Source organism: Tachypleus tridentatus, chromosome 7, assembly GCF_004210375.1.
Source record: "Tachypleus tridentatus isolate NWPU-2018 chromosome 7, ASM421037v1, whole genome shotgun sequence".
Classification (NCBI taxonomy): domain Eukaryota; kingdom Metazoa; phylum Arthropoda; class Merostomata; order Xiphosura; family Limulidae; genus Tachypleus; species Tachypleus tridentatus.
Window position 1 is genome coordinate 114,457,419 of NC_134831.1, and position 576,716 is coordinate 115,034,134.

Here is a 576,716-nt window from a genome sequence, read left to right on the forward strand (position 1 = left end):
GACGATCCATAGTTTAACCATTGTAATGTTTCTATAAATATTAAACTGAAGGTCGTTAATCCAACCATTGTAATGCTTCTATAAATGTTACACTGAAGGTCGTTAGTCCAACCATTGTAATGCTTCTATAAATGTTAAACTGAAGGTCGTTAGTCCAACCATTGTAATGCTTCTCTAAATATTAAACTGAAGGTCGTTAGTCCAACCATTGTAATGCTTATCTAAATGTTAAATGAAGGTCGTTAATCCAACCATTGTAATCCTTCTTTAAATGTTCATTGAAGGTCGTTAGTCCAACCATTGTAATGCATCTCTAAATGTTCATTGAAGGTCGTTAGTCCAACCATTGTAATGCATCTCTAAATGTTAAACTGAAGGTCCTTAGTCCAACCATTATAATGCTTCTCTAAATGTTAACTGAAGGTCGTTAGTCCAACCATTGTAATGCTTATCTAAATTTTATACTGAAGATTGTTAGTCCAACCATTGTAATGCACCTCTAAATTTTAAACTGACGATCGATAGTTTAACCATTGTAATGCGTCTTTAAATGTTACACTGAAAATCGTTAGTCCAACAATTGTAATGCACCTATAAATGTTAAACAGAAGGTCGTTAGTCTAACCATTCTAATGCTTCTCTAAATGTTAAACTGAAGGTCGTTAGTCCAACCATTGTAATGCATCTCAAAATTTTAAATTGAATGTCGTTAGTCCAACCATTGTAATGCATATTTAAATGTTAAACTGAAGGTCGTTAGTCCAACCATTGTAATGCTTCTCTAAATGTTAAACTGAAGGTCGTTAGTCCAACCATTGTAATGATTGTCGTTATGTTAACTGAAGGTCGTTAGTCCAACCATTGTAATGCTTCTCTAAATGTTAAACTGAAGGTCGTTAGACCAACCATTGTAATGCTTCTCTAAATGTTAAACTGAAGGTCGTTAGTCCAACAATTGTAATGCTTCTCTAAATGTTAAACGGAATGTCGTTAGTCCAACCATTGTAGTGATTCTCTATATGCTAACTGAAGGTCGTTAGTCCAACCATTCTAATGCTTCTCTAAATGATAACTGAAGGTCGTTAATCCAACCATTGTAAAGCACCTCTAAATGTTAAACTGAAGGTCGTTAGTCTAACCAATGTAATGCACCTCTAAATGTTAAACTGAAGGTCGTTAGTCTAACCAATGTAATGCACCTCTAAATGTTAAACAGAAGGTCGTTAGTCCAACCATTGTAATGCTTCTCTAAATGTTAAACTGAAGGTCGTTAGTCTAACCATTGTAAAGCACCTCTAAATGTTAAACTGCAGGTCGTTAGTCCAGCCATTGTAATGCTTCTTTAAATGTTAACTGAAGTTCGTTAGTCCAACCATTCTAATGCACCTCTAAATGTTAAACTGTAGATCGTTAGTCCAACAATTGTAATGCTTCTCTACATGTTAACTGAAGATCGTTAGTCCAACCATTGTAATGCATCTCTAAATGTTAAACTGAAGATCGTTAGTCCAACAATTGTAATGCATCTCTAAATGTTAAACTGAAGATTGTTTGTCCAACCATTGTAATGCATATTTAAATGTTAAACTGAAGGTCGTTAGTCCAACAATTGTAATGCTTCTCTAAATGTTAAACGGAATGTCGTTAGTCCAACCATTGTAGTGATTCTCTATATGCTAACTGAAGGTCGTTAGTCCAACCATTCTAATGCTTCTCTAAATGATAACTGAAGGTCGTTAGTCCAACCATTGTAATGCTTCTCTAAATGTTAAACTGAAGGTCGTTAGTCCAACTATTGTAACACTTCTCTAAATTTTAACTGAAGGTCGTTAGTCCAGAGGATTCGGCGCGTTTTTTAAACACGCCTCAAATATACGGTGAGAAAGTGAAAGATATACTGAGCATGATATCTAATGGTATCATCCTCTGGTATCGGAAATTTCGGGATGAAGATATGAAAACACTCACAGTAGTCGTAACGTAGTGTTATATCTGTCAACGCTACGAGAACGTAGCGGAAGCCCCGTGATATCTCCAACGTTGGATATAGTGGAGACCTTAACATTGAAGAAAGGAAATCAAACTCTACCATGTTATTACTGTCTACAGAAACAAGTGGCACACTTTTAACGTTGCATGAAATATGAATGTACCAGAGAAATATTACGTAATATAAGCCACAGTATTCAACCCGAAGAAAGACACATTACAGAGGATAAGAAACAAATCAAACTGAAGTACAGTCAAGGAACATCCCCATTAACAACCACAAACATAGAAACCACTGAAGCATGTATTGAGGCGTACAACCACTGAACAAGAACCACATAACTACGGAACAACTAAATGCAAATAAACAGCGGCCACGTTCAGTAAACAGTCCTACTTTAGAAGCAGTTCAAACCTCCTTTACAGAATTTATTCAATGGTATAAAAATGCACTAAATAAACCAAATGATATTACCTTATTAACAGAAATAGCCACGTAAGACTTTACACAAATAAACACTGCCATACATTATAACAACTCACACAAATTACTTACGTTTGCATAAAAGTTAAAAACAAATATAATGTTTACTGATCATCTGTCAAATGTTATTAACATACACTTACTAATTTAAAAGTTAAAGAATGAAAACTATAACTAGTACAAATTGGTTACGATATGGGTCTCATGGACCGAGACAGTGATGAGAAAGTCAAAACTTAACCACTGGAGACATGCTGAGACACTACTCTCAGTCTTCATTATCACCTAGTGCACGCGACTGTGTGTTTAAAGGATGCACTCGTGATATTATAATATAGACGTATGACACTACAATGAATTGTTTGTGCATGTACCAGATAAATGGAAACATAAAATACCGCCTACCACATTTGTAAACAGTTAAATAATGAACCTTTCAGCCCTGTTTATTTGATGTTCTAAATGACATTTTAGAGAATATATATGAAACACAGTAAAGGACGAAATATTTGTCTGTTTGTTTTGAATTTCGCACAAAGCTACTCGAGAGCTATCTGCGCTAACCGTACCTAATTTAATATCGAAAGACTAGAGGGAAGGTAGCTAGCACCACCAGCCACCGCCAACTCTTGGGCTACTATTTTACTAACGAATAGTGAGTGGGATTGAGCATAATATTATAACGTCCTCAGGGCTGAAATGACGCGCATGTTTGGTGTGACGGGGATTCGAATCAACGATTCTCAGATTACGAGTAGAGTGCCTTAACCACGTGGTCATGTCCCGGGCCGCCACAGTTCTGAGTTTTATTTCAAGTTGAACATGTTTATCAAAATTCCTGTCCTTTTTTGTACCAACGTATTTATTGTTTTATCTGTTTTGCCCATCACAGGTATCGAAACCCCGTTTTTATTGTTATAAGTTTCTACACCTTCCTCTCTGTCAGTGGACTGAGGGGCATATATTTATTAAACCGGTTTCGTAGCATCTGTGTAAGTCTAGAAAATAAATACAAAGGTTTTGAGAAAAATGACATTTAAATTTAAAATTCATAGTTATACGTTCTCCGTTGGTACAGCAAGCAGTCTACGGATTTACAACGCTAAAATCAGGGGCTCGATTCACTTCGGTGAACTCAGCAAATAGCCCGATATGGCTTTGCTATAAGAAAACACAAGTAGTTATAAAATAGCGTGATATAAGAAATATCCTCAGTTTTAAATTCAAAACCAAACTGTAAAACAAAAACTAAATTAAAATCAGTGGTTATACAAGTTAACGTGTAATCCAGAAAGAATTTTAAGACATTTTGATAAAATACATAAAAGGTTATAAATAATTTTGATTTGGTAAGAGATCGTTGAAAGATAAAGATAAACTCTATTGAAAACCAGATTTTTCAGGTTGTAGACACAACAGTCAGAAAAGGTTTTCGAAAATTCTAAAATAATTTGGCCTGACGCTATCCTCCAATTTTATGTTTCTTTTTCAAATTATAAAACAAATATATCAATTATTATAAAATGTTGTTTATTGCGTACAAATCATCTTAAATCAAGAAATTTCATTGTTGGGCCTAAAAATTTACCTTTTATTCTAATATGTCCAATTTGTGGAGAATTATATGTTGCAAGAGACTATTAAAGAGAGGCCCCGGCATGGCCAGGTGGTTAAGGCACTCGACTCGTAATATGAAGGTCGCGGGTTCGAATCACCGTCACACCAAACATGCTCGCCCTTTTAGCCGTGGGAGCGTTATAATGTTATGGTCAATCATACTATTCGTTGGTGAAAAAGTAGCTCAAGAGTTGGCGGTGGGTGGCGATGACTAGCTGCCTTCCCTCTAGTCTTTCACTGCTAAATTAGGGGCGACTAGCGCATATAGCCTTCGTGTAGCTTTGCGCAAAGTTAAAAAAAAACAAATCAAACAATTTGAGACCAAACGAGTTAGTTAAGTCTGGAAAAACGACCCCTACCGTAAGTAAATATTTTAATTTATATAACTTGGATTAAAGGAACGATTTTTGTTTTGTTTCGATAATTTCCTTTTCAGGGTGTTTGCAAAAAAAGAAATGTTAAATGAAAGCCGCTAGGAGGCGATGTGTCACACAGGTCATGCATGATGTGCCTTACGTATCTTATAGGTAATGTTCAACAAACACGGTTATTAAAAAAATATGGGGCGGTTGAGTAAACAGTTTTTTAAAAATATCTTTACTCAGTAGAACATAGTTTATTTGTAGTAAATTATGGTTAAATTTAAAATAATTTAACTGTGTTCAAAAATGTTTAAAACAGATTTATCAGGAAAGAAACACGTGGAAAGTGGAGCATTACTTTGTGAATGTTTACTATACACGAGAGTTTGTGTCTACAGAAATCAGTGCACGCTTTACTTGTGTTAGAAATGATTTTATAAATTTCGTCACAACCTAATAATAATAAAACGTACTAAAACTTTATTTCGACATACATAATAAAACACATCACACCAGCCTTATAAATTCAATACAACATCCATGTTGTGTCATATACAAGTGATTTCTTCAAGTCAAACTGTACCTTTGTTTCGTCATGTTTTGAAATGCGACATTCGGTCGGTTAACAGCAGGCAGTAACAGACATGAAATATACAATTATATAACAAGGTCTACAGTAATCAATTTCACTTCTCTGTTTGATTAGAGATTTGTTAAATTACGTGACTCATTAGACAAACATAAGTTGTAAAACTATAATTATTAATTGAGAAGCACACATAAAAGAGGTTAATTACAGCAATAAAAATAGACAGAATAGAATAGGGTGTTTTTTTTCGACAACTCTTTCATCTATCTCTCTGTATATTAATTAAACAGATGGAGCCAGCTATGTTGTCATTCGAAATGTTATAAATTATTCATAAAACACTTATCTGTATTTTCGTTTATTAGGCCTACCAGCGGCCATGAAAATACATCGTATGTTGACAAGATAGGTAATTTTACTTAAAATAATATCCGATTTTACCACTCTCCATATGCTGATTTATCTTAACAATTATCATTTATTATTGTCGTAATACTCGAGTTAAAATGTTCAGCCCCAAAATTTCCACACGTTGATCTGGGTACATTGACTGAATTGGCTCAAATTTTAATCGTTAATTGTGAGTTCTTTGTTTAGATACGATAAAGTGTTAACATGCCATCACTGTCGCACCATTCCATTTATCATAATATTTGCGAGGGCATTTCTTCGTTTCCGCCAAGTCCCAAGATCCTTTGCGTGGTATCTCAGTTGTTTCAACCATTCACTGGACTCCTTCATTGTATCAGCCTGGGAAGAAAGTCGAACCGTGAGAATCGAATCACGAATTCAATGACATTTGTACAACAGTAGAGTTTGAAAGCTGAGTTGTTAAGAAACGAAATGATTGGTTTTGTAAATATGGAAAGTAAATATCGAAATAGGTGACAAAGTAGCAATAAATTAGACCATAATTCTTAGAAAACCTAAACTTGTAATCTCAGTTTTCAATCATATAAAACTTGATCTTTATAGTTTGGGAAATTAGATAACGAAACCAAAACTCAAATTGATTTCGATGAAATAAATGAAACTTGAATTTAGGGGACGAACTTTTATTACACTATGTATTTATTTATATATTTATTTATTTTGGTCTGTAACTCAAAATCTCACCTTAAAAAAATAAGCTTCCTTTGTTGTGTACTCCTGGACTTCAAAAGTTTCATAATTTTCAGGATCAGAGCTAATAACACAGTTCCCAAGATGCATCGGATCCTGCAAAATAAGGTGAGAATTTGTATTTAAGAAATTAGGCTTAGTAGAAAACATTTTTAATTTTAACAGTTCTGAAAGCTATATTTATTCAAACCTGTTGAGCATTGTTTTTGAAAGTGCGCCAACTCTTAGGGCTAACTCTTTCCAACAAACAGTGTAATTGACCGCACATTATAGCGCCTCCAGGGCTGAAAAGGTGAGCATATTTGGAGACAGGTTTCCATTTCGCGACCCATAGATCGTAGCTCAAGCGCCTAACCACTAGGCCGCGGCATACATTGAAACGTGTGTATAAATATATTTGAAAAATATAAAATACATAAAATAAGACACATGAAATCCTATGTCTTTGTGACTTTCAACCAGAAAGACAGTTTATAACACATGTGCACTGAGACGGCCAGGTCAAAGAATCCTGTGCTTCAGATATCGATGTCCCTGTCTTTGTACTGACCAGAATACAGCCTGCCAGAAAAACTTTGGCTCTTCAAACAAAAAACAAAAAAAAGCTACTTTAATACAGCTAATAGAGTATTGTACAGTATGAAGTCTCAAACGTCGAACCTTTCCATCCGTAGCCCAACAAAATAACTACAAAGTCACGGGATACATAAATTTAAACCATATAAAATAGGACGGCTTTCCATAAACAATACTTCGTTAATACACACATCTTAATGTATTGTTGTATTTGTTACAGTGTTAAGAGTTCCAAACAGTCGGAAATCTAACAAACATCTATTTAAATCCGATAGCAATGAACTTCAAGTGTTTCTCATGCTATAAAAGCTCCACTGTTTTGCGTTCTGGCAAACAATTAAAAATGAAGTGAATTTTGATCTGAACTCACCCAGACAAATAAGAACATTTAAAACTTAATCCGAAACGTCATGAATTAATAAATATCATACAATAATCACAATGAAACAATTATTGTTTTCTTTGTCAAATAATTACCGACGGGAAGTTTTACGTATTAATGACTTGACGACTACTTTCATAAAGACGAGAAACCCACTTGAAATAAAAATGTATATCAGAACGGCTGGTACGGATATTGACACTTTTATTATTAAAGCAGAAAACAACGTTTCGGCCTTCCTAGATCATTTTCCCGAAGAAGGCCGAAACGTTGTTTTCTGCTTTAATAGTAAGCGTTAATACTCATACCAACAGTTCAGAGATACATTTTGACGATTACCTAATTAAAAATATTGTTTCATTTTACCTTCACTAACACAAACCGTCCGTTTCTTTCCTTCATAAGAAGTAACGTGGCATTCCTTATTCCGGTGTTTCTAGGAAACAATATGGAGTTTTCGTTGGCCAAATCTGGTTTGTAATTAGAATTTGGCTTTCCTAACGTAACAAGTAACGCATGAACTGTAACGAACTTGTGTGGCTTTCCCTTCTTGTTCCATGGCATGTCTGCTATTGGGTAGAATTGTAATTTACCAGCCATTACGAAACGAACCTCGTCTCGATTCCAATTCAGTACCTCTAGCGCCATCTATTAAGAAAATATCACATTAAAAACATAGCCCATTTCATGGCCACTTTAGGAAAGCAGCCTCTAGTAAGTAGATCTTAGGATCACACTAGGCAGGTCATTGAAACATTACGTCTTTAGGTGGGAGTTTAAAAAAGCAACTATAAATACCTTGTTTGACACAAGCCCTATTTCAGTGTTTCAACATTTGTTTTACGACCGAATAAATCAAGCACCTGGAGTTAATGAGTCATTTCAAGTGGTGAGTCATAAACCAAGAATATTATTCACTCAGAAACATTTTAGGGTGAATTAACTCTGGGTTTATAGTTAAATTATGTGAACATTGAACATTAGCTAAAGTTTTTAAAATCCAATAACTATTAAGTTTCAAAGAAGTTTCAACTTCGCACTATTTGGTTCGAAACCCAGTTGTTAATAGTCAATTTGGTTTGGATTGTTTTTCAACTTCGCGCAAAGCTACACAAGGCCTATTTGCGCTAGCCATCCCTAATATAGCAGTCTAAGACTAGAGAGAAGGCAGCTAATCATCATCACCCACCGCCAACTCTTGAACTACTCTTTTTACCAACGAATAGTGGGTATTGACCGTCACATTACAACGCCCCCACGAGAATATTTGGTGTGATGGGGATTCGAACCCGCGACCTTCATATTATGAGTGCCTTAATCACCTGGCCATGCAGGGCCACGTTCAGGCCAGATATCAAATTTTCTTGTTTGTGTAAGATAATGTTTGTTATTATCAGGTTAACACGTTTTTTACAACATATGAAGGAATTGTGTTAACCTTAGGCAAATATTACGTACAAAAATGTGTAATTGGAGAGCTTACAAACTCTTAAATCTTATGATGAAATCAACGTTTTAGTTAGGACGACCTACACTTATTATCACACTGAGTGTTATAAAATACACTTCGGAACTTGACTGTTGCGAACTGAGAAAAACATTCATAATCATTTTAAAATAGCTATGAAGCAGCTGATTGGTTAGTCACGATTGGTTAAACTCTTCGATATGTACGATTCATTTTGTTTATTATACAGCCGTGTCGGTGTTACTTTGTTTGTTATACAGCCGTGTCGGTGTTACTTTCTTTGTTATACAGCCGTGTCGGTGTTACTTTGTTTATTATACAGCCGTGTAGGTGTTACTTTGTTTATTATACAGCCGTGTCGGTGTTACATTGTTTATTATACAGCCGTGTCGGTGTTACTTTGTTTATTATACAGCCGTGTCGGTGTTACTTTGTTTATTATACAGCCGTGTCGGTGTTACTTTGTTTATTATACAGCCGTGTAGGTGTTACTTTGTTTATTATACAGCCGTGTCGGTGTTACATTGTTTATTATACAGCCGTGTCGGTGTTACTTTGTTTGTTATATAGCCGTGTCGGTGTTACATTGTTTGTTATACAGCCGTGTCGGTGTTACTTTGTTTGTTATATAGCCGTGTCGGTGTTACATTGTTTGTTATACAGCCGTGTCGGTGTTACTTTGTTTATTATACAGCCGTGTCGGTGTTACTTTGTTTGTTATACAGCCGTGTCGGTGTTACTTTGTTTGTTATACAGCCGTGTCGGTGTTACTTTGTTTGTTATACAGCCGTGTCGGTGTTACTTTGTTTGTTACACAGCCGTGTCGGTGTTACTTTGTTTGTTACACAGCCGTGTCGGTGTTACTTTGTTTGTTATACAGCCGTGTCGGTGTTATTTTGTTTATTATACAGCCGTGTCGGTGTTACTTTGTTTATTATACAGCCGTGTCGGTGTTACTTTGTTTATTATACAGCCGTGTCGGTGTTACTTTGATTATTATACAGCCGTGTCGGTGTTACTTTGATTATTATACAGCCGTGTCGGTGTTATTTTGATTATTATACAGCCGTGTCGGTGTTATTTTGTTTATTATACAGCCGTGTCGGTGTTATTTTGATACATATTATTGTGATATTAACTTCACTATTTTACTATTGTATTAATTATTAAATTGTGAAGATATTTCTATCACACAGCAACTCTTCTCAACGGAAGAAAAGAAAGACACTGTTCGCAGAATTTCCAACGTTTCTGTTTACAGCAGCTACTAGATGGCGCTTTACAATTCGGAAATATTTGTTTTACCAAGTGGTAACAATAGCAATCACGTGGACAAAGAATCATGTGGGTAGCAACATAAAAAAGTTGACGAAGAATAAAATGTTAACAATGTAAACAGATGGACGAAAATGTCTACCAAGGTGTTAACAGATTAGATGTTTACCAAGGTGTTAACGAATTAGATGTCTACCAAGGTGTTAACGAATTAGATGTCTACCAAGGTGTTAACAGATTAGATGTCTACCATAGTATTACAGACTAGGTGTTTACCAAGGTATTACAGACTAGATGTTTACCATATTACAGACTAGATGTTTACCAAAGTATTACAGATTAGATGTTTACCAAAGTATTACAGATCAGTTGTCTACCATAGTATTACAGAACAGTTGTCTACCAAAGTATTACAGAACAGTTGTCCACCAAAGTATTACAGATTAGATGCCTACCAAAGTATTACAGATCAGTTGTCTACCAGAGTATTAAAGACTAGATGTCTGCCATAGTATTACAGATCAGTTGTCTACCATAGTATTACAGACTAGATGTCTACCATAGTATTACAGACTAGATGTCTACCATAGTATTACAGACTAGATGTCTACAAATCTCACCTTTCGAAGTTTGATGTGACCGATTTCCTCACCGTTTGACAGTCTACGTGTTGACGTGGAGATGTTAGATATTCTCCTCCATATCTTAGTTTCACTCACACCTTTCGTCTGCTGGATAAGAAAAAATCGTTTTAAACTTTGTTCTTCCACCATGATATAACACAACTAGAATACAGTTAATATCCGCTTACTTATAATAATAATAATAATAAACTTATGATATAACATAACTAGAATACAGTTAATATCCGCTTACTTAAAATAATAATAATAATAAACTTATGATATAACACAACTAGAATACAGGTAATATCCGCTTACTTAAAATAACAATAATAATAAACTTATGATGTAACACAACTAGAATACAGTTAATATCCGCTTACTTATAATAATAATAATAATAAACTTATGATATAACACAACTAGAATACAGGTAATATCCGCTTACTTAAAATAACAATAATAATAAACTTATGATGTAACACAACTAGAATACAGTTAATATCCGCTTACTTATAATAATAATAATAATAATAATAAACTTATGTTGAGTTCCATCGAAATTTCTCTCAAATGTCTCCAATAAGACTTTCTGGAATGAACAAAATCAGTTTACAGTGAACTTCTGAGTGTCCTAGTACCAGTTGTGAGGTATGTGTTCACGTACACCATTTACAGCTGGTTTTTAAATACCCAACATCGCTACAACACTGTTACAAGGGTAAGATAACGTCATGAATCATGACGACCAAACCTGTAAATTATTGGAAAGTTACGTATAGCTTTGTTTCACACTCTGGGGTGTTAGACTAAACCTCGGGTGCTGACACAAACATTCTGAAGTCTAGAATCATCAGTAGCAGTTTGTATTGTATTTTTTTGTTCGTCACGGAAGTGAGATTCGGGTGAATGTCCGCAGCTTTCCGCTGTACTTGTAACCATACGGAAAGACCCGTGAAGTAGAAATGTGGGCGCTACCAGTAAGCAGCGCCGTGATGTCGTCCTCTGAGAGCGGGGTTTGAGCACGAACCGCATCGGTACAAATTGAAAACTTAACAAGTACTTTAATAACTGAACCTAAAATTTTTGTAAGCCTGCATTACCCACAGCCACTAGGCGGCATATAAAATAAACATGACGATTTTTTTTTTAATTTTGTTTTGTAACTAAAATAAATAAATTACGAATGTTCTGTAAAAATTCTGATGTTAATATAGATCGTGTGCAGTTCCATGTTTAGTTTAGATTTATTCAAGTTTGTTTTCCTTAAAATGAAATTAGGATAATTCACCATGAAGAAAGCAACAAAAGCAGCTTTCACTGACTCGAAAATTCTTGACACAACAGGAAAATAGAAGTTTATTGGTAAACAACATTAGTTGAAACTTGGTTTCAATTTTTCCTTTTAAATTAAGCATTAATCACCTTAAAGCTGGAACATCGCTTATAAATGGAAGTTATCTTGAAATAACAAAAACGTTTACAGAGAAACTGCTGCTTCTAGACTCACATTTCTTTAGATTTTCATCTTTATAATTGTAACATAAACCACTACTAATGTGCTATATATATATAATACAAAGTATGACAACAACAAATCTCATTCTGTGCAGGGAGAACAGCAGACGTTGTGTGACATAAGAAACTGACGGAACTTCATTATGTTACAGCGAAACATGTCATACCATTAGTGGTATATGTATTCTAAAGAAAACAGTACCTTACCAACCATTCCTCTAGAGTACAGTACCTTACCGACCATTCCTCTAGAGTACAGTACCTTACCGACCATTCCTCTAGAGTACAGTACCTTACCGACCATTCCTCTACAGTACAGTACCTTCCTAATCGTTTCTTCCCAAATATTTCTCTCCAATAGTTTCCTAAATGTTTCTCTCTCTCTTTGTAATGCTTGTCCATAAATCCACTATCGTAATTATGACTCTCGTCTGTTTACTTTAATAATAATCAATATATATTTCATCACTAATCCATTCCATTTTAGTTTCGAAATATCTATTTATCTGACAATATAATAACAGATTTAATGTAGATATCTATTCATAATTGTTAAATACACATCAAGAGAGGTGCTTTATGAAACATGGAGTAAAATTTTAGTTTCAAAACTATAGAATAAGTTTCATAAACTCTGGATAGTTCATATTTTACTGCAGTCAAGCCAGCACTTGTACGAAGTGGAGACTACGGACGATAAAATCTGACCTAATTTTCTGACTTGTAAACAATCTTCTGGTGGTTCCTGCAAGGTTTCCTTGTGAAGGCTGGGCAATGCGTGCATGTCAGGCGTTATCTGGGGCTAACCAGGTATCAGACCGTTTTTGTTGTTGTTTTAAAGGTACACAAGTACATGTTTAAGCCTAACTCTTACATCTCCTAATAGTGACTTATTCCAGTCCCACCTGTTGGAAAACATAGAGATTCTTAGTGTTTTTTGATAGTTTCTAAACTGTTAAGTCGACAAGTAGAAAATACACGCAACTCCTTTGTATTCTAGATTTTTAACCCCAGTGGCACTTATAACGCTAAAAACCTGGCTTCGATACTCGTGGTGGGCAAAGCACAGTTAGTCCTTTGTGTAGGCTTGTGCTTAATTACAAAGAAACAAACACTTTAGGTTGAACTACCTAAAAATATTCAACCAGTATTTCTGTCCAGCGTTAACATTCTAGCCCTTAGAGCAATGTTTCTAATAGTTATTGTTGCCCTTGGAGTAATGTTTCTAATAGTTATTGTAGTCCTTGGAGCAATGTTTCTAATAGTTATTGTTGCCCTTGGAGCAATGTTTCTAATAGTTATTGTTGCCCTTGGAGCAATGTTTCTAATAGTTATTGTTGCCCTTGGAGCAATGTTTCTAATAGTTATTGTTGCCCTTGGAGCAATGTTTCTAATAGTTATTGTAATCCTTGGAGCAATGTTTCTAATAGTTATTGTACGTCCTTGGAGTAATGTTTCTAATAGTTATTGTTGCCCTTGGAGTAATGTTTCTAATAGTTATTGTAGTCCTTGGAGTAATGTTTCTAATAGTTATTGTAGCCCTTGGAGCAATGTTTCTTAAAGTTATTGTTGCCCTTGGAGTAATGTTTCTTATAGTTATTGTAGTCCTTGGAGTAATGTTTCTAATAGTTATTGTAGGTCCTTGGAGTAATGTTTCTAATAGTTATTGTAGTCCTTGGAGTAATGTTTCTAATAGTTATTGTAGTCCTTGGAGTAATGTTTCTAATAGTTGTTGTAATCCTTGAAGCAATGTTTGTAATAGTTATTGTTGTCCTTGGAACAATGTTTCTAATAGTTATTGTAGTCCTTGGAGTAATGTTTCTAATAGTTATTGTTGCCCTTGGAGTAATGTTTCTAATAGTTATTGTTGTCCTTGGAGTAATGTTTCTAATAGTTATTGTAGTCCTTGGAGTAATGTTTCTAATAGTTATTGTTGCCCTTGGAGTAATGTTTCTAATAGTTATTGTTGCCCTTGGAGTAATGTTTCTAATAGTTATTGTTGCCCTTGGAGTAATGTTTCTAATAGTTATTGTAGTCCTTGGAGCAATGTTTCTAATAGTTATTGTAGTCCTTGGAGCAATGTTTCTAATAGTTATTGTTGCCCTTGGAGTAATGTTTCTAATAGTTATTGTAGTCCTTGGAGTAATGTTTCTAATAGTTATTGTAGTCCTTGGAGTAATGTTTCTAATAGTTATTGTTGCCCTTGGAGTAATGTTTCTATAGTTATTATTGTTGGCCCTTGGAGTAATGTTTCTAATAGTTATTGTTGCCCTTGGAGTAATGTTTCTAATAGTTATTGTTGCCCTTGGAGTAATGTTTCTAATAGTTATTGTAGCCCTTGGAGTAATGTTTCTAATAGTTATTGTTGCCCTTGGAGTAATGTTTCTAATACTTATTGTAGTCCTTGGAGTAATGTTTCTAATAGTTATTGTTGCCCTTGGAGTAATGTTTCTAATAGTTATTGTAGCCCTTGGAGTAATGTTTCTAATAGTTATTGTTGTCCTTGGAGTAATGTTTCTAATAGTTATTGTTGCCCTTGGAGTAATGTTTCTAATAGTTATTGTGGTCCTTTGAGTAATGTTTCTAATAGTTATTGTAGTCCTTGGAGTAATGTTTCTAATAGTTATTGTTGCCCTTGGAGTAATGTTTCTAATAGTTATTGTTGCCCTTGGAGTAATGTTTCTAATAGTTATTGTAGGTCCTTTGAGTAATGTTTCTAATAGTTGTTGTAGTCCTTGAAGCAATGTTTGTAATTGAAGCAATGTTTGTAATAGTTATTGTTGTCCTTGGAGTAATGTTTCTAATAGTTGTTGTAGTCCTTGAAGCAATGTTTGTAATAGTTATTGTTGTCCTTGGAACAATGTTTCTAATAGTTATTGTAGTCCTTGGAGTAATGTTTCTAATAATTATTGTTGCCCTTGGAGTAATGTTTCTAATAATTGTTGTTGCCCTTGGAGTAATGTTTCTAATAGTTATTGTAGTCCTTGGAGTAATGTTTCTAATAGTTATTGTGTCTTAATTTACCAACGCTCGTAAATAAACTATTTTTGTTTACAAATTTTGGACAAAGCTAAGCAACCGCATAGCTGTTTTCTAATTTAAAATTAATATTCTATAGAAAAGATAACCAGTAAAAGAAGAGCCCACCAACCCTTGGGCAACTCTTGTCTGATTGAAAGTAAGACTGGTCTTTTATAGCATGGCCACAGATAACCACTTGGTCACACCCGGCACCTGTAATAAACAAAACTAAACAGGTAGACTCTTACTCTAACCAGCATGATTTACTTTAAATAAGTATAACGGATGGACAGGGCTTGAAGGAAAAAAACTCATACTTAACCCTAGTATCCACCTATGCAGCCTAACTCATACTTAACCCTAATATTCACCTATGTAGCCTAACTCATACTTAACCCTAGTATCCACCTATGCAGCCTAACTCATAGTTAACCCTAATATTCACCTATGTAGCCTAACTCATACTTAACCCTAGTATCCACCTATGCAGCCTAACTCATAGTTAACCCTAATATTCACCTATGTAGCCTAACTCATACTTAACCCTAGTATCCACCTATGCAGCCTAACTCATAGTTAACCCTAATTTATCACCTATGTAGCCTAACTCATACTTAACCCTAGTATCCACCTATGCAGCCTAACTCATACGTAACCCTAGTATCCACGTATGCAGCCTAACTCATAGTTAACCCTAGTACCTACCTATGCAGCCTAACTCATAGTTAACCCTAATATTCACCTATGTAGCCTAACTCATACTTAACCCTAGTATCCACCTATGCAGCCTAACTCATAGTTAACCCTAATATTCACCTATGTAGCCTAACTCATACTTAACCCTAGTATCCACCTATGCAGCCTAACTCATAGTTAACCCTAATTTATCACCTATGTAGCCTAACTCATACTTAACCCTAGTATCCACCTATGCAGCCTAACTCATACGTAACCCTAGTATCCACGTATGCAGCCTAACTCATAGTTAACCCTAGTATCCACCTATGCAGCCTAACTCATAGTTAACCCTAATATTCACCTATGTAGCCTAACTCATACTTAACCCTAGTATCCACCTATGCAGCCTAACTCATACTTAACCCTAGTATCCACCTATGCAGCCTAACTCATACTTAACCCTAGTATCCACCTGTGTAGCCTAACTCACACTTAACCCTAGTATCCACCTATGCAGCCTAACTCATACTTAACCGTAATATTTACCTATGCAGTCTAGCGTATACTTAACCTAACATCTAGTCTAACTAATAACTATCCTAGCCCATACTTTCGCCTGGAATATAATGGATTCACTCCAACATGAGCTGTGTTATACATTCTATAACCGACATTTTCTTGTCCAGCCGAACTGATAAGACTAATCGTTTAATAATCACACATTTCTCACTCTTAAACGTCTTAAAAAGTAAATAACGTACGTGTTTTTAAAATGTTGTCTTTAATAACAGAGAAGTTTTTGTCATACTTGATTTATTCCGACATTTAACAAGAACTACTTTCTATGTCGGAGTCGTACACGTTTCCTATCTAAACTGACTGGAGTTACATTGAGATATGTTGTTTTGTTGTTTTTCCTTTAAATAGGTAAAGTGAACACGTATCTACTAGGACTATTTACCCTGTCATGCACTTGTAACTTACGATCTGAAACAGATGGTGGTAAAAGAAATGCTACCCAACGATGATAAAGCAACTTCAAAAATGTTTATTTATCAAACTTTGCTTGTCACACTGTTTAATGATATCGATCTAGATTCCATCTTGATGTAAACGGACTTAAACCTGCGAAATATGATAACATATTGTTTTAGAAAGAAAGCACAGGTTGACCCTGTTGTACAACTATAAACTTCAATACTGGACTAGCCTGGGTTTGAATCCAGGCGACATCATCACAAAATAACCCTCTCCCCATTTAAGTTGTGGGTGCGTTATGTGAATGACTGTCAAATGGCCCGGCACGGCCAGGTGGGTTAAGGCGTTCGACTCGCAATCTGGGGTCGCGGGTTCGAATCCCGGTCGCACCAAACATTCTCGCCCTTTCAGCCGTGGGGGCGTTATAAAGTGACGGTCAATCCCACTATTCTTTAGTAAAAGAGTAGCCCAAGAGTTGGCGGTGGGTGGTGATAATTAGCTGCCTTCCCTCTAGTCTTACACTGCTAAATTAGGGACGGCTAGCGCAGATAGCCCTCGAGTAGCTTTGTGCGAAATTGAAAAAACAAACAAACGAACTCAAATCTTTTGAGTGAATGGTGTGATGTCAGTCTAGTCAACAGTTCTATTAGAAATACAAAACTTTCTAAAAATAATTATATTTTATTGACGAGACATGACTCATCTTCCAATAAGTTTTGAACAACAACAAAATTTTACCGAGTCGTATTTCAATACATTTAAATGTATACAAATGTTTCTTTTACAACTTTCCTAAATTTTAACTCTAGGCAAAAATAAGTCTAGAAATAGCGAATATTCGATAACTAATAATTATGTTATTAGTTACCAGATAATACTGCAATAGCACCTCGTGCGTGAAAGTGAAGTGAAAATTAGTTTACTTGAAATCCATTTTGGAAATTAAACTTCCGTGAGCTTTGAGAAAATATTTGTAGATTATTGGACTAAATGTAATTAGTTCAATCTTACCTCAACTCAGTGGAAGAACATAAGACCAGCAGTTAACAACGGTCTCCTAAGACAAGTAGATATTCGAGCCTGATATAACTGGATTAAGCCTTACTCCTGGTTTATTCTGCTAAGGTATTCTGAAGGTCAACCAGTGCGCATGCGCACCTAGAAACTGCTGGTATTGGTTACTGGATTTAATCTCAATCGACGTAATAAAACTTCTTATAATGCAGGTAAAATATGACGTCATTTCAAGATCACACGCACCAAAGAGAAAAACGTCATATTCAAAAATGTATACGTTAGCAATAAAAATTACAATGCAACAAAACTAGAAGAAAAAATAATAATTCGAGCACTTTCGACTAGTTTGCTTGCTTTGTTAAACGCAAAGCCACACCACGGGTTAACTGTGTTCTACCCAACAAACATCTAAAGCCAGTTTTTCACGTTACAAGCATGCAGAATTCTATCAAGTTAAAACCAACTGTTTGTTAGCTGTTCAGTGCAATGCTACACAAGAGAGGCTGGCTAACTGTGCGCACTGCAGGTATCACAACTTGAATTTTAGCGTTATAAGTCTTCAGTCTTTTCACTTGCACTTACAGAGTATTCACCAAACTAATTCTTTGGACTTCACACACACACACACACACACATAGCCTTGTATATCAGTCTATCCACTTACACCAATCAAAACACCGATACCGGAAACAGTCTACAGTTTAAAAACGTCCGTTTAAAAAACAGCATTTACGTTTCGAACTTGATCCAGCATCGTTAAAACAAAAATCTAACCCTGAGTGAGGCTTACAGTGTGGGTGGGCAAGGATCAGAATATATCCTGATGTAAGAGATGGATGTATACTTAAGCAAGATGTAACAAAAGTCCGTTATGTTCATAACGGACGACAAACAATATCAAAATGTAGTTCTCATACATGCCGTTCCACCACGAGTTTACACCAGTTTTGGTCACGTGACGTACTGAACAGCATATTCAAAATAGTTTTAATATATCGTCAGCACACCTCAGTAAAACAGTATCGCATCATGTTTTACTCATATGTTTTTCAACAACTTGATATATTATTGCAATTTTTCCCGTTATGCCTTTCGGCTAAATGTATTGTAACTGAAATGTTTTTGTAAACACATTCATATTACAACATCAATGTTAAATATCAATGAGGTTACTTAAACAAAGAGATAATTCTGACTTAAATCGACTTATAACAAAATCTTTATCTGGACACACTTTAATATTGAAATTCTAACACAACACATTAACACGGACCTATTAAAACACGCGTCTTACTAAAGAAAGGTTCGTCTAGATACCTCAATACAGAGCTATTCAAATAAACATCTTACATAGAAATATTCATGTAATTACATAGACAATAAGCTATTTAATTACACACTCTACAATAAAAATGTTCGTGTAATTACCTCTACACTAAGCTATTTAATTACACACTACACTATAAAAATGTTCGTGTAATTACTTCGATACTGAGCTATTTAATTACACACTACACTATAAAAATGTTCGTGTAATTACTTCGACACTGAGCTATTTAATTACACACTACACTATAAAAATGTTCGTGTAATTACTTCGATACTGATCTATTTAATTACACACTACACTATAAAAATGTTCGTGTAATTACTTCGATACTGAGCTATTTAATTACACACTACAGTATAAAAATGTTCGTGTAATTACTTCGATACTGATCTATTTAATTACACACTACACTATAAAAATGTTCGTGTAATTACTTCGATACTGAGTTATTTAATTACACACTCTACTATAAAAATGTTCGTGTAATTACTTCGATACTGAGCTATTTAATTACACACTACTATAAAAATGTTCGTGTAATTACTTCGATACTGAGCTATTTAATTACACACTACACTATAAAAATGTTCGTGTAATTACTTCGATACTGAGCTATTTAATTACACACTACACTATAAAAATGTTCGTGTAATTACTTCGATACTGAGCTATTTAATTACACACTACACTATAAAAATGTTCGTGTAATTACTTCGACACTGAGCTATTTAATTACACACTACACTATAAAAATGTTCGTGTAATTACTTCGATACTGAGCTATTTAATTACACACTACACTATAAAAATGTTCGTGTAATTACTTCGACACTGAGCTATTTAATTACACACTACACTATAAAAATGTTCGTGTAATTACTTCGACACTGAGCTATTTAATTACACACTACACTATAAAAATGTTCGTGTAATTACTTCGACACTGAGCTATTTAATTACACACTACACTATAAAAATGTTCGTGTAATTACTTCGATACTGAGCTATTTAATTACACACTACACTATAAAAATGTTCGTGTAATTACTTCGACACTGAGCTATTTAATTACACACTACACTATAAAAATGTTCGTGTAATTACTTCGACACTGAGCTATTTAATTACACACTACACTATAAAATGTTCGTGTAATTACTTCGATACTGAGCTATTTAATTACACACTACACTATAAAAATGTTCGTGTAATTACTTCGACACTGAGCTATTTAATTACACACTACACTATAAAAATGTTCGTGTAATTACTTCGACACTGAGCTATTTAATTACACACTACACTATAAAAATGTTCGTGTAATTACTTCGACACTGAGCTATTTAATTACACACTACACTATAAAAATGTTCGTGTAATTACTTCGACACTGAGCTATTTAATTACACACTACACTATAAAAATGTTCGTGTAATAACTTCGATACTGAGCTATTTAATTACACACTACACTATAAAAATGTTCGTGTAATTACTTCGACACTGAGCTATTTAATTACACACTACACTATAAAAATGTTCGTGTAATTACTTCGACACTGAGCTATTTAATTACACACTACACTATAAAAATGTTCGTGTAATTACTTCGATACTGAGCTATTTAATTACACACTACACTATAAAAATGTTCGTGTAATTACTTCGACACTGAGCTATTTAATTACACACTACACTATAAAAATGTTCGTGTAATTACGTCAATACTGAGCTTCCCCTTTAAACACCTTACTGTAAACGCACTAATACTAAGATATTTATGTAAAACATTCATTACCAAAAAAATGTCCTTTTGAAATGTTCTAGTGAATACCACACGTACTAATTTTTTTAGCCATCACAAGAAACGCTGTCATGATCAGGCGCACGTCTCGTTATGCAAGTACAGAACTATCAGACAAGACTGAAAAACATCTTTACCGATTGACGTCATAACTAAAGTGGTGATGTCATGCTCTACTGTTCGTGTTTAATGGAAACAGATATGTCAATTTCAGAGTTCTTAAATCTATCATTAGTTGTTAAAGACAGGCGACAACAATACAGTCTTTCAACACGAACCTTATATTCTTGTTCATTGTTGTACAAATATAGGTATTGTTTAAAAGCTATATTAAATACCTATACATATGAAATATAAATACATATACAAATACATATACATATTCTTTAGTCACAAAAACGAGTAAAAAACACACCGAACGTTTTGTTGACGTTGAAAAAGTTACATTTTGCTTATCTTTGTAAAGTATTCAGAATATGTAATTTTAATATCACACACATACAAAATACACAGTTCTAATATCACACACATACAAAATACACAGTTCTAATATCACACACACACCAAATACACAGTTCTAATATCACACACACACCAAATACACAGTTCTAATATCACACACACACACAAAATACACAGTTCTAATATCACACACACACAAAATACACAGTTCTAATATCACACACACACAAAATACACAGTTCTAATATCACACACATACAAAATACACAGTTCTAATATCACACACATACAAAATACACAGTTCTAATATCACACACATACAAAATACACAGTTCTAATATCACACACACACAAAATACACAGTTCTAATATCACACACACACACAAAATACACAGTTCTAATATCACACACACACAAAATACACAGTTCTAAAATCACACACACACAAAATACACAGTTCTAATATCACACACACACAAAATACACAGTTCTAATATCACACACATACAAAATACACAGTTCTAACATCACACACATTAAATATATACTTCTAACATCACACACATTAAATATATACTTCTAATATCACACACACAAAATATACACTTTAATATCACACACACACAAAAAATACACAGTTCTAATATCACACATACACAATATATACACTTTAATATCACACACACATAAAATATACACCTCTGTTACCACACACATTAAATATATACTTCTAATATCACAGACACAAAATATACACTTTAATATCACACACACAAAATATACACTTTAATATCACACATACACAATATATACACTTTAATATCAGTGAGGGACATAAGAAATATACTCTCTGTTACCATACACGTACAAAACATATTTCTATACAATACACATGCACTAAGAGCACTTGTGTATTTTTTTGATACATGAGGGAGCAGAAGAAGAAACTCTTGGTCACCACCACCACCACCACCACCGTGAACTCCTGTGATACAGTGAGGGACCAGAAGAAAGGAGCTCTTGGTCACTACCACCACCGTGAACTCCCGTGATACAGTGAGGGACTAGAAGAAAGAAGCTCTTGGTCACTACCACCACCGTGAACTCCGGTGATACAGTGAGGGAGCAGAAGAAAGAAGCTCTTGGTCACCACCACCACCACCGTGAACTCCTGTGATACAGTGAGGGACCAGAAGAAAGAAGCTCTTGGTCACTACCACCACCGTGAACTCCCGTGATACAGTGAGGGACCAGAAGAAAGAAGCTCTTGGTCACCACCACCACCACCGTGAACTCCCGTGATACAGTGAGGGACTAGAAGAAAGAAACTCTTGGTCACTACAACCACCGTGAACTCCTGTGATACAGTGAGGGACCAGAAGAAAGGAGCTCTTGGTCACTACCACCACCGTGAACTCCCGTGATACAGTGAGGGACCAGAAGAAAGGAGCTCTTGGTCACTACCACCACCGTGAACTCCCGTGATACAGTGAGGGACCAGAAGAAAGAAGCTCTTGGTCACCACCACCACCGTGAACTCCCGTGATACAGTGAGGGACCAGAAGAAAGAAGCTCTTGGTCACTACCACCACCGTGAACTCCCGTGATACAGTGAGAGACCAGAAGAAAGGAGCTCCTGGTCACTACCACCACCGTGAACTCCTGTGATACAGTGAGGGACCAGAAGAAAGAAGCTCCTGGTCACTACCACCACCGTGAACTCCCGTGATACACTGAGGGACTAGAAGAAAAAAGCTCTTGGTCACTACTACCACCGTGAACTCCCGTGATTGGCTGTCACATTATAGCGCCCAGAAGGTTACAAGTATGAGCACATTCGGTGACGGGATTCGATCCCTAGACCAGCAGATTGCGAGGCGGCCTTTTTCAACGACAAAACACTGTCTTTATCACTAGGTATTAGAATTTTGTTAATTATTATTTTGTTATATACTAGTGAAGGTTTTCATGTAATTAGTTCGGAATGTATTTTTAATTAATATTAGAACTGAAGGTTTCGTAGCTATCAATTCATTTTATTTATTATGATTGGAATAACAAATAACACCTATTATTAACAGGTTTGGTGTTCGTTATTTTATCACAGGCTCTCATCCAATTAAATTCTCATGATAGAATTCTTATCACCAAATTGAAAATTTCTTGAGAAAAACATAGAAACAGAAGACAGACATCATATAATAATACAGTTCTTAATTATTAAAATATTCAAAAATACACTGTGTCAAACATGATAATTAACAGAGTAACACTACAACATTATAAAGTTATATTGACCTATTAACATAAGTACACCTCCGTTAACCGTTTGCGCCCACTTACGCACTATATTAAACACTGTATATCAGTTTGTTCGACAATTATGGTACCATGAATACGTTTGTCCAACAGTCAAGAACCGTCAATACGTTTGTTCTACATTAAAGACACCACAGATAACTTTCTTCTAGACGCAAGATAACGTGGATCAGTTTGCTCTGCACTCAAAGTACCGTGGATCAGTTTGTTGCACAATCAAGGTACCGTGGATCAGTTTGTTGCACAATCAAGGTACCGTGGATCAGTTTGTTGCACAATCAAGGTACCGTGGATCAGTTTGTTGCACAATCAAGGTACCGTGGATCAGCTTGTTATACAATCAAGGTACAGTGGATCAGTTTGTTATACAATCAAGGTACAGTGGATCAGTTTGTTATACAATCAAGATACAGTGGATCAGTTTGTTATACAATCAAGGTACCGTGGATCAGTTTGTTATACAATCAAGGTACCATGGATCAGTTTGTTGTACAATCAAGGTACCATGGATCAGTTTGTTGTACAATCAAGGTACCTTGGATCAGTTTGTTGTACAATCAAGGTACCGTGAATCAGTTTGTTATACAATCAAGGTACCGTGGATCAGTTTGTTGTACAATCAAGGTACCATGGATCAGTTTGTTGTACAATCAAGGTACCGTGGATCAGTTTGTTGTACAATCAAGGTACCGTGGATTAGTTTGTTGCACAATCAAGGTACCATGGATCAGTTTGTTGTACAATCAAGGTTCCATGGATCAGTTTGTTGTACAATCAAGGTACCATGGATCAGTTTGTTGTACAATCAAGGTACCATGGATCAGTTTGTTGTACAATCAAGTTTGTTGTACCATGGATCAGTTTGTTGTACAATCAAGGTACCATGGATCAGTTTGTTGTACAATCAAGGTACCATGGATCAGTTTGTTGTACAATCAAGGTACCATGGATCAGTTTGTTGTACAATCAAGGTACCATGGATCAGTTTGTTATACAATCAAGGTACCGTGGATCAGTTTGTTATACAATCAAGGTACCATGGATCAGTTTGTTGTACACTGTAGGCTAACATACAGGGTTATTACAGTAGAGAGTTTTACTAAACAGCACTACAGGTAGATGACTTGCTCATAACTTTGAAAAACGAACTGATTTTCGTTAAACATATCACAATAAATTACAGTTATAGAAAAACTAAATATTACCATTACTGAGTAAATAAAAAAAAGGTAGTGGTAAACATTACCATTTGTGGTAAACTGTTTACATTTAAAACGTTATCAAAGCTCAACACCACTCACAACAACAGTGATGTTTACCACCATTCTGCAATGAGTGTTAGCACTCAAAACAAGAGACTAATTGCTACTTACCTGGTTGATGTGTTCCAAGTGTAGTTCCACTTTCTGTTTGGCTTCTTTTATTGTCTCTTTGTCTGGATGATGAATTGGTGTCACTTTATAAAGGCGGGTCAGGAGTAATGGATATCTTTGTTTCACAAAATAAACAGATATTAGGTTATACTGCCACCACGTAACTTTCGTATGACAATAGTTAATAAAGTAATTATAACATGTTAAACGTTGTGTTGTCACCACAAACATACACCGGTTCCTGCTAATCTACTACGTTGTAGTAAGTTTTCCACCTTTTAATAAAATATTTGTTGAAAATGACGCAAAGAATAGCTGGACTGACGTCATTGAATTTCATATCGAACAATATTTGGAAATTATGACGACTGTACATGGAAAACGGTATATATATATATATATATACACACATTTTTAATATATGAGGTATAAATGCCGTTTTATCCTAAAGTTGTTATTAAACTATGTAAATCCCTCCTACATGCACAATGAATATTGTGAACAAAAGAATAATATTTCACATTGTTTAAGGAAATTGCATAATCAGCAAAAAACTGTTCTAAAGTTACTTCTTTACCTGAACAATTATTTATTTGTTTGTTCCAACGAGCTTCTAGAATAATCTTTTTGCCACCTGGTGAGCAAATTAACTTAAATCGTTAAGTGTCTAAAACGCACGTTTCTCAGTTTTTTGTAAAACGTCACACAACTACACCGCCTGGTATCCTAAGAGCTATTTCACAACTTGGTCTAAAAATAAAACGTTTCTTAAATAATAAACATAATATATTTGTTTTCAAGTGTCCTTTACGCTGGTTGGAATGTTTGGAATAAAAAGTTGTTGAAATAATAAACATCGTTCTTCGTCAGTTGTGACGAAAAAAAAAAAACATTTCGTTAAACAATAAATACAAAATGTGGCTCCCAAAACTTGGGTCGATATGAAACGAAAACTTGACTCCAGAAATATTTAACGCTGGTTATAGGCTATTCATAAATTAGTTTCTGTAATATACACTGATTGGTGAAAAGGAGCCATATTAGTGCTAGAAATTAACACCCTACGAAAAGACGTTTCTAGTCCTGATAGCCCGTTCCCCTGGCTGTGGTTTCGCTAGATAGTAGATAGGGACAGTGGGAATCTCGTTAATCCATTCATTAATGGATTTAAATGGCAATTTCATTTAAATACAAAATTATTAGCCTAATATTAATAACCTTTCAAGTTGCTTTGGGGCCTATTAGGCCCCACTTTTCGTAGGAGTGTTAATGACCTTATAACGCCAAATTTATTTTACTTTAATTGAAACGTTTAACGTTTCGCTTTAGAACTTATTCAAGAGCACTTCACTAAAATACAAACCTTAACTTCGAGTAGCAGCTTTACATGTATTTATTTATTTAATCATCTGTAGCTTTGTACTGTTTTACAGTTTCTGTTTTGGTGAAACGCTAATGAAAGAGCTGTAAAGCGAAACGTTGAGAATTCAATAAAATAAAAGTAACAAATATGGTGTTTTAAGGTCGTTTACTTCCAGTGCTAACAGTCTTTTCACAAGCTTAACACCGAAACCTGCTAGTCAATGAGTCTGAATTATGGAGTGAATGGGGTGCTAGAGGGGTGTAACAGGTTTTCAGTATTCTGTATAGAATCGCCCAAAAATGTCCTCCAACTAAAAGATTGGACCTTTTAAGCTAAAAACAATACATGCTTTACAACAAATAAGTGTTCAGCTAGGGAGATGTGGGGTTTAGAGGGTTGGTTATACTGTGGTCCTCTGAGTAGAAATGTTCACAACACCTTACAGTGGCACGTAAGTTGAGCTCTCCTTTCCCATACCTATCGAAAGGGCCCCGGCATGGCCAAGCGTGTTAAGGCGTTCGACTCGTAATCCAAAGGTCGCGGGTTCGAATCCTGGTCGCACCAAACATGCTCGCCCTTTCAGCCGTGGGGGCGTTATAATGTCACGGTCAATCCCACTATTCGTTGGTAAAAGAGTAGCCCAAGAGTTGGCTGTGGGTGGTGATGACTAGTTGTCTTCCCTCTAGTCTTACACTGCTAAATTAGGGACGACTAGCGCAGATAGCCCTCGTGTAGCTTTGTGCGAAATTCAAAACAAACAAACAAAGAAACCCTATCGAAAGAACCGGGAAGAAAACTGTTTTATAGAACTAAGGAAACATATTATATTGCCTAACGTGAAAACAATACCGTGTTTTGTGGATTAAGGGTTTTACTCGTCCAGAGCCTGGAATATAGTGCGTCACAGCGTTTTACAAACATCTGTCATTCCCGTCTTTTCTTCAAATGAGTTAAAGGGTAAGTTAAGTGAGTAGATATAACACGTGGATACTATAGATGTTGTACGAATTTCTTATCACTTTAATTAATGATAAATGTAGTAAAACACTATTTTTTTCATTAATGACACCACCCTAATCGCTCCACCCCACACTTTAGAAAACGTTGTTCAAATTCAGTAGTGGTGGTCGTGGGAAATTTAGAAAAATGTAAAATAATGAGCAAAGAAAAGATTTGTTTTAGAATTAGTTCACCACAATAACTTCAGGAATGAAACAAACATACCAGGTAACTCTTTGGACAGATATCATGAGGGAAGAAGACAAACATACTTGGTAACTATTTGTACAAGGACCACGAAGAAAGAAGACAAACATACTTGGTAACTATTTGTACAAGGACCACGAAGAAAGAAGAAAAACATACTTGGTAACTCTTTGGGCAGGCACCATGAGGAAAGAAGACAAACATACTTGGTAACTCTTTGTACAAGGACCAGGAGGAAAGAAGACACACATACTTGGTAACTCTTTGTACAGGGACCACGAGGAAAGAAGACAAACATACTTGGTAACTCTTTGGACAGACATCATGAGGGAAGAAGACAAACATACTTGGTAACTATTTGTACAAGGACCATGAGGAAAGAAGACAAACATACTTGGTAACTATTTGTATAAGGACCATGAGGAAAGAAGACAAACATACTTGGTAACTATTTGTACAAGGACCATGAGGAAAGAAGACAAACATACTTGGTAACTCTTTGTACAAGGACCACGAGGAAAGAAGACAAACATACTTGGTAACTCTTTGTACAGGGACCACGAGGAAAGAAGACAAACATACTTGGTAACTATTTGTACAAGGACCATGAGGAAAGAAGACAAACATACTTGGTAACTATTTGTATAAGGACCATGAGGAAAGAAGACAAACATACTTGGTAACTATTTGTACAAGGACCATGAGGAAAGAAGACAAACATACTTGGTAACTCTTTGTACAGGGACCACGAGGAAAGAAGACAAACATACTTGGTAACTCTTTGGACAGACATCATGAGGGAAGAAGACAAACATACTTGGTAACTATTTGTACAAGGACCATGAGGAAAGAAGACAAACATACTTGGTAACTCTTTGGACAGACATCATGAGGAAAGAAGACAAACATACTTGGTAACTATTTGTACAAGGACCATGAGGAAAGAAGACAAACATACTTGGTAACTATTTGTTCAAGGACCATGAGGAAAGAAGACAAACATACTTGGTAACTCTTTGTACAAGGACCATGAGGAAAGAAGACAAACATACTTGGTAACTCTTTGTACAAGGACCATGAGGAAAGAAGACAAACATACTTGGTAACTCTTTGTACAAGGACCATGAGGAAAGAAGACAAACATACTTGGTAACTCTTTGTACAAGGACCATGAGGAAAGAAGACAAACATACTTGGTAACTCTTTGTACAAGGACCATGAGGAAAGAAGACAAACATACTTGGTAACTCTTTGGAAAGGCATCATGAGGAAAGAAGACAAACATACCTGGTAACTCTTTGGACAGACATCATGAGGGCAGAAGACAAACATACCTGGTAACTCTTTGGACAGACATCATGAGGGCAGAAGACAAACATACTTGGTAACTATTTGTACAGGGACCACGAAGAAAGAAGACAAACATACTTGGTAACTCTTTGGGCAGGCACCATAAGGAAAGAAGACAAACATACTTGGTAACTCTTTGTACAAGGACCATGAGGAAAGAAGACAAACATACTTGGTAACTCTTTGTACAAGGACCATGAGGAAAGAAGACAAACATACTTGGTAACTCTTTGTACAAGGACCATGAGGAAAGAAGACAAACATACTTGGTAACTCTTTGTACAAGGACCATGAGGAAAGAAGACAAACATACTTGGTAACTCTTTGTACAAGGACCATGAGGAAAGAAGACAAACATACTTGGTAACTATTTGGACAGGACCATGAGGGAAGAAGACAAACATACTTGGTAACTCTTTGTACAAGGACCATGAGGAAAGAAGACAAACATACTTGGTAACTATTTGTATAAGGACCATGAGGAAAGAAGACAAACATATTTGGTAACTCTTTGTACAGGACCATGAGGAAATAAGACAAACATACTTGGTAACTCTTTGGACAGGCACCATGAGGAAAGACGACAGGTTCATTCGACGAAGAACAATATTTTCCATCTGAGAAACTCTCAGGAAGACACGTAACAGCTCCTTTTCTTTCTCCAGATTGTGTAGCAACAATGACGACGGACCCTAAGAAGTAGCAAAACACTGACTTAGAAGATATTCGAAAGGTTAATTTTGGTTCTCATAACCCAATAATAAGGTTTTCAAAATGACACATTTCTGTAATTTTTCTCAGTTGTTTTCTCTTATAGAATTCTTTTTGTAAAAACCTTTATAATAATATATCAAATCGTTAATTTTTATTGGGGCAACAATGAAATGGTAGTTCTAATTACCTTAACGACGAGAATTTTCACGTCGTTACATTTTAATACTTAAATGTTTATATGTAAAACCCTGATATGGATTATTCGATATTCTAAACGCTTCGATATTCATATGGATTATTCATCTAAACACTTCGATATTCATATGGATTATTCATCTAAACTCTTCGATATTCATATGGATTATTCATCTAAACACTTCGATATTCATATAGATTATTCATCTAAACACTTCGATATTCATATAGAGTTTTCATCTTAACACTTCGATATTCATATGGATTATTCATCTAAACACTTCGATATTCATATGGATTATTCATCTAAACACTTCGATATTCATATTGATTATTCATCTAAACACTTCGATATTCATATGGATTATTCATCTAAACATTTCGATATTGATTATTCATCTAAACACTTCGATATTGATTATTCATCTAAACACTTCGATATTGATTATTCATCTAAACACTTCGATATTCATATGGATTATTCATCTAAACTCTTCGATATTCATATAGAGTATTCATCTAAACACTTCGATATTGATTATTCATCTAAACACTTCGATAATCATATGGATTATTCATCTAAACACTTCGATATTCATATGGATTATTCATCTAAACACTTCGATATTGATTATTCATCTAAACACTTCGATATTGATTATTCATCTATGGATTATTTATCTAAACACTTCGATATTCATATGGATTATTCATCTAAACTTCGATATTCATATGGATTATTCATCTAAACACTTCGATATTCATATAGATTATTCATCTAAACACTTCGATATTCATTGAGTTTTTATTCGATATCATATAGAGTTTTCAAACACTTCGATATTCATTGGATTATTCATCTAAACACTTCGATATTGATTATTCATCTAAACACTTCGATATTCATATTGATTATTCATCTAAACACTTCGATATTCATATGGATTATTCATCTAAACATTTCGATATTGATTATCTCACTTCGATATTGATTATTCATCTAAACACTTCGATATTGATTATTCATCTAAACACTTCGATATTGATTATTCATCTAAACACTTCGATATTCATATTGATTATTTATCTAAACACTTCGATATTCATATGGATTATTCATCTAAACTCTTCGATATTCATATGGATTATTCATCTAAACTCTTCGATATTCATATGGATTATTCATCTAAACACTTCGATATTCATATAGATTATTCATCTAAACACTTCGATATTCATATAGAGTTTTCATCTTAACACTTCGATATTCATATAGAGTTTTCATCTTAACACTTCGATATTCATATGGATTATTCATCTAAACACTTCGATATTGATTATTCATCTAAACACTTCGATATTCATATTGATTATTCATCTAAACACTTCGATATTCATATTGATTATTCATCTAAACACTTCGATATTCATATGGATTATTCATCTAAACATTTCGATATTGATTATTCATCTAAACACTTCGATATTCATATTGATTATTCATCTAAACACTTCGATATTCATATGGATTATTCATCTAAACTCTTCGATATTCATATGGATTATTCATCTAAACTCTTCGATATTCATATGGATTATTCATCTAAACACTTCGATATTCATATAGATTATTCATCTAAACACTTCGATATTCATATGGATTATTCATCTAAACACTTCGATATTCATATAGAGTATTCATCTAAACACTTCGATATTGATTATTCATCTAAACACTTCGATATTCATATTGATTATTCATCTAAACACTTCGATATTCATATGGATTATTCATCTAAACACTTCGATATTCATATTGATTATTCATCTAAACACTTCGATATTCATATTGATTATTCATCTAAACACTTCGATATTCATATGGATTATTCATCTAAACTCTTCGATATTCATATGGATTATTCATCTAAACACTTCGATATTCATATGGATTATTCATCTAAACACTTCGATATTCATATGGATTATTCATCTAAACACTTCGATATTCATATGGATTATTCATCTAAACACTTCGATATTGAATCCTGCAAAAGAGGAATATTTCACTTTATTTGTTAGTCGAAAAATTCACCTTGTAACGTTATGCTTTAAAATCGGGAGTAAAAACTAGAGTTAAGCCAATTACGTAACAGTGCAACTTTCACATAAACGGTATCAACTAGGGTATTATATAACACGCTAAACAGTGGAACTTTTACATGTATAGTATCAACTGGGGTTAAAAATATTAAAAAACATGCTGAACAGTGGAATCTTTACAGAAACGGTATCAGCTAGGGTTAAAAACATGCTGAACAGTGGAACCTTTACAGAACGGTATCAACTAGGGTTAAGAACATGCTGAACAGTGGAACCTTTACAGAAACGGTATCAGCTAGGGTTAAGAACATGCTGAACAGTGGAACCTTTACTGAAATGGTATCAGCTAGGGTTAAGGACATGCTGAACAGTGGAACCTTTACTGAAACGGTATCAACTAGGGTTAAGAGTATTACAGGACATGTTTGGTGGGAACTTTACATAAGTGTTACTTACTGTGGTTATAGAGTATTGCACATTTCACAATATTTAACAAAATGCGCTGCATGATGGGAAACTGCAGAATCGTTATAAAGTATGGCCTCTCATAAGAATACCACCAAGAATTTGGGTATTTGCACACAAACATACACACATTCAAAAATAAGTTTCGTTCCTTCTGTCTTACGCCAAGCGACAGTAACTGCTATTTTAAAAGACAGAAGAACGTGTGTCCATGTTTCAATTTGTTTTTAGTCACACAAAAACCTATAAAAGGGCTAACTATGCTATGCCCGCCAAAGTTGTTGAACCCAATGTTTATCATTATAAGCCACTAGGAGGTACGCATGTCAAAGTGGTCAAGTGCTTCGAGGCTGCGCATGCGCCCTCTTGCGACACATATTTTAACTTGCCCTCGTATTTTTCTATGACAAACTCTACCTACGTTTGTAATCTGATTATAAATCTCTCAAAAGTAACAAAAATTCAAACCCAGATACTACAGCAGAAGATCTCCAAATAAAGTCTGAATGACAGTGAGAACGCTGTGAATGATGACGAACTTGGTATCATCCAATCTTAAAGTGTTATAAACATTCAATACTTTGTCATTCTGTCGTAACACAATACTTTTGATTCGGATTAAACAGATTCCCCACCTGAGACTTAACTACAAGTCTCATACCACTCATTAATTACTTTGTTTCTTCTTACCTGTTGAACACAGTACGTTTCAAAAGCATGAAACATGGCAGTGGACTCCAGAAATAACTTCCCGATGTTAACCGTCGTGTAGTCCTGAAATAATTCAAAACAAAATCACAGCAAAGTTCCCGGATGAAATGTGTCATACTCTTGAAAGTGATTATCTGTCAATTGTTATCTTGAAAGAATTAAAAACAAATGATAATAGTTTCTTAAGTTAATGTTTGTATATTAACACAGCTGACTTACACTAAGTTTAACTTCTTAAGCTTCGTTTTTGTTTGGATATACTGATGACCTTACGAATTAGCGGTTTTTATTTAAAAACAGTGAATATTATAAATAACATTCATGTACCAGTTTTGGGGTGGAAATAACCAAAGATATTCCATCCACGTGCCAGTACAAAGGATAATCCACCCATGTATCATTTTATAGTTCCAATACCAAGGATAATTAATACCCAGCTTTGTTTCTTCGTGTCAAAAGACACCTAAGATTAAGTATAACCTTTTAAAAATAAAATATATTTCAAGTTACCATCATGAGCTGAAGATAAAGACCGTACTGGGGTTATAATTGAAAGAGGACTGTCTTTCTCTTATTGTTCTATGTAAATAGTTTACTGTCAATAACTGTGATGGGGTATACCCTCGTGGCCGGAGGAGTGCCCTCCTTCCCTTGCAGTTGCACCCTGATAATTTACCGTGAACTGTTACACAAAAGGAAATCTACATTACTGCCTTTCAATACGTTGATAAATTTTGTACTTAAAATATATGGTTCAACCTACTGTTCAACTAACCAACGCCTGGTATCGATGTTTACCTGTTTTGAGGTCCTCAACTTTTAATCGGTGAGACAATATTGAAAAAAACAGAACCATATGAAATGTCTTTTCTGATAAGTAAATCAGAATACTTAATTAACAGAATCAATTATGCATACTTATCCAACTCTTAAATAATTACAGGCTCACAGTAGTGCATAAATTACAACTGAAACACCATAAAACTCGTAACTGTTTTGTAATAATAACATCATTTTAATGCAAAATATATATATATTTATAAAATATAAATATATATATATTTAATGTTTAACCCTTTTATGGCCGAATTCCTTCATAAATGTTTGGTATCAGAATCATTCAGCCTGTTAAATTTGTATTACTATAACAGTATAACGAACGTTGGTTGTTAAACCATTTTAATATATTATTTCAAATTGATAGTTTTAATTGCTACTAGCGCCATCTATGAAGCATCACAAAGATTAACTTGCATACCTCATCACCTTGTTCTCTGGCAATGTGAATAGCGTCCTTTAGTTTTTCTGCAAATTTAACACTGAAACTTATTAATTCGTCTATGTTCAAAAATATTTGACGTAGTTGTTCTTTTCCTAGTAAACCAGCGACTTCCATTGGCCTATAGAACTCCTATAAAAAATACATTAAAATGCTTCAAATACGCATTAAAATTATATAGTTTATATTTGCTCCAGCAGTAAGTAATTTGTTTATATTCACTTTTATTAGCTAGTTTTAATAAATTAAATGCGTATTTAGATTATTCAACTAGAACTAGTCAACGGGTGTAGTCTAAAAATATACACAGACATTTTAAACCTTTGTTTTATTTTGTGCAAATAATAAGCTATTAATTATTGTTAAACATTTTGTTATCACGAGTTTGATTTGTGTAAGTTATCTATGGTTTTACACAACCTTTTAATACTTGGGTGAATTTATCGTCAAATATTTTGTTTGGTATCGTAATCAAAGGGCAACGTTAGGATAATTTGAAAAACAAAATGCATTTTGGAAATAATCAAAGTAGACAAAACACTTTACCTCTTTGACGATATTAAGATCTCGTCCATATTTAATTTCGGTTACGACAATTTCTCTTATTAACTCTTTTCGTTCATATCGTTTCCTTTCACATTTTTTGCACACCAGGGGAACATACGACATTCCATCTCGTGGCTCCACCTGTTGGTTACAATCGGTACAGTGCCGCTTCATCGTCAAGCTTGATTTGCTGGTTTCTTCACCAACATCATTTCTTTCAACTCCAGGAGATGTTATTCGTAAATGCTGCACCGAAAACTGTAAAACTGTTACCATAACAACAAGCAAATGTTTTACCTAGCAACACTATTGTTTTACTACAATATTTGTTCATCATCACTAAAGTTGACACGTAAATGTTACTTCGGGCCTGACAGGTCACTAACAGAAAACCCAGAATAGGATATTACAAGTTTGTTTTAAAAATAACTCTTCTAAAAATAATTTATATTTTCTGGCTTGTGTTGAGTATTGTTGTATTTACATCATACTAAATCTTATTACTTATGTTATTCATTAAACTTTTAAATGGTTCATCGGTGTCTACTGATGTGACAAAGTGATTCTTACTTTACTACTAACCTGGTTCATCGGTGTCTACTGATGTAACAAAGTGATTCTTACTTTACTACCAACCTGGTTCATCGGTGTCTACTGATGTAACAAAGTGATTCTTATATTACTACCAACCTGGTTCATCGGTGTCTACTGATGTAACAAAGTGATTCTTATATTACTACCAACCTGGTTCATCGGTATCTACAGATGTAACAAAGTGATTCTTATATTACTACCAACCTGGTTCATCGGTATCTACAGATGTAACAAAGTGATTCTTACTTTACTACCAACCTGGTTCATCGGTGTCTACTGCTGTAACAAAGTGATTCTTACCTTACTGCCCACCTGGTTCATCGGTATCTACTGCTGTAACAAAGTGATTCTTACCTTACTGCCCACCTGGTTCATCAGTATCTATTACTGTAACAAAGTGATTCTTATATTACTGCCAACCTGGTTCATCAGTGTCTACTGCTGTAACAAAGTGATTCTTACCTTACTGTCCACCTGATTCATCAGTATCTACTACTGTAACAAAGTGATTCTTACCTTACTGTCCATCTGGTTCATCAGTATCTACTACTGTAACAAAGTGATTCTTACCTTACTGTCCACCTGATTCATCAGTATCTACTACTGTAACAAAGTGATTCTTACCTTACTGTCCACCTGGTTCATCAGTATCTACTACTGTAACAAAGTGATTCTTACCTTACTGTCCATCTGGTTCATCAGTATCTACTACTGTAACAAAGTGATTCTTACCTTACTGTCCACCTGGTTCATCAGTATCTACTACTGTAACAAAGTGATTCTTACCTTACTGTCCACCTGGTTCATCAGTATCTACTACTGTAACAAAGTGATTCTTACCTTACTGTTCATCTGGTTCATCAGTATCTACTACTGTAACAAAGTGATTCTTACCTTACTATCCACCTGGTTCATCAGTATCTACTACTGTAACAAAGTGATTCTTACCTTACTGTCCATCTGGTTCATCAGTATCTACTACTGTAACAAAGTGATTCTTACCTTACTGTCCATCTGGTTCATCAGTATCTACTACTGTAACAAACTGATTCTTACCTTACTGTCCACCTGGTTCATCAGTATCTACTACTGTAACAAAGTGATTCTTACCTTACTGTCCACCTGGTTCATCAGTATCTACTACTGTAACAAAGTGATTCTTACCTTACTATCCACCTGGTTCATCAGTATCTACTACTGTAACAAAATGATTCTTACCTTACTGTCCACCTGGTTCATCAGTATCTACTACTGTAACAAAGTGATTCTTACCTTACTATCCACCTGGTTCATCGGTATTGATATAAACAACTTGGACATGGTATTCTCTTCACTTGTACCACTAGACTCACTAGAACTGCTAACGTTACTGATTCTCATCTTGTGGTTCCTTGCTTTTGTTTTCTGTGAAATATTATACGACAAATCTTTGTAGAATACTGACTTAACATCGACTTATAATTATTTGTACATTCTCGATGAAATTTAACATAAAATATAATACTTCAATAACTAAAACATTGTACATATAATTTACACAATAAGTTGGTTTAATTATGGTAATCCGGTCTAATCCGGTTAAACAAACTAAATCCCTTCTGATCTGATTAGATTAACTTAACCCAGTACATATGTGGCTAGATTAATTTAATTTAGTCTGATTTGGTTAAATTAACTTAAGCCTGTTTAATCTGGCTAGATTAATTTAATTTACTCTGATTTGGTTAGATTAACTTAAGTCTGTTTAATCTGGCTAGATTAATTTAATTTAGTCTGATTTGGTTAAATTAACTTAAGCCTGTTTAATCTGGCTAGATTAATTTAATTTAGTCTGACTTTGTTAGATTAACTTGAGTCTGTTTAATCTGGCTAGATTAATTTAATTTAGTCTGACTTGGTTAGATTAACTTAAGCCTGTTTAATCTGGCTAGATTAATTTAATTTAGTCTGATTTGGTTAGATTAACTTAAGCCTGTTTAATCTGATTTGGTTAGATTAACTTAAGCCTGTTTAATCTGATTTGGTTAGATTAACTTAAGTCTGTTTAATCTGGCTAGATTAATTTAATTTAGTCTGATTTGGTTAGATTAACTTAAGCCTGTTTAATCTGGCTAAATTAATTTAATTTAATCTGATTTGGTCAGATTAACTTAAGCCTGTTTAATCTGGCTAGATCGAATCAAATGCACATAAATTAATTCAAGTTGATCAGAGAAATGTGTCCAAAAACAGTTGATAAGTTATGTTTATTTCTTCAACACTGCTACCTCTTAAAACAGTTGATAAGTTATGTTTATTTCTCCAACACTGCTACCTCTTCAGTTGATAAGTTATGTTTATTTCTCCAACACTGCTACCTCTTAAAACAGTTGATAAGTTATGTTTATTTCTCCAACACTGCTACCTCTTAAAACAGTTGATAAGTTATGTTTATTTCTTCAACACTGCTACCTCTTAAAACAGTTGATAAGTTATGTTTATTTCTCCAACACTGCTACCTCTTAAAACAGTTGATAAGTTATGTTTATTTCTCCAACACTGCTACCTCTTAAAACAGTTGATAAGTTATGTTTATTTCTCCAACACTGCTACCTCTTAAAACAGTTGATAAGTTATGTTTATTTCTCCAACACTGCTACCTCTTAAAACAGTTGATAAGTTATGTTTATTTCTCCAACACTGCTACCTCTTAAAACAGTTGATAAGTTATGTTTATTTCTCCAACACTGCTACCTCTTAAAACAGTTGATAAGTTATGTTTATTTCTCCAACACTGCTACCTCTTAAGGTTAACTCACTGCCTGACTAATTCCCTCATCGTCTTTGTCCTCTTCTTCTTCTTCAATTAAAATCTCTATATCTTCTTCCATCATCTGTTCAAACCCTCGCTCCTTAGCATTCTCTAGGTAATGCAAGATGTCTGCTTTCGAAGCTCCTTTGAAGAACGACTTTTTCATTGGCCCATAAGAATGTAAACCTGATATACAATTAGATGTCAACTATAATTGTTCATTAATCAGATCGTTTCTAGTACAAATCTGGATACATAAAACACGATTTAAATAATCAGTGCTCATTAATTAGATGATTTTACCACAAACCTGATACATAATTTGACTTAAATCATCACTGATCATTAATTGTTGACACTTTAGAGAAAAAAAAACTGATTTTGACGAACGTCAGAACTTGTTATACGTCAGAGCTAGTCACCATTATCCACCGCTAACTCTTGGTCTACTATTTTACCAACGAATAGAGCGACTCACCGCACATTATAACACCCCACGGCTGAAAGGGCGAGCATGTTTGGTGTGAGGGGATTCGAACCCGTGACCCTCAGATTACGAGTCGAGTGCCTTAACCACATATGTAGCAGTTTTCTGCATGCTGAAACTGGTAAAAACAAATGGTAGACGTACAAAATCCCTATTAGTAACACAGGTTTAGCTTTTATTAATTTTTATCTTCTTCATGTTAATTTCACGAGAACTGGTTATCACAATACTTTTATTTCAATCTTTACTTACTGTTGGTAGGAAATAGTTACCACAAAGGTTTCATTGTTATCCTTTACTTACCTTCAAGTGGTACGTAGCAGTTATTGGTATCTTTACATAGTTTCTCTTTCTGAATCACTTTAGAATCACTCATGTAGATACTACTGTCCGGGTACTTTACTGAACGACCTCTGTCGTCTCCTCGTGTCTCGCTGGTTTCGTTGCTAGTTGCATCCACCATAACGCTATTTACAGATGGCGATGTCTGGACGATTGGATCAGGAAGATTTTCTCGTGCAGAAATGTCCAGTTTATCAGATGATCCCCTGTATTTTTGACATTTTTCATCTGGTATCGACGCTCTAGAGGTAAAATCATCTCTGGACGAGATAGAACCGTTTCTGTTGACAGAGTTGTAGTTCGAATTAACGGAAACGTAAAACACAGACTTGGAGAAGGTGGAAACCTGACGAAACGGTGAACCAGAACACGATATTTCGAATCAAATCACACTTGTATTTAAATCGCTATATTAGGTTTTCTATGCAACTTAACACATACTTGAAACGTTAATTACCCTAAAAACCAGACTTGTAAGTGATTCAGTAACAGTAATAATAATTACAACACATTTGCTTAATCCGGTTCACAGCGTCAAGACCACTAACTGATACAAGTGTTGCTACATCCCAGGTGATCTGATGAGTCATGGTACTGGGTTAAAGGCTTCGTCAGCACTACCATATGGGAGGTGTATTATAAATGATACCGTAATCATTTAATTACTGGTATGAATGGTACTTAATCTCCTTTGCTTGGATTTGTTACACTAGTCAAATATTACCAAATAAATTAAAGTATCATAACGTGTGCTCACACTTAAAACGCTTTGTATCATTAACTTTGTAAACACAACTTATGTCAAAAGTATCAGATATAATACTGAATCATGTTTCGACACCGCAAGATGGCACGTGTGTATTATGTACATATGTGGGTCAATAGTAAAAAACAATGATATCTTATGCCATAAAATTAACTCTACCTAACATGTTCGTTTGGTTTGAATTTTGTGCAAAGCTACACGAGGGCTATCTGTACTAACCATCCCTAATTTAACAATAAAAGACAAGAAGGAAGACAGCTGGTTATAATCATCCACCGCCAATTCTTAGGCTACTCTTCTACCAATGAATAGTGGGTTTGACAGTCACATTACAACATCTCCACACAACAAAGGACGAGCATGTATCGTTGAACAGGAATCTGAACCTACTACTCAGAGATTGTGAGTCAAGCACCCGAACCACGTGGTCGTGCCATGTCCTAAATGACATGTGTTGTGTGTTAAAATGTCTTTTACTCGCACAGTAATCCCATATTTACTTGATATTATGTGTTAAAATCTCTTTCATAGTTTTATATTTATCAAAGGTTACGTTTCAGTATATCTTATTAATTGTTTTGTTTGTTTTTAATTTCGCGGAAAGATACACGAGGGCTATCTGCGCTAGCCGTCCTTAATTTAGCAGTGTAAGACTAGAGTGAAGACAGCTAGTCATCACCACCCACGCCAACTCTTGGGATCTCTTTTCTCAACGCATAATGGTATTGATCGTCCCATATAACGCCCCCTGGCAGAAGGGGCGAGCGTGTTTGGTGTGACGGGGATTCGAACCCGCGACCCTCACGTCAAGTGCCCTAACCACCTGGTCATGCCAGGCCTTACTTTATCAATAATAACTGGTAAACACTGATAAAGTTGACATTACATTATCTCAGAAAGATAAAATGTCTAAAATTCAGACCAGCAAACACTGCCCTACAAAATAGTTAACAATATCATACACATCAAACCCCGAATCTCAAAGTACCATGTCTTCTCAGTATACATATGTATATGTTTTGAAGAAATGATTTAACCTCATTTTCTGTAACTTTTAATTTTTCAACTGTGCCATACATCAGAGAATGACGTTTGTTTTTTTTAATGACTTAAACTTAATACACCCACGAAACTACATACGAGTGATAAGCGCCATCTATCTACTTTCAGTTCACAGACCGGAAAGAAGACAGCCATCAGGTACTCTAATCAAATAAAAGGGCTTGTTAGTCAATCACACAACATAACCCACAGCACCAAGGTGTAAGACACGTTCTTATGGCAACAGCCAACCATGAATCCTGAACCAAACCAACCCCATTTATTTGAATGAAAACAGTCAACTCCTTAACGCCGTATACATATAACGTATGTTATATTGTTGTCTAATAATAAATCTGAGATTAGATCGTAAGTAATTTTATACAGAAACAGATGAGAGACTTATATGAAACTGCAACTTCTGTTATGTTTTTTTTTTTCCTTTGGCTTCCAAAGGAATAGATCAAACCTGCAGATGGTTAACCTCATCTTAAGTCCATTAGCTTAACGTCGTATTTATTTACCTCTTCGTCGTCACAAGACTTGGATGGACGTTCCACAGTGAACTCTGGTAGTTCCGTCTCTTCTGGGGTACTTGAAAGAGAATCGCTGGACAACAAGGCAGCGTTACGGATGATATTTAGAGGTTCAAACTGCCTGTTTAGTGGAGATGGTTTAATGGTTATTGAAGTGATCGAAGGATATTTCTTTTCATGGTTGGAAACGTCTTTGTCATCACAACATTGAGAGATTTCTTTTAACACACTTTCCGAAAATCCATTTCTTCTTGCATCAGGAAAGAAACGTATGTTTTGACTTCAACCAAATCCCCAGATCTGGTTCTTAAGATTTCTGGATTACCACCTTCTCTGTTTTCAATTTTTTCGTCAAATGGATCTTCAGGTACACAAGTGTTTTCCAAAGATTCGCCACTTTCCGTAACGCCTAAACCTTGAGTATGTTGTAAGGTAGCGCCATCTGGTGAACACTTTTCGATACCTGTGGAATACTCTGTTCGGGATGCACCATAGTTGCATTTTACCTTCCCCCACTCGCTGGTAATCCTTTCAATAATATCACATTCAGTGGGGGAAGGAAGTCCGTTTTTTTTAAAAGATGTAATTCCTTGTCCAGCGGATGTGTCTTTTGAAGTGGCTGAAAAATAAAGATAGATAATGAAACATAAACTGTTTTGCTTTCGTCAACCATGACTTATGTTCCTAAAACAAAGCCATTGAAGTTTTTCATGGACACAACATTAAGAACTTCTTTAAATTCACGTCAGTATTTTCTTTTTATACTGTGTTCAATCAATCCACTCGTTATTTCATTCACTGATGTTAAACTAAGTACTTTATTTAACTGAGAACCGAGTAAATAATGTTCTACTACAGTTAAACTTGCGTGCTGTAAGTTGTTTAAAATAAATCATTTTGTATTTCATTTTTCACGGGTCTGTAAACTAAGTTTGATGTATAAACAGTTCGTAACACGCAACTCATTTTGTTCACAAACACGCCAGTTACACGTTATTTGGGTCAGGGCCACAGGAAATATTGGTATAAAACATAGAAACACGTGCACGATTACAATGCCACTTTACGTCACAAAGACGACAGTCTTTGAATGAGATGGTATTTTTATCCGAAAACTTTCAGGAAAACTTTAGCGGAAAAAATATTGTCAGTTTTACAGGATATGATTCAATGAGACTTTTGAAAATTCAAATTCTAGAGGGCAAAATGCGAAATGGTGCAGTCTGCTGCATTTACATGACCAAAGTGATGTAGAGCGTAGTAAAAAACAAAACAAAACAAAAGAGGGGTCTGGGGGGCACGGTCCCCCGAAATATTTTATCAAATGAAGCAACATGAAGTCTGCGGTATTTAATTCATCAAAGTGGTGTAGAGTAAAGGAGGATTTGGGGGCACGCTCCCCTGAATTTTTTTTCATTCTATGAAACAAAGTGGTGCAGTTTGGTACATTTTCTCGATCACAGGGACGGTGAGTTTGACCTGGCTTAAGCCGGTCAACCAAGCATAACGCATTATAGAAACATTCTAACTTGATCAAAACACGAGAGTTTTTTCACTAATGCTTGAGAATAGACTCAGATGCGTGGGTTAAACTTTAGTTTTAACTTATTTTAGAATTTTAACGCGATGGAGGAAGCTAACCCTAGTTATTGACTGATTCTACTAACATTTAGATTATTCAGTTTTAATTCACCATTTATTAACGAGCTTGTCAAGATGTCTGAAGTTACAGAATTTGTATTCAAATTTTTACAGCAGAGACTAAAGTATTATAATTATCATTACATATCGTATCTTAGGGCAGTAAAACTTGAAATAACTAAGTTTGTTTACAATGTAGCATTAAGCAACACAATGAACTATCTCTACTGTAAAATTGTGAGTATCGAAACACAAATTTTAGCTTTATAAGCCTTCAGACTTATCGCTGAACCAACCAAGCAAAGGGATGGGAAAACATCTAATTAGTAAAAATTCTGGGGTACCTATAACTTAAGTAAGGGGATTGGAAGACATCTAATTAGTAAGGATTCTGGGGTACCTATAGCTTAAGTAAGGGGATAAGAAGACATCTAATTAGTAAAAATTCTGGGGTACCTATAACTTAAGCAAGTGGATGGGAAGACATCTAATTAGTAAGGATTCTGGGGCACCTATAACTTAAGTAAGGGGATTGGAAGACATCTAATTAGTAAAGATTCTGGGGTACCTATAGCTTAAGTAAGGGGATGGGAAGATATCTAATTAGTAAGGATTCTGGGGAACCTATAACTTAAGCAAGGGGATGGGAAGACATCTAATTAGTAAGGATTCTGGGGTACATATAACTTAAACAAGTGGATGGAAAAACATCTAATTAGTACGGATTCTGGGGTATCTATAACTTAAGCAATGGGATGGGAAGGCATCTAATTAGTAAGGATTCTGGGGTACCTATAACTTAAGCAATGGGATGGGAAGGCATCTAATTAGTAAAGATTCTGGGGTACCTATAACTTAAGTAAGGAGATGGGAAGACATCTAATTAGTATGGATTCTGGGGTACCTATAACTTAAGTAAGGAGATGGGAAGACATCGAATTAGTATGGATTCTGGGGTACCTATAACTTAAGCAATGGGATGGGAAGGCATCTAATTAGTAAGGATTCTGGGGTACCTATAACTTAAGTAAGAAGATGGGAAGACATCGAATTAGTATGGATTCTGGGGTACCTATAACTTAAGTAAGGAGATGGGAAGACATCGAATTAGTATGGATTCTGGGGTACCTATAACTTAAGTAAGGAGATGGGAAGACATCTAATTAGTAAGGATTCTGGGGTACCTATAACTTAAGCAATGGGATGGGAAGGCATCTAAATAGTAAGGATTCTGGGGTACCTATAACTTAAGTAAGGAGATGGGAAGACATCGAATTAGTATGGATTCTGGGGTACCTATAACTTAAGTAAAAAGATGGGAAGACATCGAATTAGTATGGATTCTGGGGTACCTATAACTTAAGCAAGTGGATGGGAAGACATCTAATTAGTAAGGATTCTGGGGTACCTATAACTTAAGCAAGTGGATGGAAAGACATCAAATTAGTACGGATTCTGGGGTATCTATAACGTAAGCAATGGGATGGGTAGACATCTAATTAGTAAGGATTCTGGGGTACCTATAACTTAAGCAATGGGATGGGAAGGCATCTAATTAGTAAGGATTCTGGGGTACCTATAACTTAAGTAAGGAGATGGGAAGACATCGAATTAGTAAGGATTCTGGGGTACCTATAACTTAAGCAAGTGGATGGGAAGACATCTAATTAGTAAGAATTCTGGGGTACCTATAACTTAAGCAAGTGGATGGAAAGACATCTAATTAGTACGGATTCTGTGGTATCTATAACGTAAGCAATGGGATGGGTAGACATCTAATTAGTAAGGATTCTGTGGTACCTATAACTTAAGTAAGGAGATGGGAAGACATCGAATTAGCAAGGATTCTGGGGTACCTATAACTTAAGCAAGTGGATGGAAAGACATCTAATTAGTACGGATTCTGGGGTATCTATAACTTAAGCAATGGGATGGGTAGACATCTAATTAGTACGGATTCTGGGGTACCTATAACTTAAGCAATGGGATGGGAAGGCATCTAATTAGTATGGATTCTGGGGTACCTATAACTTAAGTAAAAAGATGGGAAGACATCTAATTAGTAAGGATTCTGGGGTACCTATAACTTAAGTAAAAAGATGGGAAGACATCTAATTAGTAAGGATTCTGGGGTACCTATAACTTAAGCGATGGGATGGGAAGGCATCTAATTAGTAAGGATTCTGGGGTACCTATAACTTAAGCAATGGGATGGGAAGGCATCTAATTAGTAAGGATTCTGGGGTACCTATAACTTAAGCAAGTGGATGGAAAGGCATCTAATTAGTAAGGATTCTGGGGTACCTATAACTTAAGTAAGGAGATGGAAAGACATCGAATTAGTATGGATTCTGGGGTACCTATAACTTAAGTAAAAAGATGGGAAGACATCTAATTAGTAAGAATTCTGGGGTACCTATAACTTAAGCAATGGGATGGGAAGGCATCTAATTAGTAAGGATTCTGGGGCACCTATAACTTAAGCAATGGGATGGGAAGGCATCTAATTAGTAAGGATTCTGGGGTACCTATAACTTAAGCAATGGGATGGGAAGGCATCTAATTAGTAAGGATTCTGGGGTACCTATAACTTAAGCAATGGGATGGGAAGGCATCTAATTAGTAAGGATTCTGGGGTACCTATAACTTAAGCAAGTGGATGGGAAGACATCTAATTAGTAAGGATTCTGGGGTACCTATAACTTAAGTAAGGGGATGGGAAGACATCTAATTAGTAAGGATTCTGGGATACTTATAACTTAGTTGACATTATAGTAAGGTACTTCAAAACATGTTGTTAAATGCACTTATGCTGTGCCCACTACAGGTATCGAAACCAGATGTTTAGCGTCGCAAGTCTAGATAGTTACAACTGAGCCACTGGAGAAGAGAGGGACCAATAGTAAAATACATGGAGAAGAGAGGGACCAATAGTAAAATACATTTTCGCTTTTTTTTCTTGACATAGTAATATTAATTTTGATTGAAATTTCAACATTGTTTAGATTACAATTCATGATGTTCTGAAAACACGCAGGTCCAAGAAGTCTCGATAAAAATAAAATAGAAACCTTATAACCCGAGCGCTTTCGAAAGGTAGACTTTTCTTCTTCAGGGGACAAACTAGGTAAATTGGGTTACAATAATATTTGCTAAGCACTCCTCTCTGTCAAACTATTCATTTATATTTAAATATTTCCATAAGGGAAAGAAACGTTTCAAAAAGTTCCAGAAAGATGGGTTACCTTAAAAAAATACAAACTAAAGAACACCTGTTAAGTGAAATGTAATAATTATTTATCATCAGAAAGAAAACTGTGCTTCTTTCAAAATAAAATAGGGTTGTGCAAGGTCTCGGTATTAATACTGTAATTATCTAAACATGATGGCAGAGTTATACAAGATGTAACTACCAAAACATAATATCGATAGATGGCGTCAAGAAAAACGGTGTGTGTGTGTTTTCTTACAGCAAAGTCACATTAAGCGATCTGCTGAGCCCACCGAGGGGAACCGAACCCCTAATTTTAGCGTTCTAAATCCGTAGACTTACCGCTGTACTAGTGGGGACAAAACGTTGTGAGAAATGAAAGTTTGGAGGCGGCTTGACATAGCATTGTCCATACGTTGTACATTAAAAATAAAGTTGTTTTTTTTTATCCAGTAAATTCTTCAAACTTTTATTTCTAAAAAATTGGGTCCACCGTCATCAAAAACCTTGCAGAAATACGTACTATACACTAAGATACAATAAAGACACGACATTAATAATATCTATGAGTGATAGCCTAACAACAGGAAATTTTGTATCAGTGGCTTATTAGTTGTGTAAAATATTTCACTTTATAAATTACTAAAACACCTAAACACAAGTGTTAATTAATAGTTACTAAAACATCTAAATACGAGTGTTAATTAATATTTACTAAAACACCTAAACACAAGTGTTAATTAATAGTTACTAAAACATCTAAATACGAGTGTTAATTAATATTTACTAAAACACCTAAATACAAGTGTTAATTAATAGTTACTAAAACACCTAAATACAAGTGTTAATTAATAGTTACTAAAACATCTAAATACGAGTGTTAATTAATATTTACTAAAACACCTAAACACAAGTGTTAATTAATAGTTACTAAAACATCTAAATACGAGTGTTAATTAATATTTACTAAAACACCTAAATACAAGTGTTAATTAATAGTTACTAAAACATCTAAATACGAGTGTTAATTAATATTTACTAAAACACCTAAATACAAGTGTTAATTAATAGTTACTAAAACATCTAAATACGAGTGTTAATTAATATTCACTAAAACACCTAAATACAAGTGTTAATTAATATTTACTAAAACACCTAAATACAAGTGTTAATTAATATTCACTAAAACACCTAAACACAAGTGTTAATTAATAGTTACTAAAACACCTAAATACAAGTGTTAATTAATAGTTACTAAAACATCTAAATACGAGTGTTAATTAATATTTACTAAAACACCTAAATACAAGTGTTAATTAATAGTTACTAAAACATCTAAATACGAGTGTTAATTAATATTCACTAAAACACCTAAATACAAGTGTTAATTAATATTTACTAAAACATCTAAACACAAGCGTCAGTTAATATTTACTAAAGCACCTAAACACAAGCTTTAATTAATATTTACTAAAACACCTAATCACAAGTGTTAATTAATATTTACTAAAACACCTAAACACAAGTGTTAATTAATAGTTACTAAAACACCTAAATACAAGTGTTAATTAATAGTTACTAAAAGATCTAAATACGAGTGTTAATTAATATTTACTAAAACACCTAAATACAAGTGTTAATTAATAGTTACTAAAACATCTAAATACGAGTGTTAATTAATATTTACTAAAACATCTAAACACAAGCGTTAATTAATATTTACTAAAACACCTAAACACAAGCGTTAATTAATATTTACTAAAACACCTAAATACGAGTGTTAATTAATATTTACTAAAACACCTAAACACAAGTGTTAATTAATATTTACTAAAACACCTAAACACAAGTGTTAATTAATATTTATTAAAACATCTAAACACAAGTGTTAATTAATATTTACTAAAACACCTAAACACAAGCGTTAATTAATATTTATTAAAACATCTAAACACAAGTGTTAATTAATATTTACTAAAACACCTAAACAAAACTGTTAATTAATATTTACTAAAACACCTAAACACAAGTGTTAATTCATATTTACTAAAACACCTAAACACAAGGGTTAATTAATATTTACTAAAACACCTAAACACAAGCGTTAATTAATATTTACTAAAACACCTAAATACGAGTGTTAATTAATATTTACTAAAACACCTAAACACAAGTGTTAATTAATATTTACTAAAACACCTAAACACAAGCGTTAATTAATATTTATTAAAACATCTAAACACAAGTGTTAATTAATATTTACTAAAACACCTAAACAAAAGCGTTAATTAATATTTACTAAAACACCTAAAAACGAGTGTTAATTAATATTTACTAAAATACCTAAACACAAGTGTTGATTAATATTTACTAAAACACCTAAACACAAGCGTTAATTAATATTTATTAAAACATCTAAACACAAGTATTAATTAATATTTACTAAAACACCTAAACACAAGTGTTAATTAATATTTACTAAAACACCTAAACACAAGCGTTAATTAATATTTACTAAAACACCTAAACACAAGCGTTAATTAATATTTACTAAAACACCTAAACACAAGTGTTAATTAATATTTAATTCCAAAGTTTTATTTAACCCCTAACGATAAACTTCCCTCGTTCTCAGCCTACTTTTGTAGCAAAAAAATCTGTTAACTACCTTGGTGCACTCCACGTGATGGGAATAAAGGACGTATGTCAGTCACATGACTACATCGTGTACGTTTATCACGTGACTGTACCAAGTTTCCCGCTTTTATATTTTCTGAATATAAAGATAATTGACTAATTAAACCATACCAAGGACAACCAGAAACTAATCCAAGATGCTTATATTATTATATAACGTCATTATTCTAAGGAACGGTTTTATTTTTGAAAAATTTATCCTCAATGTAAACTAAAACTAAAGTTTATTTGCTCTTCTCAAACTAACACCATTTCAGTGAAAAAACAAAACAAAAAAGACATAGAACAACCTTCGCAATATCAAATTATATTCTAAATAACTGAAATAACTTGAGGAAATTATTTCACGTTTGTCTATTTGTTAAAAGCCCCGTCATGGCCAGGTGGTTAGGACGCTCGATTCGTAATCTGAGGGTCGCAGGTTCGAATCCCTTCACACAAACATGTTCTCCCTTTCAGCCGTCTGAGTGTTATACCATTCGTTGGTATAAGAGTAGCCAAAGAGTGGGCGATGGGTGGTGATGACTAGCTGCCTTCCCTCTAGTCTTTTACTACTAAATTATGGACGGCTATCTGCGCTAGCCGTCGTTTAACTTTGCACGAAATTCAAACAAACAAATAATTTGTTGAATTTCGCGTGAAAGTACACGAGATCTGGCTATATGTGGTAGCCTTTCCTAATGTTTATGTGCTAGATCAGAGGAAAGGTAATTAGGTAATACCACCTTCCACCAACTCTTGGGCTACTCTTCACAAACGCAACTGACCGTCATACTATACCGTTCCCACAGCTGAAAAGCTGAGTATTTTAGTGACGGGATTCGAACCCGTGACAAGCCAGTCCAGTTCCCTAACCACCAGGGTTTTAATTTCTTAGTTTTAGCGATCCGTAAGGTATCGACTTCTTTTCCGTGACCTATTTTCACACCATTGTGGTCCGTATATGTCATCACATCTAGTGTGTTTTTCTCACCTGTTACAATACTGGTGAAGTGGATAAAATTACGAATTTTCTATATAAAATAGTATGATTAGTTTCTATAATGATCCTGTTGTTCGTAACACTTTTGAGGGAGTCGTGTGTTATTATGGACATTGTAAACAACACTCGCTTACCCACAAAAAACTTGACATAGTCTTAAGAAACAAGTTTATAAACGGTCGATGGAGGTTTACAGAACTGTGTCGTGGGGCAGAAATGCCATCTACCATAGTTTTGTTATTGGTAAGGCATTATCACATACAAGAGCCATGCAGAAAAACAACAAATCTTGAAATACCATTTTAGATACGTAAATAAATCACAACAGTTTTGAGAAATTTTCAAGCCTTACCACACACGTCCACCTCCATGTTGTCTGCAATGTTGGCTTCCCTGTAAGAACCGGTGTCTTCAGTGGAAACATTACATAATACCTTCCTCGAAGACGAAATCAAAGAATCTTTTACCGTGGTTATTCCTGATTCAACACGTGTCAGAGTTTTGTTTTTTCCCTTACATGAAATATTTATGGAAAAGCTCACTTTATCGTGAATACCTGTGGATACTTGTTCAGAATGTTGCCCCGAATAAGAAGGCTCTAAGAAATCTTCAGTCCTTTGCCCAGAAGACGGCTCGAAGGAATATTTATTTCTTTGACCAGAAGACGACGAATCAGAGGAATCTTCCATTTCTTCCCCAGAAGAAGACAGCTCAAAAAAATCTTTTGTTTTTTGCCCAGAACAAGAGGACTCAAAGGAACCTTTCACTCTTTGCCCGGAAGATGGCTCGACGGAACACTTCATTTTTCGTCCAGAAGAAAACAAATCAAAGGATTTTTTTATTTTTTTCCCAGAAGATGAATTGAAGGAATCTTTCATTCTTTGTCTGGAAGATGGCTCGAAAGAACTAGATGACAGTAATTCACTTACAGTTCGAAATCCAGAAGTAAAATCCCCACTGATCATAGTTTTATTGAAAGAGTTGCTTCTGTTTTCTGCCACATCTTTGTCATCATCCAGCTCTTCTTCTGCTTGTTGTTCCAACTTGTCATGGTTCCATATTAACGTAGGAGTAATATGTTCAAGTATTACAGCGTCGTTACTGTCTGCCTTAAACTTTACTTGTTTTTTCTTCCTTGATTCTTCATACCGTGGTAGCTGCAAGATTCGTGAATACCTTTCACTTGTTAAAGAGCTTCCATTTCTCTTCAGAATTGATTTTACTTCCTTCGAAGAGACATGACTCATGGAGCTCGTGTCCGAATACTCGATACTTGTATCTGCGTCATCAGACTCATTGTCCAGTTTACCAGAACCGGTGGAAGTAGTATCCACCACATCACTATTTCCGTATCTTAGGGATTCTTTGTTAAACTCGGGCTCCCAGTCTTCTACGTTTTGCGAAAATGTGGTGGTTGGTTGACTTTCTAAACACTTTGGAAACGAAGATGAGCATTGTTGGTTATTTTCAAGTTGTGAAACAAGGTACGTGTCTTTATCTACATGTTGTAAAGATGTATGGTATTGTTCTTCAAAATTAGCAGAGCACTGGTATCCATTAGGATGTACAAACGAAGAAGGATCTTGGTTTTCTAAGGACTGTAAACCAAAGCCAGAGGACTGGTTTTCCAAAGGTTGCGAGACTGAGGTAGGATGTTGCTTCTTTACAGGCTGTGGAAAACGACAAGAAAGCTGTTTTTCTTCAGTTTTTTTAAACGTGGAATCACACTGGTTTCCTATTTCTTTTGGAAGATAAGACATCCTCTGTCCATTTATGTCAACTATATCGTCTATTAAAGAACAATGACGTTCAAATGATATATTTCTTTCCGATGTAGATCGTTCCTTTAAATTTTTGTATTTGTTTAAAGTAGACGAATTAATCTCCACATCAGAGGTAGATGAAGAAAACTGTTTTATCGTTAGATTTGGCAATGACAAAGACGGAAAAAGAGGTTTATTTTTCTCGGGCTCTTTTCGTCCCAGTTCCGGTTGTTGACGGAATTTTTGACTTAAAGGCGGTGAATATGAAATTTTGGTGTTTTCAAAACGATGTTTTAAAATAGAGACTTCTTCTACATCATCGTCATAATCCGGATCCGGAATGGAAGGAGAGTTACTTTCTGGAGTACAGCGGTCACTCCAACTGTTGTAATTGGAATCTGTGATACTAGAACTGCTTTTACTGCTAAGTTGAGGGGACGAGGGTGGAGAGAATTCTCCTGATGACACTGACAAAGATTTGAAACCTTTTAGTCTTAGATCACTGTTTTTATCTTCAGCATAAGTGGGAAAACCATGATGCTGCTCTTGTTGAGAAGAAATGAAACTTAGAACCCTATTGTCCGGACGACATTCTGACTTCGTTGTGCGAGTATCTCGTCCACTTCGTCGAATGTTATGTTTCTTTCTAGGTTTCGCTTCAAGTGCATCGTCTCTTGAGTCGTCTGCTGAATCACTATTTACATTCTGTACGGATGATGAGTTCATGTACTCTTTTATTAAGTCGTAGGCAGTCACATCACATTCCAAGATGGACTTTCGTGAAGCCGAAGAGTTGGAGAAACCCTTTCTTTTTTCAAGGGATTTAACGAATCTTGAATTGTTGGCCTCTGATGAGGACTTCAACGAACTCTTCAACGATTGATTCGCATCCTGATTTGACCCACTAATCCTTTCGTGACACGAATTTAAACCATTTTGATAAGTATCGGCGTTCTCTTCCGAAACAGCGTAGAGGTTGACTTTTTCAGGAAGAATAGATTTCCTTCGAAGGGGAACCAGAGGTGCTTTAAAAGTGCTTTGAGAAGCACGTGGAGACCAGCATCTACATGAAGACCTTGGCCTTCCACTAGATGAACTTCTGAGAACCGATATTCCACATTTACATGGAGCGAGTCTGGAAGCATCCTTCGTGGGAACCACCATTTCCTCCAAAACATCCTCATGAATTGGTTCTTGAATGTTAACATAAGTATCCCAAGGGTAAACAACAACACGTGGTCTGGATCTCACACTTCTAACAGAAGCAAAAGGATAACTAGATACCCCAGAGTGGTCAATGTTGTAGTGCGTGGCAGGAGGTGCTGAAGACAATGTACCGAACTTGACACCCCACCATTTCTCAGAAGAACACTTCGTGATACCGGAGTTGGTTCTATTTTTCTTACGAAATATGTTAAGATGTTTCTTGAAGCTACCACTGTTGTTGGATGCTTTGTTGAATTGTGGGAAATCTCGGATAGTATTGTAGTGCACATAATTATATCGGTCGGCCATCATGGCGTCATTATAATTCACAAAGGTCATGGGAGCGTACAGAGTAGGACTTCAAGTGTTTGCTCTTTTTGTCACCCTGAAACGAATAAATATAATAAATATATAGGCAAGTTTATGGCTTCGCAGTAAATATTTGCTAAACACCCGAAAACTAAGAAACTAAGAATTTGATTTTAAAAAATGCAATGCGTTTAAATTATAAAATTTAACGAGCTTAAATGGTTCTAAAGAATACGAATTATCATCATTGTTGGAGTATCTAAGTAAAGGGAAATACAATTTAACAATAACAACTTGTTGCTTCAGTGTTTGGGAAATTTTCCATTTCTATGAATAACAACTATAGTATCGCTTTGTGTGTGTTTCTTATCGCAAAATCACATCAGGCTATCTATTGAGTTTACCGAGGGGGAATCGATTATATGAACTTAGCGTTGTAAATCCAGAGACTCACTGCTGTACCAGCGGGAAACAGGTGACGCTCGTGGCAAGTTTGGTTTGAATTTCGCGCCAAGCTACACGAGGACTATTTGTGCTAGTCGTCCATAATTTAACAGTAATAGACTAAAAGTAATGCAGCTAGTCGTCGTCACACACCGACAACTCTTGGGATACTCGTTTTACCAACAAACAGTGGGACTGGCCGTCACATTATAACGCCTCCATGGTTGAAAGGGCGAGCATATTTTTCAGGTGGACTCGAGCCCGTGATCCTCAGATTTCGAGTTAAGCGTCCTCGCCACCTGGTCATGCGAAGCAACTTTATGGTAACTAAAACTTATGTTATCGATTTGAAGATGTGGTGTCGTCTCATCGATGTCACTTCTTAATCATTTTCTAGTAAGATACTAATCAAACATGTTTTTCAAAGAAGTACATGTAGGAAAAGCAACTTCTCAAGTAAAACACATTTTGTTTCTTAAAACAACTGAGCTAAAACCCATCTTCTTTGATAAAACATCTTCTCAAGTAAAACCCATTATCTTTGATAAAACAACGTCTTAACTAAAACCCATCTTCTTTGATAAAACAAGGTCTCGACTAAAACCAATTATCTTTGATAAAACATCTTCTCAAGTAAAACCCATCTTTCTCTTTTTTCAGGTTTCAAGGGTATCTGTTAAAAATAAGATATAACAAGGTTTATGTTAACTCGGATACAGATTCAATGTTGTTTGGTAAAACATCGGTACTGGAATTCATCATTAAAGCTAGCAAGTTTACATACATATTGATCAATACCTGATTTACAAAGTAGCTTTTTGTTAGACTTGTTATATTTTTCTGTTACGTTAAAAAGAACAAATAATTGATTTCGTTATTTTGAATATTTAATGACAACGTTCTCTAACAATAGTTAATGACATTATGCTGTTATTAAAGAACAAATACGAAATTTTGTTATTTTTAATATTTGATGACAACGTTCTCTAACAATAGTTAATGTCATTATGCTGTTATTAAAGAACAAATACGAAATTTCGTTATTTTTATTATTTAATGACAACGTTCTCTAACAATAGTTAATGTCATTATGCTGTTCTTAAAGAAAATACAGTATTTCGTTATTTTTAATATTTAATAACAACGTTCTCTAACAATAGTTAATGACATTATGCTGTTATTAAAGAACAAATACAGGATTTCGTTATTTTTAATATTTAATCACAACGTTCTCTAATAATAGTTAATGGCATTATGCTGTTATCAAACAACAAATACAGTATTTCGTTATTTTTAATATTTAATCACAACGTTCTCTAATAATAATTAATGGCATTATGCTGTTATTAAAGAACAAATACAGTATTTCGTTATTTTTAATATTTAATCACAACGTTCTCTAACAATAGTTAATAACATTATGCTGTTATTAAAGAACAAATACATGATATCGTTATTTTTATTATTTAATGACAACGTTCCAATAAGAGTAGTTAATGGCATTATGCTGTTATTAAAAAACAAAAACAGGATTTCGTTATTTTTAATATTTAATGACAACGTTCTCTAACAATAGTTAATGCCATTATGCTGTTATTAAAGAACAAATACATGATTTCGTTATTTTTAATATTTAATGACAACGTCCTCTAACAATAGTTAATGGCATTATGCTGTTACTAAAGAACAAATACATGATTTCGTTATTTTTAATATTTAATGACAACGTTCTCCAACAATAGTTAATGACATTATGCTGTTATTAAAGAACAAATACATGATCTCGTTATTTTTAATATTTAATGACAACGTTCTCTAACAATAGTTAATGGCCTTATGCTGTTATTAAAGAACAAACACATGATTTCATTATTTTTAATATTTAATGACAACGTTCTCTAACAATAGTTAATGGCAATATGCTGTTACTAAAGAACAAATACATGATTTCGTTATTTTTAATATTTAATGACAACGTTCTCTAACAATAGTTAATGACATTATGCTGTTATTAAAGATCAAATATATGATTTCGTTATTTTTAATATTTAATGACAACGTTCTCTAACAATAGTTAATGGCATTATGCTGTTATTAAAGAACAAATACATGATTTCGTTATTTTTAATATTTAATGACAACGTTCTCTAACAATAGTTAATGGCATTATGCTGTTATTAAAAAACAAATACGCGATTTCGTTATTTTTAATATTTAATGACAACCTTCTCTAACAATAGTTAATGCCATTATGCTGTTATTAAAGAACAAATACGCGATTTCGTTATTTTTAATATTTAATGACAACGTTCTCTAACAATAGTTAATGACATTATGCTGTTATTAAAAAACAAATACGCGATTTCGTTATTTTTAATATTTAATGACAACGTTCTCTAACAATAGTTAATGACATTATGCTGTTATTAAAGAACAAATACAGTATTTCGTTACTTTTAATATTTAATGACAACGATCTCTAACAATAGTTAATGACATTATGCTGTTATTAAAGAACAAATATAGGATTTCGTTATTTTAAATATTTAATGACAACGTTCTCTAACAATAGTTAATGACATTATGCTGTTATTAAAGAACAAATATAGGATTTCGTTATTTTAAATATTTAATGACAACGTTCTCTAACAATAGTTAATGACATTATGCTGTTATTAAAGAACAAATATAGGATTTCGTTATTTTAAATATTTAATGACAACGTTCTCTAACAATAGTTAATGACATTATGCTGTTATTAACTTTATTACCCATGTTTTTGTTAAAGCTGTTTAATGACTTCCGTTACGTTTGAAACAAAGAAAACAAAAGTTCTATGTTTTTCCAAGAGCAACACGTTTTAAGTAATGTACCCATAGTAACAGTTTAGTTGTACTAGCCTGTTGTAGTTGGGATATAATTCTAGTTCAATGACCTCTGTTACGTTTGTATAAACGTTATTTATACCTTCCGTGTTTTTATCTTCCCAGTCTGAACTAAACTAATTAATGGTGAAACAATGATGGTATCCAGCGTCTCTCAGCACTAAAATTAATATAGAATACAAAAGGCCTACCGATAAAGACCACTTACGAAACCTAGAGAACCTCCTGGTATCACGGTACCATTTTCCCTTTACACTTGTAAAATTCAGGTAGCTGATGGTTCAAAACCATTTCAGTACTCTGTTAAAAGATAAAGTTCTTTTCATTCTAGTTCCAGTTGTAAACGGACGGAAAGTAGTGATTATATATTTATTAGATATTAATTTGAATTCGATTAGGGCGTTCATGGGTATGGAGGTCATGCGGACAAATTTTGAAAACAAAATATATGAAGGTTCTTAAGATGTGAACTTTTTATTTATAACAAACCTACCAAACCTGAATTTTGATCTATAAAACAGAAGGACACTGACCAGTGAACAAACAACAATCCAACCTTAGTCACCAATTGACATTCCGAGATTTAGACCTTTGCTACAGGAGGCCAACCGCTCTCCCACAGAAGTGACCTACAGGAGCGAATTAAAAAGTGTAACCGATAGCTAACCAATGTAACAGATAGCTAACCAATGTAACAGATAGCTAACCAATATAACAGATAGCTAACCAATGTAACAGATAGCTAACCAATATAACAGATAGCTAACCAATATAACAGATAGCTAACCAATATAACAGATAGCTAACCAATGTAACAGATAGCTAACCAATGTAACAGATAGCTACCCAATGTAACAGATAGCTAACCAATGTAACAGATAGCTAACCAATGTAACAGATAGCTACCCAATGTAACAGATAGCTAACCAATGTAACAGATAGCTAACCAATGTAACAGACAGCTAACCAATATAACAGATAGCTAACCAATGTAACAGATAGCTAACCAATGTAACAGATAGCTAACCAATATAACAGATAGCTAACCAATGTAACAGATAGCTAACCAATGTAACAGATAGCTAACCAATATAACAGATAGCTAACCAATTTAGTCCACTAATCACCTATTTAGGTTCAGTATTTTAAAATATAAAACTTGTAACAAGTTCATTAAAAATTTGTTTGTTTTAGAGCAAAGTCGCCTTGGGCTGTCTGCTGTGTCTACCGCAGGGAACTGAACCCCGGATTTTAACGTTCCGAGTCCCAACAAGGGATTCACTCACAAATATAGTTAAGAAAATGTATTTTAAAATCCCATAGAGTCCATGTGGATTACTTTCTATACAACAAAGTAACATCTCATAAACATTACATTCTTAAAACTTACAAAAGGAAAAATATACCTCAGATTTTTTTCCCACTGTTCCCTAATTAATGAGCAATCTTTACTGAAACTGAAACCTAATGTTTCCTGATCCTCAAGCTGATGAATTTTCTTTCTTAAACTGACACTATAGCTTCGATATGAACTAAAGAGAAAACCCGACAAAAGTTGTTTACCTCCTGACTGTTTGGAAACCTTACAATCATTGTTTGTGTGACTCATTAACCAGAAACCCAATTTAATAACGTAAATAATCCTATTTTAAAACAACGTTCCTCACATAACGTAAATGATCCTATTTTAAAACAACGTTCCTCACATAACGTAAATCATCTATTTTAAAACAACGTCCTCACATAACGTAAATGATCCTATTTTAAAACAACGTTCCTCACATAACGTAAATGATCCTATTTTAAAACAACGTTCCTCACATAACGTAAATGATCCTATTTTAAAACAACGTCCCTCACATGACGTAAATAATCCTATTTTAAAACAACGTCCCTCACATAACGTAAATAATCCTATTTTAAAACAACGTCCCACACATAACGTAAATAATCCTATTTTAAAACAACGTCCCTCACATGACGTAAATAATCCTATTTTAAAACAACGTCCCTCACATAACGTAAATAATCCTATTTTGAAACAACGTTCCTCACATAACGTAAATGATCCTATTTTAAAACAACGTTCTTCACATAACGTAAATGACCCTATTTTAAAACAACGTTCCTCATACAACGTAAATGATCTTATTTTAAAACAACGCTCCTCACGTAACGTAAATGATCTTATTTTAAAACAACGCTCCTCACGTAATGTAAATGATTTATTTTGAAACAACGTTCCTCACACAACGTAAATGATCCTATTTTAAAACAACGTTCCTCACATAACGTAAATGGTCCTATTTTAAAACAACGCTCCTCACGTAATATAAATGAGTTATTTTGAAACAACGTTCCTTACACAACGTAAATGATCCTATTTTAAAACAACGTTCCTCACGTAATGTAAATGACCCTATTTTAAAACAACGTTCCTCACATAAAATAAATGATTCTATTGTAAAACAACGCACATAAATCAAAGGATCGTATTTGAAACAATGTTCCTCACATAACGTAAGTGATCATTTTTCACACTAACGACACTCGAACAATTCATTTATAGTTCAAATTAATTTTGAAAATTCACATCACGTGCAAGCACTTTAGTGCGCATGTTTGAAATACTTCAAAACTGTATCACGTATCACGACTGCTTCATTAACAGTAAGATATTAAATTATCATTACAGATATGTCAACTTCAGGAGTAATGGTGTTGGATTATTTTACAAAAGAATATGTTCCCTACAGATTTGAAAAACGTGATAATAGCATTAGGCATATACTTATTTTATTAAATACCTTTGCGGATAGAAAAGTCTTCTGCGAATATTAGCGTGGCCCGTTTACCAACCATTTGAAAACTCGAAGCTTTTCTGTCAAATTATTGTTTATATTAAACAATTAAAATAGATGTAGTAACATGTTACAGACAGGGTGTTTTATTTTGTTTTTAAATTTCGCGCAAAGCTACACGAGGGCTATCTGCACTAGTCGTCCCTAATTTAGCAGTGTAAGACGAAAGGAAAGGCAGCTAGTCATCACCACCAACCGCCAACTCTTCCGTTACTCTTTTACCAACGAATAGTGGGATTGACTTTCACATTATAACGCCCTCAGGGCTGAAAAGGCGAGCATGTTTGGTGCGACGGGGATTCGAACCCGCGACCCTCAGATTACGCGTCGAACGCCTTAACCCACTTGGCCATGCCGGGCCTACAGACAGGTTTCTAAGGGCTAGAAAAGAGCAACTCCACATTGTTAAGGAATTTAACAAGAATTTAACAATTTAACAAGAGATTTTATTTTGTAGACGTCAATAATACTCTATGTGTTCGATAAGGACAAGGGAATTCCCCGGATGTTACGGATTAACATTATGCTAGGTCATTATTATTATTATTATTATTATTTTAGTTAGTGACTCAGTTAGTCAACACATTATTACTCTACATAAACATCCACAAATCTGTCGTCATCTTCAAATATATCCTTCTGATATAGAAAATCTTTCACATTTTTTTTATCGAATTTATTTGTCTAGAAATACTTAAACACTCGCAATATATATATATACATATATTCAAACTAGACCTGATAAGTTTACCAAGTGCTCTGTATTTGTCAAGTCTGTAATACATTATTTGGTCAGTAATCAAAATGTGAACATTATACACAAGTGGAATTTCATCTTTAATTAAATATGCTTACTCATATGTTAGCACTGATTCAAAGCGGTAGATTTCTGTATTCGGCCCTTCATTAGGCCACCTTAACAAAAGATCCGAGTTATCCGGATTTGATTTAATATTTAGCGTGCCGGAATGCGTGTTTCGAGTTCGTAATATTCCATCAAATACACTTTATACTTTCAGTTGGGAGAACATTATTACCTTTACAGGTTATAATTACATACTACACGTTATACACGTTAAGAAACGTCATGAAAACGGGTTGATGACGCTGATTGGTCGCCCTTTCTAAAGTGGGTGCTACTGATTGATCGACGTCCTTAAATTGGGTAATGCTGATTGGTACTGACCTTAGAGAAGATAGCCAGTTAGCTGTATCACACATTAATAGATTGGCTGTCAGCCCAAATTAGAAGGGGAAAAATATATTCTGTGATAATGTATTGATTCGAACTTTGATGACCAGCTCGGAAATTCAAAGTATTATCACGTGAAAACTCGTGCACTAACTTACAACGTATTATTATTATTGTTTTTGTAGTAAACCTCGTTAATATACAATGCTTTAGATTTCTGTTGTTTTGTATTAAACCTCGTTAATTTACACTACTTTAGATTTCTGTTGTTTTGTACTAAACCTCGTTAATTTACACTGCTTTAGATTTCTGTTGTTTTGTACTAAACCTCGTTAATTTACACTGCTTTAGATTTCTGTTGTTTTGTACTACACCTCGTTAATTTACACTGCTTTAGATTTCTGTTGTTTTGTACTAAACCTCGTTAATTTACACTGCTTTAGATTTCTGTTGTTTTGTACTAAACCTCGTTAATTTAGACTGCTTTAGATTTCTGTTGTCTTGTATTAAACCTTGTTAATTTACACTGCTTTATATTTCTGTTGTTTTGTACTAAACCTCGTTAATTTACACTGCTTTAGATTTCTGTTGTTTTGTACTAAACCTCGTTAATTTACACTGCTTTAGATTTCTGTTGTCTTGTATTAAACCTTGTTAATTTACACTGCTTCAGATTTCTGTTGTCTTGTACTAAACCTCGTTAATTTACACTGCTTTAGATTTCTGTTGTTTTGTACTAAACCTCGTTAATTTACACTGCTTTAGATTTCTGTTGTCTTGTATTAAACCTTGTTAATTTACACTGCTTCAGATTTCTGTTGTCTTGTACTAAACCTCGTTAATTTACACTGCTTTAGATTTCTGTTGTTTTGTACTAAACCTCGTTAATTTACACTGCTTTAGATTTCTGTTGTCTTGTATTAAACCTTGTTAATTTACAAGGATACATTAAACGAAGCGGCCTGTTATCAAAGATCAAGTAACACGAACTACTTTTTGTCAATCTAAATACACACAAAAAAGAACATATCTGACAGCTGTTTTTCCTTTCTTAGCGCAAAGCTACACAATGAGTTATCTCCTCTAGTTCCACGGCAGGGAATCGAATCCCGAATTTTAATGTTGAAGACCGTAAATTTACCATTGACTTGCTACAAGTTAAAGACCATGTAGAAGAACCAGTTCTTACATGAAAATGTAAATTTTTTGTTGTTATTATTAGAATACTTTTAGGTAGAGGCCTGAATTAGCAATAAATGTTGGATCCATATTATGTCCTCATTATAAATAATTCAACAGTTTTTGTTTTAAGAAGCGACCGAAACTAATTTAAAAACACTTACGAGTGGTCACGTTTACTTTACAATAATTCCCGGAACTCCGAGTCAGTGACTACGTCTACCGTTTTAACTCTAAACCTTATCTTAAATTAGCCTGTTTTAATCACGTTACGCTAGATGCATCGTAGTTTTACACTTGTCTAAGTTACTCCGAGATGTTTAATCTCAAATTCAGTAGGAAAACAAAAACCTTATAGTCTTTTAGTTTAAAATAAACATGTAACCAAAATACTTTAGCGGGCATTCATCCCACGTGAAGCAAACAAAATACAAGTTTACTGGTTTTTGTAATTTCTGTCAAAATTCTAAAAATAAATAAAAGATAACCAGAGCATTTAATTTTACTAGTACACTAATCTTCAGTACTAGAAATGATATGTGACGTTTGTCAGTTGAATAAAAACCGTGAAAACTATTCCCGCGACGATTGGTTTTTAATTTTAAAACGCACCTGAAACCTGAATATTGTAGATGTCGTTGTCGTGAAGAAAATAATCATTGTTGCTATATTAGAACAAGAATTCTATTGAACGAAGTTAGTTTTTTAATTCTTTTCAAAATATTTAAAAAGTAAAGCAGCATATTTTAATCACACTACAACAGTTTAATTTAACAAAACATGTCTCCTGGTGACCGAAAGGCAAAGCTTCTGTGAAAAAAGAACAAAAAAAAACACGTAAATACAAACTAGATATTTACCCTCGTTAGGAATATGAAGAAATACCAGAAAGAAAAAACAAAGTAAAAATTCCAAAGGTGATCTTTAAACAAGAAACGATAGACACGAATCGGCAACGAACTTAAAATTTCGTAAACACATTCGACATCTTTAAATTACATCACAAATATTGAATATACTTAACACACAACGTCTACTTATAATCGTATTACAAACAAGAAATACGCATCCGTTTTGTATGTTGTGGTTCATAAGGCAGATATAACAGCACAAAATATTTCCTGAGAGACAAACCTACTTTAATATCTAAAAGTCCCACTACAACGTTTCTCTTGTATTATGTAGATCTAACTAAACAACAGACACACAGATCTGAAGATTTAACTAAACAACAGATACACAGAGCTGGGTATTTAACTCAACATCAGATACACAGAGCTGGATATTTAACTAAACAACAGATACACAGAGCTGGATATTTAACTAAACAACAGACACACAGATCTGAAGATTTAACTAACCAACAAATACACAGATCTGAAGATTTAACTAAACAACAGATACACAGATCTGAAGATTTAACTAAACAACAGATACACAGATCTGAAGATTTAACTAAACAACAGATACACAGAGCTGGATATTTAACTAAACAACAGATGCACAGAGCTGGATATTTAACTAAACAACAGATACACAGAGCTGGATATTTAACTAAACAACAGATACACAGATCTGAAGATTTAACTAAACAACAGATACACAGATCTGAAGATTTAACTAAACAACAGATACACAGATCTGAAGATTTAACTAAACAACAGATACACAGATCTGAAGATTTAACTAAACAACAGATACACAGAGCTGGATATTTAACTAAACAACAGATGCACAGAGCTGGATATTTAACTAAACAACAGATACACAGAGCTGGATATTTAACTAAACAACAGATACACAGATCTGAAGATTTAACTAAACAATAAATACACAGAGCTGGATATTTAACTAAACAACAGATACACAGAGCTAAACATTTAAAGTTTCCAGGAGATCTCTTGAATTCTCAGTGCTGCTTAAATTTTCTTAAGCGTAAAACTAAATAAGTTGTTTATAAAACTAACAGTAAAACTAAGGAACATTTTTAAGCTATCAGTTTCTCCAGAAATAAATGTCGGAATTCTCACGAAAACATTTAGAAGTTAAATACTGAGTAACTTATTGTTAGTTGGTTGATCTAATCTGAGTAACTTGTCGTTAGTTGGTTGATCTAATTAGAATAACTTATCGTTAGTTGGTTGATCTAATCTGAGTAACTTATCGTTAGTTGGTTGATCTAATCGGAGTAACTTATCGTTAGTTGGTTGATCTAATCTGGGTAACTTATCGTTAGTTGGTTGATCTAATCTTAGTAACTTATCGTTAGTTGGTTGATCTAATCCAATCTTTGTCGCTTACAAGGTGTCTTAATTCACTGCTCTTTCAACTCTACTTAAAGTAAGTTTCGCAACCCCCAAGGCAGCATGGACAAGAAGGATTTTCTTCTGGGTCTTCAAACTTGGACGAAAAGCTATCGAAACTGCACGGAACATTAACTAAGCATTCGGCCATGGGTCTGTTACTGAACGTACAGTTCAGCATTGGTTCCAAAGATTTCAACATGGAGATGAAAGTCTTAAAGACCACAAAGGTTGTGGAAGGAAGCCATCCTTAGATGAAAACACATTATTGGAAGCAGTTGAGACAGACCCTCGCACAACAGTATGTGAGCTTGCAGAAAAGCAAGTCAAGCACTGCCAACCACCCAAGTGTGATTGGAAAGAAAACAAAGTTGGATAAGTGGGTTCTGTACGTGCTGACTGAAGATCAACAAAATCAGCATTAAAAGACCTGTCAAGGATGACGCTCCAAAAGTTGAATGAATTGGGAATCAGGGTTCTGCTTCATCCACCTTATTCCCCAGACCTTTCTCTACATCGTTTGTTTCCAAGCACTTTGACAACTTCTTAAAACAATAAACTCTTTCAAAACCAGACAGTTGCAGAAGTTTTCGGGAAGTTCACTGACCATAGAAACTCTGATTTCTACAACATGAGCATAAACAGCATCGTTACACATTGGCGAAAGTGTGTTGAAGACATGGTTCTTACTTTGATTAAAGCATCTTTTATAACACTGGTTTATACTTTTCCAAACTTCGCAATTCAAAAACGACATTTATTTTTGGACAACCTAATATTTTAGTTCGAGCTACCCCCACACACAGTGAAGTGTGATTTTAAACTTTTAGAACCATATAAATTAAATGCAGGTTATATTCTATCCATTACTTTCGAAATTAGTGGATTAAAGTCATAAAATAGAAAATTATATTATTCTGGCAAATTAGGTTACAATATCCATATTAACACCAGGCTGAAGATATATTTAGACATTTCTTTAGGTATTCTAAATAATGATAACAATAATGAATCGCTAAGGCTTAGTAGCTAATTTCAAATATGTGGCAGAGAATTCATGAAACTTTGATCAAGCTATAATAATTTAACAATAAAAACAAACAAACAGAATAAACAATGGCTTGTGATCTCAACCTTATATACCTATTCTATACCTTATCATAAAAATTATATTAAAAAAATTATACCTTTTTAACTATGCAGAGGGCGAGGATAACCTCACCGGATTAGGCTAAGATCATCCGACCGCCTAATAATAGGAGTAAAATACGAAACTACCATGGCCCGGCATGGCCAGGTGGTTAAGGCATTCGACTCGTAATCTGAGGTTCGCGGGTTTGAATCCCCGTCACACCAAACATGTATTCAGTCGTGATGACGTTATAATGTGACAGTCAGTTCTACTATTCGTTGGTAAGAGAGTAGCTGACAAGCTGCCTTCCCTCTATTATTATTTACACTATTAAACTAGAGACGGCTAGCTACACGAGGGCTATCTGCGCTAGCCGTCCCTAATTTAGCAGTTTCAGACTAGAGGGAAGGCAACTAGTCATCACCACCCACTGCCAACTCTTGTGCTACTCTTTTACCAACGAATAGTAGGATTGACCGAATGTTATAACGCCCCCACGGTTGAAAGAGCGAGCATGTTTGGTGTTACGCACCAGTGGAAGAGAAACACGTCCGATTGAGAACATTACAAAATTAAGAATAACTTAACGCCACTGATGGGTTATACATCTTGCTTGTTGCTCTGTTCTATATAAAACGAGGTACTCTATAACTTGCTAGGGAATGTTTAGGGGTGATCCCGGTATCGAGTCTACCGATTAGACAAATAGCTGTTAAAACACAACAAATATTACTAAAGGAAACGCTTTATATAGAAGTATTAACCCTGCTGGTTTAGCGCCGAAATATTTCTTCAAACGTCACCACACTACATTTAAGGGCTGGCATGGCCTGCTAGTCAGGACACTCGCAACCTGTGGGTCGTGAGTTCGAACCTCGCATTAAACATACTCGTCCTGTCAACCGTGGGGGTGTTATAATGCGTGTTAAAATTCACTATTCTTTGCTAAAAACAGTAGTCTGGAGAGTCAGCAGTAGGTGTTGATCGACCAGGTGCCATCCTTAGAAACTGCTAGCACAGATGACATTACAGAAACTTTGCGCAAAATTCAAGAAACAAAATCAGAAGTGAAAGCAAGTGGTCTCGTAGAGTCATCACGCACGAAACTCAAAACAATGAGTAAAAAACTCGATCTAGAAGCATCGTAATAACATTCTCTGCTCTCAGAGGAAAAAAAAACACGAAAATTCCATCTTGTACAGAGTTTGAAAATCGAGACAAAAAAGTTTTTACTGGTTGTCTGGAGTAAATGTAAATCACGATAAAACTTCCAGGCTAGAAATCTGAAACATGATTTGTGCACAATAAAAAAAACGTTCGATATGCTTTTCTTCGAGTATTTCTATGTCCTTTCACGAGCTCCAGCCTATCGATTTCCCGCGCTAAAACAAAAGAAACAAACGAGCAGATACCGGTTCCAAGAAACTAGAAAACACCTAAAGACACGAATGCACACGTTTTATGAGAGAAAACTACAAAATAAGCTAAATATTGTCTAGAAAATATCAAGTCAGTCAAAGTGTATCCGTGTTTTTATTACTAGTTATTCGGACTCGTAACCTGAGGGTCGCAGGTTCGAATCCCCGTTTCACCAAACATGCTCGCCCTATCAGCAATGGGCGCGTTATAATGTTCCGGTCAATCCCATAATTCGGTGGTAAAAGAGTAGCCCAAGAGTTGGCGGTGGGTGGTGATGACTAGCTACTTTCCCTCTGGTCTCACACTGCAAAATTAGGGACGACTAACACAGATAGTCCCCGTGTAGCTTTGCGCGAAATTCAAAAACGAACAAACTCGTTTGTTATTAAACACCCACATCATATCAGTGGGTAATTACACATCGATAGTGTTGTAGGGTGAAGGATAGATTGACTGACAAAGTCTACTCTTAGTTTCATTAGAAGTAATTCAGACATAAGTGTGTTATTTTTAGATATTTTAGTGTTTCTTTCCCACCTTAAGGTGTCGCAGGTATCACTAAGAGGGTAAAAAGTACACTAAATAGAAAAACAAAATCTATTAAGAACGTCAGACAACGTGTTCTCGAACAGTGTAAGAAGTGATTTCTTTCCTTGTTTGAAGATTTGAAATAAATTTCATGTGTTGTATTCACATAAAGTAACGGAAACTTAAATGGGTTAAGTTTTAAATAAATAGTTTTTAAGCTTTCAAAACAGTAACACATCGTAAATTACTTAACAATCTCAAGTTCAACTCTTTTCTATGTAATTATCAGTAAGTGATCGTGCGCACTTCAAAGATAAGAAGTTATATAATAACAGGATCTCCGCAACTGTAAGTAGCTAAGTAAAAGAAACGTTCGACTCGGATGTACTCTACTGAATACCAGAAAACGTTATTTACTCAACTCCCAAGACATCAGTTTCAGTTTTGCTTTTATACATATAAATGCAGGTGATGTAAATGCAAGTTATACACGTGTTAATATGAACTGGTAACAGTAAAACATTGGCAAGGTAGGTTTGGTTACAGAGTAATATCAGAATACTATATCCTTATAGGGTTTCAACTCTTATCGTTTGAAGTATTATTAACGATGCCTCATAATATTTTGTTTCATTTTTAAGAAGAAACTGACTTTCTACAATTAAAAAAAAAAGATTTCCCGACAAGACGATCGACTTTCAACAGCTGTAAGAACTTTCCAAGGTTTAAATAAAACTGCGTATTTAACAACAACAAAAAGCAGAGGTCTTAAATTTTGTTAAATTGTTACAAATTAGAAACACAGAGGAACGGAGAGACAAACAGATGTAACGTGAAGGTTTCTATTCTTAATAACCGGTCCTTGGTAAGTATAGTTAGATATTCTGTACCTACACACACCTCAATCTATATAAGAGCAAGAAACGGAGTTTAATAACCTCAGCTGCCAAATAGGTGCACCGTTTCTCTCCCACACAATGACCTAAGTCAGGGTTAAGGTGCAGTGTACTAATATCCCTGGTGTATGTTGCAACCATTCAACGCCTAGTTATCGAAGTTCATTGTTTCCACCGTATTAGGATCGTAAATAACACCAATATAATATTCTTCAAGATTTCATCGAAATACGAAGCAAGAAACGTTACGTCTGATTGGTCAATATTTTATTTAACACTAAGTCTGTAATAAGACCATTCTTTTAGTGTTTCTGGTCAAATAAAATCGTCTTCCATTGTATCAGAAGAACATTACTGAAGTTAAAATATTCAGCGGTTTATAAACGACTCGATTTCTCTAGCTTATTTGGTTCGTGTAAAATGTATGACAAATACTTTAATTTTACGTAAGCGACCCACCTTGTCCATGTTTAGGGTATACTACATGACATGTTATTCCCCCCCATCTATTTCCACCAATATGCCAGAAGTTAAGGAAATACTGATGTGGTGTGATCTAAAGAAATAGGAAAAGCTGTTTCCAGATAATAAAATAAAAACAACGCACCATATTACGATGTAGAAAGTATTTAAACACCCACACTGTTACACCATATTACGATGTAGAAAGTATTTAAACACCCACACTGTTGCACCTACAAGACCATCAAGTTTCCGCGTGCCTAGAAATTTCAAAAGATGTTGTTGTCCCTCACATGTAGGCTGTCATGTGAAGAAGATTCCCCGAACAGGTCAGACCAGTTGGTTAGGCTTAGGATACAAAGGGTCTTGGCCATGCTGACCTATGTCAATCACAATGGACCCCTTTCTTACGTTTTGTTATCGCTGACCTATTTCGTGTCATTAATGGCCCTAGGTTTGAAACCAAAGCACGAAAAATATGACATCACAGATGGTAAAGTGTTTCGGAGAAAACGAGGTTTATAAAACACGTGCTACTTACGGGGGAAGGAGGGAAGGCTGGTTTAAGAGAATGCGATAAAAAAAACAACGTTTATTTCGCACACATCACGTCTATATTATTCATAACAGATAAACACGTGTTGATTTGTGATTTTATGGCACAAGCAAATTAACAACTTTAAAATTTAAGATTAAACTTAAAAATGGTTAAAATTCACAAAATCTAATGAAAAAGTAAACCGTTTGATCCAAAAATTGATTGAAACATTAATACTGCACTAATAACACAGGCCTGCTATAGTTTTATTGTACATAATATTTTACTGTTCTACAACAATTCCTGTACGCTGTATTCGAAAATAATATTCACTTTTCTCCATCACGTACAGATTTTTCACAAAACGTCACATGTACTTTAACACAAGTGAATCATTTTCATTGAAATCGGGTCGTATTTTATTAAATTAAAATGTTGACAACCAATGGCTATAGATTTCTCTAGAGTCTAGACGTGAGGGTCTTTATCGATCGTTCTAGAACCCATATATTATTATTAAAAATGTCTATTGTGGTAAACTAAATAATAATTTGATTTATGCAAGTTTTTGTTTTTTCTTCTCGATTTGTAAACAAACAAATCTTTAAGTGATAGAAAAAAAATGAATATTATTTTCGACATCTGTGTTGCTTAATTACGGAAAATCTCATAAAAACAAAAAACTCATGAAGTTTACCACTTTCACAGGATTTTCTAATTAACGACTACGTGTTATATTATGAATCAACATACTTTCACAAGTGTGTGTAAGAAGTCAACATGCTTTCCAATTCTATTTTTTAAATTAGTACATAAATCTGGAGCGTGCTAATCCGAGGACAAAAGAACTAAAATATTCAATGAAAATCAAATCGATTTTTAACAAACATATTTAGATATAACTACGACCTTACCCTCCAAGTAACAATAAAACAGTCTGAACTTCAAGTTGTGGTTAAATGTGTTCTTAATATTAAGGTTTACAAGAGGGAGTTACGTGTATTATAATACTGGTATTAATGTTTTAAGTTAATACAATATGAACGGGATATTAAGCTTCCAAATTTTAACTGTCATTTTCACACCACACAAGCATTAAGCTGTGGGTTAAGCACGTTAATTTGCTCTCGGTTCCCAGACCATTAATTATAAGCGTCTCAACATCCAAACGAGTACACATTCAGTGGACGATTATGATGTCAATTAAAAGGGTAAGGAGGCTCTGGAGAGCAGCATCAGTGTATTTGGATTGTATTACAGCGCAATGGGAAATAGTGCAAATAAGGTAAAGTTAACAATACCAAATAAACGCATTCCTTAGCAGCGAGCTGAACTTCCGTGTTGCTGGAATGCCAATTATCCGCTGACGTTGATGATTTACTAAACTTACTGAAACTGACATTGTTGTTAGAGCATGCCTAGACTAGTTTTAGGTTTCTAGCTACATTTCATGACAATAGGGGTGGTGAGTACAAGTACACGCGTGATTTACGTGACCATTAGAGTAACGAGCACATATACAGTTTTTGATTTCGGTTATAATTTCATTAATTGTTTCTACATCACTGCAAGTATCACCAACCGTCCCATTTTAAGTACAGCGACTAATATGATCTGAGTGCAACACCACGGATAACGGCTACGTTTCACTAGATTTTGGGAAAACAAAGGACAATAATTCACCCAAATGTTTTATTTAATATACCTTGTTCATTATTGTTATTACTTTTTAAAGACATCTTAAAATTTTGTTTGCAATTTAAGATTTCTTTGTTTCAAATTGAGAATCTAGTTAGGTAGGTAATTTAGTAACTATAGCTTGTATTTTTCATGGTGAGAAATTACACAACGTCGGATAAAATTGAAGTCTCATCAGAAAGAAATGTTTCTCTTTTAAAAACAATTGTGTAACACATTTTTCAGTCGAATACAAGACTAAAAATGATTGGAAAATACAAAATACATACTTATACGAAAAAAACCAATTTTGTCTGAACACAAAAAATACGACGATTCATGTAAAGCAAAAATTCAAAGCAACTGAAATCGTTCAAAAAACTTAATGAATATTTATAAGATTTAGAAACATTTTGTGGTCGACTTAGTTTAATAATAACCGCATTCAAGTCATAATGTTTCACAAAGTATGCATCCTATTGTTTTATCAAAGTAACACAAAATGTTTACGACAAAGTACCAGATTGTTGAGAAACTTTGTATTTATGTATACATCAAAAGTTACCTTATTTTTTTATTTCTGTATTTTTTTTGCTCCGATGAAACATTGTCCTGGATCCAACTCTTTAACATCAAATAAGGACATTTTTCAAATGGACAGGAACGTCACAATTGTTGTTATGCAGAAAAATAAAACAAAGAACGATCATATTCGCCCAGTAGATAAAGAATGTTAGTTTGTCGGTGGGGCAGTGGTAAGTCTACTGAGTTACAACGCCAAAATACGGTGGACAAAACAGATAGCTCAATGTGTACATAATAAATACTGTAACAGACATGATATGTACATTTCAAAAAAAATGGTCGTCAAATTTTGCCCTCTGCAAATTTCTGATCTACTTTCTGTAACGAATTAAAGCACAGACCCGTGAAGAAATAAAAACACAAGACGGCTAAGAATACATCTATGTATCAGTATTTTAATTATGTAAACACGTTGACAGAAGTTACGACTTGCGTGTTCATGAATTCATAAATAACTACCTTATTGTGTTCTAGTTTCAGAAACTTCACACTAGCCATACGTTCACTACTAGTTTCATCAACAAAATGGTTTGATAATGGTGTTCACTACTAGTTTCATCAACAAAATGGTTTGATAATGGTGTTCACTACTAGTTTCATCAACAAAATGGTTTGATAATGGTGTTCACTACTAGTTTCATCAACAAAATGGTTTGATAATGGTGTTCACTACTAGTTTCATCAACAAAATGGTTTGATAATGGTGTTCACTACTAGTTTCATCAACAAAATGGTTTGGTAATGGTGTTCACTACTAGTTTCATCAACAAAATGGTTTGGTAATGGTGTTCACTACTAGTTTCATCAACAAAATGGTTTGATAATGGTGTTCACTACTAGTTTCATCAACAAAATGGTTTGATAATGGTGTTCACTACTAGTTTCATCAACAAAATGGTTTGGTAATGGTGTTCACTACTAGTTTCATCAACAAAATGGTTTGATAATGGTGTTCACTACTAGTTTCATCAACAAAATGGTTTGATAATGGTGTTCACTACTAGTTTCATCAACAAAATGGTTTGATAATGGTGTTCACTACTAGTTTCATCAACAAAATGGTTTGATAATGGTGTTCACTACTAGTTTCATCAACAAAATGGTTTGATAATGGTGTTCACTACTAGTTTCATCAACAAAATGGTTTGATAATGGTGTTCACTACTAGTTTCATCAACAAAATGGTTTGATAATGGTGTTCACTACTAGTTTCATCAACAAAATGGTTTGATAATGGTGTTCACTACTAGTTTCATCAACAAAATGGTTTGATAATGGTGTTCACTACTAGTTTCATCAACAAAATGGTTTGATAATGGTGTTCACTACTAGTTTCATCAACAAAATGGTTTGATAATGGTGTTCACTACTAGTTTCATCAACAAAATGGTTTGATAATGGTGTTCACTACTAGTTTCATCAACAAAATGGTTTGATAATGGTGTTCACTACTAGTTTCATCAACAAAATGGTTTGATAATGGTGTTCACTACTAGTTTCATCAACAAAATGGTTTGATAACATTATTTATTTTAATGACGTCACAGCTTCCTTACCAGTAAGGAAACTTCGGTCTTTTCAAATACTGACAGCAGTTTCCTTCCCAATCAGAAAGACTGGTCTTTTCAAGTGTGCCCTGAATGGCATAACGAAAAGTCTGAATACAAAAACCGGGTGTCGATATCCATGGTTGCCACAGCATAGATAGCCCATTGTGTAGCTTTGTGCTAAACTGGTAAGAAACAAATTTTTCAAATGTTAAATTCAGAACTAGTGGCGAAACTCCCCTCCAAACCAGAGAAAGGGGCTCTTTAACCCATCGTTTGCAACTTGTATAAATATGACTATCACCACACGCGCAAAAATTCGCGCATTTTCGAAGGACGCCATAGAAAATTTTTAACACAAAAGTTTGATCATATAATATGGACCTCAGTTGAAGGGTTAAAGTGTTGTAACCCGGAGCTGGTGGAAGGATATTCTGATGAACTACAAATTACACTGTGAGTTTAATGTAGAAAAGTAATAACTATGTCAGTCATAATCAGTGATGTCGAGAAAACATGTATATGTTTGCATATATATGTCAGTCATAATTTCAGGATGTTATCCTTTTATATGCATCGTATGTGCATGAGGAACTGATTGAACTTTCTCCGAACCTAATATTTCAACTGTAATATTCATATATTTGCCTGTATTTATGAGGAATTGATTTAACCAGTTAAAATTAAGTTCGTTAGAGGAACTCAGGTCTGACTCCTGAAAGATAGAACTTAATATAAACATACGAATTACGATTGTATTTTATCAGCCATTTAAAATTTACCGGCTTTATTCCGTTAAAGAAGACTTACATGTAACTGAGCGAGAAGGTCGGTTGCAATATACATTAGGCTTACACCATACAAAAGTGACGTTTAATACCGTGCGTAGCTCGGATACCCTTCTTCACTATGAATGGTTTGTGTAATAATGGCAAGGTATAGCGAACACTTTCACTTATAGTAATAATTTAAAACTCAGCATTATCGCATACCTTCGCTAATCTGCTAAGACATGGCTAAATGCCTAGTGATAACTGTCTGGTTATGGTCCGGCCATAGCTTATAACACGAACATCTTTTAACGGTTTACTTGTTATGTGATAATAAAAATGCTGGTGTGACGTCTTATATTAGTCTTAAAGTCACGTTGTGTATCTAGAGTACAAATAGTTCACGTAAACATTTGTAGTTAGGTATAAAGCCAAACAATGGGTCATCCATATTAACGCTAAACCAACTTCCAGTGTCGTCCGTCTATCTTAACACTGATTCAACGTCTGCTGCTATCCATCTTAACCCTAAACTTCTAGCGTCATCCGTTTGAAAGCTGATTTAACATCCGATGTCGTCTGTCTTAACCCTAAACAAACTTCTAGTGTCGTCCGTCTTAACCAGTGGTTCCCAACCTTATTTATGCCCCGCACCCCTAAAAAATTTTAATATGTTCTGTCATCCCTTACAGTAATTATTTATTTGAGAATAAAGGTGAAGGTGGCCAAAACGAATGTTATCTCGCACCCCTGGTTGGGAACCACTGGTCTTAACGAACCAAGATCTCGAATGTTCCAAAGTTACCTACATGAATGATTCTTAGCAATCTGATGATACTCGAGGCTTGGTATGATGCACGTGTTGTTTTAGTCCAAATCATGCTCTATAAAGGTCAGGTCGTAGGTTTATATGTAAGCTTGACCAGAATGTCTCGCAACACGACGGATATTTTCTGGCGAACTATATATAAAATAACCCATACTTCATAGATCAACTATGGAAATCACTGATGAAAACATTTAGAAACAAAATGTCCGTCTTTCTTTATATTTATTTATTTACTCTACTTTGTCAAGAAATCATAAGCGTAAACAAAAGAAATGACCGTAAGAAAAGATAGTTTCAAGAGTACTTAATGTAGCACACTTTTGACGTCTCACGATTTAGTTTAACATTTAATTAACGTGACCTGTTTACACTAAGAGCCAATATTATAACAATTTTAGTTTTCTTCAGTTCTTTTTCTCCGCTTCCTAACCACGTGCTTCGAGTACTAAACCCTTGTCATTTTCCCATCTGTTTTCAAACCTTTTTTAAGGTCAAAGCACGTCTCAAACTGACACATAATTTCAGTAAATAAACTGACCTGAAATTTGTTGTCCTTTAGAAGACACTCACATCTGCTAACTAATGTGAACATATGAGTCATATTTACGAGTGTGATGAATCGAAAACAATTAAATTCGAATTCGAAATATTACAGAATCAATAAACCTCTGTGTGACAGTGGATACGATTCGTGTCTAACTTCGATCTGTAGTTACTTAATGAACTGTGTGTAACACTAGGAGACAAACGATACAAATCTGAAGTGTTATTTCTATTTATACACCGCTGATTTAGAGCAACAGCTACCAAATTAAGAGGAATATTGAAAGAAAACCACTTTCAACTAATTTGTATATACTACAGAGATACTAAAATACACTGCCGGCCAAAATCTTAAGGCCAATTAACACAAAGAAAAAATATGCATTTTGCGTTGTTAGACTCAACCAGTTCTCTGAGTAGAGCTTCGAAAGATGAAAATAAGAAAAGGGAAAATAAATATAAAAAACCTTTTCAGCATTTAATAGGGGAAATAAGAACACTAAGAAATTAGCCTAAATACTAGCTGGTCAAAAGTTTAAGACCATACTGAAACGAAGCGTTAATCGGTAAACACGTAACAAAATTTAGTCATTTGTGTTGAAGCATTAGCGTTGTCAACATCTCCAACTGACATTTCCTGTGTTACATTGGGTAAAAACATGGCAAATGCTAAAAAGTTGACAGAGTTTGAACGTGGCAGAATTGTCAAGCTGCAAAAGTAAGTTCTCTCTCAACGTGCCATCGCTGGTGAGATTGGGTGAAGTAAAACTGTTGCAAATTTCTTAAAAGACCCTCAGGGATACGGAACGAAAACTTCAAGTGGTTGGCCCAAAAAAACTTCGCAGGTATTGAGCAGGATGATTCGACGGGTTGTCCGGCAAGACACCAGCCGATCGTCGAACCAGATTAAGGCCCTTACGGACGCAGAATGCAGCTCAAGAACAATAAGACGGCATCTACGAGAGAAAGCTTTAAAACCGTAAACGTCTTCAAAGGTCACGCCTCCTTCCAGACCACGAAACAGCTCGGTTAAACTTTGCTGAGAAGCACCAAACATGGGACGTAGAAAAGTGGACGAAGGTTTTGTTCTCTGATGAGAAAAATTTAACCTTGATTTTCCAGATGGCTTTCAACGTTACTGGCACGATAAGGATATCCCATCAGAGACATTTTCTACACTACACAGTGGAGGAGATTCCATCATGATCTGGGGTGCTTTCTCCTTCCATGGAACAATGGAGCTTCAGGTTATACAGGGGTGTCAAACAGCAGCTAGCTACATTGGCATGTTGGAGAGAGCATCGTTAATGACTAAAGGCCCTCGCTTGTGTGGAAATGACTGGATCTTTCAGCAGGACAACGCTGCAATGCACAATGCCCGCAGGACAAAGGACTTTTTCATGGTGAATAACGTGATTCTTTTGAACCATCCAGCGTGTTCGCCCGAACTGAACCCCATTGAAAATGTTTGGGGGTGGATGGCAAGGGAAGTCTATAGAAATGGACGTCAACAGTCCATGATCTTCGTGAAGCCATCTTCACCACTTGGAATAACATTCCAGCCAGCCTTCTGCAAACATTTATATCGATCATGCCAAAGCGAATATTGGAAGGTATTCGTAATGATGGCCGTGCAACTCACTACTGAGACCTCTTGTTGGGCATTTTCTATCCTGTTTAGGACTTCTTTTTGGTATGGTTTTAAAATTTTGACCAGCTAGTATTTAGGCTAATTTCATAGTGTTCACATTTTCCCTATTAAATGCTAAAAAAAGTTTATTTTTATTTTCGCTTTTTTTTACTTTCATCTTTCGAAGCTCTACTCAAATAACTGGTTGAGGCTAACAACGCAAAATGCATATTTTTACTTTTATGTTCATTGGCCTTAAGATTTTGGCCATCAGTGTATATGCTAACAAAGCTACTACCATCAGCAACTTTCAAATCCACTTTTAAAACATTTTAGTGCTGGAATCGTGTCATTGCGCGACCTCTGGTGCTTTCTAAGAGATAGTCTGGATGGAGGCTTCATTGTCTTACCATATATATTTTCTGCAAAATGCAACACCAAATCTTGGATATTCAGATGCACGTGAGCGTCAGTTCACCCTCTCAAAATTGAGGTGCTCGACTCTCAATCCTTTCAGCCGTGGATGCGTTATAAAGATACGGTCAATCTCAGTAATAGTTGATAAAAGAGTATCCAAAAAATGGCAATGGGTGTGTTGACCAGCTGTCTTCCATACAGTCCATCACTATTAAATATGGGTGTGTTGACTAGCTGTCTTCCATACAGTCCATCACTATTAAATATGGGTGTGTTGACCAGCTGTCTTCCATACAGTCCATCACTATTAAATATGGGTGTGTTGACCAGCTGTCTTCCCTACAGCCCATCACTATTAAATATGGGTGTGTTGACTAGCTGTCTTCCATACAGTCCATCACTATTAAATATGGGTGTGTTGACTAGCTGTCTTCCCTACAGCCCATCACTATTAAATATGGGTGTGTTGACCAGCTGTCTTCCCTACAACCCATCACTATTAAATATGGGTGTGTTGACCAGCTGTCTTCCATACAGTCCATCACTATTAAATATGGGTGTGTTGACCAGCTGTCTTCCATACAGTCCATCACTATTAAGTATGGGTGTGTTGACTAGCTGTCTTCCATACAGTCCATCACTATTAAATATGGGTGTGTTGACCAGCTGTCTTCCCTACAGCCCATCACTATTAAATATGGGTGTGTTGACCAGCTGTCTTCCATACAGTCCATCACTATTAAGTATGGGTGTGTTGACTAGCTGTCTTCCATACAGTCCATCACTATTAAATATGGGTGTGTTGACTAGCTGTCTTCCCTACAGTACATCCCTATTAAATTAGGAACGGCTAGCGCAGACAGCCCTAGTGTAGCTCTGCGCGAAATTCAAGAACAAAGAAACAAAAATGTTCTAATCTAGAAAACATTCCTGCACCATCATGTAAGTAACCGCCTCAAGGTTTCTAATAGCGATACTACTAGTGAGTTAAGGAAAAAAAAAACACATCTCACGTCGAGTCTTACAAAGAGCAGGGTACCTCAGGGTAACTTTTGTTCTAAGGTGACGGATGAAGAAATGAAACGTTGTACGTAAGAGATTTGTGTATGAATATGAACATAAAAACTTTGAAGTCACTGTGTGAACTTGTTCTAACTGGGCCCTCACGTGAGCCACTAAAAGTTACATCTGTACAGCAATAAAAAAAATGCAAGATCCTGTTGTGAACACAGAACATATGTTACGTTGTCCGCAAGGTGGCGGGAGTTACTTTAGACTGGTTTTTAAGCACGTTCCCTGAGATTGGACTGTGAAGAACGAAGAAGGATCACATTAATTAATAAAGATAATTTGATCTGACGCAGAATAAGCACGCTGAAGAATAGAACCCAACTATTTCTTGGAGGAATATGTACTTTCACTAATAATATTGGGAATAGTTGTCCAAAGAGAAGTAAAAGAAAAAGTCGACGTATCACTTACTCTTACACCTATTAATTCATGAATAATTCTCTCTAAAACTGTCAAGTGCATATTAAAAAATACAAATCCAGAATAATAATAATCATAGGTAAGGACTACTTCTGTTAAGCGAACTCAGTGCCTAAAACATGGGTTGTATTATTTCTTTGATGTTACTTTCATTAACAGTATAGGTTAAAATGTTTAAGTAATATTTGGATTTACTTATCTATTTTATTTATTATATATTTGATTGTGAGGATTATTTGATATTGTCAGTTTAATGTATGGAATTTAGGACTAGTCTACATCTACTAAATTAACCTAAATTCGCGAGATATTATTGGGATTACGGCCGAAAATGTCGCTAGTAAACGATGGTACACAACTGATGAATCGTGAAACAGTTATCTGCGTTTAAATGTTTATTTTAAAAGCTTGATTATAATCATTGCGGTAAAGAACACTTACAGCATAGTCGTGAAACAAAATTTATTTGTTCATTTAATAATTCAGTTATCTTAAGCATTTATACTAAAAAACACAAGCCTATTAACATACTTAACAAACTTTCTATACCAATTCAAAGAAACCTAAAAACGAAACGGAAATAGGACAGCACAGTGAAACTGTGATATAAAAACAGAGCATTTTGATTAGATAAAGAGAAACATGCACTAAAAGGCCACGCCCCAGTGAATAAAAATTAACAGCAGCTCAGTTACTATACAGCTTAAACCAGCTTTTATCAGCCAACACAGTTCTATAAGTAAAGTTCTTTTTGATCCAAATCCAGCGTGAATACTTTTCTAGGTTTTCGATCGATCCCAACATTTTAAGATAACTGTAAGAGACATTCTCTTACTGTTAATCACGTTCACCCACAGTTATCCGGACCCACTACTGTCAACACGTTTCACCCATTGTCATCCGGACCCACTACTGTCAACACGTTTCACCTACTGTTATCCGGACCCACTACTGTCAACACGTTTCACCTACTGTTATCCGGACCCACTGCTTGTCAACACATTCACCCACTGTTATCCGGACCCACTACTTGTCAACACATTCACCCACTGTTATCCCGACCCACTACTTGTCAACACATTCACCAACTGTTATCCGGACCCACTATTGTCAACACGTTTCACCCATTGTCATCCGGACCCACTACTTGTCAACACGTTTCACCCATTGTTATCTGGACCCACTACTTGTCAACACGTTTCACCCATTGTTATCTGGACCCACTACTGTCAACACATTCACCCACTGTTATCCCGACCCACTACTTGTCAACACATTCACCCACTGTCATCCAGACCCACTACTGTCAACACGTTTCACCTACTGTCATCCGGACCCACTACTGTCAACACGTTTCACCCATTGTCATCGGACCTACTACTGTCAACACGTTTCACCTACTGTTATCCGGACCCACTACTTGTCAGCACATTCACCCACTGTTATCCCGACCCACTACTTGTCAACACATTCACCCACTGTTATCCGGACCCACTACTTGTCAACACATTCACCCACTGTTATCCCGACCCACTACTTGTCAACACATTCACCCACTGTTATCCGGACCCACTACTGTCAACACATTCACCCACTGTTATCCGGACCCACTACTGTCAACACATTCACCCACTGTTATCCGGACCCACTACTGTCAACACATTCACCCACTGTTATCCGGACCCACTACTTGTCAACACGTTTCACCCACTGTTATCCGGACCCACTACTTGTCAACACATTCACCCACTGTTATCCGGACTCACTACTGTCAACACGTTCACCAACTGTTTATTTTGTACATGTCAGATGTTTGTTCAATGTTTCTAAAGGAGATTATCTTTACTGATAAGATTCCTCTACTGTTTACAAAATCCTGGATTCGATTCTCTGCGTAGATTTTAACATAGCGCTAAACAAACAAACGTATGAATGAAGTACACCATAACTACCTCAATAATACAGAACAACAATGAAATAATCACCAGTTTTTTGTTAAGCGAACAAAGCTACACAATAGCTACAAGTATCGAAACATGATTTTTAGCGTTTTATAACCCTTCACTTTCCACTGAACAACTGGGAAAGTGTCACCTTACGAAACCCGAACATGAAGATGTTTTTACTATCATTATTTTACCACGAACTAAAATCAACGTCAAAGTTTGAGCAACAAACCAGATGTGAAACAGAAAAGTTATGACTTAACAACAGTACAATATCAAACTACTCTAAAACTTTACATCAAAATATCGCTCGTTTTGTTATATGTACAATTATAAAACCACTTATGTCTGTGCGTGTGTGTTTCTCCGACCTATAACAGTCATGATACGTTCTGGTGTTCTTGAGTATGCCACACTGAAGCCTCTAAAACCCGTCATTTCTTTCCCTTTGTTGCTTCTTATTGTCTTGGACGGTGTAACAAATGTTCCCCCTGCAGACTGTCTTATTGGTGGCGAATGGCGCATACGCACACCGTGCCACCATCCACGTGAAACCAACTAAACGAATAACGTGCGAATATGAATACCTTTGCTAGTACCAACTAAACCACACACTGCTTCACTAAAGCGTTGTGTTTTTAAAATTTCATTTATATTTTAACGAATCAGTCATTAGTTATTGTTGCAGAGAAAGACTAGATAGAAAGCACCTTTAACCAACAAATAGTGGGATTGAAGCCACTTTATAACGCCCATACGGCTGAAAGAACGAGGTGTTGGGTAATAGAGATTCGAACCCAGACTCGCGAATTTCAAGTCGAGTGCCTTAACCACCATGCCATGCTGGGCCTTTCATGGGATAATGACTTGTCTGACAAACGTCTGTATGTGTGTGTGTAGATGTATTTATAACTGGTGCGCCACTGGACCAACCTGTCAGCAAACCTTGCATGTATCACGGCGTCAATGCGTCTTATCAGTACACCAATAAAGGAAACTTCCCTGTACATAAAATGAAGGATCGCGTAATTATAAAAGTAATTATTAGGTTTCGTCAAGTGACCATTAATAGTGAGACTGACGGCCATAATCCAACCATGACATTTTTAACCACACGACCGGGTACAGAATATCCTAGTTTTTATTTACTTTGTGGTTCTATACCGTAGCACCCAAGGACCTCAGAATTATTCACGTTTTCTATCACAAAACAATTAAAACTGGTTCCATACTATAGTCCACATCTGGCCCTACTAAGAAAAACCCCAGAGTTTCGAAACGGGAAGTGACGGAAATCAGTCCAAAACAGGTCATGCGTATATAACAAGTTAGCCTCCGGTAGCAACTACTTCACGTGGGTGTACCTACGTACATACGTGGGTGAACTGGTAACCCAACGAGGTGTACACCTGGAGATATCACCCCATCTACGAGCTATTAACGTCAACTAATTTTATGTTTGTTATCGCGAGACTTCACGTGATTTAAACGCTTTCATTACCGCAACGCTTCTGCAGTAGATCGGCAATTCGTTACTAAAAGCAACACTCGTAAAACAGCTACTGAATTAATACCACGATAATATTTATGGTTTGTAACACTAACTGACGTTCATTTCACTATCCCGGCATGCATCAGCACCGTTACCAAACGAACACGAATCAGTAACGTTCTCCAACACAAAGTTAAGTGAACTCAAGTGGGTTGGTAGAAAACAGAGACCCCAAACAAAGCCCACGCCTTCATAAAGTTTGCGAAGCACTGAATATTATTATATGAATTAGATTCATGCATACTACCGTGTTTCTCCGAAAATAAGACAGGGCTTATATTAATTTTCACTCCAAAATATGACACTAGGGCTTATTTTCAAAGGATGTCTTATTTTGATATATTAAAAAAATGAAGTTACAAAGTAAGACTATTAAACTAACCATTTAAAATAAACTATTATTAAACTATTAAACTAAATAATAAATTAATTTTTTTTTATTTCTTTCCTCTTCCTGCCACTCTTAACTAGGGCTTATTTTAAGGGTAGGGCTTATATTAAAACTATCCCCAAAAAATCACACTAGGTCTTATTTTATGGGTAGGTCTTATTATCGGAGAAACACGGTAGATAGAGAATAAATTAATCATAACTCATATACTAGCACAACAATAACCGTAGGGAATATCTGTAAACACACAACTGTCTCTGTTTACTTTAGTTATAATAAGTCGAATTTTATCATTCGTATAGTAAAGTTAACACGGGAACGACAACTTTAACACTATTTTATTAGAAAGTTAATGAAAATGGTTATTTTCAATTACTTAAAAATTAAAATTCATAGAATGACTCGGAATGAAAACCCAGACTTTACTGAGTGACTCACAAACTTAGTAATGTATAAAACATGAAGCTAAAAAACGTGCTAGATTTCGACAAAAAACAGCTGCTAATATAAATCACAGGAAAACATTAACACGTTAACCAAACGTTTTTATCTTGGTGGTCGTTAGGTCCTTTCACATGAAAATTGACCGTCTACACAAGACGAGGCAACATCCTTTACAATTTTTCATAGGAAGAATCGATGACTAATGCAGCGTTTCTCGAAGTGTGGTCCAAGGACTTCTGGGGTTCCTGAGGTCAAAACTATTTTCATAATATAATTCCTTCAATGAAATGTTTTGGTGCGTTTTGAACCCAGTTAGAGAATGAGAGTGAAAAAGACCAACGTCTTAGTTTTGTGTCTTTGAGAAATCTCTATAACCTCATTGTTTGTTTTTTTGTCTGGAATTTCGGGCAAAGCTACACGATAGCTATCTGTGCTAGCCGTCCCTAATTTAGCAGTGTAAAACTAGAGGAAAGGCAGCTAGTCATCACCAACCACCGACAAATTTTGGGCTACTCTTCTACCACGAAATAGTGGGATTGACCTAACATTATAGCACTCCAACGATTGAAAGGGCGAGCATGTTAGGTGTTACGAGAATTCGAACCCGCGATGAGTCGAGTGCCTTAACCACCTGGCCATGCAGGGTCTACATAACACACTGAACCAATATGTTTCAAATGACCAATGCATGATGTTATAAAATCATACATTGCTAAAAAAATCCATTCAAAGTGCAGGACAGACAAGTGGAATTTGATGTAACAGAGTACGAAAAGTTCATTGATATGGTTTCAGATTTCACGTTCCAACTAACCTTTGAGAAACTACCACTAGTTCGAGTGTTGGTGTGGTATCAAGGAATATATGTTAAAATACTCCTCCATTTCCCAACTACATATCTACAAACGAAACAATATAACGCAACAGAATGAATGTTGAAGCAGATATAAGAATCCATCTGTCTTCTATTAAGACCAACATTAAAGATTTCCGAACATGTAACACAATGCCACGCTTATTACTATTTTGTTTTGTTTTAAAAACTACAGTAATTTTTCATTTAAAAATTGTCATGTTTAACATGTAATAGGTTTATTACTGTTGTTTTTAAATGAATTAATAAATGAATACTTTTAAAATTTCTTAGTTTTAGTTATAATACGATAAATATCGATAGATATAACCCACGTATACAACAACTCTTATCGAATAGAATACAGTAACACTTCCTATTACAAGAATGTTGGTCAACAGAATCACAGTAAATACAAGAATGTTGGCCCATATAATCACAGTAAATACAAGAATGTTGGCCCATAGAATCACAGTAAATACAAGAATGTTGGCCCATAGAATCACAGTATACACAAGAAAGTTGGCCCATAGAATCACAGTAAATACAAGAATGTTGGCCCATAGAATCAGAGTAAACACAAGAATGTTGGTCCATAGAATCACAGTAAACACAAGAATGTTGGTCCATAGAATCACAGTAAACACAAGAATGTTGGTCCATAGAATCACAGTAAATACAAGAATGTTGGTCCACAGAATCACAGTAAATACAAGAATGTTGGACCATAGAATCACAGTAAACACAAGAATGTTGGCCCATAGAATCAGAGTAAACACAAGAATGTTGGTCCATAGAATCACAGTAAACACAAGAATGTTGGTCCATAGAATCACAGTAAATACAAGAATGTTGGTCCACAGAATCACAGTAAATACAAGAATGTTGGACCATAGAATCACAGTAAACACAAGAATGTTGGTCCATAGAATCACAGTAAACACAAAAATGTTGGTCCATAGAATCACAGTAAATACAAGAATGTTGGTCCATAGAATCACAGTAAATACAAGAATGTTGGCCCATAGAATAACAGTAAACACAAGAATGTTGGACCATAGAATCACAGTAAATACAAGAAGGATGGCCCATAGAATCACAGTAAACACAAGAAAGTTGGTCCATAGAATCACAGTAAAGACAAGAAAGTTGGCCCATATAATCACAGTAAACACAAGAATGTTGGCCCATAGAATCACAGTAAACACAAGAATGTTGGCCCATAGAATCACAGTAAACACAAGAATGTTGGTCACCAGAATCACAGTAAATACAAGAATGTTGGTCACCAGAATCACAGTAAATACAAGAATGTTGGTCACCAGAATCACAGTAAATACAAGAACGTTGGTCACCAGAATCACAGTAAAGACAAGAATGTTGGTCACCAGAATCACAGTAAATACAAGAACGTTGGTCACCAGAATCACAGTAAAGACAAGAATGTTGGTCACCAGAATCACAGTAAATAAAAGAATGTTTGTGCCAAGTTTTGGATATTACAATAAAAAAATCCAAAAAGAATAATAATATTACTTATCTAATGTTGTGAAGTAGAACTGACAATAATTATTAACATACAGCACAATGACCAACACTTCTCATCTGTATCACCTTACAATAATTATTAACATACAGCACAATGACCAACACGTCTCATCAGTAACACCTTACAATAATTATTAACATACAGCACAATGGCCAACACTTCTCATCACCTTACAATAATTATTAACATACAGCACAATGACCAACACTTCTCAACGCCTTACAATAATTATTAACATACAGCACAATGACCAACACTTCTCATCACCTTACAATAATTATTAACATACAGCACAATGACCAACACTTCTCATAACCTTACAATAATTATTAACATACAGCACAATAACCAACACTTCTCATCACCTTACAATAATTATTAACATACAGCACAATGACCAACACTTCTCAACGCCTTACAATAATTATTAACATACAGCACAATGACCAACACTTCTCATCACCTTACAATAATTATCAACATACAGCACAATGACCAACACTTCTCACCACCTTACAATAATTATTAACATACAGCACAATGGCCAACACTTCTCACCACCTTACAATAATTATTAAAATACAGCACAATGACCAACACTTCTCATCACCTTACAATAATTATTAACATACAGCACAATGACCAACACTTCTTTCATCACCTTACAATAATTATTAACATACAGCACAATGACCAACACTTTCATCACCTTACAATAATTATTAACATACAGCACAATGACCAACACTTCTCATCACCTTACAATAATTATAACATACAGCACAATGACCAACACGTCTCATCAGTAACACCTTACAATAATTATTAACATACAGCACAATGACCAACACTTCTCATCACCTTACAATAATTATTAACATACAGCACAATGACCAACACTTCTCATCACCTTACAATAATTATTAACATACAGCACAATGACCAACACGTCTCATCAGTAACACCTTACAATAATTATTAACATACAGCACAATGACCAACACGTCTCATCAGTAACACCTTACAATAATTATTAACATACAGCACAATGACCAACACATCTCATCAGTAACACCTTACAATAATTATTAACATACAGCACAATGACCAACACTTCTCATCACCTTACAATAATTATTAACATACAGCACAATGGCCAACACTTCTCACCACCTTACAATAATTATTAACATACAGCACAATGGCCAACACTTCTCACCACCTTACAATAATTATTAACATACAGCACAATGGCCAACACTTCTCACCACCTTACAATAATTATTAACATACAGCACAATGACCAACACTTCTCATCACCTTACAATAATTATTAACATACAGCACAATGACCAACACTTCTCATCACCTTACAATAATTATTAACATACAGCACAATGACCAACACTTCTCAATGCCTTACAATAATTATTAACATACAGCACAATGGCCAACACTTCTCACCACCTTACAATAATTATTAACATACAGCACAATGGCCAACACTTCTCACCACCTTACAATAATTATTAACATACAGCACAATGGCCAACACTTCTCACCACCTTACAATAATTATTAACATACAGCACAATGACCAACACTTCTCATCACCTTACAATAATTATTAACATACAGCACAATGACCAACACTTCTCATCGCCTTACAATAATTATTAACATACAGCACAATGACCAACACTTCTCATCACCTTACAATAATTATTAACATACAGCACAATGACCAACACTTCTCATCACCTTACAATAATTATTAACATACAGCACAATGACCAACACTTCTCATCACCTTACAATAATTATTAACATACAGCACAATGGCTAACACTTCTCACCACCTTACAATAATTATTAACATACAGCACAATGGCTAACACTTCTCACCACCTTACAATAATTATTAACATACAGCACAATGACCAACACTTTCATCACCTTACAATAATTATTAACATACAGCACAATGACCAACACTCTCTCATCGCCTTACAATAATTATTAACATACAGCACAATGACCAACACTTCTCATCACCTTACAATATTATTAACATACAGCACAATGACCAACACTTCTCATCACCTTACAATAATTATTAACATACAGCACAATGACCAACACTTTCATCACCTTACAATAATTATTAACATACAGCACAATGACCAACACTTCTCATCACCTTACAATAATTATTAACATACAGCACAATGACCAACACTTTCATCACCTTACAATAATTATTAACATACAGCACAATGACCAACACTTCTCATCACCTTACAATAATTATTAACATACAGCACAATGACCAACACTTCTCATCACCTTACAATAATTATTAACATACAGCACAATGACCAACACTTCTCAATGCCTTACAATAATTATTAACATACAGCACAATGACCAACACTTCTCAATGCCTTACAATATTATTAACATACAGCACAATGGCTAACACTTCTCACCACCTTACAATAATTATTAACATACAGCACAATGGCTAACACTTCTCACCACCTTACAATAATTATTAACATACAGCACAATGACCAACACTTTCATCACCTTACAATAATTATTAACATACAGCACAATGACCAACACTTCTCATCGCCTTACAATATTATTAACATACAGCACAATGACCAACACTTTCATCACCTTACAATAATTATTAACATACAGCACAATGACCAACACTTCTCATCACCTTACAATAATTATTAACATACAGCACAATGACCAACACTTTCATCACCTTACAATAATTATTAACATACAGCACAATGACCAACACTTCTCATCACCTTACAATATTATTAACATACAGCACAATGACCAACACTTCTCATCACCTTACAATAATTATTAACATACAGCACAATGACCAACACTTCTCATCACCTTACAATAATTATTAACATACAGCACAATGACCAACACTTCTCATCACCTTACAATAATTATTAACATACAGCACAATGACCAACACTCTCATCACCTTACAATAATTATTAACATACAGCACAATGATCAACACTTCTCATCACCTTACAATAATTATTAACATACAGCACAATGACCAACACTTCTCATCACCTTACAATAATTATTAACATACAGCACAATGGCCAACACTTCTCACCACCTTACAATAATTATTAACATACAGCACAATGACCAACACTTCTCATCACCTTACAATAATTATTAACATACAGCACAATGACCAACACTTCTCATCACCTTACAATAATTATTAACATACAGCACAATGACCAACACTTCTCATCACCTTACAATAATTATTAACATACAGCACAATGATCAACACTTCTCATCACCTTACAATAATTATTAACATACAGCACAATGACCAACACTTCTCATCACCTTACAATAATTATTAACATACAGCACAATGACCAACACTTCTCATCACCTTACAATAATTATTAACATACAGCACAATGACCAACACGTCTCATCAGTAACACCTTACAATAATTATTAACATTCAGCACAATGACCAACACTTCTCATCACCTTACAATAATTATTAACATACAGCACAATGACCAACACTTCTCAACACCTTACAATAATTATTAACATACAGCACAATGACCAACATTTCTCATCACCTTACAATAATTATTAACATACAGCACAATGACCAACACTTCTCATCACCTTACAATAATTATTAACATTCAGCACAATGACCAACACTTCTCATCACCCTACTTGTTCTCTCATTGATTTTCTAATATTAACCGTTATTGTGTCTTTTTCCTAATGCTCTTCCTCTGTTGGCAAAAATATGTTTGTTCACTCAAGGAATGTTAAAGACGAAATAATAATAATAATAAAGTAGCCCTGTAAATTCACAGGCGTACATTCTGTCTTGACGTGTTGGGGTCTGTGTCCCCTTTTATGATTCGTTTTATTTTTATTCCTCACAGATGACTTCGTATTAACAGACAAACATGTTCCGAGATTTTCATCGTGACGTTTGTCTGCAATTTTAACCCCTGTGAATGTTTGTTGATGGTTTGTGGTAAAAGTTAAAAATTCGCTAAGATGAGTCTATCTTTGTTGTCTTCGGTAAGTTAACTATATGTATATCAACTTTGTTGTCTTTATTAAAGTTAAATACAGAAGGGTCTAACTTTGATGTCTTCATTAAAGTTAAATACAGATGGGTCTAACTTTGATGTCTTCATTAAGTTAAATACAGATGGATCTAACTTTGATGTCTTCATTAAGTTAAATACAGATGGATCTAACTTCATTGTGTTTGGTAATGTTAAATAACTAGGTAATGCTGAGTTTATAAACAAAGTTGCAAATTCATTTCGAGTCAAAATATAAAGTCGATCAGAAACATAGTTTTTTGTGTAGTCATCAGTTAACCTATGCAATCAGACCAAATGCCAGGTTCTGGATAACCAATCAGACTTAAGGCATCGCAAAGTCGTATGTGATTTTTTCATCGATTTTGATTTTGTCGCAATAAGTGAACAAACACCTGGTACCCGTGTTTCAAGCCCAGTTTCAACAGCTATGACAGATGATTGCAATTTAAACTCTAACTTACATAACATGTGGAATAAATTGCCAGATGACAGATTCCTCCCGATGTTTCGGGCACGTCCATTACGCATTTAGAACGGCTTATTTGAGGGATCGTAAACAGTCAGCAGCACCCACCGTCTATGTAGCTACTTTTAACTTAAAAGTGTGATTGACTGCCCTGCTTTTAACACCCACTACAGCTGAAAGTGTGAAGTGTGTTCAACTGAATATCGAAACTCCAGCATTGGACCTTCAGACTCTTCACCCAAAACGCCAACCATTAGACAACATCCAGGCTCCAGTCACCGTAATGAGGTCAACCTAAAGAAGGGCTCGGTAAGATCCAGTCTCAAATCCCAACACATAGTTACTTTACAAAAGTATCGAGTTTTAGGTTGAAAATTAAAGAAACCTAAGTTCTATAAGTTTGAAAAGTGTTTTCAAGTGCCTTAGGCCTACCTGAACGTTTAAATACATGATATGGATGTACAGGGAAATCAACGAATAAATTTGTTTGGTTTTCCGACTCCAATACACATTGGACGTGATGCTGTAATACATGATAAGAACGGTTAAATACAAGTTGGAAAGCTTTGTTCTGTTTGTTTTGGAATTTCGCACAAAGCTACTCGAGGGCTATCTGTGCTAGTCGTCCCTAATTTAGCAGTGTAACACTAGAGGGAAGACAGCTACTCATCACCACCCACCGCCAACTCTTGGGCTACTCTTTTACCAACGAATAGTGGGATTGACCATTACTTTATAACGCCCCCACGGCTGAAAGGGCGAGCATGTTTGGCGCGACGGGGATGCGAACCCGCGACCCTCGGATTACGAAATGGAAAGAAGTCAGTCGCATGTGCTGATAATTAGAATAATTCGCACCATTCGTCGCTGCAAACAAGAAAAATGTTTAAAGATTATAAAACTGAAGAAATAGAGTCGTAAGCACCATTCACTAAAGGCCCGGCATGGCCAGGTAGTTAAGGCACTCGAATCGTCATCGATGTTACGGCCAATCACACTATTTGTTGGTAAAAGAGTAGCCCAAAAGTTGGCGGTAGGTGGTGATAACTAGCTCCCTTCCCTCTAGTCTTTTACTGCTAAATTAGGCACGGCTAGCGCAAATAGCCCTCGAGTAGCTTTGCGAGAAATTAAAAACAAACAAACAAATAAACCATTTACTAAACCCGTTTGCTACAAGGATATCAAATGAACAAGCTTTAATAAAGCTAATACGGCAGGTCCCAGAAGCAACACATCAGGCCTGGTTTTGTTCATTGATTTGGTTTGAATTACGGATTACGTTCGAGTCGAGTGCCTTAACCACCTGGCCATACCGGGCTGGTTTTGTTTACAACATTTTTGTTGTTTTTTTTATATTTTTATCAATACTATTTTAAAAGGAGTAAAATAATTAATTATTCTTTCTGCAAAAATCATTAAATTGTGTTAAATTGGTCGGAAGTACCGATTAATAAAACCAAATTAACCTGGTGTAGACCAGTTATGAGTTGTGCCTATATACGCTTATTAATGCAAAGTACATCATAGTAATGAACTAAATACATATCTAAGTTATTCTAAGTCCAAGTTAGCAGTACACACAAATATGCTGATCAAATCGACCGTCTAGACAGCAGAATGATTTCAACACTGTAATGGTTTGTTTGTTTGTTTTGGAATTTTGGCAAAAACTACTCGAGGGCTATCTGCGCTAGCCGTCCCTAATTTAGCAGTGTAAGACTCGAGGGAAGGCAGCTAGTCATCACCACTCACCGCCAACTCTTGGGCTACTCTTTTACCAACGAATAGTGGGATTGACCGTCACAGTATAACGCCCACACGGCTGAAAGGGCGAGCATGTTTGACGCGACCGAAATGCGAACCCGCGACCCTCATATTACAAGTCGCACGCCTTAACACGTTTGGCCATGCCGGGCCATCACTGTAATGGAAAAAAAACCATAAACCGGAAACCATTTCGTAAAAAAGGCAAAAACAATCCTTTGTAAAAACGATATAATCACACAAAAAATCTCGTTTTTGATATAAGATTCATTAGAACTGATCGGCAAAAATTATCTTTTCAAAACTAGCTGGGGTACCCTTACCCTGGACGGAAATTATGTAAATTCGTGATTAATGAAAAGTTATCTTACGACATGAAAAGTTGTTTCCTTTATATACAATTTAAAAAACAAAACACTCACAAAAACAGCAAAACACAAAATGTGAATCGTAAGTTTGAATGTATCTCCTCAGAAACAACAAACCGTCATACCAAATTTGAAGATTCATCCACAGAGGTGAAACAGTAATAGAAACAAACACAAAAATACTCGTAGAAACCGCTAATTGCAGAAATTGAAAATTTGTGTGTATTTCCCCATGGATCTAATGAACCTCTAGACCAATTTTGGTGAATATCCACACACTGAGAAGTATTGATATGGACATACAACAGACAGTACTATTATATTTGTATAGATGGTGCCAGTACATTGGATCTGCACGTGATTTATTCTTAACGTCATATCTGTGCTCTGAGAATGGAGAAAGAATTCTCCGTAACAGGAAAGAAAGATAAAACGGAGAAATCGTGACCGTATTGCAACCCGACACGCACACAGGATAAATATATCGCCGAGTTGAGAGTTGCATATCGCGTAATAAAATGGTTTTCCAGTATCATTTAAGCAAGAGTTCCATTATAGTATGACGTCAGATTTTCAGCTAATGCTCGTAGAAAGGCTCTGAAGTTTAAGTACACACTTTTAGTTCATAGCTCATTCATCTCTTCACCGATTTGAGATTTAATTACACTTTTGGACTCAGGAGGTCGCAACCCTTTCGACTGAGGTATTTGATTCATAGATTAATGTAATCTAATCCTGCCTAAAAGAATTTCAAATTTGAGAGTAGGGTGGTGGGTATCCTGATAAGTAATAAAATGGAATCGGTTATATCGCGCCCCAAGGTTGGTACTGCCGCGCACATAAATAGAATTAACAGAAAAGGGAGTGAAAAAGTTTCACATATTAATTCAATCTAATCCTGCCTTTAAAAATAAGTGCCGCGGCTACTGATAATTCCCTCTTGTTTTCATAACTGTTTACCCGTTACACGCACTGCCACCGACATCAGTCTATAATGATGTCACTTCCCTGTATTCTCGTGTAACCAATAGACAGTAGTAGTTACTTATCTCCTAGCGGTCACAAGACTGAACTAAAAACAAAACAAATACAATAATAACCTCTTAAAAACGTGATACATGAGTACATCGTAGGTTCCTGAGGAGGCTAAAATCGAGGTTTCTTCTATCTTAACAAAAAGAGTTCAGATTATAAACTTCTCAAAAACCAAACCTTTTCACATTTGTAACCTTCAGTGAAACAGTATTAAAACAAAATTAAATATATTCACCTAACTACAGAGGCATGTTAAAGCGCCCTCGTTGATTTAAGTTCTTTAACCATCCTGTAGAGGTGAGTGACTTTGACCTTGACGACGCCCTCTACAATCCGGATTGTAAAACTGGGCATTGTTTAAAACTACAACATTCCGATAAGTGGTATGTCTAGGGCTCTCAGTTTCACATTCTTTACCTTGTGCAGCTGTGTCTGTTTCATGTTAATCACAATGTGAAGGACACACACTGAACGCTAGTAAATATGTTAGAAATTTAAAAACTAAAAAAAAAACCAAACAAACAACGAGTTACTACAATCACTTCAATTTAAAAGTAATTCGTGTTTTTCTTTTCCATCAGTTTAGAACCAGGTTTGTTCTGGTTTATTGCATTTCTTGAATGGTGAAGAAAATTGTAATATTTTCAGAATTTCTTTCCTCTTGATATATAAGTTAAAATCAAGTTATCATTATATAACAATGACCTCATAATGTTGAACAAACAGTTTCAAGAATTAGGACGAATTACAGAACAACTATCAAACTCCGTTTTTACAACAAGAATGAGTTTAGTCTGTCTTCTATGTCTACTGAAGGAAATCGAACTACGGATGTCGGCGTTTTAAGTCCATAAATGTACCGTTGACCCACCAAGAAACACAGAAATAAATCCTTTAACATGAGCTAAGTATTTACAATTTAACTCCATACTGTTGTGAAAAGTTGTCAATTATATAATGACACTGATTTTAACACGAGTTATTTTTTGAATATGGATAGCTTAAAAACCATAACCTCTCAGCCTAAAATTTGGTATAAATATCTCGTAAACTACAGGTGTCCCTACCACACACACACACACACACACACACACGTTCCTCTGAAACTGACAAATCAAAAGAAGTTTTGAAGACAGAAAAATGTTTTGTAGTTTACGTGAATTTCCTCATCAAGGTTTTTAGGCCTAATGTAAAATTTTACACCTTTTACAAGTAATCGAAATACCACAAAAATAAATTAACAAAGCCATAAGCTACGACATTTTTTATTCTAACTTGCAAGCGCGTTTTTAGCGAATACCAATCTTCAAGTCAGTCCATTTGTCCGCTGCAATATTCAGTATAAACTTTTCATAACACTTTGTGTACAATGTTATTACAAAATGTGACTTGTATTTACATTTAAGAGAGAAAAAGATAAACTCAAATAAATCTGTTTCTTCGTCTTAAAGTTTCGCGGAATTATCTGCCAACCTTTGTTTGAAACTGACAGACACTAGACCAACTATTTTAAAACATTAGATTTCATGTATATAAAACTGTCCTTGGAGAGGTTTCGATCCCATGACCGACCTTACGTAATTCTACAATGTTCATATGTTCACGTTGAAAGAAAGTGGATAATTTCTGACTGGCCTCAAAACTAATTACCGATGGGGCTATAATGCCGGTAGTACCAGGAAGGAGGGCAAAGACCTCTAAAATAGCGTCACGTAAAGGACCTTAACGTTGCAATTTGTACTTCGTGACGTCAGTAAAACGTGCGCGTGCCATGAATCAAGAGAAAAATTAGGCAACAAAACAGTGTAAGATATGAACTTCAAAAGCAAAAATAAAAATATTTATTACTCTCAATTTTGGTTTTATTTTCTCTTGGAACAGAATACTTTCGGAAACCATGCGAAGAAAATATAGTATACTCTGTCATATTTGTTATAACAACGTGGCGCGTGACAGCTTTTTCCTCTCGCTTTCTTAGTTCGTTACAGTTGCTGTGGTACAACAATCAGCGCAAACGTTAAAGAGAAAATTTTGCTGAATCGTACAAATTACCAGATTAAGTGATTACAGTCAAGAGAACAGCCAATAGCTGTTGGACACGCAGTTGGGTACACAGGCCCTACGAATTTAAACTTCGTAAAAGTTTTGTCTTTGGTTGTTTTTGAATTTCGCGCAGAGCTACACGAGGGATATCTGTGCTAGTCGTCCCTAATTTAGCAGTGAAAGACTAGAGGGAATGTAGTTCGTCATCACCACCCACCGACAACTCTTGGGCTACTCTTTTAGCAACGAATAGTGGGATTGACCGTCGCTTTATAACGGCCCCATGGCTGAATGGGCGAGCATGTTTAGTGTGACGGGGATTCGAACCCATGATCCTCAGATTACGAGTCGCGCGCCTTAACCACCTATTCTGGTTTTAATAACCGATTTTTTTTTTTATAATTCGGCAGATTTCCAAACTATTTTTTTCTATTACGTTAAGATGTTTTTACACATCGGGAAAGAAAAAAAAACTTGCCTGGATCAAAGTTACCACAAACACAACAATATGTTTACATTATATGTCATAACGCCTGTTAACCGTTTATATACTAGCGGTGTGTTTTTCCTGGGTTGTGGAACGATCGATAAAACTCTCACGTTACGATTGGTCAAGAGAAATGCATAGCTAGTGGTTATCAACATTTTAAACATAACAAAAACACTTGTACGTGGTGGAGAAAAATATTTTCGGATTCAGTTTACTGGAAATACTGTAGAACACGTAAACCTTTCAAGACAATAAAAACCATCACCAGCTCGTGTTATCTTACTTCTTATTTAACCTAACAAATCCACATGTACGATACGACGATTACATGTTGAACACCGTAACAATTCACTCGTTATACGCCGATTTCAAGATCTGTGTCTGACCTAAATCGTCCCCGCTCGCACAGCGGTATATCTATGGATTTACAACGTGAAATCAGGGGTTCTATTCCCCTCGGTGGGCATAGCAGATAGCCAGAGGTGGCTTTGGTAAAAAGAAAAACACCCACACCCTGATCCTAACAGTTGTAAAAGCAGTCACACGAAGTTCTATGATATTTATTCTCCAGTGACGCCAGCCTTTTGAAGATGGAAATTTATCAAGGACAAAAATATTATTCATGCATTTCAAACGTATTCTGTGGTACACAGTAGTTGTACGAATATAACTGGAGTTAGTCTAGTTTCTAATCCTATACGTACTGATCAGATCCAGGCATGGTTCCCAACGGCACACACGCTGATCAGATCCACAGCTGGTTCGCAACGGCGCACACACTGATCAGATCGACAGCTGGTTCCGAACAGCACACACAATGATCAGATCGACAGCTGGTTCCGAACAGTATACACACTGATCAGATCGACAGCTGGTTCCGAACAGTATACACACTGATCAGATCCACAGCTGGTTCCCAACAGTATACACACTGATCAGATCGACAGTTGGTTCCGAACAGCACATACACCATGATCAGATCCACAGCTGGTTCGGAACAGCACATACACCATGATCAGATCCACAGCTGGTTCTGAACAGCACACACACCATGATCAGATCCACAGCTGGTTCCGAACAGCACACACACCATGATCAGATTCACAGCTGGTTCCGAACAGCACACACAATGATCAGATCGACAGCTGGTTCCGAACAGTATACACACTGATCAGATCCACAGCTGGTTCTGAACAGCACACACACCATGATCAGATCCACAGCTGGTTCCGAACAGCACACACAATGATCAGATCGACAGCTGGTTCCGAACAGTATACACACTGATCAGATCCACAGCTGGTTCCTAACAACACACACTGATCAGATCCACAGCTGGTTCCCAACAGTATACACACTAATCAGCTGTGCGCCTAATATTTCTTAATTCAATAGCACAGCTGTATATACGCCATGAACTTTTGTAAACAAAGTCAACCGACATTCTGATGGTGTGTGAAAGTTATACACTCAACACAGTCAGCTATCCTGTAAGACAAAACCTTTATTCTTTATCACCAGAGGAGTTATAAGATTTGCTACTATGATTCCATTTATACGTGCTGAAACGTTTTGAATTTGCTGTATGTTTTATCACACTGCTGTCTTTACCACTGCTACAGTCAAATGTATTTAAAACCAATGTTATATACGACATCACATTCTCTATATTATGGTGTCTACATATTAATTTATTTATTATAAACACAAAGCTGCACAACAGGATAGAATCTAAACCCCGTTTTTAGCACTACAGGCCATCAGATTTACCGATAAACTGTTAGGAAGGATTTAGTTCAAACAATAATTTTATATGGGTGAACAAATAATCAGAGAACAAATGACCAGTTTGACTGTAACAAATATTTAGATGTTAGGGCGAGGTCTTCTCAAACGTTAAAGGTAATTAAAGGGAAGTAGTTTTGTGGGTCCTTCGACCTCTTTCCCCTCACCTCAAATGATATTACATCTCTCCCAGCTAATATTGAGCCAGAAGGGTTAAGGTAGAGAACTTTTAAAAAAGTAATTTATTCTAAACAATTACTGGTATTTCAATCAACAATAAACCCAAACCCCAACAGTAAAAAGCTGATGAACAGAAATGTTTTATGAAAATAAACGTTTAACACTTAATATTAAATTTACATAAAGTCACGATAGAACGAGCGATCGATTGCATCTCCTTACCTTACTGAAACGTAATCTACAAATACCAAAATTTAAATAATTTATCGACTCGTCCACCGTTAAACAATGGCCTGTTGAATTAAAGAAATCTTTCTCGAGTTCAACTGGTGGACTTCGTGCCCTGTTATTCAATACTGTCACCATTAGCTTTTCCTTCCAATTTGAGGAAAAATATTGAATTATTCTACTATTACTGCTAGACATACACGATGCACAAAATCAGGCGCTCGTTAAGTATTAAACGGCATATAATAAGTTACAAATATTTCACATCAACCAATTCATTAAACAACAGAAACTAAAAACACAGTTTGCATTTCAGTATTGGTTGGGATTACGTTGCACATAAGTAAGTTGTATAAGACTAATATTAATATTGTTGTCTTTAGACTGAAATCTTATGTTTAAACGCTAATGCTATAAAAACATACATATTTCATAAAATAGGCTTAGCTAAATATTGTTTCCGTTGTATTACTACGTATTACTAGCTACAACAAACATTTTAAACTTATTACCCTATCTTACTCTTGTCCTTTATAGTTATTTTTCTTCTTTGTTGGATAAACCTGTTATGTCAAAAGATTATTTTTATCCCAATGAATAATGTACATGATTAAAAATAATAATAATTAGTTCCTTACTTTGTTAAAAATGAAGGCGGTTCACGAAACCTAATTTTCACTGCACACGTGCGATGAATAACGGAGACCACCATAGACACTAAGAAATTTTATCGTCACTTAACGAAACACCAATTAAATCATTATTTATCACTTTATATTCTTCCTAACCCCTACACTTGAATTCGTTAAATAAGAAATGTCAGAGTGATGCTGATGTAGCGGCCACAGAGTTTAGTTTCACTTTTGGTTTTACATCTCTCGGTGATATAATTCACAAGCCTTACGAATGGAACGAACAGTTAGGTTTCACGACAAACGAGTGGCAGGCCTAACGCCTTCCTTTCGTGACAGTGACACGACATGGTTCATTCCACAAATGAACTTCATACCAGGCTTGCTGAGAAAGCGGCACTCAGAACAATTATCTCCCACACTATCCGATCAATGCCTTCCGAGCCTGCAGCGACTCGAGTCATCTCGCTTTCCTGCAACGGCTATATGTGGCGCCACTGTCCCAACAATCGTTTCCCACCTCGCACCTGGCCAGCATTCTCTCTGCTTCCTGTTTCGAAGAGGGCGTAGATTTTGAACCACGTGCCATCTCAGAATTATCTAACTTTTAACACTCCTACGAAAAGACGTTTTTAGCCCTGATTTCTCCAAGCCCGTTCCCCTGGCTGTGGTTTCGCTAGATAGTAGATAGGGACAGTGGGAATCTCGTTAATCCATTCATTAATGCATTTAAATGGCAATTTCATTTAAATACAAAATTATTAGCCTAATATTAATAACCTTTCAAGTTGCTCTGGGGCCTATTAGGCCCCACTTTTCGTAGGAGTGTTAATTTTTTGGTAATGTTCGTATTGTCATAACTGTAGTGAGTAAAAACAAATAGCGAAGTGGGATCTCTCAACTCCTACACATATCACACAACCAAAGGTAAATCAATAAAAATCTTACGGATATATATATGTAACACCTAGTTTTATACACACTTCATATCACATCTCTCTTACACCCTGATAGTTTACAATAACAACACCTAGTTTTATACACACTTCATATCACATCTCTCTTACACCCTGATAGTTTACAATAACAACACCTAGTTTTATACACACTTCATATCACATCTCTGTTACTCACTGATAGTTTACATTAATATAATCACGTTTCTACTAGATGTCTCAGATTCAGCTTAACAGTTTATTATACGAGTATTGTTTCTGAGATTACGATGACTGTTACTCTCGTTCCTGTAGTATATCAAGAACTTTTTCTGCAACGTGGAACACGAGGTCTTCCAGTGAGTCGGTGGTCAGTTAACGGACTTAGAACGCTAAAATCCGAAGCAGATTCCTCGTTTTAGCCGCAGTCCTGTTAGTCTATTCTGTAGTTTTAAGCTAAAACAAGCAATCAGTGGAACACTAATCGTTTTGAGATAACTAAAACCACAATTATGTGGTTTCTTATTTTGTTCAGTACATCGTGGTTGTTCATGGAGAAAGTAGGGTAAATAATTAGCCCAAAATCTGGTCAAGGACATACGTTTTAGGCAGTTATTAGAAAAACAAGAGTACAAAAGCACAAAAATCACTGCATGGTTTCTTTTACTCACCTGATTATTGAAATTAATAAGTATAGGCCTAAACTTTTCATTTTCCACGCTGCTTTTTAATTCTATCTTATTATCTTTAATCACTAAGCCTACAGTTTGGCTTTTGAATCCCCTGGAAATCACAAAAGAATTGTTATCACATTTATCTACAAACTTTGACGTCTAATTACAAACGTAGAGCGAAAGAAAACGAATCAGACGGAAATTATAAATCTTTTGGATGGCAATGGAAAACGAATCAAAGAAACAAACAAAAAAACGCTTCCTGAATGTTCATGCCAGCTAAAAATTACCAGGTATTGGCGAAATAAATGATCCAAGCTGTGTATCATTATAAATTACAAACAGATCTATCGCTACTAAGCCTATTAAAATTCTAATTTTCCGTGATAAAATGTAACTTAAATGCTACAAAAAACATCGAAATTTCTGCAAAAAAGTAGGACAATTAACAATGTAATCATTGTCTATTGTTATCTTTAAAGTTTAGTAATAGAGATATTTAGAGAAATAAATAACATGATTGTTTTGTTTGTTTTTTGTTTTTTTTGGAATTTCGCACAAAGCTACTCGAGGGCTATCTGTGCTAGCCGTCCCTAATTTAGCAGTGTAAGACTACAGGGAAGGCAGCTAGTCATCACCACCCACCGCCAACTCTTGGGCTACTCTTTTACCAACGAATAGTGGGATTGACCGTCATATTATAACTCCCCACGGCTGGGAGGGCGAGCATGTTTGGCGCGACTCGGACGCGAACCCGCGACCCTCAGATTAGGAAGCGCACGCCTCAACGCGCTAGGCCATGCCAGGCCCCAAATAACATGAACACAGAGACATGGCGGGAGTTTCATGTTGTACTCGGTAGGCCTATCACCATATACATGTATTAGAATAAATACATTTGGTAATCAACTTTTACATCATTAATTTTTTTTATCACAAATTTGGTAATCAGCAACTGTTCTGCCTCACGTCATCGGTAATGTCACGCGTTTCATAACTGCCACAGACTCCGTCTATTTGTCACGTCAGTCTGGTTTAGAAGTTGGTTATCGAGTGTGCGTCGTTTTGCATGCGCTTGCAAACATATTTTTATTGTGCAACTTTCAAGTCCTTAAATATATTTTCTTTTTAATCCCATAATACGGATAAGTGGATAATCCAAAAACAAAATAATCCAGATGATGGTGAACAATCAGAAAATAAAGACAATTTAAACGATTCTATCATTACTGACGTAAATAGAATGGCGCGTGACTGGAGAAACGTAAAACGAGAATTTAATGATAGTTGGGAGTTGAAACTTGCAGTGATTGAAGTAAATAATAAGCCAATGTGTCTTTAGTGTAACAAAGGTTTTAGTGATAATAAAGTACAACCTTAAGCAACATTTTAACAATTTTCACAACAAATTTGATGTAAAATTTCCAGTTGATAGCAAAAATCTTATGAATGAAATAAGCCGTCTAAAAACACAACTTCATGAACAAAAGGGAGGCCTTAAAAGACTTTTATCGTCGATAAAACTAGTTACGTAAACTAGCTGTAAAATAGCCAGGTTAGTAGAAATGCAATTATTTTGATTAAACTAAAATCTTTCTTCTTTTTTTGAATAGTGTGGACAGCATTGTTTTCATTAGCCAAGTTGTTGCCCAAACCTGTTCTAGTCTAACTCATTTCTTATCAATCAAACCAACTAAAAGACTCAATAATCAAACCAACAACACTCTAACTTCAACTCGTTTCTTATTAATGCAACCGACTAACAAACTCAATAATAAAACCAACAATACTCTAACTTCAACTCGTATCTTATTAATGTAACCGACTAACAAAATCAATAATCAAACCAACAATACTCTACCTCAACTTTTTTCTTATTAATGTAACAAACTAACAAGCTTAATAATCAAACCAACAATACTCTAACTTCAACTCGTATCTTTTTAATGTAACCGACTAACAAACTCAATAATAAAACCAACAACACTCTAACTTCAACTCGTATCTTATTAATGTAACCGACTAACAAACTCAATAATAAAACCAACAACACTCTAACTTCAACTCGTTTCTTATTAATGTAACCAACTAACAAAATCAATAATCAAACCAACAATACTCTAACTCAACTTTTTTCTTATTAATGTAACAAACTAACAAACTTAATAATCAAACCAACAATACTCTAACTTCAACTCGTATCTTTTTAATGTAACCGACTAACAAACTCAATAATAAAACCAACAACACTCTAACTTCAACTCGTATCTTATTAATGTAACCGACTAACAAACTTAATAATAAAACCAACAACACTCTAACTTCAACTCGTATCTTATTAATGTAACCGACTAACAAACTCAATAATAAAACCAACAATACTCTAACTTTAACTCGTATCTTATTAATGTAACCAACTAACAAAATCAATAATCAAACCAACAATACTCTAACTCAACTTTTTTCTTATTAATGTAACAAACTAACAAACTTAATAATAAAACCAACAATACTCTAACTTCAGCTCGTATCTTTTAATGTAACTGACTAACAAACTCAATAATAAAGACCAACAACACTCTAACTTCAACTCGTATCTTATTAATGTAACCGACTAACAAACTCAATAATAAAACCAACAATACTCTAACTTTAACTCGTATCTTATTAATGTAACCATCTAACAAACTCAATAATCAAACCAACAATACTCTAACTTCAACTCGTTTCTTATTTATGTAACCATCTAACAAACTCAATAATCAAACCAACAATACTCTACCTTCAACTCCTTTCTTATTAATGTAACCAACTAACAAACTCAGTAATCAAACCAACAATACTCTAACTTCAACTCCTTTCTTATTAATGTAACCAACTAACAAACTCAGTAATAAAACCAACAATACTCTAACTTCAACTCGTATCTTTTTAATGTAACCGACTAACAAACTCAATAATAAAACCAACAACACTCTAACTTCAACTCGTATCTTATTAATGTAACCGACTAACAAACTCAATAATAAAACCAACAATACTCTAACTTTAACTCGTATCTTATTAATGTAACCATCTAACAAACTCAATAATAAAACCAACAATACTCTAACTTCAACTCGTTTCTTATTTATGTAACCATCTAACAAACTCAATAATCAAACCAACAATACTCTAACTTCAACTCGTATCTTGTTAATGTAACCAACTAACAAACTCAATAATCATACCAACAATACTCTAACTTCAACTCGTATCTTATTAATGTAACCGACTAACAAACTCAATAATCAAACCAACAATAGTCTAACTTCAACTCGTTTCTTATTAATGTAACCGACTAACAAACTCAATAATAAAACCAACAATACTCTAGTCCATAGGTTTTGAAACTATTCTTCGCGGAGCCCTTGGGCTTCACCACAGTTATCTGGGTCTCCGCGAAGAAATTTTAAAATGTTAGTTTTTTTCCTAAAATTATAAAATTGAATCAGAATACGCTGTACAAAAAAAGCAAAATATATCTTTAATACAACGCGTTTATCGCGTATTGGGCCTTTCAATATTTTATTTTGCCTAATGCTAGACGACTTTATTTCGCTCAGGGGAAGTTCTGGCGGTGAAAGTATTAATAGAATATCAATTAACTTACACAGTAGCGCCACCTGTTGCTACTAGATGTGGCACCATCTCAAGATAGACTAGTAATTTTCGTATGAAAATCAGATCTGGATTAGCGGCTATATCCCGAACGAAATGAAACATGACGTCATATCTGAAACTTGTCCAAATATGAAACATTGTGATGAAATTAGATACAGTATCAATTGTTTCAATTTCAAAGTATGTTTATATAAAGTATAATTATATTCATGACAATTGTAATTGGTAATTGTTAGGTTTGGTTGGATTCGTTGTTGTTTAATAAGACATACCTGGCATCAATTATCTTTATGACGCCATACGCCCGTATCACATCATGTTTCATTTTGTTCGAGACTTAGACGCACGTCAGATCTGATTTAATATTTTGTTATTTGGCTTTAAAATATCTGTTGAAAAACAAAATGAAATTGTAAAAATAACAGGTTAACCTTTTCCTGTAGAAAAATGTATTGTTTTATTGGACTAGTCTTTTTTTGTTTGTCACAAATCTTTATTTCTGCCTTTGTTATGGTAACACTGACCTTAGGTCAGTATGTTATTCTATGATAACAAAATTCAAGTGCTTGAACGAGCTTTCATTAAGAAGCTGTTTTGTGTCCGTGAAAACACTTTTGAAGTGTAACAGACACAAGAATGTGTTTTTAGGCAAATTAGCAATTAGCTGCCACTCTTATAATGAATAAGTGGCTGAAAATCAGTAATAAATCTGATACGAGTAAAAATCCTTAGGCCTAAACGAATTCATCGGCGTTATCGTCGAGTGAAGCACTTCAACTCAGGATGATGCAAAAAGCACAGAAACAACAAATAACAGAAAGTATGATGGAAGTTTTATTGTTTTACATGGACAGGTAATGAAGATGGACCTGGTGGGTTGTGTGTTGAATGTGGAACAGTGTTGAGTGACAGTAGTTTGCATCCAGCAAAGTTAAAACGGCATCTAGAAACCAAACACTCCCAATTAAGAAATCCAACTTCTGAGTATTTCAAAAGAAAATGTTTGAAGTTAAATACAAGGAAAACTACATTTTGTTCGTTTGTCCATCAGAACAACAAAGGTGTTCTTATTGCTTCATATCGTGTTATTTACCGTATTGTAAAATCTGGTGAAGCTCATACAAGTGCAGAAGATTTGATAAAACCAAAAGATTTGGTAGAGTGCACGACTGATGAGAAATTTCTTAAAAACATTAACTCTGTGCCTCTTTCTGACAACTCGGTTTCTCAGAGAATCAAGGATATGTCAGCAAGTTGCTTAACAAAGTTAATAAAGCGAATAAAAGCGAGTCCAACTTTTTTGCTTCAGATCGATGAATCAACAGATGTCGCAGGTTATGTGATGTTGCTTGTTTGTTTGTTATATTCACAAAACTAGTTTAGAAGAAGACTACTAATTTGCAAACCTTTGCCTACTCAAACAACAGGCAAAGAAATATTTAAATTGATCGATTTATTTATGTAAGAGGCCCAGCATGGCCAGGTGGGTTAAAGTGTTCGACTTGTAATCAGAGAGTCGCGGGTTCGAATCACAGTCGCACCTTTTAGCCGCGGGGGCGTTATAATGTGACGGTCAACCCAACTATTCGTTGGTAAAAGAGTAGCCCAAAAGTTGGAGATGTGTGATGATGACTACCTGCCTTCCCTCTAGTCTTACACTGCTAAATTAGGGAAGGCTAGCGCAAATAGTCCTCGTGTAGCTTTGCGCGAAATTCAAAAACAAACAAACAAAATGTTTATGTAAGAACATGAGATCATTCAATGGCAACTTTGCTCAAGTATTTGCACTGATGGGGCTACAGCTATGATTGGACAATTTTCAGGCGCAGTGCACGCATAAAAAAGAAAAACCCTGACATCGAGAGTATCCACTGCTGTCTTCATCGTCATGCACTTGCAATACAGAATACTTAAAAGAGGTATTAGGTGATGCCATAAAAATAGTTAATTTTATACAATCAAGACCACTCAATGCGAGGATCTTAAGTGAGGATATGCGACTTTTGCATAAAAGCTTGTTGCTTCATACTGAAGTCCGATGACTTTCTCGGGGAAAAGTGCTTGCTCGGTTTTACGTACTGCGCGAGGAGATAGGTAAAGCTATACAGAAATCCATTCTCTACTATCTACTTTGAAAACTATATAGAAACCCATTCTCTACTATCTACTTTGAAAACTATATAGAAACCCATTCTGTACTACCTACTTGAAAAAATATATAGAAACCCATTCTCTACTACCTACTTGAAAAAATATATAGAAACCCATTCTCTACTACCTACTTTAAAAACTATATAGAAACCCATTCTGTACTACCTACTTTAAAAACTATATAGAAGCCCATTCTCTACTACCTACTTTAAAAACTATATAGAAACCCATTCTCTACTACCTACTTTAAAAACTATATAGAAACCCATTCTGTACTACCTACTTTAAAAACTATATAGAAACCCATTCTTTACTACCTACTTTAAAAACTATATAGAAACCCATTCTCTACTACCTACTTTAAAAACTATATAGAAACCCATTCTGTACTACCTACTTTAAAAACTATATAGAAACCCATTCTGTACTACCTACTTTAAAAACTATATAGAAACCCATTCTGTACTACCTACTTGAAAAAAAAATATAGAAACCCATTCTCTACTACCTACTTTAAAAACTATATAGAAACCCATTCTGTACTACCTACTTTAAAAACTATATAGAAACCCATTCTGTACTACCTACTTTAAAAACTATATAGAAACCCATTCTGTACTACCTACTTTAAAAACTATATAGAAACCCATTCTGTACTACCTACTTTAAAAACTATATAGAAACCCATTCTGTACTACCTACTTGAAAACTATATAGAAACCCATTCTGTACTACCTACTTGAAAAAATATATAGAAACCCATTCTCTACTACCTACTTTAAAAACTATATAGAAACCCATTCTCTAGGTTTCTTTGTAGCTGAATGCCATTTTGAACTTGCATACGAGTTAAAGAACTAATGCTGTATATAGAAAGTGGCTTACCCTTCGGATTATTCGCCTATCTAAATGAAGTGAATCCTACAATTTAGGGTACCAGGGAAACGTGCTTCAAAGTTCAGAGTAAAATGGAAGAACTTAATTGCTTCGAAAATCTCAATGTTTTTTTTACTTATGAATGAAATTATCTTAAGTAAAGATGCAAACGTTTCAGTCTTGCAGCACATATCTGATTTGTGTACAACTGTTGGGGAGAACTTCCCTCCTCATTTAGAAAAATTACTGTGGATTCAAAATCCCTATGGTTTGTTTGCTCTGCAAATATCAAGAATTTGTCTTTGAAAGAAAAAGAACAGCTTATAGAAATTTCAACTGATTACACCCTAAAAACAAAATTTCAGCAAAAAGAAATTACAAAATTTTGGATTCAAATGGCCATGGAATACCTTGAAATAAGTAATAAAGCTTTGAAATTTTTGATGCGTTTTCCAACAACATATCTTTGGAGCAAACATTTTTACTGTATACAGCTACAAGGAGCAAATTTAGAAACAGGATAAATATTGAAGATGATTTGCGCTTACAGGTAGCAACCATAGTTCCAAATATTGAACGACTTTGTGAACAAAAGCAAGCCCATCCGAGCGACTAATAAATAAACACATACACTGTATTTTTACTGATATAATAAATAAACACATACACTGTATTTTTACTGATATAATAAATAAACACATACACTGTATTTTTACTGATATAATAAATAAACACATACACTGTATTGTTACTGATATAATAAATAAACACATACACTGTATTGTTACTGATATAATAAATAAACACATACACTGTATTTTTACTGATATAATAAATAAACACATACACTGTATTTTTACTGATATAATAAATAAACACATACACTGTATTTTTACTGATATAATAAATAAACACATACACTGTATTTTTTACTGATATAATAAATAAAACACATACACTGTATTGTTACTGATATAATAAATAAACACATACACTGTATTTTTACTGATATAATAAATAAACACATACACTGTATTTTTACTGATATAATAAATAAACACATACACTGTATTTTTACTGATATAATAAATAAACACATACACTGTATTTTTACTGATATAATAAATAAACACATACACTGTATTTTTACTGATATAAATTTTGCAAGCAGAAATTTTTGAACAAGTAAGTAGAAGTAAACATTTTTCTTTAAATATTCATATTTTTAATAAATTTATATTCTAAAATTTTGAAGTCAACTTCATCTGGTGCTAGAGACTGACTGTTTCTTGAAGTAAACTTTATCTGGTGCTAGAGACCGATTGTTTCTTGAAGTAAACTTCACCTGGTGCTAGTGACTGACTGTTTCTTAAAGTAAACTTTATCTGGTGCTAGAGACCGATTGTTTCTTGAAGTAAACTTCACCTGGTGCTAGAGGCTGATTGTTTCTTGAAGTCAACTTCATCTGGTGCTAGAGACTGACTGTTTCTTGAAGTAACCTTCATCTGGTGCTAGAGACTGACTGTTTCTTGAAGTCAACTTCATCTGGTGCTAGAGACTGACTGTTTCTCGAAGTAAACTTTATCTGGTGCTAGAGACTGACTGTTTCTTGAAGTAAACTTTATCTGGTGCTAGAGACTGACTGTTTCTTGAAGTAAACTTCATGTGGTGCTAGAGACTGACTGTTTTTTGAAGTAAACTTTATCTGGTGCTAGAGACTGACTGTTTCTTGAAGTAAACTTCATCTGGTGCTAGAGACTGAATGTTTCTTGAAGTAAACTTCATCTGGTGCTAGAGAACAAATGTTTCTTGAAGTAAACTTCATCTGGTGCTAGTGACTGACTGTTTCTTGAAGTAAACTTCATCTGGTGCTAGAGACTGACTGTTTCTTGAAGTAAACTTCATCTGGTGCTAGAGACTGACTGTTTCTTGAAGTAAACTTCATCTGGTACTAGAGACTGACTTTTCTTGAAGTAAACTTTATCTGGTGCTAGAGACTGACTGTTTCTTCAAGTAAACTTCATCTGGTGCTAGAGACTGAATGTTTCTTGAAGTAAACTTCATCTGGTGCTAGAGACCGACTGTTTCTTGAAGTAAACTTCATCTGGTGCTAGAGGCTGACTGTTTCTTGAAGTAAACTTCATCTGGTGCTATAGACCGACTGTTTCTTGAAGTAAACTTCATCTGGTGCTAGAGACTGACTGTTTCTTGAAGTAAACTTCATCTGGTGCTAGAGAATGACTGTTTCTTGAAGTAAACTTCATCTGGTGCTAGAGACCGATTGTTTCTTGAAGTAAACTTCACCTGGTGCTAGAGGCTGATTGTTTCTTGAAGTCAACTTCATCTGGTGCTAGAGACTGACTGTTTCTTGAAGTAACCTTCATCTGGTGCTAGAGACTGACTGTTTCTTGAAGTCAACTTCATCTGGTGCTAGAGACTGACTGTTTCTCGAAGTAAACTTTATCTGGTGCTAGAGACTGACTGTTTCTTGAAGTAAACTTTATCTGGTGCTAGAGACTGACTGTTTCTTGAAGTAAACTTCATGTGGTGCTAGAGACTGACTGTTTTTTGAAGTAAACTTTATCTGGTGCTAGAGACTGACTGTTTCTTGAAGTAAACTTCATCTGGTGCTAGAGACTGAATGTTTCTTGAAGTAAACTTCATCTGGTGCTAGAGAACAAATGTTTCTTGAAGTAAACTTCATCTGGTGCTAGTGACTGACTGTTTCTTGAAGTAAACTTCATCTGGTGCTAGAGACTGACTGTTTCTTGAAGTAAACTTCATCTGGTGCTAGAGACTGACTGTTTCTTGAAGTAAACTTCATCTGGTACTAGAGACTGACTTTTCTTGAAGTAAACTTTATCTGGTGCTAGAGACTGACTGTTTCTTCAAGTAAACTTCATCTGGTGCTATAGACCGACTGTTTCTTGAAGTAAACTTCATCTGGTGCTAGAGACTGACTGTTTCTTGAAGTAAACTTCATCTGGTGCTAGAGAATGACTGTTTCTTGAAGTAAACTTCATCTGGTGCTAGAGACTGATTGTTTCTTGAAGTCAACTTTATCTGGTGCTAGAGACCGATAGTTTCTTGAAGTAAACTTCATCTGGTGCTAGAGACTGACTGTTTCTTGAAGTAAACTTCATCTGGTGCTAGAGACTGATTGTTTCTTGAAGTCAACTTTATCTGGTGCTAGAGACCGATTGTTTCTTGAAGTAAACTTCATCTGGTGCTAGTGACTGACTGTTTCTTGAAGTAAACTTTATCTGGTGCTAGAGACCGATTGTTTCTTCAAGTAAACTTCATCTGGTGCTAGTGACTGACTATTTCTTGAAGTAAACTTCATCTGGTGCTAGAGAATGGCTGTTTCTTGAAGTAAACTTCATCTGGTGCTAGAGACTGACTGTTTCTTGAAATAAAATTTATCTGGTGCTAGAGACCGATTGTTTCTTGAAGTAAACTTCATCTGGTGCTAGAGACTGACTGTTTCTTGAAGTAAACTTCATCTGGTGCTAGAGACTGATTGTTTCTTGAAGTCAACTTTATTTGGTGCTAGAGACCGATTGTTTCTTGAAGTAAACTTTATCTGGTGCTAGAGACCGATTGTTTCTTGAAGTAAACTTCATCTGGTGCTAGTGACTGACTATTTGTTGAAGTAAACTTCATCTGGTGCTAGAGACTGACTGTTTCTTGAAGTAACCTTCATCTGGTGCTAGAGACTGACTGTTTCTTGAAGTAAACTTCATCTGGTGCTAGAGACTGACTGTTTCTTGAAGTAAAATTTATCTGGTGCTAGAGACCGATTGTTTCTTGAAGTAAACTTTATCTGGTGCTAGAGACCGATTGTTTCTTGAAGTAAACTTCATCTGGTGCTAGTGACTGACTATTTCTTGAAGTAAACTTCATCTGGTGCTAGAGACTGACTGTTTCTTGAAGTAACCTTCATCTGGTGCTAGAGACTGACTGTTTCTTGAAGTAAACTTCATCTGGTGCTAGAGACTGACTGTTTCTTGAAGTAAAATTTATCTGGTGCTAGAGACCGATTGTTTCTTGAAGTAAACTTTATCTGGTGCTAGAGACCGATTGTTTCTTGAAGTAAACTTCATCTGGTGCTAGTGACTGACTATTTCTTGAAGTAAACTTCATCTGGTGCTAGAGACTGGCTGTTTCTTGAAATAAACTTCATGTGGTGCTGGAGACTGACTGTTTCTTGAAGTAAAATTTATCTGGTGCTAGAGACCGATTGTTTCTTGAAGTAAACTTCATCTGGTGCTAGAGACTGACTGTTTCTTGAAGTAACCTTCATCTGGTGCTAGAGACTGACTGTTTCTTGAAGTAAACTTCATCTGGTGCTAGAGACTGACTGTTTCTTGAAGTAAAATTTATCTGGTGCTAGAGACCGATTGTTTCTTGACGTAAACTTCATCTGGTGCTAAAGACTGACTGTTTCTTGAAGTAAACTTCATCTGGTGCTAGAGACCGATTGTTTCTTGAAGTAAACTTCATCTGGTGCTAGTGACTGACTATTTCTTGAAGTAAACTTCATCTGGTGCTAGAGACTGACTGTTTCTTGAAGTAACCTTCATCTGGTGCTAGAGACTGACTGTTTCTTGAAGTAAACTTCATCTGGTGCTAGAGACTGACTGTTTCTTGAAGTAAAATTTATCTGGTGCTAGAGACTGACTGTTTCTTGAAGTAAACTTCATCTGGTGCTAGAGACTGACTGTTTCTTGAAGTAAAATTTATCTGGTGCTAGAGACCGATTGTTTCTTGACGTAAACTTCATCTGGTGCTAAAGACTGACTGTTTCTTGAAGTAAACTTCATCTGGTGCTAGAGACCGATTGTTTCTTGAAGTAAACTTCATCTGGTGCTAGAGACCGATTGTTTCTTGAAGTAAACTTCATCTGGTGCTAGTGACTGACTATTTCTTGAAGTAAACTTCATCTGGTGCTAGAGACTGACTGTTTCTTGAAGTAACCTTCATCTGGTGCTAGAGACTGACTGTTTCTTGAAGTAAACTTCATCTGGTGCTAGAGACTGACTGTTTCTTGAAGTAAAATTTATCTGGTGCTAGAGACCGATTGTTTCTTGAAGTAAACTTTATCTGGTGCTAGAGACCGATTGTTTCTTGAAGTAAACTTCATCTGGTGCTAGTGACTGACTATTTCTTGAAGTAAACTTCATCTGGTGCTAGAGACTGGCTGTTTCTTGAAATAAACTTCATGTGGTGCTGGAGACTGACTGTTTCTTGAAGTAAAATTTATCTGGTGCTAGAGACCGATTGTTTCTTGAAGTAAACTTCATCTGGTGCTAGAGACTGACTGTTTCTTGAAGTAACCTTCATCTGGTGCTAGAGACTGACTGTTTCTTGAAGTAAACTTCATCTGGTGCTAGAGAACGATTGTTTCTTGAAGTAAACTTCATCTGGTGCTAGAGACTGACTGTTTCTTGAAGTAACCTTCATCTGGTGCTAGAGACTGACTGTTTCTTGAAGTAAACTTCATCTGGTGCTAGAGACTGACTGTTTCTTGAAGTAAAATTTATCTGGTGCTAGAGACCGATTGTTTCTTGACGTAAACTTCATCTGGTGCTAAAGACTGACTGTTTCTTGAAGTAAACTTCATCTGGTGCTAGAGACCGATTGTTTCTTGAAGTAAACTTCATCTGGTGCTAGAGACTGACTGTTTCTTGAAGTAAACTTCATCTGGTGCTAGAGACTGACTGTTTCTTGAAGTAAACTTCATCTGGTGCTAGAGACTGACTGTTTCTTGAAGTAAACTTCATCTGGTCCTAGAGACTGACTGTTTCTTGAAGTAAACTTCATCTGGTGCTAGAGACTGACTGTTTCCATTATTAGTGTATAATTTATTAAGGGTATGGAATGTTTTTCTCTTTCTGATGTGAAGCTTCGCAGGTCTAAAAAGTTTGGGAACCCCTGATTTAGCCTGGCCCGGCATGGTCAAGCGTGTTAGTGCGTGCGACTCGTTTTCCAAGGGTCGCGGATTCGAATCCGGGTCGCACGAAATATGCTCGCCCTTTGAACCGTGGGGGCCTTATAAATTGAAGGTCAATCCCACTATTCGTTGGTAAAAGAGTAACCCAAGAGTTGGCAGTGGGTGGTGATTACTAGCTGCCTTCCCTCTAGTCTTTCACTCCTAAATTAGGGACGGCTAACACACATAGCCCTCCAGTAGCTTTGTGTGAAATTTCAAAACAAACAAACAAACTTGATCTAGCCTAACTCATATCTTACAAAAATATCACTCGAATCACTTGTTTACACAACCATACAGTAAAGTAATGCAATAAAACTAATGAAAACAGAATAGTAAATAAAAAATAAAATTCGCTTTGTTACACTAATTTTCGTTCTGCTAATAACATTTTGGAATAAGTGATAAATAATTATATTATTTGAATTGGTAACTTACGATCCCTTAGTATAGAAATGTGGGGCCTAGAAACATCATTTTGTAGTTAAAATATTGCTTATTAATTTATTTTATCAGTAAAAACATGGAAGAAAAGACATGTCTTTAAAGTTTTCGGTTGTACAACATAACAACAAAATGAAACACAAAATGAAAAGAATTCAAGTAATTCGCTTACTGTGCTCCAATCACGTTGTTCTAAAATGTATGAGAACGCCATCTAGTTACGTTAACCTACAACACAAAATATATTTCCTTTGTTTTTACACTATTTTCTCCGGCTTCATAAAACGTTAATATTAGTAGTGTAGACTTTGATAACTTCCCCTGATTGCGTTCTCGGCAAAAACAAAACAAAACTAATAACAGTTTCCATTCTCTCCTCCTTTAACATTTTGACTGCAGTTGGCGTTTACCAACCCTTTACAAAATTTAAATACCTTACAAACTTTAAAGTTGGTTATAAAAACGTATGCTAAGGGATTTAAAATAAGTATCCAACCGTGACTGGTACCATGTAGAGTACACCACTTATTGACTCATGTCAAAGTGTTCCATATATTGTGTTTCTTTCTTCTGAAACCATGACAATGTCTGGATTATAGATGAGGCTACATTTGGAGCATTGCGTTCAAACTGGAGTTTCTTACCTTAGGATGGACAATGAATTGTTGGAAAGGATTACTAGATGAAAGTTACTAGATGATACCTCGGATGGAAGAGTTTAAACTTATTGTTATTTCAAAAGAGAAAAGTCAGAAAAATCTTGATGAAGTGATTAAGATCGTAAAGGGAATTCATAATGATGGTGTAACATTTGTAAAGGGAATTCATAATAATGATGTATCATTTGTAAAGGGAATTCATAATGATGATGTGACATTTATAAAGGGAATTCATAATGATGATGTATCATTTGAAAAGGGAATTCATAATGATGATGTAACATTTGTAAAGGAAATTCATAATGATGATGTATCATTTTCTTTTCACATCTAACAGTCAGATGGAAGGACTACGGGGCACAAATGTAAGTTTCTGCGGGGAAGAAGCTATTTTTAACAAATATTATTTTGTTGACAGGCTAGATGACCTCTTGAATGAGTTGGCTTCATACGTGGTTCATTTAGTTAATTTAAGGGGATTTCTGTTTTTAGAGTTTAGTTCAATTTAGTAGATAGAACAACCTAGATAGATCAAAAGGTTCTTTGTTTTCCTTTAATAATATATTCTTCAAACTTTAAGGACAACTGTTTCCATGTCTGAATTAAGTCGTGACACGTGTGCTGTTTGTTTTTTGAATTTCGCACAAAGCTACTTGAGGGCTATCTGTGCTAGCCGTCCCTAATTTAGCAGTGTAAGACTAGAGGGAAGGCAGCTAGGCATCACCACCCACCGCCAATTCTTGGGCTACTCTTTTACCAACGAATGGTGAGATTGACCGTCACATTATAACGCCCCCACGGCTGAAAGGGCGAGCATGTTTGGCGCGACCAGGATGCGAACCCGCGACCCTCAGATTACGAGTCGCACGCCTTAACACGCTTGGCCATGCCGGGCCTTGTTTGTTTGTTTTTTTGAATTTCGTGCAAAGCTACACGAGGGCTATCTGCGCTAGTTGTCCCTAATTTAGTAGTGTAAGACTAGGGGGAAGACAGCTAGTCATCACCACCCACCGCCAACTCTTGGGCTACTCTTTTACCAACGAATAGTTGGATTGACCAGCACATTATAACGCCCCCACGGCTGATAAGGCGAGCATGTTTGGTGCGATCGGAATTCGAGTCCACAACCTTCAGATTACGATTCGAACGCCTTAACCCACTTGGCCTTGCCGGGCCACATGTTTTGTCAACAATAAACGTTACACCTAACACAAATGTTTATATGATCAAATTATATGAATACAGATACGAAATAAAACTTAACATGCAATTCCCACAATCATTGTGATAAGGACCTGGAATGAAGCTAATCGGATACCAACTTTGTTTGTGGATTCCATGTTCTACACAGGAATCACCAAATGTCAAACATGGGTTCCATTTTATTCTCAAATATCACGAAATCTAAGTCGTGGATGCCATGTTATACTAAAGGTTTACCAAATTTCAAACATGAATTCCATGTTATACTTAAATCAACAAATGTGAAACATGGGTTAAATGTTCTACCCACGAAACACCAAATTTCTAACGTGGATTCCATGTTATACCCAAGGATCTACAATTCAAATATGGGTTCCATGTTATACCCTGGTATTTATAGATTAGTGATCGGTAAAAATATAAACTATTAGAGAGTTATATTGTAAATACACAAACAATAGAAATAATGTAAGGCCTGACATGGCCAAGCGCGTAAGGCGTTCGACTTGTAATCTGAGGGTCGCGGGTTTGAATCCCGGTCGCACCAAACATTCTCGTCCTTTCAGCCGTGGGGCGTTATAAGTGACGATCAATCCCACTATTCGTTGGTAAAAGAGTAGCCCAAGAGTTGGCGGTGGGTGGTGATGACTAGCTGCCTTCCCTCTAGTCTTACACTGCTAAATTAGGGACGGCTAGCACAGATAGCCCTCGAGTAGCTTTGTGCGAAATTCCAAAACAAACAAACAAACAGAAATAATGTATTAAAAATTGTGAACGAAGATGTGAGCTACTGGGCAGACGCAGTGATTTGAATATGGACAGATGAATTAGGCTTAGTGAACACTGAATTTTAATTTTCATATAACGTAGATATCATTTTTATTGAAACTGCCATTAAAATATAAGTGATACATTTTTTCTTAAGTTTTCTGAATATCAATTGGCAATATGTATTTATAGTGTACTTTATAGCCAAAATTCATGTAACATTCGGTATACATTGTACCAAAATCAGTTCAGAACACATGACACTTTAATACTATTTAATAACTTGTTTTTCAGAATGTTCAGAAAACATTTGCGATTTCTAACAAAGGCAAATCTCAGATATTATATTTATACAGGTACCACATAGAGGTAACTCGATATACAGGTATTATATAGAGGTAGTTTTACGTACAGGTACCACATACAAGTAAGTTGGTAATGACAATTATCATTTCAAAGATGTCGTACAATAAAAAATGTTTAGGATATTTATCAACTAATAATTTCTCAGAATGTTTCTATTTATTAACCTCTTGGGTACAGGGTTTCCCCGAGGGAGAAAGTTAACACTATAGAGGAACCAACTTCTCTTGAAGTCTTTGAAGCCCACAAAACTTGTTTTCATTCTAGCTATAGAAAGACAGAACCTAGCGACAGGTAACAACCTGGCATGAAGCTACTTGGCACCTTGCCAGTTACGGGATATTGTATCTTGTTAGTGAAGTTTTAATTCAAATGAGACGTCTCCCAGACACAGGACCTTGAGTGTTATCGCGCGCTTGAGAAAACAAGGTGTTTATTACTACGTTATCGTAATCAAGACAACTAATAATTAAGTAATAAGACATAAAAATTAACATTTCACATTTTTAATGAACCATTTGCTGCTTAATATTAACAAGGTAATCCTCCCTCACTGTGGGGAGCCATCTACCGGCAGAATAAATTATGGCAGTCGGGAGTGGTTGTGGGTTCGGAAGCATGAGTTTGGAGGTTTCTAGGCGGGTTTTAAAAGAAACCGTTTGACGCTGCCTGCAGAATTGGTAAATGGGGTACTTTTTGGGGTGGGGTTGGAAGGTTTTCGTTTCTATCTTGATATGATATAAACAGACCGAAGAAGTTAACCTTGGATTGCAAGCCCTAAAAGGAAGTTTTTATTATGACCATGTTGCTAGGATCGTCATGTTACAGACAAATAGCGAATCTAATAAAACCTTGTGGATGGCGGGATCTGGGGTTACCTATCGCCAGATTTTATTCAGATTGTGAACAAGGAACTAACCAATCATTTCTTTTATAGACATTCGATCTCTGTAATGAAAGGTAAGTAGGTAAGAAGCATGTCTCACACACTATAATAAAAATATATCCCTAAGTTGCTTTATTATTACTATATAGAATGTAATAGAAACATGACATCTAACAACAAAGTCACTAACAATACGTTCTTGGGAATATTTCATTAACGATAAAAGTTCACCATCTTTAGCACTCTTCAACAGTTCGTAACTCATTAATTAAATATATGTAACACACGAATTATTGAGGTGTTAAAGAAATGGAGATTGTTTAATTCTTAGGCCAAGCGTGATTAACGTACCGGGATGCGTATTGGAAGGTTTGAGGTTCTGACCGAGATACTACTCAACACGATCCACATTTTAGCGTGAGACGCGTTACAAAACTGACGGCCAGTATTTTTATTCTGTTCAAGTTTATGGTTGATTCTGGCTGAGGAAACTAAAGTACCGCCCAACAAATACACAGATCAGTTATTTAATGTTTAATTGATTTCGAAAAGCGAATAAAAACAAAAAAAAGGTTTTGACGTAAATAATTCCCCCAAAAATATTTTTACTAAAACGCATATATTTATAGTTTTTGCTGCACTCGGAAAATGTCTATTATTAAATTTGTTCTTTAAACGCGGACCTAATTTGAATATTTATTAAAAACAGGTTTCTGTCGTAAGGCGCGTAGATACAGCGTTCAAGGTCAAGATAAAAGTTTAAACAAATAATGACGTACGAAAGAAAATGTTTTGAATCCCTCGACTTGTTTAAATCTATGCCTAAGAAACATGTAGAGAAGAAACTTAGAGAACAGAGAGAATACACTTGCTGTGTTTCTTACTGCGATAATAATACATTAATCTAGTGTTACTGGAACAATGACACATCAATCTAGTGTTACTGAAACAATGATACATCAATCTAGTGTTACTGAAACAATGATACATCAATCCAGTGGTACTGGAACAATGATACATCAATCTAGTGTTACTGGAACAATGATACATCAACGTAGTGATACTGAAATAATGATACATCAATCTAGTGTTACCGGAACAATAATACATCAATCTGGTCTTATCTTACTTATCAATCTAGTGTTACTGGAACAATGATACATCAACGTAGTGATACTGAAATAATGATACATCAATCTAGTGTTACCGGAACAATAATACATCAATCTGGTCTTATCTTACTTATCAATCTAGTGTTACTGGAACAATGGTACATCAGTCTAGTGGTACTGGAACAATGGTGCATCAATCCGGTGTTACTGGAACAATGACACATCAATTTAGTGTTACTGGAACAATGGTACATCAATCAGGTGTTACTGGAACAATGACACATCAATCTGGTGTTACTGGAACAATGGTACATCAATCTGGTGTTACTGGAACAATGACACATCAATCTAGTGTTACTGGAACAATGGTGCATCAATCTGGTGTTACTGGAACAATGACACATCAACGTAGTGATACTGAAATAATGATACATCAATCTAGTGTTACCGGAACAATAATACATCAATCTGGTCTTATCTTACTTATCAATCTAGTGTTACTGGAACAATGGTACATCAGTCTAGTGGTACTGGAACAATGGTGCATCAATCCGGTGTTACTGGAACAATGACACATCAATCTAGTCTTTCTGGAACAATGGTACATCAATCTGGTGTTACTGGAACAATGACACATCAATCTAGTGTTACTGGAACAATGGTACATCAGTCTAGTCTTAAATGTGTACAGAAGGGCATACTGTAGCAGATCCCCGCTGTAAAACCTCAAGATAAATTTAGATAACTAGATGTATATATGAAACTATAGATGGCCTAGAAACACCTGTTTCGCCAAATTTATTATTTTTCTCTTTCTGTTGTCTCCACCAAAAGAAATATGTTGAAACCAAAGGAATAACCATTACCATTTAACAAAAAGCAGCACCAATGTATATCCATCTATTACTTCCACAACTGACTGAGGTGAAGCCAACTCAGTGATGTGCACAAAAATGTGGGGATGTCCCACACTTGTCCATTAAAATGTGGGAACACTCCACATATATATTTGAAATGTAAAAATGTCTAATACGTCTCTAAATGTCTAGAGATACCTCAGAGATGTTCGTTGAAAACTGAAGATATCCTAAAATGCTCATCAAAATGTAGAGATAACCCTATATCCATAAAATGTGAAGATATCATATATATTTCTTTTAAAATATGGAGATATTCATCTGATGTCTATAAAATTTGGTGTTGCGTTTTATACTATCAGCAAACTTAATGTTCATTGGTATTTAAATTAGAAGTTCTTTATTTCCGTCAGTGACCAGTATTAATAGAAGCTTATTATAAGAGTTTGGTTATCAAATCACCAGTTTTTTTGGAACTTCGTGTTAATCACGTGTTTAGTATTGATCTATGTTCTGAGAAGTTCAGACACTTCATTCGTTTCGGAATATCCAGCAAAAATATACACGTGCTTATAGCTGTCCCTCTATTAAACTAGAGTGAAAGCAGTTAATAGCTGTCCCTCTATTAAACTAGAGTGAAGGCAGCTAATAGCTGTCCCTTTATTAAACTAGAGTGAAGACAGCTAATCAATGGCACCTCTGGCCAACTATTGAGCCACGTTTTTCTGACCAAATGGTGACATTTGACAGTCGTTTTTATAACGCACATATGAAACAAAAATGACAAGTTTGTGTCTGCTACAACGAGTCGCGAAACACGTTGCACATACATCACAGTCCGGGCACACCAACTACTGAGCCACATACATCACAGTCCGGGCACACCAACTACTGAGCCACATACATCACAGTCCGGGCACACCAACTACTGAGCCACATACATCACAGTCCGGGCACACCAACTACTGAGCCACATACATCACAGTCCGGGCACACCAACTACTGAGCCACATGCATCACAGTCCGGGCACACCAACTACTGAGCCAAGCTCAATCCAGGCTCAAACTTTTGGGCTTGCAAGATCTTTTAGATGTTATATTTTAAAGCGGAGCAGAAAAATTAATTTATTTTGGAATTATAAGTTATGTACATAAGATAAATATAAAACAACAGCTAAAAATTAATACTTTGTGAACATGCGAATATCATTTGGTGTTTGTGTTTTTGAATTTTACGCAAAGCTACACGAGGAGTATCTGTGCTAGCCGTCCCTAATTTAGCAGTGTAAGACTAGAGGGAAGGCAGGTAGACATCACCACCCACCGCCAACTCTTGGGCTACTCTTTTACCAACGAATAGTGGGATTGATTGTCACTTATAACGCCCCCACGGCTGAAAGGACGAGAATGTTTGGTGCGACCGGGATTCAAACCCGCGACCCTCAGATTACAAGTCGAACGCCGTAACCCACCTGGCCATGCTGGGCTTATCATTTGATGTAAAATTAACTTCAGCATAATTTCAAACAAATTCCGATAGGGGGCATTACTCTTGTGGCCTTCTTTAAAGTTAAGTAAAAACAAAATGCAAGATAAATTTTAAACGTTACACACCTGAATGGTACTGACTCTGTTAATTATAATTTAACAGCAGTGTGTGCAAAAAAATAAACTTCAAACACTTTAGAAGTTAGAGAAGGAAACAAAAGTATAGAGGGGGTTAGGTTTATTTGATGGACTGAAGGGAGAAAATGTGTGCAACAAATTTAAAAGTAGGGGGAAGAGGGGTCGCCACACAACAAGTCACGTGTTTCACGTAACCTTAACCCACATTGGTTAATCTCAGATTTGACACGTTACCCGAAGATCACATCAAAATGGTGGCCTTAAGGCCTAATATAAACACTAATTATACTTTCTGTATAGTAATTTTCGCGCAAAGCTACACTATCTACGCTAGTTGTCTGTAATTTAGCAGTGTAAGACTAGAGGGAAGGCAGCTAATCATCACCACCTACCGCCGAATCTTGCAATACTCTTTTACTAACGAACAGTGGGATTGACCGTCACGTTGTAACGCCCTAACGGCTGAAAGGAAGAACATGGTTGGCAAGACGTGGATTCGAGCGCCCTCACAACCAGTCCACCAATTAACTAGCCTTTATGCTATCAGGAAGGAAAAACGTACACGAGTTTGTTTTAGAATGCTTACGTCAAGCTACATATTGAAGCTATCTGCACATAGCTGTCCAACAAAGACACACGAGATGCAACTAAACAAATCACTACTACAAATGAAAAAAGCCAACACAATTTCACAAACACTTTATTCCTACCTACGTAAAACCGACTCACGCACACCACAAATATACGGCATCCCCAAACCTTTTAAACCAGATTGTTCATTACGACCAATAATGTCCACTTATGAATCGTTTAATTACAATCTTGGTAAATACATAGCATGGACATTCTCCAAATATGTAACATCACCCAGCTCATTCATCAAAGACGTTTTTAATTTCAAGTCTAGTCTAAATCAACTTAATCATAAAGCCTTAATGGCCAGTTTCGATGTTATATCCCTCTTTACAGAAGTTCCAACCACTGAAGCCTGCAAGATAGCCTTAGAACTCTATATCCGAGACCCTAACCCATCTATAGACATTCCCAGCAACCAATTAGCAACCCTCATAGAATTCACCACGATAAATACAAACTTCATGTTCAACAACCAAAACTATATACAAACAAATGGCCTAAGCATGGGCAACCCAGTATCACCAGTTCTAGCCAATATTTTTATGACACAAGTTGAAACACAAGCAATTAACACAGCATTACATCCACCACTATACTGGTACAGATATGTAGATGACACGGTTGTGGGATGCAGATTTACAGAACACACACTTAATTTTTTCAATCACATTAACTCTATACATCCCAACATTAACTTCACATGTGAACAGGAAGAAAACAATTAAATATCATTTCTTAACCTCAAAGTTACAAGAACTGACACACAATTCAAAACAGAAATCCACCGAAAAATCACCCATACTGGACTATACATTCCTTGGGACTCAGCACATGAAACAAAACAAAAACTCAACATACTAAGAAACCAAATAAACACGGCCATAAAACTATTCTCACCAGATAAAATTAATGATGAATTAGATAAAATAAAACAATACTTCATCAACATCAATAAGTTTCCTCCACAAACCGTAGAAAACATTATACGCACATACCCAGACAGAAAGCAAAATCAACCAACTAAAGTAAATATATCTCACGAATAAAAACATCACGAAACCATATACTGCTGCATACCATATATTCCTGACATCAGCAGACAAATAACCAACATTTGGCAAAAACTAGTAACAAAATATGACATTCCAGTTAATACCAAATTTATTCGAAAACCAGGCACAAAACTGAGGTCTATACTATGTAAAAACTACACTGACAAACACCACACCAACATTATTTATAAAATACTTACTTATACAACAACTTAAACTCAAAATAAACCAATATAAAGGAACGCCTTTATACCTATATTAAATATAATAAAATAAATAATATAAAATTATATATTCAAACATCTAACACCGCTCTCTACATTCCGACACTCAGTTACACAACCCCTACCAAACATGTGGTCAGCTTCCGGTCAGTTACCTCTTTCTTTCTTTGTGAACCTGACGATGACCGAAGAAGGTCGAAACGTTGTTCGCTCTTCTACATAAAATATTTTCTCAACCCAAACTAGCCGTTTTTGTATATATATAGCTGTCCCTAATTTGAACTGATAGAACATTACTGTTGTTTGTTCGAATAATAGAGCTGTCACTCTTATAGCGCACCGACAACTTTAAAGTGCGGAGCGCGTTTTTTCGGAAAAGTGCCTCGAGCCATAAATACTCGAATTTGGAATCCAGGTAAGCTACCTAATCGACTATGCCCATTTCGTTCTCGACGTTGTGAAAACTCGTCCACAACGCTTTTCGCCCACCAATAGATTGCTTATTTCTACAAGCCCTCAATAAATCTCATTTGCATAACCGTGCTGAGTGTAGCCCAATGGTTAGAGTACCAAATTGTGGGTCTAAAAGTTTGAAGCTCGTGTCCCTTCACCATAACATGAGACCACGAGTGCGTTATTAGGGCGAGAGTCAAATACCACCACTTATTCAAATAAGACTAACCCGAGGGTTGGCAGTGGGTACTGTTGACCAGATGCATTTTTTATAGCACACTGCTTGCTCTTCAGAAAGTCTTTGCGACCATATAAAAAAAAAAAGAAACGCCATTTCAGAGAACCATAAAGTGAATACTAAGTTGCTAAAGAGGGTTAGTAAGCTATCAAAATATAGAAAAAAACATGATGTTTGTTTCTTAAAAAGCAGTTAGACCGTAGGAAACTAATACAAAGCAAATTCGGTTTAATCTTTTGGTGGCACTGCACGACTATGATTTAAAAAACTGAATTAACCTAAATAACATTGTTTGTGTTCTTGAAACACGTACTAAAGTGGATCACAAAAATCAAAGTTAATATCTAAGGTGCCTTTAGCCTCGCACAACCACCTGGTTCAGGTGTTTCACCCAAGTGTGGACTCGTTCTGTAGAACAATGTCATCGGTTTTGGATTCTTATCACAAGATTGAAGCTGTTATTCAAATGTCTACCGATATAGAACTAATACAAATATGCGAAAATGAAACAGCATCGTCTTTAAAAACCGGTCACTATATCAGTAAATATTCAGCCTTAATTAGGAGTGTTACACGATAACCAACACGTTCCCTCGTGACTTGCTGACACGATTCGTGAGTGAATAGAAAAAACTGCGGGGTTCCTTTACTTCTAAACCTTCATACAACAGGTCGTGATACATTACTCGGTTCTAGACCTTCATACAACAGGTCGTGATACATTACTCGGTTCTAGACCTTCATACAACAGGTCGTGATACATTACTCGGTTCTAGACCTTCATACAACAGGTCGTGATACATTACTCGGTTCTAGACCTTCATACAACAGGTCGTGATACATTACTCGATTCTAGACCTTCATACAACAGGTCGTGATACATTACTCGGTTCTAAACCTTCATACAACAGGTCATGATACATTACTCGGTTCTAGACCTTCATACAACAGGTCGTGATACATTACTCGGTTCCAGACCTTCATACAACAGGTCGTGATACATTACTCGGTTCTAGACCTTCATACAACAGGTCGTGATACATTACTCGGTTCCAGACCTTCATTCAAGAGGTCGTGTTTTACTACTGGGTTCTAGACTTCTATTCAAAGGGTCGTGTTTTATTCCAGACCTTCATTCAAAAGGTCGTGTTTTACTTCTGGGTTCTAGACTTCTATTCAAAAGGTCGTGTTTTATTCCAGACTTTCATTCAAGAGGTCGTGTTTTACTACGGGGTTCTAGACTTCCATTCAAAAGGTCGTGTTTTACTATGCGGTTCAATAGTTGTGAGTATATATAGGTGATGAATATTATAAGCGTTTTACAGTACGAATGTAGTGTGATCAGGCTTTATCATCGTACTTACTTTTAGCCGCGGCATTTTGGCTCATAAAACGACTTCGAGTTTTTCAATTCCAAATTTTTGGTTCATAGCTCCGTCATCATTTGACATCTGATATCTAATTACAGTCTTGGACATAGGATGTCAAATTCTTTCGATTGATGCATTTAACTCGTAGATTACTTTAATCTAATCCTACCTAAAAGAATTTCAGTTTGAGGGTAGGCTGGTAGAAATTCTGAGCGGTAGTAAAATCAAATCGGGTATATGCGTTTGCTATTGCTGGCGCACGAAAATGTGGCTTGTAAAAAGTCTCATAGGCTAATTTACTCTAATCCTGCCTACAAAAATGTTAAGTGTAGAGATTATTGAAGACTCTCTCTTGTTTAATTCTCCAATGAAGCATTGGCTCTAATAAAAAACAAACAGTAATAGTTTAGGTTCTTATTGAAGATAAAAATATATCAGTTTACCATAAACGTCGTTTTTTTTAATATTATACTGAAATACCTTTCTGTTGCAAAGAAAAAAAATACTTTTTTGAAATATATTTTCGTAACTTACAAACAGATACGTTACCTAGTAGTAACATAACTTATAAACAGATACGTTACCTGGTAGTAACATAACTTACAAACAGATACGTTACCTAGTAGTAACATAACTTACAAACAGATACGTTACCTGGTAGTAACATAACTTACAAACAGATACGTTACCTGGTAGTAACATAACTTACAAACAGATACGTTACCTGGTAGTAACATAACTTACAAACAGATACGTTACCTGGTAGTAACATAACTTACAAACAGATACGTTACCTGGTAGTAACATAACTTACAAACAGATACGTTACCTGGTAGTAACATAACTTACAAACAGATACGTTACCTGGTAGTAACATAACTTACAAACAGATACGCCACCTGGATGTAACATAACTTACAAACTGATACGTTACCTGGTAGTAACATAACTTACAAACAGATACGTTACCTAGTAGTAACATAACTTACAAACAGATACGCTACCTGGTAGTAACATAACTTACAAACAAATACGCCACCTGGATGTAACATTGTTTAACTGACGAAACAACAAAATTAATTCCATGGTTGATTTGAACTGTTACTTTGAAGTAAGAATATTAAACTAGATCAATACATTAAGATGGGCAGTAGAGGGTTAACTGTCGATGGTTTATAAACCAGAAATATCACTCATCCAGGGAAATAATAGGTGCAAAAAAATACCCAGTTTTGTGTAGTATTGGTTAACGTTCATGGGAAGCCCCTTGATACTGGAGGAACTGGAACAAAAAATACACGAACGAGATTAAAGGAGCAGAAATATGTGACAAGCTTTTCTTCTTCTGACAGTAGCTCTAACGTTCGGTAACGGGATTCGAAACCACGACTCCTGAACCATAACCACCAAGCCCGGGGAATATGACAAGCCAAAACCAAGCTAAATAAACGAACACCATTCATTCATTTATATTTAACAATAACAGTAATATCTGGTTCTTACTTACTGACTAACTTTAATATCACATTGTTATCCTTGTTGTTTCCTTGGTTTAAAGATACACAGTAGGCTATCTAAAGTCTGTCTATTGCGAGGAATCGAACTTCGGATTTTTTCCGTTATAGATCCTCAGATTTACCTTAGAGCCATCGGAAAGTCGAGAGAAAATATCCAGACGTCTACATCGTCAAAGGTGTTCGGGTGTTTTCTACTACGAACGGTCTGTCTATATAATACAGTTGAGATGTTTACTAGCTGTATACCACGTTATCTGTCTGGTGTAAATATGAGACAGAATTTACATACCATACAGAGACCCAAACTTCTTTAATAAAGCAGTGTTCACATTTCATCGAAGATGCAGAAATTGTGAATATTATTTAACATTACCCATCCTGATATATTTTCAAATTCCAGTTTAACACCATTAGCATAGAGTTCAGACACCATTTTAACACTATGAGCATATAGTCCAGACACCTGTTTAACACCATGTGCACAATGACAGAGTACAATGACCACAGACTGAAGACAAGTTTACTGTGGTGTGCTTATGAAATAAAAACACGTAAAGATTAGAATAAACTGATTCATTAGTTGTGTACCCTTATTATTAACGGTGTTTTCGACCGTAATCCCAATAAAACTTCACAAGATTCGGCTAGCATAAAATATTTAGGTCAGCTCTAAATCCAGATACTAAGCTAAAAATGTAAACTAATCAAAACATATATACAGTTTTTTTATGATTCTGCAATGTCGTAACCTGTGTCCTATATATTGGAAATCTTCATTTAATAACACTTTGAAATATTAGTTTATTAATGTTTGACTGTTTTGGTTTGTTTCATATCTAACAAAGTAATAAATTAAAACTACTAATATATCGTTGTTTTTATTTAGAACTTAAACATTTCTATCTGATCTACTTACTGTAAACCTCTCACAGATGATTGGAACATTATCTTGTTCAAAACGCGTAAAAAAATATTTTTACAGTTTTGGTCTGTAAATACAGCAAACTGTCATAAACCTCAGTGGCACAGGAACCTTCATTAAATTAATTACCTGAGTTATGTGCACTTTAACCCATGGTAATATACGTAATTCAAAAACAAATCCACATTTTTCTATATTATGTGACGATAACCAATGGTGGAATTTTTTCATAATTTAAGTAATTTATACGTATTGTCATGGTAACATTTATGGATACAGAAAACCACGAATCCTTGTCATAATAAACAGTGATGAAATTTGATATATATATATATTCTTTGGGACTGATTTTCAAAGGTTAACAATAGATACAGAGGACCACCAGTAAAGTCTGGTATTTGTTTATAGTGTTATGGTTATTGTAACAAAGTAAACTTCGTTGACATAAACTTTATCCTCACACAAACTTTAACCTGGAAAGTCAATACAATTACGTAATTGTTTACAAGATTTGACTATATTTGTTTATGCTAAAATCTGCTAAGTGACCTTTAAGATTAAACATATACAAGTTCAGTAAAGAGAGATGTCTGAGAAACTTCATCTCTTACCCACGTTTCGATTGTTGACCGCTGGTAGTAGTGGTTAGCACGAGATGTTGGTATAACGAGCCAGAGTCGTGATGATAGGTGACTTAACAGGATTTAGGGTTAGCATTTTGAAGACAAACTAAAACCGAAAAGATTCAGTAATACTCTAAATTTGTTCAGTAAAATATCAACCCGAAAAATATACTTGAATCCATGTTGCTATTCTTAAAAAAGAAGAAAGAAAGAAACACGAAATAGGCTCACATGACATTAGTGATACTATGGCGATAACCAAGTGGGACACAGCCTAGGTAAGTTTGAAGTCATTCAGTACTCTCGGAACCAGGCGACCGACTGACCTACCTCGTAAAAGAGAGGAAACACAAAACGTTAGGACTAGTTTGCAACCGCTAGCTAACGCAGTGTTTACACTCTGGGAATACAACGCCCTAAATACAATGTTTGGAGCTCGTGCTCTTCCATCGACTGCAGCAAATTACTTTATCCGTTGTTTTCTGTACAATAATGAAAGGATTAATTTAGTTCTTAATTTTCCACCAGAGGAATTCGATACAATTGTAATAAGATATTAAACCTGAGAATCTTTATGTTTACTTATTATAAAAACAATAATAACTACAACATCGAATTACAGTATAACACTTATGACAGTAAACAATGAACAAAAGTTTCTTAATTAGAAATGGTGTCTATTCTCCAGACAACTTACTAAAGTGTGTATTCTCCAGACAACTTACTAAAGTAAATATCGTCTAGGAGACAGCAATATTTACTGACTGAATATCATACAGTAAATAGCCATACTTACTAACTGAATATTGCACAGTAAATAGCCGTACTTACTAACTGAATATTGTACAGTAAATAGCCATACTTACTTCCTGAATATCGTACAGTAAATAACCATACTTACTAACTGAATATCGTACAGTAACTAGCCATACTTACTGACTGAATATCGTACAGTAAACAGCCGTATTTACTAACTAAGTATTCACTAGATTAAATTCTGTTATTTACAAGTTTATTACAAGCCTTTCGGGCCCGGCATGGCCAAACGTGTGAAGGCGTGCGACTCGTAATCTGAGGGTCGCGGGTTCGCATCCCCGTGGCGCCAAACATGCTCGCCCTCTCAGCCGTGGGGGCGTTATAATGTCCAAGTCAATCCCACTATTCGTTGGTAAAAGAGTAGCCCAAGAGTTGGCAGTTGGTAGTGATGACTAGCTGCCTTCCCACCACTAAATTAGGAACGGCTAGCACAGATAGCCCTCGAGTAGCTTTGTGCGAAATTCAAAAACAAAACAAAAAAAATACAAGTCTTTCTAAGTCCACCACAGGTATCAGTCACTGAGTTTTAGTTGCGACTGTTGTTACTAGGGTTATTATAGAGTTCGTTTAGTTTTTTCTTGGTTTACTCCGGGGAACATACACGTAAAGTACAAATGTGGGGGTTTACTACGATGTGAACCCTCGTTGACCTCATTAAACGTTTTTTAATAATTTTTTTCATCCCCATATGGCGTGTGAGGTTGTAACATTTACGGATTTTCTAATAACATGAGTCAGACAAACGAATTTCAACAAAAGTATCACTACTCAGTTATTTATTTACAGAGTAAATTAGCGATTTTCAATTATCAATCAGTTCCTTCCATTGAATGTTGTGTAATAGAAAAAATAAAATTTATTAATCGTCATGTAACTTGTGGATCAAAGCAGTTGTTAACAGTATATAGACAAATATATATAAAAAAGGGCTGTTATGGATTGAGAACATTTTGTATGTAGAGGAGTGAACAACATTTCGACCTTATTCGGTCATCATCAGGTTCACAAAGAAAGGAAGAGGTAACTGACCGATAGCTGACCACATGTTTGAAGGGGGTTGTGTAATTGAGTGTATAGATGTAGAGAGCATGCTTACTTAGGTGTTTGATTATATTTATTAAAATAGGTATAAAGGTGTTCCTTTGTATCGGTTTATTTTGGGCTTGAGTTGTTGTATAAGTAAGGCTTCTTTAATTTTCCATTTTTTTATGTTTGTTTATTTATTTAGTACTTGGGTATGTTTTATGGTTATGTTGTGTTTATTTCATTTGCAGTGTTCGAAAACGTGTAAAGGTGACTTTTTATGTTCTCAACCCATACCAGCCGTTTTCACATGTATATGTTTTCTACAAGCGGGTTTTCTCGTCATCACGGAGTATATTGACAAGTGTGTAATTTTAGGGTTAAGTAAACAGAAATGGTTTCTAATGTTTTTAGGCAGTTTTAGTATTGTCAGTAACAGACAAGTAACATCTACTTAACTCTATTTTTAACTGAGTTGTTTCACCTCAGTTATCGTCCTGTTATTATTAATTCACAGTGTTTGTTCGAAGTTGTATTTTTACAAAATGGTTTTGTCTTTTCCTTACAGATTACGGGTTCAGATACCTGCAGAAAATAAGTTTCTTATGGCGTTGCGTCACTTTTTGAACAATGTGATATATTCGAATATATTCAGTTGAAACGTATAACTTGTAATTTGTAGTCGTTGTTGACGGAAGTTACACTTAAAGTCATGTTTGTTCTATTACAATTAAAGTGTTTTATCGCACTGATTACGCGTCTGCCGATTTGAGAGTGGTGTTTCTACTCGCCGCGGCCCGGCATGGCCAAGCGCGTAAGGCGTGCGACTCGTAATCCGAGGGTCGCGGGTTCGCGCCCGCGTCGCGCTAAACATGCTCGCCCTCCCAGCCGTGAGGGCGTATAATGTGACGGTCAATCCCACTTTCGTTGGTAAAGAGTAGCCCAAGAGTTGGCGGTGGGTGGTGATGACTAGCTGCCTTCCTCTAGTCTTACACTGCTAAATTAGGGACGGCTAGCACAGATAGCCCTCGAGTAGCTTTGTGCGAAATTCCAAACAAACAAACAAACAAACAAATCTACTCGCCGTGGGAGCGGGTAGCGTGCACCGAACGAGAAAAGTGGCCCAGCATGGCCTAGCGCGTAAGGCGTGCGACTCGTAATCCGAGGGTCGCGGGTTCGCGCCCGCGTCGCGCTAAACATGCTCGCCCTCCCAGCCGTGGGGGCGTTATAATGTGACGGTCAATCCCACTATTCGTTGGTAAAAGAGTAGCCCAAGAGTTGGCGGTGGGTGGTGATGACTAGTTGCCTTCCCTCTAGTCTTACACTACTAAATTAGGGACGGCTAGCACAGATAGCCTTCGAGTAGCTTTGTGCGAAATTCCAAAACAAACAAACAAACGCACTGATTAATGGGCTGCTAAAACATTGAACTACATCACTACATGTGCAGTATTTTTTGGTTTGGATGAGCTAGCTTTTAACTTTTAGTAATCTCAAATACGTGGAATGTTTGGATAGTTTTCTATTAAGTACCGCAACATTAGTAAAGTAATTTGTTTTTAGCTACACAATGGACTACCTGTGCTATGTCCATCACAGGTGCCCCGCTAGTACAGCGGTATGTCTCCGGATTTACAACGCTAAAATCAGGGGTTCGATTCCCCTCGGTAGGTTGAGCAGATAGCCCAATGTGACTTTGCTATAAGAAAAACAAACCATCACAGGTATCGAAATCCGGCTTCTAAAGGTGTGAGTCCATAGACATACCGCTGTGCCACTGGGAGGCGAGTGAAACACCCAAACTGTCAGTTATATCTTCAAAGGTTCAAGAGTGTTTGTGTTGAATCCTAGACACCAAAGTTTCTGAAAAACATACTGTCCAGAAACTCTGTAGAATATATTTTTGTTACTTATTAAAATGTTCATATATAGTTACCTTTAAGTCATGGTTCTATTTGTTTCTAGTTAAGTACAACTCTAAATAATGGGCTATCTGTACTCTTCCAACCACGGGTATCGAAACCTAGTTTCTAGCGGTATAAGACCGCAGACTTACTGGGATTTCTCCAAGCCCGTTCCCTTGGCTGTGGTTTCGCTAGATAGTAGATAGGGACAGTGGGAATCTCGTTAATACATTCACGCTGTGCCACTAGGGGGATTGATAATTCAGAAGTATAATTTTAAAATTGAATTCTACACCATGACACCATATACACAATTGTGTGACAATTATTACCTGTTCAAATAAGTTTGGTTTATAATATTCACAGTAAAACAGCCTGCATAGTTAAGTTTAAAAACAATTTGGCCAAAGTTTTGGCATATTCAACTTTGTGTACAGAGTTCAAAAGTGACGTGTTAAAGGTTGAATAACTTAATACTTTTCAAGAAGCTTGTTTATACTGCACTCTCTGATGGTCACGTGTCTATTTTCAAATATTGTTCATTTCGCCATCTACCGTCTGTTGATCATATTTCTATATGCACATGTTGTTCATTGCGCCCTCTACTCTCTGGTGGTCACTTGTCTCTACTCAAATGTTGTTCAGTGCCCTCTACCGTCCGTTAATCACGTTTCTATATTCATGTGCTGTTCATTATGTCCTCTACTCACTAGCAGACACCTGTCTATATTCAACTGGTGTTCATTACGATCCCTTGTGTCTGTTCATCACACTAGTCTCATGCTATTCACTGTGGTTGCATGCATAACTATATTCACCTGCTGTTCACTGCGCCATCTACTGTACAGTTGTCACATGAATACATGCTGTCATAATGGTTCTTTTTATACCAGTTATGGACAAAATAATTGTCATTTTACACCTTCAAAGACACAAATATGGATCATAAATACACGATATACGTCGTACCGAGAATGTGTATATATATTCAAACTTAAAAAAATGTAGAAAAAATATGGGAAAATAGATCAACATTTGAATCAAATTCCTTTTTCGATATTAAAACAAATTTATTTACTGACACCAGCGTTTTTTAATACATTTTTTATTCTTATTTTTACAAGAAGTTCTGCTGAATAACATGATTAAATACAGTGTGAAAGCCTATATTAAACCAACGAGTTATCTGACTTTACAATAACAACAGCTAAAGTACTGTTCAGAACCTAATTATAAGAGTATTCGTATGAACATCAACATATATACAGTATTAATACTATGTTGTTGGATTTTTTGGGTTTTTTTACATATATTTAAACAACTTCCTTCAAATAACAGAAGCCTTAGATATACCATAATATAATTAATTAAATTATATCCTTCAGTAATCAGTACATGGTTGATCAATGGTTAGTTTCTTTTGACTTACACCATTCCCGCTAAGTGTTAACACCAGCAATTGAGCACATTATTTGGTTAACCCTGAAACAACATGGACGTAGGATTAAATAGAGCTGCAGAAAAATTAACAACAAATTAAATTATGTGTTTTGCCTGTAGAGGGCTTGCTTTTAGTTATGCCAGAGGAATCCACCAAAGTTTATTGTTTGTTTTATTAAAGCCAGAGCTAAGATTCATTTGTAAAACGTCGAGCAATGTTTACCGAACTTTCACGTCACACTTTTGTTTTAAATATCTGTCAGAAAAGTTTTACTTCCAAGATGCCATAATAGTTTATTTTTGTTTCAGATATTTATTCAAACGAATAGGTTATTAACCAGATGAGGTGTCGGGTATTATATGTTAAATAATTTAAGTGGGCTTAGGAATAAATGTCTGTCAATGTTCAGGTAATTCAAGTAGTTTTGGAAAAATGTGGATTTTGGTATTTGAGCTGAAACTGAAGAGATGCGCTTACATAACCTGCGATTTTTAAGTTGTTTCCAGCGCTTTAGGGCCCAATATGGCCAGGTGATTAGGGCGCTCGATTCGTAATCTGAGGGTTGCGGGTTCGAATCCCCGTCACATCAAACTTGCGGGTCCTTTTAACCCTGGGGGCGTTATAATAAGTGGTCAATTCCATTATTCGTTGGTAAAAGCTTATCGCAAGAGTTGGTGGTGATTACTATCTAATCTGCCTTCCCTCTTGTCTTACTCTGCTAAATTATTAACGGCTAGCGCTTTGAAGACTGTCGAAAATTAGAAGAAACGACCGTACTGGTCACATTCTACGTGGAAACAACTGAAATTATCATAAATGACTCAAAAACCACAAACGTTTTTTTTTATACAAAATTATCGAAAGCTAAAACAATTCCTTACTTTCCTACCCAAAACTAACTGTACGGATCCTTTCCCATACTTTCTTACCCACAAACTAACTGTACGGATCTTTTCCCTTAATTTCCCACCCACAAACTAACTGTACGGATCTTTTCCATTACTTTCCTACCCACAAACTAATTGTACGGATCTTTTCCCTTACTTTCCTACCCACAAACTAACTGTACGAATCTTTTCCCTTATTTTCCTACCCACAAACTAACTGTACGGATCTTTTCCCTTACTTTCCTACCCACAAACTAACTGTACGAATATTTTCCCTTACTTTCCTACCCACAAGCTAACTGTGCGGATTTTTCCTTTTTCCTACCCACAAACTAATTGTGCGGATCTTTTTCCTTACTTTCCTACCCACAAGCTAACTGTACGAATCTTTTCCCTTACTTTCCTACCCACAAACTAACTGTATGGATCTTTTCCTTACTTTCCTACCCACAAACTAACTGTGCGGATCTTTTCCCCTTACTTTTCCTACCTGCAAACTAACTGTGCGGATCTTTTTCCTTACTTTCCTACCCACAAACTAACTGTGCGGATTTTTCCTTACTTTCCTACCCACAAACTAACTGTGCGGATATTTTCCTTACTTTCCTACCCACAAACTAACTGTGCGGATTTTCCTTGCTTTCCTACCCACAAGCTAACTGTGCGGATCTTTTTCCTTATTTTCCTACCCACAAACTAAGTTGTGCGGATCTTTTCCTTACTTTCCTACCCACAAGCTAACTGTGCGGATCTTTTCCTTGCTTTCCTACCTGCAAACTAACTGTATGGATCTTTCCCTTGCTTTCCTACCCACAAACTAACTGTGCGGATCTTTTCGCCTTACTTTCCTACCCACAAACTAAATGTAATGGATCTTTTCCTTACTTTCCTACCCACAAACTAACTGTGCGGATCTTTTCCTTACTTTCCTACCCACAAACTAAATGTAATGGATCTTTTCCTTATTTTCCTACCCACAAACTAAATGTACGGATCTTTTCCCTTACTTTCCTACCCACAAACTAAATGTACGGATCTTTTCCCTTACTTTCCTACCCACAAACTAAATGTACGGATCTTTTCCTTACTTTCCTACCCACAAACTAACTGTGCGGATCTTTTTTTTTTCTTTTCCCACCCACAAACTAACTGTGCGGATCTTTTCCTTTACTTTTCCTACCTACAAACTAACTGTGCGGATCTTTTCCTTACTTTCCTACCCACAAACTAACTGTGCGGATCTTTTCCTTTCCTTCCTACCCACAAACTAACTGTACGAATCTTTTCCCTTACTTTTCCAGCCACAAACTAACTGTACGGATCTTTTCCCTTACTTTCCTACCCACAAACTAACTGTACGGATCTTTTCCCTTACTTTCCTACCCACAAACTAACTGTACGGATCTTTTCCCTTACTTTCCTACCTACAAACTAACTGTACGGATCTTTACCCTTACTTTCCTACCGACAAACTAACTGTACGAATCTTTTCCCTTACTTTCCTACCCACAAACTAACTGTACGAATATTTTCCCTTACTTTCCTACCCACAAACTAATTGTGCGAATCTTTTCCCTTACTTTCCTACCCACAAACTAACTGTATGAATCTTTTCCCTTACTTTCCTACCCACAAACTAACTGTACGAATCTTTTCCCTTACTCTCCTACCCACAAACTAACTGTACGAATCTTTTCCCTTACTTTCCTACTCACAAACTAACTGTACGGATCTTTTCCCTTACTTTCCTACCCACAAACTAACTGTACGAATCTTTTCCCTTACTCTCCTACCCACAAACTAACTGTACGGATCTTTTTTCCTTCCTTATCGTTTATCCTTTCGAAGAAATTATCTCTACATTTCTTTATCTCTTTGTTTATTCTTAAGGATAATCGGTTTTATATTTCTTTCCATCTTTGTTATCCTAACAGGATTGCAAGAACATGTAATTACTTTTGTTCAGTTTCCTTACAAACCTTTAATACTAAATATCTGTGTTTGATATCCTTACTGAAAAATAACTGTACTTAGAAAAATATCTCTTTTCTTGTGAAATTCAAGAATACATATTTATCTCTCTTCTGAAATCACTGAGATGTGATAATTATAATACAAGTATTGCTACAGAAGTTATATGGAACATATCCATTTTCTTTCGTATCTTTAAAGGAATTTAAAATTACATATAAATATCTTTCCTTTGATTCATGACTGTATTATCAGTATGCAAAAACTATCTAAAAACAGATTTGTGAATCCTGATAACAAATGTCTTCTTATTTGCAAAACTTTTAAGGAAACATGTCTTGTATTCCAAATTAAAATGGAGGTACTTTAAATTATGCAACGACACAAATTCACTCGTGAAAAGTTTTGAAAAATATAGTTAAAAATAAAGACACAAATCAGACTAATCTTCAGAAACTAACGTTGTTAGTTTCCTTTGGAGCAAAGCCACATTGAGCTATCTGCTGTGTATATCGCAGGGAATCAAAACCAGGATTCTAACGTTGTAAGTCCGCAAACTTACTGCTGATCCCACCAGGGGACTGTGGTCAAAGTATGTCATTGAAGTCCATGAAATAATTCTGGTTACTTCCATTTCGACTTAATATCTGTTTGGTAACAACTACAGTTTTTTTTTGTCGTATTAACTAACTAACCAACTTGGCAGATATTTTGGTTTAATATAAAACAAGCCCAACAGGTGCTAGGGAGACAAGTAGGGGGCGCTTAGAATCTGTTGTTCCCGTTCTGTCTTTTTCTCATATTTCTCCAAACGTTATATTTTACATACACAATTATATGTAACACCTAGAAATTATATTAGGGTTGGTTTTTTTACTGTAACAGAGAAAAATAAGTTCATTTAATATATTTTTTTGTACAAATGTATTCGGTTCGATTTCTGAAAAGTTAAGAAACGAGTTTTACGTTTGTGAGAAGGTTATGAGATACGGATTATAAAGATATAATAAACAAGTTAAACAGAATAAACACGGAATTAGAAAACCATAAACATGTTTCTTGTACTTGTTAATAATTGATTTCAAACACTTTGCTCGAATCTTATGAGTACTGTATTTCAATTTGTCTATTCTACAAACTTCTAAACGTTCTTTCGTAAAAGTTATTTAAACTGAAAACACACGAGTTACATAAATCAAATAAAACATGTTACATATCACTCGCCCATGGTACGTTTTAAAGTTTCATTGATTTCCCCTTATTTCATATAGATGATTCCAAGCTGTAGGTAACTTTCGTATGAGAATCCAAGGATAATACTTCACCAATCACTCCGTTCTCTTCTGTATCACCTGATTTCAGCATTGTATCGACAGCAGGGCCCCAGTCATTCCTGGGAGACAGAAGAGTCAGGAAACGCTGGAAAACAAACAGTTAAAACGTCACGTGCTGAACAGTTCAAAATTGTTTAAACAGACACGTAATATTTTAGTTCAGAAAAAGTTCATTTATTCTTCAAACAAATATGATATCAATGAAAACTGAAACCATTATTCCGAATCGGCAGACATTTCATCTCGGTTGAAATACAACAAAAAATTATTGTCAGATTAAATCCATGACTCACTCCTCAACTAGAACCAAACGCACAGTTGTCACATTAATCTATGACTCACTTCTCAACTAGTACCACACACACAGTTGTTACATTCAATCCCTGACTCACTCCTCAACTAGTACCACACACACAGTTATTACATTCAATTTCTGACTCACTCCTCAACTAGTACCACACACAGTTATTACATTCAATCTCTGTCTCACTCCTCAACTAGTACCACACACAGTTATTACATTCAATTTCTGACTCACTCCTCAGCTAGTACCACACACACAGTTGTTACATTCAATCTCTGACTCACTCCTCAACTAGTACCACACACAGTTGTTACATTCAATCTCTGACAAACTCCTCAAGTAGCACAAAACGCAGAGTTGTTACATTCAATCTCTGACAAACTCCTCAACTAGTAACACACACAGTTATTACATTCCATCTCTGACTCACTCCTCAACTCGTACCAACGTACAGTTGTTACATTCAATCTCTTACTGACTCCTCAACTAACACCAAACGCACAGCTGTTACATTCAATCTCTGACAAATTCCTCAACTAGTACCAAACGCACAGCTGTCACATTTAATGTCTGACTCACTGAACTAGTACCAAAAAACAGTTGTTACATTCAATCTATTACTCACTCCTCAGCTAGTACCAAATACACAGATTTTAGATTCCATCTCTGACTCACTCTTCAACTAGTACCAAACGCACAGTTGTTACATTAATCTCTGACTCACTCCTCAACTAGTACCAAACGCACAGTTATTACATTAATTTCTAACTCAAGTTGTACCAAACGCAGAGTTGTTATATTCAATCTCTTACTCAGTCCTCAACTAACACCAAACGCACAGCTGTTACATTTAATCTCTGACAAACTCCTCAACTAGTACCAAACGCACAGTTGTTACATTCAATCTCTGACTCACTCCTCAACTAGTACCAAACGCACAGTTGTTACATTCAATCTCTTTCTCACTCCTCAACTAACACTAAACGCATAGCTGTTACATTAAATCTCTGACTCACTCAACTAGTACCACACACACAGTTGTTACATTCAATCTTCGACTGACTCCTCAACTAGTACCAAACGCACAGTTGTTACATTCAATCTCTGACTCACTCCTCAACTAGTACCAAACGCACAGTTGTTACATTAATTTCTAACTCAAGTTGTACCAAACGCAGAGTTGTTACATTCAATCTCTTTCTCACTCCTCAACTAACACTAAACGCACAGTTGTTACATTCAATCTCTGACTCACTCCTCAACTAGTACAAAACGCACAGTTGTTACATTAATTTCTAACTCAAGTTGTACCAAACGCAGAGTTGTTACATTCAATCTCTTTCTCACTCCTCAACTAACACTAAACGCACAGTTGTTACATTCAATCTCTGACTCACACAACTAGTACCAACTTACAGTTGTTACATTCAATCCCTTACTCACTCCTCAACTAGTACCAAACGAACAGTTGTTACATTCAATCTTTGACTCACTCCTCAACTAGTAACAAACGCACAGTTGTTACATTCAATCTCTTTCTCAATCCTCAACTAACACTAAACGCACAGCTGTTACATTCAATCTCTGACTCACTCAACTAGTACCACACACACAGTTGTTACATTCAATCTCTGACTCACTCCTCAACTAGTACCAAACGCACAGTTGTTACATTCAATCTCTGACTCACTCCTTAACTAGTACCAAACGCACAGTTGTTACATTAATTTCTAACTCAAGTTGTACCAAACGCAAAGTTGTTACATTCAATCTCTGACACACTCCTCAACTAGTACAAACTTACAGTTGTTACATTCAATCTCTTACTCACTCCTCAACTAACACCAAACGCACAGCTGTTACATTCAATCTCTGACTCACTGAACTAGTACCACACACACAGTTGTTACATTCAATCTCTTACTCACTCCTCAACTAACACCAAACGCACAGCTGTTACATTTAATCTCTGACAAATTCCTCAACTAGTACCAAACGCACAGCTGTTACATTCAATCTCTGACTCACTTCTCAGCTAGTACCAAATGCACAGTTGTTACATTCAATCTCTTACTCACTCCTCAACTAACACCAAACGCACAGCTGTTACATTTAATCTCTGACAAACTCCTCAACTAGTACCAAACGCACAGCTGTTACATTCAATCTCTGACTCACTTCTCAGCTAGTACCAAATGCACAGTTGTTACATTCCATCTCTGACTCACTCCTTAACTAGTACCAAACGCACACTTGTTACATTCCATCTCTGACTCACTTCTCAACTAGTACCAAACGCACAGTTGTTACATTCAATCTCTAACTCACTCCTCAACTAGTACCAAACGCACAGTTGTAACATTCAATCTCTGACTCACTCCTCAGCTAGGACCAAATGCACAGTTGTTACATTCTATCTCTGACTCACTCCTATACTAGTACCAAACGCACAGTTGTTACATTCAATCTCTGACTCACTCCTCAACTAGTACCAAACGCACAGTTGTTACATTCAATCTCTGACTCACTCAACTAATACCACACACACAGTTGTTACATTCAATCTCTGACTCACTCCTCAACTAGTACCAAACGCACAGTTGTTACATTCAATCTCTGACTCACTCATCAACTAGTACCAAACGCACAGTTGTTACATTAATTTCTAACTCAAGTTGTACCAAACGCAGAGTTGTTACATTCAATCTCTGACTCACTCCTCAACTAGTACCAACTTACAGTTGTTACATTCAATCTCTTACTCACTCCTCAACTAACACCAAACGCACAGCTGTTACATTTAATCTCTGACAAACTCCTCAACTAGTACCAAACGCACAGTTTTACATTCAATCTCTGACTCACTCCTCAACTAGTACCACACACACAGTTGTTACATTCAATCTCTGACAAACTCCTCAAGTAGCACCAAACGCAGAGTTGTTACATTCAATCTCTGACTCACACCACAACTAGTACCAACGTACAGTTGTTCCATTCAATCTCTTACTCACTCCTCAACTAACACCAAACGCACAGCTGTTATATTCAATCTCTGACTCACTCCTCAACTCGTACCAACGTACAGTTGTTACATTCAATCTCTTACTGACTCCTCAATTAGTACCAAACTCACAGTTGTTACATTCAATCTCTGACTCACTCCTCAACTAGTACCAAACGCACAGTTGTTACATTCAATCTCTGACTCACTCCTCAGCTAGTACCAAATGCACAGTTGTTACATTCTATCTCTGACTCACTCCTCAACTAGTACCAAACGCACAGTTGTTACATTCAATCTCTGACTCACTGAACTAGTAGCACACACACAGTTGTGACATTCAATCTTTGACTCACTCCTCAACTAGTACCAAACGCACAGTTGTTACATTCAATCTCTGACTCACTCCTCAACTAGTACCAAACGCACAGTTGTTACATTAATTTCTAACTCAAGTTGTACCAAACGCAGAGTTGTTACATTCAATCTCTTTCTCACTCCTCAACTAACACTAAACGCACAGTGGTTACATTCTATCTCTGACTCACTCCTATACTAGTACCAAACGCACAGTTGTTACATTCAATCTCTGACTCACTCCTCAACTAGTACCAAACGCACAGTTGTTACATTCAATCTCTTTCTCACTCCTCAACTAACACTAAACGCACAGCTGTTACATTCAATCTCTGACTCACTCAACTAATACCACACACACAGTTGTTGCATTCAATCTCTGACTCACTCCTCAACTAGTACCAAACGCACAGTTGTTACATTAATTTCTAACTCAAGTTGTACCAAACGCAGAGTTGTTACATTCAATCTCTGACTCACTCCTCAACTAGTACCAACTTACAGTTGTTACATTCAATCTCTTACTCACTCCTCAACTAACACCAAACGCACAACTGTTACATTCAATCTCTGACTCACTGAACTAGTACCACACACACAGTTGTTACATTCAATCTCTTACTCACTCCTCAACTAACACCAAACGCACAGCTGTTACATTTAATCTCTGACAAACTCCTCAACTAGTACCAAACGCACAGTTTTACATTCAATCTCTGACTCACTCCTCAACTAGTACCACACACACAGTTGTTACATTCAATCTCTGACAAACTCCTCAAGTAGCACCAAACGCAGAGTTGTTACATTCAATCTCTGACTCACACCACAACTAGTACCAACGTACAGTTGTTCCATTCAAACTCTTACTCACTCCTCAACTAACACCAAACGCACAGCTGTTACATTCAATCTCTGACTCACACCACAACTAGTACCAACGTACAGTTGTTCCATTCAATCTCTGACTCACTCCTCAACTCGTACCAACGTACAGTTGTTACATTCAATCTCTTACTGACTCCTCAATTAGTACCAAACTCACAGTTGTTACATTCAATCTCTGACTCACTCCTCAACTAGTACCAAACGCACAGTTGTTACATTCAATCTCTGACTCACTCCTCAGCTAGTACCAAATGCACAGTTGTTACATTCTATCTCTGACTCACTCCTCAACTAGTACCAAACGCACAGTTGTTACATTCAATCTCTGACTCACTCCTCAACTAGTACCAAACGCACAGTTGTAACATTCAATCTCTGACTCACTCCTCAGCTAGGACCAAATGCACAGTTGTTACATTCTATCTCTGACTCACTCCTATACTAGTACCAAACGCACAGTTGTTACATTCAATCTCTGACTCACTCCTCAACTAGTACCAAACGCACAGTTGTTACATTCAATCTCTTTCTCACTCCTCAACTAACACTAAACGCACAGCTGTTACATTTAATCTCTGACAAACTCCTCAGCTAGTATCAAATGCACAGTTGTTACATTCAATCTCTTACTAAATCCTCTACTAACACCAAACGCACAGCTGTTACATTTAATCTCTGACAAACTCCTCAACTAGTACCAAACGCACAGCTGTTACATTCAATCTCTGACTCACTCCTCAGCTAGTACCAAATACACAGTTGTTACATTCCATCTCTGACTCACTCCTCAACTAGTACCAAACCCACAGTTGTGACATTCCATCTCTGACTCACTCCTCAACTAGTACCAAACTCACAGTTGTTACATTAAATCTCTGACTCACTCCTCAACTAGTACCAAACGCACAGTTGTTACATTCAATCTCTGACTCACTCCTCAGCTAGTACCAAATGCACAGTTGTTACATTCTATCTCTGACTCACTCCTCAACTAGTACCAAACGCACAGTTGTTACATTCAATCTCTGACTCACTCCTCAACTAGTACCAAACGCACAGTTGTTACATTCAATCTCTTTCTCACTCCTCAACTAACACTAAACGCATAGCTGTTACATTCAATCTCTGACTCACTCAACTAGTACCACACACAGTTGTTACATTCAATCTCTGACTCACTCCTCAGCTAGTACCAAATGCACAGTTGTTACATTCTATCTCTGACTCACTCCTCAACTAGTACCAAACGCACAGTTGTTACATTCAATCTCTGACTCACTGAACTAGTAGCACACACACAGTTGTTACATTCAATCTTTGACTCACTCCTCAACTAGTACCAAACGCACAGTTGTTACATTCAATCTCTGACTCACTCCTCAACTAGTACCAAACGCACAGTTGTTACATTAATTTCTAACTCAAGTTGTACCAAACGCAGAGTTGTTACATTCAATCTCTTTCTCACTCCTCAACTAACACTAAACGCACAGTTGTTACATTCAATCTCTGACTCACACAACTAGTACCAACTTACAGTTGTTACATTCAATCCCTTACTCACTCCTCAACTAGTACCAAACGCACAGTTGTTACATTCAATCTCTTTCTCACTCCTCAACTAACACTAAACGCACAGCTGTTACATTCAATCTCTGACTCACTCAACTAATACCACACACACAGTTGTTACATTCAATCTCTGACTCACTCCTCAACTAGTACCAAACGCACAGTTGTTACATTAATTTCTAACTCAAGTTGTACCAAACGCAGAGTTGTTACATTCAATCTCTGACTCACTCCTCAACTAGTACCAACTTACAGTTGTTACATTCAATCTCTTACTCACTCCTCAACTAACACCAAACGCACAACTGTTACATTCAATCTCTGACTCACTGAACTAGTACCACACACACAGTTGTTACATTCAATCTCTTACTCACTCCTCAACTAACACCAAACGCACAGCTGTTACATTTAATCTCTGACAAACTCCTCAACTAGTACCAAACGCACAGTTTTACATTCAATCTCTGACTCACTCCTCAACTAGTACCACACACACAGTTGTTACATTCAATCTCTGACAAACTCCTCAAGTAGCACCAAACGCAGAGTTGTTACATTCAATCTCTGACTCACACCACAACTAGTACCAACGTACAGTTGTTCCATTCAATCTCTTACTCACTCCTCAACTAACACCAAATGCACAGTTGTTACATTCTATCTCTGACTCACTCCTCAACTAGTACCAAACGCACAGTTGTTACATTCAATCTCTTTCTCACTCCTCAACTAACACTAAACGCACAGCTGTTACATTTAATCTCTGACAAACTCCTCAGCTAGTATCAAATGCACAGTTGTTACATTCAATCTCTTACTAAATCCTCTACTAACACCAAACGCACAGCTGTTACATTCAATCTCTGACTCACTCCTCAGCTAGTACCAAATACACAGTTGTTACATTCCATCTCTGACTCACTCCTCAACTAGTACCAAACCCACAGTTGTTACATTCCATCTCTGACTCACTCCTCAACTAGTACCAAACTCACAGTTGTTACATTAAATCTCTGACTCACTCCTCAACTAGTACCAAACGCACAGTTGTTACATTCAATCTCTGACTCACTCCTCAGCTAGTACCAAATGCACAGTTGTTACATTCTATCTCTGACTCACTCCTCAACTAGTACCAAACGCACAGTTGTTAGATTCAATCTCTGACTCACTCCTCAACTAGTACCAAACGCACAGTTGTTACATTCAATCTCTTTCTCACTCCTCAACTAACACTAAACGCATAGCTGTTACATTCAATCTCTGACTCACTCAACTAGTACCACACACACAGTTGTTACATTCAATCTCTGACTCACTCCTCAACTAGTACCAAACGCACAGTTGTTACATTCAATCTCTGACTCACTCCTCAACTAGTACCAACTTACAGTTGTTACATTCAATCTCTTACTCGCTCCTCAACTAACACCAAACGCACATCTGTTACATTCAGTCTCTGACAAACTCCTCAACTAGTACCAAACGCACAGCTGTTACATTCAATCTCTGACTCACTGAACTAGTACCACACACACAGTTGTTACATTCAATTTCTTAGTCACTCCTCAGCTAGTACCAAATGCACAGTTGTTACATTAATCTCTGACTCACTCCTCAACTAGTACCAAAAGTACAGTTGTTACATTAATCTCTGACTCACTCCTCAACTGGTACCACACACAGAGTTGTTACATTAATCTCTGACTCTCTGCTCACTATCAAACACAAGAGTTGTTCTTTGCATTCAATCTTCGGCTCCACGTATTTATTAAGTTATGTTTGTAAACCACTTTTGTCAATAAGATAAAAATATATTGAACATGATATAATATTTATATTAAAACCTAATACTTGTCCTTAGTTGTCTTTATATAAAATTAAAATTTACCGGCGATAAGAGGAAGTTTTTCTTTATGTTTTAACCAACATTATTACTTTTTCGTTTTGCTACTTGATTTTTTCATCTTCTACAAAAATGTTAATTAATAGGCATTATAACACATTAACTGAGAAACTTCTGTGAGAATTATACCCAACCCATAATCCTAGAAATTATAACACATTAACTGAAAAACTTCTGATATAAAGATATCCAACCCATTAAATATCCCGACTCACTTCTTTTACTGTGCCCTCTGATAGACGAATCATCTTCCAGATGAGAACAATAACAATTACACCAACTGGCTGGAAGGCAATGATCCAGCCCACAGCATTAGCCCATTCCGGAAAAACATAGTCACCCGACTTTAATGGTTCGTAGTTGATCCAGTTGAAAAACAATATGAACTGGAACATTCATTAGAAAATTAAAATGTAGGTGGAACTGTTCTGATTTAAAACTTGTAGAAAACATTACTAAAATCTGGTAATCTGTCATAATGACTGTGGAGTTTCATTGTAATGACTGTGGTGTTTCATTGTAGTGACTGTGGAGTTTCATTGTAGTGACTGTGGTGTTTCATTTTAATGACTATGGAGTTTCATTGTAATGACTGTGGAGTTTCATTTTAATGACTATGGAGTTTCATTGTAATGACTGTGGTGTTTCATTTTAATGACTATGGAGTTTCATTGTAATGACTGTGGTGTTTCATTGTAATGACTGTGGAGTTTAATTGTAATGACTGTGGAGTTTCATTGTAGAAGATTAAACGCCTTCTTTGATAACCCGCAGTTTCTTCTTGGATACTTTGTAATTTTCTATAAAGTATATTATCTTAACATATATTACTATATTAAAGGTTAACACCCAACAATCATTCTCGATAACAATAAATACCCTTAGTTTCAGTGTCTTCATTACAAACGTTATAAAATAATCTTTTATATCCAATTCAAACCTTGGAGCTAAATAATTTACACAACAGAGCGACCACTTTCATAACTATTTAGGTAAAATTAATATTTCGTACCAAATAAAGCCATAAGACATTCGGTGAATAACTCTGAAGGTGTGTTGATTAGAGAAACTAAGTTATATTAGTCACTGAATTTATACAGAACACCTGACAGATATTCCATTTAAAACTGCAAAAATATTCCATCCGTAATATCCTAGAGTTTCTTTAGATAAAAACACCAAACGCTAAAATGAACACTGGCATTTGATAACTGTATTTTGTTTTCTACTGTTAACATTCTCAACTTAAAAGGACATCTTATAATTTGTACACAAAAGTGTGATTACATCATAAATTATACCAATATTTTGTATTCTGAAGACGGCTGGTAACGGTACTAAAACTTTAATTAAAATAAAGTACAACCTTTCAACCTTATTAGGTCATCTTCAGGTTAACTAAATATCAATATTTTGTATCAGAATAGAAAAGTAGGCTGAAATTATTAGTTATACCTATAGTTTGTATAGGAATAGAAAAGTAGGCTGACATTATTAGTTATACCTATAGTTTGTATAGGAATAGAAAAGTAGGCTGACATTATTAGTTATACTTATATTTTGTATAGGAATAGAAAAGTAGGCTGACATTATTAGTTATACCTATAGTTTGTATAGGAATAGAAAAGTAGGCTGACATTATTAGTTATACCTATAGTTTGTATAGGAATAGAAAAGTAGGCTTAGATTATTAGTTATACCTATAGTTTGTATAGGAATAGAAAAGTAGGCTGACATTATTAGTTATACTTATATTTTGTATAGGAATAGAAAAGTAGGCTGACATTATTAGTTATACCTATAGTTTGTATAGGAATAGAAAAGTAGGCTGACATTATTAGTTATACCTATAGTTTGTATAGGAATAGAAAAGTAGGCTGACATTATTAGTTATACCTATAGTTTGTATAGGAATAGAAAAGTAGGCTGACATTATTAGTTATACTTATATTTTGTATAGGAATAGAAAAGTAGGCTGACATTATTAGTTATACCTATAGTTTGTATAGGAATAGAAAAGTAGGCTGACATTATAAGTTATACCTATAGTTTGTATAGGAATAGAAAAGTAGGCTTAGATTATTAGTTATACCTATAGTTTGTATAGGAATAGAAAAGTAGGCTGACATTATTAGTTATACCTATAGTTTGTATAGGAATAGAAAAGTAGGCTGACATTATTAGTTATACCTATAGTTTGTATAGGAATAGAAAAGTAGGCTGACATTATTAGTTATACCTATAGTTTGTATAGGAATAAAAAAGTAGGCTTAGATTATTAGTTATACCTATAGTTTGTATAGGAATAGAAAAGTAGGCTGACATTATTAGTTATACCTATAGTTTGTATAGGAATAGAAAAGTAGGCTTAGATTATTAGTTATACCTATAGTTTGTATAGGAATAGAAAAGTAGGCTGACATTATTAGTTATACCTATATTTTTACACGAATAGAAAAGTAGGCTTAGATTATTAGTTATACCTATAGTTTGTATAGGAATAGAAAAGTAGGCTTAGATTATTAGTTATACCTATATTTTGTATAGGAATATAAAAGAAGGATTAGATTATTAGGTATATCTTATATCTTGCATACGAGTTGTAAAAGCAGGCTTACACAAAAAGTAGTTTAACAATTTTAATCAATAATTTTTTTTCAAGCCTTTCACTATTTACACCCAGAGCTATTTATCGGTAACTTATTTCATCCGTAAAGGAGAGCAACTGTTTTTTAGTTTGAGCAAGAAAGTGTGACTCGTGGTCAGACATTTTTCCAAACCATAAATATATTGATACCTTACTCCGATTTAAAGTGACTTACATCATGATGGTGACCAGATTTAACACTACTACAAACACTCACAAGAAGAGTTGCAGGTGACAAGTACTTCCACATAGTTGACCAGAATAATCCCCAGGCCTCACTGCGTGGACCAATCATTAACTCGATGTCGTGTCGAAATCGGTCAGTACCTGAATAAAAATGCAGGTTTGAGATCAAAGAGAAAAGATAGACATTAACTATAGTTAAGATCAAAGTGAACTTTGTTGTTGTGTTGATTATAATTAGTAAAGATCGAGGTAAACTTTGTTGTTGTGTGTTGTATTTATTGTAGTTATTTAAGATGAAGGTAAACTATGTTGTTGTGAGTTGTATTTATTATTAACGACCGTTTTAGTAAACGTTTTACAGGAAAATACGTAATTTAGAAACTTCGTTAAATCTGCTGACATGTCAGTCTCAGTGTGATCCACGAGTTCCTATTAATAAACATTGTATTGTAATTCAAAACACATTACAACACTGATTTTGTTCCCACCTATACCATAACAAACAAGATTATATTATTCTTAATACATTCATCCAAGTGACGTGTGTTATACATATAACATGCTGATATGACACCCCATTATAGCAATGAAAACATAGGCTTGACTTTCACCATACAAGTATTAAAAATCGTTAATACATAGAAACTTACCTCAAAAGGTTGTTTTTTTAATATTGAACTTTAAGGTTAAAGTTCATATTTCTCATTCTTCATGAAAGGAACATTAATTTTTGCTTCTCACAAAAAAATTGAAAGATAATCAGTATAAATTAATTAATTTATCTCAAGTGATTAAAGGAATGTCATGGTTATTCTAAAGAGAAAACTTACCATAATTCCAGGATATCAAAAGGCACTCGAGTATAGCGATAAGAAGAACAGAAAAATTGGCAGCATACTTGTCAAACAGTTCCAGCCAGTACACACCACCCTGAAATACGTATAAAGAATGTGTCACCAGTGTACTTGTCAAACAGTTCCAGCCAGTACACACCACCCTGAAATACGTATAAAGAATGTGTCACCCGTGTACTTGTCAAACAGTTCCAGCCAGTACACACCACCCTGAAATACGTGTAAAGAATGTGTCACCCGTGTACTTGTCAAACAGTTCCAGCCAGTACACACCACCCTGAAATACGTGTAAAGAATGTGTCACCCGTGTACTTGTCAAACAGTTCCAGCCAGTACACACCACCCTGAAATACGTGTAAAGAATGTGTCACCAGTGTACTTGTCAAACAGTTCCAGCCAGTACACACCACCCTGAAATACGTATAAAGAATGTGTCACCCGTGTACTTGTCAAACAGTTCCAGCCAGTACACACCACCCTGAAATACGTATAAAGAATGTGTCACCCGTGTACTTGTCAAACAGTTCCAGCCAGTACACACCACCCTGAAATACGTATAAAGAATGTGTCACCCGTGTACTTGTCAAACAGTTCCAGCCAGTACACACCACCCTGAAATACGTATAAAGAATGTGTCACCCGTGTACTTGTCAAACAGTTCCAGCCAGTACACACCACCCTGAAATACGTATAAAGAATGTGTCACCCGTGTACTTGTCAAACAGTTCCAGCCAGTACACACCACCCTGAAATACGTATAAAGAATGTGTCACCAGTGTACTTGTCAAACAGTTCCAGCCAGTACACACCACCCTGAAATACGTATAAAGAATGTGTCACCAGTGTACTTGTCAAACAGTTCCAGCCAGTACACACCACCCTGAAATACGTATAAAGAATGTGTCACCAGTGTACTTGTCAAACAGTTCCAGCCAGTACACACCACCCTGAAATACGTATAAAGAATGTGTCACCAGTGTACTTGTCAAACAGTTCCAGCCAGTACACACCACCCTGAAATACGTATAAAGAATGTGTCACCCGTGTACTTGTCAAACAGTTCCAGCCAGTACACACCACCCTCAAATACGTATAAAGAATGTGTCACCCGTGTACTTGTCAAACAGTTCCAGCCAGTACACACCACCCTGAAATACGTATAAAGAATGTGTCACCCGTGTACTTGTCAAACAGTTCCAGCCAGTACACACCACCCTGAAATACGTGTAAAGAATGTGTCACCAGTGTACTTGTCAAACAGTTCCAGCCAGTACACACCACCCTGAAATACGTATAAAGAATGTGTCACCCGTGTACTTGTCAAACAGTTCCAGCCAGTACACACCACCCTGAAATACGTATAAAGAATGTGTCACCCGTGTACTTGTCAAACAGTTCCAGCCAGTACACACCACCCTGAAATACGTATAAAGAATGTGTCACCCGTGTACTTGTCAAACAGTTCCAGCCAGTACACACCACCCTGAAATACGTGTAAAGAATGTGTCACCCGTGTACTTGTCAAACAGTTCCAGCCAGTACACACCACCCTGAAATACGTGTAAAGAATGTGTCACCAGTGTACTTGTCAAACAGTTCCAGCCAGTACACACCACCCTGAAATACGTATAAAGAATGTGTCACCCGTGTACTTGTCAAACAGTTCCAGCCAGTACACACCACCCTGAAATACGTATAAAGAATGTGTCACCCGTGTACTTGTCAAACAGTTCCAGCCAGTACACACCACCCTGAAATACGTATAAAGAATGTGTCACCCGTGTACTTGTCAAACAGTTCCAGCCAGTACACACCACCCTGAAATACGTATAAAGAATGTGTCACCCGTGTACTTGTCAAACAGTTCCAGCCAGTACACACCACCCTGAAATACGTATAAAGAATGTGTCACCAGTGTACTTGTCAAACAGTTCCAGCCAGTACACACCACCCTGAAATACGTATAAAGAATGTGTCACCAGTGTACTTGTCAAACAGTTCCAGCCAGTACACACCACCCTGAAATACGTATAAAGAATGTGTCACCAGTGTACTTGTCAAACAGTTCCAGCCAGTACACACCACCCTGAAATACGTATAAAGAATGTGTCACCCGTGTACTTGTCAAACAGTTCCAGCCAGTACACACCACCCTGAAATACGTATAAAGAATGTGTCACCCGTGTACTTGTCAAACAGTTCCAGCCAGTACACACCACCCTGAAATACGTATAAAAAATGTGTCACCCGTGTACTTGTCAAACAGTTCCAGCCAGTACACACCACCCTGAAATACGTATAAAGAATGTGTCACCAGTGTACTTGTCAAACAGTTCCAGCCAGTACACACCACCCTGAAATACGTATAAAGAATGTGTCACCAGTGTACTTGTCAAACAGTTCCAGCCAGTACACACCACCCTCAAATACGTATAAAGAATGTGTCACCAGTGTACTTGTCAAACAGTTCCAGCCAGTACACACCACCCTGAAATACGTATAAAGAATGTGTCACCAGCATACTTGTCAAACAGTTCCAGCCAGTACACACCACCCTGAAATACGTATAAAGAATGTGTCACCCGTGTACTTGTCAAACAGTTCCAGCCAGTACACACCACCCTGAAATACGTATAAAGAATGTGTCACCCGTGTACTTGTCAAACAGTTCCAGCCAGTACACACCACCCTCAAATACGTATAAAGAATGTGTCACCCGTGTACTTGTCAAACAGTTCCAGCCAGTACACACCACCCTGAAATACGTATAAAGAATGTGTCACCCGTGTACTTGTCAAACAGTTCCAGCCAGTACACACCACCCTGAAATACGTGTAAAGAATGTGTCACCAGTGTACTTGTCAAACAGTTCCAGCCAGTACACACCACCCTGAAATACGTATAAAGAATGTGTCACCCGTGTACTTGTCAAACAGTTCCAGCCAGTACACACCACCCTGAAATACGTATAAAGAATGTGTCACCCGTGTACTTGTCAAACAGTTCCAGCCAGTACACACCACCCTGAAATACGTATAAAGAATGTGTCACCCGTGTACTTGTCAAACAGTTCCAGCCAGTACACACCACCCTGAAATACGTATAAAGAATGTGTCACCAGTGTACTTGTCAAACAGTTCCAGCCAGTACACACCACCCTGAAATACGTATAAAGAATGTGTCACCAGTGTACTTGACAAACAGTTCCAGCCAGTACACACCACCCTGAAATACGTATAAAGAATGTGTCACCCGTGTACTTGTCAAACAGTTCCAGCCAGTACACACCACCCTGAAATACGTATAAAGAATGTGTCACCCGTGTACTTGTCAAACAGTTCCAGCCAGTACACACCACCCTGAAATACGTGTAAAGATTGTGTCACCAGTGTACTTGTCAAACAGTTCCAGCCAGTACACACCACCCTGAAATACGTATAAAGAATGTGTCACCCGTGTACTTGTCAAACAGTTCCAGCCAGTACACACCACCCTGAAATACGTATAAAGAATGTGTCACCCGTGTACTTGTCAAACAGTTCCAGCCAGTACACACCACCCTGAAATACGTATAAAGAATGTGTCACCCGTGTACTTGTCAAACAGTTCCAGCCAGTACACACCACCCTGAAATACGTATAAAGAATGTGTCACCCGTGTACTTGTCAAACAGTTCCAGCCAGTACACACCACCCTGAAATACGTATAAAGAATGTGTCACCAGTGTACTTGTCAAACAGTTCCAGCCAGTACACACCACCCTGAAATACGTATAAAGAAAGTATGTGTCACCAGTGTACTTGTCAAACAGTTCTAGTCAGTACACACCACCCTGAAATACGTATAAAGAAAGTATGTGTAACCAGTGTACTTGTAAAACAGTTCCAGCCAGTACACACCACCCTGAAATACGTATTAAGAAAGTATGTGTCACCCGTGTACTTGTCAAACCACCCTGTACACACCACCCTGAAACATGTATAAAGAAGGCCTGTGTCACTAGTGTACATGTAAAACAGTTCTAGCTATTACATACCACTCCGAAACACGTATAAAGAGAAATGTTTTTGACTTTTTAAGTTTTAAAACGATTTGTCAGAATTAGATGTCATAGACATTAAATATTATTTCATTTGTTAAAATAATTTTAAAACTGTAAATATAGTTCTCAAGTGCTATGCTAGCTTTAGACGTTAAATATTTTTCTCTATGGCAACACATAATTATTTTAAACTTTCAGTATTGTTCTTTATTGCAACACATAGTTGTTTTAAACATTCAGTATTGTTCTCTATTGCAACACAATTGTTTTAAATATTCAGTATTGTTCTATATTACGACACATAATTGTTTTAAACAATCAGAATTGTTCTTTATTGCAACACATAATTGTTTTAAACAATCAGTATTGTTCTCTAATACGACACATAATTGTTTTAAACATTCAGTATTGTTCTCTATTACAACACAGTTGTTTTAAACATTTAGTATTGTTCACTATTGCAACACATAATTGTTTTAAACATTCAGTATTGTTCTCTATTGCAACACAGTTGTTTTAAACATTTAGTATTGTTCTTTATTGCAACACATAATTGTTTTAAACATTCAGTATTTTTCTCTATTACGACACATAATTGGTTTAAACATTGAGTATTGTTATTTATTGCAACACATAATTGTTTTAAATGTTCAGTATTGTTATTATTCTTAGAAATCGTTTTAGACGTTAAATATTGCTTTCTTTTTTGTTAAAAATCGATGCGATAAAAGTTATATAGTGTTATAACAGTTGTTAAAATCAATGTTTCAGACAATCAAATGTTTTAATTGTTTTTATAAGTATTTGGTACGTTGAAAGATTACTTACCCTTGTGGTAAATATAATTCCTCCTGCGAAGCCTAATATTGATACTATGAGGACGACTATAGTTTTCTTTCCTCTGACATCAGGAAAACAGTCCAAAATTCCTGTTGTAACGCACTCTAGCAAGGTAAACTTGAAAAAAATACACCTTTCATTATTTGATAGACGAAGTATGTTCCTGTCATCACACGTAACCCTAAACGAACACTTGCGATTTGTTTTGTTTTTGTATTTTGGGCAAAGCTATATGAGGGCTATCTGCGCTAATCGTCCCTAAATTAGCAGTGTGAAGTCTCACCGCCAACTCTTGGGCTACTCTTTTACTAACGAATAGCGGGATTGACCGTCACATAATAACGTTCCCACGGCTGAAAGGGCAAGCATGTTTGTTATGATGAGGATTCGAACCCGCAACCCTCAGATTAAGAGTCGAGCGCCCTAACAACCTGAACATATCGGGCCTGACTCTTTCGATGTTCCAACTTACGTCACTCAATTTGGAGGAGCGACTGACGTGGATTTTTGTATATAAAAATAGGTAAATATCATTTAGAATACGTGGACAATTAAGATTAATCTATCGACTTCTAGAAGCTTCTGTATTAATTTTACCTAATATCAACCTCTCTCGTTGTTTATCAATGAGCAGTTTTTAATGGCAAATCTCAAACAGCCCTCAGTACACAAGATGAAATACAATTTCATTTTCCTTTCAAGTTATAAAAAAATCGATTATTTAGTTTATCCAGTGGCATTGTTTTTTAACAATAATATTTGTGATTGTTTGTAGAGCCAACAATGTATTTCAGACACCTTTTGCGTTCTTGTTTGTTTTTGTAACAATGGACGACATGGTTCACAACCTTTCTCTTTCGCAACATCTGATTCTTCCCAGAAACGTAACAATAAACTGTAATGCATTTAACACTATTACTTAGTAGGACGTGTGATCATAAAAGCAGTGGATCGAACGAATGCCCACTTTTAGCGAAAATAGAGAAAACAATTTATGTCAGAAATGTATTAAATATATTTATATATATGTCTTCTAGAAATTCGAGAAGTGACGTTAGTCAAATCAAACAATATAGACATATAAATAGTGATGGAAGTACCATATATTAGATAGTTCATTCTGTAATTAACCAGCAGGTCTTTCACTACACACAAAAGTTCTCTCTTTTGATGCTAGATTTCATTAGTAATTCTCTACTCTCTTTCCCACATACCCTATCATGGGCTCAGTAGACAGCCTGATGTGGCTTTGCTCTAAAAAACACACATAAACACAAACTCTACCGGGAACAACCATTATACATGCTATTTTTATCTGATACGAACCACCTAGCGGAAGCAAAGATAACAGTCTAATTTTTGTGATGTTAACCACAATAAATAAAAAAGAATCTGTCTAAATATTACTTATATGAGCCACCTAGCGTAAATAAAGTTTACAGTCTTTCAAATCCTGTCACCGAACATGCTTGCTTTTTCAGCCTTGGGTGTGTTATAATGTGATAGATAATTCCATATTTCGTTGCTAAAAGAGTAGCTCAAGAGTTGGCGGTGCGTGATATTGATTTGATGCTTTCTTCTAGTTTACTACTGCTAAATTAGGAACGGTTAGTGCAGATAGCCCTCGAGTAATTTTGCAAAAAAAATTCTAAAATGAAACAAATTTAGCCACTTAGACGGAAATAAAAGCAACATGTACCATTGATTGCAGTAAAACTCTCTATTGTTTAGGCTTATATATTTTTTCGCTTGATGTGTTTCAAAATTTCCGTAAAAGAACTTGAAAATCAGGTTCGTTTTATGTCAAGAGAGACACCTATCTTTCGGATTTCCTTAGAAAAAGACACTAATTTACTTTCCTGTTTATTTTCACCTACATTAGTCACATAACAGAAAAAAAAAGTAAAACATGACACCGGAAGAAGTTAAATATAGGGAGCCTGGTCACAAAAGAACAATCCTTATTAATTAAATAGTTCTTGAAAATAACCAATGGAAACCTTTTGATAATGTTAACAATTATTTGCTGATGTCTTAGCTCTTAACACATGGCCTGGCATGGCCAAGCGTGCGACTCGTAATCTGAGGGTCGCGGGTTCGAATCCCCGTCGCACCAAACATGCTCGCCCTTTCAGCCCTGAGAGCGTTATAATGTGAAAGTCAATCCCACTATTCGTTGGTAAAAGAGTAACGGAAGAGTTGGCGGTTGGTGGCGATGACTAGCTGCCTTCCCTCTAGTCTTACACTGCTAAATTAGGGACGGCTAGCGCAGATAGCCCTCGAGTAGCTTTGTGCGAAATTCAAACAAACAAAAGCTTTTAACACAACCTTTCCGTTCTATACCAAACTGCTAATATCGTGGCGCCTAGTATATAACACACGAACTAAAACGTTAAACATCAAAGGACGAATTTTCGTCTTTAAAACAATATAAAGTATTCCAAAACCGTAACATTGTGTTTTATTATAAACGTGGGATGTTCTCGGAGAGACAGCGGTATGTTTATGGACTTATGACGCTAAAATACAAGGTTCGAATTTTTGCTTTTTATTGCTAACGATGGTCATTATCTATTGTTAATTACATTCACTGTGCTAAATATGTATATATATAAAGGGTTGAAGTCGAGTTAAGAGAAAACGAGAAATTTATAAGGTCTAAGCCCTTGGACTGAGAAAATAGAAAACCTAGCAAATGGAGGTAAATTAGTCTATTCTAAGGATATTCAAAACACAGATATCTTTTTTGACATAAAACAAACCTAATTTCTCAGTTATTTACGAAAATTTTGAAACACATCAAGCGAAAAATAATAAAGACCTAAATAACAGAAAATTTCGGTGGACTCACCCAGATGAAACTTAAACAGCTTTAATAATCACTTTTTAACCACCTATAGAGTACACGAAGAGAGACAAGACGGTTGATGGAGTATGTATCAGATAAGATGGTTGATAGAGTATGTATCAAACAACATGGTGAATGGAACATGTATTAGACAAGATGCTTGAAGGACCATGTATTAGACAAGATGATTGAAGGACCATGCATTAGACAAGATGCTTAAAGGACCATGTATTAGGTAACATGCTTGAAGGACCATGTATTAGACAAGATGCTTGATGGAGTATATATTAAACTAGATGGTTAATGGAGTATGTATTAGACAAGATGCTTGAAGGACCATGCATTAAACAAGATGCTTAAAGGACCATGTATTAGACAAGACGCTTGATGGAGTATATATTAAACTAGATGGTTAATGGAGTATGTATTAGACAAGATGCTTGAAGGACCATGTATTAAACAAGATGCTTGAAGGACCATGCATTAGACAAGATGCTTGAAGGACCATGCATTAGACAAGATGCTTAAAGGACCATGTACTAGACAAGATGCTTAAAGGACCATGTATTAGACAAGATGCTTGATGGAGTATACATTAAACTAGATGGTTGATGGAGTATGTATTAGACAAGATGCTTGAAGGACATGTATTAGACAAGATGCTTAAAGGGCCTTGTATTAGACAAGATGCTTGATGGAGTATATATTAAACTAGATGGTTGACGGAGTATGTATTAGACAACATAGTTGATGGAGTATGTATTAGACAACATGGTGAATGGAGCATGTGTAATACAAGATGGTTGATGGAGTATGTATTAGACAACATGGTTGATGGAGTATGTATTAGACAACATGGTGAATGGAGCATGTGCTATACAAGATAGTTGATGGAGTATATATTAGACAAGATGCTTGAAGGACCATGTATTAGACAAGATACTTGAAGGACCATGTATTTGACAAGATGGTTGATGGAGCACATATTAAATAAGTTGGCTGTAGAAGCACGTATCAAACAAAATGGTTGTAGGAACATGTATTAGACAAGATGGTTGTAGGAGCATGTATTAGATAAGATGGTTGATGGAGTAGATGGTAAATAAGTTAATTGTAGAAGCACGTATCAAACAAACTGGTTGTAGGAGCATCTATTAGATAAAATGGTTATAGGAGCACGTATCAGACAAAATGGTTGTAGGAGCATGTATCAGACAAGACCTTTGCATTTTTTATAGATGCTCAACAGTAAATGTTTGAAGCTTGTTTGTTTTTATCAACGTGTATTTAGGTCTTCTTGGTTGCTGTTTGTTTTACCGACGTGTATTTACAATGTCTTCTTGGTTGTTTTTATCAACGTGTATTTACAACGTCTTTTTGGTTGTTGTTTGTTTTATCGACGTGTATTTACAAAGTTTTCTTGGTTGTTATTTTTATCAACGTGTATTTACAACGTCTTTTTGGTTGTTGTTTGTTTTATCGACGTGTATTTACAATGTCTTCTTGGTTGTTTTTATTAACGTGTATTTACAACGTCTTCTTGGTTGTTTTTATCAACGTGTATTTACAATGTCTTTTTGGTTGTTATTTGTTTTATCGACGTATATTTACAACATCTTCTTGGTTGTTGTTTTTATCAACGTGTATTTACAACTTGTTATTTGAGAGTTGTATCGAAGTGTATTTACAATGTTTTGGAGGAAGGTTATCAAAGTATATTTATAACGTTCTTTTTTTGGGGGAAGGGGGTATCGACGTGTATTTACAACAAGTGGGTTACTTCGCTGCAGCAAATTCTTACAAACTCTGGTGTTAATGTCTTTTTGTTATGTATAACAGTTATAGATCCCGAGTATTTTACCATTTAAAATAACTGTGTACGTGACATTAGATTTCTTTGGATGACAATAATACATTTATCATTTAAACGTTTATTAACGACATACATAAATTAATTGCCTACCTGGCTATCAAGTCCTAGGGTTAACAACATGATAAAGAACAAAAATGCCCATAATGGTGCAACTGGTAATCGAGCGACAACCTCTGGATACACAATGAACGCCAAACCAGCACCCTGATTCACCACGTGCTCTACGTCTACGTTGAGCTCATGGGCCAAGTAACCAATCACAGAGAATATAACAAACCCAGCAAAAATACTTGTCAGAACGTTGGTCGTAGATACTATTAAAGCGTCTCTGAAATAAGATAAAATTCAATAAAAATGAAAATGAGGCAAACACTCATTACGTTAATGTATAGAGTATAGTTTCAAAGAAACGAATGTCGTACAAAAAACCGAAGCTGAGTATAACATTTTTCATTCTTGGATTACTTAAATATAACCATATCTTTTTTACAAATGTTCCGGCAGTCCAATGTATCCTTTTATTTAGGAAACATGTACAGGTGAAGAGTGTGTGACAATACACCTAAATATATTTAAAAGATTAAATATTTTGTGTTCCCTGAGCAAATAAAAATTCCATTTTTCATGCTACATACAACATTACAATAATCAACTTGTTCCATTACTGTAACAACAATATATTATAACAATTACACCACAACTCTCTTCTGTAACAGCAACAAAATACTGTAACAATTACAACATAACTCTCTTTTGTAATAACAACAATATACAATAACAATTACAACATAACTCTCCGTTGTTATAAGAAACAAATACTGTAACAATTCCAACGTAGATCTATTGTTTAATAAGAACAAAATACTATTGCAATAATAACACAACTCTCTTTTGTCATAACAACAATATACAATAGCAATTACAACATAACTCTCTTTTGTAATAACAACAAAATACTACTACAATGACAACATAACTCTCCTTTGCAATAACAACAAAATACTATAACAATTACAACACAACTCTCTTTTGTAATAACAACAAAATACTATAACAATTACAACATAACTCTCTTTTGTAATAACAACAAAATACTATAACAATTATAAAACAACTCTCTTTTGTAATAACAACAAAATACAAAAACAATTATAAAACAACTCTCTTTTGTAAAAACAACAACATACTATAACAATTACAACACAACTCTCTTTTGTAATAACAACAATATACTATAGCAATTATAAAACAACTCTCTTTTGTAATAACAACAAAATACTATAACAATTACAACATAACTCTCTTTTGTAATAACAACAACATACTATAACAATTACAACACAACTCTCTTTTGTAATAACAACAAAATACTATAACAATTACAACATAACTCTCTTTTGTAATAACAACAATATACTATAGCAATTACAACACAACTCTCTTTTGTAATAACAGTTACAACATACCTTTCTCTTGTAATAACAACAATACTCTATAACAATTATAAAACAACTCTCTTTTGTAATAACAACAAAATACTATAAAAATTACAACATAACTCTCTTTTGTAATTAAAAACAATATACTATAACAATTATAAAACAACTCTCTTTTGTAATAACAACAGAATACTATAACAATTACAACATAATTCTCTTTTGTAATTAAAAACAATATACTATAACAATTATAAAACAACTCTCTTTTGTAATAACAACAATATACTATAGCAATTATAACACAACTCTCTTTTGTAATAACAACAAAATACTATAACTATTACAACACAACTCTCTTTTGTAATAACAACAATATACTATAGCAATTACAACACAACTCTCTTTTGTAATAACAACAATATACTATAACAGTTACAACATACCTTTCTCTTGTAATAACAACAATACTCTATAACAATTATAAAACAACTCTCTTTTGTAATAACAACAAAATACTATAACAATTACAACATAACTCTCTTTTGTAATTAAAAACAATATACTATAATATTTATAAAACACATCTCTTTTGTAATAACAACAATATACTGTAGCAATTACAACACAACTCTCTTTTGTAATAACAACAATATACTATAACAATTACAACACAACTCTCTTTTGTAATAACAACAATATACTATAACAATTACAACACAACTCTGTTTTGTAATAACAACAAAATACTATAACAATTACAACACAACTCTCTTTTGTAATAACAACAAAATACTATAACAATTACAACACAACACTCTTTTGTGATAACAACAAAATACTATAACAATTACAACATAACTCTCTTTTGTAATAACAACAGAATACTATAACAATTACAACATAACTCTCTTTTGTAATTAAAAACAATATACTATAATATTTATAAAACACATCTCTTTTGTAATAACAACAATATACTATAACAATTATAAAACAATTCTTTTTTGTTATAACAACAAAATAGTGTAACAATTACAACATACCTTTCTCTTGTAATAACAACAAAGTACTATAAAAATTATAACATAACTTTACTTTGTAATTACAACTGGGTTTCCAATAAACCCATCGTCAATTTCTATTGCACATTTTTTAAACAAAGACGATTATTTGTTTAGGAGAGTAGATATTTTATTGATCGAAAGATTAGAATGAACAAGATTGTGCTTAACATATCAGTTATTTCCTTCAAGATTTTTCACTTATGTGAAAATAGATTCATTTTATACGAAGTAATAAGGTTTAAAATCACAAGATAAATGTAAGACTGTAAGGAATCGTAAATGATTTTTGTTTCCTTAATGATTTTATAAGTTATAAATATTATTACTGTGGAGTTACAAAATTTACAAAATAAAAACGTGGGAATTTGTTTTAATGCGGAATAATAATAAAAATGTGATATGATAAAATTGTGTATGATAAGAAAAGATAAGATATTAGAAAAAGAAAAAGCTGAAAATTTAAATTTTATTCTGGAAACTAGATGGCGCTTACTCGATATCAATGGTATTTCCAGCAAAACTAAATTGCCATCTCGACGAGTACTTCTTAACCTGGGTTCAATCAAACCCCAGGGGTACGGTGTGTCAGTCTCAGGGATTCGGCGGAGGTCAAGACACACACACTGTGTATGTGACCGTTCCGTTCACCCCACTCGCATGATTCGTGACGTCATGCTCCACTTGGCCATCATTGGCTGCGGCTGACACGTCACATCACTTGGCCTTAATATCTGTGCTGCAGGGAACTTCATGCGCTTAGCAGTCGACTTGTGACTGTAGTAATCGTGCGCCATTTGTGATTTTTTCCTAATCTTTCAATCCCTTCACACTAACTATGTCGAGCAAAAACAGAAAGTGGTTGGATGAATACGTACAATATGGATTCACGTGTATAACGGAACATCATGGGAGTCAGCGTCCTCAATGCATGATTTGCAATGCCAAGTTGAGCAATTCTAGTCTAGCTCCGGCAAAACTAAGAGAACACTCCCTAAAGCTGCATGGAGATGTGAAATACAAGAACACAACGCTTGCTGAATTCAAGGTAAAGAGAGCCAGGTTCGATGAAAAGGCTACTTTGCCTGTTCTTGGCTTTGTACCCATCGACAAACCGATCCTCACAGCATCGTACGAAGTTGTATACTTGTTCGCAAAGCAGGGAAAACCACACACCATTAGTGAAGCACTCGTGAAACCAGCTGCGTTGAAAATGGCGAATATAATGCTGGGAAAAGCTGCTGAAAATAAGTTATCCCAAATTCATCTTTCAAGTGACACCATCAACAGCAGAATAGATGACATGAGTGATGACATCTTGGCTCAAGTAGTTGCAGATCTGATTTCAAACCCAGCAAAATTCAGCCTTCAACACGACAAGACCACCGACGTTTCCAGTCTAAACCAGGTTGTTGTATTCGTGCGCTATGTGAAGAACGACGAGATAAAAGATTTTTTATTTTGTAAGCCTCTTACAACAATAACTAAGGCAGCCGACATAAAGAAACATGTGGATGACTTCTTCAGAGACAACGATCTTTCGTGAGATATGGTTTCTGCAGTTTGTTCGGACGGAGCTCCAGTCATGCTGGGACGAAACTCTGGTTTTAGTGCGCTGGTGAAAACCGATGCACCACACATCATTGTAACGCACTGTGTTCTGCACTGGCATGCATTGGCAACGAAAACCTTGCCTTCAAAACTGGCAGAAATATTAAAAATTGTAGTGGAATGTGTGAACTTTGTGCGAAATAGTGCCCTGAAGCATCGCATCTTCAAAGAGTTGTGTAATAAAATGGGCTCTGAATTCGAGGTACTTCTGTATCATTGTAACGTTCGGTAGTTATTCCGGGGAAAGGTGCTGAAACGTGTTTTTGCCATGCGTGTAGAATTAGCCCTGTTTTTGCGAGAGCACGAACATTGTCATGCAGATTGCTTGGAAAAATCTGAATTCATTCTCACTTTGACGTACATGGCCGATATCTTCAATGCTCTCAATCAACAGATGCAGGGCGGTGGAGTCAACATCATCGAGAGAAAGAAAACCTGAAGGCTTTTCAAAAAAAGCTACCATTATGGAAACGACAAACAGAGAATGATAACTTCACAAACTTTCCCCTACTGGACGACTGTGTAAGTAAGATCGAAGATGTGTCTGAAATCGGAGACATTTCTGTACCCGAGGAACTGAAACAAGCAATTGCCATGTACTTAGATGAGCTCGCAAAGTCTCTCAACGGATACTTCCCCACAAGAGAGTCATATCCAGCATGGGTGAGACAGCTGTTCACGTTTAGTGTTGCGACAGCAGATGTCAATGACGAATACCTCGACGAAATCATTGAACTCCAGCAGAGCCAGGTTCAATAGCAACTTTTCAGAACATCAACGCTCTCAACGTTTTAGTGTCACCAAATCGTAACGTACCCTCTTATTGCTAAGAAAGCCCTTGAGGTACTCATACCGTTTGTTACAACGTATCTTTGTGAACAATCCTTTTCGAGGATGGTAGACATAAAAACGAAGAAAAGGAACAGACTTTGTTGTGAAAATGACATGAGAGTGGCATTTGTCAAGGTGAAGCCGCGTATTTCTGAACTTGTCCCTGAAAGGTAACAGTAAAAGTCACATTGATTTGCAGTAAATATTCATTGATTTATGTTTTTGTGTGAAATTCACGTTTTGTTGGTTTTGTTCTTTGAACACAGTGATATTGTGTGCAACTGATGCATGGTTCATTTTGTGCACTAATAAAATATCTACTTATGTTTTGAATTTGAAAAATCATATTTTATTTTTCCAATTACGAAGGGTTCAGTGAATGCAAGTACGAAACTTCAGGGGTTCAGTACCTCCAACAAGGTTAAGAACCACTGGTCTGGTTCAGTACCTCCAACAAGGTTAAGAACCACTGGTCTGGTACAGTACCTCCAACAAGGTTAAGAACCACTAGTCTGGTTCAGTACCTCCAACAAGGTTAAGAACCACTGGTCTGGTTCAGTACCTCCAACAAGGTTAAGAACCACTGGTCTGGTACAGTACCTCCAACAAGGTTAAGAACCACTGGTCTGGTTCAGTACCTCCAACAAGGTTAAGAACCACTGGTCTGGTTCACTACCTCCAACAAGGTTAAGAACCACTGGTCTGGTTCAGTACCTCCAACAAGGTTAAGAACCACTGGTCTGGTTCAGTACCTCCAACAAGGTTAAAAACCATTAATCTAGACAAATGGAATCAGAGAAGTAGCTTATGTTTGACGAAAATAGATTGGTTAGTTTGAACATTTCTTTTATAAACTACAGAGTTTAAGCAGAATTAAACTTATATGAATGACAAAGTGCATTCACGAAGTTTCGCTGATACAGAATGAAACAGTAAATTAATTAGTGAAGGCAGACAGCTGCACGATTGGAATATAAAACACTATAACAGTTAGAAGTATCTTCAAGATTAGGAGTTAAAACTGGAGTTTAACAGGAGTGTGACAAATCAGAAAGAGCTGTAGTTTATGTTAGAGATAAAATATTGGTGTTTTATTAATAATAATGTCATGAAGGGCATTATTTTAACGTTAAACAACGTTATGAAACCACCCTATACAAATATAATATAATAGTTACTTGTAACAGTTGTAGTAGAAGGGGTTGTAAGAGGACAACGTTATTAGACAACCTCATACAAATATAATATAATACTTACTTGTAACAGTTGTTGCAGAAGGGGTTGTAAGAGGACAACGTTATTAGACCACCCTATACAAATAAAATATAATACTTACTTGTAACAGTTGTTGTAGAAGGGGTTGTAAGAGGACAACAATATTAGACAACCCCATACAAATATAATATAATATACTTACTTGTAACAGTTGTTGTAGAAGGGGTTGTAGAAAGACAATGTAATAAGACCACCCTATACAAATAAAATATAATACTTACTTATAACAGTTGTTGTAGAATGGGTTGTAAGAGGACAACGTTATTAGACAACCCATAAAAATATAATATAATACTTACTTGTAACAGTTGTTGTAGAAGGGGTTGTAGGAAGACAAAGTTATGAGACAACCCTATACAAATATAATATAATACTTACTTGTAACAGTTGTTGTAGAAGGGGTTGTAGGAAGACAACGTTATGAGACCACCCTATACAAATATAATATAATACTTACTTATAACAGTTGTTGTAGAAGGGGTTGTAAGAGGACAACAATATTAGACAACCCCATACAAATATAATATAATACTTACTTGTAACAGTTGTTGTAGAAGGGGTTGTAGGAAGACAACGTTATAAGAACACCCTATACAAATATAATATAATACTTACTTGTAACAGTTGTTGCAGAAGAGGCTGTAGGAGGACAACGTTATGAGACCACCCTATACAAATATAATATAATACTTACTAGTAACAGTTGTTGTAGAAGGGGCTGTAGGAGGACAACGTTATGAGACCTTCCTATACAAATGTAATATAATACTTACTTGTAACAGTTGTTGTAGAAGGAGTGGTAGGAGGACAACGTTATGAGACCACCCTATACAAATATAATATAATACTTACTTGTAACAGTTGTTGTAGAAGGGGCTGTAGGAGGACAACGTTATGAGACAACCCTATACAAATATAATATAATACTTACTTGTAACAGTTGTTGTAGAAGGAGTGGTAGGAGGACAACGTTATGAGACCACCCTATACAAATATAATATAATACTTACTTGTAACAGTTGTTGTAGAAGGGGTTGTAGGAGAACAACGTTATAAGAACACCCTATACAAATAAAATATAATACTTACTTGTAACAGTTGTTGTAGAAGGGGTTGTAGGAAGACAACGTTATGAGACCACCCTATACAAATATAATATAATACTTACTTGTAACAGTTGTTGTAGAAGGGGTTGTAAGAGGACAACAATATTAGACAACCCCATACAAATATAATATAATACTTACTTGTAACAGTTGTTGTAGAAGGGGTTGTAGGAAGACAACGTTATAAGAACACCCTATACAAATATAATATAATACTTACTTGTAACAGTTGTTGTAGAAGGGGCTGTAGGAAGACAACGTTATGATACCACCCTATACAGATATAATATAATACTTACTTGTAACAGTTGATGTAGAAGGAGTGGTAGGAGGACAACGTTATGAGACCACCCTATACAAATATCATACTTACTTGTAACAGTTGTTGTAGAAGGGGCTGTAGGAGGACAACGTTATGAGACCTTCCTATACAAATGTAATATAATACTTACTTGTAACAGTTGTTATAGAAGGGGTTGTAGGAGGACAACGTTATGAGACCACCCTATACAAATATAATACTTACTTGTAACAGTTGTTGTAGAAGGGGTTGTAGGAAGACAACGTTATAAGACCACCCCACGCTGGACTAAGTGCAAAGAAGATCTGCACAGCTGCGTCTCCCCACACCTAGTATCATTATATATAAAGAAGTATCATTATATATAGAGAAGTATCATTACGTTTTTAAAACGTACTATATTACAACACACTACGACTCTACAGGTATTCCTATTATTGTATTAATTTCATGTTTGTTTTTCTTCTTGGCATCAATTACGAAAGAAAAGTGTTTTTTGTTTTTTTTTGCATTCATATAGGAGAAATATGTATATAGAACTCCTAACACTAGTATCAATTATATATATATAAAACTTCTAACACTAGTATCACGAATATATATATAAAATTCCCTAACACTAGTATTAATAATATATATATAAAACTACAAACACCAAAATCACTAATATATATATAAAATTCCTAACACCAAAATCACTAATATGTATATAAAACTCCTAACACTAGTATCACTAATATGTATATAAAACCCGTATTACTAGTATTACTAATATGTATATAAAACTCCTAACACTAGTATCACTAATATGTATATAAAACTCCTGACACTAGTATCACTAATATGTATACAAAACTCGTAACACTAGTATCACTAATATGTGTATAAAACTCCTAACACTAGTATTAATAATATATATATAAAACTCCTAACACCAAAATCACTAATATATATATAAAATTCCTAACACCAAAATCACTAATATGTATATAAAACTCCTAACACTAGTATCACTAATATGTATATAAAACCCGTATTACTAGTATTACTAATATGTATATAAAACTCCTAACACTAGTATCACTAATATGTATATAAAACTCCTGACACTAGTATCACTAATATGTATACAAAACTCGTAACACTAGTATCACTAATATGTATATAAAACCCGTATTACTAGTATTACTAATATGTATATAAAACTCCTAACACTAGTATCACTAATATGTATACAAAACTCGTAACACTAGTATCACTAATATGTATATAAAACTCCTAACACTAGTATCACTAATATGTATATAAAACTCCTAACACTAGTATTACTAATATGTATATAAAACTCCTGATACTAGTATCACTAATATGTATATAAAACTCCTAACACTAATATGTATATAAAACTCCTATAACTAGTATCACTAATATGTATATAAAACTCCTAACACTAGTATCACTAATATGTATATAAAACTCCTAACACTAGTGTAACTAATATGTATATAAAACTCCTAACACTGGTATCGCTGTATGTATATAAAACTCCCAACACTAGTATCACTTCAATATCTTTATAAAACTCCTAACACTAGTATCACTAATATGTATATAAAACTCCTAACACTGGTATCACTAATATGTATATAAAACTCCTAACACTAGTATCACTGATATGTATATAAAAGTCCTAACACTAGTATCACTAATATGTATATAAAACTCCTTACACTAGTATCAGTAATATGTATATAAAACTCCTAACACTAGTATCACTAATATGTATATAAAACTCCTAACACTATTATTACTAATATATATAAAACTCCTAACAATAATATCACTAAAATGTATATAAAACTCAAAACACAAGTATCACCAATATGTATATAAACTCCTAACACTATTATTACTAATATATATAAAACTCCTAACAATAATATCACTAAAATGTATATAAAACTCAAAACACAAGTATCACTAATATGTATATAAAACTCCTCACACTATTATTACTAATATATATAAAACTCCTAACAATAATATCACTAAAATGTATATAAAACTCAAAACACAAGTATCACTAATATGTATATAAAACTCCTAACACTATTATTACTAATATATATAAAACTCCTAACAATAATATCACTAAAATGTATATAAAACTCAAAACACAAGTATCACTAATATGTATATAAAACTCCTAACACTATTATTACTAATATATATAAAACTCCTAACAATAATATCACTAAAATGTATATAAAACTCAAAACACAAGTATCACTAATATGTATATAAAGCTCCTCACTTTATTATTGCTAATATATATAAGGCTCCTAACAATAATATCACTCAAAGGTTTATATAAAGCTCAAAACACTGGGTATCACTAATATGTATATAAAACTCCTCACACTATTATTGCTAATATATATAAAACTCTAACAATAGTATCACTAAAATGTATATAAAACTCAAGACACAGGTATCGCTAATATGTATATAAAGGCTCCTCACACTATTATTGCTAATATATATAAGGCTCCTAACAATAGTATCACTAAAATGTATATAAAACTCAAAACACAAGGTATCACTAATATGTGTATAAAACTCTAACACTGGTATCACTAATATGTATATAAAGGCTCTAACACTAGTATCACTAATATGTATATAAAGGCTCCTAACGCTGATGTGTATATAAGGCTCCTAACACTGGTGTTACTATGTATATAAAGGCCCTAACACTGGTATCACTTCAATGTATATAAAACTCCTAACACTGGTGTTACTAATATGTATATAAGGCTCTAACACAGGCATCACTAATATGTATATAAGGCTCCTAACACTGGTATCGCTAATAATGTATATAAAGGCTCCTAACACTGGTGTCACTAATATGTATGTAAAGGCTCCTAACACTAGTATCGCTAATATGTATAAAGGCTCCTAACACTAGTGTTTCTAATATGTATATAAAACTCCTAACACTAGTATCACTAATATGTATAAAACTCCTAACACTAGTATGACTAATATGTATATAAAACTCCTAACACTAGTATCACTAATATGTATAAAACTCCTAACACTAGTGTTTCTAATATGTATATAAAACTCCTAACACAAGTGTTATCAATATATATATAAAACTCCTAACACTAGTATTACTGATATGTATATAAAACTCCTAACACTAGTATTACTGATATGTATATAAAACTCCTGATACTAGTATCACTAATATGTATATAAATCTCCTAACACTAGTATCAATAATATGTATATAAAACTCCTAACACTAGTTTTGGTATCGGAAATATTGACCATTTCTATGGTGAATATTGAAGGAAAACATGACCGTACCTGAGGCTTCGCTAGTCGACTCCAGACGGGTGTAATATACCAAAGAATTCCCTCTTTCGCCCCTGGAAGGGTGACTCCACGGATTAGCATGATTACCAAAACCACATATGGGAAAAGAGCCGTAAAATATACCACCTGAATAAAACAATAAACTAGATTATACCATAGTATCTGTTTAAAACAATAAACACATTTATACCATAGTATCTGAATAAAACAATAAACTCAATTATACCATAGTATCTGAACAAAACAATAAACTCAATTATACTATAGTATCTGAATAAAACAATAAACCCATTTATACCATAGTATCTGAATAAAACAATATAAACACATTGATACCATAGTATCTGAATAAAACAATAAACTCACTCATTCCATAGTATCCGAATAAAACAATAAACACATTTATACCATAGTATCTGAATAAAACAATATAAACACATTTATACCATGGGTGAAATTCGAAAACCAACATACTTATCAATATAACAGTACTGTCTGTTGTATGTTCATGTAACTACTTATCATATTGTGATAGAACTCTTGCTTAAATGATACAGGAAAAATATTTTATTACGCGAATTGCAACCCCCAACTTCGCGAAATGTTTAACCGGTGTGCATGTAGATTTGGAATAGGGGTCACAATTTTACCGTTTTACCCCAGTTTCCCGTCACGGGGGACTTTATTGTTCTTCATTCTCAGAGTGCATATATGACGTAATGAATACGTCACACGCTTCTCTAATGCACTGTCACCATCTATATAAATATAAAAGTCTGTTTTGAATTTCGCGCAAAGTGACACGAGGGCTATCTGCGCTTGCCGTCCATAATTTAACAGTGTAAGACTAGAGGGAAGACAGCTAGTCAGCACCACCCACTGCCAATTCTTGGGTTACCATTTGGACCAACGAATAGTGGGATTGGCCGTTATATTATAAGCCCCCACGGCTGAAAGGGCGGGAATATTTGGTGTGACGGGGATTCGAGCCCGCGACCCTTGGATAACGTGTATAGTGTTTTAACCACCTGGCCATGCCGGGCCAATTTGAGTTTAATTCACTCTTGAAACAGAACACTTTCCAAAGAGCATCTGGTATACGTACATCAGAAATAAACTAATGTAACGTTATATATGTGTATATACATATATATACTCGTATAATTTGTCTGCTGTGCTACTAAGTAGTGATTTACCACTATAATGGAGGCTGGAATGTCAACTTCAAGAGGTAGGCTTATATTACGTACTCCCAAGTGGTAGTATCTTAGTTCATGTGTTGTTTTAATTTTCTCTAATGTCTTCTTCTTACAGCGGCAACTCTACGGATTTACCACGCTAAAATCAGAGGTTCGATTCCCCTCTGTAGAATCACCATGTAGCCCAATGTAGCTTTGCTATAAAAACACCCACTCTTCACTTTACTTTAAAGAGCACTTATATTCCCTCCACTATATGTCAGCAGTGAAGGGTGAAATAGATGTGGGATGTTGTAGACTTGAGTACCCACATCTCGCTCTTCTAGCTTCTACATCTTTTGTTTATCGTGTTCTTATTAATTATTTTTATGAATTTCTTCACGTGATACTGGCGTACTAAGGTTAAGACAGATGGAAGGTGTATCCCCACCGCAATGTGGGTCCTAGTTCTTCAGTCACCTCCAAACCTAAAGTATATTTTATATTTCAAATTATAGCCTGTACCATGTGGGTCCTTTTGATTTTGCAATGTATTTTATTCGACTTTTATTTGGGTTTTTTTTTATGAATGTATTAACAGCCCTCTCTAACAAACTTTCTAAACGTACTTAATGTTATAAATCGTTAAATAGAACTCTAAGCCTTATAAGGACCAGGATACCATTTTTTAAACAGTTAAATTTTTATGTAGTTTACTATATAGGGAAAAAAAAGAATTATAGTATACGAGAACAATAGACAAACACTATATGATTATATTTAAAATCACTAACTTTCTGGAATATAGAATTACAAAACATGGAAATGAACCTTCATCTTATTTACTCTTGGAGCAAATCTATGGGAATCGAAACCCGACTTTTTGCGTTGTAAGACCTTTAAGCTCACCTCTCACCTACGTGAAGAAAGGCCTCGTGAGTGACACGCACTTTTGTATAACAATTATACCTGTATCACAAATTGAAAATGACTGTTTTCATCAATGGTTTCACCCCTCGAGGGACTCTGCCATTGAACCATCAAATTTCTGTGTGAACACGTAGATAACAAAAATAGATAATTGTCAGAACCTTTCTAAATTTAATAATTACGAAAAATGCTTCACTTTAACAGTAGGCCTAGCTTAGTGCTTGAATCGTACCTTGCCTGATGTCTGTACACCTTTACACAAACAGCCAAAGACTATAATCCAGGCTAAAGAGACACAGAGCTAAGTACCACTTAACTTCACCACTTTCGTCTATACCACTTGATACGTCCAGGACGTAACGTCTGAAAGTTGAAAAAACTGGTAAATATTCATTTCTATTGTTTCTGTTCTAAATTATGAACAACACAGAACAGTTTTCTATTCTTCCTTCATTCCATGACCCCTTGCGGTAGACGTTATTGTCAACGCTAGAATTGAGGCTTAAATGATATTTACTGTTAATAAAATATAAGATTGTAATTTTTGGGTTGAACAATAGATTGTTTAGAAAGCAATATAATGTTTGTGCAAATTTAGAAAACATAAATATATCCAAGTTCGCTTGACTTGTATCCATTCTTTAAAAAAATAAAAATATTTGTCCATGTAATGATTTATTTGTTTATAATTTCTACGTGGATGAATCATGATTTATATTTATTTTCAATATTTTGAGCATAGCGCCATCTCATGCTGTTATGAAGCATTATTTGTACTTGTTTCACACATATTGATCGTGACGACATCTCATGTAATTTTTTCAAAAGAATGACATATGTACTTTCTTCTATTTTTTTATAAACTAATGTTTCAAATGTTATGTTTTATATCGCATCATCTTGTCCTAAATCTTCTATAATATAAATTTGATACTGAATTTCTTAATAATGAACCCATATTTCATTTGTCTCTCTACTCTTGGTTTCTTCCTTTTTCAAGTCTTGTTTGTTTGTTTGTTTTGGAATTTCGTACAAAGCTACTCGAAGGCTATCTGTGCTAGCCGTCCCTAATTTAGCAGTGTAAGACTAGAGGGAAGGCACCTAGTCATCACCACCCACCACCAACTCTTGGGCTACTCTTTTACCAACGAATAGTGGGATTGACGGTCACATTATACGCCCCCACGGCTGGGAGGGCGAGCATGTTTAGCGCGACGCGGGCGCAAACCCGCGACCCTCGGATTACGAGTCGCACGCCTTACTTCAAGTCATATTAGTGTTAAAATGTTATGATAAAACCACGTTAACTATAAATATTGGTCTCTTCTCTATTCTCTTTAATTTGTCTATTGCTGATTCTAAGCTAGTGGATTCCAAAAGTACTATGTTAAATCCATTTACTGTCTCCCAAAAGTCACTGTCTAAGAGGACTTTCGGGCAATGCCGAAACTCGTCAATTGGGCTGGACGATAAGAGACAAAAGAAACGTAGAAAGAAAAAAGAAAGAAAAACAAAAATACGTGCAGTTGACGTGATTTTTATTACAAAGTTTTAAGATTTTTGTTTTCTAACGCTTTGCCATCTTTCAACGTTTAATGTTGTAAATGTAAGTTGAATGTACATTGTTTTCTAACGCTTCGCCATCTTTCAACGTTTAATGTTGTAACTGTTAGTTGAATGTACATTGTTTTCTAACGCTTCTCCATCTTTCAACGTTTAACATCGTAACTGTTAGTTAAATGTACATTGTTTTCTAACGCTTCGCCATCTTTCAACGTTTAACATCGTAACTGTTAGTTGAATGTACATTGTTTTTTAACGCTTCGCCATCTTTTAACGTTTAACATTGTAACTGTTAGTTGAATGTACATTGTTTTCTGACGCTTCGCCATCTTTCAACGTTTAACATCGTAACTGTTAGTTGAATGTACATTGTTTTCTAACGCTTCGCCATCTTTCAACGTTTAACATTGTAACTGTTAGTTGAATGTACATTGTTTTCTAACGCTTCGCCATCTTTCAACGTTTAACATCGTAACTGTTAGTTAAATGTACATTGTTTTCTAACGCTTCGCCATCTTTCAACGTTTAACATCGTAACTGTTAGTTAAATGTACATTCTTAATTTCAAAATTAACACATTTCGCGACTCAACACAATTATTCGCTAAGAATCATTTTTATTTTATTTTAACAATTTCAGTACTTTTAAATATTGTTATCACTCATTGTTGTAAACTAAAATTCGCAATAATATTTAGCTTTACTTTATTTTAGGTTCGTTGTTGGTCGTACACGAACGACAAATTTTTCCTTTTGACGTATGATATCTTCCAATGTTTTATTCGCAAGAAAGTACGTCCTCCAAAATTATTTGATTTATTATAATAGATAGGCAGCAGTCCACATTTATTATTATAGGAAGCAGTCCACATTTATTTTTGTCGTTATTATTTTAAAATCAAAATTATTCCCTTACATTATAAAATATAGAACAAATAATGAATAAAATATTTTTGATATTGTGAACCCGGTTGGAACTATAATACATAGGTTAACAGTTAGGTCAAAACCCTAATTTAAAACTGCTAATTTGTAAAAGGAAAGGTAAAATTTTAACAGCTCCAGTCGCCTACGTGGCTACTTTTAAACGAATAGCGGGATTCACTGTCACGCCTATGACTACACCCTAAGTGATAGTGTAGAGCCAATTCAATAGAATATCACATATTGAGCTTTGGTCATATTATTTGTCGCAGCCCAGAATGCCAAGCCCTGCGTTAAATGAGCACGAGAGGTATATACATTTAAAAGCCTTCAAATATTTTTCTACAGTGAAATATTCTGTTAAACGATATGTATTTACTACGAAACACCACAAAATATTCATGAATTTAATTATTTATACAGATTTAACAGAAAAACAACATTGTCAGATTTTGAAATAACAAGAGCCAGACTCTAGCTAGGTGGCGCTATTAGCGTATTACGTTTGTTCTATCCCACACACAGAACTCGAGCTAGGTGGAGCTTTTAGCGTATTACGTTTGTTCTGTCTCCCACACACAGAACTCTAGCTGGGTGAAGCTTTTAGCGTATTACGTTTGTTCTGTCCCACACACAGAACTCTAGCTAGGTGGAGCTTTTAGCGTATTATGTTTGTTCTGTCCCACACACAGAACTCGAGCTAGGTGGAGCTTTTAGCGTATTACGTTTGTTCTGTCCCACACACAGAACTCTAGCTGGGTGAAGCTTTTAGCGTATTACGTTTGTTCTGTCTCCCACACACAGAACTCTAGCTAGGTGGAGCTTTTAGCGTATTACGTTTGTTTTGTCCCACATACAGAACTCTAGCCAGGTGGAGCTTCTAGCGTATTGCGTTTGTTCTGTCCGACACACAGAACTCTAGCTAGGTGGCGCTTTTAGCGTATTACGTTTGTTCTGTCCCACACACAGAACTCTAGCTGCAAATGACAACAGTTCCATTGCTTTACCCAGAAAAATACGAAAGTCAGAAAATTACTGAATAAACTAATTTAATCGTGTTTGTTTTGAAGCGGAATTACACATTTGTTTTTCGTGATTATCACAACATTCACAGAATTACACAAGTGTTCCAACAGCCCTCAATACTCAGATAGTTAGTATGAAAAGCGAAATCAAACAGAACTTACAGGAAATAGTCTTCAGCTGGTGTTTTCTTTTCCATAAGTTTAACAGTGGCTCGAAGACCCAAAGACATTGAGGTTTCATAGTCGACACAAGTTTTATTGTAATAAGTTCCATTTTGTTTGGAACATTCGTCAGCTGCTTGGTACGAATAGCAAACTAAACAAAGATAAAAAATAATTAACTTCAAGAAACAGCTAAACAAAGTTTGAAATATTGAACTCCAAAATAACAGCTACACAAAGATCAAAAGATTGAACTCCAAGAAACAGCTAAACAAAGTTTAAAAGATTGAACTTCAAGAAACAGCTAAACAAAGTTTAAAAGATTGAACTTCAAGAAACAGCTAAACAAAGTTTAAAAGATTGAACTCCAAGAAACAGCTAAACAAAGTTTAAAATATTTAACTCCACAGAATCAGATGGCTATGAATACTAATAAGAAAGTATAGAACTTTCATTACTTAGTTTTACTTTAAAGTTGTTAAACCAGAAGTCTGCCACTCAAGAGCTGTGTAATAAGTGGCTTTAGTGTTTTTGAAAAACTGATCTATTTAGCTGTAATGATTGTGTTATAACTTGTAATACTAGGGTGTGATTATCTTATAACTTGTAATGCTAGGGTGTGATTATGTTATAACTTGTTGTATTGCTAGCCTATGATTGCGTTATAATTTGTTGTAATGGTAGTGAAAACCTGTTTTACAGATTTTATGTTATACTGGCAAATAACTGTGTTCAGTTGGGTGTAATGCTAGTGAAGAACTGTGATATATAATGTAATGTACTAACAGTAGAGAAGCGTGTTATAATGTGGTATAATACTAGTAAAGAACTGTCACCCTGCGTTATCTTTAGAGGGTGATCATAACAATTAATACAACTAACTGTCATCCTTTGTTATCTTCAGACGGTGATCATAACAATTAATACAACAAACTGTCATCCTGTGTTATCTTCAGACGGTGATCATAACAATTAATACAACTAACTGTCATCCTGTGTTATCTTCAGACGGTGATCATAACAATTAATACAACTAACTGTCACCCTGCGTTATCTTCAGACGGTGATCATAACAATCAATACAACTAACTGTCATCCTGTGTTATCTTCAGACGGTGATCATAACAATTAATACAACTAACTGTCATCCTGTGTTATCTTCAGACGGTGATCATAACAATTAATACAACTAACTGTCATCCTGTGTTATCTTCAGACGGTGATCATAACAATTAATACAACTAACTGTCACCCTGCGTTATTTTCAGACGGTGATCATAACAATTAATACAACTAACTGTCATCCTGTGTTATCTTCAGACGGTGATCATAACAATTAATACAACTAACTGTCACCCTGCGTTATCTTCAGACGGTGATCATAACAATTAATACAACTAACTGTCATCCTGTGTTATCTTCAGACGGTGATCATAACAATTAATACAACTAACTGTCATCCTGCGTTATCTTCAGACGGTGATCATAACAATTAATACAACTAACTGTCATCCTGTGTTATCTTCAGACGGTGATCATAACAATTAATACAACTAACTGTCATCCTGCGTTATCTTCAGACGGTGATCATAACAATTAATACAACTAACTGTCATCCTTTGTTATCTTTAGACGGTGATCATAACAATTAATACAACAAACTGTCATCCTGTGTTATCTTCAGACGGTGATCATAACAATTAATACAACTAACAAACTCCCTGTGTTATCTTCAGACGGTGATCATGACAATTAATACAACTAACTGTCATCCTGTGTTATCTTCAGACGGTGATCATGACAATTAATACAACTAACTGTCATCCTGCGTTATCTTCAGACGGTGATCATAACAATTAATACAACTAACTGTCATCCTTTGTTATCTTCAGACGGTGATCATAACAATTAATACAACTAACTGTCATCCTGTGTTATCTTCAGACGGTGATCATAACAATTAATACAACTAACAAACTCCCTGTGTTATCTTCAGACGGTGATCATAACAAATTAATACAACAAACTGTCATCCTGTGTTATCTTCAGACGGTGATCATAACAATTAATACAACTAACAAACTCCCTGTGTTATCTTCAGACGGTGATCATAACAAATTAATACAACTAACAAACTCCCTGTGTTATCTTCAGACGGCGGTCAAAACAATTAATACAACAAACAAACTCCCTGTGTTATCTTCAGACGGTGATCATAACAATTAATACAACTAACTGTCATCCTGTGTTATCTTCAGACGGTGATCATAACAATTAATACAACAAACAAACTCCCTGTGTTATCTTCAGACGGTGATCATAACAATTAATACAACTAACTGTCATCCTGTGTTATCTTCAGACGGTGATCATAACAATTAATACAACTAACTGTCATCCTGTGTTATCTTCAGACGGTGATCATAACAATTAATACAACTAACTGTCATCCTGTATTATTTTCAGACGGTGATCATAACAATTAATACAACAAACTGTCATCCTGTGTTATCTTCAGACGGTGATCATGACAATTAATACAACTAACTGTCATCCTGTGTTATCTTCAGACGGTGATCATAACAATTAATACAACAAACTGTCATCCTGTGTTATCTTCAGACGGTGATCATGACAATTAATACAACTAACTGTCATCCTGTGTTATCTTCAGACGGTGGTCAAAACAATTAATACAACTAACAAACTGTCATCCTGTGTTATCTTCAGACGGTGATCATGACAATTAATACAACTAACTGTCATCCTGTGTTATCTTCAGACGGTGATCATAACAATTAATACAACTAACTGTCATCCTGTGTTGTGTTCATACAATAACATTTTCCAATAGTTAAACAAAATGTATTATACATAAAATTTTGTATACACTAGAAGTTGTTCACTGTTAATTTTAAATAATAAATTAAGTTTTAAGTTACAAATGAGGAAGTGTTTCTCGAACTATGAAAGATTTATTTGAGGTAAGATAAAGTGAATTATAATTATGTTATCCATTAATTTTGGAATAATATAAACTACTGATCTTAGATTTAAATTGTCCAGATAAATATCACGAAGTAAATATTTAATAAACCCGGATAAGCCAAAATATCTTGTGTGAATTATTTCTTTCGGCACTAGCAACAATCACGTCACCAGGAAGGATTTCTTTAGTGGTAATAACGTGTAAGGCCACACAATGTTCTATCTGTGCACTGACCACCATGGCATGGAGACCGGATTTTAACGTTTTAAGTCCACAGACCTACAGTGATAAATTCTCATGGTCAACACAATAGATTACCCAAAGTGATTTTGCTCTAAAACAAACGATAATTGTAAAAAAGAGTTACATTTTATTTTAGCTTTTTTATTAGAGTAAAATTACGTGGTTACGAATATGGTTTATGAATATAATACAAATACTTGACTAAATGAAGGAACTGTAATGAAGGAACTAGACGGTAATAAGTGAAATGTAAATACAATTAAATTATGTTTTAAAATAACATTTATGGTTTTTACTCTTTTAGGTTTAAAAAAACAACAACTTCTACGCCATCTCGACTTTGTAAGAATTAATGATCTTGCTATAACCGTCTTTGAAACGTATTTAAACGCACCATCAGAGCTCCATTCTGGACCACAGTTTTCCCAGGGTAACCTTCTGGTCCAAGAGGCAAAGGTGTAGAACAAAGTCCATGCAATAATCATGTTATAGTAAAGCATTACAGTACACGAAACCATAACCATACCGTACCCGATTCCTGCAACACGAAAAAGAGAGAGAAAGAAAAATGTATATTAGTTTGTTATCTAGATATTTAAATACAAATGAGTTTCGGTTTACAAACTATAGAGGTCCGGCATGGCCAGATGGTTAAGGCACTCGACTCGTAATCCGAGGGTCGAGGATTCCAATCCCCGTCGCACCAAACATGCTCGCTCTTTTAGCCGTGGGGGCGTTATAATGTGAAGGTCATCCCACTATTCGTTGGTGAAAGAGTTGGCCAAGAGTTGGCGATGGGTGGTGATGACTAGCTGCCTTCCCTGTAGTCTTGTACTGTTAAACTAGGGACTGCTAGCACAGATAGCCCTCGTGTAGCTTCGCGCGAAACTCAAAACAAACAAACAAACCAAACACTAGCATGCATACATAAAAGATGACTTTTGAAACACAAGGAAAACAATGTTTAACGGTAAACAGTAACGTCCTTATCACTGGAACAGTAAACATTAAACTCATAAAACAAAAATGTTACAAAAAATAAATATATATTTTTTTCCTTTTGAATTAAGCACAAAGCTACTCGATGGACTGTCTGTGCTCTGCCCACCAAGGGTATCGAAACCCGGTTTTTAGCGTTGTAAGTTCGCAAAATATTTTATTACCAAAACGTTATCGGTTAAATTACGACAGAAACATCCCCCCTCTATCTTTTTTCTCTCCCCCCTTTCTAGTGTCTTCTCTTTGTTGCGATGTAATTAGATGACCAATTTTTTTTCCATTTCTAACAAAAAAATAAAACCCCACCCTCTCTACCACCACCTTCATGATCAACTCTCTAACGACTGCATCAGTTGGTGTTCAGAGTCACGATTATTTACAGCAAGGCGTGTAGTCAGTGAACAATAGACTTTTAATAGTAAAGATCCCTTAGAATATTTTGATAAAAACGTTTAACAATCGATAGTTTTAAATGCTTAAATACGTAGCCAATCGGGTAACCAAATATTCTTTTCCTTTTGTATTTCGCGTAAGTTCTGGATTGTTGAGAGAAATATGGTAATCGCAATAGTTATATTTCGCGGGGGGGGGAGAAATAATTTACGTTACTTTTGTAGCCCATAGCCTTTCACGTGAGTGAATAAATAATAGACACTTATTTGGACTCTCTTCTCTTAAGTGAATTCACTAAGGATAGTGTAAAACCACACGTATACTTGTTGTTACAAGAACTGGTCCAAGTTTCGAACTAAAGACGTTGTTTTGGTAGCAGTTTCCTAATCTCAATTTGTGAGAAGTGTCTTCGCTTTGTTGCGAAACAATACCATGAAGTCCAGAATTTCATGATATTATTAAAACATTTGTCTTGCTTGAAGCTGTTTGTGTAATACGACTCTTCGTCGAATTCATTGTGGCAGAAAATAATTATAATTTTTAATGTTGACCTTTTGACTTCCACAAACTTCTAAACAAAATCTTTCAGTTCCATAGTTTATTCTATAATTGATTTAGTCACTGTTCCATGACAAGACAAATATCTTACAACCAAAGATAAGTTTAAATGTGTTTAATACCAAACGTATTATAAACTAGAAACGTATATAAAGTGTGGGCCGTATAAACATACAGGTGTATTAGATATTAATAAACGTAAACCAACTTTACCTTTCCATGGAAAAAGAAAACTTTTAAAAGTGTGATATCATTTGACCCACACCTGTGTAAAAAAAGACTAGCAACTCTGCTAGCTGGGTGGTTACCCTGAAACAGTGGGCAGAAACGTTCGAAGAGAGCAGCTGGACCCACGTTAGCGTACTGCCCAATGGCCAGCTCCATAAACATCAGAGGAACTCCAGCCAGAATCATCATAATAACGAAAGGAATAACAAACGCTGCTAAAGAAACAAACAGAAACGTTACGTTGTGCAGAATATAAGGTATAAACTACAAAATGAACAGGGAGAGATGATCCATCAATTATGAATGTTTTTTCTCAAGAAACGCAAAATTATTTATAATATTACATTGAAGAATCACGTTTAGGACACAAGCAAGACATGGAAGAAGAAACGTTAGTGTTTACAGTTGAAGTTGCAAATATCCATGTTTTGCAATTCTGTGATATTTTACTCAAACTGCCCAGTAAAAAATATCAGTTATGCGATATTTTGCTCCACACTGCCCAGTAACAAATATCAATTATGTTATATTTTATTCCAAATTGCCCAATAAAAAATATCAGTTACGTTATATTAAACACCAAACTGCCAGGTAAAAAAAATATCAGTTATGTTATATTTTACTCCAACCTGTCCAATAAAAAAGATCAGTTATGTGGTATTTTACACCAAACTGCCAAGTTAAAAAATAATGGTTTTGTTATATTTAACTCCAGCCAACCCAGTAAAAAAATTATCAGTTATGTTATATTTTACATCAAACTTCCCAGTAAAAATATCAGTTATGTGATATTTTACACCAAACTGCCAAGTAAAAAATCAGTTATATTATATGTTACTCCAAACTGCCCTGTAAGAAATATCAGTTATGTGATATTTTACTCCAAACTGATCAATAAAAATATCAGTTATGTGATATTTTACTCCAAACTGCCCAGTCAAAAATACCGGTTATGTGATATTCTACTCCAAGTTGCCCATTAAAAAAATTCAGTTATGTGATATTTCACTCCAAACTGCCAAGTAAAAAAATTAAGTTATGTGATATTTTACTCCAAACTGCTCACTAAAAATATCAATTATATTTTAGAAGAAACTACCAAGTAAAAAAATATCAGTCATGTTATATTTTCACCAATCTGCCCAGTAAAAAAACATCAGTTATTTTATATTTTACACCAAAATACCCAGTAAAAAAAATATCAGTTATAATACATTTTACTCCAAATTGCCCAGTAAAACAAATATTAGTTATATTATATTGTACACCATACTGCCAAGTACAAAAAATATCAATTATGTTACAATTCACTCCAAACTATCCCGTAAAAAAATATAAGTTATGTTACATTTTACTCCAAACTTCCCAGTAAAAAAATATAAGTTATGTTAAATTTTACAGCAAACTGCCAAGTTAAAAAATAATGGTTTTGTTATATTTTACTCCAAACTGCCCACTAAACAATATTAATTATATTTTACAGCAAACTGCCCTGGAGAAAGTATCAGTTATGTTATATTTTACTCTAAACTGCCCAGTAAAAAAAAATATCAGGTATGTGAAATTTTACTCCAAACTGCCTATGTAATATTTTACTCCAAACTGCTCAGTAAAAAACATCAGTTTTGTGATATTTACTCCAAGCTGCCCAGTAAGAAAAATATCAGTCATGTTATATTTCACACCAAAATGCCAAGTAAAAATATTAGAAAGCCTCAGATATAAACAGAGGTAACATTTTACACTTATTATATAGCATTCAACTATGAATGAATTTATTCTGTTACTGAAAGCATAAATTACGTAATAAAACCTACTAAAATGATATCTTTGGTGTAGTGTTTGTGGACCAACCTATATTTAAATATTTTCAGTATACGAAAGTTTTGAGTCTGTCTCGGTTGCTACCTAGAGTGAATGTTAGAGTTTGAGTTTGTAGTGTTTGGAATATCCAAGTTGCTACTACTTGACTGCTAAAGTTTGACATAAGTTCAGTTCTTAGCTTAAATTTTACGTGTTTGAAGTGGAAAATTACGTACGTTTCTAATAATTTTAGAATTATAAATATTTACTTTCTATCGGTATCTTCTTTCCTGACATTATACACTCCTAAATAAGCTTGCTCAATTATTTTCCGAGTTCGTGATTCGTGATTACGAGAAACCCACTTGAAGTAAAAATATATCTCAGGACGGCTGATACGGATATGAACACTTTCACTAATAAAGCAGAGAACGACGTTTCGACCTTCTTAGGTCATCTTCAGGTTAACAAAGAAAGCAACTGACCGTTACCGGACACATGCCTTAAAATCAAGAGTGTAAATGGTAACATTCAATTGCAAAATCTTTTATTTGTTAACCTGAAAATGACATGAGAAGGTCAAGATGTTGTTCTCTGCTTTATTAGTGAAAGTGTTAGTACCCATACAACCCGTCCTGAGATATATTTTCCGAGTTATTTTAGTCCTTATCTACGAATTAGCTTTGATAAGAGTGTACTGATACTTTCATAAGGATATTTCTTTATGTGTTTAAAAGAAACCACCTCCCTGCAAATTATAAAACAACACGACATTCTGTAATCCTAGATTTAGAAAAAATGAGCTTATAAAACAGTATTAGTGTAAAACCTGTGTTATAATTTCAATAATATTAGCGAGGATAAACCTTGATATAATATTATCTAAACAATAATCCCATTGTTTAAAACACAAAGAGAGATAGAAGACGGAAAGTTTTCCTTATGTTTTTGTGACTTTAAAATCAATAAATTAGCACAGACATTTTCCTTGCTAACACTTTTTACCATAAAATGCACCAAATAATGTCCTGTTTTGTTAAGGTTTTCATAGAAACAGAAAATGGATAGATTATATTCATGTATAATCAGTGACTTACGATACTTAATGGCAGATAAGATGTTAGATCATTAAGTATGTATCCGGCAAGGCTTTACTATGTATACTTCTCAAGTAGAAAACAATATGACATGTTAGCCAATTAGATGATCCACACTGTACTGTTGGCCAATAAAAATATCTTTACTCATATCTTGGTTCAATCTAGTTGCACATACTTCCCACTTAACACCAGATATTAGAAAAAACCTATAATAAATGACTACACGATAACTAAGTGTATTTGAGTGTTTTTAATTATTAATTACTTGTTAAATTGTATAATAATAATCAGAACTTGTACTAAAACCTGATATTCTACACGTTATTCACAACTCCGGATACTGTAACGGTTTATAAGTAATATTAAGATCTATATTTATATATATGTTATAAATAGGGCCAATTAGAGAGGGGAGGGCCATTTGGCGCGAGTCTTAAGCTCAAAGGGAACCTCAGTGAAGATTATAAAAGCACTTGTAAAATGTTAGTGTTTATTGATATATACATGTTAAATAAAAAATACTCATATTATATTCCACTTTTCTATAGGACTTATGCTTGTCTTATTTTGTTTTCATATCTCATTGTTTCTGTTATTTTTATTATAGCCAAGAGCCTCAAAAGATAGAAATGACCAGGACCTCTTAGAAGGAAAGTCTACTTTAAAACAATCAATGCTACTGTTACAGTCTAGAGCTAACACTAAGAGTTGTATTTCTATGCGTTACTAACCACCACCGTTGCTGTAACACAGATAGGGAAAACGCCAAATATTTCCAAGTCCAACTGAGTAACCAAGTAGAGAGAGAATGAAGTCATATTTTCCAGTCCAATTTCCACGTTCAATCTCTTCTTTCTTATTGACACGCCCATCATGATCCTTCGCCTGACCAACACAGAAAGATATTTCGCTGTTTCCTGGTAGGATTGTTTCTTCCAAGTTGACCTTGTACCAGAAAATAACATAGTATTTGACAGGGAGTGAGTGTTTTCAAGTACTGGCGAAAACACATAAGACAATATATGGCAAACGTAGAGAAAAATTACTATAAAAGCTAAACCTGTAACATTAAAGATACTTATTTTATTTCTGTGTCGAGTGACAAAATACTAAAATTTAATAATATCGTTTAAGTCATTGTTATTTGGATTTCGCGCAAAGATACACCAGGGCTATCTGCGCTAGCCGTCCCTAATTTAGCAGTGTAAGACTAGAGGGAAGGCAGTTAGTCATCACCACCCACCGCCAACTCTTGGGCTACTCTTTTACCAACTAATAGTGGGATTGAATGTTACATTATAACGCCCCCACGGCTGAAAGGGCGAGCATGTTTGGTGCGACCGGGATTCAAACCCGTGACCCTCGTATTACGAGTCGAACGCCTAAACACGCTTGGCCATGCCGGGCCAACATCGTTTAAGCATTTATAATAATAGATTTATTAATAATGTGAACTTACTACGGCAAGAAACGCATTAGGCCTAAATTCATCTAAAATTAGGGCACGTCCGATCCATCTGCAGGAACATAGCTTTGTGAACTAATAATCCGTGACGATGAGAAAACCCACTTGTAGAGAAAATTATATATGTAAAAACGGCTGGTATGGGTAGAGAAAGAACTATATAGAGGAAAGAACATGTAGAAAAATGGAAACCAGATTCAAAGAACACAAAAAGTCACCTTCACACGTTTTCCAACACTGCAAATCAAATAAATACAACATAACCATAGAAAACACCCAAATACTAAATGAAGAAGCAAACATAAAAAAACGCAAAATTAAAGAAGCATTACTCATACTTAAACAAAGCCTTATTTATACGACAACTCAAGCTCAAAATAAACCAATACAAAGGAACACCTTAAAACCTAAATTAATAAATATAATCAAACATCTAAGCACGCCCTCTACATTCCTACACTCAATTACACAACTGCCTTTAAACATGCGATCAGCTGTCGATCAGTTACCTCTTTCTTTGTGAACCTGAAAATGACCGAAGAAGGTCAAAACGTTGTTCTCTCCTCTACATAGTTCTTTCTCTATCCATACTAGCCATTTGACATTCACACACACTACCTCAGTAACTATAGTAACGATAACAAATTCACACACACCACCTTAGTAACTACAGTAACGATAACAAATTCACACACACCACCTTAGTAACTATAGTAACGATAACAAATTCACACACATCACCTTAGTAACTACAGTAACGATAACAAATTCACACACACTACCTTAGTAACTACAGTAACGATAACAAATTCACACACACCACCTTAGTAACTACAGTAACGATAACAAATTCACACACCACCTTAGTAACTACAGTAACGATAACAAATTCACACACACCACCTTAGTAACTATAGTAACGATAACAAATTCACACACACTACCTTAGTAACTATAGTAACGATAACAAATTCACACACACTACCTTAGTAACTATAGTAACGATAACAAATTCACACACACCACCTTAGTGACTATAGTAACGATAACAAATTCACACACACCACCTTAGTAACTACAGTAACGATAACAAATTCACACACACTACCTTAGTGACTACAGTAATGATAACAAATTCACACACACCACCTTAGTAACTACAGTAATGATAACAAATTCACACACACCACCTTAGTAACTATAGTAACGATAACAAATTCACACACACTACGTTAGTAACTACAGTAACGATAACAAATTCACACACACTATCTTAGTAACTACAGTAACGATAACAAATTCACACACACTACCTTAGTAACTATAGTAACGATAACAAATTCACACACACTACCTTAGTAACTACAGTAACGATAACAAATTCACACACGTTAGTAACTATAGTAACGATAACGTTAGTAACTATAGTAACGATAACAAATTCACACACACCACCTTAGTAACTATAGTAACGATAACAAATTCACACACACCACCTTAGTAACTATAGTAACGATAACAAATTCACACACACCGTTAGTAACTATAGTAACTATAGTAACGATAACAAATTCACACACACCACCTTAGTAACTATAGTAACGATAACAAATTCACACACACCACCTTAGTAACTACAGTAACGATAACAAATTCACACACACTACGTTAGTAACTATAGTAACGATAACAAATTCACACACACCACCTTAGTAACTACAGTAACGATAACAAATTCACACACACTACCTTAGTAACTATAGTAACGATAACAAATTCACACACACCACCTTAGTAACTATAGTAACGATAACAAATTTACACACACCACCTTAGTAACTACAGTAAGATAACAAATTCACACACACTACGTTAGTAACTACAGTAAGATAACAAATTCACACACACTACCTTAGTAACTATAGTAACGACAACAAATTCACACACACTACCTTAGTAACTATAGTAACGACAACAAATTCACACACACTACCTTGATAGCTCAAGTGGTTCATATTTCATTCACTGAAATATTCTACTTCTACTATTTGTTAAACCAAATTATTTCACCTGAAATGATAGGACGTCACTGTTAACATAAAATTACCAAGGTTTCCTGGAACCCACAATCCTGTGTAACATAAAGCTATGGTTTATGATAAGATCGTTTTATGTTATGTCTGCATGACGTCATCCTCCGTGTTTAACACGAGTTTTTTTACCTCATTTTTTACGCTGACCGAAGGGAAACCATCCGCTGATCCGTTAAAAATATGTTGGTGTTTTATCGCTTTCGGACTTTTAAATGTTTGTTCACAGATCCCAGATCTATACTGGCCGTTAGTCAAAAGTGTGATTTTAGCGTTTTTATTTTCATCTTGTTCTAAAGAGTTAACATATTTATATCCTCTTGCAAAGCATTTTTCGCTCATTCTTTTGTCAATCCTAGCAGTGATGTTGGAAGAATCAGAGAATGTCCTAACAGACAGACATCGTTCCTCGCCTGTTGTGAACTCCATTTTGTCCAAACTTCGGGTAGTACCCAATGAAGCTTTATCATTTTCCATAGCAGAGGACACAAGTCTACTGTTATAAGAACTTATAGATATTTTCGGCGTTTTGCTAAGAGACAGAATGTAGTTACTTCAACGTCAGTTTCACCTTAGGTGGAGGTTCTGTGTTAGTTTATTATCAAAAAATTACAATGTTGTTCCAGACAAATAAATATTTTCTAAAAATATAAAGAAGTTGTCATGCCTTTTTTATTTAAGTTTTATCTGTAAGGACGAGAGGAGTCTCTTCAGCTAAGAGAGTAAGTCCTTTTCTGTTCATAAGAATTTATGAGCATGCGCAAAATAACACACATACACACACACATAAAATCATCCTAAATATTTATTGCTTTTAATGAAAGAATATTCTTCTTCTGATATCACATCTTAAAGAAGATACTTAAATAACAAGTGGAATAAATAAATAGTCCATTAAACATGGAAATTATCATAAAAATATGACCCAATCGTTTAACGAAGTGAACACGAAGCATGAACGTTTTATGTTTCCATGACAACATATAGGTTGTGTCTCGTATGTCAAACATCTGTGGCTTTAGTGACGTCATTAGAAACGAAGTACATATACGAATCTAAGTAAAAATAAGCCAGAAGATTTGGTACAAGCTATCTGTGACAAGGAGACAGGTTATATAGGCGAATCTATACAAATATTAATAAAGATAAACATTGCATTAAAATACAGAATCTATATGTATCGTCGTAACTGCGTTAAAAGTTGGGATAGCTAGTTCGTTCTGTTGATATCATACAATATAGCTTCAACTATTAGATACTTTTTTATCATGCGTACGGGCGTATTCTAGTGATTAACGTGCCCGTACTGTGGATTCGAAGATATATGGTTCGCATTCCATTACTATAGAATTGCACTCCTCACATTAGTACCGTGGTTGCGTCACGGAGTAAAGGTCAGATCTTACAATTCAGTAAGACAAGAGTAGCCCAGGTGTAAATGGTGGGTGCTGTCAACTCTGTGGTCTAACAGTTTAAAGTAGGAAAGGCTTTGGGCAGAAAGCTTTTGTGAAAATATTTTAAACAAACAAACAAAACTCGGCGCAGACAGTCTTAGTGCAACACTTCTACAGAAAAAAAATCAACTTAACAAAAGTGTTCTAATTGGAAGGAACCAGTATGTTAAACCTTCAACTACCCAAGAGTGTATTAAATGGAAAGGACCAATCTCTTAAACCTTCAACAACACAAGAGTGTTATCACTGGTAAGAACCAGTCTGTTAAACCTTCAACTACACAAGAGTGTTATAACTGGTTAGAACCAGTCTGTTAAACCTTCAACTACACAAGTGTGTTATAACTGGTTAGAACCAGTCTGTTAAACCTTCAACTACACAAGAGTGCTATAACTGGTAAAGACCATTCTGTTAAACCTTCAACTACACAAGAGTGTTATAACTGGTTAGAACCAGTCTGTTAAACCTTCAACTACACAAGTGTGTTATAACTGGTAAGGACCACTCTGTTAAACCTTCACCTGCACAGGATTATTAGTGCATATTAATGTCTCTCCGCAATTTCATCTAACACGAGATAGAATTTGTGTTTTTCTCTTCTCTTGTGTTTGTAGAGCTTAGAGAGTGTGTTGTAACAAGAATATTGAGCTTGCTTGAAAATTCTTTTGTTTTTGTTGTGGAAATAAAATATATATATATATACACACACACAAATGTTATGCATTTGGTTATCCTTTGCAAGGTAATATACTTTCCAAGATGAGGTAATAGCTGTCTTGAATTAAACATCAAGCTACAGATGGACTATCAGTACTCTGCCCGTCACAGGTATCGAACCCCGGTTTTAGCGTTGTAAGCTCGCAAACATACCGCTATGCTACTTGTGGGATAGAAGTGGGGGGAGTTGAGATGATAAATAAATATCTCATAGTTTTCCCTGTAATGGGAAAAGCAATAAACAAGAACAAAAAAAATGTATGTGAAAGTCGATAAGGTTCAACAATAAATTTCAATATGCAAATCGCCGACTGTGTCATTTTATACTAAAACAATAACAGCATACAAACGGTTTATAAAAACTTTAACTCCTGATGACTATAAATTGTTTAATATTTATAAGTTGAACATATGTTCCAGGGGGCGGAGTATACACTATTCTTTCTTTGAAAGTGGTATCATTAGCACTGCCACCTGGAATACTTACGTCTGTTGTTATTATGTTAAATTTTTGTTATTATGCTTTTATTTATTTTTTTGCATCTGAGTTGTACATAGGGATTTAGAGCTAACCCAAACCTCATGGCATGTTGTTCAGATTAATGCCGATAATACCGCTGAAAGCAGTTTCATCTTTATTAACACGTTGGTTCCTAAGCCTATTTTGTCGATATTTTCCAGGGACCCACTGGTATTTTACAATTCGTTTTTTCAGGAAGAGTGTGAAATGTTTATATCATGTTAAGTATGATTGAAAGATGTTACAAAAATTATTTTGACCCACGAACCACGGGTTAGTCGCTTGGGACCTAAGAATGTATTTAGTTTTACTGTCCCACACGACCAACCTGGGGGTCATGCTAGAATTTCAGAAGCATAAAATTTTTGACATATGAATCTACGTATAATTTTTTTTTTCTTTTTCTGAGATATGTTTTGCCCCCTAGTGGCACAGTGGTATTTATGCGAACTCACGCCGCAAAAAATCAGGTTTTTATACCTGTGGTGGGCAGAGCACAGATAGCCCATTGTGTAACTTTGTGCTTAATTCCAACTAAACCAAAACCAGATATTTTTTCTACATGCTGACATATGAGTTTCAACCAATCTGATGCGCCAGTAAATATTTCTTATGCTTCGAGAAAAAGAAAACAAAAATCAGATTTTTCAGAATTTCAGAACAATTCAGGTACTGAAGATAAAGATTCAGATTATGAAACTTCCAACTCAAAAGAAAAAAAAAACCTCACGTCTGAAGGGTTTGAAAATACAGAGTCTGAAACTGAAGCTGAAACGAATGGTAATGCCAAGCAGCACACTCTATCTTATGGGTGGTGTCCAGTGAACAGTTCCATCCAAAATAACGTTTTCATTTATTTCTCCAAGTCCTGGATCACCAACAAATGCTGTGGTAACACCTGTCGACGTGTCTAGCCTGATGATTAATGAGGATATTTATGATCTTATAATTCAACAAACAAATATTGTCACCAAACTAAGGCGGCTAGTAACACAAAAGTAAGCATGTGGAAAGACACTAACTGTGATGAAATATAGAAGATTCTTGAAATTATTATGTACATGGGACTTTAAAGTACCCAAAGGTCACCTACTACTGGCAGAAAGATGTCTTCTACAGGAATCCACAAATAATATCAAGAAATTGGTGTCAAACATTCCTGCGTTTTGTTAACTTTACAAACAAGTGGGAGAGGTCGTTTAGAAGAAATTAGAAGGTCACTTGAGATTCTGGAAATTGTTTTTACAAGAGCTAATATTCGAAGGTGAATGCATTTCAGTATGCCATGGCGAGGTCATCTAGTGTTTCTTCAATATAATTTTGGGAAGGCACATGAATATGGTTTGAAAGTATATAAGCTATGTGTTCCTAAAGGTTACACATATATCAAAACTGTTTTGGCTGGAACAGATGACACACAGTAACAGCGAGGGCGTCCTTTAGACGGATTTACCCATACAACTCAAATAGTCCTTGATCTTACTAAAGACTATCTAGATGCAGGGAGAACAATTGCTACAGATAATTTCTATACATCAATTGATTTAGCAAAGGAACTGATAGAGCGTCAAACCCACCTTGTGGGAACATTATAGAAAGGGTAACTTAACCACAAGGAAATCGTCAGTGTAAAACTAAAGAAGGAAGAAACTGTAGGTCACCAACGATATAATGGAATTGTGATTGGAAAATGGAAGGACAAACGTGATGTTCTTATGTTGTCAACGAAGCATGATCTGAACTTATGTTTTCAACGAAGCACGATCTGAGCTTATGTTGTCAACGAAGCACGATCTGAACTTATGTGGTCAACGAAGCACGATCTGATCTTATGTTGTCAATGAAGCACAATCTGATCTTATGTTGTCAACGAAGCACGATCTGATCTTATGTTGTCAATGAAGCACTATCTGATCTTATGTTGTCAACGAAGCACGATCAGAGCTTATGTTGTCAACGAAGCACGATCTGAACTTATGTTGTCAACGAAGCATGATGTGAACTTATGTTGTCAACGAAGCACGATCTGTTTCTGTTTGTTTATTTTTTGAATTTCGCACAAAGCTACACGAAGGTTATCTGTGCTAGCCGTCCCTAATTTAGCAGTGGAAAACTAGAGGGAAGGCAGCTAGTCATCACCACCCACCGCCAACTCTTGGGCTACTCTTTTTACCAAGGAATAGTGGAATTGACCGTCACTTTATAACGCCCCCACGGCTGAAAGGACAAGCACGATCTGAGCTTCAAGGAAATTACACGGAGAATAAATGATGTAAATGTCAAAAAACAAACAGAAATGGTTAAAAAGTACAATATCATAAAACAATGAATAGCTATATCCGATCAAATGTCCAGTTATTTCTTTCCACTTAGGAAGAGTGTTAGATAGTATCATAAGATTGCCTCAAACACCAAGGAAGAGCCATCACACAACACATCATAAAGACTTACACTGAAAGAGAAAGTCCAACAGAATAACTTGTAGAAGATGCATTGGCTGCTACAGTGAGATAAGAAAGACAATGACTGCAAAAGAAGCAGACAGAAAGACCAAACATGTTCGCACATACTGTGATGAACGTGAAGGTAGCCCTTCCATATGCATTACTTGGTTCAATAAAAGACATCAGGTTATATAACTTCAAATTATACCTATGATGATGACTGTCACTTTCTACTGATTTCTTACTGTTCGTTATTTTTATCTGTATCTATTTTATCTATTTATGTCTAAATAAAGTTATTTGCTTAGTCTATTTTATATACTATACACAACTATCAGGTTAATAAAACATAAAAAACTTAAGAAAAAATAGGTGGACGTAGGAAAGAAATGTTATCCTGATGTCCCACTCTCATCTGAATATGTAATCGTTGTGTCCCAGCCAATAAGTAACCCTTTAATTAAAAAAGAAAATAGAACACGACCCACCGTTGGGTTGGGTGGGTCTTACTGGAAAACTATAACGAACCACCGGTGGGTCCTGATAAGTAAGGATACGAGAACCGTACACTTGGTTACCTGGATTGTTGTTATAATGTTGATTTTCATTTGCGATCTGTGTAGACAGTTTGCTCTGACTGGAATTTAATATCAATCCACAAACACATTCCCAAATCTGTTTAATTAAACGATGACAATGTGCCATTAAAAAGCTGAAACTGATATCCCCTTGAAACGTGTCTGCTGTGAATTTGGTGGATGTTTAAGGAACATTGTTTATGAATCGAGATGTGAAAATCAATCCAGGTTAGCAGCTAATTACCTCAGACTTGTTCGTTACCCGCCGTCGTGTGGCAATGCTCAACTTCCCAAGTCACTAACCTCGAAGTAACTGTGGTTTTTAACCTCATTACGTACGAGAGTTGTCCTGATTTGCTTTAAGGCATGTTAGCTCTTGTCTGTGGGTTCCGGGTACAATAATGTTAAGAAAGGCGGACACAAGGTCATCCCTAATTTTAAACTAACAGAATGAAAGTAAGGCGGCTAGCTAGCAGCACCTATTGCTAACCCATGCACTACTCTTGTTTTAAAATGGAAGTTGACTGTAATTCTTATAACGTTCTGGTAGTCCAACAATGTGAGGTTCGTTCTGGCGACAATAGGCCTCGAACCGTGATTCCTCAGATTCACAGCACAGTCCAGGCATGTCTACAACTGGCGGAAGAAATTTCTTAATCCATTCAAGAACTGCCACGTGTACCACTTTGCTTCTAATGACCAGTTTACTGTCTGTGTTTAATGTTCCTCCGTACTAAAGAAAGTAGAGTTAAATGGACTACACTAAACTCAGCTCTAATTTACTGCATAACAATAAAGAAATGGTCCCCAGCTGTCTCGTTGCGAGCAAGAGTTTGTTGACTCTACCACTAGATGGCTAATAAAGAATCCAGTGATGATAATTAAAACACTGAGGACAGCACTTAATAAATTTTCCTACAGTTAGCTTACAGCGCCCAAAAAACGAAAGATGAATGTACATTTCTAACACGACCTACAGATATTTATATATTTAAATTCATCCAATAGAATGCAGAGCATGAATAATCTTTCATTATTATTTTTTGTTTGGATTCAAAAGGCGATCAAATTTGATGAATCGAAATATTCCGAGTTTCCTTCGACCAACTAAATGCACTACTGCGCACGCCCAACATGCGTAAAATCTCAGGTGTGGGATGCGATTTACTTATTATTGTGTGTTTGTTTAGAATTTCTCGCAAAGCTACTCAAGGACTATCCGCGCTAGCCGTCTCTAATTTAGCACTGTAAGATTAGAGGGAGAGCAGCTAGTCATCATCACACACCGCCAACTCTTGGGCTACTCTTTAACCGTCAAATAGCGGGATTGATCGTCCCATTATAACGCTCCATGGCAGTAAGGTCGAGCGTGTTTGGTGTGACGGGGATTCGATCCCGAGACTCTGGAAAAGCAGGCCGTTTAGATATATATATATATATATTCCTAGTGTGAAAATTAGATGTAACAGAAACAATGGATTTAAAAAGATCGTGCTCAAACACAAATCGTTTATCATGATATTATAATCTTATACGGTGGCCTCTTTAATTCCGAAAGGTCGATTAAGCTATTTATTTGATTTTTTTTAATCATAGAGAAAATAGTTTCCTTGTAAAGTACATACTAAAATTATTTATTGTATTTTATTTTTATTTATACGTCTCTCGAAAAAACAAAACAACTTATCAAGCAACCATTATTCTTCTATGAAATAGTCCCTTGGTGGGACAGTGATAATTTTACGGATTTACAACACTAAAATCAGAGATCCAGTTCCACTCAGAGGACATAGCAGATAGCTGGATCTGGCTGCATTATAGAACACTCACTCACATAAATTAATTTACCATATTTTCTTTAAGTTTTGATTTTGATTAGTTTTTGATATTCTAGGTGTCTTTATATTAAGGTAAAAATATATTTCAAGTCTTAGGATTGGTATTTTTGGTCTTTAACTTTTGCTTTTTAACGATAAAATCAATGCAAAGAGACTTGACTTTTGCCTAACTTTAAATATGTTATATTTAATGTAGGTTTAAATACGTCACCGTCTCCTATAGTTCAGCTACTATAAGACAGAGAGTTTTGTGAATAATAACATTACTGATAGAAATAACTGCGCATGCTCAACGACAACTCAGATTTTTTTAAAAATAATATTATCGTTTGATTATACATTCTGTGCGTTCTTTAAAACAGACCAGATGCTACCTACAAGTTTGTTTTTGTTACGCAAGTGTTACAGTGCAAGGATTGTTTATTTGTTTGTAATAAGCACAAAGCTACACTATGCGCTATATATGCATTGCTCACCACAGGTATCGATACCCGGTTTCTAGTGTTGTATGACCGCAGACATAGTACAGTGCCGCTAGGGGCTGCAGGGATTAAACCAGAATTTCAGCCTTATAATTCTCCCAGTTAAGCGCTAAGCCATTAAGGACTCATCAAACACAGATATTTATCAACTCAAAAATCATGTCACTGTGTAATCCTAAAGTATCGAATCCTTCACCTATAACCAAAAATTAAATTTTACTCCTTAGATTAATGGTAGTAAAAAAAAAATATTGTTTCATTGTGGTGTGGCCCGGCATGACCAAGTGATTAGGGCGGCCAACTCGTATTCTGAGGATCGCGGGTTCGAGTCCACCTCACACTGAACATGTTCGCCTTTCAACCATGGGGGTATCCTAATTTTACGGTCAATCCCACTATTCGTTGGTAAAACAGTAGCCCAAGAGTTGGCGGTGGGTGAATGGCTGCCTTCCTTCTACTCTTATACCGCTAAATTGGGGACGGTTAGCGCAAATAGCTCTCGTGTAGCTTTGCGCAAAATTTTAAAAAAGAAACAAGTCATTGTGATGTTCTACACTACACATTTAGAATTGATTTTTGAACAGAACCAAACAGATCAGATCATCCGGACGAACTTTATATGCAAATCAAACAATTTCGTTGAAGAAATGTATCATTACATCCAATACATTGTCTGACAAAAAAAAAAGTTCCATTATTTAATTGGATGATTCCATCACAAAGTGATTAACAAATAACGGAAGGTGCACTAGTAGGAGCAGTGTTATGTGTTTTTCAGACTTCCTTATGACAGGAAGATTTAAAGTGAGTCTCTCTTTGAAACGTGTATTATTAACGAGGTCCGGTTAACTTGGCAAAATCAGTAAAGTTGATTAGAGAATTATAGGCTACCATATCACGAGCCTATACGATGTTACAAAAATCTGAACAACACCTGCAAACAGAGAAACTTGTGGATGACAGAGAAGGCTCCGAAACAAGAATAGACATCTCTCAGTAACATAGAAATTCAAAGGTAAAAAAAGTTTGACTCACAACGCTTAATTTGAGGTATCAAATTCCCACGTTGGACAGAGCGCAGATAACCCATTAAGTAGCTTTGCACTAAAAAAAAGGTTTGTAACAGTATTAGAAAATACGTTAAAAACAAACAAAGAAAACAAAAAAAAAACTGAAGACATCATTAATTTGGCATCAATACGAATACTACCCAGGGAGCTGTGAGACACTAATTTTACTGACACTTACCATGTTTGTATATAACCATTTTAAGCTGTTAGCAGATAGTTGATCCAACATTTTTTTAACCAATGGAATAATTTCACGCGATCAGATAAACATCTGTACATGCTATTCTGTACGGATAGCTTTATGAGACTATAGAACTCTCACGTATTGTTTCCACTGTAAGAGCTGCTGGAGATGGAATAATTGTGTAGGGTGTTTAAGCTTCTTGAATCGTCACGTTAAATAACTTCTGATCATCGAAGATCATTTATTAAGTTCAACCTTATGTGTTCTGTTTACACTGCTCGAGAAGGTGGATACTTTCAAGGTAACAGTACCACCATCCACAGTACCAGTACAGCTTTCAGTTGAATTCTTGATGAAGAGAAACCCACTTGAAATAAAAATGTATCTCGGAACAGCTGGTATGGGTATTAACACTTTTATTGATAAGCAGAGAACAACGTTTTGACCTTCCTAGATCATCTTCAGGTTAATAAAGAGAGAGTTTGCAACTAACCATTGCCTGGCACATGTCTTAGGGACAAGAGTACAGAATTGTAGGGGGCGTTGCAGTGAGATTATAAGTTATTAATTAGTATAGGTATAAAGGTATTCCTTTAAATTGGTTTAATTTTGGTTTCAGGTGTTGTACAAGTACGGGCTCTTTGATTTCGTGTTTGTTTATATTTGTTTCCCTACTTAGTATCTGGGTGTTTTCTATGGTTATGTTGTTGTTTTTTATTTCCAGTGTTCACAATCGTGTGAAAGCGTTTTTGTGTTATTTGAATCTAGTTTCCATTTTTCTGCTTGTTTCTCCAATATAGAAGTCGTGGCAGTTGTTGCATTGTATTTTATAAATAATGTTGGTGTTGTGTTTGTCATTGTCGTTTTTACATAGTATGGACTTTAGGTTTGTACCTGGTTTTTGAATAAATGAGGTGTTTACTGGAATGTTGTGTTTTATTATAAGTTTTTCCAAATGTTGGTTATTTTTTGCTGATATCAGAAACATATGGTATACAGCAGTGTAAATTTTGTAGTTTGTTGTATCTTGGGGTTTATTGCTGTGTGTTTGTTGTTGGTCTAGGTGTGTGTATGTGTAATTTTTTGAACAGTTTTCGCGGGAAATTTGTTGACGTTGATAAAGTGTTGTTTTATTTTGTTGATTTCATTGTTAATTTTATTAGGTGAACATAGTTTTGTGGTTGTGTGTACTAGGTGATTTTACTGTGGATTTCTGTTTTTAATTGTATATCAGTTCTAGAAATTCTGAGGTTAAGAAATGCTATCTAGTTAGTTTTTTTCCTGTTCACAGGTGAACTTAATGTTGGGGTGTATCGAGTTAATGTGATAGAAAAACCAAGTATGTGTTCTGTAAATGTGAATCCAGCAATTGTATCATCAACATATCTGTACCAGTATAGTGGTGGGTGTAAGACTGAATTGATCATGTGATTCAATCTGTGTAATAAAAATGTTGGCAAGAACTGGTGACATGGGATTCCCTATACTTAGACCATATATTTGTAGATAGTTTTGTTTAGTGAACACAAGTTAGTTTTGGTGGTAATGAATTCTACCACGGTTGCTCACTGGTTGGTGGTGATGTGTATCAATTAAAACTTTATATCCAAGACCCTAACCCATTGATACACATACCACCAACCAATCAGCAGCCCTGACAGAATTCACTACCACACATACCACCAACCAATCAGCAGCCCTGACAGAATTCACTACCACCAAAACTAACTTCGTGTGTTTTATTCTGATTTTTTGTCATTTTCTGAAAAGGATTTTTAAAGGAAAAAAAAAGGATAAATTTGATTGGACCAGCGCATATGTGATCATCTAAAACACTATCAACAATATATATAGGGATTCAGCTTTTAAGTAATGGGATTATTACATAACTTAAGAAGAAAGTTATCGTATATTTGTACGAACAATTGTAAGTGTTATAACCACTTGCTAAGTACGCAACATCGAATTCACGTTGAAAATTCTACAAAAAAATCTTTCAAAAGATCACATTGTTTTTACCTTAGTTTGCTAAAAAAACTGTAAAGCATGGAAATGTATGGTTCTCGTCCGGTTACCGTAAAACCATGTGGGTATGTTATAAAAATGGCAGTGAAGTCGAATTATTTGATTAAATAAACACAGGCCAAGAATTAGCTGTTAACCAACTTTATATAAAGTAACATTAAATGTTACTTAATTTTAAACAATCCCATAGGATTCAGTAATTGTTGTAATTCTTTTTGATATTACACAATATCCTGACTAAACAATGCAATAAGTGTATCTACCAGTCGGACCGACAATTGTGATTTAATACCTTTAACTCGCAATCATGTTTGGTTCTATCTTGTTTTTACACGTAAGGTGTTTTGATAAACTATCATGACTTTTTGTCAATAGCTAACATTAGTTTCAGGAATGCAACCCTATTATTCGGAAAAGACCTATACTTTATAGAACCAACCAGATTATTTAAACAAAGTGTTAGATTTCGTCTATAAAACCGTGTTGATAACTTCCTTTATAGTAACACCATGAAATCTAGATTAACAATTTCTTGTCATAATCCGCGTGTACTTGGTACAGCCATATTAAGCATCATTACTTACCCTAAAAAGGACGACTGGAAAGTAAATCTACAATATGGGAACCTGATAACCATCTCGCACCTTTATTTCCTGTATATTTCTATTTTTTTAAATTTTTGTTCAAAATTTTAATTGCTATCTGTGTCATCTATTCATGATTTAAAATTGTTGTTTGATAGATGTAATTCTGCTTAGAAGTTTTACTCTCATCATTCAAAATACTATGAATGTATTTTTTAATTCAGCGCATGCGCCTTTGTTGTAAACGTCATTCTTATTTTAATAAAAACATAAATAAAACTTAGCGATTGTTCAGCCTCCCAGTCGAACCAAACATGCTCCGCCTTTCAGCCGTGCAGGCGTTATAAAGTTACAGTTAATCCCATTATACATTGGTAAAAGAGTAGCCCAAGACATAGCGGAGGGTGGTGATGACTAGCTGATAAATAAGGAACGGCTAGCGCAGATAGCCCTCGTGAAGCTTTACGCAAAATAAAAATAAAAATTCAGCCTATTACTGAATTTTGTTATTTTCGTTACCTGTGCGATTTTAACTAATTAATACATTATAAGAATGTTTTAACTACAATAGTACTTTATAAGAATGTTTTTACTACGTTAGTACATTATAAGAATATTTACACTACGTTAGTACATTATAAGAATGTTTTAATTACGTTAGTACATTATAAGAATGTTTTAACTACATTAGTATATTATAAGAATGTTTTTACTACGTTAGTACATTATATGAATGTTTTAACTACGTTACTACATTATAAGAATGTTTTAAATACGTTAGTACATTCTAAGAATGTTTAACTACATTACTACATTATAAAAATGATTTAACTACATCAGTACATTATGAGAATGTTTTAACTACGTTAGCACATTAGAAGAATGTTTTAACTACTTTAGTACATTATAAAAATGTTTTAACTACGTTAGTACATTATAAGAATGTTTTTATTACGTTAGTACATTATAAGAATGTTTTTACTACGTCAGTACATTATAAGAATGTTTTAACTACGTTAGTACATTATAAAATGTTTTAAATACGTTAGTACATTATAAGAATGTTTTAACTACATTAATACATTATAAGAATGTTTTAACTACGTTAGTCCATTATAAAGATGTTTAACTACATTAGTACATTGAAAGATTATTTTAACTACATTAGAACATCAGAAGAATGTTGTAACTACATTAGTACATTATAAAAATGTTTTAACTACGTTAGTACATTACAAGAATATTTTAACAACGTTAGTACATTGTAAGAATGTTTCAACTACGTTAGTACATTATAAGAATGTTTTAACTACGTTAGTACATTATAAGAATGTTTTAACTACATTATTACATTATAAGAATATTTTAACTATGTTAGTACATTATAAGAATGTTTTCACTTAATTAGTACATTATAAGAATGTTTTAACTACGTTAGTGCATTATAAGAATATTTTAACTACATTAGTACATTATAAGAATATTTTAACTACATTAGTACATTATAAGAATGTTTTCACTACATTAGTACATTATAAGAATGTTTCAACTACGTTAGTACATTACAAGAATGTTTTAACTACGTTAGTACATTGTAAGAATGTTTCAACTACGATAGTACATTTTAAGAATGTTTTAACTACGTTAGTAAATTATAAGAATGTTTAACTACATTATTACATTATAAGAATATTTTAACTATGTTAGTACATTATAAGAATGTTTCAACTACGTTAGTACATTGCAAAAATGTTTTAACTACATTAGTACATCAGAATAATGTTTTCACTACATTAGTACATTATAAGAATGTTTTAACTACATTAGTACATTATAAGAATGTTTCAACTACGTTAGTACATTGTAAGAATGTTTCAACTACGATAGTACATTTTAAGAATGTTTAAACTACGTTAGTAAATTATAAGAATGTTTTAACTACATTATTACATTATAAGAATATTTTAAATATGTTAGTACATTATAAGAATGTTTTAACTACGTTAGTACATTGCAAGAATGTTTTAACTACATTAGTACATCAGAATAATGTTTTCACTACATTAGTACATTATAAGAATGTTTTAACTACATTATTACATTATAAGAATATTTTAACTATGTTAGTACATTATAAGAATGTTTTCACTACATTAGTACATTATAAGAATGTTTTAACTACGTTAGTGCATTATAAGAATATTTTAACAACATTAGTACATTATAAGAATATTTTAACTACATTAGTACATTATAAGAATGTTTTAACTACATTAGTACATTATAAGAATGTTTTAACTACGTTAGTGCATTATAAGAATATTTTAACTACATTAGTACATTATAAGAATATTTTAACTACATTAGTACATTATAAGAATATTTTAACTACATTAGTACATTATAAGAATGTTTCAACTACGTTAGTACATTACAAGAATGTTTTAACTACGTTAGTACATTGTAAGAATGTTTCAACTACGATAGTACATTTTAAGAATGTTTTAACTACGTTACTAAATTATAAGAATGTTTTAACTACATTATTACATTATAAGAATATTTTAACTATGTTAGTACATTATAAGAATGTTTCAACTACGTTAGTACATTGCAAGAATGTTTTAAGTACATTAGTACATCAGAAGAATGTTTTCACTACATTAGTACATTATAAGAATGTTTTAACTACATTAGTACATTATAAGAATGTTTCAACTACGTTAGTACATTACAAGAATGTTTTAACTACGTAAGTACATTGTAAGAATGTTTCAACTACGATAGTACATTTTAAGAATGTTTTAACTACGTTAGTAAATTATAAGAATGTTTTAACTACATTATTACATTATAAGAATATTTTAACTATGTTAGTACATTATAAGAATGTTTCAACTACGTTAGTACATTGCAAGAATGTTTTAACTACATCAGTACATCAGAAGAATGTTTTCACTACATTATTACACTATAAGAATATTTTAACTATGTTAGTACATTATAAGAATGTTTTCACTACATTAGTACATTATAAGAATGTTTTAACTACGTTAGTGCATTATAAGAATATTTTAACTACATTAGTACATTTTAAGAATATTTTAACTGCATTAGTACATTATAAGAATGTTTTAACTACATTAGTACATTATAAGAATGTTTCAACTACGTTAGTACATTACAAGAATGTTTTAACTACGTTAGTACATTGTAAGAATGTTTCAACTACGATAGTACATTTTAAGAATGTTTTAACTACGTTAGTAAATTATAAGAATGTTTTAACTACATTATTACATTATAAGAATATTTTAACTATGTTAGTACATTATAAGAATGTTTCAACTACGATAGTACATTTTAAGAATGTTTTAACTACGTTACTAAATTATAAGAATGTTTTAACTACATTATTACATTATAAGAATATTTTAACTATGTTAGTACATTATAAGAATGTTTCAACTACGTTAGTAAATTATAAGAATGTTTTAACTACATTATTACATTATAAGAATATTTTAAATATGTTAGTACATTATAAGAATGTTTTAACTACATTAGTACATCAGAATAATGTTTTCACTACATTAGTACATTATAAGAATGTTTTAACTACATTATTACATTATAAGAATATTTTAACTATGTTAGTACATTATAAGAATGTTTTCACTACATTAGTACATTATAAGAATGTTTTAACTACGTTAGTGCATTATAAGAATATTTTAACTACATTAGTACATTATAAGAATATTTTAACTACATTAGTACATTATAAGAATGTTTTAACTACATTAGTACATTATAAGAATGTTTTAACTACGTTAGTGCATTATAAGAATATTTTAACTACATTAGTACATTATAAGAATATTTTAACTACATTAGTACATTATAAGAATATTTTAACTACATTAGTACATTATAAGAATGTTTCAACTACGTTAGTACATTACAAGAATGTTTTAACTACGTTAGTACATTGTAAGAATGTTTCAACTACGATAGTACATTTTAAGAATGTTTTAACTACGTTAGTAAATTATAAGAATGTTTTAACTACATTATTACAATATAAGAATATTTTAACTATGTTAGTACATTATAAAATGTTTCAACTACGTTAGTACATTGCAAGAATGTTTTAACTACATTAGTACATTATAAGAATGTTTTCACTACATTAGTACATTATAAGAATGTTTTAACTACGTTAGTGCATTATAAAGATGTTTAACTACATTAGTACATTGAAAGATTATTTTAACTACATTAGAACATCAGAAGAATGTTATAACTACATTAGTACATTATAAGAATGTTTTAACTACGTTAGTACATTACTAGAATATTTTAACAACGTTAGTACATTGTAAGAATGTTTCAACTACGTTAGTACATTTTAAGAATGTTTTAACTACGTTAGTACATTATAAGAATGTTTTAACTGCATTATTACATTATAAGAATATTTTAACTATGTTAGTACATTATAAGAATGTTTTCACTTAATTAGTACATTATAAGAATGTTTTAACTACGTTAGTGCATTATAAGAATATTTTAACTACATTAGTACATTATAAGAATATTTTAACTACATTAGTACATTATAAGAATGTTTTAACTACATTAGTACATTATAAGAATGTTTTAACTACGTTAGTGCATTATAAGAATATTTTAACTACATTAGTACATTATAAGAATATTTTAACTACATTAGTACATTATAAGAATATTTTAACTACATTAGTACATTATAAGAATGTTTCAACTACGTTAGTACATTACAAGAATGTTTTAACTACGTTAGTACATTGTAAGAATGTTTCAACTACGATAGTACATTTTAAGAATGTTTTAACTACGTTAGTAAATTATAAGAATGTTTTAACTACATTATTACAATATAAGAATATTTTAACTATGTTAGTACATTATAAAAATGTTTCAACTACGTTAGTACATTGCAAGAATGTTTTAACTACATTAGTACATTATAAGAATGTTTTCACTACATTAGTACATTATAAGAATGTTTTAACTACGTTAGTGCATTATAAAGATGTTTAACTACATTAGTACATTGAAAGATTATTTTAACTACATTAGAACATCAGAAGAATGTTATAACTACATTAGTACATTATAAGAATGTTTTAACTACGTTAGTACATTACTAGAATATTTTAACAACGTTAGTACATTGTAAGAATGTTTCAACTACGTTAGTACATTTTAAGAATGTTTTAACTACGTTAGTACATTATAAGAATGTTTTAACTGCATTATTACATTATAAGAATATTTTAACTATGTTAGTACATTATAAGAATGTTTTCACTTAATTAGTACATTATAAGAATGTTTTAACTACGTTAGTGCATTATAAGAATATTTTAACTACATTAGTACATTATAAGAATATTTTAACTACATTAGTACATTTTAAGATTGTTTTCACTACATTAGTACATTATAAGAATGTTTCAACTACGTTAGTACATTACAAGAATGTTTTAACTACGTTAGTACGTTGTAAGAATGTTTCAACTACGATAGTACATTTTAAGAATGTTTTAACTACGTTAGTAAATTATAAGAATGTTTTAACTACATTATTACATTATAAGAATATTTTAAATATGTTAGTACATTATAAGAATGTTTTAACTACGTTAGTACATTGCAAGAATGTTTTAACTACATTAGTACATCAGAATAATGTTTTCACTACATTAGTACATTATAAGAATGTTTTAACTACATTATTACATTATAAGAATATTTTAACTATGTTAGTACATTATAAGAATGTTTTCACTACATTAGTATATTATAAGAATGTTTTAACTACGTTAGTGCATTATAAGAATATTTTAACTACATTAGTACATTATAAGAATATTTTAACTACTTTAGTACATTATAAGAATGTTTTAACTACATTAGTACATTATAAGAATGTTTTAACTACGTTAGTGCATTATAAGAATATTTTAACTACATTAGTACATTATAAGAATATTTTAACTACATTAGTACATTATAAGAATATTTTAACTACATTAGTACATTATAAGAATGTTTCAACTACGTTAGTACATTACAAGAATGTTTTAACTACGTTAGTACATTGTAAGAATGTTTCAACTACGATAGTACATTTTAAGAATGTTTTAACTACGTTAGTAAATTATGAGAATGTTTTAACTACATTATTACAATATAAGAATATTTTAACTATGTTAGTACATTATAAGAATGTTTCAACTACGTTAGTACATTACAAGAATGTTTTAACTACGTTAGTACGTTGTAAGAATGTTTCAACTACGATAGTACATTTTAAGAATGTTTTAACTACGTTAGTAAATTATAAGAATGTTTTAACTACATTATTACATTATAAGAATATTTTAAATATGTTAGTACATTATAAGAATGTTTTAACTACGTTAGTACATTGCAAGAATGTTTTAACTACATTAGTACATCAGAATAATGTTTTCACTACATTAGTACATTATAAGAATGTTTTAACTACATTATTACATTATAAGAATATTTTAACTATGTTAGTACATTATAAGAATGTTTTCACTACATTAGTATATTATAAGAATGTTTTAACTACGTTAGTACATTACAAGAATGTTTTAACTACGTTAGTACATTGTAAGAATGTTTCAACTACGATAGTACATTTTAAGAATGTTTTAACTACGTTAGTAAATTATGAGAATGTTTTAACTACATTATTACAATATAAGAATATTTTAACTACATTAGTACATTATAAGAATGTTTCAACTACGTTAGTACATTACAAGAATGTTTTAACTACGTTAGTACATTGTAAGAATGTTTCAACTACGATAGTACATTTTAAGAATGTTTTAACTACGTTAGTGCATTATAAGAATATTTTAACTACATTAGTACATTATAAGAATGTTTTCACTACATTATTACACTATAAGAATATTTTAACTATGTTAGTACATTACAAGAATGTTTTCACTACATTAGTACATTATAAGAATGTTTTAACTACGTTAGTGCATTATAAGAATATTTTAACTACATTAGTACATTATAAGAATATTTTAACTGCATTAGTACATTATAAGAATGTTTTAACTACATTAGTACATTATAAGAATGTTTCAACTACGTTAGTACATTACAAGAATGTTTTAACTACGTTAGTACATTGTAAGAATGTTTCAACTACGATAGTACATTATAAGAATGTTTTAACTACGTTAGTGCATTATAAGAATATTTTAACTACATTAGTACATTATAAGAATATTTTAACTACATTAGTACATTATAAGAATATTTTAACTACATTAGTACATTATAAGAATGTTTCAACTACGTTAGTACATTATAAGAATATTTTAACTACATTAGTACATTATAAGAATGTTTTAACTACATTAGTACATTATAAGAATGTTTTAACTACGTTAGTGCATTATAAGAATATTTTAACTACATTAGTACATTATAAGAATATTTTAACTACATTAGTACATTATAAGAATATTTTAACTACATTAGTACATTATAAGAATGTTTCAACTACGTTAGTACATTACAAAAATGTTTTAACTACGTTAGTACATTGTAAGAATGTTTTAACTACGATAGTACATTTTAAGAATGTTTTAACTACATTAGTAAATTATAAGAATGTTTTAACTACATTATTACAATATAAGAATATTTTAACTATGTTAGTACATTATAAGAATGTTTCAACACGTTAGTACATTGCAAGAATGTTTTAACTACATTAGTACATTATAAGAATGTTTTCACTACATTAGTACATTATAAGAATGTTTTAACTACGTTAGTGCATTATAAGAATATTTTAACTACATTAGTACATTATAAGAATATTTTAACTACATTAGTACATTATAAGAATGTTTCAACTACGTTAGTACATTACAAGAATGTTTTAACTACGTTAGTACATTGTAAGAATGTTTCAACTACGATAGTACATTTTAAGAATGTTTTAACTACGTTACTAAATTATAAGAATGTTTTAACTACATTATTACATTATAAGAATATTTTAACTATGTTAGTACTTTATAAGAATGTTTCAACTACGTTAGTACATTGCAAGAATGTTTTAAGTACATTAGTACATCAGAAGAATGTTTTCACTACATTAGTACATTATAAGAATGTTTTAACTACATTAGTACATTATAAGAATGTTTTAACTACATTAGTACATTATAAGAATGTTTCAACTGCGTTAGTACATTACAAGAATGTTTTAACTACGTTAGTACATTGCAAGAATGTTTTAACTACATTAGTACATTATAAGAATGTTTTCACTACATTAGTACATTATAAGAATGTTTTAACTACGTTAGTGCATTATAAGAATATTTTAACTACATTAGTACATTATAAGAATATTTTAACTACATTAGTATATTATAAGAATGTTTCAACTACGTTAGTACATTACAAGAATGTTTTAACTACGTTAGTACATTGTAAGAATGTTTCAACTACGATAGTACATTTTAAGAATGTTTTAACTACGTTACTAAATTATAAAAATGTTTTAACTACGTTACTAAATTATAAAAATGTTTTAACTACATTATTACATTATAAGAATATTTTAACTATGTTAGTACATTATAAGAATGTTTCAACTACGTTAGTACATTGCAAGAATGTTTTAAGTACATTAGTACATCAGAAGAATGTTTTCACTACATTAGTACATTATAAGAATGTTTTAACTACATTAGTACATTATAAGAATGTTTTAACTACATTAGTACATTATAAGAATGTTTCAACTACGTTAGTACATTACAAGAATGTTTTAACTACGTAAGTACATTGTAAGAATGTTTCAACTACGATAGTACATTTTAAGAATGTTTTAACTACGTTAGTAAATTATAAGAATGTTTTAACTACATTAGTACATTACAAGAAAGTTTTGACTACGTTAGTACATTATAAGAATATTTTAACTATGTTAGTACATTGTAAGAATGTTTCAACTACGATAGTACATTTTAAGAATGTTTTAACTACGTTAGTAAATTATAAGAATGTTTTAACTACATTATTACATTATAAGAATATTTAACTATGTTAGTACATTATAAGAATGTTTCAACTACGTTAGTACATTGCAAGAATGTTTTAACTACATTAGTACATCAGAGGAATGTTTTCACTACATTATTACACTATAAGAATATTTTAACTATGTTAGTACATTATAAGAATGTTTTCACTACATTAGTACATTATAAGAATGTTTTAACTACGTTAGTGCATTATAAGAATATTTTAACTACATTAGTACATTATAAGAATATTTTAACTGCATTACTACATTATAAGAATGTTTTAACTACATTAGTACATTATAAGAATGTTTCAACTACGTTAGTACATTACAAGAATGTTTTAACTACGTTAGTACATTGTAAGAATGTTTCAACTACGATAGTACATTTTAAGAATGTTTTAACTACGTTAGTAAATTATAAGAATGTTTTAACTACATTATTACATTATAAGAATATTTTAACTATGTTAGTAAATTATAAGAATGTTTCAACTACGTTAGTACATTGCAAGAATGTTTTAACTACATTAGTACATCAGAAGAATGTTTTCACTACATTAGTACATTATAAGAATGTTTTAACTACATTAGTACATTATAAGAATATTTTAACTACATTAGTACATTATAAGAATATTTTAACTACGTTAGTAAATTATAAGAATGTTTTAACTACGTTACTACATTGTGAGAATGTTTCAACTACGATAGTACATTATAAGAATATTTTAATTATGTTAGTACATTATAAGAATGTTTTCACTACATTAGTACATTATAAGAATGTTTTAACAACGTTAGTGCATTATAAGAATATTTTAACTACATTAGTACATTATAAGAATATTTTAACTACATTAGTACATTATAAGAATGTTTTAACTACATTAGTACATTATAAGAATGTTTCAACTACGTTAGTACATTACAAGAATGTTTTAACTACTTTAGTACATTGTAAGAATGTTTCAACTACGATAGTACATTTTAAGAATGTTTTAACTACGTTAGTAAATTATAAGAATGTTTTAACTACATTATTACATTATAAGAATATTTTAACTATGTTAGTACATTATAAGAATGTTTCAACTACGATAGTACATTTTAAGAATGTTATAACTACGTTACTAAATTATAAGAATGTTTTAACTACATTATTACATTATAAGAATATTTTATCTATGTTAGTACATTATAAGAATGTTTCAACTACGTTAGTACATTGCAAGAATGTTTTAAGTACATTAGTACATCAGAAGAATGTTTTCACTGCATTAGTACATTATAAAATGTTTTAACTACATTAGTACATTATAAGAATGTTTTAACTACATTAGTACATTATAAGAATGTTTCAACTACGTTAGTACATTACAAGAATGTTTTAACTACGTAAGTGCATTGTAAGAATGTTTCAACTACGGTAGTACATTTTAAGAATGTTTTAACTACGTTAATAAATTATAAGAATGTTTTAACTACATTATTACATTATAAGAATATTTTAACTATGTTAGTACATTATAAGAATGTTTTCACTACATTAGTGCATTATAAGAATGTTTTAACTACGTTAGTGCATTATAAGAATATTTTAACTACATTAGTACATTATAAGAATATTTTAACTACATTAGTACATTATAAGAATGTTCTAGCTACATGAGTACATTATAAGAATGTTTCAACTACGTTAGTTTATTACAAGAATGTTTTAACTACATTATTACATTATAAGAATATTTTAACTATGTTAGTACATTATAAGAATGTTTCAACTACGATAGTACATTTTAAGAATGTTATAACTACGTTACTAAATTATAAGAATGTTTTAACTACATTATTACATTATAAGAATATTTTATCTATGTTAGTACATTATAAGAATGTTTCAACTACGTTAGTACATTGCAAGAATGTTTTAAGTACATTAGTACATCAGAAGAATGTTTTCACTGCATTAGTACATTATAAAAATGTTTTAACTACATTAGTACATTATAAGAATGTTTTAACTACATTAGTACATTATAAGAATGTTTCAACTACGTTAGTACATTACAAGAATGTTTTAACTACGTAAGTGCATTGTAAGAATGTTTCAACTACGGTAGTACATTTTAAGAATGTTTTAACTACGTTAATAAATTATAAGAATGTTTTAACTAGATTATTACATTATAAGAATATTTTAACTATGTTAGTACATTATAAGAATGTTTTCACTACATTAGTACATTATAAGAATGTTTTAACTACGTTAGTGCATTATAAGAATATTTTAACTACATTAGTACATTATAAGAATATTTTAACTACATTAGTACATTATAAGAATGTTCTAGCTACATGAGTACATTATAAGAATGTTTCAACTACGTTAGTTTATTACAAGAATGTTTTAACTACGTTAGTACATTGTAAGAATGTTTCAACTACGATAGTACATTTTAAGAATGTTTTAACTACGTTAGTAAATTATAAGAATGTTTTAACTACATTATTACATTATAAAAATATTTTAACTATGTTAGTACATTATAAGAATGTTTCAATTACGTTAGTACATTGCAAGAATGTTTTAAGTACATTAGTACATCAGAAGAATGTTTTCACTGCATTAGTACATTATAAAAATGTTTTAACTACATTAGTACATTATAAGAATGTTTTAACTACATTAGTACATTATAAGAATGTTTCAACTACGTTAGTACATTACAAAAATGTTTTAACTACGTTAGTACATTGTAAGAATGTTTTAACTACGATAGTACATTTTAAGAATGTTTTAACTACATTAGTAAATTATAAGAATGTTTTAACTACATTATTACAATATAAGAATATTTTAACTATGTTAGTACATTATAAGAATGTTTCAACTACGTTAGTACATTGCAAGAATGTTTTAACTACATTAGTACATTATAAGAATGTTTTCATTACATTAGTACATTATAAGAATGTTTTAACTACGTTAGTGCATTATAAAAATATTTTAACTACATTAGTACATTATAAGAATATTTTAACTACATTAGTACATTATAAGAATGTTTCAACTACGTTAGTACATTACAAGAATGTTTTAACTACGTTAGTACATTGTAAGAATGTTTCAACTACGATAGTACATTTTAAGAATGTTTTAACTACGTTACTAAATTATAAGAATGTTTTAACTACATTATTACATTATAAGAATATTTTAACTATGTTAGTACTTTATAAGAATGTTTCAACTACGTTAGTACATTGCAAGAATGTTTTAAGTACATTAGTACATCAGAAGAATGTTTTCACTACATTAGTACATTATAAGAATGTTTTAACTACATTAGTACATTATAAGAATGTTTTAACTACATTAGTACATTATAAGAATGTTTCAACTGCGTTAGTACATTACAAGAATGTTTTAACTACGTTAGTACATTGCAAGAATGTTTTAACTACATTAGTACATTATAAGAATGTTTTCACTACATTAGTACATTATAAGAATATTTTAACTACGTTAGTGCATTATAAGAATATTTTAACTACATTAGTACATTATAAGAATATTTTAACTACATTAGTATATTATAAGAATGTTTCAACTACGTTAGTACATTACAAGAATGTTTTAACTACGTTAGTACATTGTAAGAATGTTTCAACTACGATAGTACATTTTAAGAATGTTTTAACTACGTTACTAAATTATAAGAATGTTTTAACTACATTATTACATTATAAGAATATTTTAACTATGTTAGTACATTATAAGAATGTTTCAACTACGTTAGTACATTGCAAGAATGTTTTAAGTACATTAGTACATCAGAAGAATGTTTTCACTACATTAGTACATTATAAGAATGTTTTAACTACATTAGTACATTATAAGAATGTTTTAACTACATTAGTACATTATAAGAATGTTTCAACTACGTTAGTACATTACAAGAATGTTTTAACTACGTAAGTACATTGTAAGAATGTTTCAACTACGATAGTACATTTTAAGAATGTTTTAACTACGTTAGTAAATTATAAGAATGTTTTAACTACATTAGTACATTACAAGAAAGTTTTGACTACGTTAGTACATTATAAGAATATTTTAACTATGTTAGTACATTGTAAGAATGTTTCAACTACGATAGTACATTTTAAGAATGTTTTAACTACGTTAGTAAATTATAAGAATGTTTTAACTACATTATTACATTATAAGAATATTTAACTATGTTAGTACATTATAAGAATGTTTCAACTACGTTAGTACATTGCAAGAATGTTTTAACTACATTAGTACATCAGAGGAATGTTTTCACTACATTATTACACTATAAGAATATTTTAACTATGTTAGTACATTATAAGAATGTTTTCACTACATTAGTACATTATAAGAATGTTTTAACTACGTTAGTGCATTATAAGAATATTTTAACTACATTAGTACATTATAAGAATATTTTAACTGCATTACTACATTATAAGAATGTTTTAACTACATTAGTACATTATAAGAATGTTTCAACTACGTTAGTACATTACAAGAATGTTTTAACTACGTTAGTACATTGTAAGAATGTTTCAACTACGATAGTACATTTTAAGAATGTTTTAACTACGTTAGTAAATTATAAGAATGTTTTAACTACATTATTACATTATAAGAATATTTTAACTATGTTAGTAAATTATAAGAATGTTTCAACTACGTTAGTACATTGCAAGAATGTTTTAACTACATTAGTACATCAGAAGAATGTTTTCACTACATTAGTACATTATAAGAATGTTTTAACTACATTAGTACATTATAAGAATATTTTAACTACATTAGTACATTATAAGAATATTTTAACTACGTTAGTAAATTATAAGAATGTTTTAACTACGTTACTACATTGTGAGAATGTTTCAACTACGATAGTACATTATAAGAATATTTTAATTATGTTAGTACATTATAAGAATGTTTTCACTACATTAGTACATTATAAGAATGTTTTAACAACGTTAGTGCATTATAAGAATATTTTAACTACATTAGTACATTATAAGAATATTTTAACTACATTAGTACATTATAAGAATGTTTTAACTACATTAGTACATTATAAGAATGTTTCAACTACGTTAGTACATTACAAGAATGTTTTAACTACTTTAGTACATTGTAAGAATGTTTCAACTACGATAGTACATTTTAAGAATGTTTTAACTACGTTAGTAAATTATAAGAATGTTTTAACTACATTATTACATTATAAGAATATTTTAACTATGTTAGTACATTATAAGAATGTTTCAACTACGATAGTACATTTTAAGAATGTTATAACTACGTTACTAAATTATAAGAATGTTTTAACTACATTATTACATTATAAGAATATTTTATCTATGTTAGTACATTATAAGAATGTTTCAACTACGTTAGTACATTGCAAGAATGTTTTAAGTACATTAGTACATCAGAAGAATGTTTTCACTGCATTAGTACATTATAAAAATGTTTTAACTACATTAGTAAATTATAAGAATGTTTTAACTACATTATTACAATATAAGAATATTTTAACTATGTTAGTACATTATAAGAATGTTTCAACTACGTTAGTACATTGCAAGAATGTTTTAACTACATTAGTACATTATAAGAATGTTTTCATTACATTAGTACATTATAAGAATGTTTTAACTACGTTAGTGCATTATAAAAATATTTTAACTACATTAGTACATTATAAGAATATTTTAACTACATTAGTACATTATAAGAATGTTTCAACTACGTTAGTACATTACAAGAATGTTTTAACTACGTTAGTACATTGTAAGAATGTTTCAACTACGATAGTACATTTTAAGAATGTTTTAACTACGTTACTAAATTATAAGAATGTTTTAACTACATTATTACATTATAAGAATATTTTAACTATGTTAGTACTTTATAAGAATGTTTCAACTACGTTAGTACATTGCAAGAATGTTTTAAGTACATTAGTACATCAGAAGAATGTTTTCACTACATTAGTACATTATAAGAATGTTTTAACTACATTAGTACATTATAAGAATGTTTTAACTACATTAGTACATTATAAGAATGTTTCAACTGCGTTAGTACATTACAAGAATGTTTTAACTACGTTAGTACATTGCAAGAATGTTTTAACTACATTAGTACATTATAAGAATGTTTTCACTACATTAGTACATTATAAGAATATTTTAACTACGTTAGTGCATTATAAGAATATTTTAACTACATTAGTACATTATAAGAATATTTTAACTACATTAGTATATTATAAGAATGTTTCAACTACGTTAGTACATTACAAGAATGTTTTAACTACGTTAGTACATTGTAAGAATGTTTCAACTACGATAGTACATTTTAAGAATGTTTTAACTACGTTACTAAATTATAAGAATGTTTTAACTACATTATTACATTATAAGAATATTTTAACTATGTTAGTACATTATAAGAATGTTTCAACTACGTTAGTACATTGCAAGAATGTTTTAAGTACATTAGTACATCAGAAGAATGTTTTCACTACATTAGTACATTATAAGAATGTTTTAACTACATTAGTACATTATAAGAATGTTTTAACTACATTAGTACATTATAAGAATGTTTCAACTACGTTAGTACATTACAAGAATGTTTTAACTACGTAAGTACATTGTAAGAATGTTTCAACTACGATAGTACATTTTAAGAATGTTTTAACTACGTTAGTAAATTATAAGAATGTTTTAACTACATTAGTACATTACAAGAAAGTTTTGACTACGTTAGTACATTATAAGAATATTTTAACTATGTTAGTACATTGTAAGAATGTTTCAACTACGATAGTACATTTTAAGAATGTTTTAACTACGTTAGTAAATTATAAGAATGTTTTAACTACATTATTACATTATAAGAATATTTAACTATGTTAGTACATTATAAGAATGTTTCAACTACGTTAGTACATTGCAAGAATGTTTTAACTACATTAGTACATCAGAGGAATGTTTTCACTACATTATTACACTATAAGAATATTTTAACTATGTTAGTACATTATAAGAATGTTTTCACTACATTAGTACATTATAAGAATGTTTTAACTACGTTAGTGCATTATAAGAATATTTTAACTACATTAGTACATTATAAGAATATTTTAACTGCATTACTACATTATAAGAATGTTTTAACTACATTAGTACATTATAAGAATGTTTCAACTACGTTAGTACATTACAAGAATGTTTTAACTACGTTAGTACATTGTAAGAATGTTTCAACTACGATAGTACATTTTAAGAATGTTTTAACTACGTTAGTAAATTATAAGAATGTTTTAACTACATTATTACATTATAAGAATATTTTAACTATGTTAGTAAATTATAAGAATGTTTCAACTACGTTAGTACATTGCAAGAATGTTTTAACTACATTAGTACATCAGAAGAATGTTTTCACTACATTAGTACATTATAAGAATGTTTTAACTACATTAGTACATTATAAGAATATTTTAACTACATTGGTACATTATAAGAATATTTTAACTACGTTAGTAAATTATAAGAATGTTTTAACTACGTTACTACATTGTGAGAATGTTTCAACTACGATAGTACATTATAAGAATATTTTAATTATGTTAGTACATTATAAGAATGTTTTCACTACATTAGTACATTATAAGAATGTTTTAACAACGTTAGTGCATTATAAGAATATTTTAACTACATTAGTACATTATAAGAATATTTTAACTACATTAGTACATTATAAGAATGTTTTAACTACATTAGTACATTATAAGAATGTTTCAACTACGTTAGTACATTACAAGAATGTTTTAACTACTTTAGTACATTGTAAGAATGTTTCAACTACGATAGTACATTTTAAGAATGTTTTAACTACGTTAGTAAATTATAAGAATGTTTTAACTACATTATTACATTATAAGAATATTTTAACTATGTTAGTACATTATAAGAATGTTTCAACTACGATAGTACATTTTAAGAATGTTATAACTACGTTACTAAATTATAAGAATGTTTTAACTACATTATTACATTATAAGAATATTTTATCTATGTTAGTACATTATAAGAATGTTTCAACTACGTTAGTACATTGCAAGAATGTTTTAAGTACATTAGTACATCAGAAGAATGTTTTCACTGCATTAGTACATTATAAAAATGTTTTAACTACATTAGTACATTATAAGAATGTTTTAACTACATTAGTACATTATAAGAATGTTTCAACTACGTTAGTACATTACAAGAATGTTTTAACTACGTAAGTGCATTGTAAGAATGTTTCAACTACGGTAGTACATTTTAAGAATGTTTTAACTACGTTAATAAATTATAAGAATGTTTTAACTACATTATTACATTATAAGAATATTTTAACTATGTTAGTACATTATAAGAATGTTTTCACTACATTAGTACATTATAAGAATGTTTTAACTACGTTAGTGCATTATAAGAATATTTTAACTACATTAGTACATTATAAGAATATTTTAACTACATTAGTACATTATAAGAATGTTCTAGCTACATGAGTACATTATAAGAATGTTTCAACTACGTTAGTTTATTACAAGAATGTTTTAACTACATTATTACATTATAAGAATATTTTAACTATGTTAGTACATTATAAGAATGTTTCAACTACGATAGTACATTTTAAGAATGTTATAACTACGTTACTAAATTATAAGAATGTTTTAACTACATTATTACATTATAAGAATATTTTATCTATGTTAGTACATTATAAGAATGTTTCAACTACGTTTGTACATTGCAAGAATGTTTTAAGTACATTAGTACATCAGAAGAATGTTTTCACTGCATTAGTACATTATAAAAATGTTTTAACTACATTAGTACATTATAAGAATGTTTTAACTACATTAGTACATTATAAGAATGTTTCAACTACGTTAGTACATTACAAGAATGTTTTAACTACGTAAGTGCATTGTAAGAATGTTTCAACTACGGTAGTACATTTTAAGAATGTTTTAACTACGTTAATAAATTATAAGAATGTTTTAACTACATTATTACATTATAAGAATATTTTAACTATGTTAGTACATTATAAGAATGTTTTCACTACATTAGTACATTATAAGAATGTTTTAACTACGTTAGTGCATTATAAGAATATTTTAACTACATTAGTACATTATAAGAATATTTTAACTACATTAGTACATTATAAGAATGTTCTAGCTACATGAGTACATTATAAGAATGTTTCAACTACGTTAGTTTATTACAAGAATGTTTTAACTACGTTAGTACATTGTAAGAATGTTTCAACTACGATAGTACATTTTAAGAATGTTTTAACTACGTTAGTAAATTATAAGAATGTTTTAACTACATTATTACATTATAAAAATATTTTAACTATGTTAGTACATTATAAGAATGTTTCAATTACGTTAGTACATTGCAAGAATGTTATAAGTACATTAGTACATCAGAGGAATGTTTTCACTGCATTAGTACATTATAAAAATGTTTTAACTACATTAGTACATTATAAGAATGTTTTAACTACATTAGTACATTATAAGAATGTTTCAACTACGTTAGTACATTACAAGAATGTTTTAACTACGTAAGTGCATTGTAAGAATGTTTCAACTACGGTAGTACATTTTAAGAATGTTTTAACTACGTTAATAAATTATAAGAATGTTTTAACTACATTATTACATTATAAGAATATTTTAACTATGTTAGTACATTATAAGAATGTTTTCACTACATTAGTACATTATAAGAATGTTTTAACTACGTTAGTGCATTATAAGAATATTTTAACTACATTAGTACATTATAAGAATATTTTAACTACATTAGTACATTATAAGAATGTTCTAACTACATGAGTACATTATAAGAATGTTTCAACTACGTTAGTTTATTACAAGAATGTTTTAACTACGTTAGTACATTGTAAGAATGTTTCAACTACGATAGTACATTTTAAGAATGTTTTAACTACGTTAGTAAATTATAAGAATGTTTTAACTACATTATTACATTATAAAAATATTTTAACTATGTTAGTACATTATAAGAATGTTTCAATTACGTTAGTACATTGCAAAAATGTTTTAACTACATTAGTACATCAGAAGAATGTTTTCACTACATTAGTACATTATAAGAATGTTTTAACTACATTAGTACATTATAAGAATGTTTCAACTACGTTAGTACATTACAAGAAAGTTTTGACTACGTTAGTACATTGTAAGAATGTTTCAACTACGATAGTACATTTTAAGAATGTTTTAACTACGTTAGTAAATTATAAGAATATTTTAACTACATTAGTACATTATAAGAATGTTTTAACTACATTAGTACATTATAAGAATGTTTTAACTACGTTAGTGCATTATAAGAATATTTTAACTACATTAGTACATTATAAGAATATTTTAACTACATTAGTACATTATAAGAATATTTTAACTATATTAGTACATTATAAGAATGTTTCAACTACGTTAGTACATTACAAAAATATTTTAACTACGTTAGAACATTGTAAGAATGTTTTAACTACGATAGTACATTTTAAGAATGTTTTAACTACATTAGTAAATTATAAGAATGTTTTAACTACATTATTACAATATAAGAATATTTTAACTATGTTAGTACATTATAAGAATGTTTCAACTACGTTAGTACATTGCAAGAATGTTTTAACTACATTAGTACATTATAAGAATGTTTTCACTACATTAGTACATTATAAGAATGTTTTAACTACGTTAGTGCATTATAAGAATATTTTAACTACATTAGTACATTATAAGAATATTTTAACTACATTAGTACATTATAAGAATGTTTCAACTACGTTAGTACATTACAAGAATGTTTTAACTACGTTAGTACATTGTAAGAATGTTTCAACTACGATAGTACATTTTAAGAATGTTTTAACTACGTTACTAAATTATAAGAATGTTTTAACTACATTATTACATTATAAGAATATTTTAACTATGTTAGTACATTATAAGAATGTTTCAACTACGTTAGTACATTGCAAGAATGTTTTAAGTACATTAGTACATCAGAAGAATGTTTTCACTACATTAGTACATTATAAGAATGTTTTAACTACATTAGTACATTATAAGAATGTTTTAACTACATTAGTACATTATAAGAATGTTTCAACTACGTTAGTACATTACAAGAATGTTTTAACTACTTTAGTACATTGTAAGAATGTTTCAACTACGATAGTACATTTTAAGAATGTTTTAACTACGTTAGTAAATTATAAGAATGTTTTAACTACATTATTACATTATAAGAATATTTTAACTATGTTAGTACATTATAAGAATGTTTCAACTACGATAGTACATTTTAAGAATGTTATAACTACGTTACTAAATTATAAGAATGTTTTAACTACATTATTACATTATAAGAATATTTTATCTATGTTAGTACATTATAAGAATGTTTCAACTACGTTAGTACATTGCAAGAATGTTTTAAGTACATTAGTACATCAGAAGAATGTTTTCACTGCATTAGTACATTATAAAAATGTTTTAACTACATTAGTACATTATAAGAATGTTTTAACTACATTAGTACATTATAAGAATGTTTCAACTACGTTAGTACATTACAAGAATGTTTTAACTACGTAAGTGCATTGTTAGAATGTTTCAACTACGGTAGTACATTTTAAGAATGTTTTAACTACGTTAATAAATTATAAGAATGTTTTAACTACATTATTACATTATAAGAATATTTTAACTATGTTAGTACATTATAAGAATGTTTTCACTACATTAGTACATTATAAGAATGTTTTAACTACGTTAGTGCATTATAAGAATATTTTAACTACATTAGTACATTATAAGAATATTTTAACTACATTAGTACATTATAAGAATGTTTCAACTACGTTAGTTTATTACAAGAATGTTTTAACTACGTTAGTACATTGTAAGAATGTTTCAACTACGATAGTACATTTTAAGAATGTTTTAACTACGTTAGTAAATTATAAGAATGTTTTAACTACATTATTACATTATAAAAATATTTTAACTATGTTAGTACATTATAAGAATGTTTCAATTACGTTAGTACATTGCAAGAATATTTTAAGTACATTAGTACATCAGAAGAATGTTTTCACTGCATTAGTACATTATAAAAATGTTTTAACTACATTAGTACATTATAAGAATGTTTTAACTACATTAGTACATTATAAGAATGTTTCAACTACGTTAGTACATTACAAGAATGTTTTAACTACGTAAGTGCATTGTAAGAATGTTTCAACTACGGTAGTACATTTTAAGAATGTTTTAACTACGTTAATAAATTATAAGAATGTTTTAACTACATTATTACATTATAAGAATATTTTAACTATGTTAGTACATTATAAGAATGTTTTCACTACATTAGTACATTATAAGAATGTTTTAACTACGTTAGTGCATTATAAGAATATTTTAACTACATTAGTACATTATAAGAATATTTTAATTACATTAGTACATTATAAGAATGTTCTAACTACATGAGTACATTATAAGAATGTTTCAACTACGTTAGTTTATTACAAGAATGTTTTAACTACGTTAGTACATTGTAAGAATGTTTCAACTACGATAGTACATTTTAAGAATGTTTTAACTACGTTAGTAAATTATAAGAATGTTTTAACTACATTATTACATTATAAAAATATTTTAACTATGTTAGTACATTATAAGAATGTTTCAATTACGTTAGTACATTGCAAAAATGTTTTAACTACATTAGTACATCAGAAGAATGTTTTCACTACATTGGTACATTATAAGAATGTTTTAACTACATTAGTACATTATAAGAATGTTTCAACTACGTTAGTACATTACAAGAAAGTTTTGACTACGTTAGTACATTGTAAGAATGTTTCAACTACGATAGTACATTTTAAGAATGTTTTAACTACGTTAGTAAATTATAAGAATATTTTAACTACATTAGTACATTATAAGAATGTTTTAACTACATTAGTACATTATAAGAATGTTTTAACTACGTTAGTGCATTATAAGAATATTTTAACTACATTAGTACATTATAAGAATATTTTAACTACATTAGTACATTATAAGAATATTTTAACTACATTAGTACATTATAAGAATGTTTCAACTACGTTAGTACATTACAAAAATGTTTTAACTACGTTAGTACATTGTAAGAATGTTTTAACTACGATAGTACATTTTAAGAATGTTTTAACTACATTAGTAAATTATAAGAATGTTTTAACTACATTATTACAATATAAGAATATTTTAACTATGTTAGTACATTATAAGAATGTTTCAACTACGTTAGTACATTGCAAGAATGTTTTAACTACATTAGTACATTATAAGAATGTTTTCACTACATTAGTACATTATAAGAATGTTTTAACTACGTTAGTGCATTATAAGAATATTTTAACTACATTAGTACATTATAAGAATATTTTAACTACATTAGTACATTATAAGAATGTTTCAACTACGTTAGTACATTACAAGAATGTTTTAACTACGTTAGTACATTGTAAGAATGTTTCAACTACGATAGTACATTTTAAGAATGTTTTAACTACGTTACTAAATTATAAGAATGTTTTAACTACATTATTACATTATAAGAATATTTTAACTATGTTAGTACATTATAAGAATGTTTCAACTACGTTAGTACATTGCAAGAATGTTTTAAGTACATTAGTACATCAGAAGAATGTTTTCACTACATTAGTACATTATAAGAATGTTTTAACTACATTAGTACATTATAAGAATGTTTTAACTACATTAGTACATTATAAGAATGTTTCAACTGCGTTAGTACATTACAAGAATGTTTTAACTACGTTAGTACATTGCAAGAATGTTTTAACTACATTAGTACATTATAAGAATGTTTTCACTACATTAGTACATTATAAGAATGTTTTAACTACGTTAGTGCATTATAAGAATATTTTAACTACATTAGTACATTATAAGAATATTTTAACTACATTAGTATATTATAAGAATGTTTCAACTACGTTAGTACATTACAAGAATGTTTTAACTACGTTAGTACATTGTAAGAATGTTTCAACTACGATAGTACATTTTAAGAATGTTTTAACTACGTTACTAAATTATAAGAATGTTTTAACTACATTATTACATTATAAGAATATTTTAACTATGTTAGTACATTATAAGAATGTTTCAACTACGTTAGTACATTGCAAGAATGTTTTAAGTACATTAGTACATCAGAAGAATGTTTTCACTACATTAGTACATTATAAGAATGTTTTAACTACATTAGTACATTATAAGAATGTTTTAACTACATTAGTACATTATAAGAATGTTTCAACTACGTTAGTACATTACAAGAATGTTTTAACTACGTAAGTACATTGTAAGAATGTTTCAACTACGATAGTACATTTTAAGAATGTTTTAACTACGTTAGTAAATTATAAGAATGTTTTAACTACATTAGTACATTACAAGAAAGTTTTGACTACGTTAGTACATTATAAGAATATTTTAACTATGTTAGTACATTGTAAGAATGTTTCAACTACGATAGTACATTTTAAGAATGTTTTAACTACGTTAGTAAATTATAAGAATGTTTTAACTACATTATTACATTATAAGAATATTTTAACTATGTTAGTACATTATAAGAATGTTTCAACTACGTTAGTACATTGCAAGAATGTTTTAACTACATTAGTACATCAGAGGAATGTTTTCACTACATTATTACACTATAAGAATATTTTAACTATGTTAGTACATTATAAGAATGTTTTCACTACATTAGTACATTATAAGAATGTTTTAACTACGTTAGTGCATTATAAGAATATTTTAACTACATTAGTACATTATAAGAATATTTTAACTGCATTAGTACATTATAAGAATGTTTTAACTACATTAGTACATTATAAGAATGTTTCAACTACGTTAGTACATTACAAGAATGTTTTAACTACGTTAGTACATTGTAAGAATGTTTCAACTACGATAGTACATTTTAAGAATGTTTTAACTACGTTAGTAAATTATAAGAATGTTTTAACTACATTATTACATTATAAGAATATTTTAACTATGTTAGTAAATTATAAGAATGTTTCAACTACGTTAGTACATTGCAAGAATGTTTTAACTACATTAGTACATCAGAAGAATGTTTTCACTACATTAGTACATTATAAGAATGTTTTAACTACATTAGTACATTATAAGAATATTTTAACTACATTAGTACATTATAAGAATATTTTAACTACGTTAGTAAATTATAAGAATGTTTTAACTACGTTACTACATTGTGAGAATGTTTCAACTACGATAGTACATTATAAGAATATTTTAATTATGTTAGTACATTATAAGAATGTTTCAACTACGTTAGTACATTGCAAGAATGTTTTAAGTACATTAGTACATCAGAAGAATGTTTTCACTACATTAGTACATTATAAGAATGTTTTAACTACATTAGTACATTATAAGAATGTTTTAACTACATTAGTACATTATAAGAATGTTTCAACTACGTTAGTACATTACAAGAATGTTTTAACTACGTAAGTACATTGTAAGAATGTTTCAACTACGATAGTACATTTTAAGAATGTTTTAACTACGTTAGTAAATTATAAGAATGTTTTAACTACATTATTACATTATAAGAATATTTTAACTATGTTAGTACATTATAAGAATGTTTCAACTACGATAGTACATTTTAAGAATGTTATAACTACGTTACTAAATTATAAGAATGTTTTAACTACATTATTACATTATAAGAATATTTTATCTATGTTAGTACATTATAAGAATGTTTCAACTACGTTAGTACATTGCAAGAATGTTTTAAGTACATTAGTACATCAGAAGAATGTTTTCACTGCATTAGTACATTATAAAAATGTTTTAACTACATTAGTACATTATAAGAATGTTTTAACTACATTAGTACATTATAAGAATATTTTAACTACATTAGTACATTATAAGAATGTTTTAACTACATTAGTACATTACAAGAATGTTTTAACTACGTTAGTACATTGTAAGAATGTTTCAACTACGATAGTACATTTTAAGAATGTTTTAACTACGTTAGTAAATTATAAGAATGTTTTAACTACATTATTACATTATAAGAATATTTTAACTATGTTAGTACATTATAAGAATGTTTCAACTACGTTAGTACATTGCAAGAATGTTTTAACTACATTAGTACATCAGAAGAATGTTTTAACTACGTTAGTACATTATTAGTATGTTTTAACTACATTATTACCTTATAAGAATATTTTAACTATGTTAGTACATTATAAGAATGTTTTCACTACATTAGTACATTATAAGAATGTTTTAACTACGTTAGTGCATTATAAGAATATTTTAACTACATTAGTACATTATAAGAATATTTTAACTACATTAGTACATTATAAGAATGTTTTAACTACATTAGTACATTATAAGAATGTTTCAACTACGTTAGTACATTACAAGAATGTTTTAACTACGTTAGTACATTGTAAGAATGTTTCAACTACGATAGTACATTTTAAGAATGTTTTAACTACATTAGTACATTAAAAGAATGTTTTACTACATTATTACATTATAAGAATATTTTGACTACGTTAGTACATTACAAGAATGTTTTAACTACGTCAGTACATTACAAAAATGTTTTAACTACGTTAGTACATTATAAGAATGTTTTAACTACGTTAGTACATTATAAGAATGTTGTAACTACATTAATACATTTTAAGAATGTTTTATCTACTTTAGTACATTTTAAGAGTATTTTAACTACGTTAGTAAATTATAAGAATGTTTAAACTACGTTTGTGCTTTATAAGAATGTTTTAACTACGTTAGTACATTGTAAGAATGTTTCAACTACGATAGTACATTTTAAGAATGTTTTAACTACGTTAGTAAATTATAAGAATGTTTTAACTACATTATTACATTATAAGAATATTTTAACTATGTTAGTACATTATAAGAATGTTTCAACTACGTTAGTACATTGCAAGAATGTTTTAACTACATTAGTACATCAGAAGAATGTTTTAACTACGTTAGTACATTATTAGTATGTTTTAACTACATTATTACCTTATAAGAATATTTTAACTATGTTAGTACATTATAAGAATGTTTTCACTACATTAGTACATTATAAGAATGTTTTAACTACGTTAGTGCATTATAAGAATATTTTAACTACATTAGTACATTATAAGAATATTTTAACTACATTAGTACATTATAAGAATGTTTTAACTACATTAGTACATTATAAGAATGTTTCAACTACGTTAGTACATTACAAGAATGTTTTAACTACGTTAGTACATTGTAAGAATGTTTCAACTACGATAGTACATTTTAAGAATGTTTTAACTACATTAGTACATTAAAAGAATGTTTTACTACATTATTACATTATAAGAATATTTTGACTACGTTAGTACATTACAAGAATGTTTTAACTACGTCAGTACATTACAAAAATGTTTTAACTACGTTAGTACATTATAAGAATGTTTTAACTACGTTAGTACATTATAAGAATGTTGTAACTACATTAATACATTTTAAGAATGTTTTATCTACTTTAGTACATTTTAAGAGTATTTTAACTACGTTAGTAAATTATAAGAATGTTTAAACTACGTTTGTGCTTTATAAGAATGTTTTAACTACATTAGTATATTATAAGAATATTTTAACTACATTAGTAAATTATAAGAATGTTTTAACTACATTATTACATTATAAGAATATTTTAACCATATTAATACATTATAAGAATGTTTTAACTACGTTAGTACATTATAAGAATGTTTTTGAATATCTTATTTCATCGTTCAGTTATATTCTTCAAATTTCTCTTAACATGGGTGATAACACACAAGCATTAATTTTAACAGTGACAACACAAATGCGTTTGTTTGGTGTACGTTAATCACGGAATCCGATAAGTAATATGTCGTCAAGTTAAAAAAGATAAACGCTTTATTTGAAAGCTTTTGACAATTATCTGAGAAAAAGAAAACCAACAATTGTATAACAACATAACTTTAACCGCCAGAGGGCCTAAACATTGAGGAACGATCTACAAAACTCGTTTAGAGTTTCTTTTTCGTTGTCATCTAAATCTGTACTTAAAGCTGTTTAATTTTAAAGCTTTTTTCCATCAGATTATATAGAGAGCTGTTTATTATATGTAGAACACCCAAACATTAAGAGTTTATGAACAATTACCTGAAGAATACAGTTGTAGTAGTGTTGGAAAGCTTCCAAAAACACCAAGTGTGAGTATTGACTCCAATACTCGTCTTGAATGTGTGGAACACGTGAAATGAATTTTTGTGATTTATTGATTACTTATTACAAATACATTACATGTCACACAGAAATATAGAGGATCTACTGGATTTCAAACACAACATGTGACAATAAATTAACCGAAATAATATAAATAACAAGTTGAATCGTTAAAAGAAACATGGTTTATAACATTGTCCTGTGTAGTACTGAGGGTCGTAATATCTAAACCAGCTCATATCCGATACATCGTAAGTGAATGTGCTAGAGATGTTATATTTATACTAATTGTAGTCAAATATATAATATCTATAACACCTATAATTCCGAGTATTGTTGGTAACAAATATACATCTCTAGAAACTGTAATCCAGTGTAGTGTTGGTGATAAATATATATCTATAGAAACTATAATCCAGTGTAGTGTTGATGGTCAACATATATCTATAACAACTATAATCCAGTGTAGTGTTGATGATAAATATATATCTCTAGAAACTGTAATCCAGTGTAGTGTTGGTGATAAATATATATCTCTAGAAACTGTAATCCAGTGTAGTGTTGATGATAAATATATATATCTAGAAACTATAATCCAGTGTAGTGTTGGTGATAAATATATATCTATAGAAACTATAATCCAGTGTAGCGTTGGTGATAAATATATATCTCTAGAAACTGTAATCCAGTGTAGTGTTGCTGATAAATATATATCTCTAGAAACTGTAATCCAGTGTAGTGTTGGTGATAAATATACATCTATAGAAACTATAATCCAGTGTAGTGTTGGTGATAAATATATATCTCTAGAAACCGTAATCCAGTGTAGTGTTGGTCATAAATATATATCTCTAGAAACTGTAATCCAGTGTAGTGTTGATGATATATATATATCTATAATAACTATAATCCAACATTACATATATATCTATAATAACTATAATCCAAAACTACATATATATATCTATAATAACTATAATCCAGTGTAGTGTTGGTGATAAATATATATCTCTAGAAACCGTAATCCAGTGTAGTGTTGGTCATAAATATATATCTCTAGAAACTGTAATCCAGTGTAGTGTTGATGATATATATATATCTATAATAACTATAATCCAACATTACATATATATCTATAATAACTATAATCCAAAACTACATATATATATCTATAATAACTGTAATCCAGTGTAGTGTTGATGATAAATATATATCTCTAGAAACTGTAATCCAGTGTAGTGTTGATGATAAATATATATATCTAGAAACTATAATCCAGTGTAGTGTTGATGATAAATATATATCTCTAGAAACTGTAATCCAGTGTAGTGTTGGTGATAAATATATATCTCTAGAAACTGTAATCCAGTGTAGTGTTGGTGATAAATATGTATCTCTAGAAACTGTAATCCAGTGTAGTGTTGATGATAAATATATATCTCTAGAAACTGTAATCCAGTGTAGTGTTGATGATAAATATATATCTCTAGAAACTGTAATCCAGTGTAGTGTTGATGATAAATATATATCTCTAGAAACTGTAATCCAGTGTAGTGTTGATGATATATATATATCTATAATAACTATAATCCAACATTACATATATATCTATAATAACTGTAATCCAAAACTACATATATATATCTATAATAACTGTAATCCAAAACTACATATATATATCTATAATAACTATAATCCAACATTACATATATATATCTATAATAACTGTAATCCAGTGTAGTGTTGATAGTGGCTGTAATTCACGTGCATCGTACACTTGTTTATGTCTCAGTGTTCGTCTAACCATACTACTGTTTCTGTTGTTCTAAAATTGTAATCTGTCGGTTAAAGTTTGTGTCATCGTCTTACAAGCTCAACGAATAATGTCTACAACCGTAAATAAATAAAGCATGGAAGTTCGCTAGACAAAGGAACTTATCTTAGAAGTTTGGGACTTTAAACAGTCATCCATTAGAAAGATGACTGTTAGTGCTGTTGGCACATTCACATACTGTTTTAGAAAGAAACATCGAATGATAAACATCGCGAACAATCACAGAAAGCTGACACTTACAATGTATAAATTTGAATTGAACAAGTAGTTGTTTGGACGGGGTGATCAGTTCGTCACTTAACATCAGATGCATTTTTAACAGTTTCATAAAATTTTAGAGTGTGTGTTTTTCTTATAGCAAAGCCACATCGGGCTACCTGCTCAGCCCCCCGAGGGGAATCGAACCCCTGATTTTAGCGTTGTAAATTCGGAGACATACCGCTGTACTAGCGGGGGGCAAAATTTTAGACGGAGAACGTAATATATAAACGTAAGTAATTTACAAGAGCGTAAGTTATAAACGTAAGTAATTTATAAGAACGTAAGTTATAAAATGCTTTGAATATATTATCATAAACAAATCAAACATAATAATAATATATATATATATATAAACTCTAGTGTAAAACAAGCTAATGTACTTTCTACTATTTTCCTTATTTTAATAAAACTTTCAAAAGTGATTCGTCGGAAGTAACATAATCAAACTTGTTATGTTCTATATGTATGATTAGTAACATTCTATGTTCTCGGGTTATGTAAATCATCACTAACCTTTTTCTGGTCTTGGCATCCTGTTGTTAAGAGCTGAAAGCGACTGCTGGCTGATTGACTTCGAGGAAAATATTGACCGTCTATTCCTTTAGCTGTTAGCTTAGACATCTTGAGATCTATGGTGCATAGAACCAGGAATCAAACAGCTCAGAAGAGTTGTGTAACTACCGGAACTTTTTCAGTCGGCTGAGAGAAAATAAGTTTTATAAATGATAAGTGGAACGAAGCGCGTGATGCGTTAACCAGCCCTGATTGCAGGGACTTTGTTTTAATATTAAGAGAGAGTTTGGACAGCAGCTCCACCTCGCGGATGTTTTTAAAAGTTTGATACCTGCAGCTGCTAACGAACGATATCCAACTTTTCTGAAGTATGCACTTACATCATAGATGCACACGACTTGAATGATTATCTACATTTCACTGGTTGAGGACTGAAACCTCTGTTATTTAAACAAAAATACCAGCCATATTCAAACGAGTTAAGCTAACCGGTTTGGAAGATGTATAGTTGCTCAATATTGATATACACTAAACTTGGAAGGTGTGAAATAAGAAACTCTTTCAAATTTCTTTTACGATAAGGAAACGCTAAAACTAGAACAAAAACGACCCGGCATGCCCAAGTCGTTCAGGTGCTCGACTCTTAATTCGAGGGTCACGGGTTCGAATCCCCGTTATACGCGACATGCTTGCCCTTTCAGCCATGGGGGCGTTACAATGTTACGGTCAATACCACCATTCGTTGGTAAAAGAGTAGCCGAAGAGTTGACGGTGGGTAACGTTGACTACCTGTCTTCCTTCTAGTCTTACATTGCTAAATTAGGAAAGGCTGGCGCAGATAGTCCTCGTGTAGCTTTGCGCAAGGACCGGCATGGCCAGGTGGGTTAAGGCGTGTGACTCGTATTTAGAGGGTCGTGGGTTCGCATCACCGTCGCACCAAACATGCTCGCCTTTTCAGCCGTGGGGACGTTATACGTCACGGTCAATCCCACTATTCGTTGGTAAAAGAGTAGCCCAAGAGTTGGAGGTGGGTGGTGATGACTAGCTGCCTTTCCTCTACTCTTAGGCTGCTAAATTAGGGATCGCTAGTGCAGATAGCCCTCGAGTAGCTTTGCACGAAATTCATAAACAAACAAACTAAGACTGAAAATCTTCAATAGCAATGCTTAATCTATTCTTTTCAGCATGACAAATCAAAATGATTTTCTAAAGAAAAGGACAAAATCTCGTAAATGCTTTTTCGAGGAATCCGAGAACAAATAGCTTCAGATTAAAATCGTTTAATTAAGTTTCGGTCCCTTGCAAGCGGCTCGTTTAAAATGGATATAGGGCAATTAGCCTGTTTAAGTAGAAAATGTTTCACTGTAGTGCAGCCCCATCTTTAAGGTGACTGAAGAAGTTACAAATGAGAAATTTCAATATTAAAAAAAACAACAACAAACTTTTAAATAAGTTGTAGGTTTGAAGTCATACCATAAGTGTATACATAAACAACTGCCTCTTGGTTTTTTTTCATATTAAACCTATTTATCTGTTAACATGAAATAAAAAAAAATATGTGATGCTTTTATTACCTCGTTAATGTATAATTATTACAAGTTATTTCTACTTTTATGAGAAATGTTTTTTTTTATTTGAGAATATTAGTCAGGCGTGCCCTGATAATTATTATTATCTGAGTTGCATACCGGGAAGCCCAATGTTCGAGCCCGCTTTATTCTGCTCTAAAGTCTAAACTTTCAGTGTAGAAACTGTAGAACTGACAGCCTATCCTGCTATTCGTTAAAGAGCATCCATGCGAACGGCGGATACTACTAACTAGCTTGGCCGCCTCTTGTGCCTGAACTTTAGGGTCGCTGACATATCCCTTTATCCCAATAAGACAGAGTTCAGATAGAAAATGTGAAATATCTTTTGGGAACACTTTTGTTTATCGAAGCATATGCACTTTTCTTGTGAATAAGAAGCCAAAGTGTGAAGCTTAGAATATAAGGTTTGTGTCCTGTTACCGCAAACCTTAGGATTGGGGTGCTTTATATGAAAGGTAATTAAAGTTCACTATTTGTCAAATAATATTTCGAGGACTAGTAGGAGGTGACGTTGACTAGCTACCTTCCCCTTGTTGATCAGTTTAAATTTAAAGGCATCTAGAGCATATAGTCCTTGAATAGCCTTATAGAAATAACTAAAAACGACCAAATAAACAAAAATAAATAGTTGATAATATAACCTGTGTTCAAGATATCACAATTAATTTATGAATCCGTAAGCATTAAGAATGGGAAAGTGTAACTCAGAAGCATCATTACACAGGAACCTGGCAGTTTGCCAGACGATAGAAACGTTCGTGTGTAACCCTAGACATGTGTCAAATAGCTAGTAGCTCGGAGCACAATCGATTACAAGAAGATAGAATATGATTGGTTACTGTAAGACTGCACCATCCAAAACAACCGGGATCTGGGTTTACTTCTGAAAGGTATATAGTACAGACGAATTTTGAACAGTGTTATTCTGTTATCAAATAAATATTTTCCGATTCAATTTATACCAATCTTAAACCAAACTAACATGAAAAGACCTCGTGATTTCTTCAGGCGCTGAGCGAGTTTAAAGGTTCTTTAAAAAACATATTGAAATGATTCATCTTCATGGTGTAGCATCAGGTACAATATAATTGGGAATATTTCTGAAATAATACGTGAAACAAATACTCCGTATGGTGTTTTTTATTCGTACAAAACATACTAATCATTTAACCCTTGTTTGCATTAATTACCCATACCTTTTGTAACATCTGAATAAGCTACTAAACCTCTAATGATGTCCCATTACGTTGTTCTCAAGCTATGATAAATGTGGTTTGTAATGATTACCTGTTGTTTTATTTTGTTGTTATTAAGTTATTTAAATGTGGTTTGTAATGATTACCTGTTGTTTTATTTTGTTGTTATTAAGCTATGATAAATGTGGTTTGTAATGATTACCTGTTGTTTTATTTTGTTGTTATTAAGCTATGATAAATGTGGTTTGTAATGATTACCTGTTGTTTCATATTGTTGTTATTAAGCTATGATAAATGTGGTTTGTAATGATGACCTGTTGTTTTATTTTGTTGTTATTAAGCTATGATAAATGTAGTTTGTAATGGTTACCTGTTGTTTCATATTGTTGTTATTAAGCTATGATAAATGTGGCTTGTAATGATTCCCTGTTGTTTTATTTTGTTGTTATTAAGCTATGATAAATGTGGTTTGTAATGATTACCTGTTGTTTCATATTGTTGTTATTAAGCTATGATAAATGTGGTTTGTAATGATGACCTGTTGTTTTATTTTGTTGTTATTAAGCTATGATAAATGTGGTTTGTAATGATTACCTGTTGTTTTATTTTGTTGTTATTAAGCTATGATAAATGAGGTTTGTAATGATTACCTGTTGTTTTATTTTGTTGTTATTAAGTTATTTAAATGTGGTTTGTAATGATTACCTGTTGTTTTATTTTGTTGTTATTAAGCTATGATAAATGTGGTTTGTAATGATTACCTGTTGTTTTATTTTGTTGTTATTAAGCTATGATAAATGTGGTTTGTAATGATTACCTGTTGTTTCATATTGTTGTTATTAAGCTATGATAAATGTGGTTTGTAATGATGACCTGTTGTTTTATTTTGTTGTTATTAAGCTATGATAAATGTGGCTTGTAATGATTACCTGTTGTTTCATATTGTTGTTATTAAGCTATGATAAATGTGGTTTGTAATGATGACCTGTTGTTTTATTTTGTTGTTATTAAGCTATGATAAATGTGGTTTGTAATGATTACCTGTTGTTTCATATTGTTGTTATTAAGCTATGATAAATGTGGCTTGTAATGATTACCTGTTGTTTTATTTTGTTGTTATTAAGCTATGATAAATGTGGTTTGTAATGATTACCTGTTGTTTCATATTGTTGTTATTAAGCTATGATAAATGTGGCTTGTAATGATGACCTGTTGTTTTATTTTGTTGTTATTAAGCTATGATAAATGTGGTTTGTAATGATTACCTGTTGTTTCATATTGTTGTTATTAAGCTATGATAAATGTGGCTTGTAATGATTACCTGTTGTTTTATTTTGTTGTTATTAAGCTATGATAAATGTGGTTTGTAATGATTACCTGTTGTTTTATTTTGTTGTTATTAAGTTATTTAAATGTGGTTTGTAATGATTACCTGTTGTTTTATTTTGTTGTTATTAAGCTATGATAAATGTGGCTTGTAATGATTACCTGTTGTTTCATATTGTTGTTATTAAGCTATGATAAATGTGGCTTGTAATGATTACCTGTTGTTTCATATTGTTGTTATTAAGCTATGATAAATGTGGCTTGTAGTGATTACCTGTTGTTTTATTTTGTTGTTATTAAGCTATGATAAATGTGGTTTGTAATGATTACCTGTTGTTTTATTTTGTTGTTATTAAGCTATGATAAATGTGGTTTGTAATGATTACCTGTTGTTTTATTTTGTTGTTATTAAGCTATGATAAATGTGGCTTGTAATGATGACCTGTTGTTTTATTTTCTTGTTATTAAGCTATGATAAATGTGGTGGGTAATGATTACCTGTTGTTTTATTTTGTTGTTATTAAGCTATGATAAATGTGGCTTGTAATGATTACCTGTTGTTTCATATTGTTGTTATTAAGCTATGATAAATGTGGTTTGTAATGATTACCTGTTGTTTTATTTTGTTGTTATTAAGCTATGATAAATGTGGTTTGTAATGATTACCTGTTGTTTTATTTTGTTGTTATTAAGCTATGATAAATGTGGTTTGTAATGATTACCTGTTGTTTTATTTTGTTGTTATTAAGCTATGATAAATGTGGTTTGTAATGATGACCTGTTGTTTTATTTTGTTGTTATTAAGCTATGATAAATGTGGTTTGTAATGATTACCTGTTGTTTTATTTTGTTGTTATTAAGCTATGATAAATGTGGTTTGTAATGATGACCTGTTGTTTTATTTTGTTGTTATTAAGCTATGATAAATGTGGCTTGTAATGATTACCTGCTGTTTCATATTGTTGTTATTAAGCTATGATAAATGTGGCTTGTAGTGATTACCTGTTGTTTTATTTTGTTGTTATTAAGCTATGATAAATGTGGTTTGTAATGATGACCTGTTGTTTTATTTTGTTGTTATTAAGCTATGATAAATGTGGTTTGTAATGATTACCTGTTGTTTTATTTTGTTGTTATTAAGCTATGATAAATGTGGTTTGTAATGATGACCTGTTGTTTTATTTTGTTGTTATTAAGCTATGATAAATGTGGCTTGTAATGATTACCTGTTGTTTCATATTGTTGTTATTAAGCTATGATAAATGTGGTTTGTAATGATTACCTGTTGTTTTATTTTGTTGTTATTAAGCTATGATAAATGTGGTTTGTAATGATTACCTGTTGTTTTATTTTGTTGTTATTAAGCTATGATAAATGTGGTTTGTAATGATTACCTGTTGTTTTATTTTGTTGTTATTAAGCTATGATAAATGTGGTTTGTAATGATGACCTGTTGTTTTATTTTGTTGTTATTAAGCTATGATAAATGTGGTTTGTAATGATTACCTGTTGTTTTATTTTGTTGTTATTAAGCTATGATAAATGTGGTTTGTAATGATGACCTGTTGTTTTATTTTGTTGTTATTAAGCTATGATAAATGTGGCTTGTAATGATTACCTGTTGTTTCATATTGTTGTTATTAAGCTATGATAAATGTGGCTTGTAGTGATTACCTGTTGTTTTATTTTGTTGTTATTAAGCTATGATAAATGTGGTTTGTAATGATGACCTGTTGTTTTATTTTGTTGTTATTAAGCTATGATAAATGTGGTTTGTAATGATTACCTGTTGTTTTATTTTGTTGTTATTAAGCTATGATAAATGTGGTTTGTAATGATGACCTGTTGTTTTATTTTGTTGTTATTAAGCTATGATAAATGTGGCTTGTAATGATTACCTGTTGTTTCATATTGTTGTTATTAAGCTATGATAAATGTGGCTTGTAATGATTACCTGTTGTTTCATATTGTTGTTATTAAGCTATGATAAATGTGGCTTGTAGTGATTACCTGTTGTTTTATTTTGTTGTTATTAAGCTATGATAAATGTGGTTTATAATGATTACCTGTTGTTTTATTTTGTTGTTATTAAGCTATGATAAATGTGGTTTGTAATGATTACCTGTTGTTTTATTTTGTTGTTATTAAGCTATGATAAATGTGGTTTGTAATGATTACCTGTTGTTTTATTTTGTTTTGTTGTTATTAAGCTATGATAAATGTGGTTTGTAATGATTACCTGTTGTTTTATTTTATTGTTATGAAGCTATGATAAATGTGGTTTGTTATTATCATCTGGTGTTTCATTACATAGTTCTCAGACTGTCATAAATATGGTTTGTAAAGCTACTCCGTTGTATTGTCTAAATCAGATTTTAATAGAAAAAGTGTCAAAGACTGTTCTAATGTATTTCAATTTTTCTTTTAGTGTAAGATAAGTACTTATATAATAAGTATCGTAAGCATTTGTATATTTTAAATATTTTATACATATATCTATTAATAATTATAATTATATTCATATTAATTATTATTATAATCATATGCATATTAATTAGTTATTATAATTATATGCATATTCATAATAAAATATTTGTATATTAAGTATTGTTGGTACGCGTAATGTGAGAATCAAATATTACATGAAAGAATAATTTCATTAGGACTATACAACAGTGAAATCAGGGTTCGATTCCCCTCGGTGGGCTCAGCAGATAGCCCGATGTGGCTTTGCTATAAGAAAACACACATAAACATAGGGCCGGCAAGCCAGGTGGGTTACGGCGTTCGACTCGTAATCTGAGGATCGCGGGTTCAAATCCCCGTCACATCAAACACGATCGACCTTTTAGCCGTGGGTGTGTTATTATTCCACGGTCAATTCCACCATTCGTTGGTAAAATAGTAGCCCAAGAGTTGGCGTTGGGTGGTGATGACTAGCTGCCTTCCCTCTAGTCTTACACTGCTAAATTAGGGACGGCTAGCGCAGATAGCCCTTGGAATAGCTTTGCGCAAAATTCAAAACAAACCACACACACTCATTAGGAATGAAACTTTTGATATTCACCAGGCTAGAACTAATACGGCATTCAAAACCAGGAAAGTTAATTTAGATTATAATAACAATTAACTCTGAACTTTTAAAGTACAATTAAAAATCCACATTAAATATGATTAAGGTTAGTTTCGTACTCGTAGTGTTGTCTATCTTTATTGTATCGAAACTGTTTCTGGAATCAAATCAGTGATAGATATTGTGAGACCTTACAAGCCGCGCCCTCTATCATATCTTTTCAGCGAGCAGAAATAAAATAAACACGAAAAAGTAAGTTAATAAAAATAAAAGATATTGTCCCCGTTGGTAAATCTACAGATTTACAACGCTAAAATCAGGGGTCCGATTCCCTTTGGTGGACACAGCAGATAACCCGATGTGGCTTTGCTGTAAAAAAGAAAAAAAAAACCACACAAATAAAACATAATTTTCCTTCTATACATATTCGTTGTAGGCCTGGTAATTAGTTTGGCGAATATCACGTTACAGTAAATATAATTTTATATTCCAAAGTATACCATGGTTTACTTTTTATTGTTTAGTTATTTATATTATGTTTGTTTGAATATACTGTCTGTCTAATTCTTTGAAATATTGTCATTTGGTGGACCGACGGTCTTATAATACTAAAATCCGGGATGTGATTCCTCTGTAGCGAACAAAGTATAAATAGAAAATTGTATAGCTTTGCATTAAGAAAACAACATTACAATATTTCAGTAATACAAATCCCTTCTTTAAGTAATCAATATTAAAACTTCTTGTAAGAAATAAACAATAGGTGAGGAACAGTAAAGACGTTTTATTTTTTGTAAGTTTTTTCAACTTTCGACAGGTCGTTTGCCACAGATGCTTGCATCAGTACGTAGCGCGTCTTCATGTAACCATGGCGCTCATACGGCCACGTGCCGTTTATATAATAACTTTGAGACTGGTGTATAGCGGTAAATATGTTATTATATTCTACAAGCAATAAATGACTGAAGAAACGTGCAGATGTCTAACATCTTGGTGGTATTTACGTTCTGAATATCCTTGTATGATTTGAGTTTTGAATATCTTTGTATGATTTACGTTCTTAATATCCTTGTATGATTTAATTTCTGAATGTTCTTGCACGATTTAATTTTGCTATAGTCTTGAACCTTCATGCGGATAAGATCATATCAAACGTTCTGTTTTTAATTTTAGGCTTAAATCAACTAAAACGCGGTTTAATCAACAGAACCGCGAGGTAGAAATAACAAAAGTACTACAGTTTTTGTAACCATATTAATTTTAGAGTTTCGACATTTTCTGGTTAAAGAAGCCTCAAACAAGCTTAAATTAGTGCCGTTATCAAATAACGTTATTCAAAACTGAATTGGTGATTTGAGGCCGGACATTTTGGACGAAGTTATCGCAGATATCAGGGATAGTACCTTGAAAATCTCTCTCCAATTGGACGAAACAACTGATGTTGCAACTTGCAGTCAACTTATCGCACTAGTGAGGTATGACCATGATGGTGCCATCATGGAAGATTTCCTGTTCTGTGAAGATCTGAAAACAACCACAAAATGGAAAGATGTCTTCCAGTGTGTGAAGGAATTCTTTGTTAAATATGATTTAGATATCCAAATTATTGGTTCTGTGTGTACCGACGGTGCCCCTGCGATGTTAGGAAATAAATCAGGAGTTTTTGCACTGATGAAACAAGAGATTCCGCACTTGCAAGGTACTCAGTGTTTGTTTTTTTTTCATCGACATGCTTTGACATCAAAAACATTGCCTCCAAAGTTGAAAAAGGTCCTTGATGCTTCTGTGAAGACCATCAACTGGATTAGGGGTCACGCTCTGAACCACCGTTTCTTCAAGTCGCTTTGTGAAGATTTTAGAAGTGAGCATTCAGTTTTGCTTTTCCACACAGAAGTCCGCAGGCTGTCACGTGGGAGAGCTTTAACGCGATTCTTTAAACTGCAAGAAGAAGTCCAAACTTTTCTGAAGGAACGTGACTATGATCTGCCCGAAGAAATAGAATCACAAGAATTCAACCAAATGCTAGCCTATTTGAGTGATATTTTCACTCGTATTAATGACCTGAGTGTATATCTTCAAGGGAAAAACATAAACATATTGAGATGGTGCGAAAAGTTAAATGCTTTCAAAGAAAAGTTACATCTTTGGTGTCGACGAGTTAAAAGAGGAAATCTTTCAAATTTTTCATCACTTGAAGAAATGGTAGATGAGGATGAGTCCCTAATTCCATGTGTGTGTGAAGAAATTGTGGATCACTTGGAAATACTATCAAAGTAATTTAATGGATATTTTGAAGGAGAACTGTAAACTTCTAAAGAATAGATTATGAATCCATACTCTTTTAATTTGTATAATATGTCGGATGATGAAGAACTGAAGGAAGATCTTATTGAACTGTGCACAAATCGAGTTCTTGAAATGCAGTTTGAAAGCAAAACTTTGGAACAATATTGGTGTTCGGCAATGGACATGTTTCCAAGACTGTGTAAAAGCACTAAATGTGCTCATCCCATTCGCGACAACATACTTATGCGAGTTTGGATTTTGTGCCCTTTTGTCAATCAAGACAAAATCTAGAAATTGCTTGAGTGCATAGGCAGACTTGCGGATTTCTATCAACAACAAAGTGCCACACTTTGAAAAACTAGTAAGAAATAAACAGGAACAAAAGAGTCATTAAATTTAAATTGGTTTATGAACATTTGAACATTTCAAATTCAAAGAAGTTTCATTTCATGCATGGATGAAAATTTATTTTTTGTAGGCCATGTAGGGTTTGTGCAACTTTTAGTTTGTTGTAATATTTTTTCTTTTCCAAATGTTTCGTTTTCGTTTATATATCATTAAAAACTAATTATAAACATTTGTTTTGGCCACCTTCACCTTTATTCTTAAATAAATAATTACTGTGAGGGATGCGAGAACATATTAAAATTTTTTAGGGGTGCAGGGCGTAAAAATGGTTGGGAACCACTGACATAGCTCATATCCGCTTCCTGCGGAAACTTCCAGGTGCTCGTATGCACGTATTTGTATGCAGCATGTAATGTGTTTTTTTCCAATAAAGGAGCAAAATGTAGATAGAATAGATGTGAGGAGCAAGCTATATTTTTGTGTTTTCGGTAAGCAATCCAGGACAAGAATCTGTAGGATGCATTTCTACAGAAGTTTTGTTAGAAATAAGTTTACAACTCTTAAAATCTGTTGAATTATTTCCTCAAACCATGATGGTAAGCTTCAACCAATCATTATCGAGGGTTTAAACTTTGTTTCTTCATTTAACATGTCTTCCATTTTGTAGACATAACCAGATCTGTTTACAATAGCGATAGATGTACCTTTATCTGTTTGGATAACAGCGTTTCACTTACTTCCAACTTCTTTTAAGACAGAAAACTCAACCTGTGTGATAGAAGAACGTTCTTTTAAAGAGTTAAAGTTATAGAAGGAAGACAGTGTAGTATCTTAAAACTTAGTTTTCATAAAGCATTTTATAGTTGTGATATTATCTTTGTTAAAAACTATGAAAGGATTTCATGGAATATTCAAATGGAATAAAGTTGTTTGAGAAACATTTTGGTTGTGTTCAAATCTGGCGGTGGTTTTCAGATTCAAATTTTCAACCAGATTAGTGAGATGATGAAAACAGATCCACTGAATTTCCTTCCAACGTTCAAGAGGGCTGCTGTATGCTGGCGAGTTAGTTAGTTAGCTGGCTAGTTAATTGGTTGGTGAGTAAATCAGCTGGTTAGTTAATTGGTTGGTTACTTAGTAAGCTGGCTAATTAATTGGTTGGTTACTTATTCAGCTAATTGGTTGGCTAGCGTTAAAGTCTCAACAAAAATTAAACGCAGGTAATGGACTTTGAGGTGATTCCAAAAACACCTGTATTATAGATGTTCCTTGATATTACTGTGTTTATTGAGGCTGTACACAATGGAACAAGAAGACATTATTACATAACCGTTTTATACCAAACACCAACCAACAAGAAATCCTTTATTAAGTTCAGTTAAACTAATTAGTGAAATATTTGTTATAATTCTGTTATCCTGTAATATTAAAAAAGTAATTATCTTACTTTAACTTTTTAGTTTGATTTATGAATTGTTCGTCTGTTGTTGTTTTTAATTTCGCGCAAAGCTACACGAGGGCTATCTGCGCTAGCCGTCTCTAATTTAGCAGTGTAAGACTAGAGGGAAGACAGCTAGTCATCACCATCCACCGCCAACTCTTGGACTACTCTTTTATCAACGAATAGTGGTATTGACCGTCACATTATAATGCCCCCACGACTGAAAGGGCGAGTATGTTTGGTGAAACGGGGATTCGAACCTGCGACCCTTAAATTACGAGTCGAGTGCCTTAGCCAACTGACCATGCTAGGTCTTTTGTAAATTGAAATACGACCTTTGTCCTTTATTCAGACCTATTTTCCCTCTAAACGCGATTTTTTTTTTCATCTTGCAAAATTTATAATTTACAAAATAGAATAGCCACGTTAATGAGATGTAAACAGACAAAAATTCCGCTTGAAAGTAACGATAACCTTATCTGAGCGATACGAATCAAAACAGCAACAGACATTTGGAAGCCTCATTTCCGAATTACAACGCCATCTGATATACGACCGGGATCTTTCTTTCATTAATCACAAATAACCAGTGTAGAGGTTGAACAAAGTAAAAGGTATCTGATGTATCATAAATGTGGTGTGTATGTATATATATTTATAATAAAAACAACAACATTGTCAGGAGCAACACTTACGAAGAAGTAAAACATCTGAACTCGTTGTTTATGAAGGGTTGGGTGTGACCTAGTAGTTAAAGTGCTAAATATGTGAAATTAGGAATTGACGATTCTCATTCATATTACTGGAAAAAAAAAAAAAAAACATTTTGTACTTTACGGCTATTGGTGCAACATACACGTGATGGTCAAATCAAACTAATCAATCACATAAAAATAGCCCAAGAGTTGGCTCTGGGTGCTGTTAAGTAGCAGCCTTTCTTCTAACCTGTCAATTCAAAATCAGGAACAGCTATGTGCAGGCAGCTAATAGTTTATATAAATTATTAATACAAACAACAATTTACTGACATCTTGAGAAATATTTCTTCCCTAAAATACTTCAGATAAACATTCACAACGAATAAGTTTCTATGTACAGTGCCACCTTTTCCATTTTTCTCTTCAGCATGTATGTTTTCAATGTCGACCACTAGATGTCACACCTACCTTCCAAATCATTACATTTTCTACAATTGAGGTGGCGAGGCTTAAGTTGGTATCATGCCTTAGTAATACTGAAGCTCTGGTTTATCTAGTTTCAGATTTTCTACCAAGTAACCACAAAACTGCAACATGATAACTTATCAGTTTATCGCTAATACTTTACTCACGTTTCTGTCTTATCTGACAACATATTCATTTTTGTTGCACACTTATAGCCCCAAAATGTAGAACAAAGTTTTCAGGCAAGGGGATGCGAACTTGGAACCTTCATATAATAAATTAAGGCTATTAATTATGAATCTTAACCTGTACAATCGTAAAATTATTTACCCTGAAAGCTCCATAATTAACGTGTAATAAATAATAAAAGTTTACGCATCATTTGTTTAAATAAATATTGAGTCTCAAGCAGAAGAGACAGCCTTCTTCTCAGGATCAGTTAATTACTGTAATTCGTGTAGACATCTAAACTGTCAGAGGTGTAGTTAAGCTATGAGAATACCGGAGCATATCGTCATGTTTTGGATTCTTCCAAACACTCACGTAAAAATTGAATTTATAGTTTGAAACCTGAGTTTGCCCTCTACATCTGGCTGTGGTATACCTAGACGGCCTGTTTACTCTCATTATATCTGTTTATGGCATACACAGCTGTTTGCCATCGTAAAACCTGTTTATGGTGTGCATAGACAGCCTGTTTGTCCTCGTTAGATGTTTGTGATGCACACATAAGTGATAACAACGTGAAACCAATACCAATAACCACTAAAATAATAATGTATTCTAGTATATTTTTGTTGTTAACCAAGAAAATACACAATTGACTATCTGTGCTTATCACGGGTATCAAAATCCAGTTTTTAACAATGTAAACACGTAGACTTAGTGCTTAGTCACTTGAGGGGGGTGACAAAGTAGTCATTTATTGTTAAGAAGATAAATTTTCTTTTTCTAGTATGTTTTTTTTTTACAATATTCGGATTTGTTTTTGTTTCATTTCACAACAATATAGTTACCCCAAAGTGGGTAGGACATAAGGATATAACCACATGATTGGTATGTCAAGATTTTAAGAGATCCTGGGTTCGAGATATGATGTTCCTCAGCCTGTTCTCACTTTCAGCTGGGGGCACAATATAAAAGTAACGGTCAGCCACATTATTTGGTTCAAAGATCTGCTCCAATCCTTTGTGATAACGGGTGGTGTTGAGTAGTTGCCTTGCCTTTGGTTGATAATTTAAAACTAGGGAGATCGGAAAACTCCGTTTGAAATTCATTCTATATTAATATTTGTATAGAAGTAATTGTAATGTATTAACTTACGTAAATCAGAATATATTGTATCACAAGGAGGAACAAATGTTTTTAATATTAAAGATATGTATTAGTCAGTTTTAGGGCTGTCGTGATGTGCAAAACAAAGTTCAAGAAACATTAGTAACCTAGTTTACATAAGAAAATCTATTTTGATCTTTCTCTCTCTCTCCATGAAATATGGCCCAGCATGATCAGGTGACTAGAGCACTTAACTCCTGATCTGAGGGTTACAGGTTTGAATCCCAGTCACACCAAACATGCTCGCTTTCAGCCATGGAGGCTTTATAATGTGATGGTTAATTCCACTATTCATTGGTAAAGGAGTAACCCAAAAGTTGGCAGTGAGTAGTGATAACTAGCTGCCTTCACTCTAGTCTTACACTGCTAATTAGGGAGGGCTAACACAGATAGTCACTATGTGCCTTTGAACAAAATTAAAAAAAACAAAAAAACATTAAATATATCTAATAATCATCTGCAAGTCCGAGTGTTCTTGTCTAGCTGAGAGTAAAAAACCTTTCTTCCAGCTTTGTGTTTTAACACTTAAATTTCATAAACATTAATAAAACCATCAGAACATCAGTCAACCTCGAAGTATTCATTTCTGACACATTTAACAAAAATGTAACCAGTTGAGTAGAAAAGAAATTCCAAATATTATTTAATTTTTGGTTTCAATAATCAATATTGCTTTTAGGTAAATATTTTGGTTTTTAATAAAGCGTTGTTTCTTTTTAATACATGTTGTAAGACAAGTCTTTATTAACATAAGTATTTCTTGTGACTAACAGCTGTATGTCTTTATTGTATTAACATAAGTATTTCTTGTATGAAGATGAATCACTCTTCTTCCTCGACTTTCTTCTTCCCAAAAGCCCATTCTGGTCGTTCAGACTGTGAGAAACAAAGACGACAAAAACTATCAGAGTTTGTAGTGATCTTTTATGTCGGTAACAAAAAGTACTGTTCAGACTGAACTACTGAAGAAACAAAAAACTGTTTATCGAAGTTTAATATTCATGTACAACTAATGTGTTTTAAAACCAATTAAAAACTATTATAATATTTGTTATTATTAAGACAAAGAGAAAATGTTAAATTGTATTATCCTTTCTTACACTTGAGACAATTTCATTTTAAGAACAACAAAGCCAATTATCATTTTAAAAATAACTAAGACTAGATGCTGGAGATATTACTTATTTCCGATTCAAAATAAGAGATACAGTAAGACAAAGGAAAGATAAACAGGCCTTTATCTTTACTATAAACATTGACAACAAAGAACGACATTGAAACAAGAGTCGTTCTCACAGAATAAAACAAACACACACATTTCACTTGTTTAGAACTATGAATGATCATATAAAAAGGTTTAGCAGCTTTTTACTTTTTTTACAATTACCTTGAAATCAATTATTTATCGCATACCTTTTTATTTAAGGCAACACACTCGTGACTCCAGCCATAAAACGATGATAGGAAAAACGAATAAAAGCAACCCTCGTCACCCCACGATAAATGTCGCTGTAAAAATTCTCTCTCTAAACCACGCAGGCCACTGACGAGGAATAATTTAAATCTGTGTTGTGCAAAACGTAAACTAATAAACCCGTTAACCTGAAAATGACCTACAAAGGTCGAAACGTTGTTCTGTAATTTACCTCAATTAAAGCTTCAATATCCGTACCAGCCGTCTTGAGCATACACCAGTTTTAATTGTAGATCATCCACACGCATTACCAATCAGTTTTAGAACTTACTGCAGTTACAATAATAAGAGTTTTATCTGCATAACATCTCCTCGAGTTGTATACCTGTGTGAAGCTACAGAATGGATTACACTGCACAACAATTTTTTTTTAAAGTTTTTACTGATTGTGACAGGTACCTGGTGGGTATGCACAAATATAGTTTTGGTTTTGCTTCATCACGTAGGAACTTTGAGAAATAGACAGTTAACTGTTTACCGGCAATAACATATTTAATTTCGTTTATGTTTCTAATACGCTATTAAGTTCAACATAATTAAAAGTGTTTTGCTCCTGATTTTCGTTTGTATTCAAATGTCCGGTGCATCACGTTGCAGTGTCCAACAGTAGTCAGCAACCATTGACGGATTCCAGTTACCCTGATATCGTTTTCCATTGTAGCAATGTCCTGGTGAAACTGAAGATTTCGATGAAACGGTACGTGATTGACAAATTTGGATGTGATTTTCGTAATCAACAGCCAAAAATCTATAATGAACAGCCAACAGTGTTCAAGAAGCAAGGACTTTGTTGTGCAGTGTTACATACACACAGTGAACTGACCCCAGGACTTTTGCCTTGTAAGTTCGTAAACTTATCACTGATCCACCAGGTGATGTTTACATTAGTCTTATTGCTAAAGTACCAAATATTGTATTTCACTGCAACAAGTAATCAACTTCCTCTTTTCTTCTTGGTTTTGTTAACTAATAAACTTGGTTTCTTCATGAACTTCATGTGCAGGCATTTTGCTTACGTTCAACACAAAACAAAAGTAGACAAGTATTTCTCTTTCTGAACTATCAGACAAACAAAGCAGATAAATTGAGAAATATTCTTCACCTCTATCTGTAATAATATATTATTTTAAGTTTCGTCTCTGTGGCAACACCTGGATTAAAGACTTAAGAAGAAAACCCAACTTAGTTCAAACTCTTTTCAGTACAAAGATGAGTTTGAACTAAGCAGATTTATTCCTTTCCAATTTATGGAAATACTTTAAATGGTTTCTAAACTTATTTATGATAAATAGAAGTCTGAACCTACACAAAAAGTCATTCATGAAAATCTAAACTAGAATGTTATACAGTCCTATAGGAACTCACGGCTTTAATAGACACTGTGGTAAAGGAAGGTTCCACTTGAACCTACTTATTTCTTGTCTTTTCATCTAATTGCATTGTTTATCTATCTATGTATGTGTTTATTTGCTCTCTAAATCCCCTGGCCCTATTCATCCAATTTCAACCTAAGTCTGTACGTAAACACTATGAACTATGGAAAATAACTTAAGGGATTCAAAATTGAACTTAACCCTATTTATATTTTGTAAAACCTGTTGGTTAATTACTTCCAGCCTATTGAGCCAATCTCGGCAGGTTGACACTTTAAACAATGTTGAATATTCTAAAAAAATTCATGGTTAAAAATGAAAGTTACTGCATTATGAGATGCAAGGTATTGATCTCAAAATCTTTGTTTCTTGACAGATAGTAAACAAACTGCAAATGTTGTTTATGAAGCTTTAAATGTACCTCAGAACAACTGGTATGGGTATTGAAACCTTAATAAAGTCCAGAACAACATTTCGACTTTCTTAGATCATCTTCAGGTCAACAAATAGAGTTTGCTACTGACCATCATCGGGTACGTCTTATGTAAATGGGTACGAGACAGTAGGGGTCATTGCAGTTGGATGTCAGGTTATTAATTAGTATAGGTATTAAGGTGTTCCTTTATATTGGTTTAACTTTGGTTTTAGTTGCTGTATAAGTAGGGCTTCTTTGATTTTGCATTTGTTTATATTTGTTTCCCTACTTAGTATCTAGGTTTTCTATGGTTATGTTCATTTGATTTGCAGTGTTCAAAAACGTCTGGAAGGTGTTTTTGTGTTCTTTCAAGCTGGTTTCCATTTTTCTACTTGTTTCTCCAATACAGAAATCATAGCATTTGTTACATTGTATTTTATAAATAATGTTGGTGTTGTGTTTGTCAGTGTAGTTTTTACATAAGTATGGGCTTTACTTTTATACCTGGTCTTTGAATAAATTTGGTGTTTACTGGAATGTTGTGTTTTGTTATAAGTTTTTCCAAATGTTGGTTATTTTTTGCTGATGTCAGGAACATATGGTATACAGCAGTGTTAGGTTTTGTAGTTTGTTGTTTCTTGGGGTTTATTGTTGTTGATCAAGGTGTGTAATTTTTTCCACAGTTTTTTGAGAAAATGTTATGTTGATGAAGAGTTATTTTGTTGATTTCATCATTAATTTTATGTTTATTTTATCAGGTGAACATAGTTTTGTGACTGTGTTTATTTGGTTTCATGTGCTGAGTCCCAGAGAATGTATAGTCCAGTATGAGTGATTTTTCTGTGGATTTGTGTTTTGAATTGTGTTTCAATTCTTGTGATCTTGAGGTTAAATGCTATTTAGTTAGTTTTTTTTTGGTTCTCAGGTGAACTTAATGTTGGGGTGGTTGAAAAACCAAGTGTATGTTCTGTAGATGTGAATCCAGCAGTTGTATCATCAACATACCTGTACCAGTATAGTGGTGGGTGTAACGTACCTGTGCCAGTATAGTGGTGGGTGTAACGTACCTGTGCCAGTATAGTGGTGGGTGTAACGTACCTGTGCCAGTATAGTGGTGGGTGTAACATACCTGTGCCAGTATAGTGGTGGGTGTAACATACCTGTGCCAGTATAGTGGTGGGTGTAACATACCTGTGCCAGTATAGTGGTGGGTGTAACGTACCTGTGCCAGTATAGTGGTGGGTGTAACATACATGTGCCAGTATAGTGGTGGGTGTAACATACATGTACCAGTATAGTGGTGGGTGTAACATACCTGTACCAGTATAGTGGTGGGTGTAACATACCTGTACCAGTATAGTGGTGGGTGTAACATACCTGTACCAGTATAGTGGTGGGTGTAACATACCTGTACCAGTATAGTGGTGGGTGTAACATACCTGTGCCAGTATAGTGGTGGGTGTAACATACCTGTGCCAGTATAGTGGTGGGTGTAACATACCTGTACCAGTATAGTGGTGGGTGTAACATACCTGTACCAGTATAGTGGTGGGTGTAACATACCTGTACCAGTATAGTGGTGGGTGTAACATACCTGTACCAGTATAGTGGTGGGTGTAAGGCTGTATTGATCATGTGATTCAATCTGTATCATAAACATTTTTACTTCATGTTGGTTTCTCATCACAAATGAAGATTTGTAATGATTTTATGATTTTGAGGTAAAGTTTATGTTGAAGTTTACATTGAAATATGTGATCGCTGTTAGACTTGCATTGTTTTAATTATGTTTAAACATACCCTGTCAGCTGATAGGTATTTCAGCTTGTATATATGTTTACAGCATCAACAAAACATTTAAGGAGGTTTTAAAACACAATCACCACCCTGCCAGTTCTGAAATAAAGCAAGTTCTCTTTAAAACTATATTTCCTATACAATTAGCTTTCTTACAGCATTGACTATCACACAATACTATCAATAAATCACAGATAATTTATTGTAGGTTACTAGGTTACCAGTTGCTTTCAATGATGTTTATAGTATGGTTAATTGCATGAAAGGTTTCAATCCTGAAAGTAATTTTTTATACAACATACAAGTCAAAAACTGTAATGTATTAACAACTACCATGGTACAGCTTGCAGTAAGGTGTTTTAAATGACAAACCTGTAACATATTAACAACTACCATGGTACAGCTTGCAGTAAGGTGTTTTAAATGACAAAACTAACATATTAACAACTACCATGGTACAGCTTGCAGTAAGGTGTCTCAATGACAAAACTGTAACATATTAACAACTACCATGGTACAGCATGCAGTAAGGTATCTCAATGACAAAACTAACATATTAACAACTACCATGGTACAGCTTGCAGTAAGATGTCGCAATGACAAAACTGTAACGTAACAACAACTACCATGGTACAGCTTGCAGTAAGATGTCGAAATGACAAAACTGTAACGTATCAACAACTACCGTGGTACAGCTTGCAGTAAGGTGTTTTAAATGACAAAACTGTAATGTATTAACAACTACCATGGTACAGCTTGCAGTCAGGTGTTTTAAATGACAAAACTGTAATGTATTAACAACTACCATGGTACAGCTTGCAGTCAGGTGTTTTAAATGACAAACCTGTAATGTATTGACAACTACTGTGGTACAGCTTGCAGTAAGGTGTCTCAATGACAAAACTAACATATTAACAACTACCATGGTACAGCTTGCAGTAAGGTGTTTTAAATGACAAAACTGTAACGTATTAACAACTTCCATGGTACAGCTTGCAGTAAGGTGTTTTAAATGACAAACCTGTAACGTATCAACAACTACTATGGTACAGCTTGCAGTCAGGTGTTTTAAATGACAAACCTGTAATGTATTAACAACTACCATGGTACAGCTTGCAGTCAGGTGTTTTAAATGACAAACCTGTAACGTATCAACAACTACCATGGTACAGCTTGCAGTCAGGTGTTTTAAATGACAAACCTGTAATGTATTAACAACTACCATGGTACAGCTTGCAGTAAGATGTTTTAAATGACAAAACTGTAACGTATGAACAACTTCCATGGTACAGCTTGCAGTAAGGTGTTTTAAATGACAAAACTGTAACGTATCAACAACTTCCATGGTACAGCTTGCAGTCAGGTGTTTTAATGACAAAACTGTAACGTATTAACAACTTCCATGGTACAGCTTGCAGTAAGGTGTTTTAAATGACAAAACTGTAACATATTAACAACTTCCATGGTACAGCTTGCAGTCAGGTGTTTTAAATGACAAAACTGTAACGTATCAACAACTACCGTGGTACAGCTTGCAGTCAGGTGTTTTAAATGACAAACCTGTAATGTATTAACAAATACCATAGTACAGCTTGCAGTAAGGTGTTTTAATGACAAAACTGTAACATATTAACAACTACCGTGGTACAGCTTGCAGTAAGGTGTTTCAATTACAAAACTGTAGCATATTAATTACCTTGGTAGAGCTTGCAGTAAGGTGTTGGGAAGACTAAAGCCTGTTTAAACATTTCCTTGTATTTGTTAGAAACTAACTACTGGTGGTTTCACAAGTCATACTGAAAGAATGGGCCATCAAAACATGCACATGACAAACAAAATTATCACCAAGATGGCTCATTACTAACAAATTTGCTTTTTTGACATTTGTTTAAAAGAAATGCACCTCTGTAAAGTAAGCCATTAAAATCAGTTTGATTTTGAAGATGTTTCTTTATATTATCCGTTCTTTAACAGGTATTTAAATTATTATTATCTTGTGGGTTATCTGTTTTGTGTTTCTAGTAATAACTACAAACATACTTCACCAAATCTACTAGTACACGAGTTATTTAAAGATCATAATGGTATTTATTTGGAATTTTTCTATTTCAATTCCCAAATAATATTTGTATTTTGATATATTTTAATTTCTCTTTACATCACAAAACAATCAAAGACTGCTTTGGTGAACACTTAACAGATAACGGGACAACAATGGGGCGGCGAGGGTTACTTGTTCGCCCATTCTGGGGCATCCTTCCTCTTCTGTGGACAAAGAACACAAATAGAAATAAGTGTGAAGAAAACAGAAGAAAAGAAATCAGAAGAGAGATGACATAAATAAAAACATAGTTGTACAGCAAAAATAGAAAACACATTTGGATAAATCCAAAACAAACACAGAAAGTAGACATAAATGTATCTCTCATATTGTACTTAATAGGCCAACATAAAAAACAAAGACTGCTATAACAGTGTTTTTATTTACAGAGGAAGCTTAATTTATAGTTAACACCAAATAAACAATAAATCAGTCTTTGAAATACAAGATCACTTTCTAGCACATTATTATTAAAAGCACAAACATTAAACAAAGGCTGCTCAAACGTTTTAAAGAAATTTCTATTACATACTGTTGTTTCATGAGACTATCACCAAATGTAACACCAAACATCACAATACTTAACTACATTATCAAATATAACAACACTTAAACATAACACCAAATGTAACAATACTTAAACTCCAAATATAAAAAATAATTATAACACCAAATATAACACTTTAACATAACATCAAATACAATACTTAATTATAACACAAAAAATAAAAGTAATTATAACAATAAATAACATTTAATTACAACAATGCTTAAACATGACTCAAAATATAAAAATACTTAAACATAACACTATTGCAATATATAAACATAACATCAAATATAACAATACTTAAACAAAAATATATAATATTAACACCATAAACCACATTAAAAGTGAATATGTAACATTCATTTAAACCAAAATTTGAATTTAAAAAACATATGGTAATTCTAACTGCAGTTGTTAGTTTTTATCTTCTGAGAGTAACAGTTGCAATTGTCGATGTTGGATTTTCTACATAAAGTTTTAATAGTTTTATTAATAAGAGATCTACAGGTCTGTTTCTGCAGTAATCATGTAATGCATATCTTGAAGCTAGAATCTGGAATGGTCAGTTACTAATCAGAAAACACAAAATGATCAACTTTTAATATAGTGTATCTATTTTTGGTATCTATTTATAGTGTATCTCACAGCTGATTTGGAACAGTCAGTTTTTAATCAAAAAGCACATATCCACACTTGGACTTGCAATGGTCAGTTTCTTTTCTTTTGTTCCTAAAGTCCTAAAGTCATTTTATAAACCTGTTATGTCAAGACCCAACTAATGAACACCTATTATGTTATGTCAAGGCCCAACTAATGAACCATTTGCCTATAAACTAATGAGCCAGTAAATAAATCAAGGCCCAACTAATGAACCAGTAATTTTTCTGTTATGTCAAGGCCCAACTAATGAACCAGTAATTGCCTATTATGTTATGTCAAGGCCCAACTAATGAACCAGTAATTGCCTATTATGTTATGTCAAGGCCCAACTAATGAACCAGTAATTGCCTATTATGTTATGTCAAGGCCCAACTAATGAACCAGTAATTGCCTATTATGTTATGCCAAGGCCCAACTAATGAACCAGTAATTGCCTATTACTACGATATGATTCAAAGTACAAAGTAGTCCTACTTCTTTCTCTTCCCCAAGTTTGAACTTGTCCTTGCTAACGTTCTTCAGGTTGGCCCGATAATCCATCTCCGTGTTCTTGGCAATAGCCTTCAGCTTCTCGAACCTTGGAGTATAATAAAAGAACAAGATGAAAGAAATGTTCGGAAAAGTTAGTTAAACTAGTCCTAACCCATGGTTACAAATATCCAATACAGTTTGTTTCAAATTGCTAACACAATTTCTAGTAACTCATTGTAATTTTTCAAAAAAAACGTGTGATGTTATACTGATTCAGTCAGATGTATTTTTCAATGATACAGTAAGTTTAGAGTCGACATGATGAAGAATGTGTGTACTTTTTAAGCTAACTTAACTGTACTTTGAACTCTGTCTCCTACCTGTAATGGACAAATCATCAACGTTTATCTTTATAACTAGTCCTTTCTTGGATCCTCTCTTCAATAAAGGATATTTTTTTCAAATATTAGATAATTAGGGCAAACTTACTATTTGATCTTGAAAATGGACTTGCTCTAATTTCAGAGCAGATGTTTAATCTGTCCCAACAACACAATATGTATGTTAGAATGTTACACTATAGATGGGGTCAGTTCAGCATAGCAATGTTAGTGTAACACTATGCAGGTGGTCACTATAACAGTGCTAATGTAACACTGTAAAGCAATCACTACAACAATGCTAAGGTAACACTATAGAGGGACCAGTATGACAGTGCTAATGTAACACTATAAAGCAATCACTACAACAATGCTAAGGTAACACTATACATGATATCAATATAAAAATGCTAATATAACACTACACATGCAGTCATTATAATAGTTATAGTGACCATTATCAATTCTTTGAGTCAACAAAGTAGAAGATACACAGCAATCTAACATTACACATCTCACTAGCACTACAATGTTAGTGTTTACTAACCTAGAACTAGGTCTAATTACCAGCTATGTATTACGTCGTTTTATGTTTATGTACATTGTGTTAGTTATAAGTTCTACTTTGATTATAATTTTAAATATTTCTAAGAAGAATTACAACACTTAGTTTTACTTTCATTTTGTTAAATACTAGTTAAAAATGAACAAATTAAAGACAATAAAGCTGCAATACTCACTTTCCTTCATACTTCGACACTTTCTTCAGAGTTGGCTTTACGCTACAACGACAGAAAATATAGAAGTATATAAAAACCCAAGTTTAACAGGAAGGTGCCTAATGTGTTAAACTAAACATCCTAGTTACTGAATTTCCTGGTGTTGGCACATGTTACAAACCCAGGTTTTACAGGAAGGTGTCTAATGTGTTAAACTAAACATCCTAGTTACTGTATCTCCAAGTGTTGGCACACACTTTACTAACCCAAGTTTTATGGGATCATATAAAAATATTCAATATAACAGTTATAAAGAAATAAACTAGAACTATAATAATTCTACTCTTCAGGTTTTTTAAACTATTTTGATTTTGTTTGTGATTTGGGCCATCTGTGCTCTGCCCACTGCTGGTATCAAAACCCAGTTTTTAGTAGTGTGAGTCCACAGACATATCACTGTGCTACTAGGGGGTATAAAGAATCAAATAAATCTCAGACACAGATTTATAAACCACTTTTAATTTATTTCTTACCTTAACTAAGATATAATTAGGGAACACTTAATTTAATACAAACTTCTGCTTAGCTGTTATCATACAACATACTATGAATATTTCCTCCAAACTGTTGTGTTTATTATATCAAACATGTCTAACATAAATCTATAGCAAACAAAATGGATACATCTTTCTCAAAACAAGTGAGTATTAGGGTATTTTAATTTTCCAAGAGGAAACTTTGATATCTTAAGTTGGACCAGTTAAAGTGAACACACAAAGATATATGAACAAATTAACAGACTTACAATTTCCCACGCAAATCATTCACTTGGATTGTAAGTTCATTGATCTAGAAAGAAAGAGAATATAGTGACATTTATTAATAGATGAAAGGCAACTTCAAACCAAACCTTAATACAGTTCAGAAAACACAGTAAATTTTAGAAGAGTTCTTCAGAATACAGTTTACACAAGTTTAAACTGAAGTTTTGAACTTTATTATAAACTACAAACCTAATTAGCCTTTCATACGGTTTTAGACATTTTCAAAACATTGTTTCTGATCTATGAACATTTTAAATCAACCAACATTACAGAAAACTGTCATCCGTACTACATTATAATGCATCTTTATTTGTATAAAGTTTTTAATAAAACTACGTACACATTAAGTTTCTTTTCAGATACGTTTCCAGTGATGTCAAGTTTCTGTATTTAAAACATTAAGAACCGAGTCTTTCGTGTGTTTCTTAATCTATATTAACCCTAACTTAACGAGAAGCGAATACTTCCTCCTGTTTCGAATGAATCCTGCTTGTACGGAAATAACTGACCTCAAAATCTTTTTGTCTGACGCTGTACTCCAAGTCGTACTTGCTATTTTCCAGCTGCTTAAGACGTTCGTAATACTCTTTGCAGATAGCTTGAAGTGTTGCTGTAAGGGTTAGGTAGTAAAATATCACAATTTTTAACCCACACCATTAGTAGCACAGAATCGCCATCAGAAAGTTATAACGAAACATAAACAGAGAAAGAAAAGAAAAAAAATAGAGCACAGCCATTTAGCAAGGAAAGCAGGATAATTTGCTCGCACAGCACAGATATAGAAATAATATCATGTTCATGCTGGTACACCTAGTTATCAGACAAACGTTTGTAATGCCACCTAGAATATTCTCCCAAAACGCTTATCATAATTTCGATATTTTTTAAATGTTATTTCTTTTTCCAATAAACATTTGATGAAGTTTTCAAACAAGATTTATATAATCAAAGAAACTGAACAATTTCGTAGATAATTAAAGCTAGGTCTGTTTTGGCTTTAAAATAATTTTCAGAGAAAGTATAATTTTTGGACTATAATAATGTAACATGAAAACTGACACTAATTTTCAAAACAAAATAAGGGAAAATAAAGTTATGGTAAGCTTTTAGGGAAATATATATATATTGTAACATTTAATAAGACAAAATGGTAAAACCGACAAAAAAAACGCTGCAAAACAAATTATACAAATCAAATAAAAACAAAGCCCTGCATTCACTAGTAAAACTGCAAAAGAAACGTAAATCAAATAATCGAAACCAGAGTTATGTTTGAAGCCAAGAAACGACTGGTTTCGTAAGTTCACGTGTCTACGCTATTTAGCATCATGGTCAGTATAGAACACTGATCTGTTAGCAACATTGCATGACTGTATTGTCCGTGAACTACGCCCGTGCGATTGGTCATACCAGGAAGTCCTTTTGGCGTACTTCGTACTCCAAGTCGTATTTCACATCTTCTAGTTCAGAAATTCTTTTGTGGTATTCTTTTAGAATCGCCTGTAAAGTTGCTGTGAAACGAACAAAACTGCTTCAGCTATATTGATTTATACCCAGTATGTATATAAATTAAAGTACATTAAGTTCCATAGGCCAACGAAGATGCTTTCAATGATTTCTGATAAATAATTCCCAGTCATCGAAATTTTGTCACTACTATGGTAATATTCTTTCCTTATACGTTTCATCAAATAACCAAGACGTTTGTTTCTTTGTACCAGTTAGTTTTCTTAAACCGTAAAATGACAATAATGCTGTTTACGTTTAACCTTGTTTAACACGCACTGGAATTCATTACGAGTCATTTCTATTAAGCTAAATAAAATAACGACCAATATAACCTAAGTGTATCTTTAAGGTTCTATTTTCTACAGCAGTGATTAAGGCTATATGTATTCTAAAACATCAATAATCCAGTTGTATCTGGATTATTACACTCTCAAAATCACCGTCCAACTAGGTAAGTTTACTTGTAAAATATCAATAATTCAAGACGAAGCTGTGATCAGATACTGCGCATGCGCTCTCTGTGTAGGTCGCATGTATCAAAGCGGGACAAAAGACATCTAGGTCACTATCTTGATTGGTTCTTTCTTTTTCAAGTTCAGTAACCAGTCAGCCCTACTTACCGATAAATTACTTCCCTTATACACGTAGCGACATGCTGAGCTAACAAAGATATACTCTAGGGTTATAGGTCGTTATTTTATTTAGTTAACAATAATTTGCTTTCCTTTTTATCCGAACATGTTTCAACTTGTCATTCTCATACAAGTTTCGGCACGGTTAAAGAAGTGATAAAACCATTCGAATAACTTATTCTATTGTGATAAATCACTGTATAGTCTCTACTTGTAATATTAGCCAAACATTTCAAAAATGTTTAAAAATGTCAGAAGACTATCCCATATCAAAAAGACACTGAAGCTGTTAACATTTGAACATGTTTTTAAACATTGTAGTTTTGAATTTCAATAAAATGAAAAATGAAATAACAACACCAAAGTTTTCATGTGCACATTAATTTATTTGTACAAGGTTAAGATAAAAAAAACAAAGCACGTACTACATGTCTCGGTTTCATGGTTCATCGTACTGAATGTAAGCTCATGGACAATGACAAGCTCATGAATGCGATAATTTTGAATTTCTTTGGTCAAGGAAATGTGTTATATTATTATTACCTTATTAAGAAAAAAACTAAGGTTTTCAAAATAACACAATAAAAATAGAATATTAGGCAAAAAACTTTAAACAAAAATATTTAACTTTTAACCTGGTTCCAATTTGTGTTGTAAGCTGTAATGGGGTTTTAGTTTTACATCCTTCTATAAGAGTCATTTATAAGACGTGTATTAACATACGGAAACAAGGTGATTCGATATGACAATCTTATAAACAATGAAATTTTCGACTTCATAAGAGTATTACCTCATTTAAATACTTTGAAATACTTCACAAACAAACAATACGTGTTTTGTAAAAGTTCATAATATGACCATCATTGTGAAAGATTTCCAGTTCATAACTAAAAAGTCCACAAATCGTAAAAGAAGACACACAACACCCATTCATTGACGTTATGACCACAAGTACTAAATAATTTCAAACGACACTTGTATATACATATACAATTGAGTACAATGTTAAAATAATTACACAATAAATAATTTATTAAAAGCAGAGATCAACCTCAAGAGGGATCGGCCCTCCTACACATTACCACCTTCAGAAGTGAAGTTAAAACTTTTGTTTTTATCATAACAAAGCCTCGGTGGACAGAGCAGATAGCCCGATGTGACCTTATGTTTTTTTGGTTTTTCTTATAGCAAAGCCACATTGAGCTATCGACTAAGTCCACTTAAGGGAATCGAACCCCTGATTTTAAGGTTGTAAATCAGAAAACTTACCGATGTTCCAGCGGACTAGAGGTTAAAGTTATATAATTACATAACTATTTGCATACTTCAAGCGCCCTCTATACTTTAAAAAACAATCTATAAAGTATATGTCCAGTACTTTACCTCTTCTAATCCTGGGTCAACTTCTTTGTTCAACACAATAACAACTCAACATAATTTACCGGTATAACATTACTCCAATCCATAAAATGACACGTGCTTGACACATATTCTGATAATATCAATTCATTTACTTTATGTATTTCTACTACATTTTTATATTCCTTCATCCTTAATTTTAAGTTTATGCTGGTGTGTTCAGTATATATTCGGCCACAGACACAAAGAATTTTGTAAATCCTACATTTATTAATTTGTTCTATTCTTTCAAACTCGTGAGGGCCCGGCATGGCCAGGTGGGTTAAGGCGTTCGACTCGTAATCTGAGGGTCGCGGGTTCGCATCCCTGTTACATCAAACATGCTCACTCTTCCAGCCGAGAAGGCGTTATAATGTGACAGTCAATCCCACTATTCGTTGGTAAAAGAGTATCCCAAGAGTTGGCGGTGGGTGGTGATGACTAACTGCCTTCCCTCTAGTCTTACACTACTAAATTAAGAACGGCTAGCGCAGATAGCCATTCGAATAGCTTTGCGCGAAATTAAAAAATACAAAAACCCGTGAGAAAAAAATTATTTTTTTTACAATGCGGAGAGAATGTTACACTGGATTATATATATTATATTATGTTGCCTGTTATTGTTGATGAACCTTCAACCATCGTGTTATGAACTTTACCTTTTAGCTTTCTACATGATGATGTCCTTTCTTACGACCTGTCAATAATTTCAAGGTTATATCCTCTTTCACGAGCTACACTTTTGAAAAAACATTAATTCTGATCTCATTTTAGGGTTAGCTTGGTTTCGTTTGGTTTATTTTGAATTTCGCGAAAAGTTACACGAGATCAATCTGTGCTATCCGTCCCTAATTTAGCAGTGTAAGACTAGAGGGAAGGAAGCTAGTCATCACCACCCACCGCCAACTCCTGGGCTACTCTTTTACTCTTTTTTTTAGTGAGATTGACCGTAACATTATAACGCCCTCTTGGCTGAAAGGGCGAGCATGTTTGGTGTATCGGGGATTCGAACCCGCGATCCTCGGAATACGAGTCGAGTGCCTTAACCACCTGGCCATGCCGGGCCTTTATGGTTAGTCCATGACATTAATAAATTATTTATCGAGTACATTTTTTACCGTTGTTCTTTTAATTGTATACAAGCAGAATTTGTTTGTAGTGCATAACTAAACAACAAGCACAGCAGGAAGTTGAACTCTGAATTTACTGATATTACCCTGGAGGACTACAAATAGAGAAACTCCAACTGAACCTAATGGATGCTTTAATAACATAATGTTTAAATTGCTTGTTGCTGAATTATTATAACTATATTTACTGAAAGACTATCGCCAGTTTTATGTTGTAGGAACATTTCTTACACACCTGCCCCTCGCTGGTACAGCGGTAAGTCTACATACGGATTTAAAACACTAAAATCAGGGGTTCGATTCCCCTCGGTGGACTCAACAGAGCTCGATGTGGTTTTGCTATAAGAAAACACGCACAATTACACACCTTGGGGTTTGTTCGATAAAGATTTTAATATTAAACAAGAGATATGTACACACAATAATAATAACTGATACGTATACCGTGAGTATATACAAGTTAAGATGTTTAAACGGTGTTTATAAAACTTTCGCAAATATCCTTTAACCTAGGCCTTGTACACGTACGTTTATATAATCTACAAACTAAACCTAGCTTCCTACAAAGAAAATATTGAACAATAGTTAGAATAATTTTGTGGACATTTCACAGTTTAGCTGCTGTCCTTCTGTCAACTGTTTATAATATATGATAACAATATAAATTTCTTTTGTGTGTAAAAACTATAAACGTACCTTCATTAACGCCATCTACCGGTTTTGGATGTCCCGTCCTCTGAATAATGATTTTCTTACGTTCTTCAGCTTTCCTCTCCTGTTCTTTTTTCAACTCTTCAGCGGCTTTCTTTCTCAACAGTTGCTATAAAAAAAATTAAAATGCGAATTTCAAAATCAACCATTTTGACACATTAATTCCTATATATGACAAAAATCTGTCAACTGAAACAGTACTTTCTGCACAGCTCTGCAAATCCTCAATTTTTCTTTCATTTCAAAAATCCTTGTTACATCTCTAATTATAAAACGGAAATTATTAACTCATTCTACAGGTTCTTTTGTAAGTTGTGTAATATTATTGTTAGTTCAACGTTTTTAACGTAATTCAAGTGTGAATACTGTAAACAACACAGTATTATAAACCGTGTAAGTTGTGTAATGTTACTTGTATTTTAACTTACCCTCAGTTTCTTCTTACGTTCTGGTGTCATGAAACCTTTCTTCCCTTTCTTGGCCTTAGCGGCCTCTTCCAGCCGCTTCCTCACATCAGCCTTCTTCCTTTCCTTCTCTTCTCTCTTCCGCTTTTCTTCCTGTAACAATGTTAATCAAACTGTTTTTGTTGGAAACTCAAAATTGTCAGCACACTTTCATCTCCATAGAAACTGTGTAAAATTGTTTGAATAATTAATGATAAAAACAACAACTACAAGACCACAATGACTTTGAATCTGGCATGTTTCAGTCAAAACATGACTATATATGTCAACACAGGCATAGGGCATGTTTCAGTGTAGACCTGAGGATATATGTCAATAAGTGTTAATACCCACACCAGCCGTTCTGAGTTACATTTTTATTTCAAGTGGGTTTCTCATCATCAAGAAGGACATGTTTAAATGTAGATATCAGAATACATGTCAACATGGACATAGAAGCATGTTTCAGTGTAGACACGAAGATATGTTACTAATAATGATATTCGAAATGAATTAAGTACTTCCATCAACTGTAGATTGTTGTCACTATATCACTGTTATAAACCATCTTGAATAGTATACAAATTGGATGATGTACTTCCATCAACTGTAGATTGTTGTCACTATATCACTGTTATAAACCATCTTGAATAGTATACAAATTGGATGATGTACTTCCATCAACTGTAGATTGTTGTCACTACATCACCGTTATAAACCATCTTGAATGGTATACAAATTGGATGCTATACTTCCATCAACCGTACATTGTTGTCACTACATCACTGTTATAAACCATCTTAAATAGTATACAAATTGGATGATGTACTTCCATCAACCGTACATTGTTGTCACTACATCACTGTTATAAACCATCTTAAATAGTATACAAATTGGATGATGTACTTCCATCAACTGTAGATTGTTGTCACTACATCACTGTTATAAACCATCATGAATAGTATACAAATTGGATGATGTACTTCCATCAACCGTACATTGCTGTGACTACATCACTGTTATAAACCATCTTGAATGGTATACAAAGTAAATGATGTACTTCTATTAAGTTTTGATTTCAACAACAAATATAATTTAAAGAAAATAATTTATTTCACGATAAATATACTCTTAAAAAAAACACAAAAGGGATATTTTTGTTATTTTAAAGAGAAATATATGTAATAACGTTACAAGCTCAGAGTATGTGATGTTACACGTATTAAGGCACTGATTGTCAGACCAAAATGACATAAAAGTTGTGCACTTTGAAAACGGAGGAAAACATCGGATTTTTCGCCAAAACGCATGCGTGTCCAATAATTTATTTGAAAGATCTGCTTGTTCTGCAAGTGCAACATGTGCAAAATCCCTATAAAAGTACGGGTTCTCGGTTTCCATAGCTCAGTGTCAAGCCACCGACACGCAATACAGTTACGCCAAGACTGACTGAAGCACAACGCAACAACGCCATTGGTCACTTGGAAGCAGGCGAATCTCGATCAGATGTTGCCAGAGCTGTGAATGTCCGCCCAAGCACCATCACAAGGCTATGGAATCGTTACCAACAACATGGATCAACTCGTGACCGTCCACGATCTGGCAGACCTCGTGTGACCACGCCCCCACAAGATCGCAACATCCGGTTACGTCACCTTCGGGATAGGACCACCACTGCGACGTCTACTGCCTCAACCATACCAGGGCTGCGCAGGATTTTCGATCAGACCGTACGCAACCGTCTACGAGATTCTTAGGCCCCATGTGCAACCCATCATGGTGAACGTCAACGACGTTTTTCAACATGACAACGCCCGTCCTCACATAGCCCACCTCACCACTGTCTTCTTGAGACACCACAACATCAACGTTCTTCCCTGGCCCTCCAGATCACCAAATTTAAACCCCATCGAACATCTTTGGGACCAGTTGGACCAACGTCTGCGACGGCGACAACCTCAACCGCAGACTCTACCTCAACTTGCAGCAGCTTTGCAGGCTGAGTGGACAGCCATTCCACAGGATGTGATTCGTCATCTCATCGCTTCCATGGGCAGGAGATGCCAAGCAGTTATTGATGCTCACGGGGGGCATACTCGTTATTGACGTTGAGTGACGTTAAACTTCACCTAGTGAGCGTGGACTTCGCCTTTGCAGACTTTGGATGTTCAGCAGTGAATGTGCAAAGTTTCACACATGTCATACAGAACTACCCGGAATAAACTTGTTAACAATGTGTCTCATATTTTGCCTTTTGCGTTTCTTTTTTTGAAGAGTATATTTTGATTTGTCAGAGTAAGATATGCTAATAAACCATCATATAAATAATATTTAATTGTCGCAGAAGTTGATTTTATGGTGATTGATTCAAAATTATCAACATCTCAAATTTTTTATGTAAATTTACACTTCCTAAACCTTTCCCTCTAGTTTATTACTTATCTTGGATTTACAATTTTAGGGAAGATGTCAACGTATAAAAGTCACTGCCTCGAACAACTAATAGAAATGTCTTGAAAATGGAACTTTTTTATCAGAAACTTGAGATAATTTTTTCCATATTTGTATTTTCAACTTCTGTACAATTCTGAATAAATTAACTATCTTGATAACCCTAAAATACAAAGATACGTACCAAAGTTAATGTACTAAGATTGGATTACAAATTGTACCAAACAACAAAATCACTTCAGTATTTTCAGTAAATAGAATAACTATACTTGGTTACAAATTTGTAATGATCTGAGTGATATTTAACATTTTTATTTTAAAAAATCGCAAAATGTATCAAATGAAGATAAAAAACGTTTTTTTATAAAGTTACATCTTCGAAGGAAAGTTAATAAATATTAACTTGTACAAATATTTTCCTTTAAAACTATTTTTTACATCTAATGCCGTTTATATTTTTGAAGAACACAACAAAAAGCATAACACAAATTGGACAAATATCTAACCCTAATTAGGGGCTTGTATCACTGATTTTAGGTTTAAAGAGATTTGACAGTATTTTACTTTATGGTTTTATGAAATAGTACCTTACTTCGTAACTTATATAAGAGTATCTTGCTTCCTGGTTTTATGAACCAGTACCTTACTTCCTGGTTTTATATAATAGTATCTTACCTCCTAGTGTAATATAATACCACTTTACTTCCTGGTTTTATATAATAGTATCTTACTTCCTAGTGTTATATAATACCACCTTACTTCCTGGTTTTATATAATAGTATCTTACCTCCTAGTGTTATATAATACCACCTTACTTCCTGGTTTTATATAATAGTATCTTACCTCCTAGTGTTATATAATACCACCTTACTTCCTGGTTTTATATAATAGTATCTTACCTCCTAGTGTTATATAATACCACCTTACTTCCTGGTTTTATATAATAGTATCTTACCTCCTAGTGTTATATAATACCACCTTACTTCCTGGTTTTACTAAGCTGATACTTACTTCTGTTTAGAGGCACTCATCTATTTTAACTTACCCCATCCAGTCATCAAGAAGATGAACTAAAGAAAGAAAGAAGCAGAATAAAAGGTTTTATATATATTACGTCGTTATTTTACTAATGACAGAAAAAACTTTATATATGTTGGTAGAATGAAGACGTTTAGTTTTATTCTAAAATCATGCAATTAAAAACTCTTTAAACCAACGTTTCATAATAACAAATATTCCATGTAAGAAGTTACTCACTGAACTGATTTCTCAGGGTGTTCGGAAAGTCACTGTGCAGTTTTGTAATCATACACAAGTGCACAGTGACTTTCCGATCATCCTGTAGTTTAATTAGGAGCAACATATTACTAAGTTGATTAAGAATCAAATTGTACACCTAATATATAGGTACATTAAACTCTAAACCTCCAGAAATCCACTTTATTTGTACACTATTTAACACTTACCTAATATGTATAGTAAGGATTTCGTTACCTACCTAAACTACACACAGCACACTTCGATACCTATCTAATTCATACACTAGTGTCTCACGTCGACATAATCTGCACACTACAATTATCAAACTATTCACATTCAGTGCACGACAACCTAAGTCCTTAAAATGTAGATATTCTACATGCCAAGTCCTCAATAACCCTACCTCATCTATACACTACCATACTATACAAATCTTCATAGCCCACCTAACCTGAACACTACAACATTCAGTTCCTACTAAATATATAAATTACCGTTCTTGTATCTTTGTAATGTACCTAACTTACAACCTTCAGTTCCTACTAAATCTATAAATTACCATCCTTATGTCTTTATAATCTAACTTTAACACTATAACCTTCAGTTCCTACTAAATATATAAATTACCAACCTTACGTCTTTATAATCTACCTAACTTTAACACTACAACCTTCAGTTCCTACTAAATTTATAAATTACCATCCTTATGTCTTTATAATCTAACTTTAACACTACAACTTTCAGTTCCTACTAAATCTATAAATTACCATCCTTGTGTCTTTATAATCTACCTAACTTTAACACTACAACCTTCAGTTCCTACTAAATCTATAAATTACCAACCTTATGTCTTTATAATCTATATAACTTTAACACTACAACCTTCAGTTCCTACTAAATCTATAAATTACCGTCCTTGTGTCTTTATAATCTACCTAACTTTAACACTACAACCTTCAGTTCCTACTAAATCTATAAATTACCATCCTTGTGTCTTTATAATCTACCTAACTTTAACACTACAACCTTCAGTTCGTACTAAATATATAAATTACCATCCTTATGTCTTTATAATCTACCTAACTTTAACACTACAACCTTCAGTTCCTACTAAATCTATAAATTACCGTCCTTGTGTCTTTATAATCTACCTAACTTTAACACTACAACCTTCAGTTCCTACTAAATCTATAAATTACCATCCTTGTGTCTTTATAATCTACCTAACTTTAACACTACAACCTTCAGTTCGTACTAAATATATAAATTACCATCCTTATGTCTTTATAATCTACCTAACTTTAACACTACAGCATTCAGTTCCTACTAAATATATAAATTACCGTCCTTGTGTCTTTATAATCTACCTAACTTTAACACTACAACCTTCAGTTCCTACTAAATCTATAAATTACCATCCTTGTGTCTTTATAATCTACCTAACTTTAACACTACAACCTTCAGTTCGTACTAAATATATAAATTACCATCCTTATGTCTTTATAATCTACCTAACTTTAACACTACAGCATTCAGTTCCTACTAAATCTATAAATTACCATCCTTGTGTCTTTATAATCTACCTAACTTTAACACTACAACCTTCAGTTCGTACTAAATATATAAATTACCATCCTTATGTCTTTATAATCTACCTAACTTTAACACTACAGCATTCAGTTCCTACTAAATCTATAAATTACCGTCCTTGTGTCTTTATAATCTACCTAACTTTAACACTACAACCTTCAGTTCCTACTAAATCTATAAATTATCCTTGTGTCTTTATAATTACCATACAACCCTTCGTACTAAATATATAAATTACCATCCTTATGTCTTTATAATCTACCTAACTTTAACACTACAGCATTCAGTTCCTACTAAATCTATAAATTACCGTCCTTATGTCTTTATAAGCTTCCTAACTTTAACATTACAACCTTCAGTTTCCAGTAAACAGGTAAACTACAGTTGTCAATATGTATACCTCATATGTAAGTACAACTCCAGTTTCTTCTTACAACACAATTTTAATATTTTATTTTTACATAAAATCTTTACAAACAATACTCTCGTTGACAGTCATAATTCTTTTTCTTTTACACTTAAATATGATACATATAACTGAGACACACAGAAGTAAAACAAAAACACAAACTTAGACCCAAAATGTCATTAATAATAAGCTACATGCCATACAAAGAAACTTAGTAACAAATACACGACATGCGCTGACAAGCTAAACGATCATTCGCTTCACTTGAGACTGAGAAGTTAAACATAAGTGGCTCCAGGTCCTTTATTACAGCATCTTGACTTGAAAAAAAAAATCACAAGGCTTAAGATTAATAATTCATGTAACATAATGTACATTAAAAACATAATAAAAATACATTCTTCCATAATGGTCCACAGATATTACGTTCGAAAGATCCCATATTATCTGTAATTAAGTTACACTCAAGTCTTTATTTAGAAACTACAAATAAGCCGATGTATTTTATTTACTTGTAACAAAATATCGTGCTTCATTTAAATTTTAATATTAGCATCTGGCCACGTGTAAGAATTTTACGGACCAGCTGGTTAGGGTTAACACCATCTTTGTTGGCCGTCATTTCTTTGCTTGGAGGATTGTTGGGGATATTTATTTTAAATACAATTTTCGACAATTCAGAGAACTGTGATGAAATGCACGAGGTTTAAAACTAACCATGTTTTATTCTAAACTGTATTTGGGGGCCGCCTTACCTAAACGGTTGGATAAAACGGACCTCTTAAAATGGTGTACCATGATCGTCATCTGATTTCTAACGACTCCAACTTTAAATAAGTGCTGCATTTACCAAACACATTTAGATCAGTTAAGTCATAATTTAAATATTGCCGGGCAGGGATTTAAAAGGTTGTGGGCCTGTAGAAAATCAGCGCAAAGAAAAGTATTTGTTTGTTTGTTTGTTTTTGAATTTCGCACAAAGCTACACGAGGGCTATCTGTGCTAGCCATCCCTAATTTAGCAGTGTAAGACTAGAGGGAAGGCAGCTAGTCATCACCACCCACCGTCAACTCTTGGGGTACTCTTTTACCAACGAATAGTAAGATTGACCGTCACATTATAACGCCCCACGGCTGAAAGGGCGAGCATGTTTGGTGTGACGAGGATTCGAATCCCCGACCCTCGGATTACGAGTCGAAAGCTTTAACCCACCTGGCCATGCCGGGCCTACAGGTATGGAACAATGACGTATGTAGTGGTCAAAGCTTATGGCTGAAATATACGTATTTAATATGGAGTAAGAGAGTCCCCTCCCCTGCTACGACAAAAATAATTGGACATAAAAAGTTTTGTTCATTACCACAGGCACGAGCTAAAGGTTAGGAACAAACGGAAAATCGCAGCAGAAGCCCCTGGTAAGTAAACACAGAAAGCATTTTATAACATAAACAAAATAAGTGATAAAAAATAAATATGGCAAAATAATTATTAAAAGTGCCCATTCTTGAGTAAATTATAGCATTATTCTCGATAGCAAAAAATACATGCTTAAGTGTGACGTCATATCACAGCAAAAAATTACATTGAACATTTGACACAGAAAATTAAATAATATGTTTAAAACAAATATTATCTTGAATGTTGGAATGTTTTACAGGAATCGAAGTAAAGAGGATACTGTTTAGTATTGTTTACAGTAAACAGCCGGATGGGTTTACTTAGAATCAGGAAGAAAAGCAAGTTGAAAGCACGAGAATGCAAAGCATCAAACACAAAACACACTTTTGAATATAGATACGTGTATAAATGTTACAACCAACCCAGGTTTGATTTAGTTTTACATTTATTCTACCTCTGTACCACATGTAAAGTCCTGACGTAAGTAACTACTGAAGTTACATCATCTTAACTGACGAACTTAGATCATCTTATTTCGGCTATTGTTTACAGACTGCGATTTCTTTGTTGACTGCACGTGAAAAAAAAAGCGACGAAATCGCCATCTTTCGGGTAGAATATTAACATTTAAAAAATTAGCCGATGTCCCTTCAATTTATTTTATCTTTACGCTTTTTAACCAGAAACAAAATAGGTAAAGTGTTTAAACTAACGATATCCAATAACATGTGGTTCATGTAAATATGTTCACATAACTTTTTCGTTTGATCATGCTATTTAAGAAGATACATTTTTTTAGGGCAAAGGCACGATGGATTTTATACTCTATTCCTGGCAGGGAAACGAACCCCGAATTTTAGCGTTTTCAGTTCGTAAGCCTCCCGTTATTCTACCGAGAAATATTTATCGTGGTATTTTAAATAAACTATCCCTTGTTTCAGTGAATTTCACCCAACTATTATTTTTTATTTGAGGTAGTTAGAAAAACTAAATATGGGTTATAATAGTGACACTAATATTATCAAAATAACAGAAAAACGACAACACGTTTTACAAGAAAGCTACACAAATACTGATGGTTTGAAATGTACGTACCATTATATCTACTTTCTCTACCGTTCTCTTCTGGTTCTATTCCTGCTGTTAGCCATTTTGCCCACGACGTTTTGTCACTAAATGTACTAGTATGTTTACTAACTGTTCAAATAGCTTTCCATACAACTAGTGTACTTAGATGTATCGAAAGCTACGTTCATAATACATATAAATATATCTTTCTTTTTGTGCATATGTGTTAAACGGATACTTTTACAATAACTAATATATGGTACTCAGTGGTTAAATGAAACAGCTTTCAAATTTGCTTACCTCACTAAAATGTCGTGGGGAAAAGGCCGGGAAAATAAATAACATCAAAAATAGTTGTTAACAAAATTAGAATTAAAATTTTCATTAAAACGTGTATAATTCACAGAATTAAACTGTGTACATTGTTACAATGAAAACAATAAGTTTCGGTAAACTGGGTACATTGTTGCAATTAAAACATTATGGTTCGGTAAACTGGGTACATTGTTACAATTAAAACATTATGGTTCGGTCAACTGGGTACATTGTTACAATTAAAACATTATGGTTCGGTAAACTGGGTACATTGTTACAATTAAAACATTATGGTTCGGTAAACTTGGTACATTGTTACAATTAAAATGATAAGATTCGGTAAACTGGGTACATTGTTACAATTAAAATGATAAGATTCGGTAAACTGGGTACATTGTTACAATTAAAACATTATGGTTCGGTCAACTGGGTACATTGTTACAATTAAAACATTATGGTTCGGTAAACTGGGTACATTGTTACAATTAAAATGATAAGATTCGGTAAACTGGGTACATTGTTACAACTAAAATCACAATTAAAATGAAAAGGTTCGCTAAACTGGGTACGTAAACTGTCACAATTAAAATGATAAGATTCGGTAAACTGGGTTACAATTGAAATGATGATTACAATTGAAATGATAAGATTCGGTAAACTGGGTACATTGTTGCAATGAAAACAATAAGATTCGGTAAACTGGGTACATTGATAAAATTAAAATGATAAGATTCGGTAAACTGGGTACATTGCTACAATTAAAACATTATGGTTCGGTCAACTGGGTACATTGTTACAATTAAAACATTATGGTTCGGTAAACTGGGTACATTGTTACAATTAAAATGATAAGATTCGGTAAACTGGGTACATTGTTACAACTAAAATAAAAAGGTTCGCTAAACTGGGTACGTTGTCACAATTAAAATGATAAGATTCGGTAAACTGGGTACATGATTACAATTGAAATGATAAGATTCGGTAAACTGGGTACATTGTTGCAATGAAAACAATAAGATTCGGTAAACTGGGTACATTGATAAAATTAAAATGATAAGATTCGGTAAACTGGGTACATTGCTACAATTAAAATGATATGGTTCGGTAAACTGGGTACATTGTTACAATTAAAATGATAAGGTTCGGTAAACTGGGTACATTGTTGCAATTAAAATGATAAGATTCGGTGAACTGGGTACCGAAATTTCCAAGTTTAAAATAATTTATTTTTTAAAATTAAAAGTTTCGGTAAACTGGGTACATTGTTACAATTAAAATGATAAGATTCGGTGAACTGGGTACATTGTTACAATTAAAATGATAAGATTCGATAAACTGGGTACATTGTTACAATTAAAATGATAAGATTCGGTGAACTGGGTACATTGTTACAATTAAAATAAAAAGGTTCGGTGAACTGGGTACATTGTTACAATTAAAATAAACAGATTCGGTAAACTGGGTACATTGTTACAATTAAAATGATAAGATTCGGTAAACTGGGTACATTGTTACAATTAAAATAAAAAGGTTCGGTAAATTGGGTACATTGTTACAATTAAAATGATAAGATTCGATAAACTGGGTACATTGTTACAATTAAAATGATAAGATTCGGTGAACTGGGTACATTGTTACAATTAAAATAAAAAGGTTCGGTGAACTGGGTACATTGTTACAATTAAAATAAACAGGTTCGGTAAACTGGGTACATTGTTAAAATTAAAATGATAAGATTCGGTAAACTGGGTACATTGTTACAATTAAAATGATAAGATTCGGTACACTGGGTACATTGTTACAATTAAAATGATAAGATTCAGTAAACTGGGTACATTGTTACAATTAAAATGATAAGATTCAGTAAACTGGGTACATTGTTAAAATTAAAATGATAAGATTCGGTAAACTGGGTACATTTTTACAATTAAAATGATAAGATTCGGTACACTGGGTACATTGTTACAATTAAAATGATAAGATTCAGTAAACTGGGTACATTGTTACAATTAAAATGATAAGATTCAGTAAACTGGGTACATTGTTACAATTAAAATGATAAGATTCGGTGAACTGGGTACATTGTTACAATTAAAATGATAAGATTCAGTAAACTGGGTACATTGTTACAATTAAAATGATAAGATTCGGTGAACTGGGTACATTGTTACAATTCAAATGATAAGATTCAGTAAACTGGGTACATTGTTACAATTCAAATGATAAGATTCAGTAAACTGGGTGCATTGTTGCAATAAAACGCTTTCGTTATTTCTTTAAAGTTGAGAATATTCTCGAAAATTATGCTAAAGAAAAAAAACATTTTTATTTTAAGAAACACAATAGCAGAGATAAAGTGCATAACTTGGATTCATTGTTCAAATGAAACGTTTTATATTGTGATAAACTGCTGAAAGCAATTCGCTGCTCTCAAATATTACGAGAAAAAGTTGTTTGTATTTCTAGCACATTGATATAACAACAACATTAGAAACAAAGTATTTCGCTTAATATGTACATTCTTTAGAAACATAAAATAAATTCCTTTTTTTTTAATAAACTGACGATCAACACGCGCGTTTGTTTTGTTAAGCCTACTAATTAGAAGAAACATATATCACACTGTGTTGACAGTGCAACCTAGTGGTCACTCAAGTTCGAATATATTTCGAAATTTATCGATTTATTTGGCGGTCTTGAATGAAAGTTAAAAAAACACCAACTAGTAATTTCAACATTAAAATTGAAAGAAATAGTCAGACATTTAATATGCAGCAAGTGTATTCAACATAAATAAATGTTTTTGTTACATCTGTATAGACAATAAAACTAAAAGTAATGATTGCATGTTTGAAGACCAGTAAATAATTTTCATATTGTCCTTGTTTTCTATTATTGTGGTTTGTGATAACACCTTTAGAATTTTCATATTGTCCTTTTTTTCTATTATTGTGACTTGTGATAACACCTTTAGAATTTTCATATTGTCCTTTCTTTTCTATTATTGTGGTTTGTGATAACACCTTTAGAATTTTCATATTGTCCTTTTTTTCTATTATTGTGACTTACGGTAACACCTTTAGATTTTCATATTGTCCTTTTTTTCTATTATTGTGACTTAATAACACCTTTAGATTTTCATATTGTCCTTTTTTTTCTATTGTGGTTTGTGATAACACCTTTAGAATTTTCATATTGTCCTTATTTTTCTATTGTGGTTTGTGATAACACCTTTAGAATTTTCATATTGTCCTTTTTTTCTATTATTGTGACCTGTAATAACATCTTTAGAATTTTCATATTGTCCTTTTTTTCTATTATTGTGGTTTGTGATAACACCTTTAGAATTTTCATATTGTCCTTTTTTTTCTATTATTGTGGTTTGTGATAACACCTTTAGAATTTTCATATTGTCCTTTTTTTCTATTATTGTGGTTTGTGATAACACCTTTAGAATTTTCATATTGTCCTTTTTTTCTATTATTGTGACCTGTAATAACACCTTTAGAATTTTCATATTGTCCTTTTTTTCTATTATTGTGACCTGTAATAACACCTTTAGAATTTTCATATTGTCCTTTTTTTCTATTATTGTGGTTTGTAATAACACCTTTAGAATTTTCATATTGTCCTTTTTTTCTATTATTGTGGTTTGTAATAACACCTTTAGAATTTTCATATTGTCCTTTTTTTTCTATTATTGTGGTTTGTAATAACACCTTTAGAATTTTCATATCGTCCTCTTTTCTATTATTGTGACTTGTGATAACACCTTTAGAATTTTAATATTGTCTTTGTTTTCTGTTGTTGTTTCTGTGAATTTTCATAATATATAATTTAATATTTCCTACTGGAAAAAAAATAAAATATACTACTTACCTTAAGTCGGCCATCTAGGTGCTTCTGTTGATACGAAAAACCAGCTGTAACCTGCAATGATATACAATTAACCTTTACGAATATTTACCTATTTTGTAATATTATTATTTTACCAAGCAGTTTCGTCTCTGCATCAGATTATATTTTTATTGGAGGACTCATCTTAACCTCAAACAATAAAAACTCTCTAATCTGATTTCAAAAGTTGCTTCTATGATGAATTTAATTGCGAGTTAAAATCAGTCACACGTAAATTGGCTACTTTTACGTAGTTCAGTATAACACAAATTACCGTAATAAAGAAAACGAACAGAGAGACCTCTAGTGTAAGATGATGACACTATATCGAAAATTCCTGAGAACAGAAGCGTGAAGTTGGATGGTGCTATTTCTGGAAACCTTGGTAATTCGATAAAAAAGGTTAAATACATCTCTTTGAAGATTTCATTTCAACTGTATATTTTACTATACGTTTTCATTGTATTATACACCTCATCTTATGCAAATATTTATTGATTCTTTACAAACCTAATACTGTAATAAATCGTCCAATGTGATGTCACACTTCCTTGTTTCAGTACGAGAGCGCAATCCGACTGTTAAGAAGTCTGCTTTTACAACCTACTGTTATTAAATTCCACTTGGGGTTCGAAGAGAGTAATAAAGATTTATCAAAAAGTTTAACGATTTTTTCACTTAATAAATAATAATATCATATAGAAGCTGTTGTTTTCCCAATAAGGTGAAATCGCCCCACACATACACACATGCGCGCGCGCTTGTGTGCGCATGCTCAGACTGCTTTATTATACTGAACACTCATTAGGAATAGATGTGTATTTTTACATTGCATTTAAACGAGTGTGGAATTTTGAAATATTGAAATAAAACCACGTTGAATGAGACTTTTCACTCAAAGCTACAAAAGTATATATTAGTGAACCATGAACCTTCAGATTCACTCTAATCACTGTGTCACGAGCAGAATTAGTTTTCTCGAGTTCTTAACGTGAACTTCTTACCTTCGGTTGAGGAACTAAAGACATGAAATTCTGTGTAGTTTTTAATAAAATTTATATTTATATTTAGTACAACTATGTTTTCCTGGGCTAAATATGGGAATTTTCATATCTTGCTACAATAAATTATTGCTATTTTTGAGTGTGTTTCATGTAAATTGGAGTTTTCTGTCAAACAAATCTGTAATGTAAAAGAGACCGATAGGTGGGGTACAAGAGAAAGTTATAATTTTCACGCGTTCAGCATCTACAAAAAACAACTTTGTAATGTCTAAACTAATGTTTTAATCAGAAATATGCTTTCTATACGTAAAAAAGAGATATTCATAGTTTTATGTAGAGAACAAACATTTGTAACGTTTAGAGCTTTCTCAGATCGTGTCTTCAAGAATACTACTGATGTTGGTTTGATTCTACAGATCACGAGTTTTTGAGTTAAAAGATATTCTGGTTTACTTTGGGCAAGTCAATGTTTATTAATAAATACTTTCTTTTTAATATTTTTCTTCTGAACGAAATGCATGTAAGAAGTGAGTAAATACGAGAGCAAAGAAAAAATCTTTCTGAAAGCCAAATGACAATTTCAATTTGAGGGTAGGCTGTTAGTGGCCCTGATGAGCAATAAAACCGAATCGAATGAAATATAGCTAATAAAAATGGTTTGGTTTGGTTTGTTTTGAATTGCGCGCAAATCTACTCGAGGGCTATCTGCGCTAGCCGTCCCTAATTTAGCAGTGTAGGATTAGAGGAAAGGCAGCTAGTCATCACCAACCACCGCCAATTCTTGGGCTACTCTTTTACCAACGAATAATGGGATTGACCTAACATTATAACGCTCCCATGTTTGGTGTGAAGGGGATTCGAACCCGCGACCCTCAGATTACAAGTCGAATGCTTTAACCACCTGGCCATGAATAAAAATGGAAAATTCTAGTTTATCATTGTTTCCAATTCTCTTATTTATTTCGTTGTTATTTTTGGACCCTTCTACCAAAAGGGGCCCGGCATGGCCAAGCGGGTTAAGGCGTTCGACTCTTAATCCGATGGTCGGGGGTTCGATTCCCCGTGACACCAAACATGCTCGCCCTTTCAGCTGTGGGGGCGTTATAATGTGACGGCCAATCCCACTATTCGTTGGTAAAAGAGTAGCCCAAAAGTTGGCGGTGGATGGTGATGACTAGCTGCCTTCCCTCTAGTCTTAAACTGCTAAATTAGGGACGGCTAGCGCAGAAAGCCCTCGAGTAGCTTTCCGCAAACTTCAGAACAAACAAAACAAAACAAACTTACCGAAAGGCCGTGTCTTCTACAGCTGCATATAGATTTACAGCTAGAACAACCCCGATTCAACTTTTACCAGAAGTTTCGCTCATTATCATTCCAGATAAGTCAAAGCAAGAAAAATTTTAAAATCCCAACAATTTATTCCAAGCGTGTTTTGAACACTGGATGCCCATATAGTGCGCGCCGCTATACGTGTATTAAATTGAATTAATTAGTTATATGAGGAGAATATATAGGACTAAAATTATTGTGTAAGAGATTTTTTTAGTGCTATAAAACAATAAACTATGTGAGGAAGAAACAACGAACATTTCAGTGACTTTCAAACTAAATAGCGAGAACCGCAACACAATTATCCAAAAACATGTCCCATATAAGGAATAGACACTACTGTTGCAGTAAAAGAGTTAACACCAATTATCTTTTTAAAAACTGTTAGCTTCAAATCTAGCAGGTGTTCAGTTAGCCATGAACTACAGAAGCTTGACTTAACTTCCCGATAATTAATCTTATATAATTCAATAAATTGTACAAATCTTAAACATTTATCAGTTTGCCTTCCATCAACCTTTTCGCTATGACAGTGTTTTTTTACGTTGTGTCCTGAATAAGGCCTAATGGTTAATTTTAGAGATGCGTATCGAAAGATCCCAGGTTCGAGATATGAAGTCGCTGAATATTTTGTGTGCTTTCAGCTGTGAGCGCGTTATAAAAGAGACAGTCAATTCAATTATTTGCTTTAATGATCCTGACAAAGCCTTTGTGACGGCGGATGTTACCCTCACTGTGTCTATGATTTGATCGTTAGGCTTCGTTTGCATAAGGTGTGGTTCAAGTTTCTAATCTAAATAGCCACTGGCCCTTTCCAAAAATAAATCTAATTAGAACTCATGATGTTAACTAAATTATATCTTCCACATCCAGTGCTGACGAGATCTCTCGGGAAGTACCAGGGTTCATCAAATCAGTTGGTATACATTAGAAGTAGCACTGGTTTAAACGCTATCTATATAATTACCTGGCACGAAAAACAATAACTTGTATTTAAACTAGATTTCATAAGTAAATTGTAATTATTATTAAATTTATTGAAGTCAGAAATTATATTTTTGGGTAAGGGTCAATTAAACCATGCTATGTATTTCCACGATGAGAACAGTATAGATAGCTCATTGTGTGGCCTTTTGCTTAATAACAAATGAATTAACCAATTAAAATGTAAGTTCAAATAAAGTATACATAATTTAGAAATCAAACTATAAACTGAAAAGTAACGTATCTTGATTTAAAAAACAACTTCTGAGGTTACTTTTATTAGGGTCAGTTGTAAAACACGGTCTTAGTTAATCTCACTTGAAAATCTGTAAATATGTCTGCATTTATTTAAAGGCTTTTAAATTTCATCTGTCTGTCTGCACGTTTCATTTATCTGTCTAATTAACTGTATATTTATAAAACTCATTGTGAAAAGTAGCGAAAAGCTTAATCACTGAGCTATCGTAATTTATGAATAGACGCGTAGGCACATCAGAAGTTTCAAATGTTATTTCATTTATTATTTGTGCTTAATCAATACACAAATACAACTGCGTGGAGAAAATTCCATAAAAAAATTAAAGTTTTAAATTCAGATTAAGTTACTATGAAAAATCCTAACGAAAACAATTTCAAACACACTCGACACACTCGGAGATTATTTAAAACTGTTCTTATAATTTGTTAACATTCCCCAGCTTGACTTAAAATAGCTCTGAAGCGCCTCTTCTTACATTGCCTATATAAGGAATCCCACGTTTCTGGCACCGGCAATTTTTATTTGAAAACAATACGGGATTTAAGTTTCTGTACAATTGAAAATCTTCTTTCACTTATGATGTTTATCACATATTGTTTCTCGTATCTTCAAGCCTCCTACATCACATCTGAAATCACTTTTTGTTCTTGTTCGAAGGTGAAATGAATCTTTATATAAACCGTGTTGACCACGCACTACTTGAGGTTATATATATGTATATCCGCTGTGTAACGTATAGTATTTACAGCTCTATTTTACTTATTTTATTTCGCAGGGCAGTGCTACGTCTACAGACTTATATCACTATAAATCTGGTTTCGATACCCGTGGTGAGCAGAGCTCAAACAGCCCTTTGTGTAACTTATGCTTCTTAAAATAAACAAAGATTTATTTGGTACAGATTTTCCAGAAAAAAAGAAAACAACAACAACATTTTCCATCATGAACAATACTTTAAGACGATTAAATAAATAAATGTTACGCCTCCCCCCCCCCACTGCCCCAGGGGTATGTTTAGAACTCTAGAATCCGAGGATTGATACCCAACCCGCCTTTTTTTCTTTTTTTGCGTGAAAGAGGAAATAAAAACTATTCTGTAAATTTAGTTTCTGTCAGACATAATTTTTATACAAATTAAATCGTCTTTAAAGATATTCCATACATAAAGTTGTGGAGAAAGAAAATGGTAGTTGAAAATAATTTTAAAAATATTTTAGTAATGTAAAAACAACTACATGAAACTTCTACACAGTTTAATGTTGAATTGTTAAAGCTTAGCCAACAAATAATCCCAAAACCCACAGCATAAAACTATGCCTTAATATTCAACAGTATATTCTTTTCAAATTATTTCTAAATACTCTATTTGAAATATCAAATGAGAAGCCAGTATCTTCCTTTAAGACTTCGAATTTAACAGTTATCCATAATTCTTGGAACAGAACTGTTTTAATTACAGTCTGTCTGTTACAAGTACTACATGGATATTCTCAGAAATTACAAATATATAGAGAGAATTCCTGATAACTAAGAACTATTTCTTACATTTCTAAACCGAAGAACATTGTGCGTCAACTGATTCGTTAAAAATAATGTTCAACGTTTAAGTAAGTTGTTACAATGTATTCAACATTCGACTGTGATATCAGTTTCAGTTTGTTTGTTTGTAGTTCAAGCACAAAGCTACACAATGGGCTGTGTTCTGCCCAACTTGGGTATCGAAGCACCAGTCTTAAAGGCTTAGTTTTAGAACTCTGTCACTATCAGTCGACGTAAATAAGATGTTAAAACTTAAATATTCCAGAAACATAGCGAGTCCGAATTTTAACAGATTCAAGTTTTAAGTAATATAGTAGGTCAGTGGTAGACTTAGCATCCTAGAATCTTTCACATAATGTATTACTATTACTAGCGTTAACAGCAAATTGTTAGGCTTACCTGTTGAGGAGAGAGGACTGCCGCTCAAGAGCCTCTGGTGAACTAAATAAACCAGAATTCGCGTACCAACACTCCTTGCTGTGTTGAAGTGGTATCAGGTATCGCCACTGGGATTGGTTGATTTTTTCTCAGATGTCTTTCACTCGCCAATCTTCTTTCAGTTAACTCGAAGTTTCTTGTCTGATTATCTATTATAAAACACGAGCCTAGGACCGAACAACTTAAATAAACAAATTTGACAAATAAGAGGAAGCCGTATGCAACGACCTCTAGTGTACTTGGAACATAAGAGCTAAATGTCAGTCCTTATATCAGTTATCGAGAAGCTCTAACGCTGCATGTCGAGATTGGTTCAGATCGGATAAAATCCTAAGTTTATAAAATATATAGACTGTAGCCAATTTTATAATAGGCATTCATAACACTTTCATTTTCCATCAGTATCTTAATATATTGAGAAATATAGATATAAACACTTATTAACACAAACAATGTTTTACTGCAGTGTTTCAAACCTTTTTTTTTAATTTCACGCAAAGCTACTCGAGGGCTATCTGCGCTAGCTGTCCCTAATTTTGCAGTGTAAGAATAGAGGGAAGGCAGCTAGTCATAACCACCCACCGCCAACTCTTGGGCTACTCTTTTACCAACGAATATTGGGATTGACTGTCACATTTATAACTTCCTCGCGGCTGAAAGGGCGAGCATGTTTGGTGCGACGGGGAGTTTAAAAACTAAAGTTTCTTTAATTCTCGTGTAAAAGAGCATTTAAACAAGGAGTCAATGCTAATCGTGATTATAATTTGATATAACAAGTCAATCAATGCTTAAAAATGGTATAGTACACAAGGTGGAGTACGTCATATTAAAAAAGGTGACAATCACAACCGACGTAAAGTCGCAGTGGGACGGAATTTATCAGAATCACGTTGTGATGTTACTAATCTTTACTTAGGTAGTGTGATGCAGAACACATTGTGCTATTACTTATATTTACTTAGGTAGTGTAATGCAGAACACATTGTGCTATTACTTATATTTACTTAGGTAGTGTGATGCAGAACACATTGTGCTGCTACTTATATTTACTTAGGTAGTGTGATGCAGAACACATTGTGATATCACTTATATTTACTTAGGTATTGTGATGCAAACACATTGGGCTATTACTTATATTTACTTAGGTAGTGTGATGCAGAACACATTGTGCTACTACTTATGTTTACTTAGGTAGTGTGATGCAGAACACATTGTGCTATTACTTATATTTACTTAGGTAGTGTGATGAAGAACACATTGTGCTACTACTTATATTTAATGAGGTAGTGTTATGCAGAACACATTGTGCTATTACTTATATTTACTTAGGTAGTGTGATACAGAACACATTGTGCTACTACTTATATTTACTTAGGTAGTATGATGCAGAACACATTGTGCTATTACTTATATTTACTTAGGTAGTGTAATGCAGAACACATTGTGCTATTACTTATATTTACTTAGGTAGTGTGATGCAGAACACATTGTGCTACTACTTATATTTACTTAGGTAGTGTGATGCAGAACACATTGTGCTACTACTCATATTTACTTAGGAAGTGTGATGCAGAACACATCGTGCTATTACTTATATTTACTTAGGTAGTGTGATGCAGAACACATTGTGCTACTACTTATATTTACTTAGGTAGTGTAATGCAGAACACATTGTGCTATTACTTATATTTACTTAGGTAGTGTGATGCAGAACACATTGTGCTATTACTTATATTTACTTAGGTAGTGTAATGCAGAACACATTGTGCTATTACTAATCTTTACTTAGGTAGTGTGATGCAGAACACATTGTGCTATTACTTATATTTACTTAGGTAGTGTAATGCAGAACACATTGTGCTATTACTTATATTTACTTAGGTAGTGTGATGCAGAACACATTGTGCTATTACTTATATTTACTTAGGTAGTGTGATGCAGAACACATTGTGATATCACTTATATTTACTTAGGTATTGTGATGCAAACACATTGGGCTATTACTTATATTTACTTAGGTAGTGTGATGCAGAACACATTGTGCTACTACTTATGTTTACTTAGGTAGTGTGATGCAGAACACATTGTGCTACTACTTATATTTACTTAGGTAGTGTGATGAAGAACACATTGTGCTATTACTTATATTTACTTAGGTAGTGTGATGCAGAACACATTGTGCTACTACTTATATGTACTTAGGTAGTGTGATGCAGAACTCATTGTGCTACTACTCATATTTACTTAGGAAGTGTGATGCAGAACACATTGTGCTATTACTTATATTTACTTAGGTAGTGTGATGCAGAACACATTGTGCTACTACTTATATGTACTTAGGTAGTGTGATGCAGAACTCATTGTGCTACTACTCATATTTACTTAGGAAGTGTGATGCAGAACACATCGTGCTATTACTTATATTTACTTAGGTAGTGTGATGCAGAACACATTGTGCTACTACTTATATTTACTTAGGTAGTGTGATGCAGAACACATTGTGCTACTACTTACATTTACTTAGGTAGTGTGATGCAGAACACATTGTGCTACTACTTATATGTACTTAGGTAGTGTGATGCAGAACACATTGTGCTACTACTCATATTTACTTAGGAAGTGTGATGCAGAACACATTGTGCTACTACTCATATTTACTTAGGAAGTGTGATGCAGAACACATCGTGCTATTACTTATATTTACTTAGGTAGTGTGATGCAGAACACATTGTGCTACTACTTATATTTACTTAGGTAGTGTGATGCAGAACACATCGTGCTATTACTTATATTTACTTAGGTAGTGTGATGCAGAACACATTGTGCTACTACTTATATTTACTTAGGTAGTGTGATGCAGAACACATTGTGCTATTACTTATCTTTACTTAGGTAGTGTGATGCAGAACACATTGTGCTATTACTTATATTTACTTAGGTAGTGTGATGCAGAACACATTGTGCTATTACTTATCTTTACTTAGGTAGTGTGATGCAGAACACATTGTGCTATTACTTATATTTACTTAGGTAGTGTGATGCAGAACACATTGTGCTACTACTTATATTTACTTAGGTAGTGTGATGAAGAACACATTGTGCTACTACTTATATTTACTGAGGTAGTGTGATGCAGAACACATCGTGCTATTACTCATATTTACTTAGGTAGTGTGATGCAGAACACATTGTGCTATTACTTATATTTACTTAGGTAGTGTGATGCAGAACACATCGTGCTATTACTCATATTTACTTAGGTAGTGTGATGCAGAACACATTGTGCTATTACTTATATTTACTTAGGTAGTGTGATGCAGAACACATTGTGCTATTACTTATCTTTACTTAGGTAGTGTGATGCAGAACACATTGTGCTATTACTTATATTTACTTAGGTAGTGTGATGCAGAACACATTGTGCTACTACTTATATTTACTTAGGTAGTGTGATGAAGAACACATTGTGCTACTACTTATATTTACTGAGGTAGTGTGATGCAGAACACATCGTGCTATTACTCATATTTACTTAGGTAGTGTGATGCAGAACACATCGTGCTACTACTTATATTTACTGAGGTAGTGTGATGCAGAACACATTGTGCTATTACTTATATTTACTTAGGTAGTGTGATGCAGAACACAATGTGTTATTACTTATATTTAATGAGGTAGTGTGATGCAGAACACATTGTGCTATTACTTATATTTACTTAGGTAGTGTGATGCAGAACACATTGTGCTACTACTTATATTTACTTAGGTAGTGTGATGCAGAACACATCGTGCTATTACTCATATTTACTTAGGTAGTGTGATGCAGAACACATTGTGCTATTACTTATATTTACTGAGGTAGTGTGATGCAGAACACATTGTGCTACTACTTATATTTACTGAGGTAGTGTGATGCAGAACACATTGTGCTACTACTCATATTTACTTAGGAAGTGTGATGCAGAACACATTGTGTTATTACTTATATTTAATGAGGTAGTGTGATGCAGAACACATTGTGCTATTACTTATATTTACGTAAGTAGTGTGATGCAGAACACATTGTGCTATTACTTATATTTACTGAGGTAGTGTGATGCAGAACACATTGTGCTATTACTTATATTTACTTAGGTAGTGTGATGCAGAACACATTGTGCTATTACTTATATTTACTTAGGTAGTGTGATGCAGAACACATTGTGCTACTACTTATATTTACTTAGGTAGTGTGATGCAGAACACATCGTGCTATTACTCATATTTACTTAGGTAGTGTGATGCAGAACACATTGTGCTATTACTTATATTTACTGAGGTAGTGTGATGCAGAACACATTGTGCTATTACTTATATTTACTTAGATAGTGTGATGCAGAACACATTGTGTTATTACTTATATTTAATGAGGTAGTGTGATGCAGAACACATTGTGCTATTACTTATATTTACATAAGTAGTGTGATGCAGAACACATTGTGCTATTACTTATATTTAATGAGGTAGTGTGATGCAGAACACATTGTGCTATTACTTATACTTACTTACTGCTTAAAATTTATCGCTTTTAGGGAAAGTAGAAAACAGTTTTTCTGATGGAAAATGTTCATACATTTAAATAATAACTATGTTTTAAGATCTGGAATGTAAACTTTACAAACCAGGGATATCTCTTCTACTTAATGAAAACAAGAAAAAGGCATTTGGATCATCTAGTAGCACCAGGATCATCCGCAAATAACTCTGCAAGAAGTCGGGTACAGATGTGTTAAATATATATATATATATTTAAAGGATTGTGACAAAGTTCGTGCACTTTCCCCAGGTAACATTATGCAACATAATCAAAAAGGAACTCTTTCTAAAAAAGAAACACAACTCACGTGTGCACAAGTTGCTTTCAGTAGATATACATTCAACTGTCACATTCCTCAAGTAGCTGGACCATGAATTGGGTATCCATTCTATTCCATACCGAACGAAGCACTATGGATTTCTTTGTGATCAAACTATTAAAACAAGCGTGATAAAGTAACTTCTTCTATGCTGGGCAGGTTATAGAAAGCATAAAAGGAGGAATGGTGTGTTTTTAATGAGACAGACTTGTCATGGAGCCTTTTATAATGAAGCCTTGGCTGCAATGCTCTTTAAAATGTACTGTCGTCAGAAAAACGTGATCATACATGACAACATGGCTTGTAAGGATGTAACGAGGGTACAAAATAATTTTAGTTTGACAAAACTGTATTTCTCTAAACAAGTAAGTGGTAGTTTAAATTTGGCCTAACCATTTGTTTCATTACAGTAGACGTCCAAGAAAAAGCATGCAGGTGGTTCTAACTGTCATACAGGTAATTTCTTAAGTTTAATTGACATATTAAACATAAACGAATAAATTTTTCAGATAAAGTGTAATATTGCAAATTTCTGAAGAAATTCATCCTAATTCTGCGAGTCTAAAAATTAGAAATAAATGTTGAATAATATAGGGACCATTTAAGTTACACTTAAATACATTCTTATTTAAACTTTTCGTACATTATGAATACAGCAAGTTTTAAACATTTGATAGTATACTGCACGTGTTATAACTTATATTTAGAGTAAAATATCAGACACAGAGCTGTAAAAAGTGATTAATTAGGCCTACAATTTTACATTCAAAACAATTTTCGTTTGTAAAAATGTTTCTCCAATCTGACATAAAATTTACTATGACTCGCGTAATGGATTGTTACTAGCTCGTAGCATATATACGCCTACACGTGATATCGATTTTGGAAATGAACCCCCCCTTTAAAAAAAACATCCTGATGGCACTCCATATTGCTACCATAAAATTTATCACTAATGTAGAAATAACTAAATAGCATTTGTAAATGTGTCACTAGTATAGAAATAACGTTTGTAAATGTGTCACTAATGTAGAAATAGAGACACTGCGCTTGTGAATGTTTCATACGCGTAACTATTACATACTCAGAATTATACGTTATTTAAACACCAGCTGAAGTACGCGTCCTCCTGACGGAAGTTATGTAAATTAATGATTAATGAAAGGTTATCTAAGAAAACGAAAAGTTGCTTCTTCTTATATGTGACCACACTAAATATGGTGTCAACAGTGGTTGAAGTAATGATAAACAACTGAAACCAATTACGTAAACATACGAAGCTGAAAATTTGTAAGTATTCCTGCACGGACCCAATGAACCATTTTACACGTTGGTAAACATCCATCCACACCCTGCGAAGTACTTACATACATATTATATTTATGTAGTGTTATACATTACACACAAAAACGACGAAATAAAAATGCAAAGCAAACACATGTGTGTAACATTGTTCAAAGGAGACGGAACTAGAAAACCGGAAATCTTGTTCTCACGGTACTATATATCAATAGCAATATTTTTAAATTAGGGACGGCTAGCGCAGATAGCCCTCGAGTATCTTTGCGAGAAATTAAAAAATAAACAAATTTTTGAGTAAATTTCAAGAAAAAAACGAACACAGCCAATGAAATGTGAGATGAAAACTGGAAATATAAGATAACAGTTGCGATGAAAAACCTAAATTAACAATAATATTTTACTGATGCTATTACGGTACTGCAACAATACCGACAATTGTTTAAATGACGTTTCTACGGATTGTCCTAGTTCAGTGTATATAAATGTCGTTTCTACAGATTGTCCTAGTTCAGTGTACATAAACGACGTTTTTACAGATTGTCCTAGTTCAGTGTACATAAATGACGTTTCTACGGATTGTCCTAGCTCAGTGTACATAAATGACGTTTCTACAGATTGTCCTAGTTCAGTGTACCTAAATGTCGTTTCTACAGATTGTCCTAGTTCAGTGTACATAAATGTCGTTTCTACGGATTGACCTAGTTCAGTGCACATAAATGTCGTTTCTACGGATTGTCCTAGTTCAGTGTACATGAATGTCGTTTCTATGGATTGTCCTAGTTCAGTGTACATAAATGTCGTTTCTACAGATTGGCCTAGTTCATTGTACATAAATGACGTTTCTACAGATTGTCCTACTTCAGTGTACATAAATGACGTTTCTACAGATTGTCCTAGTTCAGTGTACATAAATGTCGTTTGTGTAAATAGAACATCAAAAGTGAGGTAGTTGATTTTGTCACGTAGCTGCCGCTCTCGTGCCAAGTTCGCTATAAACGCACAGTGTCCAATGGAATCTACATATAGAACTGTAAACGTTCAACTGCTAATTTGTCAGGAATTATAATTTCACACCTCCTCCCTAAAGAAAACATTAATTGCCTTCCAGTGTTAAACACACGTATTAAAAACAGTCTTGTTGCTTCAGTTCTATTATTGAGTGTTTGATTTTTACTGGGGGAAGGGAGATTATTCAATCAAAACAGTGCAAAGCCCAGTCCACGAAAGAACGCGTTTAATTTCTTCGACTATAAGTTTCGCAATTTTAAGCCACAGTGACACAGTGGTATCTATGTAGATTTACAACCCTAGAGACCAGGTTTCGATACCTTTTGTGGGTAATACACAGAGGGCCTATGATGTAGCTTTATGCTTAAGTACAAACAATATTTATGTAACAACTGATCAGCTTAACAAATAAATAATATCTGTTAAATGTCCTACTCATTCGTAAAGTTCATATATTATTTATACTGGTACTGTAATTTTTTTTCTCGTTTCTTTAACTATTAGATTTGTTTTACGTTTTTCTATGGCCAACTTTTGTTTGCGAAGTTCAACCTGTGTTTAGTTTAACTTCTCATTCTTGCAAAACCTAATCTTTTAGCTCTAGTAAATAATTAAGATAGAACGTTTCATATTTACACAATTAAAAATGTTTATTTTGTAATGTAACCGTTTCTTAGGTTTTAAACATTACAAAAATGCCGTGCATTTAGGCTTAAATCTTTTCATTCACAGAAAATTAATTTAAAAGTTTTAGTATAATACAACATTTTTAATTGATCATAACTTCAGGTTAATCTTTAAAAAAGTGAAAATAACAAAAATATCGTTAGAAAAATAAAAGGTAACCTAAATACTAGAATGTGTAAAATTACAAATCTCACCGTAATTTACACCTGATGATGTAACGTCTACGGTCAAATGTTAAATATTGAGATAATATAAGCTTCTTTAAGGGCATTACACGGCTCCACGTATTAATAATTAGTATATTGAATAATAATAAATAATTAATTGTGACAACAATATAACATGTTATTCAAACACTTCAAGTGGTGGGTACAGAACTTTACATCAAATTCTACAAAATAAAGTATGTGATGAAAAATGTCACTGTACAGTACACTTCTTTCATAACAATTTATATTGGTAGATTTATATTATTAAATGTATGTTCTTTTATTTACGTTGTTAGCCTTATATTGTTAGTTTTCTGTTGTTAGGATTATACTGTTAGATTTATATTATTAAATGTATATTCTTTTATTTACGTTGTTAGCCTTATATTGTTAGTTTTCTGTTGTTAGCTTTATATTGTTAGATTTGTATTATTAAATTTATACTGTTAAACTTTTTGTTGTTAATCTATATATTTTTGTATTTTGGTTCAAATTTTATCCCTAATTGTATTGCATAAGTAAATAATTCAAACACACGTTAAAAATATAAAAATTGTTTCAAACTGTGTCTTAGCATTTTAAATTGGTTTTAACACGTAAATAAATATAAATGAAATTAGAAGTTTAGCTCATAAAATAAATTTAAAATGAAACAAATATTTAGAACAGAAGAAGAAAATATATTTTTAAATTAGACGGCAAGCGAAAAATATTAATGAAAACCTACTCCCAGTTTTGAAATTTTAAGGTGGTATGAAATTAATGCAAATAAACTATTGAAAAGTAATAATTTGGTAATTTGAATTGAAATATGTTTAAAAGTAAAAATCGCCACAAGTATAATCGAAATAAGTCTCAGCGCGTGTCTCGGCATCAAATTTAAACGCTGACATACACGACTTCTTGTGCAATTTCGTGCTAGTTTTAAAGGTTTCTAAATATAGAACCTCCAACACCAAAGCAACATATTTAAACTTACAATAGCATACGATACGTTACGACAAACAAGTAAGCCTAATTTCCTAAATAAAGGCACAAAAGTAGCAGGTACACTAACACGGAAATTTATAGTTGAGCGGAATAATAAAAATTACCGTTATCTGGAATAGACTGTCAGCTTGGATTCTTGAAGTTGGATTCTTAAAATCAGTAAATAAATATATAATCGTGTTTTATACTTTATTTATCCGATAAGGTCTAGAAAATATCGACCATATTGTCGAATTTTTGAAATACAAACATTATAGCATAGCTAGTAAATCCACTCTACAAATAGTAACATAAACAACAAAAACACAACTCCCCAAAACACTATCAAATCAGAAGGGGAAAGAAAGATTTAGGCAGTGTTTCTTAGGTATTTAAGGACACAAGAAAAACTGAGTATTTTTGTGAAACGACAACAAAGTGAGTTTGATTTAATGTGCTCTGAAGCTGTTGCAGGAAAAGCATACGAGAAACAGATGTTGGCAAAAGCTTAGCGATATTTTTATCTCTTCGTCCTACAGTAATGGTCCTTCAGACTGGTGTAAAGCACGTGAAATGAGAAAATATTTAGAATTTTCAACACCACTGGAAATCTAATTACTTCTTAGGTTTGACGTCACGTAAAATATTTTTAAGAATCTTTCCTAGTATCTCGTTGGTTTGTTTTGAATTTCGCGCAAAGCTACTTGAGAGCTATCTGCGCTAGCCGTCTCTAATTTAGCAGTGTAAGACTGAAGAAAAGGCAATTAGTCATCAACACCCATCGCCAACTCTTGGGTTACTCTTTTATCAACGAATAGTGGGATTGACCGTGACTTTATAACGCCAACATGGCTGAACGGATGAACATGTTTGGTGCGACTGGGATTCGAACCCACAACCCTCAGATTATAAGTCGAGTGCCCTAACCACTAGGCCATGGCGGGCCGCTATTTAAAAGTGTGTCTCACCAGGTGATAACCGTACAGTGCAAATCAATATGTCGTTGTGAATGAAATCAGAACTTACCTACTGTAGAAGTTACGGTTATTGTATCTTTGGTCCCCCGCTGGTACAGCGGAAAGTCTAGAGATTTACAACGGTAAAATCAGGGGGTTCGATTCCCTTCAGTGGACTGAGCAGTTAACTCGATGTCGCTTTGCTATAAAAAAAACACACACACCGAGCGACGTAGTGACATGCCCAGATATATGTTAAATACTTACTGAAGCCATGACATCTCCAAAATATATGTTAAATACTTACTGAAGCCATGACGTTTCCAGAATATATATTAAATATCTACTGAAGCCATGACATCACCAGAATATATATTAAATACTTATTGAAGCCAGAACTGGACGCTCTTGTTGCTGAAAAAATACAGTATAAAAACGCGTAGTTGATACTCCTACGTCTGTATTTTCTCAAGATGGACGCCATTAGTGTTTAAGGATGTTCCGGAATGTCTTCTTGGATTTATGCCAAGAATGATTCAATAAAGGTGTTTAAATGTGGTTTCCGAGTAGCGTGGAACTAGTAAAAACTGTCCAGTGTTACGTTCGCGTGCGTAATCAGTTAATAAATCCTTTTCACACAACAACATTCAAGTAAAATAATACAGTTGTTTACTGGAAACACGTGAACTTTTAGGTCTATTTCTGGACGGAAAAGTTAAAACGACATAGTTTAAAACGACATGGTTTCAGCGTCAGTGAACTAACATTTTTTCAGTAGTCTCTTTCGTATGTTTCTTACATGGAGCATCAGCTAATATATGTTAAGGTTTTTGGTTTTGGAATTTCGCACAAAGCTACTCGAGGGCTATCTGTGCTAGCCGTCCCTAATTTAGCAGTGTAAGACTAGAGGGAAGGCAGCTAGTCATCACCACCCACCGCCAACTCTTGGGCTACTCTTTTACCAACGAATAGTGGGATTGACCGTCACATTATACACTCCCACGGCTGGGAGGGCGAGCATGTTTAGCGCGACGCGGGCGCGAACCCCGCGAAGAATTACTTAACCTGAATTTTTGGCTTAACATAAGAAATTATTGTGTTTTATTTAGATATCACACTTATAACAAAAACCTCATTATAAGTGTGCCAAATGTAATGTCAACTATCACAGGATAACGCGTGTGTTTCTAAACATGTGTTGTATCAAATTGTAACAAACTTCACTTGTAAAGGGGAGAACAAGACAGAGCGGTGAAACTTGGGGATCAACTGTATCCTGTGATCTCCCTGTGTGGAAGTGCCACGTGCCTAAACTTTCTTCACGTGGTTCAGTTACCTTACATTTCCTAAACATGGTTGTGGGGAGACCTATATTTTTTGTGTGGTGTCTAAACTTTCTCCACGTGGTTCAGTTACCTTACATTTCCTAAACATGGTTGTGGGGAGACCTATATTTTTTGTGTGGTGTCTAAACTTTCTCCACGTGGTTCAGTTACCTTACATTTCCTAAACATGGTTGTGGGGAGACCTATATTTTTTTAGATAGAATATATTGCTTTACTAGGTTTTATATTAAAAATTAACACCTGTTTTGTACTGGCTTCATTATAAATGAACTCATCCGTCTCAACCTATAAATTAAGAGCTTCTTTGTAACAACGTATAATATGTACGTCCCTCCATTAGCTAAAATTGTAACGCTAAAAGCACGCTATTTGTGGCGGGCAAAACATAAATAGCCTATTGTGTAACTTTTCGCTCAACTACAAACAAATACAATGTCTGCATTTCTAAAGATACTCAAATCTCAGAGGTTTCGAATAGCTATTTGTCCTTGGAATTTTCTTATATTCAGCCCCATATGCGATTTCAGTTAATCTTATTAATAATAACATTAAACTGTTTGAAAGCGATATATAGTTTCCCAGTCTTCTAAAATATACGTAAATGTTTCTCGTATTTCTTTGTAGGAATAATTTTATCAGCATGTATAATATAGTGTTTCCTATAGGAATGACGACTTTTACTGCTTTAGAAGTGGCCCGGCATGGCCAAGCGTGTTAAGGCGTGCGACTCGTAATCTGAGGGTCGCGGGTTCGCATCCCTGTCGCGGCTAACATGCTCGCCCTCCCAGCCGTGGGGGCGTTATAATGTGCGGTCAATCCCACTATTCGTTGATCAAAGAGTAGCCCAAGAGTTGGCAATGGGTGGTGATGACTAGCTGCCTTCCCTCTAGTCTTGCACTGCTAAATTAGGGACGGCTAGCACAGATAGCCCTCGAGTAGCTTTGTGCGAAATTCAAAAACAAACAAACAAAGCTTTAGAAGTAAAATCACGATAACGGCCCCATTTTAACACAGACTAATGACAAAAGCAAGCCTGTAGCCAGGTCTGAAAGTGAGATGCTATTTAAGGCCCAAAGCCTAATTCATTTTATGTGTAACTTTAGTATCCAGGAACGAAAAAAAAAAAAAAGTGAAATATCTAATGGTTCCTTTATCATCACTGCAAATCTAGTAAGTTTCCTCTAATAAATATGAAAATGCTACCTCCGCATGTATGTGCAATTTTACAAAAAATAATTATATAATGAGAGGCCATCACCAAAGAAAGGAAAAATAAATGTTAATAGGCGAGCAAAATTCCAGTGAGAATGGACCCCCCCCTGGCTACAAGTTTAACATAAGTTTTATTTAAAACATTTCGTGTGCAATTTATTCCCTTTCACATAAGTACTAAAAATCGTTAAACTCAGTGCTTTGCAAGAGATTCCCAAAAACATGCAAAAACATCCACAGTGCCTAAACAATTTTATTAAATAATTATTATGAATGAAAGTACGAAAAATGTGTTTGTTTGTTTTTTGAAATTTGCACAAAGCTACATGACGGCTTCCTGCGCTCGCCGTCCCTAATTTAGCAATGTAAGACTAGAGAGGAAGCAGCTAGTCATCACCACCTACCACCAACTCTTGGCTACTCTCTTACCAACGAATAGTGGGACTGATCGTCACATTATAACACCCCCACGGCTGAAAAGATGAGCATGATTGGTGTGACGGGAGATTCGAACCCGGGACCCTAGGATTACAAGTTCAGCACCCTAACCGCCTGGCCACGTCGGGTCACGAAAGAGGTGAGTAACAAAAGTTGAACTTCAAGAAGTCAGTAAGCTTTACCTGTCGAAAACACTCGCCTTATAGGATTTTGTCTTTTTGTAACAAACAGGAAAGATTATATAAGGTATGTCAGAATTACAGCACCTAATACAGAAGTTCAAAGAATTAGACGTGGTTAAATTAATTGATAAATACTGTTTGAGATAAAAGTAGTAAACATTGAAATTTTACTGAAAGGACCTTAGCAAAATTAGGATACTATAATTAATAAGTAATGTGTAAAATAGCAGCAAGGCCCGGCATAACCAAGTAATCACTCGACTCGTAACATGAGGGTCTAATCCCCGTCACACCAACATGCTTGCCCTTTCAGTCTTGGGGCGTTATTAACCGTGTTAATTCCACTATTCGTTAGTAAAAGAGTTGGCGGTGGATGGTGATGACTAGCTGCCTTCCCTCTAGTTTTACACTGCTAAACTATAGAGGGATAGCGTAGATAGCTCTCGTGCAGCTTTGCGCGAAATTTAAAAACAAACAAACAAAATAGCAGAAAGGTTACTATTTTGATTGTAATTCTAATCCAACATTTGAAATAAAACAAACCCGCAAGCAGAATGCTTGAATGGGTGGGTTTTAGTTTATGAGATCAAAAACCAACACAGATTCTACAAATCACAACTGGCATGCAAACGCACTAACAACTATAAAAACTTATTTTTTTAGATCACAAAAGTAAGGGGTTCTTCCCCCCCACGCATACACACACAACACATTCTATTTTTGAGGTCAATCTTGGACAAAAAGGAGGAGATAACTTTTATTCTTATTTGTTCCTTGCTCGACAAAAAGTCAAGACTACTTATCTTTAATTCATACATGTTTCCTACTTAATAAGAAGGTCAGCCTACTTAGTTCTATACATGTATGTATCCTATTTAACAAGTCAAGGCTACTTCTCTTTGATTCATACATGTTTCCTATCTAATAAGAAGGTCAGCCTACTTAGTTCTATACATGTATGTATACTATTTAACAAGTCAAGCCTACTTATCTTTGATTCATATATGTTTCATATCTAATAAGAAGGTCAGCCTACTTAGTTCTATCCATGTATGTATACTATTTAACAAGTCAAGCCTACTTATCTTTGATTCATACATGTTTCATATCTAATAAGAAGGTCAGCCTACTTAGTTCTATCCATGTATGTATACTATTTAACAAGTCAAGCCTACTTAACTGCTATTCTTAGTTGTTTCCAGCTTAAATTTTCTATCCACAAATTAAAATACGCGTTATTTTCAAGTTTGTTCAATTTACTGTTTGTTGTGTACTTTTGTTATTTAACATTTGTTCTCACTACTTCTCCATCTTACTAGAAACTATCTGAAGCTGGCTGAAAGTTACAATACATGAGCCACTGACAATTGTTATGGCACGTAAGAATGTCTTAAACTACATGAAATTTAATAGAGAAATGTCGATGAATTCCAAAAGATCGCCTTTAAATATAAAAAAAACAATCAGATGAACTATTCATTTCTTATAAGTGGTTTCTATTGTTGTGCAGGTTATTTTTGAAATAATACAAGGATCTATTCACAAAATGATAACAAAGGCATTGTATTTCTCAGACTGCCAGTTGTAAAGCACAACTTCTACAAGTTTCATTTAACTAACAATAGACCTAATTTCACAATGAAACCACTTTATTTATCAGGTACTCACCCTTTCCCTGAATGGAAGTTATGTAAATTCATGATTAGTGAAAGGTTATTTTAGGAGTTGCTTCCATTATTTGTGGCCTGATATTGCCAGATGATTAGGGCGCTCGACTAGGAATCTGATGGTCGTGGGCTCGAATCCCCGTCACACCAAATATGCCCTCTCAATCGTAATGGCTTATAGTGTGACGGTCAATCCCACTATTCGTTGGTAAAAGAGTAGCCCAAGAGTTGACGGTGGGTGATGATGACAAGCTGCCTTCCCTCTAGTCTTACACTGCTAAATTAGGAACGGTTAGAGCAGATAGCCCTTGTGTAGCTTTGCGCGAGAATTCAAAACAAACAGGCGATTAAAAACATTAATATTAATAAATATAGATATTACAATTAATTAGTGAATTGTTTGAACACGTGAATCAAATTTTGATTAACAAAGTAAAATCTTTCTTTATTCATTTACTGCCCCTAGGTTACCCTGTCATCAAAATTTTCAGTGAAGGAAAGATAAGGTAGAGACTTCAACTGTTATTTGGTTTGTTGACTAAAGATCTACACATAAAAACCAAACAAACAGGTTTGGTAGTTTCTTCTTGTGGTACAGTGGGAGAGAGGTATCTTCCTATTGCCTGTTGAAACCATTGTTGGTTTCATCATCTGGAAGTTGTTTCAAAGGGAACCTCTTGGTCTTCAGCTAGTTGTTTTACCTATCAAAAAGTATTATTTGGAATTAACCAGTTAACTTTTTTCACAGTAACATATTTCCAAAGATCGCAGTGGATGATCTTTCGTTTGGATCATCTATCTTTCAAGATTCTATAAATCTCATAATTATTTTGACTATAATATACTATACTTTGGATAAAGTTCTTTGTTTTAAGACACATTGTACAGTTATACCTTGGTACGAAAATGAAATTCATTCTTGTCAGCATTTACGTGATACATTTTTCATCTTACCACCAGCCTATAAATCTTTCATTGTATCAATGGTGTTCTTTACTATCACTGCATACTCTGTATCAGACACTACTGAGTGATTGTCCTTTGAGTGAGACTCTAAAATATCCAGTGTTACTTTGAATTATTTTCAAATATCAGTAATATTCGTGTGTTGCTCGTAACTTCATTTATAACTGATCAGTTACTCATGAGTAAGATCGATTTTTCTTAGTTCCACATTTTCTAATGTTCAAACTACACAAATGACCAGTTAATTCAACAAGATATGTGTTCAAACTACATAGATGACCAGTTAATTCAACAAGATATGTGTTCAAACTACATAAATGACCAGTTAATTCAAAAAGATATGGCATTTCATCATCGTGTTGCTAGAAGAAGAATGAAGAGTTGTTGACCTGGTATTCTTAGTTTTGGGAATCTGACACATCTTCACAAAGAGGGCTGGATAAAAGTCATCCCTAATCTAAGTGAATTTCCACAGGTATCCCACATTTTGAAAAATATTCTAACTCTCTTATTAGGATTAACATTTGATTCTGTCCATTTGATGAAATGGTCTAACATAATCAAGACACGTTTATTCCTACTTTTGCTCTGAGGTAGAGAATCAAATACGACGATAACAACTCTCTCAGATGGTGCTCTGACATATTAATGCTTTAACTGCCCATTCCCTTTCCAATATTATTGTACACAGGTTACCACATCAATTCTTTATAGGTCTAACACAGTATAACCACCATTATCTTACAATACACACTCTCTGTTTAACATTTAAGCATCTAGGTGTTAAAAAGTCGTGTTTCTCTGATTACATTAACTGTGAAAGTATCAACTCAAATCATAATTTTTTTCTGTTCATGTTATCTCATTTTCCTAAAAAATAAACCTTGTAGATGTAAATTCCATTATACATATTATATCTTTACATGGGGCTGTGTTGAGCCACCAACTATCACAAGTGCACATTTGTATACCAAATTTCAAAATTTCAGTACAAATAACATTTATAACCCTATTTATCTCAAAAATATAACTGATATTTTGTCATTTTGTAAAACTGAATTAGTATAATTTACATAAAAATAAAAAAGTTTAAACTAAGTTCTGGCCAGCAAGAGTAATCAATGCACATACCAATTATTTTCAAGTTTTTCTACCGAACTCAAAGCACAAGCTTATACTTGCTAAGAAATTAACTTTCATTGGAAATACAAGTAGCCACACCCTGTTTTTCTTCTGAATTTTCTTTTGTATTTGAGATTTTATTATTACAACCATTTACAACGCCCTCACGACTGAAAGGGCGAGCATGTTTGGTGCGACCGGGATTCGAACCCAAGGATTACAAGTCGAACACCTTAACACGCATGGCCATGCCAGGTCTAGAAATAGAGATAATCGAGTCCAATTGCAATTTTCTAGATAAACATTTGGTAATATATAACTTGACTTGAGTGATAATAATTAAAAGAAAATTATACTCCAACGATTATAATTCATATAAAACTGGCAAACAGTATCTAAAGTAACCAAATATCAATACCTTATTTTCAGAAACTTATTTTAGCTTACCTGAAATAATTAGCTTTTCAGAGGACCTGAAATAAATCATAAAGTATAGCTCCTTGTATATTTTTAAATCACATTTGAAAGAAAGTTATAATAAATATAAATGCAGCACATTCAACATCAATACTGACATAGAAACTTTTAATAGGTGATAAGAAATAAGAAATTTTCCAGCTATTTTTATTCACTCTTCTCTTTATTATTCATTTACGGGTTTCAAGTTACAGGTGTATAAAAATAGAATTTCAGATCTATTCTTTGGTTGCCACGATTCGTTTCCAAAAATACTTTTTATTCTGCAGTAAAACTCATCAAATTCGAAGTACACAAAGGACTAACTAAAGGGAATGTTAAGAAAAAGCAGCTACAGTCAAACATGGATTTAATTACTTTTTTAAGGTCTAAAACAGCTCATAGCTTAAGCACTTTGCATTGCAATAAGTTTTTGATTTGACAAGGATTACAATTCGGGTATATTTTTAGCTGCCTTATCTTCATCCCTACTCATGTGAACTTAAAGCCTATAGCTATAGATTTATGGCATACAAAAAATAAGTGTAACATAGTGATTTTACACATATCTGGATCAATATAATGAGTGTTCCAACTGAGGTAGATGGAAATAAAAACATGTTCTGGCGAAATTAAAACTTGTTTATTATCGGATATACGGAACATAATAGTTATGGTTAGAGCATTTCATCAGGTTAACCAACCATCATCAAGTACAACGATTACGAAGTATGAACTCAGATTAACTTGGTGAAACGTTGTAACTATGAATGCTATGTTTGATATATCTGACAGTAAATAGCTTTTACGTTTTACCTAACAGGGCACTTACTCCATTTAATTATCTCTGTTCACTTGAAGTTACCTTAGGGTACATTTTGTACCAAGTTGTAATTTGGGGAAAATCTCACATATTTGAAGGATAATGCTGAACTTGAAGATTTGAAAATGGCTGGGGATCCATAGGCCTCGAATTCGAAACATAGTGCTATCAAATCGCTTCGTACTTAAGAGCTCTGTGTGTGTTATAATAATGGATGAGTGGGTGGATATGGCGTTTTATGGCGCAAAGCAACGAACGAGGCTATCTGCGCTAAACATCTGGCAAAATGTTTAAAGTAGGGTAAAAGTTTTAAAATTCGTAAAAAGGAATCAGGGTAAAACAAGACAAAGTTGAATTTTTGAATTAAAACTTAAACAGCATGAAATCAAATTTTTATATCTGGTGTACAGCAGTAGGAGAGAAATTACAGTAATACTAGTTTTAAAGGGCATTCTGTAGCATAAGTTGAATAGTCATGAATCGCCAGGATGATATAATAGTAGAAGTCAGTCTCACTATTCAGTTAAGAGATGTCGTTATGGGTACTGCCGATTGGTGACTATCTGATGAAGAAAGAAAGAAAACAGAACATAAGGAAATTGAAAACATATGTATTATGTCAGTGCAGTTACAATCAGCCACAAAATAACTTATTTAAAATGTAATACCCTTTTCATCTTGTCATGTTATAATCAGTTATGGCCAAATTTGTTTACACGTTGTACTGAAATATTAATAATGATGTTAATAGAAGCAATTATGACCACCTAACGACAATAAATTGCTTCATATATGTATACGTCATATGCTAGATACCGCGTTCCTGTATGTATTTTGAGGCTTAACTTGGGTTATTATACAATACGGTGAAAGTAGTGTGTGAGTGGATTGTGTTCAGTTGGCATATTAAACGGTATTTTTATTTATATAGCTTTGTCAAACAGAAATAAAAACACCTTTTAGATAAAGTTATTTTAAAAACAGTTATTTATTTTATAAACTAGTTTGCACATTGCACTGTTAGTGTTAAAACGGACAGAAACATGATGTAGCCTGACTAAGCCCGGTCACAGTCGCTTTTAACTTAGTGTCACTGTATCGGTTTGTAACTATGAATAATAGAAATTTGAAGTTTTTTTTCGTCGCTGAAGTCTAGGTAGATAAAACTAAATATTCAAAAACATGGGTAAGTAAGTAGCGTACCGAAATTGAGGTCTAGGTAAGAATTATAAAACAAAAACACTTTCAAAGAACGATTTCATGTATACACACGATGATTGCAGTGTTTAATTTTTTTTTGAGATATTTGTTTTATGACCGAGTTTGAGATAGTTTATTTAGCTTAAACATAACCCAAAAATAAGTCGGTAAGACTCGATATTTAATTATATTTTGGCTTGGACTTAAGAGGAAGACTAATCATATTATTTATGTTAGTATATCATTTATTTGCATTAATGTATTTAAGATAAGTTACTCGATTGATATGTGTGATAAACAATAGGCATCATGACAGAAACGTAATAGTAAAGGGAAAAAATCATGAGAATAACTATATTGTGTGAAAAGAAAAAAAAATTATCCAGTGTAATATTTAGATCATGAACAAAATGTGGGAACTTGTAATTACATATAAAACCAGATTGTCATTATTTTTATGCAACATAAAATAATCACAGTAAGATTTCTCATTCACATAACCATCTCATCAGAAATGTACTATAGAAATATCCAGTGTTCTATAATGAACAGAGCAGGACTTTGTAATATAATTTTATTTACACAAGTTTCCATAAATAAAAGAAATGGTTTAATAAACTGAAGCATTCTGTAAGAAATAATTAACTGTTAGTGTTAATAATAGTAATACTATTTTTACAATTACAAATGTTTTATTTCCGTTCTCAATACTACCATACGTTATTAAAAATTTATAATCAAAAATCAGATAAAAGAAAAGTGAACTCAGTGAAGGTGATCCAGTACAATAATCTTGCTTAAAATAATGAATGTTGTAAAATTATACACCAGAGATTTGAGAATTAAAGCTAGGGCTTGAAATATAACAATTAGATTGCTCTAAACCATCAGTTGGATAATAAAATTGTTAACAGTATTTCCAGTAATATCACATTAAGGTATGGTAAGCATAAAGTTTTATTTATCATAAACATTAATCCATATAAACCAAAACAGAATTCTCAGTAATTAGTTTAAATGTAATTAATAAAAAAAACTATAATAGTATCATTATAAATGCACAAGGTATTTGCTACTTAGACCAAGTGACTTATTAATGTGCATGTAAATATTATAATGGAGCTAAGTGACTACCTTAATTGATAGATATAATCCACTACATGTGATCATCATTTAATAATCAGTAAAAGTTAATGTTTCTGATTCTTCCAGCTAACTCCAGTCCTACATGAGAATACTTGAGTTTTTTTAATTTAGACCATTAATGAGCTAAACAATTAAATAGTTATCAGATTCCACTAATCACCCAGTCTGCTTTATATAAAAACTATTGCTGTTTGTTATCTCTATTTTCCTAAACTTGAGGAAGTTATGAAGTTTAATAAACTTATTAGCAACTGCACACACTTTTTTGGAAATATTGACCAGTTATATATTAGTGATTTCTTAAGCAGTATATCAGCTTAAATAATTCTCCCAAATAAAGACAAGCAACGAATGGAAACAAAAATAACTTAAAAACTGGGTATCATAAATTAATTCGGAACCAAAGACAAGTAGCTTCTGTTTTACCGTTGAACTTGTTGAGAAGTCTGTACGTTTTATTTTGAGGACTGAAGAATGTACTTGACCATACATGGAGTACTTGATGGATGTTGTATGTTTTTACCTCATCACTGAAGGCAATGAATGTTCTTTATAATATGAATAATCCTACCTATATAGAATTAGGTTGGCTTATGGGAAGTATAACATACAAACAACAAGGGATCATGTGGTCCTTGCACATCTACACTTGAGAAAGTAAAAATTGAAGCCCATCTTTATGTGTCAGGGAGTAATTATTTTCCTCTTAAAGTTCCTGCAAAAATTCCATTATTCCTTGTGGCAGTTCATTTGACAAGTCAAACACATTGAAAAATAAAACTGTTTCAATTTGAACTTTTTCCAAATCTTAAACTTGCATTTTACCTTATTAGTCTTACAGTTTAATACAAAAAATGGGAACCCTTTATCCTATTGATTCCACAAAAAATATCTTGTAAATTTTAATAAGATAAATTAATCCTCACCTTCCACCCTAGGAATCATGCTTGTAGCCTTTCTGAGAACCTTCCCACAAGGCAGTATCATTCTTAGATAAAGAGAACAAAACTGTATATAGTATTCCAATTTAGGCATAGCTAGTGATTTCTGTAGCGTAGGGTTATTGGTGAAACTTGCTAAACAATTAATTATTGGTCGTGATTAATCAGTAAAATGTAACTAATCGATTATCCTCCCCCAATTCTTGAATAATCAGAAAGATCACTTTTGTCTAGTTAATTATTTTCATTAGCCATGATGCTAGTCAATTAATCTAAACTTGGATTAATTGAAAGTAATGATGCAAAATCATAATGTCAACATTTTGATTACTTGAGAAATTTGAATAATTGAAAGCTCTAATAATGAGAAACAGTAATTTAAATCATTTGATTACCTTATGTGACACTAACTTATTAATCACTCAGCTATACTTTTGACATATAATGTTTGTGAAAATACCTAAAATTTCTGTTAGTGTTGCTATTAGTGAAAGAACACTGCTTCAGTGACTTATTCACAACTATGTCAAGATATTTGTTATCTGTCACACTATTGAGTTAGATCCCATCTGTATTACCTGTGGGATTCCTATAAATCCCAGATTACATTGCACTTAGTATTCTTAAAAGACCTTTATTTGTCCAACTGATGCAAAATCATTCTGTAGTATCTTCAAGAAGTACTGAATATTTCTCTCTCTATCATTAACATGAGTAAAATGAATCAGAGATCTAGCACTCCACTTAGCAACACAAAGGTTACTGGTTTCACTGAAAATTTGTAAAAGTGAACTTTTTCGTGGCTTCTTAAATAGTGAACATTTGGTTCGATACATCTAATTTCCATGACCCAGTAGGTGGCAAAATAAAGTTAATTGGCTCAAGACAAAAAGAGTGGCTTTAGTGTCTGAAAATTTCCTGTGGATTAAGTATATTACAGAATAGAAAGAAAATACAAGTAGTCATTATTGAAAATGTGACAGCTGAGAATGATAAAATTTTGTCAGAACATCGTACGTTTATAGTAAAGTTTTTCCTTACTTCATCAAGCTGCCTTTTAAAACTTAGTAATTTTCATAGCAGGTTAGCTTTCTGCATTGTATTGGATGTGTAATGATACCCTTGGAAAAACCAAGTGGTTTCTTATTACCATAGCTGATGATCTAGTCTGTCAGTATGGAGTGTTGTGTATTGTGTATGTTCTTATGATGTGAGTCACATCAGCAAAGTAATTGATTAACCAAGTTATTGATTAAGTTGAGTGTCTTGAAAATAATCAACTGATTGTAATGAGTGCATTATTATTATTACTTTTGTTTAATTATTTCAACTAACCAAGTAATTATTACTTTCGATTAATTCAAGGGTTTTCAGGTTAATCAACTCGTATCATGACCTACAAAAATATGTGACTAATTAGAATTAGTTTTTCCAACTATTACTTTTTGTCAGTTACGTATCCAAGTCTCGTGATTATAATTGATTAATGAATCACGTAATTAATCGATTATCAGCTTTCACTGATTGCTCAGCTCCTTTACAACTTCTCTTGACTCTAAATGAGCTGATGATCTAGTCTGTCAGTATGGAGTGTTGTGTATTGTGTACTGTTGTGTATTATGTACTGTTTTGATATTGTGTACTGTTGTGTATTGTTGAATTATGTTATTGAAGGGAGATATTTTAGTTCATTTGCCACTGTAAACTTATGTAAAAACATTGTGGCTCAGAAGAGATTATATTTTAATATTCTGTATAACCTGGATACTCACTAGGTTGCACATCACATTCTCTGGCATTGAGGTTATTGTTAACAAATTGATAAGTGAAAAATGTTTGGGTATATATTTATAAATTTTTGAAAGTATTGCATATTTTAGCTCACTTATTGAAGTTTCTGACTGTTGGAGATAAGCAGTTACAGAACCTGAAAAATTGGACAGTTTCAGTTAGTGTATTAATGTAATAGAATGGTGTCTATATGTTCTTATGTTTCTCCAGGTAAGTCACTTTTTTATTGTATGGACTTTGATATTTTCAGTAATATTTTATTTCTGTTTGTATTAATCTATTGCACTATAGAATTTGTATTTTTTTATGTTAAGTCCTTCATCCATCACCTGAAGAAAATAATTGAGAAATAAATTGGTATAAATTATTTTAAAATGAAAATGTTACATTTATTTTAAAGTTTTTGTTGCTTTGTTTATGGAATTATTCATGGGAACTTTTTTGTCACTATTCAATTTGAATACTTCTAGTGATGGACAGTTTAAGGCCTGCTTAGTCTAACATTTTTCACATGTCATCAATTAACATAATTTGTGATCAAAGCAATCTATCAACATAGATCAGAATCAAAAACTCAACCCACTAATGAATATAACTAGTGTAATCAGAACAGACCTGTTAATGTAAGAGCTATTCTTTGAGAGTAAGTGGTAAAATATTGACTTACTAAAATCTCATGTTGTTGGGTTTCATTTCTGTTCTCTGTGCATGATGTTGAATGTCATGAGTATTGCTAGTTTAATGTACTATATTCTTACTTGTAGACGAGGGGTTTACCTTTAATTACTGATCAGTAAAGGTTTAATAAAAATGATACGGGTATCAAGGTCCCTCTAACAACTTCTTAGTGTTTGAGATTTCTCATGAGAGAGTACAAACTAAGTCTGATGTATAAAACATGTATTGAATAGTCATACCAAATATAAGCTTACATAACTTCCTTGTAACTATGAGGACTGTTATAAGATAAAATGGCCTGCACGTGATATAGCAATGAGCAGCAAGAGAAAATGTCATTCAATCACTTGAAGTCACTCCACTATCTTCAAAAAATCATTCTAATTAAATGTTGTGCTTCACATTTACAGATCTAGGCTATCAAATTTAAATGCAAGTTTTGTGTTAAGAATGTAAGGCATACTTGTTGGGTATGTATTTTTAACCTTTTGTTTTGTATTAACAAAGACATGCGTGATAATAATGTATTTTTTAACATTATGATTTATGTTAAAAATGTAAGCTATTCATTGTTTTTTTGTTTTTTTTGATAAAATGTATTCATGAAAAGATTTATTAAAGATAATAAATAAGAGGGAAAGAGAGATCTACTTTCTCGATATTCAACATGTATAGATACACAATTTAATAGTTAAAATAAATAATGAAGATAATCAACATTTATAGATACACAATTTAATAGTTAAAATCTAAATTTGTTTTCCTACTTGATATTTGGGTGTTTTCTATAGTGTTTTTGATTTCCAGTGTTCAAAAATGTATGAAGGTTTTTTGTTCTTTGAATCTGGTTTACATTTTTGTGCTTGTTTCTCCAATATAGAAGTTGTGGTAGTTGATGTATTTTATAAATAATGTTGGTGTTGTGTTTGTGAGTGTAGTTTTTACATAGTATGGACTTTAGTTTAGTACCTAGTTTTTGAATAAAGTTGGTGTTTACTAGAATGTTGTGTTTTGTAACAAGTTTTTTCCACATATTACAACAAAGAAAATTATTGGCTATATTTAGTCATATATTTACTGCTGTACATGTCTTGATTAACTTACACTTTAAGATACTGAAAGTAATCTTTTACTGGGTGCTGATAAGAAATTGTAGTAAGATTTTCAGTACTCTTGATTCAATTATTAAATGGCCAGATGGTTAAGGCACTTGACTCATAATCCGAAGGTTGCAGGTTCACTTCTCCATCGCACAAAACATGCCCTTTCAGCCATGGGGCATTATAATGTAATGGTCAATCCCACTATTTGTTGGTAAAAGAGTAATCCAAGAGTTGGCAGTGGGTGGTGATGACTAGCTGCCTTCCCTCTAGGCTTTACTAAATTAGGGAGGGCTAGGGCAGATAGCCCTCAAGTAGCTTTGTGTGAAATTCAAAACAAACCAAACCACTTTTTGAAAGTACTGTAACATCGTGGCTGGAACTAAAAGGGGGCTGGGGTGAGACTATAGCCACCCAATCACTGTATCTAAAATACTGATGATATGCACCTCTTGACAGCAATGCTTCCAAACCTGGAGAAAGCTGGCACCAGACATACAGTATTACTTGAATTTTGACTGTTTTTTACTTTCTGTGTTAACTGAGAAAAATGTACATCTTGCTCTTGAGTTTAATATTCCATATATTCATAACTAATTGTAGTCAGAATGATGTAGCTAATGGAGAGAAAGTTTGAGTTAAAATCATCAAAACTATAAACAATGTCCATAATACGTAAGATATTCAGCCACAGTAATACTTGGCAGGAAATGACACCAAGATGAAGTGTTGTACTAAGGTGTTTTAAGAGTAACTGTGATATTGTTATAATTGGTGACTATATAAATACCAGTGGTTTCACCTGACAGATGTCAACATACTAAAACTTTTTTATTATAACTAATTTGTACTGACAGGTTTTGTTTCACTGAATACAATATTTTTTAGGAATATGTTATGTATTTCTTTGTGGTCTTTTTTCAGTTATTATAACTTAATTAAAAGTAATTCTTTAGCACCTTTGTTTTATACCTTTACAAAGTTCAGCTCTTCATGAGTTGGAAAGTGGTCTTTAGATTTGTTTCTTTGAGTGTACATGAAGGACAATATACACTCCATCATTCAGTTCAGAAACTGATGTAATATAACTTGTATTGTTGAGGTAAATGTGCAGCATTTGTACAAGAATTAATTATTTTGTGTTATAATGCATTCTCCAAATACAAGGAAAATAGAATCATAGTTAAACAGAAGATAATTTATATATTTGTTAAAGATTGTCATGGAAAAATGTAATCTCAATGTAAATTGTACAATCTTATTTTTTAAATTTGTCATAAGGTTTTTTTTTTGAATTAAGACTTTTTCAGATGTCTCATACCACACTATCTTAAAATGTCATCTCATACCACACTATCTTAAAATGTGATCTCATACCACACTATCTTAAAATGTACTCTCAATCTCATACCACACTATCTTAAAATGTAATCTCATACCACACTATCTTAAAATGTAATCTCATACCACACTATCTTAAAATGTAATCTCAATATCATACCACCCTATTTTAAAAGTTGTAGAATGTAGCAATATCACTGACTGAGATGAGGTATGAAAATTCAATATAGCATTAGTTGAAGCTAATGATAAATAACATTTCTATTTATTAAGTTGAATGATGAATCACATTGGTAATTAGGTCAATATTAACACATTTTATGCAGGATGAATTTAAACAACCAGAAGAAATTGTATATGTTAGGAAGTTTGACTTGACAAAGTATCTTTCATTTTATTTTTATATAAATATAACAATAATAAAAAGGTCATTGTAAAACTTAACTACAACTCTGTTTTCTTTTTTTCTTGGCTATAGAAATGTGCTCAGATTTTAGAATACAAAGCCTTCCTGTTGGAGTGTTTCTTGACTGTAGTGCATCTCGTAGTTTTCAAACTGCCACGTTTACGTGCGAAGTATGTAATAAAACTTTCACCAGAAGAAGTGACATGAAACGTCACAAAAACAATCATTCACGTGTTAGGATGCATTTCTACTGCCACGTGTGTTCGAAGTTCTTCATGTGGAAGAGGACTTTACGACGACACGTGAAATTTCATTGCCAGAATCCATAAATGTTTGATGAACTTGAAAAGTGTATATATAATAGATTATTAATTATGTTATTATTATTGCTAATTTAGTTGTATATATGTTGATTTTAAAATCTGAAGTTAATTTTTCTTGCCATTGTGTGTATGTTTTATACTTCTAAGCCAGTCGTTTTTTTTATATCAGTTAATATTTTATAGGACTAAAAATTTAAATTTTAACTGTCAGATACATTGTTTCTAAGAACTTGAATGATGAAATTAAAGATAATTCTTTCTGTAATTCATGGTTTCCATGACAAACACAACATGAAGTTGTTTAAGTTGACAGAGCTGATACTGGATTACTAAAAATGGAAGATTTGCAAGGATGACGTATATAAAATTGTAGCTTAAGTGAAATGAATATAGTATGGTTGACATGTTACTTTGTTTGCTTTCACTGCTAGATTTTAACAGTTCCTAATATTCTGTGAGATGAAGCTAAACAGCTTCTAAAAATTGAAATTTGTTTTATGAAAACAATGAAACCTATAAATTCTTACAGCATTGTTTTGTATAATTATGTGTAAATTAAGTTTAGGACAGGAAATGTTTATAAAGATTGTAAAAGAAGCTGTTAACAGTGAAATACCCACTAGTGTGGTGAAAGCGTTAACAGTGAAGTACCCACTAGTGTGGTGAAAGCGTTAACAGTGAAGTACCCACTAGTGTGGTGAAAGCGTTAACAGTGAAGTACCCACTAGTGTGGTGAAAGCGTTAACAGTGAAGTACCCACTAGTGTGGTGAAAGCGTTAACAGTGAAGTACCCACTAGTGTGGTGAAAGCGTTAACAGTGAAGTACCCACTAGTGTGCTGAAAGCGTTAACAGTGAAGTACCCACTAGTGTGCTGAAAGCGTTAACAGTGTAGTACCCACTAGTGTGCTGAAAGCGTTAACAGTGAAGTACCCACTAGTGTGCTGAAAGCGTTAATAGTGTAGTACCCACTAGTGTGCTGAAAGCGTTAACAGTGAAGTACCCACTAGTGTGCTGAAAGCTGACTCCTGTCTATGTTGAAGGAGAATGTATATACAAAATATAATGAGAACTGTAAGTTTATATGTAATGTGTTTAATTAGTGAGAGGCCTTGAAATCTAAATTTGACAAATTGCATCCAACAAATGAAACTGGCAGAAAATTCACAATTTAATAAACTGTTTCGAGCTGCTTGACATCAGAGATAAACACCCTCAATTACAAAAGCCTGTTAACGTACCACTGCTTTCCGTGACCAACATGCAGTGTGAATACTACTTCAGTGTTGTTGCTAATAGTTGGCTGTTGTTAACTGATATAGTACAGGAAACCTGGAAACAGACTGACATTTATTCTTATCAATACATTAGTACAAGATTCTTTCATATTGGTTCTTAGAGTATAAACTACAACAGTTTAAAATACTCTAATTACTGTTTTGGTGCTTTTACCAGATGGTTAATCTGGACTCTTGGACTTTCTTGGAGACTGAATGGTAATATTCCTGACTGTTTGGGAAAAAAAAAGTTAATCTATAATGAAGATAATAAATATAGATACATAATTTAATAGTTAAAATCTATAATGAAGGTACTGAATTAACATGTATAGGTATACAAATTAAAAATTTTATTTTAGTCCAATCAAATGTCCCAAAACAGCAACTGTTGATATTTTGATGTGGGAAAAATGTTATTTTGGGTCAACCTAATTGTGGTTAGAAATATAAAATCTATAGGAATAATGAAACAAACATAATTATCATACCTTGAATAAGTGTGAAGGTTTATGAAGTTATATAGAGATTAGGTTCAGGTGCAAGTTGTGCTGTAGTATTGGGTTACATGCATAATGGGTTTGATATGTGTGGTTTGCACAGTGTTTTTGATTGTACACTTCTGAGTATGTTGTTAAGGGGTATCTGCTTTGAGACCATTGTGTCAGAATAAAGTCTTAGAATTGTGTAGTTCAAAATGATGACTTAATAGTATTATGTTGTAATTGTTTATCTGGATGTCCGGCTCCCCTAAAGTTACACTGTTAGAGTTGTGTTACTACTTTAGCTGGCCGAAAGATGTTTTTAAGGAAGATTATGGAAAGTTCAGCTGTATGTGGTTATACTAATATTATATTGTTCAACAAACAGCTGGGACAGTGTTTGCAGGTAATGTGTATTTGTCATGTTAAGGTATCAATATTATACTTTTATTGTATAGATGATTTTATATTATTAGGTTAATATATATATTCTGTATTAACCTAAACCTCCTAAGCTGGATTAATGTAAATTATTATTGTGTTTACACACCCATAAATTTGTTGACGGTGAGGGTACCCAAATGATGAAGCAATGCATTCTAATTTTGATAAGTAAAAACTATCTGAATTTTTTTCAAAACTATGCCTTTTAAAATAAGAAGCTTTCTAAGAAATTAAACAGTATTATCCCAGTACTTTTCTCCTGTATGTATGGAATAGTTTTGATGTAACAATGTAACTCAGCATTATTACTTACAAAAAGTTTTGTTTTTTTTTTTTAAATAATGAGCCCTCTATCTGCTCTCTTTTTATGAGCATTATCCTGTACTGTCCCTGTTTGACTAGATTCCTTTGAACATAGTTCCCAGTTTGTTTCAAGATTCATATGGGAGGCCAGGATATATTTACTACTACTAATAATAATAAGAGTATATTGATATTTTGAAGACTGTGATTATTTGTTTCTTCCTTCTTTTCAAAACCATCATTTGCAAAACTTCTATATATAATTAAAATTTACTTTTTACTTCCTTCTTGATTTGGCATGGCATTGCCTGGTGGTCAGGACACTTGAGTCTGCATGTGTTGGGTTTCCTGTTCAGCCATGGGGACACTAAAATATGATGGTCATTCCTACAACTCAGTGGTAAAAGAGTAGCCCAAGAGTTAAGGATGGGTGATATTGGCTAGCTGACTTTTCATCTAGTCTATAACTGCTAAATTAGGGATGGCTAGCACAGAAAATATTAAGGAGCTTTGCACAAAAACTAAACATTCTGGAAGTTTACACAGACTTACCTATTTTAATGATACACCAAGGTGTTACAGTCAGTTTTTTTTGTGGGAGAAAGGAGTAGAAATAAGTCAGATTGTTGTGGTGTAAAACAAGTAAGATGTTAAAATTGGAGCTAGAGAGAGAAGGATATTATGATCTTATGGAAAGAGTTGGTGAACTCTTGTTTGTGTGCTGATTTAAATGTAGAAACAATGCATGAATAAGCTTTAAACTCGGTATTAAGAATACTTTAGGCATACTAATGAACTCTCTTCATCAAAATAAAATAAATCTATACACAAGGTAGAAAGTTATCCTATATGACCAAGTCTACTTCTGTGACCAAAGAATCAGCTTGACATTATGGATTTTTAGAGTCAACCATCAGTATCATATGTGGGTGATATAAAAGCTGTTTTAAAAAACATAGCATGAAATACAACATGATGTTATATTAAAGTATCACATGAAAATATTGTATGTATTAAACTGTAGTGTATTTTAGTTCCTGTCTTTACTCATTTTTGAGTCAAGGTCATGATAAACTTTGAGAATGAGGTTTTGGTCTTTTGCTAAATTAATGTTTTGATGATGGAACATTTGGACACTTTGTATCTTCAAAGTCAGAATATATGTATGTAATCCCAAGCCAAGTAAATGAAGTAAGTTTCATTCCTACACAAAATGAACAAAAATGTGAGGTAAGCGTGACGTAAAAGTGTATTAAATGTAATTATTCTTCAAACTGCTTCACCTAGACTGTAATTTTGTAACTACTGTAATTATAGTGACAAGTAATTATTATTCAAAATTCTCCACCTGGGTTGTAATTATATAACTGTGGTAATTATGGTGACAAGTAATTATTATTTAGAATTCTCCACCTGGGTTGTAATTATATAACTGTGGTAATTATGGTGACAAGTAATTATTATTTAAAATTCTCCACCTGGGTTGTAATTATATAACTGTGGTAATTATGGTGACAAGTAATTATTATTTAGAATTCTCCACCTGGGTTGTAATTATATAACTGTGGTAATTATGGTGACAAGTAATTATTATTTAGAATTCTCCACCTGGGTTGTAATTATATAACTGTGGTAATTATGGTGACAAGTAATTATTATTCAAAATACTCCACCTGGGTTGTAATTATATAACTGTGGTAATTATGGTGACAAGTAATTATTATTCAGAATTCTCCACCTGGGTTGTAATTATATAACTGTGTTAATTATGGTGACAAGTAATTATTATTTAGAATTCTCCACCTGGGTTGTAATTATATAACTGTGGTAATTATGGTGACAAGTAATTATTATTTAGAATTCTCCACCTGGGTTGTAATTATATAAATGTGGTAATTATGGTGACAAGATATTATTATTCAGAATTCTCTACCTGGGTTGTAATTATATAACTGTGGTAATTATGGTTACAAGTAATTATTATTCAAAATTCTCCACCTGGGTTGTAATTATATAACTGTGGTAATTATGGTGACAAGTAATTATTATTTAGAATTCTCCACCTGGGTTGTAATTATATAACTGTGGTAATTATGGTGACAAGATATTATTATTCAGAATTCTCCACCTGGGTTGTAATTATATAACTGTGGTAATTATGGTTACAAGTAATTATTATTCAAAATTCTCCACCTGGGTTGTAATTATATAACTGTGGTAATTATGGTGACAAGTAATTATTATTCAAAATTCTCCACCTGGGTTGTAATTATATAACTGTGGTAATTATGGTGACAAGTAATTATTATTCAGAATTCTCTACCTGGGTTGTAATTATATAACTGTGGTAATTATGGTGACAAGTAATTATTATTCAGAATTCTCCACCTGGGTTGTAATTATATAACTGTGGTAATTATGGTGACAAGTAATTATTATTCAAAATTCTCCACCTGGGTTGTAATTATATAACTGTGGTAATTATGGTGACAAGTAATTATTATTTAAAATTCTCCACCTGGGTTGTAATTATATAACTGTGGTAATTATGGTGACAAGTAATTATTATTCAGAATTCTCCACCTGGGTTGTAATTATATAACTGTGGTAATTATGGTGACAAGTAATTATTATTCAGAATTCTTTATCTGGGTTGTAATTATATAACTGTGGTAATTATGGTGACAAGTAATTATTATTCAGAATTCTCCACCTGGGTTGTAATTATATAACTGTGGTAATTATGGTGACAAGTAATTATTATTCAAAATTCTCTACCTGGGTTGTAATTATATAACTGTGGTAATTATGGTGACAAGTAATTATTATTTAGAATTCTCCACCTGGGTTGTAATTATATAACTGGTAATTATGGTGACAAGTAATTATTATTCAAAATTCTCCACCTGGGTTGTAATTATATAACTGTGGTAATTATGGTGACAAGTAATTATTATTCAAAATTCTCTACCTGGGTTGTAATTATATAATTGTGGTAATTATGGTGACAAGTAATTATTATTCAAAATTCTCTACCTGGGTTGTAATTATATAGCTGTGGTAATTATGGTGACAAGTAATTATTATTCAAAATTCTCTACCTGGGTTGTAATTATATAACTGTGGTAATTATGGTGACAAGTAATTATTATTCAAAATTCTCCACCTGGGTTGTAATTATATAACTGTGGTAATTATGGTGACAAGTAATTATTATTCAAAATTCTCCACCTGGGTTGTAATTATATAACTGTGGTAATTATGGTGACAAGTAATTATTATTCAGAATTCTCCACCTGGGTTGTAATTATATAACTGTGGTAATTATGGTGACAAGTAATTATTATTCAGAATTCTCCACCTGGGTTGTAATTATATAACTGTGGTAATTATGGTGACAAGTAATTATTATTCAGAATTCTCCACCTGGGTTGTAATTATATAACTGTGGTAATTATGGTGACAAGTAATTATTATTCAGAATTCTCCATCTGGGTTATAATTATATAACTGTGGTAATAAGTAATTATTTTCATCACCATAATTATGTCATCATGTCTAATACCTTTGAGAAATTTTGATCTATTAATTTATATGTTAATATAATAGTGTAACATAAACCTTTTTTTTTGTGAGTTCTGTAAGTTATATGGTAACAGAAGGAATGTCCTTAGTATCTTTAGTCACTGTGGTGCACTAGCTGTTTACAGCATGTGTTCTGTAGATTGAAAGGTTCTTGACCTTTGGGCAGAATTGATTTTTTTTTTTATAGTGAGATCAATGTGTGTTTAGAACATGCACTACCATCGTTAAAACTACAAATATTCTTAATGTAAATATACTTTAAAGTAAATATTCAGAAAACTTTTAAAATGCACTACCATTTTTAAACTTTTCTGATGTGTCTCAGCAGATAATTATTGTAGGTCACTAAATACAACAGGACTGAATAATTTTTAGCATCCAACAACACCATTGGTCACAACATACACAGTATTTAGTTACCTTTTTAAGGGTTAAGTGTGAAGTCAATTGATGAATGTGTCATTTATTGTTTTCAAAAATACTGTAATTAAGTGACTGTTAATAAAAATGTATTTACTTTTTTATTTTAGTATTGTTGTAAAATATTTTAATACCAGAAAGAGAGATTGAAGATTTTAATCAGCGAATATAGCTGTTTAGAGGTAATGAAGTTCTACAGACAGTACATACTTGTGTAGAGAAATGCTCATATGTGATTTTTTTTAGAATGGGAGCTTGAAGCTCTGTTTTCATTGTAGAATGGAGTGTCTTCAGACAGTTGCTAATTCTAGAAACTTTTTATTCTGACTAGTAAATATTGATGTCATAATATAATGTAATTTTCTGTACTGTTTAATACACTTATTGTAAAAGAAGGTATATTTTGTAGATTATTGTAGGGTGTGTAATACGTACCTACATTTCTCCATACAGCCATGTATGCTGCTACAAAAGTGTGTGCATCACGTGTTAAAACTGCTGAGAAGAAATAGGCCAAGAAAAACTGCCATCATTAAAATATGTATTTGTATATATGTAACTACACCAGTTTTATTTCTTGCATGTTTACAGCATTCAACAAATTATGATGATATGATTCCTGTTACAGATGGAACAACTCAGATATTCAAAACAATTACACGGTTTACATATTAGCATGGCTTAGATATAATATATAATGATAAACATCACACAAGATAATGCTATTACTCAGATATATCAAATAGATGACACAGATATTAGGGTTAGTGGAAGGAAAATCTACATTTCACAAGTCTAACTTGAAAACAATATTTACAAGTACAAATGTATGTAGAATCATTCCTTGGACCAGTATAGTAAAAATCTCACCATTTCAGTTGAGCTCTGACTGAATCCAAACACTTGATTTGTGTCACTTTCATATTAACTTGTAATTAGTATGGAAATGTACTTTTATATGGTTTTGTTTCTTTACTAATTGTTTTATTTCACTGTATCTTTCATGGTGTGTTGTGTTTCTTTTCATATATGTTAACTGGTTCATTTCGCAGTATTGTTAATATTATACACAATAACCAGTTTGTGTACTTGCATTTGTTTTAGGTTATTGTGATCTAGGAGGGTCATTTTAACAATTTTTTTTTTATCATTGTGTATTATAGGACATTGGAGAAAAGCATTTATTTCTTAACACATGACCAAAAACAGATTTGTAGATTGTTTTATGATTTAGGACAATTCTTCATGTATATGTATTTTGTGCATGTATATAAACCTAGATTTATTACTGATTTATAACCACAGCTTACCATCTTCATCTAGTGGTTTACATAGAGCTACAAGAGTATGCATGAGAGTAATGTCACTTGTATACTCTTCTTCATAAGTGCTTACGTTGAAACCAGTCACTTTTTAGTGTCATTGTCATGTTAATATAAGATTTTTCAAATATTGTGTTTGCGACTACTACTCGTTATTGGTGTGGTCCCAAAGAGGGTATTTTTTATTGATGTTTCTAGGATGCATTTTCTGCTTGAGATATATCAAATATGTTATGATGTATCAAGTAATGTTGAAATTTTGTAATGAATAATCTTTCACATGCTCTTTTAGGTTCTTCATTTAGAGAATCCAAGAAATTTGGCTACCGCTCTTCACGGAGTGGTGGCACAAGGCCTTATTGTCCCATTTGCCACCAAGACTTCTATGACAGACAGGTTCTGAAAAGGCACATGGATCGACACAATCGCCGAAGACAGACGTTTCAATGTGATGTGTGTTCTAAAACGTTTCTCTATGCGGCAGGATTATATAGACATCGGAAACAACACGGAGGAGCACCCGTGTTTCAGTGCCCTTTGTGTCAGAAAACATTTGTCTATAGTTTGTCTCTGACATCACATTTGAAGAATAACCATAGTCTGTACTAAGATTTTTTTTTATAAACTAATTAGATGTATGTTTACTCTGAGTTTAATTCTAATCTTTAATGAATATTTGTAGGTGTTTTTTTAAGTTAACTTATTCTTTTGTTCTGTATAAATTGATACACTTTAAGAATCATGATGCACCAATTTTAAAACACGTTAGGTTGAGTGTTTGTAGGAACCAATCACACGTGAGAAGGAACTAACTTTATATAAGTATATGTGAAAGATGTTCATTATATTTGCACCTTACCAATAAAACTATAGCATTACAATACTTTGTTTTGTTAAGAGAAACTTACTCTCATAAAAGGTGTTTTTGATTTGGAAGTTTGTTAAATATAACTTATAATATTCCTATCTTGCTGTATTAATGAATGATGTACATTATACATTTGAGGAGGTTATTTTATGGATATATTGCTTTTATTCTCATAATTTTGCAAAGTTTGATACAACTGTACCTTTGAAAGAAAATATCTTTTCTTTTTGTAAAAAAGATTTCTTCGGTAAATATTGGTAGATATTTTGATCATTAGAATTACTGTGTAAGTTGTTGAGGAAGCTATTCCAATAAAGTGATTAAAGAAAATTGCATCAAATTTTTTTTGTATTGTAGTAATGCACACAGTTTGTTGTAAAGAATTATACATTCTCACATCAGATGATGAAATCCATGCTGTAAACAGCTGTGGATTATTTTAATTTGTGAACTACTCTTCTGATTTTTGCTGTAGTTATTACAAGTAAATGTGGGGGGATTTAAAATGGATATCAACTACACTAGAAAGATTCAAAAAGGAGTTCATTTTGGCATGAAACGAGGGATTATAATGAACCTATTGAGAAAAGTTAAATTTCCTGTTAAAAGTGTTATGTTACAAAAACACATCGTGACTCTGACATGCACGTACACCATTAGAATTTATACCTTCTATTTATTCGGCAATCACAAAATTTATTGATGCTAATGACAACCCAGTAAGTAAAACTAAGGTTAATACAACATGTCATGTTAGCATAAATAAAACTTTACATGAGTTCACTGTTCTTCCTTTATGGACAACTGTAATGATTGGGTGTGTGAGAGTTTGTCACAGATAACTGGTGTAGAAACACCACTGACCATTTTTTTTTTTCAGTCATATCAGGTTTTAATCAAACACACTGGTTTAATATTTACTTATATTCATATTTAATTTGTTTAGAAACTCAAAACTTAGTAATGTAATCCTTACGTGCTGCAGGATATCCTTCCTCCTACACTACAGTTATGAGGAACGTTGCTCACACAAAGCAGGACAAGAAGAAAAAACCAAAATGTCCTTTGTGTCAGCGAGAATTCTTCAATAACCAAACGTTGAGAAGACACATGGAACTTCACAGTGGGAAAACCTACGAATGTGACATCTGCCATGCTGTTTTCACACACATCACAGTCTTGTACAACCACAGAAGAACTAGTCACGAATCCAGTTTCCGTTGTCAAGTCTGTAACAAGGCCTTCATGCAGGAGACAGCTTGGAGAAAACATCTGATTACCCACCATTCTCATAAGGCTTAATTGCTGCAATTTTTGTATAAAACTTTTTCTATCTATATAAGCATCAGCTTTTCTACTACATCCAAGTGGAATCACCAATAAATATATCTTTATGACTTAAACTGGTTCACTGTGGTGTGTGAAATGTAGTTCTTTGAAATAAATGTTGTTTTTATGTAACAGCTCATAGTTTTTCCTTGTTTTATGAGAGATTTTAAATCAGTGCATCTTTTACCTTTGTATCATTAAAAACTTTAATATATTTTTATAAGAGGATTTGATGGATGTTTATTAGACCCTGAATAGAGCGCTAGTCACATACTACTTATCATGATTATTAAAGTTCTCTAACAGGGAACAAGATAATTCTGGTAAATTACTATCTGCTGCACTGCTTTTAAATTTTAATATTTCTTACTCAACTCGTTTAGCTAAACATCACAAACTATTTTAAATGGAATGGTTCTACCACAGCTTCTTACTGGAGCACCTTGTAAGCTGTCTTATCAAATGAGAGCAAACAAACTATTATAAGCTACCGAACCTGTGGAGTTTTTAAGTATTTTTAGAGAAGATAAAAAGGCAGAACTTTAATCTATTTCTGTTTGTTCATAAAGACTATTTTATTTGTGTACTTAACATAGCATTAGTGATAAAATATAAGACTGGAAACTTTGTTTAAATTCGTCACAGGAGAATATGAAGGACTATTGGTCTTTTGTCTGTGTGTAGGATCTTTTCACTAAAAAATAAATACAGTGCCAAGGACAGAATGTTCTAAAATAAAATCTGTTGATAGTTTAGTTTGTTCTGTGAGTTCCAGATACAGATAAGCTTGTTGTTTAGGAAAATACTGATTTATTCTATCTGGTAAGGGAATTATAATGCTCTTTATCAATTGTATTTGGTGTAAAACTTCCCTCTTTATGTAGGAATAATGATCTAACCAAATTAACAGGAATTATTCTCAGAGACTTGGCACTTGAGAAAGACCTACACCAACTGTTACCCTACAACTCAATTCAAGTTAGAATTTACAATAAAGAACAAATGTCATCCAATCAAAGGACAGACTCAAGTTCATTGTAATTTGTTCATATAAAGCCAACAATGTGTAAGAACTTCCAGAGCCAGACTAAAAAAAATCAGTGAACAAAAGACGGACACAAAACTACATAATACACCCGTTGCTGATGAAAGTCCCTACAATTGTAATGACTTATCAATGTAGATCGACACCTCTTGTGAACTAGAATATACAACAACTGTAAGAAGTATAAACCAACTGATAAAGATGGACCAAGTGCAAGAATCAGAAAAATAGCACAAAATCAAATTAGTGTTTCAACACTTGTGATAAGGGGAAAAACTGTTAGGATTTGACAAGCGTAGTTGTCATCATAGCTGTAACGATTAGAATGTGACAAAAACCTCAGTCCTGAGCTATTCTTGCTAATATAGGCTGTTTAAACTAGGTGTATTTTCAGTAAATCATCAGTTTGTATCTGTCCAATTTTCTTTAAGATTTACTGTTATCTTAATATTTCATACCAAGGACCTCGTGTGCACCTACAACTTGGTGTGAGCTTAATATTTCATACCAAGGATTTCATGTCTGTTTAATATGTTATGTGAAGGATTTACTGTGATCATATTACATTTCAAGGATTTCCTTGTAACTTAACATTTTCATGTCAGTTTAACATTCTGTACCAAAGATTTTATGTCAGTATCTCATGCCCAATATTTCATGTTAGCTTCATATTTCATGCCAACGATTTACATCAATTTAATATAATATGCCAAGGAATGAAATATATTTTTATACATAGCATTAATCAACATTATTTGTACAGATATATATTTACAATTGTTTCTTTTTACCATATTTCCCATTCATAATTTTGTAACTTGTGTACACTTTTTGTCTTAATATGAGAATATTTTATTTTTTAAATAGTTTTAATTCTGTCTTAAACAAGATGTGTTCCTTGATGCATGGATGCATAAAACATAAAGATTAACCACTGCATTTTTAAAACTGGCTTCAAATTCATAGTTAACCAACACTTTTTTATGAAAAACTGTATTCTGTTGTCCTTTGAAATGTGACTAGATTTTCAGTTTTATTACATAAATGCATATAGAATGAAGTTTAAACAATACCTGCAAGTAAGCAAGAAGTAGGTTTTTCAATATGAACAGAAGACATTATAGGATGTTTTACCTCTAGTGATGACCTTCTTGTAGAAACTTGTACATCTAGAATGATAATGTGTAGCTAGCAATGGATGTGTTATAGAAACAGTTTTTCATGTGTGAGTGTTGTTCTTAATAGGGCTTTATAGAAACATGTTCTTTATGTGTGGTAATGGGATGTCTAGTAACAAATGTTTTGTATAAAACTGTTCACTGTGTATGTTGCTAATAATGAATGTTTTGTATAACCTTGTTCATTGTGTTCCTAATAATGAATGTTTTGTATAACCCTGTTCATTGTGTTGCTAATAATGAATGTTTTGTATAAAACTGTTCATTGTGTTCCTAATAATGAATGTTTTGTATAACCCTGTTCATTGTGTTCCTAATAATGAATGTTTTGTATAACCCTGTTCATTGTGTTCCTAATAATGAATGTTTTGTATAAAACTGTTCATTGTGTTCCTAATAATGAATGTTTTGTATAAAACTGTTCATTGTGTTCCTAATAATGAATGTTTTGTATAAAACTGTTCACTGTGTATGTTGCTAATAATGAATGTTTTGTATAACCTTGTTCATTGTGTTCCTAATAATGAATGTTTTGTATAACCCTGTTCATTGTGTTGCTAATAATGAATGTTTTGTATAAAACTGTTCGTGTTGCTAATAATGAATGTTTTGTATAACCCTGTTCATTGTGTTCCTAATAATGAATGTTTTGTTTAAAATAGTTCATTGTGTTCCTAATAATGAATGTTTTGTATAAAACTGTTCATTGTGTTGCTAGTAATGAATGTCTTTTATATAAAACTTACATACGTTTCTTACAGATGCATTATAATATCTGTAATAATGTGATGGAATATAAAATATTTGTTGTCTTTCTAGGAAGAAAAAGAATTTGTTGGGAGAAAATGGCAGTCACTACAGGGCTTGGAAAACGATACATGTGTCCAGTTTGTTGTGGCACATTTTGTTCCACGCATTCTCTTCGCAATCACCACTTATATCAACATCGGGCTGAAAGGAAATTTCAGTGTATGAGATGTGGGAAAGCGTACACCAGAAGTGCAGACTTCAAGACACATCGGAAGTCATGTACGCTGAATTATTAAAAATCCTTCGATTGCCTACTAGTCAGGTTCAGACATAGTCCTGAGGCAAAAGACTATATTTTTAACCACTCTGTGTTCCTGCTGGTCACATTTTTAAATTCAGTATCATTACTGAGGAAAGTACGTACCACCAACCACATCTGTATTTGTCTCATTCAATGTTTAAAGGTTCAAGGTTAAGTTTCTTTTGCTAACCTTCCAGAGAGTGTAAGCAAATCCTTGTTTCCCAGGTCACTTCTTTGTTTAGAGTGTAAGCAAACCCTTGTTTCCCAGGTCACTTCTTTGTTTAGAGTGTAAGCAAATCCTTGTTTCCCAGGTCACTTTTTTGTTTAGAGTGTAAGCAAATCCTTGTTTCCCAGGTCACTTTTTTGTTTAGAGTGTAAGCAAATCCTTGTTTCCCAGGTCACTTCTTGTTTTAGGGTGTAAGCAAATTCTTGTTTTGATAATGCAAGCTTATTTAAAATGATTTGTTTATTGTATTTTCATCAATTTTAGAATGCTTAAAATTTATTTTTGATATTCAATATGATATTTTACAGGTCATTTATAAGTTACCTCTACATACTCCATGCAGTAAGTTACGTTATTCACAGGTGACCTTTACATACTCTTCAACTTAAATTAGGTTATTCACAGGTGACCTTTACACACACTACACCTCAAATAGCATGTGAAAGTATTTTCTTGTCAATAAATCCAGGATGAATGAACTCTAGTTGTGTTTCTTATGCATTGTTATTATAAGGAGTATTATGTCATTATTCATATTACTGTTGTGAAGTTCACATTAGTGTAGGTCTTTGTTTTAGTTGTAGGTACAGAAAACTTGAATATGACATTCCTGTCACCTGAAAAGTTACTTCTTATTGTGCAATTATAACAGCATACAGTAGTTATTTTAAAACACTCCAGAAAATTAGACTGCTGGATTGAAACTGTTTACCAAGAATGATTATTTCTGTATTTTAGGTGTAAAATCTATCGATTGGAGATCCTATGCTATTTCAACCCCAGAGGGTGAACGTTATCTTTGCCCAATATGTTCCAAAGTGTTCAGGAACAGAGAATCTGCTCGTACACATTACTTCTTCATGCACCAAGACATTAAGCACGTTTGTCCTCACTGTGGGAGTTCAAATGAAGACAGCATCTTAAGGAACATGAGAATGCTTGTAAAAGAAAAATGTTACTGTGAAAGTTTTCAAAGAAGCATGTGTGAACAGGTTTTGTTATTAGAGGAAAATTATTTTGTTAAGGTTTTATTGAATTACTAACACTTGGAGGACATATCAGTTCATGTAACATTACTTTTTGGCATTGGACTAACACACATTTATTTTGTTCAAGAATCTAGAATTAATGTCTGCCTATTAGCATTAACCTGTACATTTTGTTAAAAACAACAGGCATTGGTTCTGAAACAGATGTAGTGTATGATTCATACCTAGATTATTTTTGGTTATCACTGTTCATGTTTTGTTATCATGGTTTTTGTAATTAGTTTCTTTATTGCTTTTGTTACTTTCAGACTATTATTTTCTTCCATTTTTACTGAATTCAGAGATAATATTGCAGGACTTGCAATTAATCTGTATATAAATGCTGGTCCTTAAAAGTTTTGAAAAGTGGACTTCCATGTTTAGTGTTTGTGTTTCTCTGATGCACCATATCAAACATTCAAACTGTAATTGTTTTGTTTTTCAAAATTCATAGTGTAGGGTAAACAACTTAGCATTGTTGAAGATAGGAAATAGTTCATGTAAAGAAAGAGATACCAAAACTGTCATCTGATTTCTGTGATTCATGTAAAGAAAGAGATACTAAAACTGTCATCTGATTTCTGTGATTCATGTAAAGAAAGAGATACTAAAACTGTCATCTGATTTCTGTGATTCATGTAAAGAAAGAGATACTAAAACTGTCATCTGATTTCTGTGATTCATGTAAAGAAAGAGATACTAAAACTGTCATCTGATTTCTGTGATTCATATAAAGAAAGAGATACTGAAACTGTCATCTGATTTCTGTGATTCATGTAAAGAAAGAGATACTGAAACTGTCATCTGATTTCTGTGATTCATGTAAAGAAAGAGATACTGAAACTGTCATCTGATTTCTGTGATTCATGTAAAGAAAGAGATACTGAAACTGTCATCTGATTTCTGTGATTCATGTAAAGAAAGAGATACTGAAACTGTCATCTTATTTCTGTGATTTATAAAATGCAATATTAACAATGAATACTTTTTATACTTGAATTTTAAAATTCTGTATTCATTACATAGGAAGTTGCATGTTAATTGTAAGATGACACAACTGCAGTATTTTCTGTTACAATTTTACCATAAACAATATATATACAAGTTTATATATGTATGTATATAATTCATTTGCTGTTTTTCTATGGTTTGTGCATGTCTCGACTAAAATCAACCTTAATGTATAGTAAGTTGGACTAAAGCACTTAAAACCTTCAACTTAGTTTTCCTTACTTTGTTAAAAGCTACATAATTAAACAGTTTGTTTTATATATATGTATAAAATTTGACTGCTTAACAACTCTTGTGCATAAGATACATGTGTGTATGTAATTCAGTGTGCTAATATAGGATGTATAAACTTAACAACTCTTGTGCATAAGATACATGTGTGTATGTAATTCAGTGTGCTAATATAGGATGTATAAACTTAACAACTCTTGTGCATAAGATACATGTGTGTATGTAATTCAGTGTGCTAATATAGGATGTATAAACACAAATGGAAGCTTTTTTTCTTAAATTTACGTGGGGAGAAATTTTCTTAAATGTTTAATGCAGAGTTTTGTACATCTAATGTTATTTTGAATAAATAAATTTTGATTCAGGAAAGAAAGGATTGTTGTATAAAACAAAACAGTTGTTCTTCCCATAACAACTGCACGTAAACTTGTATATATTTTTCATGCCATATACAAGGTGACCGAACAAATACTTCATGTGGTTTAGTGTATGTGGAATTAAGTAATCAGTAACGTTTTTATTTTCTAGTTTTCAATTAAAAGTTTATTATTGGTTAAATATCTGATTGTTTGATAACAATATTTTTTCTTTGTATTGTTTTTTAAGGACAAGGTTTCCTCATAATTGTACTTGTTGTAAACATTGATTGTTTACGGTTTTATTCAGCTCTTAATTTAACTACATAATTTCGTTCAGGAGTTTCTGCAGCTTGTAGTTTTAAATGAAACTGTATGCAAAACTTGGTAAGTAAGGATATAAAAGTAACAATGTTGGGTTGTGGTACACAGCATGTCATGTAACAGAAAAATATTTATCTATGAAATACATTATTGATACCTGTATTTTTCTAATTGTAAATTGGTTGAAAGTTGTATTTAACTGTAGGTGTTAAAATATATTGTAGTTTACTATGCGAAGTGTTGGAAGCATTGCTGGTTTATATAATAATAAATGTAACATATTTCCTATGAAACTGACCTATTTTGTCATATATATTAGAGAATGAAGGATAGCTGCTAACTTACTTATTAATCAGTATGTGCAGTATAAAGTGTTTTGGTTGTATTTACACTGGAACTGTGTTTATATATTTTTTTTTTCTCAATATTTCATAGTTTTTACCAGTTCTCAAAATGTGGTCTGTGAACCACTCATGGTCTGCAGGCAAGTACAAAATGCAAATCTTTGATGTGCAACACCACAGTGGTAAGTGAAAGCAGGTAGGGCAGGATTGGTAGGTGGTCAGTGGAGTCTTTAGCCCTGTTGTGAAGTGGCCTGTGGGCAAAGAAAAATTAGATCCATTGGTTTACATTGTGTTATTTTCTTAGGTGTATTAAAATATTTATAATGTAAGCATTATTTTAAGAACTGCAATGATGACATCCATTAATATTTTATATCTGTTAACCCTAAAAGCATACTAAAAATAAATTTTGTGAATTAAGAAAAAAACACGTTATTTTGTAATATATTTTAAACTAATAATTCAGTGGAAAAATTACTTCCAACTCTTCCTTCCATTTAACTCAGCAAAGTAATTTTTCTTTTTCTACACAGTAACATTTTTAACATTTGTTGCTATGGCACACAGTAACATTTTTAACATTTGTTGCTATGACACATCTACTTACATTTTTAACATTTGTTGCTGGCACATCTGCTTACAATTTTAACATTTGTTGCTATGGCACATCTACTTACATTTTTAACATTTGTTGCTGTGGCACATCTGCTTACATTTTTAACATTTGTTGCTATGGCACATCTGCTTACAATTTTAACATTTGTTGCTATGGCATATCTACTTACAATTTTAACATTTGTTGCTATGGCACATCTACTTACATTTTTCTTCATTAGTATTCTTCAGAAATATATTTTATTTTGTGAATCAACCAGTTACTAACTTAGTTTATTAATATTTCTGGATCTGCAAGGAAAGCAACTGAAACAATTATTGTGCTTATTAACACTCCTACGAAAAGTGGGGCCTAATAGGCCCCACAGCAACTTGAAAGGTTATTAATATTAGGCTAATAAATTTGTATTTAAATGAAATTGCCAGTTAAATCCATTAATGAATGGTTTAACGAGATTCCCACTGTCCCTATCTACTGTCTAGCGAAACCACAGCCAGGGGAACGGGCTTGGAGAAACAGGACTAGAAACGTCTTTTGGTAGATGTGTTAACATGACACAGTCAGTTTCTTGGATGTGCTTGTAGTTTTAGTGAGACAAAATAGATAGGCAAACCCTTATGTCAGTTAACATGATCATCAAACTGTTAAAGTAAGTATATTTTCATGATGTTAATTGGAGCAGTTGTCTAACTTAACCAGCAGTGTAATATTCTGTTGTAATAAAATAACAATGTTCGATGAAAATCTTCTGGTAACTGAAAGAACTGTTGATAGTTTTGACACATTTATGTACCCTCTTCATTGTCACATTGCATTCTGGCTGTAAAACTGACCAACAACCCTTTAGTGACCCTGATCTCTGAATTCCTTTAAGGAGGTTAGAAAGCTGTTCTACTTGAGAAGTGGTGAAGTTAGATCAGCTTTCTGATGAACACTATTCAGTGATGCTTCTTTTTCAACAACCCTTTAGTGACCCTGATCTCTGAATTCCTTTAAGGAGGTTAGAAAGCTGTTCTACTTGAGAAGTGGTGAAGTCAGATCAGCTTTCTGATGAACACTATTCAGTGATGCTTCTTTTTCAACAACCCTTTAGTGACCCTGATCTCTGAATTCCTTTAAGGAGGTTAGAAAGCTGTTCTACTTGAGAAGTGGTGAAGTCAGATCAGCTTTCTGATGAACACTATTCAGTGATGCTTCTTTTTCAACAACCCTTTAGTGACCCTGATCTCTGAATTCCTTTAAGGAGGTTAGAAAGCTGTTCTACTTGAGAAGTGGTGAAGTCAGATCAGCTTTCTGATGAACACTATTCAGTGATGCTTCTTTTTCAACAACCCTTTAGTGACCCTGATCTCTGAATTCCTTTAAGGAGGTTAGAAAGCTGTTCTACTTGAGAAGTGGTGAAGTCAGATCAGCTTTCTGATGAACACTATTCAGTGATGCTTCTTTTTCAACAACCCTTTAGTGACCCTGATCTCTGAATTCCTTTAAGGAGGTTAGAAAGCTGTTCTACTTGAGAAGTGGTGAAGTCAGATCAGCTTTCTGATGAACACTATTCAGTGATGCTTCTTTTTCAACAACCCTTTAGTGACCCTGATCTCTGAATTCCTTTAAGGAGGTTAGAAAGCTGTTCTACTTGAGAAGTGGTGAAGTCAGATCAGCTTTCTGATGAAACCTATTCAGTGATGCTTCTTTTTCAACAACCCTTTAGTGACCCTGATCTCTGAATTCCTTTAAGGAGGTTAGAAAGCTGTTCTACTTGAGAAGTGGTGAAGTCAGATCAGCTTTCTGATGAACACCTATTCAGTGATGCTTCTTTTTCAACAACCCTTTAGTGACCCTGATCTCTGAATTCCTTTAAGGAGGTTAGAAAGCTGTTCTACTTGAGAAGTGGTGAAGTTAGATCAGCTTTCTGATGAAACCTATTCAGTGATGCTTCTTTTTCAACAACCCTTTAGTGACCCTGATCTCTGAATTCCTTTAAGGAGGTTAGAAAGCTGTTCTACTTGAGAAGTGGTGAAGTCAGATCAGCTTTCTGATGAAACCTATTCAGTGATGCTTCTTTTTCAACAACCCTTTAGTGACCCTGATCTCTGAATTCCTTTAAGGAGGTTAGAAAGCTGTTCTACTTGAGAAGTGGTGAAGTCAGATCAGCTTTCTGATGAACACTATTCAGTGATGCTTCTTTTTCAACAACCCTTTAGTGACCCTGATCTCTGAATTCCTTTAAGGAGGTTAGAAAGCTGTTCTACTTGAGAAGTGGTGAAGTCAGATCAGCTTTCTGATGAACACTATTCAGTGATGCTTCTTTTTCAACAACCCTTTAGTGACCCTGATCTCTGAATTCCTTTAAGGAGGTTAGAAAGCTGTTCTACTTGAGAAGTGGTGAAGTCAGATCAGCTTTCTGATGAACACTATTCAGTGATGCTTCTTTTTCAACAACCCTTTAGTGACCCTGATCTCTGAATTCCTTTAAGGAGGTTAGAAAGCTGTTCTACTTGAGAAGTGGTGAAGTCAGATCAGCTTTCTGATGAACACTATTCAGTGATGCTTCTTTTTCAACAACCCTTTAGTGACCCTGATCTCTGAATTCCTTTAAGGAGGTTAGAAAGCTGTTCTACTTGAGAAGTGGTGAAGTTAGATCAGCTTTCTGATGAACACTATTCAGTGATGCTTCTTTTTCAACAACCCTTTAGTGACCCTGATCTCTGAATTCCTTTAAGGAGGTTAGAAAGCTGTTCTACTTGAGAAGTGGTGAAGTCAGATCAGCTTTCTGATGAACACTATTCAGTGATGCTTCTTTTTCAACAACCCTTTAGTGACCCTGATCTCTGAATTCCTTTAAGGAGGTTAGAAAGCTGTTCTACTTGAGAAGTGGTGAAGTCAGATCAGCTTTCTGATGAAACCTATTCAGTGATGCTTCTTTTTCAACAACCCTTTAGTGACCCTGATCTCTGAATTCCTTTAAGGAGGTTAGAAAGCTGTTCTACTTGAGAAGTGGTGAAGTCAGATCAGCTTTCTGATGAACACTATTCAGTGATGCTTCTTTTTCAACAACCCTTTAGTGACCCTGATCTCTGAATTCCTTTAAGGAGGTTAGAAAGCTGTTCTACTTGAGAAGTGGTGAAGTCAGATCAGCTTTCTGATGAAACCTATTCAGTGATGCTTCTTTTTCAACAACCCTTTAGTGACCCTGATCTCTGAATTCCTTTAAGGAGGTTAGAAAGCTGTTCTACTTGAGAAGTGGTGAAGTCAGATCAGCTTTCTGATGAAACCTATTCAGTGATGCTTCTTTTTCAACAACCCTTTAGTGACCCTGATCTCTGAATTCCTTTAAGGAGGTTAGAAAGCTGTTCTACTTGAGAAGTGGTGAAGTCAGATCAGCTTTCTGATGAACACTATTCAGTGATGCTTCTTTTTCAACAACCCTTTAGTGACCCTGATCTCTGAATTCCTTTAAGGAGGTTAGAAAGCTGTTCTACTTGAGAAGTGGTGAAGTCAGATCAGCTTTCTGATGAACACTATTCAGTGATGCTTCTTTTTCAACAACCCTTTAGTGACCCTGATCTCTGAATTCCTTTAAGGAGGTTAGAAAGCTGTTCTACTTGAGAAGTGGTGAAGTCAGATCAGCTTTCTGATGAAACCTATTCAGTGATGCTTCTTTTTCAACAACCCTTTAGTGACCCTGATCTCTGAATTCCTTTAAGGAGGTTAGAAAGCTGTTCTACTAGAGAAGTGGTGAAGTCAGATCAGCTTTCTGATGAACACTATTCAGTGATGCTTCTTTTTCAATACTTACCAGTTTTATGTAGACTTGTTGATGTCTAATCATTGTAATGGCCAGCTTCTCTCATACAAAATAAAATGTTGTTGTGTTTCCATGTTTATGTTCAGAATCATGTTTGCACGTTTTCTGGTTTCATCCATATAACTTTTTTTTTTACAAGATTGGCATGATATAAATGTCCTGATTTTTTTTATCTCCAGTTGATGTTTTAAGTAGTTTTTGTCAACGTTCCAATATTTGTATTTGATCTAAAGTTATTCTTCCTTCAGTGCTGTAGTTGATATTAACCCTGGTTTGTTTCTTTGTCTTCTTAGAAAATGGTGTTCAAACATTGTCAAATGGAACTTTAAGAACAAAATAATACGTTGGTTTAATTTGTTTTAACAATATAAATTCACGAACCTTTGATATTTTAATAAGACCTTTTAAACATGTACCAGTGTTCCAAGTTAAAATTAACTGGATAAGTAAACTTGTAGGATATCAATGGCTCCTGATGAAGCCGTAATAGAAATACTGAGCTAATAAAGTTACCTTCTAGAGATATAGGTTGTGATTTTATATTTATAAAAGTAGTACATTTACACATGCTTATTGTGATATGAAATGAAACAAACACAAATGTATTGATTTTTTCTGAATATTAAAATATCCCAGAAACTATTTTCCATAATCATAATCAAAGAGAATCACCTTCAGAAATTGCTTAACCAAAAGCTGGCATAATTTGAACACTCCCTGAGGTGACTTTCAGTTAAACAACTTTACCTCTTGTATCCTCTGGTCACACAGACATTGTTGACTAGTTTTCCTGCTAGAAGACAAGATTGAAGAGGATGTTCAATTGTATCAAAACTTTTCTAATATCAAGATATTTGACAGTTTATTCCATTCACCACTGTAGAGTGTAATCAAACATTTTAAGTAACATTAAACATTAAAGCCTTGGAAATGTTATCTTGTTGAAAGTTTTATTCAACAGCTATTGTTTCTTACAGTCACCTCAAATTAAATATTGAATGCATACCACTACTTGAATACAGAAATGTTCTTTGTTTCACCTTAGAAATTATGTAATTTATGTTTGAAGATATGTATATAAAGTTTTCTTGTGAATCAACATGTGTGAATGTCTGCTGAACTTAAAGTGTGGAGTAACTAGGGGAGCAAACTAACGTGTAATGATAAAGTTTCTATCATTGGATCTATTCTCCATCCGAGATCCCCCCCTATGTATTAATATATCTTGTAAATTAGTTATGAGAAACCCAAATAGTTAACAACAGTTTCTATCACTGGATCACAACAAATGACTGTTTGACTGGTTTCTCTGCAATCAAGGCTTACTTATTTGTAGGTTGTTTTTACTCCAGATCTGAAAACAACAACCATTACCACAGCCACGTTTTACCAGGATCCTTATTGCAACAAACAACATCATAGTTTCTTCCAATGTCTAGAACATGGAAAGGATTTCACAAGAATAGTAACATACACAGTACTTACTATTACACTCAGGTAAGGTTATTTGTGCTTTAAACGTTGGTACAAAAAAGAACAAAAATCAGTTTGTTCTGTAAGGCTTAAGAAACTGTAGAGAAAGGTTCATTGTAACCTCTTCATTATCAACTGAATTACATTGTTTTCCCATCACTTGTTACCATAATACCAACAATTAAATGATAAAAGGTTCATAAAACCAGTGATCATCTGGTACTACAAAATTACACCTGACCAGAAGACAATCAAAATAATATTATTTTTAAACCCATAATTGTTTGCATATTCTGCCAGAATTATTTTTCATTGGTTTCTAATAATTATCACCAAACCTTCAATTTTAACAATTCTGTGAATAATTAGCTTTCAGCCAGAGATATAATTGTTGTCAAATAGATAAACTGGGATTTTGGCCAATAGCTAGCAGTCTTCTCAGGTTTAAAGGGTTAAATGTATAGATCAAAGGCTATTATTAGTTTAAAAACAGGAAATCATACATTTATAGATGAAGATTTCTTGTGATAAGTACAAGGTAAAGTGTAACAGTCATATACATCTCTGATTATATTCAAAGCTCAAGCATGAGGGGTGTACACCAGGTAGCAGACCTACATTTTTAAACTGATTAAATAATTAAAAATAAAGAAATGGATAATATTTTCAAACATAAGGAGTTGGTGCCAGACAGCCATCATCAGGTCTTCTGATGGAATTAGTGGTAGTGTTCATCCTAGAATACTTTTAACTGTTTTGTATACTGTAATTGGATTTATAGTGAAATATTCATTGTTTTCATGTAAAGTAACAGTGAAACAAATATAAATGAAGTTTCGTGTTTTACAAACAAAAATCCTAACAGTAAATTTTCGTGTGACAAATGTTACACTTTTAATAATCCATAGTTTCTATTTTTTGTATTTTCACAGGACAAATCAGTAAACTTAATGTCTAGCAAATGTTTGGCAGCACTTGGTATTGAAACTGACTTTTGATGGGGAACTTGGAATAAAATCTACTGAACAAGGAGTTCTTGTGCATCTTTAAAACTAGCATTCATCACATGATATATCCCAGTTTTTTTGCTCTTGGATTTAATACAAGTAAAAACCAACCAGTTTGTCAGCTCATTATTATCTTGAAATGGTTGATGAGTATATCGTGTATTATTTCAGATTTATACTGTGTACAGTATGTATTTTCACTTGTAAATACTGAAGTTTTCATAATAAAAAAGATCCATTTCATTGTACAACTAATAGGTTACCCCCGTTACCAGTGGTCCAAGCTGACAGTAGAAACTTCAGATGGATTGAAGTATCTGTGTCCAGAGTGCATGAAAACATTTCGTTCAGCTGACTCTGTCCGAAAGCACCATATGTATTCCCACAGGTCTATCCGGAGCTTTGAGTGCCAGCACTGTCGTAAAATCTTCAAAAGAAACAGTGATCTAAAAACACACAGTCGTATACGTTGCAAGGATCGATTCTGATCAACCTGTGTTTATTACTCAGTTCCTCTTCTATTTTTATATGTATATGTACTTTAAGTATATAACAAACTTATTTATTGGATAGTTTGTGTGTTGTGAATAAAATATATCAGATTAATTTAAGTTTCAGGTATTCCCTGTTGAAAATATATTACACTTGTCACTTTAATAAACAAACTGGGTGTATTATATTTCCAGATCAAAACAAAATAAATTTATGATGAATTATAAACTTTCACTTAACGTTTAGGGTAACTTTGATATCAGATTATGTGCATAAATCAGTTCAACAGTGGTGAACACTTTATTGTGTGGAATATTCCATAAGGTCTTTGTTGCAGAGCTAGAAGTCATTTATCTATCCAACTCACAATCCTGCCTTTGTTTTAAAGTATTGTACATATTAAACTAGACTACTGTATGTTCTGTTATCGGTATTCTTTCTCCCATCGTTGATACTTCCCGAGTGACCACTGCTAAATGTACCACAGAATTCAACATCTATATTTATTGTCCATTCTAGGAAACTACTACCTCAGCTGGGCCCAACAAGCAGTAGTAACCCCAACAGGAACAAGGTATATGTGTCCTGTCTGTAACAAAACCTTCAGCTCAGGAACGTCCCTCAGCGTTCATCACCTTCGACAGCATCGAACAATCCACAAGTGTAGGAGCTGTGGACAAGAATTTGGCGAGAAAAATGACCTCAAACTTCACTATTCATTGTGCAGGAGAAAGTAATGCTACTTGAAAATTTTCTTTTTAAATTAATTTTGCTAGGAGAACTTTTTACAAGTAAGGAAAAAAGCTGCATTGATACAATATAAAATAATACCATAAGAAGTACTTAATTGGTTGTGCAGCAGCAGAACACGAGTCCAGTGAAATTTTCTGATGGTATTATTAAAACTTACGAAGTTTATAAAAACACCATACGTGATTATATGTATAACAATATTTCTGAACAAAAGATGTTTTGCTATTAGTGTCCAGTGTTATTTGTAAAAATTCTATTTCTTTTTTAATTAAAAGTTGAAAACTATTAATTGTCATGGAACTTATTAACAAACATGAACCAAACCCAAAACTGTACAAAGTGCACACTTTGTACAGCAAAGACTGGTTATGATGAAACAGTGATTTAAGTAAAATAAGTTTAAACAACTCAACTTGCAGATCATGGTATTTCTGATTTATTTAACAGGGAGAGAAAAGTCACAGAGGAACTGGTAATCTTTATAAATTGATGATGTAAATAAAAAATAATATATATATCTTCTATAAATAGTTAAAATCATTTGGTGTTACATAATAATCCATAAATCTGTTCGTTTAAACAACTATACATAACTGACTATATTACAAAGTTATATTTCAGTACTACCACTCTGGAATATATTAATGTTTCTTATAAAGCCATACAAAAAACTTGGAACATTTTATCCTAATGCTAGAAATAAAGGACCTAATACAAGGAATTGTATTACTATTTAAACTAACTTTAGTTCTGTTCGTGTTTTAGTGAGTGTCCCTGAAAAAGCTGTTAACTGAAAACATTTTGATGTGATAAGGTCGTTTATTTCTAGTATTATGTCTTTTATACACCATTATGCGTTACGGCAATTAAAATATGACCATGTTGTTTTAGAATGTTAGATAAATAAGTTAATGGTGATGATTTTTTTATTCATGACTTTAACAATAATTGATAAGCATTACAAGGTTGTTGTTTTTTTTCTTCTTTCAACCATGTTGTAATAATCAAAATGTTCGAGAAACTAGAGAAGGAATTTATTCAATGAAATACTGTACGGAAAGATAGTGGTTCAACACTGATGTACTTTCCTTTCATGAGCCCTGAGGTTAGTTTTTAAAGTGAACATTTTGGAGCATATTTTACACTGAAAGAAAGGTCTGGCTATTTGGTGCGATTCCATGTGCCTTCTGTAGTTGTATCTGTTGAAGAAGCCTCTCTTGCAGAATGAACAGTAGGCACTGTTTCCGCCTGTATCGTAAGATCTCATCGACTGCTTTGTTGGTCTACCACGTGCTGGCACGAGTCGCAGCCCTAATTTGAAGTCATATGCTGAAAAGTAGATTTTTATTAATTTATAAACATGATAAAACTGTATAAAAACATGATAGCTGATTGTTACAAACAGTTTCTTTCATAAGGTTTTTGTTGCATAATTTACAGGTTATAAGTATTGTAATTTGTCCTGAAATTTAATGTTGGCTACGTTATATGAAACAAATATTTTATGTTCAGGTTGAAATTGGACTAATTACCCTATAGCAAACTGTGTACTGTAATATTTACTTTTATTTGAACAAGATAGAACCTGCTTCTGTGTATTTACCAAAGTTTTCATACACACGGTACTAATATGATTCTACTAATGTTTTATTTCTTTAAATTCAAATCAGTGAAATGTCCAGATTTAGAAGGATGAGAACTATGAAACAGTGGCTTCATCTCTTTGGCAATATAACGCCCATGATATATTTTCATAGATCACTTTTCCAAGTAAATAATTTAATGTAGATTGGGAGCTGAACATTTGTCAGTGGACCTGATGAGTTTTCACGTGTCTTTTAAAGGAAGACTTGTTGAAAACCCCTTGGTGACAGAAATAACAATAAACAGCTGACTGTTTAGATGGTCTTCCCCATACTGGTACTGATCTGAAACAGCTAGCCCTTGGATCTAGAAACGAAGTAAAAGTCAGCATATCATTTACAAAACACATTGAAGGCTTTGGTACCTGTGTATTGAACTTAAGACATCTGTTGCTTTATTAAGTAGTGTTAGAACTGCACCTTGGATCTCAGTATTAATAAAAAATACATCTATAATGTTTAGTGTTCATTATAGACTGGTTCACTGCTCTTGAATAATTTAGTAATCATATGAAAATGTGTCTAAAGCTACTTAATATAAAAACAGTACACTGAACTTGTGTTTTTAAAATGGCTCATGGTATTCTGAACTCTACTATCACATGGCAACCTGACCACAAATATTTCCATGAGAATGAAATGGTTTAACAATAACATTAATCACTAAAATAATTTACTAATACAAAGTTTACTTGGTAGTTCCATTACAAAAAGCCCAAGTCCTATGACTGCCTCAACTCTCTGAAGTGACAACTTCGTGAATTCTTCTCATGTGGACTTTGAGGTTCCATTTGAAGGTGAACGGTTTCTGACAAAAATCACAACGAAAGAGTTCTCTGTCGACAAGGTGAGTTTTCATGTGCCTGCTGAAAGAGGACCTATCAAAAAATCCTCGGTGACAGAAGTGGCAATAAGTATTACTTCGAACTGAGAGATCAGTACTTTTCCCTAGAGACTGTTTAGATGGCCTTCCTCTCATAGGAACCAACCTCAGACGTCCAGTCCTTCCTCCTACAAATAAAACACAAGCTGTCATTATGTAGTACTCATTGTCCTTTCTGTGTAACTTACAAAAATACAGAAAAATATTGTATATGCATATTTTAAAAAAACAATACTTGTTTTATTGCAAAAGAAATTTTAAAATGTTATTCAACTACAAACTTAAGCTGTAAAATTCTGTGGGAAGAAACTAAACTTGTTTATGAATTTTGTTACTTCTGATTGAATTAAACTCTCAAGAAAACACCAACAATTTCTAATAATAAAAATAATAAATTAGTAATTGTAAGCAAATTTAATATACTAAAAGAGATGAAAGAAACAAACACCATCACACATAATGAATGTTAACACACTTTATTAATTCATTCAGGAAAAATAAAAATTACACAAATAATTGATCTTCACATAATCAGTAATTATTAAAACTAGATTCTGTCTTTAGTTGAGGGCTCTGGAGGTGATAAATTTTATTTAAACCACACAGCATCTTGACCACAACCATTATACAAAGAGAATACAGTTTGTACATGTCAGCTCTTACTGAATTTTGTAAGTTTCCATTATCTGAACTTTTAAAAATGTAGTTAACTACTACACACTCATCATCAACAGTAATTGTAAGTAGAAGCTATCTAACACTGTTTGTGGATCTTTTGTTTAGAATCTTTGCTCCAGATTAAGGATAAAAAAACAATGAAATGGGACACTTTTCCACTTGGCTTTGAATTTAACATACTTGATTAATTAGTACCTTCCAAAGGAGGTTATACAATTAACATCTAATGAGATCTTTAGAAATTTAATAACGAATGAAGAAAAGGAACATTATCTGACACTGTTTTACAGTTTTTGCCTCCTTCACTAGTGGATACAGCTAGTAAAAATAAATATGCTAAAATCAGTTAAAACACGCATTTTGCTGAGAAGATTTTCTCTTAAGTTTGAGGCAAAGGTATCTTTTAAAACCTACACAACAGGTATCTCAATTCTATGGCCATTTATTTACAGTTTTTTTTCTGTCTTTATACTTTGCACTTACTCACAGAACACTAGAAATTAATTTCTACTTCTAGAAAAATAGAGAATTATGAAGACTTTTTCTGTCAATTGTTTCTAAAGTTCTAAAAGATATTGTCTTGCAGAGAACAAAACTTGTTCCTTCCTGTTGCTCTGCCAAGGAAAATCCTGTGTACTTCTCTCTTATGCTTGGCCAGGCTTTCAGGGTGATTATAGGACCTGCCACATACAGTGCATGACACAACAGTTCTGTTTCCGTGGATGAATTTCCGGTGCTTCCACAGACCCGATGCACATGCAAAAGTAGCATGACAAATACCACATTTAAATTGTTTTTTACCTGGAACAAAAAAACACAAGGCACGTTACTTAAAAGAGTGAGAAATTTACTTTCTTTTATCTGCTAAAAGACATAATTACAGCACAAGCATCCACCACCAACATTTGAACAAGCACAGATGAAGATAATCACTCTAACAACAGTCTTCTGAATTTTAAAATATTTATAATAATCCACAGTTTCATTAAGGTAACTTGTTCCAACAATATTTCAAAACTTTCATTTATGCTTTATTCAATACTACCAACCATTATAATATTCATAACGAAATCAAAACTGACTAATTCATCAAATGTATAACAAAATGAAAATTTTCTTCCAAGCTTTCATGAATAAGCTTCATCAGGATTTAAATCTGACATCAATGACGGTACAGGATACTGTTGAACCAACTGGTGCACTTCTCTAAAAATAAATGTAAACAAAAAGTACAAAGTTTACAATACTTATTAAAAAGTGGGGGTGTTGATGAAACTGTAGAATGGATGACAACTGCCTGTTGTGGGGAGGATGACGTTTTGAAAGAATACTGCCTTTTGTCTTCAAAACATTGTCCTCTACACTTGTGTCTCCACATCAGACAGATGTTATCCATTCTACAAAGTTTCATCATGAATACTCTGCCTAAACAATCTATCAAAGAATAGGTGGGTGAGTTAGTAGTAGTAGTACTAACAATGAGAATTTAAGATATGTAAATCATTAATTCAATTAAAAATCTTATACTTCAAAGACACCTTGTCTTACTTGCTACTACTGTACCTCAAACGTTGAACTGGCGATTGCCTATTTAAGCTATGATTCATATTCACTATTAAAAACTACATAAAAATTATAGTTAGGGAGAAAATAACTCATTGTATCATATATACTGAATGGTAAATAAAGAAATAGGTGAAACCAAAACCTAATACAGGAAATACTCTGAAGGTAATAAATATACAATTAACTCAAACTACAGGAAGGATACGATTGTACTGGTGTCAGATATAGTAAAGTAAGCACATTATAAACAAAGAAGATATATAACTAGTGTTGTATTCTTGGACTGTCTGAACCACTGTGTGAGACATTTGTGTTTATAACAATCAGCTCATAATGAAGCATATTATGAAATATCATGCAGTATATAAAACTATACTTTATTGCAACGTTCTTGGCATGAAATTAAAGAAATATTCCTAATGTATTAAACAGTTTTAAGAGGTCTGTAAAACCTAAACAAAATTCTAATGACATCAAGTTTTCTAAAGTGGAACTTAAAACTATTAAAACACTTGCTGAAATAGTTTAGAGTACAACCCAGTGACACAAAGTATTACAAGATTACTAGTAAAAATATGCACCAAACAATACTAAGTAGGTATGATAATTAAAAGTGAGGAGGAAATACAATACTAATATGCCAAGTGTTGTAATGTAGACATGTTAGGAACCTAAAGTTGAAATCAAACAGGAAACACAATACTAGCATGCCAAGTATTGTAACATAGACATATTAGAAACCTAAAGTTAAAATCAAAGAGATTTCTTTATCACCAGATGTGACACTGTAAATCTGTGATGTAGAGGCCTAATGCATTCACTGATTGGCCATACCCTCTGCTGTAGACTTCAAGACTTATCAACAAAGCTTGAGTCAGTAAACCAAAGAAGTACTATTATGCCTCTTATAATGGTGTTTTGAGTTCATTTTACTTTGAGACATTTTTTATATTTCATCTTCATTCAGATGTTTTACCTCTAGCATAACACATACAAATATAATCTCGTACGTTTCTATGGACACATATGAAACATTTTTAAATTGAAACAAATTTACATTAAGAACTTCCAGATACAGTTCACAATATGATTTTTGAACCTTTGTAAATTCCTCCTGTATCATTTAATTTCAAACAGGTATCTCCACCAAATAGTAGCTTATGTACCAGCTTTCTCCTCATTCTCAAGAAATCAAAAACCACAAAAAGAATCTAGAAAATATAGCATATAGATAAAAAATACTGTTCTTATTATCTTGTCCCTCATCTAAGAACCATAGATGCAACATGACAACCAACTTCTGCTAGAAATGTTTAAGTACTTAGAGGGGGAGCAAATACACCATACTAGAGATCTTGTACTTTATGTAAGAACTACATATATATAATGCAATTGGTATCCCTTAACAAAAGCAAAGAAACCATTTTCATTATAATCACCAGTGTGTACATCAGAAACGTGAAGACTGACAAATGGAGCTATAGAAAGTCTGGTAAAGGGTGTTAACAGTAAGACTGACAGATGGAACTATAGGAAGATTGGTAAAGGGTGTTAACAGTAAGACTGACAGATGGAACTATAGGAAGATTGGTAAGTGATACACAGCAATAACAAGGAGTTAAGAAAATGAACTAATGTTACAAGAAGAGACAGAAATGTGAGATAAAAAAATTATGTAAGTTTGTTTGTTTGGAATTTTGCACAAAAATACTTACAGGCTACCTGCTCCAGCCATCCCTAATTTAGCAAAATGGTATTGACCACCACTTTATAATAACCCCACAGCTAAAAGGGTGAACATGTTTGGGAACAGGGGTTTCAACCTGCAGACTGTGAGTCAAGCACCCTGACTGCTAAACCATGCCAAGTTTAATTCATGTAAGCATGATAGAAAATCATGTGGAAGAAAACTGTAGATTCCAAATGGCAAAAATGAAACAGAAACAAGTAGATCAAGTGACCAAACTAAAAAAAGTGAAAGCATTCTAAAGCATACTGAACCACAAGGATACAGCCCAAGAAGATAAGACATTAATGAAACCAAAAGATGCTACATGCTAGAGGGCATTTTTCATGAAGTACATTACTTCAATTTCCACTAATGTCAAATAATCATAAAGGATAAGTGTGAAGAAGTCCTATTTTGTAATCAGTCAGTGATGCAACTAGCTAGTTTACACATTCTGGTAATGGTAAGTATCATCTTACACCAACAAAGCATGACATATATATATAGATCAGCATTTTGGGTAACATAACAAAATTGAAGGTAATTTAACAAATCCTTCTTTACTGAATCTTTATGCTATTGTACTCTTTCTTTTTAGAAATTCACATTATAAGTCATATTGTGATGTAAAGTACCACAAACATTTTCATCATACCACATATATTTGCGTAGCTTGACATGTTTAGACCAATATAGATTCATACTTCCACATGAAGTGTTTCACTTACAATGCATTTATCATGATGACATATCTTTCCAAACACAGTATAAAAAAATATACACAATTTTACACATACAAAAAAGTTGTAAAAAACATAAGGGTTGTAGTTAATATGTGGCTGACCAAGTGAGGTTTTTCCATTAAACTCAGAATATTTTAAAATATAAAACAGAAATTTAGCATGATTAATAAAGAGTAGGTGGATCAAGTTAGTCACACAGCAGGATGTAGCTCACAGACCACTCTCTCAACCAGTCAGTCATGGGGCAGGATGTGGCTCACAGACCACTCTCTGAACCAGTCAGTCATGGGGCAGGATGTGGCTCACAGACCACTCTCTGAACCAGTCAGTCATGGGGCAAGATGTGGCTCACAGACCACTCTCTGAACCAGTCAGTCATGGGGCTAGATGTGGCTCACAGACGATCCTGTGGACCAGTCAGTCATGGGGCATGATGTGGCTCACAGACGATCCTGTGGACCAGTCAGTCATGGGGCAAGATGTGGCTCACAGACGATCCTGTGGACCAGTCAGTCATGGGGCAAGATGTGGCTCACAGACGATCCTGTGGACCAGTCAGTCATGGGGTAAGATGTGGCTCACAGACAATCCTGTGGACCAGTCAGTCATGTGGAAGGATGTGGTTCAGAGACCACCTCTTGAACCAATATACCAATCTAGATTACTATAACCTGAAGATGTATAGGAAGTATTTGTTGTAGTTAAACTTGATGTTTGATTAACTATCATCAGAAAAGGTCTTTAGAAGAAACAACAAGTGATATTTTAGCTACAATATTTTCTACATCCATCATTCTGTTAAACATTTTCAAAATTTCTAAGCTACATATGTCTATAGATAAGACCAAATATTGCCTTTCTTTTACACAAGTAGTATCCAAAATTTCAACATATTCATTATTAACTGTCAACACTGTAAAATAAAGCTTGATACAATATGCATACTTTTATCTGAAACAACTTTTGCTTTCCAACATAATGCATGCCTGAAATACTCCAAAACTGATAGAAAGAATATAATTTTTGCTGTAACAAATATATCATTATATTTGTAGGTCCACACAGCTTTTAAGCTACTTGCTGTGCTATGAAATTTTAATATACATTACAGAATTTGTTTCCAAAGACAAATATTAAATTTAAGAAATGGTAAAAAATATTTATATACACTTTATTTAAAAATGATTCAGAGCTTCCCCAGTGATTTCAATGTAACTTCTGAATCAAACATAACTAATTTTGCCCTAAATTAAATCTATACACCTAAGCTATAAATACTGTTTTCACATGCATTAAAAACAATGTTCTCATTTGCTGACCAATAAATAAATCATTCATACTATTATTTTGACTGATAAAAATATACTGAATTTACCTCTAGGCCTAGAGTATACATCACAGAAAACAAAGAAACTTCAAGTTCAGGCTGTTTAAGAGTGGATTTGACATTAAATAAACCATACTTAAACAAGAAAGTTTGGATAAATCAAAATCCTGAGTTTAGTAGCTTAGGATAATCTTTCCCCAGTTATAGAAAGTTGAAAACCCTGCTGTGAGTAGAAGATTGATTTATCGTAATTTAAACTTAAATTACACAGTTGAATCAAGCTGTATTGTTTTATAATGTTCTAAATTTAGCACCACATTTATATTTTTGGGGAAGATTATGAAAATAATAAAAATGAGCTAATTTCTCCAATAAATTTTATATAAATAAGTGAACTGGTTGTCAGTCTCAAGAAATATGTGAACTGGTTGTCAGTCTCAAGAAATATGTAAACTGGTTGTCAGTCTCAAGAAATATGTGAACTGGTTGTCAGTCTCAAGAAATATGTGAACTGGTTGTCAGTCTCAAGAAATATGTGAACTGGTTGTCAGTCTCAAGAAATATGTGAACTGGTTGTCAATCTCAAGAAATATGTGAACTGGTTGTCAGTCTCAAGAAATATGTGAACTGGTTGTCAATCTCAAGAAATATGTGAACTGGTTGTCAGTCTCAAGAAATATGTGAACTGGTTGTCAGTCTCAAGAAATATGTGAACTGGTTGTCAGTCTCAAGAAATATGTGAACTGGTTGTCAATCTCAAGAAATATGTGAACTGGTTGTCAGTCTCAAGAAATATGTGAACTGGTTGTCAGTCTCAAGAAATATGTGAACTGGTTGTCAGTCTCAAGAAATATGTGAACTGGTTGTCAGTCTCAAGAAATATGTGAACTGGTTGTCAGTCTCAAAAAATATGTGAACTGGTTGTCAGTCTCAAGAAATATGTGAACTGGTTGTCAGTCTCAAGAAATATGTGAACTGGTTGTCAGTCTCAAGAAATATGTGAACCGGTTGTCAGTCTCAAGAAATATGTGAACTGGTTGTCAGTCTCAAGAAATATGTGAACCGGTTGTCAGTCTCAAGAAATATGTGAACTGGTTGTCAGTCTCAAGAAATATGTGAACTGGTTGTCAGTCTCAAGAAATATGTGAACTGGTTGTCAGTCTCAAAACCCAATACAACAAACAAGATGGATTTGTTTCATCTAAAATCCATTTTCTATTTGTGGTGGCTATAATCAAATACTCTTCAAAAACATTTTCATATTTCAGAAATACTCCTGTTCCCGTATCATCCGATATTCACTGATTAGTACAGATAATGACTTTTAACAATGATATTACTATTCTTTGTTTGTTGTCACAGGTGAACTACACAAAATTGAACAAAGGTGATGGTGGTGAAACTTGAATCAACCAGTGTTTAGTTCTTACCCACAGCTTAAAGTACCACTTAAACCAACCACAGCGTTTGGTTCTTGCCCACAGCTTAAAGTACCACTTAAACCAACCACAAGGTTTGGTTCTTGCCCACAGCTTAAAGTACCACTTAAACCAACCACAGCATTTGGTTCTTGCCCACAGCTTAAAGTACCACTTAAACCAACCACAAGGTTTGGTTCTTGCCCACAGCTTAAAGTACCACTTAAACCAACCACAGCGTTTGGTTCTTGCCCACAGCTTAAAGTACCACTTAAACCAACCACAGCGTTTGGTTCTTGCCCACAGCCTGAAGTGGCACAACTTGTATTAATCATCTTCTAGTTCTTGACCATATGCTTGACTGAGCATGGATGCAGGAATATCGTGGCCGTGTGCCACTCTACGGTGATTAATAAGACTTCCTGTTCTTTGATAAACTTGACCACAACTTGGACAATGTAAACTTCTCCTTGAACTGTGTTTAAAACGTCGATGTCGACTTAAACCTGATGTGTGAGCAAATGTAGCTTGACATATTTCACATGTCAGCTTCCCTCCTAGGTTCGAGAAAAATATTTCGATAACATATTACAAAAACAAGTCACTGACCTAATTTTTATGTAAAAGTAAAAAACTTATATCACTGCTACCTAACCTTTAAGCTGCAATTAATTTTTCCTGTTGACTACACTGCAACACATATTTTCTATAATATAAGTAATATTTACAGAAGTAAACACATTGAAATAAATTGGAGCATACTTTCAACATAAAAGATACCTTATGTGACATGAGCTAAACAATAAAGTAAGAAACCCTTAGGTTTAGGCACAGCTTCTATCCAGAGATAGGAAACACCAGCCACCTACAAGGCTACTCTTAAACAAATAGCTGAACTGTGTGTCCCAGCTAAAAGTATTAAACATGTTCAGGATTGTGCTGCAGGCTCCAACTTTGGACCTTCTAATCTATTGCTTCACAACCTAACCAATAAGCCCAACCTGGTCCACTCTTACTGTTGGAAAACTGATAATCAAAATGTAACAAGTTTCACTTCACAGTATAATTCTGACAAGTGAGAGGAAGATAAAAAAAAAAAACCATTATAAAGGAATTTCTTTGATACAAAAACAAGTAATGTTAAGGACAAAAAATAAAATTACACAAATTAAACCAGTGCAAAATTTACATTTTTTTAATAAACAAAAAAAATACAAGTTCTGTCCTTTCACACCCTTTTAGTATATCGTTCAGGTTTTATTAGAAATAAACTAATTTGTCAGTAAGTTCACTCAACATTATAAATTAACAAATTTGCACTTTTGGAACTTTTATTAGAAGAAATATTTCTTATATCCCACTTTCATTTTATGATGTCTCATGCTGAGAATGTTGATTCAGTGAAATGTTGTGGGTTTGCATTACTTTATACCTAATACAGTTTATGTTTCTCTTCATGCATATAACAATTATGCTGTTTCCATTTTATTATTCATCTGGGCCATCATAATCTCAAGTGTTTATGTACTGAATAGTTTCTGCAATCCATGTCAATAACACATCATCAAGATCTGTGATGAACCAAGTGTTGCTGCAGAATGTATAATATCTTCATTCTTCTATTGTAGTAATTTGTAATTCCTGCACAAACACCCACCCACATATAAACAAAATTGAAAGTTTGTCTCAAATTATTCAGAAAACACTAAAGCTATTTTTTTTTTAAAAAAAGGCCCGAGCTGACAGCATTAAAAAAAATAACAATATTTGATGGTTACAAAGAGTATTTACTTTGTAAATACAACTGAAATGTAAAGTGTGCTTCAGAACTGTATATCCAAACTGGAGGAGGGACAGAAACCTGTAATTTTATGGTGAATTACTTTATACAACATTACACAGTTAATTTGTTTTTATTATTGTCTTATGAATTTAGAAAGCAGCTTGGATAGTATTCATGAATCTTGTTTAAAACAGTTTTATCAGCATACAGAAGTTTTGGGTCAATGTGTGTTTCATTTTAAATGTGTTGAAGTAATATACCTCTTATTTCGTCTTACATAGTGACCATATTTCCAAAACTAGAACAACCCTTGTCCCTGCTTTCAAAATGGTTATTATAAATTTGAAATAATTTAGCTTTTACTTAATTCACTTTAAATTTATTGAACTGTTACACAATATTTCCAAATATATACTGACATTATTTTTAAAGTAATTTCAACTGCTTCTTTTGGCAATAGTTTGTTTGTTTTAGAATTTTTCACAAAGCTACATGAGGGTTATTTGCCCTAGCTGTCCCTAATTTAGCAGTACAAGACTAGAGGGAAGGCAGCTAGTCATTACTACCAACTGTTGAGTTACTCTTTTTACCAATGTATAGTGCAATTGACTATAATGACCCTATGGCTGAAAGGTCGAGTATGTTTAGCATGACAAAGATTTGAACCTGAGACCCTCAGACTGAAACTGGAATGCTTTAACCACCTAGTGCATTTCCAACAAAACATCATGTTACAGTAATACACTGTTCTAAAGATTTCCAACTACTACTGATCTAAAAAGCCTAATTGGACTTAAAACAACCAAAGTACTACTGTTCAATCATGTATAAATTCAAGTGATCATCAAACTGTGTGTGTATATATACAGTGGACACACCACAAGAAAAATAAGCAGTGAACAGCATAGTGCAACAGATGATCCGATGGCCAAAAACAGTGCCAGACAAAAATAGTGTGATATCACATTTCTTCTGTCAGTTTACAAACAAAAGATGAAGTACCTTCATCTCTAAGCATTTAAGTTTCTTGCTATTGGTAACACAAAACTAAGCTTTAGTTAATATACTCGTGTCCTAGCTTTCAATTTGAAGATGTGATGGAATGTTAAAAGTTACATCAAAGCAATAATCTTTTTATGTAAAATAAAATTAATTAATTTAAACCTGAAAGTTTTTTTTCTACTAAGAAGCATTTGCACATTAAAATAAAAATGACAAGAAAAATATCAAATTCTTTTTTTCTTTTGCTTCTACCTTTATTTTATAAGTTTTCCTTCATACACACACACACAAGCCAAACATACTCAAGGATTCTGTTAGTCTAAAGTTTCTGAAATGTGATTAAAGTCTTGCTACTACTAGTTTTAACACAGGTAGCTTTCCAAATGGTATAGAGAAAACTTTAAATTAAAAAATAAAATTACCATCCTAATCTTGTAACATGTAAAAAATGGCCAGCTTATGACCTTACACGGAACTTCTAGCTATTTAAAATATCACATTTTATTTCTGTTCTGTGTTGTAGCTGACTAATAAAATTTTGTATTCTTTCAGTTTTGTAACTTGAAACTGACACTATTATGTTTTCTTGATTTCTTTCTAAAGGTTTTAATAATTGATTATTAATTCCAGAGGTGCCAACTATTTCAAATGACTGAGCGTAATGACTGTAGACAGAGCCCGTACAGATATCGTACAACCACTGGATACAGTTTTGAGTCATTCATGTCTGAGGATCCATCTGTAGCTAAACTGTAAACACTGTTAGTAAGTATGCTTGAAATCGTTTTGTCATCTTCACAACCCAACATTTGTACAATGGCTGTAGTTTTGGTTCTAGCACAGCCATATTTTTTCACTATATCAGAGTCTGGAAACATTTTTCTCAATAGATGTCCTGCATGATCGGCTACAGCTAGGGGTAAATTATGAGCAATGACGAATTGCGTGAACATCACTTCTGCATTTATGGTTTCATATTCTGAACTCTTTCTCATAAATGTCGTTATCTACATTGTTTTTGTCTTTGCCTCTGCCTTTTCTTGGTGAGATTCAGATTTTGTATGTCTGGAACAATCATTTATCCTGCCATGTGCCACAGAAAAATTGACGTGACAAACTGTACAAAACGCATGACTGTCACTGACTTTCGATGCAAATGCAATGCTCGGATATTTTGCACTATACTCTTTCCTAAATTTTTGATTCACAGTTTAATTCTTTTAGATTTGCCAAAAACAAGACAATCTGGTGAACAAGGCCTCTTTCTTCCAACTTGTGAACGATCGCAATGGTGTTTCTATGCCGCTTAGAAAACGAAAAAATACCCATCTACATGAGCGCTGATTGGCTGACAAGCACTGATGACATAACTATGGATTCCCCCATGTACCCAGTATGGAGAAGCACCACACTCAAACTATTGGTAGACGTCGAAGATACAAATATTTTTTATTATTTCAAGCAGAAACATGATTATCGCAAGCAGCCATTTGGACAATGTCTTTTATTTATTATCAAAATTTATTTGTTTCTCACTGGAAATTATCTTTTCATCCCTTTCAAGCCCTGGGGGTACAATTTATCATTTTATTGTATAGGCCTATATAATGTATAATAATTTGGGAGATGCAACAAGTCGTAATATTTGTCTGTATGAGCATATAGTCGTAATGTACACACCAAAATCATAATGATTACGCTCAAATCGTAATGGTTAGCATCTCTGCAATTCATTATGTTCACACTGAATGTACAAGAAATAAAATACAAGAACCTTTCTATCAAAATTTATTTATTCTATAGTCACAAGTTTAAGTCCTTTTGACATTAGGCCTATGATTTTAAGTTCTTTCAACATTAGGCCTACAATTAATATTCTCTTCTTAATTTCTTCTTCAGCAACTAAAAGATTAACACAGAGTAATTTTTACAAAAATGGTTATGTATTTTTATTTATAAGCACTGTTACTTTAACAAAATATATGATCAAGCAAACAACTTTCATTTTTCTATTCAATTTCTCTGTATTAAATTTTTAACAAACAATACAGAAGTTTCACAAAAATATCAAAGAAAAATACTTAGTTTAAGCTATTTTTGGGAATACAATAAAACATTTATTAATAGGGGTGTCAGGGGTGGAAAGGAATCACAATAACTGATGATGATTTTCATTACGTCAATCTCTTAATAATATCCCAAAACAAACTGTATAATACATATCTTTCTCTAATCTGTGGTTAAAGTTGTATTCAAGCAAATAAAGGAAACATGTATACTGCTAAAAGCACAAGATATGCACGATAAGTAAAAAATCTTACTTTTTCATCATCTGTTCCAGATTTAAAGCAGTAATATATGAAAGGCTTCATACAGAGCAGCAAGACAACGATTGTGGTGATGAGCAGCTACTCATAAAACATGTAAGCTTTGTTTAGCACTACTCCTACGTTTCCCACTAGAAGGTTATAGCTGACATATCATACTTAACTCTTTCTGAATGCCTTTACAATCACAATTTTTTGAAGAATTACTAGCAACATTTGGTGAACAACTTTTGATACACACATGCACAGAACTAAATACACATGTAGCACATATTGCATACTTTCATAGACTGTTTAAAAAACATATGTAGGGCATACTGCACACTTTCACAAACTTTAACACACATGTAGCACATACTGTACACTTTCAAAAATCTTAATACACACATGTAGCATATACTGTATATTTTAGCAAAAATAACTTAATCCATAATAATGAAAACTTCAAGTTATTTTTGAGAAAAACAAATCATATCTGTAAACCACAAACTAATTAATTAGAGAATTAGATCGATTGTATTTTGAGAAAACTCCATGCTGTAACCGCAGGTGAGAAGTGAGATTGTCAGGCCGTCGATAAGAAGCCCCACAAATAGGGCAGCTCTTCCACACATTTTCTGCATGTTGAAATCTCTCATGTCGCTTCAGAGCTGATTGATAGGTGAAATTGGATTCACACATTGTACATCGAAATCGCTTTTCTAGGGGAAAATGAAATAAGAAAATCCTGTCAACTTTTTTTTTTGACTTTATAAAATCACTTTCAGATCTTAAGAAATCGCAACAATAAAAAAAAACTGTGCTGGAACAAGTTAAACATTTAAATAAGACTATCATACAATACATATCTTATTTGTATGAAAAAATCAAAAACAATCTTACACTAAATAACACCTGAACATTCATCTTATATTAAAACTTGCCAGAATCACATAAAGAAAAAACTATAAACAAAATTCAGTAAGTTTAATAAATTCATTTATTTGCTATTTTGGAATGTACATTAATGAAGTTTCCTAATTCAGCAAATGTTCTTGGAATAATCCCATATACTACACTTACTTTACTTGATAAAAAAAACATTTTACAGATAAATTACTCCGGTGTGAATTTTGGACAATATTCATCATTGAGGTTAGATGATTGGTACAAATATCTGTACAATCAGTCTTCAGTTATCACTTGAAGTAATAAAGAACCTATTTAATAATATCACATTCTGTTTCCAGTAGTGACCAAGACATAATGAAGATCAATTGAATTGGATTTTATATGTACAGTGATGTCTCCACTTTGAACACTCATGAATTAAGCCTAATTTCAATTTATTTCTAATTATATTTGACACAGTTGCTTTTCATTCAAATTAGCTTCTGATAATTAAGCTCAGATGTAATAAATTCCACCATAATTTATTGTTTGCTACATAAAACCAAAAATGTTTTAGGCAAACAACAGATTTGTACTGAAAATACTTGAACAGTACTGATGGTCAACATACTTGTTGTACTGAAATATAACGAATAGAAAATACAACTATATGTTTAAATTTGTATGAAGAAAACAGAGAATATTCACATGTACTGTCAGCTTCAATACTTTTAAAGGGTTTAAGTTAAACTTTTCCTTTCTCAAAAAAAAAAAAATACCACAAGCTTAAAAAAAAACATAGACCTGAAATTTCACAATTACTACAATCTTTGTACAATTTTAGTAGTTTTTTTAAGTTTATTCACATCTGCATGGTGACACAAATAAACTATATCCATCATATATCATATGATGTTGATAATTTGTTTAGAAATTATCTGTAAACTGTCTGCATGCAGTTATCTGTAATCTTTAACTGATAGAGGGAATGAAGCTAGTCAAGAGAACCCACTGCCAGTAATAGTTTGACTGTTGTAATACATCCACAGCTCCAAAGTACACTACCCACTAATCCATTTCTGGTCCTTTTCTGTTGGATTTGTTCATGATTTATTAATTAAGGAGATATCAATTGTTTTGGACTATATCACTGTTTCTGTATGTTTAACATGTGAAATATCACTTTTCTTGGACTATTTCATTGCTGTGACAACATACATGTAATACCCAATTCTCAGATTATAACATCACCTTAACGTATTTATATGAAACATCACTATTCTTGGATTACTTCAGAACTTGTGTATATATATGCCATAATACTTTTCTTGAACTATATAATCAGTGTTACATACATAATACAGGATGCATTAATTATCTTGGACTATTTCATCACTGTTGTGTATACTATGAAACATGATAATTGTACACATGTTTGTCTCCTGTTTATGGCAGCCACTTCCCACTCTGTGTTTTGTACACATGTTTGTCTCCTGTTTATGGCAGCCACTTCCCACTCTGTGTTTTGTACATGTTTGTCTCCTGTTTATGGCAGCCACTTCCCACTCTGTGTTTTGTACATGTTTGTCTCCTGTTTATGGCAGCCACTTCCCACTCTGTGTTTTGTACATGTTTGTCTCCTGTTTATGGCAGCCACTTCCCACTCTGTGTTTTGTACATGTTTGTCTCCTGTTAATGGCAGCCACTTCCCACTCTGTGTTTTGTACATGTTTGTCTCCTGTTTATGGCAGCCACTTCCCACTCTGTGTTTTGTACATGTTTGTCTCCTGTTTATGGCAGCCACTTCCCACTCTGTGTTTTGTACATGTTTGTCTCCTGTTTATGGCAGCCACTTCCCACTCTGTGTTTTGTACATGTTTGTCTCCTGTTTATGGCAGCCACTTCCCACTCTGTGTTTTGCACATGTTTGTCTCCTGTTTATGGCAGCCACTTCCCACTCTGTGTTTTGTACACATGTTTGTCTCCTGTTTATGGCAGCCACTTCCCACTCTGTGTTTTGCACATGTTTGTCTCCTGTTTATGGCAGCCACTTCCCACTCTGTGTTTTGTACACATGTTTGTCTCCTGTTTATGGCAGCCACTTCCCACTCTGTGTTTTGTACACATGTTTGTCTCCTGTTTATGGCAGCCACTTCCCACTCTGTGTTTTGTACACATGTTTGTCTCCTGTTTATGGCAGCCACTTCCCACTCTGTGTTTTGTACATGTTTGTCTCCTGTTTATGGCAGCCACTTCCCACTCTGTGTTTTGTACACATGTTTGTCTCCTGTTTATGGCAGCCACTTCCCACTCTGTGTTTTGTACACATGTTTGTCTCCTGTTTATGGCAGCCACTTCCCACTCTGTGTTTTGTACATGTTTGTCTCCTGTTTATGGCAGCCACTTCCCACTCTGTGTTTTGTACATGTTTGTCTCCTGTTAATGGCAGCCACTTCCCACTCTGTGTTTTGTACACATGTTTGTCTCCTGTTTATGGCAGCCACTTCCCACTCTGTGTTTTGTACATGTTTGTCTCCTGTTAATGGCAGCCACTTCCCACTCTGTGTTTTGTACATGTTTGTCTCCTGTTTATGGCAGCCACTTCCCACTCTGTGTTTTGTACATGTTTGTCTCCTGTTTATGGCAGCCACTTCCCACTCTGTGTTTTGTACATGTTTGTCTCCTGTTTATGGCAGCCACTTCCCACTCTGTGTTTTGTACATGTTTGTCTCCTGTTTATGGCAGCCACTTCCCACTCTGTGTTTTGTACATGTTTGTCTCCTGTTTATGGCAGCCACTTCCCACTCTGTGTTTTGTACACATGTTTGTCTCCTGTTTATGGCAGCCACTTCCCACTCTGTGTTTTGTACACATGTTTGTCTCCTGTTTATGGCAGCCACTTCCCACTCTGTGTTTTGTACACATGTTTGTCTCCTGTTTATGGCAGCCACTTCCCACTCTGTGTTTTGTACACATGTTTGTCTCCTGTTTATGGCAGCCACTTCCCACTCTGTGTTTTGTACACATGTTTGTCTCCTGTTTATGGCAGCCACTTCCCACTCTGTGTTTTGTACATGTTTGTCTCCTGTTTATGGCAGCCACTTCCCACTCTGTGTTTTGTACACATGTTTGTCTCCTGTTTATGGCAGCCACTTCCCACTCTGTGTTTTGTACACATGTTTGTCTCCTGTTTATGGCAGCCACTTCCCACTCTGTGTTTTTTGTACATGTTTGTCTCCTGTTTATGGCAGCCACTTCCCACTCTGTGTTTTGTACATGTTTGTCTCCTGTTAATGGCAGCCACTTCCCACTCTGTGTTTTGTACACATGTTTGTCTCCTGTTTATGGCAGCCACTTCCCACTCTGTGTTTTGTACATGTTTGTCTCCTGTTAATGGCAGCCACTTCCCACTCTGTGTTTTGTACACATGTTTGTCTCCTGTTAATGGCAGCCACTTCCCACTCTGTGTTTTGTACATGTTTGTCTCCTGTTAATGGCAGCCACTTCCCACTCTGTGTTTTGTACACATGTTTGTCTCCTGTTTATGGCAGCCACTTCCCACTCTGTGTTTTGTACATGTTTGTCTCCTGTTAATGGCAGCCACTTCCCACTCTGTGTTTTGTACACATGTTTGTCTCCTGTTAATGGCAGCCACTTCCCACTCTGTGTTTTGTACATGTTTGTCTCCTGTTAATGGCAGCCACTTCCCACTCTGTGTTTTGTACACATGTTTGTCTCCTGTTAATGGCAGCCACTTCCCACTCTGTGTTTTGTACATGTTTGTCTCCTGTTTATGGCAGCCACTTCCCACTCTGTGTTTTGTACATGTTTGTCTCCTGTTTATGGCAGCCACTTCCCACTCTGTGTTTTGTACATGTTTGTCTCCTGTTAATGGCAGCCACTTCCCACTCTGTGTTTTTGTACATGTTTGTCTCCTGTTTATGGCAGCCACTTCCCACTCTGTGTTTTGTACATGTTTGTCTCCTGTTTATGGCAGCCACTTCCCACTCTGTGTTTTGTACACATGTTTGTCTCCTGTTAATGGCAGCCACTTCCCACTCTGTGTTTTGTACATGTTTGTCTCCTGTTTATGGCAGCCACTTCCCACTCTGTGTTTTGTACATGTTTGTCTCCTGTTTATGGCAGCCACTTCCCACTCTGTGTTTTGTACATGTTTGTCTCCTGTTAATGGCAGCCACTTCCCACTCTGTGTTTTGTACATGTTTGTCTCCTGTTTATGGCAGCCACTTCCCACTCTGTGTTTTGCACATGTTTGTCTCCTGTTTATGGCAGCCACTTCCCACTCTGTGTTTTGTACATGTTTGTCTCCTGTTTATGGCAGCCACTTCCCACTCTGTGTTTGAAAAGTTGCACAAGCAGGCAAAACTCAACATTCACTTTTGTATGTTACTGTTGAACAGCTCTTAGCACGACTGAAACGTTCAACGATAACTTTAAGTAACTTAGCTTTGGCTCTGAGGGAAACCAAGAGTGTAACAACATTAACCTTTTAAAAGTACATAAAATGATAGATCAACTTAAACTCTTCCATCACTAGAGAAGTGTACATTTGTTTGTGTACATATTACATCACTGTTACATAACTTTTTTTGGAAAACAAAACATGCTTTAATGTGTTACATGCAACCAGTAATTAACACCATTCCTTTACATATCTTAAACAACACACTTAATGTACACCCTATACATAGAAGTTCATGATTCTCCAACAAGAAACATCTGTTTATCATGCATAAAGAAATAGAATAGAATATCTAAGCTATGCCCAATTTTTAACACTATAGGCCCTCAGACTACAATGCTGAATGATTAGGGGAGGAACATGATTTAAACATTACTTATTGCACTATTTACCTCAATGTCATATGATCCTTTTCTATACCTTTATTATAATTCCATAAGCATATTTATTCTAGTGATATTTATCAATCCCTCTAAAATCTAACTGTATGTACTTATGAAAAATAATTATTACAACTCCCTAGAGGAACCTTCACAACATACTGTTAGTTACATAAAACACTGAACATATATTTTTATATGAAATTTGGAAGAATAAAAACCAAGTAAATATGACAAACACTGGTTAAACAAAACAAATTAGATGTATTATCATCCTCAGCTCTCAAACGATCAGTTATCACACCTTGATAACTAAACAAATCTGTACATGTTCTATGATTAATAATTACTTCACTCAAAATCTAGAACAACAGTGTTTTATCTAATGTCTTTATAATCTTGTCTTGTTTTTACTACATAATTTTGTCACTTGCTTTATTTTATTAGTATTATACAGGTTTCATAAAGGTGAATTCTTAGATGTTAAGGTTCAAACTACTTTCCAACCCAACATATTTGCAATATATATGTACACAGAACATAAGTAAATGTTTTAGATTTATTCATACTGTCTCTCATTAAAACTGAATGACAAATTCTTGTAACACAAAGTATAACTGCTACATAAAAATAAGTTGAAGTGTTCATCCATTTCAATAAAAACATTTTTCAAAAATGAAAAAGTTAAAATGGCCTCACAACAACATGATCAATGAGGGTGTCAATAAAGAACAATACATAAAAATAAGTTATATTCATCAGTGGTTTCCTTTTTATTTTTGGTACAGTTTGTTTTGATTATAAGCTGATACTAACCTCTAAGTTAATGAAGCATTTAACATACATTTATTTGTTTTAAACAAAATGAAAAGTATCACCAACAGAGTCATGACTGCTTGTTTAGCTTAAAAAAACAAACAACTGAACAATTTTAGTTCAAGAAACACTGTAAACATGTTTTTAACATTTTGGTCATATATCAAATGAACAAGCTACAGCCTTCTTCAATAATTACTTAGTTATTCTAATCTTAGATGGATAAGTATAAATTAAATTACAGCATCTAAATTTTGAAAGAAAATTTCAGTTTTTAAAGTGTGCATACAGTGCCACACATTAAATGTAAGTCATAAAACTGTTCATCAAACAATAGTGTTATTCAACTTATGAAAAACATTTTACCTTAACTACTAGAGGCATGTGCTCCACCACATAAAAAATGACAAACTTGTATATGTACAGTTTTCAACTATATACTCCACAGTACATATTAGTTTAACCACATGAAATTGTGTTAGTTACCTTTTACACAGCCAAGGTTTTGTAAACAGTTTACAAAACACTCAGTTTAAATCAAACTGTACAAGTCCTGATAAAACTCTAACATACAAGAACAAACTGAATATTTAACTCCAAAAGTACATTTTTTAAAGTTATATTGTTTATGAACATAAACTTTCTATATATCTGAATCCATTCCTCGAACTTTAAAACAAGTCTTTCTTCTCTTTCTCCCTAATAAAACTTTTTGTACTTTTTGTTTTTTATTAAAGTAAATGTGAACTTCTTTTCCATATTAGAAGTGCTTTGAATTTATTCACACAAACAGTCTATCAGTTGCATAACATAAGTGTTCAACACTTACAAGTTTATTTTGCTGGTATCATACCACCTCTGTTATTTTTTTGTCAACCTTAAAACAGGCACACAATAAGTTATGACTTGTTCCAGTGAGAACCACAGGAAAACTGTTCACAGGTAAACTGAGACAGAACCATAATACATTATTACAATAGTTTTCATAATATAAATGCAATAAATAAAATGATACAAAGCACTACTACACAAAAAGCAACTACCAGTCTATCTAACGTACTCTTTGGGTTCACAAAAGAACATACCAGTTGCACCTAGTCTATTACCTGTTTCTCATGGAACCAGTTAAACTTTAGTTCTAGCAAATCAACCACCAACCTAACAAGTTTTGGTTCTCGAAGAATCCTTTCATAAGAAGATTAACCTTCTCAACATTTAACATGCTACACTGTAGTCAAACATGTTCCACTGTCACAAGAGAATCCATGTAATGAAATACACCTCTTTACATTTTCTATCACAAATACACATTTAATGATGTTGATGCACCTACTTTATAAAAATCACTGCAAAAGAAACAAGAACTCATTTAAAATTCACTAATTACCGTATGAAGTTAAAACTGGTTGGTGTTTAGTAAAACATATTACAATTGTCAGCAATGTTTTTAAATACAGTTCTGGATAAACTCAAGAAAGTGACTTGATGCAATATCCAAATAATTAAAAACCTCCATTACAGCAGTATCTTACATCCAAATATAAAACTATGGATCATTTGTATGTGTGTATACATGTTCAATCATGTACTGATACAAACATTGCATTCTACACAAACACATCAATAGAAGATGAAACTAATATTTTAATATACCTAAAGCAACCATTATACATTCAGAATCTGACATATGTACTTCAAAACATAAATATACTACTAAGAGTTGGATTTATGTAATCATTAATCAGTTTGGTCATATTTATCCAAATAAGTGCAATGTAGTTATACCACAATACTTTAATTGGTAAAGTTCCATTCATCTCATAAGTACTCTTAATATATTTACCAATGACATATCTAAAGATTTTACCAATATGATGTTCTGGACCTATACACTAATTTCAAAGATTTATCTACTGGTAATTAACAACATAATGCTGAAATTCTGAATGATAATAGCTTTAACCCCAGTTGTTTTGAAACTGGTTATATTAGGTATGTGTTTGTGTGTGTTTTCTTATAGCAAACCCACATCGGACTATCTGCTGAGTCCACCGAGGGGAATCGAACCCCTGATTTTAGCTTTGTAACTCCATAGACTTACCTTTGTACCAGCAGGGGACTATATTAAGTATGAACAACAGACATCCAACAAATACATTCTTTAACTAGTATTAATTACTAACCTTTTATTAATCAAAATATATATTTAAAATTCAATATAATGTAACTTCAATACAGATAAACTTCCATGGTGATTATACAACTCTGCACCTCCATGGTGATTATACAACTCTCTTTACCTCCATGGTGATTATACAACTCTCTATACCTCCATGGTGATTATACAACTCTCTATACCTCCATGGTGATTATACAACTCTACACCTCCATGGTGATTATACCAACAAAACCAAAAATGTAAAGATTAAGTGACCTGTATGTTTCTTGGCTCCTGTAGTTGATACATTAAGAAATGCTGCTACAGGTTACATTGCTGAAATCTGTTTTACATTGGATGTTGGGAACAGTTAAATATTCCAAATGTAGTATCTCAAGTTTCTGTGGTCAAAGCAGTTTGAAAAAACATTAATGAAATGACAACAAAAATGTTAAAAACATAAATGTTATCCACAAGTTAAAAAGTGAAAACATAAAGAACAAAATAAATACATTTCTTCCCCAATAACAGCATGTTAATATTATACTAATGTTACATATTAACAACTCTGAGAGTTACTTCAAAGTATAAATGCTTTATTACAATAATACACAGAACATATTTCAGTCTCTGCATGTGTGTGTGCCATAAAGAAAACAATGTAATATCTTAACCAGTAACCAACCCACTCCAATTACAGTAGATCTATATATGAAGTTAACAAGGAATAAAAAACAAATTAAAAAATAATGATAATGTTGGCTTCAAAATATCAAAAAAGTATAGAAACAGGATAGAGATTAATACATAAAACCGTATAAAAATTCCTACCCAAGTAGCCATTGAGTCAATAGAAACAGGATAGATTAATACACGAAACCATATAAAAATTCCTACCCAAGTACCCATTGAGTCAATAGAAACAGGATAGAGATTAATACACAAAACCATATAAAAATTCCTACCCAAGTAGCCATTGAGTCAATGTTACAAACTTACAGGAATTGGCCATTGTAAGACTTTATATCATTAACCAGTTTAAATGTTTGCATTGAAATCTGAATTCATATAAATAACAGAAATTCAACATTCAGTTGTAGTTTTCCTTGGGAAGAACTGACAACATATGACAACAGTTTTATTAATTCCTGATTTGTTTCAGGACATTTTGGGGTTGCCATCCCTAAATCGTTTCAGGACATTTTGGGACTGCCATCCCGAAATCATTTCAGGACATTTTGGGGCTGCCATCCTTGTATGATCCTTATTATTATTTGTTTACCCTCTTTTATTGTTAGTAGCATTATCTATTTCTTCACTGCACTTGTAAAATAACCTCAAACACTGACATCATGTGCTGAAATTATTAAAACATACTCCATCATGTGTTGAAGTTAGTGAAACACTATACTGTTTCTGTACTCAATCATGTGTTGAAGTTAGTGAAACTCTATACTGTTTCTGTACCCAATTATGTGTTGAAGTTAGTGAAACTCTATACTGTTTCTGTACCCAATCATGTGTTGAAGTTAGTGAAACACTACACTGTTTCTGTACTCAATCATGTGTTGAAGTTAGTGAAACTCTATACTGTTTCTGTACTCAATCATGTGTTGAAGTTAGTGAAACACTATACTGTTTCTGTACTCAATCATGTGTTGAAGTTAGTGAAACACTATGCTGTTTCTGTACTCAATCATGTGTTGAAGTTAGTGAAACACTATACTGTTTCTGTACTCAATCATGTGTTGATGCTAGTGAAATTCTATACTGTTTCTGAACTCACTTAAGTTAAAATGCAACATACTGGTTTGTAAAAAATCACAAGTAGCTCTTCTGACATAAGAATTAAAATAACCTACCAAAGATTTGACTGTTATGCTACTCACTAATCCCAACTTTAGCAATGTTTTTTTGGCTGAACTGATGGCCTTAATAGCTTTTGAAAGCCTAAGCTGAGTGTTTATAAACAACTCCTAAATTTTATAGAGAGATTTGAGACTATGATGAAAAATACGTAATGTAAAGTAGCAATGTTTTCATGGCCCGTCCCTACAAACCAACTATATTTCGTCAACCCATTTGACGAAAATTTCAGATGTGCAAAATGAAACAAACCATTCACAATTTTAGTTAGCTTCTCAAATGACAATATTCTTTCCACTAAAAATTTTATCTCACATCACGAAGATAAACAAAAATCCATACAAGTTTAAGGTAAATCCTAAACTTTTTTACACTGAAAATCATGTAACAAAATAATCACTATTTACTCACCATTAAGCACAAAATAATACTAGAAAAGACACTGAAAATCATGTAACAAAATAATCACTATTTACTCACCATTAAGCACAAAATAATACTGGAAAAGACACTGAAAATCATGTAACAAAATAATCACTATTTACTCACCATTAAGCACAAAATAATACTGGAAAAGACACAATTTACTTTTTAAAATACATTACACCACACATATACATGTTAATTCATTTGACCACCACCAAGGTTTACAAAATAATCACTATTTACTCACCATTAAGCACAAAATAATACTGGAAAAGACACAATTTACTTTTTAAGATACATTACACCACACATATACATGTTAATTCATTTGACCACCACCAAGGTTTACTTTATCAAAATGAGAAAAGAAACTGTATTCCCTGACTGATTTATCAACATGCTGATATTTTTTACAGGTAAAGAAAGCCTTCACAAACCTTCTGTAAAGTCATTATTTAAAAAAGCTATTGAGAAAATAAAAGTTTTGCCAATACTTATACAAATCAAAAGATATGATGATTTTCTTGAGCACTTCACATTTCATTAATATCATGCTAAATTAATACCACAGAACTTTAATGGATATGTAATACAATGTCCCCTATATGACAAACAATATAATTAACCATTACTAATATCTTGCAGTGTATTCTCCAATCTATAGATAATAAACTCCGTAATGTTGAAAGAGTTTAACAAGTATTCAGTGTACGATGAGAGGTCTTCATGTGATACAACAAATCATCAGGACGCCCGTAAGACTTTCCGCAAAGTCCACAAATTTTCCTTGGAGCTCCAACATGCTTGTAACGCCTGTGTCTGTGAAGACTTGAAGCAAATGCAAATTCTGCGAGACAAACTGTGCACTTATATTTTATTCCTAAAGCAAAGAACAAACCAGTAAATCAGACATTTTTCATCCCTATGAATGTGTTAAATATCAAATGTGAAATAAATAATAAAAAAGTATATACATTAACCTTGCAGTTTCACTTTAACTTTGTGTTTTCTAGAAAATCATATCTACACCATTATTTTGTGCAGCTATGTTTTCCACAAATTGCAGTTGTATTTAGTTTTATGTAAATCAGGTTTTACTCGGTCAGTTTTAAAATCTGTGAGTTATAAGAAAAAATAGCATAATATAAGATTTTATCACACAGTAAATGATAAAAAACACCATAATGAACCAATTCAATGAAACATCTTTATTTTTGTAAAAGCTTGTTTTTAACCTTTTCCCATAAAGTTACATTACACTTGTCATCACATTAAGTTTAAAATCACTACATTTCAGTGATATGTAACAACAATCAGCAAACACAAAAACAATAATGTGTAGTATACATTAGAAACTTTGTTTCAAAACATATAATACATGTTTGGCTTCGGTACCTTTTACAAAGGTAAAACTTTTACAACCAACTAATATTGGACTATACAGATATATTTGGTGAGCATTTCGTTACGATTTAAGTCATTACAAAATAAAAATCTTTAGTGAATGGGTTATTCCATACCAACTCACCTAGGGCTTCCCCAGTTCATGTCACACATTTTCATGGAAAAATTCAAACAAACACTTTATTTTGACTTAAGCCACACAGTACAGTTTTGGGATTTTTCATGGATGAATAAATCAGAATAAAGTTTTTGCTTGAATTTGTTTTTAAAGAAAATCTATAACATGAACTGGAAAAAGTTCTTTTTTCTGGGTGGATCGGCATGGAATGATCCAAATGTCAGCAACTGAACAAAAAGATTAAACAATATAACAAACTTCCCTCTGACCAAACAACATGTACATAAATTTACTATATGAAAAACAGTTATTTATTGTTAAACATGTTCTCTTTTGAATGTATAATAAAAAGTTTTCAACTAAAGAGAATTTATTCACCTCCTACAAACACAACAAAACATGAAAACATGTCAATGCCCACACTTAAAATAAAGTTACCTTATCTGAAGATTATATTCATGACCTCAGACATGGAAAATACAGGCTACGATCAAGTAATTTATGCAGCTGGATCATTCCAATGATAAAATCCTAAAGCTGTACTGCATGGCTAAAAAATCAAAACAAAGTTTTTGCTTACATTTTACCAAGGAAATCCACGACACGAACTGGGAAGTCCAAGGTGGGTTGACATGGAATGAGCCAGCTGTATGTTGGACAGGAAAGAGGCATGACATAGAAAGGTCTGGCCATTTCAAAATACATTTACCACTTAAAATAATATTTTATTTCCAATTCTCATGAATTATTAATAAAGAAGGGAAACGTTAGGGTCGAAACATTTGACAACTCTATCCTTTAGGATAAAAATACTAACGTGAACCATCTACAAAGCACAATTTTTTTTTAAATATTCATATACACAGGATGGAATTAAGAAATGAAAGAAACTTTCTTTATATTATATTGTTTCACACAAGACTAGATTCAGATACCTTAACTTCAAGTTATTACATGTATAGTCAGTGCACTATGATTAAAATAAATATTGTAGAGAATGCTTAGCATGGATATTTATACAACTTGACCTATTCAAATACATTGGAATGCAATATCTAATTGATGGTAACCCTATAAATATGTCACACAATATTTTGTAATCTTTAAAGACATTAAAACACACGTAGAAATACTTATATTTTGTTCTCTGACTTTTAAATATCAAAATATGTCATATACAAATAATTTTGAACTACAGTACTCAGCATAGTAAACACAGACATAACTAAAGCTATGGAAGCTTAGATTACTTCTTGAAGATATTTTAAACAAATGAGGGAAGTACTGAAAATGGTTTAAAGTCCTAACAACACTTAGATAAATTTACAAACAAAATAAAACTCAACATGTTTCCTGATTCATTTTATTTTTGTTGTTTTTTCAAAGAGATACATTAAAAAGATGGAGCAATATGTCAGTAAATGAGTATCAAATACCTCTTCCCCGATCTTGAAACTTTATGAACTCTGAGAATACATTTCTGTAAATTATGAATTATTATTATACTCCCATTCCAAGAGAGAATTTATTTAAAAAAGGGACTTTAAAAAATATATATACACACATTTCTTTCATTGTTTGTAATAAAGCACAAAGCTACACTATGGTCTATCTGTTCTCTGCCTACCATAGGTACCAAAACCTGGTTTCTAGTGTTGCAAATCTGCAAACACAGCACTGTGCCACCAGGGGGAGATACACACATACACACACATTCCTTAAATTAGTTTCTTCAATGTTCCCATCTTTGTTGAATTTCGTAAACTGATTTATAACTGTATATATAGCAACTGAATTCAGCATTATACTGTTGTTCTACCTCACTTTCGTATACAGTGAAAATGGCCATTTGATTATTGCTGAGAAAATAGGGTTTCATTAAGAAACCTCTAGATGGGAGCTTTTCCAAATAATAACATCTGACCTAAGACTTTTGATTCAAGAGTTTTGATTTAAATACATTTATGAAAATTTAACCTTTTCATGTAATTTATGGTTAAAATGTGAGAGGTTAAGTTAATTTAAAACTGTATTTTTACAACTAGTTTTTTCTCAAACAGCAAAACACTACTTAGAATATCCTATGTTGTAAAACCAGCATTTTATGCTGAGACATGAATTTACTTTAAAACCAGCTGTATTTCTTTACTTTAAAACCAGCTGTATTTCTTTACTTTAAAACCAGCTGTATTTCTTCAAAACTTAAAGAAACTTAATCCTGAACACGTTTTTTTTGTTTGGTCTTGTCTTGTTACAGCACGAGCTCAATATAGATACTATTATCACCATTTGAACAATTCATTAAAACAAGTTCTTGCTAAGTGATTTACACCTATCCATGTTTTTTTGTTCAACAAATAATAATAATTTAACAAGTTGTGTGTTCCAATACAGTACCATAAATTTAGGTTAAAACTGCAAAAGTTTTGATTGTCAGAATTTGTTTCATTCTGATTATATTTGTTCCTCAACTCTTATTTAATGGTATTTTGTACTTTATTAGTTTAAAAGTATTATTTATAGTAACTAGTAACAACTGCAAACAACAGTTAAAATGGTAGTAATCATAGTACCCGTACAGACCACATGCTCACAGTATCTGTACATACCACATGCTCCCAGTACCTGTACAGACCACATGCTCCCAGTATCTGTATAGAACACATACCATAGATACACCCTCTTTTATTTTTATTTGGGGGCTAGGTCACATATCTTTAGTTTCATTACATGTTCCGGATTATAATAATATTTAAACTTAATCTGAGCACTTTTTTAAAGTAACTTTTACACCTGTATTACTTCAAATTATCAGTTTGGTACATGGAATTAGGACTAAAGTATAGTGCACATGGTTGAACCTCATGATATGTTGTTAGCAGTTACAAACCTCATGAGATATACTGTTAACAGTCACGAATATTGTGAACAACTATATTTAACTGGCAATTCATTACAATCTAATAATACATTATACAGTTTATTATACAGAACTGTATTTTTGTGTTGGTCAAAACAATTAACCTTTCATCATTCATACAAGGGTTTTTTCATTACCATACTTGATATGAATGTATGGGTGGAAATGATGTACATCATGTGTAAATAAGGGATGATGGTCAAACTCACTTCTGATCCCCACTGCTACCATTCAACCTAAATATAACCCTGCTAATGTTTTATTGTTTCCTGTGCCTACATTACAACAACAACAATGAAACTTAGCAGAATCACTCAAGTTATCAATAATAATACCATATAAATGCATATTGAAAAATTTAATTTGAAATAACTTATATGAAAAAAAAAAAAAAATCTAAACATTATCTGTCCTAGCGACTTAAAAATAAGCATCTGTGTTCACCAAAACCTTACACCATTTTCACTTTTAACTTGTATCATCTTGCAACCCCACTACACATGCACACAAGTACAAAGTAATTACAACATACTTTTACACTGGTGGGTCAAGATTTATAATTAGTTCGTACCTTGACTATTAAATATAGCATATAACATCCAGGGTTTTCTAACATTTAAGCAAGAAATCCATACAAACAAATATGAAACTCTTCTTGTATCTACAGAAAGCCACGAAAAGATTCACATGTGAACTGGTGTTGGATTTTTAAACAGTGGCTTTTTCAAGCCTATTTCTTACTAAACAGATGGAATTGTTACAGATGGAAGTGTTAGTATACTACAACACTGTTTAGACTTAAAGAATTTTTAATAAAAGATTCAGAGATCATTAAAACTTTACTAAAATACTTCAGGTTCAAATAACAGTTTTATTTTTTCTCACAGCATCTAATGGTTTGTCTATTGACAAACTCCAGCAACATACTTTATGTTTTTCACAAGATAGAAGTAAAACCACTCAATATGGAGGCTTTCTAAATTTCAAATTTATTTATATTTAAACAAATATTATTTGTATACTAGAATAAAAATTATGTAAGTGCAAAATACAGTAATTATTTTATATAAACTATAAAAAAACTGGATAGATTGTACTAGCCTTCATTAGACTTACATACTGAATGTTAATTCATGTAGAACAGTTAAGACAGTAAAGATCATACTCTTTACATCTTAGATGAGATATCAAATTTCACTGATTTTTTTGCAACCTAGAAGCTCTGTTATTTCTTGTTTTCTTTCACCACTGTGCTGACAAATGTATAATACACATCATTTATGAGCAGGTCTTCAATAGGACATTACCGAGTTGAACATACCATCAATAAAAAAATTAAAATAGTACTGTAAATACTGTACACTGTTAATGCATCTGACATAAATTAAGAGTGCCAAAAAAGAACACTAAAATAACATTTCTTCCCCAAGTAACTGAGTTTTAATGAAGAAAATGTTATGAAGAAATGAAACATGAACAATATGAAAACACACAACAGTGCTAATTGTTGGTTAGTTCTGGTGATGTAGAACTATACTGATGTAAAACATTACAAGTTTTCAAAAGATACAAAATTTCATTATTTTTTTATACAATTTATTTACCTCAGAATATTTCTCTATACATTAAATTCCCAAATCTTAATACAAAAAGTAAAGGGTTAATAACTGTATTTATATTAATAATTATAATTACTCCTATACACCCAGCAGTAAACTAAACACCCTATATAGGGGTGTGGAATTTATATTGCCTAGTTTGCAACAGTAAGTTCTGCTGATTTTGCCTGTTGGACCAGCAGTTGTTGTTGTTTTTTTCCACACTAATCATGTATTTTATTGCTACAAAACACACTGGTTAGGTTACTAATGGATCAGATATGTTCTTAGAAAATCTTAGGTAAAGAAGTTTAACAGATAAACAAATATTTTAAAATGAGCACCTTTAAACCTCAAACAAAACTACATAAAGAAATAGATGTTACTTAAACCCTATTCTTGTCCTTTCATTCACAAGATACGATACTAAAGCACCTGAGTATCATACGTGATACAAAACTGATGCTTGTGAATGTGACATTAGGTACTAGTTCATTTGGGTCAATGTTCGAGATTAAAAAGAGAGCTTCTCGTGGCACGCAAAACATACATGAATGACAATGGGTTAAGTTACTTTCACTCAAGAGAAAATAGAAATCTGGGATAAATAAAAGTTGTTTTATCAATTATTTATATTTTCTTTTCCCATTATGCTGATTTTGAAACAAAGGAAAAATGTTTATAACAAAGACATATATCCATAATAATCATAAAGTGACCTAAAACAATTAAAAGGTTAATTCACAAACTCTCTCTCTCTCTCTCTCTCACACACACACACTAACAAGTGCATTTATATCAATGCAGCTAAACTATTATATTACCTTTATCTAAAGTAAAGACCAGAAAAGTATGATAGAAAGAAAAATACATTAAACACCACTAAGGTTTTTAGTCTGTGCCAGTATTAAAGTAAACCAGGATTTCTTTAAGTTAAAACATTGGGTATTTACATACACAAAGACAATCTTAAAGACTATTCATTTAATTCCAAATTTTTAAAATTTAGACTTATCTTAGATACAAAATTCAGTACACGCCATTCTTGACAAACATGAGTTACCAAACAAACTGTATTAATTGTGTTAACTGTTAAATAAAAGTGAAATCCTAAATGTTATGTTCTAATCTTTTTCTTTTTTTAATATTTTATGGAATGATGAGAGGAAATAGTGCATTTCTAAAATAGACTTTCCTAGAATTTTGATTTTTGGACAATAATGTTTTTCAAAATTCCACACCCCCAACATATCAGTTTTTCTTTTATACATAAAAAGTTTGTTCTTCAGAATCCACAATGTTGTGTATTACTCTTCGATGTTTCTCAACATAACCAGGTGATTTAAAAACTTTGGGGCACAGACCGCACTGCACTACTTTTCTTGAGGCAGAATGTACAGTCTTTTCATGCCTTCTACAGTTACTGTAGTCTGAAAATTCTCGGTTGCAAATCCTACAACAAAAAGATCCACCATGCTTCATAAGTTTGCCAAGATACTTGCTACTGTCTCTTCCATGAACAAAAGGAGACACCTGTGTAACTAAAATCATTTAATAATGAATTAGTTACATTAACTATTAATAATAGTAATACACAACGTGAATTATAAAGAAATTCATTTAATAATGAATTAGTTACATTAACTATTAATAATAGTAATACACAACGTGAATTATAAAGAAATTCATTTAATAATGAATTAGTTATATTAACTATTAATAATAGTAATACACAACGTGAATTATAAAGAAACTGGAAACAAAAAGATACTTGCAATGCACTGTTTTGTTTTGTTTTACTTAGCCTTGCATTATTCTGTCAATGTAAACCATGAGAATCTAGTGCGAGTTTCACATAACCAGCACAACAGCTGTCAATAACCAGCACAAAAACTGTCAAATAAATATCAACATAATTTCTAATTTTATTTCAGGTGTTGAAAAATTAACAGAAGTTAAAGGTGCATGACACTTTCATGATTAAACTCTAGGTTCCTATTCATTCTATCAATATATTTTGTTAAAACTTTGAATTTTTCAAACATTTTTAAAATTTTATCGTTGAAGTTTTTTTTAAAATCATACATTTCACTTTTTTTTGATTTTATGTATTTGTAACATGAAGTTAAAATTCAGTCTCAATTTTACACGATTTGAGTTTCAATACAAGTGAATCAACCTTGAGATGAATTAATAGTGAAAGTTGGAGATTATAACGTAGATGAAAAATGTTCTCAAGTTGCAAGACATGAGAAATAAAAATAATTTTATTCAGAAACAAGAAAATTTTCTACACACTGCAATATCAAACATATTTGGCACAGCAAACCACAATACAATGAGAACGACAGCTTCAGTTTATCTCGGCTCTTGTAATCTTAAGTTAAGAGATCAGTAAAACGTCACCAGTAAACTTTTACACATCAGTTATAAAACTTTTCTTTATACACTCATTGTACTTCTTCATTACCAATAAAACAGAGTACTAGTTTTAAATTTGTATGCAGGACTAGCACTAGTGGCTTTTTTTCCACTTTTAATATTGCAGGATGCAATTTAAAACAATAAATTATATTTTATAACTAACTTACTAGTTTGCTTTAGGAAAGTATCAGATACTTTAATAAAAAAGAACCACACAAGTTCCTGTACAAGTATGTAACTCTTGGCAAAACTTCTGAACAAGGAAGGTAATATTAATTCTTATAAGCTCATAAAATTTTTAAATATTCCTTGTTATTTCTCTTCAAAAAATTGGAGAGTAGTGGGAAATGTTTAAAGAAAAAGACAATTGTATTGATATACCCTACTGGCCCAATTATGGCTCAAATATGAGGCAATCCCCAATTTCAGAAACCACAGAAAAAGAAAAATAACTTAGTGTTGTAATGCCAATATTTTAGATCCATAAAATCAATACAATAACTGAGCACCCTGCAGGTGTATTAACTGCCAGAATTAGTGACAAACTTGAGCAAATATCTGGCATGCATGCAAAGACAGATGTTATTTGGGCATTTAGGAATGCAACGGACAAGGTTAGAAGGTAGGTGCCCGTGGTCAGCTGTGATTATGAGGGGGACTACGAATTTTACAGTGTAATTATTAAAAAACCACTGCCTTATAATGAGACCGATGTAATACATAAAACTTTGATTGGACTTAACCACATACTCCTGGGTGAGTAAATTAATGTAATTTTGTTTCATGGATTTTATGATGTGCTTTATAAATATTTTCTTTTATGCACAGTTTGCAGTATTCTTTATCCACCTGCTTCATTCTAAAGTAAACAAACAACTATTCTTTAAGAGCTCTGACACTTTCAAGAAGTTTCAACTTCAGTTTAATTTCTGCTACAGAACCATTCTTCAAGCATTCTACACCTTTCTCAAAATGTTCAAGAAGCAGCATCGTCCTTTCTCGGCATCGTCGACTATCAACATGAAACTTATTTTTACTCCTGAGATTTTGTGCAACTTGACTCCATAAGTTGCAGGTACCTCTGCCTGTCAAATATTTGTTGAAAGGATTAATTCTCAAAACTTCCTCTAGTAGTATAATGTCATGCCACGAGGCAAATCGAAAATGTCTCTTTCGGAATCTTTTACCTTCCATTGTAGACTCTGAATGAACATAAACAATCCTGACTGACCAAAAAAGGCTTGCAATTTGTTTCACAACATTACTCAAGACAACAATCAAAACAATATTTTACCACTATTCCCTTACAATTAAGTTCACCTTGCAAATTTAATGAATGATCACTGAGTACAAGATTAAAAGATAAATAACTATGCATGTAACATCGATGTAACACTAAAGTGTATTTATTCAGGTTAAAAACAAGGTAACCATGTGCCCTTAATTCCAAGAATATATGACTATGTATTAAGCTACTTAAAACTCAAGTTATACATTTTACTCTGTATTTCTGATGGAAAAACTCTTCAGGCATTCCATGTACCATAACATGGTGCAAAACAAATTCTTTTTACTTGTAGGATCCACATGGAAACATATTTCTTACCAGTTATTTGTGTCATATTCAACACTTGTCTTCAATATACAAAGAAAACCATTGTCATAACAATGGAGGTTCTCTTACACAACTTTCTTTGAAATATTTGATAGAATAAAAGTGACTCTTACACAATATACATTTCCTGCAATATATCAATACATCTGTCATGCCAAAACAGTCCATGCTGATTCACGTATTATGTGACAACCTCAGCGATTTCACCAACAGGTTCTAACCCTTATGTGGAGGCTGGTGGTTTCACATAAGGATTGAGACAGTTTATTTACTTACGTTACCACACAGCTCCATACAAAGCAGATTACTCAGTACGTATAGACTTAAGACTAGTAACAGTAGTACCCCGCCAATATGGGGGTCCTACTCCTACAAAAACAAGTTTTATGATGTGCATCTTCACAACTTTTTGTTGTGCACAGTTCTTGTTTAAAGCTGGTTTGGTTCTATAAATACGTTTTACTTCATAATGAGTTTAGTCTTGCTGTTTCTAATGGAGTCTTTCCTTTCCTCAAAGAACAAGTAAACTCTACTTAAAATTTAAAATATCATAGTACAAATAAAACTCCTAAGTACATATTTAATAGTACTTAAATAGATTTACCATGTTAAATAATCTGAAATAAAGTTTAAATCCACTATGGAATAATGTCAAACCTATGCACATACAAGAGACTTGTTTATGTTAGCTACTATAAGTGTTAAAACTGGAAAAAGGAGACAGCCAAAACACTGAGACTTGTCTATATTAGCTACAGTAAGCGTTAAAACTGGAAAATGGAGACAGCCAAAACACTGAGACTTGTCTATATTAGCTACAGTAAGTGTTAAAACTGGAAAAAGGAGACATCCTAAACACTGAGACTTGTCTATATTAGCTACAGTAAGCATTAAAACTGGAAAATGGAGACATCCTACACACAAAGACTTGTCTATATTAGCTACAGTAAGTGTTAAAACTGGAAAAAGGAGACATCCTAAACACAAAGACTTGTCTATATTAGCTACAGTAAGCATTAAAACTGGAAAAAGGAGACAGCCAAAACACTGAGACTTGTCTATATTAGCTACAGTAAGCATTAAAACTGGAAAAAGGAGACATCCTACACACAAAGACTTGTCTATATTAGCTACAGTAAGCATTAAAACTGGAAAAAGGAGACATCCTACACACAAAGACTTGTCTATATTAGCTACAGTAAGCATTAAAACTGGAAAATGGAGACATCCAAAACACTGAGACTTGTCTATATTAGCTACAGTAAGCGTTAAAACTGGAAAAAGGAGACATCCTAAACACAAAGACTTGTCTATATTAGCTACAGTAAGCATTAAAACTGGAAAAAGGAGACAGCCAAAACACTGAGACTTGTCTATATTAGCTACAGTAAGCATTAAAACTGGAAAAAGGAGACATCCAAAACACAAAGACTTGTCTATATTAGCTACAGTAAGTGTTAAAACTGGAAAAAGGAGACAGCCAAAACACCGAGACTTATCTATATTAGCTACAGTAAGCGTTAAAACTGGAAAAAGGAGACATCCAAAACACGAAGACTTGTCTATATTAACTACAGTAAGCGTTAAAACAGGAAAAAGGAGACATCCAAAACACAAAGACTTGTCTATATTAGCTACAGTAAGCATTAAAACTGGAAAAAGGAGACATCCTAAACACAAAGACTTGTCTATATTAGCTATAGTAAGCGTTAAAACTGGAAAAAGGAGACATCCAAAACACAAAGACTTGTCTATATTAACTACAGTAAGTGTCAGAGTAGACATTTAGTAGAAGTCACAAACTAAATGTAATGTAACACTAAAAATTCTTAATTTTCTAAATTCACCTGCTCAGTTGCAGAACTTTGTGTGTTAATAAATGAAAAAAAAAAGCCAATTTCAATACTGATAAGTCTGATAACTTGGTTACTTTAATGTCAGTTATCACATTACAGTGAGACCTTCATTCATCAACTTTAAGTTACAACTCAGAACTCTCAACACAAGTATAACTATAGAATTATTTATGAGCTGTTACATTTTATTATGCAAACAATATGACCCTCAGGCTAGCTTTTAAACTTGTGAAGGGTTAAAAAAAAAAAAAGAAATAGAGAAAACTAGTGTCCATAACAGCATGTGGATCTTATAATACAAAGGTTTCATTAAGTAGAATTTTCAGTATTTGATCCCTTTGTAAACTTGAATTAAACAAAGCCAAAGAGATGGCTGGAATTTTTTCATGGAACTTTGCAGAAAACAGCCTGGGATGACTGTATAAATAATATTTAAAAGAAAAAAAAAGTTTCAGTAAAATATTGTGACCCTATTACAAACATCTGTGTACCTTTGAAAAAATTTCAATAGCTGTTTTAAATCTTCTGTATGAGCATGTTTTTAATGAAACATCTGTCTATAAGGTACTGCACAATTTTAAGAACCAGTTCCCCAAGTTATGTATGAATGTGTGAATGTATGAAAGGTTGCATGAACAAAGTACACAAACACTCAAAAGTTTTCATACAGAATTTTACTTTAATTCAATTTAAAAAAGCATGAATTCTGTTTATTCCTATTCAAAACTGTACTAAGACCACACATAACAGTAGAGTCAGTCTGCTTAGAAGTCAGAATCTGTAATTGGAGAGCACCAACTCTGAAGAACTGGTCCCAAATTCAACTTCATTCCAGTCATTTGTCAACACAGGAAATCATGAACATTAATATAGTTTATTCTACAAACATTAGACTTGAAATATCTGAAGAAAACTTTAAACAAAAGGAAGATTTTCCTTCAGTCATTTATTTTTACAAGTATGTGAATTCACACATTGGTTCAAAGCTATTTATTTATTTATACATGTACAATAACAAAACATTACTCCAATGATAAACTGTTTAGACATCCACAAAAAACAGTTTTCAAACATTTTATTATAAAAAAATATACAAGATGAAACATTTTTTACAAATAAACTTCTGATGAATGGTATTACTATTATATATTACAGTTATATTTTTGTTTTACAGAGCAATGTATCAAGGAAAATCCAAAATGCATTCATGTATACTTATGACTGATTCATACCGTACACACTAGTGTAAACAAAATTTAAGACAACATAACAGTCTAGGATATGTCAAGGTATTTTTAACAAACTGTTTTATTACACAAAGAAAAAATTGTAGAATATTCACAACTGAAATACTGAAAATGACTTTTCAAGTATACTGTAACACTAACTAATGAATGTAATGCCCAAAACAAAATCTGAATTTCATAAACTAATTTTCAAAATAAATTTTAAAATAAATCCAAAAATCAAAGCTTCATCCATTTTCAGTATTTCTACAGTTTCAGAGTTTAGATGTGAACAGTTTATTTGAATCAATTTGACAATACAGTAAATCAGAATATCTAATTACCAAAGTTTCAGCTGTGTGGGGCAAAAAAAAAAATTATTATTGCTTTACACCTGAATATCCTACAAAAACAACATACATGTACATTAGTGTTGAGTATAGCTGCCTCCAGATATAAGTAACCACATCAGAATCATTGTATAATTCAGAAATATTTATGTCAATTAGCGTTACTCTAACATTCTGAAGTAGTGCAAAACATTTTGGTATGTAAGAAAAATATATACTTGAGAAACATCAATGGTATACATGCATTACTGTGCACCACATGACAATTTCTTAGGTACAAAATAACCTGCATCAGTTTTTATAAACAAATGATATGATATTCTTAATACATGTAATGTGTTCTCAGATTAAATAGAACTATCTCTTCACTCCATTTACAAATGTTTCAGCTCAACTGAATTTTATTATACTTACTAATTTCTAACAAGTAATGTGAAATATGAAACTCTCCACTGTGATTATTTGTATATAAAACAGAACTTTGACTGGAATGTTACATGTGTAGATTAATAACTTTGGTGTACATTTAACCTAGGTTACTGATCTACACATGCAACTGTTTTCTATTAATATACATGTAGATTTAATACTTTATCAGTTTGCCAATCTTACACTTGTTACACTGTTTAAAAAGTTTGAATAAAACAGTCCCTTACCTCATAGAGAAACCCTCATGATTTGTAATAAAGTGAACAAAGGCTCACTGTACCTTACTTGTATACATACACAGTAGACTTTCATTGTTCCTCATGAAGTATTCTCTTTGTATTTTATGAAAAGCTGTTTCTTTCCCATATTTCAGACCCATCTGATCACCAATATCAAACTTCACTTTACAAATGTCTGCAACATACATAAGAAATGTTATACATCAAGCTAATAACATGAACACAAATGGAATACTTAACTCAAGGGACAATACAAAAAAAGGGACCTGTACACTCTGACCAGTTATTTATTCATCACTTTAAAATCAGTAACATCCAAAACCTACAAAATCATCCCACTTCCAAACAACAGTCTAACTTAACTGAGATTCTGTTAACCTCACGGGATATTTTTATATGTAAAAAGCAACAGAATATTGAATAATGTTTATTTTTAGAGTCATGTAATTTCTAAACCTTCTACCACTACCCAGAAGCCATAAAATATCATAAACGTGAACTGTGCTACTTACAAAACTTAGTGGAATTTATTTTTGTGGTTCCAATAAATAGTTTCTATTTTTTCTGTAAGTCTGTAACTTACAAATCTCAAAATAAATAAAGACCAACACAAAACTTAACTATTATGTGAATTTCTCAGTTGTTTGTTGCTTGCTGTAATTTGCTTTCTTACAAAGAAACACAGATGTCAAGTAGATGAGGCTTCTTAAAGGCTATAACATGCATTTGTTAATGAGCATAAGCCACATCTGAACTGTGCTTTACTTTGACTGACACACTGTTACAACAAACACTTGTTATGAATCTACATTACACATCAATTGTCCTTATTCACTGTTAAATCTTAAGCTAGTGTAGTACTGCTAGATTTATCCAGTCTTTCTAGCCAAAAGTTACATGAAAACTCACCCAGTTTTTCTTGACTAAAATTATACTCAATATAAACAAAAATCAGTCACACCCATCAGTAAATCTGAAGAAACAGAAATACTATAAAAGCCTCAGCATTAATTTATCTACATGTAATTATTACCAACATATCATTCCAGAGGATCTGAAGACAATCATTTTGTACTGGCAACTAGATAACTGTAATTATTGTACTAAAATGCTAATAATGGAACATTCTAAAATTACAACAAAAAACACTCCACAAACCACAATAAGAGTAACAAGGTACCAGTTCATGAAAAAAGTAACAATTTAATTAACGAGGGAAAACTGCACACTAAAATGAATTCCGTGGGTACTTTATTATTAAAAACAAATCCTATTTCCAACGGTTCATTTTTCAAACTAGGTCTATTCTGCAGGAAAATCATGGACCTATGTTTTAGATTACATCAGATATTTTTAAGAATCCACTTAATCAATACACTATCTGTTTTGCAGTGGTGTGAATTTCCCATTGCCCAGTTCCCAGGACAAGTTTAACCATTATAATTTTCCAAATGGTACATGCTTGTTTTCTTGTAATATTTATTATGAATATGCTGGTTTCACAAAACACATGGTCAAAACCACTGATAAAGTTATAATTTCCTGTAACAAAAATATATTTATGATACATACCTCTTCCAATCACAAGATCAGCTGTTCTTGTTCAGTACTGCCATAAAAATGCAAACTTTTTCTTTATGCATACAATAAGCTTTCTGCTTGTCCTACTGGAGTCAAATTATTCCAATATGTTTCTCATGTAAACCTTCCTGCATCACTTTTCCACCAATAGGAGCATGACATACATGACACATGTGACTCCTCTCTATGTGCCTCTAGTGAACTATCAATTTGAGGTTTGGCAGATGTAAGCAACAGATGAAAGTAGGGAGGAAAGCTATGGAAATTGTGAGAGGAGGTAAATTCATTTTCAGTATAGAAAATTTATAACTTTCAATATGGTACTTCCTTCTGCTTAGAAGATTAGCTAAACTCCCACTCTCAGTAGTTGTTGCAACTACTGCAATACAATGACAGATATTCCCCCAGAAAACATCCAAACAATACCCCTGTAAATGAGAGAGTCAGATCTAAGGACTGATGAGGGGACCCACACCACTTCTAAAACTGGTAAACTCTTTGCACATCTGTGAAATGTGTAGTAGATGAAGGCAGAAAAAAAAAGTAGCACATCCAAATGGGAGAGAACTGTAGCAGGATAGTAATCCTAATCATGTAAATTCACATGTAATTTAATCCCATGGAGTATAAAGTGGGTAAAACAAAGGATGTACCCATAGTTGTGAAGTAGATAAAGTACAACTGATCATAAGTCAACTACATCCAAAACCCATGTTGCTGGGAACCAACATTCATATGGGGATAGGATGATGATCTTACTGTCTTCACCTCCAGTTCAAGAGAGCACAGAGAATCTAAAACCACTCAAACTTAAGAGCTTGACGTGTATTAACTTTGATATATCGATCTATGGACCTGACATCCAGTATCAGGAGATGTCTATATGATATACATTAATACCCCAACAGCAAAACTGACTGGAACCATCTAAAAATGAGGAAAGTGGTAAGGACTCCTATACTCCACTAGAAGAAAGGGAGTGAGAACATGTTGGAGTTTCTGAAGGAACATCATTACCTGAAAGAGTGCAATGTGTGATGATGAAACCTAATTTTGAAAAGCAGACCATACTGATTTATTCAAAAGAAGGCACAGCAAGAATGGAAAGCTATCCCCTTCTGCTTTACCCCTGCATTCCAGTGTTAGTCTGGAATAGGCAATTACACAGCAAGTCAAGAAAAAGTGCAAGTCTACCAGATTGTACAGTGCAGATTTCAAGTTGAAGAATAACTAGCCAGGCAATACTCACCACAAAGCAGGATCTATAGAATGAAGAAATGAAGCAAAGTCCCCTGAATGGAAGAGTATGAATATATAAATTTTCCCAGTTGTACAGAAGCTTCCACCAACAACTGAAGTATAAATAAAAAACAAGCAGCTGTAATAAACTGGGATTAAAGAGAACTTAAGAACACTCTTAACTTCCACTAGAAGTGAAATAAATGAAGACCATATTATAAGTATACTAAAGAAACACATCCATGCATAAAGGCTGCCAAATAAGAAGTGACAGTTCAAAAGAGGCACACAGAGGGAGTTACTTGCATCACTTGTGTGTATCACACACCTATCAGTGATAAAGTGATGCATTATGTTTGCAAGAGACACATGTGATTATTTCAAAAGAGGCACACAGAGGGAGTTACTTGCATCACTTGTGTGTATCACACACCTATCAGTGATAAAGTGATGCATTATGTTTGCAAGAGACACATGTGATTATTTCAAAAGAGGCACACAGAGGGAGTTACTTGCATCACTTGTGTGTATCACACACCTATCAGTGATAAAGTGATGCATTATGTTTGCAAGAGACACATGTGATTATTTCAAAAGAGGCACACAGAGGGAGTTACTTGCATCACTTGTGTGTATCACACACCTATCAGTGATAAAGTGATGCATTATGTTTGCAAGAGACACATGTGATTATTTCAAAAGAGGCACACAGAGTTACTTGCATCACTTGTGGAGTTACTTGCATCACTTGTGTGTATCACACACCTATCAGTGATAAAGTGATGCATTATGTTTGCAAGAGACACATGTGATTATTTCAAAAGAGGCACACAGAGGGAGTTACTTGCATCACTTGTGTGTATCACACACCTATCAGTGATAAAGTGATGCATTATGTTTGCAAGAGACACATGTGATTATTTTTATTTCAATAGGAGGGGTAATGGAAGGTTAGTGGCATCTATAATAGTTAACACTAAATAAGAAGAGATAATCTTGTAACAATTTTATTTCAAGTGACATTTGTTCCTATCTTGTTCCAATAAGTAAATAACTCCTGTTACATGCTAAAATAAACAATGCTTAATATAATTTTGTGTAAAAATGTCATCAACAGTGTCCCTTTGGTTATTTAGGTAATGTTTGAAACCTCTTCACCTTTGCACAGTCAAACGACTCGGAACCTCTTCACCTTTGCACAGTCAAAGATACCAGAACTTCTTCACCTTCATGGAGTCAAACAATCTGGAACTTCATGTTCACACAGTCAAACACACTGGAACCACTCAAGGATAAAACATGATTTAAACAAACATTCTACCTAACTACTAGTAGAAAGGTAAAACATGATTCAAACATACTAACTAACCAGTAGTTAAAGGATAAAACATAATTTAAACAAACATTCTACCTAACTACTAGTAGAAAGGTAAAACATGATTCAAACATACTAACTAACCAGTAGTTAAAGGATAAAACATAATTTAAACAAACATACTAATTGACCACTAGTTAGAAGGATAAAACATAATTTAAACAAACATACTAATTGACCACTAGTTAGAAGGATAAAACATAATTTAAACAAACATACTAACTGACCACTAGTTAGAAGGATAAAACATAATTTAAACAAACATGCTAACCAACCACTAGTTAGAAGGACAAAACATGATTTAAACAAACATATCAACTAACCACTAGTTAGAAAGATAAAACATAATTCAAACAAGCATACTAACTAACTAGCAGTTAGAAGGATAAAACATGATTTAAACAAACATATCAACAAACTAGTTAGAAAGATAAAACATAATTCAAACAAGCATACTAACTAACTAGCAATTAGAAGGATAAAACATGATTTAAACAAACATATCAACTGACCACTAGTTAGAAGGATAAAACATAATTCAAACAAGCATACTAACTAACTAGCAGTTAGAAGGATAAAACATGATTTAAACAAACATATCAACTAACCACTAGTTAGAAAGATAAAACATAATTCAAACAAGCATACTAACTAACTAGCAATTAGAAGGATAAAACATGATTTAAACAAACATATCAACTAACCACTAGTTAGAAGGATAAAACATAATTCAAACAAGCATACTAACTAACTAGCAGTTAGAAGGATAAAACATGATTTAAACAAACATATCAACTAACCACTAGTTAGAAAGATAAAACATAATTCAAACAAGCATACTAACTAACTAGCAATTAGAAGGATAAAACATGATTTAAACAAACATATCAACTAACCACTAGTTAGAAGGATAAAACATGATTTAAACAAGCATACTAACTAACTAGCAGTTAGAAGGATAAAACATGATTTAAACAAACATATCAACTAACCACTAGTTAGAAGGATAAAACATGATTTAAACAAGCATACTAACTAACTAGCAGTTAGAAGGATAAAACATGATTTAAACAAACATATCAACTAACCACTAGTTAGAAGGATAAAACATGATTTAAACAAGCATACTAACTAACCAGCAGTTAGAAGGATAAAACATGATTTAAACAAACATATCAACTAACCACTAGTTAGAAGGATAAAACATGATTTAAACAAGCATACTAACTAACTAGCAGTTAGAAGGATAAAACATGATTTAAACAAACATATCAACTAACCACAAGTTAGAAGGATAAAACATGATTTAAACAAACATATCAACTAACCACTAGTTAGAAGGATAAAACATGATTTAAACAAGCATACTAACTAACTAGCAGTTAGAAGGATAAAACATGATTTAAACAAACATATCAACTAACCACAAGTTAGAAGGATAAAACATGATTTAAACAAACTTACCAACTACCTGGCTCCTTTTTAAAACACTCCCTTAACTTTAAATATATTCTTAATTAATTAAATCATAAAGCTTTAATGACCAGTTTTGATGTAATCTCCCTCTTCACAGAAGTCCCAACAACTCAAGCCTGAAATATAGCTTTAGAACTTTATATCCAAGACCCCAAACCATTGATACACATCCCCACCAACCAGTGAGCAACCGTAGTAGAATTCATTACCACCAAAACTAACTTGTGTTCAGTAACCAAAACTACCTACAAATAAATGGTCTAAGTATGGGGAATCCCATGTCACCAGTTCTTGCCAACATTTTTATTACACAGATTGAATCACATGATCAATTCAGCCTTACACCCACCACTATACTGGTACAGATATGTTGATGATACAATTGCTGGATTCACATTTACAGAACACACACTTGGTTTTTCTATCACATTAACTCGATACACCCCAACATTAAGTTCACCTGTGAACAGGAAAAAACTAACCAAATAGCATTTCTTAACCTCAGGATCACAAGAATCGATACACAATTCAAAACAGAAATCCACAGAAAAATCATCCATACTGAATTATACACTCCCTGGGACTCAGCACATGAAATGAAACAAAAACAACATATTAAGAAACCAAATAAACACAGCCACAAAACTATGTTCACCTGATAAAATTAACAATGAATTGATTGATTGATTTAGTGTTTTATGGCACTGCACCAAACGTCCGGTAAAAGGGTAAAAATAAATTAAATGTAGTAAAATACAGAAAAAGAAATGAAGGTAAAACAAAACATCATTAAAAAACAGAAAAAGCATAAAACCAATGTTGACATCCAGTCTACAAAGTTGTAAAGGACATCCTGTAGCAAAATGGTAATGATCATAACCTGCCAGGAAGACTAACAGGTAAGTACAAGAACAACTATCAGTCACCTGAAGTTGGTCTCTCCAGTCCTGGTTCCAGGTTTGTGTCATTTGGCCAGTACCAAAAGGTAAAGTAATAAAAGTGTTAAAAGACATGCAGCAAAATTGTAATAACAACTCGCCAGGATGACTAACGGGTAGTTCAAACGGATAATTCAAACAACAGTGTTAATCACCTGAAGTTGGCCTTTCCAGTCCTGGTGTCGAGTTATTTAATGCTCTGGCCATTTACCAATTTCAAATTGAACTAAGATTGAGACTCTGAAAAGGGAACCACAATTAAAAATGTGTAATGAATAAATATCCAACACTTAAATGAGATTAAAAAATTAGTGGCCATTAAAAAAACTAAAAACTTTATCAAGGTGGACAGTGTCACCATCACCAATAACACTGTCCAATGTTACAGACAAATCCTGGGACAGAACATGTTTAAAATAATGCCGTCGTTGAGAGTCGTAACGATGGCAAGAAAGTAAAATGTGGCTTACAGTGATTTGAGTGTTACACAGACTACACACTGGTGCATCAATTCCAGATAAAAGAAAACAATGAGTTAAAAATCTGTGACCAATGCGTAGTCTAGTCAGAACAACTTCCTCCTTCCAAACCTCATGGAAGCTAAACGGCCAAAGCCCAATATAGGGTTATATTTGGAAAAGCCTGTTGTCGCATTGCTCACTCAAAGTGGACTGCCAGCTAGCACATAGCCGAGCCTTGAATACAGGACCATAGCCCATGTACGGAATAGGCATAGTGGTGATAGTGCCAGAGCAGAGAGATTTAGCTGCCGTGTCTGCAAGCTCATTCCCGTGAATACCAACGTGGCCTGGTATCCAGAAAAACTGGATAGAAGTAGATGTTAACGAGAAATGTGCCAGTCGGTTTTGAATATCAGCGAGAACAGGGCGTGAGCAAACGTGAAGCGATTCCAGGGCCAGTAGAGTACTAAGTGAGTCAGTATAAATAGTGCAGTTGGAGTACTGCTCAGCTTCAATATGATCCAGGGCAAGAGATATGGCATACAGTTTAGCAGTAAACACAGAAGCTGTAGAGAGGATTCTGCGCACAACCACCAAACCACAACAAATCATGGCAAAGCCTACAGAATTACCTGATTTGGAACCATCCATTTAAATTGAAACGAAATGATTGTTTGAAAGATGTTCAGTAAATAAAAGACGGTACTTCCAATCGGGAGTATCTGCCTTTTTCAAATGACTGAAAGAAAGGTCACATTTGGGGGCTATGATAAGCCATGGTGAGATGGGCTGACCAGTGGATTCTACAATGTTATCCAAGGACAGATCCAATTCATCCAATTGAGCCTGGATACGAAGGCCAAAAGGAGTAATGGCAGATCGTCTGTTTTGAAAAAGTATGGCCAGCTGAGGAAAAATAACACCTCCCCAGATGGGATGCTTTGGTAAAGAACAAAGTTTCGAAGCACACAGTAAAGACAGTTGCAAACAACAGAGGTGTAAAGAAGGTTCAAGATACTGCATGCATAAGCTCTGAATTGAGGAAGTGCAGAAAGCCCCAGCGCAGAGCCAAAGTCCTTGATGATGAATGGGGTCCAGCATCTTTAAGGTCAAGGACCTGGAAGAGCCATAGACCAGTGATCCACAGTCGAGTTTCGACCGAATAACAGACAATATATCTTTAACATAGAACATCGATCCACTCCCCAACTGGCGGTAGAGAGGACACAGAGGATGTTCAGTGCTCTTGTGCATTTGACCTGTAGCTGCTTTAAGTGTGGTATAAAGGTCAGCTTACGGTCAAAGATAAGCCCCAAGAACTTAGTCTCGGGGACCACTGGCAGTGAAACTTCACAATACGGAGTTCAGAATCAAGGTGAATACCATGTTGCCAGCAAAAGTGCATGCAAACGGTTTTAGATAGAGAAAAATTAAAGCCGTTCACCAAAGTCCACTTCAGCACATGATTGAGGGCAGTTTGTAGTTGCCGCTCAATATATCTCATGTTCGATGACTGACATGAGATATGAAAGGCGTCGACATAGGGCCCATTCGCAACAGTGAGAGGGAGTTGTCCAGTGATGGCATACTGAAAGTGTGACACTCAAAACACAGCCCTGAGGGACCCCAAGTTCCTGTACAAAAGAACGGGAAAGTGTCGAACCCACACGAACTTGGAATCTCCCGTCTATTAAAAATTTTTTAACAAACATGTGTAAATGGCCACGTAACCCATATATATGGAGGTCTTGCAAAATGCCATACCTCCATGTTGTGTCATAAGTCTTCTCAATGTTAAAGAATATTGATACAAAGTGTTGGCATTTGAGAAAGGCTTCTCTGATTGATGTTTCAAGTTGAATTAGGTGGTTCGTGGTGGAGTGCTGTCGTCGGAACCCACACTGGGTGGGCAAGAGGAGGTTGTTTGATTCAAGGAAACAAACAAGAGGAGCATTAACCATCCTCTCTAAGGTCTTACAGAGACAGCTTATCAAAGCAATTGGATGGTAGTTTGAAGGAATCTTGGGATCTTTCCTAGGCTTAGAGAAAGGTAGGATAATAGCCTGGCACCAAGCATCAGGAAAAACATTTTCCTGCAAGATTCAGTTAAAGACAATTAGAAGAACATCAAGAGAAGCAAGAGAGAGATAGCATAGCATGTCATATTGTACATCATCAGGTCCAACAGATGTATTGCCAGACCAATGAAGAACCATTTTCAGTTCCACCAATGTAAAGGGACAATTATAGTCAAAGAGACAGTCAGTTCGAAAGGAAAGAGGTGAATGCTCTGCCCGAGTCTTGATGGCCAAGAAGGTGGAGGAACAGAAGTGCTAGATACCTGGCAAAAGCTTTCACCTAGAGTATCGGCGATGCTCCGGACATCAGCTACCTCTTGGCTATCAGAGAGTAAGATAAAGAGGAGGACAGAATTGTAGTGCCCACTGACCTTTCAAATCCTGTCCCATATGACCTTGGAACTGGTGGTAGAAGATATACTAGCTGTGAACTTATCCAAGTTTCCTTCTGGCTTTGACGTCTTACCCACCTAGCATGTGCACAGGCCCATTGGAAAGCAATGCGGGTCGAAATTGTGGGATATCTACGGAAAGTATCCCAAGCCCGTTTTGGAGCCTTCCGTGCCAAGTGGCAAGCAGGATTTTTCATGGACGAGGATATCATGGAAAACGTGTTGAGGTTTTAGGAATACACTGAGCAGCTGCTTGTATAATACAGTCAGTTACCGCTGCCACACAAACATCTACTAATGGCTGATTCACGATGGTAGGATCAAGTTCTGCGAGAGCAGTGAAAGTGGACCAGTCTGCCTGATCCAGCTTCCACCGGGGCACGCAGGTAGGGTAGCATCAACCACGGCCAGTCTCTCTCAAAAGTATAGGAAAATGATCACTGCCTAGTAGATTATTGTCAACCCTCTATGACAAATGGGAAAATAATGAAGGGGAGAGATCAATAGCGGTAAAGGACTGACTAGGTGCGTGAAAATAAGTGGAAAAACCAGTATTGAAAAGAGAAAGATTGTGATCACAGAGCATATGCTCTACAGAGCGAACCCTCCTATCAATAACAGCACTTCCCCAGAGGGGATGATGTCCATTAAAGTCCCCCAGGATTAGAAAGGGAGACGGCAACTGTTCAATGAGAGCATCAAGGTCTGATTGATCATATGTCTCTCCAGGAGACAGGAAGAGAGAACAAACAGTGATGGTATGACCCAAGGAAACATGGATGGCTACAGCCTCCAAGGGTGTGTTGAATGACAAAGACAGGGTGGACACATGCTGATCAACCAATCTTGCCACCCCTCAATGTACTCGTCCATCACACAGCCTGTCGTTTCTGTACAGAGAAAACTGCCGAATGGTGGCTGTATCAGAACATAAAGAAAGACATACAGGATGGTAGGAAGCAATCAGTGTTTTGATATCATCCAGATTAGAATGTAAACCTCGACAGTTCCATTGTATCAAGGTGGCCATTTTTAACAACGGGTAGGCGAAGTGGCTGGAGAACCCTTCTGTTTACAACAACGTCTCTTTTCCTTACTGTCCTTAGTCAAAGAAGGTCTATCAACCTCCATGGATCCTGCCCTGGGTCGATTGGGCAGGTCTTTGTTATTGGAAAGGGATTCCAGTGGCTGAGGACCCGAACTAATGATTGTTTTGCATCTCGGGGTGGGAGAAAAAGATGTATCAGAAGAAATGCCTGTATTTGAAACCGAAGGATGTGGATCTTGAGGTTTGTTGGAATGTATCGGAGGAACAGAGATGGGTGTGGAAGTCAATTCATCAACCTTTTTAACCATGGAGGTCAAAAGGCTTTTCATTTGTTTTGAAAACAATTCTCTTGGAGGCACAGAGAGATCTGTCTGCATTCCCACTGTAGTTGTGGAACAAAGTGCAGCAGCATATGTTCGAGATGAAGTGGCGGACAGCAATTTCCAAGCCTCAGGATAACTAATGTTATGAGTCGTTTTGAAACACTGCACTTCTTTTTCCTCCAACTATTTTGTGCAAGAATGAAAGTAGGAAGGGTGGGAACCATTGCAGTTGACACAATGTGGGTCCGTGTCACACTCATAGGCATCGTGGTCCTTGCCACCACAACGAGCACATGTCAGGGAACCACGACAGGACGTCTTTGAGTGGCCGAACCTCTGACATTGGAAACATTGGAGACAGTTTGGAATGTACGGCCGTACCCTGCAAATTAGATAACCTGCCTTGATGGTGGCAGGTACACGTGGTGATGTAAATGTCAAAACGAGGTTATTTGTCGGCAGTGTAGCTCCATCTTTGCGAGTGGAGATGTGCCTCACTGCAGAAACTTGAGTGGAGAGACCAGCAAGAATCTCTGACTCGGGGACGTTCTTCAAATCCCTCTCAAAAATAACTCCTCGTGATGAATTCAAAGTAGCATGAGGGGTAATCTCAAAAGATATATCCCCAAAAATCTCTCATTTTTGCAATTCCTTGATTTATAAAACCTGAAAGATTAGCTTTAGAGTTAAAACAAAAAGGCTTATACTATAAAGAGACCAAATCTTGGGAAGTGGGCAAATTTTTCAATCTACATGGCAAAAGAACTTCTTGATGTTATTGAAAAGTGTGTCAACAAACTTACTAAAGAGAATGCTATCTTAGACTATCTTCTGTTCACCAAGAAGAAGATTAAAAATATTGTGCAAAAAAACATCACTGATGATTATTACATTAGCTGATGTTCACATTAATAACAATTCTAGATCTAACAAGTCTTGTTCCCTGTATTAAAGTAAGTCAAGCATCATAGCTTGTTAAATATTACAACAAAAAAGAAATACTTCAGGTTGCAATAACATTTGAAAAATACTTATGAAATAATCAAGTGAACGTTTTAAGAACATATTCCTTCAACATTTTCCCTTCAAAAATAAAACCAAATATGAACTTGATGAATAACAAAACATTGGTTATTAGCAAAGGAAAAGCATTGGGTTTTCATCAAAGTGTTTCATAATACTGAATAATCATGTGTACCGGGTAACATTTTATGAATTTCAGAAAACATTGAACAGAGGAGAAGGGGTGAACTGCCTCAAATGAAAAAAAATCAAGTTTGTAATAAACAGAATCACTTTGATTGTGAACATGACTGGTAAGGGAACCTTCTGGAGGAATTGTGGTTCATGTGGTCTACAATAAGAGTTCAAAGTTTTAAGTTTAGCAAAGTGATGCATTTACGATAAGAAAATGTAAGAACACTTTCTTTTGTTTGTAAACATTACATCTGATGGTTTGAAAATTGGCTTGATAGTTAAAAACATGTTACAAAAAAATGGTATTTACTCAATTGGGAGGACATGACTGATGGTAAGAGTATGTTTTAAGGTTTGGTTGTTCATAGTTTTTACTTGCTGTGTGGATATAACAAGTTTGTTTCCATCAATACACCCATATGCTGAGTTTGTACTTTATTATTCATTGTATACTCACTTTAGTACATACAAACTATGTGTTGTTTCTGTAATGAAAGGGAAGTTCAAACAGTTGACAGAAAACTGGCTTTAATGAAGAAAGTAAAGATAAAAGGTATTTTTCTGAATGAGAGAATATGGTTAGTAAAGTTACATTTTCTTTTAATATGTTAATTTAATTTTTCAGACTCAACTGTTAGAAATTTGCTGATATTAAGATACTAAGAACAAGAAGTGACTTACCCAGTAGGCTAAAATGTGTAAACTCAATTTCAATATTGAGAAACACAGATATGTACTTGGGATATAAAATAACTTGGAAAAACCACATGCGTTTTAGAATATAAGAAAACTTGTGTTTTGTCAGTTGATAAAAATCCTGAAGTTTATAATTGAGCATCACACTGTAATAAAAAGAGAGTATGTAACATAGGTTCTACACACCCTATAAGTAGGTTCTATACATCTCATAGTTTCTATACACCCTATAAGTAGGTTCTATATATCTCGTACATTAACCTATAACTTAAAAGTTAAACAGCATATAATTTAGTTAAATAAGGAAGGTGCACCACTCATGTATACAATAATGGAAACTGTTATAAGTAGTGTAGCTGCTGTTGTCTGCAGATAGGTGAGAAGTAAACCTTTAACCAAGTCATTAAGAAAGAAAAGATTAATACTACAAACTAGAATATGAAGAAATGACATCCAATTTCATAACACTTTTAGTGACAAAGTACTGTATGTGGAAATATGTTCGACATAATAAACTGAACCAAAACAATACAGTTCTTATTTGAGTTATTAGGCCTATCAGTTATCACAGTATACCCGAGCTGTTATTGTACCAGCTATACACCTCACTTGTTAGCTAATATTAGCATTGGGATAGCATTAAGTTACTTACTTTTATTGATTGTACTTGTTGTAGGGTTTAATTGCAACAGCCTGTAACTGTAAATGTGAAAGTACTGAATACTACTGAACTCTATCCAATAACATGCATTAAACAGTATCTTTCTAAATAAACTTATAAGAAAACCAAACCCACAAACAATACTTCAAATTAGGCCTAACTTATTTGAAAATACATTTTAACTTGTAAAGGTGTAATCCGTATGCCTCGAAATATATCTTAACATTATCTTATCTTTGATGCTATTTATATATGGTCATTCTACTCTGTTAACACAACATCGTCTTGAAGTCATTTGTGACGTAACATCCACCACTCGAAGAACACTTTCAGTAACACTACTGAATAAGTTTACATCCTCATTTCGTATAACTGTAACCTAAATTATGAATATAATAACCCAAACGCATTACCTTTACTTACTAATGCTATCCTTAATGACCAGTTGCCAAGTTTAATACTGTTATCAAATTTCACTAATTTACTAATTATGCCCTAAGCTAATTATACATAAAATCGTTTTGACTGGTAACATTACAATTTACAAAACGATTTTCTACAACTAGAAGTTTAATGTAATGATACTTCCTTTAGATTTAAGTACCTACCTTGTTTTTCTTATCATTTTACAACTTGTAAATTGTAAGGATATACCTAGTAACACAAAAGATTACTCATTTACTACGAAATGAAGCATGATCCAATTTGACAATTTCTTAAATTCATCAACGTTCTTAGACCTAGTTTTATTTCCTTTCATAATTTATTCCATACAATTAATTGTTTTTTTCCAATCGCATCGCATTCGTTTCAATGTAACCCTAACATTCAACTTGCTCCTTACGATGAGGTGTTGTAATGCCCACTAGCGAGAGTAATTTATTTTATTAAAAAAACAAAACAATAATAACCACCATAATTTTTAGCATAAAATGTGCTGACATTTAACATTGTGAATACAAAGATGTTCTAATCTAAACAAACAAATGAAAGAAAACATGTTAGCAGCACAATAATGTAAAATCACTAATTATCAGATGATGTCGAGAAAACCCACTTGTAGAGAAATATATATGCAAAAATGGCTCGTTTGGGTTGAGAAAATATTTTACATAGAAGAGTGAACCTGACGATGACCGAAGAAGGTCGAAACGTTGTTCGCTCTTCTGTGTAAAATATTTTCTTAACCCAAATGAGCCATTTTTGCATATAAAAATAATTAATTATAGTCACAAATTTTTTAAGCATGACGACGAAAAAAGACAAGTGTATTTCAATCACTTCACATCGTAAATTAGCTATATTTTGGATTTCAGTTTTTCGTATTTTAAATACCTAATTAAGTGAAAGCATTATCAGCTAATGTAATTGACGTGTTTCATTTTCTTAACTATCTAATTTCCTCAGTAATATATTATAATTATATATTTTTTGCCCTAATTAAGACGTAGCATCATGCCCCCCCCCCCAGTAGCGCAGCGGCATGTCTGCAGACTTACAATGCTAAAGGCCGTGTTTCGATACTAAGCAATGCCCATATAGCTTATTGAGTAACTTTGTGATTAACTACAAACAAACAACGATGTATTATGTATAAAATAAACTGAAGAATAACTTGCAACGTAGATATTGTGATGAATAGGAGTAATATCCAGAAATATATATTGTTGTAACACGTTCTGTAGTTAAGTGGATTATCCAGTGAAAAATGCAATATGCAGCTCACTTAACAACATTATTATTTCCATCACATCAAACATGCTCGCCCTTTCAGCCGTGGGAGCGTTAGAATGTGACGGTCAATCCCATTATTCGTTGGTAAAAGAGTAGCCCAAGAGTTGACGGTGGGTGGTGATGACTAGCTGCCTTCCTTCTAGTCTTACACTCCTAAATTAGGGACGGCTAGCGCAGATGGCACTCGTATAGCTTTGCGCGAAATTCAAAGAAACTTGCAAACTTAACAACAATGAACTGATTCATTTCTTCACAGCCACGTTCACTTTTACGCAAGTTGTAGGCCTACTTTCACAAACAAACTTTCTAACACAGGCCTATAATATATTAATATATTCTAACAGAAATTTTCTTGATTAATAACAAACGCTGACTGACTTACTGATTAATTTAAAGAATCATTGAACCTTACTAAATAATCTTTCTGTAAATCTGAAAGCCCTCACTAAAAACTAAGTTTTTATACCCATTGTAGCCACATTACACTTAACCCATTGTGTTGCTTTCTATTTAACAACAAATAAACAAAATGAAACTTAATGAGTAACTTCATTTGAACAACCTTCTTTAGATCATTCACACAGTGACTACTCGAGTTGATTCCCAATCATTGGACTAACTGAAGTCTTGTTTATAACCAATTCATTAATATCTAGGTCATTAACTGTCATTATGTACTTCTATGTATTTTACGACTGCTTTTATGAAGTTACTTCTACTTGGCTCGTGATGTTTATAGACAATTTATGTCAAAGAAGAGTGAAATTGGGAACTAATTTCATCCACAGACATGGATTCAAGTTTATGCTAGCTTCACATTTTATGATCAGGAAATTCTTGTGCAATACATGGTAAGTGCTATACCAGACAATGAACTCCTTTTGACAACAAGATGAGCACTTATCATACTATCGGGAATTAAAGTATTCATACGAAGACTTGTTAAAAATAAATTTACAACTAGTGATTAGGCCAAAATGAAATCAAACACTCCAGTATGAGATAATGAATTTAGGATTGGTAAAACTCTTGTAGGCCTGGAGAAAAAGATGTCGTCTTTAGGGTCATGAATACAAGAAACCATAAAATTTAATATTTCAAATTTTGATAGTACATTACAAAATGTGAAACTGTACATAATATATTTCCACATAAAAGAACGTTAGAAGTAAACACCTTGGAGGGAAGTTGTAGAAAGACTGGTATCAATCCCCTACATAAAGATAGCTTATCATATCGTTGTATAACTGAAGGTATACAACTGATCAGCACAGAGCTACAAGTGCTATAAGCTTTCACACTTTAAGTGTGAGCTATTTTTGTGAGGTTGGTGCTATTATTATAGTGGACGGTTCTTGATTAAGGAAGCACATCATGTTAATACAACAGGTAAGCACACTACGATTTATGAGCATTAGGGAGTACAAAAAAACTTGGAATTGTTCATTAACCATACATATATGGACCCAAATAAGACATATACATTTTACGTATGACCATTGGATAAATGTATGCTAGCCGATCTGAGAAAGGCTTTTACGAATTTACTACACAAGTCTTAAGGCGTTGTTAGAAGAATGTGGGGTGGATACAAAAGTAATGGTACAATTATAAAGTAACAGTCAATCTCACTATTCGTTAGTTAATGGGTAGCCGAAGATCTGGAGAGTAGTGGTGGTAACTATCTGCTTTCTCTATAGTCTTTCGCTGTTAAATTACGACGGCTAACGCAAACAGTCCTAGTGTAGCTTTGCATGAAATTCAAACCAAACAAACCGGTTTCGGCCCATCGTGTTTGCATTGCTTTAATTGCTGGAGATACGGGCACACGTAAATCACAGATAATGTATTGGCTGTGGCGGGGAACACCTGGTGTCACAACGTAAAATAATTTAAAAAAAACGAATCCGAAATGCTATAATTGTAATGAAGCACACACAACCAGTTACAAGGGTTATCAAAAATACAAACAAATAGAAAAACAGATATTTAATGTTAGAAATAACACAAATACTACCAACAGATACACAAAATAGACTTCCTCCACTAACACAAAGCATAAAGTAAAGCAACAGTGAAACATACGTTGTAACAAATAGGACAGACTCAGGGGACAGTGAAAAACTAATTACTACAACGAATGAAAAACCCAATACAAATATAGAACAGATAAAACCAAACGACAACAACCAGACAATACACGATACAAATACAGAAAATGTAAAACTAAACAACAACCACACACTACATAATACAAATACAGAGCATGTAAAACCAAACAACAACCAACAGACACAACACAATACAAATATAGAACATATAAAACCAGACACTACACGATACAAATACAGAAAATATAAACTAAACAACAACCAACAGACACTACAAATAAACAAGAATCCATACCTTTTATAAACAGGGTATTAGATTGTATGCTGAAATACAGAACCTAACAAAGACACAAGTTGCATCATCATATTCATAACATTAGCGACAAAACACATGGTATCAACACTCTCGAAAACAATAGAAACACTCATAACCACCACTAAAACATAAATTCAATATTTTTCAAACAAATATCCAAGATGGTCTTGTTTCCAAGAAACATGAGACCGAAGAACAACTTAAATTATTGGAATCTAATATTACATGTATAACCGGAACTCTTAACACAATATAATATGTTTTGAAAACTTAGTAGCTACACCACGATTAAAGCAGAGAGAGAAAACATCACAGAAACTCTAACCGGCGCTTAGCCCTAATCTACAACTCTACTTTTCGATCACAAATATAAACTTTTAAAGTACAAATGAGTGCATAATCGTAGATGTAGCGATAAAAAGTAACTTAGTAAAATTCTAGATACAAAATAAAACAAAAACTACCTCATAATATTGGTTCTTAATTTAAAACATTAAACTTTTTGATTTCGAAAGACAATATCAAATGGATCTCGATTATTACGACTTTTAAACAATTTTAACTCTGTAGTTTTAAACGACCAAACACCAACTCACTGGTGAACACACAAATTCTTGATTTATGTGCAACCTCCACTGATCTAAGCCTGAAAGGCTCATTTGTTTTTTAATTTCGCGCAAAGTTACACTAGGTGTATCTGCGCTAGCTGTTCCCTAATTTAGCAGTGTAAGACCAGAGAGTAGGCAAACAGTTACTACCACTATCCTCCAACTCTTAGATTACTATTTTATCTACGAATAGTGGATTGACTGTCAAATTATAACGCCTCCATGGCTGAAAGGGCGAGTATGTTTTGGTGTGACGGGACTTCGAACCCACGACCCTCAGATTACGAATTGAGTGCCTTAGCCACTTGGCCCTGCCGGGCCCTTAAAAGGGTTATAATTTTAAGTAGGGCAAGATATAGATAGTGACTGTTCTCTACATAGAGTAAGTTCGATCTCGCCCTTGCTAAAACAAAGCAATACCCCTTGGCAATAATACAAAACAAAAAATGTTACCAAATTTAACCATGACAAATGTCTCGTGCTCACGAGACATAGATGATTATTATGAATAAATAAGTGACTGCGTTACCATAGCTGCAAAACCACACAACAATTCACACATGGAAGCCACACAAAAACATAACAGATATGATTCCAGAAAGACACAAACTACATAGATTAAACATAAACACAAAAGATATAACACTGAAACCACAGATAAAAGCACTTTGTAACAAAGCTAGAAATGGAATTCTGTTTGTTTGTTTGTTTGTTTGTTTGGAATTAAGCACAAGCTACACAATAGGCTGTCTCTGCTCTGCCCACCACAGGTATCGAAACCTGGTTTCTAGCTGTGTGTGGCCCGGCATAGCCAGTTGGTTAAGGCACTCGACTTCTAATATTAGTGTCGCGGGCTCGAATCCACGTCGCACCAAACATGTTCGCTCTTTCAGCTGTGGGAGCCTTATAATGTGACGGTCAATCCCATTATTCGTTGGTGAAAGAGTAGCCCACGAGTTGGCGGTGGGTGGTGATGACTAGCTGCCTTCCCTCTAGTCTTACACCACTAAATTACGGACGGCTAGCGCAGATAGCTCTTGTGTAGCTTTGCACAAAATTTCAAACAAACAAAAACTAGCGGTGTGAATCCGCAGACATACCGCTGTGCCACGGGGATGACGAAATACAATTAGACAACTAAAACGAGACAACTTATTGTAATACCTGAAACAAAATCCACAAAAATTCTGAAATGCACACAAAATAAAAACATCCAAATCCTACCCAACACTAGCACATAATAAGAACCACGTATACTAAAATGCAAAAAGCCGAACTATTTAAAAAGCCCCTACAAAATATTTTTCCAACACAAGTCAATCCAGATGTGAATGATTACTATGGTAACCAAGTAAACAACAAAATTATGCAAAGCAAAGATATTTTTCACCAATCTTCCATCACAAACAATCAACAAAGCAAAACCTGACACTCTAACTTATGAGAAGAAAAATCACAACAACACAAATGCTGTGTATTTTCTTTTAGCACAGCCACATCGGGCTATCTGCTGAGCCCACCGAGTGGAATCGAACCCCTGATTTTAGCGTTGTAAATTCGTAGACTACACGCTGTACAAGCGGGGGGCTAAACACAAACACAGCTATAAAACACACTACAAACAAAACACTAGGTGCAGGCAACGTACAAGTGATACTACATAAAAACAAAACAAAACGGAACTCACTTATTACTGGAACACCTCATTGTTTGTTTGTTTGGAATTAAACACAAAGCAACGCAATGAGCTACTGTGCTTTGCCCACCATGGGTATCGAATCCCGGTTTCTAGCGGCGTGAGTCTGCAAACATACCGCTATGCCACTGGGGAAATGAACACCTAAAGGTACTTTTCAATGTCTCCTTCAAACCAGGGTACATATGTTACTCTTGGAAACCAACGAATATTCTTGTTTTTAAAGGAAGGATTGTTTGTTTGTTTTGAAATTTCGCACAAAGCTACTCGAGGGCTGTCCGTGCTAGCCGTCCCTAATTTAGCAGTGTAAGACCAGAGGGAAGGCAGCTAGTCATCACCACCCATCGCCAAATCTTGGGCTACTCTTTTACCAACGAATAGTGGGATTGACCGTCACATTATAACGCCCCCACGGCTGAAAGGGCGAGCATGTTTGGCGCGACGGGGATGCGAACCCGCGCCCCTCAGATTATGAGTCGCACGCCTTAACACCCTTGGCCATGCCTTCCTCTAGTCTTACACTGCTAAATTAGGGACAGCTAGCGCAAATAGCTTTCGTGTAGCTTTGCGCGAATTTAAACAAAACCAACAATTTGGCACTCATGTCTAAGGTCCCGGATGTTAGAAATGGAACTACCGCGAGGAGTTATTCACTGTTGTCAAACTTTCTAGAAAAAAGAAAATGTCTGGGGCACCTATCTGGAGTGTTTTACTTCTGAGACAGGGATACTTCAAGGATGGGGAAGTTAGCCCCATACTCTTCATCATGTATGTAAGTGAAATGACAAAACACGACCCAAATTTTTGCTTCGCCTCACAATTTACAGAAGGTTTAGTTATCTGGAAGAGTTCCGAAATACCATCTGTTGTGGCCACAAATTTACATTCCTCATTAGATACCATCACTGAATATTGTTCTAAGAAACAAATAAAAAATAATATACACAAAACAGAAACCTAGGAAAACTAAATAAACTAATTAAATTCAACCCTAAACTATGAAACATTTGTCCGGACAACAGCATCAACAGAATTTATTGGTCTACGTTTTATACAAAATTAACTTGGTAAAAACATATATATGAAACAAAATCTGCCAAAGGATAAATCAAATTGGTAGCACTAGATCGCTATATCTTACATGATGGAAATAAGACTAAGTGCCTCTCACCCATAAACGTGTGTTATAAGTTCAGTAATATGCCACTTATTGCTAGACCTACGTAACTAATTATTTTGTAGTTTCTCTTTTTATGCAGTGAATGAGAAGGGGGGTATTTATATAAAAACACATAAAATAAGCCACAATATAAACTACATTGGAACATATGGACTATAAACAGCAAATATACCCCGGTGTAAATGGACGCGGCCCTAATAGAGGAATTAGATTCATATGATAAAGATCCGTGAAAGCAATACCTTCTTTATATTGCTTTCAACATTTGAGGGTGCCCAATACTCATGCTGAATAAATAAAAATGACACCCATGATACGGGAGGAAGAAGTCAAGATTGCAGCTGACCCTCCCATATTCAAACAGAGATCTAAACCCTGACGAGGCTGAACCCCTGAGATAGTACGATACTCTAACTAGTTATTTGCAGCCATGTTGTCATTGTGTAGATGGTTTTATTCAGGACGTGTGTAATGCTTTTTGAAAAGAAATTTGAAGCAAATGTCGTGTTAATAGTGGCATCAAAACATTTTGAACATTCCACGTTGTCGATGTGGTTAGGGCCCGCCATGGCCAGGTGGTTAAGGCACTCGATTCGTAATCTGAGATCGTGAGTTCGAATCCCCGTTGCACCAAACATGTTCGCCCTTTCTTTCGTGGGAGCGTTATAGCCCGATAGTTAATCCCAATATTCGTTGGTAAAAGAATCGCCCAAGAGTTGGCGGTGGATGGTGATGACTATCTGTCTTCACTCTAGTCTTACACTGCTAAATTAAGGACGGTTAGCGCAGACAGCCCTTGCTTTGCTCGAAATTCAAAATAAACCAAACCAGTGTGGTTAACAACACGATTCAAGAAATTCCAGTTATCGTGTAATTTTAACCTTTGTTTTTTTAAGAACCATTGTATTCAATCTTCACGTATGGATACGTTCCTATTGTCTCGAATATTCACATACATTTTACCCTTTAATTTTTTCTTTACTGTTTTGTGGATCAATGTATCTAATATTTTCATAAGGATCTACTGACCCAATTGTTCCAGTAATCATGCGTACCACCTGTTTTCATTATTTTGAAATACAACTTCAAGTTATTTCAGGTATCACACTGAAACTTATCGTGTAGATCACTAACTATAAGTTGTGCTATGACTTGTTGTAAAGGGAGTAATGTACCTTTTAGTAGTCCCAGAAACGTCCCTGATTGAGAAAAACGAGTTAGAACGTTAAACCACAGACATATAATGGAAGAAAGAACATATCGCAAGCATACACAAAAGTACTAGTTACGAAGCCTGCAGAATGCCCCTCACCTAATATATTTTTTATTTTTTATTCGTGTTTCAGTCACTGACTTCGGTTGAAGGAGTTTGACGTGTAATTGATTATGACATTTTCGTAGCAGAACACAAAATAATTTCTCATAAGATGTAATAATATACATATGTTATTATTATACATTAAGTTTTTTCATTTAATTACAGTATATTTGGTTTATGTAATTAGAAGTTCTTATCACAAAGTATTTTTCAATCCACGAGCGCAGAACTGAACCAGTCATTTGTCATATATGATAGCTTGAGGCGTACGACATTCCCGTATTTGTTTCAAAATTTATGAATCATGTGAAACACTATAGAATTATAATAACTTTCGGTTATAAACTATTTATTTTGCGGATGAAAAATAGCAATCCTTTTATATGTTTTTTGTTTTGAATTTCGCACAAAGCATGTGTGTGTGTTTTCTTACAGCAAAGCCAACATCGGGCTATCTACTGAGCCCACCGCTGATTTTAGCTGTACTAGCATGGGGCTCGCGCAAAGCTACACGAGGGCTATCTGCGCTAGCCGACTATAATTTGGCAGTGTAAGACTAGAGGAAAGGCAGCTAGTTATCGCCACCCACCGCCAACTTTTGGGCTACTCTTTTACAAAAGAATGGTGAGATTGACAATCACATTACAACGAACCCACAGCTAAAAGGAGCGATTATAATAGGTGTGATGGGGAATCGAACCCGCGACCCTCGGATCACGAGTCGAATACCTTAACCACTTGGCCATACCGGGACTGTAGTATGTATACAAGTTAATACATATGTAACACTTATTGCCAAAGCTATAAATATTAAGCCTAGCGTGAGAAGGTTGAAGAAGATATCAAAAAGACAGCGTCACTTTTACAGGATATTTTACTCTCAGAATAATCAGTTATTACTTATATTACACTAATATCTTCTTCATGAAAGCCTCAATATAATCCTGCATAATAAAATATTATATCCATAGAAAAGAAAAATATATCTATTTAATCTTTTCATTTTCCAGTTAACATAGCTCATTAAATTGTATTGATTTACGTTTTTGTTGTTTGTTTTCATTATTTACATCTCAGGACACCAAATATGACAAAGTAGTAAAAAAATTCTGATTAAAACTAGTTGTTTGTAAAAATTAAACTTACCATACAAATTGCTAGATTTTTATTATTCTTTATTGTTTTGTTTAAGGCTATTTAACTTCATACTGATGATACTAAAGAAAGACATGATACAAAGGTATTTAAAGTTCTAGGCCTTTATCAGGTTCTAAATGTGCATCTGAAAGGTAGATATACAGATAGATATAAATTGAATGATTGTTGACGTAGCAAGAAATAGTGTATAATAAAATTGTCTTCTCAGTAACATCACGAAGGTCTACAATTAATAAAACAAAAATGTCGGTACTAAGTGGATCAAGGTATATCCTCTCATGATCAGATAACACATGTTGTAATTGTAATTAGTTTTGAAATGTGAGATCATTTCAGACCTTAAGAAATCGGTTTTTCGGATGGAAGAACGTAATGTCACTGGCTACATAGATGTGAGAGATTAGTAGTGTTTCTGAGAGCCTAGAACGGTGATGCTCTAGAAGCTAAATTATTTTTTTTACTTTGTTTTTATTAGGGCTAGTTTGAAACGTATGATTGCCAAGCTGTATCACTCTCATAAAACAGTATCGATGTCTAATTTGTTTACGAAGCACTAAAATAAAAAAAAACAAAAACATATTCGTTCCAATATAAAAGCAGGTGCATCTCTGCAGAATTAAACTAATCGACAGAAAACATATTGGATTTTCTTCTCTTCTAGTCTCATCAGTTCGTAACACAATCATGAATACTGTGGTGAGTCAAATTGGTTTTTGAGATTTTGAAGTTGTGAAGTTTTTACATTTGAAGTGTTATTGTATATTAAGAAGTGTTCATTCAGGGTAGCAGATACTTAAGTTTAATTTGTCAGAAAAATAGTGCTTGTTTGTTTTTTGTTTTTTTTTGCACAAAGCTACACGAGGATTATCTGTGTTAGCCATCCCAAATTTAGCAGTGTAAGACTAGAGGGAAGGCAGCTAGTCATCACCACCCACCGCCAACTCTTGGGCTACTATTTTATCAACGAATAGTGGGATTGACCGTCACATTATAACGCCCCCACGGCTGAAAGGGCGAGCATGTTTGATGCGACGGGGATGCGAACCCGCGACCCTCATATTAGGAGTCGAATGCCTTAACACGCTTGGCCATACCTCCCTCTAGTCTTACACTGCTAAATTAGGGACAGCTAGCGCAAATAGCTTTCATGTAGCTTTGCGCGAAATTCCAAAACAAACGAACAAACATACCTCCCTCTAGTCTTACACTGCTAAATTAGGGACAGCTAGCGCAAATAGCTTTCATGTAGCTTTGCGCGAAATTCCAAAACAAACGAACAAACAAGCACTATTTTTCTGACAAATTAAACTTAAGTATCATTGCCTGTTCCCATTTCAGTCGAATTCAATCGCTAACATAGCTCCTAAATTTCAACACTTTTATATAAAATCGTGTTAAAGAGGTAGTTTTTATACCAAGAATTTATTTAGCATCGAGTAAAATTAATTTCTTGTTTGTTATGAAGAGAAGTATATTTACAGGAAATGACAAGACATGAGAATCCAATTAAGCCTGATTTACAAGCTTTCTCGTAATTAACATGATAGAACAACCATGTTAAGTCTGAATAACCAAGTAACTAACAATTATCAAGATAAAACAACCTTATTAAGGTTGATTTACTATCTGGTAATTATCAGTGTAACAACTTTACCAAGCCTGAATCACTAACCGTCTAGAAACTAGAATGATAAAACAACCATGTTATAAAGCAGACCCACAAATTGTCATCACTATGTATCTCATTAGCTCAGTGGTAAGTATAACGTTAAAAACCGTTTTTGTTCTTGTTACCCATAGTAGGCACAGCAAAGATAGCTGTAGCTTTCTGTTTAACTACAAACAAGTAAAAGATAATAAGTATTATTTAAACATAATTTCGAGATTTTAGACATTTTAAATTTAACTGTAACTAAACAGATGAAAAAAGAAACAAAACAATTTTATTTTCTAGGTCTTTGTTTGTAATCTCAAAACACTGTCGCCGAACAAAAAACAAACCTATGTGTTAAATGTGAACATTTTGTTTAATTCGGATGTTCTTGAGAAAGGCTATCTGCACTATTGGTCCCTTATTTTAAACTTATACTTTAAAGAGAAGAGAACTATTCAGTAGCACCCACCATCTATATTTGAGCTACCCTAAACGAATAGTGGGACTTGGCAGTCACTCTTATAACACACTCGAGCCCTGAAAGAATAAAGCAAGATTTTGCGGCAAAATACAAAAACAAATGCTGTTTTTTTCACATACTAAAGAAAATAAAAATTTGCTAAGTTATTAGAAGTTTATGAAATGTGATTAAAATGAAAATATTAACATATGAAAAAGTTTGTTATTGAAGAAATTTCTGTATAAAACAAAGTGGTTTTGAATAATGAAGACTGTTCTAGTTTGAGTTGTTTCATCCAAAGCATACATTATCTTGTTCCTTTACTTTGTTTTTAACATGATCAGAATTATACTGCCACGTGAACAAACTTTTAATAGAACAACTGCGATGTACGTTTCAACATATCCGTTTGAAGGGTCTAATTTTCACGACTAAGTTTGAATTCTGTACTATTGTGTATTTTTCTTCTTTTTTTTCAGTTTGCTGCTCTTTTACTTCTCTTTGGTGTGGCCACAGTTATGGGTGGCTTTATAGGAAATTATGGTGGTTATGGTGGAGGCTACGGTGGTCGTGGTGGAGGCTACGGTGGTCATGGTGGAGGATATGGTGGTTATGGCAGAGGCTATGGTGTTCATGGTGGAGGATATGGTGGTCATGGCATAGGATATGGTGGTCATGGCATAGGATACGGTGGTCGTGGTGGAGGATATGGTGGTTATGGCATAGGATACGGTGGTCGTGGTGGAGGATACGGTGGTCATGGCATAGGCTACGGTGGTCGTGGTGGAGGATATGGTGGTCATGGCATAGGCTACGGTAGAGGATATGGAAGCTATCATTAAAAATAATTATTGTGCTTAGTTGTCAATTGCTGGAAAAACGAAACCATTACAGGTATTCTAACTACTAATTATTACCAAGAATATGAAATTTATCAAAACTTGATAACCCTAAGTGTGAGTTTCTAATGTTAACGTCATATAGTACTTTTATATTCTGAAAGCACACCAAAAAAAAAAAAAATTTGAAAGAAACACCAAGTAGCCAACTTTTGGAACAAACGATGGTTATCATTCATCTGAAAGAATGGTCACTTTTTTTTCCTCACTACGACTACTTTTTGTGTTTTAAGAATTTATAATAGAGAGAATCTAATTAACTTGTCTTATTTTGCTATTATTTATGTGCATATTATAATGTTTATTTTAAAAGTGTATATACAATTTTTTTTCAGTTACTTTAATTTTATTTTATGTAATTAGTTCATTTTCTTTGTAGATCAGCCCTTAACAACTTGAGAACTCCGTCTGCAGGTGTTCACCAACATAAACAAGTGTAAAAAACATACGATTTGGTCATGCTTTCGTTTATATATATTTAAGTATTGAGATACCGTTTTTGCTGTATTCTTAATATTGTAATTTTAATAAAATATTCTGAACAAGTTTCTTGAGTCATTGTTATGATCCAAAGCCGATGCACTATACACAATTGTCATTAAATTGTAATTTATGTTATTCCTTGGGTTATGTGCAAAGCTATTCAAATAAAACACAATACCCATACCAGCCGTCTTTAGAATGCATTTATACAAAGGACTGTTTGACCTATCCGTCGGTAATTTAGAAGTTATGGTCTAAACTTCTGACAAAAGACCCGTCACCCCAACGCCAACTCTTGGACGACCCTAAACAGTTGGATTTCGCCGTCACTATTATTATAATTATATAAAGCATCTACCAGCCCAAAGTGTGAAATACGATCTTCATATTTCTCTCTCTCTCTCCTTTTTAGGTAATAGGATTGAAATCACATAACTTCAAAACTACAGTCTGGTATGCTCAGTTGATAAAAGTATGGAGAAGATAATAACCCATCTTCAATATTCATTAGAACAATAATAAAATAAAACTTACATTCGCTGAGCATAAATTAATGAAATTTTTTCTTCTCACAGATTTAATTCAAAAAGATGTTTGAGTCAGTCATTGTTTTTGAAGTTTCCGCCAATTATTGTGAAGACTTCGAAACAATGATAAAATATTTTGTTGAAATTTTAATAAGAACTGGAAACTGAATTTTCAACTTGAACGGTACAGGTCAGCGACACCTATTTTTTAGATAAGTCGTCCTAATGTTTGAAATTCTAGCTGGGAGTGAGTGGGAGTGTCAGTCAGAAACATCTAGTTCTTCAACGGCTTTGTCTAGTTCTTTGAACCGAATAACGGGATTGCCCCGTATTTGTTTGTAAGGCGTTCACATCTGCGCTAGCCGTGCCTAATTTAACAGTGTAAGACTAGAAGGAAGGCAACTAGTCATCACTACCCACCGTCGTTAAAAGACATTGTTCAAGCTTCCCCTCTCGAAGAAAAAGAAATGCGAAAATTCAGCGTAAGGTTTGAATAACAGTTTAAAAACGACAAATTAACGAAATTAAAAAAAAAAACTATAAAATATTTAAAACTAGTGACATTGAAAAACTATGGTTTCTGTTCGGAAGAAATTTTCCAAAATTGTAGGCCCAGCATGGCCAGGCGATTAAGGTGCTTGACTCATAATCTGAGGATCGCGGGTTCGAATCCCCGTCGCACCAAACATACTCGCCCTCCCAGCCGTGGAGGCGTTATAATGTTAGGTTTATCCCATTATTCGTTGGTAAAAGAGTAGCCCAAGAGTTGACGGTGGGTGGTGATGACTAGCTGTCTTTTTTCTAGTCTTACACTGCTAAATTAGGGACGGCTAACACAGATAGCCCTCGAGTAGCTTTGCGCGAAATTCAAAAACAAACAAACCTTTTTTCAAGCCAAAATGGAAACATCCATGGTCAGTGTCGCACATCCAAAAAATAAATTGACAAAAAGGTCTAATGTTTCAGTCTCTGGTATATTTTGTTCAAGCGATTAATAAATTGCACAATCCTGTAAGGTTTTTTATTAATATATTTAGTAGGATTATGTTTGGCTTTATAAGTTTCTTATTTTAATATTTCATGTGGAGCACAAATTAAATGATATGACTGTCTTGGGTGAAGTAAAATACTGAGAGGGAATAATATAACGTTTTAATCAAGATAGCCTTTGTTGTTCTTTGAATATAAAAAAAATACACATTTTCAGGGTTTTTAAATTCATCCTGCATCTTTACACATTTTACTCACAAAACTGCTCACATACAAGGTAATATTTAAGCATTTACCAAAGAATATTGCAATTAGGGAAAACTTCTGGACAGCGCTTTGGCCAGAAGGATGGAAAACGGGCGTTAAACTGCTAGTACTGGTTCTTACACAACTAGCCAACCACTGTACAATCACCAACGTTTAACGTTTGATCATCGGAATTCGTTAACAGAGGCATCACGCCTTCATTGGATTCTTTCCAGAAACAATACAGCATCTAGCTGTATACTTATACATGTAGTATGCACTACCAGTTGTTTCCAACTGAATTGAGATAACGTTAAAATATTCAATAATTATGGTTTGGTTTTTTTGGTTTTTGAATTTCGCAGAAAACTATTCGAGGGCTATCTGTGCTAGCCGTCCCTAATTTAGCGGTGTAAAACTAGAGGGAAGTCAGCTAGTCATCACCACCCACCGCCAACTCTTGGGCTACTCTTTTACCAACGAATAGTGGGATTGACCGAAACATTATAACGCCCCTACGGCTGATAGGGCGAGCATGTTTGGCGCGACGGGGATGCGAACCCGCGACCCTCAGATTATGAGTCGCACGCCTTAACACGCTTGGCCATGCCGGGCCTACAATAATTATGTGATATAACAAAGTATTACAATCTGCTTGATTGAAAATATTAGGTCACAATCAAACACACAAAGGGCACACTAGGCGTTTCTATTTTTTTCAATTCATTTGGTGTTATAAATTCATCTGGCAAAGCTCTTTAATTTTTAAGGACTTGGGAAACTTGTGTGTTAGTAAAACATTATATTATAAAGTGTTACTTCAGCCCATAATTTACAGTGTAAGTTCCTTTTTATGTTGAATTTTGTTCATTTTGATAATAAATAAAATAAAATAATTATAAATAATAAAGCAGCATAGATGGCGCTTTGATAAAACTAAGATGGATGGGTTAGGGATCTTGAGCTATAATAAAAAAGAGAGTGCGGACTTTGAAAATATATATATAAAAGCTGCATTTAAACTTGTAAGTAATTTATTTTTAACTTGTTACACTGCATTTACCTATACGGATTATGAACAATATCTTAATTTATAATATAAATTAATGTCTTTGCTGGTCATTATAAATTCTGATGGAGTTAGCACACAGTCACGTACAAAAGTTGTAATAGTTTTCAAACGAGACCCAAACAAAACTCGATCGCTTTCGTCCAGTTCATTTACCTTCTTTTCTATCTCCCTGAAGAAGGATAGTGTTCTGTTCGAAAGCGCTTGAGGTTTGGTTCTCATTTGAACAACGTAACGTATAAGTTACAACTAGTGGAAAGATGGTTGCCTTCAAAAATATTGTGATACTCAGGGTGTAGTATTACTGTAGACATTTTTCCTTGGTTGTTTGGTGTAAAATAGTTAGTATTTTGTTTATGGAAGATTTATTTATTTGCAATTGTAATTTTTCATTCCCATACTTCAGTGTCTAGGAACTATAATTCTCTTGGACTTCGTACTAGAAGCTGTAATATTAATAGTACAATGTAGTATCTACAGTTTATTTTTTGTGTTTTTTAATACTTTCAAAATCCTCTCAAGCATGAACTCAATGAGGCACTAAAGGGGTGAGTTACCTGTAGATTTCTTCATGCAATCCATAAATGTAGTCTTATTTAACATGAAGTGACATTATTTAATATGAGGGTGACAAAAATGTTCAAACATAGCTGTAGACTTAACCCTAATGCAAAAATTAGTCATTGTGGATATCTAATTGTCAAATGTGCTATGCATGAAGACCTATAATATCTTTAGCATATAAGTATGGTTCTTTTATAAAGTATGAAAGAAATAATATTTTCTCATAAATGTCAGTACCTTTGGTATGTATAATATAGGCAAGTAAAAACAATTATGTATCTTAAACATAAGAGAAATATTAAGTGTGTCTAGATAAAATAATGAAGCATTAATAAGTTTTACTGGTTTCATTTAGATTTTCTAGTTACTGACTATCAAAATTTTCTACTTCCACAACAATGAAATGCTCTAATATGTCAGAATTTAGTTTATTTATATAATAAATTAAGAACAATATCTTTATTGTGGGATGCAAAACAAATTGATACCATAAATGTATGTATTTAAAGGAATGGTATACTTCATGTTATCTTATCACAGTTTATATTGCAAGAATTATTTAAGTAAAATACACTAATCGTCTGACAACTTTGATAAAAACAAGTCGCACAATTGAAAGGATAATCACATTTGTTTCAGTCAGAACATTTGTCCATGTTGACATGAGTAAACTCTGTGTGAGGGTGGTATAATACATTCAAGTACACTTTCACTGATACTTTCCCACTGGTATATGCTAGAGTAGTTTACCACTGTTATCATGCTATATGGCTTTTTTCAATATATTATGTAGGGGTCCTATCAGATTGTGCAAATATTTATAATCTTTAACTGACAAATTGAATATAAAATGGTCTTTTTCAATTCAATCTGAATTGAAATTACACACAAAAACATATAGTGATATACATTTGGAAATTTTATGTTAGGTCTTAGTAATTTATCTGTTCATCAGTTATTGAGGTAGATCTAGCTTCACATGTGACAGTTAACAGATACAAACTCTTAAGTATCATATTTCAGGCACAAGAAGCATTAGATAATGGAGAAGTACCAGTAGGGTGTGTAATGGTGTTTGAAGATTCTATCATTGCAGCAAGTAGAAACACTGTCAATGAAACAAAAAATGTAAGTTCAATGTCTTTTAGAAACATTTTGTTTTATGCTGATTATAACATCTTGAAAATCACCAAACTTTAATATGAACTTGAAATCTCTTTATGGTTGCTTCCATTTTTGAAAAGTCTCAGGCTTAACCTTTTGTCAGAGAAACTGTTTTATGCAGAAGGACATCTAAAACATTACTGAAGATTTTAACTCATTGATGTGGGTTGTTGTCTTTATCATAAACAGAAATATACCTGTATATTTATATGTGTGATAATTGTAAAGTACCTTGATGTAGTTAAATTCAATGAAAATAAAATGTGATATGAACATAATATATTTTAAAGCTGATAATTTACAATACTAAATGATGAGCAGAGCAGCATACAAATGAATTATTACACATAAAATAGAGAAATGTTTACTTGTAGTTTTATTGGATGATGAAACCTAAAAAAAGAAAGTTTTGATTTATTTTCAGTTTCAACTGTAAAGTTGAAATGTAAACTAACCATCTGCTAATAATTAGTGAACAGTCAACACAAAGCCAGGTTATTTTCCAGTTTGGTTTGGAACTTCTTGACCACGGCTGTCATGCATCCATTATTGTCAAACACTGTATTTTATTGTGGGATGATACTAAGCAGAATGTGTACTGATAGATGCAGTAAAGATATTTCTAGAATACAGCACAGGACCTCATTTACATGCTAAAACATTAAAGAAATGTATAATATTTCAGTCTTGGAGTAGAATAAATGACCAACCTTTTTGGGTTTTAGTTGAAAATGTTTCTGTTGATCTGTATGTGAATTTCATAAATGATTGAGAGGACCTGTGAAAAGTTTTTGAGTCAAATAAAGTGTTTATATATGTGTGTGTGTGTGTGTGTGTGTGTGTGTACATATTTTTATTACCAGTTAAGTTTTTTGTTTCTTTTGTTTAAGAGTTATTTCTAATCCATTTACTTAAAGCAACTTCATAAACCATTAGTGCCTTCCCTGCTTACATACAATATTGAAAAAAAAGAAAAATATAATTCATATTTTACACACTATATGCTAAGATTGAGTGAAAATAATCTTGAAAATATTTGAATGGAGAGTTTTTGATAAAAGAAAAGAATAGATCATTACTATTTCAATGATAGGTTTGTACTAAAAGTAGATATTGTACAGTAGTATAAACACCCCTGTGGTTTAGTAATATTTAAAGTAAGCAATTTAAACTCAGGAAATTACAAATTAAGAAAAATTGGGAATTGGTAATCAATGTACTCTGTAACAGAAACTGAAACAGCTTAGAAATTATGCAGTTTGTTTGTTTTTTGAATTTCATGTAAAGCTACTCGAGGGCTATCTGTGCTAGCCATCCCTAATTTAGCAGTGTAAGACTAGAGGGAAGGCAGCTAGTCGTCACCACCCACTGCCTACTCTTGGGCTCTTCTTTTACCAATGAATAGTGGGGATTGACCATCACATTATAATGCCCCATGGCTGCAAGGACGAGCATGTTTGGTGTGACAGGGATTCAAACACGTGGCCCTCAGATTATGAGTCGAGTGCCTTAACCACCTGACCATGCCGGGCCAGAAATTATGCAGATAAATTAACTTTACCTGAGATAAGTTGTGACTATAACTGAATTTCATCAGCTGTTATATTTTTTGATAAAGGTGTTAAATGCAAATGCAATCTGAAATAGTTTATTTGCAAAATGCAATTTATAACCCATGAAAGAAACAGTGGAGCAACTTAGTCTTAACAGTTATGAAAAAATAGCATATTTGATGCTGAATATGGAAAAAATAAATTTATTTCTGGTTTATGTTATAAAAGCTATTCACTTATGTTAAATCTTGCTTGTTATGCACGTAGTGAGAAGTGGCTTTGTTGTGCTGTTAACCTTTGTGCTGTTAACCTTTAACAAACTCTTTAAGAAATTATTACTCCTTGACAGTCAACTTTCAAAGAGAGTTTTCAGTAACATGTTACTGGGAAAAGATGTTCCTTGAAATGAAAGTTTGTTTCTGAACATTTAGATTTAGTATGCAGTGTATTCTTGAGAGTGATTGGCTTTTCCAAGACTTGATTCTATTTTAATTCACTCTTTGAAAGACCAGTTATCAAGTTAACACACAGTTTAAAAATATATTTTTTTGGTTTTTAAATAAGTAATGGCCAATAATCATTGATTAAATAGCAGTCAAATTCTACTGACAATTCAATATTAACAACATCCATAGTGTGCGCAAACATCTCGTATGTGCCTTTTAAAACTTTTCTGTCTATTAAATAAAATAAACATTTTTACTAAAGTAATTGTAAGTTCTTTTCTGAGTTAACTTCTCCTTATAAACCTTGTTTTTTTCATATCACAGTTATAAAGTCATTATATATGGTATTGTGTGTAAAATATCAGAAAGTTGAAATTTCAAGGTGAAGAACACATTAATAAGTAGTCAGTCCTGAGTGTATTTTATTAAATTCATTTCATTTAAAACTTCTGTTTGGTTTTACAAAGGCAGTTCGACATGCTGAAATGAACTGTATAGATCAAGTTTTTGAGTGGTGTAAGAAGCGTGACAAGGATTCATCACTTGTGTTTAAAAATCTACACGTCTTTGTCAACGTGGAGCCATGTATAATGTGTTCTTGTGCCCTTAGAGTTTTAGGTATTTTTTTCTGATTATTATATTATTATAGAAAGTAAAACTATTAACAGATCCATTATGTAAGATATTTAAGTTTATGAAATTTTAAAGTTGTACTACTAAACTGACTGTATAATTAATATAATTTGTGTTATGATAAAAATGACCATAAGCTACAGGACTTTTAATGTTGATATGAAAACTAATGTAACTCAAGTGTAACAGAAATTAACTTGAGAAATTACTTGAATCACTGAAACCAAAGTACATCAGTATAACACAATTCTGTGGTTTATCAAAAGGAAGGCATGTGACTCCAGACAATAGTATTTGTCTGTGTATCAATGACAGATTTACTTTCTTGGTGAATCCAAAAGACCATCTACCCTCTAATTTCTAACATTCTAGTTCATCTGGGTAGTATGAATGAATTTTTTTGCAAGTAAGAAGACACCAATTCAGCAAAATGTGGTCCTTATAATCTAGATGCAGTATCTTTTTACTCATCAATATCTATTGATGAAACATATGAACATTATTGAATACCACAGAAAAATACCAAAAGGGTTTAAATCTTCATGTTATTCTCTGGAACTTTTAGAACCATGACTTTATTCTATGCAAGAGTTGTTTTAAGAGCAACAAAAATATTGAGAAACAAACAAATGAAAATAATTGTGATGCTTTTTGCTAAAGATATTTGAGTTATTTTAGTATTTGGCCTTTCACTTCACATCGACTGAAAACACCTTAAGAAATATACTGGAATCATCTTGGATTTTGTTCTGATAAAATAATGGACACTCAGTAAAGATATATATATACACTGCTGGCCAAAATCTTAAGGCCAGTGAACATAAAGAAAAAATATGCATTTTGCATTGTTAGACTCAACCATTTATTTGAGTAGAGCTTTGAAAGATAAAAATAAGAAAAGGAAAAAAAAAAAAAACTTTTAGTATTTAATAGGGAAAATGTGAACTGGGGAATCTGTGGGCCAACAGCCCACATTTACAGAACCACTATAATACAAGTTTAATTTCTTAAGTTATGAACAGTAGTTAGAAGTGTACTTATTTACATACTCTTATGTACATCAGTGCTAAATTTGGGGGCTGCTTTGGGGAAATCTCTCTGAAGGTTCCTGCAAAATATCCAGATTCCATAAAAGGTTGGGTGAAAAGTTCTATGCTTCTGCAAACTTCAAGGCCAAGAGAATTTATTTGGCACCATTCAGAAGCTGGCAAGTCCAGCAGTTTAGAATAAATAGTTTTTAGAAAATACCCTGGTTCCCCAATGGGTGAGATGAAATATTTTACTTGTGTTCAAATCTTGGGACCAAGAAAATTTGTTTGGTACCTCTTAAAAGTCAATGCAATGAGCAGTTAAAAAGGAGTTACATGACACACAAACACTGAATCTTATTATATATAGGTAGTACAATAATGTAACATTTATTCCAGATTGTGTTGAGACCTGAATGTACTTTAGCATATCAAATCTTACTTACTGCATTCTTGTTAAATATACTAATAATGTAATAACTGTGTTTTCTTCATACCTTCTCTTCCAAGGTGCATCTTTATAAGAGTATAACAAAAATTATGTTATTACTGATTTGTTTGTACATGAAGTTTAAATTTATACACCTGTTTAATATCTAAATTTTGAATTCTTGAAAGCTATAAACCAGAAAATATAAATGAAACATTACATTGAAGTTTCCATTAACATTTTTTATATCCACTTTTTATCTAATATTTCAAATTTTTTAGTATAAAAATTACTTTACTTCGACTTAAACCACAGAGGTATTTTATTGCAGGTTTATATATGTTTAAAATATGTAACTTTTATTACACTCAGACATTCCACAAGTAGTATATGGGTGCAGCAATGATCGATTTGGTGGTTGTGGTTCAGTCATGAACATACACAGTGATGAAATCCCTGGTCTTGGCAGATCATTACAGGTGGGTTACTTAGTTAATTGTAAAAACTTAGGTGTACAAAATTACAAAAATCATAGTTGCTATCATTTATAGAGTTAGTATGCTTCTAATATTTTTTACCATAAGTACCAAACACAAACTAAATAAATTAAAATTTATGAAACATAATAACCCAGGTATGTTTTTTTTTGGAAAGTAGAATTATCCTTTATGATTACAGATGTTTTCTTAATGATAGTGAAAATATAGTGGGATTTTGGAAAGTGAAAATTAATGTTTTCCTGATTTACTTTTTAGTTTATGACTTGGAAATATGGCTTTCTGAAAACTGTCTATCTTGTGGTCATTACTATTGTAAATGTTTTAAATGGGAATGTTTGTGTTTTACTGTTCATATCATAAAAATCTAGTAAGTCTTTATTCCTGTTGCTTTTATAGAATGTTTAATTTTTTACCATTTTAAATTGTATCTACTTTAGGTTACAAGTGGTATTGATGCTGGTGAAGCTGTTCAACTTCTGAAACTGTTTTATAAAGGACAAAATCCAAATGGTTAGTTTTAAAATGTATATTTTATTGCTTCTACCTTAAGTAATAGATAATAATTACATATTATTTTATTTATAAAAAAATAAACTGCACCAGATACATTTTAGTTATTCCTATGTAGTAATATTTCTGAAACATATCTGACACTATAGACATATCTTGTTCTTCAGGGTTTCCACTGTTTGCCCATCAAAGCATTGAGAACGCCTGTTCAAGTCTTTCATGCCCCACTCAATTGCTTTAGGCAAAATTTCTCCTTCAACTTCAGTGCACACTCTGTCTAGGTACTGTGTATAAGCACCTCATTCAGATAATGTAATCACATTTTCTCATTAAAGCATTTGGTACAGGTTTCTGTCAACAGGAGTGTTGTGATTATTTACTGTTTACGTTGTGATTTTAAATTCAGTTGATGTTTCTACAGTTATTCCTATGTCACCAAAATTATAATTATAATTTACTTTAAAAAACAAACAAACTTACCAGTAGGTATAAATTCCCAAGTTAATATTTCTACTACACAGGTCAACTAGATCTCTTGTTATCCACCTCTGCTATCTGATGTTTCTCTATAGCCAGGGTAGGGATCACTCTCAGTCAAAGCTCTCCATGATATGATCCATTATGAGATGGAGACATGTGTGAACCAAGGGTGTCTCTCTGGTTGCTTTTGCAAATTACCCTTATTTTAATAGGTTGACCTCAACAGAGGATCATTTTAATCAACCACCTGCTGTCATTTTTAATCAGTTGGTTACTTGGGTTTGAGAGGATTTTTGAGGACTCTCCCAATACATTTAACCTCTACTCCTTCCTTGTCAGCAGAAAGGACAGGAAGTGACTTCTTCATTTTTTCTTCTCCTGATATTGCTGTTCTAATTGGGAGATTTTCCACTCAGTTACATTACAGGATAGCTATGCCTTGTCTCACACTTTTACCAGATCAACACACTTTGGCTGATTGGTGCCATGAGGAGGTCTGATTATATTCTCAGAGGATGACCCCCTTTTGGACTTTTGGAGGTCTAGATTGGAACCTGTTATCAGTTTAAACAGATCACAGTTTTCTCAGATTTGTCTTAGTCTCATGACTACCCTATTATGATCTTTCTAATCCAACTTTTGTTTGAAGCTTATCAACATTCCCATCAGCAATTTGAAGACAAGTTGGATTTTGCTGATATCTACTTCAGTCATATTATCTTCAATTCATTATTTAGTTTCCTGTCTGGTTTGTTCTTGGGATTTATTGGGTAGAGGTGCTTAGTTAGAAAGGGTTTATTTACTGACTTCTGCCCTCAGGAAGTTATGGGAAGCTCCTTTTCTTCGTTGCAGGTTATTTGCTGGAGTTCCAGAGTTGTTATAATGCTGAATTGATACATTCCTTTTTAACATTATTGTCTTCTTGCCTTACTGACTCTTGTTTAGGAGTACTGGCCAGTAATGTTTCTTGAACCCCATTTTTTGTTCCCAGGTCTGTTGGTTCCCATAATAGAGTCCATTCATATTCTCAAAGATTTTGGCTCAGGCAAACCTACAAAAATGGCATAATGACTATTTCAGGATGGGGCAGCACAATTACAACACTTCCTGGACATATAGAGTTCTGTCACCAGGGATCTATGGGTACTTTGTGTTCTGGCTTCAGAGTTGGTAATTCAATTTACATCACCTTCATCATTGTATGCTCAATCTGTTGCCTTTTCACCTCTAATAGATCCAAGACAAGTGGAGCTTCTTTCTCAGGCCATAAGAGAGTTGTTAGTCAAAAAGGCAGTAGAGAGAGTCAGTTTTATTCCCATTTAGTCATGGTACCCATAAAGTCAGAAGATTGGCATCCAATTATTGATCTATTTTGACTCAATCAAATTTTAGGTCCTTCCAGTGCTCTGGATTACCAAGTTCATTGTTACCAATGCTTATTTCCATATTTCCATAGGAGGTGCTACATTTCTAGGTTTTACCTTTTGGTCTTGCATCAGCACCTTATGTTTTCTGCAGAGTTGTTTGAACTTTTTCTCATCACCTGTGTTCCTTGAGCCTCTGCACACATCATCATATGGGTGACTGGCTCCATTCCATAAATTAGCAGAACAACACTCTCAGGTTCTCCTTTCAGAAGTTGCAGAAGTAAACTTCTTTATCAGATTGGAGAAATCTATTTTGTCACCAACACAGTATCTTGTCCATTTGGGTGTTATTTTCAATATTCCCTAAAGTAACGTCAAACAACTCCTATCAGGCTTTAAGTCCTAAAAAGAGTTGTCAGGCTTTTACTCCTGTCTCCTCCTTCTGTGCAGATGGTTTTATTTCTTTTAAGAATGTGGGCATCCCTCAAGCCTCTTATTCCTTTGGGATGAGCACAAAGGAGTTCCCTTCAGTGGTCATTTCACAACCAATGGATCATGCATTCCAATCCTTTGGATCATCCTGTTTCATTACTCAGGAGCAACATTTTCAATTGCAAATGCTGGTGGGATCAAAGCAACATTACTATTGCAGTATGCATTCCACCACCTCATCCTGAGATCCATCTGTTCACAGACACATCTCTTCAGGGATGGGGAACTTATCTTCAAGGTATTTGGAAGGAAGATGAGTCTACCCTCTATACCAATGTTTTTGAAGTTCTTGCAGTACATTGAACAATAGTTCAAGGTCTGCCTGTCTTGAAGGAAAAAAATTGTCATGATACATTCCAAGAACTCCATGGTGGTATCAAATTTCTCAAAAGGAGGCACATATTTTTGAGAACTTAGTTTTTATACTTTGGATCTTCTCAATTTAGCTCATTTCCATTTTATCAGTCTTTTAACATGTTATGTTCCAGGAGTGATAAATTTAACTGCAGATCACTTGTCTCGACCTAACTGGATGCTACATCATGAGGTTTTTCAGTGGATTTGCTCTTTGTTTGGGCCTCCAACAATCAGCTCCTTTGTAACTCATTAGAACTCTCAACTGTAGTTGTGTTGGTCTCCTATACTTCATCCTCGAACATTTGCAGTAGATGTTTTCAGTCAGGACTGGACAGGTTTGCATCTGTATGCCTTTCCCCTGATTTGGCTGTTGGCCTGGGTTCTGACTGTGGTTCATTCTTCTGTCTGTTGAGTTTTCTTAATTATACCTTCTTGGTCAGCTCAAGCATGGTTTTTACTTCTTCAGTATCTGCAGGAATAACCACCTCTTCAACCTCAATCAGACACTTTCTACTTAGATGTTTGGAGATTCAATCTTCATGTTGACCTAAGGATTTAACTAAATCCCTCTGTGGGTTAACTACAGTCATTTATCAACAGAAATTGAATATTTATTTTCAGTGGTGTATTAAAAGGAATTTAAGCCCTCTTCATCCACAAGTATCTATTATACATAGATTTCTAACTTAGATATTTAGAAGAGTCTTGCTGAAAATGAATAAAAAAACCCTGTACTCCAAGAACCTTTGAAAGGTCCACCTTTCCAAAGTGCTTGGGGTATAGGGACATTATTAATTTCTATCAAGACTTCTTGAATCTGTGTGTTTTTCTAACATTGTAGAAGAGTTTTGATTCATCTATGGTGGCTTTATATAAAGCATTCTTATCCATTAATTTTAGGTATTCTAAATATCAGAAGGTTTTTGAATCCCAGTTCTATCAGGTTTATTAAGATCCTTTTGTAACTTCATCCTAAATGACCTTTCAGTTACTAATTTGGGACTTTACAGTTACTTAACACACTTTATATCGTACTCCTTTTGAGCCCTTAACTTTGTGTTCTTTGTTTAACCTTTCTTTTACATTGTATTTTTTGTTGTTGTTGGCTTGTGGACAACATCAATTGGAGTTGTGTGTAATTCTTGTGTATAAGAGTCTTTATCATTCCACATTTTGTCCTGCTTTATCCTGACAAGTCTTTTCTTCCTAAGACTGGAAACCAGGTAAGAGGGAAAGGTCCTTCTCACCAATATTTTTGTTAGCTGTTTCTCACTGCTTTGATTCTGTTTGTTTCTTTGTTTATGCCCTTTTAGATCCCTTAAGTGTTATGGGGCTTGCACTGAGTCATTTCAAGGTACTAAGAACAGATAGTTTATACATTGGGATCTATTAGTTGTGACTTATCTCCCATTACCCTCACATGGCTTATTATGGATTATCATTACAGGACAGGAATCATATCTCTATATCACTAGTTACCCAGTTGAATTGCCCTCTGGAAGACATTGTGTGGGCTGATATGTGGACTACTGCTAATACTTTCCTATTTTATTACTTACATGAATTGGGAGTATCCACTTTTGAGGGTTTCAGACTATCTCCAGTAGCTGTTTTGATCCAATCTGTTAGACTTTAACAAGAGGTGAGTATTTTTTCTCAATCATATACTCATTTATTACCAGGGTCTCTCTGTTTTTAACTGGATCCCAATTTCGGGTGAGTGTTGCCTTTTCAGATATGTTTTCTCTTCTCTGTTCTACATTAGCAGCCACTTTCACTATAATTACTACAGGTTGCAACAGACTCTGTTAAAATTGAGCATTCCACAAGATTGGCTAGACACCTACTGGACAGTTACCTTATTATGGACCACCACTCATGGACAATTTTGAGTAAAGCCAAAGGAGATCCTGCTTCTCCCTGCCAATCTTAAGGTTGAATAAATTAGGATCAGTTTGCTTTTTACAAATGTAGGTAACTTGGTTTAGCTATTGCACAGTTTCCAGAACAGTGTTACTCAGGACTCCCCAGTGCATTGTACTCTTCCCCTCAGATTCTACTAGGGGTGCTCGGGAGTTCTTACCACCCCTAGTTTACAGTCACTGGTGAGGTGGACAGAGGCTGTTCCTCCAGAGTGTTCCTCCACTCTTGGAGAAGAGTGTGAAGTTGGGGGCTCCTCCTGCTCAAGTCCCTGGATGTTTCACCCCTCTCCTGCTCAAGTCTCTGGATGTTGCACCCAGATGTCTGTAGGAGTGCATCAGCCTTTGCAGGAGCCTATATTCATATTTTTGGTTCAGATTTGACATAAAGCTATCCAGTTGGGAGTGCATGGCCCTTTTTTTTGGTTAGTGTTGTTTTTGTATGTTGTTCATGGAAGGTAGCCCACTATCTCCTCATAATTTCAAATGCAAAATAGTCCCATCCTAAATCCTTAGATGAGCACAGGTTCTAAGTCCTCTCCCTAATTCCAGGGAAAAAGAGGAATACTCTTTGTTCATTTGATTGGTGAATGAGGATGAGTGTTCATATGTCTAGACTGTACAAGTACTGTTCCTTTGATTGAGTATAGCACTCCGAGACTAGGGTGTTGCCTTTCGGACTTCTTCATGTTGAGGAGAAAGTTGTCCACTTAGATGTTGCTTGCTTTCTCTTTGAGATTCTGGTGGTGCAAAATGCATAATTCTGTGGCTACAGGTTGGAATTCAATTAAAAGTATGTATTGCAGTCCAATGATGTTAGAAAAACCTATGTTCAAGAAATCAACTTAACACAAAGATACCCTTTAACACAAATGCCTTATAAATGTGGACCTTTTTTCATCTGGGGCAAAGAAGTTTACCTTTTCAAAAGCACTCTGGTTATAGAGAACAGTTGTAGATATTTTAATCTGCACTTCTTCCATAGCCACACTGTTTTAAGTCATGGAGGATGAAAGCTGATGAATATAAAACTTGAGAACTGAATGTGTGGATTTCAAATTAACACGTGTTGTGACATCAAACTTACAACAAATAGAATGACTAGGTGAAGGAACAATCATCAAATTAGTCACACTAGAAGCAATTTGGTATTCCTTTGGAATTCAGTTTTCAGTGGCTGATTCAGAACACTTCTTCAGTATGGTGTAATTAAGGAAGGTTACCTATATTCTTTATTCAAAATTTATTTATTCCAGATCAATAAATATTTTGAGTCTGCAGTTACAGCTGCCAGGTTTGTGGAGAACTAATGTTTACAAACAAAACACTGTGGTGTTTGTTGATTTATATCGTGTCAGTAACAGTTTGGTAAAGATTGTTACTGTTTCGACTAATAAGAAATGAAAATGGAGTTTTGTACATATCCTTCTGCATGGAACAATGGAAGTGATGAAATAATATTTGAGAAGTCTTGTCCTTGTCATAAAGAGCACCATGAAATCTAACACTTATCTCAGAGGAAGATGAAATGAATTTCTATAAATTTCTGCTCAGAGTGGACAGTGTTAATTATTTCAGATACACATTATGACAGTTTTGTGCTCTAAAGACTTTACTGTTTGTAAAAAAGAAGAAAAAAAAAGACCACTACAGTTAACAGCAGCTCCACAAAGTTCATTCAGATTATTTGTAACATAATTTACAAGACAGAGGAAAATGCAAGAGGCCACAAACAGTGGTCACAGTTATTATCACCACCACATATCATTTGTGAATACTTTTTATTTATACAAATAGCTGGTTGAATAACAAAGTAATAGGCCCAACATTTATGATAAATTCACAAAAAACATGGATTCCTCTGCCCTTCAAAAATTTCTTAATTTATCCATTTCGTATTTCAAATCAGACGTGCATCTTGGTGTTGTGTTCTTTACCATATTACTTTGACAGTTGGAAGGACATTTTGCTGTTAAGAAGGTTTTAGAGAGTATATGAAATAATAGTTTTGAATTTGATTCTTGTCCTCATTAAAGGAACTAAAGACAACAGTAACATTAGTATAATGTTAGAGCAACATTTGAATAGATATATGAACAAAGGGAAAAAAATCTTAGAACTAAGATCTGCCATTCCTTTTTATGTAAAAAACTTTGATTACATTACAACAAGTCTCAAGTTTAATTCAACATACATGATTGGGGTCAAAGTGTGCATGTCGTGACCTTTTACAGAGTGGCATTCAACGTTTATTTGATATAACAGTTATGAACTATTCATTTTATCGTACATAGATGATTCAGTGATATTTTGTTGGTAAGGAGAGTAAATACCAGATACAATTTGTAAGAATAGTTTTAAAACAATACGTATACATTCATTCCAGAAGTTCTTGAGGATATGCAAGTGCTAAATGTGAACTTTACAGTGGACAAAATTATTTTTAACCTTTGCATGAACTTCACCTGCAGTCTTACTGGTCAGAGTACAAATCAAACTAACATCATCAGCTTACGTACATATTTTGAGTATAGAAACTTTTGTAACGTGATGTTTTTGTGTATGACAGACGTTTATGTTTTACTAAAGTTTTGCACATTTTATAGTAAATTCAGAATTATAATTAACATTTCTTCTGTGATACAGAGTTAGTTCAGTAGACATTGGTGGTTAACTGAGTGGTGAAGTTGACATCCATCTTTTAACCATATTAAAAATTATTAGTCTTAGTGGATCTAAATTGTACATCACTTACCAGAGGAAAAGGAGATAAATGATAGGATGAATGGATGATATAAGTCTTTATGGTTTGGCAATTTGATATAATTATATGAAATGATGAGAGAAAGGTACTGAAGTTATTCAATTTGGGAAAGGCTAGTATGGAATAATAAAGAGAAGCAAGTATTATACAGTAATTTTAAAATCAGACAAGTTAATTAGTCCTGTACTTGGAATTCATACATGGGAAAGGCTAGTATGGAATAATAAAGAGAAGCAAGTATTATACAGTAATTTTAAAATCAGACAAGGTAATTAGTCCTGTACTTTGAATTCAATATGGGAATTCTAAATCTATGGAGAAGGTACTATTACACAGGCTTCCAAAATAAGCCATTAATATGAACAGAAAAACAACACATCTGATATTAAACTGATCTCACTATGTTGTGATAATAGATTGGGTTTAGGCCTCTGGTTAATAGCTAAAGAAACAGGTTTACAAAATAGTTTTTCTGTACTCTCACTTACTACCTCATTGCCAAATGTAATGTGCTTTTAGGACATGTTGAAACACTTCACACTATGGCTAGAATACACACTGGTTGGAATCACAGGAAGTGGAGATCAAAGGTGAAAAACAGGAACAGAAGAGGGGTCAAACATAAAAAGGGCATTAATTTGTTTGAATTCACTTGCTGAGGATTATTTGAACAGGACGTTAGAAGATGAAAAGTTGACTTTCAATGTTAAGTGTAAGACTTTAGCTTGGCTAACATACCAAAATGTTGATTTAAAATTACATGGTTTGCACCTTAATACTGCCACAAACAGTGCACTCTGCACTTTGGGACCAGTGATGCTTTATAGTTGAGATGGATGAATTTCATTGTTTGATTACAGTAGCCCACGAACTGGCAGTGAGTGGTGTGGACAAGCTGCCTTCCCTGTAGTTTTTACTTCAAAGTTAGAGACAGCTAACATAGCCTTAAAGTAGCAGACAGATTTAACCTTGAGTGTAAAATTGAATCTCAAATAGGAGGGTCCAAAGGTCCCTCCAACATCTTGAAGAATAGGAGACAAACTCTTGATAGGTTAATCATAGAAGGTTTAACTTGATAATTTCGAAATTGTGTACTGCTAGTTTGGTAGGTACAATCACATAATAATCTGTTATAAACTTTATGTAATTCTAAATTTTATGAAATGTAAAAGAGATAGGAAAGGATTTCAAATTTGTAAACTACAACTACCACAATGATTTGTAATTCTTAATGAAGTTGGAATATTCTTAATTATTAATAGTTTCTTTGGTATCTTTCAACAGTGTTAATAAAATACATTTTTTATCATAAATTGCAAGCTTAGATTGTGTAAAAGACATTTAAAACTTATCACTATGCCCTGTAATGTGAGCAAATTACAGTGGCAAATAAACAACTGAGTGAATTTTTTTGTTTTTTGATAGCTCCACATCCCATTCTCAAGGCACAGAGACTTTCCACACTAAATCAAGCATCTTGACATTTCTGGATGTTTTAGAGCTCAGAAAATGAACTCCAACAGCTAAACTGTTCTGTGTGTTTTAAAACTCAGAAACGTACCAAACTAACTCCAACTCCTTGACAACTCTAAACATTCTAAAACTCGGCAGCTTACGAGACTGACTCCAACATTTTGACTTTCCTGAATGGTTGAAAACTCAGATACCAAACTGTTGTGGATGTTTTAAAGACAGAAGCTTATTGGATGTAAGCCAATAATTTGATTGTTTTGGATGTTTTAAAACTCAGAACTTATGAAACAAGTTCAATGTTTTGACAACTGAATGTGTTTGAAAAGTCAAGCACTTACTAAATAAGTTGAGTGTTTTGACAAATGTATGTGTTTGAAATGTCAGACACTTACTAAATAAGTTGAGTGTTTTGACAAATGTATATGTTTGAAATGTCAGACACTTACTAAACAAGATGAGTGTTTTGACAACTGTATATGTTTGAAATGTAAGAAGCATATCAAATTAAATCCAGCAAATGAAAAGGTTTAAAAGGTAGTAAAAGATTTTAAGATGTGTATTTCAACATTTCACAAAGATTCACTCACTTTTTTTCAAAAACTATTAATATTAACTCTTTACAATTTATTCTATGAGTAGTTAGAAGAAACAGAGAAAAACATCAACATGCCAGATAAAGAATTGCACTCAAGATTATACATAATCAGTAAACCAACAGGCTGCATATTTTTCAATTTTTATAGTAAAGACTACTTTTTTTTGTTAGTTCTCAATGTTTTTTGAAAAAAATTCTTCTTACAATTTTATGGAAGAAATAGAATAAAATATTTTCTATGAACATTTACAAAGTAAAATATAGAGCAAGCAAGATTTTAGCTTTTTTTATTCGTATTGGTTCTTTTTTCACGAAGCCTATTTAAATGTGGTTGGGCATGGTCCTAGTGGTTAGTATAATGGTTGGTGGATTAAAGGTTTGATTCATGATTCTACTAAATAAGCTTCACACATTTAGCTGTTGGTACATAATAAGTATGACAGACAGTTCTGTTATTTGCATAAAAGATCTAGACGATGCCTCTGGTGGTGTTGGGGACTGTGACTTCACTGCTTAGCACGTGTGCACATAAAATGCTGCTCAGGTTATAGATTCCAGTTTTTTATTAAATGGTAAAAACCTTAATTTAAATTATTATTTTTATGTTGTGAAGAAGATTAGTAATAGAAATCAGTGTGACAGCTTAGAACAACATTTATGTTGAAAAACTCTGTACACGTGGTGTAAGTTATTTTACGTTCATTGAAAGATTGTATATTTTGAAATAGAAATGTCATCACAGTTTTATGAGTATTAAACCAATAAATATTTTACTTAACTTTAGACTTTTTAAAAAATCTGAGTTGAACTTTTAATGTCATGTACTTGAAAGAAAGATATATTGAATAAATGAAAGCTGTATTTATTTTTATTTTTCATCCTAATTAATTTTTGTTTCAGATTGGAGATTAGGGAAAGTTGTTAAATTGGGGTATAGGCTGGTTGGGTTAGAGACAGCAGAAAATTGTTGTTAATGAAGTCTAGTCAGAATGGACCTTTGGTTTTTTTTATTTATGTTAATATTGGCAAGATTAGTAAAGTTTAGAATAACATTAAACTGTTGAATATTTCTAAATGTACTGAAAATGTTTAGATATTACATCATAATCTAAATCATTTGGTTAATTGGACAAATGTTTGGCAAATTTAATTTGATTATAAAATATGCAAGACAATGTATTTGAATTGTCATACTTGGGATCACACATTCATCTGCTAAACTAAAAACAGGAAATTAGTGTCATGGTGGATACATCAGCCATATCATCAAAAATTTGTAGAAACAAAGACTATAATTTTAGAGAACACTAACAGACTTCTTGGTTGCAAGTGAAAAGAAGTAATTATCCCTGTAAATTGTGCATCACAGTAAAATCAGGTAAACCACACATAGAAAGTTAGGGTACTTCAAACAGTTTTGTTTTTTTTATTTAATAAATGGTATTGACTAAGAACATGGGGTTCAGAGGAAGTCTACTTGGATAGTTCTGAAGATGGAAAGTGTATCTTATGGGTATAAGATTTTCTTTGAGAAAAGATCGGTAAGAAGCGATCTTACTGAAGTTTACAGTTGGATCAATAGGATAGAGGTCTGTGATTTCTTTGTCTTATATTTTGAAGACAACAGAATAAAAGGACACCAGTTTAAAGTACAGAAAACATCGGCTAGGCTCTTCTTAAGACAGTTTGGTTTTTGTAACAGGGTGATAGGCCTTTGGAATGAGATACTGAAGCTAGCACTTTATAAAAATTTAAAAGGCAAATCTATGATTTCCCACAAAATAAAGATTGGGTTTACGTTTCTACCTTTTTTTTTTTTTCAACGGTGAATGTGCAAGGGCAGTTGTTGTGCTCTTATTGTATTAAGTTTATATTGTATTGCTTTCTAATCATCAGACTTGGAGTACAATAGAAGATAATTATCACATTACCAAAGAGTAGGTAAGAACATCTAGACAGAAAGAATTATGAAATGAGTAATTATTGATAAATATTCCTCATATTAGGATCCACTTAAGATAGTTATTTGATTGTTTCAAGAAGGTTCCAGAGGAGTCTTACTCATTCAAAACATAAAATCAAAACTGAACAACTAGCTAACAGCATTATGCCAAACGTATCATCTCTGAGATGGGAAAATTTTGAAAATTTTCTTGTACTATCAACAACTAAAGAAACGCTATTTTAATAATGCAATCACCCCCAGTGGCTCAGCAGTTTGTTTGTGGACTTACAACGCTAAAAACCGGGTTTCGATACCTGTGGTGGGCAGAGCACAGATAGCCCATTGTGTAGCTTTGTGATTAATTTAAAAAACTACACAAAAACAACGGTAATGTAATCTTAAGTTCTGTAAATTCTATATGCCAAAAATTAATGGGAATATTTAGTGGTTCTAGTGGCTGTAGTATAAATGAATATCAGTGTATCACTATCGGTCGAACTTTTTATAATAACCAATGTTCAGTTGGTAGAAGAATGCTTTGAAACAACTTAACCCTAAATTTACTGACTTCTTATACTTTTAACCACCAGTATTGTATCGTATTCATGTTAAACAATTAATTTTACAGTTTTGTTTGTTACATCATGTGTAAAGATATGACAAAAAAGAAAAAGTGACCAAAGTGTATTTTTATGCAAAATACATTAGTTAAAAATGAAACGTGCTTTCTAGAATGATAACATCAATAGCAAAGTTTTTTTTTAAACTTGTCATCTCGTCTACTAAAAAAGAAAAATATGAAATTTACATTTATAATGCTTAGATGAAGTCTTAGTTGCATGAATATATTTCTGGCTTTTTTTACATTTTAGTCAAATTGTTCTGCTATTCTTTAATATGATATTTTATTCCTAGCATCTATGTATATTTTTAACTTCTTGTCTTACTGTACACCGGACAAATACCATATAAGGTGTTTTCAATTGGAAAATGTGTTATATTGGTTTATGGCACATAAACTTGTAGAGAAATAACACTTAATTTTAAAATAGTCCATTGTACGAAATTTACTTTTTAATATCCTAAAGTTTCAACACTTTCCACTGTTTAGAATCAGTTAATTTGGTCAACACAATTTGTAAGTTTGATACGACTCCTGAGTAACGTACACGAAAGGTAATGAACAGAATACTAACCTTTAACTAACACTGTAGTTCTATGTTTGTTTTGAATTTCGAGCAAAGCTACTCAATGGCTATCTGCGCTAGCCGTCCCTAATTTAGCAGTGTAAGACTAGAGGGAAGGTAGCTAGTCATCACCACCCACCGTCAACTCTTAGGCAACTCTTTTACCAACAAATAGTGGGATTGACTGTAACATTATAACGTCTCCACGGCAACCCTCATATTACGAACCCGCAACCCTCATATTACGAGTCGAATGCCTTAACATACCTGGCTATGCCAGGCCTATGTTTATGTGTGTTTTCTTATAGCAAAGCCACTTTGGGCTATCTGCTGAGCCCACCGATGCTGTAAGGATCCTTAGAGATTTTATCCTTTCAACTTAGTGCTCAAGGAAGGGAAAGAGAACCATTTGAAATGAGAAAAACGCCTTATAGAGTTCTTTCCCTGAGACTAAACCAAGATAATCAATCTTAAGCGATAGAGCGTCACAGAGAGAGTAGTGGGTAAGCCAGAGACTCTGAGATTCCGTGGTCTTGGGCTATCTCTTTAGAACTCCACGTTTAATGATCCCAATGCGTCAGTTCCCAACCTGGTTTCTGCCTCCCTTGGAAATGAGATGAAACATTGTAACGGGCGAGCTTCACCTCCACGGCTGTTAAGTCACCAGGTACTCGCTAACAATGATGTTAGGCTAGAGAGCATCTTAGAGGAACGGCTGATAGCTGACACAAGGCATCTGTGGCAGATCTTAGCTGCCCACTGGAAGTGTTTAACCAGTCAGTGAGATCATGAGACCTAGCATGTTTGGATGATAATTGGTGAAGGTCATGGAAGCTTCTCCACAAATGGAGACATCCTAACCCATCAAGGCTCAACACCAAAGAAAGTAAACATGACAGTACATAACAGTAGAGTAAGAATGTGGTATATCTAAGAAAATATACACCAAGGGTGAAGAAAGGCGACCTAAGCTACTTGCATCACTATCTGCCAGACAACAAGTGCCTTCATCATATGAGGGTGAAAGGTGGAACTGACAACACTCTCTCGAAGAAGATAGATGAGTTGCTTAGGCAGTTTGCCTCTTAATAATCCTAGAATTGCAAGTCGGCACCCATTTCAGTGATGAACTTCAGGACCCTAAAATCTCGAGAACATACCTTCATACCAGACAGCCAAATTCAAAATATGCTTCAGGATAGTCTACAAGAGGTCCATGTCCATATAGGTATAAAACAGATCTTTCTCGTATTCAAGATAGCAACAAAGGAAAACCTTGATCACTTCTTTCGTGGGTATTGATCAAGTAATTTTATAGAACCACTGGCGCTGAAATAGATAATACAGTGTCTAGACAGTCCAGTTTACAATGCTTTTGACTAACTGGAATACTTTCATGGCCAAATTATGCTGATGATTTGATTGTTGGAAAACAAGCTACTGATGATGTTAAAGTTGAGGCCTATAGACAAGGTCCCATTAAGACCTTTGGTGCCTTCTCTAATAATATGCAGCATTTACACGAGAAGGCATACCGTACAATGGGGTATGTAGATAGTAAAGGCTTTCTAGTCAACAAATTGGTCAAGGGACTTCTGAGTAAGACAATGTGGCATTATACTAGTATTAACGGCAACTGTACCACAATGAAGATGGCATTAGCATCACTGAGATTTGAGGTTATCATCTCAGACCAAGGATTGTCAGGAAAGAGAAATAACCTGAAGTTGTAAAGACGCCTTTGAGTATAACTTATGCAGTCCATGATGGTTTCCAATGTCAAGTTCCATCCTTCAGTTAAAAAAAAAGACACAACCAATATCAAAAGTTACTTGAATGAGAATAGGCTTAACTTCAGGACCAACCATGTTATTCACACCACCATAAAGGAACAGTTAGTGTTTTCTACAAATGTTACTTTGGGTGGGAGGGTCCAATCATATGTTACAGTTGTGGGCTGTTAGAACACATCCGCACGATGTGTCCACCTGACAACAATAGAAAGATTGAGAATGTCTCTGTCTCGACCAACTGCACAAAAAATTGCGAGTAGTCACTGCCTGTGAATGAAGCTCTGTGAAACTAATAGTCTTTGTTTCTTTCTTTGTGACTCAACCCAGCAGTGAAGTTCCTTTAGTTAAGATTATTTATGAAGGGTTTTTCAGTTTTGCCATTACGTTATATCCCATAAGTACAAAGGTTTGAGTATGTTATATTAAGACGATCCTGAATATGCAAATGAGCACATCACATGAAAACCACAGCTGATATAAAGTAGCTGAAGAACCACATATATCAGGACTACACTTTGATATCGTTTGACATGACGTAGATAGTATAATGTCACTACAAAGTTATCGCTTTGGGAAGAATATTTAACAGCCTTTTCCAACACAACATATCCATAAACTCAAATCATAAATATGTGTTCAGAGAGGAGATTTAGAAATTCTAATATGAAGACACCCATGGGAACTGAGGAACATCCGAAAGAAACAAGTAGTATCCTAGTGGTAAGTAAAGTACATGTATTCTGTAACGGGCAGGAATCCATGAATACAAAAGCCAGTTGTAGAAGCCGTCCACATGATACATAACATAATCAAGAGAATTTTGTCTGAAAACAAAACAAAACACAAGCATGTCTCCACAAATTGTTTTCACGACATATCTGTTTAACTAAGAAATCTCGCCAGGTTGAGGATGAAATGGGCATACAAGCTATTGACTAAAAAGACACGCTGATTGGTCGCCAAATAACTGTTGAAATGGGTGCTGGGAATAAGTCGTTCTTTCAAAGTTGGTGATTAATTGAAAACACGCAGGAAGGTAAATACTTGTCGTACTATCGCTATGATAGAAACTTTTCCCATGAAAACTATGCTGAAGGACTATTGCCAAGACCCGGCTGTCAGATAGAGCAAGGCTGGACGTGTGGACAAGGACTGTAACGATGTGATGAGGTTCCAAAATGGTTTTAATCTTGTGTACTCGATTTTTGTACTTAACGAAAACCTTTTTACTTAGATAAGACCAGAGTCTATTCATTAGTTGGATCAAATATTCGGTGCTGAAATTTCCTTTGCGTGTTAGCACAGACATCCACTAGAAGACAGGTTTTGTTTTTCACATCAATAACACATTTATTGTCACTAACGTTTTCTGCACACGGAATGTTTGGAATTTAAAGGATCAACTCTTCGATCGTTACTTTTATAAGTACATAAAACTGTTTTGTTTTTTAAACAGCGAGTCTTTAGAACTTAAATATTTGATAACATGTGTTCTTTGAAGTTAACTCGTAATCCGAGGGTCGCGGGTTCGCGCCCGCGTCGCGCTAAACATGCTCGCCCTCCCAGCCGTGGGGGCGTTATAATGTGACGGTCAATCCCACTATTCGTTGGTAAAAGAGTAGCCCAAGAGTTGGCGGTGGGTGGTGATGACTAGCTGCCTTCCCTCTAGTCTTACACTGCTAAATTAGGGACGGCTAGCACAGATAGCCCTCGAGTAGCTTTGTGCGAAATTCCAAAACAAACAAACAAACAAACAAACAAATTTGAAGTTAAAATGCCAAAAGTAAATAGTTTATCGTAGCAAGTTTACTTGTTGCATTTACCTTTACAGGTTCTAGACAATGGCACGTGAATGTATAACGTCACTGTTTTTTTTTTTTTTTTTTTTTTAAGTCTCATATTAGTTAAAAGTGATTTTATTTTCTTCAACTTACCGTGTTTCTCCGAAAATAAGACAGGGCTTATATTAATTTTCACTCCAAAATATGACACTAGGGCTTATTTTCGGGGGATGTCTTATTTTGATATATTAAAAAAATGAAGTTACAAAGTAAAACTATTAAACTAACCATTTAAAATAAACTATTATTAAATTATTAAACAAACTGATTAATACTTAAACAAACTAATTAACTAACTATTAAACTAATTAATAAATTATTTTTTTATTTCCTCTTCCTGCCACTCTTAACTAGGGCTTATTTTAAGGGTAGGGCCTATATTAAAACTATCCCCAAAAATCACATTAGGTCTTATTTTATGGGTAGGTCTTATTATCGGAGAAACACGATATTAAACTTAATACGTAAATTATATTAAATAATATTATATAAAAAAGGTTAACATTTCAATTGTTTTGTTTGTTTGAAGTTAAGCACAAAGCTACGTCCCCTGGTGGGACAGCAAAAAAAGGGCTTCAGATTTACAACGCTAAAATCAGAGGCTCGATTTCCCACAGTGGACACAGCAGATAGTCCGATGTGGCTTTGCTATAAGAAAACACACACACACATACAAAGTCATACGATGGGCTTCCTGTGCTCTACTTCCTCGTGGGTATCAAAACTTAGTTTTTAGTGTTACCATTTTAATGAGACATTTTATGTGAATACATACACTGAAATGGCTAATCAACAGAGACGTCATTAGGTAAGATTTATTTATATTTTGATTTATTTTTGTTAACTTAATAGGCCCGGCATGGCCTAGCGCGTAAGGTGTGCGACTCGTAATCCGAGGGTCGCGGGTTCGCGCCCCCGTCGCGCTAAACATGCTCGCCCTCCCAGCCGTGGGGATGTATAATGTGACGGTCAATCCCACTATTCGTTGGTAAAGAGTAGCCCCAGAGTTGGCGGTGGGTGGTGATGACTAGTTGCCTTCCCTCAAGTCTTACACTGCTAAATTAGGGACGGCTAGCACAGATAGCCGTCGAGTAGCTTTGTGCGAAATTTCCAAACAAACAAAGTTAACTGAATATATAACTCTGAGTGAGAAATTAGACGGCGCTAACTTTCTTTTTAATTTAATGCATATCCATTGACATAAAAATAAGTTAATATCAATAACATTCTTTATTGTTGTTTTTTGTGTCTCGTGCGATGCTAATTTGTTTTGTTGATCTAAACAGTTCGGATGACTGCATGGAAATGTTATGTTTATATAAAAAAAAACTGTTACTAATTTAATATTATGTAGGCGGTGTTGCGTAACTCGAGCACAATTGTGTATGTGGAAATATTTCTACATACCTCTATCGATTTATTCATTAAAAAAAAAACGGTTGACAGTGTTTGATGCATTTCAATTATTGTAGATAGTTTTAACTTCGTAAGATAGTTGAAATATACAAGAATTGGTACATCATCGATTGACGTAACACTATAAGTTTGTCCGCAAACTTCGGATAAAAATCTTTTAAAAAAATTGTAAAAAATTGGTATTTTCGAACCGCTCGTTTGAGGGAAGTGGTCGCTAGAGGTCAGGGCAGATTTTACTCATTCAGTTCAGACGATGAACTGATCGTGTAGATGTGTCGCCGGCTGGGCTTTATTTCGCTTGTTTAGTGGATTGCGGTAGCACATACATGATAAGAGTGGCTTTGTAGAATTTATTATACCGCACGGTGAGTTCGATCAAGAGTGAACTGAAACCTGCGAGAATCTTCTTTACATTGTGTCTGTGATGTCGTGATGAACAGTCCAAGCCTAAAAACTATTACAAGTACATGGATGACGTAAAACTAAAACTAGCTAATAATGCTCGTAGTTTGCACGCCAAATATTATATGGTAAGTCTCACTATTAATTATCATTATTTGTTCGTTATAGCTGCTCATTATTAATGTATACTTATTTACACACACGTATATTTTGATATATATTTAAGTTATAATACTAATAATAGTAGGAATTTTATATAAGTTAGAGTTACAATATTTTGAAAAATCAAAATGTATCTGTATTTTAGCCCCAGTAACACAGCAGCATGTCCTCTTCAAACCGGGTTTCGATATCCATGGTGAACGTAGCACAGATAGACTATTGTGTTGCTTTGTGCTCAACTTCAAACGAACTGGTTATTTTCATATTTGTGTAGATAAAGGGAGTTATTTGTTTTGTTTTTTTCTTACTTTGTGAAAATAAATGATTTTTATTGATTTTAAAACAGTGTTCTTGGATTATTTTTAATAATCTGTGCTTTAGAGCCTTTTATAAAAGGTGAGTTAAACCTTAATTTCTAGACTGTCAGCTCATTTTCGTAGTAACGACATTAACACCAACTAGTTTATAATAAGTCAGGACGTTTACACCACCGTAGCCGTTCAGTCGGTACGCATATAGAACAAGCATGCTCGGCGGTGGGGATTCAAACTAGCGAACCTCAAATTACGAGTCGGATGTCTCTAACCATGAGACCATGTCAATTCCATTTCTAGATTACCAGTTACTTTATGATTTATATTTCTAATATCACTTAACTATCAGGTCATGTCAGGTCCATTTCTAGACTGCCACTTGTTTCATGATGATGATTAAGATTTCTAATATCACTTAACCATCAGGTCATGTCAGGTCCATTTCTAGATTACCAGTTGTTTTATGATGATGATTTAGGTTTCTAATATTACTTAGCCATCAGGTCATGTCAGGTCTCATTTCTAGACTACCAGTTGTTTCATGATGATGATTTAGGTTTCTAATATTACTTAGCCATCAGGTCATGTCAGGTCCATTTCTAGACTACCAGTTGTTTCATGATGATGATTTAGGTTTCTAATATCACTTAACCATCAGGTCATGCCAGGTCCATTTCTAGACTGCCAGTTGTTTTACGATGATGATTTAGATTTCTAATATCACTTAACCATCGATCATGTCAGGTCCATTTCTAGACTACCAGTTGTTTCATGATGATGATTTGGATTTATAATATCACCTAACCATCAGGTCATGCCAGGTCCATTTCTAGACTGCCAGTTGTTTTATGATGATGATTTAGATTTCTAATATCACTCAACCATCAGGTCATGCCAGGTCCATTTCAAGACTGCCAGTTGTTTTATGATGATGATTTAGGTTTCTAATATCACTTAACCATCAGGTCATGCCAGGTCCATTTCTAGACTGCCAGTTGTTTTATGATGATGATTTAGATTTCTAATATCACTTAACCATCAGGTCATGCCAGGTCCATTTCAAGACTACCAGTTGCTTTATGATGATGATTTAGGTTTCTGATATTACTTTTATCACAAAACAAATAAAATCAACCACTTTATTTGTAATCTAAACTTTAGTTTCTTCAAATGTATTATCTCCAGTTTTAACTAAATGTCTTGTTATTTGAATCTAAGCGAGTCTTGTTTATGCATTAACTTAGTATTAAATGTTTTCTATTCATAGTGATACAATATTTATTATTTAATATTTATACTTTTCACTTCTTCAACTCGTTTTTTATTTGTACAACAAAGTAACTACTAAAACTTTACATATCAAGCTGATTTTATTCACGTTTTGTATTGAACACCTTGGTTTATTCCGTTGGAGCACACGGTATGGTGTCCTAATATTCGTAGTTAACACGCACAATGTCATTCCAACATTCTTGGTTAACACAGTATGACGTTCAAACATTCTTAATATCGGATAGAGGTTTGTCGAAAAATAAACTGATGAAGTTTATTGCACCTAAAAATAAAACAAAATGCCCCACCCCACCCAAATTGATCTATAAAACCTGTGCTATGGCATACTTTATCTTGCCTGACTAGAACCTGGCGTTACCATCTGGGACTTCCTCCCTCTTGTCTCCCTCATCCACTTCAAGTCATTCCAGGGAACAAAAAATAGGTTTAAAAATAAACATAATTTTGTTAATTATTAGAACTAGAAGTATGACCTTTAATTATTACTAAAATCACAGAAGTATGATCCTTTAATTGTTATTAACATCACAGAAGTATGACCCTTTAATTGTTATTAACGTCACAGAAGTATGACCCTTTAATTATTATTAGCGTCACAGAAGTATGACCCTTTAATTATTATTAGCGTCACAGAAGTATGACCCTTTAATTGTTATTTACTTCACAGAAGTATGACCCTTTAATTGTTATTAACTTCACAGAAGTATGACCCTTTAATTGTTATTAACATCACAGAAGTATGACCCTTTAATTATTATTAAGATCACAAAAGTATGACCCTTTAATTATTATTGACATCACAGAAGTATGACCCTTTAATTATTATTAAGATCACAAAAGTATGACCCTTTAATTATTATTGACATCACAGAAGTATGACCCTTTAATTGTTATTAACATCACAGAAGTATGACCCTTTAATTATTATTAAGATCACAGAAAGTATGACCCTTTAATTATTATTATCATCCCAGAAGTATGACTCTTTAATTATTATTAACGTCACAGAAGTATGACCCTTTAATTGTTATTATTAAAACCAGGAGTATAACCTTTTAATTATTTTTAACACCAAAAATATTATCCGCTAATTATTAACATCAGAAGTATGACCCTTTAATTATTATTAAAACCAGAAGTATGACCCATTAATTATTACTAAGACCTTAAGTATCACCAGGTAATTTTTATTAGAACTAGAAGTATGACCCATTAATTATTAGTAAGACCAGAAGCATGAACCATTAATAAATGTTAACGCTAGAAACATTACCTGTTAGTTATTAGTAAAATTAGAAGTATGACCCAAGTTCCAATTGAACAAAAGAACAAATACGGTGGTTACATCTTGTATAAAAGTATGGTTTGTTTTCTGCTGTTCAGTATCAAGTTTATTTCGGGTCATGAAGATCATAAATGTACGGAAATTGTCAGTGTATTTCTAATACTATACTGTACTTATTAAAAAATTAATAAAGTGACGTTTTATGTTGCGTGTTGAATTTCACGCAAAGCTACTTGATGGCCATCTGCACTAGCCATCTTTAACTTTGAAGTGATAGATCAGAGGGAAGGCAGCTAGTCAACAACACCCTCCGCCAACTCGTGGATTACTTCAAATGGATGCTGGGACTTCATCACCCACTGCCTCAAAGTTTGAAGCGCAATTTGTTTTTTTATTAACTAGCGTGAAATGGATGCGAACCTAGAATCCACGGTGCGGCCTACCAACCAGTAAACAGCATTTTACGCATTACATTTTTCAACGTAAAATTAATCAAAATCGGTTTGATGTTTCAAAATAAACTAATTATTAACGTTTAGTAACAAAAATAATGAGCTGTAATAAAGTAAGTTTATATTATATTACTGTAAACGTGTATTTAGCTCTATTTATTAAACTAAAATTATGCTAATAATTTAAATCATAATCATATTTCAGTAATATTATGCTCAACAAAAAGGTTTTGTCATAATCTTTAAAGAAAAAATACGAACATTTTACAGAATAACGCATCATTTAGCGTGATCTTCAAGAGTAAAAACCAAAATACATTTCAGTTAGATATCACAACTGTGATAACCTAATTAAAGTGTTCATTTTCGTTTTTTAAACAATCAAAATTTCGCTAATTAAATTCAAACAGGTCGAACTTTGCTGGGCTAATGTTTTATGGCAGTGAATTAATTATCAATAAACAGCTTGCCGTTAACGAAACCAGATTGTATGGTTGATGAAAATCAAACTGAAACCGAGTACACGGATTTTTAACGAAAAACTTTTTAATTCAAACAATTTACACTAGAGTGCATCAATTTTAAATAATCGTGAGACAAACACTCACTTTCCAACTTTGTGGCTAATCACTAAACTGACAAACTGATTGTGACATTATACACAGGTTAAGCGTGATTAACTTTGTAATTAGTAAAACACAATACACAGTGTAAGCCTAATGCGCTTTCGGATTATTAGTACACGAGATAAAGGCTAAGCTTAATTCAATTTCGAATTTATAACAATTAGCATATAGAGTAGGCCTAATACATTATTGGATAACTAGTACATTTTCTCCGTCACACCAAACATGCTCGCCCTTTCAGCCGTGAGGACGTTATAATGTAACGGTCAATCCCACTATTCGTTGGTAAAAGAGTAGCCCAAGAGTTGGCGGTGGGTAGTGATGACTAGCTGCCTTATATCTAGTCTTACACTGCTAAATTAGGGACGGCTAGCGCAGATAGTCCTCGAGTAGCTTTGCGTGAAATACAAACCAAACTGAACTAGAACATTTGGTACAGGCTAGGCCCAATTCACTTTCGAATTATTAACGCATAACATATACCGTAAGTCTGATGCACTCTGGGGTTATTAGTACAGTATTGGTCTAAAATTGCCTCGTTTTGGATGATATAGATATCTGTTATATAACAAAATGAAACACTAAAATCGAAATTAAATTTCTTAGCAATCGTACTTTAAGTCATTTTAATAGTGATTCAAGCTTTCACCTATTTATACAGGTGGTTCGAAATCAGGTGACTGTGTGGGCTCTGCTATGGTTTGTTGTGGTTCGGTGGTTGCACGCAAAATCCCCTCTACAGCTTTTTTGTTTACTGCTGAATTGTACGCCATTTCTCTTGTCCTGGATCACAAAGAAGCTAAGTAGTACTCAAACTGCACTATTTATACTGACTCGCTTAGTTCTCTACTGGCCCTCGGTGGTTGCGCGCAGAATCCCCTCATGCTTGGTAGATAAAACGCCAAAGCCAGTAGGAATCTTGGATTAAGTTCACAACCGGCATATCTTCTACCACCAGTTTCAAAGTAATTTGGGACAAGATTGGAAAGGTCAGTGGGCAATATCATTCTCTCCCCCTTTCGATCTTGCTCTCTAATGGCCAGGAAGTAGCTGATACCCGGAGCATCGCCGGTACTCTAGGTGAAAGCTTTTGCCGGGTATCTAGCACTTCTGCTTCTTCTTTCACCTTCTTAGTCATCAAGACTCAGGCAGATCGATCATCTCTTTCCTTTCGAACTGATTGTCTGTATGACTATAATCGTCCCTTTACACTGGTGGAACTCAAACTGGCCCTTCATTAGTCTGGCAGTACATCTGTTGGACCTGATGATGCACACTATGAAATGCTGCGTCATCTATCTCCTACTTCTCTTGCTATTCTTCTGATTGTTTCTAACTGGATCTGACAGAAGAATGTTTTTTCTGATGCCTGGTGTCAGGCTATTGTCTTACCTTTCTCTAAGCCTGGGAATGATCCCAAGATTCCTTCAAACTACTGTCCAATTGCTTTGACGAGCCGTCTCTGTAAGACCTTGGAGAGGATGGTTAATGCTCGTCTTGTTTGGTTCCTCTAATCAAACAACCTTCACTCGTCGACTCAGTGTGGGTTCCGACGACAGCACTCCACCACGAACCACCTAATTCAACTTGAAACATCAATCAGAGAAGCCTTTCTCAAACGCCAACATCTTGTATCAATATTCTTTAACATTGAGAAGACTTATGACACAACATGGAGGTATGGCATTTTGGGAGACCTCCATATATATGGGTTACGTGGCCATTTACACATGTTTATTAAAAAATTTTAATGGACAGGAGATTCCAAGTTCGTGTGGGGTCGACACTTTCCCGTTCTTTTGTACAGGAACTTGGAGTCCATCTGGGCTGCGTTTTGAGTGTCACACTTTTCAGTATAAAGATTAATGCCATCACTGAACAACTAACTCTCTCTTACTGTTGCAAACGAGCTCTATGTCGATGACTTTCACATTTCATGTCAGTCGTCGAACATCAGGTGTATTGAGTGGCAGCTACAGACTGCCCTCAATCGTTTACTGAAGTGGACCACAGCAAACGGCTTTAATTTCTTTCTCTCTAAAACCATTTGCATGCACAGTTGCCGCCAACGGGGTATTCACCCTGATCCTGAAATTCGTATCGGTGAAATTGTGCTGCCTGTGGTCCCTTGGGTCTTATCGTTGAATGTAAGCTGACCTTTATATCACACTTCGAGCAGCTACGGGTCAAATGTACAAGAACACTGAACATCATCCGTGTCCTCTGTTCCACCACTTTGGAAGTGGATCAATGTTCTATGTTAAAGATATATTGTCTCTTATTCGGTCGAAACTCGACTATGGATCACTGGTCTATGGCTCTCCCAGGACCTCGACCTTAAAGATGCTGGACCCTATTCATCATCAAGGATTTCGGCTCTGCACTGGGGCTTTCTGCACTTCCTCAATTCAGAGCTTATGCATGCAGTATCTTGAACCTTCTTTACACCTCTGTTGTTTGCAACTGTCTTTACTGTGTGCTTCGAAACTTCGTTCTTTACCAGAGCATCCCATCTGGGGTTGTGTTTTCCTTCCTCAGTGGGACATACTTTTTCAGAACAGACGATTTGCCATTGCTCCTTTTGGTCTTTGAATCCAGGCGCAGTTGGATGAATTGGGTCTGTCCTTGGATAACACTGCTGTATCCACTGGTCAGCCCATCCCACCATGGCTTTTTACAGTCCCCAAATGTGACCTATCATTAAGTCATCTGAGATAAGCAGACACTTTTGATTGGAAATACTATCTGTTATTTGCTGAACATCTTTCAAATCATCCTTCCATTCCTATTTATACAGATGGTTCGAAATCAGGTGACCATGTGGGCTCTGCCATGGTTTGTTGTGGTTGCACACAGAATCCCCTCTACAGCTTCTGTGTTCACTGCTGAACTGTACGCCCTTTTTTCTTGCTCTGGATCACATAGAAGCTAAGCAGTACTCAAACTGCACGATTTATACTGACTTGCTTAGTTCTCTACTGGCCCTGGAATCGCTTCACCTTGGTTCACACCCTGTTCTCGTCGATATTCAAAACCGTCTGGCCCATTTCTCTCTAACATCTACTTCTATCCAATTTTTCTGCATACCGGGTCACGTTGGTATTCGCGGGAACGAGCTCGCCGACACCGCAGCTAAATCTATCTGCTCTGGCACTATCACCGCTGTGCCTATTTAATACATGGACTATGGTCCTGTATTCAAGACTCGGCTCAGTGCCAGCTGGCAGTCGACTTGGAGTGAGCAACGCGAAAACAAGCTTTTCCAAATAAAACCCTCTATTAGACCTTGGCTGTCTTGCTTCCGTGAGGATCGGAAAGAGAAAGTTGTTCTAACCAGACTATGCATTGGTCACAGTTTTTTAACTCATCGTTTTCTCTTATCTGACGAGTTATTATTAAAATTTTGCTACAAGTCTAAAACTTTTATTACTTTACTTTTCGAAAATGACCATAACGTCAAATAACTCGGAACCAGGACTGGAAAGGCCAACATCAGTTTAGTGACGGTGGTTTTTGTACTTATCTGTTAGTCGTTCTGGTGAGTTATGGTAATTACAATCATGCTACAGAAAGTCCTTTATAACTTAGCCCCCCGCTAGTACAGCGGTATGTCTCCGGATTTACAATGCTAAAATCAGGGGTTCGATTCCCCTCGGTGGGCTGAGCAGATAGCCCGATGTGGCTTTGCTATAAATAAAAACACAAAAACACCCTTTATAACTTGAATTACTGTAGTTTTCTCTTACTGCTGTAGACTAGATGTAAACATTGGTTTTATGTTATGTTTATTTTTAACTTTGTTTTGTTTTACTTTATTTTCCTTTTATGAATTTTACTAAATTTACTTTAATTTTAACTTTTTACCGGATGTTTGACACAGATAGCCTAGCTGCTTTGTGCCATGAAACACCAAATCAACTAACCATTCCGACATGTGTACATAACATTATTTTTAATTTATAACAGGAAGAAACATTCGATATAAACGTGTTTTGTCTTTTTTGAACAATGAAATAAAAAAGGAATGAACAAGAAAACTTATTTTAAAAGGTTTATTTGTCTAAAGTTAAGCACGAAGCTCTGCCCACCACGAGTATCAAAACCCGGTGTCTAGCGTTGTAAATTCGCACATCATATGCTCTGCCACTGGTTTTTTAAAAGAAGGAATATTTTTTAAATTCGAGTACATGTTAAGAGCATTCAAATTTGATAGAAAAATAATAGAGTAGGGCATGCCTTGGATTTAATTTATGATTTTGTAGTATAATAGTTATTATTCTTTTACATCTGGCCTGGCATGGCCAGGTGGTTAAGGTACTCGACTCGTAATCCGAGGGTCGCGGGTTCGAATCCCCGTCACACCAAACATGTTCGCCCTTTCAGTCGTAGGGTCGGTATAAGTGACGGTCAATCCCGCTATTCGTTAGTAAAAGAGTAGCCCAAGAGTTGGCGGTGGGTTGGGATTACTAGCTGCATTCTCTCCAGATTTACACTGCTAAATTAGGGACGGTTAGCGCAGATAGCCCTTGTGTAGCTTTGCGCGAAATTCAGAACAAACACTTACATCTAAATGCTAATTTCCTGGCATGGTTCAGTTGGTGCAAGTAATTTGAAATATCTCGTTTTGTCAAGTATGTCACTGTTAGAAAACATCTGACCATTTCAGTCTTTTTCACTAAATTCTACTGAAAGTTATTGCCATGTTCATGAATGAACTGAAGTCACAGAGTAAGTAATTTTTATTTACAATGTAAGTCAGGACTTTGTTGTTTAAGTCAGTATATATAATGCATCATAAACATGGGCAGTGTTTGACATCTTATTGGTTATTGTTGATGGATATGATTTACTAGATACAGACATGGTTTATTTTTCGTGTTGACATAACACTAATGGAGTTTCTACTGTAATTTTAATAGTGTGAATAAAACTATCTCAGTATTTGTACTTTATGAAGTTTTTATGAATAACTATACCCCAGTATACTCGTATTGTGAGTGTCAGTTTAATGTACCAGACAACCTAAAAATCTGCAATAAGTTTACAGGTGAGTAAAATATAAAACGATTGTGAATGAAAAGGTCATGTTTACATGTGATTATTAATGAAAAAAATGACATTAATATTGACTATGTAACGAAGTTATCTTGACAAATTAGTGATTGACCAACTGAAGCAGTCCAGGTGACCTGATGAAACAGCACTGTTAAGTTGGTAAGAAGAATAATCACATTGAATAAATATTCAGTCATCCATTGGAATGTTACGATGACTGTGTAAATTAGTCTCTTTGAGAAGGTGTTTGTTTCATTGAAGCGACTTTGATCTGCAGTTTAGACTTGAAAACGGATATACCAGAGTTACAAGTCTTTTTTTATTTTATGGCCGTTTAGTCCAGTATTTACATAAGGTGTCTTTCTAGAGAATAACAACAAATCGACTTTTTGCTCTTTCTCGGAGCTCCCGCAACTCAATGGCTTCCTAGTGTTACACGTTTTAAACTTAGAAGAGTAAACTTCACCTGTAGCATTTCAATAATACTCAGCCTGATGGTATTTGACGAAAGGCCTCATCGGAGTGGGTGTGGTAGATTTTGTATGACCTGCATGTTATTATACTTTTTTCTTTTTTACACAAAGTACTTCAGCTTAGAACTTCTTTGTCAAGTCGTCTATACTTATACAGGTCGTGTGATATTTGTATATGCATCAAAAACTGAATATTTATAATATCAAATTTTACTCCAGTCCATTACTACACGACATCTTAATCAGAAGAAAGAAACAGACCAAATATCACGTGTTCTTTAACGATGTCAATTCTTGTTTTCATTCAAACAACAACGTTGTTAAACGTTTTATGTAAATCGTTGTTGTACTCTACTCATTTCATATCTTCTTTCAACTTTTCAAACTACGGCTTTGTTTTAGTGTTATTATGTAACTCCAAGTATTGGCTTTGTCTCAATGTTATTATGTAACTCCAAGTATTGGCTTTGTTTTAGTGTTGTTTTACTCCAAACATTGGCTTTATTTTCGTGTTATTGTGTAACTCCAAGTATCAACATTATTTTAGTTTCTTGTGTAACTCCAGATATCAGCATTGTTTTAATTTCTTGTGTAACTCCAAGTATCAACGTTGTTCTAGTTTCTTGTGTAATTCCAACTATCAACATTGTTCTAGTTTCCTGTGCAACCCAAGTAGTAACATTGTTCTAGTTTCTTGTGTAGCCCCAAGTATCAACATTCTTTTAGTTTATTTTTCTAGTTTCCTGTGCAACTCCAAGTAGTAACATTGTTCTAGTTTCTTGTGTAGCCCCAAGTATCAACATTCTTTTAGTTTATTGTGTAGCTTCAAGTAGTAACGTTGTTTTAGTTTCTTGGGTAACTCCAAATATCAACGTTGTTCTAGTTTCTTGTGTAACCCAAGTATAAACATTGTTCTATGTCTTTAAGTATCAACGTTGTTCTAGTTTCTTGTGTAACTCCAAGTTGTAACATTGTTCTAGTTTCTTGTTATCTCCAAGTATCAACATTGTTCTATCTTCTTATGTAACTCCAAGTATCAACGTTGTTCTAGTTTCTTGTGTAACTCCAAGTATAAACATTGTTCTAGTTTTCTGTGTGTCTTTAAGTATCAACGTTGTTCTAGTTTCTTGTGTAACTCCAAGTATAAACATTGTTCTAGTTTTCTGTGTGTCTTTAAGTATCAACGTTGTTCTAGTTTCTTGTGTAACTCCAAGTTGTAACATTGTTCTAGTTTCTTGTGTAGCCCCAAGTATCAACATTCTTTTAGTTTATTGTGTAGCTTCAAGTAGTAACGTTGTTTTAGTTTCTTGGGTAACTCCAAGTATCAACGTTGTTCTAGTTTCTTGTGTAACTCCAAGTATAAACATTGTTCTAGTTTTCTGTGTGTCTTTAAGTATCAACGTTGTTCTAGTTTCTTGTGTAACTCCAAGTTGTAACATTGTTCTAGTTTCTTGTTATCTCCAAGTATCAACATTGTTCTATCTTCTTATGTAACTCCAAGTATCAACATTGTTCTAGTTTCTTGTGTAACTCTAAGTTCGAATCTCCTCATCGAACATGGTCACCTCTTTAGCCACGGAGGGTGTTATTTTACGGGTCCTCCGCTGGTACAGCGGTATTTCTATGGATTTACAACGCTGAAATCAAGAGTTCGATTCCCCTTGGTGGATTCAGAAGGTAGCCCGGTGTAGCTTGACTATAAGAAAACACATGTATGATTTCATGGTAAGCCCTATTTATCCTTGGGGAAGAGTAGCCCATGAGTTGATAGCAGATGGAGTGTTGTTTGTCAACTGCTATCCATCTTGTCTATCACTTCAAAATTAGGGACGTCATATTCCTCCAGTAGCTTTGTTTGTGTTTCAACAAAAGAAACTAACGTAATTTTGCTCAGAATATTCTTATTATGTGTTCAAAAGTTATATGTTTTTAGAATTGAAATATATTTGGTTCTTTTCTGAACGGTTCAAAAATGTTCGAGGTAAGAAACGTTAAACGTATGTTAATACTAACGAACATTATCTACAGGGATCCAACAGATTGTGTTGTTTGCAGAAATGATAAACATATCAACAATGTTAATAAAATTGTCCATAACTGATTAACTCTTTAACTGGGATTGACCTCATGCAAGCATTTTACACTCAACATTTTGAATGCCCCTCCACAAAAGTTCGCGAATCTTTGCGCATGGGGTTGTAAGAAGATTTAGTCAGGCCGCAGATGCGAAGGGTTAAAATAATTATAACCAGAAACAGAATGGCACTCCGACCCTAATATGTAGACGTTTAAAATGCTTCCTCAATATAATAGTTATTTTTATGCCAACAGTTTTACCTCAAGAAAACCAGCGTTTAATTAACAGTAAACTGTCAAAAGAATTATAATTTTGCTTTGAAGTGGTTCAGGTATTCACATGAAGCCAGCTATCGTAGCAAGATGTTGGAGATGTAACATATCATTTATATTTAAATATAATCAAGTTGACAAATGGATTTCCAAACTTTAGATGGCCATTATCTCATCGTAACGTTTCGTAATCGTCTTCAAAACCTCTAAAATTTGTAGAAGTAGATATAATCGAATTTGTCAAATGTCACCGTAATACACAGCGAGCTCTAATAAAATGTAACGTCCACAATCCCTTTGGCAGTAGCGATCAAAATCTACACTCATAAGCGTGGGATGTAATTGTTACGTAGCTTGTTCAAGAGTTCATGTATACACAGTAAGTTTTCTACGAACAGTGCACTCTCCCTAGTATCGATTTAAGCAATGTTATGTGACATTGTTCATTTCATTTTTCTTTTTTTTTTACGAGATTTCTCTCCCTCTGTGTTTTGCTGCGGTTTAGGGTACTATATGTTTTTATCGTTTTATAAAGCTTATTTTACAGTAAGCTATTCTACTTGTTATATTAAATGAAATTTCTCTATTGGCATTTAACCTATGCACAGCTTATTGTGCTTCAGTTTTCACATTTTGTACTCTTATTCAACATTGATCTGATAACTTGTATTATTCGGAAATAACTGAGACTATAATAGATCACTCATATAACTAGATCATTTGTCAGTGAAAATTAACGACAATCCAGTAAATAAAGAAATAAAATAATTATTAGAACAGTGAAGCTTCAAACAAGTAATTCTCAAACACTCTCCAACCAGATACCCATTGAGTTATCAGATTATAAACTCGGACGTGCAGAGACCATTAGTTATCAGTGTATTTGCATTAACACAAATTCGATATAGTATGCTGTAACGCTAGCTATTTTAATTGAATAATTGTTCAATAGCTATTTTAAGAGTCCGAACTATTAATTTTTTGTGATTTTTTTTAGAAACTTGTACTGGTATTTCAACTCTCCCGATGGCATCCCTCCTGTCTGTCGCCCGGGGCTGACTGCCCCTCTTGCACCCACTTTAATACACCACTGTCATGAGTGTCTTTAACCATAGCTAGCCTATCATACCATGGTGATATTTGCCTCTTTTTACCCTAATTTGTTTTAAGACAAGATTTTATATGGCTAGAATGAAAACATTTTTTCTTTATCTTGACCGTAAAAATTTATATAACCCATAATAAAAAAAATATTTTATTTTCATCTTAACTAGTCTATTTCACAATTACAGCTTTATTTTCTGATTCTAGCAATTAAATACTTAATACCAGTTCATGTTAGCCAGTTGGTAGCACTGAAATAAGCCTAAGGGTTTATAACACTGAAAACCGGGTTTTGATACCCCAGTAGACACAATACAGATAGCTCATTATTGTAGCTTTGTGCTTAACAAGAAACAATGTTCACGTTAGCATATGAACAATTACTAAACAGGGTTTCTACTCTTTAGAAACTTTCATGAAGTTTCTCCATCTTTGTGATTTCCATGTAACTTTTGCCATTTTTAAAACGTTGTTACACTTTTTCCTTTTGTGACATGTAAGTGTTAAAATGATTTCCTTTTTTTAACCAACGTAATATAATCCAGTACATTATTCTGCAAGTTTAAACGGCTATCTGAAATATATATATATAAGAAAAGACTTTCGCTTCGTCTAACTTGCCTATTGCGAGCATATTTCTTTGCTTACTCTAATAAAATATTTCGAACTTTGTCTAACATATAACAGTATTAAATCTTTATATCAACCAACCCAGAGACCGTCCTTGGTCTAATAGTCTGACTTATCTCTACTTTTATCCTGTTAGCAACACTGGAAACATTCCTACATCAGCACAATGTTCGTTTTTTTCTTCTTTCTTTTTTCAAATTCTTTTGAAGTTGCCCGGCATGGCCAAGCGCGTTAAGGCGTGCGACTCGTAATATGAGGGTCTCGGGTTCGCATCCCCGTCGCGCCAAACATGCTCGCCCTTACAGCCGTGGGGGCGCTATAATGTGACGGTCAATCTCACTATTCGTTGGTAAAAAGAGTAGCCCAAGAGTTGGCGGTGGATGGTGATGACTAGCTGCCTTCCCTGTAGTTTTTCACTGCTAAATTAGGGACGGCTAGCACAGATAGCCCTCGAGTAGCTTTGTGCAAAATTCAAAAAAACAAACAAACAAATCTTTCGAAGTTAAGCCTATTTACTACATATTTAATATTGTTTTTGAGGAATAAGTGTTACGTGCTACATCTTTCTTTCACTTGTTTGTTCTTAGCTTTTCCGTGTTTTAAATTATTTTAACTTCTTTAATAAGAACTATTAACACTCATTTAGGGTTGAGATTTTTCTCTATTAAATCTAGGGTGTAATTAAAGAGTCGTCAGAGAAAGCAATGTTTAGCGTTCTTCCCTATGGTGTCACAAGTCGATATTTCATCACTTCATTTTCAGTTCATTGACATTATAAACGTGTCGCGTGCTTGTTCTTTCTAATGGTGAAATAGGTAGATACAAGTGGTTATTTTTAGGTTTATATTGCGTGTTGTTACACGTTATAAAGAAGTACTTATTTTAACAGAAGTTTTACACGACTTTATTTGAACAGTTCGAAAATATCGAAATTAACATATCTAAATGGATAATTTTCACTTTAAACCTACATAAAGATCAAACTCGTTTACAAAGTTATCAATATTAACTAGTATTTAAATCTTTTACGTCATAAGCAGGAATATCGTGTCAGGCGCGTAGCTTTTTTCGAAAAAACATTTTTAATATAAAAATTATTTCAACAACATTTTCGTAGCGTCACTGGTTCAGTGATTATATATACATTAATTAATACATCAGTTTTCTTTTGTTGTTTTTTAATGGCGGGCTCTTTTTACTTTTTGTCTTTGCTTGTTGATGTTTCCATACCGTATTAATTTATGCAGTGTGTTTGTGAATTTATTTGTTCCACGCCTTTGGGTCTTTATGCTAGTACAGCGGTAAGTCTACGGATTTACAACACTAAAATCAGGGGTTCGATGGACTCAACAGATAGCCCAATGTGGCTTTGTTATAAGAAAACCCAGACAGGGATTACTTTCTTCAGAGTCGTAAACATTCAAGGCTCTTGCTTTTATCTGTATAACATAGCCCCCTACCGAATGGTGGATAAAACGCGCCCAGTAGATCACGTAGGAGCCTCGCATAGCCAAGTGGTTAATGCGCTTGACTCGTAATCTGAGGGTCACGGGTTCGAATCCCCGCCACACCAAATATGCTCGCTCTTTCAACCGTGGGGGCATTATATTGTGACGGTCAACTCCACTATTCGTTGGTAAAAAAGTAGCTCAAGCGTTGGCGGTGGGTGGTGATGACTAGCTGCCTTCCCTCTGGTCTTACACTGCTAAATTTGGGACGGCTAGCGCAGATAACCCTCGCGTAGTTTTGCGCGAAATTTAAAAGCAAAAATCACCTGGCATGGTGAAGTCACTGAAGGAAAATTATGATTTCGGAGCTCTCATAAGAACTGGAATTGTATGTATAAGCGCTTTATTTTTTAATTTTTTTATATTAGATTCGTTGTTCAGTTCCAAGCACAAACACCACTAGTAGAAAGTTCCTTGAACTTGACGCTTATGCATAGCTCGAATACAATCAATAGATCTCCACTGTGAATTAAACTTGAAGAAAAAAAAAAGCGGAACTGACGTGGTTATTATTCTGATATACTCATTATATATCGACTGGTCTGGTCATCTGTTTCAAAACTTAAAATATATGATTGCATCAGTTTCTTTGTTTTTGTCATATTTTAGCCAGGATAAGACCTATAAAGTTCTAGGAAAACCGATTTAGCAGCACACGTGTAAAAATACAATTCCGTGTGTTGAATTTTTCTTAACCAATCAGCTTTAACTTTCAACATGTAGCTATTTGTGAACTAAGCTTTTCAATGTACGAGTCACTACGATCAACGTCAGGATGGCCGAGCGGTCTAAGGGGCCAGACTCAAGGTATGAAAACCTTTCGTTATTCTAACGGGATTGTGTATTCTGGTCTCTGAATGGAGGCGTGGGTTCGAATCCCACTTCTGACAACTCTTTTGCGTATTACTCATCCCTTTTAGCGAACGATGACCATTCGCAACACGGAAGTCGAAGAGTGTAGTTCTGTGTACATGTAATACAGCACGAAAAGAAACTAAATCATGGCTGGCACAAAATAAACTTCATGAAAATCAATCAATACCATACATGGACATTGTTCTGAAAATGGCCGCAGTACTGTGTATTACCCTGGCCCAAAAGCACTACAACAACAACATTGTAGTAGCCGACATGAAAGTAAGTGATGGAGGAAGAGGTCTTGTGCACCTAGCCCTTCTGGTTATTAAAAATTCAACATACCCACAAAGAAGAAGAGAAACGGCTCGTTACGACAGCCTTCATTCGGTTAGAAATATCAGTTGATATTGTTACAGCCTTCATTCAATTAGAAATATCAGTTGATATTGTTACAGCCTTCATTCATTTAGAAATATCAGTTGATATTGTTACAGCCTTCATTCAGTTAGAAATATCAGTTGATATTGTTACAGCCTTCATTCAGTTAGATATATCAGTTGATATTGTTACAGCCTTCCTTCAGTTAGAAATATCAGTTGATATTGTTTCTCAATACTGATGTATTCACTTTTAGTTGCCACGTCTTTCATTGTGATGAAATAAAATGTGTTTGTGAAAGTTAAATATTTTTTATATTATTTTGTTTCGTAAACTCAGCTCGTTTCTGGCAATATGGTACTGTGTATCGTATTTATCTCACGTTTGTTTCACTGTAAGTTTAACAGGAAATCAAGCTATGAATTATATATATATATGTGTGTGTGTGTGTGTGTTACTTTATTAATTCACGACTAAACATGGCAGGGGGCGTAAGGTGGTCTAGGGAGTTTCATTACTATATGGCGTAGCTTACGTTGGTAACACGCACCAGAAAGACCATCCAAATATAATTATGGTCTATGGGTAGGGTTTGAGTATCGCTGAACCCAAATTTCGCATCAGAGTTTAATTTCCTGGTCCTTCTGAGGACTTCGGTGGCGCCATGTTTGTTTTAAAGGTAGCCATAGAAGTAATAATGGAAGATATTGATCTGTTCTGTCTACAGAATTTAAAGCAATAAATGTCAGAAAATGTTTGGGGGGGATATGACCTTTCTAGAAATGGCATGCTTTCTTTGCACACGTCGTGTGTCACATTGTTTAGTTGTCGCTGTGGCTTGACCACTCAAAAATAATTTCCTACGGCAGTGTCAGGATCTAGTCTCATAAAAGTGTCATGGCGGTTCTTGAGCTAACGTGGCCTTTGTAACGGCTGTTGTTCGATAAATTAGATCTATAAAAGGACAGTGAATTTTTTGAAAAGGTATTCTGGCACTATTTGTCATGTTTTGGTGTATTCTGGCACTATTTGTCATGTTTTGGTGTATTCTGGCACTATTTGTCATGTTTTGGTGTATTCTGGCACTATTTGTCATGTTTTGGTGTATTCTGGCACTATTTGTCATGTTTTGGTGTATTCTGGCACTATTTGTCATGTTTTGGCAGCACTTTCAGACAAATTGAGTATATTCTAGGTGTTAGTGTATTGTTAAGACCAGGTTCTGTCAACTGGTCTCGTGTAGAGTTGATAACACGTGATCAAGGATAGAGGCAACTCCAACCATCGATTTTTCACACTTCCAGCGGCGTGTAGTCTATGCTTTCTCGAAATCGTATTTTTACGTATTAAATACAACTAATCTATATATTTTGAGTGCCTCTATAATTATGCTCCCGGAGATATCTTCCGGATTTTATTTCATGAATTATGTTACATGTTTAAAAGGCGTTTGGCCCTTTAGATGCTGATGTATATAGTGTGTTGAATTTTCGCGAGAAACGTCTCGAGGATTATCTGCACGAGCCCTTCCTAAGGTTGAAGTGATAGACGAGAGAAGGCAGCTAGTTAATACCTCCCACCGCTAACGTTTTAGCTATTCTTTAGCAGAGAATAATGGGATTAACTGAACATCTCAACGCTTTGTAGCTGAGAGGCGATCATGTTCCATGACAGGCTTTGGCAACGTGACGATCATGTTCCGTGACAGGCTTCGACAACGTGACGATCATGTTCCGTGACAGGCTTCGACAACGCGACTCACAGATTGAGAGTCTAGTGCTTGAACCATCAGATTATGCCAAGCCAGTATATGGTTCGTTAATTGTGTGTGAGTTTCTTATAGCAAAGCCACATTGGACCATCTGCTGAGTCCAGCTAGGGGAATCGAACCTCTGATTTTAGCGTTGTAAATCCATAGACTTACCGCTGTGCCAGCGGAGGACGTTATTATTTGCAATCAGCCTTAAAATAGCTTTTTATTTGTTGGCTTTTCATAGCTACCGGAACATGTGCGGGGGAACAGATCCCCACTTCCAGTACAGGAGCCAACACCTACTCCATAATGTTTTATATGATTACAGTTTCTGAATTAACTGAGTTTTTGATCCATGCTGATAATTTGCTATAAACTGGTAATTGTTATAAATTAAATATTGCAGATGGAAGTAAGGAGTCGAAAATATAAGATAAATATATTAAAATTAAAAAACAAGAATATGTCGGTTAAATCTGTCAGTAAATGAGTTATTTTCACACTAATGTAGCTTGTCTTTCCTCCTTTATTCTCTCACGTCTTGGTCCTCACTACATTAAAATATGACCAGAATGACTTAATTGCGAAACTTTTCCAAATAGGCATGTTCTCGAACATTCCCACTGCCGGCTTGCCTTTTTAACATGATACATTCGTTACTGAAAACTTCGATTCACCCATACGTACACTTTACTTCCGATGTCTGTGACTACATGTCATATATAGAACTGAAAAAACAGCGAAGCCAAAGAATAATATGAAAGGAAAAACTGACCAATCAAACAAAGTTTTAATAGTTCCTGTCGTATTAAAATTGTTAAACTTAATATTGCTTAATTCATGTATTTATATGTATGTACAAACACACATCTTTAGTGCTCTTAACTTCCATTTTAGCCATTAACTTTTTTTACCTATGTAGTCATACATTTGACTTTGTTGTTCAGTTAGCTAATGTCAAACTTTTTCTTACTTCGATGATTGCATTTATCAGCAAATTCCAGATGGTTAAGGCGCTCGACTCGTAATCTTAGGGTGGCGGGTTCGAATTCCCGTCGCACTAAACATGCTCGCTCTTTAATCTTGGGGGGGGGGCGTTATAATGTGACGGTCAATCCCATTACTCGTTGGTAAAAGAGTAGCTCGAGAGTAGGCGGTGGGTGGTGATGACTAGCTGCCTTCCCTCTAGTCTTACACTGCAGATAGCCCTCGTGTAGTTTTGCGCGAAATTAAAAAACAAACAAACAAACATCATTATATGGTTTCTATTTCCATCGTTTCACATTAGTCAGCAAAACTGAGATTTGTTGCTGCATTTTGCTGTTCTTTGCTCATGATTTAGACAAACAAGAGTAAGTATTTGATTTGTGCAAAAAAAAGACAAACAGTTAAGGTATTTATGTGAGCAACTGTCCATACATCAATTCTCCATGCCTTTGACTACCAGAAATGTTGTATAAAAGCATCGTGGTCCCATCATGGATCTTTGAGCACATTTCAGCTGAGAACTGTTTTATCCTTCGCAGAAATGTTTTCTAACGAAAACTTCTATGGGCCCTTTTATCTCGTGTCCAGAAATCTCGAATATTAACTCTAGTCGTTAGCCAATCATTTTTTTGGTGTTAGATGACAGTAAGACAGTTCGTACGGTTTATAATAGAACGAACATAGTGTTCGGTACGCATAGGATTTATATAGTTTGACATTTAGACAGTTTGTATTAGGGAATTCCAATCTAACGCCTTCAAGTCCGTAAACGTAATTTTCTTTTGACAATTGGAAATCAGAGGACATATTGACTTTCATATCATTTATATTAGGTGGCTGAAGTCGAAAGAGAACTCGCATGTCAGAGTGTTCTCTTAAAAGCTAAAGTTTGATGTGAATTTAAATAGACCGCTGGAAAACGTTTAGTAGAAGTCAAACTATAAAGTTAGGTCATTTTCTTATGTCCTAGAGGACTGTTTAATGTTCTGAACAGAAATGATGGTAGGAAGTAGTGACGTGTCAAAAATAGTGAGTAGTAATTTTTCAAAACGATAGTGGGTGGTATTAATATGTTAATAAAATGGTAATATCTTTAAAAATGTGGTTGTTACCCATGTCTAAAAATGATTGCAGGTCGTAGTGTACCCAAAACAATTTATGAATAATCGTGAAATACCGTGTCTGAAATGTGTGACATTTGGAATTTTTTTGAAGAAGGTAATTGCTGTATTAAGATGTTAAATAGTTTTGCCTTGATGACAGATACATGGTAATATTTCCAAAATATGGTAACTTCAATAAATGTTAGAAAAACATGCTACTTAACACGACCTACCGATGGACCGTCATAGTCTTCCAATGAGATCCACCTGTGAGTCGCGTTCTGTCTTCTTTTTGCCTCACGCTAGTACAGCGGTAAGTCTACGGATTTACAACGCTAAAATCAGGGGTCCGATTCCCCTTGGTGGGCTCAGCAGATAGCCTGATGTGGCTTTGCTATAAGAAAAACAAACCCACATTATTTTCTTTTTAAAGGACCACTTATTGGCTGGGACACAACAGCTACATATACATTCTTCCTTAGAAAAATAATTGTAAAATAACTAGTGAGACCCCGGAAAGTATCGGCGTGTAAAATAGGCTTGGAAGCCAATGTGTTAAGCAGTGAAAGGCTTACTGCCAACTCTTGGGCTACTCTTTTATCAACGAATAGTGGGATTGACCATAACAATATAACGGTCAGGCCCTTATAGTACTTAGCAGAGCTTATGTTCTAGAGGTCTTCGTTGCACGATTTGTGTTTCTTTGTTTGAGAACCTTTGCGTAAACTACTCAAAGGCTTTCTACTCACAGCCGTGCCTAAGGCTACTAGTCAATAGCATCATCCGCCAACTTTTGGACTATTATCTTACCGAACAGTAGAATTTCATCTTTATTCTTATATACAAAATATCGACAGATACAAAATGCTAAGTTTTATTTTACGAAAACGACCGAAAACCATAAACCTTTGGATTCACAGTCCAGGGACGCTTACGATTTATGAACACACTAAATCCAATATATATTTTTTTATTTGTAGCTTAAACAGTAGTGAGAACATATTTGAATGCTGCAGTCGAAGCAGCCATGCGGCCGATATTATGTTTGAAGAAATCGTATGTCCGGTATTGTGCAAGTGTTGTGTTTAAATAATTAGTGAACACGGTATTGTGTGTGTGCTGTTCGAAGCAGTAGTGAGGCCAATGTTATGTGTGTTGTTTTAAGCCTATCTTGAAATATATGTTAAAGGTCTTGAGAAAAAGTAAGTGGGACACAGGTCCAGATAACGTGTCTTCTGTATATTAACGTTTCCACCATTATCTGGTAGCCACATCACAGGTCCAGAGAACGTGTCTTCTGCTGTATTAACGTTTCCACCATTATCTGGTAGCCACATCACAGGTCCAGAGAACGTGTCTTCTGCTGTATTAACGTTTCCACCATTATCTGGTAGCCACATCACAGGTCCAGAGAACGTGTCTTCTGCTATATTAACGTTTCCACCATTATCTGGTAGCCACATCACAGGTTCAGAGAACGTGTCTTCTGCTATATTAACGTTTCCACCATTATCTGGTAGCCACATCACAGGTCCAGAGAACGTGTCTTCTGCTATATTAACGTTTCCACCATTATCTGGTAGCCACATCACCAGATAATGTCTGCTATATTAACGTTTCCACCATTATCTGGTAGCCACATCACCAGATAATGTCTGCTGCTGTATTCATGTCTTGATACAATACATTCTCTGCTTTAGCCACGTGTTATTATCCAGCAACATCTACACACAGTATGACCCATACTTAACCCCGTCTACAGACAAATTTTCTCTGCTTCATCCATATCTCCGTATATTTCTCCAGCACTAATCACACCTTCAGCAAATGTCTTACATTCCAGCCACATGTCCTCTGATCCAGCCATGTTTAGAGACAGTATGTTTTCTGATCCAACAACGTCTACAGACATGTCTTCTGATTTAGCCACGTCTACAGACGGTATGTTCTCTGATCCAAGTACGTTTGCAGACAGTATATCCTCTGATACAGCCATGTCAACAGGCACTATGTCCTCTGATCCAGTGTCTACAGACAACATATCATCTGATCCAGCTACGTCTACAGACAGTATGTTTTCTGATCCAGCCACGTCTTCAGACAGTATGTTCTCTGATCCAGCCACGTCTACAAACAGTATGTTCTCTGATCCAGCCACGTCTACAGACAGTATGTTCTCTGATCCAGCCACGTCTACAGACAGTATGTTCTCTGATCCAGCCACGTCTACAGACAGTATGTTCTCTGATCCATCCACGTCTACAGACAGTACGTTCTCTGATCCATCCACGTCTTCAGACAGTATGTTCTCTGATCCATTTACGTCTTCAGACAGTATGTTCTCTGATCCAGCCACGTCTACAGACAGTATGTTCTCTGATCCAGCCACGTCTACAGATAGTATGTTCTCTGATCCAGCCACGTCTACAGACAGTATGTTCTCTGATCCATCCACGTCTACAGACAGTACGTTCTCTGATCCATCCACGTCTTCAGACAGTATGTTCTCTGATCCATTTACGTCTTCAGACAGTACGTTCTCTGATCCAGCCACGTCTACGGACAGTATGTTTTCTGATCCAGCCACGTCTACGGACAGTACATCCTCTGATTGAGCCACGTCAACAAACAGTATAGCTGTTACATCCATAGCGAACACTGTCAATAATTTTTATATTAAACTTTGTGTATTCGATCATGAAAATAAACAGTTGCAAGTGTAGTATAGCGAATCAATGTTGTATTTATCAACACTATGACAAGATAAAAACAGAAGTACTGAAGTGATTTTATCGCTACAAATTACAGAATCGAAACCTGATTTATTATTTTCTATTAGGAAAACAAATTCAATTTCTGTAGGAAATTATCCTCGAAATGCCATATATTACAAAGCTATGTCCACATCATCAAAATATTATCACCAGATGGTTAGGGCGCTTCACTCGTAATCTGAGGGTCGCGGGTTCGAACCTCCGTTACACCAAACATACTCGCTCTCTCAGCCATGTTCGCGTTACACATTACGGCCAGTTCCACTATTTGTTGGTAAAATAATAGCCCAAGAGTTGGCGGTGGGTAAGCTTGATTAGTTGCTTTCTTTCTAGTCTTACACTGCTAAATTAGAGACGATTCCCGTAGATAGCCCTCGTGTAATTTTGCGCGAAATTCAAAAACAAACTTGATCACTTCTCCCTGACTTGCGTTCTTTTGTATTATTAAAGCAAACACTTTTACTGTTCATACTTGTGTTCACTGAGCCATATTTCTCTAGCACTTCTTATTTGTTATTAATAAATCAAACACTGTCACTGTTCATACTTGTATTCAGTGACTCATATTTCTCAAGTACTTCTTATTTGTTATTAATAAAGCAAACACTGTCACTGTTCATACTTGTGTTAACTGACTCGCATTTCTGAAGCTATTTTTATTTCTTCTTATTAAAACAAACACTGTCACTGTTCATACCTGTATTCAATGTCTCATGTTTCTTTAGCTATTGTTACAATTAAAACAAACATTATCACTGCTCATACTTTCGTTCACTGATTCGTATTTCTCTAGAACTCGTTATTTGTTATTATTAAAACAAACACTGTCACTGTTCATACTTGTATTCAGTGACTCGCATTTATTTAGCTATTTTTTTGTTACTATTAAAACAAACACTGTCACTGTTCATACTTGTATTCAGTGACTCGCATTTATTTAGCTATTTTTTTGTTATTATTAAAACAAACACTGTCACTGTTCATACTTGTATTCAGTGACTCGCATTTATTTAGCTATTTTTTTGTTATTATTAAAACAAACACTGTCACTGTTCATACTTGTGTTAACTGACTCATATTTCTCTAGCTATTGTTATATGTTCTTATTAAAACAAACACTGTCACTGTTCATACTTGTATTCACCGACTCGCATTTATTTAGCTATTTTTTTGTTATTATTAAAACAAACACTGTCACTATTCATACTTGTGTTAACTGACTCATATTTCTCTAGCTATTGTTATATGTTCTTATTAAAACAAACACTGTCACTGTTCATACTTGTATTCACCGACTCGCATTTATTTAACTATTTTTTTGTTATTATTAAAACAAACACTGTCACTATTCATACTTGTGTTAACTGACTCATATTTTTCTAGCTATTGTTATATGTTCTTATTAAAACAAACACTGTCATTGTTCATACATGGATTCACCGACTCGCATTTATTTAGCTATTTTTTTGTTATTATTAAAACAAACACTGTCACTATTCATACTTGTGTTCACTAACTCGCATTTCTCTAGCTATTGTTACTTGTTCTTATTAAAACAAACACTGTCACTTTTCATACATGGATTCACTGACTCGCATTTCTCAAGCTATTTTTATTTGTAATTTTTAAAGTAAACAGTGTCACAGTTCATACTTGTATTCAGTGACTCATATTTTTCTAGCTATTGTTACTATTAAGACAAGCATTATCACTTCTCATTCTTGCGTTCACTAACTCGCATTTCTCTAGCTATTGTTACTTGTTCTTATTAAAACAAACACTGTCACTTTTCATACCTGTATTCACTGACTCTTTTCTCTAGCACTTGTTAATTGGTATTATTAGAACGAACATCATATCTGAGCAAAGAAGCGTACTTTTGAATATTTAAGGCTCGGTTTTATCAAAAGAACTAAGTGGTTGATTCTTATAAAATCTCGTTTTCATGTAGATGAAAACTTAATTACAGAAATTGTAGGTAAATCTTTTGAACTTGAACTATATTTTTATTTAGACAAGAATTTTCCACTTTTTCTCTGAGTCATGTTTTTCTGATACTGTTAACTGTCTTGCTGACCCTCTTCAACATCAACTGACTTTGGGTGGTCAAGAGGACGCAAAATTTAAAATTATTCCTTTGCCATAAAAAGGAAGGTGAAATTATTTCCGCCTTATAAAAATAGTTACTTCAGTTGTGGTTAACGTTGATGTCCGATAAAGTCTTCAGGTCTCCGTTGTGTTTAGGTCTTTCAGCTAGTTAATCATTCTTTTTGCTTTCTCACAAATATCTTTCTTTCCTTTGGACCCATAGCCTAATTTGATGTGTCATTTCCTTATAAATCAATGTTAATACTGTATTCATGGTTAATCATAATCATTTTAACACGCCTTGGCTGTTTACTTTACACTTGTCGTATTCTCAAGTGTGAGAATACAAGAGTGACAAAATGAGTTTCCCAAAATAACAGGAGGTTTGATCAGGAATATATTACAGAGTAAGTGAAATATTCTTTATTCACTCAAAAACAGTGTGTAAAAGACAAAATTAGCCACTTGTTTATCTTAAGAAATGGTTGTTTAAATCTCTTATATCTGTTCCAGGCTGAGGAAACATAGTATAATACATGCAAAAGAATAACGCGAGTTCTCCAAGGACACGTACATTACCGACATGATTTTTCTTTATTTATATTAAAAAGAAAAAGAGGGAGGTTAATCTTCGAGATATCATTTGACTCAAGTTGTACTTTCACATAATATGTACAACTTTGCAGAAACCTTTCTCTCTAGAAGACAAAAGATGATATCTTTGGTAAATGGCTTGGAGCAATAGATAACTAGAGAAAAAGGAATCTAAACCCCTTGATCAACATTTTACACGAAAGTTACACATTTTGAAAAAAAACATTATGATATTAAATAAGAGGTTAATAAACTTGTGATTTGCATACATCATCTTCACAGGCCAATCATTTAATAAGGCACAATTTAGTATGTCTAAGATATATCATTCTAGCTTACATCTACGAGAAAACTTTTAACTCCAGTAACATCTTAAGAAGTCGGATTTTTTTTTTTAAATTTGCATTCTTAATCCTGATAATATCAGGTAATCCCTTCAGTAATGTCCGATTTTAGGTTAAAAAAAAAGAGAAAGGATTTCAAACGCTTTTAATGTTATTTAATCAATAATGTATGTTAATATATTATTAATTATTTCTGCCAGTGATTCACAAGCTTCTGAATGTTACTTCTATAAAATTCTTGGGGTTTGGAGGAAAGGAACGTACAGAGGGCAGTTTTAACATCTTCATGTGTTCCAGGCTCTTTCTCATCAAGATAGTTCTGCAAACTTCAGAAGAGATAATAATCAGATGGGGCAAGGTCTGGAGAATAAGGAGGATGTGGAAGTTGTTCTCCAGTCTAGCTCTTCAGTCTTTGCAGATGTGATCCTTGCTGTATGGGGCCGTGTATTATCCTGGTGTAACACAACACCTTTATGATTGATAAAAACAAGCCTTTTTTCTTTGAGTGCAACATTCAAGCGCTCTAACTGTTAACGATAGAAGTCTGGTGTAATCGTTACATTGAGCGGCAGCAACTCAAAATGGATCACACCAACATGGACAATCCACCAAACGCTTAACAAGGTTTTCTTAGAATGGACATCCATTTTGGGCTGTGGTTTAGCCAGATTACCTGCACTGACCCCTTGTCTGTGGCACTTAATGTTTTTATAAAACATCCTTTTTTCATCTCCATTCACTAACCTGTCCAAAAAAAGGTGAGTTATGTCCACAAGAGTGCAGAGAAGTGTAAATGTCCACTCTTGTTCTGAGGTTGGCTTCTGTCAAATCATGGGGGACCCATTTTCCAAGCTTTGACACGTTTCTAAGCTGTTGCAGATGACGGTGAATTGTTGAATGGGTTGAATTAAGGTTCTGTGTTAGTTCTTCAACTGTTACAACACAATCTTTATCAAGTGCAGCCAGTAGCAAGTCATCATTAAACTCAACAGGACGACCTGAATGTAGAGCATCACTTAAACTGTAGTCACCTGATCTGAACTTCTGAAACCAATTTCGACATTTCTTTCATTGAAAGATTCCGCACCATAAACATCTTGAATTTTCGTGTAGTTTCTGCTGCACTATTACCTAATTATATGCCTAATGTGTTCCTCAGACACATTCACCTTCATAAGGGTTTATTTGATTAATGATCTGAAAAACATGGAGTTGGATTAGTTACTTTTATTTGTCTCAACATTTTGATACACGTCCTACTACATATTTTAGTCATTACTTATGGGATGACCTGGTATATTAATAAGCCATATGTTTCATTAACTTATGTCCTTAATTCTTACAAAATTTTAATGTCACGAATATTTCTTTGTTTATTCTACATTAATGGGCCAATTCTTTGGTAAACAAGGTTTTTATTACAACTAACTATTTTAACTTTATTAGGTCATTTAAGACGGAATTATTTTCCTTTCGTCTAATGTTTTGCTTTACTTAAGAGCCTTGCAAGTTGCTTATTACAGTCTTGACTCGCAAGTACTAGGACGTGTTCTACAGGTTCCGAAGAGTTTTATTTTATCAATAACTGTTTTTAATACTTCGTAATAGTATTGACTGTTTTGTATACAATAACATTTTTAAAATAAATCATATCCCTAACGTATGGATAATTTAGTGAGAATGTTAGGTGAAAAGATTCATTTATATAAATTATCCCACACGAAATAAGAAAGGTAAACACATTAGGAACAGAAAAATCAAACTAAAACCGACAAAGATTCGGCGAATGTTTCCGTGAAGTGGATATTTTCTTATGGCAAAGGAACATGGGGCTATCTGCTGAGTCCACCGAATAAGACGTTTGAAACGACGAGAAAATAAGATATTAAAAACAAAAAACTTTTACTTACATGGATGAGACAAGTAAAAAAAAATACAAACTGTAAGTTAGGCCCGGCATGGCTAGGTGGTTAAGACACTCAACTCGTAATCCAAGGGTCGCGAGTTCGAATCTCCGTAACACCAAATATGCTCGCCCTTTTAGCCGTGGAGGCGTTATAATGTGACGGTCAATCACTATTCGTTAGTACAAGAGTAGCCCAAGAGTTGACGGTGGGTTGTGATGACTAGCTGCCTTCCCTCTAGTCTTACACTGCTAAATTAGGGACGGCTAGCGCAGGTAGCCCATGTGTAGCTTTGGGCGAAATTCAAACCAATCCATACCAAATTGTAAATTAATTAGAAACAATAATTTAAAACCATAAATGATTTATCTGGATGCAGCAGTTAATAAATACAAACTACAAACTGTGAATTAACTGGTTAAAATAATTGAAAAAATCGCAAGTTACAAACAGTGACATACCTGTACACAACTGAACGTAGATTGTAAACAAGCTCTGACTGATGTGAGCAAAACAGTAAATAAAAATCAACCAAAGTGAGAGAAATTTCCCTAGAAATAAAACAATAAAAACTTTCTTAAAGGTTCTGTCTTGTCTGCATGAAACAGCTATTCAAGTACAAGATATTCGATGAAAGAAAACAAACATCTTATCTTAGGACAGAACAGGATGTTATACATTCAATTTATCGACGTGTTTTCTAACCTCGTGCGTTAGCAACATACTGTAGGAAGACCAGTAGGTATTTCATTAATTATTATTAGAGCTTACATTTCTAATTTTCTACCTTCCTACAACCTCATGAATCACTTAAGTTTTAGTTTGATCAATAAGAGAAACAATTTTCGATTAATACCTCAAATAACTTTCAACCGAATTTTGTTAATCGCTTGAAGTCAGTTTTGATATTCGTGCAAAGATATACAAGAGCTAACTACATGTAACTGATATACAAGAGATAACTACATGTAACTGATATACAAGAGCTAACTACATTTAACTGATATACAAGAGCTAACTACATGTAACTGATATACAAGAGCTAACTACATGTAACTGATATACAAGAGCTAACTACATGTAACTGATATACAAGAGCTAACTACATATAACTGCCTTTAATTTTTCAACTGTTAAACTAAGTGGACGGCAACTTGTCAACAGCACCTAACGTCAACTCTTGGGCTACTCACATTTCGTAAAATGGGATTTGACCATCACTCTTATCACGCACCTACGGACCCACCTTGCAGAATGCGGGAACGAGTAAAGAGCTTTGAATCAGCGGATTTTTAGTCGGGGCATATTAACAGCAACACCATTTCCGACCCCAATTGATATCAGACCAAATTCTAATTTTTTAATGAATTTTGGAGTTTTCAACCTTTTTTTATGGTACATGTTCCCAATGAAGTGCTGGAGTTTTGTCAGTGGTTGACTCTGCATGCAATGAATTTTAAAGAAAGTTTTCCTCTTCTAACCTTAAAAATAATAGGAATAACGTTGGTTTCCTCCCAAACAGCAAGAACTAGACTATTATAGAAATGTCAGGCGACATATCCCTACTTTCTGGTTCAGATAATGTGAAAATGACAAACAGATAATTTGATCAAATCTAAATGTAAGATGTGAACTATAGTTTCAAGTAAAACACGCACACACAAAAACAGCAGTATCAGGTTTGAAGCCAAGTAATAGTTCTTGATTTATAATCAAAGCGTTGTAAGTTCAGCTGTTTTTGTACAAATGAGATACTTTCTCAAGTTTCATTGCATGACTTGTCGTATTACCTAAGATTGGTTTCTGAACTTTAACATTGCCCTTACTGTAACAAGTAAAATTCGAAACCTTTTGAAAATAACTACTGCGCGAGGTATTCAGTTAACGACAGATTTGGACTTTTGTTTACAATACAAATTTATTTGTATGAAGGGTGACTACACGACCCCTAGAAGGGTCGCGTGCTTTAACCACTCGTACAGGAGTATGTTGTTTGTCAGTCAGTGGGCACTACAATGACGTCACATTAAGAACGGTTAAAGTTCAAATTGTACTGTCGTGACGTCAGTAAAACGTGCGATTGCCATGAATCACAAGAACATAGGTTACAATACAGCATGATGTATTATCTTCTAAACGAAACACACGAAAGACTTTACTTATAATTTTAGTTTTCTTTGCTCTTGAAAGAGAAGACGGCACAAGTACATCTGATATTAACACTGGTACACATCTTTTCAAGAATACAAGCCCCTTTACTGAGACGAGCAGACTAAAACATGGACCACTGCAAGTTGTAATACTAGAGGGAAGGCAGCTAGTCATCACTACCCACCGCCAACTCTTGGGCTACTCTTTTACCAACGAATAGTGGGATTGATGATAAAAAAAAGGAAATAACCTTTGAAATAAATGTGGTACTGATTTGGGAAAGCAATATGAAAATTTGTCGATAAGATGGTTCAATGATTCAGTAATCTTGGGTGTTAATAAAATGTGTATTATTTATATTAAACGTTCATACTTAGTGGATAATATTTTAATCAGACAGCAGTGAAACCGTTTGTATAGATTTATTCCAGTCTATCGAACTACATAAGGGTTAGATGAAAAATAACAACAAGGTGACACCATCGCTAGATCTGTTATGAGGTCACGTAATGGTCAAATGGAAAAGAAAGGTCGAAATGTCAGCCACTTTATTATACCCTGGCGCGTGTGACGAGCAATGTAATGCTTGTCGCCTAGCAACTTAAAAAAAACTGTTACTGTGATACTTTGTAGATTGAACAACAAATATGTGTAAAGAAAAACTTAACAATTGGCACCTAGCAACTACACTTTATTACGCTTCGTAGATCAAACAACTCGATATACGTGCGTGATAAGTAACCTAACGTTTTTGTCTAGCAACTGCAGTTTATCACCCTAATATTTTATCCCACTTCGTAGGGTGAACAACACCCATATTTTATATATAGTTAATCGCTGAGAAACATAATATAAACAAAATAATAAAAGCAGATATTTCATATTATGCCAAAACACAAATTCACTATTATTTAGAAATCTTCTGACGAGACCCTTAGCTGTTTCAATCAACATATTCCACATAATTCCAGCATATAAAACGAATGAAATATACACTGGTGCAACTTGTACATTATGAAACGTGTGATTGTTAATAATTAATACAGTTGTAGCTTTATTAATTCCATCATACGTACTCAAAGACCAGTTTTTACATCGAAGGAACAGTTAACTTGATTGTGTAATGATTGTGGACTAGAACGTGAAAAGAGCTCGTTAATATGATTAATTAATTGTTAATGTTTTCATTAATGTTAAAGAAAGCAATAAAAACTAAGTCATGTTTTGTTCACTTGAAATTTTGACGGGTTTGTTTGGTTTGAATTTCGCTCAAATCTTCACAAGAACTATTCGCTTTAGCTGTCTCTAATTTAGCACTGAAAGACTAGAGGGAAGGTAGCTGATCATCACTACCCACCGCCAACTTTTAGGTCATTCTTTTACTAACGAATCAGTAAATACCAACTGTTGCATTATAAACCCCCACGACTGAAAGGGCGAACATGTTTAATGCGACGGGAATTCGAACCCAGTACCCTCAGATTGCGAGTCGAGCGTCCTAACTAAAATTAATAGCAGTCGTCTGGCTTGTTAATAAATGGTTTTAATGCTCATCTGTTGAAAAGGAAAAAAAGATTTGCGTTAAACGAAATACGAAAAGTACTCATGGTGACAGAGGTAATAAATTAAGTGTTAACACTTCGTGTTTGTTTGTTTTATGTAACAATATATTCGTATTATTTTATATATAATTGATTTCTTGCTTGAATGATACTAGAAAAAAAATTTATTATACGATGTGCAACCCTAACTTCGCGAAATTTTTGTCCTGTGTGCATGTAGACTTGCAATCAGGGTCACGATTTTCCCGTTTTACTTCCGTTTCCTGTTACAGAGAACTTAATTTTTCTCTATTCTTATGGTGCAGATATGACGTCATTAATACATCATAGGCAGATCTAATGCACTGGTGCCATCTATATAAGTGTAACAGTAGTGTATGTTGCATGTTTATGTAAATACTTCCTAGGGTGTGGATGGATCTTCACAAAAATTGGTATGTAGGTTCATTAAGTCCACGGGGAACTACATATAAATTTTCAATTTTGCATTTTACGGTTTTACAAGTGTTTTTTTGTTGTTGTTTTATTTACCACTACTTTACCCCTGTTGATGGATTATCACTAAATTTGGCATGAAGCTTTCTTGGGTCCATGAGGAGATACATTCAAGTTTATGGTTTCACATTTAGTGTTTTACTAATTTTATCGTTGCTTTGGTTTGTTTGTTTTTTAAATTATGTATAAAGAAAACATCTTTTCATGTTCTCAGATAACCTTTCATTAATCATGAATTTACAGGGTAGGGATACTCCAGCTAGTTTCATATAAAGCTACAAAAGTAACAGTTAAATAACTTACATTATCATAATGTAAACTGAACAAACACCATTTTCGTATCTTAGGCTTACTATGTAACAAGAAAACGTACAGCAGATTCCGTAAAAATGCGATCATGTAGTAACACTAACCATGGTGATTTTTCATGTTATACTTAAGGGTCTCCGGGTACAAAGCTTAAGTACACCTTATTTATTTATTTATTGAAAGAATGGGAGGTGAAATTATGAAAGGTGTACTTACATAGTGTTTCGTTTAGGTAAATAATCTGATAGTGATAGAACTTAAATTATAGTGTTACATAGTGTTTCGTTTAGCGTTGTTGTAAATAATCTGATGTCTGGCAAAGCTACAAGGGGGCGCTCTGTGATAGAATGGGAGGTGAAATTATGAAAGGTAATAGGTACTTAGTGTTTCGTTTAGCGTTGTTGTAAATAATCTGATGTCTGGCAAAGCTACAAGGGGGCGCTCTGTGATAGAATGGGAGGTGAAATTATGAAAGGTAATAGGTACTTAGTGTTTCGTTTAGCGTTGTTGTAAATAATCTGATGTCTGGCAGATAGCCCCTTCCCCTAATTTAGTAGTGTAAGACTAGATAGGAAGAAGCTACTCATCACCAACCACCGCCAACTTTTAAGTTACTATTTCACCCCTTCCCGCGCTCACGTGAGTCGGTGAACATAAACATTCACGGTGTTTGTTTACTAATACCAAAGAACACTAGACAGAGAAATGTGGGTCAGTTTGTTTGTTTTGAATTTCGCGCAAAACTACACTAGGATCACCTGCACTATCCGTATCTAATATAACAACTTAAGGTCAGAGAAAAGTCAGCTAGGTCACTGCCAACTTTTGGACTACTCTTTCATCAACGAGTATGTCGTTTTGACCCTTACGTTATAACGCGTCCTTTGGCTGAAAGGGCGAGAATGTTTGGTGTGACAGGGATTCGAACCGGCGACACTCAGATTACGAGTCAAGTGCCCTAATTACCTGGCCATGCCGGGCCTGTGTTAGTCAGTGAACATATATGTAAACATTCACGGTATTTGTTTTAATAATATCAAAGTACGGTAGTCTGAGAAACGTGAGTTAGAATTGTTGAGTAGAGGAAACAAATAGCTGAATATAATACATTTTACTTATATGGTGTCAGTTAAATTATTTTCCTAATTCATTTTTCTTCACGTGTGTAAGTTTAATTTTGTTTTTGTTTCGGCTTCATTTTGAGTTAAAACAACAAATTATATAATTAGTCAGAGGTTTGATTTGCTGTTTTAACGCAATATTTCCTTATTACTTTACTCATTTAACTTCATTGAAATATAATTATTTACACTAAAATGTATTTTTGAAATTGTGGTTTTTTATTTCTGCCACAACTAAGTTGAATATACTGCCAAAACATTAATAACCGATTAAGAAGAAATAGAACCCTTCACAAACTTTGTTCTGGCCACGTAAGTTTTGCACTTTTGTTTTAAGGATAAGTTTTATTTTAACAACAGCAGCAGTGGATGAAATATTCATGTTTTGTAATTAGCATGTATTTGATCCAAGAACACAGTTATTTAAACTAGAAACACAATTCACTGAGCTCAGTTATGGAACGAAACGTTATATGACTTTATTCGTTCAGTATAATATTGCGGTTGTGACGTTGTAAGGTTGTTAATTAAACTTATTAATTAATTCGCACTATATACATATATACTCATAAACTGAATTATGACGGAGTGTGAAGTCAAATGAGGCGATAAACAAGCCGATGTTGGATTACAACACAAGGATAGCTCAGTTCGACTTGCCGTTACCATGACTACCAACGTTGCTTTGTCTGACTGTTACCACAAGACCCAGGTGATGTTCTCTTGACTTTCTGTTGCTATGACTACCTATGTTCCTTCGACTGAGTGTCACCATAACTTTCCTGTCCATATATATATCATCCGAGTTTTTAATTTAACCTTGTCTGGATGTTTATTTTTAAAATTAAACGTGCTGTTCAAATAAATGGTTGATCATTCTTCATACAAATAGAGATTGCTTTCTGTTTAGTACGACATGCAACATTCACGATATCTTTGTGGTCGTTTAGAATGATTTAGAGAATCAAGTATTTATTATGAATAAATATACGGTCTCTCGCTGGTACAGCGGTAAGTCTACGGATTTACAACGCTAAAATCAGGGGTTCGATAGCCCGATGTGGCTTTGCTATAAGGAAACACACACACACTTTTTTATCCAAACCTGTTAGACATATGACACATTTTGATTCGTATCGATTACAGAAAGAGCTTTAATTGTTCAACATTGCAGCTAACGTGATGACAACTTGCACGTTTTATTTCAGTTGGCGGGAAATTTCCTCATCATTTACAGCTCTGTTCAGTCACGATATGAAGTTATTTTTGAACGTAGCGTTTAGTTTGTAATAAAGTAACTTTAGTGGTAGCAGTTAGGGAAAATACAGTTTACAGGACTTGTGAAACACTTCAGAAACTCCACATACGTCGACATGTTTAAATTTACTCAGATTATCACATGCACGAGAAACTGGTTTTTCCATACAGTTAGTACTCGGCATTTGTAAGTTTTAGCCACAGCTTTGATATTACGACGAGTATAATGTTTAATAAACCAGGTAAAAATTGTATATGTATTTGGTTTTACGTTTTATTTATAAATCAATGGAACCGAACGGAAAACTCCCAGTCAATATTTGGTTGACTTTGTAGTGAAAAATCAAGACGAATAAACGTAGCATTTATATGATTAACACAGGTCTTCTTGAAGAAGACACCCAACTTTAATAATTTATCTAGATCGATCAGTTAATAATAAAGTTCACCCCTTGAGGAAAAACTCTGAACTATTTTCCCCCTGTATCCTCTAGTTCATGAAAACTCTTATCATTATATTTATATGCAAAAACGGCTCGTTTGGGTTGAGAAAATATTTTACATAGAAGAGCGAACAACGTTTCGACCTTCTTCGGTCATCGTCAGGTTCACAAAGAAAGAGGTAACTGACCGGAAGCTGACCACATGTTTGAAAGGGGTTGTGTAACTGTGTGTCGAAATGTAGAGGGCGGTATTAGATGTTTGAATATATAATTTTATTTATTTATTATATTAATATAGGTATAAAGGCGTTCCTTTATATTGGTTTATTTTGGGTTTAAGTTGTTGTATAAGTAAGGCTTCTTTAATTTTGCGTTTGTTTATGTTTGTTTCTTTATTTAGTATTTAAGTGTTTTCTATGGTTATGTTGTGTTTATTTGACTTGCAGTGTTCGAAAACGTGTGAAGGTGACTTTTATGTTCTTTGAATCTGGTTTCCATTTTCTACTTGTTTCTCAATATAGAAGTCGTGGCAGTTATCACATTGTATTTTATAAATAATGTTGGTGTGGTGTTTGTCAGTGTAGTTTTTACATAGTATAGACCTCAGTTTTGTGCCGGGTTTTTGAATAAATTTGGTATTAACTGGAATGTCATGTTTTGTTACTAATTTTTGCCAAATGTTGGTTATTTGTTTGCTGATGTCAGGAATATATGGTATACAGCAGTATATGGTTTCGTGGTTTTGATTCGTGAGCTGTATTTACTTTAGTTGGTGGTTGATTTTGCTTTCTGTCTAGGTGTGTGCGTATAATGTTTTCTACGGTTTGTGGAGGAAACTTATTGATGTTGATGAAGTATTGTTTTATTTTGTCTAATTCATCGTTAATTTTATCTGGTGAGCATACTTTTATGGCTGTGTTTATTTGGTTTCTTAGTATGTTGAGTTTTGTTTTGTTTCATGTGCTGAGTCCCAAGGAATGTATAGTCCAGTATGGGTGATTTTTCGGTGGATTTCTGTTTTGAATTGTGTGTCAGTTCTTGTAATTTTGAGGTTAAGAAATGATATTTGATTGCTTTCTTCCTGTTCACATGTGAAGTTAATGTTGGGATGTATAGAGTTAATGTGATTGAAAAAATTAAGTATGTGTTCTGTAGATTTGAATCCCGCAACCGTGTCATCTACATATCTGTACCAGTATAGTGGTGGATGTAATGCTGTGTTAATTGCTTGTGTTTCAACTTGTGTCATAAAAATATTGGCTAGAACTGGTGATACTGGGTTGCCCATGCTTAGGCCATTTGTTTGTATATAGTTTTGGTTGTTGAACATGAAGTTTGTCTTTATCGTGGTGAATTCTATGAGGGTTGCTAACTGGTTACTGGGAATTTCTATAGTTGGGTTAGGGTCTCGGATATAGAGTTCTAAGGCTATCTTGCAGGCTTCAGTGGTTGGAACTTCTGTAAAGAAGGATATAACATCGAAACTGGCCATTAAGGCTTTATGATTAAGTTGATTTAGATTAGACTTGAAATTAAAAGAGTCTTTGATGAATGAGCTGGCTGATGTTACATATTTGGAGAATGTCCATGCTATGTATTTACCAAGATTGTAATTAAACGATTCATATGTGGACATTATTGGTCGTAATGGACAATCTGGTTTATGAGGTTTGGGGATGCCGTATATTTGCGGTGTGCGTGAGTCGGTTTTACGTAGGTAGGAATAAAGTGTTTGTGAAATTGTGTTGGCTTTTTTCATTTGTAGTAGTAATTTGTTCAGTTGTGTCTCGTGTGTCTTTGTTGGATTTGTGTTTATTTGTTTAAATTTGTTCGTGTCTGATAGGATGTTATTCATTTTTGGATGTATTCATTCGTGTTCATTATGACTATATCGTTACCTTTATCTGCTTTTAGAATTTTTATGTTTTGTCTTGTTTTAGGTTTTAATGGAATTAATGTCTCTTTTGTAAGGTTGTTTTTAGTTTTCTGTTTTGTGAAATTATGTTGATGGTTTTGTGAGAAAATTCTTTGAAAAATCGTTTAAGATGTTGTTTTAGGTGTTTCTGGAAAATATAAATTTGTAATTTTACCTGGGAAGTTTAGCTGTTGGATGTCAATAAAATTATCTAAGTTGTCTTCTTTCTATTGGTTGTGTTTGGTTGTTTCCTTGTTTTTCTTCTCTGTAGAAAGTATCACAAGTCTCCTGGCTAGGTCTTCTAAACATGTTTTGATTTCTATGGTTGGAATGTACCTAGGTGCTATTGCGAAGTAGAGTCCTTTGTTAAGTAGATGTTTCTCGTCTGTGTTTAATTGACGGTCGGATCTGTTAATTATGAGGTTAGTCAACGGTTTGTCGTTTTGGTGTCTTTTCTGTTGTTTGCATCTTAGTTTTTCTAGTTTTTGTTGTGGCAGATCTTTTTGTCTCTGTCGTTCTTAGTATTGATTTGGTTTATGTTTCGTTGTATAAGTCCGTAAATCTCTGGTTTAATGCAGCATGCCAGTTGATGGTCTAGGTTCATTTTTTGTTTTTGTAAGTCATGTAGTTCTTTGTATTTTGTGTTCAACATGGCTTTAAGTAGATTTTTCTGTAAATTTTGGATAATGTTCGTGTATGTATTAAAATTTTTGAAAGTTTTACCTTTACAAAATTAGGGGTTAGTTGTTCTTTTCTACATTGTTGAATAAAATAAATGTCATTTCTTCTATTAATAATTCGTTGGTTTAAATTTCTTAGTTTCTTAACGATCGTGTGAGCGTGTACTGTTAATAGTGGTGTACGGTATGCTAGTTCAGACATAATGGTAACAGGTAAGTACAAATACACTGAGAAAAACACAAAAACTTACACTTCTCGTACAATCGCCGTGATGAAATAATAATCAGTGATGTCGAGAAACCCACTTGTTGAGAAATGTTTGGCAAAAATTAGTAACAAAACATGACATTCCAGTTAATACCAAATTTATTCAAAAACCCGGCACAAAACTGAGGTCTATACTATGTAAAAACTACACTGACAAACACCACACCAACATTATTTATAAAATACAATGTGATAACTGCCACGACTTCTATATTGGAGAAACAAGTAGAAAAATGGAAACCAGATTCAAAGAACATAAAAAGTCACCTTCACACGTTTTCGAACACTGCAAGTCAAATAAACACAACATAACCATAGAAAACACTCAAATACTAAATAAAGAAACAAACATAAACAAACGCAAAATAAAAGAAGCCTTACTTATACAACAACTTAAACCCAAAATAAACCAATATAAAGGAACGTATACCTATATTAATATAATAAATAAATAAAATTATATATTCAAACATCTAATACCGCCCTCTACATTTCGACACACAGTTACACAACCCCTTTCAAACATGTGGTCAGCTTCCGGTCAGTTACCTCTTTCTTTGTGAACCTGACGATGACCGAAGAAGGTCATCGAAGGTCGAAGAAAATACCCTGATGACATAATATACCAAGAATTGATATGGCTCTTAATAGCATGCAGTTTGAATAATACGAATATTAAGAACAAAGTGTGTACTTTTGGGTCCAGACTTCTGGGCTATTCTGATACGAATATTAAGAACAAAGTGTGTACTTTTGGGTCCAGACTTCTGGGCTATTCTGATACGAATATTAAGAACAAAGTGTGTACTTTTGGGTACAGACTTCTGGGCTATTCTGATACGAATATTAAGAACAAAGTGTGTACTTTTGGGTCCAGACTTCTGGGGTATCCTGATACGAATATATTTTTTTTTATTTCTTAAGCTGAAAACCATCACAGTAATTTGTTGTCTCCAACTTTGAAGCAAGGAACTGCAAGCTGTAATTATAAAGTTAGACCAAGTGATTTTTATTTAAACCACTGACGAGTAAATTTTATCTCAATGGTTTATATTGTCTTCCATAAGATTTATTTTTATTGAATTTCATGCGAAACAACACGATGTTTGACATCCTTCTTTTTTACAGGTACTAACTTTAAAACAAAGCCCCGTATGGCAAGGTAAGGTTAGGGCACTCGAATTATAATCCAGAGGTCGTGGGTTCGAATATCCCGTCACATCAAACATGCTCGCCCATTCAGCCGTGGTTGCATTATAATGTGACGGTCAATCCCACTATTCGTTGGTGAAAGAGTAGCCAAAGAGTTGGCAGCGGGTAATGATGACTAGCTGCCTTCCCTCTAGTCTTATACTGCTAAATTATGGACGCGAAATTCAAAACAAACAAATTTTTAAACAGAATTGTTTTTGTCTTTTTTTCTGGAGACTGTTACAGGTGCTAACTTTAAAACGACAGAGTTGTATTTGACTGTTTCTCGTAGTTTTTACAAGCATTAAGTTTAAAACAAAAAAGACGTTTTTGACCTTTTTCTGGAGTTTTTGACCATTTTCTTGTAGTCACAATTATTAACCTTAAAATAGCGGAGGCCCCCAGTGGCACAGTGATATGTCTACAGACTTATACTGCTATAAACCGGGTTTCGATACCCTTGGCGCTAAATTTAGGGTTCGATTACCCTCGCTGGACTCAGAAAATACTCGACACTCTTGGTGGGCAGAGCACAGATAGCCCTTTACGTAGATGTGTGTACAATAGCAAAACATACATAAAACAGCTGATGCCTTTCAGTAAATCAGGAGTAAGTCCGAAGACTTATGACGCGATAAACCTGGTTTCCAAACCCGTTGTGGGCACAGTAGAGATAGCCCATTGTGTAACCATATGCTTAATAACAAACAACCAAAAAACAGCAGGTCTGTTTTAGACTGTTTTCTTTCTGAGTAATTTATAAAATCAGATGTTATGTCCATAGTTATTGTCTTACAATCAATCACTCTTTGAGTTTTTTTTGTTTCTTTCAACGTTTTACGAACTGTAAAGAGTTTGAACATGTTTATGTTTATTGACACGAACAAGAACGTAAAGAGTTTGAACATGTTTATGTTTATTAACACGAACAAGAGCGTAAAGAGTTTGAACATGCTTATGTTTATTGACACGAACAAGAACGTAAAGAGTTTGAACATGTTTATGTTTATTGACACGAACAAGAACGTAAAGAGTTTGAACATGTTTATGTTTATTGACACGAACAAGAACGTAAAGAGTTTGAACATGTTTATGTTTATTGACACGAAAAAGAACGTAAAGAGTTTGAACATGCTTATGTTTATTGACACGAACAAGAACGTAAAGAGTTTGAACATGCTTATGTTTATTGACACGAAAAAGAACGTAAAGAGTTTGAACATGCTTATGTTTATTGACACGAACAAGAACGTAAAGAGTTTGAACATGTTTATGTTTATTGAAACGAACAAGAACTTTAAGAGTTTGAACATGTTTATGTTTATTGACACGAACAAGAACGTAAAGAGTTTGAACATGCTTATGTTTATTGACACGAACAAGACTTCTATGTTTTGGGCGCGAAGTTGCATTTACTGTTTGTGCTATGTTCACCGAGAGGATTGAGCCCCGAATTATAGAGTCACGGATTTTTGCTGAGCTACCAGCAGACCCACGATAGAATATACATCAAAATAGCAAGCAAAGTTAGTCTTGCTAGTTTCAATACAAGGAAAATACCGACGTCAAATTAATACAGATTTCAGTGCAATTAAACAGAAAACTTTGGTGTTTCTGCTTTTAATATACATCATAAAGAAATGAGTTTTGTTTTTCCATAAATTTGCAAAAAAAAGAAAAAAAGAGAAAGGTTTCTCGTCACTATGATGTAGTGGTCCATGAATTGTAATCGACATCTTTGTTGGTTTTGAATTTCATGCAAAGCTATACGAGGGCTGTCTGTGCTAGCCGTCCCTAATTTAGCAGTGCCAGACTAGAGGGAAGGCAGCTAGTCATCACCTTTCACCGCCAACTCTTGGACTACTCTTTTACCAACGAATAGTGGGATTGATCGTAACATTATAACGCCCCCACGGCTGAAAAGGTGAGAATGTTTGGTGCGATGGAGATTCGAACCCGCGATTCTCAGATTACGAGTCAAGCGCCTAAAACAATTGGCAATGCCGAGCCACTGATCGATATGTATGAAAAAGAAAAATCAGTTTTTTTAGGTTTAAGTAAATAAAATGTTAACCCTAGTTGGAGATACAAGAAGCATAATTTTAAATATCTGTGATCACACGTCTGTGCTTGTTTTACTGACTGTTGTTTTTTTGTTTGCTCATTGTACACATCAACTCAGAATTACTTATCTTTTTGTCTATATCTCGCTATCCTTATATCGAGATATTTATCTGAATAATAAAGGACATAAAATACCTAGTGTCTGATATGACATATTTACATTTTTTATCCTTTGTCAGTAGATAACTGATATTTACGTAAGACGCTCAGGTATATATATTAAGACGGGAACAGGAAGTGGTAGTACTTCTTAAGTTGTCTACAAGAAAGGTGGCGCTGGTGATCATTAACCTTCTCGTAGGTAAGCAGGCTGTCTGGCAGGAGTTCCAACACAATGTCTAGTCCTTGTGAACTCCTCTACACGGTGTATTTTTACAGCGTCGATTATAAATAGATTGAGTACTACAGGGTGTTCGGAAAGACACTGTGCACTTATATATTTAATAAAAGACAAAACTGCACAATGACTTTCCCAACACCCTGTATATACATAGTATTAAAGTTTATAGTAGTAGTCTTTCAACATATCACTAACGGTTGTATTTAGTGTTTATATTAAACAGTCATTGGAATGTAAAGTAATAAGATTTTATTCGTAATGTTTCAGAACAGTTTAATGTTTCACACAAGTTATTTTACTGAGAAGTTTACTGACACCGTAGAGGATTTTAATCAACCAGTTTCACACAACAGTGCAAGTTATTTTACTGAGAGGTTTCCTGATACCTTATAGGATTCCAATCAACCAGTTTCACACAACAGTACAACTTATTTTACTGAGAGGTTTCCTGACATCATAGAGGATTCTAATCAACTAGTTTTACACAACAATACAAGTGATTTTACTGAAAGGTTTCCTGACACCATAGAGGAATCTAATCAACCAGTTTCACACCAAAGACAAATTATTTTACTGAGCGGTTTTCTCATACCATTAGAGGATTCTAATAAATTAGTTACACATCTTAGTACAAGCTGTTTTACTGAGAGGTTTCCTGACGCCATAGAGGATTTTAATCAACCAGTTTCTCACTTCAGTCCAAGTTATTTTACTGAGAGATATTCTGACGCCATAGAGGATTCTAATCAACCAGTTTTACACCTCATTACAACTTATTTTATTGAGAAGTTTCCTAACACCGTAAAGAATTCTAATCAATTAGTTTTACACCACAATACAAGTTATTTTACTGAAAGGTTTAATGACACCATAGAGGATACTAATAAACCAGTTTTACACAAGAATACAAGTGATTTTACTGAAACGTTTCTTAACATTATAATAGATTCTAATCAGTCAGTTTCACACAACAATACAAGTTATTTTACTGGACGGTTCCCTGACACCATAGCGGATTATAATCAGTTAGTTTCACACAACCATACAAGTTATTTTACTGAGAGGTTTGCTGACACCATAGAGGACACTAATCAACCAGTTTCACACAACAGTAAAAGTTATTTTACTGAGAGGTTTCCTGACACCTTAGAGGATTCTAATCAACCAGTTTCACACAACAGTACAAGTTATTTTACTGAGAGGATTGCTGACGCCATAGAGGGTTCTAATCAAGCAGTTTCACACAACAATACAAATTATTTTACTGAACGGTTTCCTGACACCATAGAGGATTATTATCAATCAGTTTCTCACTTCAATTCAAGTTATTTTACTGAGAGGTCTCCTGACTCCAAAGAGGATTCTAATAAACCAGTTTCACAAATCGGTGCATGTTATTTTACTGAAAGGTTTACTGACAGCATAGAGGATTCTAAACAATCAGTTTCACACTTCAGTGCAAGCTGTTTTACTGAAATGTCTCCTGACACCATGAAGGATTCTAATCAGTCAGTTTCACACAACAATACAAGATATTTTACTGAACGGTTTCCTGACACCATAGAGGATTTTAATCAATTAGTTTCACACCTCAGTACAAGTTATTTTACTGAGAGGTTTCATGACACCATTGAGGATTCTAATCAACCAATTTTACACAACAGTACAAGTGATTTTACTGAAAGGTTTACTGAAGCCATTGAGGATTCTAATCAACCAGTTTCATACAACAGTACATGTTATTTTACTGAGAGGTTTACTGACGCCATAGAGGATTATAATCAACCAGTTTCACACCTCAGTATCAGTTATTTTACTGAGAGGTTTCCTGACAGTATAGAGGATTCTAATCAACAAGTTTCACCCAACAGCACAAGTTATTTTACTGAGCGGTTTTCTGACGACATAGAGGATTCTTATCAACCAGTTTCTCATTTCAATCGAAGTTATTTTACTGAAAGGTGTCCTGCCACCGTAGAGGATTCTAATCAACCAGTATCACACCAAAGACAAGTTATTTTACTGAGCGGTTTTCTGATACCATTAGAGGATTCTAATAAATTAGTTTCACATCTTAGTACAAGTGATTTTACTGAAAGGTTTCCTGACACCATAAAGGATTTTAATCAACCAGTTACACACCAAAGACAAGTTATTTTACTGAGCGGTTTTCTGATACCATTAGAGGATTCTAATAAATTAGGTTTACATCTTAGTAAAAGTGATTTTACTGAAAGGTTTTCTGACACCATAGAGGATTCAAATCAACCAGTTTCATACAACAGTACATGTTATTTTACTGAGAGGTTTACTACACCATAAAGAATTATAATCAACCAGTTTCACACAACAGTACAAGTTATTTTACTGAGAGGTTTCCAGACACCGTAGAGGATTCTAATCAAATAGTTTTACACCACAGTACAAGTTATTTTGCTGAGAGGTTTACTGAAGCCATTGAGGATTTTAATCAAGCAGTTTCATACAACAGTACTCGTTACTCTATTGAAAAGTTTCCTGACACCATAGAGGATTCTAATCAACCAGTTTCACACAACAATACAAGTTATTTTACTGAAAGGTGTTCTGCCACCGTAGAGGATTCCAATCAACCAGTTTTACACAACAATACAAATTATTTTACTGAGAGATATTCTGACGTCATAGAGTATTCTAATCAACCAGTTTCACACCTCAGTACAGGTTATTGTACTGAGAGGTTTCCTGACTCCAAGGAGGATTCTAATCAACCAGTTTCACAAATCGGTGCATGTTATTTTACTGAGAGGTTTACTGACACCATGAAGGATTCTAATCAGTCAGTTTCACACAACAATACAAGTTATTTACTTAACGGTTTTCTGACACCATAGATGATTTTAATCAATTAGTTTCACACCTCAGTACAAGTTATTTTACTGAGAGGTTTACTGACACCATAGAGGACTCTAATAAACCAGTTTCACACAAAAAACAAGTTATTTTACTGAGCGGTTTTCTGACACCGTTAGAGGATTCTAATAAATTAGTTTCACATCTCAGTCCAAATTGTTTTACTGAGAGGTTTACTGACACCATAGAGGATTCTGATCAACCATTCACACATCGGTGCATGTTATTTTACTGAGAGGTTTACCGACAGCATAGAGGATTCTAATCAACCAGTTTCATACAACAGTAAAAGGTACTCTACTGAGAGGTTTGCTGACGCCATAGAGGATTCTAATCAACGTTTTTCACATCTCAGTAGAAGTTATTTTACTGAGAGGTTTCCTGATGACATAGAGGATTCTTATCAACCAGTTTCTCACTTCAATCCAAATTATTTTACTAAGAGATATTCTGACGCCATAGAGGATTATAAACAACCATTTTCACACCTCAATACAGGTTATTTTACTGAGAGGTTTCCTGAGTCGAAAGAGGATTCTAATCAACCAGTTTCACACAACAGAACAAGTTATTTTACTGAGCGGTTTTCTGACGCCATAGATGATTCTAATCAACCAGTTTCTCATTTCAATCCAAGTTATTTTACTGAAAGGTGTCCTGCCACCGTAGAGGATTCTAATCAACCAGTTTCACACCGAAGACAAGTTATTTTACTGAGCGGTTTCCTGATACCATTAGAGGATTCTAACAAATTAGTTTCACATCTTAGTACAAGTGATTTTACTGAAAGGTTTCCTGACACCATAAAGGATTTTAATCAACCAGTTTCACACCAAAGACAAGTTATTTTACTGAGCGGTTTTCTTATACCATTAGAGGATTCTAGTCAATTAGTTTCACACAATAGTACAAGTTATTTTACTGAGAGGTTTGCTGACACCGTAGAGGATTCTAATCAAATAGTTTTACACCACAGTACAAGTTATTTTACTGAGAGGTTTAATGAAGCCATTGAGGATTTTAATCAAGCAGTTTCATACAACAGTACTCGTTACTCTACTGATAAGTTTTCTGACACCATAGAGGATTCTAATCAACCAGTTTTACACAACAATACAAGTTATTTTACTGAGAGGTTTACTGACGCCATAGAGGATTCTAACCAACCAGTTTCACACAACAGTACGATAATTTACTGAGAGGTTTACTGACACCATAGAGGATTCTAATAAACCAGTTTCACAAATCGGTGCATGTTATTTTACTGAGAGGTTTACTGACACCATGAAGGATTCTAATCAGTGAGTTTCACACAACAATACAAGTTATTTTACTGAACGGTATTCTGACACCATAGAGGATTTTAATCAATTAGTTTCACACCTCAGTACAAGTTATTTTACTGAGAGGTTTACTGACACCGTTAGAGGATTCTAATAAATTAGTTTCACATCTCAGTCCAAGTTGTTTTACTGAGAGGTTTACTGACACCATTGAGGATTCTGATCAACCATTCACACATCGGTGCATGTTATTTTACTGAGAGTTTACCGACAGCATAGAGGATTCTAATCAACCAGTTTCATACAACAGTACAAGGTACTCACTCTACTGAGAGGTTTTCTGACACCATTGAGGATACTAATCAACCAATTTTACACAACAGTACAAGTTATTTTACTGAAAGGTTTTTAACACCATAAAGGATTCGAATAAATCAGTTTCAAACATCGGTGCATGTTATTTTACTGAGAGGTTTACTGACAGCATAGAGGATTCTAATCAACCAGTTTCATACAACAGTACTCGTTACTCTACTGAGAAGTTTCCTGACACCATAGAGGATTATAAACAACCATTTTCACACCTTAATACAGGTTATTTTACTGAGAGGTTTCCTGAGTCGAAAGAGGATTCTAATCAACCAGTTTCACACAACAGAACAAGTTATTTTAATGAGCGGTTTTCTCACGCCATAGAGGATTCTAATCAACCAGTTTCTCATTTCAATCCAAGTTATTCTACTGAAAGGTGTCCTGACACAATAGAGGATTCTAATAAACCAGTTTCACAAATCGGTGCATGTTATTTTACTGACAGGTTTACTGACACTATGAAGGATTCAAATCAATTAGTTTCACACCTCAGTACAAGTTATTTTACTGAGAGGTTTACTGACACCATAGAGGATTCTAATCAACGTTTTTCACACCTCAGTAGAAGTTATTTTACTGAAAGGTTTCCTGACACCTTAGAGGATTTTAATCAACCAGTTTCACACAACAGTAGAAGTTGTTTTACTGAGAGGTTTCCTGATGACATAGAGGATTCTTATCAACCAGTTTTTCACTTCAATCCAAGTTATTTTACTGAGAGATTTACTAACACCATAGAGGATTCTAATCAATCAGTTTCACACAACAGTACAGGTTATTCTACTGAGAGGTTTACTGACACCATAGAGGATTCTAATCAACCATTCACACAACAGTACAAGTTATTTTACTGAAAGGTTTTCTGACACCATAAAGGATTCTAATCAATCAGTTTCACACGAAACACAAGTTATTTTACTGATCGGTTTTCTGACACCATAGAGGATTCTAATCAACCAGTTTCATACAACAGTACATGTTATTTTTCTGAGATGTTTACTTTACCATAAAGAGTTCTAATCAACCAGTTTCACACATCAGTACATGTTATTTTAATGAAAGGTTTCCTAACACCATAGAGGATTCTTATCAACCAGTTTCACACCAAGGACAAGTTATTTCTTTGAGCGTTTTTCTGACACCATAGAGGATTTTAATCAACCAGTTTCACACAACAGATTACGTTATATTACTGAGAGATTTATTGACAACATTGAGGATTCTAATCAAGCAGTTTCATACAACAGTTCATGTTATTTTACTGAGAGGTTTACTGACGCCATAGAGGATTCTAATCAACCAGTGTCACACCAAAGACAAGTTATTCTACCGAGCGGTTTTCTGACAACATTAGAGGATTCTAGTCAATTAGTTTCACATCTCAGTACAAGTGTTTTATTGAGAGGTTTCCTGATGACATAGAGGATTCTTATCAACAGTTTCTCACTTCAATCCAAGTTATTTTACTGAGCGGTTTTGTGACACCATAGAGGATTCTAATCAACCAGTTTCACACAACAGTACCTTATTTTACTGAGATGTTTACTGACACCATAGAGGATTCTAATAAACCAGTTTCACACATCGGTGCATGTTATTTTACTGAGAGGTTTACTGACAGCATAGAGGATTCTCTTAAACCAGTTTCACACCAAAGAAAAGATATTTTACTGAGCGATTTTCTAGTAAAGGATTCTAATCAACCAGTTTCACAAAACAGTAAATGTTATTCTACTGTGAGGTTTCCTGATGACATAGAGGATTCTTATCAACCAGTTTCTCACTTCAATCCAAGTTATTTTACTGAGCAGTTTTGTGACACCATAAAGGATTCTAATCGACCAGTTTCACACAACAGTACGTTATTTTACTGAGATGTTTACTGACACCATAGAGGATTCTAATAAACCAGTTTCACACCACAGTACAAGTTATTTTACTGAGAGGTTTACTGATCACCATAGAGGATTCTAATCAACCAGTGTCACACCAAAGACAAGTTATTCTACCGAGCGGTTTTCTGACACCATTAGAGGATTCTAATAAATTAGTTTCACATATCAGTATAAGTTATTTTACTGAGAGGTTTCCTGACATCGTTAGAGGATTCTAATAAATTAGTTTCACATCTCAGTCCAAGTTGTTTTACTGAGAGGTTTACTGACACCATTGAGGATTCTGATCAACCATTCACACATCGGTACATGTTATTTTACTGAGAGTTTACCGACAGCATAGAGGATTCTAATCAACCAGTTTCATACAACAGTACAAGATACTCTACTGAGAAGTTTTCTGACACAATTGAGGATACTAATCAACCAATTTTACACAACAGTACAAGTTATTTTACTGAAAGGTTTTTTAACACCATAAAGGATTCGAATAAATCAGTTTCACACCAAAGACAAGTTATTTTACTGAGCTGTTTTCTGACACCATAAAGGATTCTAATCAACCAGTTTCATACGACAGTACAAGTTACTCTACTGAGAGGTTTGCTGACGCGATAGAGGATTCTAATCAACGTTTTTCACACCTCAGTAGAAGTTATTTTACTGAGAGGTTTCCTGACGACATAGAGGATTCTTATCAACCAGTGTCTCTCTTCAGCCCAAGTATTTTTACTGAAAGGCTTCCTGACACTTTAGAGGATTCTAATCAACCAGTTTCACACAACAGTACAAGTTATGTACTTAACGGTTTTCTGATACCATAGAGGATTCTAATCAACCAGTTTCACACAACAGTACTTTATTTTACTGAGAAGTTTACTGACAGCATAGAGGATCCTAATCAACTAGTTTCTCACTTCAATCCAAGTTATTTTACTGAGAGGTTTTTTGACACCATTGAGGATTCTAATCAACCAGTTTCACACAACAGTACCTTATTTTACTGAGAGGTTTAGTGACACCATAGTGGATTCTAATCAACCATTCACACAACAGTACAAGTTATTTTACTGAGAGGTTTCATGACACCGTTGAGGATTCTAATCAACCAATTTTACACAACAGTACAAGTGATTTTACTGAAAGGTTTTCTGACACCATAAAGGATTCTAATCAGTCAGTTTCACACCAAAGACAAGTTATTTTACTGAGCGGCTTTCTGACACCATAGAGGATTCTAATCAACCAGTTTCAAACAACAGTACATGTTATTTTACTGAGAGGTTTACTGACACCATAAAGCATTCTAATCAACCAGTTTCACACAACAATACAAGTTATTTTACTGAAAGGTGTTCTGCCACCGTAGAGGATTCCAATCAACCAGTTTTACACAACAATACAAATTATTTTACTGAGAGATATTCTGACGTCATAGAGTATTCTAATCAACCAGTTTCACACCTCAGTACAGGTTATTGTACTGAGAGGTTTCCTGACTCCAAGGAGGATTCTAATCAACCAGTTTCACAAATCGGTGCATGTTATTTTACTGAGAGGTTTACTGACACCATGAAGGATTCTAATCAGTCAGTTTCACACAACAATACAAGTTATTTACTTAACGGTTTTCTGACACCATAGATGATTTTAATCAATTAGTTTCACACCTCAGTACAAGTTATTTTACTGAGAGGTTTACTGACACCATAGAGGACTCTAATAAACCAGTTTCACACCAAAAACAAGTTATTTTACTGAGCGGTTTTCTGACACCGTTAGAGGATTCTAATAAATTAGTTTCACATCTCAGTCCAAATTGTTTTACTGAGAGGTTTACTGACACCATAGAGGATTCTGATCAACCATTCACACATCGGTGCATGTTATTTTACTGAGAGGTTTACCGACAGCATAGAGGATTCTAATCAACCAGTTTCATACAACAGTAAAAGGTACTCTACTGAGAGGTTTGCTGACGCCATAGAGGATTCTAATCAACGTTTTTCACATCTCAGTAGAAGTTATTTTACTGAGAGGTTTCCTGATGACATAGAGGATTCTTATCAACCAGTTTCTCACTTCAATCCAAATTATTTTACTAAGAGATATTCTGACGCCATAGAGGATTATAAACAACCATTTTCACACCTCAATACAGGTTATTTTACTGAGAGGTTTCCTGAGTCGAAAGAGGATTCTAATCAACCAGTTTCACACAACAGAACAAGTTATTTTACTGAGCGGTTTTCTGACGCCATAGATGATTCTAATCAACCAGTTTCTCATTTCAATCCAAGTTATTTTACTGAAAGGTGTCCTGCCACCGTAGAGGATTCTAATCAACCAGTTTCACACCGAAGACAAGTTATTTTACTGAGCGGTTTCCTGATACCATTAGAGGATTCTAACAAATTAGTTTCACATCTTAGTACAAGTGATTTTACTGAAAGGTTTCCTGACACCATAAAGGATTTTAATCAACCAGTTTCACACCAAAGACAAGTTATTTTACTGAGCGGTTTTCTTATACCATTAGAGGATTCTAGTCAATTAGTTTCACACAATAGTACAAGTTATTTTACTGAGAGGTTTGCTGACACCGTAGAGGATTCTAATCAAATAGTTTTACACCACAGTACAAGTTATTTTACTGAGAGGTTTAATGAAGCCATTGAGGATTTTAATCAAGCAGTTTCATACAACAGTACTCGTTACTCTACTGATAAGTTTTCTGACACCATAGAGGATTCTAATCAACCAGTTTTACACAACAATACAAGTTATTTTACTGAGAGGTTTACTGACGCCATAGAGGATTCTAACCAACCAGTTTCACACAACAGTACGATAATTTACTGAGAGGTTTACTGACACCATAGAGGATTCTAATAAACCAGTTTCACAAATCGGTGCATGTTATTTTACTGAGAGGTTTACTGACACCATGAAGGATTCTAATCAGTGAGTTTCACACAACAATACAAGTTATTTTACTGAACGGTATTCTGACACCATAGAGGATTTTAATCAATTAGTTTCACACCTCAGTACAAGTTATTTTACTGAGAGGTTTACTGACACCGTTAGAGGATTCTAATAAATTAGTTTCACATCTCAGTCCAAGTTGTTTTACTGAGAGGTTTACTGACACCATTGAGGATTCTGATCAACCATTCACACATCGGTGCATGTTATTTTACTGAGAGTTTACCGACAGCATAGAGGATTCTAATCAACCAGTTTCATACAACAGTACAAGGTACTCACTCTACTGAGAGGTTTTCTGACACCATTGAGGATACTAATCAACCAATTTTACACAACAGTACAAGTTATTTTACTGAAAGGTTTTTTAACACCATAAAGGATTCGAATAAATCAGTTTCAAACATCGGTGCATGTTATTTTACTGAGAGGTTTACTGACAGCATAGAGGATTCTAATCAACCAGTTTCATACAACAGTACTCGTTACTCTACTGAGAAGTTTCCTGACACCATAGAGGATTATAAACAACCATCTTCACACCTTAATACAGGTTATTTTACTGAGAGGTTTCCTGAGTCGAAAGAGGATTCTAATCAACCAGTTTCACACAACAGAACAAGTTATTTTAATGAGCGGTTTTCTCACGCCATAGAGGATTCTAATCAACCAGTTTCTCATTTCAATCCAAGTTATTCTACTGAAAGGTGTCCTGACACAATAGAGGATTCTAATAAACCAGTTTCACAAATCGGTGCATGTTATTTTACTGACAGGTTTACTGACACTATGAAGGATTCAAATCAATTAGTTTCACACCTCAGTACAAGTTATTTTACTGAGAGGTTTACTGACACCATAGAGGATTCTAATCAACGTTTTTCACACCTCAGTAGAAGTTATTTTACTGAAAGGTTTCCTGACACCTTAGAGGATTTTAATCAACCAGTTTCACACAACAGTAGAAGTTGTTTTACTGAGAGGTTTCCTGATGACATAGAGGATTCTTATCAACCAGTTTTTCACTTCAATCCAAGTTATTTTACTGAGAGATTTACTAACACCATAGAGGATTCTAATCAATCAGTTTCACACAACAGTACAGGTTATTCTACTGAGAGGTTTACTGACACCATAGAGGATTCTAATCAACCATTCACACAACAGTACAAGTTATTTTACTGAAAGGTTTTCTGACACCATAAAGGATTCTAATCAATCAGTTTCACACGAAACACAAGTTATTTTACTGATCGGTTTTCTGACACCATAGAGGATTCTAATCAACCAGTTTCATACAACAGTACATGTTATTTTTCTGAGATGTTTACTTTACCATAAAGAGTTCTAATCAACCAGTTTCACACATCAGTACATGTTATTTTAATGAAAGGTTTCCTAACACCATAGAGGATTCTTATCAACCAGTTTCACACCAAGGACAAGTTATTTCTTTGAGCGTTTTTCTGACACCATAGAGGATTTTAATCAACCAGTTTCACACAACAGATTACGTTATATTACTGAGAGATTTATTGACAACATTGAGGATTCTAATCAAGCAGTTTCATACAACAGTTCATGTTATTTTACTGAGAGGTTTACTGACGCCATAGAGGATTCTAATCAACCAGTGTCACACCAAAGACAAGTTATTCTACCGAGCGGTTTTCTGACAACATTAGAGGATTCTAGTCAATTAGTTTCACATCTCAGTACAAGTGTTTTTATTGAGAGGTTTCCTGATGACATAGAGGATTCTTATCAACAGTTTCTCACTTCAATCCAAGTTATTTTACTGAGCGGTTTTGTGACACCATAGAGGATTCTAATCAACCAGTTTCACACAACAGTACCTTATTTTACTGAGATGTTTACTGACACCATAGAGGATTCTAATAAACCAGTTTCACACATCGGTGCATGTTATTTTACTGAGAGGTTTACTGACAGCATAGAGGATTCTCTTAAACCAGTTTCACACCAAAGAAAAGATATTTTACTGAGCGATTTTCTAGTAAAGGATTCTAATCAACCAGTTTCACAAAACAGTAAATGTTATTCTACTGTGAGGTTTCCTGATGACATAGAGGATTCTTATCAACCAGTTTCTCACTTCAATCCAAGTTATTTTACTGAGCAGTTTTGTGACACCATAAAGGATTCTAATCGACCAGTTTCACACAACAGTACGTTATTTTACTGAGATGTTTACTGACACCATAGAGGATTCTAATAAACCAGTTTCACACCACAGTACAAGTTATTTTACTGAGAGGTTTACTGATCACCATAGAGGATTCTAATCAACCAGTGTCACACCAAAGACAAGTTATTCTACCGAGCGGTTTTCTGACACCATTAGAGGATTCTAATAAATTAGTTTCACATATCAGTATAAGTTATTTTACTGAGAGGTTTCCTGACATCGTTAGAGGATTCTAATAAATTAGTTTCACATCTCAGTCCAAGTTGTTTTACTGAGAGGTTTACTGACACCATTGAGGATTCTGATCAACCATTCACACATCGGTACATGTTATTTTACTGAGAGTTTACCGACAGCATAGAGGATTCTAATCAACCAGTTTCATACAACAGTACAAGATACTCTACTGAGAAGTTTTCTGACACAATTGAGGATACTAATCAACCAATTTTACACAACAGTACAAGTTATTTTACTGAAAGGTTTTTTAACACCATAAAGGATTCGAATAAATCAGTTTCACACCAAAGACAAGTTATTTTACTGAGCTGTTTTCTGACACCATAAAGGATTCTAATCAACCAGTTTCATACGACAGTACAAGTTACTCTACTGAGAGGTTTGCTGACGCGATAGAGGATTCTAATCAACGTTTTTCACACCTCAGTAGAAGTTATTTTACTGAGAGGTTTCCTGACGACATAGAGGATTCTTATCAACCAGTGTCTCTCTTCAGCCCAAGTTTTTTTACTGAAAGGCTTCCTGACACTTTAGAGGATTCTAATCAACCAGTTTCACACAACAGTACAAGTTATGTACTTAACGGTTTTCTGATACCATAGAGGATTCTAATCAACCAGTTTCACACAACAGTACTTTATTTTACTGAGAAGTTTACTGACAGCATAGAGGATCCTAATCAACTAGTTTCTCACTTCAATCCAAGTTATTTTACTGAGAGGTTTTTTGACACCATTGAGGATTCTAATCAACCAGTTTCACACAACAGTACCTTATTTTACTGAGAGGTTTAGTGACACCATAGTGGATTCTAATCAACCATTCACACAACAGTACAAGTTATTTTACTGAGAGGTTTCATGACACCGTTGAGGATTCTAATCAACCAATTTTACACAACAGTACAAGTGATTTTACTGAAAGGTTTTCTGACACCATAAAGGATTCTAATCAGTCAGTTTCACACCAAAGACAAGTTATTTTACTGAGCGGCTTTCTGACACCATAGAGGATTCTAATCAACCAGTTTCAAACAACAGTACATGTTATTTTACTGAGAGGTTTACTGACACCATAAAGCATTCTAATCAACCAGTTTCATACAACAGTACAAGTATTGAGAGGTTTCCTGACACCATAGAGGATTCTAATAGACCAGTTTTACACGTCAGTACAAGTTATTTTTCTGAGAGGTTTCATCACACCATAGAGGATTCTAATCATTTAGCTTTACACAACAATAGAAGTGATTTTACTGAAAGGTTTCCTGACACCATAGAGGATTCTAATCAACCAGTTTTACACAACAATACAAATTATTTTACTGAACGGTTTCCTGACACCATAGAGGATTTTAATCAATTAGTTTCACACCTCAGTACAAGTCATTTTACTGAGAGGTTTACTGACACCATAGAGGATTCTAATCAACCAGATTCACACAAAATGCGTTATTTTACTCAGAGGTTTACTGACACTATAGAGGAATCTAATAAACCAGTTTCACAAATCGGTGCATGTTATTTTACTGAGAGGTTTACTGACACCATGAAGGATTCTAATTATTCAGTTTCACACAACAATACAAGTTATTTTACTCAACGGTTTCCTGACACCATAGAGGATTTTAATCAATTAGTTTCACAACTCAGTACAAGTTATTTTACTGAGACGTTTCATAACCACATTGAGGATTGTAGTCAACCAATTTTACACAACAGTACAAGTGATTTTACTGAAAGGTTTCCTGACACCATAAAGGATTCTAATCAATCAGTTTCACACCAAAGACATGTTATTTTACTAAGCGGTTTTCTGACACCATAGAGGATTCTAATCAACCAGTTTCACACAACAGTACTTTATTTTACTGAGAGGTTTACCTACACCATAGAGGATTCTAATAAACCAGTTTCAAACATCGGTGCATGTTATTTTACTGAGAGGTTTACTGACAGCATAGAGGATTCTAATCAATCAGTTTCATACAACAGTACAAGTTATTTTACTGAGATATTTCATGACACCATTGAGGATTCTAATCAAACAATTTTACACAACAGTACAAGTTATTTTACTGAAATGTTTTTTGACACCATAAAGGATATTAATCAATCAGTTTCCCACCAAAGACAAGTTATTTTATTGAGCGGTTTTCTGACACCTTAGAGTATTCTAATAAACCAGTTTCACAAATCGGTGCATGTTATTTTACTGACAGGTTTACTGACACTATGAAGGATTCAAATCAGTCAGTTTCACACAACAATACAAGTTATTTTACTGAACGGTATTCTGACACCATAGAGGATTTTAATCAATTAGTTTCACACCTCAGTACAAGTTATTTTACTGAGAGGTTTACTGACACCATAGAGGATTCTAATCAACGTTTTTCACACCTCAGTAGAAGTTATTTTACTGAGAGGTTTCCTGACACCTTAGAGGATTTTAATCAACCAGTTTCACACAACAGTAGAAGTTGTTTTACTGAGAGGTTTCCTGATGACATAGAGGATTCTAATCAATCAGTTTCACACAACAGTACAGGTTATTCTACTGAGAGGTTTACTGACACCATAGAGGATTCTAATCAACCATTCACACAACAGTACAAGTTATTTTACTGAAAGGTTTTCTGACACCATAAAGGATTCTAATCAATCAGTTTCACACGAAACACAAGTTATTTTACTGATTGGTTTTCTGACACCATAGAGGATTCTAATCAACCAGTTTCATACAACAGTACATGTTATTTTTCTGAGATGTTTACTTTACCATAAAGAGTTCTAATCAACCAGTTTCACACATCAGTACATGTTATTTTAATGAAAGGTTTCCTAACACCATAGAGGATTCTTATCAACCAGTTTCACACCAAGGACAAGTTATTTCTTTGAGCGTTTTTCTGACACCATAGAGGATTTTAATCAACCAGTTTCACACAACAGATTACGTTATATTACTGAGAGATTTATTGACAACATTGAGGATTCTAATCAAGCAGTTTCATACAACAGTTCATGTTATTTTACTGAGAGGTTTACTGACGCCATAGAGGATTCTAATCAACCAGTGTCACACCAAAGACAAGTTATTCTACCGAGCGGTTTTCTGACAACATTAGAGGATTCTAGTCAATTAGTTTCACATCTCAGTACAAGTGTTTTTATTGAGAGGTTTCCTGATGACATAGAGGATTCTTATCAACCAGTTTCTCACTTCAATCCAAGTTATTTTACTGAGCGGTTTTGTGACACCATAGAGGATTCTAATCAACCAGTTTCACACAACAGTACCTTATTTTACTGAGATGTTTACTGACACCATAGAGGATTCTAATAAACCAGTTTCACACATCGGTGCATGTTATTTTACTGAGAGGCTTACTGACAGCATAGAGGATTCTCTTAAACCAGTTTCACACCAAAGAAAAGATATTTTACTGAGCGATTTTCTAGTAAAGGATTCTAATCAACCAGTTTCACAAAACAGTAAATGTTATTCTACTGTGAGGTTTCCTGATGACATAGAGGATTCTTATCAACCAGTTTCTCACTTCAATCCAAGTTATTTTACTGAGCAGTTTTGTGACACCATAAAGGATTCTAATCGACCAGTTTCACACAACAGTACGTTATTTTACTGAGATGTTTACTGACACCATAGAGGATTCTAATAAACCAGTTTCACACCACAGTACAAGTTATTTTACTGAGAGGTTTACTGATCACCATAGAGGATTCTAATCAACCAGTGTCACACCAAAGACAAGTTATTCTACCGAGCGGTTTTCTGACACCATTAGAGGATTCTAATAAATTAGTTTCACATATCAGTCCAAGTTGTTTTACTGAGAGGTTTACTGACACCATTGAGGATTCTGATCAACCATTCACACATCGGTACATGTTATTTTACTGAGAGTTTACCGACAGCATAGAGGATTCTAATCAACCAGTTTCATACAACAGTACAAGATACTCTACTGAGAAGTTTTCTGACACCATTGAGGATACTAATCAACCAATTTTACACAACAGTACAAGTTATTTTACTGAAAGGTTTTTTAACACCATAAAGGATTCGAATAAATCAGTTTCACACCAAAGACAAGTTATTTTACTGAGCTGTTTTCTGACACCATAAAGGATTCTAATCAACCAGTTTCATACGACAGTACAAGTTACTCTACTGAGAGGTTTGCTGACGCGATAGAGGATTCTAATCAACGTTTTTCACACCTCAGTAGAAGTTATTTTACTGAGAGGTTTCCTGACACTTTAGAGGATTCTTATCAACCAGTGTCTCTCTTCAGCCCAAGTTTTTTTACTGAAAGGCTTCCTGACATATTAGAGGATTCTAATCAACCAGTTTCACACAACAGTACAAGTTATTTACTTAACGGTTTTCTGATACCATAGAGGATTCTAATCAACCAGTTTCACACAACAGTACTTTATTTTACTGAGAAGTTTACTGACAGCATAGAGGATCCTAATCAACTAGTTTCTCACTTCAATCCAAGTTATTTTACTGAGAGGTTTTTTGACACCATTGAGGATTCTAATCAACCAGTTTCACACAACAGTACCTTATTTTACTGAGAGGTTTAGTGACACCATAGTGGATTCTAATCAACCATTCACACAACAGTACAAGTTATTTTACTGAGAGGTTTCATGACACCGTTGAGGATTCTAATCAACCAATTTTACACAACAGTACAAGTGATTTTACTGAAAGGTTTTCTGACACCATAAAGGATTCTAATCAGTCAGTTTCACACCAAAGACAAGTTATTTTACTGAGCGGCTTTCTGACACCATAGAGGATTCTAATCAACCAGTTTCAAACAACAGTACATGTTATTTTACTGAGAGGTTTACTGACACCATAAAGCATTCTAATCAACCAGTTTCATACAACAGTACAAGTATTGAGAGGTTTCCTGACACCATAGAGGATTCTAATAGACCAGTTTTACACGTCAGTACAATTTATTTTTCTGAGAGGTTTCATCACACCATAGAGGATTCTAATCATTTAGCTTTACACAACAATAGAAGTGATTTTACTGAAAGGTTTCCTGACACCATAGAGGATTCTAATCAACCAGTTTTACACAACAATACAAATTATTTTACTGAACGGTTTCCTGACACCATAGAGGGTTTTAATCAATTAGTTTCACACCTCAGTACAAGTCATTTTACTGAGAGGTTTACTGACACCATAGAGGATTCTAATCAACCAGATTCACACAAAATGCGTTATTTTACTCAGAAGTTTACTGACACTATAGAGGAATCTAATAAACCAGTTTCACAAATCGGTGCATGTTATTTTACTGAGAGGTTTACTGACACCATGAAGGATTCTAATTATTCAGTTTCACACAACAATACAAGTTATTTTACTCAACGGTTTCCTGACACCATAGAGGATTTTAATCAATTAGTTTCACAACTCAGTACAAGTTATTTTACTGAGACGTTTCATAACCACATTGAGGATTGTAGTCAACCAATTTTACACAACAGTACAAGTGATTTTACTGAAAGGTTTCCTGACACCATAAAGGATTCTAATCAATCAGTTTCACACCAAAGACATGTTATTTTACTAAGCGGTTTTCTGACACCATAGAGGATTCTAATCAACCAGTTTCACACAACAGTACTTTATTTTACTGAGAGGTTTACCTACACCATAGAGGATTCTAATAAACCAGTTTCAAACATCGGTGCATGTTATTTTACTGAGAGGTTTACTGACAGCATAGAGGATTCTAATCAATCAGTTTCATACAACAGTACAAGTTATTTTACTGAGATATTTCATGACACCATTGAGGATTCTAATCAAACAATTTTACACAACAGTACAAGTGATTTTACTGAAATGTTTTTTGACACCATAAAGGATATTAATCAATCAGTTTCCCACCAAAGACAAGTTATTTTATTGAGCGGTTTTCTGACACCTTAGAGTATTCTAATAAACCAGTTTCACAAATCGGTGCATGTTATTTTACTGACAGGTTTACTGACACTATGAAGGATTCAAATCAGTCAGTTTCACACAACAATACAAGTTATTTTACTGAACGGTATTCTGACACCATAGAGGATTTTAATCAATTAGTTTCACACCTCAGTACAAGTTATTTTACTGAGAGGTTTACTGACACCGTTAGAGGATTCTAATCAACGTTTTTCACACCTCAGTAGAAGTTATTTTACTGAAAGGTTTCCTGACACCTTAGAGGATTTTAATCAACCAGTTTCACACAACAGTAGAAGTTGTTTTACTGAGAGGTTTCCTGATGACATAGAGGATTCTTATCAACCAGTTTTTCACTTCAATCCAAGTTATTTTACTGAGAGATTTACTAACACCATAGAGGATTCTAATCAATCAGTTTCACACAACAGTACAGGTTATTCTACTGAGAGGTTTACTGACACCATAGAGGATTCCAATCAACCATTCACACAACAGTACAAGTTATTTTACTGAAAGGTTTTCTGACACCATAAAGGATTCTAATCAATCAGTTTCACACGAAACACAAGTTATTTTACTGATCGGTTTTCTGACACCATAGAGGATTCTAATCAACCAGTTTCATACAACAGTACATGTTATTTTTCTGAGATGTTTACTTTACCATAAAGAGTTCTAATCAACCAGTTTCACACATCAGTACATGTTATTTTACTTAGAGGTTTCCTGACACCATAAAGGATTCTAATCAACCTTTTTCACACATCAGTACAAGTGATTTTAATGAAAGGTTTCCTAACACCATAGAGGATTCTTATCAACCAGTTTTACACCAAGGACAAGTTATTTTATTGAGCGGTTTTCTGACAACATTAGAAGATTCTAGTCAATTAGTTTCACATCTCAGTACAAGTGTTTTTATTGAGAGGTTTCCTGATGACATAGAGGATTCTTATCAACCAGTTTCTCACTTCAATCCAAGTTATTTTACTGAGCGGTTTTGTGACACCATAGAGGATTCTAATCAACCAGTTTCACACAACAGTACGTTATTTTTCTGAGATGTTTACTGACACCATAGAGGATTCTAATAAACCAGTTTCACACATCGGTGCATGTTATTTTACTGAGAGGTTTACTGACAGCATAGAGGATTTTCTTAAACCAGTTTCACACCAAAGAAAAGTTATTTTACTGAGCGATTTTCTAGTAAAGGATTCTAATCAACCAGTTTCACAAAACAGTAAATGTTATTCTACTGTGAGGTTTCCTGATGACATAGAGGATTCTTATCAACCAGTTTCTCACTTCAATCCAAGTTATTTTACTGAGCAGTCTTGTGACACCATAAAGGATTCTAATCGACCAGTTTCACACAACAGTACGTTATTTTACTGAGATGTTTACTGACACCATAGAGGATTCTAATAAACCAGTTTCACACCACAGTACAAGTTATTTTACTGAGAGGTTTACTGATCACCATAGAGGATTGTAATCAACCAGTGTCACACCAAAGACAAGTTATTCTACCGAGCGGTTTTCTGACACCATTAGAGGATTCTAATAAATTAGTTTCACATATCAGTATAAGTTATTTTACTGAGAGGTTTCCTGACGACATAGAGGATTCTTATCAATCAGTTTCACACAACAGTACGTTATTTTATTGAGAGGTTTACTGACACCATAGAGGATTCTAATCAACCAGTTTCATACAACAGTACATGTTATTTTACCGAGAGGTTTACTACACCATAAACAGTTCTAATCAACCAGTTGCACACAACAGTACATGTTATTTTACTGAAAGGTTTCCTGACACCATAGAGGATTCTAATCAACCTTTTTCACACCTCAGTACAAGTGATTTTACTGAAAGGTTTCCTGACACCATAGAGGATTCTAATCAACCAGTTTCACAACTCAGTACAAGTTATTTTACTGAGAGGTTTCCTGACGCCAGAGAGGATTCTGATCAATTAGTTTCACACGTCAGTACAAGTTATTTTACTGAGAGGTTTCCTGATATCATAGAGGATTCTACTCAACCAGTTTCACACGTCAGTCTAGGTTATTTTGCGGATTATCACCTCAGTATAAATGATTTATTTCTTTTCTGTTTAGTTTTTTTTCTGTCATCTTTATTACTATTCGTGTAAATCACGTTTAGTACTCATTTCGTAATATCTGTTGTTGTTTATCATAGTGTATTATAAAGATGTGATATCCTGGGGCAAAGGAGACTCTTAAGAACTGTGTGAGTTATGAAAAGTGTACAAAGCAAACTGTTATGGAACTGGTTCTAAATAAATACACTATGAACTAAAGATTTGTGTGTGTGTGTGATTAGGTATCTTCTAATCTACTTATTTATGAATGTTAAATATGTGAAGTTCAGTAAGTGGCGTTTGAAACGTTTTGTTTGCTTATAATATTTATTTTCACAAGTGTACTATTTTTTATAGTTTCTTGCATGGATAGTTTAATTTTGAATAACGCGCAGACTTAGATATAAATACATATGTCACTGTACATATTTGCTGTGTTTACAATATTTCGTGTAGACTGTTCTAGTCTTTTTATGTATGTTTCGATGTTATTGATAGTTATAGTTTTAACTCGTCGTTTATTGTTCCTTTTAAGATAACTTTGCGATTAGTGTATCGGGCTGCGAATGGGAAAGTCATAATCAACCAGTTTCACACAACAGTACATGTTATTTAACTGAGAGGTTTACAGACACCATAAAGGATTCTAATCAACCAGTTTCATACAACTGGTTGTATAATAAAGGTTTCACTAAAAACCGAGTGCTTTCTGTGGTTTCAGCTGTGAGAATGTTATAACCGTAGGTATCACTCATAATATTCGGTTAAGAGTAGCGTATAGGCGACAGGTGCTGCTGACTTATTGTACATTATTAGGTCCAACTTCTAAACTAGGGATAATGATGCACCTATCTTTGGGTCACTGACCAGAATGTTTGGTCCATGTGTTACATAATGTGCGTTTCTGAGTGAAATCACCCGATATGAAATACTGTGTTGAATTTCTCTGTCTGTTCATATTTATTTATTTCACGATTGAATACATAGATAAGACTGATTTGATTTTGTAATATATTTTGGAATATCTGCTTCATTTTGTAGACAAGCCATTCACACTTCGTAAGTTACTGCTTCACTGTTTACACGAGTTTCCATGTGCGTCTAAAAAAGTAGATATCGGTTTCCCTTTATTCCTTACAACAACCAATGAACTGTTCATTCTGCTTCACGTGCTGTATCAGTTTCAGTTTACTCTGGTGAACGAATGCTCGTGATATTGATGGTTTAATATTGTTTCACTTGATCTACCTGCACATTCTGCCATCTGTCGACTGCTATATAGTTGTTTGTTTATTCTTCAGAATATATTTCATGGCGTATTTTGGCGTTCTTTTTACCTTAATTGTGTTAAATCGAAATACGGTCATTTGACACCTGCTCGTGCGATTCGGTAACACTTTGTGGCTTAATAAACTGTGTATTACTGGTGCCAAACAAGTTCGACTGCTATCTTCTTTAGGTGGATACAAATTTCATATATATTTTTACAGTCATGCGAAATCGTATCGAAGTTAAGCCACTTTCTTACTTTTGTTTACTTCTAAGTAATACAATGGCTTTTAAAATTAAGTCTTTGAATTTACAAGGCTAAAATTAGAGGTTAGATTCCCTTTTGTGGATACAACATTTAGCTCGATGTGTCTTTTCTATAAGAAAATAAACTGAGACTCAGGAATCCATGGTCATGGGTGTATGTGTGAGCGTACAGTACGTACAAAACGACCCCTCCCCCAAAGAAAAACAACACGTTTGAGAAGTGCCCGTAACAGCACTATGTACTCTAAGAACTATATCACAAGAAGACGATTTTAATGAAAATAAAACCTAGTGAAAGTCATTTATTTAATTTCTAAGTGAAGCCGAATGTGTCTAAGAGTTTAGCATGACCGAACTGTGACCGTTTTATATTGTGTGGTTCGCGACTGGTTGCCGATAAAAATGCGCGCTACACTTTGAAAATGTTCGTGTGTTATATTATTATTATTCTATCAAGAGTTGGCGGTAAGTGTTTCTGAAGTATCTGCCTTCCTTCTAGTCTAGTCTCCCAGCAGGTAAGTTTACGAACTCAAAATTCTGAGGCCCGGCATGGCCAGGTGGGTTAAGGCGTTCGACTCGTAATCTGAGGGTTGCAGGTTTGAATCCCCATCGCACCAAACATGCTCGCCCTTTCAGCCGTGTTAGCGTTATAATGTTACGGTCAATCTCACTATTCGTTGGTAAAAGAGTAGCCCAAGAGTTGGTGGTGGGTAGTGATGATTATCTGCCTTCCCTCTAGTCTAACACTGCTAAATTAGGGACGGCTAGTGCAGATAGCCTTCATGTAGATTTGTGCGAAATTCAAAAACAAACAAAATTCTGATATATGGGGTTCTTTCCCAGCAATGGACAGAAAGCAAATAAGTAACTGCATAGCTTTCCACTATAAGAAACACGTTTCCGTATTGTCTATGGATTAGAAATTAGGAACGTATAACATAGCTTGTAAGGCTTATTTGGTTTTGCGTGAAATTCTTAAACGAACAAAACAATTCTACGGATTTACGTGGTGGCGGATTTTTAGTCAAAATGCTTGAAGTCATGGAGATTGAATCGAAAACAAAAGAAAAGAATATGTTATCTAAGCAACTATAATACGACTTATCTCCTGGACAGATAAACATGACATCTACTAGGATATGTGTTAAGAACTTCTTTAGAATGTTGATCAAACTTCTCAGTGTAATAATAAACAGATATTACAATATTGTGGCACTGTTGATCAAACTTATCAATGTAATAATAAGCGAGTATTACAGTATCGTAACCATTTCGATCAAACTTCTCAATGTAATAATAAGCAAGTATTACAGTATCGTAAGAATGTTGATCAAACTTCCCAATGTAATTATAAGCAAGTATTACAGTATCGTAACAATGCTGATCAAACTTCTCGGTGTAATAATAAGCAAGTATTACAGTATCGTAACAATGTTGATCAAACTTCCCAATGTAATAATAAACAAGTATTACAGTATAGTAACAATGTTGATCAAACTTTTCAGTGTAATAATAAGCAAGTATTACAGTATCGTAACAATGTTGATCAAACTTCTCAGTGTAATAATGAGCGAGTATCACAGTATCGTAAGAATGTTGATCAAACTTCTCAATGTAATAATAAGCGAGTATTACAGTATCGTAACAATGTTGATCAAACTTCCCAATGTAATAATAAGCAAGTTTTACAGTATTGTAACAATGTTGATTAAACTTCTCAGTGTAATAATAAGCGAGTATTACAGTATCGTAACCATTTCGATCAAACTTCTCAATGTAATAATAAGCAAGTATTACAGTATCGTAAGAATGTTGATCAAACTTCCCAATGTAATTATAAGCAAGTATTACAGTATCGTAACAATGTTGATCAAACTTCTCAGTGTAATAATAAGTGAGTATTACAGTATCGTAATAATGTTGATCAAACTTCCCAATGTAATAATAAACAAGTATTACAGTATCGTAACAATGTTGATCAAACTTCTCAGTGTAATAATGAGCGAGTATTACAGTATCGTAAGAATGTTGATCAAACTTCTCAGTGTAATAATAAGCAAGTATTACAGTATCGTAACAATGTTGATCAAACTTCTCAGTGTAATAATGAGCGAGTATTACAGTATCGTAAGAATGTTGATCAAACTTCAGTGTAATAATAAGCAAGTATTACAGTATCGTAACAATGTTGATCAAACTTCTCAGTGTAATAATAAGCAAGTATTACAGTATCGTAACAATGTTGATCAAACTTCCCAATGTAATAATAAACAAGTATTACAGTATCGTAACAATGTTGATCAAACTTCCCAATGTAATAATAAGCAAGTATAACAGTATCGTAACAATGTTGGTCAAACTTCTCGGTGTAATAACAAACAGGTATTTTAGTATTGTTACGATGTTGATCAAATTTCTTATAATTGGGATAGTGTTAAGTCTGTGGGTTTTACTCTAGAACAAACCAGCCTTTGACAGTCTTGACACGTTAGGCTTACGTTGGCTAAAGTTGACTTGATTGTTTATAGCATTTCCACTGTATGAGCTACAAGCAATTCTTAATAGCTTCAGTTCTTATCGTGAATCTAATATATCTGGTTTCTGCCTTTAAAATACGATTGAAACAATATATTGAACTGTTATGCTATAGATATCCGTACATGTTCTTGGCTTAAAACATAATCGAGTTCCACGTGGTATTTATTTCTTAAATCAGGCTTAAGGGGCCAGTTAAGCTGCAGTTAATGTCTGTGTTTCTAAGTTAGGCATTTCTAGGAAAATGTATTGTTGTTTAATTTGAAGGACGTTTATCGTGATGAACGTGGCCTTACTGTTGTGGTCGTGCTGATCCTTGATAATGCCTCGTGCGAGATAAAGATTCTGCGAACCCTCCTAAAGGTTTGTTTTGAATTTCGCGCAAAGCTACTCAAGGGCTATCTGTGCTAGCCGTCCCTTATTTAGCAACGCGAGACTAGAGGGAAGGCAGCTCGTCATCACTACCTAACGCTATCTCTTGGGCTACTCTTTTACCAACGCATTGTGGGATTGATTGTGACTTTATAACGCCCCCACGGCTGGAGGGCGAGCATATTTGGTGCGACTGGGATTCGAAACCGCGACCCTCAGGTTAGGAGTCGAGTGTCTAAACCACTTGGCCATGCCGGGCTGAAACGAGCAAGTACGTGGAATTTTTATTTGGTTTAAATTAGGCCTGTCTAGTGAACATTGGTTACTACGCTAAACGAGGAACTTGAAAAAGCATTGTTATAGTTAGGTGATCTGGGTTTTCCAATGTTATACTAACCATAAAATTCAAAAGAACGACCAGCAACAGAAAGAAACCATTACAACAGTTATTGATGTTTCTTGTGGCTAAGTGTGTTGTTTAAATCTCATGAACATTGTACTACTTTTTACACATCACGTATATTATATGTAACTGCTTCCCGCGTGATTTATTGATACCAGTAAATCAATATAAAAACAATAAAACATAAACATTCTATTTAACACGGCACGTAGCGTGCGTGTGTATTCATTCAAAAGTACATCACGTGACGCTAGTAGCACTAACCAACCCGCAGTCAAGTACGTGAATTGAATATAAAAGAAATAACTGACAGCATTGAAACAGTGGTTTGTGGAGATTGTTTATAAGGTGTACAGAACCCGTTTTATCGACCACAGTTCTAAAATATGTGGCTTAATATATAACACTAAATGACACATTGATAACATGTCTTATTAAATAAATATATTGAATTACGATATCAAAACTTGTTTGTTTGTGTTTCTGTTCGTTTTCATAATTGCAACAATCCTCAAATTCGCGAGGTTGCATTGACTTTTGAAACTAGGGATTATTTTGTACATATAAGAATGGTTTTCAAATGATTGTTGCGGAATGGGTCTCACAAACTTTCTTTCGTCATAATGCCAGCTTATTTAAACAAGTAAAAGCTGTTAAAATAAGTTTTAGAGCACTTGTGATGTCAGTCTCTGGAAGTTTTAACGAGATAAAAAGTCGTTAGAATAAGTGTTTACATTTGGTATTAAAAAAAGGAATTCATCAATTACTGGCTTTTAGTGTTCGGGCAGGAAAGAGGTGACATTTGTGTTTTCAACTTCAACAAGTGAAAATTAAACTCACAAACCAAATTTTAACACAATGCAATGAGAGTTTTATTGTAACAACTAAAACAATACATGTGTATTGGTACTTAAACTATGTGCTTAAACTATATACTTAAACTATGTGCTTAAACTATATACTTAAACTATGTGAAGGTTCTAGGGTTAGATAAAAAATGTGTATAAAATACACATGGTGCCATATTTATTGTCTCTGTATAAAGAACAAAACATGGTGCCATATTTATTGTCTGTGTATAAAGAACAAAACATGGTGCCATATTTATTGTCTGTGTATAAAGAACAAAACATGGTGCCATATTTATTGTTTCTGTATAAACAACAAAACATGGTGCCATATTTATTGTTTCTGTATAAAGAACAAAACATGGTGCCATATTTATTGTCTCTGTATAAAGAACAAAACATGGTGCCATATTTATTGTCTGTGTATAAAGAACAAAACATGGTGCCATATTTATTGTCTCTGTATAAAGAACAAAACATGGTGCCATATTTATTGTCTCTGTATAAAGAACAAAACATGGTGCCATATTTATTGTCTCTGTATAAAGAACAAAACATGGTGCCATATTTATTGTCTCTGTATAAAGAACAAAACATGGTGCCATATTTATTGTCTGTGTATAAAGAACAAAACATGGTGCCATATTTATTGTCTGTGTATAAAGAACAAAACATGGTGCCATATTTATTGTCTCTGTATAAAGAACAAAACATGGTGCCATATTTATTGTCTCTGTATAAAGAACAAAACATGGTGCCATATTTATTGTTTCTGTATAAAGAACAAAAAATGGTGCCATATTTATTGTTTCTGTATAAAGAACAAAACATGGTGCCATATTTATTGTTTCTGTATAAAGAACAAAACATGGTGCCATATTTATTGTCTCTGTATAAAGAACAAAACATGGTGCCATATTTATTGTCTGTGTATAAAGAACAAAACATGGTGCCATATTTATTGTCTGTGTATAAAGAACAAAACATGGTGCCATATTTATTGTCTCTGTATAAAGAACAAAACATGGTGCCATATTTATTGTCTCTGTATAAAGAACAAAACATGGTGCCATATTTATTGTCTGTGTATAAAGAACAACACATGGTGCCATATTTATTGTCTGTGTATAAAGAACAAAACATGGTGCCATATTTATTGTCTCTGTATAAAGAACAAACCATGGTGACATATTTATTGTCTGTGTATAAAGAACAAAGCATGGTGCCATATTTATTGTCTCTGTATAAAGAACAAAACATGGTGCCATATTTATTGTTTCTGTATAAAGAACAAAACATGGTGCCATATTTATTGTCTCTGTATAAAGAACAAAACATGGTGCCATATTTATTGTCTGTGTATAAAGAATAAAACATGGTGCCATATTTATTGTCTCTGTGTAAAGAACAAAACATGGTGCCATATTTATTGTTGGTGTATAAAGAACAAAACATGGTGCCATATTTATTGTCTCTGTGTAAAGAACAAAACATGGTGCCATATTTATTGTTGGTGTATAAAGAACAAAACATCGTGTCCTGCTTATTGTCTGTGTATAAAGAACATGGACAAACGTTATGTATATTAACCCTAACTATAATATACAATTAACAGAGTAAATGCGAACGTTACGTCATAAGCTACCAAAGTAACACAGTGGTACCTCGGTTCTCGAACTTAATCCGTTCCAGAAGGCTGTTCGAAAACCGAATCAATTTTTCCCATAATAAATACTGTAAATTAAATTAATCCGTTACAGACCTCCAAAAATTACGCATTATGAAGCATTTTAAGTAAAGATATTCCTTATTTATACCTGTATAATAATACTTACATGCATAAAGTAAACCTCAAAAACTATAAACACAATAAAAAACAATAAATGAAAATTTAACTGCACTTTACCTGTGCTGAGGAGAGCTCATGCTGAAAGGTGGTGAGGAACGTGGATAGTAGCAGGGTTATTATTGTTTGAAGGGGGAGTCATCTTCCATAAAACGTCAGGTTACTCTCCTTCTGGGGTTCTTCCTCTTTTCTGTCTCTTTGCACCGCTACAACCTGCTTGAGACTCACTGAACCTATTTCTCACTAAAAAGTTGTCTAATAAGGTTTGTTTCTGCCTGGCACCCACCCCATGTCTCACCACACTATGTATGCCACTTCTCTTCCTAAATTTTTCAAACCACCCACTACTAGCCTTAAAGGCATCACTTGTATCAGCACTCGTTCCAGGGGTGTTTTTCGGGAGGTCAGCATGTAACTGCATTGCTTTCTCACAAATGATGGTCTCAGAAATGCTATCTCCAGCTAACTGTTTTTCGTTTACCCAAATCAATAACAGTTTTTCCACCTCTTCCATTGTTTGTGGTCTTTGTTTCGTAAGCACTGTCACTCCTTTTGCAACATCAGGTCCTTTGTTGACCTCTTTATTTTTCAGTATGGTGCAGACTGTAGATTTCACCATACCAAACTGTGTAACAAGGGCAGACACGCGAACACCACTTTCATACTTCGCTATGAGATCTTTTTTCACTTCTATTGTGGCTCTAACAACTTTTTCTTTTGGTTTGCTGCTTTCATTATCCTTCTTTAACCCATATGGTGGCTTATTTAATCAGAATATTTAGAAAAACAACAAAAACAAAAACGAGAACGTTCACAGCAGATTTTAGCGAGGGTGTGGACTGAGAGACAGGTGAGGGTAAAATGTTTTGGGCAAGCTTGGTGTAGCCGAAAATGGTCGAAGGATCGTTCGGGTCATAAGTCAGGTTATTTCGGGGGTTCGGGCCACGACAGCTTGGTTCGGGAACCGAGACATTTTTTTTTCTCAAACAATATGTTCGAAAACCGAATTGTTCGAGAAGGGAGTCGTTCGAGAACCGAGGTACCACTGTACTAATCAATTAACTTCTTGATTAGTTTAACTCGTTGACTTACGTGACTGTAAGTAATACGACTATAATATATTAGTTCTTGAATGTGTTGTACATAAAGAGTGCACATCTGGTCTGACGTAACCTGGGAGTTAAGGTCTCGTGATGCGGGCTCGAAGCCCTTCATAGAACATGCTTGGCCTTGCAGCCGTTGAAGCATTGTAATGGGATGGTCAACCTCACTATTCGTTTGTAAAAGTGTAGTCCAACAGTTGACGGTGAGTGGTGTTAATTAGCTGCTGTCCCCCTAGTCTGTCGCTTCAAAATTAATACCTACTGGTGCAAGTAGTATCTGAGTAGTTTTGTGCGAAATTCATAAACAAATATGTTTAACTTGATACGTGTTGATGCAATAGATCAAAGCAACTTCAACTGCATTCGAAATCTCACGTTTGTACTTCAGCGTAAACACAGAAATCCAGTTTTTTCTCATGAGCACATAAAAGAACTCACCAATCTCGGCGTTGTCTCTGGTTCAAGAGAATGTAATATGGAAAACTATTCCTTTTCTTAATGTATCAGAGATCGGTAAATCTTCCTAAGTCATACAATAGGTTTGTTGGTATTAGCTCACAAGTGTTAAAAGCACCCTCTCACGTTTTCTTTCGGAAATGTCAATAGTAAACCACATTTATTATTTCGTACATAATTGTGCTTCAAATGTATCGTAGGAAACATTATTAATCAGTGGTCGGGAATAGAGAAAAAAAAAAAAAGATTACGAAACACGAAAAAGAAGCCAACAGTTACCATGGAAACAGTATATCGCAGCCTGTACGTAGTGTACGTGTGCACAGACAGTCTGTTGTAAAATGGAATGTCCACATAAGTTCCTAATACGCAACTATTAGTATGATAAAAACTAACAAAGATAATGGTAACTTGTACGTTAACGTGTTTATTCAGATCTGCGTGTCGTCGTTACGTAATAAAAAGCCACTAGAAATACGATACGTGACGATAGTATAAGTCAGATCTAAACAGCATGTACAATTTCCCAGAGTGCTCTCTACTACGTTCTTCTCTCGTGCATTTTCCTGGTTATTGTTTCTTCTTGTTGGGTATTGTGTTTGTCGCATTTTGACTGTCTTGTTTGTTATTGTTGTTTAAAATACCTGATTCAAACTTTTGTTTGTCAACCTTTAAGTGTCACGTTTCCTGTTATAAAACTAAGAAAATTCTAAGTTATTTAGGTTCAACGAAGTTTCCGTGCAGATTTTCCTGGCCTAATTTATTTGAAATAACAGACTGTCTTTCGGTTGGCTAATGTGATCATGTGACTGTGTGTGTGTATGTCTATACGCATGCGTGACGGAGGATCAAAATATTATATCCGAAGACGGTTTGCGAATGTTACAACATCATTTACTACATACGACTTAAACTGGTTTAATGTTACGACGTTAAAGCTTTGTAACTTCGTTATTGTGAACAAAGAAACGCGGCATGTTCATAGAATTTGGGATAGACACGTCATTATAAAATTTCGTGATAGATTTCTTTTTTTCAAAGAGATCTAATTTACATTATAACCGATGAAACTAGTTTCAAATCAACATAATTAATAACTTGAACATCTGTTGACATGGTTTTTGACTTAGTTAGGTAGAGTTCACAAGTTATCCACCCTCACTCGATATATTCTTAAACAGTTACACACAGTATCGACCGATAGAGGGCGATAGAGGGGTTGAAGTTCGCTAATCTTTCAACACCTCAAGTAGGCATTCTTCGTTTAATTGTTGTCTTTCTTAGCACCTTGCCTGATCAATTAGTTGAAAGTGATTTTGATGAGAAATTAAGCTTGTGCTCAGAAAGGAACTGATGCTGAGGCGATTTATTGTGCACGTTATTACATCTCGTATGTTCTGGTGATTTATTGACATGGCTGCCAACTTTCTTTAAGTTTAATAAAAGATAAAGTCGTACAACTATCTTTTTATTCATAACATATGCACGCGGTTCTCGTCTAATCTTTATGAACCCCTTCCCTTTGTAGTCAATGGTAAGTTTAAGAAGTTATGTCCTACAGAAGGACTATTTTCATGTCACGTCTTATATCCTACAGAGAGGCTGTTTTCATGTCACCACCTCATATCCTACAGAAGGGCTGTTTTTATTTCACCACCTTATATCCTACAGAGAGGCTGTTTCCATGTCACGACCTCATATCCTACAGAAGGGCTGTTTTCATCTCACCACCTTATATCCTACATAAGGGCTGTTTTCACGTCACGATCTTATATCCTACAGAAGGGCTGTTTTCATATCACCACCTTATATCCTACAGAAAGGCTGTTTTTACGTCACCACCTTATATCCTACAGAAGGGATGTTTTCATATCACCACCTTATATCCTACAGAAAGGCTGTTTTCATGTCACCAACTTACGTCCTACAGAAGGACTATTTTCATGTCACCACCTCATATCATACAGAAGAGCTGTTTTTATTTCACCACCTTATATCCTACAGAATGGCTGTTTTCGTGCCACGATCTTATATCCTACAGAGAGGCTGTTTTCATGTCACCACCTTATATCCTACAGAAGGGCTGCTTCCATGCCACCACCTTATATCCTACAGAGAGGCTGTTTTTATGTCACCACCTTATATCCTACAGAAGGGCTGCTTCCATGCCACCACCTTATATCCTACAGAGAGGCTGTTTTTATGTCACCACCTTATATCCTACAGAAGGGCTCTTTTTATGTCACAATTTCATATCCTACAGAAGGGCTGGTTTCATGTCACCACCTTATATCCTACAGAGAGGCTGTTTTCATGTCAACAGCTTATATCCTACAGAAGGGCTCTTTTTATGTCACAATTTCATATCCTACAAAAGGGCTGTTTTCATGTCACCACCTTATATCCTACAGAAGGGCTGTTCTCACGTCACCATCTTATATCCTATGGAGGGCTGTGTTCATATCAAGATCTTATATCATACCGAGTGGCTGTTTTCATGTCACCACCTTATATCCTACAGAAGGGCTGTTTTCATGTCACCACCTTATATCCTACAGAAGAGCTGTTTTCATGTCACCACCTCTTATCCTACAGAGAGGCTATTTGCATGACACGATCTTATATCCTACAGAAGAGCTGTTTTTATGTCAAGATCTTATATCGTACAGAGAGGCTGTTTTTATGTCACCACCTTATATCCTACAGAAGGGCTCTTTTTATGTCACAATTTCATATCCTACAAAAGGGCTGTTTTCATGTCACCACCTTATATCCTACAGAAGGGTTGTTTTCACTTCACCACCTTATATCCTATAGAAAGGCTGTTTTCATGTCACCAACTTACGTCCTACAGAAGGACTATTTTCATGTCACCACCTCATATCCTACAGAAGAGCTGTTTTTATTTCACCACCTTATATCCTACAGAGTGACTGTTTTCGTGCCACGATCTTATATCCTACAGAGAGGCTGTTTTCATGTCACCACCTTATATCCTACAGAAGGGCTGCTTCCATGCCACCACCTTATATCCTACAGAAGGGCTCTTTTTATGTCACAATTTCATATCCTACAGAAGGGCTGGTTTCATGTCACCACCTTATATCCTACAGAGAGGCTGTTTTCATGTCAACAGCTTATATCCTACAGAAGGGCTCTTTTTATGTCACAATTTCATATCCTACAAAAGGGCTGTTTTCATGTCACCACCTTATATCCTACAGAAGGGCTGTTTTCACGTCACCACCTTATATCCTACAGAAAGGCTGTTTTCATGTCACCACTTTATATCCTACAGAAGGGCTCTTTTTATGTCACGACTTCATATCCTACATAATGGCTGTTTTCATGTCAAGATCTTATATCATACAGAGTGGCTGTTTTCATGTCACCAACTTACGCCCTACAGAAGGACTATTTTCATGTCACCACCTCATATCCTACAGAAGAGCTGTTTTTATTTCACCACCTTATATCCTACAGAGTGGCTGTTTTCGTGCCACGATCTTATATCCTACAGAGAGGCTGTTTTCATGTCACCACCTTATATCCTACAGAAGGGCTGCTTCCATGCCACCACCTTATATCCTACAGAGAGGCTGTTTTTATGTCACCACCTTATATCCTACAGAAGGGCTGTTTTCACGTCACCATCTTATATCGTACAGAAGGGCTGTTTTCATGTCACCACCTTATATCCTACAGAAGGGCTGTTTTCATATCACCACCTCTTATCCTACAGAAGGGCTGTTTTTATTTCACCACTTTATATCCTACAATAGTGCTGTTTTCATGTCACCACCTTATATCCTACAGAGAGGCTATTTGCATGACACGATCTTATATCCTACAGAAGAGCTGTTTTTATATCTCGACCTCATATCCTACAAAAGTGCTGTTTTCATGTCACCACCTTATATCCTACAGAGAGGCTATTTGCATGACACGATCTTATATCCTACAGAAGAGCTGTTTTTATGTCACTACCTTATATTCTACAGAAGGGCTGTTTTCATGTCACCACCTTATATCCTACAGAAGGGCTGTTTTTATATCTCGATCTCATATCCTACAAAAGGGCTGTTTTCATGTCACTACCTTATATCCTACAGAAGGGCTGCTTTCATGCCACCACCTTATATCCTACAGAAGGGCTGTTTTCATGTCACCACCTTATATCCTACAGAAGGGCTGTTTTTATATCTCGACCTCATATCTTACAAAAGGGCTGTTTTCATGTCACCACCATATATCCTACAGAAAGGCTGTTTTCATGTCAAGATCTTATATCATAAATAGTGGCTGTTTTCATGTCAACACCTTATATCCTACAGAAGGGCTGCTTTCATGCCACCACCTTATATCCTACAGAAGGGTTTTTTTCTATTTCACCACCTTATATCCTACAGAAAGGCTGTTTTCATGTCACCAGCTTACATCCCACAGAAGGTCTGTTTTTATGTCACGACTTCATATCCTACAGAAGGGCTGTTTTCATGTCACCACCTTCTATCCTACAGAAGGGCTGGTTTCATGTCACCACCATATATCATACAGAAGGGCTGTTTTCACGTCACCACCTTATATTCTATAGAGGACTGTTTTCATATCACCACCTTATATCCTACAGAATGGCTGTTTTCATGTCACCACCTTATATTCTACAGACGGGCTGTTTTCATGTCACCACCTTATATCCTACAGAAGTGCTGTTTTCATGTCACCACCTTATATCTTACAGAAGGGCTGCTTTCATGCCACCACCTAAAATCCTACACAAGGGGTATTTTATTTCACCACCTTATATCCTAAAGAGAGGCTGTTTTCATGCAACCACTTTATATCCTACAGAAGGGCTGTTTTCATGTCACGATCTTATATCCTACAGAAAGGCTGTTTTTATGTCACCCGCTTACATCCCACAGAAGGGCTGTTTTTATGTCACGACTTCATATCCTACATAAAGGCTGTTTTCATGTCACCACTTTATATCCTACAGAAGGGCTCTTTTTATGTCACGACTTCATATCCTACATAATGGCTGTTTTCATGTCAAGATCTTATATCATACAGAGTGGCTGTTTTCATGCCACCACTTTATATCCTACAGAAGGGCTGCTTTCATGCCACCACCTTATATCCTACAGAAAGGCTGTTTTCATGTCACCAGCTTACATCCCACAGAAGGGCTGTTTTTATGTCACGACTTCATATCCTACAGAAGGGCTGTTTTCATGTCACCACCTTCTATCCTACAGAAGGGCTGGTTTCATGTCACCACCATATATCATACAGAAGGGCTGTTTTCATGTCACCACCTTATAGCCTACAGAAGGGCAGTTTTTATGTCACCACCTTATATCCTACAGAAGGGCCGTTTTCATGTCACGATCTTATATCCTACAGAGAGGTTGTTTTTATTTCACCACCTTATGTCCTACAGAAGGGCTTTTTTTATTTCACCACCTTATATCCTACGGAGAGGATGTTTTCATGTCAAGATCTTATCTCATACAGAGAGGCTGTTTTCATGCCACCACCTTGTATCCTACAGAAGGGCTGCTTTCATTCCACCACCTTATATCCTACAGAAGGTTTTTTTTTTTATTTCACTACCTTATATCCTACAGAATGGCTGTTTTATTTCACCACCTTATATCTTACAGAGAGGCTGTTTTCATGTCAAGATCTTATATCACAAAGAGTGGCTGTTTTCATGCCACCACCTTATATCCTACAGAAGGGCTGCTTTCATTCCACCACCTTATATCCTACAGAAGGTTTTTTTTATTTCACCACCTTATATCCTACAAAAGGGCTGGTTTTATGTCATCACCTTATATCTTACAGAAGGGCTGTTTTCATGTCACCACCTTATATCCTACAAAAGGGCTGTTTTCATGTCACCACCTTATATCCTACAGAAGGGCTGTTTTTATTTCACCACCTTATGTCCTACAGAAGGGTTGTTTTTATTTCACCACCTTATATCCCACAGAGAGGATGTTTTCATGTCAAGATCTTATCTCATAAAGAGTGGCTGTTTTCATGCCACCACCTTATATCCTACAGAAGGGCTGCTTTCATGCCACCACCTAAAATCCTACACAAGGGGTATTTTATTTCACCACCTTATATCCTAAAGAGAGGCTGTTTTCATGCCACCACTTTATATCCTACAGAAGGGCTGTTTTCATGTCACGATCTTATATCCTACAGAAAGGCTGTTTTTATGTCACCCGCTTACATCCCACAGAAGGGTTGTTTTTATGTCACGACTTCATATCCTACATAAAGGCTGTTTTCATGTCACCACTTTATATCCTACAGAAGGGCTCTTTTATGTCACGACTTCATATGCTACATAATGGCTGTTTTCATGTCAAGATCTTATATCATACAGAGTGGCTGTTTTCATGCCACCACTTTATATCCTACAGAAGGGCTGCTTTCATGCCACCACCTTATATCCTACAGAAAGGCTGTTTTCATGTCACCAGCTTACATCCCACAGAAGGGCTGTTTTATGTCACGACTTCATATCCTACAGAAGGGCTGTTTTCATGTCACCACCTTCTATCCTACAGAAGGGCTGGTTTCATGTCACCACAATATATCATACAGAAGGGCTGTTTTCATGTCACCACCTTATAGCCTACAGAAGGGCTGTTTTTATGTCACCACCTTATATCCTACAGAAGGGCTGTTTTCATGTCACGATCTTATATCCTACAGAGAGGTTGTTTTTATTTCACCACCTTATATCCCACAGAGAGGATGTTTTCATGTCAAGATCTTATCTCATAAAGAGTGGCTGTTTTCATGCCACCACCTTATATCCTACAGAAGGGCTGCTTTCATTCCACCACCTTATATCCTACAGAAGGTTTTTTTTTTATTTCACCACCTTATATCCTACAAAAGGGCTGGTTTTATGTCATCACCTTATATCTTACAGAAGGACTGTTTTCATGTCACCACCTTATATCCTACAGAAGGGCTGTTTTCATGTTACCACCTTATATCCTACAGAAGGGCTGTTTTCATGCCACCACCTTATATCCTACAGAAGGGCTGCTTTCATTCCACCACCTTATATCGTACAGAAGGTTTTTTTTTATTTCACCACCTTATATCCTACAGAATGGCTGTTTTAATTTCACCACCTTATATCTTACAGAGAGGCTGTTTTCATGTCAAGATCTTATATCATAAACAGTGGCTGTTTTCATGTCACCACTTTATATCTTACAGAAGGGCTGTTTTCATGTCACCAGCTTATATCCTACAGAAGGGCTGTTTTCATGTAACCACCTTATATCCTACAAAAGGGCTGTTTTCACGTCACCACCTTATATCCTATATAGGGCTGTTTTCATGTCACCACCTTATATCCTACAGAAGGGCAGTGTTCATGTCACCACCTTATATCCTATATAAGGGCTGTTTTCATGTCACCACTTAATATCCTACAGAAGGGCTGGTTTCATGTCACCACCTTATATCCTACAGAAAGGCTGTTTTCATGTCACCAGCTTATATCCTACTGAAGGGCTCTTTTTATGTCACAATTTTATATCCTACAAAAGGTCTGTTTTCATGTCACCACCTTATATCCTACAGAAGGGCTGTTTTCACGTCACCACCTTATATCCTACAGAAGGGCTGTTTTCATGTCACGACTTCATATCTTACAAAAGTGCTGTTTTTATGTCACCACCTTATATCCTACAGAGAGGCTATTTGCATGTCACGCTCTTATATCCTACAGAAGAGCTGGTTTTATGTCACCACCTTATATTATACAGAAGGGCACCACCTTATATCCTACAGAAGTGCTGTTTTTATATCACGACCTCATATCTTACAAAAGGGCTGCTTTCATTTCACCACCTTATATCCTACAGAAGGGCTTTTTTCATGTCACCACCTCATATCCTACAGAAGGGCTGTTTTCATGTCACCACCTCATATCTTACAGAAGGACTGTTTTCATGTCACCGCCTCATATCCTACAGAAGGGCTGTTTTTATTTCACCACCTTATATCCTACAGAACGGCTGTTTTCATGTCACCATTTTATATCCTACAGAGAGGCCGTTTTCATATCACGATCTCATATCATACAGAAAGGCTATTTTCATGTCACCACCTTATATCCTACAGAAGTGCTGTTTTCATGCCAGCACCTTATATCTTACAAAAAGGCTATTTTCATATCACCAGCTTATATCCTACAGAAGGGCTCTTTTTATGTTACAATTTTATATCCTACAAAAGGTCTGTTTTCATGTCACCATCTTATATTCTACAGAAGGGCTGTTTTCATGTCACCACCTTATATCCTACAGAAAGACTGTTTTTATGTCACCACGTTATATCCTACAGAAGGGCTGTTTTTATTTCACCACCTTATATCCTACAAAAGGGCTGTTTTCATGTAACCACCTTATATCCTACAAAAGGGCTGTTTTCACGTCACCACCTTATATCCTATAGAGGGCTGTTTTCATGTCACCACCTTATATCCTACAGAAGGGCAGTTTTCATGTCACCACCTTATATCCTATATAAGGGCTGTTTTCATGTCACCACTTAATATCCTACAGAAGGGCTGTTTTTATTTCACCACCTTATATCCTACAAAAGGGCTGTTTTCATGTAACCACCTTATATCCTACAAAAGGCTGTTTTCACGTCACCACCTTATATCCTATAGAGTGCTGTTTTTATGTTACCACCTTATATTCTACAGAAGGGCTGTTTTTATGTCACCACCTTATATCATACAGAAAGACTGTTTTTATGTCACCACGTTATATCCTACAGAAGGGCTGTTCTCATGTCACCACCTTATATCCTACAGAAGGGCTGTTTTTATGTCACCACGTTATATCCTACAGAAGGGCTGTTCTCATGTCACCACCTTATATCCTACAGAAGGGCTGTTTTCATATCACCATCTTATATCCTACAGAGAGGCTGCATTCATGCCACCACCTTACATCCCACAGAAGGGCTGTTTTTATGTCAAGATCTTATATCATACCGAGTGTCTGTTTTCATGTCACCATCTTGTATCCTACAGAGAGTCTGCATTCATGCCACCACCTTATATCCTACAGAAAGGCTTGTTTTTATGTCACCATCTTACATCCCACAGAAGGGCTGTTTTTATGTCTCGACTTCATATTTTATAGAAGGGCAGTTTTCATGTCACCACCTTATATCCTACAGAAGGGCTGGTTTCATGTCACCACCTTATATCCTACACAAAGGCTGTTTTCATGTCACCAGCTTATATCCTATAGAAGGGCTCTTTTTATGTCACAATTTCATATCCCTACAAAGGGCTGTTTTATGTCACCACCTTATATCCTACAGAAGGGCTGTTTTCAAGTCACCATCTTATATCCTATGGAGGGCTGTTTTCATGTCACCATCTTATATCCTACAGAGAGGCTGCATTCATGCCACCACCTTATATCCTACAGAAAGGCTGTTTTTATGTCACCACCTTATATCCTACAGAAAGGCTGTTTTCATGTCACCAGCTTATATCCTACAAAAAGGGCTGTTTTCATGTCACCACCTTATATCCTACAGAAGGGCTGTTTTCTTGTCACGACTTCATATCCTACAGAAGTGCTGTTTTCATGTCACCACCTCTTATCCTACAGAAGGGCTGTTTTTATTTCACCACCTTATATCCTACAGAAGGGCTGTTTTCATGTCAACATTTTATATCATACAGAGAAGCTGTTTTCATGTCACGATCTTATATCCTACAGAGAGGCTATTTTCATGTCACCACCTTATATTCTACACAAGGGCTGCTTTCATGCCACCACGTTATATCCTACAGAAAGGCTGTTTTCATGTTTCAGCTTATATCCTACAGAAGGTCTGTTTCCATGTCACCACCTTATATCCTACACAAGGGCTGTTTTCATGTCACCACCTCATATCCTACAGAAGGGCTGTTTTTATTTCACCACCTTATATCCTACAGAAGGGCTGTTTTTATTTCACCACCTTATATCCTACAGAGGCTGTTTTCATGTCAAGATCTTATATCATAAAGAGTGGCTGTTTTCATGTCACCACTTTATATCCTACAGAAGGGCTGTTTTCATGTCACCACCTTATATCCTACAGAAGGGCAGTTTTCTGTCACCACCTTATATCCTATATAAGGGCTGTTTTTATGTCACCACTTAATATCCTACAGAAGGGCTGGTTTCATGTCACCACCTTATATCCTACAGAAAGGCTGTTTTCATGTCACCACCTTATATCCTACAGAAGGGCAGTTTTCTGTCACCACCTTATATCCTATATAAGGGCTGTTTTCATGTCACCACTTAATATCCTACAGAAGGACAGTTTTCATGTCACCGCCTCATATCCTACAGAAGGGCTGTTTTTATTTCACCACCTTATATCCTACAGAACGGCTGTTTTCATGTCACCATTTTATATCATACAGAGAGGCTGTTTTAATGTCACCACCTTATATCCTACAGAAGGGCGGTTTTCTGTCACCACCTTATATCCTATATAAGGGCTGTTTTCATGTCACCACTTAATATCCTACAGAAGGACAGTTTTCATGTCACCACCTCATATCCTACAGAAGGGCTGTTTTTATTTCACCACCTTATATCCTACAGAAGGGCTGTTTTTATTTCACCACCTTATCCTACAGAGAGGCTGTTTTCATGTCAAGATCTTATATCATAAAGAGTGGCTGTTTTCATGTCACCACTTTATATCCTACAGAAGGGCTGTTTTCATGTCACCACCTTATATCCTACAGAAGTGCTGTTTTCATGCCAGCACCTTATATCTTACAGAAAGGCTGTTTTCATGTCACCAGCTTATATATGCTACAGAAGGGCTGGTTTCATGTCACCACCTTATATCCTACAGAAAGGCTGTTTTCATGTCACCAGCTTATATCGTACAGAAGTGCTGCTTTCATGTCACCACCTTATATCCTACAGAAGTGCTGCTTTCATGCCACCACCTTATATCCTACAGAACGGCTATTTTCATGTCACCAGCTTATATTCTACAGAAGGGCTGGTTTCATGTCACCACCTTATATCCTATAGAAGGGCTGTTTTCATGTCACCACCTTATATCCTAGAGAAGGGCTGTTTTCATATCACCACCTTATATCCTACTGAAGGGCTGTTTTCTCGTCACCACCTTATGTTCTACAGAAAGGCTGTTTTTATGTTACCACCTTATATTCTACAGAAGTTCTGTTTTTATGTCACCACCTTATATCCTACAGAAGGACTGTTTTCATGTCACCACCTTATATTCTACAGAAGGGCTGTTTTCATGTCACCACCTTATATCCTACAGAAGGGCTGTTTTCATGTCACCAACTTAAGTCCTACAGAAGGACTATTTTCATGTCACGATCTTATATCCTACAGAGAGGCTGTTTTCATGTCACCACCTTATATCCTACAGAATGACTGTTTTCATGTCACCACCTTATATTCTAAAGAAGGGTTGTTTTCATGTCACGACTTTATATCCTACAGAAGTGCTGTTTTCATGTCACCACCTTATATCCTACAGAAGGGATGTTTTCATATCACCACCTTATATCCTACAGAAAGGCTGTTTTCATGTCACCAACTTACGTCCTACAGAAGGACTATTTTCATGTCACCACCTCATATCATACAGAAGAGCTGTTTTTATTTCACCACCTTATATCCTACAGAATGGCTGTTTTCGTGCCACGATCTTATATCCTACAGAGAGGCTGTTTTCATGTCACCACCTTATATCCTACAGAAGGGCTGCTTCCATGCCACCACCTTATATCCTACAGAGAGGCTGTTTTTATGTCACCACCTTATATCCTACAGAAGGGCTGCTTCCATGCCACCACCTTATATCCTACAGAGAGGCTGTTTTTATGTCACCACCTTATATCCTACAGAAGGGCTCTTTTTATGTCACAATTTCATATCCTACAGAAGGGCTGGTTTCATGTCACCACCTTATATCCTACAGAGAGGCTGTTTTCATGTCAACAGCTTATATCCTACAGAAGGGCTCTTTTTATGTCACAATTTCATATCCTACAAAAGGGCTGTTTTCATGTCACCACCTTATATCCTACAGAAGGGCTGTTCTCACGTCACCATCTTATATCCTATGGAGGGCTGTGTTCATATCAAGATCTTATATCATACCGAGTGGCTGTTTTCATGTCACCACCTTATATCCTACAGAAGGGCTGTTTTCATGTCACCACCTTATATCCTACAGAAGAGCTGTTTTCATGTCACCACCTCTTATCCTACAGAGAGGCTATTTGCATGACACGATCTTATATCCTACAGAAGAGCTGTTTTATGTCAAGATCTTATATCGTACAGAGAGGCTGTTTTTATGTCACCACCTTATATCCTACAGAAGGGCTCTTTTTATGTCACAATTTCATATCCTACAAAAGGGCTGTTTTCATGTCACCACCTTATATCCTACAGAAGGGTTGTTTTCACTTCACCACCTTATATCCTATAGAAAGGCTGTTTTCATGTCACCAACTTACGTCCTACAGAAGGACTATTTTCATGTCACCACCTCATATCCTACAGAAGAGCTGTTTTTATTTCACCACCTTATATCCTACAGAGTGACTGTTTTCGTGCCACGATCTTATATCCTACAGAGAGGCTGTTTTCATGTCACCACCTTATATCCTACAGAAGGGCTGCTTCCATGCCACCACCTTATATCCTACAGAAGGGCTCTTTTATGTCACAATTTCATATCCTACAGAAGGGCTGGTTTCATGTCACCACCTTATATCCTACAGAGAGGCTGTTTTCATGTCAACAGCTTATATCCTACAGAAGGGCTCTTTTATGTCACAATTTCATATCCTACAAAGGGCTGTTTTCATGTCACCACCTTATATCCTACAGAAGGGCTGTTTTCACGTCACCACCTTATATCCTACAGAAAGGCTGTTTTCATGTCACCACTTTATATCCTACAGAAGGGCTCTTTTATGTCACGACTTCATATCCTACATAATGGCTGTTTTCATGTCAAGATCTTATATCATACAGAGTGGCTGTTTTCATGTCACCAACTTACGCCCCTACAGAAGGACTATTTTCATGTCACCACCTCATATCCTACAGAAGAGCTGTTTTATTTCACCACCTTATATCCTACAGAGTGGCTGTTTTCGTGCCACGATCTTATATCCTACAGAGAGGCTGTTTTCATGTCACCACCTTATATCCTACAGAAGGGCTGCTTCCATGCCACCACCTTATATCCTACAGAGAGGCTGTTTTTATGTCACCACCTTATATCCTACAGAAGGGCTGTTTTCACGTCACCATCTTATATCGTACAGAAGGGGCTGTTTTCATGTCACCACCTTATATCCTACAGAAGGGCTGTTTTCATATCACCACCTCTTATCCTACAGAAGGGCTGTTTTTATTTCACCACTTTATATCCTACAATAGTGCTGTTTTCATGTCACCACCTTATATCCTACAGAGAGGCTATTTGCATGACACGATCTTATATCCTACAGAAGAGCTGCTTTTTTATATCTCGACCTCATATCCTACAAAAGTGCTGTTTTCATGTCACCACCTTATATCCTACAGAGAGGCTATTTGCATGACACGATCTTATATCCTACAGAAGAGCTGTTTTTATGTCACTACCTTATATTCTACAGAAGGGCTGTTTTCATGTCACCACCTTATATCCTACAGAAGGGCTGTTTTTATATCTCGATCTCATATCCTACAAAAGGGCTGTTTTCATGTCACCACCTTATATCCTACAGAAGGGCTGCTTTCATGCCACCACCTTATATCCTACAGAAGGGCTGTTTTCATGTCACCACCTTATATCCTACAGAAGCTGCTGTTTTATATCTCGACCTCATATCCTACAAAGGGCTGTTTTCATGTCACCACCTTATATCCTACAGAAAGGCTGTTTTCATGTCAAGATCTTATATCATAAATAGTGGCTGTTTTCATGTCAACACCTTATATCCTACAGAAGGGCTGCTTTCATGCCACCACCTTATATCCTACAGAAGGGTTTTTTTCTATTTCACCACCTTATATCCTACAGAAAGGCTGTTTTCATGTCACCAGCTTACATCCCACAGAAGGTCTGTTTTTATGTCACGACTTCATATCCTACAGAAGGGCTGTTTTCATGTCACCACCTTCTATCCTACAGAAGGGCTGGTTTCATGTCACCACCATATATCATACAGAAGGGCTGTTTTCACGTCACCACCTTATATTCTATAGAGGACTGTTTTCATATCACCACCTTATATCCTACAGAATGGCTGTTTTCATGTCACCACCTTATATTCTACAGACGGGCTGTTTTCATGTCACCACCTTATATCCTACAGAAGTGCTGTTTTCATGTCACCACCTTATATCTTACAGAAGGGCTGCTTTCATGCCACCACCTAAAATCCTACACAAGGGGTATTTTATTTCACCACCTTATATCCTAAAGAGAGGCTGTTTTCATGCAACCACTTTATATCCTACAGAAGGGCTGTTTTCATGTCACGATCTTATATCCTACAGAAAGGCTGTTTTTATGTCACCCGCTTACATCCCACAGAAGGGCTGTTTTTATGTCACGACTTCATATCCTACATAAAGGCTGTTTTCATGTCACCACTTTATATCCTACAGAAGGGCTCTTTTATGTCACGACTTCATATCCTACATAATGGCTGTTTTCATGTCAAGATCTTATATCATACAGAGTGGCTGTTTTCATGCCACCACTTTATATCCTACAGAAGGGCTGCTTTCATGCCACCACCTTATATCCTACAGAAAGGCTGTTTTCATGTCACCAGCTTACATCCCACAGAAGGGCTGTTTTTATGTCACGACTTCATATCCTACAGAAGGGCTGTTTTCATGTCACCACCTTCTATCCTACAGAAGGGCTGGTTTCATGTCACCACCATATATCATACAGAAGGGCTGTTTTCATGTCACCACCTTATAGCCTACAGAAGGGCAGTTTTTATGTCACCACCTTATATCCTACAGAAGGGCCGTTTTCATGTCACGATCTTATATCCTACAGAGAGGTTGTTTTTATTTCACCACCTTATGTCCTACAGAAGGGCTTTTTTTATTTCACCACCTTATATCCTACGGAGAGGATGTTTTCATGTCAAGATCTTATCTCATACAGAGAGGCTGTTTTCATGCCACCACCTTGTATCCTACAGAAGGGCTGCTTTCATTCCACCACCTTATATCCTACAGAAGGTTTTTTTTTTTATTTCACTACCTTATATCCTACAGAATGGCTGTTTTTATTTCACCACCTTATATCTTACAGAGAGGCTGTTTTCATGTCAAGATCTTATATCACAAAGAGTGGCTGTTTTCATGCCACCACCTTATATCCTACAGAAGGGCTGCTTTCATTCCACCACCTTATATCCTACAGAAGGTTTTTTTTTATTTCACCACCTTATATCCTACAAAAGGGCTGGTTTTATGTCATCACCTTATATCTTACAGAAGGGCTGTTTTCATGTCACCACCTTATATCCTACAAAAGGGCTGTTTTCATGTCACCACCTTATATCCTACAGAAGGGCTGTTTTTATTTCACCACCTTATGTCCTACAGAAGGGTTGTTTTTATTTCACCACCTTATATCCCACAGAGAGGATGTTTTCATGTCAAGATCTTATCTCATAAAGAGTGGCTGTTTTCATGCCACCACCTTATATCCTACAGAAGGGCTGCTTTCATGCCACCACCTAAAATCCTACACAAGGGGTATTTTATTTCACCACCTTATATCCTAAAGAGAGGCTGTTTTCATGCCACCACTTTATATCCTACAGAAGGGCTGTTTTCATGTCACGATCTTATATCCTACAGAAAGGCTGTTTTTATGTCACCCGCTTACATCCCACAGAAGGGTTGTTTTTATGTCACGACTTCATATCCTACATAAAGGCTGTTTTCATGTCACCACTTTATATCCTACAGAAGGGCTCTTTTTATGTCACGACTTCATATGCTACATAATGGCTGTTTTCATGTCAAGATCTTATATCATACAGAGTGGCTGTTTTCATGCCACCACTTTATATCCTACAGAAGGGCTGCTTTCATGCCACCACCTTATATCCTACAGAAAGGCTGTTTTCATGTCACCAGCTTACATCCCACAGAAGGGCTGTTTTTATGTCACGACTTCATATCCTACAGAAGGGCTGTTTTCATGTCACCACCTTCTATCCTACAGAAGGGCTGGTTTCATGTCACCACAATATATCATACAGAAGGGCTGTTTTCATGTCACCACCTTATAGCCTACAGAAGGGCTGTTTTTATGTCACCACCTTATATCCTACAGAAGGGCTGTTTTCATGTCACGATCTTATATCCTACAGAGAGGTTGTTTTTATTTCACCACCTTATATCCCACAGAGAGGATGTTTTCATGTCAAGATCTTATCTCATAAAGAGTGGCTGTTTTCATGCCACCACCTTATATCCTACAGAAGGGCTGCTTTCATTCCACCACCTTATATCCTACAGAAGGTTTTTTTTTTTATTTCACCACCTTATATCCTACAAAAGGGCTGGTTTTATGTCATCACCTTATATCTTACAGAAGGACTGTTTTCATGTCACCACCTTATATCCTACAGAAGGGCTGTTTTCATGTTACCACCTTATATCCTACAGAAGGGCTGTTTTCATGCCACCACCTTATATCCTACAGAAGGGCTGCTTTCATTCCACCACCTTATATCGTACAGAAGGTTTTTTTTTATTTCACCACCTTATATCCTACAGAATGGCTGTTTTAATTTCACCACCTTATATCTTACAGAGAGGCTGTTTTCATGTCAAGATCTTATATCATAAACAGTGGCTGTTTTCATGTCACCACTTTATATCTTACAGAAGGGCTGTTTTCATGTCACCAGCTTATATCCTACAGAAGGGCTGTTTTCATGTAACCACCTTATATCCTACAAAGGGCTGTTTTCACGTCACCACCTTATATCCTATATAGGGCTGTTTTCATGTCACCACCTTATATCCTACAGAAGGGCAGTGTTCATGTCACCACCTTATATCCTATATAAGGGCTGTTTTCATGTCACCACTTAATATCCTACAGAAGGGCTGGTTTCATGTCACCACCTTATATCCTACAGAAAGGCTGTTTTCATGTCACCAGCTTATATCCCACAGAAGGGCTCTTTTATGTCACAATTTTATATCCTACAAAAGGTCTGTTTTCATGTCACCACCTTATATCCTACAGAAGGGCTGTTTTCACGTCACCACCTTATATCCTACAGAAGGGCTGTTTTCATGTCACGACTTCATATCTTACAAAAGTGCTGTTTTTATGTCACCACCTTATATCCTACAGAGAGGCTATTTGCATGTCACGCTCTTATATCCTACAGAAGAGCTGGTTTTATGTCACCACCTTATATTATACAGAAGGGCACCACCTTATATCCTACAGAAGTGCTGTTTTTATATCACGACCTCATATCTTACAAAAGGGCTGCTTTCATTTCACCACCTTATATCCTACAGAAGGGCTGTTTTCATGTCACCACCTCATATCCTACAGAAGGGCTGTTTTCATGTCACCACCTCATATCTTACAGAAGGACTGTTTTCATGTCACCGCCTCATATCCTACAGAAGGGCTGTTTTTATTTCACCACCTTATATCCTACAGAACGGCTGTTTTCATGTCACCATTTTATATCCTACAGAGAGGCCGTTTTCATATCACGATCTCATATCATACAGAAAGGCTGTTTTCATGTCACCACCTTATATCCTACAGAAGTGCTGTTTTCATGCCAGCACCTTATATCTTACAAAAAGGCTGTTTTCATATCACCAGCTTATATCCTACAGAAGGGCTCTTTTTATGGTACAATTTTATATCCTACAAAAGGTCTGTTTTCATGTCACCATCTTATATTCTACAGAAGGGCTGTTTTCATGTCACCACCTTATGTCCTACAGAAAGGCTGTTTTTATGTTACCACCTTATATTCTACAGAAGGGCTGTTTTTATGTCACCACCTTATATCCTACAGAAAGACTGTTTTTATGTCACCACGTTATATCCTACAGAAGGGCTGTTTTTATTTCACCACCTTATATCCTACAAAAGGGCTGTTTTCACGTCACCACCTTATATCCTATAGAGGGCTGTTTTCATGTCACCACCTTATATCCTACAGAAGGGCAGTTTTCATGTCACCACCTTATATCCTATATAAGGGCTGTTTTCATGTCACCACTTAATATCCTACAGAAGGGCTGTTTTTATTTCACCACCTTATATCCTACAAAAGGGCTGTTTTCATGTAACCACCTTATATCCTAGAAAAGGGCTGTTTTCATGTCAAGATCTTATATCATAAATAGTGGCTGTTTTCATGTCACTACCTTATATTCTACAGAAGGGCTGTTTTCATGTCACCACCTCATATCTTACAGAAGGACTGTTTTCATGTCACCGCCTCATATCCTACAGAAGGGCTGTTTTTATTTCACCACCTTATATCCTACAGAACGGCTGTTTTCATGTCACCATTTTATATCCTACAGAGAGGCCGTTTTCATATCACGATCTCATATCATACAGAAAGGCTATTTTCATGTCACCACCTTATATCCTACAGAAGTGCTGTTTTCATGCCAGCACCTTATATCTTACAAAAAGGCTATTTTCATATCACCAGCTTATATCCTACAGAAGGGCTCTTTTTATGTTACAATTTTATATCCTACAAAAGGTCTGTTTTCATGTCACCATCTTATATTCTACAGAAGGGCTGTTTTCATGTCACCACCTTATATCCTACAGAAAGACTGTTTTTATGTCACCACGTTATATCCTACAGAAGGGCTGTTTTTATTTCACCACCTTATATCCTACAAAAGGGCTGTTTTCATGTAACCACCTTATATCCTACAAAAGGGCTGTTTTCACGTCACCACCTTATATCCTATAGAGGGCTGTTTTCATGTCACCACCTTATATCCTACAGAAGGGCAGTTTTCATGTCACCACCTTATATCCTATATAAGGGCTGTTTTCATGTCACCACTTAATATCCTACAGAAGGGCTGTTTTTATTTCACCACCTTATATCCTACAAAAGGGCTGTTTTCATGTAACCACCTTATATCCTACAAAAGGCTGTTTTCACGTCACCACCTTATATCCTATAGAGTGCTGTTTTTATGTTACCACCTTATATTCTACAGAAGGGCTGTTTTTATGTCACCACCTTATATCATACAGAAAGACTGTTTTTATGTCACCACGTTATATCCTACAGAAGGGCTGTTCTCATGTCACCACCTTATATCCTACAGAAGGGCTGTTTTTATGTCACCACGTTATATCCTACAGAAGGGCTGTTCTCATGTCACCACCTTATATCCTACAGAAGGGCTGTTTTCATATCACCATCTTATATCCTACAGAGAGGCTGCATTCATGCCACCACCTTACATCCCACAGAAGGGCTGTTTTTATGTCAAGATCTTATATCATACCGAGTGTCTGTTTTCATGTCACCATCTTGTATCCTACAGAGAGTCTGCATTCATGCCACCACCTTATATCCTACAGAAAGGCTTGTTTTTATGTCACCATCTTACATCCCACAGAAGGGCTGTTTTTATGTCTCGACTTCATATTTTATAGAAGGGCTGTTTTCATGTCACCACCTTATATCCTACAGAAGGGCTGGTTTCATGTCACCACCTTATATCCTACACAAAGGCTGTTTTCATGTCACCAGCTTATATCCTATAGAAGGGCTCTTTTTATGTCACAATTTCATATCCTACAAAAGGGCTGTTTTTATGTCACCACCTTATATCCTACAGAAGGGCTGTTTTCAAGTCACCATCTTATATCCTATGGAGGGCTGTTTTCATGTCACCATCTTATATCCTACAGAGAGGCTGCATTCATGCCACCACCTTATATCCTACAGAAAGGCTGTTTTTATGTCACCACCTTATATCCTACAGAAAGGCTGTTTTCATGTCACCAGCTTATATCCTACAAAAAGGGCTGTTTTCATGTCACCACCTTATATCCTACAGAAGGGCTGTTTTCTTGTCACGACTTCATATCCTACAGAAGTGCTGTTTTCATGTCACCACCTCTTATCCTACAGAAGGGCTGTTTTTATTTCACCACCTTATATCCTACAGAAGGGCTGTTTTCATGTCAACATTTTATATCATACAGAGAAGCTGTTTTCATGTCACGATCTTATATCCTACAGAGAGGCTATTTTCATGTCACCACCTTATATTCTACACAAGGGCTGCTTTCATGCCACCACGTTATATCCTACAGAAAGGCTGTTTTCATGTTTCAGCTTATATCCTACAGAAGGTCTGTTTCCATGTCACCACCTTATATCCTACACAAGGGCTGTTTTCATGTCACCACCTCATATCCTACAGAAGGGCTGTTTTTATTTCACCACCTTATATCCTACAGAAGGGCTGTTTTTATTTCACCACCTTATATCCTACAGAGAGGCTGTTTTCATGTCAAGATCTTATATCATAAAGAGTGGCTGTTTTCATGTCACCACTTTATATCCTACAGAAGGGCTGTTTTCATGTCACCACCTTATATCCTACAGAAGGGCAGTTTTCTGTCACCACCTTATATCCTATATAAGGGCTGTTTTTATGTCACCACTTAATATCCTACAGAAGGGCTGGTTTCATGTCACCACCTTATATCCTACAGAAAGGCTGTTTTCATGTCACCACCTTATATCCTACAGAAGGGCAGTTTTCTGTCACCACCTTATATCCTATATAAGGGCTGTTTTCATGTCACCACTTAATATCCTACAGAAGGACAGTTTTCATGTCACCGCCTCATATCCTACAGAAGGGCTGTTTTTATTTCACCACCTTATATCCTACAGAACGGCTGTTTTCATGTCACCATTTTATATCATACAGAGAGGCTGTTTTAATGTCACCACCTTATATCCCACAGAAGGGCGGTTTTCTGTCACCACCTTATATCCTATATAAGGGCTGTTTTCATGTCACCACTTAATATCCTACAGAAGGACAGTTTTCATGTCACCACCTCATATCCTACAGAAGGGCTGTTTTTATTTCACCACCTTATATCCTACAGAAGGGCTGTTTTTATTTCACCACCTTATATCCTACAGAGAGGCTGTTTTCATGTCAAGATCTTATATCATAAAGAGTGGCTGTTTTCATGTCACCACTTTATATCCTACAGAAGGGCTGTTTTCATGTCACCACCTTATATCCTACAGAAGTGCTGTTTTCATGCCAGCACCTTATATCTTACAGAAAGGCTGTTTTCATGTCACCAGCTTATATATGCTACAGAAGGGCTGGTTTCATGTCACCACCTTATATCCTACAGAAAGGCTGTTTTCATGTCACCAGCTTATATCGTACAGAAGTGCTGCTTTCATGTCACCACCTTATATCCTACAGAAGTGCTGCTTTCATGCCACCACCTTATATCCTACAGAACGGCTATTTTCATGTCACCAGCTTATATTCTACAGAAGGGCTGGTTTCATGTCACCACCTTATATCCTATAGAAGGGCTGTTTTCATGTCACCACCTTATATCCTAGAGAAGGGCTGTTTTCATATCACCACCTTATATCCTACTGAAGGGCTGTTTTCTCGTCACCACCTTATGTTCTACAGAAAGGCTGTTTTTATGTTACCACCTTATATTCTACAGAAGTTCTGTTTTTATGTCACCACCTTATATCCTACAGAAGGACTGTTTTCATGTCACCACCTTATATTCTACAGAAGGGCTGTTTTCATGTCACCACCTTATATCCTACAGAAGGGCTGTTTTCATGTCACCAACTTAAGTCCTACAGAAGGACTATTTTCATGTCACGATCTTATATCCTACAGAGAGGCTGTTTTCATGTCACCACCTTATATCCTACAGAATGACTGTTTTCATGTCACCACCTTATATTCTAAAGAAGGGTTGTTTTCATGTCACGACTTTATATCCTACAGAAGTGCTGTTTTCATGTCACCACCTTATATTCTACAGAAGGGCTGTTTTCATGTCACGACTTTATATCCTACAGAAGTGCTGTTTTCATGTCACCACCTTATATCCTACAGAGAGGCTATTTGCACGTCACGATCTTATGTCCTACAGAAGAGCTGTTTTTATGTCACCACCTTATATTTTACAGAAGGGCTGTTTTCATGTCACCACCTTATATCCTACAGAAGGGCTGTTTTTATGTCACGACCTCATATCCTACAGAGAGGCTGTTTTCATGTCACTTCCTCATATCCTACAGAAGGGATGTTTTTATGTCACCACCTTATATCCTACAGAAGGGCTCTTTTCATGTCACCACCTTATATCCTGCAGAAGGGCTGTTTTCATGTCACCACCTTATATCCTACAGTAGGGCTGTTTTTATGTCACGACCTCATATCCTAGAGACGGGCTTTTTTCATGTCACCACTTCATATCCTACAGAAGGGCTGTTTTCATGACATCACCTGATATCTTACAGAAGGGCTGTTTTCACGTCACGATCTTATATCCTACAGAGAGGCTGTTTTCATGTCACCAGCTTATATCTTACAGAAGGGCTGTTTTTATTTCATTACCTTATATCCGACAGATGGGTTGTTTTCATGTCACCATTTTATATCCTACAGAGAGGCTGTTTTCATGTCACGATCTTATATCCTACAGAATGGCTGTTTTCATGTCACGACCATGTATCATACAGAGTGGCTGTTTTCATGTCACGATCTTATATCATACAGAGAGACTGTTTTCATGTCACGATCTTATATCCTCTTCTACAGAGAGTCTGTTTTCATGTCACCACCTTTTTCCTTGACAGACGTGATTTGATGTGACTATCACTCCAGTTTTATCTTTTAACACTACATATCCTATCAGAACAGCCCACACTATTCAGTATCAATAGCTTGAATGTTTTAAAATGGAAACATCAAATAAACAGCTCATAAAGTATTTTCTATAACGTAGTAACTAAAGAGAATATGAACATGTATTTCCATTTCAGGATTTATTTTTAGGTCGGGTGACTTCTGTTTTAAAAAGCACAAAAGTATATGATTTTGCATAGTTTAATTTCAGTGCCACGACTGGAACGCTTTTCAAAACAGATTTTGTTTTTACACACACACACACACAGGGAAATAAACAGATGCACACATCATTCCGTCTTTTGTCGGAAAAATAAAATATCACAACTCCTGTGCTTATAAAGAATGTTTAGAAGAATCTTACGTCCCACACTGATACTAAAATCTTCAAGTCAGTCGCTTGCACTTATAACTTGAATCATAGGTTAAAGTTTTTAGCATATTCCAAGGGCACTGGCTGACCAGGTTAAGAAGTGTGGACAAGTAGATTTAATTGTTTCACATTTATTATGCTGAAAATGTTAAATAAAAAATAATTAATTTAAATATTGAAATTATACATCCCACAACTGTAACTAGTAATGTTATATTTGTTGTACATAGACTTGTTATATAGGTCTTGATCGAACTTACGACATGAAGTCTGTTTTATACAGGCTGTGTATTCGTTTATTGGTGATTTTATATTCGGTAAACAACCGTGTTTGTATTTTAATATGCATACAGTTGCCAATATTTGGGCAGTTTTAACGTATATAAAACTGGCATGGAGAACTGTCGTCTGTATTTGAACTCTGTGGATAAAGTGATATATTATAATGTTTCTGTTACTATTGGACAAGAATAATAGTTCATGTTTTAATCTAATAACCACAGTAATAACTTACTTAACATCAGTTCTCAGTTATATACTTGTATTGTTTATACGAGACCTTTGACTCAACACATCCAAACCTATATTGTATTTTAAAACCCACTATTTTTTCTCTAAATCTCTACCGTAATGCGGATTTATGACTTCGATCCGCCTTCAGGAAGCTCGCTACATTCTTTATGGCCATCGAATTGTCTCATACAAGTAACTTGTCTACACCATTTTCAAGAAATCAGTGGCGCCTGCAAGAAGATGGGGGTATGTCCCCCTAATGGCCATTAAGTCCACTTTCTCAATAATCAGAATTTGATAGTATATGAAAGAAATCAGGTGTTCTCGAGCGAATATTTATTAGGGACGATGCCTCCAGACTCTGTTACATTTCCATTACAGGGACAACAACCCCCCTTCCGTGCAGGCACCACTTATTTTTTGTAAGTAATACGTATAAATCACTATTCCTGTCGCTATACTATACCAACAAATATAGAACGGATAGCTTAGTGAATAACGTACTATACCAACAAATATAGAATGGATAGCTTAGTGAATAACGTACTATACCAACAAATATAGAACGGATAGCTTAGTGAATAACGTACTATACCAACAAATATAGAACTGATAGCATAGTGAATAACGTACTATACCAACAAATATAGAACGGATAGCATAGTGAATAACGTACTATACCAACAAATATAGAACGGATAGCTTAGTGAATAACGTAGTATACCAACAAATATAGAACTGATAGCATAGTGAATAACGTACTATACCAACAAATATAGAACGGATAGCATAGTGAATAACGTACAATACCAACAACAAATATAGAACGGATAGCTTAGTGGATAACGTACTATACCAACAAATATAGAACGGATAGCTTAGTGAATAACGTACTATACCAACAAATATTGAACGGATAGCTTAGTGAATGACGTACTATACCAACAAATATAGAACGGATAGCTTAGTGAATAACGTACTATACCAACAAATATAGAACGGATAGCTTAGTGAATAACGTACTATACCAACAAATATAGAACGGATAGCTTAGTGAATAACGTGCAATACCAACAAATATAGAACTGATAGCTTAGTGAATAACGTACAATACCAACAACAAATATAGAACGGATAGCATAGTGAATAACGTACTATACCAACAAATATAGAACTGATAGCTTAGTGAATAACGTGCAATACCAACAAATATAGAACGGATAGCTTAGTGAATAACGTACTATACCAACAAATATAGAACGGATAGCATAGTGAATAACGTACTATACCAACAAATATAGAACGGATAGCATAGTGAATAACGTGCAATACCAACAAATATAGAACGGATAGCATAGTGAATAACGTACAATACCAACAAATATAGAACAGATAGCTTAGTGAATAACGTACAATACCAACAAATATAGAACGGATAGCTTAGTGAATAACGTACTATACCAACAAATATAGAACGGATAGCATAGTGAATAACGTACTATACCAACAAATATAGAATGTATAGCATAGTGAATAACGTACTATACCAACAAATATAGAACGGATAGCTTAGTGAATAACGTACAATACCAACAACAAATATAGAACGGATAGCTTAGTGAATAACGTACTATACCAACAAATATAGAACGGATAGCATAGTGAATAACGTACTATACCAACAAATATAGAACGGATAGCTTAGTGAATAACGTACTATACCAACAAATATTGAACGGATAGCTTAGTGAATAACGTACTATACCAACAAATATAGAACGGATAGCATAGTGAATAACGTACTATACCAACAAATATAGAACGGATAGCTTAGTGAATAACGTACTATACCAACAAATATTGAACGGATAGCTTAGTGAATAACGTACTATAGCAACAAATATAGAACGGATAGCTTAGTGAATAACGTACTATACCAACAAATATAGAACGGATAGCATAGTGAATAACGTGCAATACCAACAAATATAGAACTGATAGCTTAGTGAATAACGTACTATACCAACAAATATAGAACGGATAGCATAGTGAATAACGTACTATACCAACAAATATAGAACGGATAGCTTAGTGAATAACGTACTATACCAACAAATATAGAATGTATAGCTTAGTGAATAACGTACTATACCAACAAATATAGAACTGATAGCTTAGTGAATAACGTACTATACCAACACATATAGAATGTATAGCTTAGTGAATAACGTACTATACCAACAAATATAGAACGGATAGCTTAGTGAATAACGTACTATACCAACAAATATAGAACGGATAGCATAGTGAATAACGTACTATACCAACAAATATAGAATGTATAGCTTAGTGAATAACGTACTATACCAACAAATATAGAACGGATAGCTTAGTGAATAACGTGCAATACCAACAAATATAGAACGGATAGCATAGTGAATAACGTACTATACCAACAAATATAGAACGGATAGCTTAGTGAATAACGTACCATACCAACAAATATAGAACGGATAGCATAGTGAATAACGTACCATACCAACAAATATAGAACGGATAGCATAGTGAATAACGTACTATACCAACAAATATAGAATGTATAGCTTAGTGAATAACGTACTATACCAACAAATATAGAACGGATAGCTTAGTGAATAACGTACTATACCAACAAATATAGAACGGATAGCATAGTGAATAACGTACTATACCAACAAATATAGAACGGATAGCATAGTGAATAACGTACTATACCAACAAATATAGAACGGATAGCATAGTGAATAACGTACTATACCAACAAATATAGAATGTATAGCTTAGTGAATAACGTACTATACCAACAAATATAGAACGGATAGCATAGTGAATAACGTGCAATACCAACAAATATAGAACGGATAGCTTAGTGAATAACGTACTATACCAACAAATATAGAACGGATAGCATAGTGAATAACGTACTATACCAACAAATATAGAACGGATAGCATAGTGAATAACGTACTATACCAACAAATATAGAATGTATAGCTTAGTGAATAACGTACTATACCAACAAATATAGAACGGATAGCATAGTGAATAACGTGCAATACCAACAAATATAGAACGGATAGCATAGTGAATAACGTACTATACCAACAAATATAGAACGGATAGCTTAGTGAATAACGTAGTATACCAACAAATATAGAACTGATAGCATAGTGAATAACGTACTATACCAACAAATATAGAACGGATAGCATAGTGAATAACGTACAATACCAACAACAAATATAGAACGGATAGCTTAGTGAATAACGTACTATACCAACAAATATAGAACGGATAGCTTAGTGAATAACGTACTATACCAACAAATATAGAACGGATAGCTTAGTGAATAACGTACTATACCAACAAATATAGAACGGATAGCTTAGTGAATAACGTACTATACCAACAAATATAGAATGTATAGCTTAGTGAATAACGTACTATACCAACAAATATAGAACTGATAGCTTAGTGAATAACGTAGTATACCAACAAATATAGAACGGATAGCATAGTGAATAACGTGCAATACCAACAAATATAGAACGGATAGCTTAGTGAATAACGTACAATACCAACAACAAATATAGAACGGATAGCTTAGTGAATAACGTACTATACCAACAACAAATATAGAACGGATAGCATAGTGAATAACGTACTATACCAACAACAAATATAGAACGGATAGCATAGTGAATAACGTACTATACCAACAACAAATATAGAACGGATAGCATAGTGAATAACGTACTATACCAACAAATATAGAACGGATAGCTTAGTGAATAACGTACTATACCAACAAATATAGAACGGATAGCATAGTGAATAACGTACTATACCAACAAATATAGAACGGATAGCTTAGTGAATAACGTACTATACCAACAAATATTGAATGGATAGCTTAGTGAATAACGTACTATACCAACAAATATAGAACGGATAGCTTAGTGAATAACGTACTATACCAACAAATATAGAACGGATAGCTTAGTGAATAACGTACTATACCAACAAATATAGAACGGATAGCATAGTGAATAACGTAGTATACCAACAAATATAGAACGGATAGCTTAGTGAATAACGTACTATACCAACAAATATAGAACGGATAGCTTAGTGAATAACGTACAATACCAACAACAAATATAGAACGGATAGCTTAGTGAATAACGTACTATACCAACAAATATAGAACGGATAGCTTAGTGAATAACGTACTATACCAACAAATATAGAACGGATAGCTTAGTGAATAACGTACAATACCAACAACAAATATAGAACGGATAGCTTAGTGAATAACGTACTATACCAACAAATATAGAACTGATAGCTTAGTGAATAACGCACTATACCAACACATATAGAAATAACAGAAATAGTCAACATTTATTGTTCACGGCTTACACCGTAAAGTGTATAAGAACTGGTTGAATGTTAAGTCAACATTGATTGTTTACAGTTTACACCGTGAAGTTCATATCAGTTGGATGAATGTGAAGTCAACATTGGTTGTTCACAGCTTACACCGTGAAGTTCGTAACAATTGGTTAAACGTTAAGTCAACTTTGGGAGAAATTCTAAAGCAAGCAAATAATCATTATATTATAAACCAAGTTGAATACACGAAATACCTCAAGCTGACAACAGTGATATTTACTATAAAATCAGATTCATAGTTTAGGACACAACAGTCCCCAGCTCTTTAACTGGGATCTTTACTATAAAATCAGATTCATAGTTTAGGACACAACAGTCCCCAGCTCTTTAACTGGGATCTTTACTATAAAACAGATTCATAGTTTAGGACACAACAGTCCCCAGCTCTTTAACTGGGATTTTTACTATAAAAACAGATTCATAGTTTAGGACACAACAGTCCCCAGCTCTTTAACTGGGATCTTTACTATAAAAACAGATTCATAGTTTAGGACACAACAGTCCCCAGCTCTTTAACTGGGATCTTTACTATAAAAACAGATTCATAGTTTAGGACAAAACAGTCCCAAGCTATTTAACTTGGATCTTTACTCTAAAATTATATTCATAGTTTAGGACACAACAGCCCCCAGCTCTTTAACTGGGATCTTTACTATGAAATCAGATTCATAGTTTTGGACACAACAGCCCCCAGCTCCTTAACTGGGATCTTTACTATAAAATCAGACTTACCCACCTCTTTAAGGTTATTATTACATCAGATACAGACTTTAGAACACAACATTTTCCAGTTCATTAAGGTTATTATTACATCAGATACAGACTTTAGAACACAACATTTTCCAGTTCATTAAGGTTATTATTACATCAGATACAGACTTTAGAACACAACATTTTCCAGTTCATTAAGGTTATTATTACATCAGATACAGACTTTAGAACACAACATTTTCCAGTTCATTAAGGTTATTATTACATCAGGTACAGATTTTAGAACACAACATTTTCCAGTTCATTAAGGTTATTATTACATCAGATATAGACTTTAGAACACAACATTTTCCAGTTCATTAAGGTTATTATTACATCAGATACAGACTTTAGAACACAACATTTTCCAGTTCATTAAGGTTATTATTACATCAGATACAGACTTTAGAACACAACATTTTCCAGTTCATTAAGGTTATTATTACATCAGATACAGACTTTAGAACACAACATTTTCCAGTTCATTAAGGTTATTATTACATCAGATACAGATTTTAGAACACAACATTTTCCAGTTCATTAAGGTTATTATTACATCAGGTACAGATTTTAGAACACAACATTTTCCAGTTCATTAAGGTTATTATTACATCAGATATAGACTTTAGAACACAACATTTTCCAGTTCATTAAGGTTATTATTACATCAGATACAGACTTTAGAACACAACATTTTCCAGTTCATTAAGGTTATTATTACATCAGATACAGACTTTAGAACACAACATTTTCCAGTTCATTAAGGTTATTATTACATCAGATATAGACTTTAGAACACAACATTTTCCAGTTCATTAAGGTTATTATTACATCAGATACAGACTTTAGAACACAACATTTTTCAGTTCATTAAGGTTATTATTACATCAGATACAGACTTTAGAACACAACATTTTCCAGTTCATTAAGGTTATTATTACATCAGATACAGACTTTAGAACACAACATTTTCCAGTTCATTAAGGTTATTATTACATCAGATACAGACTTTAGAACACAACATTTTCCAGTTCATTAAGGTTATTATTACATCAGATACAGACTTTAGAACACAACATTTTCCAGTTCATTAAGGTTATTATTACATCAGATATAGACTTTAGAACACAACATTTTCCAGTTCATTAAGGTTATTATTACATCAGATACAGACTTTAGAACACAACATTTTCCAGTTCATTAAGGTTATTATTACATCAGGTACAGATTTTAGAACACAACATTTTCCAGTTCATTAAGGTTATTATTACATCAGATCAGACTTTAGAACACAACATTTTCCAGTTCATTAAGGTTATTATTACATCAGATACAGACTTTAGAACACAACATTTTCCAGTTCATTAAGGTTATTATTACATCAGATACAGACTTTAGAACACAACATTTTCCAGTTCATTAAGGTTATTATTACATCAGATACAGACTTGGTTAATCTAACGTGTAAATATTTAGTTCTGTGAGTTTTATGTTATAATTTAGCAAGAAATGCCTAACTGCTGTTCTAAAAATAATTGTTTGTTTCAGAGCAAACTGATACTGGACCGTGTGCTGTGTCTACCCTATTTACCGTCATCCCACTGGAAGACAAAAACAGTAGGTTTCTTGAACCTATGGCTTTTGTGCCCCAGTGTTATTAATAATTAAGAGGGTTACGTTAACTTATATATTAAAATGTGTCTAAAGAAGTTAAAATTGCGTAATAACGCAATGGTAGGGGATGTCTATCAGTTTCTCCTTCACTTTTTGTGTATTTGGGATATAGTATAAACACGACAAGCACAATAATTAATTAAGACTTCCCTCGCTCACATTTCGGTTCCAGATCCTGCACATGGAGTCGGTTAAAAGGAAATATTTAGGTTTGAAGAAACTTTTTACAAAGAAATAAACTCATTTTTCTAGGTCCATCAGCACTTACTTTAAAAAGTCCTCGAGTATGTTCAAAAGGTACCTCCCAAAATGCCTTTATTACTGAGTCCGATAGTTAAAACCATGTGTATGATGGAACAAAAGGAGAGATTAAAATCCTTCTCCGATTCGGAAAATAAGGAATTGTGGGTAACAGCTACTAATCCAGCGCTCAGCCACATAGAGGACCAAGAGGACTTGGATTCGTGTTCCGAATCCGAAGACAAGGATTCATGGGTAACAGCCTCTAATCTCGTACTTCGTCGTACAGAGGACCAGGAGGTTACGAATTACTGTTCCGATTCTGAAGATATGGAATCATGGATAACGGCAACTAGCATAGCCATTCGCCAAATGGAAGAAATATGTCGAGAAAGAAGTCGGACGTTTAAGCAGAGCTACTTAGAAGCGCCTCCTACTGGAACCGGATCTACATCTTCAGCGAGAAACCGAATTGACAGACCCAAGTCCGATTCATTTGTGGAAGCTGAGGAGGAGTTACATCTGAAGCCTTGCATCACGCGGAGGACTCTTTCGGACTGCCGACAAGATCGTCAGTTCTCAGTCACGTTCCAGTCCTCGTCTGATCCTCCTGCCAGACTTGCGTTGTTACTTGAAGACATTAGATACATTGATGACAGCACGGGGAGCTCAGTTTCCACGTGTCGCGTGGACTCGTGGTCTTCTCTGTTCCTTACATCTCCGGGTTTCGCTCTTGACGGGTTTTTTCAAGAATTCAAACTTCCTGGACCGGTCCCACTGACAAAAGATCACTACGAACCTCTTAATGAGGAAAGAGACACCAAACCTGACAGTGATGTCCAGTTGTCATCAAAGATGTTTACAGACACGCCGTCTTGCAAACCGCAGTGGGACTTTGATAGTCAAAGTATTTATTCTCTTCATATGGAAAAGGATTTCAGGTTAGTTTAAATCATGTTTAGGAAATTAACTTTAGTTGTGGTTGTTATTATTCTAAAATTGTAATTTGTTGTAACTGCCGAATAACCTGCTAAAACAAAATTTATCTAAATACGTGGTTTACATTTGTTTTTTTCATTGACTCCAGATGGTAAAACACAGTTCATCTCTAAATGTCGTTATTGTGCATCAAGTTCGTAAAACCGATGTATAAAATTAAAATAGAACATAGTTTTATAACTTCCCACTCTATCTTAACCCTAGAGTTATCAGCAAGACCTCGCCTATTTTTGAAACATATTTTTCGGAACTGTTAATCTGCAGGCCTGACATTAGGGCGTCCGACTCACAATCTGCAGGCTTCGGGCTCGAGTCCTGTCATCAAACACGCTAGGCCTTTCAACCTTTGGAGTATTATAATGTGATGCTTTATCTCACTGTTTATTAGTTAAAGAATAACTCGAGAGTTGGCGATAGGTTGCATTCATCAGGTACCTTCCTTTTAGGTTTGGTTTGTTTTGAATTTTGCGCAAAGCTGCACATGAACTATCTATGCTAGCCGTCCCTAATTTAGCAGTGTAAGACTAGAGGGAAAGCAGCTAGTCATTACTACCCACCGCCAACTCTTGGGCTGCTCTTTTACCAACGAATAGTGGAATTGACCGTCACACTATAACGCCCCCATGGCTGAAAAGGCGAGCATGTTTGGTGTGACGGAGATTCGAACCGCGACCCTCGGAGTACGAGTCGAGTGTCTTAACCATCTGGCCATGCCGGGCCTATTCCTTTTAGTCGACCACTTTTGAGTTAGGGACACCTTGCGCAGTAGCTTTGCGCAAAAATGCAACTAAAGATGAAATAAACAAACACTTATTTGCCAGATTGATTGGAGATCCATAAAATTATTAGTTTAGGGATTATCTTAATATATAAGCCTACAAAAACGCCATAAACATCTGAGTTAATTTGACTCATTACCGCCAGGAGACGCCTAGATATTTCAAGTACAAAATTATTTTTATACGCTGAATGCTGTAAAAAGAAATAACATAACATTTCTCAGGAAAGTGTAATTACGTGAGCTTCACGGGTATTTAATGTTAAAAGAAGAAAGACTATAATCTGAGGGTTAAAGAAAGACTGAGAGACATTTCTCTTATTGTTGTGATGACACGAGGAGAAATTTACATATATATATATATTTTTATGTTTTGCTTTATGTTTTTTTCAGGTACTTCTTCCAGCACCCTTATGCTCGGCTCTTTGTATCATATTTCGTTATATTTTGCAATTTTCTCATTTTCGCTGAAGACCCAGTCTCGCACAGTCACGCAGAGAGCGAGATTCCAGTTGTTGGCAATGTCTTCTCATTCATTGCAACAAAATACCCTCCCGAGTGGACCTGGTGTCTCGTAAAGGTAGCGCTATGGCTGTTTGCTATCGTCCTGGGCCTCGAAGTTGGAAATCATTTTATCCACCATTGTCTTCTCCGTAAGTAAAACCTTTCATAGAACGCTAAACAAATGACAGTAAGTGAAAGAAATATACATTACGAGTGTGTAACTTTTGTAATACCGTATGGTACTAGATAAATTACAGTACATACACAGTAAATTATAATTATAAATTATATTAGCAAAGAAAACATTTATTTAACAGGAATTTCTTATAAATTTTTATACAGTACATCAACAAGATGGTTCTTTTATACAGTACATCAACAAGATGGTTCTTTTATACAGTACATCAACAAAATGGTTCTTTTTATACAGTACATCAACAAGATGGTTCTTTTATACAGTACATCAACAAGATGGTTCTTTTATACAGTACATCAACAAGATGTTTCTTTTTATACAGTACATCAACAAAATGGTTCTTTTTTATACAGTACATCAACAAGATGGTTCTTTTATACAGTACATCAACAAGATGTTTCTTTTTATACAGTACATCAACAAAATGGTTCTTTTTATACAGTACATCAACAAGATGGTTCTTTTTATACAGTACATCAACAAGATGGTTCTTTTTATACAGTACATCAACAAGATGTTTATTTTTATACAGTACATCAACAAGATGGTTCTTTTTATACAGTACATCAACAAAATGGTTCTTTTTATACAGTACATCAACAAGATGTTTCTTTTTATACAGTAGATCAACAAGATGTTTCTTTTATACAGTACATCAACAAAATGGTTCTTTTTATACAGTACATCAACAAGATGGTTCTTTTTATACAGTACATCAACAAGATGTTTCTTTTTATACAGTACATCAACAAAATGGTTCTTTTTATACAGTACATCAACAAGATGGTTCTTTTATACAGTACATCAACAAGATGGTTCTTTTTATACAGTACATCAACAAGATGTTTCTTTTTATACAGTACATCAACAAAATGGTTCTTTTTATACAGTACATCAACAAGATGGTTCTTTTTATACAGTACATCAACAAGATGTTTCTTTTTATACAGTACATCAACAAAATGGTTCTTTTTATACAGTACATCAACAAGATGGTTCTTTTTATACAGTACATCAACAAGATGGTTCTTTTTATACAGTACATCAACAAAATGGTTCTTTTTATACAGTACATCAACAAGATGGTTCTTTTATACAGTACATCAACAAGATGTTTCTTTTTATACAGTACATCAACAAAATGGTTCTTTTATACAGTACATCAACAAGATGGTTCTTTTATACAGTACATCAACAAGATGTTTCTTTTATACAGTACATCAACAAGATGTTTCTTTTATACAGTACATCAACAAGATGTTTCTTTTATACAGTACATCAACAAAATGGTTCTTTTTATACAGTACATCAACAAGATGGTTCTTTTTATACAGTACATCAACAAGATGGTTCTTTTTATACAGCACATCAACAAGATGGTTCTTTTTATACAGTACGTTAGTAAGATGGTTGTTTATTATACAATACGTTAGTGAGATGGTTGTGTTTTATACAGAACATCAGCAAGATGGTTGTTTTTTATACAATACGTATTAAAGTGGTTGTTTTTTACACAATACGTTAGTAAGATGATAATTTTTATACAATACGTTAGTAAGATGGTTGTTTTTTATACAATACGTTAGTAAGATGGTTGTTTTTTTATATAATACGTTAGTAAGGTCGTTGTCTTTATATAATACGTTTGTAAGGTGGTTGTTTTTTATACAATACGTTTGTAAGGTGGTTGTTTTTTACACAATACGTTATCAAGGTGTTTTTTTTCCTACAGATCAATGTTTTGTTTTCTTATGTTTACTGTTATACAGTGAAAAAGTGATTGTCTTTTTCTACAGTCTTCTGACAGGTTGGTTCTTCCTACAGTTCGTTATACAGGTTGGTTCTTCCTACAGTTCGTTATACAGGTTGGTTCTTCCTTCAGTTCATTATACAGATTGGTTCTTCCTACAGTTCGTTACACACATTGGTTCTTCCTACAGTTCATTATACAGATTGGATCTTCTTACAGTGATTATACACATTGGTTCTTTCTATAGTTCAGTATACAGATTGGATCTTTTTACAGTTCAGTATACAGATTGGTTCTTCCTACAGTGCATTATACAAATTGGATCTTCTTACAGTTGATTATACAGATTGGATCTTCTTACAGTTCAGTATACAGATTGGTTCTTCCTACAGTGCATTATACAGATTGGATCTTCTTACAGTTGATTATACATATTGGTTCTTTCTATAGTTCAGTATACAGATTGTTGGATTTTTTAATTATAATCCAGTATCGTGCTATATGTTGTAGAATTCCTATTTACCTGTTTTTTTTGGTTTTTTTTCTATAACCTCTTGTAATTTAATGCGTTTGAAACTAGAAATCATTTAGTCAGTACGTATTTTAAATATTAACAAAATATATTCACATCAGGGAAGTTGAACGCCCTCTATGGCATTTCAACTGTAGCGATATAAAAGTGCACTTAGCAACAGAGAATAATTTACTCCAAAGAATATAACGGACATTGAACACGTGTTCAAAAATACATAAACTATGATAAGTAATCTAATTCATTGAATATATATATTATTACACTTTATGTTGCATATTTGAAGGTTGAATTGGAAATGTATCTGTGGAAAGAAATGTGCGATAAATAATAATTAAACATTTAGTCTGTTGTAGAATAACGAATAATATATTAGAGGGAGTGTCATAATACTATTCACGCACCTAGATTAACTTAGGTTATTATGTGAAAACTTAAAAAGGTCCCCCAAACGCACAAATGTTTCTGTGGATATTGATGTACATAATATTTTGTTTGTGTGATGTTTTGGTGCTTTTCGTTTGTTTTGTATATCTGAACAATATCTTATGAACTGTAGGATATTTGTAATGCACATCACATCCAGAATTCTGATCTAATTATGGTATACCCAAGTTTGTTGATTTTTTATATTATCAGATATCTCTTAAATACTCTTATTAACTGATAAAAGGTTTTACATTTTCATCATTTTATTTCTACAAGTTTTTTTAACAATAATAACTGACAAGTATTTTAAACTACACCTAACTTGTTTATTGTACCGTCACATTTTGATCTTTTACACTCCTAATGCTGGTTGCCACTTATTAGGCCCGAAACATGATAGCACCAAATTATTTGAAGTGACGTACCCACTAATGTTTATTTTCTTACATCGCCCAAACAGTTTTGGGTGTAGTGTGTCACCGTTCGAGATACTAGCTTTTCATGATCTTAGTACACTCTGCTTCAACAGTCGATGTCGTTTACTATGAGAATCTTAAACACTATTACAAAAACTAGTTTTGTCCAAACTTTGTTCAAAGAGGCAAGAATTTCATATTTTTTGACAAGAACAAGCATCAGGGCTCGTCCAACTCAGCTCCTTTGGCATGAATTTGAAAGTCACTTTCGCTGCTGTAACCTTCTGTGGATATTTGATGTGAGTTCTCCACTGTAACCCTCTGTGGATATCTGATGTGAGTTCTCCACTGTAACCCTCCGTCAATATCTGATGTGAGTTCTCCACTGTAACCCTCCGTCAATATCTGATGTGAGTTCTCCACTGTAATTCTCCGTCAATATCTGATGTGACTTCTCCACTGTAACCCTCAGTGAGTATCTGGACCAGTTGCAAACTTATGTACCACCATTGAACTATACTCAAACTAGGAACCTTTCAGTATCTTGTAGAGTTATGTCTAGTACAGGGCCATGTTGTCTGCTTCTCGGCAAACGGTGATTCAACCTGATATGTGAGATTACGAGAGGATCCCTGTAAACTGACCAGTAATGAATGTGGTACCTTTTGATCTTTATTTTTATTGAGAAATGAAGTTTTAAACTAATAATAATAAAGAATACTAACCAACAAGTCAAAATGATTAGTGAAAACATTCAATTATATCGCGTTAAGTTTGTTGGTAGTGTGTGCAGGTTTATGGTAAAACTGTGTGGGTAAGAAATTTTTATATCTGGTAAGGAGCTGTGTGTATATAAATAAATATTATTTTTTGACACAAGATAACAAGAACTTTAGATGTTTCTGAACTGTATCAAACAAGCTAGTCACACACTGGAATTAGATACATGGCACGAATAAGTATACGAGTTATACTTAAGTACCCATGTCTAGTTTAGATCCACGACGATCGTTGGAACATCTCTGTAGCCAAAGGTTGATAAGGAAGAGGACAAGGCTAATACATGATAAACAGCGCTTTTATTTGTGATTTACCATTGGCGTTAATATTAAGATAACAGCAGTTTCTTCAGTGGTTCTTAGGGGTTCAATGAGCTAACCACGTCTTGCGATTGTTAGAAAATAGACGTTTGTTCAACCTTTGCCGATCCAACTATGAACGTCCTTATCTATGAATACCCTGAAGATGACTCAGAGCGCACCCGCATAAGACAGGATATAGCCTGGTGTCAGTACCGAGACGCTCTGTTTCCAATGTTTTGGTACGTGATAAATTATATACCATACGAGAGAGATAAAGCTATGTCTACAAAGTTCAGTCAACGCTGAAAATAAACTTTATCCATTTTTATGGAAGATCAGTGATGTTCTATACTGTATTTTAGAAATAATTGTTTATAATCAGAAGATGTTCATTTTGACTTTGAAACAAACGTTATGAGAAGACAACAGACTGACTGGTCTTCTGTGGAAGTGACTGACATTGAATCTGGGAAAACAACAAACTGGTCTTCTGTGGAAGTGACTAACATTGAATCTGAGAAGACAGCAAACGCGTCTTCTGTGAAAGTAATTAGCATTGAATCTGAGAAGACAACAAAATGGTCTTCTCCGTAATGATGAGAAACCCATTTGAAGTAAAACTGTATCTCAGGATGGCTGGTATGGATATTAACACTATTACCAAAATAAAGCAGAGAACAACGTTTATACCTTCTTAGGTTATCTTCAGGTTAACAGGCGTCTTCAGATACATTCTAACTGGTCTTCTGTGAAAATGACTAAAACTGATTCTGAGAAGACAACAAATTGGTCTTCTGTGAAAGTGACTAACATTGAAGAGGTGTCCTTGATGAAAGTATTTACATACGAAGATGAACTGACTCTTATCGTAGTCCATTATATCAAGCTGAATGAAAATGGACCTCCTTCACCTTACAAAGAACAATCACTTCATTTCAAAGGTAAAGGCAAGATCAAAACGCAAATACAAAAATCATTTAGCAACATCCTAGATTTAAAACATTCTCAACTAAATACGGTTTAGGTTAACAATGATAGGCTGACTCACTGTCACTGTACCTCAAACAATGAACATGGCACAGTATCTCGTGGACTGTATTCATGAACAATTTGAGTGTTTGTTTCATGTTAAACATAAAGTTACACAATGGACTATGTTTGTTTTATCCGATACAGGTGTTGAAACCCGTAATGTTACAAACATACAAACTTACCGCTGAACTACTAGAAGAGGAGCAATGTAAACTGCTAACGAATTATTAGTAAGATGAATAAGTCTATTGGTCAGTTTTATCAATTCTGACCAATCATTGGTAAGATTAAATATATCAGAGTTATTTCCAACCAATTATTGTTAACAAGATGAATGTATTTGGTCAGGTGTATCGTTTTGAACCAATTATTGGTATGATGAATGAGTCTAAAGTCAGGGTTAGTAGTTCGAACCAGTTATTGACAAGATGAATGTGTATATTTCCGGTGTATCAATTCGAACCAGTTATTGATAAAATGAATGGGTCTAAGTCAGAGTTATCAATTCGAAACAATTATTGATAAAATGAATGGGTCTAAGTCAGAGTTATCAATTCGAATCAATTATTGATAAAATGAATGGGTCTAAGTCAGGGTTATCAATTCGAATCAGTTATTGATAAAATGAATGGGTCTAAGTCAGAGTTATCAATTCGAATCAATATTGATAAAATGAATGGGTCTACGTCCGAGTTATCAATTCGAATCAATTATTGATAAAATGAATGGGTCTAAGTCAGAGTTATCAATTCGAATCAGTTATTGATAAAATTATAGGGTCTAAGTCAGAGTTATCAATTCGAATCAGTTATTGATAAAATGGATGGGTCTAAGTCAGAGTTATCAATTCGAATCAATTATTGATAAAATAAATGGGTCTAAGTCAGAGTTATCAATTCGAATCAATTATTGATAAAATGAATGGGTCTAAGTCAGAGTTATCAATTCGAATCAGTTATTGATAAAATGGATGGGTCTAAGTCAGAGTTATCAATTCAAATCAATTATTGATAAAATGAATGGGTCTAAGTCAGAGTTATCAATTCGAATCAATTATTGATAAAATGAATGGGTCTAAGTCAGAGTTATCAATTCGAATCAATTATTGGCGGAAATAAGAACGAAAGAGAGATCCTTATCTACGGGCCATCACATAAATATATGTAAAAATGATCGAACTAGTTAGTTATACCATATTTTGAAGACTAGCACTAGTGTAATTTACGCAACCCATATCAAAGCAGTCGACCATTTTCATGAACACAAAAAGTGGAGACACGTAAGAGTAATTTTCTGATAAAACAAAACAGTAGGAATACAACTTTGAATTAACGAGAACAGAAAAAGCTGTGACCTTACCATCAGCTTTACTTGTTCTGTGACAATCATGTAGCACGTGTGTGGAAAGTAGAAAATATGTGAAGCATATCTCTTAGAACTACATAGTCCTTACAATACAACGTCTAGTTGCTCAGTTATCTAAATGCATTCTTTATCGCTTCTCAACTGTTCTTTTACATTCCTCCCTCTGTATAACTGAAGAAGGAAGACATGGCATACTTTTGTAAACCTTTTACTATGTTTTGAGGCCTAATTTATTTAGGGGCTGTATTATAATCTCTTCCTCATAAACAGTCAGAATATGGAACATCAATTTCTGTGGGCTTGCTTTCTTCCACTCACAATTTCCTCAGTTTTCTCTCTTTAGGAACCTGAAAAGGCTCTATCCTGACTATTCAATACTTAAACATTTCATTGTCTACTAAAACTGACGTCACGAGCCCGACCTTCACTAATTATTACCGAGTGAAAAGTTGAACATTTTGAGTCCACGTACTATCGAAATTCATAATCAGTTTCTCTATTGCGCGAAATCTGCTGTTTTTAACACTGTTCTTATAACACATGGTAAACTAATTTTCTTTTAATCATAAGGATAGTTTTGGAAGAGTTGTGTGACTGTCGTTTCGAATGATGTTATTCTGTCTAAGAGTTTGTGATGAACATTTTGAGTCTGTATGCTGTGCCATTCACTATTATCTGTTTTGTTTTTTACTCATATTTTTTATCAGATAAATTGTGAAATATTATGCTCAACAATTCATGAGGTATTCTTATAATTTTAATGCACTTTTTAGTGGCGACATCTAGCGAAAGCTGTATTAATTTCTGCTTTGTATGTAACCTACTGTATTATTGTGTGTGGCGACATCTAGCTAAGGTTGTCTTAACATATCGATATTTAGTTGAGTTTATTATATATATATTTATATTTATTTACAAGAATATACAATTAAAACTTTTATTAATTATAAACTTAACAAACATAAAAGGTAAAGTAGAAAAACCTGCTATTAAAGTCAACTTAGGGTGTTTTTCATTTTCAGTTGACAAGTTCTACACTTGTGTGTCACTGTACATACAAGAATATTACCTAAGTGCAAAAATCAAGTTTCCTTTATTACAGGAAACATCTTCCGTCTAAAAATGTTTCGTGAAGAACAGGGGACGTGGATGATAATGTTTCTCACCGTCATCATCTTCGTTTATATCTTTTCTCTTGTTTACAATACCTTCCTCCTGTCTAGCTACACCAACCCAGAACCCTACAGGATCACGGAGAAGATGGGTATTACCAATATGAGCTTTATGAAGGTTGCAGCGTCGGGTACCTGGCTAGGAGATTTTTTCACGGCTTGGATGGTGAGTTAAAAAAACCCAACAAGATTACCTAACTTGCACTAGAAGTTTGAGCGTTGCCTAGTAGTTAACGTATTGGGCTTTGAATCAGAAGGTCTGAAGCTCGAGATGTAATGCTGTTGAATATGCTCTGCATTTACAGTTTTTAGTGTATTTAACAAAAGAGGCAACTAATCTTATTATTATGACGTAGCCTTTCTGTAGTGGGTTTTGCCTTTTGACTGTGGCCAGTAATTCAAAATTAGGGACAGATGAATTCTAAGGGTCTTTGGCCTCGACAAATATTTTCTTCATCATCTCCCTACATTTGTCTATTACACATTTTGAATCCAAAACTGGATGAATCAAGAAGAACGTGGGTGGAAGCTGTAGTTACTGTAATATTTAGACACGTTTTAGGCTTACTGAATTTTAAATAGTATAATCACAACAGTATAAAAACCGAATACTGTTGTTCAAAGACATATCTGTTGATCAGAGAACTGTCATCAAAACTCATGAACTGTGAATAATTTATGAATTATAAACTCGCTAAGCCTCGTGTTTACGTGGGATGTAGAATGCATCAAGTGAGCATCTTGCACGTGCATTATAACTTATAACTTGTTGGTTACAGGTTTAACCCGGCGTGTTTGTATTTCGTTCCCAGGCTCCTGTAAAATATGGGCAAGTGGGTTATTAACTTAATAATGTTTCAGTAAGACAGAACAAAAAGTACTTATAGGGTAATTCGTTTTTTACACAAATGTTTCATAAATTTTAAATAATTATTAATAATTATATTGTTTTATGTAAGAGGAATTTATACCCACATTTTTTTATCTTCGATTAAAAACTTTATACACTAATCGGAAGTAGGCAGTTAGAAACTTGATATACTAATCGGAAGTAAGCAATTAGAAACTTGATATACTAATCGGAAGTAGGCAATTAGAAACTTGATACACTAATCGGAAGTAGGCAATTAGAAACTTGATATACTAATCGGAAGTAGGCAATTAGAAACTTGATACACTAATCGGAAGTAGGCATTTAGAAACTTGATACACTAATCGGAAGTAGGCAACTAGAAACTTGATATACTAATCGGAAGTAGGCAATTAGAAACTTGATATACTAATCGGAAGTAGGCAATTAGAAACTTGATACACAAATCGAAAGTAGGCAATTAGAAACTTGATACACTAATCAGAAGTAGGCAATTAGAAACTGATAAACTAATCGGAGTTAGGCAACTAGAAACTTAATACAGTAATCGGAAGTAACCAATTAGAAACTTTATACACTAATCGGAAGTAGGTAGTTAGAAACTTGATACACTAATCGGAAGTAGGCAGTTAGAAACTTGATACACTAATCGGAAGTAGGCAGTAAGAAACTTGATACACTAATCGGAAGTAGGCAATTAGAAACTTGATACGCTAATCTGAAGTAGGCAATTAGAAATTGATAAAATAATCGGAAGTAGGTAGTTAGAAACTTTATTCTAAAGTGGGCAGTTAGGAACATTACACATTATATGGCAGTAGGCAGTGAGGAGTTTTATATTGTAAGGAATGTTAGCGTCAGCTTTTAAACACCGTTATGCAACACATGTTGTTACATTTAGGAACAACTTTCTCACAATGCTAGTCTTATCCGTTACAAACTCTCATATAGAGTTAGTTTTACATTTATTAAATATATAAATACATTGCCAGTCTATCTTTAGAATCTATTTTTGTTATGTATTTTTGTTATGCTTTAACTTTGAAAGCTACTTTCATATGTTGTCAGTTTTTACTTTTAAAAACTACGTATTTATATTGTTAGACTTTACAAACTGCTTTACATTGTTAAACTTTATCTTTACAAACTGCTTTACATTGTTAAACTTTATCTTTACAAACTGCTTTACATTATTAAACTTTATCTTTACAAACTGCTTTACATTGTTAAACTTTATCCTTACAAACTGCTTTACATTGTTAAACTTTATCTTTACAAACTGCTTTACATTGTTAAACTTTATTTTTACAAACTGCTTTACATTGTTAAACTTTATCTTTACAAACTGCTTTACATTGTTAAACTTTATCCTTACAAACTGCTTTACATTGTTAAACTTTATCTTTACAAACTGCTTTACATTGTTAAACTTTATCTTTACAAACTGCTTTACATTGTTAAACTTTATCTTTACAAACTGCTTTACATTATTAAACTTTATCTTTACAAACTGCTTTACATTGTTAAACTTTATCCTTACAAACTGCTTTACATTGTTAAACTTTATCTTTACAAACTGCTTTACATTGTTAAACTTTATCTTTACAAACTGCTTTACATTGTTAAACTTTATCTTTACAAACTGCTTTACATTGTTAAACTTTATCCTTACAAACTGCTTTACATTGTTAAACTTTATCTTTACAAACTGCTTTACATTGTTAAACTTTATCTTTACAAACTGCTTTACATTGTTAAACTTTATCCTTACAAACTGCTTTACATTGTTAAACTTTATCTTTACAAACTGCTTTACATTGTTAAACTTTATCCTTACAAACTGCTTTACATTGTTAAACTTTATCTTTACTGGGCTGCTTTACATTGTTAAACTTTATTTTACAAACTGCTTTACATTGTTAAACTTTATCTTTACAAACTGCTTTTACATTGTTAAAGCTTTATCCTTACAAACTGCTTTACGTTGTTAAACTTTATCTTTACAAACTGCTTTACGTTGTTAAACTTTATCTTTACAAACTGCTTTACATTGTTAAACTTTATCTTTTACAAACTGCTTTACATTATTAAACTTTATCTTTACAAACTGCTTTACATTGTTAAACTTTATCCTTACAAACTGCTTTACGTTGTTAAACTTTATCTTTACAAACTGCTTTACATTGTTAAACTTTATCTTTACTGGGCTGCTTTACGTTGTTAAACTTTATCTTTACAAACTGCTTTACGTTGTTAGGCTTTATCCTTACAAACTGCTTTTACGTTGTTAGGCTTTATCTTACTGGGCTGCTTTACATTATTAGGCTTTATCTTTACAAACTGCTTTACGTTGTTAAACTTTATCCCCTGGGCTGCTTTACGTTGTTAAACTTTATCTTTACAAACTGCTTTACATTGTTAAGGCTTTATCTTTCCTAAACTGCTTTACCTTGTTAGGCTTTATCTTTATAAACTGCTTTACGTTGTTAAACTTTATCTTTACAAACTGCTTTACGTTATTAAACTTTATCTTTACAAACTGCTTTACATTGTTAGGCTTTATCCTTACTGGGCTGTTTTACGTTGTTAAACTTTATCTTTACTGGGCTGGCTTTACGTTATTAAACTTTATCTTTACAAACTGCTTTACGTTGTTAAACTTTATCTTTACTGGGCTGCTTTACGTTGTTAGGCTTTATCTTACTGGGCTGCTTTACGTTGTTAAGGCTTTATCTTTACAAACTGCTTTACGTTGTTAGGCTTTATCCTTACAAACTGCTTTACGTTGTTAGGCTTTATCTTTACAAACTGCTTTACATTGTTAGGCTTTATCTTTACAAACTGCTTTACGTTGTTAAGGCTTTATCCTTACAAACTGCTTTTACGTTGTTAGGCTTTATCTTTACTGGGCTGCTTTACGTTATTAGGCTTTATCTTTACAAACTGGCTTTTACGTTGTTAGGCTTTATCCTTACAAACTGGCTTTACGTTGTTAAACTTTATCCTTACTGGGCTGCTTTACGTTGTTAGGCTTTATCATTACAAACTGCTTTACATTATTAAACTTTATTTTTACAAACTGCTTTACATTGTTAGGCTTTATCCGCCTGGGCTGCTTTACGTTGTTAAACTTTATCTTTACAAGGCTGCTTTACGTTGTTAGGCTTTATCCGCCTGGGCTGCTTTACGTTGTTAGGCTTTATCTCTACTGGGCTGCTTTACGTTGTTAGGCTTTATCTCTACAAACTGCTTTACGTTGTTAGGCTTTATCGCCCTGAGCTGGCTTTACGTTGTTAGGCTTTATCTTTACTGGGCTGCTTTACGTTGTTAAGGCTTTATCTCTACAAACTGCTTTACGTTGTTAAGGCTTTATCTTTACTGGGCTGCTTTACGTTGTTAGGCTTTATCCTTACAAACTGCTTTACATTGTTAAACTTTATCTCTACAAACTGCTTTACATTGTTAAACTTTATCTTTACAAACTGCTTTACATTGTTAGGCTTTATCGCCTACAAACTGCTTTACATTGTTAAACTTTATCTTTACAAACTGCTTTACATTGTTAGGCTTTATCTTTACAAGGCTGGCTTTACATTATTAAACTTTATCTTCCTGGGCTGCTTTACATTGTTAAACTTTATCCTTACAAACTGCTTTACATTGTTAAACTTTATCTTTACAAACTGCTTTACGTTGTTAAACTTTATCCTTACAGGCTGCTTTACGTTGTTAAGGCTTTATCTTTACAAACTGCTTTACATTGTTAGGCTTTATCTCTACAAACTGCTTTACATTGTTAAACTTTATCGCCTACAAACTGGCTTTACATTGTTAGGCTTTATCTTTACAAACTGCTTTACATTATTAAACTTTATCTTTACAGGCTTTTACATTGTTAAGGCTTTATCCTTACAAACTGCTTTACATTGTTAAACTTTATCTCTACAAAGCTGCTTTACGTTGTTAAACTTTATCCTTACAAACTGCTTTACATTGTTAAACTTTATCCTTACAAACTGCTTTACGTTGTTAGGCTTTATCTTTACAAACTGCTTTACATTGTTAAACTTTATCCTTACAAACTGCTTTACATTGTTAAACTTTATCTTTACAAACTGCTTTACATTGTTAAACTTTATCTTTACAAACTGCTTTACATTATTAAACTTTATCTTTACAAACTGCTTTACATTGTTAAACTTTATCTTTACAAATTGTTTTTTATACGTTGTTAGTATCTATCTTTGAAACTTCTTTCGTATATTCTTAGCCTTCACTTTTACTAACTACATACCTACATTGTTAGGTTTTAATTTTACAGATTGTCTGTGATGTTTCATTTTCCATTAAGAAATACTAACTATTTTCCGTTTTGTAGTAAATATTCAGTGTTAAATTGATAGGAGAGAATAAATTGTATCTTTCTTTTCTTTTTGAAATGTACGCATTTAGTTTACCATTTCTATCTTCATTTTGATATATTATACTATGTTTATTGATTTATTTCTCTGCACTTGTACAATAACTGTATCTGCATTTCTGATAGGTTACAGATATGATGCTCCAGGACAACCTGTACGTTGAATGGGCGAAACCTGCGCGAACGTTCTGGAAAACTCATGGGCGAGTTCGTATAGTTGTATTTTGGGCAGGATCAACAATTATGACAACCTTGGTGGTTACTCTAATATCCGGTGATTGGATCACGTGGGATCGGCTGAACAGAGACTTTGTAGCGACTACAGAACTGTCACGTGCTTTCTTAGCTTCTTTTATATTGGTCATGGATCTTTTAATAGTGATTCAGGTATTGTCGCTCCCTGTAGCACTGCTTATATCAGAAACTGCGAACTGGCATCTATATATTTATAATACACTGAACTTCCTTACCTGTAACTCTACTTACATCTATATAATTATAGTACACTGAACTTCCTTACCTATAGCTCTACTTACATCTATATATTTATAGTACACTGAACTTCCTTACCTGTAGCTCTACTTACATCTATATATTTATAGTACACTGAACTTCCTTACCTGTAGCTCTACTTACATCTATATGTTTATGGTACACTGGACTTCCTTACCTGTAGCTCTACTTATATCTATATAATTATGGTACACTGGACTTCCTTACCTGTAGCTCTGCTTACATCTATATGTTTATGGTACACTGGACTTCCTTACCTGTAGCTCTGCTTACGTCTATATAATTATGGTGCACTGGACTTCCTTACCTGTAGCTCTGCTTGTATCTATATATTTATGTTACACTGGACTTCCTTACCTGTAGCTCTGCTTACGTCTATATATTTATGATACACTGGACTTCCTTACCTGTAGCTCTGCTTGTATATCTATATGATTATGGTGCACTGGACTTCCTTACCTGTCGGCTCTGCTTATATCTATATAATTATATTACACTGGACTTCCTTACCTGTGGCTCTGCTTACGTCTATATATTTATAATACACTGGACTTCCTTACCTGTAGCTCTGCTTATATCTATATAATTATGGTGCACTGGACTTCCTTACCTGTAGCTCTGCTTGTATCTGTATAATTATGGTGCACTGGACTTCCTTACCTGTAGCTCTACTTATATCTGTATAATTATGGTACACTGAACTTCCTTACCTGTGGCTCTGCTTATATCTATATATTATGGTACACTGGACTTCCTTACCTGTAGCTCTACTTACATCTATATGTTTATAATACACTGGACTTCCTTACCTGTAGCTCTGCTTATATCTATATAATTATGGTACACTGGACTTCCTTACCTGTGGCTCTGCTTACATCTATATATTTATAGTACACTGGACTTCCTTACCTGTGGCTCTGCTTACATCTATATATTTATGGTGCACTGGACTTCCTTACCTGTAGCTCTGCTTATAATCTATATAATTATGGTGCACTGGACTTCCTTACCTGTGGCTCTACTTACATCTGTATATTTATGGTACACTGGACTTCCTTACCTGTAGCTCTGCTTACGTCTATATGATTATGGTGCACTGGACTTCCTTACCTGTAGCTCTGCTTACGTCTATATGTTTATGGTACACTGAACTTCCTTACCTGTAACTCTACTTACATCTATATATTTATAGTACACTGAACTTCCTTACCTGTAGCTCTGCTTACGTCTATATATTTATAGTACACTGGACTTCCTTACCTGTAACTCTGCTTACATCTATATATTTATAGTACACTGGACTTCCTTACCTGTAGCTCTACTTACATCTATATATTTAAAGTACACTGAACTTCCTTACCTGTAGCTCTGCTTGTATATCTATATAATTATGGTGCACTGAACTTCCTTACCTGTAGCTCTGCTTACATCTATATATTTATGGTACACTGGACTTCCTTACCTGTAGCTCTACTTACGTCTATATGTTTATGGTACACTGGACTTCCTTACCTGTAGCTCTGCTTATATCTATATATTATGGTGCACTGGACTTCCTTACCTGTAGCTCTACTTACATCTATATAATTATAGTACACTGAACTTCCTTACCTGTAGCTCTGCTTACATCTATATAATTATGGTGCACTGAACTTCCTTACCTGTAGCTCTGCTTATATCTATATAATTATGGTACACTGAACGTCCTTACCTGTGGCTCTACTTACATCTATATAATTATGGTACACTGGACTTCCTTACCTGTAGCTCTGCTTACATCTATATATTTATGGTACACTGAACTTCCTTACCTGTAGCTCTACTTATATCTATATAATTATAGTACACTGAACGTCCTTACCTGTAGCTCTACTTACATCTATATAATTATAGTACACTGAACTTCCTTACCTGTAGCTCTACTTATATCTATATAATTATAGTACACTGAACGTCCTTACCTGTAGCTCTACTTACATCTATATAATTATAGTACACTGAACTTCCTTACCTGTAGCTCTAGTTACATCTATATAGTACACTGAACTTCCTTACCTGTAGCTCTACTTACATCTATATATTTATAGGATTGGGATTTCCCGCACTTTGTCTGTGATCTCGACATAAAGCTTCCCGGTATGCACGTGTCGTCTTTTAAATTTAGGATGTTTCAAAAGTACGTCGGTATTCCAGATGTCGTCTTTCACATTACAGGTGAGATTAGATATAAACAGACACCAGTTGTGAGATTAGGTAATCAAATATAATATAAACGATGCGTTAAATGGACGTTATTAACCCTAATTTGACTCGTGGATATCTGAATGTGGTGTCAATGTGTGAGAAGTAAGTTTGAAATTTGAAACTGTCATCACAAACACTAACTTTCACTCGTTTTCTGTTTGATGTTTCGTACCCGTGTCTTTTGTGGCTCGATAACAGTATATTTTAAAAGTACAGTAAAAGCTGTTTGTGATCTTAATGTGATTCAGAGTTTCTGTTCCACGTGCCAGTTAATGGTTGTCTATATCCTTTTTAATTGAAAAATAAAGAACATAGTAGCATCTGTGATGGTTAACTGGTTAAATTAGGCTAATATAAATATTTGTGCTTCTAGGAAAATGGTTTAACTATGGAATCATCGTAGTCGTTATGATTTTAGACCTGAACATGTGGAAGAATCAGATATTCTATTCTCCGGAGGCATATGGTCAGTACATAGGACCTAGCCATAAGGTGTATACTGTAGCTGACCAGGAAGTTCTAAGAACAGGTAAGGCGACAACCATACACAGTCTAGATATTAAATCTATTAATAAGAAATACACTGTATATTCTCTATATTAAATCTATTAATAAGAAATACACTGTATATTTTCTATATTAAATCTATTGTAATTTCCAGAAATACACAATACAATTTATATATTAAATGCGTTATAATTTTTAGAAATACACTGTACATTTTATGTATTAAAAGTATTATATCTTCCAGGAATACACCGTACATTTTGTATATTAGAGGTATTACAACTTCCAGAAATACAGCGTATATTTTATGTATTAAATATATTACAATTTTCATAGATGTATATTAGGGACTGCTAGTCTTGACTAGTTTTGTGCGAAGTTCAAAACAGTATATATCACTTTTGGATTTTGTTATTGGCGAGAGAAGAGATAAGCAGCTATTTTGTGGGCGCTTAAGAAGTATGAACGTATAATGTGTTGTGATTGATATTAGACGGTCTCGTTAAGGCTCAGACAGTGGTATAGTGTATTGAAAGAAAAAAACAAACTGAAAAGTAATAACATTCTGTTGCGGGACATACAGAAAAACATACAGAGAAAATCCTACAAACATAAAACTAAAGAAGGAGAGGTGCAAGGCTTCTTGAAGCAGACAACATGTCGGCTACAGAAGAAAAGCGAGAAATATATGTCGTACAGTTTTATACTTACTGCATGGCGACACCTAGTGGCACGTCAAGCAGCTATTTCTTATGACTTCAAAAATATATGAGTTGCTTAGCAACATTTGAGTTTTGCTCATGACTTATAATTCATTATGCAATTATTGTAGTTTTTAAAATTATATTCAAAACCACTAGCCTATTTGTTCCCCTTAAAATATGTGAACTCTAATAATTTTATATTATTTAATCAACGAAATCTCTCCACCAGAGGGACATTTCTCTTCCACTGTTATAGTTAACTTCCATTGGCATTCATTACGTACTCACTTATATCATGTCGTGTTAATTAAGCTGTGATATTTCTTTAGGCTCATATTAGAGACATGAAAATGTGGTCTACTTATGTATATATGTGAAAATGTATTCACACTTTCAACAAATGCTCGTCATAACCTCGAAACAGAAAAGAAGACCCATATATACATCACCGTTGAAGCGCTGAGTGTGATAAAGTTAACGTATGGGGGTGAAGTCTGGTTTTATCAGTATTTTAGGGTGCTCCACTCGAATGTTGAAGGTCACGAGTTTGAATCTCCGTTACACCAAACATACTCGCCTTTTCGGTTGTGGAGATGTCATAATATAACAGTCAATCCCACTTTTCTTTGGTAAAGACCAGCCCAGGAGTTGGCTGTAGGTGGTGTTAACTCGCTACTTTCCTTCTAGTTTAGTTGTGCTTAATAGGAAACGACTAGCGCAGATCACCGTCCGTCATGTAGGTTTGGACGAAATGTTAATCAAACATAAATCTGTATATCCCAGTGTACCTGTCCTCAGCTGTTGACCCTCCAATAATACTAAGTATAATCATTTAAACATTATCATAAAGCTATGTTGGGGCAGTTTAATTCGGACTTTTTTGTTTATTTGTTTTAAATTATCATTTTTTTTTATTGTGATGTTTGTGTTTTATTATAGCAAAGGCACATCGGGCTATCTGCTGAGTTCATCGAGGGGAATCGAACCCCTGATTTTAGCGCTGTAAATCCATGGACTAACCACTGTACTAGCGAGGGACTTTTATTTTGATACTTCATTCTTCACTGTGACTACTGCCATCTAGTGATTCAAAGTTTACTCGAATAATATTCGTGGAATTTTTTCATTAATTTTCAAGAAAACAGCGTTGTATTAAACTGGTTTTATAAAGAAATTGAATAAAAAGTAACTCTTTTAGTCAGTAAATACTGTTTTTTAAAATACTTATGACTTAAAATGAGTAATTAATATGATCTGACATTATTGAAATCTATCAGGCTGTGAACAAATCTTCACCAAATTCGTACGGAGGCTCACTCGGTCCATATTGATGGATCTTCAAAAATCCGATATGGAGGTTCATTGGGTCTATGAGGAAATGCATACAAATGTTCGATTTCGCATTTTGCTGTTTTATGGTTGTTTTTGCGATTTCATGTTAACACTACATCTCCCCCTGTTGATGGATCTTCACCACGTTTGACATGTAGGTTTGTTAGGTCCATGCGGAGATACATGCAAATTCTAGGTTTTGTGTTTTGAAGTTTTCATGGGCGTTTTTGAGTTTTTTACAATTAAATTTTTATAAAGGAAGCAACTTTTCATGTCATCAGATAACTTTTCATTAATCAAGATAAATTTACATAACTTCCGTGTTTTTGAGTGTTTGGTAAACTTGTATCTACCTGTAGTACAGAGTTGAGTACATTGTATTAAAACGATCTTCGATAATTACTACCTCCAGTCATGCTCTATCTGACAACAGTGCATCTTGACAAGAGCCCTGCAACATAATTTCAATTGTGAAATTGTGCATCAGAAAAGCAGTCATTGTCAAAAGAACATAATTCCACCTGGAAGCTTTCCATAAGTCACCAAGTTTACTAGAACGTCAGTGTTCTGGTACTCATTTCAAAAATTCAAACTTTATATTTTTGCGTGTAATATAGACGAGTGCAACCCAGTGCTGGACCGTGAATCTAATATACTTGTAATTTGATGCGCTTCCCTTTGTTACCAAGAACCACCTTGCACTTTGTTACAGTGGGTGCATTATAAGGGTGTCAGTCAAAACCCACTATTCGATTAGTGTAGCCCAAGAGTTGATAGTGGGTGGTGTTGGCTAGCTGCCTTCCATGTATTTTGTTATTTCAACATTAGAGTGATTGATAAATTTACTTCTCGATTACTCAATTACCTGCAAGTCTGAACTGCTAGCTACAATGGTATGAGGATTTGACTGATTCACGATATAGATTTCAATATGTAAACTGACTTACAGAAATGAAATTAAAAAGTGATTATGTCGACTATACAGAACAAATAAATTATTAATATTTGTTGTAGTCTTATAAATATAAGTTTGGAGTTTGAATAATAAAAAAATGAGTGTTTATTTGAAGATCATGCTGTTTAGCAGAAAAGACACTTGTATAGGGGTCGTGACCCTGTTCTGAAATATTACTTAATACGTAAGACAGATTCATACAGCACCAATGTTTGCGACAGAAATCACATTAAACTGCAAATGTCATTGCGATGCTTTAACAGTGCTATGTTTTTTTTGTTGTTATTTTTTCTGTGGGTGGGCGGAGAAGTAGCTGCCTTCTTTGTTTCATTATTGCATCTTTTTGTTGTTACTTTTTGGGGGGTGGGGTGGAGAAGTCGCTGCCTTCTTTGTTTCATTATTGCATGTTTTTGTTGTTACTTTTTGTGGGGTGGGGTGGAGAAGTCGCTGCCTTCTTTGTTTCATTATTGCATGTTTTTGTTGTTACTTTTCTGTGGGTGGGGTGGAGAAGTCGCTGCCTTCTTTGTTTCATTATTGCATGTTTTTGTTGTTACTTTTTCTGTGGGTGGGGTGGAGAAGTCGCTGCCTTCTTTGTTTCATTATGGCTTCTTTTTGTTGTTACTTTTTCTGTGGGTGGGGTGGAGAAGTAGCTGCCTTCTTTGTTTCATTATGGCTTCTTTTTGTTGTTACTTTTTCTGTGGGTGGGGTGGAGAAGTCGCTGCCTTCTTTGTTTCATTATTGCTTCTTTTTGTTGTTGTTACTTTTTCTGTGGGTGGGGTGGAGAAGTCGCTGCCTTCTTTGTTTCATTATTGCTTCTTTTTTGTTGTTGTTACTTTTCTGTGGGTGGGGTGGAGAAGTCGCTGCCTTCTTTGTTTCATTATTGCTTCTTTTTGTTGTTGTTACTTTTTTCTGTGGGTGGGGTGGAGAAGTCAGCTGCCTTCTTTGTTTCATTATTGCTTCTTTTTGTTGTTGTTACTTTTTCTGTGGGTGGGGTGGAGAAGTCGCTGCCTTCTTTGTTTCATTATTGCTTCTTTTTGTTGTTGTTACTTTTTCTGTGGGTGGGGTGGAGAAGTCGCTGCCTTCTTTGTTTCATTATTGCTTCTTTTTGTTGTTGTTACTTTTTCTGAGGGGGGTGGAGAAGTCGCTGCCTTCTTTGTTTCATTATTGCATGTTTTTGTTGTTACTTTTTCTGTGGGTGGGGTGGAGAAGTCGCTGCCTTCTTTGTTTCATTATTGCTTCTTTTTGTTGTTGTTACTTTTTCTGTGGGTGGGTTGGAGAAGTCGCTGCCTTCTTTGTTTCATTATTGCTTCTTTTTGTTGTTGTTACTTTTTCTGTGGGTGGGGTGGAGAAGTCGCTGCCTTCTTTGTTTCATTATTGCTTCTTTTTGTTGTTGTTACTTTTTCTGAGGGGGGTGGAGAAGTCGCTGCCTTCTTTGTTTCATTATTGCATGTTTTTGTTGTTACTTTTTCTGTGGGTGGGTTGGAGAAGTAGCTTCCTTTGTTTCATTATTGCTTTTTTTGTTGTTGTTATTTTTTCGGGGGGTGGGGTGGAGAAGTCGCTGCCTTCTTTGTTTCATTATTGCTTCTTTTTCGTGTTTCTCATAATCTTCTGGCTATTACATAGCTGTTGTGAACTCCGAAACGTGCTACGTTGTTAACAGTTCATGTATTCTGATGAAATTAGGGTGCAACTGTACTCCCCTCCCGTACTTCAAGACTTTTCTGAAATGGCGCCACCGTCAAAACGCATCAGCTGTATTAAGCATACCAGTGGATAAAAGTCTATCCAAAATAAATGAAGTAGAAAACCTTAAGAAATCTTTTATGGATAAATTAAGAGGAATGCCAAAACAAAAGATTCAGGCTAGTGGATTTTTTATAGAACGTGAAGTGTTAAAACGTTTTATGACTGATAGGCTAGTTTAATTATATCTTCACGCTTCGCAAACAGAACTTGTGAGATAGAATTATACAGGCTAACTTTATTTAATTTTAAGCATAGCGATGTTATCAGTTATTTGTTTCATTCAAAGAAAGCCTTAGTGGGAATTTCTAATAAATTCAATAAACCGATCTATATCTTCATACCTGAAGAACTAACCGCATTAATGTATTATTCATACATATTTAACGTTGTGTGAAGCTGTGTGCTATCATTGCTGAATATTGTTAACAGGTGGCGACATAAACATACTCTTGTTTAATTTGAAATACGAGTACCTATTACCCCCTAACTTCCTTATATGTTGTCATCTATTCCTGAAAAGTTTTAACCCTCTAATTTATAAACTTGTTTTTATAGCGTTCACTACCGCTAGGAGTCTACGTATTAACTTATATTGAGTAATTTTATGTTTTTGACAGATAAAGCATTCAGTGCCAAGAAGTGACCACAAATACATAAAGGACCCCTCATTATATTTAGTGGAATTAATTGCAATACTGAATATATTTGTATTTGTTTGGTTTTGTTGGCTTTTTCTGAGTGATTCGTATCTTGTTCGAGGCCTTGTCACCAACAAAATTATGGACCCCGAAATAATTTTGTGATGAATAGTCAAGAAAAATGGGATTTATAAGCACATTAATACCCTCGTGCTACAGTATTTCTGTAATTACGTGAGTGTTTATTTCAGTGTGTTTGTTTTATTAATAATCTCTCCAGTGGTACAACAGTATGTCTGCAGACTTACAACGCTAGAATCCGGGTTTTGATTCCTGTGTTGGAAAGGACACAGATATCCCATTGGTGTTACTTTGTGCTTATGTTCAAACAAATTATTAATTATAAAAGTCTCTAACACCTGTACTCAGTATCAATGATTTACTTTGAAGTATCACCAAAGTTTTTGCATAAAAGAACATTGTGCTAATGCAGTAATAATAAACAGAAAAACAATGATTTATAAGCATACTGAAAAACCTCTTTATATATAGAATATAGTATATAAAATATTTTTCACTTTTCAAAATTTTCAATTTAAACAGATAGGATTTTTTCTGCCTTTTTTATAATTAAATTTTGGAAATTTCAAGATAGTTCTATGCGTTAAGGAGAGATGTCGTACTAGTACACTTGCGTTTGAACTTTATAATTGAAGTTTCTGTTATCATATGCTGCTCAAACACACAAAAATCATGATTCAAGATAAACATTTTGTTAATTTTAATGCACTAAACGTTATAACATTTGAAAATAATATTCCAATTGTCATTTCAAGGGGCAAGTCATTACAAGGAATGTATTTCCTGTTCATCTGACACAGTTGATTCACAGGATTATATAAGCACTAAAATTGACACTACTAAGATATAAAACTGTTATTCAAATTTTACATTTTCCACAAGCTTACAGGTAAAGTGAAATTAACATGTACACGGAATTCAGAACACACATACTTACAGCAATTTGTCTGCCCCATGGTGTGGTTTCCTATATGTCATTAGGGGACCTCCCAGAGAAGGTTCTGTTTTTCCAGTTTACCTCCTCTAGGATCGAAACATCTACCCACGTGTTCACTTTTACTAGGATCATTTTGTGGACATTTCTTCTGATGCTGGTGTTTGGGTATGGTGCTCATGAAACCCTGGTGTTACTGCAATGTCCTTGTTTGGCTTTGGAGTGCGTCCCTTCGTAGGGCTTCATGGTGGGTGGGGTCAGAGACCACTGAAATATTCTTTCTTTATTATAGATCTCCCAAAAAAAATAAAAAAATAGTGAAAACAGCTATAGGTAAATGATCAGGTCTTGTAGATTCTGAGCAGTAAGCTTCAACCTCTTCAACACCTGTACTTCAACATTCTCTTTCAGACAAATCTTCAGCAAGGCCCTCTAGTCCTTTCTGACTCTCATACGTCAGTCAGAAAGCTTCGTTCTGGTGACATATTATATTGGTGGAAACATCTACTCCTAAACACAGTGAACTCCTCTTGCATTCGAAAGCCATTGGGGAAAAAAACCCATTGAGGTTACCCCCATGTTACTTTGTATTCATCACGAGGAGTTATTGTTGAAAGGGGTTAGAAGAACATCCTCGAATCAGAGATCCTTGCTGGTTTTCCACCCAAGGAGTTTCTGCAGTGAGGTGCAAAGATGAAGTTATGATGCTGACCAATGCCCTTATTTTGACGTCTACATCGCCACGTCCATCTGCCCCGACAAGGCAAGTTACAGGAAACATTTCTGAAACCTGCTGATACAGTCACCTTTCGACAATTTTCTTTGTACAGAAATGACAGGTTGTGTGATGGGTGGCACTGCTGGTCGATCAGCATGTGCCAACCCCGTCTTTGCCACTGAACATACCTTTGTAGGCCGTAGCCATCGGTGTATCCTTGGGTCATAACATCACTATTTGTTCTCTCTACTTGTCTCCTGGAGACATATGATCAATCAGACCTTGATGCTCTCATTGAACAGTTGCCATCTCAATTTTTAATCCTGGGAGACTTAAATGGTCATCATCCCCTCTAGGAAGGTGCTGATATTCATGGGAGGATCGCACCATAGAGTGTATGCTCTGAGATCACAATCTTTGTCTCTTTAATACTGGTTCTTTTACTTATTTTTATGCACCTAATCAGTCTTTCACTGCAACTTATCTCTCGGTCTGCTCCTCTTCACTATTTTCCCACTTATCATGGAGGGTTGACAGTAACCCACGGAGAAGTGATCATTTTCCTATCATTTTGAGAGAGACTGGACGTGGTCAATGCCACACGACCCGCGTGCCTTGGTGGAAGCTAGACCAAGCCAACTGGCCTTCTTTCACTGCTGTCGCGGAACTTGATCCTACCGTCGTCTGTAAACCATCTATAGATGACTGCGTGGCAGCAGTGACTGACTGTATTATCCAAGCAGCAGCTCAATGTATTCCTAAAACTTTTGACACGTTTTCCACGGTATCCTCGTCGATGGTGGAATCCTGCCTGTCACATGGCACAGAAGGCTCAAAAACAGGCCTGGGACACTTTTCATAGTTATCCCACATTTTGAACCGCATCACTTTTCAGTGGGCTTGTTCACATGCTCGGCAAGTAAGACGCCACAGCCAGAAGAAATCTTAGATTAAATTTACAATCAGCATCTCTTCTACCACCAGTTCCAAAGTCATATGGGAAAAGAATCAAGATTCGAAAGATCAGAGGGCAGTATAATACTGTCCCCCTTTCAATCTTGCTATCTGATGGCCACGAAGTTGCTGGTGCCCAGAGCATCGCCAATACTCTGGGAGAAAGCTTTTCCCAGGTATCTGGCACTTCTGCTTCATCCTCCATCTTCTTAGCCATCAAAAGAGCGATCGCCTCTTTCCTTTCGGTCTGATCGTCTCTATCACTATAATCGCCCCTTTACACTGGTGGAACTCAATCTGGCTCTTCATGAATCTGGCAGTACATTGGTCGGACCTATTGATACACACTACGAGTTGCTGCGCCATCTCTCTCCTGCTTCTCTTGCTATTCTTCTGGTTGTTTTTTATCGGATCTGGCAGGAGAATGTTTTTCCTGATGGTTGGTGCCAGGCTATTGTCATATCTTTCATTATGACTGGGAAGGATCCCAAGGTTCCTTCAAACTATCGTCCAATTGCTTTGACGAGTTGTCAATGTAAAAACCTTGGAGAAGATGGTTAATGCCCGTCTTGTTTGGTTTCTTGAATCAAACATCCTTCTCTCACCCATCCAGTGTGGGTTCTGACGACAGCGCTTCACTGTGGATCACCTACTTCGACTTGAAACGTCGATTAGAGAAGCCTCTCTCTCAAGTGACAACATCTTGTGTCAGTATTCTTTGGCTTTGAGAAGGCTTGATACTACACGGGGGTATGGAATTTTGCGAGACCTCCACTGCGTAACCATTTGCCCATTTTTATTAAAAATTTTTAATGGGCAGGCAATTCCAAGTTTGTGTGGGTTCGACACTTTCCCATTCTTTCCTACAGGAACTTGGAGTCCCTCAGGGCTATGTCTTGAGTGTCACACTTTTCAGTATAAAGATGAATGCCATTACTGAACAACTCCCTCCTACTGTTTCAAAAGGGCTCTATGTTGACGACTTCCACATATTGTGTCAGTCGTTGAACATGAGGTTTATTGAGCGGCAGCTACATACTACCCTCAGTAATTTAGTGAAGTGGGCTGCAGCAAATGGCTTTAACTCCAAAACCGTTTGCATGCACTTTTGCCGCCAGCAGGGTATTCACCTCAATCCTAAACTCTGTGTCAGTGAAGTTGTGCTTCCCGTGGTTCCTGGATCAAAGTTCCTGGAGCTTATCTTTGACTATAAACTGATCTTTATACCACATATCAATCAAAGTTCTTGGAGCTTATCTTTCACTGTAAACTGATCTTTATACCACATATCAATCAAAGTTCTTGGAGCTTATCTTTGACTATAAACTGATCTTTATACCACATATCAATCAAAGTTCTTGGATCTTATCTTTCACTGTAAACTGATCTTTATACCACATGTCAATCAAAGTTCTTGGAGCTTATCTTTCACTGTAAACTGATCTTTATACCACATATCAATCAAAGTTCTTGGAGCTTATCTTTCACTGTAAACTGATCTTTATACCACATGTCAATCAAAGTTCTTGGAGCTTATCTTTCACTGTAAACTGATCTTTATACCACATGTCAATCAAAGTTCTTGGAGCTTATCTTTCACTGTAAACTGATCTTTATACCACATATCAATCAAAGTTCTTGGAGCTTATCTTTCACTATAAACTGATCTTTATACCACATGTCAATCAAAGTTCTTGGAGCTTATCTTTCACTGTAAACTGATCTTTATACCACATGTCAATCAAAGTTCTTGGATCTTATCTTTCACTGTAAACTGATCTTTATACCACATGTCAATCAAAGTTCTTGGAGCTTATCTTTCACTGTAAACTGATCTTTATACCACATATCAATCAAAGTTCTTGGAGCTTATCTTTCACTATAAACTGATCTTTATACCACATATCAATCAAAGTTCTTGGAGCTTATCTTTCACTGTAAACTGATCTTTATACCACATGTCAATCAAAGTTCTTGGAGCTTATCTTTCACTGTAAACTGATCTTTATACCACATATCAATCAAAGTTCTTGGAGCTTATCTTTCACTATAAACTGATCTTTATACCACATATCAATCAAAGTTCTTGGAGCTTATCTTTCACTGTAAACTGATCTTTATACCACATGTCAATCAAAGTTCTTGGAGCTTATCTTTCACTGTAAACTGATCTTTATACCACATGTCAATCAAAGTTCTTGGATCTTATCTTTCACTGTAAACTGATCTTTATACCACATGTCAAAGTTCCTGGAGCTTATCTTTGACTATAAACTGATCTTTATACCACATATCAATCAAAGTTCTTGGAGCTTATCTTTGACTGTAAACTGATCTTTATACCACATATCAATCAAAGTTCTTGGAGCTTATCTTTCACTGTAAACTGATCTTTATACCACATATCAATCAAAGTTCTTGGAGCTTATCTTTCACTGTAAACTGATCTTTATACCACATATCAATCAAAGTTCTTGGAGCTTATCTTTCACTATAAACTGATCTTTATACCACATATCAATCAAAGTTCTTGGAGCTTATCTTTGACTATAAACTGATCTTTATACCACATATCAATCAAAGTTCTTGGAGCTTATCTTTCACTGTAAACTGATCTTTATACCACATATCAATCAAAGTTCTTGGAGCTTATCTTTGACTGTAAACTGATCTTTATACCACATATCAATCAAAGTTCTTGGAGCTTATCTTTCACTGTAAACTGATCTTTATACCACATATCAATCAAAGTTCTTGGAGCTTATCTTTCACTATAAACTGATCTTTATACCACATATCAATCAAAGTTCTTGGAGCTTATCTTTGACTGTAAACTGATCTTTATACCACATATCAATCAAAGTTCTTGGAGCTTATCTTTCACTATAAACTGATCTTTATACCACATGTCAATCAAAGTTCTTGGAGCTTATCTTTCACTATAAACTGATCTTTATACCACATATCAGTCAAAGTTCTTGGAGCTTATCTTTGACTATAAACTGATCTTTATACCACATATCAATCAAAGTTCTTGGATCTTATCTTTCACTGTAAACTGATCTTTATACCACATGTCAATCAAAGTTCTTGGAGCTTATCTTTCACTGTAAACTGATCTTTATACCACATGTCAATCAAAGTTCTTGGATCTTATCTTTCACTGTAAACTGATCTTTATACCACATGTCAAAGTTCCTGGAGCTTATCTTTGACTATAAACTGATCTTTATACCACATATCAATCAAAGTTCTTGGAGCTTATCTTTGACTATAAACTGATCTTTATACCACATATCAATCAAAGTTCTTGGAGCTTATCTTTGACTATAAACTGATCTTTATACCACATATCAATCAAAGTTCTTGGAGCTTATCTTTCACTGTAAACTGATCTTTATACCACATATCAATCAAAGTTCTTGGAGCTTATCTTTCACTATAAACTGATCTTTATACCACATATCAATCAAAGTTCTTGGAGCTTATCTTTCACTGTAAACTGATCTTTATACCACATATCAATCAAAGTTCTTGGAGCTTATCTTTCACTATAAACTGATCTTTATACCACATATCAATCAAAGTTCTTGGAGCTTATCTTTGACTATAAACTGATCTTTATACCACATATCAATCAAAGTTCTTGGAGCTTATCTTTCACTGTAAACTGATCTTTATACCACATATCAATCAAAGTTCTTGGAGCTTATCTTTCACTATAAACTGATCTTTATACCACATATCAATCAAAGTTCTTGGAGCTTATCTTTGACTATAAACTGATCTTTATACCACATATCAATCAAAGTTCTTGGAGCTTATCTTTCACTGTAAACTGATCTTTATACCACATATCAATCAAAGTTCTTGGAGCTTATCTTTCACTATAAACTGATCTTTATACCACATATCAATCAAAGTTCTTGGAGCTTATCTTTGACTATAAACTGATCTTTATACCACATATCAATCAAAGTTCTTGGAGCTTATCTTTCACTATAAACTGATCTTTATACCACATGTCAATCAACGTTCTTGGAGCTTATCTTTCACTGTAAACTGATCTTTATACCACATGTCAATCAACGTTCTTGGAGCTTATCTTTCACTGTAAACTGATCTTTATACCACATATCAATCAAAGTTCTTGGAGCTTATCTTTCACTGTAAACTGATCTTTATACCACATGTCAATCAAAGTTCTTGGAGCTTATCTTTCACTGTAAACTGATCTTTATACCACATATCAATCAAAGTTCTTGGAGCTTATCTTTCACTATAAACTGATCTTTATACCACATATCAATCAAAGTTCTTGGAGCTTATCTTTCACTGTAAACTGATCTTTATACCACATGTCAATCAAAGTTCTTGGAGCTTATCTTTCACTGTAAACTGATCTTTATACCACATATCAATCAAAGTTCTTGGAGCTTATCTTTCACTATAAATTGATCTTTATACCACATGTCAATCAACGTTCTTGGAGCTTATCTTTCACTGTAAACTGATCTTTATACCACATGTCAATCAAAGTTCCTGGAGCTTATCTTTGACTATAAACTGATCTTTATACCACATATCAATCAAAGTTCTTGGAGCTTATCTTTGACTATAAACTGATCTTTATACCACATATCAATCAAAGTTCTTGGAGCTTATCTTTGACTATAAACTGATCTTTATACCACATATCAATCAAAGTTCTTGGAGCTTATCTTTCACTATAAACTGATCTTTATACCACATATCAATCAAAGTTCTTGGAGCTTATCTTTGACTGTAAACTGATCTTTATACCACATATCAATCAAAGTTCTTGGAGCTTATCTTTCACTGTAAACTGATCTTTATACCACATGTCAATCAAAGTTCTTGGAGCTTATCTTTCACTGTAAACTGATCTTTATACCACATGTCAATCAAAGTTCTTGGAGCTTATCTTTGACTGTAAACTGATCTTTATACCACATATAAATCAAAGTTCTTGGAGCTTATCTTTCACTGTAAACTGATCTTTATACCACATATCAATCAAAGTTCTTGGAGCTTATCTTTCACTGTAAACTGATCTTTATACCACATATCAATCAAAGTTCCTGGAGCTTATCTTTCACTGTAAACTGATCTTTATACCACATATCAATCAAAGTTCTTGGAGCTTATCTTTCACTGTAAACTGATCTTTATACCACATATCAATCAAAGTTCTTGGAGCTTATCTTTCACTGTAAACTGATCTTTATACCACATATCAATCAAAGTTCCTGGAGCTTATCTTTGACTATAAACTGATCTTTATACCACATATCAATCAAAGTTCTTGGAGCTTATCTTTGACTATAAACTGATCTTTATACCACATATCAATCAAAGTTCTTGGAGCTTATCTTTGACTGTAAACTAATCTTTATACCACATATCAATCAAAGTTCTTGGAGCTTACCTTTGACTATAAACTGATCTTTATATCACATATCAATCAAAGTTCTTGGAGCTTATCTTTGACTATAAACTGATCTTTATACCACATATCAATCAAAGTTCTTGGAGCTTATCTTTGACTGTAAACTGATCTTTATACCACATATCAATCAAAGTTCTTGGAGCTTATCTTTCACTGTAAACTGATCTTTATACCACATGTCAATCAAAGTTCCTGGAGCTTATCTTTGACTGTAAACTGATCTTTATACTACATATCAATCAGCTATGAGTCAAGTGTACAAGGGCACTGAACATCCGCCGTGTTCTCTCTTCCACCTCTTTGGGAGCAGATCGATGTTCTGTGATAAAGATATATCATGCTCTCATTCGATCGAAACTGGACTATGGGTCTCTGGTCTTTAGCTCTGCCAGGACCTCGGACTTGGAGATGCTGGACCCCGTTCATCATCAGGGGCTTTGGCTCTGCACGGGGGTTTTCTGCACTACCTCAGTCCAGAGTTTGTACACATGAACCTTCCTTACACCTTCACCATTTCCAACTGTCTTTACTGTATGCTTCAAAACTTTGATTTTACCACAGCATCCCACCTGAGGTTGTGTTTTCATTCCTCAGTAAGCCATGCTTTTTCATAACAGATGATCTGCCATTGCTCCTTTTGGTCTTCATATCCAGGAACAGTTGGATGAATTGGGTCTGTCCTTGGATAACATTGCTGTATCTACTGTTCGGCCCATCCCACCATGGTTTATTACTATCCCCAAGTGTGACCTTTCTTTAAGTCATCTGAGAAAAGCAGACGCTCCCGATTGGAAATACTGTCTGTTATTTGCTGAACATCTTTCGAACCATCCTCCGTTCCTATTTATACAGATGGTTCGAAATCAGGTGACTGTATGGGCAGAAAATCACCTCTACAGTTTTTGTGTTCATTACCAAACTCTACACCATTTCTTTTGCCCTGGATCGCATAAAACTTAGCAGTACTTGAATTATACTATTTATACCAACTCACTTAGCTCTCTACTGGCCCTGGAATCGCTTCACGTTATTTCTCACCAATGTTCAAAACCGACTGGCCTATTTCTCTTTAACATCTACTTCTCTCCAGTTCTTCTGGATACCAGGCTACGTTGGTATTCGTGGGAACGAGCTTTATGACACTGCATCTAAGTCTGTCTGCTCTGGTACTGTCACGGCCGTGCCTGTTCTATATTCAATACTCGGCTCTGCGCCAGTTGGCAGTTGACTCTGAAGTGAGCAACGTGAAAACAAGCTTTTCCAAATAAAACCCTGTATTGGACTTTGGCTGCCTTGCTTCCGTAAGGCTCGGAAAGAGGAAGTTGTTATAACTAGACTACACATTGGTCACAGTTTTTAACTCATCGTTTACTTTTATCTGGAACTGATGCACCAGTGTGTAGTTTGTGTAACACTCAGGTCACAGTAAGCCACATCTTACTGTCATGTCGTCGTTACAACTCTTAACGACAATATCATTTTAAGCATGTTGTGTCCCAAGGAGATGGTGACACTGTCCCCATAACAAATGTTTTTAAGGGCTATTGACCTTTTTAACACTATTTGTTTTTAATTCAGAAATTAAACTTTGTTTCATTCCTTTTTACGAAATTTAATAATTTTACTTTAATTTTGGCGCAGATAGTCGAGTTGCTTTGCGCCATGAAACGCCAAACAACCAACTAATCAACCAGTTTGTCTGAGTAACTCCATTGTATAAATTTAATGAACTTACATCCCTAAAATCTGAGGTTAAATTCCCTTGTATGGAATTCTTTTAATTTAAGTTGCTGTTTAACGCCTACCAAGTTTTGTTCATAGATTTCTTGTTAACGTCATTTTAATTATTGTACCACCGCTGTTACTGGTTAATCAGAGCCTTTGAAATATTGATTAAGAGTCTAATCACAAACTTAACTTTGGAAAGCCTTTCTTTTTAAATCACTACACAGATAAAATAACCTATTGATCTTTAACCAGGTAACACGACGTTGTGGACGTACGAGGTGCGATCTAGCGAGATTAATCCAAAAACGAATAGAACTTATGTGGCAGACGATATGCTGATGAATTCTCGGTATCTCAACTATCCACTGTCGATTAAAGGAATGGCATTTATCCCTTCGCTACTAGGCTTCGTATTTTTCGGTATACTCACTTACTTGTACGGCCGTTTCCCGCCGAAAACTGACGCAACAGCAGGAGGAAGGCTTAAGAAAAAGAGCAGCTGGAGACGAGAACGAGGCAACAGTCACCGAAAATACGCCCTCTATCATATTGGAATATCTGATTTGAGAAAACTGAAACGAAAAAAATATAGGGCAGAGAAAAGGCCTCACAAAGAAGTGGTAGTTTCGTGGAATGAAAATGTGGGTACATCAACAACTTGTAGCCCATGATTTAACTTCTTACAAATGATGGCACAATACAGCTTTTATACATCAAGAGTTTATAACTTTAAAATATAAGGAAAATGTATTTTGTTGTATTTTTGCGGTAATATTAAGTAGATGAATACTTGTTATTCATGTTCACACTCTTAATGTTAGGGTTAACGATTTGAAAGTGAAACGGGTTATGAAAAACAAATCATTAGGGTCTCATTTCAGGTTTGCTTATACCTCTTCCAAAATAAATATTTTTTACGGGTTTTCTGATACCTGTACAAAACAGATACTTGATTTCAGGTTTTCTTAGAGCCGTACAAAACGGATATTTTATTCCAAGTTTTCTTGTACCCGTAAAAAACAGATATCGTATTTCAGGTTTTCTTATACCCCTATGAAACAGATTTTCTTTGCCAGTTGAAAAACAAAAACAACATAAATTATAAGGTAGAAATAACGTAAAATGTACTTTAAAATGTTGTTTTCTTATCTTTAAGGCCTTAGGGAAGTTAGTGAAAAGGTTGTAACTTATTTTTAAATTAGAATATTGTTTAAACGTAGAGACATCTACCTTTTAACTCCCACCTATTATTTAGTGAAATATTTTTAGTTGTATAAAATGTGGCTGAACATATATTCTTGACAATTTCAGTAAAAGTTTTATTGTTTGTTTCAAGATTTATGAAATGTTACATCGGTGAATATTTAGTGTGGAAATAATAGCTTTCTTCTTCTGTAGTCACTGAACGCGCACACGCTTCTGTTCTTCACGTGGTCAGGCCCAGCTTATTTATCAGGCACATAAGCACAGTGCCTAGGGCTTAAACGAAATTTCAAACCAGAATTGTTAAGTAATATATACCTAACTTAACTAACTTTTGGTTTAACTATTCGTAGGCCATACTATCGTCTGGATCCGGCACTGCAGTGGTAAACTCATCTGATAAAGTAAAACGCAAAAAAAACAACATCAATTGAAAGCTTTTACACTAGATGTCACTGTAGTCGATATATGTTGTCGGGAGTAGAGTCGCATTACAGCGACTTGAAATTAAATGTTGTAATTAGCGAACTTTTGAAAAAGGTGTGATAAAAACTACACACTTGCATCAGTTACATAGAGCACTCTACACACGACAAATATGAACACTTCACACAACATATTGAACGTTTCTAACGTTGATAACGTGACGTAGTTCACCCACAAGGTACATGTCAGTTATTTTTTTATAAAAACTACACACTTGCATCAGTTACATAGAGCACTCTACACGACAAATATGAACACTTCACACAACATATTGAACGTTTCTAACGTTGATAACGTGACGTAGTTCACCCACAAGGTACATGTCAGTTATTTTTTTATAAAAACTACACACTTGCATCAGTTACATAGAGCACTCTACACACGACAAATATGAACACTTCACACAACATATTGAACGTTTCTAACGTTGATAACGTGACGTAGTTCACCCACAAGGTACATGTCAGTTATTTTTTTATAAAAACTACACACTTGCATCAGTTACATAGAGCACTCTACACACGACAAATATGAACACTTTACACAACATATTGAACGTTTCTAACGTTGATAACGTGACGTAGTTCACCCACAAGGTACATGTCAGTTATTTTTAGTTCTTTTTTTCATGTTGAGCTTCCATTAGATTAAAGAAAATGCCTCCACCACATTGTAAATCTGCAAACACACGATGCTTAATCTTGGATTTCGATACCCATAGTGGGCAAAGCACGAATAGCCCATTGTGTATCTTTGTTCACAACAACAAAAACCGACCAGAATTTATTAAAATTGATTTCTTACTGTTTCTGATTGTAACAAATATTACGTTAAGAATGTGGTTGGTATATCTTAGTTCCTATAAGGGGAGGGTGAATGGTGTAGTCACTGTATCTTAATTTTAAAAGACTGTGTGTAATTGGTACGTCTTAATTTCCGCTACGTGTTGGTGGTGAAGGGTGTAATTATTATATGTTAATTTAATTAAGAGGTGAGTAATTTCCATAATAAAGACCTTTCTATTGCAGCTGCAATAGGTCACAATTTTTCCTTCTGGGTGAAATGTGTTAATATTTATCACTAAGGGATGAACGAACATTTTAATAGACAGTGTATACTGTTTCCCTTGTTAACATCACAGTTCATTGGCTTGTTCGTGTGAAGGACCAAAGACGTGGAAACTGAAGGTTTGGAAAGTATTTTACTAAATTTTTACACCTCTTGTACATTACCAACGTAGCAGGTTCTTAATAAAGTGTGCGTTCTTTCGTTGTTGACCCTCTGGTGGTCAACATTTATAAACTATATATATCAAGTGTATTTGGGTAAAACCAAGGAGTCTTAATAAGAGGAGTGCCGCTCTTTAATATCAGGGAAATTGAAGATGTACAATTTTACGCTGACCGTTTGGTGGAGGCCTGGCGTGGCCAGGTGGTTAAGGCACTCGAATCGCAATCTGAGGGTCGCAGGTTCGAATGCCCGTCGCACCCAAACATGCTCGCCCTCTCAGCCGTGGTGGTGTTATAATATTACGGTCAATCCCATTGTTCGTTGGTAAAAGAGTAGCCCAAGAGTTGGCGGGTGGTGATGATTAGCTAGTCGTTCTTAATTTAGCAGTGTAAGACTAGAGGGAAGGCAGCTAGCCCTCGAGTAGCTGTGCGCGAAATTCAAAACAAAATGGGCTATCCGTTATATCAACCGCTGGGAATCGAACCCCCACATTTTAGCGTTATAAGTTAATACTTACCGCTATCCAACTGGGGGGTTAATAAGTAAAATAATGCTGGAAGTGTAAAGTTACACAATGGTTCTGCTCGCCATTAGTATCGAAACCAGAATTTTAGAGTTATAAACTCGCAGATTTATCACTGAAGAGAAAACAAATGTCGTTTTTAAAGTCAATGAAAAATTAAATCGAGTCAACGATTGTAATTTCTGCTGATAAATGTGGCTTTGCTTCATTTTCTTGGAATTTAAATATCAAACTTTTTTTAACATTTTCAACATTTTATTCACATATTTCCGTTATTTCGCTCGAAAGTACAACTCAGTTCTCGGATTATCAAACTCAATGTTGTAATTAATTATTAATTAAATGTATTATAATTGTTAACTAATAATAGAAACGTTGTGCTTACCTTCTGTCAAGCATAGAGTTTATTATATTAAATAACCCGCTGGATCATTTGTAGGTATGAAGGTTTATAACGCTACAAATCACGTTTTGATGCTCACGTTGGACACGGCACAAATAGCCAACTGTGAAAGTTAAGAGTTTGGTAAGAAACAGACGTGCATACAAAAGTTGATAACGTTATTTTGCTAGAAATAAGCAGTAAGCATAACATTATTGCAGATTGCGGTAAATAAAAGACCCCTTTTTTAACCTTTGCCCGCATGAAATCTAGTAAATTATGTTCCACATTTGAATGTGTTAATTTTTCTACTAAAAACACAGTAAACGTTCACGTGTGATCACAGAGTGTAATATTTTATTTTATAATAAATAAGTGTTCGATAGGAGAATGATCCAACAGATGGCGGTAGAGGGTGTTGACCAGCTGCCTTTCCTAAGATAACTCCCGAGTAGCTTTGTGTGGCTTTCAACTAGTAAAGCGGTAAGTCTACGGATTTACATCGCTAAAATCAGGGATTCGATTCCCCTCGGTGGACTCAGCAAATAGCCCGATGTGGCTTTACTATAAGAAAACACACACATACTTCAATTTTATCTCAGCAGATGGACTCAGCAGATAGCCCGATGTGGCTTTGCTGGAAGAAAACACACAAGCTTTGTATGAAATACCACAAACAAAGAAACAAACCTTTCCACGTTTCACATAGTTTTATTGAGTATAGTAGATGTTAATTCAAATTGAGTATTCTTGCGAAATTGTTTTTATTGTACTTACTCGCACAATATAAATCAGCTGTTCCACGAGACAAATTAATATAAACCAGATACATAATATTTTTAAAATAAGGATATTTTATTTATTAACTTGGAGGAAGGTACTTTTAATATCGATAACATTTTGTAAAAAATAAAATTGCCCTGTTATTTGCCATATAAAAAAATGAACTACGTAATATCTTTGTAGTTTCTACTTCGAAAGTAGTGACAATAGTATAGAATATGATCTTCAGTACGGTATCACAAAATATTCCCCACAGTCAAACCCTTACCGTGGGTGGTGGGTGGTGGGGCGGTGTTGACTGGCTGCGTTCTCTGTGGTCAGTATTTTGAGACTGTGAATTGCGATGGACATTCTTAGTGGCTTTATGATAAATACAAATAAAAGACGTCATTGAGTAAAATAGAAGTTATTAGTATATGTGACGTAATAAAACGTCATATTTCGGGTATGACGTAAAGATGACGTTATGAGAATATACGTGAGGTATAGCATCAAGAAATTGGAATGGAATAAAAGTATTTATACAAAATCATCGTGTTCTCTTCAGAACGTTTCGATTACAGTTTTAAATTGTTTACATGTTCAAATGCCAGACACAAATTGTATTTAAATAAAAGCCTATTCTTGTTACCTCTTTCGAAGAGCAGTTTGTTCTTCTCTGTGTGCGTTTTGTAGGTTCCTGTATATCTGGTATACAAATTTAGATTTGTGATTTATGTGTGTTCGTATATAATAATATATATATATATATATATTTTATGCTAAATATAAAACAATATTTAGTAAATTGTATATTGTGTTCTGTAACTGCTGTTTCCTATTACAAAAGTTTGTTACTTGAATGCGGGTATTAAAATGTGTATGTTGGAGTTGTTTGTCAAAATCTTTACTCAACCAACATATGACTGACCAATCTTTACTCAACCAACATATGACTGACCAATCTTTACTCATCCAACATATGACTGACCAATCTTTACTTAACCAGCATATGACTGACCAATCTTTACTCAACCAACATATGACTGACCAATCTTTACTCATCCAACATATGACTGACCAATCTTTACTCAACCAACATATGACTGACCAATCTTTACTCATCCAACATATGACTGACCAATCTTTACTTAACCAGCATATGACTGACCAATCTTTACTCAATCAACATATGACTGACCAATCTTTACTCATCCAACATATGACTGACCAATCTTTACTCAACCAACATACGACTGACCAATCTTTACTCAACCAACATACGACTGACCAATCTTTACTCAACCAACATATGACTAACAAGTCATTACTCAACCAACGTATGACTGACAAGTCATTACTCAACAAACACATGCCTGACAAATCTCTATTCAACCAACATGTGGCTGGCAAGTCTTCACTGAACCCACACGTGACAGTTCTGTTAAACTTGATATCGGTAAATTTATCATTGTTTAAGAACACCGTATAATTATCAAAATGATCACTTCGTAATATAGTACAATTCGTAACTCTGGCGATTACATCTAAACTTAAGTAAAGCAAAATCACTCTTCCCATCGAGAAATCAAATAAATAAGAAACTCAAACATTACTCACAGACCAAGAAAAATCAAAATACTTGAGATGTTTTCCACATGAGTTACTTAAGACCAAAATTTCGGAACTTTGTACCCTTCGGCTCCCCCAGTGGCACAGCGGCATGTCTGGGGACTCAAACCTGTGGTGGGCAGAGTATAGATAGCCCGTTATGTAGCTTTGTGAATAATAACAAACTATTGTATTCTTCTGTTATATGTAGAGACTAATAGAGGAGCTAACAACGGTTCGACCTTCTTCAGCCATCGTCAGGTTCGCAAAGAAAGAAAATAAATGACATCAACTACCTCATTCATCAAAGACTCCTTTAATTTCAAATCGAAACTTAATCAACTTTATCATAAAGTCTTAATACCCAGTTTCGATGTCAGAAGTTCCAACCACCAAGGTAGCCTTAGAACTCTATATCCGAGACCCTAACCCATCAATAGACATTCCCAGCAACCCTCATAGAATTCACCACAATGAAGACAAACTTCATGTTCAACAACCACAACTATATATCCAACGTATAAGCACGCCCTCTACATTCTTACACTCATATATTTAAAAACGTCTGGTATGGGTATAGACGGCACTAATAGAGGAGTGAACTCGGTCATCATCAGGTTAAGAAAGAAAGAGGTAACTAACCGATAGCTGACCACATGTTTGAAGGGGGCTGTGTAATTGAGTGTGGGAATGTAGAGGGCGTGCTTAGATGTTGGATATATTTATTAATATCGGTATAAAGGTGTTCCTTTGTATTGGTTTATTTTGGGCTTGAGTTGTTGCATAAGTAAGGCTTCTTTAATTTTGCGTTTGTTTATGTTTGTTTCTTTATTTATAATTTGAGTGTTTTCTATGGTTATGCTGTGTTTATTTGACTTGCAGTGTTCGAAAACGTGTGAAGGTGACTTTTTATGTTCTTTGAATCTGGTTTCCATTTTTCTACTTGTTTCTCCAATACAGAAGTCGTGGCAGTTATCACATTGTATTTTATAAATAATGTTGGTGTGGTGTTTGTCAGTGTAGTTTTTACGTAGTATAGACCTCAGTTTTGTGTCTGGTTTTTGGATAAATTTGGTATTAACTGAAATGTCATATTTTGTTACTAGTTTTTGCCAAATGTTGGTTATTTTTCTGCTGATGTCGGGAACATATGGTATGCAGTATTAGTGTGTCGGAATATATAGTATGCAGTATTAGTGTGTCGGAACATATAGTATGCAGTATTAGTGCCGTTTTTGAATATATAATTTTCTCTACAAGTTGGTTTTCTCGTCATCATACGCTATATATTTGTCGTATAACTTGTCTACGACACCTTTCACTCAAACCAGACGTCTTGAGATCTCCTCTGTCAAATGGCTTATATAAATATTTGTTGTATCCCAGTTGATCTGAAAACTCTGTTCTTGGAAGAAACGTTGTCCGCAAAGAATCAAACCAACAGCAGTCTTACGGATTGCATTGTTCCAATTATTGATGTTACAACAGAATAAAGTAATGAAACTCTCAAAAATGTACAATATTATGATCAAGCCAATAGCAGACTTACAGACTACATTGTTCAGTTTGTTTATGTTGTCATACAATAGACGAATTAAACCTGATGTAGACAAAGGACTTAGTCAAATATTAATCTCTTGAAAAGATGTAATTGTTACTTTAAGCTTCCTATAATAGACGCCACGAAAGATTGGTCATTCGTTATTTATTGTTTTATATTTCCAAGGATATCTTGGTTGTAAGTGTGTTTGTGACACAACCAGATCTCACATGAGAGAAGGAATAAAGTTTTAAAATATTTTTATTTTCAGATGTCCAGTAAGCTTCTACACTGAAACTACTTTATGTATTTCTTTTTAAAATTTGTGAAATTAACAGAAAAATAGTCGTTGTTAGCCTCTTAGTGCAAACCTATCCAATGGGCTATATGAACTCCATCTATCGAGAGGAAGCAAGTCCTTGATCTAAGCGTTGTAATTTAGTAAACGTATCGCCAACCCTCCGGAGAAACATGATATAATAGAAACGCAAAAAATAATATTATTTGTTGATAGAATGACAGATATTATCGTAAACGCTGGTACAAAATGAGTCAAACAAGAAAATAACATAAATAATGTTCTGGTTGCTAGTTTTACTCCTTCATCTTGGTTTAAACTTTTTAACACCAGGATTGTTTCGTTTTATAAATACTTTATAATGACGTAAGCATTACGCCTCCCTCTACTGGAAATTTAAAAAACATTCTCATTAAAGCGCATAATACTACGAGAAATAAATAAGCTTATAAAATATTAAAATTATTTCGTAAGATTGAAAGAAGTTGAAAGCATGGATTAGTTATTTACTGATTTCTAATACCAGTTTTCTTTTGACAGTTCTCCATTTTAATAAAACCAATCACGTGATAAACTAGTGTCATGGGAACTTCTGTGATGTTGAAAGGAAAGGAGGACATCTGGAAATGAAATGTTGGTAATAAATGTCTCGTTTGTGTCGAGGGAGTCGGCTAGGTGACAATCGATGGAACTCGTGATCCTAAAAAACAACCTATATGTTAGTGAGTAGATTAGAAACATTTTGGAAATAAGTATCGCCTTAATACTGCGATAGAACATTGTTAACAATAACCACTTCAAGTTGTTTTTATTTCTTCCTGAAACAAGAACTCGAACTATTTGCTCTTGATTTACATAAAATTAGAATTATATTATCCCGCCATCTTGTTTCGACCAAACTCATAAGTACGAGATGTACATTTATACAACAACACTTGGTAAAATGTGGCATAGTAAACCACTTGCTAACCTTACCGACGTATGGTGATGTGCTAAAATCCGAAACCTGACAATGTTCAGCACCCGGTCTTCCGCTGATGGAAGATTATGTTATTACAGTTTGTTTGTTTGTGGTTGTTACGAAGTCATACAATGGGCTATCTGTTTTCTGCCCAACAATAGTATCGAAATTCGGTTTCTAGTGTTGTAAGTTTACAGGTTAACTGCTGGATTACGAGAGGCCGAATTCTTTTTGAAAACAAACAACACAAATAGATTGTTATTTTAGCGTTCCATCTGAATGAAAGAGAGCTAATGGCATCATATTTAGAAAAACATATTGAAATAAATTGGACGCTTGTTAGCCCTGTAAGAGAGCTTTGGATTTCGGGACTAGTATATTTGGCTTTAACTCGCTTATCACAAAATATTCCCGAACTTTAAGCTGTGGGTGTGTTATAAGAGTGATAGTCACTCCTTTAGTGTGGATGGTTGGTATTAGTTTTCTGTCTTTTTTTTTTTTTGTCATTAATTCAAACTAAGAAATGCCAGATGGCAGCTTTAATAGCTTTTACATAAATTCAAAATAGATATTAAAATAAATCTGAGTATTCTAGCAGTGTTTTATAAAAGTAAAACCCTACAGATAAGCCTAAATAATCTTACCGCGACAACCTGACCACATGTAACGTTAGACGTTTCTTTCTTCTTGAAAATACAAACCTTTTATTCAAAAGTTTAGTTTGAGTCTCTTGATGTATTTAACAAATAATCAATTTGAATATTTCTGAAGTCAATAATAATATTGTATTTTATGTACTTCTAACTATTATATAGATTATAGATAAAGTATTTTATTTCTTATAAAATAAACTGTATATACAATTATTGACTCTTCTAATGACGCTTGTTATTTCAGACTTATAGGAAAATTCTCTTAAGTCTCTGGGTGGACGGACCTCAGGTAACAACAAATTTAACACATACTGATCCGGTGGATAGTATCTTCTTAATAAATTCTAATAATAAAGTATTTAACACATGTTCATCTGTTGGGTGATATCTTGTGAATGAATTCACTTCTAACAACGTATTTACTATCTTGTGATGTACACGAAGACAAACACGAAATCGTTGTTTGAGACTGTCTCATTTCATGGAGATCAAAAGTTGTATCATAGTAAAATAAAGAACAAAAGTTACTGAACTGTCTAACACGAAATCGTTGTTTGAGACTGTCTCATTTCATGGAGATCAAAAGTTGTATCATAGTAAAATAAAGAACAAAAGTTACTGAACTGTCTCTGAAACTTATGGAGAAGATATGAATAGTTTTTAAAGTAAATTGTTTGTATAACAAGTTTTGGTTTATGGAAAGAGAAATGCCAGGATGTGTTTGTTGGATTATTTTTCTAAAAGGTTGTTTATTCCAAGTTGTAAAGTTGTACTACCTTCTTCAATTTAATTATCTGCAGAAACTGTGTTTATATATTATTTAAGAAATCACGCAAGACGTGTCATTTAAACCAACCAGTTCGTACTCTATTTTGTAATAAACTGGCAGAAATGTGCAGTTTTTAATTAATATTTTAAGCCTATATTTGTTGAAATATTAGATAATTACCTCACGAAGACGTGAAAGAACGAAATGGAATGAATAAATTCGTTTTGTAAATAATTTTTTGTGAATGTCTTTCCACGAATTATATTAAGTACAATTGGTTAGTGTTTCTATGAATACTGCAAACCGTAATCAGAGGTTCTGGTTAGCTGGCAGGAGTGTATTCATGGTAAAATACATTCCCGCTAAGTTAATAGTGTTTAACTATTCAGCCTCCATGAAAGTTGACAATTAATTATTCGTGAAACTCTCCAAATAAAACCATTTGTGAAACAGAATAGAATGTTTCATTAAAATTGGAGCCAATTTACTGCTGTCTTTGAAAATTAATCTATTTTTTCCGATTAAGCTGTTTGTCTTTCTCTCTGTCTCGCATACTGTAGTTTTGACTTTATCTCTACACATTTCTGTTTTTACACGCATGTGTGATGGTTCGTGTTCCTTTTACTGTGTATGTGTGATGGTTCGTGTTTCTTTCACTGTTTATGTGTGATGGTTCGTGTTTCTTTTACTGTGTATGTATGATGGTCCGTGTTTCTTTTACTGTGTATATGTGATGGTTCGGTTTCTTTTACTGTGTATATGTGATGGTTCGTGTTTCTTTTACTGTGTATGTGTGATGGTCCGTGTTTCTTTTACTGTGTATGTGTGTTGGTTTGTGTTTCTTTTACTGTGTACGTGTGATGGTTCGTGTTTATTTTACTGTGTATGTGTGATAGTTCGTGTTTATTTTACTTTGTATGTGTGATGGTTCGTGTTTCTTTTACTGTGTATGTGTGTTGGTTCGCGTTTCTTTTACTGTGTATGTGTATTGGTCCGTGTTTATTTTACTGTGTGTGTGATGGTTCGTGTTTCTTTTACTGTGTATGCGTGACGGTTCGTGTTTCGTTTACTGTGTATGTGTGATGGTTCGTGTTTCTTTTACTGTGTATGTGTGATGATTTGTGTTTCTTTTACTGTGTATGTATGTTGATTCGTGTTTCTTTTACTGTGTATGTGTGATGGTCCGTGTCTCTTTTACTGTGTATGTGTGTTGGTTTGTGTTTCTTTTACTGTGTATGTGTGTTGGTTTGTGTTTCTTTTACTGTGTATGTGTGTTGGTTTGTGTTTCTTTTACTGTGTATGTGTGATAGTTCGTGTTTCTTTTACTGTGTATGTGTGTTGGTTCGTGTTTCTTTTAGTATGTATGTGTGATGGTCCGTGTTTATTTAACTGTGTATATGTGATGGTTCGTGTTTCTTTTACTGTGTATGTGTGATTGTTCGTGTTTATTTAACTGTGTATGTGTGATGGTTCGTGTTTATTTAACTGTGTATGTGTGATGGTTCGTGTTTCTTTTACTGTGTATGTGTGATGGTTCGTGTTTCTTTTACTGTGTATGTGTATTGGTCCGTGTTTATTTTACTGTGTGTGTGATGGTTCGTGTTTCTTTTACTGTGTATGTGTGACGGTTCGTGTTTCGTTTACTGTGTATGTGTGATGGTTCGTGTTTCTTTTACTGTGTATGTGTGATGATTTGTGTTTCTTTTACTGTGTATGTGTATTGGTCCGTGTTTATTTTACTGTGTGTGTGATGGTTCGTGTTTCTTTTACTGTGTATGTGTGACGGTTCGTGTTTCGTTTACTGCGTATGTGTGATGGTTCGTGTTTCTTTTACTGTGTATGTGTGATGATTTGTGTTTCTTTTACTGTGTATGTATGTTGATTCGTGTTTATTTTACTGTGTATGTGTGTTCACGGTACTTAAATTAAATAACATTATCAAAACTACAAATAATAATTTTATATAAATATTACAACACGTCGTAAAGCGTTATTATGTAAACACCTGTGATCAACTTTGAGCGGAAAGTTTTATGAGAAATTCCAGAACACAGCGATAAAGCTATGAATGATTTTCTATACAACTGATAAAGAATTATTACGGTTCTTGAGGACAGCACATTTTTTTAATGACTCAGTAGCAGCTGCTTAATATCTTTCTGAATCCAACTTCTTCATGGATTCTCGGTGTATTGCCGGAAAGTATCTAATACTTATTAACTCGGTGCTGTAGAAACTGCGTGGTAAAGACGCTGTAGTCTTTTGCACACGAAACCAAATATGTTTACAACCTATTAATGAGCTTAATGTTTGCACTGGACGTAAGGATCTGTAACGTGCAAAAATCACCCGTTTAGTTTAGTGTAGCAAGTACCATTGGTGTCACGAGTAACAATACCAGTCACTTAACTGTTGGTGTCACAAGTAACAATACCAGTCACTTAACTGTTGGTGTCACAAGTAACAATACCAGTCACTTAACTGTTGGTGTCACAAGTAATAATACCAGTCACTTAACTACTGGTGTCACGAGTAACAATACCAGTCACTTAACTGTTGGTGTCACAAGTAACTATACCAGTCACTTAACTACTGGTGTCACCAGTAACAATACCAGTCACTTAACTGTTGGTGTCACAAGTAACAATACCAGTCACTTAACTGTTGGTGTCACAAGTAACTATACCAGTCACTTAACTGTTGGTGTCACGAGTAACAATACCAGTCACTTAACTGTTGGTGTCACAAGTAACAATACCAGTCACTTAACTGTTGGTGTCACAAGTAACAATACCAGTCACTTAACTGTTGGTGTCACAAGTAATAATACCAGTCACTTAACTACTGGTGTCACGAGTAACAATACCAGTCACTTAACTGTTGGTGTCACAAGTAACTATACCAGTCACTTAACTACTGGTGTCACCAGTAACAATACCAGTCACTTAACTGTTGGTGTCACGAGTAATAATACCAGTCACTTAACTACTGGTGTCACGAGTAACAATACCAGTCACTTAACTGTTGGTGTCACAAGTAACTATACCAGTCACTTAACTGTTGGTGTCACAAGTAACTATACCAGTCACTTAACTACTGGTGTCACCAGTAACAATACCAGTCACTTAACTGTTGGTGTCACAAGTAACTATACCAGTCACTTAACTGTTGGTGTCACAAATAAAAATACCAGTCACTTAACTGTTGGTGTCACGAGTAACTATACCAGTCACTTAACTGTTGGTGTCACAAGTAACTATACCAGTCACTTAACTGTTGGTGTCACAAGTAATAATACCAGTCACTTAACTGTTGGTGTCACAAGTAACTATACCAGTCACTTAACTGTTGGTGTCACAAGTAACTATACCAGTCACTTAACTACTGGTGTCACCAGTAACAATACCAGTCACTTAACTGTTGGTGTCACAAGTAACTATACCAGTCACTTAACTGTTGGTGTCACAAGTAACAATACCAGTCACTTAACTACTGGTGTCACGAGTAACAATACCAGTCACTTAACTGTTGGTGTCACAAGTAACAATACCAGTCACTTAACTACTGGTGTCACGAGTAACAATACCAGTCACTTAACTGTTGGTGTCACAAGTAACTATACCAGTCACTTAACTGTTGGTGTCACAAGTAACTATACCAGTCACTTAACTACTGGTGTCACGAGTAACAATACCAGTCACTTAACTGTTGGTGTCACAAGTAACTATACCAGTCACTTAACTGTTGGTGTCACAAGTAAAAATACCAGTCACTTAACTGTTGGTGTCACGAGTAACTATACCAGTCACTTAACTATTGGTGTCACAAGTAACTATACCAGTCACTTAACTGTTGGTGTCACGAGTAACAATACCAATCACTTAACTACTGGTGTCACAAGTAACAGTACGAGTCACTTAACTGGCTATGGCATAAGTAACAATACCAATCACTTAACTACTGGTGTCACAAGTAACAGTACGAGTCACTTAACTGGCTATGGCATAAGTAACAATACCAGTCACTTAACTACTGGTGTCACAAGTAACAGTACGAGTCACTTAACTGGCTATGGCACAAGTAACAATACCAGTCACATAACTACTGGTGTCACAAGTAACAGTACGAGTCACTTAACTGGTTATGGCACAAGTAACAATACCAGTCACATAACTACTGGTGTCACAAGTAAGAGTACGAGTCACTTAACTGGTTATGGCACAAGTAACAATACCAGTCACATAACTACTGGTGTCACAAGTAACAGTACGAGTCACTTAACTGGCTATGGCACAAGTAACAATACCAGTCACATAACTACTGGTGTCACAAGTAACAGTACGAGTCACTTAACTGGCTATGGCACAAGTAACAATACCAGTCACATAACTACTGGTGTCACAAGTAACAGTACGAGTCACTTAACTGGTTATGGCACAAGTAACAATACCAGTCACATAACTACTGGTGTCACAAGTAAGAGTACGAGTCACTTAACTGTTGTGTCACAGGTAATAGTACGAGTCACTTAACTGGCTATGGCATAAGTAACAATACCAGTCACATAACTACTGGTGTCACAAGTAAGAGTACGAGTCACTTAACTACTGGTGTCACAAGTAACAGTACGAGTCACTTAACTGGCTATGGCACAAGTAACAATACCAGTCACATAACTACTGGTGTCACAAGTAACAGTACGAGTCACTTAACTGGCTATGGCATAAGTAACAATACCAGTCACATAACTACTGGTGTCACAAGTAAGAGTACGAGTCACTTAACTACTGGTGTCACAAGTAACAGTACGAGTCACTTAACTGGCTATGGCATAAGTAACAATACCAGTCACTTAACCACTGGTGTCACAAGTAACAGTAATGAGTCACTTAACTGGCTATGGCACAAGTAACAATACCAGTCACATAACTACTGGTGTCACAAGTAACAGTACGAGTCACTTAACTGGTTATGGCACAAGTAACAATACCAGTCACATAACTACTGGTGTCACAAGTAAGAGTACGAGTCACTTAACTGTTGTGTCACAGGTAATAGTACGAGTCACTTAACTGGCTATGGCATAAGTAACAATACCAGTCACATAACTACTGGTGTCACAAGTAAGAGTACGAGTCACTTAACTACTGGTGTCACAAGTAACAGTACGAGTCACTTAACTGGCTATGGCACAAGTAACAATACCAGTCACATAACTACTGGTGTCACAAGTAACAGTACGAGTCACTTAACTGGCTATGGCATAAGTAACAATACCAGTCACATAACTACTGGTGTTACAAGTAAGAGTACGAGTCACTTAACTACTGGTGTCACAAGTAACAGTACGAGTCACT

The 576,716-nt window shown here is 34.2% G+C and overlaps 7 protein-coding genes, 1 non-coding gene and 1 pseudogene across 51 annotated transcripts; 5 read left to right on the forward strand and 4 right to left on the reverse strand.

Moving 5' to 3' along the window:
• Positions 1 to 4,909: 4,909 nt before the first annotated feature.
• On the reverse strand, positions 4,910 to 41,698 carry LOC143257921 (uncharacterized). Its single transcript, XM_076516969.1, has 13 exons — positions 41,465 to 41,698; positions 39,095 to 39,479; positions 38,312 to 38,490; positions 36,786 to 36,917; positions 34,920 to 35,165; positions 34,353 to 34,505; positions 33,074 to 33,157; positions 29,453 to 29,598; positions 24,988 to 25,102; positions 10,485 to 10,595; positions 7,488 to 7,769; positions 6,158 to 6,259; positions 4,910 to 5,791 (listed from the first exon to the last, which is right to left on the reverse strand). Exons 2-13 carry the CDS (start codon positions 39,252 to 39,254, stop codon positions 5,663 to 5,665), a joined length of 1,839 nt encoding a protein of 612 aa, XP_076373084.1. The 5' UTR covers positions 39,255 to 39,479; positions 41,465 to 41,698; the 3' UTR covers positions 4,910 to 5,662.
• Positions 41,699 to 136,868: 95,170 nt separating this feature from the next.
• On the reverse strand, positions 136,869 to 229,532 carry LOC143256435 (sodium- and chloride-dependent glycine transporter 1-like; annotated as a pseudogene). The gene is made up of 14 exons (XR_013031354.1): positions 229,307 to 229,532; positions 184,283 to 184,496; positions 180,729 to 180,863; positions 178,865 to 179,008; positions 175,239 to 175,392; positions 171,798 to 171,928; positions 169,449 to 169,583; positions 166,296 to 166,399; positions 158,537 to 158,774; positions 153,714 to 153,842; positions 148,820 to 148,919; positions 148,021 to 148,130; positions 145,372 to 145,542; positions 136,869 to 137,207 (listed from the first exon to the last, which is right to left on the reverse strand). The product of XR_013031354.1 is annotated as a sodium- and chloride-dependent glycine transporter 1-like (transcript).
• A 14,204-nt stretch (positions 229,533 to 243,736) lies between these two features.
• LOC143257922 (troponin I-like) lies at positions 243,737 to 287,826 on the reverse strand. 10 transcript variants are annotated; one of them, XR_013032017.1, is made up of 11 exons: positions 287,688 to 287,820; positions 277,553 to 277,740; positions 272,017 to 272,071; positions 259,636 to 259,764; positions 259,193 to 259,316; positions 254,337 to 254,437; positions 253,809 to 253,852; positions 253,025 to 253,066; positions 251,908 to 252,010; positions 244,477 to 250,387; positions 243,737 to 243,939 (listed from the first exon to the last, which is right to left on the reverse strand). XR_013032017.1 is itself a non-coding variant. In XM_076516971.1 (10 exons), exons 4-10 carry the CDS (start codon positions 259,663 to 259,665, stop codon positions 243,886 to 243,888), a joined length of 498 nt encoding a protein of 165 aa, XP_076373086.1. In that variant the 5' UTR covers positions 259,666 to 259,764; positions 272,017 to 272,071; positions 277,553 to 277,758; positions 287,688 to 287,826; the 3' UTR covers positions 243,737 to 243,885. The 10 variants fall into 10 exon arrangements, 6 of the variants coding, with proteins under 6 accessions (XP_076373086.1, XP_076373088.1, XP_076373085.1 ...); XR_013032016.1 differs by lacking the exon at positions 287,688 to 287,820 and having other exon boundaries at positions 277,553 to 277,877; XR_013032019.1 differs by lacking the exons at positions 254,337 to 254,437; positions 287,688 to 287,820 and adding an exon at positions 255,238 to 255,338 and having other exon boundaries at positions 277,553 to 277,877.
• Positions 287,827 to 296,647: 8,821 nt separating this feature from the next.
• LOC143257924 (zinc finger protein 438-like) lies at positions 296,648 to 329,489 on the forward strand. 17 transcript variants are annotated; one of them, XR_013032022.1, is made up of 5 exons: positions 296,648 to 297,015; positions 300,997 to 301,117; positions 304,505 to 306,918; positions 311,375 to 311,446; positions 312,879 to 313,784. XR_013032022.1 is itself a non-coding variant. In XM_076516993.1 (4 exons), the coding sequence occupies exons 3-4, from the start codon at positions 304,762 to 304,764 to the stop codon at positions 313,193 to 313,195; spliced, it is 339 nt and encodes a 112-aa protein (XP_076373108.1). In that variant the 5' UTR covers positions 296,648 to 297,015; positions 300,997 to 301,117; positions 304,505 to 304,761; the 3' UTR covers positions 313,196 to 313,784. The 17 variants fall into 16 exon arrangements, 10 of the variants coding, with proteins under 10 accessions (XP_076373108.1, XP_076373115.1, XP_076373105.1 ...); XM_076516993.1 differs by lacking the exon at positions 311,375 to 311,446 and having other exon boundaries at positions 304,505 to 304,783; XR_013032021.1 differs by lacking the exon at positions 311,375 to 311,446.
• A 649-nt stretch (positions 329,490 to 330,138) lies between these two features.
• Positions 330,139 to 384,317, reverse strand: LOC143257923 (uncharacterized). Of its 13 annotated transcripts, none has more exons than XR_013032020.1 (5): positions 384,074 to 384,317; positions 382,790 to 382,950; positions 370,042 to 370,175; positions 332,059 to 332,377; positions 330,139 to 331,052 (listed from the first exon to the last, which is right to left on the reverse strand). XR_013032020.1 is itself a non-coding variant. In XM_076516978.1 (5 exons), the coding sequence occupies exon 5, from the start codon at positions 367,683 to 367,685 to the stop codon at positions 366,558 to 366,560; it is 1,128 nt and encodes a 375-aa protein (XP_076373093.1). In that variant the 5' UTR covers positions 367,686 to 368,669; positions 369,989 to 370,175; positions 373,979 to 374,071; positions 382,790 to 382,950; positions 383,457 to 383,867; the 3' UTR covers positions 365,494 to 366,557. The 13 variants fall into 13 exon arrangements, 12 of the variants coding, with proteins under 12 accessions (XP_076373104.1, XP_076373101.1, XP_076373102.1 ...); XM_076516978.1 differs by lacking the exons at positions 330,139 to 331,052; positions 332,059 to 332,377; positions 384,074 to 384,317 and adding exons at positions 365,494 to 368,669; positions 373,979 to 374,071; positions 383,457 to 383,867 and having other exon boundaries at positions 369,989 to 370,175; XM_076516982.1 differs by lacking the exons at positions 330,139 to 331,052; positions 332,059 to 332,377; positions 384,074 to 384,317 and adding exons at positions 365,494 to 368,669; positions 373,979 to 374,096; positions 383,457 to 383,867 and having other exon boundaries at positions 369,989 to 370,175.
• An 11,868-nt stretch (positions 384,318 to 396,185) lies between these two features.
• LOC143258086 (uncharacterized) lies at positions 396,186 to 397,115 on the forward strand. Its single transcript, XM_076517106.1, has 2 exons — positions 396,186 to 396,594; positions 396,979 to 397,115. Exon 1 carries the CDS (start codon positions 396,219 to 396,221, stop codon positions 396,540 to 396,542), a length of 324 nt encoding a protein of 107 aa, XP_076373221.1. The 5' UTR covers positions 396,186 to 396,218; the 3' UTR covers positions 396,543 to 396,594; positions 396,979 to 397,115.
• Positions 397,116 to 399,764: 2,649 nt separating this feature from the next.
• LOC143256437 (tRNA-specific adenosine deaminase 2) lies at positions 399,765 to 425,278 on the forward strand. Of its 5 annotated transcripts, XR_013031355.1 has the most exons (7): positions 399,765 to 399,870; positions 401,502 to 401,606; positions 404,109 to 404,259; positions 406,105 to 406,211; positions 406,670 to 406,742; positions 415,547 to 415,829; positions 425,081 to 425,278. XR_013031355.1 is itself a non-coding variant. In XM_076513669.1 (6 exons), exons 1-6 carry the CDS (start codon positions 399,787 to 399,789, stop codon positions 415,600 to 415,602), a joined length of 576 nt encoding a protein of 191 aa, XP_076369784.1. In that variant the 5' UTR covers positions 399,765 to 399,786; the 3' UTR covers positions 415,603 to 417,218. The 5 variants fall into 5 exon arrangements, 4 of the variants coding, with proteins under 4 accessions (XP_076369784.1, XP_076369783.1, XP_076369786.1 ...); XM_076513669.1 differs by lacking the exon at positions 425,081 to 425,278 and having other exon boundaries at positions 415,547 to 417,218; XM_076513668.1 differs by lacking the exons at positions 415,547 to 415,829; positions 425,081 to 425,278 and adding an exon at positions 406,910 to 407,041.
• Positions 424,537 to 563,506, forward strand: LOC143256436 (transmembrane protein 117-like). 2 transcript variants are annotated; one of them, XM_076513666.1, is made up of 8 exons: positions 424,537 to 424,901; positions 526,884 to 527,812; positions 529,042 to 529,301; positions 537,057 to 537,292; positions 542,544 to 542,804; positions 545,018 to 545,144; positions 545,548 to 545,703; positions 561,194 to 563,506. In XM_076513666.1, the coding sequence occupies exons 2-8, from the start codon at positions 526,941 to 526,943 to the stop codon at positions 561,610 to 561,612; spliced, it is 2,331 nt and encodes a 776-aa protein (XP_076369781.1). In that variant the 5' UTR covers positions 424,537 to 424,901; positions 526,884 to 526,940; the 3' UTR covers positions 561,613 to 563,506. The 2 variants fall into 2 exon arrangements, with proteins under 2 accessions (XP_076369781.1, XP_076369782.1); XM_076513667.1 differs by lacking the exon at positions 561,194 to 563,506 and adding an exon at positions 547,325 to 547,673.
• Positions 440,794 to 440,914, forward strand: TRNAL-CAA (transfer RNA leucine (anticodon CAA)). Its single transcript has 2 exons — positions 440,794 to 440,831; positions 440,869 to 440,914. It is a non-coding gene; the product is annotated as a tRNA-Leu (tRNA).
• Positions 563,507 to 576,716: the final 13,210 nt, after the last annotated feature.

Excerpts from the sequence above, each read along its gene's own strand:
- LOC143256436 (XM_076513666.1), top strand. The coding sequence starts at position 526,941 with ATGCCTTTATTACTGAGTCCGATAGTTAAAACCATGTGTATGATGGAA. Across the intron at positions 527,813-529,041 it reads CATATGGAAAAGGATTTCAG|GTACTTCTTCCAGCACCCTT; the intron begins GTTAGTTTAAAT and ends TGTTTTTTTCAG. Across the intron at positions 542,805-545,017 it reads ATCTTTTAATAGTGATTCAG|GATTGGGATTTCCCGCACTT; the intron begins GTATTGTCGCTC and ends ATATATTTATAG.
- LOC143257924 (XM_076516990.1), top strand. The coding sequence starts at position 301,087 with ATGGTGTCTATATGTTCTTATGTTTCTCCAG. Across the intron at positions 301,118-312,878 it reads ATGTTCTTATGTTTCTCCAG|GTTCTTCATTTAGAGAATCC; the intron begins GTAAGTCACTTT and ends ATGCTCTTTTAG.
- LOC143257922 (XM_076516971.1), bottom strand. The coding sequence starts at position 259,665 with ATGACACCAGAACGTAAGAAGAAACTGAGG. Across the intron at positions 253,067-253,808 it reads AATGATTTGCGTGGGAAATT|CGTAAAGCCAACTCTGAAGA; the intron begins GTAAGTCTGTTA and ends CTGTCGTTGTAG. Across the intron at positions 252,011-253,024 it reads GTGTCGAAGTATGAAGGAAA|GTTCGAGAAGCTGAAGGCTA; the intron begins GTGAGTATTGCA and ends TTATACTCCAAG.
- LOC143256437 (XM_076513668.1), top strand. The coding sequence starts at position 399,787 with ATGGATGGGTTAGGGATCTTGAGCTATAATAAAAAAGAGAGTGCGGAC. Across the intron at positions 401,607-404,108 it reads CTGTCAATGAAACAAAAAAT|GCAGTTCGACATGCTGAAAT; the intron begins GTAAGTTCAATG and ends GGTTTTACAAAG. Across the intron at positions 404,260-406,104 it reads TTGTGCCCTTAGAGTTTTAG|ACATTCCACAAGTAGTATAT; the intron begins GTATTTTTTTCT and ends TATTACACTCAG.
- LOC143257921 (XM_076516969.1), bottom strand. The coding sequence starts at position 39,254 with ATGGTGGATGCAACTAGCAACGAAACCAGCGAGACACGAGGAGACGAC. Across the intron at positions 35,166-36,785 it reads TGAACCAGGTGGATAGTAAG|CATTTACGAATAACATCTCC; the intron begins GTAAGAATCACT and ends TTTTCGGTGCAG. Across the intron at positions 6,260-7,487 it reads GACGGTTTGTGTTAGTGAAG|GATCCGATGCATCTTGGGAA; the intron begins GTAAAATGAAAC and ends CTTATTTTGCAG.
- LOC143258086 (XM_076517106.1), top strand. The coding sequence starts at position 396,219 with ATGGGTGGCTTTATAGGAAATTATGGTGGTTATGGTGGAGGCTACGGT.
- LOC143257923 (XM_076516979.1), bottom strand. The coding sequence starts at position 367,685 with ATGTCTACTCTGACACTTACTGTAGTTAATATAGACAAGTCTTTGTGT.